The sequence below is a fragment of the Anopheles arabiensis genome, chromosome 2 (genome assembly GCF_016920715.1).
Source record: "Anopheles arabiensis isolate DONGOLA chromosome 2, AaraD3, whole genome shotgun sequence".
Taxonomy (NCBI): Eukaryota; Metazoa; Arthropoda; class Insecta; order Diptera; family Culicidae; genus Anopheles; species Anopheles arabiensis.
The window spans coordinates 98705954-99282669 of NC_053517.1; the positions used below are offsets into that span (position 1 = coordinate 98705954).

The following is a 576716-nucleotide window of genomic DNA, read 5'->3' on the forward strand; positions in this document are numbered from 1 at the left end:
GATTAACGGTCTGTCATTTCGCCTCCCGTGGACATCGGAATGGGACGGAAATGCAGCAACGTAACGCGAAATGCAAAGAAACGATTTCAATTAATCGAATCCAATTGCCTGGAGTAGGGGAAATTAATCCCATTCCCTGAGCTAGTTTTTCCCACAACTGACACAATTCATAATTCTTCTTCTAGTGACACTGCTGCTGCTGGTGGAGAGGTGGTAGTAAGCAAACATTGAAGTAACTTGTGCTAAATAAATCCTTCTCCCCAACATTCCTGATACACTTCTTGAAGACACGAAGAATCGCGGAGGTTTCGTTCCCCCATTCAAGACAGTCAAACAGCGCGCATTTCGGTCTTTATGTTATGCTGCATCTAATCGCTTGACAAACGAACCCAATAACAATCGCGCTTTACGAGCGTTCGTCGCCAGCGATCTGTTGTCGGCAGCCTTCACACGCCCAACAACAACCCCCGGCTGGCGCACGATAAAGTAACGATTATCGCGCGGTACTACTCGGGACTCATAATCGCTTCTTGCTGCAGAGCACGCGGCCATAAACATGTGCCTTTGTGTATGTGTGAGTGTGTCGTGAAGGTGACAAAATTCCAGCAAACAAAGACCCACTCTACACACACCAAGACTGCTGTCTGTCTACCAAGCCATTGAACTGGATGAAGGCAGACAGGCAGGCAGGCCGGCAGGCCGACAGGTAACCGTGGCTAATAGATATAGAACGATTATTCCACGACTAATCCGCTACCGAACAAGTGCGGTATCGCGGGCAATGGGAATGCCAGCCAGAACACAGCGACGACCCAAGAACGATCGCTGCAGCGACTGCAGCGATCTTAGCCTTCGGAAGGTATGCGACGGGAGGTTGTTGGCTCCCGCGTTCCACCAAACGGGGTCCGTTTAATGTGTGCCCCGTAGGCTAATAAATTGAAGAAAAAAAAGAAGAAGCAGAGGAATTAAATTGCATCCAATCCTCTCTATGAGGTGGGAAAACGGTGGGTAGCGATTATGATTAATGTGCGTTATTTTGCATTTGCGCAATTTGGATCCGATCGGACCGTTTAGCTTCTTCTCTCTTTCTCTCTAACTCTTGCTTAGTTCGATGAGCAATCGGATAATGATGATGATCGTCGGTAGATCGTCGATCTTTTGCTATTGGTATGCTTCATTTGCTGCATGAATCATCTGCTCATCACGGGATGGATCAAGTTCGCTTATTAGCAGCAATGGGGACGCGGGTGAGCGATTTTGTTACAATGAAAAAGTTGCACAATTAGGGCACAAGTAAATTTATAACATCCAAGTCATATTTGTGGACAAGAGAATGATACAACGTAACTTGTAAGACAAGAAATTAACCTCCAACAGTATTTATAATAACTGAGATGTACAAACAGAAGGACCTAATGCAACAAAACGATGCAATCATGGTGCCAACTCTGCAATTATCGTGACAATTTTGACATCACACCGCGATTACACGGTTCGTTTGATGAGGATGAGTCACGATCATATTCGATTCCATAATTCTACCCTACATTAGCGGGGGTTTGTTTTATCCTCGCTGGCTTGTGGGTGTGGGACACATCTGCCACATACACACACGCTTTGAAGATCACGAAAAGCGATTCCCTTCGGTGGCGTTTGCCCTTGAAATTGGATCCAGTTTTCCAGTGCCACGGTGAGCGAACCGGTGAGCCTCCTCTGCTGCCTGCTCGTCCGTAACATCTCCACGCGGGCTCGTGCACTCGCGGACAGGTGTCCTTAAGCTCGCGATTAGGTATCGTGTGACCTAGAACTTCACCGTGCAAAATTGTGATTGCCCATCCACGTCAACCGGCCAGCCCGGTGACACAACACAAGTGGTGAAACACAACAATGAGACGTCGAGAGATAGAGAGAGCTTGAGAGCGAGCGACCCAAACCGAAGCCCTCGACCGATGATCGTCTGATGGTGGTGGTGTGTATGTTTTCCGGTTCCAACTGGCTTCCGAACCTAGTGCCATCACCTCATCAACGCGGCATCCCGCGGCTCGAGGGCGCTAATTAAGTCATTTCAGCAAGCAGGCGCTAGGCAGCAAGCGGCATCTTCTATGTTCGCTGCTGCTGAATGATCCAAAGCCTCGCACCGGGGAGAGTTCGATACGATGTCCCGGGCTGAAGGTGAAATGTGTACACAAAGTGTCTATTTTTCCTTCGCGCGAAGATGATTTATGTGTGGATTTGTTTGCTTTTTGTCTCTTGTCTCTGTCCACTGTCCTGTCGCTGGATGTGGAGGAGCGCCAACGCCGTTGGTTGGTAACACCGATTTAGCAACTGATGCTTTGCAAAATATTTTATTACATTAAATTACATAAAACCCAACTAATCGAGAGCGCTTTAGAGATTCATATATGTAGATTTTGACTGTTGATGGAGATAGAAATCAACTGTGTGCAGTGAACGATCAACAATCCAAATCAAGATGCCTGCTGTGACCTCGATTAAAATCCCTTTACTGCTTCCAAGCGATTACAATAAAAGTTTCGCAATAAAATCGAAATGAATTGCTAAATAGCGATCATCTTTCTCAAATTATTCTTGACCCCTCTGCATGTAAAGACACACAGAGAGGCGGGAATGTAACTACCAAAGAACGCCGTTTTAGCTCAACCATCCCAGCGAGATGATTGAAATCGCAAAAATTGCAGCCAATTTTGCAAGACGTTAATAGCTAATTAATAGTAGGATGCAATCGCGTAGATCGCACTTCGATTACAACCCGATCAGTGGGCCCATTGCGGTTCAAATCGTCCCGGGTGGAGATGATGATCGAGACGATGATCGATTTAAACCGTGTCCATAAATCACCATCACCCTGATCGATCAGGCACAGAGAGATCGGATCGATTCCTGGGTGCGAACTTGCTCTACCTGGGGTGTAAAGTACTCTCGCTTTACCACCACACAATGGCCGGCAAATCGGGCTGTAAAATGGTGCTCTTCTTTGGCTCGCGTAATGCGCTTTTTTGTGTGCTACGAGGGATCCGCGTTCAAGCGGATGCAAGCAATTGGAAATCGGAATCGAGTTGTGCGGTGTTGTGAGGAGAGGCAGTGCCTCTTTAGGGGGTATAATTTTCACATGGTCAACTTGAAATGGGGTCAAACTGATTTCCGTCCTCATTGGAGTTGGAGGATGCTACAACGATCAGCTTTCATATGAAGATCATTTACACTAACCCTTCACAACCGACTCCAACGCATGGGGAATGTAATTGTTTGGGAAATAAATTCAAGTACGCACCAGGTAATTTCCACAAGAAATAAAGATATACATTTCAGTTCCCGAACGTTCAGCGAATGCCTGCACAATCCTATCCGGCCATCGGTGGACATAAATCTGCAGCTGCAAAACTGCAGCTTCAAGAACTAGGATGACATTTCCCGCGTCCAAGATTCTAGCACCGCGCGCAGGTTCTTCTGAACCATTGCACGTGATGACATACTTGATTTCATTGGCAGATTGTACACCACCGATACTGCCTGCCTGCCGCCGGGGGGACTTGACCTTTTTCCGGAGCTCCGGTTCAGCAGCTTGCACACACGAGAGCATAAATAATCTCGGCCATACTGTGCTCCGTTTGGCAGCCGTTCTAAAAACCTTTCAGAACAAAACCGAGAACAGGCCGCATGGTTTTTGGGGCGTTCCATCACCGGAAGCAGTTGTTTGCGGACCTGTAGCAGTGATCCTGTACCGATCACATACGGTGACCTTAAGAAATGTCAGAGGTACGGCACACCTTGATCGGGCTGTTTTGTGGCGAGCGCTTTTCAATTAATGGTTTGTAATTGCTCGCTTCCTTTTAATCGAAAGCTCGGTGCCTTTTAGCAGTTCTAGTAACTTATCGTTTCACTCGGCGTACACCCGCACTCGAATTGTAAAGCCGCCACACGAAGATGTCATAAATCATTGGTACTCATACGGCAGCCCTTTAATTCGTGGTGCGGGCAAGCAAACCCACCTTTGCCTGCTCGGGACTTTGGAGGATCGCGCTCTTGATCGAGTGCAGGCAGGCCCAAGGCGGCAATTAAAATTGTCCTTTCAATTAAAATTCCACCCTTTTCCGCTACCCGGGCATTGAGGGCCCTCTGCTCCATCAAGTACGCACCATCAAGCAGGAAGCTCCTCGGACAGGCGACGCAAGACGAAGAAGACGCGCAAATATCGGTGACCGTGGCACACACACATTCACACACATGGTCACGGTGTCGATGGACGGTGTGGGGTGGGGGTGGAGGCAACACCGGAAAAGACCGTTGCGGCGGATGTTTGGAATCTCGGACGGCACAACCACTGCGGTCCGTCGTGCAGTGGCGTTGACATTGAACTCCACCGCGATTCGTTTGCGCCGTGTGCTGGTGATCGCGGTAATTATGCATGCTCGTAGCGTGTATATTAGGTACCCTTACGGCTCCGCTCCCTTCCCTTTGCCCTTTCGATCGAATCGACCCGGGAGAGTGGTTGTGTGCACGCGTCCGATTAGCCCGCAATTCCGATTGTGCGAACTCTTGTGTGTGTGTTTGCGAGAAGCGCAACGGTGAGTCGGTCAATCAGCCAGCATTTGCCGAGTGGAGGTGCCGGTGACGTGATTAGGCACAGATTAGGATTAGCACAAACAGACACACACACACACACATGCATATAACGAGAATCTGGTCGTTTATTTTTCGCAATCACAAGCCACCAAGCTGTTGTGGGTGATTAAAACTTAATTTCAACTCCTTGCTCGCTTCAACGGTGGCTTGTGTTTCTCGCTCGCTCCCTTGTTTAGTGCCAACGTAAACGACACACGACGACAGTTAGAAACGGTGGTCAAAGTTTATTAAAGTGGGTGCAAATCCATCCACACGCTCTTCTCTCCCCCTTCTACATGAGTAAAGATCGCAGGCGTTAGAGAATTATTGAAGTTACCAATGGGGCATTGGTGGGAAGGTTTATTATGATTGAAAAAAGGGGGCGCAATATGTAACACAAGCGTAGGGTTCAGAACCGTCCAAATTGTGTGTAAATGTTGAGGGTTTTTTTTTTGTTCATTTAATAATACAACCCCAAACAAACAAACAAACAAATCACAGACAAAAAGGGACCGCTTTACATATCGCGTAATATCGTCGCATGACGATCTTTCGGTGGGTGGCCTCCTTTCAGCGTGCCCATAAATCGTGCCCCCTTTTTCCCCTCGGTACGAAACGGAAGAACGTACGGTGGTGGGCCGCATCATCTACTTTCGATAAACATTTCAACGTGTCAGCATATTTACATCGATCAATCATTATTCCGGCAGCACACTGGAGGGCTTGCAGTAGGGCTTTACTGTTGTATGGGGGGGTGTTTTTGGTTTGTTGTAGGGCAAAAGAGGGTGTCCTCTTCGTGTCGTGCTGCCGTTGCCGCTGTCTGCCTGCCAGCGCCGATATATCAAGGTCAGCGCGGTTCGATCGCCATAGAATGGATGGGACTCACATGCAGTGAGGCAATCGTTTTAAATACGGAGCATACACACGACGTGTTGTATGCAGAGAACATTACAGAACATTATTAGTTGGCCTGGGGGAAGCTAGAGTTTTGGAACTGTAACATACATTGTGGGTAGATGTAATTAACTTTTTGGTTCGGGTGATTTATTGGCAAGTAGCTTAAGCAAAGGAAGGCCCAAAAAGCTCATTCGCCAAACGATGTATTCTGCATTCTTAAACAAAATGTAAGGGTCACTCTGCTTGAGCCTCCGTTTATCGATGTATCTCTCTCTCTCTCACTCCTTCTCTCTTTCTCTCTCTGACTCATAAAATGGGTGTAGGGTAGGGATCAAAGTCAGAAGAAACACCCCCGATTGTGTACCAGCGACAACGCCGACGACATAACAATGCAAACAAGCGCCTCCACACACACACACACACACACACACACACACACACACACACACAGACACGCACGTAAAGCGCATCAAATGAAAGAAAAGGACGGCAGGAAAAAGCGATCGAAATCGGCCACCACCGTCCAACAGTTTTCGTGGACTCGGCGGCGGCGGCGCACCGTTTAGTTTTATGGACGGATGACTTCGATGCTCGTTCGCAACGGCGACGAACCTTGTGTGTTGGTGTTCGCGCGTGGTGGTGGGAAAAATACAAAAAAAAGGATGAACGAAATTTTCACAAGGAGTGAACAAGAAAACTTCTTCACCCACCGCGCTCTGTACACCCGATGCACACGGCGGTTGTTGGGTGGGTACGGTCCGTCGAGCGAATGCGTCGCCCAGTCACTCGATCGTACGCTAGCCGGCAGGTGGCCGCTTGGTGTCTTCCACCGATCGAGCACGAAAGTTGGAGTTGTTGCTTTTTTAGATCACTTTCCTTCAGTTCGATTGATTTGGTGAATATTTTATTGTGTTTTTTTGGTGTGTGCAATTTTTGTTTAGTTTTTGTAATTGTCGATCGCCTGTTTTTTTTTTGTTGTCGATTTGGTTTGTCTTTTTAATTGTACCGTTGCCTTCCTCTTCCTCGATACTTGCGCTCGATACACATCGCGTCGCGTTCATGATCGATTTCAAATAATAAGCGCGTCAAACGGTTTTGTGCGTCAAACTAACTTGGTGATTCAATGATATGGCCTGTGAGTGATGTTCGCGTTTCGTGAGTCGTGAACGGCGGCCCCCGGGGTAGAGTGTAGTGTATTCGCCCAATCCCTCCCCCCCAAACGAAGGGCAGAACGGTGGAATGATGTGCTCACGTCAATCAGCGTCGAGCGTCTTTGCGATCGTGCTTTCTATGCCCTACACTCGATAGAACGAGAGAGCCAGCGGCACGGCAGCGACGGCGTGCGGTGGTACACTACACTTGGGAGATAGTTAATTAATTGAAATGACTTAACCCGATCACGGAGTATCGTATCCTTCCTTTCCTGGGTCGATGTGCTGCCCGCATTGTGACGTAGATTTTTGTAAAGGGTGAAGTGAATAAGAGCAGAGGATACGCTTTTTGAACGCCCACCAAGTGTTGATAAGTGTTTTTGAAAGTGGCAAACCGATCGGCAAAAGATTAAATCGACCCTTTTTGTTAGTGCGCTCGCAAAGTGTGATGATCGCTACACAAACACACACACATACAACTGCTGAAAGATTTACGTAAATTGAACGATCGGTTGGTGGGTCCAGTGTGAAGTAGTGCGATCCTTTGTTTGGTTCCCTTTTTTTGTGCTTATCTGTCTTTAATTCTTGGGTGTTACAATAAACACCTCCTCCCTGGATTTTGTAACATTCAATCTAGTGATTACCATAATCGTTGACCATCGGAAGCGTGTATTGCAAGCAGTTACGAAATAGTAACAAAAAAAAGGATTTCACAAAAAGAAACACACAGACACACACCGAGTCGTGCAAAATGTCGAACAACGTCAGCAACGAAACCATTCCGGAAGAGCCCACCACACCAGAGCCGGAGCCGCCAGTCGATGAGAATGCGGAAGAAAAGGTACGTGAAGGATGTTACTCAGGCATGGACAATAAATACACCGACCGCGTGACCGACTCGACCCGCCCGACCGAGCCTTACAGTGGTAGATTGTTTTCGACTTTCGGTAAAGGATTTTGTGGAGCATGTGTCAAGGAAAATCGGCACAACAATCAGTCCACCTTAGGGTGCAATTATCAGCCGCTCGGACGTTGGACTGATATAATTGATGTGTTATGGTTATGTTTGTAGTATAACAAGCAGTGTAAAAAATGCTTTTTTTTATAGAATAACACTTGACACATAGGAAGGTTCGTCGTTTTTTTTTGCATTGAAGTCTTTCGAAGCGTTATCTATTGCCGTATTAACCCATAACCTATAGTTGCTAGACTTCCAATATACTGAAGATATGAACAGGTTTTTGTATACGATCATCTCTCAGTTTACGCTTTCTTAGGCTTCTTAGGCAGAAGATTATCCCCATTAAGCGTTAATTTATAGCGCGTAAAACGTCAAACGCTGCTTAATCGGAATTGATATTCCACAAGACTTTGCACATGTCAACACTAACCTCCGTGCTGCAAAGTCCGCTTGAATCCTGCCCGCTTATTTGATTTGGTTTCTAGTCTGCACAAACCATTAAACCATAAATCACCATGCGCATAGGATGTGTCGCACAGATAAAAAAAAGTGTCGCTGTTATACCGCACCAGTGTGTGTCCTTCGCGGGGTGAAGGACTGCCGCTTTGGCAAGTTAGGTCAAGTTTACCGCGGGTAAGTACTGTCGCGAGCGCGCGCGCGCGCGCGATGCTACTTTATGGCATAAAATGCAATTATTTTGCAACCCCCCCCCCCCATCATTTCAATGCGGCACCAAATGGTAAATACATAGACGGACTGATGCAGCCATACCTTGCGTACTGAGATTAGCATATTTCAATCCGACACGATACTGGGTCGCTTGGAAGAAGATCTGCGCAGCATGATGATCAAGCGATCGCGGATTTACACGATAATTGCATTAGTTTGGGTTCGATAAGCGCAATGCGAACGTATTAACGATAAGTTTTAACACCCATTCGCATAAAATTGGTTGACGATAAATAGCGATGGCGGGCAAGTGTCGTTTCCTTTCAACTAAAATAGAAAGATTTAACTAATGCACACACACAGAGTCCGTTTAACGGGCTATTTGGTGTCTATTTGCTCACCAATGTACGCATTATCCCGCAACAAAGAGCGCCCGTTAACACTTTTGTAATGGATCATTTAAAAGAGTGGAGCGAAAAGCGCTCTAAACAAAGCGGAGAAAGAAGCGAAAGCACAGCAGGAGAACAGAACAAAAGCGTAACGAATTGCCCATTATATAATCACCACGTTGGTGCGCGCGCGTGTGTGTGTGTGCATGAGCGTAATCAGTGTCATGAAAAGCATTTATACGCAATCATTAGCAGTGCTTTGGTCGTTTGAGAAATTTCAACGATTCTAGCAAGTGCCGCACCATTTGCTCGCCACCGTGCTAAATGGCTTAGAACAGGTGAGCGAGAAAAGTAGAAATAAAGACGTAACACGGTGCTGTTTGCTGCTACTGCTGCCGCTCATTAGGAGCAGTTAGTGCAATTGAGTGAGTGTAAAACGCAAGAAAAAAAGAAGGCTTAGCTGTTGTTGAAGAATTTAAACGGCAAAGCTATGTGCAGGTGTGTGCTAGTAGTGCTACTATTAAGCAGAAATACCTGGCCAACAAGAACTGACTCCACCCAAGCTCAATTATGAGCTGAATATAGCGTGTGCAACGCGTAATCGATTGTGCTTGAAAGGATTCTAAAGGCATTATTATAAGCAAAAAAAAAAAACAAAAAAAAACTGGGAGAGCCTCGGTCAAACGGTTCCAGCTGATCTGGTCCGGGGCACGTGTCCCTTCACCGCGAAAGGACAGGGAGATCGTGCATTCTTAGCATTCTGGAAAGCTTCCCGGACACAAATAACAGAGCACGTGTAGCTAGCACCCACTGACCTGCTCGGTGCAGGTGTTGCGTCCCCATCTGTGGACACCCATTCGGCACCCAGTCTATTTCTGCCTTGCTGCAATGGGGTAAAATATGCAGCGGGATTCTTGGGCCGCTTGTGAGAAACCAGGCACAATTAGTGGCACATCATGTGTGTCTAATAGCACAACAGCAAACGTCGATCAGGAAGACCGGTCAATTTTGTGTCACAAACCGTTCGCCGATTCATTCGCTTCAAAAGATAACCGCGTACCAAAAGAAACAGAACCTTTTCTGCAATGGCCTTGGAAAGGCTTGGGAAGGCAAAGAATCCAATTTAGAAGGTCGAACCATGAATGTTTTAAGCAATAACAGGGGGGGGGGCAATTCCAGATACGAGACTGAAATTAGATAAAAAATGGGAATCAAGTTTTACTGCCCTCGCAAGAACCACAGTTTTGCTCGTTTAATACACACAATCTTTGTTTTAATGTGCGAAGGATGTTAAGTGCCTGCTGCGTGCTGAGTCGCATGATGGACGAGATGTCTCATTACAGGGCTTTAGAACGCGTTAGAAACTTTTTGGGCGTACACAAGTTCGCCCGCAAAACGTCAAGAATGCGGCCGTTTAATGGTTAGCGTTGTCAGCCTTCTTCTTCACCATCGCCATCATCAGGCCATCCTTCATTTATTTCTTCTCGTGTGTGTTTAAACGTGAATCTGAACGCTCTAATTTTAAAGCAGCTTCGGTTGAAGAAAAAACAACCTAAAACACCATTCTAAGAACATGTTGCTTGCCACAAGCTCACTCTTGTTCTAGCGTTAGTCCAACCGGCACAAAGTAATCAACAGTAAAACGGCGGGTTACGTGGTTAAGAACAAATTAAAGAGAGAACCAAAAAAGTTCTACCACAAAGCTTCCTTTCACTTTTAAACCAGGTCTTTGGGCGAGTTGCTGTAAGTCGGGGCAGTTAGCAACAGTCGCCCTTAGAACACAGAAAGCGTCCTAACACGTCCCGCACACGCTGGTCCTCTGTTCGCAGGTTCTAATTATGCTGGCTGGGATTTAAAAAAACGCGTGTTGAGATATCAACTGATCATCACGGTGTAATACACAATGTTGGAAGATTGATGAACCCGCGCATATGCCCAAGCGACTGACCTTGAATATTCTCCAAAAGATTAGATTTGTTTTTAGTCCAAATGGTAATGGGTTTTGGAGTGGCATAAAAACAAACCAATATTTTAGAAGGGGCACGACCCACACTCCGACACTGGTAGTAAATGCACTCCCAACGTCCAGACTGCAAAATTCAACACCTAGATGTTAATAAATGAAAGAAGAAGTTTTTGGTGATGCATTTTTGGCAAGTTTTGGCATGAACGAGGTGTGATAGTGTTATGAATAAATGTTTGTTTTTGCAGCGAAATGATCGCATCTTAATAACTTTATGAGCGTTAAGCACTGTTAAGATCAACTCAATCATCACACGTGTCAAAAGCTCGCTGCTAAAAGCTTCAATTATGCTATTTTGCTGCTGTGTCTTCACAGCTCCATTATCACATTGCCCAATCACAATAATGCACTTGCTGTCAAAGGCGGCTGCTCTGCGAAAAGTTTTGACGTCAGTATGCGGCAGAATGCCGTTTTAGGACCTTCATGCCTTTAGTCTAGCTGTGTACCAAAATCCAAGACACTACGACACGGCAAAATCAAAAGATAAACGCTCTCTTCATGAGGGCGGTTAACCGCTTTCGACAACCCGGTACACAGTCTATCAAGCGTTACAACAAAGCCTCATTGCCCTCGCACAAGAATGTTGGCCAAAAAGTGTGGGTTTCAATACAAGAAAAGCGGCTTGACGTCACGCGGCCAAACTTTCTCAGCATTTAGTACCGAGAGTCCCAAAACTCGGTTCAACATTTTGAATCACGAAGGGCGTGGAGAATGTTTGAAGTTCATCAATTATGTTACTCCAGCGGGTGGGGAGAGGGGGTGATTGTACTGCCGGGGGGAGCTGTCAGTCAGAGCCCACAGCCAACGCTTACAACTGGGCTGGGAAGGGATTGTGCCGACAAGCCAGAAATCAATTAACCCATGTTCTCCCTGTCCCAGACTATCCGGGTGTCTCGGGTCGCCGCGGGTTTAAGTACCTTTTGGCAGCGATCCAAGATACCGGGAGTCTTCGGACAAACTGACCACCATCGGCGAGTTGTAAAGAGAGTACTGAGAAACCAAACCAAGTGGGTGGGGAAAGATCAGGTTCCGGGGGTGATGGCGATATAACGACACTGCTCTCGATCGTCCGATAATCCCTCGAAACACCAGTAACAGCAGAAATTTAGCAGAAACAAGCCCAGGGGCCTACTGAGATGATCGTTCTGGATTAGAGGATATTTTCACCTCGCGAAAGCGAACGGACTGTATCCTTAGTAACCGGGGCGGTTTTTATGGCGATCCTTAACGAAACGGCATGACACGGTACTTTGGATTATGTTTCCGTTCTTGTCATTTCGGGTGTGTGTGTGTGTGTCATGCCAAATTTGGAACTGAGCTTATCTTCGATCAATACCAATTCCGAGCCGAACCGAGCCACGCTGCGTAAACACATTAACGTTGTGGATTGCGTCTAATGATCTACGCGCACCTCCACGCTTCTCATCGATTGTTTCGATCAGTTCTCGTGCGTGAAATCGAGCGGGTAAATTGATTGGTCGCGCATACTTTACCCACGTGCGGTATGTGCACGTGGAGCGGGGAGCGCCAGCACAGAACGCGGTCGCGTTTTGCGTGATGGCATGTAAAAAAACACCATCCGATCATCTTTATTTGATTTTCAGCACAACAGACGCATAGGACTGCTTGGTTAGTACATCATTAAGCTTCACACTTTACGTCTTCAACAAAAAAAAGCATCACATCACGTCTGGCAGACAGGCAATTGCCCTCGAAGGACATATCGTGGCTTTTGTTCCTCACGGTGACAGAAATTGGCTGCGTTGTAAGAGATGAGTCGATAGCACAAACAACCCTCTCCCCAAAAAGAAGACTCGCGTCGACCAGCTTCGACAGATGGAGCGCGGCGTTATGTAAATAACCCATCAACGCTGCGGCGTCCACAACAACGGGCACCCATAAGTCTACGCGCACAAATTAAACACTAACCTAGCGTAAAATTAAACAGCAGAAGATGCCGGTTTCTCGCAGTTCCGGCACACAATTCCGGCAACACAATCGTGAACGGTACACTCAACACCTCAACCATAGACCGTATACCGCTCGTTTACCAACCTGGGTAGTGCGGTAGCGCGGTCAAACAATGCACCATCATCAACACCATCATCACAATTCGATCGAACTCTCCACTACTGTCTGTGCTGTGCGGAACTGCTGTGACCCGGGGAGGCTGCGGCTTTAATGGCTTCATATTCCTATTATGTGTAGGATTGAACGGAAGCAAATTAGGTGCCACATGCCATTTCTGGGGAGGGGGTGATAAAAGGCTCAGACCCAAATAAATCATTAATTTGTGATGAGCTCTAGAGGCTCTAGCTGGTTTGTATACTGGTTTGGGAGGGGTGGGTTGTTTATGAATCCGTGAGAAATATCCATTCCTGGCCGGAGCTGGCCGAGATGGCCTTTCTAGGGAAGAGATAAAATACTTGAATCATTTAAAATACAAGCATTATTTATCAAGATCTTGAAGTTAAAACCGATTTAAAGTACCAAACATAGAACTATTTCCTAGTCGATGCAAATTACCTTACATAGACCAGTCCGAAACCATCAGAGCTCGAGCTGTGATCGTTCCGTGATTATGCTTGCTATCCATTCTGTCATCAAAAGAACAACTGCAAATTAAGCATTTAAGCTGGGAGGAAGTGTACGCTTAGAAATTAAAGCGATTTTGAAGTTACAATCAACATCCAACCCTCCCCAACTCGCACCACCCATCGTCCAATACGATCCGAGTTGAAGTGTTTGCTCTAAAGCATTACATTCAAATATCACTTTGAGGCTTACCCAAAACAGCTGTTTCTTTTGACGGAAGCGATACGGGGGAAGCGAAAAAAACCCACAAGCCCCTTCGTAATCCTCAAGTGTCAAGCATGATCTAGCGATTCCACCGTTTTGTTTGCTGGCTGGCTCAGTGACCTTCGCATTCCCGTGCAGAAAGAGGTACATTTTGTCGTAAAAAACACTACAAACCACCATCGCTCGGCTCGGTTGAACAAAATGCTGTGTACATTCGTACGCAAAATGTCAATATTTGGCTGAATTGGCGGTTCATTGTGCTGCCATTTAGACTACCGATTTGCTGCCGGTAAATATCAATTAAACGTCCAACGGTATTGAGCTCAGCCTTATTTGCGCACGCACGTTTGTTACGAGGATGCACACCGTTAATTTCATAATTTTTAGCAATGCTCGAAAAGTTACTAAAAATACATCTACAAGCCCGCACGATTTATGTGACACATTTCCATGTCCGATTTACCGGCCGGTTCAACACACACACACACACACACACACACACACACAAACCCACTCACAAAGTGGGCATAATATTTCCATTATCTTTTGCGCACCGTATCATCCCATCCAACCTTCCGAATGTCGCCTTTAACCGTGTTGTGACATTCAGCTACAACAGCGAAAACGAGCCTTCTTCCCGAGCCGAAAACACGCATAAGCAGTTCAGCAGCTACTTGGGCTGTTGCATAAAACCTCATCCCCTGGTCGTTGCAGAGCCCCATTTGCACACTTAACGACCGGGAGAACCGAGGGTGCCGAGTAGTGGAAGACACACACACACAGCGAGAGGCGGAGGTCACCCATGTTACGTCATGGGACGTCTCGTATATTCATGGAGTGGTGGAGCACAGATGGTTGCTTCAGCGGGTGTGATAATGCTCCCGGTGCTAATGTAGATCGAACAAATATGGGGGGCTGGCTCTCTCTCTTTCTGGACCCACTTTTGCATGCTCCAGTTACAACCAAGGAGTTGGTATTATAAACACACATTGGTGAGCGTAGCATCACAAACCACCCTTGAACTTGACACGGTAGCGCGGTAGGCGAATGTGGAAATTAAATTACCGTGCGCTGGGGTACGGTCGTGCCCGGCTGTCGTAGCCTCGATCGCAGTTAAATGCTGCGTCGTGTTTTTCCATGCCTTCTTCCCATTTCACCTTCCCAATTTCCCATTCATCAGCGCGTTTAGATAACTGAATATTTATTTTAGTGTTTGCTTTTGGAGGAAACCCCACAACACGATGATCTACAAGTGTTTCAGGACAGGTTACGGGTACCCTCGACTGGAAGATCGTTTGCTTGATCGTGCGATCGCACATTGAATTCTCGACGCTGTTTTATTGATGTTTTACTGCACAACCAACCCCGGAAGTGGCATGCGGGCGAACCATCTTAATCAATATCGCCTGCCACGTGGAGTGGCACATCATCGGCGCGAATGGTTTTTCAATTAAAATGCACTCCTTCGCCTACACCACACTCATATGCAGGAGATGCATGCTCGATGGGGCACGTGTTTTTAATCGTTCTGATGCGACGAATAAAGCGCTTTAGCGAATGGAGTTTAATTTCGGTATGAGGAGGCGGGTGGTTCAGAGTTCGATCACAGGCAGACAGGCAGGCAGGCAGGCAGGTAGGCAAGTAATTAGAGCCGGAGACAACCCGTTGCCCCTTGCGTCGACGTTAGTTCGCATGCCTCAATCATGGTGGTGAATTAAAGATGATTAATTTATGGTACCTGCCTGGCATTCGGCGAAACACTGAAAGGCGCTGAAGCGAACGGCGATAAATTCATGAAGAGAATGGCCACTTCAACTGTTACAGTTAGCTTGGGTTGTGAGCGCGTTTTAAAAATACCGTGCGCTTTAACGGAGTGGTACGTACGCGTCGCATAATTTTGCATAATAAAGCACCAACGTCAGGCAGATCTCATTCTAGGAAGTACTTCTCAATTGTGATCGATCCACTCGTAATACAGCTAAATCTGCGCTTAAAAGCCTAGGCTGCTGTACTCACTCTACCTTAAAATTGTTGAATTAGGCGTTTTGTTGAACCCACAGCAGAAGGATCCGTTATCTGGCAACAACACAACACCTCATCCGCGGGCCGGCGGCCTGCTAATGATGCTTGAGGCAGTCTGACAGATCTATGTTCCTGCCGGTGCTTGACACAACATCTCCAAAGCGCGCTACCTGACATGAATTCAATACAATACAAAGATCTTCCACCTCGCCTAGGGGGCGCATCTTCAAGGTTACAATAGGGGAGGCTTAATGTTGGATGAAGAGTAAAGGTAACAAAAACATGAACTCTCTGCGATGCTTGATACCGACTCGGCGATGTCAGTGTCAATCAAACGGGGAGGAATCTCGGTTGCTGTTGAGTGATGAAGGAAAGGGGAGGATGTTCAACGACGCTAACACTGACGCGGACTTCTGGCGTGAGCTGACCAGGTGGAATAACCGGAACAAACAAACGGTCAAACAAAGAGACGATCAGCCTCAATAGCCTCAGGGCGTCAGTCTGAGCCCTTACAGATCTTTCAAGCAAGATCAAACTTGACTCACGATCTGTTCTTTCAGCATAAAAAGCTTCTCTTTTAGACATGGAAATTATCTCCATCTCCTTGCCTTAGGGTGGGCTAATTTTCTTTCAATATTTTAACACAATAAAATATAGCATTTATTTGTACAAAGAAAAAAATGGGAGAGCGGACAAAGACAGCGATTAGAAACGGGCGTAATTAAAAGTATGATCTCATTCTTTACCCTCAGGGGGATGTATCTGATCAGCCTGCCGTGTGCTCTGGTTAGAGGATTGCTTCCCCTCAGCTCAGCATACATGCACATGAGTAGAGTACAAGCAGGTTACGATACGATAACGAGCACTCGACACCCGGATACGAAACGACCTCGCCAAAGGTTCAACGAAACCGTGAAGTCTCGTGCTGAAGCGCGAATGATGAACCGAGGTGATGAAGCTACAAAAAGTCTAATCCACCACCATCTGGGCGTCGGAGCAAATGTGCATTCTTTGCCGAGAAGACCTTTTTTCCTAGGCCGGAATTATCTGTTCTTATACAGAAAAAGGCGGGCTTTTTCAGTATAAGTACGCGAACAGGATCCAATATATCATCGGTTTTGCTACGCTGAAGAAGTCTCAATTCTGATTGTTTTGCTACACAACTCTCGCGTGATGTGTAATTTGTGTGTCGTGGCTATTTTTTTGTATCATTCGTTCCGTCTTCCAGCTCGTTAAACGCTGTTTTTTTTGTTGCTGTAACAGCTCTTCAGGTAAGATCAGGTCATTTTTCTCCACCCTTTTGGAGGCATCGTCCTCGCGAAGGAACCATTTATAGTGATTACATAATTCGAAAAAAGGCACGTACCAGCCCCCTTTTCAAGAATTGAACATCCATTAGCTTCTGCTTGGTTGGATAGAATTGGAAAGAATTTGGAAACATTTTTTGCTTATCTATTTGAACCAATTTGATCGAACCTGTCGAATGCCTGAATGGTGCCGGGAAATGATAATTGTACAAGCGTGTGTCCCTATTTTTAGCACCGTCTTACCACCGAATTGTCCATCGATGGTCGGTGAACTTTTTCCACTTCGACTGCCAAGGTTTCCGATTGGAATTGTTGTGCTGTACAACTTGTAAGGAAATTTGCTTCGTCACGTGCCACAGCGGGTAGGTCCGGGATGCGTGCGATGAGTGTGATTGGATTAATGTTGATTCGCTGCGGCACGAACGTTCTGTGTCGAACACGTAGTTCCGGTTATATAATGAAAGGAATTAAAATGACCAAACGAAGAGATTTAATCAGTTTTCGATTATTTTGTTACTTAACATTCAACTACAAAAATGATCATTAAGGACATAGTGAGAAGAACTTCCAAGAATTCATTGCTAGTGAGAAGCTCTGTGAGCGATGCTTCCCCTGCTCACTATAGGCAAGCAACAGCTGATCAGATCCGGGCCTCGCATTGCAAGAGAGTTTCATCTCATTTTGAGAGCAATCGCCGCTCACCGAGTGCGGTTGAGGTTCGCTCTCGCAGCATCCGCACTAGGTCACGCAGAGAGCTGATCTCTTCGCACGGCTCACTCTCACACGGCTGTGCCGTGCCTCCGTGAGATCAAAGGCACCACCACAGAGAACGAGAGCGAGAGAGTGTGGTTTGCAAATTTTATGTAATTCCCATATAACTCTACCGCCAGCAGCGGGCCGACTGTCAGTTTATGCACAGCCTTTGCGGAGTGTGCCGACACACCAGGCAGCAGTAGTGGAGAGTACAGTGAGTGCGCCGCGGAGTGTGATTAAAGTTGTGGTGGGATCCGCTAGCCATCCAAAAAAAAGAGGTGGGACAACCGATTGATCGTGTTTGCGTGCCCCGCACCACCAGAGCTTCCCGGGAGGGACAACCCAACACAAACACTCCAGCATCCATATCCCAAACCCCCCTTTGGGCCGGTTGGGGTTTGTTGCGCAAGATCAAGCCCGGGGTTTTGCCCGCACTCCTCCGCACGCCACAGGCTCGTTAACGCTCCGTACCAGCTCCGCCAGCTTGGAAACTGCATCCAAAAGTGGTGGTTGCGTTGTGGTGCAGTTTTTGAAGTTCAGTTTTATCACACAGCCGAAGTGTACCGGCAGAAGTAAGACCCCGTGCCACGAGAGACTTACACAGTGTGCAGTGTGTGCGTCCCAAATCGTTTGTTGGAGTGCTTTGCGTGTGGAGGTCCTTGTAAAATAGTGCGACGGCAGGAAGTGCGCGGTTCGTTGCGCAATCCCGACGCGACAGAGACACTTTCAAGGACCCCGCATCGGGTGTGTGATGTAATCCTGCCAAGAACTCACCGACTTTCTTTAACCTTCCTTTCGCGGGTGGCCGTTTTATCCCGACTCACACACGCATGATTCATTGGCCGACCGCAGCACGAGACGAGTCGTGCGGTTTACGGTGAAGCTGAACTGGCTGGGCACAGGGTAAATGTCAATCAATTCCGCATATGTGTGTGTAACCCATTTCCCGCGTCGCAAAGTATTGGCAGCGTGTTTGCAGTTAAATAACCTCGTACCTCGCTTGCGTATGTTTCGAGTGAGCTGGGAAGAAACTTAAACTTAAACTCACGGGCTGCGCCAACCATACGCGCGTGCAGCAGAGTCAACGATTGGCAAATGCGGTACGGTGCCGCGGTATTGCAAGCAACGTTCGTGTTGGTGAAAAATGCATAAAAACACACAGTGACATCGAATCGAGAGAGATAAAGAGAGAGAGAGAGAGAATATGCCAAAGTGTGTGAAAGTGTGTATTGCACAGTAGGCAGTGGGAAAAGAAGTGCAAAACCCCAAACAAACATTGCAGCCTGTCATAAGCCGAAATAATCGAGTGTGCATTGAAAAGGCTACAACCGAAGTGATCCAAAACAAACGATCAAGGAAGAAGCTTCTTCTTCTGCTGCTGCTGCTGGTGATAAACTTTATGCTTTGCGTGATTTCGACGGAAGATAGATAACACACAAAGAAAGCTACAGAGCTGTGTATACTAGTGTTTTTGTGTGTGCGTGCGGGTCTGAAAAAAGGTTCAATTTAGACGAACAGCAAGCCCACCCATCAACACACGATGAGCTTTAACACCTTCATGCAGGTAAATATCCCGTTGTGACCGTTGAGCGAGCCGGTGTCTCGGTGTGATGTAAGACGTGCAGGGCGCACCACAAAATTAAGATATTAGCAGCCAGAGTAAGGGGAGGATAAACCGTGGCGGGTGGCGCCTACAGTTATGATTTAAAGTTGAGGCCAGTTTTTTCTCCAGCAGCGCGGCCCTGTGGCGCGCGCATGAGCGTGACCTTTTTGGCTGCGGCGTGGTCTCTTAAGCGCACTAAACAATGGATATTATTATCGTTGGAAATGATCGTAGCGAATCTACACTAACTGCACAGGACGAATGATGCGTGGCTAATCGGTAAAAATCGTTCGCCGTCTTACCGCGTGCCTTCAATTTCACGCGAGCAAGTCTCTCTCTCTCCCTCTAGAGCGTCTATTACCGGTTGCGTTAGATAATCAAAATTAAATTCAAATATTTTGCTTTTTGCATCCACGATGGGGGCGCAAAGAGTAAACATGGAAACACACATCCAAGCCCGATGGGACAATGGATGGAGAACATGGAAACTGGCACACTGCAACTCGCGCGCCCCACCCGATATATCGACAGACGACGCCTCTGTGATCGGTCCGGGGTGGCCTTTCTTACTCATCTTTGATCGCATGATGTTCACCACAATTTGGTTCTTCTTTTTCACACCTACAATGGCTCGCCCCGGCTTCTGCTGCTGCTTACTATCTAGTGTTTTTGCACACTTAACACCGGCCAATCTTGCGCGGCTCCATCACGGCCCGCAGCAGCCGAGAATGGGTGGATTTTTCTTCACCATGCATATGCGCAAACGATTTGCATACGCGCTCTTGCGCGCATAGGCAGCATCCATCACGTATCGCTCTTGTCTTATCGGCCCGCGAGAAAGAAAGACCTCGAAATGGTACTCCAAAGTGGGATTTTGCAACAACAGCCACGACCGCACTGGACACTGGCAAACGCCTGAATACATTTTATTTAGTAATGTAGATGCTGATGGTTGCTGAAGATTTTTGTGCATTTTTTTTACACATGGCTCGTGTTGCATGGCAAAAAGTATAAAGTGCGAAATTGTTCGCATCGAATCAATAAAAAAGGCCCCATTAAAGTATCGAGAATAAACACAGTAGCGCCAAAAAGGGAAACAAAAAGCCGCAATCATCAAGCTAAGAGGATTATCGAGCCTTAATTTCAGTTCCCAAATAGACTACAGCTTACATAATTGACCTTTTAAAAAGAGGAGACGCGTCTTAATACTTCCCCCCTCCTGCAAATGATCAGCTTCAAAATTGAGGTAATTGAATGGTGTCAAAGTCTTTGCACTCTCGTGGTGTCTTTTTTCAATCCGGAAGTATGCCAGGATCGCCTCCACCAAAAGCAAATAGCAAGCCACAACATGCACACGGATCGTTCGACTTGTGAGAAGCGATCGATGTCTTACACACCACGTACAAATGGTCCGCGCTATATTCATTCCCGCACGTCCGTGCGTGGCAATGAAAATATTTAAATATACAGTGCCCAGGCAACCGTCAGAAAGGGGGGAGAGCCAGAAGTAGGGTAAAAATAGGCGACCTTCTTACCGCCCCCCCCCCTCCTCCTTGTTGCTCTACCAAGGTCGACCGTTTTTCCAGTAAACGCTCCAATTTTGCTCGTCACCGAGTCCGAGGGCCCAAGCTGGCTTCAAAACATGTAGATCAGCTGTTCAAACGATGATCGCACAGGAGAGGAGGATATCGCCCCAGCCAACGTGGCCACGAACACGTAGCTAGCATGCGATCGCTGGCGCACGATGATGGTGTAGCATGGCGATGGTAAGGTTTCGCTCCGCTGCCCTGCTTCTCGCGAGGAGTGTTTATGGCGATGATCGATCATTACCGCGCCACCACTGCAGTCGGTCGCAATTTGCATCTTCCGCCGATGAACGAGCGCGGATCCGACGGTTCAATGGTGATCGTACCGCCGCTTCGTATCGGCAGCAAACTTCCCTTTCCTCTTGCGGGGCCTCCCGCTTCCCCATAGGGTCAATTCGCCCATCTTCCTCGCGGCTTCGAAAGAACAAACCGATCTCAACCGACATCTAGAACTCATCTTGGGCACTGTTATGCAAAAACAAAACAAAAAAAGAACATCTCGTCTTTTGCACATTCATTAGGTGTCGTGTAAAAAACGAAGGTACAGGTATCGTTCTAGAGCGGATGATGCTTCTTGTTCTTCTCGCACAGTGACATAGATTCAAAACTACATAGAGAAGAAAAAAATACGACAAACACAGCCGCTGTGTTGTGTGTTGTTGGAATCATTTAAAAGGAGTGTTGGTATCTCTGTTTTATATTTATTAGAAACGGCATGAAACGGCATCGCTCGTCACGCAAACCGCCGAAGGAATTCTAGATTGCTATCAATAAATTAAAAACAAGATGCTTTGTGCGATTCGATAGATAAACTGAAATCTAATTATAAGCGTATTTAATTAAATGTCAGCCGCGAACGATCGGAGCATTATATTTGCAATAAGAAGTGACAGTCAATGCGTCAATTGAGTTGGCGTGATTAAAATTAAATTTATATGATGACGAAGAGAAAAATACGATGTCTGTAGCATCATTCGAATCAAAAGATTTCAAGCGACGAACCCTTACTTCCAGTCGAAAGACTTCAAGCGACGAACCTTTACTTTCAGTCGAAAGACTTCAAGCGACGAACCCTTACTTTCAGTCGAAAGACTTCAAGCGACGAACCCGTCCATTTCCGAACTAAGCTACATTTGTCAACTCCACTAATCGGTATCATGCAGAGCGCGTGCGTGTGTGTTTGTGTGTTGCCAACAGTGTTGCAGAAATATTTTGCGCCGTCCCATTCAAACCGATGGGTGGTTCTCGGTTGCCCTTAAAACGTTTTAATTAACCCTGCAACGGGGAGTAGCACTCCAACGCAGCACCAGCAGCACCCTGACCATTAGAGACACGTTGCAAAACTATCCCGCCTTGTATCTTTCTTCATGCGGCCACAGGTTGCAGCACGCGATAACGATCACCGCTACCATTACCACCACCAGCCAGCAGGTGTGTGAGTTTTCATGCCTTTCTTTCGCGGCAAACGATGATGGGACACGCGCGATATCACGTCAAACATTGCACTGCCCTTTGGAGTGGAGTCATGCCTGCCGCTGTCCACAGTATGATCGCGCGCGCGCGTTTGTGTGTGTGTGTTGGTCAACCTGCAAAAGCTTAAGGTGCCGCCGAAGTTGCATGCACTTGCGCACTTGGAGGTATTGCGCGCCGGCGTGCGCTCGATTTTGCGAGGATCGATGGCGTGCTTATCGGATGCCGATCGTCCATTTGCTGCACCCATCTCCACGCCGGGGTGCGTGAGAAGACCCGCTTTGCTAGCGTGCCCGAGAACTGCCCTAAAATGTTGCGGTGCAACATCGGCTTTTTGTAGGTCAGTTGACAGCGGGTGTTGGGCGAACGAACGAACGTTTGCTTACGGCGCAACCACGGGTGATCCTCGCACCGACGCACCGAATAGCTTAGCCATATTTTGATTAATTTTTAATCTCCTCTTGACGAGCGACGAGTGATTATGTTGTGACTTACACCCTCAGGCACACCTTTAGGAGGAAAAAGAGAGAGTTCATTGTACTGTACAGCTCATTTCCTAGGATCGAACGCACGCAACACGGTCGCGTATGATCGTGATCTGGATCTTAGTAGCCCCGTTCGAGTGCTCGGTTCGCGCTTTAGCGCTCGCTCTGGCAGATTAAATGATTGATAGAAAATGAATGACAATTCATTCCGCCTCCTTTTTCGCTAATACTTGCCCGTGCTTACGGCAAACTCGTGTTTGCTCTCCCAGGGCTTTCGCTGCTTTGATCCTTTCGGTGCCCTTATGCAACGGCCCGACTTTCTCGTCCTCTCTCTCTCTTTCTATGGTGGGACAATTTAATTTTCTCGGTACATTATGCAGTTACACACCGCGATACTTTCCCTCACAATATCGATCAAAAGGCTAACGATATGGTTCAGGATTAATCATGTGCCTTGCGGCGGCTGCTTTCGGTACGTAATACGTTGCGATCGGCTCAAAAATAGGTCACTGTTAACGATTGAACCGTGCGCAAATCCACCAGCAAAACGCAACTAAACGTTCGTTGCCCTTTTTGGGGTGACTGTTTTTGTTTGTTCAGTTCCTTACGTTGAATATTAAACGCCGCGAATAGCGTTACCCCAGGAGGGGAATCACCCTTTACTTTGTCAGTAGCATCATCGCACTCGCACAAAAACGTGCCCCATCTTCTCATCAGGGCATTAGGTGAATAGAAAAAAAAAACGAAAACTAAAACTAAAATAAACCACAACCAGATCCGGCACCCTTTTGCCAAGCGAATGCTTCCGTGCGAAACGTAACGGTTCGCGACACGTTCTTGGCGTAAAAATAGTCAAAGCGTCAGCAAACTTTAACAGCGGCACCCGTACGGAGCCACCATTCGTCACACACCACACCGTGGAGCATTAATCTCGTACATAGACAAAGCAAAAAAGAAAGAAAAAACAACGAAACGGATCGTAAAATCCGCCTCGTCTAAAAATAAAACGCACGGAGGCGCCTGAGAATGAGTAAGAACGGTTAAGCGTTACCCACACTGCCCCAAACACGCACGCCGTGTGCACACTTAGGTCGGTTCTACTGTATCCGGGGATTTTGCTGTTTTGTTTTGGGCAAAGGATTGTAAAATCACGTGACGACAATCAGGCCAGAACAACAGATCTCGTGCACACAAAACAGACGGAAAAGGATCTAAATCTAAAGTAAAGTAACGGTGTGTGCTGCCGTACAAAAGCCGGATCACACACGCCTACGGCGCCTACGGGGTTGGGTTTTGAATGTGACGCATTGTTGTAGCAACATCGAGCGGTACCAGCGAGCCTAGCGGCCGTCCAGCCGTCTTGATCCGGGTTGCGGGTAGAGTGCAGTTCGATCTTATCTTCACTGTTGCCGATGCTGTCTGCTAATGCAACCTTTTTCTTGTGACAAATTGCAAGCAGCAAGCATGATGATGATGTTGGCAAACAAGCATTAATTACTATTGCCAAACTATTGCCGCTGCTGGTGGTGTGTTGTGTTTCGGAAAGCTTACAATAGAAATGGGAAAGATAAACTTATCGGCTCCGATCAATCTTTGGCGGTGTACCGTGACGGCGGTGAGAAAATGTCATATGACAAATGGGAGGGTAGCCCCAACACTGTGACCTAGGGAGGCGAATAAAAAACCCTTAATTTGAGCAATTCGAAAAAGGCCAATACACCTGCCTGTTTGCTTCAATCAAGTGTGACACAAATAGAAAGCATTTTCTTCCACTGTGTGTTAGCTCGTTTATTCCAACCCTGCTTGGAGCTTGCCAGCGTTGCGGCTCCCATTGCAAAACCCATTCCACCCATTGGGCTTACAAAATGGGTTTGCTTTCGGCGGTGTTAAGGGTGCACTAACACTGTACCACCACCAGCTCACCATTTGTTTAACGTGCGCTGTTATACTGTTGGCTGTGAAACTGTTTGGTGCCCGCGCATTGTTGGCAACCGCAACAAGAAACTGGGTTCGTCACTGGTAGAAGCAGCAGCACAGTGGTTTGTTTGGTGCATTTTGTACGTCTCTTCTACTCTTCTTCATCGTGTTGTTTATCCCACACGCTTGTATTGCGCAAAATGTTCTAATGAGCTGCATCGGTTGGAAGCATTATCAGAGACCCCCTTTGCAATGTTGATTGGATGCACCTGAATGCTACTGCAGAAGGTTTATAGTTCACTAGGGAAGCCCTTTGTGTGTGCGTGTGTGTGTTTTTGTGCAAACAAATAGGCACACATTGTTGATGCTTCAAGCAAGCAAAAGACAAGCAAAAACACTGTAAAATTCATAAATCAAACACAGCCGGATCTTCAGGCCCGGAGCTGCTAGGAACAACACACTGCGTAAACGCATTTGTTTGGGGTACAGGCTTCGCCAGCAAACATTCTGCTACATAGTATATCCCCGCTGCATAATGACGGTAATAAATACTACCTTCTAATGTGCACACTATTCTTTCCCCTTCTCTGGATTCGAACAGGGGTACTAAATAAAACATGACCACATGGCACCAGCTCCGGTTTGCTCTGTTTCATTTTTCCTTCCCCTGTTGGAGTCCCCGGACACGATCGTTGTCTTGTACACGCGCAGCACACAACATTCGCTAAATTTGTGCTCACGATTTGCGGCAGGATAGTGACAAGGAAGGGACTCACGTGTGCGTGACAAATCAACCATTCTATCGCTTACTCTCCCGGGGGGTATAGGGGAGGGGGTTGGAAGTTGTAGCAAAACTTCCTAAAAAAGACTTCTAACCATGGCATTAGTGTTGGGAAAAAATGATTTTTTTGTTCGGAATCGATTCCAACTAGCTCCTAATTTTTGTGGAATCGATTCCAAATAGCTGATTCGGAATAAGTTTCCCGTATTAGTTTCGAAATCGGCTTGGGAATCGAAATCAGCTCCAGAATCGGAGTCGACTACCGCAATCAGTCTCCGAAATCCAATTCGTTTTCGGTATCTCTATAAGAATAAGCGTTTGGGTTCTTGGCAGCTATCTATACAATCATAGGACTCAAATTTACTTGTAACGATCCATTCCCATGGAGATTCCGGCACTGATTCCGGTTGTAGAACTTCGTTACAAGAACTGACTCTGATTCCGGAGCCAATTCTGACTCCGATTCCAATTCCGGAGCCAATTATGATTCCGATTCCGGAACTGATTGCGATTTCTGGTCCAATTCCGACTCCAGGGTCAATTCCGGAATCGGAGTCAGCTACGGATTCACTCCAGTATCGAATCCGGATTCGGAATCGGCTCTGGAATTGATTCCGATTCGGAGCTCCCACCACTACACGGCACACATCATGCGTCACCACTCGGCTGGCCAATGATCGTGCTGGATACAGCCAGATTGCCTGCGGGAACATAAATCAGAAGGTAGAATAAGGTCAGCTGCTGTTGCATGAAGCAGACGACAAAAAAGTATGATCTTAAGAATGTCACTCTGAATGATATTTAAGCTCAATCTCTCAATATTAACTCTAAAAAAACAGCACAGCATCGATTCACATTCCAACACTACCACCTCTTTTCGTTTCGGTGCCATTCCCCAACACCACAATGAAACATTTATCACGCGAGAGGAGATTTATCGTGGCCGAAGGGAAACGCGAAGCGCAAATCGTAAATTAATTTTTCAAAACATCTCCCACCGCAAAAGGGACGGTCAGGGGGTGGGGGAGACCGGAGAGCAAAGGGCCGTGTGCGCCAGACAAAAGAATCGACAGCGTTGAAGTCGCGGCGTCTACGCTACTGCTCAAAAACCCAAACAAACCGAAGCGCACACGCTTCCCGCCGATGCTAGCGTTGAAGTCTTTCGTGTCGCGTTTTCTGTGTCAGTGGGTGAATGAAGCGCAGCATTTATATTTCCTTCTTTGTGGCGGGCTGGTTTGAATTTTTGGCTTTAGAGAGAGAGAGAGAGATGGGGGCGATTTCTTGCATGGTGACGATGAACTACGGCCGCATTGTATGCTTATTGTATGCTAAAGAGACGCACTTTTTTCGGGTAGACGTGTGGAAGCGCCAGCACCACGACCACCATTGGAGTATATGGCCCGCCTTCAGAAGTGGCCTTCGAGGGTGAACTGAAGTGAGATAAAACGATGAAGAAAAAAAAATGCTAATCAATGCAATTGAAAGCAAATACATACTTTTATCACTTTTTTTCTTTTACTGGAGGAGGTTGAAAAGATTGAAAAGATGGGCATATATTAGTGCGATAGATATTAGGCAAAGCAAATGCCTTTTTAACCATTCTTGCACAGCCTGCCATTGGTACAAGCTTCACTCCAACCCATGTACTAACATTCCCATCACGATCTAACTCACTTCGGCGACGAGCTGCTTTTATAATTGCCCCTCAACGCTGCCTAGTTAGATAGAAGCATCAGGATTTGCGTGTCACAACCACTGTGACACCGCCGTTGACCTCTTGCTGAATAGCGTTTGCCAAAAGAATTCCCTCACGCCAAGGTGGTGCGGTTTTGGAGCGTCACACTTTGCTACCGAAAGGTTCAAACCGGCGTTGCGACACACACCGGCAGCGACACACTCCATAGTGACCTAATTCCTCCTGTGCGCAGTATCCTGAACCGTCAGGCCCCATTGTCTGTCAGTCATGCGAGTGCACTGCTAAGCGTGATCCCTGCTCGACGGTCGTTCGGCATTTGTCAAGCGGCGTTTTTTGCAGCGCTTGCACGTTGAAGATGTCACCACACTTTCGGGATGGTTAGAGAGTACGCCGAGTACACGCGCCGAGTGTAATAAAGTGATCCCTGCGCATGCGATCACTGCAAGCCCGCAATACCGAAAACGGCACCAGAACGATAATCGTAAAACAGAACGACTTTAAGCTGTGATGCAATAGCTGCGGCGATGTCGTACGGGCTAAAGTACGTGCGAGTATTGCCACAAGCCACAGGCTGTTGTAATCTTGGTTTGTGGATAAGGTGTAGGGATAGGATCTGCCGATCAAATGACTCGGTGCGGTTAAAATGTAAAGAGTTTAATTAATTATTTTAAGCACATTCCAGGCGTTTTCGCAACAGTGATTGCTATTCCTTAAACGACAAAACGCGCTACAAAACCGATATAGATCGCATCGATCTTCGTGCTTTGATCGTGCTTAGAACGCAATGAACCGTTGCTGCTGCTGCTGCTGTTGCTTGAACGTTCTAAAAGCAACTTCCAACCTTCAAATTCATGCTGCCGGTACAAGAACGAAAATTAATAGAACCTTATATGCGGGTGCTCACTAAGAATTCCCGATGCTCAGAGCAACGATCGAACGATCGAATCGCAGTCTCGCTACTCTCAGGGAGCTCGGAGCTACCGATCAGGCCCGGGAAGGTCGGGGTCGCACTGCAATCGGCTGAGATTGATCGGTGAGATTAGCTCTGCTGCCACAACACTGACAGCCGACGCTGAGCTCCCGCCGTATCTCGACGGTGTGGTTTCGAAGGCAGAATAGTTAATCACATCACGGACGCGCGGCAGTGTATCTACTGCCAGACAGTTGTCTTTTCTTACTTATAGAAGAGGCATTTCCGTAGGCTCTCTTTGAAGTAAAAATGCCTTTTAAAAGATTCGTCATCTTATCGTTCACATGTCCCAGTGACCTACTGGGTAAAAGCAAACGAAATGGTGAGGGAATGTCAGTCGGTTGCAATTTGACACTACACCAGCTTTTAAAGTGCCCTTCGTTCCCGGTGCCCGACCGGATGATGCCGTATTATGTTACGCACCAGCACACCAAAATCTCCAACCAGCATGTTTTCTCATGCCTCTTTAAAAAAAAAGCGACCGTGCGAGAAGCTGTGTGCTCTCTCCCTGCGCCTGCACCGCGTTGCTTCTAATTACCATCGCAACGATAACTGGCCACCACTACCGACACCCCACCCGCCGTCCCAGCCGACATAACATCTCAAAAGGGAGGGCTCTTTTTGCTGACCTTGGCATAATTATGCAATCAGCTGTGCTGTTGTTGTTGTTGTTGAGAGAGACGAAATGGCCCGGCGCCATCCACACCTTGCACATCTCTGCATCGTCACTACACACAGCATCGTGGTAGCAGGAGGAGGGGAGGAGAAGGAGAAGGAGGTTATAAAGACCCCATCATCATCACACAAGGTAGCGGCTGCTACCGGTGAGAAAGATTATCGTCACAGCTTTAACACTGCTGCCCTGACCGACCGATCGCACCACCGCCGAGATCACCTTTTTGTGGGCCCTCGCCCAAGTGTGCCACTTGCCCTCCCGATCTCCACTACGCGATCTTCACTTGACGGAACAAATTATCATGTTTTCTTTATGATCTTTTTGCACTTGGTGTACGTCGCGGCGACGTGGACCCACGGCGTACAATGACACTGAGCGGTGGTGAGTGCATTAGGCACAGCGGTTTTGTGACAAATACATCGAAAAGGAAGCGTCATATTCTTTGTTTATGCCTAACACAAACGGGATGCTTTTATCCGGGCACAGAGGGGAAGAATTGCTAATAGAAATGCTTTTTTTTCTTAGCGATAATTAGTGCCAAAAGCAGTACAAATTATCACGGAATAGTAAACAGCGTGAGGAGACACACATGGAGCGCGAGAAAAACACGCTCCTTTAGGACTTTGTTTAGTGCTTTAAACAACTAATTATGTACAATCATTGTGATTACACAGTCCCAAAACATTCGTTCTCAGCTATCTAATAGACACGTTCACATAGCGAGTTCCATTCAATTAACCTTTCGTCGTCTACCCTCTTTTTCTTCTCTCTTCCAGGTTAGTACCGGCGAGCCGTGGTGGCGTTCATAATCGGTTTGAGTCGGATTTTCCACCTCCAACAACCCAACCCCAGTGGCTTCGTTTCGTCCAATGTCCGAGCGGCACAACCCTGAAATATCTTGCCATGCATGCCACTGGCCGGACAGAAAGAGAGAGAGAGAGAGAGAGAGAGAGAGACAAATCAATTTCGATTTCGCCTGGGTTTGGGCCAGCAACAGATCGTTCTTAAACCTCGCTTTAATTCAATTACCTTCGGCCGCGATCGGCACACCGGTCGCCAGTGAAAACGCCACCATCATTGCCACCTGTGAATGCTCCTTTATGCAGCAGCCCCACGACAATGTGATGGATTGTCCCCGGGCCCCGGCGTAAGATCCGGAGGAAATAACGATTTGTAACGATCACGTCCATTTGCGAGCGGGTGCCGGGGGGAATTCGATCGGCCGAGCCAGCCACCGCACAACATTGAATAATTATTACTATTATTAGTGTGTCGAAGGTTAGTGAGCCGGCAAACCCCGGGATTTAGCCAGTTCCAGGGCCTGGTTCGGGTTGCGAAGGGCCTGCTGGTTGTCCAATTGGAATCGAACTGGTGTGTGGTATGCGATACGTTCGATCGGTAAGCCCCGGTGGTGATGTTGTCTGCGGGTGTTGTGTTGTGGCTAGTAGCAAGTGAATCCGGCGAAGATGTCCTTCGGGCCGGCACTACCGTACCAAAGTCGCTACGCTACCGATCGGCTTGCTGCGGAGATGCCATAATTCAGTAGGTTAGTGATTATCACGAGCGGCACGAGCAGCGGTAGTCCGGACGACACATAAATCGTGCCACACAGCCACCTAGCCACGCGGTGGAATGCTTAATCCGCGCGCCCGCGTCAAAAAGACGTCGACGTCCAGTAGTACGGGGCGCTGTCGGTGGCTGTTGTCGTCAGCATTTTCGCGGTCACGGTCCATTTTGGCCCAGTCGCTCCGGTCGAGCGCAGTCGAGCAAGCAAACGAGCTGTACGCGTCATTGACTCTCACCTTCGAAAGCACACGACCGATGCAACGGGCCACACGGTGGCGGGTAGAAAGGGACAAGATGCGACCATGCACGCGTGTGCATGATGGATGCAGCGGCATTAGCATACCGGACCCAGCCGAGGCGCACAGGAAGGAAGTTGGGGGGGGGGGGGGCTTATGGGAGTCATCTGCCTTTGCGAGGTGTCACTCACGCACGCCCACCTGTGCTCGGAGGCCATCGGGTTTCCCGCTTGCGCACTACTCACTGCGACACATTGCGTTTTGTACACCAATTTGTACCAGTGGGCCGTGTCAAGTGGACGACAAGCGACGGAAAGGCGCTACACATTGTCCACTATCAAAGGTTGTGGCGTTGACTTTAACATTTTCCCAAGCCGCATGGGGCCACCCCAAAAATACAACACAGATTGCTCAACAATCCCCCAGAGCTCCCATGCAAAAGGTGACGCCGCTTCATCCTTCTCCCTTGGGCTGGCGGCCCACAAAACTGCGCAAAGATTGAGGTTATCATCATCGTCACAAGTACACAAGTACACGCGAGTGACCTTCTGACATGAAAATGACGACAGTTTTGCGCTAGAAGAAGTCGTTCGCACCGCAGTCGACATGCTGCTGACTGAGGGCTGAGGAAAATGGATCACCTCAAAAGCGAAATACTAAAATCGCACCACCCGCTGGGTTAGGTGATCGCGGGACCGAAGAGATCGCTTGTTGTTTTATTTTTTGCTTTTTTGCTTGCGCTTAGAGAATGCTGGGAAAACGAGCGCACACCGCTGTGCCAGCAATCGGTGTAGGAGGCTATTGAGGGAGGTTCCAAGGTTCAAATAAATTGGCAAACCTTCGCCCCCGTCCTGCTCTATCGGTGGCTCACGATATCAAACCGATCAACAACCCAGAGAGCACATCGGTGGAATGAAGAATTTGTGCTGATCAACACTTAAGCGAGTCGCAGTGGTGAGTCACAAGGTTTTCTCGCGATGACTAGGCCCTCTAGTGTAGAGCTCTAAGCAGCGGGTAGTAAGCAGGAATTCTGAGGAATTCTTAACGACACCGAGCACCACTCTCGACGCGATCATGAGTGTCGCTTGGCTACTGCTTGGACCTGCGGGAAAGATAAACATTACACACACACGCACACGATGATGCTATGTTATCGATGCGAGCGTGTTAATGACCCATGGCAGGGTAAATCCCCGCTGGACGCTGTCCGGAATGAATGCCGGAAGCCGACAACTTCGGGACAGCTCAGAACTCTATTCTGAAAGCAAACAGTTGGAAGAAATCTGGGTAAATCAAGACGGAAAAAATGTCCCACAGAACGTACAGAAACACCTATTACAAGCCGTAGCAGCGCACTTGGAACTACTCTCTTGGGGAATTACTCTTGGCATTGACACGGCGCAAACAAACACACCGAAAACAGGGCGCGCGCGTAGTGCCGTTTTACGAAAATTGTTCTTGCCTTGCGGGTTTGCTTGCTGGCATTTTGCAAACAAACCAACACTCACAAAAACAGGGACTTGGAAGCGGTAGCGAAGCAAAGCAATAGACGTTTATTTGCTCTGTTCAGTAAATGTGGTTCGCCTGGTGGTGCTCTTGGCGGTAGCATTTGAAAGGGATTTTTGAAGCACTACTCCGTTATCGTTCAGGTTTTGTGCTGTATTTGAGCTGTGTTGGATTGGATATACCATTTTGTAAATTATTGTAAAAATACTGAGATAAATTGTAAAATACTGAGCCTACTTCTAATTTCCAATAAGGAAGGTTTGCTCCCTTCTCTTCACTATGCATATCTAAGCCGCTTGGGCAATAAATCTTCTCCTCTAATGTTTGTGCAAATGGCATGCTATTTTCACTGTAACGCATCTCACACGGAGTGTCTCCCATTTACCCGGATGCATTAGTGCCATCAGCAGCTGCCATCGGGATTCAGGATCAAGAATCAAGGCGCGACGTAGCGTTGTTCGGGCGCCAATATTAAGCCACAACGCGGACGCCAACTGTACGGGACGCAGCTCTTAACCTTCACATTCGTGCGATCGGCGCTTCCACTACCGTTTTGAAAGTGTTGCCACCGGTCGAAGTCTATTGGAATATAGGCGCAGCGAGTTGGAGCAGCAAGAAGCAGCGTATCAATCCCACTGCCTCGGTGGATGTGCTTCAACAAACATCGGACACTGTCTCTCGCTTGATCTTCTGTCGATTATCTCTTCTCTTTGAAGTAATTGATAATTCGCCTAAGAAAGATTTGTAACGGTCCGAATCGTAACTGGAGAAAAACCAGAGGAAACAAAATGTAATCGGAGAGGTTTTCGTTAAACTTGAATAGTCATCTACTGGCAAACGTTACATAAATACACTAATTAAATGTATTATTTCATCGTGCACACACAGCCGAAACGAATATGTGTCCTTCCAGGTGATTGTGTGTCTTTCGCTTCCTTATACCGCAATACGAAAGCAGGACACGCGAGACACGGACGACGACGCCACATTATCTGAGGGGTTCGTTGTCTGGTGGTGACACAATAACACCAAATTCACACACAAGGCATACCTTTTCGTTCGTCACGCAGATTCCGATCGAGCGAAGCTGCTTGCATAATGCTTCACATACACCCCGTCCACCTTCCTCCCCTTTTTCTTTCTGGGTCTGTACCAGAAAACAAATCTGCAAAACTGCCGCTCCGGCCCGGCCCAGAGTTCGTTGTGTTCATTTTAACGCGCAAGAAACACAACCTGCTCCCACTCGCTGCTACTACACCCTGTCCAGCGAAACCACCGAACCTCCCCAAAAATATGTTGTTGTTGTTCCGATTCTTCTTTTTAACGATCGTACCCCGATGGCGTCCAAAAGAAATGACATTGAAAGTGTTGAACCAACCAACGAGCGTCACTTTTACTTTCGGCGTGTGAATGCTTTCGTCGTTCGGGGCGAGGTTGCGATTTTTGGTTGTTGCTGGTGCTTACGATGGAGCAAAGGCGAGGAAAGGAAGGAAGGAAAGGTGAAGCTAGCTGGCCGGTAAAGGTTTAAATTTAATTTGCTTTTTCCGTTACGCAACCGTCATCGCCACAGCCAACGCCACGGGTAGAGGAGGCCACACGCTGCACTCTGATCGCGCATCTTGCATCGATCATCAAAGCGCGATCGATCGTTTTGATTGAGCGGTGTCCGAAGGGTGTGTGTGTGAGGACCTGGCTGCTTGTCTATGCCGTTTTGAAGGTTTTGTAGTTTGGGGTGGTGTTTGACCGGCGGAGGGACGAGTTCATCGACCATTTGGACGGCAGCATTTCGCCATCGCCAGCGCGTTTGAGCGATAGCCTCGCGAGTAGGTCTCGAGGGCCACGATCAAGTCGGTAGCGATCAAGGTTAGCGATCAAGAAACCCGCCCCGACCAGGCAAAGACGCATCGCGCGTGCGCGCACACACACACACTTACCAATTTGATAGGCGGAGTTGCATCAGCCAAGGAAATCCGCCCCGAAGATGATCGATATTTAATGGGAAGGTGATGGTGATGGTGATGCATAGGCCGTTTATTTATGATCGGTTCGTTCGTTCGGGTAAGTTCGAACATTCCTATGCTAATCGGCCAATATGTATGTTTTCATATGTTGGCAGGCATTCAATTCATGCAGGCATTGTTCAGAATGAAGTGTCAACTGATGGTACTCAATATTCAATTAACACCCACGTAATCTAGCCCTAGCTTTGATTGCTGACTAAGCTTTCATCGATTCAGTTGGGCAAACGAATCGTTCAAGGATTCCTCCGAATCGATTGATTGGAATTCAGCAAAACATCCTGCAGCAGTCGCATACATTCCAACGCCACCACAAGCATTGGTAGCGTTTGTTGAACTCTCTTCGGTTCTTGCCGCCGCATATGACTCATTTGTTTGTCTTGCAACACCCGACATTGAGTGTGCATCCAGCGGAGGAAAATCCACCAGGCCTCGTAGGCTCGCTGATCTGCATACAAACTACACGAGAACGAGGCGAGGATTCATGATTCATCCGGCAGAATGCACAAAACTAGTCCACCGGTACGCCCGCACGGTCAGTCGTTGCCCGTTAGTTCAGTGACCAAGGTGCCAGCCGCAGCCGCGCGTCCAAAATCGCGGTGGTGAAAGATTTAGGCCAGCCGCCAAGAACGAACGCGTTGGTGGATATTTTGTCGTCTCAATCTCGACACACCACACCCAAGAAAGGTAAAATTTTGAAGTCCGAAATTAATACAACGTACGGGTTTTCGTCGGAGATAAACAACACAACACTCGCCTCGCCTCGTCGAAGGGTGTGCGGTGGAGTCATCATCACTCTCTGGAGGTGTTGTTGTTGTTCACCCCAACTATGTTGTTTGTTTCTCGTCTCAGCAGGCCGGGGGAGGCTTTGGGTTTAAAAATAACACACACCCAAAGTCGAATCACGTAGCGCCAAGGCAATTTAAAGAAGATCCAAGTATTCCTGAGCTACAGCAGAGCAACAGGTTTTCTCTCTGCCAATGGAACGCATTTACATGTGATTAGGTGCAAAAAAATACATTTCTACACACACACGGGGCTTCTTGCTCTTCGGCCGGCGTAGACTTGTGCGGAATTCTTGATGGCCATAAACAAAAAAACACCATCTGCCGACGATTCCTGGTCGGACAATGCCATCAGCCTCAAATCATATGAAAATGCTAATCGAATAACCCTCCAGATTTTTACGGCTTTCCTCTTACGGTACACAGCCAGCAGGGCCCAACGTTTGGAGAGAAACTACCTTCTCGGCTCGGTGACGTCGAGCAAAAAAAACAGCCAACCAGCATTGATTGTGGGACCCCGGGAGAACCACAACCTGTTTCCGGGTGTTGTTATGTGTCTTTTCTTTAAAGCTGCGCTTTACGTTCATTCTCTTATCATATTCTTCTTCTTTTTAAAGTGACGTGATTTACTATCAACCATACCAACTCTACGTTGCTGCGGGGGAATCCTTTTTTGCGACGACATCTTCGCTCGGGGGATGCCGTTTTTTTTTTGTTTGGTTCGGTCACTACCTATTGGGAGGAATGTTCGCGATCGTGCGTTCGCGCTCTTTTCATGATTTTACTACTCGCGCGGATCCGCAAACAATAATAGGATCCGTTCGATGATGCCTCCGGGGGCTCCATCTTCCCCTCTCTCTCTCTAAAGAGATTCTGCCAAAGGGGCAAGGTCGTACAGCCCGTGGGGCGCATTGTGTTTGGCACGATGACGGAAACCACCGGTCTGAAGATGGGGGGGGGGGGGGGGGAGGGGGGGGGTGATTATGATACGCATCCGTGATGGTTAATATTGTTTTATCACAACGCACAATAAAATAAATGGACACTATGAAAGGTGGCCACTAACACAAGAGGAAGCGAAATGAAAGGATCGTCGTGCCGCCACTTTTTTTCAGGATGCGTATCGTGCCCGTTCGATAAAGTGCGGTTCGTGTCGCTTATTCTCCAATCAAGCGAGAATTGACGCCTGCGGCACTGTATGGAGCTTGGTAATTAAGCAGAATTAAAGCTTCATTTTTATGGCATCATTATTAATCGATTGTAGGGAAGCTTCGCTGCACGCCGGAGTGGTGGAGAGAGGGCATTGGCACAGGAAGAATATTCTGTAACAAAAAAAAAAAGTATTACCATTATTAATATGTTCCTTTTGCGTTTGACCAGTATATGAGGGTTTTTTAAACGTTGAATTTAAATGTACCAACAAAAAATCCCTACACTTAACCGTTTATCACACTTTCGATTATCTCTGTTTATGGGCACTGGCTTCAAGAACGCTGTACGGCATGAAAGCAACAACATTAACAGCAGCAACTTCCAAATGCTGTTAATAAGCGAAGTGTATCAATCAACAAACAGCCCAACCGCAAAATTAAATGCTCATCTTTAATGCATCAACCACACATAATACCACACTGATTCTACACACACCACACACACACAGCACTTGCTGAATGGCACGAAGAACACGGACAATAAAGAGCACGCTGTCGCCAAACCGTGACACTCTTGAGGCCGTGCTCGAGGTCATTCGATAGCACCGAGGCACCGCGCAGACAGCGAACCCGAAGGCGAAGGCGACCGGGGAGTGTGCAATGCAAACCAGACTGAAGCCACTGACAGAGTATCGCTTGACAATGGTGGTGGAGAAGCCCAGCAACGAAAAAAAACCCGGCCTACTATGTTAACACAACACCCGGAAGCGGGATTCATCGAGCGTAACCATATCGCCGTTCTGCTTTTATCGCATTTTCTGTCCAAAAGGAAAAACTCACTGAAAACCGATTCGATCAGCTGTCATGCCTCGAGAGAGGAGTTGCCCTCTGTAGCAGGATGGAATGGAGCAAATATTTAAAGCTTATGTTAAAGAACACATGGCACGAGATAATGGACAACGAAGCAATAAACGAAAAAAAGGTACGAAGCGCTCATCCGGCTCCAAAGGCTTTTAGAGAAGTGGCTAAAATCGGTTAAGAAGGGAAGCGACTTTATTGGTGGAACCATTGGGAAAGGATTGAATCATCTGGCGAACGCGATCCGCGGACAGGAATGACAGTCCTAAATGAAGAGTATTGACCCGGTCAGTAACGCTCAGTGCAAGCGCCCACATGTAGCCCGCGTACATACCCCTTGAATAAATGATCCAATAAATCAGACAAACGGTAAAGAAAGGAATATCCCGAGAAGCAGAGAGACACAGAGAGCAAACTGAAAAGGGAGATATTCTCCGATCAGACCGCACCCAACAACTAATTACAACGCTCAGGCATTGAACCCGGATTCTGGGGCAGGATCGCCGGGGCATCCGGGTCGTGCTAACCGGATCGAATGCGGCAGCCCAGTTTCCTTTTGGTCAGTTCATCATCATCATCCACACCTTCTAGAACACGGCAAGGGGGTAGAAAAAGTACCACCGAGCACACACTCTTGGTAACTGGTGTCATTCGAGCCGAGGGAAGAGATCAAGATACCACCGACTGAACAGAAACTGAAGAAAAGCGCAGCTGGTGGTGGGCGATTCTGCTCTTTATCTGCTGCTGCTGCTGCTCCGTGTCTGTGTGTTTCAGGTTCTCGCGTTTGCTGTGCCGAGGGATGTAGCGATCACACGAACGGTAACAGAAGCAATACAAAACGGATCCACTTTGGACGCACAGCGAAATCTTCCATCCGGAACTCGGCGCTCGGCGAAGAAAAAGAGTCCACAGTCCGGCGCGTCCAATGAATCCAATCCATCAAGGTCGTTCATTAGCCACCCGTCCCCGTCGCCTCTTCGATGGCAACATAGCTTCCAAAAATAAACTCCAGTAGCAGTAAAGCATTTAACAAGACCGAAAACAGTACCAAAGCGCAATGCCGAAGAATCAATAAGCCACCATTACCATTACCGCACCGACTGCGGGTGCGGGAGGACAGCGGAAACGCAGATGGACACCGTTGTTATGACGTCTGTGTCAAGTGCCCCCTCCCTCCCATGCTTCCGAACACGTTCATGGTGTGCTATGATCACCCCGCCATTAACCATGATCGGAAGTGACTTTCTTAGCGCCGTACAACCAGCAACGTGCTGCTGCAGCGGAAGTACACAATGTACAAAGAATACAACATGAACTGAACTGACTTTTGGTCGGTAAATAGTGGGTGAACTAAGACACACACACACTTACACTTTTCCAGGGGCGCTCCATTCTCTTTAGACGAGCGCCACCCGTTCACTTCTTGCGCGTTCACACACAGCAGCAGGAACACGGCGCGGTACGCCGAACGCGGAAGGGGACACATATCAAAGTGTGCGCACTGTGGCGCAGGAGTGTCAAGTAGAGCAAGATTCCGCTCAAAAGGGAAGGAAAACCACCGATCGGCGGCGTACGAGCGTACGCGTAGCATTGCGCAATACTCCGCGTGTCTCCCTTGGCGTACGCCAGACAGCAACATGCGGTATGGGAGAAGTTATTACTATGATTGCCACCGATATTGGAAACTGGACAGGAGAGATCCTTCCCTGCAATAGATACCTTGTTTACCCCCCCAAAACAACCTCAGTTTAAAGCTATTAATTGTTTAATTTATCTTTGACCACGTCGGCGCGAGGAAGAAGTGGTGCGAAGGCGCATAAGTTACCGCAAAAAAAACGCCAAGCCCAAACCATGTACCGTAAACATGTCGTCTTTGTGTGGTCGTCCGGCGGGTCGGTTTGCAGGCAGTGTGTCCGGCCTGCGAAGTGACGATGTTACGCGAGATACAAATGCCTTCTTTTTTTCTTTGGTTAAGCCGGTTCACCGGACATTTGACTCGATGGGATTTGGCGCGCAGATTGCATGTCCCCCAGCCAGAGGGAAAGATACACACAGCGTCGCCAGGTAGTGGTGAGTCATCCGCAAGCCATCAAACTAATTTCCAATTGGGCACGACACGAGTCGTGGTTCAAATGGGCAAGCCCCGGGCCAACGGCTACGTGCCGATGTAAGCGTTCGCGGGAGCATTCGTGGAGCTTAGCGCAATAATAATGCCACAGCAGCAGCACGAGTTGGTAAACAGGCAGGGGGGAAGGTTGTTTGCTTCCGATTGTTGACCATCGCCATCGTGCTGTGCTGTAAATATAGGGATTAGTTATTTTTAATAGCAAAATTCAATTACCACCGTGCTTTAGTATGCTCACTGTTTAAATTAACAACTCCCTTTTTTCTACCCCCCCAACACACACACAGATGACCAACGGTTGGGAGGCTGCTCGGGCTTCACTAGGCTCCCTCTCTGGTAGCAGTAGTTCGGGCAATTCCAACATTACGCTGCGGCACGAGCCGCATCACCACACGAAACAGAAGCAATCGACGATGGCCAAGTATAATGCACCCTCGGGGCCCGTATCGCTCTCCGCCTTGATAGAGGCAGCCGCCCCACCACCACCGGTAGCGCTAGAAGTGGCCAACAACGAGCCGTACGATTACTTCGACACCACCGTCAATGCCAATGCCATCGCGGAACGGACCAACAGCTTGCGGCGGTTGCGAAGGGCCGGCTATGCTAATCGTAGCTTCATGTACCACGGGGAATATCCCCCGATCGCCGGGATGGTAGACGACGGGTACGATGACGATACGGGTGGTGGTGGTGGTGGCGGTGGACGTCTTCCATACTACGTTGAGCCGACGTACCGTTCGCTCGAGTACGATCGCCGGCAGCGACGCCGGCACAGCGTGCATCAGCTGGCCAACTTTAACCCCTCGTCGAAGCTGGAGGATCTGAGGCAGCGGTTCGACGAGTACAGCTCATCGGCCGCGGTGCCGAGGGGAGCGTACTACGGCTACTACACCCTCGATCGCCACAAGAGCCGACAGCCGCGACCGTTGGGGCCGCCCAATGCACCACCACCACTGGCACCGGCCATCGCGTACGGGAAGGCGTTCTCCTTTGGGCAGAGCGCGGGAAGGTACAGCGGGAGCCGATCGCTCGACCGCGTGCTGGTGGAGGAGGAACGAGCGGACAAGCGCAAGGGACCAAAGCGAGGTTCCCGCTCGTCGCAGGGTTCCACCGATAGTAATAATAGTACACATGTAAGTAATTTTTAGCTTTTAGTCGCTCGTTGCACTCACGCAGTCCGTCTAATGATTGTGCTTTCTCGTTCCCCCCTTTCCCAGAGTGCATCATCCGGGTCGCTACTGCTGACGGTAGCAAACCTTGAGAACTTTGCCAAAATACATCGTAAAACCACTGCCGGCGGTGGCTCCAAGCTGGACGGTGCCGGCAGCAGCCGAACACTCGAACGATACCTCTCCTCGACGCTCGATCTGGTACCGCACGCGCATCCCGGGACGCTTGGGCGGCGATCGCGCTACAACAGCAACATCCTGCTGCACCATCAAGAGGACGACGACGTTCATCATCATCCGGCCGACCACGCGGCGATCGACTATCGCAAGGATGGGCATGCGATCGTACCGATCGATGAGATTTCCATCGACGAGGGCGAAACAGGTGGTGGAAGCGAACGGCAGCTACAGCTTGCCACTGTCGGAGGAGCGGGCAGTGGTGGAGGACCCAGTCTCGTGTCGCCGTTCCGTTCGCTGAAGGGCGGCAAGGTGGACCCGGACTCGGTGTCCGTTGCCAGCTCGACGCACTTCACGATGGTGAACGGGATCGGTGGACCGCAGCGCGTAATCAAGACCGGGATCTGCTCGAGCGGGGGCCACCAGATCACGGTACTGATCATCACGATGAGCATCATCTTCATGATCGGTATCTGTTCGGCTGTTTTCCTGCTCGAAAGTATGTGTCAGCTTTAAACCTTCAAAGATGGATTATTCGAATCATCCATGCTAATTCCTGTTTTTTCTTTTCCTATCTTTACAGTGCGTGCCAGGGAAATGCCAAAATAACGACTTTCGTTTCATCATCATTTGTTCGCACCACCAGAATATACGAGAGAGAGAGAGAGCGGGCCGCAGGAAGGTGTTTACGATTTACATTCGAAGTAGATTTAGCAATCAAAAACTGATAGATTAAGCGCTATCGCCCTGCAACAACGCGTTGCCATATGGAGTTAATAAGAGTTATAGTTATAGCGTATACACATAGGAAGAGACTTTTAGCTACTTTTTGCTATCCCCAAGCCCTACTTTTAGACCGATCTATGTGTGACTTGCACAGTCATGTTAGCTAGAGACGTACTACTTCCCGATAGAAGCATATCTAAACATACTTTTCACACAGCTGTTATGCGTAGAGAACGGACCTTCTTCACACTATTCCTACTGCTAGATCGATAAGAGACATAACAATGTAGCGTTTTTTTTTTTATATATCGTGCATGATTTCATGGTGAGGAACGGTATTAAATCACAATCAGCTAGAGATCGGCGATCGTCCACGAGACTTGTTGCGATACTCTAGCGTTGTGTTAGACTCGCTTAGGGCATAGTAATTGTAACGATAGAAATGAGTTAGCATGCGCTCTACAACATGCCAAAATGCCAAAAGCCTCTCAAGCAGCAGAACCTGTTTTTCCTCTCTACAAGTACTACGATCAACTTTTACCATTTTTTAAAGCGTCCTCCTCCTCCTCCAACGTATCTGACTAAAACTATCCAGTTTCGTGTTTCACTGATTCAGTTCTGTGATATTTATTAAATTATTTAACTTATGTTGAGAGGATAAAGAAATGACTAAGGAAAAAACTTGAAGTGCGCAGTGTTTTGACGTCGCTGGCGCGTGCCAGTTGAAATAGAAAGAAAGATTGAATATATAAAATTGAACTAAAATGTGATCTTCACCAATATGATAAAGGATTTCTTTCGATTTTCATTCCACATATACAATCCAGTACAGTTCGGTTTGAAATTGAATTGAACGCTTAAACGATAATGCTCTATTCTCTACGTCAAATGGTGTGTATGAGTGTAAAGTACAATACAGTACAGTGGAAAGCGAACGTAGCCTGCAAGAGCTGCGGCGCTATCTATCATCACAACAACGCACAAACAGACACGACCGGCGTAGTGTGGTGGTGAATGGCGATGGCTTATGTAGAGTAAATACAATCGAAGGAAAAACCTCGTGCCCGCGCGCCACACGTTGTCATGCACAACCCGATCGATCGTCCGAACCGTTCGGCGCCCTCGATCGGTCGAAAGTGGAAAGCATGAGCAAAGGGAGTACAGAGGACAGCCGCCTGCTTAGGTAAATTTACACTTCGAAAAGTCCATCTCGGGATGCTGTTCCATGAACCTGTGCGAACGGAAAGACGGAGGGAAGGGAAGTTAGCAATCGCTTGCGGACGAAGCGCGGCACTAGCAGCGGTGGAGGATAAAAAAAAGACAAATTACTTTTTCAGCATGTCCTGCTTCTTCTGCTCGTCACTCGTCGGCAGACCCATCTCCTTTTGCCGCTGGTCGTACATCATCTTCTCGACCATGCTGCGCGTGGAACCGTCCAGATCGGACAGCTTGGACGATTCCGGGTTGATTTTGCGCGTATTGATCTGCGGGTCGGTCGTCACCAGCCGGTCCCACCAGTTCATCTGGTTGATCTTTTCCACCGTCACCACGACCGCGTTCTTCTCCAGATGCCACAGCGAGTCCTCGATCTTGATCTCGCTGCACAGCTCCCCATCAATGATGGCCGGGTGGCCCTTCAGGCCTACCTTCAGGTGCTTGCGCTGGATGCTCACAACGACATCTTTCGCCTTGAGCGTAAACTTTACATCGAACGGTACGCGCAACTGTTTGCATCGGGAAAAGGGGGGGGGGGGGGGGGGGACATTATGTACAAGTTTTCACGGTGCCTCGCATAAATGAATGAAGAAATACACCCTCTTTTACATACCTCGAGTTCCTGCAGTGTCTGCGTCCAGCTGTACTTGTCCAGATCGCACCCATTGCCACGGTTTGGTTTAAGCTTACCTTCATCACCCGGCTCTACATCCTCCGTATCACTTCCGGCCTTGTTTTCTTTGCTCTCCTCTGCTGGCACAACCTTTTCTACTACCGGTTCAGCTTCCTTTTGTCTGTGAAAAAACAAACAGAGAAACACTTGTGCTTAGTATTCCGTCCATTACGCCCCATCGTCACCATAGCAACTCTCGTGTTTTCCCAACCAACACACGGAGATAACCTACTTTTTCGCATCCAGCTCCTTCTGCAGCTGTTCCGCTTCCTCCTCGGTCAGCTCGGTGATGGTGGCCGATTTGCTTTGTTCCTCCTCCTCCCGCTTCTTGCGCAGCACCTCCTGCCTTCGTCGCTCTTCGGCCTCGCGCTGCTCGCGCTTTTTCCTCGCCACCTCCTGCGCTTTGGCCGCCTCCTGGCGGAAAATCTGCAGCACCAGCTTCTCCCACTCACCCTCCTCTCCGCCCACGAAAAAGTCAGTCTTTCTGTTGAGGAACCCGGCGAATGTGGCCAACATCTGTGTGCGCCCGCAAGCGAGCAAGGAAATATTTGTTAGGTTAGGTTAGTTGAGGGGAGGACGTGCATGATTTTGCTTCTACTTTACCTCCGGAACACCGCCGGAATGTTGTTCTGCCATCGCAAACAATACTGAGTCGAATTTTCCTTCCGCTTCCGCCATTGTGGGTGGCTACTTCGTTGTGCAAACTGTGCTGTGGAAACACCAGTGGAAATCGGTTGCAATATGTACAATCTCACGCTCACGGCACTACGGGTAACTGCGGCAGCGCTGAAACGTAAATAAATAAGTTTTCTTGTTTGGGCCGTTGCCGCCGCACTTCTTGACAGCGCTAGAATATTCGAGAAAATGTGACCAATTTTGGCCGCAGTGTCATCATCCCAGTGTGCAAGTTCAAATTGGAATAGTCGCGTGGATGACGGCCTTTGATCGAGGGAATAATTTGCTTCCAAGAGTTGTTTTTTGTGATCTCATAAATATGTTGTTGCAAATATCAATTTAAAAGAGACAACAATACCGATTAAAAGCGCATAATATCCTTAGTAAATAATTAATTCCACAACGAATGAGTCGTATTTCCCCAATGCTGCGCTATGGGCTGGTCAAATAAGACACTTGACGTCAAATAAGCAAAACATTTGCCCACTGGGACCTGGGTCGCCACTGTCACAGTGTGCAAATGTCACCCTTCACTGCTTCAAAATATATTTTCTCCCCCTACGAAAAAGACGCAAATTCGGACGCCTGGCCGCGGAATAGTTTTCGTTGCTGGAGATTTTCCATCCCCCAAACTCAAACAGCCCTTCCCGCAATCGGGCACGGACGAAGCAAAACGCTACCCCTTCGAAAATGTAAACGAATCGTACCGTGGTATCGTACGCTTTTTGTTTTACGGATTATTAGTTTGTTTTGGTTTTGCGTGGAACGCAAACGCTGGAGCAGCAGCAGCAGCAAGCGCCAGAGAGCAGCGTACGTTTGTGTTGCGTACGTGAGGCGGAGTACAGCGAAGCAGGCTGTACCAAGCGACGAAAAAAATCCACTCCCCGTCGTAACATCGGTTTGTGGCCGATCAGTGTGATGCAATAATCGGTTTGTTTGGTAAATTAGTGCATTTTATCAGTGAACATTGGGAGTGTTTTTGGGGTGCGTAGTGCAAAAAAACGAAAGCGAATTTATTTTGCGCTGTTGTGCGCACGGGAAGCACCAACCACCCTCTCCCTGTACCATCTTCTTTGTGCATGTGTATGCGTGCGTGTGTGTGTATGCGGTGGGTTTAAGCTGTTTGCGAAATTAGATGTGTGTGTGTGTGCGAATAGGATTGTAAAAATTTCCCGCTGCGAGGAGAAGAAACCAAGAAAATCAGTGTGAAGAGTATAATAATCACCGTACGAAAGAAACGGGAGAAACCCCAGGAACAGTGAAAGACCCAAAGATCCCTTCTTTGGGTGCGGATTAGAGACGGCAAAGAATTGTACTGCCCGGGAAGAAGCAGCAGCAAGGGAACGGAAAAAGGATTAAACATCTACAAAGGCCATAAAATGGAGAACGGTTCCGACGATCGGGTGTATGCGGCGGAGAAAATCATGAAAAAACGCATCCGGGCGGTAAGTGTTCAATTTGATGTGCGCTCGTGTGACTGTGTGTGTGTGTAGCGCATAAGTTGCATATTGGTTTCCCACCTCCTCCTTGCCCACTCCGAACCAAAAACAACAGTTCCCTTCTCATTCCGAGAACCCGTGTAAACCGTGTTTACAATCGCGTCCCTATTACGTCATCAGCTTGGCGTATACCCGCACATGTGCCTGGCTCTGTGTATGGGTGTGAGAAAGACAGAAATGCACCCAACAACAAAAAAAGGTGCAAAATAAAATGCAACGGAAGGCGGCAAATGGGAAACGAATTTTCGGTGTTCCACTGTTGCCAGCTTTCCTGTGTTCTGTTCTGCTAACATAATGTCGCCAACTAGATGTGTGTGTGCGCAAGGTGCATCAGTTAAATGAAAAAAGGTCCCCCCCTCCTCCCCCTTTTCACCAATAAATGCTGGAGGGCATGACCCCACGCGATGCCATCGAAAGACAGACCGGCAGGCAGGTGGTCTCCTTCTGCTTCCTTCACTGGTTGTTATACGCTTTTTGCGGACGCTTTTCGGCGAAAGTGTGTAAAATCAACCCCACAAAACGCGCGCACACACACACTACCACCATCCCGCAAATTCGACGCGATGATGATCACAAACGCGTTGTAGCATAAATTGCATGCGGCGACCACAGCACACCAGCGGTTGCTATGATGGTGTGTTTGTAGCGCGTTTGTTGTTGTTGTTGGTTGGCCTGCCGGAGAGAAGGATGCGAGAAGAAAAGAGAACGAGTGTGAGTGAGAGAGAAAAAGCAGGACACACGGCGCTGTGTGAGCCGCTTTTCTGCGAATGCAGCTGACCTTGACTAGGCTTGCCTTACCCCCACCCCAGGGGTACACTGGGTGTGTGTAGTTGTAAGACCGTTTCGACGAATTCCACGTTTTTGCGACTTTACTTTATGCTTGGCATGATGCACACTGAAGCCGGTACGCCGGATGCGCGGCGTCGTTACATAAAATTTCACACACATTTAAAGGCCCCCGGTCCCGCGCCACATGCCTCTTTTCTCTTGCCCTCTTGACCGCCTGCTGTTGCATTTGTAGCACGCACACACACACGAAGGCAAATAAATGTTGGGAAAAAAGCCAAAAACCCTACGACACGGCGGGTCCCTTCAGTTTTTGGCTGTGCCGGTTTGTTTTGTTTGTGGGGTCCTTGGACGTCATGTTCGTATTCCGCTTTCTTCACTCCTCTCCCCATGGAAACATACCATGTGTGTGTGTGTGTGTGTGCGTGTGGTTCCAGCCTATTGCGTAGTTAGTTTTTCACCATCAACCGGACGCCCCACATGCAAGCATGGCCTACCTTTTTCCACACCTGCATGTGTGCGGTAAAGTTTAATTTTATGATGGTGCACTTTCTTGTCCTTCCTTTTTTGCTTCGTTTTATGGCCAGAGACCCATGCCGTGGGGCAATATTCATCATTTTAAATAGCTTTTGCGCTCATTAATGAAATTTTTGGGTATGAAAATGGTAAAATTATTTGTTATGGTTTATTACAGCAATTCAATCGTTTTGTTACAGTGTGGTTTTGCTCCCGCGCAGCAGCAGAAAAGAGTCATTGACTCATTTAGGTTTATACAACAATACAGTACCAATAATTGTTTAGAATAATTAATTTAATAATTTATTTCCTTTCCCCCATTTCCTTTCCAGGGCAAGGCGGAGTATCACGTGAAATGGAAGGGCTGGAGCCAGCGCCACAACACCTGGGAGCCGGAGGAGAACATCCTCGACCAGCGGTTGATCGAGATATTCGAAAAGTCGGTCCGCGGCTCATCCACCCCGAAGCGCAAGAAGAAAGCAATCATCGAAGATTCGGACGACGACGAGCTGCCGTCCAGCACGATGTCGCCCACGCCCGAACCGGAGCTGCCGAAAAAGGAGGAGCGCAAGGAGGCCAAGAAGGACCGTGACGATAAGCATCAGCTGCAGCAGCAGCAGCAGCAGCATCATCACCATCACCATCATCATCACCACCATCACCAGGGTGGTACAAAGAAGGAGAAGGACGTGGCCAACATTTCCAACAGCAGCTTAAACAGTGGCGCCGACGGCTCGAAGCGAAACAGCAGCAGCATCAGCCCGAGCCACCATCATGGTGGCAGCTCGTCGACGAAGGTTGAAAAATCGTCCCCACACTTGGCGACGGGCCCGGCGGACCCGTCACTAGTCGCTGGTGGAGCCGGCGGCGTCACCGGGACGGTCGGTATGCAGCCGCTGCCCAGCCTGAAGATCTCCATTTCCGCCGACCGGTCCGCCGAGCTGGTGGGCAACGATCACGACACCAACTCGAACTCGAGCGACGATCAACCGCTCAGCCACAAGGACGTGATCGGCACGAAGCGGAAGGCCGAGGTCCTGTCGAAGGGGGGCAAGGTGGGTGTGACGATCAAAACGTCCTCGCCCGGGGACGAATCGCCCAGCAGCAGCACGCTGCTGAAGGCGCAGCGGCTCGAGGTGAGCCCGCTGTCCGGGGTCGGCGGTCCGGCCGTCGCCGGCGGTTCGACCGTCGCCCCGATCAGTACCACCTTCGGCAAGCTGGACATGAAGGCGGCCGCTCCACTGTCGCCCGACACGCCCGCCTCCCGGCCCGAATCGAACATTCCGCCGCCGGCCGAACCGAACGCTCAGCTGCCGGGCGGGGCGGCGGCGGTAGTGGTCGCAGCCGGCGGACTGCCCGCCGGTCGAGAGGAGGGAAACCCGCTGGAAGGGCAGGTTGCTGGACAGCAGGCCCAGCAGCACCAGCAGCAACCGGGCGCCGCGGCGAACGGTGGGGACGCATTTCCGCTGAGTAACGGTAACGGTCCGAACAACATCAACAACAACAACAACAACCTTAACAACAACAACAACAATAACAGTATCAACAAACATGTCAGCACGCTAACACTGTCGCCGCGGGCCGCCCCACCCCGCCTCTGGCTGCCGAAGGCACAAACGACCAACCAGGTGTTTATCACGGATGTGACGGTCAACCTGGAGACGGTCACGATTCGGGAGTGCAAGACGGAGGCAGGCTTCTTCAAGACGCGGGACATGCAGCAGCAGCAGCAGCAAGAACAGCAGCAAAAACTCCAGCAAGAGCAACACCAACAGCAGCCCCGAGTCGGTGATCTGCTAAGCAATTAAAAGAGCAGGAAGGACGTGCTTGTCTACCCTACGATCCGGGCAGATCGTAGCAGTAACGTGTTTTCCTTGTACCTGTGTAACGGAGCAGTGCATTTGCGGAGGGATTTTTGTGCATTATACATACACAAACAAACACACACAGTACACGTTAACATTACTAAAGAAGCGGGGGGAAAAAACGCAAAAGCGAATGTGGCCAAAATCCTTGCAAACCTTGCGGGAAAAGGATACGAAATGATAGGGAAGAACGGAAAATTAACACCCAAAAATCGGGAAGAAAATTGTAAATACTACAAAACTGTAATGATTGTGTGTGTCTGTGTGTCTAGAAGAGTGAAGAGAGAAGGAGATATTCTTTGTGAAAGCTTTTTGAAGAAAAAGTCAGAAACGATCGAAAGAGGAAGAGGACAAAAATGCTCCTGTTCTTGTTTTGGGTGAAGAATCGCAAAGGTGCGTGTGGAACATTTTTTGTATGTGTATGTATATAGACATTTTGGAGAGGACTTTTTCCAAGCAGTAAAAGGGTTAGAGGCTTAAGAGCGGGGAGGAAGAAGGGGAGCGCTCATTGTGTAGAGCATTGTGAGTGAATTTTATTTATATTATATTCCACCAAATTATTCCCATTTTTTAAAGCGCTTCTGGAACGCATTCAACTATCGCCGGGTGTGCGTTTTAATATACAAATGCGATATCTACTTCCGCAAGCGCACACAACATACACTCACACTGCTGACAAAGTTAGCGTTTGAAAGGCGTTTGCGTAGGCAGATGCAGATAAATATTATTTTAAGTTTTAGTCACTTACTCAGACGTTTGCGCGTAGATCGATGCATTGTTTTGAATGCACTTTGTTCCATTTCCGCAAATTTCACACCATCTCACACACACGCTCGCGCGCACTGCTGGCGTGTTTAGGTTTAGGTTCGTTTTAAATTCGTTTTCACTCTCATTCTCTCTATATTATTTTATATATTTTACCCATTTATCGGTATTTGAAGAAAGTATTCTCACAGTTGATGAAAGCATTGTGTGTGTGTGTGGTTTTGCATTTGGTTTTATGTTTTATCGGCAATCGTGTGGGGAGATAGTAGTAGTAGCGTGAACGTGTGGAACACGATGGTGGCGCGGCGCTCGCCCTTTTGCACGCTCTCATGCAGTAGGAAAAGCAACTTTCCAACACAACATTAAATGCTAGCTTTGTCTAAGTATATTGTAGAGTTAGTGGTAAAGGATTTAATTTAAAAGCAGCAAAGTAAGTTCAAAAAACATGCCGTTTGCATAAGCGTTTATCGAGCTTTTTGTTCTCTACCGTGTTTAATTACAATTTATCTTTTTACGCATCGTAAGTTGATCAAATCTCAAGAATCTTTTCGTTTCTTTATTGTCAGTCGGCTACTTCTGTACTAGATACAGTTAGTTTTTAGTTTGTTTAGTTGATATATGGGAAACCTTAACGTGTACAATGGGTTTTGACGTATAAGGCACAACAGTACCAGTCGTATTTATTGGCTATGGACAGGAGTGAACAGGCGTGGCCTCCAATCGAGAAGGGCAATTCTGTACTAGAGGCTTCACATTTTAAAACTTTCCATTCCCGCATGAGGAATAGCACGAGCGAGCAAGCAAAATGTTCCAATGTATCGTAATCGTCAAACGAAATAATAGCGCCCCCATTGTATGTGTTAGTGAACAAATTTCGGTGTCGTTTAGAGATTAGTTGTGCGTGCATTAGGGAGGGGAAAATGATGGAGAAAATTGTGAAATTAATCAACAACTTATGTTTTAAATTCCTTAATGCTCACAAGGCAAGGCTCACGATGGCGTATAAAACACACAAAATCGAAAAGAAAGCGTGATTAGCAGAGACACACACACAAATGATCTTTTAATTTATTTGACATGATCTTTTTCACACCCAGTTGGTAGGGGGGAGGACCCACATATATATATTTATCTCCGCTGTAATGTTTGATTAGAGCCAAAAGGCCTTTTAGAGGATAGACAACTTCTCTTTAGCTCTACTAAAAATGGGTAATTCATGTGCTTGGCTGGGTTTTTGAGGGGGACTGGGGGAGCCTGGAAGGACCACAAAAGAGCAATACTATTTCTATCTGTTGTTGTCTTATTTCTTTGCCAAAAAAAAAAACAAACAAACAAAACAGCGGTCAAGCAAGAAAAAACAAACAAACAAAACAACCAACACTTACAATAACAACTAAGCAAAGCAGCATATTCGAGCTATTTGTAGAATAGTGCATTAATATCTTTCGTAGTAGTTGATAGTGACTAAAAAAAACCACAACACACACACAACAACATTGTACTGTTATCATAGTTTAAGAAAGTCATTAAACCACAGGCGCGTATGGAAAATCAAACCAAACCCGTTGGAGTGTTTCCGTTTGTTGAAGAAATATCACAAACTCATAAGACGCAATTGCTTACTCTCGCATTCGGATGCAGTAAAGTAAGAAGAGACGACGGGTTTGTTTGGCATATAATTGCTGGATTTTTACTCTTGTAAAATAGCTTCCTATAGAATGTGTGTATATATATAATATTCGCATCTAAGCGGAACCGATTGCCGCAAACAAAACAAAAAAAAGGAAACAAAACCCTCACACACACCTCTCCTCTACGATGTTGCTCGAGCGCTTGCTAAGCTCGGTTACGTTCGGTGCTTTCTTCCTTTATTTCGCAAACACTAACTAATCTCCCATCGGTATGTGGGTTCACCGCCTGCTGCAACGTACGATCGTTTGTCCTGCGTCTTTGCTATGCAAATCGAGTGCACTTTTGTGGAATACAGCGTTTCCCAGGGGTTCCCATAGTTTTGGGATACTTCCTTGACTCTTTCTTATGGGGAAATGAACCTAATAGCACAAATCCCTGATTAAACAAATCCAATAGGAAAAAGGGTGCCATAGAGTCCAATTTCCATCAAATGGAGTTCACTCCCTATTGGAAAGAGTCAATAAAGTGTCTCACAACCCTATGAGAACCCATGGAAAACCCTGTAAAAAGAAAAGGCGCGCTGCTGGAGTAGGAAACAGGCAACAGAAGAAAAAAAGAGTGAGTAATAATTTACAATACGCTTCCAAGAAATTAAAGGCTACGGGGGAGGCGCAATTTTACAAATTTATCGTACCAAAATACATCACAATCACTTTCAAAAATGATTGGCAAACGTGGGGGGTTCACTGTATAACAACTTTCAGCCACAATTAGCAACAATTAGCACCCTCTGCAGCAGCAGATTGAAGGGATTGGGACGTCCGACAATCGTCGTTGATTGCCGGAGAAGCACTTTTTTTTAACACGCACAGAAAAAGCTTTTGACTTTTGTGATTTGTTTAGCTAGGAAGAGAGAGAGGGAATGGGCGCGAGAGAGGCAGAGAGAGACAGGTCGTGAAACGGGAAGATGGGAAATGTACGGGCAAGAAGGAGCCTTTTATCGAGGCATCTAGCTTTTGCACTTTCGTCGATTTTTCTGCAACTTTTCCACGCGCGAATTGATCGAGAAGGGGCGCGAAAACTGTTCCTCTATGATGCCGACGGACATGGCGGTGGCCACGAACTGGTTGAGCGAAATCTCCCAGACCGCTTCGGGCGGTGCGTTGGCGGAACTGTGCCTGGGCGTACGTTCCGAGCTGGAGGAGGAAGGATTGCCGTTCGGGTCAAACTGAAACGCAAGAAACAAACGATTAAAAAAAGTTAACGTGTCGTTGGAGAGTTGGTTTGAAGCTGAAGTTACGCACTACTTCTCCGCCTTCCATCGCTAGCTGGGTGAAGCTGTCGTTGCTATCGTCCCGCCGGCTGAGAATCGCATCCTCTCCAAGCGATATCAGTGTTTTATCTAAAAAGCGAAAAAAGGCGAAATGAGATAAGCTTTGGGGAGTTTACTAAGCCGCAAGTGGAAGAGCCTCCTGAATTAGAGCCTTACAGGACGTTTGAACCTCCTGGTCGGTCACTTTGCGCTCCTTGTTCAGTATCTCCAGCAGTGTCGTCCACAGCGAGATAAAGTTCTTCTGCGTCATGTTGGGAATGGTTTTGTACGTAAAGTTCGAGTCGGGCTCGTCCAGGAAGATGCGCAGCCCGCTGATGCTGCGCGCCTCGTTCCGACGGCTCGCCCCACCCTCATCCAGGCTGCTGCCGTACCGCTGGAAGCCAAGATCGCTAATGTCCGACCGCGAGCCGAACGATTCCGCCTCCCCGAGGTTCGTACCGGAGGCGTTGCTAGTGCTGGGACCGGCACCACCACCACCACTGCCAGCAGCGCTCATGCTCGCTACCGGCAGCTCCACGTAAAAGATGGACGATGTTTCCGCGTTGTGCGAGTGCGAATCGTCCATCGAAAGGTTCGGCGTGGTCGCGTTAAACTGCGACAGTGACAGATTCTCCACGTCCGACGACGCCTCGAGACTGATGTCGATTGGCGACGGTAGCGATTTGAGCGTTTCGAGCGGATTGTCGCTAAAGAAGCTTTCCGCCTCGGTCGCCACCTCCGTGTCGGAGTCGCGCGAACCACCGCCACCACCACCGCTCGATTCCAGCTCCTGCGCAGTGAGCAGCGGCGGCAGGTGCAGGATGTAGAGGAGCTTCAGCTTTTCCGTTGCCCGCTTCGAGCAGATGATGCCGATCGCAAAGATCAGCTGCTTGAATTCGAGATATCCGCACGATTGTTTGTCCATCAGCTGGAAAGTACACCAAAGCATGGCGTTAAATACTTTGCTAAAACCCCCAAAAGCTTCTGCAACCTACCCGGAACAGCTTCTCGGGCAGGTCAATGTTTTGACAGTGGCCCCACGGTGTCAGATCGACAAACAGCTTGCGAAACGTTTCGTAATCCACCCGGAAGCAGTCGTACCGATTGTCGCGGCACCGTTTCTTCGCATCGTTCAGCACCGTTACGTCGTACACGGGCTCGCCGCCATTCACCGACGTTGGGCGGGATCGGGCCGTTAAGCTGTTCTTCTCATCCTTCGTGTAGCAGAGCAGCATGCGCAGCTCTTCACTGTCGAAATACCTGCAAACAGAGGAAATGCAACATTATTAGCGTTGTCACGACAGAAAAGGGAACGGAATGTTCTCATACCCATTGTCTTTGAAGTTTTTTATCACACTATTTTCCAGATCTTTCTCCAGCTGATGCACGGTCAGCCGGCGGTGCTTGTTGCGCAGCTCTTCAATCTTTTGTGATGTTATTGCTTTACCAAACTTAAGATATGCTTCGTAGATGAGCGTCTGTACCGATTGGCTCTGGAAAGCGCAAACACAGCGCGGCGGTGGCCAAAGGTTAATTGAATGTGATCTTGCCAGATTAACTTTTCTTTGCGATTAAATTACCTTGATTTGCTGCTTCTCCTTGTCCTCGATAATGATTCGCTGCACTTCATCGTTGAAGATGCCCATCAGAAAGGTGGTCAGCAGCTGCATTGCTTCCCCATCGTCGCTACAGTTCAGGAGCTTTTCCTGGTTCCATTCGAGAATTTTTAAAGCTATCTGTACGGGGGGAAAAGAACCGAAAGCAAGCGATGAAATGGAATGCAATCGAAGCAGATGCTTTGAGACACACTTACAATAAAGATCACTTTTGCGCCGTCACACAGAAAGCAGTCGATAATGTGCAGCGCACTTTCGTATGGCATCACGCTGAGAAAGATGGTAAGGAACCAGGAGAGCGAAATCATCCGTATCACACCCAGCTCGGTCAGCTTCACGTGCAGGTTGGGCAGATGACTTGCGATCAGCTCGTCCAGCAGCCCCTGGTCGATCTGCGCCCCGACGACGCGATCGTTGTAGTAGTCGGGCAGCAGCGACTCGCACAGGCAGCACAGTATCCAGAACGCATCCTCCTCGTCGCAGTAGATGAGAAACACGGACGAGACGATGTTCATCGCCTGGCAGTAGCCTATCTCGGGGTTGCGCAGCGCGTACGCCTGCAGCACCCGGCGCAGGGCCGTAATGCCGATGCTCGTCTGGAACGCGGGATGCTCCGGCAGCGAGCGGTGCAGATCGCGCTCGATCTCTTCGAACGACACAGGGCTCTGGTCCTTCGCCTTCGTCACCAGCTGCTGGTACAGGTTCGGTTGCATCATCTTCATGTGGATGGCGCCGGAAAAGATGAGCCACACTTCGCGCCGCAGCTGGTCCGGTATGCCCTCGATCACGAGGTTGATCGTGTCGGTGGTGCGAAACATTGAGATGCCCCGTCCGTACAGGGAAAAGTGTTCCTCCCAGCGTTTCATCTGTGGATAGAGAGAGAGAGAGAGGAAACATTGTCAGCAACCGACAAAGATTTAAAACTCGCATTTATCGTACCTTTTCCGCCTGCAAATCATCGAACGCTCGGTTGTTTGTATCTTTGTACAGATGCATCAACGGTTCCTGCTTAATCCAATCCAGATCGTCAGGTACACGGGTCGGTCTGGTAAAAAGCGAGAGAAATAGAGCTTTATAATATTTTTTGCCAAAAACACTTCGAGCGGTGCCACACTTACAGGACGGTTTTCGAGAGTAGTTCTGAGATTTTCGTTATCAAAAACTCTCGATCCAAGATGTGTTGCAGCACAAAGATGTTCCCATCCGAGGTGGTGATGATGATTCGATTGCTAAACCGGTTGTGTGGGTCATCGTTCTTTTCCACGCTCTGGAAGAAACGAATGGTAGATTGACTAACGATTTGTTTTTTTTAACGGAAGATTCTCCATCACTTACAACAATCTTGCTTAACGGTATGACCAACGACACCATGCTGGACACATCGCTCTTAAAGCACAGATAGTTCTGCGACAGATAGAGCACCCCGTTGATGTGCTTCTTCGTGTACGGTGCCCACAGCGACGCCTTGATCATGCCGTCCAGTATCTCCGCCTTGGGCACGCGGAAGTGTATCCGGTACTCGTCCGACTGCTGGCGCGCGGTCAGATCGCGCAACAGCAGCGTCTTCTGGGCGACGTTCTTTTCCATCTTTTTCAGTATGACCGGATCGTGGTCGACGATCGGCCGGTCCGGATCCTGGATCATCTTCTGCATCGTCAGCTTGCTCAGCTGCTCGATCAGCTGGTACGCTTCGCCCGGCGAGTAGAGAAACACGAACGTGTACTCCTTGCTGCCCTGCTGCCCCGCCCGGACCGTGATCGTGTTGCCGGACTTTTTGATGTCGGTCAGCTCGTTGTACCGGAAGCACAGCTTGCTCTCCGAGCCGAGTATGTACGAGTAGAAGCAGATGTGGTTGAGCGACAGGTACAGCTGACCCTGGCGCGGTATCTTGCGAAAGTAGCTACAGTAGTAGTAGTTGACCAGCTTCTCGTCCTCCGGCATGCGGAACTTCTCGCGGAACTTGCACACCGCCACCTGGAAGCTGGTGGGGTCGTTCTGCTCCTCGGCCGGCCGGGAGCTGTGGGCGAGCAGGGACTGGATCTTGCAGATGGTAAAGTTGGTAATCTCTTCCTCCGTTTCCATCTCGTTGATCACGCGAAACAAGTTCTTCGCCAGCCAGTCCCAGTCGAGCATAATCGCGTCCAGCGTGATGTCGGCGGCAATTTCTGTGCGAAAGCGGAAATTTGAAAAGGGGGAAATAAATAAACCAAAAAAAAGGTATGACGTCGTGCTGTCCCGGGGTTTGATGCATGTCATCCGAATGAATGATGCCTTCCTCGAAGGCACATCCATTCGGTAGGGTGCTTATCGCTTAGCTCTGGCGGGCAGAGAGGTCTGGTAGCGCTGGGCCGTTTTTGATAAGCTCAGCGCGCACCGAACACGAGCGTCCACAGGCCGCACACAATGCTGGGCAGGAGTTCAACTTACCAAAGCATAATCCCGTCGACGGCTGGCAATGCAAAATTCTGTACGGGGACGGTTTCGTGTCGAGTACGTTGTCCAGCGTTCCCACCAGCATCGAGGAAAAGCCCCGCAGACTTCCATGCCCTTTGCGGTGTTGCAGCAGGAAGTAGCGCGACGTTACCTTCGTGGTTTCGTTCACCCTGTTCCGACAAACGACAAAGATAGAGAGAGAGGACACAAGAAATGTACAAAATTAAAACGTGACCGATGTTACAAGCAAAAGAAAGTAGTTTTGCATCCATTGTATTGTTATTAGTCACACAGCATGTGGCGATAATCTATCTGAATCATCCACCCCTCCGCACGCGAACGCTGGACCCTTGCCTGCAGGGAACGAGCTGATGCTGGGCAATATGCAACTGCGCCACAGATAGAAGACGGACAGGTCCCCCACCCACACACACAGCCCTCCGCGACAACGACAAACCACCGAACATGGATACGTACCACAGCGCGTACGGCATCGAACATTCTCTCGGCGGGATCCACATTTTCGGGCGTTCACTTTCCGGGCGAAGGAGGCCCTGTGTTGCCGTGCAGCGGTAGACGGGAAAGGCGAATTTGCACGTACACTCGCGCGAAGTTACATCAATTACATGAGCAAAGCAGTTAGTAAACAGTGAAGCGATTGGACATTTTTGTTGTTCTTCTCGTGTGTGTGGGAAAACGACGACTGTCAAGCCGCGGACTGTGTGCAGTGCGCTTGTGTGTGTGCGTGTGTGTGTGGGTAATGTTGTGACATTTGGCAACGGAGCGCGCGGTGCAGCCCGTCGAGCGGGGGCTATAAACGGAGCTTTGTTTTGCAGTTTGGTGCCGGTTTGGTGGAATTCCGTTGCGGTTTTTTAAATTTCGTAATCAGCTGATTGGTGCGATGGGCGCGTGATTGTTGGTGGTGTATTAATAGCCACGCTTGGGGGCAATTTGTGCTGCCAGCAGGTAGCGGTATGATGTTTTCGAATAGTCCAGTGTGTGATCGAAATAGAAGCTAATAAGAACCGTGTTGAAAACGTTACCCATATGAAATAAAGAAGGAACGACGCATATGTACTTACTGCTACGAATACTATGTCCTTTACGACGTGATGGGTTCTTGGAATTGCACCCACTGCTCCGATTCACTTCCTAGCATTGCTACTTCGGCTACGATTATGGCTAAATCAAACCGACAATTCCGCCCAGAGCCGTCGTTGCTTTTTGAAGCCCGGTAAAGCCATCCGGTGCCGTACAGAGCTGATTCTGATTTTGCTGGAGAGATGGGTTATTGGGAAAACATCCATGGTTCCATTCCGAATCCACTTATGGTGGTTATGGTGGCAATTTTCATGCAAACTAGAGTATTTTTCTAGGGCTTGTCGAAACATGAAAGTAACAACATCATTCTGTGCCGTTCCGAAAAGTTTGCATTTGGTCGGTATTGCTCGTTACGATCGAAACAAGTGTTGTGATGAATTTAATAAGGCATTTTGCATGTATCTTAACCTTTATCGTATCAAGAAACGATAAAAAAAAACAGGAGACGATCATTTGCTTGATGATCCAGTGCAGTGTTTCCTGACAGCTTTTGCTAGCCGCCGGCAGATGGCGTTAGTGCAATACTAAATACGAAGTAAATACTAAGTACGAAGTATCTTGAAAATTTTCTCGTTCCTGATCATGGCCTTGAAAAGTCGCCATCTGCTCCTTTATTATGAGTCGCAAGGTAATTCGCCCGACGGAAGTAGACAAGAGCGAGGGAAAACAAACGCTGCTGTGCCTTCAGTCAACGGCGGATTGAAGTCTAGAAAAGTTGAAGAACAGTTTCTAATTACCTCAGACTATTCCTGAGTACACGAGTACAATATGAGTAGGGGAAGGTAGGTAAAGACGGACACGTTAAGGGAAATGGGAAAAATCTAGGGATATATAAGTGCAACGACCATGAAAATGTGCATACATTATCTTACACTCATGTTTTATCAGAAAATGTGTTGAGACTTTTAAGTTTCCATTGATTTTTGTGTTTTTTTCATGAATGAAAAACATGATTTTTTTCATGCGGTTTTGAAATGTTCGGGTAAGACGGACACCTGATATGGGAAAGATAGACACCATGAAGGGTAAGATGGACACCTGTAGAAAAGGTTAGAAAGTGAAGAGTTTTACAGTATTTTAACAAATTTTATCGCTTTCCACGTCCTGGTACGTTTAGAAACCTCTTGGCCTATTGCAACGACGATTCATTCAGCCGTGGTTTTAGGAATTGTAAGCACCGCTTCTAATATATCGTAGAATGCAGCATCTAAAATGTATTGAAATATCGCGCACTTACAGCTGACGTTGCTTCAGCTTACAGAACAACAGTCTAGAACTACCTTTAAGGAAATTACTACGCGAAAAGACCACGACCCCAGTATTTTTGAGGGACTTGTTATAGTTTAATCCATTTTCCATCATGTCAAAATTCAACATTTAATATTTGTAATCCCATAGAATTTTTCATCTATTCCTAAACAATGCCGTATCAATGCCTCATATTTTTATTGCTTAAAGTTGTACAAATCGTGACAAGATATTGGATCTCGTGAAGCGCCTCATCAGCGTCGAACGAGTAATAGCATAACGAATGGCTACTATTTTGACCGGTGATTCATTTCTCGCTTATTTCAATACTTTCTCTAGTTGCTGATTGGTTTATAGCTTCGGAATACCCTTATTTAAGATATTTGAAGAAATCCATTCATCACCAATTGATATAAGAAGTAAAATAAATCAATAAATTCGGTGTCCATCTTTCCCTAAAGCAAAGTGTCCGTCTTTCCCGCTTTGGTGTCAGGATGTTTAAACCACCAGAAAACAAGATTTTGTACTGCTTTCATTCTCGTTCTTTCGCCAGTTTTTTCATTAATGATCGCGACAACCCATTCATGAAATAAAACTTCCGGAAATATAAACAATACAAGTTGTACAGCTTAAGATCGGCAGTAGTCAAATTAGATCAACAAGGGTGCACATGATTGAAAATTTATTTTGTTCGTGGATTTAACCAATTTTACATATTTTATGCCAAAAATGTTCTCAAATGTGTTGTTTTACCTTCAGTTTGGATTCTACATTGTTGAATTGCTCGAAAATTACCTTTTTCATGCATTTATGAGAAGTGTCCATCTTACCCGCAGTGTCCGTCTTTACCTACCTTCCCCTACACACATCAAACTATTTGATGGAAGAACTACTTATCTTTGATAGTTGTTTGAGAATAGTTTGTTTTCAACCAAAAGAGTTTCAAATCAACTACGGACTAGTTTTGGATGTAACATGTAGCACAATGCCTTATTTTGATGTCAGTTTCTCATCTCATAGTAAGACCATTAAGTAATTCGACAGCCTGTTTCGTTACGGGGTTTAGTTCATTTATTGTTTGTACCGGCTGGTTCGGTTGCACTAACACGCTATCAGAAAGGCTAATAATGTCCTCAGGATGATGCGGAAAAATTGAAGAATAAATGTTTCAATTCATACCGTCTATGCACTAATCTAGTGTAAGTGTAATGCCAAGAGCCTAAAGCGCCCCAACCGGGCAGCTGCACGCAACGTCATCCCTCCTCGCCCTCCTGCCCAAAACGGACAGACAGACTCACGCTCTTTCTCTCTCTGTCTCGCTCTCTAGTTACGGGCTATCTAAAAAATATTGAAGTAAGATAAAATTCTCCTTCTATAAACGCACCCTCCTTGCCTTTTGACAGGAATTTCTCACACACACATGCGCAATCATCCTGTGCCGCCGATCCATCCGCTGGTCCAGTGTTGCTTAGTGGCGTTTCTTAAGTAACCCTCCTTGAGGCGGTCCAGATTTGGCCGTTCTAACTGTCTTTCGAGCGAAGCAAATAATGTGAATAGCTTTATATGTATATATATACTCTCTCTCTCTCTCTCCCTCTCTTTCTCTCTTTCAAAGCTTTGTGGAAAAATAAAATATCTGTTATACAACAAGAAACATAAACAAGAAACAAATCCTCCTTCCTAGGTCGATCGCTACACATTCTCTCTCTTTCTCACACACACATATACATATCCAACGATCCAATACTTTCGCTTGGCTTGGCCAGCAACACTACACAACACTACACAACAACAATCTCTTCCAACCATCCCCCCTCTCTCTCTCTGTCTCTCTCACACACAGACACAGTTAGCAAAACATTGGGGCTTTAAATAGGTCACAAAAATACACGATTTTGATATTTATCTTGTTTGAGCTGTAATAATGAAACTATTCGATCCCTCCGATGCTACTACACCATGAGGAGTCATGAGCTCGTTCGTTCCATTGCAGGTGATGTGAAGGTACAAAATAATGAGGGGGACCAATAAGGGATCGGTAACCGATCAGATCAATTCGGTTCAAACTGTTTTTGATTGGATTTGTGTAATTCTATTACATTTTGCTGTGCGCCTGTTTTCTTTGTTTTTTTTTGCTTCATCTCTTTATTGCCCCCATCGCGCAGTTGTGTTCCGATGCATTCCTGTAAGTAATACTGATCACAGACTGTTGTAGACACGCACACCTAGACATACTTTCAAACACACACACACACACTCAATTTCCCCATGTGAGATGTGGTTTTTCGATCGCGCTTGTTGTCCTTCGCGTTTCTCTCTTTCTTTTTCTTTCTCTCTCTCTCTCTCTCTCTCTTTCTCATTTCCCTTTCTGTCTTTTTCTCTTTCTCACTCGCTCTCTCCTTCCCTTTAAAGAAGAGAAGAATTATGGAGAATAGATTGTTGCTTTTGATTTATGCTACGGTTTTTTTGTTTTTAATAGAATTGCCTACTCCTATGCCTAATAATTTCGTTACGTAAAAGGAGACGTCTTTTCACTATATATGTGGTGTGTGTGTGTGTTTTTTTTACGTGAAAATTGTTGTTTTTTTACTTCGGTGTTGTTCCGCTTCTTCTTCTCCGTTGTTGCTTGCTCCGCTAGTTAACATGTTTTGCAATAAATATATATTTAGGGTTGGTTTTGTTGCCTTTAGGTGTTGCTTGGTTGCTGTGTTTTAGTTTTTAACGTGATCGCTTTGCATCTGATCATGTCGATCGTCCACAGACGGTAGACAAAATTTATGCAAAAATTCAAGCCGTTTGTGTTTGAGCCAACAGCTCAAAAGTAGGCTCAGTGCGGCGTAGATTGCGCAGTATCCCCCCATTGTCCTTAAGCAGGGATGGGAGCCTGCTCGTAGAAATCGGGCTCATCCTCTGCGCCTTCGTTCGGTTGGCTTCCATCGAGCTAAAAGTTACAAGATACAAAAGCGTTATTTGAGTGATCTCTGGACCCTGGGGAAGAGATATAAAACTTACCGCACGCAACTCCAGGGGCGAAAAGATGCTCTCCAGCTGCTTCCGGATCGGTACCATCATGATCAGGAAGAAGGGGAAGGCGAGCGAGAACGGGGACGACTTGACCGCCCACAGCATGGCCAGTGCCAGTATCTGCACGAAGGTAAACAGGTGCATCTTCCAGGTCGGGACGCGGCGCACGAATGGCACTTGTGGATGATGCTTCACCGGCATCAGGTACAGCCGCAATCTGTGTGGTGTGGAATTTCCAACGAGATGCAGTGAAGACATGATCCTTTTATTAGAGTTCCACGATCATCGATGGGATACTTACCGCTCGAAGAACTGCACACCGCTCATGGAAGCAATGCCCATGTACAGGAACACACCGAACAGTACGGACATCGGGATGAGGCGCAAAATGGGAGCCATCGTTACGGACAACCCGACCATTAGCGACACGAAGAAGCCCGATATTCTTTGCTCCTTCACGTCCGTAATGTGTGGAGCGTCTCCGGGGGCGTGCGTTCTGTTGGAAAGGATTTGATTTTGGAGTTAGATTTCTACCTGGTACGACCACACATCCAACTACGTACCTCGACATGATGGTGACGGCAGACACGTGCGTCACTGACCGTACGGTGGCGGCACAGTGCCACGGCATACCGAAGAACCCGCAGACGGTGTTCAGGAAGCACAGCAGCACAATGTCCATGTGCAGGCCCGAGCCCTTCTTCAGCCCCCGCTCGGGCTTGTCCACGATCAGCTCGGAGATGTGCGTCTCCATGAAGATCAGGATGTACACCAGCAGGGCGGGAATGCCGGCAACAAACGGCATCCAGCCGGGAACGCCACCGAGCGGAATGATCCATCCGCGGCGCGTTTCATCGCTCGGCGACAGGCCCTCCGGTACGCTTAGCTTCTCCGTGTACACCTGCGGGATCATGTAGTCGAGCAGCACGAACAGCGCGATCGAGATCGGCACACCGAAGTCACCGAGGGCACGGCGGGCGTTACGCCCCAGGAAGTGGGAGTTGCGGAACAGCTTCAGATAGTAGGCCAGCGAGAACGTGCCGAGCGTGAGGATGGTGCAGAAGAGGGCCGTGTTGGGTCGGTTCAGTGGCCCGGTGCCGTCTTCCGGGATGAGCAGATTGGCTGCGTCCTGGGCCATTGCGATCGTACCGTTCACGGCCGTTGTTAGACTCTCGGCCAGCAGCTCGGAGGTGGGAGTCGTGCCATTGCGCTCCTCTTCGAGGTAGGGCATCGGGAGCGGCTGTGGCTCGGTGACGTTCTTGTACAGGTACTCCGCCAACAGGGGATGACGCTTGTACACGGACAGCAGCTTCATCACCGTCTCGACGATGTAGATCAGCGTGATGAGCGCGGAGAAGATTTCCTGCGTGAAGCGCGTGAACAGTCGCACGTACACGCTGCCCTCGAACGCGGACACAACCAGCGCAATCACCGCCAGCCAGCACCCCACGTACACCCGCACCGTGAGAAAGCTGAAGTCGTTCGAGATGCAGAACTGGTTCAGCGCTTCGTCGAACAGCAGCAGCGGCCCAGTCGTGCCGATAATGACCAGCGGCTGTCCCGCGAGCAGATGAAACACCAGCCCCACCATCGAGGCCGACACGAGCGTTTCCGAGATGCCGATGAGGTTGTGCGTCTTGTCCGAGGACAGCCCCCCGAACGTGATGGCCGTCGACAAGGCGGCAAAGTACATGAAGATGGTCGCCGCCAGCGTTTCCGTGTTGAGCCCGTCCATGATGTCGCTCTTGTACATCGGGTAGCGGCGCTTGATGTCGTTAATCAGGCCGCCCCACAGGCGGTTCGTCTTTTCCAGCGGGTTTTTGGGTGGCTTCTTCCCATCGCCGCCTCCACCATCGCCCGCACCGCCCGATGCTGCCAGCAGCTTCTTTTCCTCCTCGCTCGTCAGCAGCTGCGACTGCTTGCTCTTGATCTTCTCGTCCAGCGCTTTCTTCTTGCGCAGCCGGATCATGTCGCTCTTCGCCTTCAGCTCCTCGAACGGCAACAGTGCCTGCCGTTCCCATTTGCCCGGCGGCAGCACGATCGAGTCGTCCAGGAACTCGTTGATCGCGGACAGCAGCTCGCGCCGATCGTCCGCCTTGTAGGCGATGTCGTGGAAGTGCTCGTTCGACATGAGCGTGGCGATCGACCGGCCGACCTCGTGGTAGTCCAGCTCCGTCTTCTGCGGCCCGAGCAGAATGAATAGGAAGCGCACGGGGATCGGGACTTCCGTGATGCTGGGCATCGGGATACCTTCCGCCAGGCGGACGAACGCGATCGTGGGCTGCTCGAGAAAGTCGACCGCACCGACGAGGACGGTCGTCGCTTCCGCACCCTCGGGGATGCGCTTCAGGATGGATTCCTTCTGCGTGCGCATCTTGATGTCCTCCTGCGAGGAGGTGTACGTTTCCTCGCTGATGTTGATGCGCGTCTCACCGTGGCCACCGCCGTGCCCGTTGATCTCGGTCGCCGGTACGATGCGTGGCTTCTTATCATCCACACTCTGATAGGGAAAAGATTGAATTAGTTGGTGGAAATGGTAGCGTTTCGTTAACGGAGGGGATAGACTATCGGAATGATATAAAAGTTCGTAACAGGGCATTGCCAGGAGGAGATTAACTATATAACTAATATAATTACACCTTAACACTATAACACCATGCTTCCAAAAGGCAAGTTTAATCGATCATACTGTACATGCAAGCAATACCCAACAAACAAAAATATAAAACAAGCGTGCAAGGTTAGAGCATTGTAGAGGCTAAAATGATGCAAATGTTTGTAATATTTACAATACTCCACTAATTAATTTGTACATTTTTTATTAACAAGAAAATACGATCCTAAAATATAAAATTAAAAAACCTGTAAAACTATTAAAACTAAATAACTCTAGAATGTAATTTAAAAACGATAAAAAACGATGAAAAATAATATAATTTAAAAGTAAGAAATGATTTAATGATTCTATAAAACATCTAAGGAACTGATCTATATACTATAACTAAATTTAAAAAGAAAACACTGATGATTAAGAAATAATCTAACAACTTAAAACGTTAAACAACAACATTAACCAACAGGAAAACAACACGAGCAGTTAAACTCGCCTATCAAACAAACGAACAAACAGAGCAATGACAGGAGTAAAGAGTGACAGGCTCAAAACACGCAAGCCACATCCGTTTAAATCGCTTCTCCTCGCCAACTACGATCAAACTCGGTGCAAATCAGGACTGTGTGTGAGTGTTTTTCTGTGTTCGTGTGCGGAAGAAGACGGAAAAGCGAGAACAGAGAGCAAAACTTGTGTTGGCAACTAATGTGTGCCGTGTTTGAAAGAAAACAAGAAAAAACACTGCCTGTGTGTGTGTGTCTAAGTGTTTGTTTGAAAGAGGGGGAGAGAAGGGCTGGTTGGTTTCGATATTTATATTAATTGATTTACAACTGTCAGCGATAAAGGTGAGTTATTTCGTCGCATACCAACGGCACTGGTGACCGTGGTTAGGGTCACCGGTGCTGCCGCGGCTGTCGCCGTGCTGCTGCTGTCCTGGCTGCCGGACCGCCGGCACCGGTGCGGACCGGATGCGTGCCGCTGGTGGCGCTGCTGATCCTTGGCCGGCTGATGCGCCGGCTGTTGCTGATGGTGGGTGTGGTGGTGGTGGTTCCGGGAGGAAAGGTTCGGGCTCTGGCCGTACACCGAGTTCGGGTGCAGCGAGGGCGGACTGAGCGTGTAGCTTTGGGTGGGGCTTACGAACGAGTTGAGGCGCCGGACGCCCACGATCACCTCCCCGTTGCCACCGTCCTCGGCCCGCATCGACAGGGACTGATGGAGGTGGTGGAGCGTAAAGGAGTGGTTTGGGGAAGAAACAAAATCGAAGGAAAGAAAAGAAAAAAACACATTCGATTGAAAGCACCCATGCGAGCCTGTTGCTCCCTGTGTCTGTTTGTTCCTTCTCCTGTCTCTTTGTCTCTCTCTATCTCTGTCTCGTTCTCAGTGGATCAAAGTTCCACTGGACCCTATGGAACTCTCCCGAATATTTAAAACGGTTCTGCTCCACTGCCAAAACGCAGGGTCACGATGGACGGTTGTGAGCTGATTATGAATAACATTCCATCTATGTGTATTGCCATGAATGTGTGTGTGTGTGTCTGATACGAGATAATGGTACAGATGGTACAATACTACACGGCTAGATGGAGCGAATGGTGGTAGGTGGAAAATGATATCATGTTCACCGAAATTTCCGCCTTTTCCCCCCTGATTTCCGGAGGGAAAGGAGTAAAGAAAACAAAATAATAATCAATAACACATCCACATACATAAGTATCTGTGTGACAGAGTGAATAGCTTTCTGGAGGTACCAAGGTCCAATATGATGAGCCCAAAGCCAAGCACACGACACTAAACGACCATTCACACGCGTCATACATAGGCATCGCTAACCCTTGAATGCGTCATGCAAGATAAAGGTGGCTCGAAACGGTGTACGACAAAATAAACGATGTCGAATTGGCCAATTTAATTTTCCATCAAAATGTATTGGGTGGAAGGAAAAGTTAGCTGAAATTTATTCAACACAATTTAAACTTGGTATTTTATCGTAACAATAGCTAATTACCTTTGATCTGATTGAAATTCCTGAATGAAATGTCCAGAAAACATTTTTACTACCTGTAGATCCATTTTTACTAGTAAAATATGTAATATTAACTGCACTGCAGCTGTTTTGATTAAGTTGAAATTTGTTTTGACTAGTTCAAGATTGGTTTACGGAGCGTGTATGCCTAATGTTTCATGTTTAGACACTCTTATCTCAGGGTAATAAAATAAACCCCCAAAAAAGGGAAGGATTTTCGAAGATCAAATCAATCTATATTTTGGTACCATATCTCATGAGTAATTTATCACTAAAGACGACCACAACTAGGACACTATCCTTTTTGATTTCGCCTTCTTGAGGGGCAAATGATTCTAATTTTGGGCACTGCTCCAGTTATCAGTTATCAACCGCACTGTATTTTTTTTATTTTTCTTTATATTTGTAAGGAAATATAGCTTTAGCAGTTGGTCATAAATCATAGAGGTTAGCAGTCAATTGCAACCACGGTATTGTGGAGGAAGCTGGACTCACCACAACTTAATCCTCAAAACGATTCAAACTTTTACATGCAACTGTCAAAACTTTCCCACTGTTTTTGATCAAATGAATGACTCGACCTCTGTATTATGTAGTCTTTGCATCCAAATTTCGAGGCATACGCAAGGTGGTCTAGATAGACTACAGGTGGGTTCTTAGCTCTGATTTTGGTAGCCATGATGGATGGAGGTTTCTACGGAGATTAGCAGCTAGGGAGTTATGGTTGTTAAGAACTTTGTATGAGTTGCTAAGGTACTCTTGAACACTCCCTAGCTATCAATTGAAGATTTGTCAAAGTACACTGGACCGATCTGTAGTAATTGATGGACCTTGGGCGTACGAGAGTTGAAGAGTTTCATTGGGAGACTGTTCAGATGGCACAGTAGGCGTATGATCTCTTTCAGTGGCGAATCTAAAGGTAGGCGGACTAGGCGGTCGCCTGGGGCCCCGCCGATTTAGGGGCCCCGTAGATCGCCAATCTATAGTATGCCGTACGGACAGAGTACTAGCGAAGGGCCCCGGAAGGATGGTCGTTGGGGCCCGGAGGCAGGCGAATCACTTGCACCCCCGCCCCCCCCCCTCCCGTCAGCAAAAATTTTAGAGCCTGTGACTGATATTCGAAGGGGTCCCCGACGGCATTTCAAGTTTACTGTTCAATCTCCCAACAGCAAGTTTAGTGCCACTACTCCCCCCCTCGCCCCAACAACATTTATCAGTTACAGGGGGCCTCAACTCGTCTTTTCGCCTAGGGCCCCCGATACCCTTAATCCGCCACTGATCTCTTTGTGAATCCTTAATAAGGACATGATCTATAACGATTGAAGAGAGTCCACACAAACGTAACAGGTTGGCTGATAAGTCCCCGATCTGACACATAGATGGCGCCGCTAGTATTAAATGCATATTTTTTTATATAGTACCAACCTTCAAATGATTCGTGTCAAAATTTGACGTCTGTATGTCAATTAGTTTGTGAGACAGAGCGTCTTTTGTCAAGCAACTTTTGTGTTGTGTTGTTCCACCAAGACAACGCACCGTGCCACAAGTCATTGAGAACGATGGCAAAAATTCATGAATTGGGCATCCTTTTGAGGTCTGAGAACAAGAAAAAGTCGCTGGGGGCCAGATCTGTAGAATACGGTGGGTGGGGAAGCAATTCGAAGCCCAATTCATGAATTTTTGCCATCGTTCTCAATGACTTGTGGCACGGTCATTGAGGCACGGTCACAGCCAACCTGTTATCAAAAACTGCGTCTTCTTCTTCTTTTTATTTGGCACAACAATCTAAGTCGGTCGAGATCTGCCTACAGTCTACTCTAAAGCGCTTGGCTACCTGTGTCTATTTTATGTACTCATAGCAGGACAATCAGTCCTGATTATCCACACGTGGAGTTTATCAATAAAATCTACAGAAAACTCACATTTAAATCGTAATTTTGCCGTCGTGAATATAAAATATGATTAAAATAGGGATGTAATAAGGAGATAACCAATGATTTTGCTTGAACCAGTCCAAACTTATTCCACAACCCAATTACCCATTGAAATCCAGTTTTTAAAGCCACCTGAAAGCAATTTTCACTCGCACGAGCACTTCAAGGGTTAGCAGCGTTTCCACCATCACCAACATCCCTGTTTTCCCCTCCACATTACAGTTACAGCCACTATCAATGAGCGATGGTGTGACCCTTTTCCCAGAGCGGTTAATGGTTAATGCAGCTTTTGCGTTAGTATGTGAGTGTGTTTGCATATGTGTGTGTGTTTGTATGAGAAATATTTACAGCGCTATAGGAAGAGTGAAAGCTCTATTGATTACCGATTGGTTAGTGTTTGTGTTAGTAGTGTCAGTAGTAGTGTTGCTGATAAACACCAAATGTTCCATGCTACGATCATACATACGAAATGCTAGGTTCTAAAAGTAGAAATAAAAAAAAAACGGGGGAAATGGTGGGAAACACAAGATCGAGTAACGAAAAATAATCAGCGTGTGTGAGATGAGGGAGTGACCGACCAAGAAACGGGGAAGGAAAGAGAGAATGCGCGTACAACGAATCAATTAATTTAATCGACAAAAGGCTACGCCACCATGGCGTAGTGTTTTTGTGGGCTGAAGGGGACCTTCGTCCGTCAATCAAGCTGCGATGCTGCTTGTGAATAAATAATTGTCTCTTCCACGTTTCTTCCTTTCCCATTTCCCTGTTCTCAGCAAAACGGAACCCTCGATCGATCCACTTGAGGTTGGGCGAGATTGTATGACGCTACCGAAGTTAATTAGTGATGAGAGGGTGATGCGTAAAATGCGACAGTACTAACACACTACGGATGGGTGTTGTAAAATGGCGGAAGTGTCCAAAATGGGCAACAGTGTGTGGGAGTGTGCGTGTCCATATGTGTGGTCCGTGTGGTGACTGTGAGACTGTTCATTCACACCGGACCCGGACGACTCACCTGCAGGCTCGTGTAGCTGCTGTACTTCCGCTTCGGCCCGAAGGAAAATCCGCCGTGCGAGCTTTCGTTGACGTGGCGATGGCGCAGCAGCAGCGCTCGCATGATGACCGCCTTATCATCCTCGTGGATCAGCTCATCAACGACCATCTAAAAAACATGGGATTGGGAGCAAGAGACGGTTCTATTTTTGAGACCATCCAAAAAAACGGGACCACCTCGCGCGCCCATCCTTACCTGCTCCACCACGCGGTACGCCACCGAGGGCAGATCCTTCTCCTCCAGGTCCATCAGCACGACGCCCGTCTCGAGGCAGCGGCGCAGATTGAGCAGCGAGTGGAACGACAGGGAGGCGACGTGTGGCCGGCCCCACCGGTCCGCGCCCTCCTCCACGTCCTCCTCGTACTTGATCCAGCGGGCCGTCTCCTTCCACTCCCGGTCCTCCCCGCTGCCGGTCAGCTCGTCCAGCTGCACGAACACCTCGTGCGGGCTGTGGTCGTACATCTTCTTGTACTTGCTCGAGGGTAGCAGGTGCTGGAGCGGCGGCGCCGCCTCCTTCCGGTTGATGTTCACCAGCGACGTGCCCGACTGGGCGCTGACCTTGTGGCGGCGCAGGGCCCGCGGATCGTCCGACCGGTGCGACGTCAGCTCGTCGATGTCGGCCTCCTGCAGCGTCGCATCCTCCGGCTGGACCGAGATGCGGCGCCCGGTCGGGCCACCCTCGGTACCGCTCTGCCGTCGCCATTCGGGATGGTACTCTTGCAGCGAAAACTTCCGCGATTTGTGCGGATGATGCCGTCTATGAGCAGAGAAATAGTGTTAATGCCCTTGCTTGTTCGATCGCTTTTCGCTTCATCAACGCCTCAAACAAAGACAAATTGCTGCACCGAAAGAGGCCCGGGGCCCATTTCCGGGACACGGATATTGAACAACAACAATGGCAAACGGAAAAGGGAAAACGGTTTATCCTCATGCCAGACTGCCCCGGGATTCCAATGCAAGCTGGCATGAAATACAGTGCGTAACACAACTTTGCAACCCAACGTAGTTTTGGGGTAAAATAAACAAAAAGGTTGTGTTGCGCACTGTATTAAGGGTTTCTTACTTTAACAGAGACTATTGGCATACTTAATTCGGACGTGCCAGCTCTGTACAATATAGTAAGAAACCCTGTAAAAAAGCACTATAAAAATGTAAAAGAATTAGCATTTTATCAGCAAATCAGTATAACATTATAAGTTTAAATAAACACATTAAAGCCATGCAATTTGCACAAGTAGAGAAAGAAATGAACAAAAAAAAATATGCGCCCACTTCTCAGACCTGGGACCGCAGACCACCCCATCACACCCACTAACCTTTTGCTTCGGACGGGTTTGCTTTGCAGCAGTTTCCTTAAACGATTAAACGCAACGCGAAACGGGAGGAAAGGACAAAACTTGAGCGTGAGCGTGACAACTTTGTGGTTGACATGTTATTGTTTTGTATTGTTTTTTTTTTTTTAGTTTCTTCGATTAAGTTTACGTCCCTTGTTTATCCGTTCGGATTAAGGGGTGAAAAGTTTTAAGTGCATTGTGTGTTGGATTTCAATGGGAAATTTCACTAGAAACGAGAAAACACTAGAACAATGCAAGGGTTAAAAGAGGGGGGGGGGGTGGGGGCGGGGGCGACCACTCAAGAATGCTTTGAGTTGAGTGCCGCACGCCCTATTATGCCACACCCGCATCATTGGCACACTTGAGCCCGAGCGCACAGTGGAAGTAGGTTTTTTGCGCCCCTGGAAGTTATGCTACACCGCACCCGCAAAAGCCGGCCTACTGACTAGTGTTGGGTAAATCTGATTCAGATTCATGATTTTAAACAAATCTTTGAAATGATTCAATTAATTTTAATCTCGGATGGAAAGATTCAATTAATAACGAATCTCTTGAGATTCATAAATCTCCAAGGATTCATAGAGCTTGAGCTTCTTCTATTATTCAGTGCTGCAAAATGTCACTATCATTGTCATAAAAAAAATCTGACTGAAACAAAATACATATCAGTGTCACGTACTCAATTGTGATAATCAGATGGGATACTCAAAGCGGTTGGTATGATCAGTACATGCTTCATGACATTTTTGCAACTATCGCTTGACCAGTCCTTATGTCATGACTTTTTTTTTTGACTGTGATCAGTTCTGCAAAATGTCACTGACACATTCATGACAAAATCCAGCTGACACAAAATCATGTCAGCGTCACGAGCTCTACTGTGATGATCAGAGGCGAGACTCAAACAGAAGGTGCGACCATCACATGCTTGGTGACATTGTTTGCAACTAACTCTTGGTCAGTCACTTGGTTGCGACATTTTCAGTCGGTGATCATTGCGATAGTCATGGGATATATGCGGTGCGTGCGAGTGGTTCCAAGAAACAAAATGAGCATGTTTTCTCGCTCTGTTTGACCCGACAGATAATCAAAACAGACAGAATGAGAAAGAATACCCATTTTGTTGCTTAGGACCAGACGCCAAGTATATTCCAAGAATGTCGTGATTATCGCCGACAACAATGTCGTGACCAAGTGAGTGACCAAGAGTTGAGTGCTAATCAAAATGTCACCAAGCATGTGATTGATCCTCGTACTGTTTGAGTCCCGTCACTGATCATTTCAGTTGTGGACGTGAGCTTATTTGAGCTTCGTTTCAGTCATGAGTGTTGGTGACTGAAACAGTGACATTTGGCAGCTTGTCCTTCAGAGTATCGCGTTGCACACAAGAATTCGAATGTCGCGATGTCATGACGCACTTTTACTGAGTATCAGCAATGAGCATCAAGCTACCACGGCGATATGTTAATTGTTTTTGTTGGTGAACATCTCGTGACGCTGATGAAATTTTGTAGCACTGTTATTATTCTTCTTGGCGTAACAACCTACGTAGTCATGACAGCCTATACAGGCTTTCGTGACTTCTTGGCAAGTACCACGCAGCCGGATAGTTTGTTTTGCTACGAGGAGACAGTCTATGCGGGGTTTGAACCCACGACGGGCATATTATCAAGTCGTGCACTGTACCATGGGATCGTGCAAATTTAGTATTTTGAATTTGATACATCTCTAAAGATTCGAGAATCCCTGGAGTTTTATGAATTATAATTTGAAGAATCATCTTTGAGGATTCATGAATCCTTGTAGTTTCATCAGTCTTTAAAGATTTTTGAACCTTTGGAATTTCGATTGAAGATTCGAATCACTCATTGCTGAAGATTCATACGAATAAAACTCAACGAAAGATTCATGCAACCCAACGTTACTACTACTTACTCGGTACGTCGCCGGCGCTCCTCGTTAGTGTCCTCTAGCGGCAAACCCTCGATCGGCGCTCCCTTGTTGTCTTTGTCAAAGTGCACATTCCTTCTGGCGCTTGTGTCCTGGAGCGGAGAAAGCAAATGCTCATATTGATCACCAATCGTCCCCACACAGCGCTACACCCCCCCCCCCGCACTACTTACCCACTGTTCGCCCTGCACCGTGCCCTGATCGACCACCGGCTCGTCGTGCACGGTTTCGCTGAAATCGTTCGACGTGTTGTCCGCTAGCGTGGTGTTGTTCGCGGTGGACGAGAGTTTCGTGTCGGTCGGCTCGCTCTTGGACGAGAACGAGATCGGGCTGGTCGGGGTGGTGGTCGGCGGGGACGCCGCAACCGGCTTGCTGCGGCCCTGCTGCTCATTGCTGCTGGCGGAGGGCTTGTTGTTGCTGGTAGTAGTGCTGCTGCTGTTGTTGTTGTTGTTATTGTTGCTCGCACTGGACGTGGCGTCCGCGCTGTCCGGGACGCGGTGCGCTTCGTCGTACTTGAGCGGCGAGTTGTCCAGGATGACTTCGTCCTGCAGCCGGTTCAGTTCGAAACGTTCCTTCTCGGCGGTCGTACCGAACACGCGCTCGATTTCGTCGTCCAGGTGGACCTCGTTCGGGTCATCGTTGCTTGTCTGTGCGGGAGAACGGGAGTTGGGAATCAATTTGACGGTCGATTATCGAAACGGATAGAAAATTCCTTTTACATATTTAAACCTAAAATCACAACTTGTTGCAACCGGCTTTTATCACCGCTTTCATCGCGGAAAAAAATGAAATGCAGACGTAACAGGGTAGGAAAGGGAGAATCTGAAACAATCTAACGAAACGGTATAGGTAACACACACACGACAATCAGGCGCGCAGCAATCAACACGACCGTGTACCGTGCTAAGCACCGTAGTTGCTGCCAGTCACGCGATCTTAGCTTTATCGAACGTCACCGGTCAGTGATTATTTGGAATAACCCTGGAGCGAGGACCGGTCGCACCACCGCGTTCGGTACATTTTTCCTTTCGTGACAAAAGCGGCCCGGTACAGAGCGTGTCGGTAGTCGAATTGAAACGACTGGGGGGACTATAAATAAACCGAATCACAACGGCCCTAAAAATCGCTGCCAAAATGTCGACCGAGACCGTGACAGTGACATTCAACCGTTTATAAGTTGAAGGTGCGTTACCAAGCAACTGCCTCCTGCCCCGAATATAAGAGAGTGTTCTAGGTAGGTAAGTTTGTTTAAAGGAAATCGATTGGTAGGGATTTTTATAAAGGCTAGGAGGGTTTTTCCCCCTTTTGCGTTGTGTGGCAAACATTTTTATTAATTTTGAAAACTGCTCAATTGCTACAACGGTCAAGGGCGCACAGTAACTCACAGTAGCAATTGCTCGTACAAGTTGGCACCAATTCATGGGCAGCACTGAACCGGGAAACAGGTGCTTGCTTTGAGCGCTACGCCTTTAATGAACCGTTGTTGAGCCGCCCACAACCCTTCTTCTTCGATTTCGATGTTCGAGAAACAGTCCAACTGCTGCCAGCTAATAGTGCAGATCGGGGTAGGAATCAGTTTCGTATCGTTTAGCACACCGCTGAGCGCTACCAAATAACGCACGTCATCATCCCATCGCCACAGCTCTCGAGCTGGAAGTGTGGAAATTCAGTTTTAAGTGGTTTCATCGCCGGTGCGCTCTTATTACCAGGAACGCTATTTCCGATTCGTACGGCCGTATTTCCTCGTACCGGTAGTGAAATAAAATATGTTACACCCAGCAACTAGCTTAATGGGTTCGCTTTGCCAGTGGTGGCTCAAGCGTGGTACGGTACGGACGGTACTGGCCTGCCTCAGGCGATGCTACGAACGGCACAACAGTGTCCACCGTGAGCTCATCGCTGTACCGGTGCTTCGGTGAGGCCAGCTGTAAAATGTAACCAGCAACAGCAAAATAAACCCCAAAAACAAAACTAACGGTGCGTTTAGAGGAGGAAACGCGAAGCTTCTTTCGAGGAAGAAGCCCATGGAGACGCCCAGTAGTTTGTGAAGTGATGGGAAGGATTGATTCCAATTGGATTGGGTTTAGAAGAAAAGCCCAGTAATGCGGGGAGGAGTGTTAGTTTCGATGGAAATAGTTTCCTTCAATAAAGAGCCCGTATTGTGGAGCGAAAACTGCAAACCGTGTTTCCATTACTCACCACAACGATTCACCCAACGACTCTCTCGCTTGATGCGTGTGTTCGTGCAATACGCGCAGCTCAAGTGTGTGGTGTTTTGGTGGCTTTTCGCTACTGTTCAACTGTTAACACACACTCACCAGGGCAACACTTGCGCATACACAGAAGCACACTATTCTTCTCGAAATTATCAATACCGTACGCACTTCTAGAGGCCAACTACACTATCAGCAAGTCCCAATCGATTGATGTTGTGACGGGATGTGTGAAGTACGAGACATTAAACTGCCACCTGATTATTAGTTTGATAATTGTCGCTGCTTCGCGAGGCCGTTCGTTGAAGTGTACCGTCGGCAAATCACTGCAATCGCAAAAGGGCCACTTAAACCGGGAGGTTTGGATTTAGTCAAACAATTATCACTACACCACAAGAGCCGCTCACTGCTGCTGCTGATGCTGCCACGCTGCATTGCTTTTTTTCCTGCGACGCATTTTTCTTTTTCTTATCGCCCGGCGCGCACTTTGCACAAGGATCCAAGAAGGCTAGTGGGTTGTCTGGGAGAAATTGAAAACAGCACAACAATTAAACACACACTCCAACGGTTACTTATCGCCGGGGCGTGGAAAGCGCGTTGCTGCGTGCCGGTGGATTGGCGCGCATCGCTTGACAACACACGCGCCCGCGCTCTACCTATTAGCATATTTATTTTATTATAATACACAGCCTGTGTCCCCTTATGCTGCTGCCGTTTCGTGCGCGCTTGCCGAACCATTAAAACTTCCATTGGCGTGCGGCGGCTGATGCAATAAGCAATGACGGTGAGCATGGTTTTGCTACTATTTGCCGTTTGAACAATGGTCCGACACACCGAGACAAACGATGTCAACAAGATAAAGTGCTTGCGTGTTGGGGTTGAAGGGAAGAAAGAAAGTAGGGAGGGAGACACACGCGAAACGTTTAGAAACGAAGACAATAAATGATATCTCGACACGATGGCGCGACACAGAGAGAGAGAGAGAGAGAGAGAGAGAGAGCGCAAAGGAAAAAATCGACCAACCCTGTTCAAAGGTGCATCGGGTCTGATGGGGTTTGTGTGACTAAAGGGATAGTTTTTCTTTTGCAAGAGTGTAACTTTAATCTTACACCCAACCAATGCAAATTTAATTTCAACTTTTCAAACTTTAAAACAAATCCAATTTGGCCGCACAACAAAAGGTAAAGTCCGTTGCTGGCCAAAAACAAAATCTCACAACCCCCATAGGCCCTTCCCCCCCCCCCCCCAAAGACGCAAGACAGGCAAGGCAGAGGCAGTCTGGCAAGTTTGTGCGAGTTCGTGTTCGGGGTCAACATAACATAATTTGCATAAACACGCGCATAAATTTGCCAGTTTTATTAATCCCTCGCGTGGCCTTTGCCAAACGCCGCTTTCTCCTTATCGTTGCCGGGGTGTTGTGACCCTTTGTGCGGTGACCCCCCTGTCTACGAGAAGTTTTTGAGCTGCTTTTGTAATCGAATTTGCACGATTCGGTGGATCGGTAGAGTGGGTCGATTCATTGGGCAAAGCATGAGCTAATACTAATAATTTTGTTTTGTTTTAATTTTGCGTTCAAATGCAATTGTTAACCGTTGCGGGATTTTGACCCTTTTTCTGAGCTATGCTCGAATAAAATAAAACGCTACAGCACTGGCCACAGCTCCTGCCCGCCTGTTTAGACGCAATCGAAAATAGAACTGTTTGCGAATGTTTTGTTTATTACGAATCACGCCTCCATTTTGCCTTCCCTTCGCTCACGGACGCTTTGCAGTTTTTGGATTCATTTTGTTTGGTGCAATATAGTTTGCCCCTTCCAGTGCAAAAGAAAGCAAAAAGAGGTGCAAAGACACACACATACATCAACGTCATGCCGTACACCGGGCGGATGGACAAAAAATAGATACTGAGAAGCGAGTTAGAATTTTGACTTTAAAGCTCTCCGTTGGGGAAGGTGAATGAGGTGAGCGGAATTGATTTTTGTGCTGTGAGTGTGGTCAGGTTCAGGAACACACAGGCCACTTTTAAGCTAGAAAAAGACGAGGTTTTGGGGTGTTGTGTTGATGCAGTTTTCCCCAAATGAGCCAGATAGAGGAGTGCAACTTCACAAAATCACAAGCAATTTGGAATGGTTTCCTCTCCCTTTAAACGTACACACACACATTCACACACACGCACACTATATCTCCCGGGGATCACCTGGTAATCACAATCACACTTTGCACCAAACCGTTTTCACTGCCGCTGGGACAGCCCAGAAGCTAGCTGGGAACGGTAAGAAGCAGGTGTAGCAGGCCCCACCCCGCACTGGGTTGGCGCAACGAATGCCCGATGCTTTCCCGTCAAGGTTCCAGCCACATCTGAGCTAGCGCGGTCACGGCGGCGCTCGACCCACATCTTGCTTTGCGAGGTCGGGATTTTTGTTTCTGTACGGGAGGAAAATCGTGCCAAGGGATGAGGAAAAACTCTCCAGCTTTGCTCGAGTGCTGCTGCTATCTCACCACTCTCTTGCGAGTTTTTTGGCTGGGCGCGGGGAGAGAGTGGGCGCTACTGTTTTGTCAACTTTACCCCCACCATCGTCGCCATTGCCGGTGGAACGGTGTGGCGTTGGATGCGCAAAGGGGACGAAGGAGGGATGGGCTGGGAAATGGAACAGCGTGATGGACCACGAGGATATTGCTTCTCTATGACGGAGAGTAAAAACGATGAGCAGAAGAGCGAGTGGCACGCGAACAAGGGTTCGTTTCAAGAGGTTGTTTTTTCCTGTTTCGATAATTAACAGTGAGTGATAATGGTGTAGGTTTCAATTAAATTATTTATATTTTATTGGACTTTTTAATTCAAAGAACTTTAAGAGTATACGAAAATAGGTCATTTGTTAAAACCAATTTATTAAAATAATTATACTAAACATTTGCATACAACTGTACTTCAAATGCCCTCTGTAGATGAATCTCATCACCTGAAGGGCTCGTCCTCGTAACGCCTCTGTAACGGTGAGAATGAGATGTCAAGCAGGCGATGAGCGAAGCAGTGTGAGAACCTCATCACACGTGCCTGAGAGAGAGAGAGCAAAAAAGGGAGCAGCTAAAAGGGAAAACGCTTACTCTCACTCACCCACTGGCGCGCTGCCCATTCCCTGCTCGTGCTCCCGTCAACAGTTAATTTTTCACGGGCACTCGCACACCCATCATCCCCTTCCCGGGACTAGCAAAACGCTCCCTAACTGGGGCAATAGTGCGGCCCGTACCGCTGGTCAGGGAAATCCCACCGCGTGGAAAAGGGAAAGTGAGTCAGAGTGAGAGAGCGAGAGCGAGAGACCTTGCTCACTGTGACTGTGGAGAGAAATGAGCCACGATGGCGATGATGGTTCGCCGAGCTCAAGAAAGGGAAGGAAAAGCTCCACCACCGCCATCCGGCACGCGGGCGCACAGCTGATACGGGAGGACTGGACCTTTTTGTTTTTATTTGCACGGAAATGGAAAAGTGCGCGGGGTTTGGCTGCAGGTTCATACATGCTGGTTGCATCCTTCATTCATTCCCCCCCCTTTCCGTGATAACATGTGGGTCCCGCTCTCCCGCTATGGCACACTGTGAAGTGTGCGCTTTTTATTGACTGTTTGCTGATTTCATTATCAGTTTTGTTGTGCTCCAGTTGCTGGACGGTGTGTGTGTGTCTGACCCTATTTTTGGGTACATCTCTGTCTTGTGGAATGTGGACGTTTGAAGTATTTTTGGATCGATGACGTAGGAATGGATGCAATGTTGGGGTATTTTAGAGATAAAATACAATCAATTAATCGTTTGCGCCTAAAGCTAGGCAATCTGAACGGATATTTAAGTGGCTTACTATAGAGACATTTAAATGGGACATTTTGCGACCTTGTTCTTCAAACAAGTGTTGATCTTGATGTTTAGACTATTAATTTAAGGCGTCGCGAGCAAGATGTTATTGCACATCACTCTCATATTTCATTTACATCATAATAATGTTTAATTTCTTCAGCATGATTTTCAACTTTTTCACTGGAGTTTTGAAGCCGCATCTCATCAAGGTTTGAACAACATTTTTAAAATTAATATTACTTGATTTTTTTGCGTTACCACAACCAGTTGATTCAATTATAAATTATGTTTAACAAAATATTAGGAATTTTCAAACCATGCGCTCACACATTGTATGTGAAATTTCCATGCTTTACGCAATGAATAATCAGATTGTCACTTTATACAACTCATCAAACTAAAGCTAATCCATTATCATTTTCACCTTTATCAAATTGGAACGCATTTGCAATAAAAATGCATTAAAATGCATTTAAAATTAATTTTGAAAATGTTGTACAATTCTTGATGAGATGCGGCTTCCATCCCCCGGTGAAAAAACGGCTTGAAACCCCCTTTAACACGTTTAATAAAAGCAAATGAAATGCAATATTTTCAGTCACACAAAATACTGAAATAAAAATCTAATACAAACACGCTCAACCTATAAGCTTTCGTGCCAATCCTAGATAGAAGATCTTTAATATTCGCCACTCGTTCACCTCATTGTCTCGGTTTGTTTGCTTGCAGGCTTGTTCCATTACCGTCCACAAAGACAGCATTACATAGACAACATAGCGCACACTTTGGGGTCTTGCTGAGTGAAGCTCCATCCATCCATCAATCATAGCCACCCAGTGACACTCTAGAATAGTGCCCCGTCCCCCCTTCAAACCCAAGAGCACGGACAAACAAGGGCTTTGTTGTGTGCACTTAGCCCGTTCTCGAAGAGGATGGGATGGGCTAGATTTCATTACAGCACGGCACGACACGACACGGCAGAGGAGGAGCAGTCCATAAAAAAGCCTCAATCACCCCCATCGCTCGCCACTGTGTCACCGTCATTCGGCACTCCGTGTGCTCCATTTTCGCCGCAGCATCTACTGCAGAGGTCTAGGTCAATGTTTGCCACCACAATAGCCACTGGACTGGCGATGAAAAGGAGGACACACTCAAACACTGACACACGATAAAGCCACCGTTGTTAACGACACCAGCACAGGACTGCTTCACGAGATGAGTCCATTCAACGATGACATAAATTAGCTACACGATAGGACAAATGATGAATATGGCGTCAAAATCAACCTGGACGCTGCCAGCTAAATGCAGCCGACTGATTCGCACGTTGACTGCTTTAACAACTTACAATGATACAGTATTGGTCCCGCAGCCGCCACCCGGTAGGGCTGCCGAACGGTGTCGGCGAGCTGTCGACGGCAGCAATCGCTAGCAAACGGTTCATCCTTCACTCACGCTGCAGCCCGCACATTCACTTTTAAAGATCAGCAACAATTTTCGATCACTCGCACTTTTCACAGGAACAGGTCCTGCCTCAACCGGCAACGAAACCGAAATGAATGATCGAACTGCCCCGACCGGTAAAGCCTTATTTCTCTTAGGTAGGTGATCGAGCGCCGATCGGTGTTGTGCCCAAATACACACGTGACCGGCCGGATGGATTGGTGGATGCATCACGAAATGTTAATTTCGCTAATTGAGCGACGTTTTCGTCGCCTGCTTCGACGAGAAAACCCCGCATGCACGACCATCCGGGGTGGGGGTATGGTGATCGAGCGAGAGGGAAGATTCAAACCAATCATCAAAACAAAGCAACCCATTTGTTTCGTTTAGCACGCGTATGACGTAGCGTATTTGTCACCGCTGGCAGCGATGAAAGCGATTCCCGATCCGGCTCGATAAGAACGGCACACAACGGGCAAGACTCTATTTTCGGGCTATCAATTATTAACCGGGCTGGGAGTTTCCTGTGAAAAATAGCGTTTCTATTTTAAGCCTTCACAGCCAATTGGAAAGGCAAATATTGGAAGTTTTTTAAACTTGAAGTTCCGTCATTGGTGGAAAAATTGTGCGTTGGCAGGAGCTATCTCGATCGTGAATCGATTGGTTCATGTCGCGGCCACATGAAAGGGTAAACACAGAGCCGCGTTGTGTTGCGGGGGTGGTGCAGAACAATTTTGTGCTTTCTATGACTGTGTGTCGTTTGCTGAAGCACATCCCGGTTAAATACACAGACAGACACAACAGAGGAGAACTTTTGTGTTGTTCTTGTTTGACGCGCTGTTTGACTTTTTAACGGAAATAAACTCAATAGGCAGCACCACGGGGGGAATGCATTTTTGATGCTCCGTAACGACTTGTGAGTACACACATTCACACGTCGAGCGGGTCATTTGTCAGTCGGCCGGAAGATTCGAAGGGTGTGTGGGTGTGAGGCACGATGGATCGATAGCGTTATGGTCAAGGTCAAGAGCACTAATCACTTCTTACGTAGCTTTGGTTCATGGAAAATACCAAAAATGTTGTACTTTTACGATATTGTTTTTTTAAACTGAAGTAAGTAAGAACGTTTTCGCTTTATATTGAACGTTTAAGGGGTGGTAAATGCAAACATTAAAAGAACAACAGTCACTTTTACAACCTGCCACGTGACCTAATGGAGACGCCTAATGTTTTATATAATTATTAATATTTTTCTAATATTCCCCAACAAAATGTGTGCATCTGAATTGCCCTAAAAAGCTACAAAAACAACCACTGACAACAGTTACCTACCAAAAATCCTTTGGCTTTGAATTTTAAAATCGGAATTATTTTGCTCATTTTAAAGCTGCCCGGTGACCGGTTTCAAGCTTTCCACAACGACAACCAGCACACTGCTCTTTACCGGCTGGCGGGACACTGTACACTTGTCACTCGTCCCGTTGCATGTTTCCCCAGTGGGAAGGGAACTGGCACGGCACGAACCAAACGGACAGCACGCGTATCCAATTACACTTATCGGGTTCGGACACACACGGACGTCGCGTTACCGTCCGGAGCCGCACGACGAACACTGACTGGGCCGGGAGACCACGGCAAGAAGCCCACTGGTCCGACCCAACGAGCCTCCCGAACCTGGGTGACGCCAGCGACAGCACGTGGGAGCGTCCGTTGTCTGGTTGTTGCGTGTAGGTGTGTGTGGTGTATAACGCAACAACCTTAAAGGAATATTCCTGTAACTTCATGCTGTAACTGGTTGACTCACTTGGAAGTACAGTACAGGACGGCGACACACCATTTGGGGGTGCCTACACTATGGTTTATAATAATTGAATCTGTATTTAAATGCACATTTTGAAAGTGTACATTTGATGCAAAACCCATAAAATTGTTCCATATTTTTGCTGGTTATCTTCCAACTGGAACGAACAACCCTGTACATTCTGCTAGAATAAAGCATGTACTCCATTACACCGTTACACACGCCGCGTGAGTCATGAAAGGTGAACTTCCTCCCTTTAAAAACGGAGGCCGCATCGGTGTGCATCGGGTTTCCGCGTCGCGGCACCTGATGCGTGGACGTGAAGCGCAAAAGTAGAGCGCAAAAGTAAAAATCAATCAATATAATGTGCATTCCGATGCGACGTGGCTCGAACGCACCAACCGCCGACCGTCTGAAGGGAGGAGAGAGAGAGAGGGGGGTAGTGTCAGGGATGGTGTGAAATACCAGTTTTTCACTACCAACAAGCACCTGACCTGGCTGATGATCTCGTGCACCTTGTCTGCGTATGGGAAGGTGTGAGCTGGTTTGACCATATTCAATTGATGCTGATAACGTTATGATGCTTGTTTGGTGGTTGCATCAAAGTGTATTTAACAGGGACGGGATGCATTGCTTCCTTAAACAAGCTCTCAATGGGTTGATTGTTGGGTGCAACACAAAACGGAAATAAATTGAAGTAGTTCTCCTAGGCACACCTGCTCTTCATTCGAGCGTTGAACTTGGGTGACAATAATAAAATGGTTTTATTTAACGTTTGCATTTAAAAAAATTGACAAAAATTGTCGATTTAATGGGTTTATCTACACCCGCACTATCAAAACGTTAATTACACTTTCAGTAATAGTATCCCCTGAGTCTGTAGACAAAATTTGACACCTCTATCAGTTGAATTCTAACCGTGATGGGCAAAACAGTGATGCAACTATGTTTAGAAGCGTGCACGATCAAAGAACAGCACCTCGTAGCGTCTAAAACGGACTCCGTGCGGCAGTTTGTGGACGTCCTATAAGGTTGTTCTGACATTTACAACATTTTGGCACTATTAGACAACAATTAGAGCATCGAAAGAAATCCCAGTTCCGAGACTTGAGCTTCCAAAGGAAGTAGAAAATGAAGACTGAGGGACAAGAAGCTACATCACTGCGTTAGCTTGGCATCGGGAGGTCGATGCAACCGGCCAAACAGTGAAAGTGAATTGCTTGAACTTACACGTCTGGAAGCAGAAATCGCAGAATCACACTGGCTTCGCAGCGGCAAGCAATGGCGCCAACACTCTATGCAATCATTTTAGACGAATTTTTGATGGAATCTCGATATGACACCTTCCTAGTCGTTGACAACATTCTCCAGTTGTGCTTCATCGAATTTTTTTGGACAAATATGAGGCAAAAACTCTACTTCAACAATTTTATGGCGAAAACTAAGGAGCTATTATTAAACATCGAAGATCCTAGATCTTAAGACTTGCCTACATGCATGTCTTCGTCCGCGATGGTAAAATTTCCGCATAATTGACAAAAAATGGTCGCAAGGTCGTAGATTTATTTTTGCAATTGAGATTCAATCATTACCTTTCAAAGGATGTTCATGCAAAGAAGATGCTTCGATGTGCTACTGCTTCGATGGCGCTTTTTGTTCAACAGCTGATATATGAGGAACCCGTTTGACCCTGATTAACGACCTTAGCCTAACTTATTGCTAATTGGCCCTAAAATCGCTAATATAGTTGTCTCATATTGAGTGTGTTTTCGTCCTTCTCTATTCGATCATGGCGCCATCTGAAGTGTTAACGTCTATCTCGTTCGAGATGTTTTCGTGAAAGCTCATAAACATCTGCCTGTCAAATCCCGAACTAGGTAGATATCGGGCCAACACTTATTAAGAGCCAATTTTTGAGCTTTTTCGAATCTTTAAGTCACAATATCAGGTTGCATCAGGTTGCTTTATACCTGTCATGGAGCTCACCGTTTAAGAGCATTTTTGTATTTGCACCGGTGTGTGCAGAAACTATAGACATAAATAAAAATGAACCTAATCCATGAAATTGAAGAGTCTTGCAGCCAACCGGTTGCAAACGTTGATGAACGTAACTGAACTATAACTCCTCTGACACGTGTAGCAATCAACCGAGAGCAATAAACTTTGTCAAAAATGCGTTAATTGTACCTCGGGAACCAGTCTGCAAGCGCAACCATTATATTTATGTTTGCTCAGTTTCGTATACCTTCTGTCTGGAGTTAATATTAGCACCAGCTACTAAATCTTCCTGCAGACTTTACAAAAAATACAACCAAAAGAAAAGATAAAGACTTGCATAAATTAAGCATGATGCTTCCTACCTGACAGACGGTGGCAGTGCTTGCCAGTGTTCACCGTACAATCGGATGCCGGGACCTATCAAAGCGCCGCAACTCAATCAAGCAGGCTCAAACTGGCTGGCTCTATCAGCATTACGATGCGTGGTTGTGGGTTTTATTGCACAAACGCCCATAAAGCAGCATGACAGTTGCAACATAGCAGAGCAGTGGGCAGATAAACCGAACGTGAACCAAATTAAAAAGATGAAAGATAACGCACAATGTGATACGGGCGGGCCTCTAGACGCACGCTTTTCAGTTCGGAATTCAGTGGAGGTTAAGTAGCGTTGTATACCCTTGGTCTAAACGACTCCAGTCGCACAGTGCCTTATAAGCGTTCGTTCAGAAACAAAGCTTTCAGGTTTATTAAAGTCCTAAAAATAACCTTTTTTATAACCCTCCTTCAATGGTGTGCAATTTTGGTGTTGTAAATCTTCCCATTTGTCGATGGAATCTGAATCATTCTGCATGACATTATAATGCCGCTTATCGAAAGGTAGCTCCCGTTTCTGTGGGAAAGGCATTCCGCAAATCCTTTTATCACCACGGCTGACACGATAAGGTTGCAGTGCTTCTTTTTTTGGCAACCCTTTCCCCCAGGTCAGCTGAGCCTTTCCTATCGAACAGAGGTACAGCAAAAGTCCGAAATGGCTAAGGGTCCGCGTGTGAAAGTTACATCAGCACATAGCAACAAACCTTGGTATGGTTGTTATAAAAATTGATAAATTTAATACTAATTTGGACAGGTGACACCACTTACCTCCTTCGTGTGGAAGCCCAGAAAGGACAGTTTCCTCACATTATTGTCCCGGCGGCTCATCGTGTTGCTCTGGCGCAGCAGCTACACTAGGGGCACTACACTGCACGTGCTGTAGAACCACAGTTGGTAGAAGAGGATTTACCGTTCACTTCACTGCACTGTGTCACCCAAAGTCTCTGCCGTTTTGTTTTCACTACGACTTACGAAACACTTTATCGGTTAAATGCTGTTAAAGAACAAGTTGTTCAACAAAATTATTAATAATTTAAGCACTATCGCAGGAGCACACTTTTAATCGACTCGTAAAATGCACACACGACATACACACTGGAAAGAGGCACTCGCGCGCGCGCGGCATACACCAACAAGAAAGCAGTACGATCGCGAGCCAGCACGTCCCAGCTGCTACTGACCGCACGCTCTGTTCGAAGGGCAACTTTTGCACAACCGGCAACAACTCTCCACCGTGTGCGCTGTGTTCTCGTGTCGCGCGTCTTGCCGAAACTGATCTTCGCCCGCTGATATGGGGCATGGGCCACACGCTTCTTACGCGTTACGCAAAAGATACCGCACGATCACCACCACCACCACCACCACCACCCTTAGTGTAATCAATTTTGTATGGCAACCAAAAAAAAGCAGCTCCAAAAGCACAAGCACCAGCAGGTTCGATTATCTTCCCAAAACAAGAGGATAGAGAGAGAGAGAGAGAGAGAAAGAGAGGGATAGAGTAGGTGGTATCTTTATTTCTGAGCTGATAATGTAGCTGAACTTCTGGGACCCCAAACCCCCTTTTCGGAATAGATTGGGAAGTAACTGGGAGGGATCTTGTTTTATGACACCATAATTAAAGGCACTCTTATAGCACTGTGTGTGTTTGTGTGGGTATTTACAGAAGCTGATTCGAATTAAAAATACTTCATTTTGCTTTACTAATCATCATCGTTGTGCCTGATTCCACCAACAACCCGGAAAAGGGATGGATCTCCCATTCGGCAGGTTGGCTTACACAGTGTCACTATCTAGTGGAGGTTTAAGCTGAGTCCAAGATAAGACCTCCACAAATCACCTTTCAAAGGCTCAGCAACACCTCGTCACTATCACACTATCGGTTCACTCCATACATCGACTTTAAGGGGACTCGATGAGACGTGGAAGTATCAGGTTCTACCCCATCTAATCCCTGTGTAAGGATTAAAAGGTTTTCTGAGTGATTTATTTTCTGTCGCAAAAAAAACGCCTCTCAGCGTGTCCTTGAGTGACACACATCTTGCCATGCTTGTTTGCGCTACAGCGTCTACCAAAAGCTGAGCCGCAAAGTCCCGAGATCGAATCTTCCCTTCGCGCTGTGTGCAACAATCGTATCAAACAAATTGGAAAACTGCTGCTCCCCTGTTCCCGGAGCGCCGGTATGATTGATTTCATTTATCGTCACTGTCATTGTGCACCCATTCTTTGCAACCGCGGTCTGTGTGTTTGTGTTGTCATTGTTGCGGTGTGTCGTCTGTGCTCAACCACTACTGCCCTGTTTTTCCCCCGAAAAACGGAACAATTGAAAGCATGATTATGCTTCCAAGGGCCCGTTCTCCTCCACCGCCAATCGTGCGGCCTGAAAACGTGCTGCCAGAGTATTTACCCCCCCACGTCGGCGGCAGTGTGCAGTGTGTTTAAAGTATGTCCTGTGGGGCGAGGCGAGGCAGCAGTTGTTTGTCGAGTACGGAAGCTTTACTTGCTTGACTAGGTGGAATGTTGTTTACCGCACAATTTCGCCGCAACGAACAAATCAAGTGCCACGTTGGCCCCGTTGGGAGCGTAATCAATTTGTTTGATATTTACCTACACCTTCAACCACTGGGGTGGGGTATGAGGTTGGAGCAGAGTATTACGAAATGAAATTCAATTAACGAATCTTTTTGGTGCGGGAAATGGCGGCGAGGCGTGGAATGGCATTCCTTTCCCGCTCTTAAACTAATCCGCCTTTTAATCTGACCGGTGTGCATTTTATCGCACTTTAATCAGGGTGGAAGAGATTCGCAACTTGGTTTGCGAAGCTTGATGTCTCGCTTTTGAGGAAGAAAGTATGTGGGAAAATCAAATTGGAACCACATTGGATACGGCAGACAGTGTGGATAGAATTATGTTCAACAAGAAGCACAACCTACGCCCAACGACGTCTTCAATCTTGGATGGCACGTGACTCGCATATCGAACTACTAAAATCTACGAGCACAATGCCCTTTTAGCAGCACCTTCTCCCACCCCCCACCAGGAACATCACCTTCAAGACATCGGAAGGCACCGAGCGATAAAGGCCCACACACTGGTGGACGTTCTCCGCTACTGTCCGAACCGGTTATCGGTCGATATCGGTATCAATTCCAAATGACAGTGCTGACAGTTAGGCAGCAGCAGGAGCAGCAGCTCGGGAGGGTGCGCGAGAAAAGCAAGGTTTGCTAACCGATAAGGCAGTCTGAGGGTGGGCAGGGGGAGGAAGTGATTGATCGATTCTAGATCTTGAAGATACTAGCTGTACACCTCGTGGGGTGCTACCTGTTACCCGTGTGTGTGGCGCAGGTGACAGTGGGGCTGCTGCTGGTTATTTGGAGTTGGCGAGATTTATTTCGTATACTGCACACAACTTCAACTTGTTTACAAACTTGTTGGTCATCCCGGAAGAGTGTCATAAAAACAACTAGCGCCCACAAACAAACAATGGATCAAACGGAATGATAGTGGTCACCATAAACTGATATCAAGATAGTAGGAAGCATAGTTTTAAGGAACTCGAAAGCTAAAGATACGTCCTGGAAGCGGCTAATAGGGACTTTTACGATTCCAATAACAGGAAGTCTCCGACATACGCGGTTTTTTAGATGTGACAGTATGTACTTGGAGCAACTTGTACTGACCTGACATAAAAAAAAAACATTTAAAATCATTAAAAATGTTTAAAATTATATTATTTAGTCAGAATGATATGAAATAATTAACTTAGTGGTTAAAACTACTCCCCAACATGAATAATGAAATGAAAATTAGATATATTATGGCTGAAACCAAGTTACGCGGAAATTCGAGATACGCTGTTTCTTCTCGGTCCGCATTAGTAGCGCATCTCGGGGACAACCTGTAATATTTTTACATGGAATTTGACATTTGGAAGGTAACTACTATTTTATCATACCAAAACAGATGCCAACCTAGGGTTTCTGAGCTCTCAACGTATTTGCTAAGGTATATATAGTTCAGTGGACGGTCCCGTGGTACAGTCCTCAACTTGTACGACTTAAAAACATGACCGTTATGGATTCAAGCCTCATATCCTCCCGTTGCAAGGATTATCCGGCTGCGTCATACTGAATAAGTCTTGAAAGCCTATTTAGCAATGGACCAGGTGATCGATCTCGTGCCATACAATTGGACGGCTAATTTCAAAACATAAAATTTTGACAAAAATTACAGTTGTTTGCTTATTGAATGGGAGAAAAAACCCCCCAAACAAGAGTAAATTCCTGGAATGTTTACAATCTTGGAATTCTTTTTCGTTGTCGTGAAGCCCACTAGTTCAATAACGAAATTCCTCTTTGCAAAATGCACTGCTTCGTTAAACAAAAACAACTTTTCCAAATATTTAAGCTGCAAACTGCAAACGGGGATAATGAAATCTCGTAATTAAGAAAACAACACCCTCACCTCCCCCGTTCTATCCAACCCAATCTACAAAACAAACACACCGCACACCGGGTGCACCGGGTCCTCCCTTCAAACAGGCAAACCGCACTAATTTGCTCAATGACCCTTAAGCGATCGGCGTCGTCACCCTATCTCGCTTATGTCAACAGCAGCGGCGGTAGCAAAAAAGAAAAAAAGCTCCAACTCAGACATTAATTGAGGCAAATTAATGCATTACGTCATCCATAGGGGGATGAGGAGGGTGGAAAGGAATTTTGCAGGCGCTAGACGCCAGCGATCGGACCACTTCTTTCGGCGCTGGCGATAGTGATCGCTGCTGCTGCTGCTGCTGCTGCGGCTGCTAATTCCAGGGAGCTCAAACAGGTTGGAGCCGGTTTTGGACAGACTGTGGTGAGGTACTCCCTTTGATTGGAAGATCGTTCGCATTTACTATTTGTTCTGGGCGGGCCTTTTAGCCGGGCAGGGAAAATTGCGTCTCACAGCACACCATATCCTTGGGCGGGTTGGCCAGTACCTTGAACTACAAACCGCTCGCTGGTGGTTTGTTTGCTTATTTTTTAAGCCCATCAGAGCGCGGTGGCCCCACGATCAAGCAGCATAATAAATTATAAATTGCCACCCTGTTTTTGCGTGTTTTTTTGCTCTACTCGCATGAACGAGTCACTCGTTTCACTTGATGATCGTGATGATCGTAGTGTTTTATTACTCACTTAAGGAGGGAACCGCAATAAGTCATCGTTTTGTAGTGTAGGGAGGGTGTGTGATCGAGACTGTGTGGGAGAGGACTGTGAAGTAAATTGATTGATAGAACTTTGCGGTTTATCGCGTGTCGCAGTCTGACTAATGACTGAAGATGGCCTTTTCAGAATCGGCACAAACAAACGAATAAGGAGGAAGGTTAGATGGCGTATCTTACCTTCTATATACCGTGTTTTTGTGTGTGTTTTACTATTTGAGCTATTCAACATAAAACTATGTCGACACTTTTGCACCCCAATAATGACTTCTATGTAAAGCACATTTACGTCGCCTCACAGTTAAAAGTTCATTATAAAACGATTAGCAACCGACTCCCGAAAACTCCGCGCCGTGTCACCGCAAATTACAGGGAGAAACTTCCACCGCACACCACCGCAAATGAAGCGTGTAATCAAATTCATGACCCCGCCGGTAACGAACGTGCTGACGCACCATGCCACAGCCTCCCGAGCTAAACCACTTTGCGTTCCCCCGCCAATGCGAGCAATGCGCACTAAGTGGAAATGTCACATACCGCATAAATTAAGCATCAAAAACAACGGGCGCCATCCCACCATTCAAACTGTGGAGAGCGTGGAAAGGGTGGAAGGGAGGAAAACGGTACCATTTCAGCCACCACCTTTGGCTATTCGGACGGTCCCTTCGGACGGTACTATACCTCGCAGCACTACTTTAGCGAATCGAATACTCGAAACGATACGATACGGTTGTGCAAGTGCAGTTTATCGCTTGCACGCACATCAATGCCACTGTGCACCGCCATACAGTGGGCACAGTTGATAAGAGGACGGTTCGAATGTTGATATGGAGGGAAGAAGGCAAAAGGATAGGGTTTAGGGGAGCTGGCGTTGGCTGGAATTTGGCTGACGGGCGGACGAGCACACAACAATAGTAACGCACGCGTGATAACTCATAATGGGCGACACAGGCATGATTGGTCACAACGTCGTTGGACGTTGCAGCAATCATCAGTGTGGATGGATTGAAAAGTGTGTTGAATGTTTGAATTTGTCCCATAATTCAATAAGCCAGAAAAATTATTAAAAAATTATTAGGAAAACTGTCAAAAATGCTCAAGCAACCCTGTAGGGTGACCAGAATTAGGTGATACTGTCAGACATTAAACTCTAGCGCCATCTGTGGTGAAATGGTAAAAGTTTTTTTGCATTGTAAGTAAGTAATTGAATAAACGTTGTATAGTCTAAAGTCACATTTTTAGTTCATTAATGTAATATCTTCATTTCCGGCTCTAATGGCACTGGTTACATGCATTCTGTCACTTATCAATCCTCGCCCACTGCTCGCTTTGCTCATCAACATCACCCGACAGTTTTGAACCGTCATACCCGTTTCAGTGGTTGAATGACAGCGTATTATCGTCCATCGGCCACCAAAACTGTCGCCCATGACCGTCAAATCATCCACGGTACACGGGGCGAGGTCTCGGCCGTGTATCCATCGTCAACCGATTCGATGCGCTCTTACCACGCTTAACGTACTGCAAGCGGGGGGCGCGTGTTGAGATCGCTGTATGTTTGTGAGATAATGGGCATTTTTATCACAATCTTTCTTTTTTTTATAATTTCGATAACACTTCCTCCCCAACAACCAAAAACACACATGGAACTTCCAAAGCTCTGCCGATGACGAAGCCCCACCGGGTGGCCACGCGGAAGTAAACATTGGGCCGCTCCCTGCTTCAACTTCAACCCGCGGGAGAAGGAGCGGGGAAGGCTTTGAATGGTTTTTAACGATCGGTGCCTGTGTTTGTTTTGTTAGTGAATTTGAACGTGAAATCATCAACATTACAAAGCATGATATAGCGAGAGAGAGGGAGAGAGAGTGACGGCACAGTGCGAGGTGGGAGAGAAGATACCGCGCGGTACCAAAAGCAAACACGTGCGACGATGAGTGAATATTTTAACCTGGTGAGTGATTGCAGATGTCAAAACATTGGCATTGTGTCCACAGGAGGCCCGCATAAAGATGAATTTCAACTGATTTCAGCAGCAGCAACAGCGGGCCTGTGCGAACAATATGGTACAGACAGATTTGAAGCACCCCCAGGCACGTGTGCTGCATTGCGATTGGACACACAATTGAGAGTTGATTTTGGGCTTGTGACATAAGCGGAGCTTCCGGTGCGTCGTCTCAATGATAGGAGCTTATTCTGGGTTTATTGTTAATTTAAACTCAATTTAAAGCAAATCGATCGTTGCGTTGCTGTTTAACATTTGCAAGATCTTTAGGTGTCTCCATGACCCTAACAAGTCATAATGAATGACAAGGTCATACAAAGATGTTGGGTTTCATCAACAATTAAGTACCAAAGTACTTCATAAGTGCCAAGACACTTAGGACTATCGAAGATTCATCCGAAGACTTCTTAATAATTCAAGCTATTGAGCGTAGCTCATATGCTCCAAACATGAGTACATAGACGATCATAACATTTCTATCAATTTCTAACATTTCAATATCAAAGGTTCTCCGATGCCTTAAATAATAACTTCATGCGTCATAGACATCCCCATCCAATGCACTCCAATAGTTCCCCAAGGTTCTCACCATCATTGTTATTGCCTATTTTATGTTGTTTATCACATAAATCGAACTAATTTTTTTGGTAAGGTCAGTTTTTTATTGACAAAAAACAACAACAAACTTTAAAGACCAACTCCCCCTTTATACCACAACCCACCCCTCGGTAACATTATTGCGCAAGGTCGCCAAAGCGGTCCGTTACGCGAAAGATCACACATTCTTGCTGGACGAAGACGACGACGCCATTGCCGCGGCCGCCGCCGCCATCGGCCATTGGTGTTGTGTTGTGATCGCTTCGCCACGTTTCCAATAACGGAACAAATTGTCTAATCGGCACGTTAGTGGCACGTCTTGAAGCAGCGCGTCAACAGCTCCCCCCCCATTCCTTCCCTTTTGCGCGGCCAATTGGTCACGCGCGCGATCGTCGATCAATTGATCTGTTAGTGACGACCAATTGACCGTAGATTCTGCATTTAACACAGCCAGCGAGGGGAAGGGCAAGTCAGTGCGATGTCTAGTCGGGCCGCTTTGCTTCCATGATGCGCCACCAAGCTGCCCCGACGGACAAAACGGAAGAAATGAGTCGCCGCGGCTCTCGCGGCATTGCGCGGCATCGATTAAAATCAATGAAACAGCAATAAAGCTCAATCTATCCCCATCACGTTGCTTGTTGGGCCCGCAGGGGGGTGGAAAATGTTAAACCATGATGCCCATGGGAGGAAGGGGATGACAACTTCTCCAAATAGTACTGTTGCGCTCTAAATTGTTGCTTGACGCGCTGTCGGGTGCGATCGATACGCCCTGGGGGGACGGCGCACGGTCACGTGAGCGAATTGCGACCAATAACAAATTGACTCATCAATTTGTGCGCATACATCAGTTACTCACACACACACACACACACACACACACACACACACACACACACACACACACACACACACACACACACACATAAAGTGGGGATCGATGGCACGATGGCAATTAAGCGTTCAGGCCACGTGGCACACAAGAGCAATTGTTCGTACATTTAAAAAGAAATCAATTCAAAGAAACGTTAAATGGTCGTACTTGATCGTACGTAATTGGTTGAACTGTCATCGCGCCAAAACTGATTCAGCACCGTACGATCAAGAGTATCTCACCTTCGATTGGTTCGCTACAGGCCAGCGGTTAGAACGGACGCCTCCATACGCATGCTGCAGAGCGCAGAGAATAATTCATTTTAAAAATGCCGCAACTTAATGCCGTCGCGCGATTGCGTCAACTTGCGCACCATCGCAGCAAGGCTGCTAAAGCAAATCACGTGTTTGGCCAACATTCGGGCGAGGCGCCTTCACACGATTCTTGGTATTGGTTTGTGCACAGCCTACTGCAAAATGAAACCTTTTTCTTTGTCGGTTGGTTCGTTGGTTTGCAGTTCGCCCAAGTTTGGTAAGTGATCGCTGCGTTGTGTTTGGCACACTGTCGTGTAGTCCCGCGCAAACCGATTTTGCTCCAATTTGTCGTCGTGTTGGCATAGAACTGTCTTCAATGTTTAAAAATGCATTTTAAAGAAGCTTATAGAGGTGTTAGATGTATCCCTCAGTTTCTTCCTCTAATCTGGGTTCCCGGGAGAGAAATTACACACAAATCCCTAATGTGCGGGGATCCAAAATACAGCGCTGGCACACACGACAAGGTACCAAACTTGAACCAGTGCCAAATCACAGCCAATGCGCACTGGAAACACATGCTACCATCAATTAAATCAGCTGCCATACGGGGCGTGCGTCATACTCCGGGTGGTTCTCCGGGCGGTTGTGCCTGAGTGTGTCGATATCTTTGCATTTCCTGGACCAAAAAACCAACCCACCATGTTGGTGAAATTATTGCAGATATCCGGCTTAATCGCTTTGGACAGCAGTTTGTATATGTGTGTGTTTATTCTTTCCCCCCCCCCTTTGCGCACAGCAGATTAGGCATATATTTCACGATCGAATGCAAATGTTGGCTCCGGTTAGCGTTGCTGTGCTGTGGGTTTTTTTGTTTTGTTTTGGACGCATAAATTCTACGAATCTCGTCTTGCCGCTATCGTCAATATATTTTTCCACTTTAAACAATTCCACTTTAAACACCACACAAACAAGCGGTAAAAGAACACAAACACTGCTATTTTGCATTCCTGTTCGTTTCGCGTGCAAATGCGAGACAAACTTCACCCCCTTCCCCCCAAAAAAGCCATCCCTCATGTGCGCAAGATAACCTTGTTACGCAAGTTTCATGCTTGATGTGCATCTTTTTTTTTTGCGCGCGCGCCCGTTCCGGTTCACTAAAAAACACCCCAATAACAAATAATGCTGCCCAGTTCTGATTGTGGAGTTGTCGGTGGCCGGATGAGCGGTGCTGAAGCCGGTCAAGTAAGTAACGTGTACCACCACCTTGCACCTTTCCCCCACCGAGGTGCCGATTTTGGGGTCAGGCGGTGATTTAATTTATGGCCACCACGAAAACCAAACAACCAGACGGCGACAACGGCGACCCGAACCCGAAGTGCTGTGCTTTGCCTCCAGCCTGCACGAGGGTGAATATTAGATTCTGAAACTGAGCCATGTATGTGTGGCTGTGTGGCTGTGTGTGTGTGGTATCACGCTGTACGATCGCGCACTGGATCGCGCAAGGTATGGAGAACGCGCCAAATGCAGCAAAGCCTTTCCGGCACTGCGCAGCACGTGATCGTGATAAGAAAGTGCGATTGCGAGAGGTTGTGAATGTGGAGAGTAATAAGAAAAAAAAAGAGTGCTGTTGGCATTGAACTTGTGTATAGAAAACAAATCGATATTAAATGAAATTATACAACATTGCGCAAAACAGACAGCTTGGAAGGAGGCGAACAAATGGCGGATGTTTAACGTGGACAGCCATCTAGTTAACATTGGCAAACCAAAAGCCGCAAGCAAAGTGAGTCGATACATCAGGTGGACTTATCCAGTGCAATTTGACGTCTAAAAAAAAGGAAGAAACCCCGGTTTGACAGTTAGATCCATAACAATTTCCAACTTTTTCCCTATTTTCTGCAGTTTTTGAGAATAATTCGTGATAAGATGAACGGAACTTGATAATGTGTAAACAGGAACTCTGATCAGCTATTGGTTCGAACTCTCCGCAAGCTTTCTACCGTTTTTTGTTCGATTGGTACTCTATTCCTTGCTTCCAGGTTAAAAGCATTCAAAAATCCGTAGCGAGTTTATAGATCAGGTGGGCTTATGGTGTTCTTCCTCACTAATACATCGAAACACGATTTGACAATTCGTTCCGTAACAATATCTAGTATGCCTTGAAGATGATACGGTATCTCACAGAAATGATAGGTGGTGTTACTCTGGAGTAGTTAAAAGAAAGAAGCCAAAAACAAACGTGATGGTCAGTTTTTGGATTGATATCAAGATATGAAGGTATGAAGATCAGATGAGACCTGATACTAACAAAACTGTTGCTTCGCAATATGTGTGTCATATATAGGAAGTGATTTTTGAATGCTTTTAACCAAGAATGCTTTTGGGGCGGTCCCGTGGTACAGACGTCAACTCGAACGAGTAAATAACATGCCCGTCATAGGTTCAAGCCTAGAGTGGGACCATCCCCCCGTAGCAAGGATTTGACTATCCGGCTGCGTGGTAATGAATTAAGTCTCGAAAGCCTGTATAGGCCGGGCATGTTCGCGTAGGACGTTATGCCAAATAGAAGAAGAAGAACTAGGAAGCAAGGAATAGTCTTCCCACCTGACATATCAACTCACCTTGCTAAGGATTTTGTATGAGTTGCTAAGCAACTTTGGACTCCCTAGCCTCCTAGCCACTCTCCCAAATGAAAATTTGTCAAAGTACCTTGCCTTGACCTTGCGAATATCAAGAAAAATAGAATTATAGTGCAATTATCGATTATAACAAGATCAGTGCCCAAAATTAGGAGGAAATCTTGTGTCTTGTTACACTAGGTTTTGTGCAGCAAATGCACAATTGGGCTCAAAAAGTGTTTGGTTGTGTGGAATCATTTGTGAACACTTTCTCATCTAATTGTCAAAAACAAGCTTTGAAAATGGTGGACCAAAATCGAGCCATGCATCGACCTCTGTATTATATAGACTTTGATCGCCACTGCAGCGCTGTCAGCCCTAATACAGGCTCTCTTGTTCAGCCTTTAGCAGGCCCTGAAACGTTTTACAGGCCAAAATCGCATAAACGAGCAGTAATCACGCGATTACTCCACACCAACACAACACAAAGAAATCCGAAAAACTTCAAACTTGCGGAAACGAATAAAACACAGAACCGTTTTGCATTGGTAACACAAAAAAAAACGACCCGACACATCAGGGGAGTGTGTATATCCTATGCAAAAGCCGCGCGGCTCTATCATCCCTCATCCCCGCAGCTCAACACGTGACGATGCAAAACCGGATTAACCGGCGTTGCAAAGACACACACACACACACACACGCCCGAAGAAGCTTGCCGCGAAGAAGAAAAAGGGGTGAAAATGAAACCAGAACACCCAGAACAAGGGTCCAGTCGGTGGAAGGTTTGAGCGGCGGTGTGTGTTCGGCGTTAGCCGGTTTACTCAGCGGTGCCGGTGGCCGAGAAGCCGGCACAAAGAATACGTGCCCGGGTCGGCGAGGTGTTGGGACGGACTTGCTGCGGCCGTTACTTATCCGTTTGTTTACATCCAAAACGCCCGGCCTGGACCGTGCTGTTGCGTTCAGGTAGCTTTCGGTTAGCTAATCTTGTTCTTTGATTTGTTTGTTGTTTTTTCTTCCATTAGCCAGTCGGAACATGGAGCACACACACACAAACAGAGACATTTTTGAAGTGCAAGTGTGCAACAACGGAAAGGCAAGGAAGAAGTCGTAGGCAAGCCTGAAGCGTTTGAAGATAGTTTGCAGTGCGAAAAAGAGAGAAAGACACAAGAAAAAAGGGATGAAATGCGTAGCGCAGCATAAGCAAAGGCAGCACACCTGATGGCGAACGGTTGCTCGAAGAGGTCAATGAAAGGTAGCGTAAGTAAGAAGCACGTGGAGCGAACAGCAAAAAACCCTAACCCAATGTACCGAATGTCCGAAAAACTCCGGCTGAAAGTGGGCGAAAGTTTTCACAATGCAATCTCGCTTGCTGGAGAAATGTCTAAAAAGAGAGAGAGAGAGAGAGGGGGAGTTGGTGGTGGTGGTAAACAAAACACTTCAATTTAAACTTCGCCCAACGGCCGAGGGGGGGGGGGCAAAATAGAAAACATGTTTATGCGCACGTTGTTTTCACTTGCCCGAGCGGCTTAACACCTCTCACTGTGCGCGTTTGTATGGGTGTGTTGGCTGTTGCACGCAAAACTCCTCTATCGCCCATCGTCTATCAGTGTAAAGTGAGGGTTTTAGTGTGTGTTGCCATTGCCATTTGGGGCTATTTTAACGCCCACCGGATGCTCCCTAAATGGGTGGGTGGGAATTTGGCGAAAGGGAGACGAAAAGCCCCAACACTATCGAACGATCGAAATGTCACGAACAACCGAGCGGAGGAAGCACCCAGGTACGCGCTCTGGGCAGACACTTGGATTTGCCCTTCGATTGCCGTTCGATGTCCTCCCGCCCGTGCGCCTGCTTCGATTGTCAACGCCAATCATGTGTTGCCACTACGCACACGCAACTCACACACAGCGCGTCACGGCGCAGCGGCAATTCTGCTTTGCGTTGTGAGTTTATTTTCGATGCGTTCATCTCGCGGCGTACGCTCACGCGGTGGGTGGTGTGTGCGCACGTGCACCGGATCGGATTTCGGTGTCAAATTGCACTGCACTCGCGCGGCTGTGTAGTACGGAACGCCACACAAAGGTGTCACACACACACGGCGCGGGTTTGTCAGAATCGATCTGGCACCTGAGGCTCGTAATTTGTGTTTTTTTTTTTTTAATTTCCAATCGCTTGCCATTTTGTCTCTTCCATTCTCCGGTATGCACATACACAGACACGCGCGCATCATTGAACTACACAGTGCACACCGGAAAAACCAACAAAAAAATCGGCTGTCCAAGAGGGAGTCACATTACACAGACACACAAACACGGTGGTGCGATCATGTCGCACCCAGCTGGTGGAACCGCGAAAAACTCGGGGAAACTGATCCGCCACCCTATTGGCGGGTGGCAAGCGCGAACGTTAGCGGAGAGAAGTGTGACCAGAAGTGTGGCATAAAAAAACTTGACTTCTTTTTTTTTTTGTTTTGCGCAAACTCGTTCTCAATCACACGCACCGCACGTTTTTTGTTCTGGATCGTCACACGTTGCGGATTTAAATTGCTTCTTTTTATGTTGTTTTTGGGACGAACTGGAAAAATGTGCTTACGCGGTGTGTGTGTGTACTACGGCTTGTTACGGCGAATGGGGTAGAACTCGAACCAGCGAAACGCGAACCAGCACCGAACCGAGAACCGCAACATACGTACGCGCGCGCGGCCAGCTAGCTTGGTACTTAAGCTCACGCGACTTACACCGCAGGCTCAATGCACTGCCGCAATCATGGCAGCATGGTATGCGGTTGGGTGCAACCGAAAGTGTCGGCAGTCTTTTTGTGTGATAAGGGTTTTTTTTATTTTATTTTTTGTTTTTACTTTATTAGTGTGTGATTAGAGGGAATGTTATATTTTGCTTTATTCAGGCATTTTCGTATTTAATTTTTTATTTTACTTTTTTTAAGCCAATAGCTATAAGAGCTGTCGAGTGCAATTGATAAAACATCTAACAAAATTGGTTTGATTGATGAGTGTTTCTTAATTTAGCTTTTTGTTTATAAATTCTAATTCTAATAATCTTTTTTTTTTTCGTTTATAAATTCCAATTACATGTTTTACATTTTCTTAGTCTTTTGATTAAAACCTTTTTATTTTAATCAACTAAATATTCAATCTAAACTCAAACACATAAAGTCTCAAGTATAAAAGTCTTACAAATCATTTTTTACTGCACAATTATCTCATAAGCGATCTATAACTACAAATTGCATAATTCTAGGCGTATAATTGATTAAAAGCTAAACTTTTGTAACATCATTTTTCCCTTTCACTGCCGATACTTTTGGGCCAACCCTTGCAGCATCATTTCTTTGAACGCTGTTTGATTTGTGTTTACCAACACACTTACACACGAGCACACTCACATCCAAACGCCACGGTGCTGCTGCTGCTGATGATGATGATGATGATGATGACTCCAGAAGAAGATGTTCTTTGCTTTCTTTTCCATTCTTTTTCTCTCCCTTTCCATCCCGTGCTGTGCCCGCGGTGTTTACATCTCTCTCCCCCTTTGCCTCTCTTTCTTTAAAACCATCCTTTTCTTTTTTCCCTTCTTTGTGAAGCTTTTCTTCCGCGCCAGTACTTTTCCTATGCTCTCTCTTTGCGATGCGTGCACGCGCGGCCCTACTATGCTTGCCATCCATCTTTCGTTATTGCTGTTTTGACTTCTTTTTTTTTGCTTTGCAAAGTTGCTTCTTTTTTTCGCTTTGTCTTTGTTGCTTTTTTCTTCTTCTCTGTGTGTCTACCTCTTTTTTGCTAAGCTAGAAAGAGAGCCACCATTTAAGCCGGCCACCGCTTTGCGATGACGATACGATGATTTATGACGTTTTCTCATCTTCATTCAGTGCCTGCTTAGCTGGGGCTGAGGCGTTTGGTGTGCTTCTAGCATGGACGGGTTTTTTTTCTTTATTTATTGTGTGCCGTCGTTTATGTTTTACGAGCTTTGTCTCCGGTTTTTGTGGACCGGTTCCGGCACGGCTCGGATAGCCTTAAAAGCCTGTGTTGTGTGTGGACAATTTAGGAAATGTTAAGTGTTTTTTGTACATTTTTTTCTGTGCATTTTACAACCTGTTTGGAGGAGGCTACATTTAGGCGAATGTGGGCAGGAACGTTGCCATGGCAACAGCGTGTGCGCACGAGCACGTGGTTCGGCTCGATGCACGTCACCTGAAGCGATACAGCGATTGAATCGTCTTTTGTACGTTTAGCGCGCGATCGCGTTATCTAAATTGTTGATTGAGTCTTTCTACTTTTTTCTTTCTTCTTCGAGAAAACGTGACAGTTTGTCGATCTTCATGCTGCTTAGATGTGATTGATGGGAGAGTACAGATTGCCGAACAATCGCTCCTGATCACCGTAACTTGCTTAACTGACCTTGAAGCTATCATCATCATCTGCTCGTCTTTTTTATCTTTTCTCTTGCCTTATTTTGTGTGATGTAAATAGACTTGCAATGGCCTGGCTCCTGTACGAAACTGTGTGTTCTATTTTGTGCGAAACGTGCTCAGACACAACTAATTTTTCAAAATACCTTGGTGTATGCGAGAGTCCAACGCGCGGGCTGTAGCGAATTTTAATTTCGAATCTCAGTCACACTCGTTCAATACGCCATTCTGCATTCATTAAATATACTAGCCGTAGCACGTGTGTGTGTGTGTGTTCGTGTTGGTTAGAACCGACGTGATGCAGATCGCAAAATTATCATACAATGGAGTCCGAAAAAAGCATAAATTAGAAAGACCAAAAATCAATCAATCAAATCAATACGCTAATTATGACGAAACCGCCCAAATCCACAACAACGTGTTAATTGGTAACGTAGCGTCACTAAAAACCAATTCACCACGAAATGCAACAAATTATCATGTCTTTTTTGTCAATTTGTCGCCTTCCTTCGTGCACGCGTCGAAGCGTGCCTGTTTGATGTTCCGTGTTGTGCAGATTGCAGCCATTCGGGCGTAAAAACTGCATCCTCAAGGTTCCGTTCAGGCGATGGATCGTGTTTATTCAATTCGAGGTTGGCAAAAATGCAAAAAACGAGGTAAAATCATCAATGAAGTACAAGCACGATACAGCCAACCAACGGTTTATGCTAGCCAAGCCCAGAATTGAACATTTTATTAGCACTTTGGGAGCGAATTTGCACGGCTTTTCTTATTGGAAATCGCTGCTTCGTCCTACTATTCCAATTCGATTGTTTGATTAGCAGCGATGGGCCCATCGGATTCGACCGGTTTGAGGAGGTTTGCGGTGTAAATTGAGACTGCGTGTGGCCACCAAACGCCAATCCCAGAGTTCCCGCTAAAGCGAGTTCGCTAAAAAAAACCATTGCTGATAGGAAATCGGTCACCATTGGTCTTTCTTTCTTGGAGAAGATAAAAAGTGTGTAGCACGACAAACGCACTTTATAGATGAAATTTTAGTTGTATTTATTTTTCTGTTTTGCCCTCCTCAATATTACATTGCCATATCAGAGTTGTTGTTTTTTTTTTCTTTCTTTTCTTTTGCTTTCTGCACCGTTTGCCAATACTCAGTTTCATACATCCTTTTCCGCATCTAAAGTAATCTCATATCAGAATATCCGCAACGAATCAACGCACGCGCGTGTGTGTGTGTCGGGTGTGGCAGGGTGGATAAGAAGAAGTTAATTAGTTAGTGTCGTTACATGCAGTAGCGTTTTGATTTAATGTGTGTGTGTTTGTATGTGCTTTTCTTTACACTTCCAATAATCATAATAATAATACCGTTTTAAAGCCAAAAATACACATTTTGATTCTTGCCGCTTCCCGCTTCTCTTCCGTTTTTCACTGGCCCTTCTTCTTTTGTGAGACGCAACACATACAAGCGTACTTTGGAGGGGGTACACTGTACTGTCGTGCCATTTAAGCCATTCTCTGCTTATTCAATCTCAAGCGTCTTCTTGTCTCTACCCCCTCTCCACTCTCAAGCCTCGCAGATTCATCACTTTCGATTTCGGTCCGATCGCGGCTCTCCCTACAGGCTAATGATTAGTACAAGTTTTTCTCACGTTGTTTAGCAAACGAACGCTAACTCTGCTCTGCGTGAATGTTTACCGCAAACAACACGCGCACGCACTCCCAATTTTCTGACCCTCTATTCTTCCCTCCTCTTTCGGGAAGAGTACGAAGGAAGCGAACACGAGCCACAGATCGTCAGACGAGTTTGTAGCACGCGTGCTTCCATTGCTTCTGCTCCAATCAGTTTGCATCGCTCCACTTCTTGTAGTTGTGAAAACCGTTATGTGATGATTTTGATTAATGTTTGAACTACAATGACAATATCTTTTACAGCGTACGATGATAATGTGTTGTGCTCCCCCCTTCGCATGATGATTGTGGTGTTAGAGTGTTTGTGTTAGAGCGTTCGCGTAACAAAATAATATAATATCTAATAACGCATTGGAATATCATTCGTGTGTGTGTGTTTAAATTCAGCCTTTGAGATTAATAACGCACAGGGGTTTTGTTCTGTTTTTGCATTCGCTTTTGCTCTAGAACGTAGGTAGACTACTTTGGGTGATGAAATGAGACGAAAGGAAAGTGCATAATTAAAAATATTTTTTTCTTTGAAAAGGATGAAAAGATATAAACAACCAATTGTGCATGATTGATGATGGTACTAATACTTCTTCACAACAATACTCTTATTTTCTCGATGATGATTACTTGCAAAAATACTTCAGTACAATCAGTGTACGGAGACTACACCACAGCGTTTGTGTAGCGATACAAAAGGAGAGACATATTAAATATATAAAAAATACGAACCAATTAAGTAAATAGAAATATAAACAAAAGAAAAGAAAGAAGTAAGTTTACCATAAAACCACCCAAAGCAGCAATCTTTGCCAACAAGAAATGATACAACCTGATTGTGATGCTACGATGAAGCATGGAGAGTAATATCACCGTGGAGAAAGCGGGTTCGAATACGCAAGGAAACCTATTTTTTAAACGAACCGGGCAAGAAGCAAAACTATTCATCCTTCTTCCTCGTTATTTTCACCTTCCCTCTGTATCCTTTCTCTTGCTGAGCGCTATTTCTGCCATTTCATCCACTGCGGAGTTCGTGTCTTTTGCTTGTCCCTACAAAATTGCCCTACAATAACGTTAGATTCTTGCCATTTTTGTTTGTGTTCTCTTATAGCTTATACATAAATACAATACCAGCAAGCTGTACGTTCAGCTTTTCCCTCCACTCTGTTTCTGGGGAATGGGGAAGGAGGGGTGGGGGGGGGATCATAAATTTAACACACAACTTGGTGCGGTATGGTGTGCACTGAGACAAATGAGGGCAAAAGGGAGAAAGGAGATTAACGGCGATAAGGGTGTCCTAAGGGGGAGGAGGTTTGGGCTATTAAATTAGTCTTGGTTGTCACTTGGCTGCCTTGTCTTTTGCTTTTACTTGCACGGTACACTACCACAGTTGTTTTGCAGCACAGTTCCACCTAACTAGTTACTAATATAATACACAAAAAAAAACAATAAACGTACACTGGTGACTTTGCCGCGCGGGTGAAGCGATGATCCCCAATTCCAACGAGCGAATAACAAATAAACGAAAAATAGAATAAGAAGGAAAACAGAAACCGTTGCACTGATTTGCGTGCAAGTTTGCAGGGGTTTATGTGTGCATGGTGTAGCTGTGCAGTATACTGCACGAGCGTGAAATAGAAGTAAAGGTAGCAGCAGTTGCGCAAATCAAAAACAAACACGTTAAGCGTTAAACAAAACAAATTCTCTCTCTACAGATAACATAACAACAATCGGGGTGTCTGGGTGTGTGTGTGTGTCCGTGTCCGAGAGTTGGTGGGCTTGGGAGGGCGGCTCTGCGCGCTCACCAATTCAACCCCCACACCCGTCCCATTTCGTCGGTCACGGTTCATTGGCGATCTAGATCGGTGGCAGCGCCCACAGCGTGGCCGTCTTGTCCGCCGAGGTGGAGAGAAACGAGAAATCGACCGGATGCCAGCGGCCCGATATCACCTTGTCCGTGTGCTGGGCGACGACCACCGACGGTAATGGCATCGTCAGATCACCTTGCAGATCGGTCAGCACGAGCTTGTTGTCGTAACCGGCGGTCAGCAGGTAGTACGCGGAGGGTGAAAATCGGATTGATCTAAAACAAAGAAGGAGAAGAAGAAGAAGAAGAAGTAAAAGAAGAATATTAGTGTGAATGATCAGAGTGGTTGCTTTTTTATATAGTAGGGTTGATTGAAGGTCTGCGATCGTAGAAGGTCATGGAGAAGTGTACAAATGTAACGCTTTCGTAACGCTTCAGTAACGCGCGAGTGAAACGAAATCGCCCCAAGGTGCCATAAACTCATTTTAAACGCAATGATTTACTCAATTCAATGAGACAGATTACTTTTAGACTTGAAATTCATTATTCTTTGGTTCAAATGGTGAAATATTGCAATCAAGACACGTTAATTGTGTGCTAATTCGTTCCATCAACTTTAAACGCCTAAATGTATGCACTGTATGCGCAGTAAAGCTTGATACTCGCACAAACAGCGCTACGAATCTGTCTCTAATTCGACCGGTTTGATGCTTTATAGTTAATTTTGCGCGTTTGCCGCGCTCTTCCACCACCTACCTAACGTCTGAGGAATGCGGTTTGAAGCACTGGATCGGCCGGTTGCCCCGTATGTCGTACAGTACGCAGGAGCTATCCTCGTGGCCCGACACCAGCAGCCGCCCGGACGGGTCAACGCAAACCGCCGCCACCGGCGACCCTTGCCGGGAGCCCGGTGACGTGGCGGGGGTAACCATGTTGACGCAGCCGCGCGTACGCAGATCCCAAAATCGTACGGTTTTATCCTAAAATAAGAAAAAAAACAACCAAATTAAGTAAATAATCACTTGCTTTCCTCTTGGGTGCTTTTTCACCCATTCCTCACTCACCTGCGAACCGGACACAAACATAACACCGCCCCAGTTGTAAAGCGATAGCACATGCCCGCCATGGCCACTGAGCGCCTGGAACGGGGTGGACGTTTCGCAGTCCGTCACGTAGATCTTGCAGTCGCCCGCACCGCCACTGATCAGCAGGCTGGACTTGTTCGAGCTGTCCTCGAGGAAGCACAGGTCGCGCACCGTACCGTCGTGCATGGTCAGCTCCATCTCCTGGCCCTCGAGCTGCTTCTGGGACTCGTTGAAGCGCATCAGCTTGACGGTTTTGTCGTTCGAGCCGGTCGCAATGAGATCGCCGGCCGGCGACCACGCCATACAGTAAATCGAGCCTTTGTGGTGCTTGGTGCGCTTGAACAGCACCGTCGGCTGGTACGTGCTGTGGTCTTCCCTGAGGTGGAGACGAGATGCAAAACCGGAGTTTGTATTAGGTCAATGTTTCAGTAAAAGTGTAAAAGCGTTTATCTCGATCGCTTACGGAAAAGCGGGGGGAAAGTAAAAGTCTATCTACTTTGTATCGTACAAACCGAAGTCGTTTAACATTGAAACATTAACCATCCTTCAAGCATGCAATTTGAATGTCTACACTGTCCACCCATTAAAGCGGAGGCAATAAATGAGGAAAATCAATCATTCGAACGCAATCGATAAACGTCTAAATAATAACAAATCACTACAACCATTATCGATCGATCGAACACGATCGTCCCGATCGGTGCGAAACATTGTTGCTCCCCAACAGAAGTAATTCAGGCAAAAACCAGCTTTCAATGCGAAGAGGGAGGAGTGTTTATTCCTCGTTTTTCCTACCAAACCAGCGCAAAAAAAAACTTGCCACCTGTCTCTAGACCTGGACACCAAATCCACCGATCTAGCCACACCATCATCTATTCCATGCAACTAAACATAAAAAATCCATATTTTGTTTCACTGCTGCAAAAAAAGCGCGCTAAAGACTAAGAAAGCCACCTGTACGCGTCTGTATTTCAGTAAGTGTGTGTGTAGAGAGAAAGAAACTAAACGAAAAAAAAAATACTAGGAAAAAAGGGAAAACTCATCCATTTCCGCTCACCAGCTAGTTTCACATCTTTTGCTGCGTGTGCACAGGGGGAAAAACAGGCGAAAGAGAAGAGTATGGAGGGCGACCGCACGAAAACGGAGAGAGGGGGGGGGAAATAACTTGTTGATTATTGTTTCCATACGAATGTGAAGAGAGCGAGAGAGAGAGAGAGAGAGGGCGATAAGGTGGTTGGATGGGAGTGAAAAAACTGGTGCAAAAATGGAAGATGGAACCAGAATAGTACCGTGTTTACGTGAAAAGCGACGACGACGACGACTCGCGCAGTAGTCGCAGCGTTTTCCGTGCCCTTCATGCGCAATGGAATTTGTGCAATTGGGTAGCTTTCAGTGAGAGAGGTTCATGGGGATGCTGTTGTTTGGCGTTTTGGATGTGCGTGCGTGCGTGTTCGCGGCCTAAAAGATGCCAAATTCACATGCACATAAGGAGGATGAGGTACCACACACCACCACCTTCATGTGAGATGATCATTTTCACTCTACACTCTTCAGCGGGCCAGGCAGTATCATTCATTAATGGAGTTTGATAACGCTTTTCTTCCACCGAAACGCGTTCGTGGAGTGGTGCAATGATGCAATGTGCGCACACACGGACGGACGCACGTGACTGAAGGTGCATTAACATGCCGACATTTTGAGAGGAGAAAGAAGAAACGGAAATGGAAGATGGATTGATGGAAGTGCAGAGTTTTGGGACGAGCTTGTGTGTGTTGGATGTGATGTGATGTGATCCTACTGTTGCCCTAATGTCTCTAACATGGGTATGGGTGTGTTTAAGATGCTACAAAACAACATACATACAAAAATAGGACTGAAATGACAACAACGGGTCCATTCCGAGCAAATTCGTTTACCTAATCTCCGACAGGGACGGGTATTCGCAGATCCGGAACGTCTTCGAGTTGGAGCCGACCGCGTAGATGCGCCCGTTCGGATGGAACTCCGCACACCGTACCGCCTGTACATCTTCCAGCGTCGTCACCGCGACAAAGCGGGGTCGATTTTGGTCCGATTGCTGAAAGGGAAAAGAAAGAAAATGAGGAAAGGTTAACCAAAACGTGTGACACAACAAAGTGGTGATCCAGGGTCCGGTTCGATCAGGATAAGGTTTTGATGCATTTCACTGTAAACAAGCATGCATACACACGGTGGTAATCGATAAATGGTACATATGCAATGTTGACGGCTTCGAGATCATACGACGGAGGAACGAGTCTGGGAAAGGCCTGATATTTAACTCACTCGCCAGTGGTGATAGCTACCCCGGAGAGCGCGGCTGGTGAAAACGGACGACGTCTTAATGTTATCAGCGTGTAGACATGGTTCAGCAAATTGCACACAGGATCGTTAAATCCATAACGACCCGCACGTCCACCTCTTACGTCCAGCTTTTCTGCAGACATTACTGCTGCTGCAGCTTTCACGATGCGTGGTAAATGGGAGAGGATAAAAAAAAAAAACCGGACAATAATTACCCACCAATCGGGGAGGGGCAATGTTTTGCATCCGTGAGAAGGTCAAGCTACTGCCGGAACTCCAGGGGGCTGGACACGGCTGCCTGTGAGCGTGAGATCCGGGGTGTCTTGTGCCGAAACAACATAATTTTTGAACCGACACTTTGTCATCTCTCCGTGTGAGAGTCTCATGAAAACTCATAAAACCCCAAGAGCAGAGGGGAGTGATTTAAAGTACTTTCTTTTCAGAGGGAAGCAAAACTCGCCCAATTGCACCGGGTTGGTTTGCTTTGGTTTTTGACGATGTGTCCCACCATCACACCATCATCTCAAGTGAAAGTATTGTCACCAAGGTGACAGCACAGGTTCATGGGGATTGCACCCGCACCCTGAATGGTCGGTGCACGAAATCCCCCGTTGGGTGCCTTACAATCCATAGGTCCGGTATTGTGGCAGGTGACACAAACCTGGAGGACCTGGGGGTTGTTGGGTGCAAAAGAGTTTCACTTTAAATCGATTATTATTTAATGGTTTTGCGACGAAGGTGACCATACCGGTGCCGTAACGTTGTGCTGACCGGTGCACAATGGGCATTTGCCGGGATGAAATTCAAAAAATCAACTTTGTAATAGCGCAATTCCAAATAATAGGTTTTAATACTAAGGGTTAAACTAAGAAAAATACCAAATATGAGCTCTTTATCTTTTCTGGTTCTCTAGAAAAGACCTCTCAAAGTCGAGACTTGTTAAAAAAACGCAGAAAAATTTTCACTTTTTTGGAAAACTTTGAACCTTTGTAACTTTTTCAAATATGAACCGATTTTGATAAGTTTAGACATTTTAAAAAGGATATTTAGTCAGCTTTATAAATATATAAAAGATTTTGAGTTAAGTTAATTTTTTGCAAAAATATACGATAATAACTGAAAAAACTTCCCGAAAATTTTCATCATTTTAATTTTTGACTTGATGCCATTATGGAAGAGGCGTAGAGTGGCGTTGTCTCATATATGTCACATAATAGTGTAATATATATACTATCAATCTGTGAAGAAATATTCTGCGAAAGTTTGCGAACGCGAATTTTATTGAAGTTTTTTCACATCAACTTTTTCTAAAAACAGACACATGCGTAACTAGGCGGCTCCATAGGTGCCTAGTGTAGCGTATTTAGTGTATTCTACAAAAATATATTCTACGTGCTTTTGATCAACTTTCATTTCCATTACGAAGCTGTGTATCTTTATTTCAGCTCATGTACTTATCCCATGTGTAAATTTATATTCTAACCTAACTTTATTATTAAATATAATGAAGCAATTCAGAACTAAATACCTTTTGGTCCTACTCCAGATTATAGACGGATATAAGGAAAATAGTTCATTCACGCATAACAGGAAAACGTTATGAATGCACTAGCATCTATTGGCGTTTTGGGAGAAGAAACTCCCAAAAGTCATGACAAACTAAGTATAAGGATAGAGGGGAATATGCTACAAAGAACATTTTGCAAGAAAGAAAATGCATCCAGAAGGACATTTTGTATAATGAGCTGTATTACTCTGATTCGTTAACCAGTTCAATATCAGTAGCTACACACTAAAACAAAGACAGGGTTTAACTTAACAAATTAAGTAAATACTTTGTTTGTAGCTATAGTTGAATTCTGATTTTTCAGATAGTTGTAAAACCACGAACATCAGATTTTTATTTTTATTATCCCTTCTGAAGGCAGTTCAGGACTTGGACAAGTATTGGATGAATATTGTGTGATATCAATGCCCAGGAAAATGTGTAATTCCTATTTTTTTAAACAACAGATTTAAAATTTTAACCTTCAAAGACAAAAATATGTGCAGCTTTTCATTACGAATTTGAGAACTACTTTATTTCAATGTGCCTGCTCTATCTAATTATTTAAATGCCTTTATTCATGTCTTTAGAAATGTGAACTAGACGTTAGGAGCTTGTAATAGCATCCACCTAGGTTGTGTATGTACATTTTTAATATTTGTACTACCTGTGAGTAAAAGTGATGAGAATTAGCTACAATTGTCCTATACAAAGCAGAAAATATTATCTTATTCAAAATTATTATGCTTTGTTCATATATTATGGAACATCACAGTATATTTTAAAATAGTTTATACTATTAGAAACAACAAATACACGAAAAACACACAAAATTTAAAAAAAAAACAAAGCAAAGATCCCTCAAAACACTATTTTATGTAGCGCCACCTGGTGGTATGGATGCAAACTACATATAAAATGTTATTTACTATCATAACACTTTACTACAAACGATAAAAACTAACAATTTCTGCAAAAATAATTTTATCCCGAAATTTGTTCTAAACTGCCCATTGTGCGGTGGTCAGGTTCGCGGGAGCGTTCTTCCCTTGCAAGGAAAATCCACTTTCCCTTTGGAGCATCATTTCAGGCGCGTCTCGCGGGGAGAGAGACACACACACCCACTTGCCTCTGGGATCAATTTGGCCAGTTTAGTTCCTAATGAAGTGTCAAAATCCCTGCAGAAAAGTATTAAATAGCGAAGGAAAGCTTTGAACGATCGTAAAAGCGACGAACCCAAATAGGAGGAGGTCATTGAGTCCCGCTCCGGACACTCGCGCTCGCCAGACATCACACACTGATGGTCATCGACATCGTTTTTATCGGTGAAACCACAACACCAGTTGACGTGCGGTCAATTGATAATGAAGGAAAGAAAACTGTGCCCGCATTTTCATTGCCAAAAACCACACACACATAGTAATACAATTGTGTCTGTACAGTAATCATCGTAATTTGCCCGCAAAAATACGCTGGAGAAAGCGTGCTCCCTCTCCTCTTGGGGAGAGACCGTTTTTTTAACACGTTTCTGCTACTGCCACGGCTTTCTTCCGCACAGGCAAACGGGTGGAAAAACCACCCGCCACAAAATGAAAACCACCTCCACCAATGTCTTGAATGATTGGCAACCAATTCCGCGTCGGCAGCTGCCTGTGTGTCGTCTGTCAAACTTAGGTAGTGCTGCCCGGGAGGGCTTGCACCACGCTTCCAAGATGTGGTTTTCTTTCTACGCCACCTTTGCAGTTTTGCAATTAAAAGAGATAACTCGAGCTGCGCCGGGAGGGGTGGCAATTTTGCAAAGAAAGTGAAATGATTACACACAGCCGCACAACACCACCACCACCCACCACCACCAGTGCGACGAACTGATTCGCAAAGGGAAGCAGTGTAGCAAACAAGGCACACACACACACACCGTCCGCCCATTGAAGTTTAAAAGCTGAGCGCTTATTGAGTAATAAAAGTGCATTGGACTGCGCATGTGGTCAAACGATTTGTAAAAGAGCGTGTTTGCTCTTTGCTGTGTTGGAAAGTGTGATCAACTTGATCCGGGAGACCAGATCCCAGATCGTCTCGGGACATTTAATGTGCCGAGAGTTTGCGAGCGCGCACAAACCTCCATGGGGCCGGTTTCGAATCGGATCCGTGCTGGTCATTTACGTGTTCAACACGTTCAATTATCGTATTTTGCAGCGAAGTTTAATCAATCGTAGCGTACAAAAAGCTTTACAGAGCACCGTGATCGTGATGGCGGGCGATTGTAGCTATTATTTCACAGATCGGTGTTAAAGCTACAACGGAGTCCTCAGAAATGGAGGTTTTGGCTTCAGTTTTGCACTTGCACCGCTCTGCCCGTTATAACATAACGACAATCGGTACAATTGGTAGCTGTAATGTACAAGCGATACTAGTGATTAGTGGCAATAAAAGCGGCAAAAAGTAACTGCCACATTACATGAGCGGGATAAGATTTCGTAGAAGAAGAGGACTTTTGCAATGGAGCGTCGGGGGAAACTGGCAAAATTTCATTGCAAACTATCTACTAGAGGTTTTTTTTGGGGAGGTTTGATGCTTTCGTTCGCTTTATTCTTCAGAAGAGAGGTACAGCCTTCTTAGGTTCACGTACTTTGAGCCACCTGTTTAGGCCTTAGGCCACGATGAAGTGATTCCTTTGCTTCAAATATATACACCTTGGAAAGCCTGGACATGAAACAGAATGATGTACTGAAGTTCTGAATATGGTGATACCATTTATGATCTTAGTTTAACAAGAAATCAATCTAAATCAAAAACACATTAGGATATTAGAATGATACTGAAAGACCTTTAAAATAATTGAAGAATTTCAGAGGATCTAAACAATTACATTCAAAGAATAGTTAAGCCAATATAGCAATCCTTCTACAAAAATCGAAATCTCCAACTCTCCCAAGAGTTCAGAATGATCCTCAAACATTCCCTAATCACTAGAATAAGGACTGAAGATTACAGAAATTTCCAACATTCTATAGACTCTGCATCCACACTGGCGGCACATTCCATATCCCTAACCAGCTTCACCGACCGAAACGCCAATTAACGTCCAATTTGCACTCCCTAATTTCCTTTAACCTTTTACACCCTAATATCTTTAACCCATCACGCTCGCACTCTATTCCGCACGAGCACCTGGCATCACATCACAGCCCCGCACGAAAATCGCACCTAATCTTCGACACCTTCTGCCGTATAATCATTGCGCGCCATTAAACGGCACGATCGCCCGATCGTAGAAGCTGCCAAATTCCAACCAAGAACTTCACTTCCGGGGTTCATCAATGTTGCAGAAAACGCCCAACAACACCCCCCCTTCCCAGTGCGCAAATGCTAAATGGTTGAACGTTTAATGTCCGTATGCTGAGGAAGCACCACCTTCACGTGAATGTTGCATAATTTATCATGCTGAAACGGCTGAACAACAACCAGGCGTGTGGGCGCCACGATAAAGACTTTTAAGCTCGATGGTTATGATAAGACGAGGCGCCTCCGGAGACCATCCAATTGTGCTTCACAATCATTCTTTTGGACCTCCCATCCGGAGCAGTAGTGTTGGCAAATGAGGTGGAGGTGGAGGTTGAACGATAATTGCGCCAAATCGTGAACCCGCACCCTGCGTACGGGTGGAACTGATTCCGTTGCAATTGAAACGTTTCGTAACCATTTCAACCCGTACCACGCTGAGAGTTTATCGTTCGAATGGGCCAATTTGGTTGCTGTTGTTGTTGTTGTTGTGCGTTGGTTGGATTTCTATCCGGAAGTCCGGAAGTCTTACACAGTTTTGTGTTTTGTTTTCCACTTTGGCAGTAGCTTTTGATTGCAATAAAGAGAGCGCACACGCACCCACCCATGGACAATTAAAAGTGAGCAAATTTTTGCTTTACTCCACAACTGAACTCCGTTTCTCAAATTTCGTTCGCCATCTTTTGCACTCAATCGTGAATAGGCACCATTGATTGTGGCACCGATCGGTTACATTTTGCCCAGACGCACCATTTTGCTTTGCAGCAATGAAATGAGGGTGTAGTGGAAGCGCCTGATTGCTCTCAAACTGATCTCCATACGTGAAAAGGATGATTCGATTGCACAGACAGAGTGTGTGTAAAGCGACTTCCTCCCCTTTGGACACATATTACCGCGAGACGGACAACAGCATCGCCCATTGCATAATTATCCTTAAACACAAACAAACTCCCCACAAACAAGCTCACGGTTTGATGTTCGCCTGTTTTTTTTTCTCCATTTCATTACTTACTAAACGATACAAACGAGAGAAGTCCAAAAAACAGGTGTGAAAATGGACGCCTTTTTCCAGGCCCATTTTCACAGGTGACTTCCACGCGGAAAGAGCAGGTGGTGGTAGTAGTAAATCAAATTGTGCCAGCGCTTGAAGGCGCTGTGTGAATCGAAATTGAATACCATTAGGCAGCAAAACCTAAATGGCTCACAGAGAAGTGGGTCACCGACCAACCGGGTCATGTCTCGGCGCTCCCCTTGCGCAATGCGGGAAACCTAAACGCACCCCATCCGATGGGCGTTGGGCAACACACGGCCCGGAGGGGGGCGGGGGGAGGTTGTACTGGGCATTCCGGAGAATACCAATAAGAGTGGAGAAGTTGAGGTCCGGGTTGTTATTATGATCCGTAACCACCGGTTACCGCTTCACCCTCGATCGATGGTCTTCGCCATTATGCTTTGTCTCCCCTTCCTCTTGGCCGGGGCTGCAAGGGCCTTGGGTGAATACACCGCTGCGGTGCTACTGCTGATCACGTACGGGACTGGATACACAGTTACGTTGCAGCAGACAGCAATTTCGTTGCAGCAAAGCGCAGAGTGCAAGGGTCAGTGGATCAATGGAAGAACGCGCGCGCTGCTTCGTAATGATGCTGTGATGCGGTTAAGATCAACGTGTTGCTTCCCATTCCCGATTAGAAGGCGCGCGAAACGGGGAAAAACGGGACAGCCCGCCATGTGTTTGAGCTGTTGCTAATCAACCCGTTGTGATGATGATGATGATGCAACCTAGTTCGATTCTCCCGAACCTGGCTGGACCGCCTGGAGCGTTTGGTGAGAGTAATTCTGACCCTTCCACAATCAGGCACACACACCACGGAAGATGCCCTCGCGGATTGGAACGTTGCAAATGATAAAAATAAAATTAAAAAACACATTCATCACTTCTCTCTCACTCAGTCGGTGGGATTTCAGGTGAGGCACTATCATTAACGCAAACTGTACGTTTGTGCGCGGTGTAGTTAAAGGGAGTGAGATGTGTTCGCGGCACGGTGAGAAAGATAAGCAGAAAGATCCCCACCATGCGTAGCGATTGTGGCCGTGTGATTGTGCAGTGCCCTGTGCAGTGGGGTGATGGTAACCACATTGCTGTAGCAGAAGATTGAAAACAAGAGGAGCCAATCCGTCGCGCACGGTTTAAAACCAGCGAACCAGGAGCGTGTTGTTTAGAGGCCGGTGGCCGGTCGGTGAGAAAAGCAGGTCACAGGTACACGACACGCGTACACTGTGAAGGGGAAAAGTTGGTCATATTTGGTTGAATTGATCAAATTAAGTTTAAGGTTGTTAAAAACAAAGAGCTAAAGACGGAGAAAGAGAGGGAAACGGGGAAAACACAATAGTTTTATGTTTATTTAACCTTCCCCGAAACGGTTGATTTAAAGGGAGGGGGAGAAAGGAGCTCTAATTGAAAGGAAAATAAGGAAAACGAGTAGGGCGATTTAACCCACTCAGTAAAACAAATAGTTAAAGCCTCTCAAGTCTATCTTTTTTATAATACAAGCATAAGTTTATCCAATATTGAACAAGAAATAAAGAAAATTTGCAATTTTTAGTTTTTTCTTAATTAAATCCTTAACTAATGTTCTATTTCACTATTTCGAACATGAAAGATAGAGTCATCGACAATATAAATAACATTATTGCAAAAAAGGATCTTCTGTTATCCCTTTAGTACGCTTGTTTGACTGTCACACAGAGAGTTGCTCGCTAGCCTACTGTGTCAACCAATGGATCTTATGCAAAGCAAGTTGTTAGTTCAAATCTAGCTTGATCACGCATTTCGACATCTTTTTCCACAAGCTCTCTGTGACCGTTTGCTGCACCAGCTCTTTGCATCGAATAATTGAATTTAATTTACGGTTCGTCGCGCCCCTCTTCTACACAACAACCCTGCCTCAGGTGTTTGAAACTCCAAAATGCAAATTTTTCATATTTAACGGCCAATAGCGCCTCTCTCACTCTCTCCCTCCTTCGCTGCAGCAAATCAACACGCTTCATTAATAATGAATCACAATGAAAAGGGAGAAAAAAGGCGCTAATGTTCAGTAGTAGCAACTTGGTGTGTAAATGATGTTTGCTCATAACTTCATTAGCGCCCGATTAAGACCGTATCGATCACAAACGCTGCGCCACACACCGATCGATGACTTTTTGGGTAAGAGCCATCATCTTCTGCCTGTCCCTGAACTGGGCACACCATCAAACGCTACAACAACATTCTCTTGTTTTGAATGTGAAAAAGTGAAACTTTACACCCTTTATTCGCCCTTCTATGAGCTCCACTGCCCGGCATGCACCAATTCGCCCCCACTGCGCGTGAGTGACCGAAAATTAACATACGATCTAGGCGCGAAGAAGACGCGACAAAGCATCCACCCAAGCCTCATATGCTTTGAAGCTCCTCCTGCACGCTACATTAAATTGCAAACCGATGTAAACCCTCCGATAATGGCACCGCACAAACCACACACACACAGAAGAGAGTGGAAAACCCTCATCCTCATCATAAAGACATTTCCATAATTCTAATGGCCGAGGGGCTGCGAGGTGAGGGTTAATTTAACTGACCGGATGTTGTTTAACTGGCCGCCAGCGCACCACCACCACCATGTGCCACATTTGAATGTGCTGCCAGCGGCGTACAACGGCTCTCCCCTGTTTGGATGAATTTGCAACTTGCAGCAACTATATGTAAAGCGAAAGCAGTAGCAGCCAAACGGTTCGGGTTACGATCAAATTTTATGTGTGGTGAGTTTCACTTTTTTATTTCACTACATTTACCGCCCCTTAGGGGGGTGGCCGATGGGAAGCTAATGAGTATCTCCGGAAGAGGTCCGGAAGGTCTAGATCGGATTAGGATGTGGAGGATTTTGTTTTTTTTCTTCTCCACATTCGCTTTAAATTAATCACACACACACACACATACATGCACACACATAAGGCGGGATGAACGGAAAACAGTGACCCGATGCGTGAACCTTTTTCACACATTGATGAGGTGGTAATATACCGTCGTCTTGACCTCGATTAACCTTTCTTCGGTGTTCGGAGCTGGTCGATGGTACCTTCTGCTGTGCAAAAATGATGGAAAGCTCTATTTTTAACCTCAATTTTATCTCGATTCGATTTTTACCTTACTCCCCTGGTCCCTGGTAATAAATGCCATTAATTCGACCTCTCCCCTTTTAAGAGGAGATAGGATGATGAAGTAGTGAAATTGTACTTCCCTTTAAACGCTTGCAAAACATGGTAAAAAGGTTACGTGTACGTTATCAAGTGCAAAACATTAATTAGTGGTACATTTCCCTCTAATAAAGGACTTTGCAAAAAGGTTTCTTTTTCCGATTGGAAAAAAAAGCATATGGCTCTTCCTATTGGGCTACGATAATCAAGCTGAAAGTGTATCTTTATTGCACTAATTTTCCAAAAAAGCGCTTAGCATGATCACTTCCCTATTAAGCCTAACCTAAGAGGACTTGTACATGTTTCATCCGTTTTTCCGTAACACATCTCTCGCATGACGCACGATAAAAACGAACGAACGAACGTTTTCACTGGAAACGATTTGCAATTTGTCAAATTAATCTAACGGACAGATAAATTATCTCCCGACGCATCGTAAATACAAACAGCCCGACACATCAATTCCGACTGTCTGTCTGCCATAAAGTCACATCATTTCCCAACTGGTCACATGGTCTTCTCATGAAGAAAACTCATCAAAGCTCACGAGCTTTAAAAACCGTGCCCTGTTTCCTGTTTCGTGAGTGGCACATATTTATTTGCTTTTGATGCCAACTTGGACATGGGCAGAGGAGCAGAGAGGAAAAGCAGAAGATCTTTTGACGGGGTTTTTATGTGTGTGTGTGTGGGAATAATGTGAATGCGTGCATCCACAGGGCAACGATGAAATGGGCAAAAGCGATAAAACTATAAAGCCCAATCTGTAACGAAAACAAAATAAACCGGAAAGATCCAGCTACAATTCAAGTGGTGCTAGTGGAGCCACTTTTTTAGGGGCTTACAAGTGGCGTTTCTAATACGCGACCGAGTGGGATGACCACAGTTCCTAGAGTTGTTGGCATTAACCGAATCACCGAGAAATTTTCCTGCTCAAACACCTGGATTTTACCCCTGTGTGCACACGTGTGAGTGTGTGGTAGAAACGGGAACACCTTTGCCTCGTTCCTGTTCCACCTGTCCAATAAAGTCCAATAATGAATTTCTAGTTTTTTTACGGGACATTTTGTGTGTTGTAGGACGATCGGAACACAAGGAAGGAGAACGAACAGAACGGGGGCAGCGCCATTTTCATTCCACCCATCCCACCACATTGGAATGTCTTCGGTCCTGGCTTTTCCATCCAGCTCGTAACCTCACCACACAAAAACAACACCATGCGTTAATTCGAATTTCTTCCGGTTCTATTTTCCACCGGGCAAGAAACACCGCCGCCAACGAACACGAACAGCAGCAGGAGAGCAAAGTGTAGGAAAAATTAGTACCCCATTTTTTCCCCATCCGCTCACACCCGCTCCTCCATCATCCCGTTGTTGGAACGGAAATTGGGCCTAAAGAACCCGCGCAAAAGACGCACTTTTTTGGAGTGAACGGTGTTTTGTTACAAACCAAAAAACGGCAAAAATTCCTTAACGCCACGTGAAGGTGTGGTGTGGTGATGGAAAAATAGCAGCAGTTCTTTGGTGTGCAGGGATGACGACGGGCAAAGACGTTGACGTTATTGGGAAGGAGAGATTTTACCGGTTTGTGGTATACTGTCTGTGTGTGTGTGTGTGTGTTAGAAACCAATCGAATCAATCAAACTGCTCCTCCCTCGAAGCGATTTTAATTAACTTAGCGGATTGTGTGTGTTTGCTTCTTCTTCTTCACCACATCGCGAATTATGTCTGTGGTTCCAATTTCCAAGAAGACTAATAAATCACACAAACACACACGTGCAGCATTTCGTTTCTCATTTTCCCTCACACCCACCGCCCCCCTTCATGGCAATAATACACAGCTACGAGACAGTTTGTGCACCGAGCCGGAAAGACGGCGTGGCGCATCGACACTATTTCGCCTTTCCGTTACTTCCGTTAAGAAATCAAAAAAACACAACAAAAAGGAATTTGTCACACGTGGTAAGAAGCAGAAGAGGTTTGAGTTTCTGCGGCAGTAGGCTACCTGGTAGTACTGGCTGTAGTTGATGTCGACGTTGTCGAGCAGATTGTCCACCGAGCGGTGGTTTTTCAGCGAGAGCAGCTTCTTCCCGTGCGTTAGATGTTGGTGATGCTGCTGCTGGTGTTGCTGGTTGCTGTTGTCATAGCTATGGCCACCGTTGAGATTGTTGCCGAAGTTGTTGTGATGGCGCAGGGTACGCTTGCCACCATTCGCATGCGGTGCGGAGGAGGTTGATTGGTTAGGGCTGACAACGCGACTTCCACCGCCACCGCTGCCGCCACCACCACCACCGCCGGCCAGCGAAAGGTTGTTACTATTTACACTGCTGTTGTTAAGCTGCTGGTGCTGGTGCTGTTGCGAGGACTTTAGATGGCCGTGCGGCGAGCCGGCTGTTGTGGTGGTAGTGGTGGAGGCTGTCAGCACGTTCTTCGTACGATACTTGTAGCTGTTCTCGATGATGAACCCGCTCGAGCCGAAATCTTCCATCGACTTCGAGCGGGATCGGGTCGAGGCGCTTACGTTGAAAAACTGCTGCTGTTGCTGTGGTTGGTGTTGATGCGGATGGTGATGCTGCTGCTGGTGATGATGCTGCTGCTGCTGATGATGCTGGTAGAGTTGCTGCTGCTGTTGCTTTTGCAACCGCTGCTGCAGATAATTGTTCTGTTGCGTGGTCGAATGCCGCCTGGAGACAACGCGACAAATGAAAAGGTGAAGAAAAGACAACGACGTCGTGTTTTTAAGTGGATTGAGCAACCCAAATCGTTAAGACGATCACGCAATGCTATTGGTAGGGTAGCAGAAAATTCGCGAGCCATTATGTATGGAGAGTAGAAGAACGGAAAATTGGCCCTGGGGAACACACAAACACACATCAAAGCCCAAGCGTGAAGGGAAACCCAATTTCAGCACGCAACCGTTTAAATAATTACAATTTACCACAGTGGCTTATTTTTTTCCTTCTTTTCAAACACCAGTGACACCTAACACTGCGCTTAGCGTCAGCTAAAGATTGGGAAAGTGTCTGCCTGCTGTGGCTTCAAATTTCCAGCACAAATTACAAGACGACACCCTCTCTCAGAAGATGTTGAATTTCTACGTGTCTCAACTGTTCGTCGGGATGGCTAAGGGGACAATTCCACCGTAAACAAGCCACAGTCGGTGCAAACCTGTGAGACAATACAAGGGAAAAGAAAAGTGTTTCACTGCAGATTTTCCCACAGCCGAAACGCACACAGAGCACTAATTAATCAATCTCTTCGCCAAGAAGAAGAGCGACATTTCTTCATGATAGCCAAGTGCGCGGTGTGATGGCATCAGCCAGCGACACGCTTTAAATCGGCTAATGAATTATTAAATATTTCCTATCAACAGATTCACTTCCACGTTGCCTAACGACAACGGCTCTAATTGACATTTTAATTGGACTAAATCTTGCACATCGAGCAGCCTTCTCGTTTTCCCTTTTCTGGAGCAGAGCTGGATTTCTGGAAGCTTCTGCTTTGGGACTTACAACAGGACAGCACAATTCCTGCTCGCTCCATAACGGCTCTGGAGGACAACTCGACGGTGGCAGTGGTCTTGGGGTGCACGCACACGCTACTTTCCTTTTGCCCTACCCTAGTTATACTTGCAGCGGCTGGTTTTCCGCCCCATCCCCAGCTTGTGTGGTGCATTAGAGAATGGCATTCTACGGCCGAGCTAAGCGAACCGGTTTTCACCATTCGCTTTTCAAACCTCGGAACCTTCGCCTAGGCACGTTTTGAAGGTTTTTTGAAGAGCAAAAGCGAGCTCAGCGCTCGAGGGATAAACTTAACCTTGATGCGCGGTGGGCGAGCGTGTTTCGTTTGCATGCAACGGATGCAGCAAAACCCGTTCACTATTGACAGTTGGTGATAAAGTGTGCCAAAAACGGAACGAAACTAAACCAAACTGCCGCCCAGATGCTCTGCACCGGGCGGCAGTTACTAAACGTAACTAACTCGGACTCTACTGACACACATATCTCGAGGTAGTACCCGAATTGCTAACGGAATACAACCATTACTGCAACGGACACACGAACACAAAAAAACACAGCATCAGAATAATCACCAAGTCTGACCTGCATTCCGCTGACTAAACGGATTTCGTACCGGTTCGGAATGTGTTTAATTGCCATTGCAAAGACATCGATGACGACACGCCACCGGGAAGGCAGCAGAGCAAGAAAAAAACTGCTCCTCCGAAGATAAATGAATTAAGTTGTCCTTCCTGCCCGTGGGCCACTCTGGGTGTCTTGGACTGTTTTGCATGACCGTACGATCATCGGCTGCTAACCGGTCATTAGACCGATGGAGGTAGTTAATTCGTTCCTCTAATGGCATCTGCTTTGATGAAACACTACGCACCCGATCCCGTTGTGTTTGCTTGAGGACTAGAAGCAAGCAAAAACCGGGCTTTGCAATGATTGTAATTATTTGCACCATTTGCACATGATCATGAGCTCAACAGCATGGCACGATCGCTTGCAGTCTTCGTAGTCAGAGCTGTTTTCTATTTGTTTTTTTGCCTAGCTCTGCTGCTGTTACTGCAAGTCCATCATCGCCGCAACCACAACCGATCACCCTAAAACCACCTGTCACACCTTTCATAAATCAATACTCTAAACCCGTGCTGCCCCGTCCACGATCCACATACTTCTTGACGATGCGGAACGGGGTGAAAGTAAGGTAAATTTTTGAGCTCGGTGCAACGAATTGAAAATCAACGACGGGGACGGGTTTTATATATTGAAGAGCGCGCGCGCACAGTAACCCTGTGTCCGGGAGTTGATGTTTCATGCATGTTTGGAAAAGCAGAGCACCCAATCGCCACGTATGGGTGGACGTCGAAATTCGTGTGCCCGGAATTTTGGTAGAGTTTTTTTCCTTCGTTTCGTTTTGAATTTCGCTAAATAAGCGATTAAAATAATCGCACCATTCGTGATCGTGATCGTGAAAGTGACTTCATTGCTGCACCAATCAGCCACCCTGTCAGACGGCTGTCAAACTTGGTACATCAACAAGAATGGTTTTCGGCCGTGATGGATTGCTTCACGCTCGATGGAAACGTACTGCGAAGAGTACCACCAGGGCAGCATATTTTAAATAGTTTACGCTTTTTTTCCAAAAGGTTGAAATTTGATATTTTTCAACATATTTTTTGTTGCAAAAAGGAAGCTCTGAAGTGCATGAATCGCATCCGTTTTCTACACTTTCTTTAATTTCAAACGTTTCGTATTGATTTAAATCGACATGTTTCATCTTTTTCTCCTAAAATTTAAATGTTGCACTGCAATTGCAAGCTATATTGATATCGAAAGTGTGGAATATATACCTATTTGAACATCCCATCCAAAGCACACTCTCAAGGCGAAGTTGACAACTTGCAGCTTACTGTAACACTCTCATCGTGAGTTCAAAACTGGATAGGGAAGATGTCGATAACCATCTGAAATACTACACAGGCGCTTTTTGGTTATCCAAATGCTTGTGTAATAAGAATCGTGAAGTCTTGGAAACCAAAGAAGGTCCCAAACCACACCAACAAACAAAAAATAACAAAAAAATAAGTAAGAAGAAGAATGTCGTTTTGATTGAAGCCCTATTTGATTTGTGGTTGACATATCAAGCCAAGCCAAGTGTGTCTGGTTAATAGAGAGCAAAAAACAATACTTTCCTGTACTACTTTATGTTGTACACGGTCTCTACAACATTCCCCTACCTAGCTGCTGAATCGCATAGAATTGGCAGCAAAGACATGCCAACAAACAAAACGACCAAAGAAAGAATAATGAAAAAAGATCATTACCAATGTGTTCGACACTAATCGTTCAATCGAAACAACAACAAACCGCACAATCAGTCTTGTATCTGGTTCGCCGCACCCTCCTCCTTCCAGGCCTTCCTCAAACGGAAACGCAAAATGGCTGCGCTAACAAGCGAACTAAATAACAAAAAAAAAACAAGGGATAAAAAATGGTTTCCGTTGTGATTAAGCCATGTATTGATCACTCCCGCAGGCAGTACTCCACGTTTCTACTATCCCAGAGGACATTTCACCCCCCGTTCCAAACACTTCCTTCCTTCCTGTTCTTCCTTCCATACATAATGGGCTTTCGATTCGCGACGATTTCTGCACACCACATTTCCTCTGCCAGCCCCCTCTCTGTCTGTACCTCATCCGTCGTACAACTTCCATGTTGCTATCACTGTCGACGATCGCCGTCATGCCGGCGATGTTTTTCACCTTCCGCGCGGCTATATTGTTCACCACGTAGTTGCCAGTGCTGCCGTTGCTGTGGTTGTTGCTGCTGGCGTTGTTGTTGTAGTCGTAGACCGACCCGGCCAGCGATGCGGCCGACTTGACGTTCAGGAAGAAGTCACTGTTCTGGCGCTTGAGGGCCCCGCCGGGAGGAGCGTACAGGTAGCGGGGCTGCGGTACACCACCCCCCACACTGCCCCCGTAGATGCTGCCGGCGGAACTGCCCCGCAACCCGCCCAGGCTCGCACCAATGTCGGACAGCCCGGCGGACATCCAGCGAGACTTTCCGCCACCGCCACCGCCGCCGCCACCGCCCGTTGTCATGGCCAGCATGGCAGATCCGCTGGCACTACCGGCACTGCCACCGCCTGGGCCACCACCACCTCCGCCCGGTATGCCGTAGTTGTAGGTCGGTGGCCAGGGCCGCAGCCGCCGGTCGGAGTACCGCTTCTCGGTCATCGAGTTCACCGGAAGGGCCCGATCGTACCGCGTCATCGGGGCGGGCACGATCGCTGACGCCGACGATGTGGTGGTCGCCGCTGTCAGCACCATTGTCAGCACCGGGGCAGGAAATCACGGGTCAACACAGACACACACGCCAGTTCTTCTCTCTCTCTATCTCTAACCGTACAAGCGAAAGATGGTTTCCCTTTCGCCCGGTGAGCAGTAGTAACACAGGTTGCGTAGATTTAAACTTTGCAAATACTATTCTCCAATATTGAACAAAAAAAAAGACACACACACACACACACGAAACCGTAGACACTTTTGCTCAAAATATCACCGAAAGCTGTGCTGCCATTGCTTGCTGTGCGCGCCGCAATTGATGTTCACTCAATTTTGCTCCAATTTTATAATCACACTTTCAACACAATCAATCACTGTGCAAGTGGAGGATGGACAGAGTAAAAAAATAAATTAAATTAAATCATCACACTCAGAAACACACGCACACACAAGGACCCACTATTCCCATGGCGCGGGAAGAGTGATTTCACTCGCCGGCCCCGTACGCATACCGATGCTCCAGTTTAGTTTTCCTGCGGTGTTGTAAAAAGCTTCTTGTCGCCGTTTTCGAACAGACTTCATGCCAACAAAATTGAAGGATCATAAAATTCCACACACAGACACACACACACACACACCAATACTGACCTACTAACTAACAGGGAGAAAAGGGGTGTTTTTTCGCAACAACCACACTGTACACTGGCGCCACACAAAGAGATCCGCTGGGCATAAACAGTAACATTACCATCGATTTCTTTGCCCAACCTTCACACCCATCGCTCGGCGATCGACGGGGATCGCTTCTTATCGCTTCCAACGTCCACGATTTTTCCAACTTAAGCACGCATTTTCCAACCCCGGGTCTCTATTCGGGTGACTTGTTCGAACACTCGTGTCCGCGATTTCGAGCGTGATTTACGATGACGCGCGCCCGCCGCTTGTGGTTGAATTGAATAGGAAAGATCAGGGCACAGTAACACCCCAACAAGCAGGCGCACGGCTCACGGCTAAGAAAAAAAAAACGAGGCCGACACTTCACACACATACACGTACTCGCACGATGTTGTAACGAATGCAGAAATTTCGAATTTCCTTCCAAAAAGAAAACAACACACCTCATACCTCAATGCACAAAGCACGGAGGGCGTATAAAAATATATTAATAAAACGCACACTCCCAGGAGAAGTCCTCCAAAAATCAAGGCAAGCCATCGGGGGGGTGAGCGTTCGAGGCTTGACACAACATTGTGGTGCTGTGCTTTGTGGGCTTCACTCTCCTTTCTTTCGCTGCGTCCCACAATGTGTGTCAGTGTGTGCACTTGTTAGACAAGAAGAAACTAGGGTTGGGCAATTCGATTCATTACCATGAACGTGAATTTACCGGTTCTTTCATTAACATGAACTGAGCGTGAATCGCGATTCAATCGTTCACGTCAACTAACCACAGTATGGTAAATCGATCTTATTTCGCGATAGTTTCATATTATGGGTGTTTGTTAACAGTTTCATATAATAAGCATAACAGTTCTTAGTCACTGAACTAAAAAACTCATGTATTCCTAATTATGTTATTAAGTGATGCATCTATTATGATTAAGGCAACCAACACATTTTAACACCATTTTGAATTCATTTTTTATATTACAAAAATAACACTTACTTCTAGATAATTCAAGTCTTACTTAATTACAAAAAGTGCATTACAAAACAATTATTTCATATACTCCATGTTACAAATTTTGCAACGACGTTTTAATTATGCATTTTGTTGAATAAACAATATTTCCTGCAATTTTTTTGGCGCTAGTCGAGATCTTTTTTCAGAGTATATCTGTCCCGCTTTAGAAAAAAGCCTTTCACATGGAACGGACGTTCCGGGAATGCATAAAGTGCTCATGGCAAGAGTATACAATGATGGATAAAGAACTTGATGTTCTTTCCACCAAAGAAGCGGATCATTTTCTAAATCAATATTTTCAACGCTTAAATATTGATGTAGTTCATTCTCAGCTATTTGTCTAGGTGTTTTGTAGTTTTGAGCTCCCTTGTTTTTTAATAAATCGCCGAAAAGCATGTCCACATCCTTGCTAACTTTTTTTACTACTTTTTCGACTTCTACTGCGGGCTTTTGCAACGGAAGCAGCTCAGATGTAATTGATTCACATATGTTTTTGAATTTTTCCACATCGTCTTGAAAGCCAAGTTGTTTAATCCTAGGATCTAATATCATAGATTTAAGTATCTGCTCATTGGAACGATAAATTTTTAGCTTGTTTTGTAGACCTTCAATGAGCAAAGCTACTAAATTTTGAATGTTTTCTGATATATCCTCATCATTTCTAAATTGTGATGTTTTGGTTAACAGCACATTGCATAGTAATCCCACGTGTGAAATGGTTATGTATTTTTGGGCGGATACAATATTTGTAGCAGAATAGAAATATTTTAGAACCCTCACAATTTGTTCAATTGCTTCCCAATCATGAGATTCTAAAGATATTTTCATTTTCAAACTATCTGCACAGGAGAGTAATGCAATTTTGTTCTTATAAAATCGATTAAGCATATCATACCCCGAATTCCATCGCGTTGACACTTCTTGTATCATTTTCAATTGATCTAAATTGAGCTTTTTTTGTGTATCAGCTAGCATTTGTGAGGCTTTTGGACTTTTCTTAAATAACATTACTACTCTTTTTACCTCTTCTACAACTGGTAGCACACTTTTTTTTATAGCATCTCGAACAATCAAATTTAACGTATGTGCAAAACATGGTATGTGACAAAAATTCAACTCAGTTGATGCCGCTTTCATATTGGAAGCATTGTCAGTAACCATTGCAACAATCTTATCCTCTATGTCAAATTTGTTCAAGGTACCTTGAATCCAATTAGCTATATTCCTACCACTATGAGGATTTTCAAATTCCGAGCATTCTATCAAAATAGAACTAAGTTTGCAATTTTCGTCGATATAATGACCTGTTAAGGCAAAAAAACTTATTTGGTTCAGGTTTGTCCATCCATCCGACGTAATAGCTATAGCTTTGGCGGTCGATAATTTCTCTTTAGCCTTTTCAAATTCTTGATTATATACGCTTGGTAGTAGGGCTTTTCTTTTTCGTGTAGGCATAATATAGTTCGGATTTAATGTATAAACGAATTTTTTGAAAATTTCACTTTCTACTAAATTAAATGGCAAACATTCTTTGCAAATTAGATCAGCAACATTCTATCTAAAACCAGCGGTCTCTTCAGGTTTCATTTCTTGTTTGGATTGTTTTGGTGCTTTTATGAAGTTTGTGAAGGTCCCGCTTCATCGGTTTGGTTTTTAGATTCAGGTTCGATGGTTCATGGTTTCTGGACTAAATGATCGGACAGGGCGTTTGTGTTTGTGAATATCCATTAGATCGTTTTGGATCATGGTCTGATTAGATTTTCGGTGGTTTCAAGTCAAAAGTCATGGGATCAGTTATCAATCAGTGCGTTTATTGTCTATTCTCTCAAACAGACGATGGGTTCATTCGATGATGGGGTTTTCGTTATGGGTTTAGAATTCATAAGGGCGCATTGATCTATCAAAATCAGTAAGAAAAGTACCAGGGTTGTGTTGGTGGAATCCAGTCGGATTTTTGTTATATCGATTTTGATTCAGTTCATCATGTGGGATCAGGATGATTTCGTTGAAGGGATATGGTTGGACGATGGAACGTTGGGACGTTCGGGTGGACGGAATTCGTTCTTTTGGGAGTTCGACGGTGGAACGTCCTGATTATGGGATTCGTTCATGGGGGGAATGAACGACCTGGCGTACTAGGACGTTCTTCATTTCGACGGGTTCCTACCCGGGTTATTTTCATGAACAACTCAATACATTATAATTTATAAAGAATCGATGATTGGATGAACGTAGGTCGTTCGTTCTTTAGGATGAATTGAATGAATCGTACAGTTCTGGTTCTTGAGGCACAACTCTAGAAGAAACCCCGGACCGAGAAGAAGCTGTCTTTGAAAGGGTGGAGGAGGAGAGAGGTTGATTTTTCCTTCCTGTTTTTCCTCTCACTAGGTTGGTTGGTATGTGGGCAAAGCAGCAGCAACAGCCACCAGCCCAACCGGAACCTGGGAAGTGTTGCGGGATCAAGAAAGCTCGTGATCTTTTTGATCCCCTCTGCGAGTGGCGGGGTGCGGGAATTCAACCCCTGGGCGGGTTGCCCGCGGAAAGCAGAACGAGCAGGAAAGGTAAAGACAACACACAGGCACATACACACACAAAGACGAGAAGAAAGAAGGGAGCGAGAGAAAAAAAAACGGTGAAAAAACGGAACGGAGCCCGATGTAACTGTAACGTCACGGGCATGGCTCTGGTGTGCTACTTCTGCCTGCGCAGCTTGTTTGCCTTGGCGGAATGAGCTGATGGGACCGCCTCATTCTTGCCTCATTTACAACCAACCTCCACACTCCACGATCGAGGAGAAAGGAGAAAAAGGGAAGTGTTGAAGAATTAATCCAAACAAAACTTCTGGTGCGCTCTTGTGTTGATGCGATCAAAAGATCCAGTCTGAAGGTGGATGAAGATGTTTCGATGGCCTTTTTTTTGGAGAGACACTATCCTCCCAGCTTTATGACCATATCGCCCGTCCAATAAGATAATCAATAGGAGGGGGGGGGGGGAAAGAGAGTTTGGTGGGAACAGTTAGGCGGGAACGTCACGCGCCTTCGCCATCCGGCGCGTGGTACAACACCTCAACGACTTTGGAAATGACTTTGGAGTTCCCGTTGGAGAGAAGCTCCACCGAAGATTGGCACAGATTTAATGGTGTGCTGTGTGCTGTGTGCAGGTATGAGAGGTGTTATAGAACACGCTCCTACGCGATCATATACTGCTCGTTATGATCTGATACACAAAATCGTACATCCGTTTGCGCCTGTGTGTTGCATGTTCTACTCGCAGATCTGATCGCGGAAACAGTTCAGGAAGTTCTTCGTTATTTCTTGTTGCTGGTGTTTTTGCTACTTCTTCCGAGCATTCTACTATGTGCTGTCTGTTCTTATGTATTTCTACCACCTTTCACCGCATTTTTTCCACCCCGTATTGTAGTGCGCGGAAGGGTGGAGAGGGAAGACGGCTTTTTGCTTCCCCGCTTCACACACTGGAACACTGGAAACTGTATCGGATATCGGAATTCTAGATCAACCTGTTGCGCTTGATCGTTTTCCTTTCTTTTTTTATGATACACTTTAAGCCGCACTTAGCCTACAAGAGAGATCATTGCATGAAGATTACAACACAAGCATTCACACTGTTGGAGTTGATACAGATCACACGACTGAAACGCTCCCAAGCACAACATTGGAATATGGTTTTTAAGAAGCATCGGCGGAACAGTACACCATAAAAAAATACAAAATCACCACACTGAAATACACACATATGTTAGGCAAGACAGCGATATCCTGCCAGCGAAGTGCACAACTACCAAAAGGAAAACTCGAACGCAACTCCAGTGCGCAACTCGACTCGCGTACTGCAACGCTTCACAAGCGCGCGCGCCAACCCCACGAAAAGCCGTCCGGTACGCGTGAGAGCTAGCTGGAAACTGAGCAACCTGAGGCCCAGAGGGTCTGGCTGCGAACGCGAACCACTCTTCTCCGCGCGCCGTTTGAGAGCTGGTTGAGATTGGACTTGACTTTTCCACGACGTACACCCCCTCTCTCTCTCTCTCTTGTTCGGTTCAAAAACGAAATCAAACAAACCACCAACAGCAGCAGCAGACTGCTGGAAGCGCGAGGCCACCGCTCGCGGCAAGAGCGAGTTTTTCTATTTTTTTACCTATCGCCATACACAGGCTGGCATAGCATATAGTGAGACTCCACAATTATGGTATCATCATCACCTGGGACCAGAACAGGTTGCTGCTGGCACAAACTGGATCTCTTTCTCTGGCAATGGTTCCAACTCTCACAACAAAAGCACACTGGAAAAGCGGAAATGCTGCTCTGAGTTCTGTTCTCGATCGGGCACTCTACTTTGACGATCGTGATCTATGTAGATCAGACAACCGCTTGGCGGGGTTTTAGAACTCGTTTCCCGGTTTGTTTGCCACCGGTTACTGCGTACCAAACGAGAGAGCATGGGCCCATCATGACCAGCGTTTAGCTTTTATTTCAATCAATTAAGCTGCGATTTTACTTTTCATTCTACTTTCACGAGGGATGCATTTTCCGGTCAGTTGTAGAAAGGGGAAAAAATAGAAAGTTCTATATTTAATGCGCTGCAAGTAGCGTAGCTCTTATTGGATGTTTTAACTACCACTTCAAAAGATGATCTAATAGAGCAACAGATAAAGGCTAGGCTATAACTTACAGCTAATGAGATCGAACCTAAACTGGACCTAAACTTTACAAGTACTCGGAACATTTGCTAATGATTATTAGAATAACATTTCTCAGATTTCTCGCTTTTATCCGGACAGGAACCTCTTGGAAAGAACAAAAATATCTCTGCAACTTTTGAGCGTCGTTCGAGTTATTTGTTTAAATCTAAAGCAGAGAGCTACAAACAGGGTAAGTTGCCTCACGCTACATTATCTCTTCCCAGTTAACGAAAAGATTCTTGTCCGTGTAAAGATGCTTTTTCATTTCCCTCCAGCCATCTGGCTAACCACTTTACGCACACGAGAAACCGCGTAATCCAAACTACCTCTTCCCCCCCAATCTTCTTGCTTTAGCGAAAGTACTTGAGGCTCGCAATCTGATTACGGCTGCCTTTAAAATCTGTATCACTTTCTAAAAAGTACCGCGTCTTGCGTTCAACACCGCTGCAGAAACGAAATCAACATAATGCTCCGAATTTTCCTCAATGAGCGAACAACTCGCTCGCTGCCCAAATCACGCATAATTACTTACACACCCCCGACAAACGCACCTTCACGCACACGCACACACACAATCAAAGTAGAGATTCTACGTGTAGTGATGCTTTTGTGGGCGAAATTTGCTTCCAAAAATTAAAAGATACGGAGCAAAGATTGAGCGAAAGAGAGGACACGCACACACATTATGGCGAGGAATACGAGATGTACTGAACACAATAGATTAGAGAGATGTGTGTGCAATGTTCAAAACTAATTAATTAGTTTCAAACAATACTACGGGCGTACAGGCACCAGCACCAAAAAAAAAAGGCCTGACTAGGGAAACGGTCAAATCGAACAGCAAAAGTATTTAAAAATCCACCGGTGAAATTAGGCGATTCGTGGGGATAGAAATTTGTTGTCCTGCTTGACTGAGCCTCCGAGGGCCGGGGACACAAAAGCGCATGGCGTACCTCCCCTTCCTTCCTTGCTTTTCTCGTCAAGCGACTCTCCGTTGCTCGTAAAGCGATCGCGCGCTACAAACCGATAAAATATGCAAATTATGTTTCCCGCGATACTGCTGGGAAGCTGTACCACCTCTCTTTCTCTCCCTATCACACACTACCGACGTCGACGTCATTACCGGAAGAAACCGTTACACCGGCACCGGTTGAATCATCAGCCATTACACCTGTTTTTTTTTTTTTGTTATTATTGCTCCCTTGCCTTCATTTGCCTTCACAAATTGTCGATGTAATACTCAAAAATTTCGGTTTCGTTCACTTTCGAACCCAACAAACAACAGCAAAAAACTGCAAATCGAAACCGAACCACTTTGTTTGGTGCCCGCACTTCATCGGCAGCCCACCCTTCACAGGTTTGCGCAGGCACATAAGTTCCTTTTTTTTGCTGCTGCTGCTGCTGTTGCTGCTTTCGGATGCTTGTTTCCTTGTCTCTGAGTGCGCTGCAGTAGCCGCAGACTGATGCGTTTTGAGCTCATCCAACAAACAGCACACAAACACACAACAAGCGCAGCTTTCTTGTGCCGCCAGGCAGCTTACACAAGGAGGAGATGCTTCGCTTCTGGAGAGCAAAGAAAAAGCACCACTCTTGGTTGCAGTTTGTTTCCCTTTTTGTCTGAAGTGTGGTGATCGTTATAAGAAGCTGGGTTTTAAAAGCATGAAAAACAATCGCTCAAAAACCGGCATCTATGGGATGGGATCAGGTTGAAGGAAAAATGGAAAATACTAATAATAAAATCACACTCTCATCGATGGGCAAAGGAAGGCTCGGATCGATTTATGGAAGGGTGGTAGGTGCGCATTATGCAATCAATATATGCTGCACCGTGTTGTGCTGCTGCGTGATGTGAAGGTAAAACCCATCCGCTATTGGCCGGCAGTGAAATTCAATCATTTAATCAAGAGCCACACAACATACCCAGCCCTATTGCTGGTAAACGGGTGGTTGGAAAACTGTACGTGAGCGATGCGTTTTGCGCACCAAAAACGGTAGTTTTGTTCGATCGGAGATCGAGATAACGATCGAACGATTGTGTGATTAAGCGCTGCTAAGAGGTTCTAAGCGTTAGGCCTAAGGGCGCTCACCATCTTCGATTAGGTGGAATAAAATCTTCCCATGTGGGATTGAGGTCAGCAATATGGTTATAGACAAACAGAAACAATACAAAACACTGGAAAGATAATTCTTTAACAAAGACTCTCTCACACACACACACACACACACATTAAAACAAATAGCTGCCCTTTACGCTTGAAGGGATAATTTGTGTTCGCCTGTGGCTTTCCAAGGTATATTATGGATTCGATCTACAAATTCCCGCTTGATTTTGCTCTCAAGCTCTAAAGACTTAAAGGCAACACATTTCCGCCCCTACTGGAGCATGCGGTAAGGAATGTTCACCGTAAAGCAAACGTGTATTTTTTCACTTCATTTTGAATCCGTCGCAACCAGTGAAGCAAGAAGATTTACCAAATAAAAACCTCCCTTTTACCCCTCTCAAATTGAAGGTGAAGCGATGAAGGTAACACAAGTACAAAAATACTCTGCCACTGAACACACCCACACCATCATCTCTACCTCCCACCCAACCAGCGCACAATTTTTCACGTCATTTTCCGAAGGAAAAGTCAATTAAAAAGATGAATAATCTCTTCCCTTTCGAAATTCGAGAGACAATGCCACCTTCCCCCCTCTCCCTTACACTCGCAGGGAGATGGGATGCGGGGAAAACAGCTTAGCCGAGAGGGGTTAAAGAGACAACAAAACACTCTTCCTCTGTGAGGGCTGTGTGGGTGGAATGAAGTGAAGCAGAAAAAAAATAAACCACAACAACAGCAACGCCACCAAATTAGATCGGTTTAGGTCGTGTCAAGTGTGGGAGGGAAAAGAGAGAGAGAGAGAAAAAAGGTATTTTCCTCCCATTACACCACCCTGGGACAGTATTTGGAAAATTTTCGCTTTCACTTCGGGAAACGCATTGGGAAGGGGAATGTTGTTCCCCACAAGCCACTCCCCCCGGCTGGCAAACGTGACAACAAACACGCCAAAACAAAAGACTTGCGTGCCAAAGGGGCAAAGCGACGAACCCGCCACTTGCTGGGGTGAAATTATGAAGCTTGTAAGGTCATTTATTTCGCGCGGGATTATCTTCGCCCGTCGCATCGGTCTGTAAGTTGTTCCGATACCAGCCATGCTTTACTGTATTACTCGTGTGGATAATATCTTGCCGCGGCTGGTCAACTAACTGTACCGGGAGCGATGGAGGAGAGGGGTTCAAAGCGAGAAGAGTTTATTAAAATTCTGAATCTGATGCGTTTTCCCACCCGCGGGAATGTGCGATTCGCTTCAGTTTGGAAGCACAACAGACACTTTCTCTCTACCAAATGATGGTGTGTTGGTAGTGGAGCGTGGAGGTGTGTCACAGCTGACACAATGATCACGAGAGCACGATCTTTTGACAGGGGAAGTTTGCGAGGGTTTAAAAACAGGGGTAGCAGGTTGTGGAACGCTAATGTGTTTAGCTCCCTCGGGCAGCGGCGCAACACCACACTGCTATAATAGTAGCAATCGATCGGACACACGCATTTTGCAAACCAAACGTTTCACACCACTCTCTTTTTTCGTACCCCCGAGCACTTTGGTGCATTTCACTACCTGCGGTGCCTCTGTGGACCGAGCCAACGACAAAATAGATCATCCTACAAAAACAAGGAAAACGACCCGGTGCTGCATCATGTTTTGATCATGCGCATAAAACTCTGGCTCCAGCGTGTCCGTTCGCTTGGAGCGATCGGGCCGGGTAAAGTGATTAAGATATTTCCCTCCCAATCACCACCGGGGTACGGGTGCTGGGTTCGTTTGATCGGATTCATTTCCGTACGCACACAGGTTTGCTCGTGGCGGGGCCCATGATTGATTGATCTATCCGACCATTTTTGTTGCTGTTGTTACTCCTTTTTGTTATATATCGCTCAATCTATGCGTGAAAGTTTGCAACTGGCGCTACACGATCAAACACACACACACACACACGGCATAATGACATTTTCCGCGAAACGATCGAGTAGTCAATCGAGCCGAAAGCTTGAAGGCTAAATTAACATTCAAATTGAAGGTTAATTGAAGCCGCCGCTGCTGCTGCTGCTGCTGGCACTAATCGTGAAATCGTTCATTCTTTTCCGTTTTTCTCAATACAATGTACTCGATTATAAAGGTATAATATATGTTTCAAAATGTGGCAAATAATACGCTGCTGCTCAATTGCCCGTTACGATTTGGCTTAGTTTCTTTGACCATTATCCCGTCAACAGTTTGTTACCATTTTGTTTGACAACAAAATTGGTCGAGCAAGAGTCCTTGCTCCGCTGGACTGGTTTGTTTTTCAATGCTTTAAACACATCTTTCCTTATAGAACCAAACGGAAACATTTTCTAAACCAACCGCCCTGGCCTCAATGTCATAGACACACACACACACATACGTGTCAAGATGGTGTGCGCTGAGTGCAATTTGTGTAATTGCTTCTCGGTGGCACGAGAGGTACAGTAAAACATTCTCATCCTCAGCGCGAAACAATTGGGCAGGTTCGTCGTCTACCTCGCTAACAAGTCTTCGCTCGATTTTGGAGCCATAGCTGAGTTTTTTTTTCTTTTCCCCTTCCAACAACCAACCCATTATTGGCTTAAATGGGTGAAAGAGGAAAATTCGCACACCGTTCCCTACTCTCTCCTCTCTTCGTCGCTACAAAACCCGATTGCCATAAATCATGTTTCCCGCGCCGGGTGACATCGTGCCATTGATTGCATCATCATCACGCGATCGGGAGCATTTTCTTCGACGACAGAGAGAGAAAGAGAGAGAGGTTTTTCCAACCGAAAGCCAAATCGACAACCCTCGATAGTGGAGCCGATGGTGGGAAACTGGGAAGCAGAAAAACAATTGCCATTTCCTTCCCAACAGGCACAAGCTGACACATTTTTCCCATAGTAAAACTCGAACCCGTGCAAAAGATAAAGAGTTTGGAAGAGTTTGGCAGATTAGTTACTGCCGTCGACCTGCACCGCTTGCCTCCGTTACCGACAAACCGTTCAAGGTTGTTAGAGAGTGAAGTTTGGAGTGTTGATAAAAAATTGCCACAATTATCTCGTTTCACTTTCGCTTTTTTTTTGGTTTTGTTGTAACATTTCTGTTGTTCTCCTCCCGTGTGACCTTGTATGCTTGGGCAATAGTCATCAGCACGCTTTGGAGAAGTTCACTTTGCACTGCTTTGCTCGTTAGGTTTCATTCGAGCACGAGTTGTTTATTACCCATAAATCACATTCACACATTGAGAGAGCCTTTAATAATGGCAGCAGAAGAATCCTGCCTTTGATAAGTTCGGCTTTTTTGGTTGCAAAATAGCTGCGGAGAAAAAAAAAAAGCCAAAAAGTTCAAATTATCGATATCGACCGGGGCGCTTATGTCATCCCGTCCTTCGCGGCGTCTTGGTGTTTTTTTTTTGGGCGGATGTTAAGCAAAGCTCGCTCGTCCGCAAACAACGTTGCCGAAAACGTGCGCTTGATTGATGCAGTTTAATGTCACTACCTAGCCTTCATCTTCTCCGCCCCTCCACTTATTTGGGTTGATTTGACAATTTTTCACTTTCCCAAAAATGTTGCGACCACCACACTATGTAGCAGACGGTGGCGGTGGAGGAAGGTTCCATAAAAATAATTCCCACTCACCTCTGCCGCATGAGAACAGACGACCTCGGCAAGGTAGGGAGGCAAATTCCGGCCCAGATTTTGTCATCTTCGGTTTTGGTTGTGTTTATTCACATTTAATTTAGTGTGAGACACATTAGATATGGATCGGATCTGCTTCTTATCGAGCGGTTCATCATGCCCTGTCATAAAATCGTCATAATTTGCGGCAAGTAATTAGAGGGTTTCTGATAAAGGTGGCTAAGTTTTACTTCTTACCCACTGTGCTTTTCCTGACGGCGACTGATCAACGACGGAGATGTGGCGGAGATGAGGTGGAAGAGATTCCGCTCTGTCATTATGTTTTGGCGCGAGCAGGCGCACAAAGGAAAACAGGCACGCCGGCATATCGGCAAAGCAAATCCGAAACGGCAACAAACCCGCACCTTGCTTGCCTGGACGGAAAGTAAGAGCCAAGAGCTTTCACCCCACACACCGGAGGGGTTCTTTTCTCACCTGGTAGTAGGATCTCATCAGCCCGACCCGGTTGCCCCCAAGCGAGAGGAGGAAAAAGCTATGGCGCCCCTAAAATTATTAAATTTAAATTAGATTACACCAGCGATCGGTTCGTTCGCTTGGTGCCGGACGCCAGCCAGCTCATCATCAACGATACAGAGTTCAACGCGTGAGATTCAACAAAGTCAATAGAAAATGCTCGCGCGATCAAATAGAAACCAATACGGCGAAAACGCGCCAGCCACACAAGCGAAGGTTTTCTTTATCATGGCTCCGGACGCCACATTAAAGTCTCACCAAAAAAAGACCGCCGACTGCTGTACACCACATGGCCACCCCGTTCTCTCGGTACGCACAATTCTTCTCCCGTCTGCTGCTGCTCCTCCCCCCCACCCGCACACCAGTGATACAAATATGATTACCGATTTAGTTTCTCCGTTTCACCCCTTTACCTCGGCCTCATAATCTCACGTGGATTAATGATGCAATTATTCTGATCTCCCAAGCTACAACCACCAACGGACAAGGAACGGAAACCCTCAAACACGTTGGGTAATTTTACAAATCGAGTAGCTTTGGTAGGTGTTTGGTGGTTGTGTGATGGGCAGTAATGCACTAACTAAGTAGCTTCGGACGTACTTTTTTTCTACCCTTTTCTACTCCCTCCGTTTGATCTAACACATCCAACGCCGGCGAGAACAGACGGTTAAAGCGTAGCATTCTTGTACACGAGGTGGTGGGGGAGGCCGCCGATTGCCGTTAAAAGAATTCACCCAAGCAGGCGAGGGTGTCTGTTGTGTATAATAATGATCACTTTTGGGTTGCACGTGTTTCACCCTTTTTTGCGAGCGCGCGAGAAGGATAAACCGCACGAGCCATAGTTGAATTCTTTTTCGGAGTTGGGTTTTTGCTTTGTTTTTGCCTGGTTAAATTCAGCTAGCCAGCTGCTGGTGTAGGTGGTATGCATCATACCTTTTTCCTGTACCAATCGCTCGACTTTCCATGAACCTTAGGCAACTATAGGTATATGCACACTAAACCAGCGTGGACGGGTTCGTCGTCTACTCTTTGCTTACCTGCAAATAAAAATAAAGAGAAGAAAAAAACAATGTTAATCGAGACGTGCCTCTTTAAGGGTAACGAAACCGAAATTAATGCATTAAGTAGTAGATCACACACACACTCACACCCGTACGCCCACGAATTAACTGGACCGAATGCGATGACCTCAAAAACATACATTAGGTAATAAAAAGGCCGCGGGTTGGCACACTTCTTCACCTTTACCTTTTGCACATTCGATAAACACAACGTGGCTACACAATCCCCCAAAAAAAAAACAAAAACAAAATAAAGCCAGTAACTCGCCTCCCAAATGAACGAACGCATCACGCTCGCTTGGATAACTAGGTGTCAAAAAGTGTGATTGTCAAATTATTTGCCAACCCTCCAGGCCTTCAATCGTACCGGCGGTGCCCTCCCCCCCGACTGTTGCTGAGTGAAAGAAACCGCCATCGATCGTTAACACAAACGCCCGCTCGCTCAACGAAAAAAAAAACCGCTGCCTCATTCCATGATGATGGACAACGCGCGATGGATGCGATGATGATGATCCGAGCAATTGAGGAACGACACGTGTGAAGGTGTGATGAACGGTCGCGGCAATCGGCGACCGCCGAGACTTTTCCATCTGTTTCTGTCTTTTTTTTTGCCATTTAAACGCTACCTAACCACAGCAAAACGCCCTCCCTTTTCCTTTTCCTTCTTGTTATGTCACCTTTTCTTTAGATGGAAAGGGATTTGTTGTTGTTTTTCACCAATCTTTTATTTTTCCTCTCGCGATGTAAGGCTTTTCGATAAGGGTTTTGGGGCAATTGTTATGAAACCACCCAACAAATGTGGAGAGGCTGGGGAAGGGCGGATCCCTACTTGTAACATACGTGGGCAAGCTTTATTAGTTCAACCGTCGTGCCCATCGAGGGTTTATTACGTCCGGTGTCAATGGTTGACTGTTTCCTGTTAAACTGCCGTGACAACCACTGTTTCTATCCACTGTTGCAGCAGCAGCAAATTCAGCCAAATTGCCCTTCCCTTTGGGGGGGCGTGGTGCACAGCGGAGACTCCAAACTCTTCGGTAGGCAAATTAGAGGTTCGCCGTCTCGGGCAGGCGAAGTTAAAACAATCAGCCCTCCCGAAAATGGCTACCCATAGCGAGCGAACCGTACTCTAGTGGCGGCGCATTCGTTTAGGAGGAATTTAGCGAGCCATTGCTAATTAGCTCTCGTTAACGTATTATCTGTTCCGGTTCGGTAGGGCTGGGGATGAGATGGATGATGGGCACACACACACGCACACCCCCAGACCACGGACGGATCGGATTCAATCACACCGAAATAATACACAACCAGCTAGTTAGCGGCCATGGTGAAACATGTGTTAGATAAATGCTTAAAAACCCAATGGCTCGAAAGTGGAGCAGATACATAATTTTGCTGCTGTTGATCTACTACTGGCGATGAGTTTTGGATGAAATCATTTTCTTTTTTAAACCATTCACTCACCGGCACGAGCAGCTTTTTATCAGCCTGGTATCAAAATTAAAAGGACAGTCCCTCATTCCGCCCCCAAAAAATGTGAGGAAAATAGTTACGCAAGTGATGGAAATAGATATGCCCGCGAGCGACTTCAAAACTTGAAAACACCAACCAAAAGCTACAACCCTGTGTGAAAATGCACGATTGCATGCAGCTTGCATGCCTCACAGCTTCACTAACTTGCGTGCAAACTGCTTGCACAGCTGTACGTTGCATGCAATAACGCAAAATGCTCTCGTGAGATCCTATAGCACGCAGTCACTCACAACAAGCAGCACCCACGTAGAGTCAAAATGTAATTGTGGCACTTTAAATTGTAATATTTCAGCAAAATAAATTTAGCATAAAAATTCTTCTTATAAAATGAATTAAATAAAAAGTGTCCCAAATAACGACTTTCAAAAGATTAATTTACAATTTCCAACGCAAACACTCCGTCCCAAGCACATGATCTCTTCCCTCTACCAAAACCAACCACTGGATTGAAACATGAGCTTCGCTTGTTAAAGCAAAGATCCAAAGCGCAACAGCGCTCGTCGTCGTATTGCGTTTCGAATTGCCATTTATTTTCACACTAATTAATTTTACATGAGTTCTACAAAGCTGCAGGGGCGTTGTCAACCCGCAACAGTAATGGCACCCTTCCATATGTAACAAACAAGCGAATCGCTCTCCGCTTTGAAAACTACCCCACCGCAAACATGGGGGATGGATTCAATCTTCTGCAGTGTGCAGCAGCGGCAGCAGCAGTAATGGGTTATGATCGTGGGAGGACGATTATTCAAAAACAACAACAAAAATCAACCTTTTACATTCAAACACCCTTACACGATGGCCCCTCTCCCGTACACATTGTCCGAGGTAGGATGATGGGAGCGCAGCCTATTAGAGCTTTTTGTTTTGCCCTCTTGCCCCTCTCCCCTGCGTTCGGCCAACCCACCCCCTTGTAAAGGCGACAACAAAGCAAGTAACATTCCGGGCTCGATCACCCCCCCCCCCAGCCGGTACCCAACTGATTTTTTAATGAATTCCACCACCATGAGACGGGAATGGGAGAAAGAGTGCGCTGGTGCGCTTGTTCTTTTGCGGGGAGCGGTTGACACAAAGATGATGATCCAGTGGTTCCTGACCAACAGATATGGAGCCGCCCGATGAGCGTAAAGAGATTGATGGCGAATTGATGTCACAGCGAGACGGGCGGCGGCACCCTGGACACGATGTACGTCAATCGGTGTCACCTTTTGGGGCGCGGTGTGACGACGTTATTCCTGTGCTCGGGGTCGGACATCAAGTCGATGACATGTATATCCCTCCAGCTGGTGTGTCCGCGGTCACGTATATGGAGAGGGTTGAGCAATAGGGTAATAAATTGTTGCCAGAGAATGAACGTTAAACAATTTATCAACCAACATCCGGACATCGGTTTTATCTCTAACGGCTTTGCGTGTTAACAAGATGCCGAAAAAACGGATTCGATTAAGTCGATAGAGGAACATCCCATCCATCGTGATGTCCAGCTAGAGACACCATTCCAATGGTTGATTTACATAGTATAGTCAGATAAATTGTCTTTTTTATTGCCATATTGGAAATGACCCTAAATCGCTGGCTCTAACACCCATCGCCATTGATCGCCATCGAAACCGATCTGGCATCAACACAGGCAGCAGAATAAGCTTTCACAAATAATTGAACCATTAAACAACAAACAGAATAACGTCACCGAAGCCATATGCAACCAGCATGAGCAGTAAAATGGTAAGGAGCGGTTCCCAAAACAGGCGTCATATGTTAAATTTCGCACCTGCGACTGTGAAGCTCTCGTCCCTCTTCCATCTTCTTCTCGCAATGTAAATATTGATCCACCATTGCCCCACAAACTACTGATTGCCACCGAGAAGAAGCGCTATTTTTTTACTAGCACGACTCTCGTAACGTCATAAAAAGAACCCAGAAGGTATTTAAGATCTAACGAGACTGTATTTTGCTCTCCTCTCTGTTTGCTATTGAGTGTCTAAACTATTGAAACTCTGATTTTAATAGAGCTGGCACCCCGTGTGGAGCCAGGCCGCGATAAAACACTTCTCAGCAGTACGACAATTCGGTCGTGAATTGTTTTACGACAAGACGCCACCGAAAATCACACACATGGCGCTCACGGGAAGCTTGATTATTTTTTTTTTGTTGTCTATCTCTTTCTACAGGTTATTTCTAATGAGCGGCAAGGTTGTCCAAGCGGCAGCGTGTCCACCACAACATCCGCGTGAAACCATTTACCATACAAGGCAGCAGAACTAGAATACACATTCTGGGATTAACGGCGACCACCACCGACCAACGTCCAAGTAGCTGGTTTCGACTTACTATGAACCGGTTCCTTCCAAAAAAAAACGTTACAGCAGTTTACATCTTGGGACAGACGGAGAGAAGGCACAACAGCAGCAGCAACGTCACGCACTCATAAAATCACAATATTTTGCCACACCATTTTCGGCGCGACCGACCGAAAAAGCGTCTTACTCTCCTTTCTAAGCACTCTAGCACAGTTGCCGCCGTCGACAGCAGACCGGGAGGTGTTTGTGGCGGCTGGTGGCATTAATAGGTCAACAAAGAATGGGGATCTTCTCATACAACAACAACAACAACAACAACAACAACAACAAAAGCGAAAAAGAAATCCGTCCCAGACATATCACACACGTTCGCAGGACCAACCAGGTACGGGATCGAACCGCGACAAGATTTAGCTTTTTACCCCTTCCTTCAAAAGAGATGTCCTCACCAGACCTCAACTCCCGACGCAGGCGACACTTTCCTATCCGTCATCATCGGGCGTGTGTTTGCTCTCGCTCGAGAGCTGAACTCTCCAATATGAAGCCCGCTGCCCGTGTAAGGGAACGACAATGACGAGCAGTCGAACCTCTGGACGCTTGGGCACCGACAGTCGTCGTCAAAAAGAGCTGTCCAGTTTGGCGCGTGTGGGTGACTTGAAGCGATGCCTTCCGCGCGAGAAGCAGGCAGAAGGAGTGCCTTGGGTAAATAAATTTCAAAACAAACGCATGTTCAATGAACTCGCGCACCGCAACGAAGGTTTGCCAAAAACAGGCATGTTTCATAACGCCGCGCAGGCCTGGGGGGGGCAAACCTGCCTGCCTGCTGGATGATTCATGCTGCAAATAGCGGGAGTGGGGAGAGGTTGAAATACTTAGAATTAGTAACTCCAGACTTGTGGAAAATAACTATATCCGAGATTACAGAGGGGAGGAGCACGAGTAAAGTGATGCCCAACGACAACAACGTGAACATGAGATGTTTAGTTAGAGCATCACTAAATACAATGATCAGATGATCCCGACGACGACGACGACGACAACAACTGGTAAGATGAGATATCTTCCCCATTTTCCCTATAGGGCACATGACACACCGGCTTACGTTTGCAATCGCATATTCTCCCTCCAAGGGTGCACCATAAACAATTATCGCAGGAAGTGTTACATTACACAAGCTGTTCCGCTGGTAACAGTGCAAGTATCGAGTGTTGAGGTGTTGTGTGGTGTTTGCGGAGGACGAGCTACACAACACAGGACCGGTACACACAGAAGCAATTTGCATTCTTATCTTCGTTCGTCATCGTGGTTCGTCCAAACACAGGCAACAAGCGAACCATCGTTTCAACCAAGCCAAACTCGCTTTGTCGGGTGTCCCGCTTTAATCATAGTGCTTTGGTAAACGACATTTACCCGCGTTCATAACCAGCAATCAACAGAGAGGTCTTGCACGGGTCCGTCGTGTATCGGAAATCAGCTAAAACGATCGCGTACACCACCTACTCCTACTACTACTACTACTGCTCAACCAGATTTTGATTGCTGCTCAGATTTCTGTGTCCATGGAGCGCAATTTGTGTTCCCAGCTCTCGTGGGGTCGTGGGATTTTGCAGTTCCAATCGGTAGCGTGTTGGAGTGACAAGCTGTTGTAGTGTTCGATCTGTTGCTGCTGTACAAGTAGGTAACCAAGCTCTAGCAGTAACACATCATATCTTGTTGAACAAACTGCATGACTCGACGTAAATTGTCTACAACGAGGTTCTTACCTTCTCAGAACCTACTCCGAAATATCTTCTGTCCCGAATAAGATGTCTCGTATTATAAGCAAGCTGTTTACCAAAACAATTTACATACACACAGAGACACCTCCCCCAACAAGCAAGGCAAACAGGAACCCCGAAACGCTAAAATTGCACGATCTTGCGCGTCCTCCCGTCGCTTGCTTCTCGGCAGCAATAATAAAAACCCATAAAATTATCCCACGCATCTTGGCGCCACCACATCACCATCTCACGCCACACACCAGTGGAACCAATCAATCTGCTGCACTGAAAACCCTTCCCCGCAACTCTCTGGTGATCTACGCCAAATCGGCGGACGAATGACCCCCAGGCGAGCGTTACGTACGAAAGAGCTCTCACTCGGCTCGGCTCAAGGAGCATTACCATTTCTATCGACTCTGCACTAACCTTCCGCAGCGTATTGTACACACATTGCGCGATGCGTTCATGCGTTCAACGCGAGTCTCAACCGTAATAAACGATCAGACATTGAAGCTGTACGTACACACGCACGCAGCAGCAGCGGAACTCGGAAACACCAATGTCCCCCATGCCATTTTGTCACTGATTTTGCCTCTCGTTGAGGAGGTTAATTACGCCGAGGCTTTCACCGGTTCATTACCGAATCGTAAGATCTTGTGTGCGTGGCCTTCACGGTCGGGAAGGACGGTTCCGCCGTCGCGCCACTCAATGGGCCTCTTCTTCTCCAAGCCGTACCACACCAAGTCTGACACAGATATCGATCATGGCGCACACAGCTCATCACGGCGAGATCAAACTGGCGCCATCTCCAAACCTGAACCATCTCTTTTCTATTCTCTTCACTCCTACTGTGAGCTTAAATTATGCGAACCAAAGATCATCGGAGACACTACTGGATCAAGAGCAGTGCCTGGTGAAAGGAACGCTTTATGATTCTGTGGCACGCTTCTCCTCCTGCAAAAAGCATGTTGGAGAGGCACTCCCAGCATGAGTTCCCATCTTAGGAGTTGGCTCCAGGAACTGGGAAAACCTCTAATCTGGATACACGAAGCTGACTAAGGGGCCTTTACTGTACAACACCGTGCAAAAATGGTCATTTACTCAGCCCCATCCCTTCGCGATTCGCGAACACACATTGACAGATCGTCGTCTCTTTGTGCTTTGCGGCACAAAAGTTTCCGTGGGATCCGTCATCTCGATTGCATTATTTTAATAGTAATTGCAAGGCAGATCCCAAGCGACCGCGTCCACCTGGGCAGCCCACTTATGGCATTATTCTAATGAATTACCTCATGGTCGCCACCAATCGAGGCATCGTCGAAGCTGCTCGCGAAGCTGCTGTTCAGCACCTTGATGCGATCGATATCGTTCGTGCCGCCCCCGCTGCCACTGCTCGCGTCCTCGTCGCCCCCGAACAGGGACGATGCGTCCGACAGGCGCCGCGAGTAGCGCCGGCTCGCGTCCAGCGAGTCGATCGAGATGCGGCGCGAATACGAGCTGTAGCTGGAATCGTTCGAGTTGCGCCGATTGTGCTGCGCCCCATTGTGGGGCATCAGTCCGGCCAGTCCCGGTGGCTTCGCGATGCCCGAATCGAACGACAGGCGTTTGGTCATGTCGCACAGCTCGTGCTCGCCGCTGTCCTCGCTGTCCTTCGATGGGGACGATGCCTTCTTCAGGATCGAGTGGAGCTTCATCGTCGACAGGCTGTCGTCCAGATGGAGACTGCTGCGCTTGCTGTTTATACTGGAGCGTCGGGTAACTCCAACACCTCCACCACCGATTGAGGGCTTGCGGCGAAGGTCCACCGTCGATACGGAGGTGGCGCGCAACATGGACGGGAAATCGGCCGGATGTTCCAGCGGTCTATTCAAAAGGGGTTTTATCGTGTTCAGCACCGGCATACTGTCGCGACGCCGCGGATCCGCAAACCCGGACAAACTCTTGCGCCCGGTTGGGCTCGGTGCAATCACGTAGTGGGAATGCAGATCACTAATGTTGGCGATCGAGTTACGATTGCCCAGTCGGCTGCGTCGCCGTGCGGCCATTTCCGCCTCCCGGCCGACGTTGTAGATGGAACCGTAGGACGGTCGCTGCTGCGGAAGCTGCTTGCCCGCCCCGCCAACCGTCGATAGGTCGCCGACCGAGCTGGCGATCGAGTCACGGCGCCGCACCGAACACACCGAACCACGCCGATGAGTGCCGTGCACGCTGCATTTGCGGCTGGTGTGCGATTCAATGATTTTCACTTCATTTTCCTTCTGGTTCTGGTTGAATATTTCCTCGATTTTCTTCAGCTGCCGATCGACACCGCAGAACGGACGGTGCCGATGGTTCGCATGCTGGTGGTGATGGTGATGATGCACGTTCGCCATCGTCGACGGAAAAGGTTGATCACCAGACACTTTTTGGACAGCTTTTAACACCCCGCAGCTTTGCGCAAAAACACGCACGCACACACCGGACAAAATAAAATGTATAAATCCTCCTGATCCGTCAATCGACAACTCAACTTCACTTCAACGACAAATCGTGACTCACACACTACACGCGCCTGGCTGGCACCAGCACGTTTACCAAATAAAGCGCCCCGTGAATGCAAACGGAACACATCGGGACACTACCCAGGTGACCAAAGATACACAAAAACAAAGTTCCAAGAACGATTCTACTAAAATTTGTGCTCCCAAGTAACATTCACTTAAAGCACACCACTTGAGCACTTCAAACACTTCGCTCTTTACTGCTGTAAAACCCCACCGGGCATGCTCGTGTACGCAACAAACCACGGAACGCGTCAAGCTTCTCGACGATGAACTCGATCGAACGTCTCAAACAGAACTGATCCGCGGCTCAAACGTTCTGTGTCGCGACGGTGACGATGCCGACGACAAACGACGACCGCCGGTCTCGCGTGAGTCTCGTTATTATTACTGCCCTCTCAAGCTCGCGCTGCTCCAAGACGAAACGACACTCCAGCACGGCACTGAATACGCCTCGTCGTACCGGGGCACAACACACAGGCAAAGTAGAAATACAGAGAGAGAGAGAGAGAAAAGTAGCGCTCAGCAACTTCACACAAAAAAATGATAAATAAATCCCATCATTCCAGAGCGGCGATTCGCTTCCGCCTCACCGAAGAGGGAGAGAAGCATTTATATGGCAAAAAGGGCGAAACAGACGAACCATCGCGATGGCAATTTTATACGAAACATCTTCTCGAACCACGTGATTGCAATCCACATCGGGCGTGCGTTGGGAAGAAGCACATTTAAATTAATCACAAATTGCATTCCACCAGCGGGTGGATTTGCGTGCGCAGCGCGCAACTTTACATCGTAAATTGATAGCCATCGACGACGAGAAAGTCCTTTTTTGGTGCTCGATTCCCTGCATTCCTGCTGGGTCGATGCTTGACTTATCATGTCCTTCTTTGCCTTCCCCATACAACGTGTTTCAAGGCAAAAAAAACTCGCTGCTCCATCCCACGCGGTATCACACCTCCCAGTTGTTGCCACACGCCGCCGTGCTTAGATGTTTTCAATAGTTCACTTGCAGTGTGCGCGCATCGCGTGCACATGCAGCTGATCTGATAGGTTGACGGTAGATGCTGCCCTTAGCCTGACGCTGGCTAGCCCACATAAGGCAAGGCAGAGCGTGCAAATTCAGAGCGCGGTCGATTGGGTTGGTGTTGGTGGGCGACATTCAAGGTTCGTGCAACGTGTTCTCCACGCCGTGCCACACTTTTGCAGTGGGCACTCTCGACCTCATCTTACGGTCATAGCGTTCCCAGGAGCATGCGGCTTGGTGGAGGGGGGGGGAGCATTGTACACCGAAGTGCATCTTCTTCGGCACCGAGTATCGAACCAAACGGAAGTAAGCTGTGCACATTCTTTGACGAGAAAGAACGCGATGATGAACGTTCACGCAGCGTTCATTGCTGCGTGATTTCTCTTTTCATCTTCACATACCACTCGAGAACGCTTGTCTCGTACTCTCGGCACTGCTGGCAATTGAGACTTCTAGTCCGCGATCGACCCCATTAATCATGATTAATGTAACGAGGCCAAACCGTACAGCTGCGATGCATGCGAAAGTGTCGAGTGGTTACATTGGCGGCGATTGCGCGAAGAATGCTTTTCATCCTACCATCGTAAGACGATTTAAACCTCCAGCATCATTAATACTCAAAAAAAAACGCGAGTCTCTTGGAAGAATTACCCCCAATAAATCGCTCTATTACAAGTAATGCCTTCCATTGGCCCATCATTACACACATGTGTTCCGCAAATAAAAACAAACGACGCGTTATGGTTCCCGCTTTACCGCTGAATTGTGCGCGCACGGTTAACGACGTCGTCGTGTCGTCGCCGTCACTTGCGTCACATATGCAAGCAAAGTCGGTCGATAGTTTAAAAATGACAACTGACTAATATGTCCCTTCATGTCACCCCCGCAACCATAGATGACACCAGAGTTGAGCAAATATTGGCCAATGCTTCAAACTCCAATTGACGGTACGGCACGACACCAAGAGTTATTGCTCACACAAACACAGTAAGCAACGGAATGCAATGCGCACTTCCTTCACTTCCGCCACGATGAGGTTAGTTGAGTGAGAGGAGTATTTGTGTACGCCAAAAAAAATGTCTCAACTAATGGTGCTCACAATGAGTACAGCCAGCCCATGCCACGGCTCATCAATAATCAATTGCTCTCCAACGATTTCGGCACCGAGAGGATCGCACCGTCAATAAGTGTGTCACTTTAATGGGTTCCGTTTTATCTTAACGCCATCGACCAATTAGTGTGAAGTCAACCAACCAACCACCCACACCAGTGGATCGGATTGTTTTGTGTTTTATGTTCTAACCCACAGCAAGTGGAAACGATCAATCGGTGCAGTATGGGAAGCTGTCGATGGATTTCGTAAGCCGCAGAAAACAGTTTCGGCCCCCTCACTCATTAAAAGCTCCTTCATTCAAATTAACCACAACGGCGCCAGCCCTCGAGGGCTCTCTATGGGTGAGCTATTTCCAAATACACTGTCGTCAGCTCGTAAAATGAATTCCCCTAACGAACGGCCGTAAAACTGGGGGAGACTGGTAAACGATCGCATCAATCTCGACGACGACAAGGCGATCGGACGCGCGCGCCATCAAACGTCCAAACAGTCAGCGGGATGCCTAACCGGAAGCATGCTGAACCGAATGATATTCATCTCGTTGACACTAACAGCGGCTTATGCCATACACACTCACACGTGTCCCCATCGATACGATGGTGCCATTGACGAACGATCGGAGTTGATCATGAACTTGCCGTAAAAGGGATGCATCGGCATAGCTCCACCGGATGATGGCATTGTAAAGGTATCGACTTTGTAAAGACCTTCACTAGCGTTCATGAATTCCACCAGTGTGACGTCGTCCCTAGCCCTTTAGGCGGCGGCGAAGGTGGAGCGCCAAAGCTGCCAGCTTCGGTTTAAGCCTGAACGTGCGCGCGCGGGTGTAAGATGCCGAGAACTCGCGCCCCAACTCGCGTCAAGATGTGCTGCTAAAGCCCGTGACCTACAAAACCCAACAGCTTGTACCGTTGTGTGCAAGCCCCACAACATTGCACGCAGCTTTGTATGCAAACGCTCTTGTGATCAGTCGACAAGAAAAAAGCCAGTATGCCAGCAAATGTGGCCAACGACAGGGTTTGCGCGGTTTGTGCTAACGTGTCATTGAATTAACACCACGCCACTCTAATCCGGCTCCACCTCCGATAGCGTGCCAAGACCGACGACAGCGTGTAGCCGTAGCAGCAGCCCGAGCGAAGATAGTGGAAAATGGTAAAAACGGGTAGTGGGACATCCCACGCGCCCGATCGACACACAATCCGGGCCCGGGCGAGCAAGGTGAGACACAATTAGAAACAAATCAAACAAATATCGAACGCGCGAACCAGTTTGTCAGTGTCCACCCTTGTCGCGCCGAGGTGGGATATATTTTGTAGTGCTCTACTTTATCAGCAAAACTACGCCAACAGTCCCTCGAACGGGCGAGCAGCTTTACAGTTATATTACTTCCGTGCTCGGGGATTGGGCACTTGCGCGGTGGTGCCCGCCTGATGATATTCAAATCGAATCGGATGCGTTAATTTGTCTCAACAAATACGCAAACTTAAGTGGGCTGCGGTTGTGATGATGGCGAGCTAGATTTTTTTACAAGTTGTTTAAGAACAACCGCTTTTTGTCATAAGGAAAACTATCCAGCCATCAACCACTGTCAAAACGGCCTCGCTCTTAACGATCGTACGTGTTCATTTGGCGCAGTTTTTTTTTTGTCCAACCCATTTGACTTTGGCCACTCATAACTGTGCAGACGGCCTACGCACCGCCCCGTCTCGATCGGTTGTGATGCAGCAAGACTGGACGGATTTGTGTTAAGCTGTAATCCCCCTTCTTTTAAGATGCATTCGAGCACCAACAATCAAGCTCGCTTAATTTAAGCCGTAAACTTATCCCCCCTTCTAACGGCAAGAAGGTATTTCTGGTGATGTTGCAGCCGCAGCACAAACTTTATCACTTGCAAGCACATTTAATTGGACAGTGCGGAACCGTTTTCAGCCTAAAATGGTCTCCTCGGTGTGGTCGTCCAAATTCCAAAGCTTACCTCATAATCCTTGCTCCCGCCTATCACGTCTTCCGAGGGATGGGCACCCATCACGGCCGGTGCCCCATTGCCATTGGTTTGGCCGGCTGACGGTGGAGGAGGCACCGGGGATGATCCCGCGTTGCTCATGTGCGCCGGTGGCACAATCGTCGGATTGCCGTTCATGATGTAATCGCTCTCTTTGTTCTGCTTCTGCTGCTTGAACTTTTCGTACAGCTCGCCACCACCACTGTTGCCGTTGCCGTTGATTGTACCGTAGCCGTTGTTGCCGTTGGCCGCGGGAAGATTGTGAACAGGTTTCAGCCTAAAAGCAGAAGGGGTAAAAGCTTAATTAATAACGGGGCTGTAGGGAGGACACGCCATGCTATGGTCACTTACGTTGGCTTGGGCTGATCGTATATGACCCCCGCCACGTTGGGTGGGGGCGGCTGCGGAACACCTGCCGGCAGTAGTGGCACCGGACTGTTGGCACTGTGGGGACCGCCGGCCGTACTGCCCGGCGTTGAGATCGCTGACGAGGGCGGTACCGACGACGAGTGCGGCGGCTGACTGTGGTGCGGTAGCCCGGTCGGTATCGGTTGCTGCTGCGCCGTCGGTATCTTCTCGGACAGTGAGTCCCGCCGGGAGCTCTTGGCAGTCGAGTTGGTCGTGTTGGGACTGTCCCGCTCGGCACTGTGCTGATGAATGTCGCACGCTTTGACGACCGCGCCGGCCACTGCCTGCAGGTCGGGCGATTTCGACTGCGCGGAACCGATCTCGTCAATCGAGGGGAGTCCCTGCTGGACAGATAGAAAGCACACACAAAGGGGTAAGTATTGGGGTGGTTGGTTGGCGTAGGGCAACAACAGGTAGGGTGTAGAGGCGGAAATCGATAACGCGGGGGTTGGGACAAAAACGGGACCGCAATTTGCCTATTTGCATTTGCAACCCGGGAGACCTTGAGTGCAGCGTTGATGCAGTGCCTACGTCAATTGTATGTGGAGCTCCCACGTGGAGGACAGAAATGTAGATGTTACCAACTGCGGGCCACGGTGGGATGCTAGTAGCAGTGGACAAAGAGGTAATTACGATAGATTTGTATAACAAAGATTATTCGATAAAAATCGATAATCGTTCTATAATCGTAAACGCATTTCAATAAGGTATCTAAGCAAATAAATCCATGAAACACGTTAAATTTTAAGTATCCACAAGAGAACTATGTAAATGACATATTTGCTTTGATAATTAATCGTCACAATTATTTTAAATGCTTTCTATAGCAAGGCCTAGTGTGTGTTCAGTTGTCTGCTGAAAACGTCTTATTAACTACTAACCTTCACAAAAATGATGTAAGCTACTTTTCGCAAATTATGCACTGTATTATCTTTAAAAATAATGTATTACAGTCCTGAATTGTGAAGCTAAGCACTTTTGAGTGCCTAATGCCATAAAACCACCAACCTGACTCTAATAATAAAATTCAGAACTCCTATCACCAAAAACGAAGTTACGCTTTACCCACTGCCCTACTTATTCTTATTAGAAATAAGCTCCCAAATCAGCTCTCACAAATGTCGCACCAGAAAACACGCACAGTAATCCTAAAGATATGACTAAAACGTGATCCCTACTCAACAGTGCCGCTTCCGGTTCGTGCCGAGGAATCGCGATAACTTCACCCGCGGTCCCTTTTTCCGCTCCCGCTCTGTGCTCGGCCCGCTCTGTGGGGTCATTTCCGTTGGTTCTACTATTCATGAAATGGGAATCAATTCGGGAAAGCAAATATTTACGCACCATACAAAGTATCTAGGCCCCCGTCCACAGCGGTACATCGGGTCAAAGAAAACTCAGCAAAGTCATTTGAACTATGTGTGTATGTGTGTGTGTGTGTGTGTGTGTCGCTTGTGCCCAGTGTAAACATTACAAGTTTTACAGCGATGTGCCGTTCTTATGCACCGACCTTTCCACGTACCGCAACCAACGGGCGATGTCATTCATCATACGAAAGGAGAGCGATAAATATTTCTTTTTCTTCTGGTTTGTTTACACACTTTCTAACAAATGATGCACCTCCCCGTTTCATTTTTTTCGCCCTCCTTTTCCCGTAGTTACTGCATTCCCTACGACACGTGACACACTCGCATACCGTGGTAGTGACATGCAGTGGCGAGATAAGTGGTGATACTCCTCTCTTAGGACAGCATTCCTTTTCATTCGTCGGTAAGAATTAGCCGGCTACCACACGCACACGGGCGCATAGTTAGCATACCACATTTACTGGTGCGCGGTCGGCACAACGCAAGTCCAGTGACCCGCAGCAGTGGGTCTCGATATGCCCCATGACAGGCCCACGCCACAAGTAGCCGTTGCCTATCCTGACGTCTCTATCCCAGGTCCCTGTGATTATTGATTTACCCTACATTTCGCCCAAAGGGGCGTTCCCTATCGTTCATCGCAGCTACAACTACAGGTTCCAAGAATCCCTGTGCCAACACTTTCCTATTACGCGATTCAATCTTGCCCAACTAGAGCAGCTCCTGCTGCCTGCTGATTATCCGTTCTGTAATCTATCACCTACTTTTTTTTTCTTTTCTTCCCCTCTTTAGTAACGACGCTAAAGGCAAACCAGTCCCTTAGAGCAACGTCAAACAAGGTGTGCTGCTGCTGCTGCAATAGGTACTTTAAGCGGTTGCATAATTAGAACGTATGAAACGACGATGGTGCCGGGTTTAAGGAAAAGGCACCCTGTAACGCGACAACTCCCCAACACGTTAACGACGAGCGGCTCCCTCCTGCATTCCTCGTCCCTTTTGGACATCCAGACCTGCTCTGCAAACGAACCTGATACTCCGCAAAGTTACTGCTGCGGTACGTTTCGCCCCCGTCGCCGTTCTCGAATAACCGGTCCACGCTGGAGGTCATCAGTTTGCCGCTGCTCGGCTTAATGCCTGTCAGATGAAAGCTGGCGAAGCTGGAACGGGACATCGGAAACGATTCGTTCGGCGCTTTCGGATCTAGAAAAAAAACGGTATCGAAAAAAAACGTAACACGTCGTTCATCATACATTGGTTGATATTAGGCCTGGTCTGTCTTCTCGCATTCATTGCAAAACGGCAACTTACTCAAGCAGCTCGACACGGCGTCCAGCGAAGGCAACAGCGAGCGGGTCATGATGTCGGCGGCACTTCGCGGCCGGGTAAATGGCATCACAGAGTGGGGGAACGTTTTCGGCTTGATCGGCGTGATGAGCATGTGCTCGGTCCAGGAGGTTTCGAGCGACGGTTTCTCGAGCCGCTCCACATCCACGTTCAGCGTTTTCTGCTCGAACGGCACCGAGAACGTGTCGGCCGGTATGCTCTGCAGCCAGCTCAGCAGGGAAAGGTCCGAGTCCGTAAATCCTGTGTGGAAGAACCGATTGCTTTAGTCCAATGATTGGCATGGTAAACGACCACTTTGAGACTTCCTGCTCCAAAAATAACAAAGGAGTTTTGCTCCTAGAAAGAACGTTCAGCATTCCCAACCACACATCGCTAATGCTTTCCGGTAATTTACTGAGAAATATTCAGGAAGTTCCCGCGCTCATAAATTCTTGCCCGAAAGTAGCACAATCCCCCCCACCCCCGCACCCAACTCACCTATCGAACCGTCCAGTACACGCGAGAAGTTGATTTTCTGACTCGCCGAATCGGCCGCACCGGTCGCCTTCACCTGACAGTAGTTCACGCACGACTCGTACAGCACACCCTTGATCAGCAGCTGCACCAGCCGATCGTTCTTCGCGCTCAGCATACCCCCCGCCGACCCGAGCTTCTTATCGCCGGGCAGAAACTTCTCCACCAGGGGGAAAATTTCCCGAAAGCACTGTACGCGCGCCTTGCTCGGATTCCAATCCCTGTACTGCATGTGATCGCCCAGCTTCGGCAGCGTCAGCAGCAGGCACAGCCCCGAGTACTCCTCCTTCGACGGGCAGAGCTTCTCCAGCTCGCCCAACACCTGCACCACCTCCTCTACCGCACCCTCCACATTGTTGATCAGCGGTGGGCCGGCGGCCAGCCCGCCCGCCTCCGACTTGATGCACAGCAGCTCGATGTACTTGTGGCGCAGGATGCTGTACTTGAACTGCTTCATGTCGAAGTTTTGCAGCGCCTCGAGCGGCTGGATGAACTCCACCACATCGTCCCACTGGCCGTCCAGGATGAGCTGCCGGAGGAAGAGCACATCGTCCGAGTACTGGCCGTTGATGACGCCCGTTTCCCGCTCGAGCGACAGCTGGGAGATGTGCAGCTCGCGATTGTTCAGAAACTCCAGCGCCAACCGCACGATGTCCTCCTCGCGGAGTGATAGTCTCGCCGGCGACATGATGGCTGCACTCACATTAATAACGGGGAGTGTGTGTTGGGTTTTGTTCGGTCAGTTGTTGCGGGGCGATGAAGCTTTTGCTGGATGGACGTCCACCCCGTTCCTTTGCCAAAGGGTCGTCCTGCGTGCTTAGTTCCAACTCACGCCCGGTGTGGAATTCTGCGGAAAGAAGCGGAGGAATAGATTAAAATTCAAAATTAATATCAAATTCCAGTCGGTGCAAAAGTTAGAACCTAAAAGGGAATCCACAAATCTACATAAAATCAAGTGACAAACCCACCACAGACATCTCACCAAAGATAAAATTCCATCCCAGCTACAAACTACCCATTTCTTGAAGGGGGTGAGTTTTTGGTGTCTTGGGTGGATTAGAGGACATAAACCCCTTGAAACCCTCCACAAAGAAAGAACGCAAGCAAATACCACACCCCATTTGAGAACGACCATTCCAACCAAGATAAAGTTAAGGGAGGCAATTGGAATTCCCCCGCTCTCCGAAGATAGCATCACTCCCCAGGTCGTTCATCTCTGTCGGGTTTCATTCGATTTCAACTGTCGCATTAAGGGTGCAAATTGAAAATGACTTGTAACTGATGACCTTGCACGTGTGTTCTGGCCGTAAGCGGCTTCTTCGAAAGCGATTACGTGTGTAATAGTACCAAATGGCAAGGGAACGAACAGCATACATAAAACATTACACCTTAAGTGATATTGGATAGATAACGGAAAAAACCAAAGTTATGGATGCAAACCCTTTCCTTTCACAGGGTTTCTCTAGCCACTTCAACACCTTTTCTTTCTATTTCCCTAAGCTGTTAATTTCGTTTCACCCCCCTCAATTAAAGACGGCACAGTTTCCAAGACAGCGTGGTAAACCAATGCTTTAATCCGTAGCCGGAAGCCGAAACATTAAATTGACAACCAATAAAACAAAACTAGAGCACTGCCCATTGACCCTCCGTGCTCAGTGCTGCCGGTGCTGCACAGGTCAATTCAGGGCACCGGGACAAGTGCGGCCAATGCACCACCCACGAGAACACAAACCAACACATACACCAGCTGCAGCAGCAGCAGCAGCATGGAAAGCTAATCAAGGGTGTAGGTTGTACTTCAAAAACAACGCATAAAAAACGCCCCACTCTGTGCAATCAATGGGGCGGGTGGAATGGGGAATAACTTTCGCTTGAAAGTGGATGAACGCATGTGTGTGTGTGTGTGTGGGCTGATCAAGCGATTTGTATCCTCCCTTTTCCATCAAGCGCCGTAACATTAATGGTGCATCATTTACGATAGCGGAGTGAAAAGCGGTCCCCCGTCAATCATCGAATCATCCAGTGGTTGATTGAGGGGAGGGAGATTGCCCGGGATCGCCGATCTCCGTTTACCATATCCCCGCACACAGCCAGTTGCTAATTTATGCTTTATGAGGGTCAATAAATCTGCAAACACATACCCGTCGACCCTCTCGTCCCGCTTCACACAAACCACTAGCTTTATGAGGTTCGGAAAAATCCAGATCACACATGTTACTACTATTACATTTCTCCACCTCTTGTTTCACATTTACGCCCTTCCCCATGGCGTCTATCCTTAATGGTATTCTAGTAAGAGGGGATTTAACAGGGGGAAGAACTTCATTTTTAATGCATGAACTTCGGCACGCCGGAGGACGATGCTTTGCACGTTCTTACGAAAAATTGGGTAATTATTTTACCATTTCCTCAGTAGGGCAAACTTTTGCTGTAATTTATTATCTCTTCTTGCACAGGTGCGCGAAGGCAGACACCACGGTACAAGAGCCTCTGAAGTACTTTCTTTACGTACGAACTGACCCATTAATTGATTAATCGCGAAGACCACAGTTAGATCGCATGTTCATCAAACGTTTAATCCCTAACCTTTAATCTTAAGCACTTTTGGAAGCAACAACGAAAGCAAATTGAAATCAACCAGCAGCGGATGGAACAGTTAACTGGACAAGAACTCGTTCGGAATGCATAAAATCCCATCATCGACGAGAAACGCGCCAACCGGGGAAAAAGCCTAGAAGCTCCACTTGCGACCAAATTCGGCAAGGGAAGTACTCTCTTCCGGCGACGTACCCCCGAAACTGATTTCAATTGCAAGAGACGAATGAAATCACCCACAAAAAGGGCGGACGTTGATCGTGAAGAATCCGATTCAAACCGTCGGAGGCAAGAGCGTCGCTTTTAACGAACCGTGAAATTAAAGTTGATCGCTTCTGCTCCCGCGTAGGTACTACACCCCAGGGGTTGTCTTGTGATTTTGATCTTTTATTTTTTTTCGGAGCGCATAAACGGTCCCAAAATCGTCGTGCCGTATCGGATTTCCCCTCCCTTGAGAGTATGTATCAGACGGTGGATTTTGATCAACCGAATAATTTGATTAGCATAAGATCAATCCGCTAGCAGGCGGGATCGATCAGAGACACTTTTCGACTACACTTTGGAGCGCAATCGATTTCCGCTGCCAGCTTGGAATGTGATGAGCTTGTTGTTGAGCTGCTCATCAAACAGTGATTGATTTATCAGGATTATAAAAAAATAATGTACCCCAATCTCAGCCCTCACAAACAAAATGCCATTCAGCAAACAATTTTAATCACATTTTTATCGCCCTAATCGTGCTAATTATTCATAGCACAATACCTGCGTGGACCCGCCCATCATTTTTAGATTAATAATGGTGCTTATCTAATCGGATCTTTTTTTTTTGTTATTTACTTCGGGTTAAAGAGGAATAGCAAAATTGGATGAGTTACACCTCGCCGTCGTGGGGGTATAAACTCACCACATTACACAGCTTTAATCTCAACAGGAAGCAGCCCCGGCTACTGCTTCTCTTCATACGCACACCTAGACACTGCTTTGAAGGTTGTCCACCGTTGGGTGCAAGACAAGAAAAAACAAACACTCTAATTTATCTGCGGTATTAAAAATGCATGAGCAAAGCGCAGAAAAGGGGATAGTATAAATGCTGAATAAACTTAAACCACGAATAAAGGTGGAAGAGATTGACAGCAGCAACCGAACAAAGAGAATGCTTTGCAATGTTAAATAAGGACTGAATAATGCTTACTTTTAGCAAGAAAAACTGACCCAAAAATGCCATTATTTCCCCTCTAGTATTACATCATCAGCAAGGAAAATTGTCTCCAAAATTCCGCTCCAGACCGCACCTGAGTCATAAAGTGCAGCACATTAGGTGGGGCTGGATTTTTCAATTATCACTGCACTGTCATCGCAATTACTATCATCGACCCATCCGCACACACGTTCACACGTTCTTATCTATCGTCCCAAACGGGGAGCATCATTTCCTGTCTCGAAACGACACGGCCACGTTGAAGAGGATCTGCTCTCATCCATCCTTCCCCCCCGATAAGCTGTATCGTGCAAAATGAAAAAAGAAACCCCTTTTAAAGTGCATTTCCCCAGACAGTACCAGACGGGAATATCGATTCGTGACGACGGCTGCCCTTCCCTCCAACAGAGCTCGACGGGCACGATATGGCGTGTGTGGCAGAGCAGCTGAACTGGGTGTGGAAAAACGCAACCACCCACAGCCACATTCGTTGGAGGCGGGAAAAGAAAAGCGCAAAATAAAGAAAGAAAATCAAACTACCCCCAAACGGATGTCCAAAATGTTGCAGAGAGTAACCGTTGTTGTTTTTTCCAGCCCCAAAAAAGGCTTTAACTGGTTCACTTCCGCGTTTCCGGTTCCTTTTTGGTCCGAGGGTTCGTTGTCCAATGGCGTGTGTCTTTTCCGAGTGTGCGTGTGTGTGTGTTGCTGCGACTTTTCTTCATTTCCATTTTGAGTGCCACCAAGTGGCGATGTGAATGCTGCCACCCTTAAAGTGTGCTCAAGTACTGCCACCTTCACTTTTCCCCTTTCATATATGCCTTTACAGTAACACGCTCATTTGTTGTCTCTCTCTTTCTGTCTCTTGCACCAAATAGGGAGAGAGAGAACGCGATATCGAGTTATGCTGTCAACGCGTTTGTTTCGTTTCATTACTACAGGTACGTCTCGTTGTCGTCGCCCAATCAACAATCAGCGAGCGCAGCTGTGCCTGGTTCAACTTGACGATTTTGTTTACACGGCAAGCAATTTGTTTTCTTTTATGTTTTTTTTTTGCAGCGAGGAAAAACGCTTTTCCATGGCACCAACATTCGCATCTAGTTAGCCCTGTTTTCGTCACGTTCGATTGACTACTTCCCTTCCCAGAGTATATTTGTGCAGTCGCAATATCGTTCATTCACGCCAAACTGTCCATCGAATCGAATCGAGTCTATCTCCTTCCTTTTGCTGTCTCTCACTCCATTTAATCGTCCCCGATCGATCAGCACGTTATTTGTTCCACCGACCAGTGGTGATGGAAAATCCACACGCGGCAGTTCGTGATGTTCGTGGCGTTCGAAATGAAAAAAACTAAAACAGAAGATATCAAAGCCACACCGACCCGGCGCAAGAGAAGGTTTTGCTTGGAATGACTGCCACAGCCAGGAACCCCAGGAGCGACTCTCTTGACTTCTACTAGAACTCGTATTCTTCTCTTTTGAGACAGCCGGCAAACTGAAATCTAACCCCAATCGACGGTGGCGGAAGTTAGGCCCCCCCCCCCCCCCCCCCCCCCCCGAGCGACGGGGCCACATTATTGTATCATGTTTCATTCGATTTTTGCCCGCAGCGGTGTGTGTGTTGTTGTTTTGTGCTAGCGGTTCCTCCTCCCCACCACATCACATCTAAATCACAGCGAGGAAACGAAACGATTAATAAAAAAAAGCGATATCGAACACACTCGTCGTTACAAGTTTATTGCCATGTTCTATGAGTGTTTCTGTTTTCTTCGATCTGAGCGTGCATTCAAGGTGAAAAACTATCTTTCCCCCCTGGAGGTCCTACCGCGCGACCATCACCACCCGTCCAGTGGGTCGTAGAGCTTTTAATGGTTTTCCTTACCGTACGAACTGTGTTAAATAATACATTCATGTCGTGGTGTGTGCTGTGTTTACGGTAGTTTGAAATTAAATGGAGAAATTGTTTTTCGTTTTTTTTTGCTTCGTTTGCCTACGTTTAGTATAAATAATGCCGATTAAAGTTTTATGTAGATCATTTGTACGATCATTTGGAGGAAGGTTGGTGGTGCATTAATAGGAATGTTTCAAGCATAATCGTTCCTATTAAAAGTAACAAAGATAGGAAAATGTAAAACCAAGAAATCAGTTTCAAAACGATAAAGGTTAAGTTTAACGAGCATAACTATCATAACCAAACACATAACACGACCACTTCCACGAGTAATATGGTACAGCCACACGGTATGCAAATCTAAACAATACATAATTATGCAGCATGAAATTGTATCTTCGGCCTATGATTTCTTTCCGAATGAGCAAAAACCGCACTCACCCGCTCCGGCCAGTCCTAATTCGCAGACAGTTTATACTATTTAAAACACACACACACACACTCTAACACACGAACGTCGTAGCCCAGTTTCGCTTTGGTGATTTACTTCGTTACGTTGAACTTGAATGTCTAGGTCTGGGGCATTGGCTGAGCAAGAGAAATGATCATACCCTATGCTAACCCCTGTGCCCAGCTGCTACACACTAATGGGCACCTTCGCGACCAATCGCGAAAACAATCCACCGTTCGATCAGCCTGAGCGGTCGAAGAAACGGTCAATTACACGCTTTTGCAGTGCTTCTCTTTTTCTCTCCAAGTCTCTCTCTCTCTATCTCTTTTTCTATTTCTCTGCATTGGCCGCTCCAAAGCGTTATTAATTATGCGTTAGTAAACAATGAACTTCACCCCCCTTAAAAGAGTGCGTGTAACGGAAGCAAAACAAAAGCTCACTTTACCGCATTTGCCTACAACTCTTTCAGCAATTTGAGTGGGGAAGGTACAAAAACGAAACCCTTTCTTTTGGACTTTTGATTTTTTTCTTTTCTATTCGGTTGGAATTTTGCATACGCCACCACCACCACCACCCAGCCGGGCACAACATTGTTCCGATCGTTCCGTATCGATCATGGTCCGATGGGATCCAACTTTCCTTCGATTGGATACGAACAGTTTGCATACTATTATTATTATTATTATTATAAGGGGTTTCTACTGGCTAGGTGGAGGAGAAGGGAAGAGAGAGGATGAACTAGTTCCCAACCTGATTTGTAACGCATGTTCGCTTCGGTTATTAATGTTTTCACTTTAAAGCTTCTCAGCTTCTGCTTCGGTTTTGTTGGTGCACTTTATGACATCCCAAGTTCAGGAGTCTTACACAAGCTTCGTTCATTTTTGAAGATCTTGAGTGTGAACTCTTCTGTAAGAACTCAACGAGTTCTCAATCAGATATCTATGAGAAGTTCGTGATCCCCTGCTATTGCAGTTCAACATTCATTCTTTATCACCAAAATGTCCTCCAAAGAGTATGTCTTCTTGATTGCTTCATGTAAGATACTCAAGAACTCATGATCTCCAAAATGACCTACGCAAATAGTTAATAAAAAAGTCTGATTTACCGCTGCCCACCTACATCTCATCTCATTAAACATACAAACAGAGAACAATACAAATTAATTCCTCCACACAAACTCTCGAGAGAGTCACCTTCATTTGAACCCCTCTTCCATAAAAATAGATCAGACAACGTCAGATTGTGTGCCAAATTCTGGTCCCTGGCTAACCATTAACCCAACAATCCACCCACCACACCAAAAAGCCACCTTTCAATCGATCGTACATTCGGGCCATGCTTACGAAAGGGTGTTTCCTACTCCTCCAGAAAGTCGAACGTTTCCTCGACTTTAGCATAAAACCCGATTGCGACGCACCGAACGAACCGAACCCATCCAGCACCTCCATCTATGGTGCGACAATCTGGGGGCCCCGGGGGTACACTGGGTCGTCCAAAGCCCACGCACCCTCACAGACACCCCAGATGCTGCGCGGACAACGCAACAGAGTTGACGCAAGCTGGAATCTGACGAGTGTGTTTCCTAAGAAACTCAAAGACCCGAAGTAGAGATGCCGATTCTGCAAAATGTGCCGTAAGGATGGACGTGGTCATTTGAAGACAAGATCCCAAGAATGTACTCTTACCCATACTACTCTTCGTTTGCCCTCCCCACTCGCACACCAGACATTGTAGTTAATGTTTCAAACATTCTGTCAATTTTGCTAGCTCCGTCAGCAGATCGATCATTAGGGGAAGAGAAACACGGCAGTTCGGTATTGCACACAATCCGATTTTTGCCGATCTTCCGCATCTTTACCCTCCCCGCCCATTTGGTCGTCTCACCTCGCTAGAGATGGTAATTAAGCCCACAGACCTCACCGCAACCAGCCACTGAGGGACGAACAGACCGGGGAAGAAAACAACATGTAAAGTAATTAACTTAGAACCACAACACACGCTACCTCTCTTGGTCCGCTTTGCTTGCGGCGCCCGTGCAAATATGTATCAACGCTCTTTAGGCGGTGCCGTACTGGAATCTAGTTCTTCTTTTTGTTTCGCCCTCTTCTCCCAGCGTGATCATCATCAAACGAAATCACTTAAAATGCAGAAAAGGGGCCGCGAGCCCGCGTGTGCAAAGGCCGCCAACAGACAGCCGGATAGAGAGGCGGTGGCAGATTGCATGTGTAAAATCACCTAACTTTGAAACGTTAATGAATGAATAAATCCAAGAATGAGTAAAGCGTGAAGCGTGGCTTGCGCAAAAAAATCCGAAAAGAAGCTGCCCACTCAAACAGGAACGCAAAAGAAGGGAGTAAGTATAGTGAGCAACACACACACACAAAACGATCGTTCAACGATCGCCAGTAATAATCTCAGGTTGTTTTCTTATGATGCCTCTACCGCTTACCCATCTCTATTGCATATGGCTCGCCCTCTGGTTGCATTCTGCTGCTCATAATTTCAGCTCCATTGGCCCACGGAATGGAACAAAACTCATCGGCAACGAGGAGAGCATCCCCCATTCGCGGTGCGGTAGGTTATTGTTTTACTGCATGCAATCATCGGTTGGAGATGCAGTTCTTCGCCATGCAATCGTCTGTGGCCAACGACCAGCACCACTTGCTGCTGCTGCTGCACTGCCAATTATCGGACATCGGTTCACTGGACGGACGCAATCATCAAGCAGCGTGTCGAGAGATCAGGAACTTGGGAGGGCAGATAAGTAAGTTTACCGGCCGTCCGAGTACGGCTGAGTAACGGAGGTAGATTGAGTGGTTTTTTGGTATGTGGCGTATTGCAAATGATAATTTCATCGGAAGCGTTATACATTTCTTTGCTTATATTAGCTTATAATGATTCTTGCAGGTTCAAATCTGAGTATCGTCCACTAAATGACCACGAAGTACGAATGCTAAGAATGATTCCAGGTTGGCCTTCTACTAAGATCTTGTAAATTCCCCAAAAAGCTATAAGATCCTGGTGAAATTAAATAGTTACACAGTTTATCATCATTCTATGCATGTTGAACATATCTCTCTCGTAGGAAGATCATAGGAACAAGATCCTATATATGGTGGAATTGAGTTGAAATAGCGAGGAATTGAATAATTCTAGCCAAGTTAATCCAATTCCTTATATAAACATATAGATCTTTTAGTTTAATTCCAGGGAAGTAGTAGTATAAGAGGAGCACTTCTTGATGATACAACACTTAGTGCTGATAGTTGTTGAACCAAAATCTGAAGTAATCCTATCTAGCCCAAACCAAATGCTAATAAAATAACAAAGAATCTTTGAGTATGAGTCCATATTAAGAAGATCGACAAACAAGAAGAGTATCTCCAAAAAGGAAGGGAGTTGTGTCTCATAATTTAAATGCTTTAAGCCATATGCCAGTAGCCACATTGGAACCAACGACAAAAGCTCTGTTTCTAGCATTTTTAATGAAATCTCCCTGAAGAATAGCCGACATCTAGAGGGAATTCACGATGTTTTTCTCCCAAGCAACAGAAAAGACATAAAAGTTAGGTTTAATTAGGAATTGTATCAGATATACAGTCCAATGTCTCACAGAAATCTTATAGCATTTGTAAGTCTGATCAAATCAATACATCGGTCACCTTATCAAATGATTTTTATCCATCTAACCTAAAAATGGATATTTCACCCACGAATGACAACCCAAAGACCCACTATTTAAGCTTAACATTTGAAATTCCGATACGTCTGATAAATAATTCGATAAACCTCTGAAACATCTTTGCACCTTCCTTACAGATATATCCATGTTATCTCCCTCAATCACTCCATGGAAACAGCTCAGCAACACACACCCCTTGCAGATGATACCCCAAAATTCACACTCGACAGATTCGCGTCCCCTACCACCACCTTCACCGGTGGGGGGCAAAAGGCAAGAAAGCGCAGCTCAGCGATCAATTTTGCACGGCCCGTACACCCACCGGCCCCAATCGCAAATTGCATCCCATTTCACGTCACTTTGCTGGTTAAGCGCATCCGGTGGAAAACTATCTCCAGTGCTCGTTTTTTTCCTTCTCCCGATCGTTCGAACGTAACATTGTACGTATACAATTGCGATATGACAACAACCAAAACAGCAAGGCGAGCCAAATATATTATCTTTTTTTCTCTCTCTCTCTCTCTATTACATTGTCTTACATTAGGGAGGAAAAAAGCATCTAACATGACGCTGGGTGGTTTCCTGCACGGTAGCAATTCCAGTGCGCAAACACACACACACACTCCTCCGTGGACAATCGCATCAGGACGCATATCTAATCATCGTCACCCAGCGGGCGACACCAATGTGTGCGCAACTGTAAAATAAGCGACTTACCCACTAATGTGGCTAGGCGAGCCTATTAAAGGCTCTTTCAGCGTGGCACACAACACAGAAAACAGCGAATCAACAAAAAAAACCCCGACTAAGCGGTATCAGTGTTTCTATAAAGCCGCTGAGCCGCTCATCCACCAAGTGAAATTGCACCAATTTGCCAATTTCTTTATGGCGGGCTGGTTCCGGCATCGTTCCGCACTCGCGTACTTCACACACACTTTTTTCTGTTCGCTCTCTCATTGCGCTATACGATTCCACCTAATAACCTTTCGCTAATACTTGTGAGCGGCCCGCGGAGAGCACTATAATCAAACACATTCGCGGTGATTGATGTTGTAAAGGAGCAGCGGCGTGGTTTTGGAAATGGAATAACGTTTGAGAGGAAGAGGACAACAAAATCAAACGTTCAACTGATGGGCACATCTTAAATTAGCCATGGGAAATAAAACAATTCGCGGGAAACAACATTCCCGGGAGACTGTTTTAAAACAACGGACAAATGATCTACACCTCTTCACGTTTGCCACTTTTCACACACAGATCGGCGAAAGATATATTGCAATGATGGAATTCATTCCTAGACTACCTGGTAAAGCATAAACATATTCATCGAAATGTCTGCGAAGCATTGCTTTTAAGCTTTTAAACAAATACTTTTGAGTCAAAACAAACACCAAAGGGTGTTCTTTCACGCACCTGTCCCGTAAATCCAACCGGCCGGCGAATGACGAGGCAAATCCTCCCCGATCAAGCTGGCCTTCTCGCCTCCTTCCGAAGCGATCAATCCACCTCTTTACACAACTCAACCTATCCCCGGACGATGATCATACCACCACCACCATCAGCTAATTTCCTTTGATCCGCTTTCTTCGATAAGCGATCCCTCCTGTCCATCGTGCTGCTCATCAACTCTGACTAATGAGCAATGAGTGGAAGTGTAGCTCGGGGCTCTGTTGCTTCCACCGTTCCTACGAGTGTTGCTGTAATCATTCCCATTAGCTGGAAGCCAGTTTTCACCCGCTGATGATGCATGAAATTGACATGCGGGGAAACGCCCGAAGGAGCGTACAAAAACACCACACACTCAAGGACTCCTAATTCCAAAGGATCCAGTCGTGTTGAGCGTACATTCGCCGAGTTCCGGTGTTACTGGTGAGATTTATGCAGACATTCCATGGGGTGGGACACGTGCTTGCTCCGGTGGAAAGTGCACCGGTTTTACATCGCTTTTTATTGCCCTCAACGAGAGGGAGAGCTGGGAAGACTGAGACCCTTACAATACAGTGTCCGGCTGCAGGTGTTGGACGCTATTGTAGTTGCGTCCAGTGAAGCGTTAATAGCCGTTCTCTCGAAATGGACAGTCTGATTAGGTTGTTTTCCTATTTTGGGAAACACAACTCGTCGAAGGAGAAGCAGAAGGGGGTTCTGGCGTTAAATACCTTCCTAACTGTAACTGTACTGCGTACAGAGATGCATTACGCAGCAAAGAAAGGAATGTGTTGCTTCGCGATTGTGACGATACAATAGATCAAGACAATTAATAACACGGTACATATATATGGAAGACTTGGAAGATACTAGGCAGTTCTCAATAAGGAGTTGAGGAATCATTAGGCACTCATCAGTATTAGACATGACTTAAATTCATGAGAGTGACTGGACTGGACATACAAAATCTACAATACCTTCTTAGCTAAACTCTCATCCAAGTCAAACCAACTCCAAATTAGTGCCAAAGTCACACTCGATAACTTCAACAAAATACACTTCAACGCGATATTTACGACCAGATCGAGAAGATGGATAAAGTCAGTGGAGGTTTATAACCCTTCTCCGCCGATCTTTAGCGCTATCGTCTGACTCTTAAACGTTGCCTTTTAAAATGCATCATTATACCAACTTCCTGTACCTGTTCTCCTCCGGTGCAACACCTTCCTTATCATCCCTGTGCAATCTAGCGTTAAAGTTTAGAAGAAATATTACTGCAAAATAGACTCCACACCGTCCAGCCCGTACGTTCCATTTACGTTTCCCGCGCGTGTTATTCTGCCTTCTTCGTGCACCACACACATTACGCGATAGGGTGCACCAGAAACCAACAAAAACAACACCTTAACACAAACAAACATACTCGCCACTAAAAGCAATAGCTGTAACAGAGGCATGAAAATTCATTCGTTCTTACAGGCCCGTATTGCAACCATAGCCATATTGCTGCATAAACAATGTCGTTTCTTTTCTTCACCTCCTAATCCCGGAGCGTCTCCGGTTCCTCCGGCAAGGGAAGCCGAGCACACAATAGCGGTAAATGCATAATTTGTCCATCATTTATGAAATCATCTCGCTCTCGCACGGCAAACTCTTTCCACCCCTTCAAAACCCAAGTTCGTCTGCGTTACATCGCTGCCAGCTGTGGAAAGAATCAAAACTCAGCATCTTTCCCTGGTGCCGGCATTAAAGTGGCATTTCATGGTACCGAGCGGGTCCCCATTCCAGACCTGTCACCATTCCTCATCTTCTCCGCAAACACACACACACACGGCAACCACACGCTCCCACCGTTGGCCTTGAGATGCAGTGGGCCCAAAGCGGGAAGTGTGTGTTTTGCTGGTGTGTCGCTTGTCGGCCAACCCTCCAAACATCCAAACGGCTATGGCCAGCCGCGGTAGCAGAACTGGGACACGGGACCGACCCACCCGTACGTAAAGAACCAGTTCAGTAAAGTGCTCACCAAACAGTGCCAAACATATGTGCGCAACATACACACAGCACAGGCGGCACAAATGTGCATCGGGAATTAAATGCACTCAATCAACGTTCCGGTTGGGCTCAAAGAAATTGTGTAGGAACGTCTTTTTTGTGGAACGTCTGTGTGGTTCAACTGGTTTTTCTTTTAGACTTCTTCAACTTCTAATGCGTCCTCCCATTTCGTAAGACCTTGTTCGAAGCCGCTCCGTTTCGAGCGATTTTAACGTGCGCGCGTGATCTTCACTCTGCCGACATTTCCCAGATCGGCTTTCACGGTTATGGATTATTACTGCCATATCGTTACGAAAAGAGGCAAACGGCTAAACGAAACGAGCCTTTTGGAATCGTTTTTCCATCATTTTGAGAGTTGTACAATAAAGATCGTTTGTAATAATGATCATGGTGATGATGCAAGTTCACGAACCAATCACATCAATTGGAATAGCCGTTTTAAGAACATTCGAATGGACATGATTACAAGCTACGGATTTTGTATCCTTCTCTTTTGGGGCGGAATTTAAATGCGTTGCTCCTAAGCGGAGTTCCATTCCCATGCCGGAGGATCTGAATCAGCTTCGACATAAATAATTTCCAATCAACAGAAGCCCACTTCTTCTAGAGCTTCTCCAAGCTTTCTGAACTAAATTGAATAACATCTCAATCTCGGCACGTATTACCCTGCAGCGGATTATTACTGCATCACAATCATGCTCTAATTGGTTTCTCGGTTGGGCTGTCGAATAAAGTCACACCAAAAACGTTATCCAAGATGTTAATCCAGAAGAATTGTGATGCAATACGCCCTCTCCTTCCCATTCCGATACGATCCAGACAAGCGTTCTGTTTGTCAGGATTTTGTCTTAGCCCTCTGGCCTTAACTATTGCCATCGCGTCATTGCCAGAATGTTGATGTGCTGACCTAAAAATACAAACGTACACAAATCCATTAATTCCCGCGTGGTCCTGCTTCACTCCAGGCGTATACGCAACAGCAGCTTACGCCCTGTTGCTGTCATTTACGCTTATTACAAGTATTACCGGCTGAGTGCGCACAAACACACACTCGTAAGGAGAGGCACCTCGAAGGTCAAGGCAAATTTTTGTGCAAAAAGATAAAATCGCTTCGAGTTCCTTACTATTTCCCTGTCCCTGTACGAGTTCCAACTGCGAGAAAGAACGGCATTTCGGCACGTGGAATGGGAATGGGCGCAAAAAAAAAGCATCAGCGCGTCCGCGAGAGGGTAACTCCCGCTGGAAGCCAGTCCCGTGCGATGTAAAACTGGTTCCGGACCAAACCGGAACCGGTTTTTTTGGTTCGGCTTTTTTTTTGAGGTTAAGGCTCCCGGCCGCTTTGGTTGGCGTTTCGATTGACTGCGTTTTGCTGCGGACATCAAAATTGATAGAGGCGGACACCACCACCAGGCCCTAACCTGAATAAACATCACAGACACATGTCGGTTGGTTTGGCGAAAAAGAGAAAGGCCCCCGGGCCGACCCGTAATCGGAGTCCGACTCAATCGTTTTTTTTCACTTTGAAAATAGTTCTTGATCGATTGCGCTAAAACGATTTAACGGAGAGATGGAAAGAGAAAGAACAAACACAACACACACACAGCACAGTTACAAAACGGTCGATTCGTTGTTGTTGCCTTCTCTTTATGTGGGCGAAGGGGCGATCGTAACGAGTAAAACGGTGCAACGTGCCAAAAGTCATTTCCTTCTTTTCCCTTTTCCTTTTTTTCGGTGCAAAAGAAAATTGATCATTGATCACCAACCCTTGTGTACTTACACACACGCGCGCTCTTCTTCCAACTTCGATGGGGTTGTTTGTGGCGGCCGCCTCCGTCTGTTCCTCTCGATTGTTTCCTTCAATCTCGGTTTGAGTGTAGATATGAGTGGCGGCAGTTAGAGCGATGTTGGGATGTTTTGCGATCGATCAAAGCTTTTCACTAAACTGCTTCCGGACACACACGCACACACATACACACTCTCTCGCGGGTATGAACAGAAAACACTCAATACACGGTTAAAATCTGCAAGCCCATTTTTCGAAATGGACGCGGACAAGCTCAGCCGGCCTACTCTTCAAAATTGCATTTCGTTTTTTTTTTCGATGAACAACACACACACACTCACTCACACACACAGTGCAAGAAAATTCACTTTTCAGCCTGTTGCTTAGTAGGCCCTGGGACGGCGTGTCGAAAAAAAATAGAAAAAAGGAAATTGGGAATTAAAGGGAAGAAAAAAAGGGAACAACAAGAAATGCAAAAAGGGAAACAGGGGGTCGGGGTAATGAATTTCTCAATGGTTGGGGCGGTGGGTGGAAAACCTTCACCGAATCTGTTTTCCAATCGATTATTTTTGCAACCACCCTCCATCCCTCCCCCGGCCGGGTAAAAGTGGGAGAAACTTGGTGCGATTTTGTTGCACGGCTACCACCGTTTAGTGAAAGGGAGCAGCAACCGGAAGAAAAGTTGGAAAAATGGAAAAAAGAAAAATGTCTTGAAAACTTCCCCTTGTGCTGGGGGGGGCTTACTTTGAACGGCTCTGTTCCGTCCCAGCGATCGAAATATGCAACCAATTTGCATACGATTTATGAAATTGGTCTTTCAAAAGATTGGGGTGGAAGGTGGACGGTGTGATGTTTGCAAGACTTTTCCTTTTATTCTCTTTTTTGTGAGCATCTTCGTCTTAAAACGCATTGTTTCATTCACTGCTCGATTGCAAATGAACTGCCCGGTGTGCACGTGTGAGTGTACGCGCTTCAAACACCGCCGCCCAATACAATCGTCGCCGCCCCGCTTGCGTAAAGCGCGTGTGTCTTGACACTGGCGCTTTTTCACCAACCTCCCACCCACCCACAACACCCATGACCCTGAGAACGCACCGCCGAATGAATTTTCCCGAACCGCACCACCGTGTCGGAAAATGACATCACTCCGCTGTGTGCCGCTGAAATCTTGCTTCTTGCTTGCACTATGGTAACGGGTGGTGCGCACTACCACCACTACCACAACCACCTCTCAATCACGTTGACCCACTGCTCGATTGCAACAGCTGCAATCGGGCAGCAGGGTGCCTGTCCGGTCAAGGAGAGTCGGGAGAAGGCGGTGGTCTTATCGAATATCTATGAATCATCAAAGAGGGCTGGAGAAGGAACTTCCTTGCAAGAGGGTGGCCATTTTTCCAGGAGGAATTTTTTCCCCCTTTTTCCGACGCAAGCCCGTGTGCGTCACATCGGGAGCAGCATTCTTGCTTTTATTTTTACTCTTTCTCTCTCTATCGTTGGGATTTCTTTTCACTTTAGTCACAACAAAGGGTGATTGCACATATTTCATTGCACCAAACGCAGAGACAGGGCACAAACACACACACGCGCGCAGGGCTTTTCGTTTTCCACGACTCCAAACACCAACCAAACACACAAACTGGGGGAGGTTCGTTCCTACGCATTTTCATTCTTTTCCACTCTCACTCGGTTCCTCCTGCCGAGGGTGACGCACATACACACACAGAGCCTACTACTTGTGCATTGAGGAAAACTGTGCCCACATACGACGACGACGACGACGCTCGCACACACAATCACAATCAGTCCGTTGGCAAAGGGTGTCGCCTCCCCTGCCGAGCCAGCCCGAGATGTGACAAACAAGCCGGTTACGTTTCCCCGTTTTGCTGGAATAGAAGGACCTGGCTGCTTTGTATCGAACGTACATTCCTGCACCGACGTCATCCACGAAGAAGACATTCTTTTCACCTTCAACACATGTTGTTTTTATGTATCTACTGCTGCTGCCCTTTCTTCACAAGCAAGTTCTATTGCGCGTCTGCCGGGAGTTGCCGTCCGGGAGGACAGGGCAAAAACCATTTGTCTCCAGAAAAACCTTTTTCCTCTTCCTCAACACCAGCGCACTTTTCTTGCCACACCTGTCCACCGCGCCGCCTCGCACCAGCTCGCTCTACACCACGGACGCATTAGTTATCAAAACCAAAATAAACGCGAAAAAGGGCTCACATTCACCAAAACAACAAGATACCAGCACAAAACAGTTGCTTCGGACTCTTTTCGGAGAGTTTTTTTCAGCTACAATCACACGCACAGACACACACATACACACAGAGACAGCCCAGACGATGGTCGGGCGCACGTCCACCCTCGATGCGTGCTGGAACAATAATAGAGAGAGAAAAAAGCATACACAAGCGCCGTACCTAGCTGACAGCTTCCACTTGACAGCTCCGATCCCGTCGCTTCCCTTCCACTCCAAAGGTTTTCTCGGCCGCCCTTCACGCCCTTTCACGCAACAACACACCACCAAAAGCCCCAAAACAACTTGTAACGCACCCGTAGCGGGAAAGAGATGGCTTCGGATCGATAACGCTTTCTTTCTTTCTTTCCCCTCTATTGGTTTTTCCCATGTAGCATTTTCCTATTGGAATTCACGCCACTGCGAATGTTCGGTGAAAGTACGAAGAGAATTACAAAAAGGAGAAGTGAAATAAAAATATTTAAAATAAATCATCCATTTATTAACAAATTTCACTGCAAACACACACACACACTTCTTGCAGCATTTCGTAGCGTTACCTACGCTGTACCACCCGTTACGCACCTATTCAACCATCCAGCACTGTCCGTTAGCCAGCTGTCAAACTCGAAGTAAACAAACCCGCTGTCAAACGAAAAGCCCGAAAGCTCGCAGCGCGCTGCAAATTGCACCCAAAACGTAAACAGATAAATTTCTTGTCCGGAAAAATGTTTCCCACCCTGCTGTATGGCCGCTGTGTGCGCTTGAATTGGAAATCGGTTGTGTTTTTAATGATGTCGCTAATCCTGTCACACATTCGCATCACCCAGTCGTGTGAGTAGTATTGCCCAGTAAACCATTTGCCGCTCAGCTGCTGAACTGTTGTTCTCATTTCTCGTTTCCTTTTACCCCACGAAGCAGCCGTTAATTCCAACAATCCTGAGGTTACTGTAAGTATAGAATATTCCTATTAACTAAACACCCCCAACTAATGCTTCTTTGTGCCCTTTTAGCCCACCAAGCTCGAAAAAATCAGCTCCGACACGGACCGATCGGCTGTAACCATCAACTCGAGTGTATGTACATGCAACAAAATCTCTTCTTACTTACTCTGTTACTTTTTCAACAACAAACGCATCCGCTAAACCTTCTCCAACCACCCCCATCTTGCAGTCTAAATCATCCTCCGACACTAGCCACTGCCCAAACGATACGCTCTGCACCGATCTGCCCAACTCCTGCCTGCAGTGCACGTACAACCCGCAGTGTGTGTACGGGGCGGAGATTAACGTGACCTGCGTGCCGAAAACGAACGTGCTGTGTCACGCGGACCGGCTGAAGACGGCGGCCCAGAACGAGATCAGGCGCACGATGGTGTGCCGGTACTGCTACCAGACGGAGCGCTGGGAGCACGGCTGCGAGCAGAAGGGTGGCTGCAACTCGATCGACTCGCAGTACAAAACCAACTGCACCGTGCACCCGGAGCTGCTGTGCATGGGCCATCGCACCTTCATGAAGAAGATCCCGTGCAACTGGACGCAGGGCTACCGGTGGTCGACCACACTCATCCTGAGCATCACGATCGGCGGGTTCGGGGCGGACCGGTTCTTCCTCGGCCACTGGCAGGAGGGCATCGGGAAGCTGTTCAGCTTCGGCGGGTTGGGCGTGTGGACGCTGATCGATGTGCTGCTCATCTCGCTGCACTATCTCGGCCCGGCCGATGGTTCACTGTACATCTGAGCGAATAGTAGTAGCAGCAGCACCAGAAGCAACCAGTAGAAGCAATAATTGTGATATATCAGTGGCGTTAGTATTAAACACATAACCACGCGAAGGAAGGATTAAAATTTTACGATTTTTTTATTGATTTTTTCTGGGTTTTACAAGTTTCGACATTGTTTCCGTGTCTTCTGCTCCAAAACACGCTCCCTCTCTCTCGCTTCGCTTCTTCGCAGCTTTACACGTTCCAGACCGAGTGAGTGCCGCGGCCACGGCTTCGAACAATCCGCACAGAGGCGTGTGTGTGTGTGTGTGTGTGTGGTACACACGGTGGCATCACTTCCCGCCAAGGAAACCAGTTGTTCCCAGTGGGGGGACTAGAGGATACACACCAGCCAGTACGCACACACACACCACGTTGCACACGGTCTGCTCCAGGCCGCGAGTCCGCACGCACGCACCTGGTCCAATGAAACGTAATCGTCATCTTGCGCGATGTTTAATGCATTTTAGAAGATGTTGTTAAATGACGTTCAAAAGAAAATGTTGATGTGTTGTTTAAACACAATCGCCTCTCGGGTTCTTTTTTCTGTTGTTCCTTTCTCTCTCCTAGCTAGCTTTCGGGGTCTCATTTGATGTTAAATCTGTCTCTCTTTCTCTACTGAATCTTAGTCCCTCCGTGGGTTGTGTTCCTCCACTACCGCGTGCCGTATATGTGGTATGTTGTGTCGCTGTTGTTCTCTCTTTAGAGTTATGTTGTATCAATCGTTCACACTACTGTTTTCATTGCTTAAACATTAATAATGCGCTTCTTGCGTTTCATTTCATATTTTTAAGAGGATGCGTTGCGTCCATATAGCTTGTATGTGTAATTGTTGTTTTGCTTCATCGATTTGGTAGCGCGCTCGTATTTGTTTCTTTGCATACCGATTTTTTAACTCCACCACCTGCGCGCGTCTCGTTCTAAAACAACAACCGGGTGGATTTTGTTAGCTGTGTTCTTCTACAGTTCGCGTTCAACATACTACATTGCATATTGTTTTATATGTTTTACATGCTGTTTTTTTTATGAATATTCCATAGTACCTTGCTGTTCTCATGTTATCATTAAATGTAGCTGTTCGTCACTAGATCTTTCTCTTCTTATCTTTCTTGTTGTTGCGGGTACTTGTCGCACACAGGCAAACTGGCCCCTTTCCTTACTTTCTTTGCTTGGCATATTAAAGTCCAATCCTTGTCCTTTACTACCTTGTTTCATGTTCCTTCTTTCTTAAATCTTCTTTTTTCCACTCGCTCCTTTTATTACACCTCTAGTACAGGTATTGTTCTTCTATGTATGTGTGTTTCGTTTGCTTGGGGTTTCCTTATTTATTGTTGGATTTTGCATTCTTATTTGTTTCTTCATTATTTTTTGAAATATAGTAGTTGTTTTGTTTTGCATTTTGTTGTATGCAGATTTTCTTGCTTTCCTCTCTTCCTTGTCTTCTCTCTCCGTGTTGCTTCGTTTCTTATTTGCTTATGTTGTTTAACTCTTGTTATCGGTTGACTAAATATATGTGTATGTTGTATGTTGCTTTTTTCTTAGTTTCATTTCTGTTTCAAATCGATAGTTTAATATAAAGAAGAGGGGGAAAATGCACACACACACACACACACTCGCACACTTTCTAGTGGCAAACCGATGTCTTGTGTTTAACGCTACACACAGAATGCTGCTCGCTGTGTGCCTGTGTGAGAATCTATTGTAATGCAATCGTTTAAATGTGTGTTACTGTTTTTTTTTCTGTTATTTCAAATTCAAATAATACCACACGCTTCTTTTTCGGCTTTTCACACTCCTTTTGCTTTCTAAGAGTGGCAGTAGCTCAAGCAGTGGGCTTTTCTTTTTAATAGGGTTGTTATACACTGCTTTCAATTTCACTCCTCTTTTCCTCTAATACCAGCGCTCGCTTACAGACAATAAATGTGTATTTTGGTTGTATGAATAACTTGCAATCCTTGTTACTTGTGTGTTTTTTTCTTACTAAATTTCTTATGTATGCCCATATTTCTCGGTCTTGCACTTTCACACATGCACATAATTCATCAAAATCGAGGAAATGGTAAAACACAGGAAAAACACAAACCTTATCTAGTTTCTAATAAAATTTGCCTCACGCGCTTGAGTTCCCAGTGTACCTGAGGAGAACGAAGAAAGGGCTCCCCGACTGTTCGACTTGCTGTTCCATGCGCCAACGGAACTACTCACGTGTATGCCGGACGGTCGGTTTGCGGCTCGGTTTGGGGCTCAAAAATCCCCAAAACCAGGAGCGCACACAGGTACCGCCACCAAACAACACGCGATACGATCGAAAGACCCCGATCGAATGCTAAAAATATCCTCTCGCCGTTCCACGACGCACGGCCACACACGCAAGTTGCGGGGTTCGAGCAATGGCTGTCTATTTTCGAACCGCGAACGAACGCGCGCGCGCTCGCTCTCATGCTCACGCCGCCTACTGTTCCTTCGGATAGAAATGCCTGATTAGCCACGTTTATTAAGAGTCTCAATACCAGCCGGGAGACAGCAGGAGCAGCAGCCCTATCATCATCATCATCATCATTCCTCCCGATACACCTTCGAATATGATAGATACAGCGCGTGAGACAGCATACAGAGGGCTATGTGTTTATATGTGTATGCAGTGCGCTATTATAATAAAACAAACAAACACTACAAACTGATTTTAAAAGCAATAGAATCCAATTAAACACCTTTTTCTTTGTACGATCTTAAGCTTAAGGTAAGGATGTAGCGCTATCTAAAAATGGTTTCAATGCCGGGCCCGGATTTGTGCGGGGGGGGGGGGGGGGATGGAGGCATAGGGTAAATGATAAAAAAGCCGGTCACAACACAATCGGGAGGAAAATCAAAACATCGCACAAACTGGGTGTGGTGGGTTGAGCGGAAGGCAAGACAAGCGGCAAAATGGACAAAATGCAAATCCGCAAACGCCAATGAAAACAATTCCCGGCGCGCTTATCACGCACTGGCCCGGAAGAGAAAATGGCGACAGCCACTACACAACACGTGATCGCACCTCTGCGCGTGTGCGCCGCTTGCTTGGATCTTTTTTTCATCACCTTCTTGTCCATTCACCACCGATGCGCTTCCGGCTACTCTCCCACATCGCCTACTAACCTGTCCATTTGCGGATTTTTGCCATCTCTGAGGTTCTCTAGATTGTAACGTTCTACCCCTCAGCCCAATAACTTCTGTTGTGTTGTGTTCCTTACTTCAACTAACGCAATTTCTACACAACCCAAAGCCAAAAAGCCTCAAACCGAGTGAGTGGTGCAATTGTTTCCAGCACAACTTCAGAGTTTTCTCTTCATCGCTAATGGTGGTGTGTAATAATTGCTAACCTAACCTTCACACGCCACACGCACGAGGCTGAAACGACGGTTGGATGTACACCTAGAATGGGGTTTCTTCCTTCGCCAAGCGGTTCGTTTTCGGTTCCCTTCTCGAGCACATTTTTAGTTGCAATTTTCCATTCCGACCTCGTCACGCTTGATGGGGTGTGTGTGTGTGTGTGTGTGGTGGTTGGTTGCTGCTAGTTGCCACTCGGCACTGCTGCTCTCTCCTCTACCTTTTCCACGTGCACACAACACTTTTCCTTGCACATACTAGAGAGGGTGTTAGGTTATTTTAACTTCAAACCAAACCAACTAACAATAAAAATGGATCAATTGTTATTTGCAACACTCAAACGCACTCGCATCTTTTTTTCATCTGGTTAATATAGCTCTCTTTTTGCGATTTTGCGTTATTATTTGACGGACGCGAACCAACACGGACACAACACACGTGGTGATGGTAGGTGCTGTCCATGCTTACTAGATTATAATTCATGCTTAAATCGTTTTTATGTATGTTCTTCCAATCCCTTCTTGCTGCTCTTTGCAATTGTAGAGCCTTCTGCTTTACCGGCCGGTTTAAATTCCAGGAAGGAACGTATTTCCAAATGGGTTAAAAAACATTGTATCCCTAAAAAAGCAATCCTAAATTTGTTTAAAAACTCATTTTCAAGCGGCTGAACTAACTGAACCGATTTATGTATGGTTATATGTGTGGTTTTCTTTTTAGTATCGAAACAGTTCCCAGTAGCAAGCTGTTGTCATGTGTGCATAATGCATAATGCAAGAGATATTTGCCGTGTTTATAATATTAAGGAATTAACAACACAAGATTGTTCTCCTTCCACAGTCACACATCACAACAACACCTGAACCGAGTTCCATTTTCTGCACTGGTTTTGCGCTGCTTCTAACCCTAACTCTGCCATTTTTAACCCGGCACTACTCTTATGCCTTTATTTTAATCTTCTTTTAATATGCCGCATATCATCGATCGATCATTCCTCGTACGAAGCCGCTGACTTGATCGGATGGTTTGATATCTTCGTACACAGGGCGAATGTTTTTTATGCTCCATCGGTACCTCACACCTGTGCGCTACCACTTTTTGCTTTGCTGGGGAAGGGAGATGCTGTTTGCTGACAGGCAGTGTGTTCCGCCATCAGCCAAACACCTAAAAACACACACGCGCGCAAAGGGATGTACCGATCGTCCCCCTTCTAGCAAGGATCTTTCGCTATGGAAGGAGACGACGCACGTGTGTGGACCCCCCGAAAAAAAAACCCGTGGCGACAGCAGCAGCCACTCGATATCTGCGATATTCTTATAGGTTTTTAAGCAGGCAGCTGATGATGATGGTAATTTCATCCCAGGGATCTTACGAAAGGGTAATTGTTACGCTGTTGTACAAAGGAATAGCGAAGATAGACTCTGGATCCCGAGAAATAGATGCACAGGGACATTTTTAGTTAAATCTTACTATCCTTGCTCCTAACTCTGTACCTCCGTGCCATGTTTTTAAACCAATTAAACTCTATTTATTACTCATAAGTGTTCCGTACTTCCAATTTAGGGTCAAGGGCTCCCCCGGCGGGTGTGAAAGCCCCCTTCCCATAGTTTAGCCTGTTTACGTTTGGTTGTTTTCAAACGATTATGTGCAATGGTGTGTGTATGGGGTGTGTTTGTATGGTTAAAATTATTAAATCTTCTTCTTTTTTATTATTTTATATCTCCTTTCGTCTGGTTTTTATCCATTTCTCCGCGTCTTTTGCTTCCTTACTCTTCTGCTTCTGCTTCTGCTTCTACTGTGTCCTACCATTTAGTCCTATCGAACATTCTATTATTCATCATGCACCGAGAGAGCCGAGGGACCGCCGAAGGGAGTGGGCGCGCGATTAGATAGTGATGGTCGCTCGCGCACACGCACGCAATGTCTTAGCTAGCTTGCGCGATGATCGAATCGGAGGAGGCGGCGATTGTGCGGCGGCCGGTCGTATCTTCGAGACCGCCTGCTTCTGTTCTGCTTGCTTCTTTGCTTAACGTATTTATGCTCGCTTTGCTCTAACGACGTTCGCTAGTATGCTTCTTCTTCATATGCCTACTAACACACACAAACACACAAAACAATACGCGCGGTAGTGGAACAAGTTCTTAGTTGGAACGCACGGGTTTGTTGGTTCTTATACTGGAGGGGGTGGTGTACTTACGCAATTCTTTTCCATGCTGGGGTGTCGGTGCTGTTTCCTTCAACACCCAAAAATCCTTCCCGTTGACGGGGGATGATTCACGGAGACGGAGAGAGATAGATGTTCCTCGGTGCATGTTGGTTGGGCCGCCCGCACGATGTTTGCGCCGGAATGGTGTACGCGGTGTGCGCGGCGCGCCTCCGCTCGAGAGCGGCTCTACGCATACAGGATGCGCGCAGGTCTTGGTGATGATTAAGTGATGGGGGGGGGGGGGAGGTGGGGGAGGTAAGATGGCCGCCACCTTACGCCGAGCTCTCGGTGGTCGTGTTCTGCACGGCACTGTTGTTGCCACCGGCATCGTTGCGCGGGCGCTGCGGGTTGCGGCCACGGCGCGGGAACCGCCCGCGTCCACCGGAGCCGCGGCCCTGCATGCCACCGCCCCGGCGCGGTGCCATCTGCTCCTGGCCGCCGCCGTTCTGCTGGTAGTCGGCCTGGTAGTCCGGTCGGTAGCCACCACGGCGCGGTCCGGGCGGTCCGCCCATGCCGCCGCCGCGTCCACCGCTGCGATAGTTGCGGCGGAAGAAGCGACGCGGGCCGCCACCGCCGCGACCACCCTGACCGCGCATGCCCCCGTTGTCGTCCATCATGTTCTGGTCCATCTGGCCGTTGTCGCCCATCACCATGTCGCGGCGGGGACCGCGCGGTGCCGGGCGCGAATAGTACGACTGGGCGTATCCGCCACGTCCACGGGGACGGTAGCGGCGCGGTTGCTGCTGCTGCTGTTGCTGCTGCTTCACGGACTGCTGCTGCTGCTGGGGCTGATGCTGCTGCTGCTGTTGCTGCTGGTGTTGCTGCTGCGGCTGCTGCTGCATCTGGCCGTCACCGTTCTGCTGCTGCCCGTCGCCCTGACCGCCCTCGAGCTGGCCGTCCTTGCTGCGGGTTTGGCCCGGCCGGCGCTGGCCCCGCTTCTGCCACCAGTGGCGGAAGCCGCGCCGCTTCTCCGCCGCGTACTGACTGCCCTTCACTGGCTCGCCCTGCGGCCCGGTCACGTTGGCCGCCTCGTTGCCCTTCTCGCCGATCACCACGTCGAACTCGACCTGCTCGCCATCGCCGACCGACCGGACCGCCTTCTTTGGGTTGTTGCGCGCGATCGCCGACTGGTGCACGAACACGTCCTCCTGCGTGTCGCCCCGGTTGATGAAACCGTAACCGCTCTTCACGTTGAACCATTTCACCACGCCGGTCACCTTCGTCGCAATCACCTCCTTCTGCGGCTGGGCGGGTGCGGCGGCGGCGGCAGCGGTAGGGGAGCCGGCAGCGGCGCCCGGCTTCTGGCCGGCATCCTGTTCCGGCGGGGAGGCGGGCTGTGACTGTGCCGGCTGGTCACCGGCAACCGTTTGTTGCGGCTGTTGCTGCTGTGCGGCCGGTTGCTGCTGAGGTGCTGGCGCTTGCTGCTGCTGCTGCTGCTGCTGCGGCTGCTCAACGCTGGTCTGCTGCTGCTGGTCAGCCATGTTGCGAAGGAAACGTTCTAGAGCTTACCCCCTTTGCTGCACTGCTGCGTTAATGGCGGCGCGACAATCGACACGAGGGCGACGGATCGGGTGGAAAGATGGCCACGCGGAAACTGAGAACCGAAACTTTTCCTGCGAGCTGCCGCAAGGGTGTTACACGCGACGATGGCGGAGATGGAGGTGGCGATGGTGGTGGTGGTGGTGGTGATGTTCTATAACCTGCACGCACACCGCTGCTCGGGGAAGAATTTTCGCTGGAGACACGGTAATGCTCGGATCTTATGAGCGTGATTCCACTGGGCCTGTGATTTTAACCTGCTGCTGCTGCTACGATGTAGAGTTGAACGCGGTAGTCATACTACGTGGGAGCGAGCGTTTTTTTTGGATGGTGAAAATTCCAACGTTTTTCAGTTCGCCATCAAGAAGAGAAGCACATCACATTTCTTTTTTCGGCTGAAACAAGGTTGCTAGATCACGGGATGCGCCCGGCCGTCGGGGGAAAATGCAGCCAAACGTCAGTGCGGCGCATCTGACAGCTGGACAGTGGGACGGTGCCGCAACCGGCAACCACGTGTTTTTATTTGCTTGGAAAAACATTCCAATTGCGTTTCTTTTGCGACCGCCATTCTGTTTCGAGCATTTTTTGTAAAAATATCTAATTAGACGCAAATAATAGATATTCTGTTAAATCAGAAGAGATGTTAACTGCATGAGGAATTACCAAAATGAAGGAATTCTTCACGAATGATCTGGCTGAGTCAGGAACTCGATTGTTTCTACAAGCATCGAAATAAATTCACAAAAATTACAAACACCACGTTTTGGTCATGGTATTCGAAAGCTAATCTGCAGTTTGAGAATAAAAGTTCAGAAGAATTCAATACATGGTCATGATATTATGCCGGAATTCTTAACGAGACCATCACCTCTGCACTCCTGTCAACTTGGTATCTATACATCTTGAAGTTTCGTAGGAAAAGATATCACAATTCTGTGAAGTCGGCTTTCAAAAGTCCCGGTTTCCGTTTAATCTCCTTCATCGGCTTTTGCTTTATCCCTTTTTAGTCGGTCAGAGCTATCTACAACGGTAGCATATTGACATGGAGTAGATGCAGTCATGATCCAGATAGAAGTCGACCCACATCCGGTCGTGAGAGCCCAATTTTAAACAGAATCAGTTTATCCTAGCCCCGAATTCTAGCCCCGTAACAACGACACAACGACGAAATTCAACCATTTTTTCGGATGCATTAAATCCACTTTCCGCTCGGCAGTTCCTTTCATTTCTGGAATCAGTTTTTGTATGATTTTATTTATCTCTCTGATCTGATCGGTTGCGTGTAGTATTAGCGCATGTTTCTTATTCATTTGCCTTTCCCTTTTCTCCACCGTTCTGTATATCCCTTATCTCTGCATTGCTCGCGGATTGAATTAAGCTATCCCAATGTTTACTCTAATTCCGGCGAACGGTGAAGAGTTTTCGCACTTCCGCCTCGTACTCGTACTCGTTCGCTCGTGACACCGGGTGAGGAGGGTGGTACTACACTTTTCTCTTTTGATTTCAACGCAATGTACAACACACCTTACATGTACAGTAATGCTTCTTCTCTCACTTTTGATCAGCTTTATGCTTCCAGTTACTGCTGCTTGATTTTGTGTATATTTTTCTTTTTATTTTTATTACTCTCTCTCTCTCTCTTTCTTTCTTGCATTTCATCCTTCTTAAGGGGGTTCGCACGTTTTTATTATGTTCTCACACTTTTTTCTGTACTATTTTACATAGATCCGTTTTGTTCGCGCAACTCGCTTGCGCTTTTCCTACCATACGCAACACCGCGCACACGGTTCGATACCGGGGCGTTGCATACTTTGATTAGTAGTCAACAGAGAACCCAGGGAAAGTAGGTAGAGAGAGAGAGATAGAGAGTACATGCTAGGTAGGTTTAGGTAGGTAGGTAGGAGGCTTTCTCGACCTCACGCGGGCGCCCGCAATTTGTTGTCGCCACTAAAGGGGATAGAGGGATTATTGTTATAAATTAAACATTACAACATATTACTATTATATATTATCACACAAATGTTTTTTTCTTCTTCTTCCTTCTCCTTTTGTCCAGTAACTCCGATTTGCTCTGATCTCGCCGCTAATATGTTTTGTTTTGTGCGGCACACGCTCGCTTCTCTCTGCTTTTGCCCCCGGGCGGCGGCTGCCTGCTGTTTCGATTACTTTACTTATTTTAATCTTTTGCACACTTCTGCGAGCACTTTCAATCAGAGTGCTGTGTGTGTTTATGTGTATTAGAGCTGCACTTTAGCTGCAATTGTTTGTGGGAAACGCTCACACATTAGACACTTTTTCTCATTTCGTTGCGGGTGGGTGGTGGTGGTACTGAAGAAAGCAAATTTCACGCATGAAACATACACAAAAAGCCGTTTCGTACATGAAAGCCAAATCATGAAAAGATAGAAAAGCTATATTGCTCCCTTCCGTCTCGCTTTGCTTGCCAAAGTATGTAAAACTAACCGAAATGAATAACAGTTTCCATGTTGTTAATTTTCTTCATCACAGGGGTCTCTCATCCAACTAAATACCATAATGCAATAAAATTTTGAAATGGCTCGTTTTTTTTGTTCGTTTCTGTTTTCTCCAAATGTACAACTGAACACGAAGCAGTACAAATGCTAGGCAAAACAATTTAGGGGGAAAAGAATAATAGTACGTTATAACGTTTTAGTACCTAAAAATAGACCCTTTTTCTGATACCTGTTCATGTTTTAATACAAATAAAAACAACAGCTCGTTTAAAAGAAGACGCAAAAACTGAAAGCTTAAATAAAGTATACACCTCTCTACTGAGACGCGTCTAAAACTATTACATATTGATAAAAGCATTTGAAGTAATAAAGCTTGTAGTACACTTGTAGGATGTTTTCGTTTTTTTTTTTTTACATAAATTATACATTAACACCCCTAAAGGGAAAGCAGGCGTTTTTTCCATTCTTTCCTCTCCTGCCTGTTGAAACAAAACAAGGAAACATGTTAATAGTAACACAAATCGAATCGAATAGTGGTGCAATTAGCTACCCCTTTTTTGCAGCATTATTCTCAGTCTGTTTCGCCTCGCAACTCGATCAGTTTTGTTCGACGAGCGCATGGGGCTGCCCTCCCCCCTGTGTGTAAGAAAATCTCCAATCAAGAAACGCACAAAGAGGGGGGAAAATGGAAATCGTACAGAGTTACTTATTCACCATGCCAGAGAAACAATGGCCCCTCCCCATTGGCCAATGGGCCGAAGGATAATATCAAAATCCAACTTTGTTTCCCTCTACTTTCTTGCCGGTTTTCCATGCGTGGGGAAACGTGACACGTGTGAACAGCCACCCTCCTTTTTTTAGCCATCTCTACAATGTGCGCATCAAAAAATCGCCTTGCGAAACCTGCGAAACCCTTTTTTTGCCTTTCTTGGGCTGTAATGGCAAACGTGTACCAGTATCGATTGTTTTTTCTTTTCCATTTGCCCTTACACAATCTCTTCTTCTTAGATATTTCTTTCTACCAACACTACCTTGTGATGTGGGGGTGACCTTTTGTTATCTTCGTCAAATTACTAAAAGGGAGCACAAAAAACGACAAAATATCAAAAATATGTTTTGCTGTGCTGCAAAATCTGGTTTTGTTTTTTTCTTCTCCTCATTCTTCTGGATTCTTCCCTCTCTTTCATTTGTTTTCATTCTTTTTATCTATGTTTTTCCTTCTCCTTTGTTTTTCTTCGCCGTCTTTTTCGGTGATGTTCAATTGCTTTCCCACCCCTCCCACTTCTGTCTGCTCGGGGGAATTTCTATTCATATGTTTCCCAGAGTCTGTTTGCGTCTGGATTTGCAACCTTGTGTGTACATTGCTTGCTGCCTATCCCTAATGTAGGATATTCCTTTAATAATCATATTCATAAAATATATACTTTGCTTTGTTTGCTTTGTTTGTTTTTGTATCTTTTCTTGTGTTTGTGTGTATGTAATCGATATTCTTCTATTCTAATATTACTGTTGTTACTTATTTTTCTTCTTCCTTTATACTGCTGCTGTTGCAATTGCTCTCGTGTCGATTTGCTTTTGCGAGTTCTTTTCCCTCTATTTTCCTTTATCGCTTCGATGCTCTCTCTCTCTCTCTCTCGCTTGGAGCATTTCCCATTGTGTAACCACTTTGCGACTAAGATATATTAAGCCATTGGTTTTGCGGTTATCGCCCCAGTGCGAATTTCTATCATTAATCGCATCATTTACTGATTTTAGCGAGTAAAGTTTGGTATTGTATTATTTTATCTGCTTTTGTATTTTTAAAACGGATGTAGCGCGCCCTTTTGTTACCGTTCTTCCTTTGTTCCAGTTTTGTTCGTGTATAAGCTTTCAGGCTTATTGAGTGGATGTGTGTGGATGTGTTTCGGCGGATGGTGGCAAGCGCGAAAGATGAACGTCCACACGTGGTTTTACAGAGTAATTTGCTTTAATGTTTTTTTTATTTGCTGCCTTCGCACACTCTTTGTTCACTTCTTGATACTTTGTTCTGCCATAGTTCCGTAGCTGCTTTAGAATGCTATTAACCGTAATAGTTCTGATGGGTTTCCTTTTCTGCTTATTGTATATATCTTAACTTGTGTGATGTTGCACATTTTCCTCATTTTTAGGCAAATTCAATTTGCTGCATGCAATTAGCTGCTACCGTTGCCGTACGGCGCCCGGCGTATGTGTCTGTATGATGCTTGACTTTGTCTATATAAATAAATGAATTGAAAGCTTTCTTGTTCGGGGGGAAAATAGACGGACCACACTACAAAAAATCTCGTATAAAATAAATAATACTCGTAATGATCCCAAATGGGGGCTTTTCGGGTGCTCACTACTTGCTTGTTCGTGGCTGAATAAAACAGAAAACCGTTGTACCTGGTACAACGCGTACCGTACCGTACCAGAAATTGGGGGAAATTCGCAGAACCAACGCTAACAGGCCTTTTATATTGCCAACTGTCAAACACACAGGTGCAACAAACAAAAATGCCGACGAAACCTCGAACGCCGACGAAAAATCGACTCGAATGGCGAAAACGATACCAAATTTTCTCCCGCTCGAGTGCTTCCGACGGAATCTCGATCGAATGTCATGCGAGCAAAATAATAGGCCTGTAATAACACACCCACCGGTCACACCGGCAGTAGATGGAATTTGGAAGCGGAAGAGCGGCCATCCCGGCCGCTTAGGAATCCTTCGTCAGCTCCTTTTGGTAAGCGATCGGGCTGACGAGCGCTTTGAGGAAATCGTTCTGCGTTTTCAGTATCTCGTGTATCGTGTTGAGCCACTCGCTGTGCAGCTCCGGTGTCGGTGCCGTGCAGATATAGCTAAGACTGGAACGTTGCGGGTCGATTGAGCAAAGCGAGAACCGATTGCCATTCGTCTGGTCGGAAAGATCCTGTAGCGTCATTTTGTTCACCTGTGGAGAGGCGGGAAGGCGCACAGGAAGAGACGCAGGTTAATGAGTTGCGTAAAGGAAAAGGCGCAGGGTTTTAAACCCCCATATAGCCTTACCTGAATATGCGCCTTGTAGATGTAGTTTGGACTGGTGAACTGCGTTTTCTTTCCGACGATCTCGGCAAAGATGATGTTCTGCTCGAACAGAAACACGTGCAGCTCCTTCGGTTTCTGGGAGTTGTACGAATTCTTATCACTACTCGAGGCACCCTCGACACAGTACAGCGGGCCGTGCAGCAGCAGTTTGCCCTGTGTCGTTATTTTACCCTGCAAAAAGAAAGCGGAAAGAAAATGGTACAATTCGGTTGCTTGCAGGGTTTTCCAGAGGTTCTTATAGGGTTATGGGACACTTCCTTTACTCTTTCTAATGGCAAATGAACTTCATATAATGTTAATTAGACTCTATGGCCTTTTAGACAGGCTCGTTGGAAATTCCTATTGGATTTGTCCAATAAGGATCCAATTCCCATTACATTAAGTTAATTTCATGTCGGAAAGAGTCAATAAAGTGTCCCACAGCTAATAAGAACTCCTGGCAAACCGTTTATATAAAAATAGAGAAAGAGTGTATTGAATACATACCTCAAACTTTTGTAACCGACCAACGTCCATCATATCGTTGGCAGCCTTAGGAACTACTTGCATTATATGCATCGCTTCCTTCAATCCTGGTACTTCCTCGGTGAGACCGGCCCGCAGAGTATGCTTCAGGATATCTTTCAACAGTAACTCGTACTTCATTATTCTTTGGACTGGTTTGATGAGCATATCTCCTAACTGAAAAAGCAGGCAAAGGTCACGGTCAGGCATCTTGAAGCACCATATCGCATAAGCCATATACTTACACATAGTTTATACTTTAATTTTAAGCGTAATTCATCGAAGTAACTCATATGCTCCTGCACGATGTGCTCCGAGACCGGTTTGTTCTGACAGTAGACGACGTACATGTGCAGCTTCCGTTCGCTCCGCTTGATCAGCGGCCCAAGCTCGTACGGGTTCTGTAGACACTTTTGCAACGCTTTGAGAAAATGACTGCAAAAAGGTGGGACAAACGGGAAATGGAGCGTGAGCAACCGGTGTGTGTGTGTGTGTGTGTGTTTGCTGACCGCTAAAATTCCGCCCTTGCCAACTTACTCTCTGTGCCACTCGTATATTGCTTCAATGTTGCCAAATACCATCCGCTCCTTGCCACCCTTCAGATCGTCCGGGATCAGTACCGTGCTGGCCGGGTTACGTATCTCCGCTATGTATCTGTGTAAGAGAAGCAAATGGAATTACAAAACCCCAAAACCACACCTCACCACACACACCCACCCACCCACTTACCCATTCACGATCTGCGACAGATCATTCACGTACGCTTCCTCGGTGGTGAGCAGCTCGCGCAGCGCATAGTTTCGCTTCCGCAGTATGTCCTCGATGCACTGCTCCTCGGTCAGCGTATCGTCGGCCGCCTCGTTCTCCGAGAACTGGGGCGAGATGGCCGGTTTGGCGATCGTGTGCCCACCGTTCAGTGCGATCGTGCCAGAGCTACCGCTCCCGTCACCGACCATCAGTCCCATCGCGAGCGCGGCCGCGGCACTGCTGCTGCTGCTGCTGCCAACGCCACCGTCATTGTCGAGATACTTTAAGCTTTCCACCTTCGCCTTCACGAACTGCTCGATCTCGGCCAGATCGGCGGGCGGCTGCGCACCGACCGGCTCTTCCAGCGACTTCAGCGACATGGCCTTGGTGATTTTGTTCGCCGAGCCGGCGGCAGCATCCTCGGCGGAGGACGGCACCACGGAGGCGCCGCTCAGGGCGGATGCCGTGTCCTGTATCGGTTTCATCGGCGGCGGCAGCTCGATCGCTGTCGCTTCCTCATCCTCCGGCTCTAGCTGGGCGGCGGAGGCGGCCGCCGACGATTCCTGCTCTTCCGGCGGTTTTTCCTGCTGGTTGGGCTGCAAGGAGTGGAGGGAAAAGAGTTTATTAGAGAAGATGCTTCTTTGGGCGAGTTGAAACTCGAATAAACTTACCTTAACCTTCTTATCGGAGCCCTTCTTGCTGATGAGCGTCTTCTCCACCGGTGGTAGCTTATCCGATTTGCCGTGCGACAGCTTCCGGAACTGTGTCGGGAGCCATTTTTTCCTGGAAATATGTTAAAGAAAAAAAACAAACAAACAATCACTATCAATTCGATGCGTCACCCCGACCGTTTGAGAGTCATCGAAGCAAGTTTCACAACGTTTCATCCAATTTACAATAGCGGATCGGTTATTTGCAGCAATGATAACAACACAGTCCCCTCAGTCGAAGGGGCGATGATAACATTTAAGTATCGAGAGCGTATTTTGTTTGCCTTATTCCCTCCCCTCCCCCCTCCTCCTCTCCACAATATCAACCTGATCAAGAGACTGTGCAGCGTTGTCCAGCTGAGAAACGACGAGCTGCGGCGCGATACAGTGCCACTGCCGAGCTGGTGTTGCTGCTGCTGCTGTACCGTCGAGCGTTTCTTTTTGTTTCTGCCCATCGAAAATGGCTCGGAACTCGACCCCCTAAACCACACCGTTCACCTTGGAGGGTTACCTTATACTGGGGATTGCTATTGGTTCCGGTCAAGATTTGACCAAAAAAGAGACCTTATCGAGACCGTTTAACGAATATATGTTGCAGAACCCGTTTGCAATCGCTTATCAGGGCAGGGTTTATCCGTCGTGTGCACTGATACACACGGTAGCACTGAAGGGGAATAGAGGGGTATAGAGTATCACTAGAAACACACCTCGCCGAACAGACTTTATTTACTTTAAACGCATCGGCTCTTTCTCCAAAAAATAAACGCCCTTAGAAGCGGACGCTTGTGAATGAAAAAATGCGGGATTTTTTTTTTCGGCCAAATCAAACAAACACACACCGTCACACTGCACCTCCTTCTTCTCCGCCATTCCTTTTGTACCTGGTCATCCCCGTCGACGGTGGATGTAGCACCAGCGCACCATTCTCGTTCTCCTGGTACCGATCTTCCTCGTTTGCACCATCGTACCCAGTAGTGGCCTGGTGGTGCTGTTGCCGTCGCCACTGACCGCCACCGGAGCTATCAGGCGTACAGCAATCGGGCTGCTGGCAGCACGCAAGCTGGAACCAATTTTGCAAGCACAGTGCACACGACATGGCACGCGACAGGGTGGAGGGGCGGCGCTGGTTGGAAGATATAAACCCTCCCCAGCCACCCAAACTCGATCTTCGCGCGTTCGGCTCTTGGGCTCTTTGCGGGCTGGATTAATCCCTGATTACTCATTCAAAGGTCACCACCACATCACACACACCACTCCACACACAGATCGGGAACCTTCCAATCGCACCCCCAAAAAAAAGTGGCCCCCAACGTGCGGTTTCTTCTATTTTCTTTTTTTTTAAATGTCGCACCGTCTCGCGCGCGCATTCGTCCACCTTCGGGGAAGGAGCTTTAATTACTGGGAGGTAGCATATAACAACAACAAAATAGAACAACAACAAAAAACCCACCAAACTGTCACCGATTCACACCAGACTGATAAAAAAAACGAACCGAGATCTCTACATAGAGCTAGGAGGCAGTTGGCAGTGTGTGTGCACGTTCCATCCATCCATCATCGCCATCATTGCCGGCTTAACCCCTCTAGGGCAGGCCGTCTCTCTTTTCCCCGTTCAACCAGCGGGAAGCAGTCATCGATAGTGTGGTGTGTTAGGCTTCTAACACACGCTCTCTCTCTCCCTAACACACAAACACACACGCCCAAAGTGGGGTGGCGCGACCACGAAACAAATGGGACAATGGGGCAAAAAAGGGGTAAAATACATAACCACCCCCTTCAGACCTCAGCACACCGGAACACACACACACACGCAGACAGGGCTAGTGTTGCTGAAGAGGCCAAGGGGATGTTATCAGTAAGCATTCCCCACCCCCCTCTTTCCCTATATGGTCGTCGTAGGCTACACCGCGCCCAACCCAGTTCCTGCCGGTGCTTTATCTGTTGCACGATTCGTCACACACCTGTCACCCGCACACCCCACAGGGTGTCTCTATGTGTGTGTGTGTGTGTGTGTCACGACAAATGTGTCGCGTTTTTGGCGTGTTTCCGCGCGAACCCGTTTCAGTGCCCCAGTTGTGCCATTTTTTGGAGGGCAGAGTTTGGGGAAGGACTTTGCCTTACAGTTTGCCGAATGGAATCAAGCCGTTTGCCATCAAGGACCATCTCTCTTTGTCACCTGCCCTCTGTCTCTCTCTGTGGACACATGAAACACACGCCGAGAGGCTTCATTGATTTGGCCAATGTTTAACCCGGGCGTGTGTGTGTGTGTGTGTGCGCGCGCTAGACCAAAAACTCTTCACACCTATTTGCACACTTCCCGCTCCTTCAGTGTCTTACACGAACTGTGTTCAAATGTTCTTTTCCCACACCCCGTTTTGAACGTTGCTCTGTCCTTCCGCCTTTCCCCTGGCCCCATGGGTACGGGGAGTTGTGTAAATATTTACAAAATCAAAATATTTACCACACACACGCACGCACACGGTACGCTCCTCTTCCTCCTATTGCTCCACCATGACCATAGAGTACATCCTTCCAAGTGCCAAGCAACCAGAGCCAGAGTGTGCTGAACCGCAAAGGCCGGCCGACCGCCCGCCACTTTTATGCAAGAGAGCCCTGGCCAACGCACAAACACACACACACACACACACACACACACACACACACACACACACACACACACACACGCGCACTTGGGAGTGCAACCGTGGTTGGCCGGTGGTTTGCCGTAGGGCAATGTCGGATCGCGTCGGGTTTGATTTCGATTTGATGTTGACGCGGGTGCGCGCGCTCTCGCTTCAAACCGGTACACAACACTTTATCGGTTCCGGCGCCGATGGGGACCGTGGTAGGTGGTTCTGTGTTTACAACAAGGCACTTTATCATAAAGTGTTGACATGTGTGTGTGTGTGTCGGTGTCTGTGTACGTCTAACTTCTCGTCTGTCTGGCGGGTTTCGATGGAGCAGCGTGCGCGCGCTTCGCATCCTCTTTGGCGGTACTTTCCTTTCGAAATGGGGATTCTACCTTCTACCACCCCCCTTAATCACACACACACGCGAGTAGTGCAGCTGAAAGAACAAGCGCCGGGGAGATGTCTCCACGATAAGAGTGACCCCTTCCTTCGCACACACGTTTGTTGATTTTCTTCGCCAGTGTGCTGCGTATGTGTTTGCTTAAGCAATTGAAAGTTCAATTTATTGCCGCCTTGCAGGGAGGTTGAAGCCACTTTTTCGCGGTCCAGGAAGTGCAGCAATCAAGCGACTTCTTTGCACGTGTTTGGAGAAATACAAAGAGAGAGAGAGAGCGTGCGAATGTGTATACAATCGCGCTGTCAATTTTAAGTGATGGCTTTATTAGCTGTCAAAAATACTTCGCCACTTACATGTGCAAGTAGTGCAATAAATCTCGTGCAAAGAGGAAAATGAACCCAAAAGGGGTTAAGCAAACCCCTCCATGCTTGAATCATTTCAATCTCCAACCCTCGCCCCACAAGGGTTGAGCACTAAACGCTTTCCCGCACGCCAATTAAGAAGCGTAACCCGTCCCCTACGCCAATTGAAGGGAGAGGGAAGAGTGCATATGAATGAACCGCGCGGTTTTCCCCCAATACTAAACACGACCCAACGGTGGTGCTATAGCAACCGGGATCAACGCTCGGTTTAAAACGGCAATTCATTAATCTCACACACACGCGCGGAGGGAAAACTCACTTATAAACGCGCTGTAAAGAAAATTAATATTCTAAAACCGTGTTGCGTTCCTGCTTGCTGCTGGTTGTGCAATATGCGAACGTCTGGGCTCTCTCTCTCCCTCTCTCTCTCTCTGTTTCTGCTTACTACATAATACGCCATCGTCTACCCAGATATCGAGGCCAAGGATCACCTCCGACGGGAGAGAGAGAGATCAGCGTCTTTTGCTGACGGTCATGCTTGGAAACTATTTCTAAATTATGATATATTTTGCTCCACTCACCACCCAAATCACCCCTGGGGAGTCAACCCCCACCTATGTTAAATGGTTTTTTTAGGAGGGGGGGGGGGGTGGTTGGGAGCCAATATTGCGATGACATTTTTCAACCAAACACCCAACACGGTCGATTGCAACTGTACAGACACCCACCTCCTCAACCGTTCCCATTTGTTTGGCCTTCCAACCCCATACTGGGTGAGATCTTCTGGTCTTCTTCTCTCAACACCCCACCGATGGCAGGCGAGCTGTCAAGACAAAGATTGGCATTTCAGCGCTCTTTTGCATGAAAAATCACTCAACAAGTGTAATCAACTCGACACCGGCATTAGTTTCTAATTGGGTCGGCATTCCAAAATGCTCGTCTGGGGGGGAGCAAATATGTTCAATTATGTCGCCCCCAAATTTGGCTCCAAAACCCGGAAAGCCACACACGTGCTTCTTGCCCCGCGCCCACAAACACCCTCTTTGGAAGGAAGTGGCCATTAACTGAAACACGTTTGGAAAGGGGCCAGAAAAGTCGTTAAAAATGGAAAAAGCAACTTCCACGACTTGGAGCGGTGTAAAAAAAAAGAGCTGATGGCCATTGGCACGATCAGTCGACCATTTTCCTCTCGCCAAAGCCAGAGACATCCATCTCTTAATTAACTCACAACGCGCCGCAACACAACAAGGCTGTCGATTGTCGGACAACCGATTCGAACGTTGTTAAGGATGTTGGTGAAAAGGTGTACTAGAAATCATTTTACAGTAATTGGAGGAAAATAAACTTAAAAACTTTCATATAAATCACTAACCAGCAATCAGTAAGTTGCCACTTATTTTGGCATTTACTTTTGCCTTTTTACTCTTTAGCAAATGCTTCCCAGTTACTATCAGCTGACTTTTAACCTGTTACACGTTATATTCACTAGTTACTAGTTACTATTCCTTAGTTAGTTACTCGTATTCTTGTTACAATCACCCTTTTATTTAACTCAAATGTGTATACCAGTTACTTGTAGCAGTTTGTGACTAGCAACTTATTATTTCCAATAATCATCTCTTACCACGGAGCGGCCCCGTGGTTCGGTCGTCAACTCGAACGACTCAATAACTAGCCCGTCATGGGTTCAAGCCTAGATTGGTACTACTGTCTTTCTCTGACTCTGAAACTAGTTGCCTGAATCTAGTTACTTAGTAATAACAAATGTAAGCCAGAGATCTAAAAACAAGCGAAATCAAGCGTAAGACTCACTTCAGTTTGCTTCTATTGGCGCAATAAGTTTCGTCTGGATATAGTAAAAATACTAGTTCAAAATACCCAGAACGTATTTCTGTTCACTCTACACAGCATTTGACTCGTGGAGAGAAGTAGTTTGCCCGAGACTCCATGCCTTCAACTTTTCACCATTCCATCTTAATCCAAATGCATTCCCGTTACTGGTCATTGGTTGTTCATAGAAAAGTAGCTGTAGTTACCATTCGGTACATTCTAATTCTACAAATTCCCATCTATATTCTGTACTTGAAGTACACAGCGGCAAGATGCCAGAACACCCCCGTGACCGCTAAATAGATATCTCTGCTCCGAATAATTAGTACCAGCCGGTACTTTTCGTTACATAAGTGTGACGCCCTCTGTGATGGTGTTGTTGTGTGCTGCCGTGGGCAGTGCAAAAATCACACTACATTGTCAATTATTTATACACCGAGCTACCAGTGCGAGGATGATGCTGCATGTGCATAACGAACTTGTTTATCTTGAACAGTACTACCCAGAACTCACTAAACAGCTTCCAAATTCAAATCAACTCAATTGGTTTAGTCTGTGTGTTTTCCCCGATCACTGGGGGCTGCTGTAGTGCCGTCCCGAGGGCTATAATCTAGCGAAACTAGGGGGAATTTCAATTATCACACGGCAGAGAATCATTTAACCTGTTTTATATACTCTCCCGCCGATGGGAAGTACCCACACTACCAAGCAGCGGCAGTAACTCTCCTGCATCGAGAACCCCTTTTATTCCCACCGCACGATAATGTGCCACCAACGTGTTCATGCCAATGTATCGTATCTTCGGAAGGCAAAAAACCACCGTCACAAAACTGCAAAACTGAAAATGCAACGCTGGCCTCCTGGCCGCTTACCTGAAGCACACGTTCCCTCCACCGGCACATATTTTATCTTTGTACTGATAAAGCAGCGTCATTTTCACTGCTGCACCACCCCACATGATGAGGGAGAGGGGCCGTCGTTTTGTGTATCGATATCACTACGTCACCGGCAGCAGCAGCAGCAGCAGCAGCCACAAACAAGCAAAAACGAATCAACTAGATACACTCTAACCACAACGCAATTCCGGTTAGACACAATAATTCCGGTTAGAAAACGCAATCACCGAGTTGGTTTATTTCTTGTTGGTCTCTGGTGGTCACTGGACAAGAATGTGTTGCGACGCTCTGTCGTCTGTTCGGTAGGGTATATACGACGGACAACTCCCCCAGCTCCAGATTTCACAATATTCGGCGTAGTTTTTCCAAGGACATCATCACAAAAAGTAAACAAGTAAACATTCACTGCGTGTGTGTCACCTTTTTTGGCGCTGCTAGTGACGATCGAGAAAGGTGGAAAGAAGATGCTTCTTTGCTCGCCCTTCGAGGCAGACACAATCACAAATCTCTGTTGCCGTGTGTGATGGTGATGATAACCCTCACCTCGTTATCGCTCGCTTTGTGCACTTTGCCGAGAAGGGTTTTAGTTTATTTACCGGTGAAAACACACACTTGGCCAATACTAATTAGTTGTGCACACAATGGCAACTATAGGACATTCGCAGGCTTTAAAAGATCCTTTTAAAAACTCTATCGAAATTCCTGAAGAACTTTGAGGACACATTGAGACTCACTGAAAACCCTCTCTAAATCCACTTCCACTCGATTACTCGCTTGTTCTAACTGCCTCTAGAGACTACCGCACACAACAACCCGTGCATCTGTTCGCATCCATTGCCAAACCGTGACTGTGCCAGCCAGCAGCCGGCCAGTCCAGAGACAGTCTAACGCCCCCCGAGACAATCTTCAAACACGATCGGTTCACACGATCGCCACTCTAACATACGGCGGCGGAGGACTGGTGTAGAACATCCACACTCATTCCCGCTCGGTGTCTTGTTTCCTAAGTGCAACAACGGAGAGAGCCGAAGCGCCGTGTGGGTGATCGTGTGTGCGGCGAGATCGCATTAACAGCGCGCAACAACAACAAAAATAAATAGTCACAGCGAGGGGGCAGAGTGCTTCCTTGAACATGAATCTGAATGCCAGCAGACGGTGGGAAGAGGGAAAAACGTTCTCTCTCTTCGTTGTTGCCGCTGAATATTCGCTACAGAAATAAGCAATCCTACTACAGATCCTGTTTGTTCTGGTGCACTCGCACTGGTGTGCGTCATTGGGCCGAGACACAAGGTGATAAAGTGGGGGGGGGGGGGGGGAGGGGAGCTGGCAAAACTGTCTTTATAATAATTTGCTATGCATTGCAAACCAAAGCTGGCCCTTATTATTCAGCTCTTGATACGATCAATTAGTCTCTGGTGTGAAAAGGAAAACAGAAAAAAACGCCCAAAATAAAAACATTGAATATTAACTTCTAATAACATCCTCCTCCTTCTCTCATCTGGCGTCATTACCATCATCATCGAGCGCAGTTAATCTCAGTGTGTCACACCCCGCACTGTTTGCACGGTACATTTACAATGCAAATTAGAGCAGCGCGCTGCTCGGTAAATATCGCTAGCGCCAAAGAGCCGAAGAGGAAAGAGCCTTCTCTATCTCCGTCTCTCCTCCTCTCTGCCTTTTTATAGAAATATCACCTCCGAGCAAAGTAAAATGAGAGGAAAATTAATGTGCGATTTTTCACACCGTACACCTTTCTCTTTCCCGCTCTGCCAACGGAACCCTTGTCACTTGTAGGTGTTTTTTTACTACCTCTTGTTGTTCGATTAGCATTTCCTTATCTGGTTCGGTACCCGGGGGTCGATCGGAAACATTGGCCGGGCGGGCACAAATCACACTGCTGGGATCGGGTAATTACCCACAAGTCGGTGACGCCGTTGCTGGCTTGGTGGTGGTTTCGTCCCTTCTTCAAGGTGGTTTTGACAAATGGAGGCGCCCAGCCCAAGGATCGGGACGGAATACAACCAATCATTGTACCGGGTGTTGTTTCCTAGGGCCACAGCAACAAAGCACAGCTAATCGGGAAGCGGATATAAACAACGGAGGAACTGGGTAGAAGATAATTTAGCCCGGAAAGTGCGATGTTCGGTTCGCTTTCTCCGAAGCTTCGATTTCGCATCGAACCTCAGGGCTGGGTGGGTGGCGTGTTTTGACAAATGGTTCTCAAGAAACACTATCTTTCGTTCTCCAAACGAACGATAGCATCGCATCAGGGTTCGGAAATGACTTTTGCACGCTTCTTGCGACTGAGTTTTCAGTGAGAAAACGTGGCAGCACCGAAGATGCCTCCGGAAAAACCGGAAAATTGAATGATAATAATTAGTTGGCAGGGAAAATAGCCCGGCCCATTGTGCTAAATTTATAAGGCCTGCAGCAAGATAATTGTACCGGAATTTGCATGCAAACAAAATACAGTGCGTATCCTAAATTTATGATCGGTTTTTTTGTAACTTACTTAAAATGATTAAAATGCAAATTTCTTTGTAATTTACTTCTACTTACTAAAGTGAAAGATGAAATGTACAGGAGTTCCAGGTCAATTTCCAATGACAACAACATTTTCATTGCTTGCGAGATGTTTCTCAACAATTGTCATATGTAACATGACATTAATAGTTCTTCCACATGATTTTCAACACGTCCCAAGTTGAATTAAGTGTTCTACCTGAGATCAGTTCTTGTTGATGTGTAGAAAATCATATATAAAAACTGAAATTTTATTATGTTGCCAATACAATATGTGACAGATGTAGGAAAACATCTTGCAGGTGGTGAAAATCAATGGGTACATTCGAAAGTGACCTGTAAAACCCCGTATTTTCAACAACTAGTTTTTGCTCTGTCGAATCGAACATTTTCTGCCCATTTCCAGAGTTTTACAAGACACTTTCGAATGTGAACATTACTATTCGCCGCCTTCAATATGTTTTTCAACAAAATTTTCAATTCTTGCACATAATTTTCAACACATCACAAAGAACTGTCAAACTCAACCAAGCTTGAGACGTGTTGAGAATCATGTCGAATCAAGAACGAAAACACAATTGTGATGCAAATACAACATTTGACAGCTGTTGAAAATCATCTCGCATGCAATGAAACATGTTGTGACATTAGAACTTAACTCGGAAAACCCTGTATTTCAGCTTCAGTTTCTTCGTTTGCTAACCCCTATCCCGTACACGATGAGCACATCCTGCGCCCTCTATTCGCTTCTCAGACTCTCACAGGTCCCCGTTCCCTTGTTGTGCCCGTGTACCATCCTCATTGTTGGCGTGCATCATCACACATGCACAACCTGAGGGCGTGCGTCACCACTTGTGTGCGTTCTAACGGCAATGACGAAGAAAAGTATTACAACCTCATCCCCCAGCGTATTTGCATCTTTGAAGCGATTGTTCGTGTATGTACACGCGGAAAAAATAAGACCGATTTGGTGCATCGATTCTCCCACTCCCGCTGGTTGGGGTTAACCTCTTTCTCACCCTGCTGCGAGTTGAATGAAGCTATAATTAGGTGCACCCTTGATACGTCAAGGCGTGGATACGAGATGAGATGGAGCAATGATACCAACAACCCACAACGATTTCACGTGAATTTCGTCTACGAGCGTGGCGCTTCACCGCTAGAATAATATTACTCACAACGATGCCCCGCACGCATACGGTTCATCTTCTTGCGGGGTCGGCTTTTCCAGGTAACCTATACCATTGGTTTAGGGGTACCAAGATAGAAGAGATGGCGGAAAGAGAGAGAGCAAGCAAAGGAAAGTATCATCACCGCGAACCGTGTTGCCGAGATACGCCATACTGCAGCAACATACTGCACTCTTACTGGGTGGGATATAAAGGACACAACATCCTACCCTACATGCCCCAACTGAACAATTGCAAAACGATGTGAGTTGTGTCTTCGCAAGCAAATGCTGCGTACACATTACACACCGTCGTATGACTGGCGGCAATGGAAAAATAGCATTACTCATGAGGCACGGCAACGCCCGCCTTTGCAGTATAAAGAGCAGAGTGCACACCTAGAAACAAAAACAAAAAAGATTACTCGTGAATTCCTGGCCCATGTCCGACAAGCGAGAGAGTCCAACGCTTGTGTGACAGAGAGCAGGGTAATCGGACCGGGCCAGGGCCAAAACCCACCCAAAGGGATGGATGATGAAGTGAAAAATTGCTGATTTATTACACACCACTACACCACCCACTGGTGATGGAGATGGTGGTGGGCAGGTTGTCCCCAAAAGGAGCGGGGATTAACACGTCGGTCCCACGGCGATGGAGTTCTTAGTTATTTTTACCTATCCTACCATCTTGTTTTGGGTTTTTTTCTGTTCTCCCTGATGTCTTCCAACTGATGCGCACTGTCCAAGAGCTTATCTTATGAATTTTGTAAACCCAAAGGTGGGTGGGAAGAAGCGAGGACCCACTCTTTCACCCACTCCCCGGCTAAGGATATTGCAACCGAAATGGCTTCATTCAACAGCACAACACAAAACTACCAGCAATCACAGCAACTTTACACAGGCAAAAGGTCACGGGTTATACATACAGACACACACGTACGTTCTACACAAAAAAAGGTACACAAGGCCCGACCACTCGTAATGAATGAAAAACACCGAGTGCAAATGAGAATCGCATTTGGGGTTTGTTTAGATTTAGAACAGCCTACAGGCCTGGGGAACTCTGCTTGTGCACAAAACTTACCCTCTGCTCGTGCTCTTAACTTTCACCTTTTAGCTTTTAGGAGTGAAGGGGGGGGGGGGGAGGTGGCAAGGGGAGTACGCGTAGGCCGGTCGTCAATGGCATTTATAAATTTTAATTATCATTCTGCCGTTGGAACGCTCCGTCCCACTGGGCTGCTATACCCAAACAGGCACACAAAACTGTTTGAAAAGGCGAAAAGGGAAGTGTGCTTTGAGGAGGGATGAATAAAACACAACCGAGAGAAGAGAGCAAATTATAACCTTCAATGTTGTAATACGGTCAAACGCAGGTTCTACAAAAAAAGGGATCTTTCATTCCGAAACCATACACTGCTGGTAGTAGTAGTAGTTCCACCCAAACTCCCCAACGAAAGGTTAACCATTTCTACCTAACCGAATTGCTCTCGAGAGTGTGTACGCCCCGAAAGTTGATGGTCGCCATTCTGTCCTGTCCGCACTGGTTTGGGATTTGGGCGGAGGTGGAGATGGTTTTATTAAATTTTAACCTTACCCGAAAGCTCCCCCATGCATTCTTCATCTCTTTGTAACATTTCAAAGTAACCATTTCGGTTTTATTTCTACTGCAAACAACCATACACAAAAAAAAACGGTCTTCAACCTGCACAACACTTTGTTGTACCAACTCTTTCGAGGATAATCTTCCTCCATCAGCATCATCATCATCACCATCAACAGAAATGTCTGCATCACACCAAACCGTTTGCTCATTGCTCATTTGTGCACTTAACCGGTGGTGCTCGGAGCAATATAAACCAAGACTCAAGCACACACCAGCAGCAGCAATAAGCCTGATTTCCTCACCACCCATTTGGAGTAACAGTAACAGCAACAACACACACACACACACACCAGAGCACCGATATGATTTCCGATTGCTGTATCCAGATGCTGGGGAGCCGGAGCAATTGTTGGGATATTTCACTCCTCCCCCTAGGGGCAATAGCTAACAGCGCTGCACGAGCACGGCTTCTCCTAGAACAAGCATCTAGTGGCAAGTTATTAAGGCTCAGATTTGCCTCAAACTGTGCTGGCGGTGGTGATTTACAAGGGAAGGGCGCGGCAAAGCCTACGGGATGATCCACATACGCTGCCCAGTAAAGCTGGACCGCTTTAAGGACACGCCACTGTAATCCCATCGGACCAGTACCGGGAATGTAGGTACGTCGCCTGCCAGACAACGTGTGTGAGAAGGTGGCGTCACTCCTTACTCATCCTTTTCGACTTTGGTCACATTTTTATGACACTCTTAACGTTTAGCTCGAATCAACAGTCCTTTGGCACGGGGAATTATGTGACTTTCTTCCCCCCGGTTATGATGTGAAGACGGCGCAATATGGTAGCTGTTTACACACATACGCACACTTTCACGCCATCATTACAACGAAACACTTCCCTTTCGTTTACGTTCCAGTACCTGCTTATGGTGTGATGTATGTGACCAACACCCCTCCAGGACAGATGCCCGCTGTCTCTGCCACTGCTCCGTGTTTGTTCGTAAGGATATAAAACACCCCATCCACCAGGCAAAACCTACACCTCCCTTCATTAAGCATTGGACCGACACACACACCCGGTCATGGTCGGTGCTAGGCAAACACGCGCGGGGACCCACCGGTAGAATGACGACGTTCTTGACCGTTTGTCATAAATAAGGACCATCGCAATGGTACTCCAGCCGCCTGTCTATGTGTCCGAGCGACCACCGAGCGATGCTCATTCATTTCCAAAAAGGACACTCTAGAGCCTCCTACTATTCCGATGATGTGTTTGTGTGTGTGTGTGTTTGTGTGTGGGAACACACCGCACTGATGCATCAATATTCTGGCAGCGTTTTATCGACCCGTTTCTCTTCGTTTGGCGCACCACACCTTCACGGCTGTGTGTGAAACAGATGAAGTATACATGAGACATCCCGGGACATCCCCAAGTGCAGGCGCGAGCCATTCCGTCGGCAACCATTAATTTTCATCACGCACCAACAGGCCCCCACCGGAGCAGGGTAGGGAGATATAGAGAATGGGCGGCATTTACGGTGAGACATCTCACACGGCTCTATTGTCACGCGTTTTAGGCTTGATTTTTACTCGGGAAGCACACAAAGAAATAAACGGATTGGGGAGCGATATGAATTTGTTCAGGATTACTACTGAACACAAACAAATGCCATTTGTCCTGGCGACTCCTGGTCCTGGAGAGAGCAGCAATTTATCACGGATCGGGGGTCGTAGTGTTTGACACATTGGAGGGTTTTTGCATTGAAGGGTGATGGAAATAAATCCTTCAACTAAAAATGCTTCGATGACCTGCTGATTTGTGTTTTTGTCGAGGAGGTGTCTTACCAGCAGTCAAAAATGTTTATATTAGGGTATGCTTTTAGCTCTTTTGTGGTCTTGGTTTCAAATAGTGATTCTATTTTGGCCACTGAAGGATTGCAGTAGTACCCGTAACCTAATGTTTGAGATGTATTGCTAGGACGTACCTGTCCATATCCAATTTAACGGTTTTACATTCATCACCTCACTTTGTGCCGAAAACGATTCTTCTTCCGAAAATGATGCTCAGACACATACGATTACAGCACACCCCTTTCACAGTCCACAGACATCATATTCAAGATATGTTTCACCACTTGACAAGATGCATCAGCCTCCCAAGTTCACGACCAATGCATGGACTGTACACCATACTCTTGTAAGTATTCTTCATCAATTCCACACAGGACCTTGAACTGGCCAAGAGTAGTAGGGTCTGGGATCTTCTCCAGACAAGGATACTCTAAAAGTACCAGACATTACTACCAGTTTAAACGACGAAATTCTTTACAATTTCGCCATTTGAAATGACCAAACCAAAGTAAGGGACATTTTGTTCCCTTCCCCAAAACTTATACTCCAATCTGACGCTCCTTTCCAAGCGATTGCTTTTCAGCATTCCAATTCCACTACCATCTATAGTGTGTTTGTGAGCAAAACCAACGCAAACAATCAATGAATTCTTATGGTGGCTCCGTCGACCACTGCAACCATAGCATAGCATGTTGCAAAAGGAGGTAAAAAGAACCTGCCTAGAAGCGATTGCGAGACGCAATTCGCTAAGGCTCGAGCACCAACACGGAAGGGGCGCTTCATACAGCACCATGCCCCAAAACATCTAACTTCCTTCAAACGTGGCGCGCGTGTTGTGTGACATCCGGTGTGTGTGTGGTCTGTACGCGAATTGCGCTTTGTGGCCAAAAGCTGATAACGGATGCAAAGTAAACACGTACACACACACATACACACAGTTCGGAGAGTCCGGTCGTCAAACACAACGTGTCCGCGCTGCCATCATCCTCAAGCTCGTGTAAACATCGCCATGTGTGACCAAAGGGAAGGGAGGTTCGAGCCATCAGCAGAGGACAATCGATTCAATTTTACTTCTCCCTACGAAACAGCACGCGCACGTCTGTGACTATAAACCGCGAGGTACCAGGGTAGACGCCGTATACGGTCACGGTTATGGGAAAGTAGTAAGTTCAGCCTCTTCTCCACACGACCTTAGAGGGGATGCGGAGTTGAAACACAAAAAAAAACAGGGACGACTCCATCTCCAACACAAAGAAGACTTTGATGAAAAGCAAACTAATACACACACACACATAGAAGGGGTGGTGGTGCATGTTTTCACTTACCCGCTGAAGCCTTTCCGTTTGTTGACGGGCGACGTATGCTGGTTCGGTAGTATGCAATCACTTTCCTGTGGGACTTCTGAAATGAGAAGAAATGGGGAAAAAACAACATAAGCGAGAGTGAGAGATCGGAAACGGTCCTCTGTCAGCTTCAGTTTATGTGTGTATGCATGATGATGTGTGGCGATTGAATAGATGTGAGTAGCGAGGGGAAAAGGGACACTAGGGGAAGGATAAATCGCTTCACAAAACTTATATAGTGGCAAAGTTTTCCAATCGTAATGCGTATGGGGATTTTTTGAAGATGCTTTCGAGTGTTTGCGATTTGAATGCAAGTCGGATTGCCGATATGAAAGCTACAAAATAACTGGGTCAATGAGCAACAGGGTTGGTTGTTGTAGGCTATGCACCACTAGAGCCATCAACAGGCAATAGCATCATCACTAGAGAGCAAGTAGTTTCAAATATGCAATGAAATGGCAGTTATTCTTCACTTGCAGACGCTTGCCAAAAGCATGCCAGAAAACATAATAAAACTACATCAATTTTCTTCTTATTTAGTTTTCTTTTCCACCGCCTTTTGCTGATTCATTTAGAGCCCATTGCCAATGAAGCCATTCGTAGAGTTTCCCTTGCGAGAGAAAACAGCACCAGCAGCACGACGAGCAGAAATGCATAAGCGCGCCGCTGCTGCCGGCTTTACTCCAATCCGATATTGTCCCGATTTGATGACGGCTCTATTTTTAAAAAAGTCATTAAAAATTATTGCCTTTCGCAACGCAGCCAAGAACCCAGCCTGGATTCATCTCTTCTCCCTTGTTCGCCTACTAAACGCTCCGAGAGAGACAGGCAAGAAGCCTTGATGGTCATCTGCCAATATAAACTCACGACTGGTGCTGTGCTGTGCTTGTGCAGTTGCATTTTGCATCACAGTTTTGCAGGGATGCCCTCAATTGAAACTTCCTCTCCACGACTCCCCTCCACCATTCGAAATTATTACAGAACGAAGTGGAAGAACTGGGGGAATACTACCAACCCCATCGGTCCCCGGTCGGTGTCGGTCTCGTTTGAAATCAAATGCAATTTATCATTTCCCATTTCCAGCGAAGAGGAAACGGCCGCGAACCTACCTCCCCACCCATTTTCTGTCCACTTCCATGCCTTCCCATTGGAAAGCGCATATGTCCCCTCCAGTCGCTCGCCCCAATTCTCCACAGCTTCTTCTGCTGGCAGAGTGACAAAGCAGTCGCGCGACAAACGACTACTGCCCTTCTATCCCCGCTTAAACCAAAGAGGAGTGGAGTTGGTGCCACCAGCTGGGATGGACGTACGAGAGAGGTTGAGAGGTTTGGGTTACACATCGGTGCATCATTTGCGTACTTCCAACAGATGGTGCGTTGTCCAGCGGGGATTAATGCTTCCACAGACCGACCAGATTGAAGCTCCTCGGCGCATGGTGACCTTGCTGTGATCAATTGCTGTGTATAATAGCTACTGACACCTATTCTAGTGGGAGAGCCATGCTAGAAAGCGTGTGTACAGACATGCACCACACCACACTCCCACGAATGCACCATATGGGTAATGCTGGCGGAGGAGGATGCTACTCGGTACGAAGAAATATATGCGGCGGTCAGTTCCATTTATGGAGCAGATTTAATTTAGAATGACTATTTTAGGATCTAAATATGCTCGGCTCGTGTACAATGGAACGAATATGCCAGGCAGCAATGGCACGGCATTGAGGCACCTTGAACCGGGGGGGGGCACACGCTTATGTATGCAGATACGCACACGTAACAAGTGCAGCACGAATACAAAATATAATTAAATTAAATGCATTCTAACAGACTGAAAGGATAATATTTGCAAGAAACGATATTTGCAGTAGAACAACTATGATAACAACATTGAAATATCGTAGTTAAACATGGTTTATAACAACGAGGTTATCCGTTGTGCCGTCGACCGTAATGCTATCACTAACCAATTTGCCGCTCTACCAAACAGGGAACCGTTTGAAGATTTACAGCCCAAAACGGAAAAGCCATGAAAGTCATGGATAGAAAAAACGTAACTCTCTGTTTCGTTTAAACAGAACAACCTCAAGGGCAGACAGCGAGTGGTTGTTGGGATAGGCACAGCAGGGTTGTGCTGAGGATCTATTCGACCGAAATAATTAGCATTAGCACAACTGACCTAGTTAACACGGCGGAGGGCAGAAAGATGCGCGCGCGCTTGCTCGCTCGTGTGCTTGAGTTTTATAAAGAACCAAAGGAAGCTAAGAGATGCTATCCCAGGCAGAGATATCGATATCGTACATCCCTCCTCCTCCCAGTGTCCAGCTACTACTACACACACACGCTGATGGCTCAGTGCTTCGTACATGCAGGATCAGTGAATTGTGGGCCCGTTTCTCAAACCCGATTAGGATCAGGTGCCTTGTCACACGATCGACTCGGATAAAGATGAGTGAGTTTGTGAAAAAGCCGGGCACATCAAAGGGAACCGACCGACGACCATATACAAACGCCTACAAAGGCCCTTAAAGCCGAGCATCAGGCATACTCCCAGGGCTCCGTTATCCGTGTGTCCTTCATCGGAGGGCGATGTTGTTTCTTTTTTGTCTTTTTGCACGCTACAAATGACGCCACAACGGCACACGTTCCCCCCGTGTCGTTGTTCTATAAATGACGCATCATAATGCGAGCATAGAGCATACACACATATACGCACGGACGCACGCAAAAATGGACAACTTATTTTTGGAGCACACTCAGCGAGATGTTGGACCGGCGGAGAGTTGAACGCGGTTTTGCACGCGACCCACCCAATTTGCTGTTTTTATTTAACCCCTTCCCAGCTAAGCCAATCTACTCGCGTGTGGGAGTGGAGTAGAAGGCGGGACGATGCCAAATCTCCGTGTTACATGGGTCCCAGTTCCGTCCCGGTTGGGTTGAATGTTTGTGTACGGTATTAGTTGATGACCGTGTCTTGGGACACGCATTGAAAAACAACTCCGTGCACAGAAGTCAAACTTTCGATGAGTTATTCCATATTTTTGTTGGACTCTCCACACTGGAGGGGTTGAGTTACCAGGGAAGAAACGGAATTCTTGACGTAGATACCAGTCTATTTTAACAAACCGCACAAACTTCAATTATATTAGCTCAATCTATGTAGGAACCAACCAATGACCTAAATCATTTGATCTTCTTTATCTATATCTCCAGGTTGATGAAGTCATTCTCGTTGTCACATAATAAAATTACAGGCTCATTACAGACGCTCCCCACTTAGATTAGATTTGAACCTAAGACAACCTAGGCTATAATAAGGCCGCGTATTCTTAGCACCTAAAAGGTCTCGCATAATAATAGACGCTCGTTGATGAATTACCCACCTCACAACGTGTCTCACCGCACATTTCCGTATGAATGCGTTGCATTGTAGCGTGGAGGCATCTCTCATCTAATCGAAATTACAGCAACGATCCCTCACATCGTTTTATCCCGCCATTTACGCGGCCACTTTGAAGCACCGGCCGAGTTCAAGGGTGTGCGACACGATTCATTGCTAGAAGAACATGGCGCCAAACGACGCAAAGTAATGGGGCGGCTTTCATAAAACCAACAAACCCCAATTAGAAGTGTTTCTGCGCATTTCCTCGCTCGAATAGCGCGATATACCGTGTGCAATCGTTTGCAGTCTCTCTAACATCCTAAACAGTTCAATCTATAAGACAAAAAAAAACAACTCGCCGACAGCTTACACCAACAACAACCTTTAGTTCAGATTGATCGTCTACTGTTCGGTCGAATACGGCATACGTAACCTCCGAGCAATTAAGCACCGGCCAGTGATGCCCGCAGGCGCATTGCCATTCCTGGTGACGTTTTCTGTGCAAAGCGCGGGGAGTTCCATTGCTTTGGTGCGTCGGTGTGTAGCGGCAGACAAAACAGACGCGAATGGTTGTACGCTGCTGCAGCAGCGCTCCAAAAGAAGCTCGCGCCACCCTGAGGGCAATTGCAAATTGGCATGTAATCTCGTTAAATGACTCGCAACACACTGCCGCGATGACGCGGCCTGATGGTCACTGGGTGAGGCGCCGGTCCAAATGCTCCTTCACTTCCGAGGACAAATCTAAAACGTTTGCAGTTGGGAAGAAGCAATCTATCAATCTTCCCCCCTGGGGAGAACGCTTAGGGTACACATTGCCGGTTGCATTTGAAGATGAATGCCAGGGGAAGGGGGGATTGGCCTTTGCTTTTGCAGTCAATTTAATTAATAAAACAACGACAACATTCAATCAAAGCAAGACTCAATAAAATAATTGCTCCAAAGACAGTTCGTCTCGCGACATTCCCCACGTGACGTCAGTATTCCATAAATACACACGTAAAAGATTGGGAAAAAACATAGAAAAGCATTATAAGCGCACCAAAGGGACAAAAATAATAAAAACCACACCCCGAATGCTGAGCGTCATTTGTATCCATTTCCCGTGCGGTTGCGGAAAATGGTTTATTTTGATAGCGCTTTATTGCCTCCAAAAAAAAAGAGTTTTCCCCCAAATCGACGCTCTCCCGTACAACATTTCGGGAGAGATACGTGTGTTAATTCAATTAACGGACCAAAGTGTCCGTTCGGACGATCCCCGGTAGCTAACCTTTAACCCCGGAACGATTCACACACGCCAATTGGTCGTTCCGCGCTCTGGCATCGTTAAATGAACACGCTCATAGGCCCCACCACGTTGGTATATTTATGGACTACTGTGCGGAAGAAAGTGAAAATTGTGGCTGAAGATCCGCCAAAACAGCGTGAAAAAGTGAAACCACCACCATCATCGACAGCAAAAGCGTCGGTCGGCGTCGTGGTCATCAATCTTAACGTGGGGTCTGTGGTGCAAGATGTTGATTCAACCGCAAGCGTCATTCATTGCACAGCAGCAGACCACCACAGCAGCTCCCACACACCAAACACTCGAGCTGTCCAGGAGCTGTATAAAAGGAGTCAATTTCCGGTCGATGTGGCGCTTCATCTCACGCACTATTGCTGCTGCTGCTGCTGCTGCCGTGTGTGTTTATCCTCCCGCGGGATAAAACCGGTGGGCGGCGGGAAGAAAGGACACCGAAGAGCACCAACACACCCACAGTGTGCCTTATGGCGACGAAACGACGAACGATTGGAGGAGGAGAAGGATTCGATTGCACCGGAATCGACCGTAATGAAATTGTGTGCGTGAGAGCGGTAAACGTGGCCGCAAAACCATTAAGCCATTACCGGCCAACCCCGTTCGGGTATCGTGACCAATTAATCGAAAGCTTCACTTCCGGAACCAGACCCACCCCCCGATGCTCATTCACACGATGGGCGGGAAAATGAGTACCGAGAGCGACCACAAAACGTGACCCGGAGAGAACGCAGAAGTCACACGATGGACGGGATTCTCCATCGTCAGGATCGGGAACTTCTCCGGTGCTAGTGACGCGGTGTCTGTGTGTGTGTGTGTTTGTGTCTGTGTGGAAATGATACCAAACTTACCTCCCAGGGTGTCCGTGTCGCGCTGTTTATTGTTCAATTTGCTGTGGGAGGAGGGCAGCGGCTTCAGGACGGTCACCGGTACCAGCCCTTCCTGGCTGTCGGACGCGTTGATCGACAGACGCACCAGGCAGTAGTCGGGCGCGCCCGAACAGTTCATGTCGACGATTTCGACCTGCTGACCTTTGCTGACGCTCAGCTCGGACGTGCCCGGGGCTGCCGTATGGTCCGCTATGACCCATGTCATCTCCGCTAATCCGCCCTGGAGAGAAAAAAAAAGAGGAAAAGAAATTGCGTTAGCAGTTATCCGAACATGGATTGCTGGAAAAGTGAGCTTGTGCTTGGGGTGGAGAATGTAATGACGATAAGAGTAGTGTGTACCAGCACTCGGCCGGTCGGTAATACGGTGGTTTCCCCTCTACTGCCGTGCAGGAGGAGGAGGGTGCCGATTGCGCCCGAGCTGGGAAAGACATTACAACGAAATAATCGATTGCCTTTGTTTGACCATTGCTATCGATTGTCGGGCAAGCGAGAAGGCGCGCGCTTGTAAATTATGCGAACATTCCCTTGGCCGGATATAGCGTTCAGGTACTGGTCGACAGGCAAAATGGGTAGCGTGATTTTGAAGTCTAGAACACAGAAATTGCCTGAAGCGATAGTTTTCATGGGGAAGGTAAACTGATTCAATTGTATTGAAGGATTTTAGAAAAGTTAGTCAGAAATTATTGACGTTAGGAGCTCCTGTATCCATGTTCCTTAATCTATTTGGATCCAATAAATGATCATTAGTTACCATTTAGAAGACAATTCCTAGTTATAGCCATAAACGTCTAGAATGTTTATAAAAGGATCATCTCAGAGGATCTGAAGGATCTTCATCCAAGTCTTTTAAGTCTTAAGATAACAGGGAGCAAAACAAAATCTAAAGATAACCCAAGATCTGATTGATGTGGAAGTTGTATATGATAAGGCAACGAAGATGTTCTTTGTTTAAACTGAAAACTGAAGAAGATTTGAATTATGTGTGGCTTGTAGTTACTTCGCCACATCGATAAATGATACTAACAAGTTAAGGTAAATATACTACCAGCAGTTCCTATATCCAGACCAGAACTACATTGAGGTAATCTAACTAACTTTCTGTGCAGTTTGGGATAGAATATGGATGGAATAGCGCACAACCACATAACATAAACTGTTTTGAGTCATAGATCCTGTTCATCTTGAACGCATGAAGATGGGTTTATTCGTAAATTGATAGGTCAAGTGCTATATACGTAAAAGTTCTAACATAAAATCTCTCACTAACTACTAATATCCGTACATTCAAAGCTTCTCCAATGCCCTCCCAATGGTGTCCAACGAACGAATAGCACTGTTCAACAAAGTTCAGAGAATATCGGTCGATTAAAATAGCATCGATTTTTCTCACTCCACACAGCGGAAGTACGCCAGGTAGGCACAACAACCTGATCCACATCCATGGTTATAATTATAATTGCTAGGAAACCCTCGAAACTCGCCTCCACTTAATTGTGCGTTAGTAGTAGTAGTAGTAATAGTAGTTCCCTCCTTCCTTAAAAAGCCTCCGGAAATAAATGTGATACCGCGACTCGTGCGACGCACGGTTGCTCCGGTTGCGCCGTACGCCAAAAGTAATTTATCATATTCATAGCTTTGTCAACATGGGAGCACAAGACGGCAGAGCGTACAGAGGGTGCCCTATACCCGCCCGCAAGCTGTCAAAATTCAAGACTGTCAAGATATTGGGAGTGGATAATAATCTATTGACATAGGTCATAGGACAAGCGGCACAGGCAAAGGGGGCACAGTCCCAGTATGCGCGAGGCAGAGAGCACACGAATAATGCTATTAATGGTTGCCCTTTTAAAACACACACACAAATAGACAAAAAAATCCTTTGGTGCGTGGGATGGCCACCATTCCCGCAACTCCGGAGCAGTCGATCGTTACAGTTGGTCGTACAACAGCGTAAATGATTCGCTTCCGTGCCTGATCGATACAAAAAAGCGAGTGCTATTCAGCGTTTATCAATGAAGTGATCCTTATTCAGGGAAGCACTAGCACACACAAACGTGGTAAAAATGAATGTTTATTTTAGGCTTCTCGTCTAATGCGATTAAACATCGATTGCCATTGCCGTTTGACGCAATTATAACTTCTCCTTATTATGACCGTCGCCAGGACACCGGGCACCTTCTCCCCATCGCACAAACAGTGTGTGGGAGAGTAAAGCTCATGTTTCCAGTGGTGTATTACCGCCAGTGGATCCTGGAACCATTAACAAACAAGTGTATTTTGCGGGAGGGAGGGGGAGGAGTGAGGGTCAACCGAACCGACGAACAAATAAACGAGAACCCATCACCATACGGTAGAACTACCACCAATCAACAAAAGGCTGATGATGTATGGTAAATAATGACAGCGTGGGCGATGTCACTCCTGCACAAATAAACACACATGGGAGGAGTGGATACGTGCCCCCAATTTAATTTCTTTAAAAGTGGTTTAATTCCACTCTTTTTCTTTTCACTGCAAACATTGACATTGGTACAACAGCAAACCCGGATGGCATTGCCAATTCCCACAAATAATGGTTTGCTGATATGCATTTCCAATAGGACCAGCAATCATTCATTCATGATGTTCGACGTCCCATGTGCGCAGTTTTTACTGCATCGATTGACGACAACTCAGTGCTGTTGTGGCATCGTTACCGACTCACAAGCATTCCCAAAGAGCCGCACAAACGATTTTGCTTCTAATCCAATCAAAATATTGCACAATGCAGAAGCAAATCGTCCATGAATTTCCAGTGCAATGAAGCGAAAATATTTAGCTTTATTAATTAAGCCAACACAGTGAGGCCACTCGCTCGTACAACAGCAAACGTGTGGGTACGTGTAAATGTAATCCTATTAGCTGGATGTAATTCCAGCATTAAACCATAATCGGCACTAAGTAGGACTAAAACCAGCGTTTGGAACGTTGCTAAATACGTAGCAAGCACTGTCAACGGACGCAGCACAGTTGTGCGAGAGGTACGTGAAGCGATTGCCAACAGTTCAGCGTACACTTAGCACTGTGTTCCCGTCCTTGCTTCCAACCAAACCATTTCTGCGTTCTTTCCAGCAGTTTCTAACGTTTTTCGAGAAAGAAAAAAAGACACACACACGCGCGCGCTCACACACACACACACACACACACACACACACACACACACACACACACACACACACACACACACACACACACACACAAAAATCCAATGCCTGCAGGTCCTAAACGTAAGCGATGTGTGTACGGCAGATATGTGGAACGTTCTCCGCACAGCTTAGTCGAGAAGAATGTTGTTGCTTCTTATCCCATAAGCACGAGAAAAAGTTGGCCAAGAAGATGATGGGAGCGCACATGGGAGCGAGACCAGAGACGGCAATGCACAATAATATCACACACATCATCCACACACACATATGTTTTGCACATACAACCGCCCACCCCCCCGTTGAGAGCGACCCCATTAGAACTCAACCCATCCTCGGGGAATACACACACATACACACGCAACCCACCTGTGCTTTTCCTTCCCCATCTCCAAACCGACCGGGGAGCGGAAGCGCACCAAATTGAAGCATAAGGCGACACACCCTGCCACACACACATACACACATCTGGTTGCATCCTCAAGGTAAGAGGCACACATGTATGCATAACGGCGGCGAAGCTCGTTTGATCAACTAACCAATCTCTTCGTCCTCGTGGCTGGAGGGCAACAACTACAAAAAAATGGATGGAAAGTATTACACAGCCGCATCGTCGCAACGGCATGCCCCACCACCGTGTCAAGATGGAAGAATCTGCGCGATTCTGTGGCAAAATGTGGCAAATCATGCACGTAAGCGGGTCAGGCAGCAACATTTGACGCAGATTAGTGAGGACCTTTGGAGATTGTATCTTGGGTTATACACACACACACACAGAGACTGAGCTAAAGAAATTGTACACAAACAGCCAAAAGACATTGTAAGATCCGTGTATCGTAATAGCTACACAGTAAAGTTCCTCTCCAGGACATTTGCAACTCAATCACGCTTTTTGACAGATGTCGCCGTGTGCGTGTGTATGTGTGTTGGACGCATTTCCTTTACATACGAGAGGTTGTGTTGTGCCTGTCAAGACGACCAAACGTTGTCCAAAGTACGGAGGGTACGGCAAATGGGTAGAGTTTGCAATCTTTCCTCAATTACCGATTCTTCGATTCTTCAGAAGTTACCCAATATGCTTCTCACGAAGTCGACGTCAAACTTTTTCTGCAAAACGACTCCGAGAGAGTGAAACGAATTTCTTCATCGAGTTCCTTCCTTAGCCTCCACACTCACCCCTGAGATTCCTGGGTATTTGATTGCTTTGCATATGGAAGGAAAGTTTTGCTTTTGGCAAACGAAAAAAATGCACCTTCTTCGTGCATTTATCGATTGCAAAACAAACAAACAAAAAAACTAGGCCAAAACACACCCAATAAACAACCCCATTGCAATTCTGTTGCTCAACAACGCTCAACATCTCAACAACAGCTAGCAGCAGCCAAGATGCGATAAACAATAAAGAATAACAAATCCCCATTTGCCGTGGCGTTATCGAGTTTTGCAAAAGAAAGTGCACCCCTCTCGAGCACGAGTTGAATGGGAAAAGCCCCGAACAAATTGTGTTGTGTAACTATCCTCCTCCTCCTCATCACTGCCCCCCTTTTCTCATGCGCCGCTACTAATCCTCACTATAATTGATAACGCTCTTCCGTAATCCCCCGGGCGATGCCGGATCGGTCGGTCGAAATCGTACCAGTGCCGTCCGTCCGTTCTAGTGTAGTGTATTGTTTTGTTCTTTCTTGTTATTTATACATGTTCGGCAGCCCTGAGGCAGGGCTGAGAGCATAATGCGCGAAATGCCGCGCACTTGGCTTGGATTTATATTTGCGCACTTCCCGTTCAGACGACGACACCAACACACACATCCTATCCTCTCTCCCAAAAATTCGCGCTTCGTTAGGGCGTTGTGGTAGTACCACCGCCGCCCCACCAAATAGGATTCAATTTGCATATGCACTGTACTGTATGAATGTGTATGTATATGTGTGTGGCAGTGTGTTTTGCAAGCGAGTGCAAAGTTTAATCAATTGTCAACACGTTGTGCTCACGCCAAGGGTTTACCCCCCGCCAGCCGGATGGTGGTATGATATGGCGCTTTTCCCACCTTTTGCCTTCACAACCACTTACCACACACATCCCACTCAACAGCATAATGCAATTATTAGATGCATGTTACACGCGAGGGCAAATGCACACGGATTGGGACTGTGGCGGGAGAAGCTATATGGTGTAGAAAATATAAGAGCGATACGCCAACCGGAAGGTTATAATTTGATTGTAATAATTATCAACCACATAATAGGCGTGACGGCGGCCCACCACATGAGGTGGTGGGTTTAGTGCCGCCCTCTCGTGATTATGGGGGCGCAGTGACAAAATACTTAGAAGTTAAAGAGCAAACAGACACACACGTCACCGCCACCTAATCAGGTATGATTTGTTGGTTTGGGAAAGTACTGGATAACGTATCCCACTCATGGTTGGTATTCCCCGTGTTTGTATGTTGTATCCAGAACCATAAACGGTGGTACTTAAAACACGATCAACGTGTGAAACTGCGCTAAACGAGCTAAACAAAATTGTTTATTAAACAACAAACAGACTGCACCTTCGCGACGACAAAACAACAAACAGCAACGGCCGCGAATCATCATCCGACATGTCAGTATGCAAATAATGAGCGTCAACAATGAGTTGCGTTCGCTAAAATTGGTTCTTCCCATGGGAGATATCTTTACCGGAAGAGTTGCGCAACATTCACACATCATTGTCACTCAGACACGACGATTTGTTGCATTCATCAGTGCTGATCGGTATCAGCTTCGGTTGTATAATAAAAGCAAGAAATAAACACAGCCTGAGGGACGTGAGCTCGTGGTGCAGGTAACAATGCGCGAGCCTGCTAAACAACATGTTGGACGTTCAAATCTCTCATCCGAACTCTAGCAAGAGACGAAAGGCAAACAAAAAAGTATGACATTTTTGGGCTATGTTAGAATATGGGCCACAAATCGTGTAAAAATTGACTTTGACCGATCGATAGTCCATTACCCCGAAAATTAATTTGTCCACATTTTACTGTTTCGCGTTTTTTGCCAAAACTACTGTGCATGGCAGTATGGGGCAAACGAGAAAGCTTAACTGACCATTCGCACGCAGAGCCATTCTGCTTGGCCACACACCATTCAGAAGTAATAGCATACAGTAGTGGTAACGTACTACAAACCCCCCCAAATCCCCCCCAATCCCTTTCTTACTTTTCGAAAGAATTGAAACGATCCGGGCGAATCGATCGTATGCTGCCGGGCGAGGGCGGCGTGCGACGGGACGCTGCTCTGCCGGAACCAGGGTAGCGAAATTTTTCGCCCACTCTTCTTCGTCGACCCTGTTGACGACAGTCCGCCGCCCTTGGCACTGCTGCGGTCAGCCCCATCAACGTCGCCGCCTCCGCCGCCCTTGTCCACATTGTTGGATGCTTTCGACATGCTGTAAATGCTTGCTGCTGCTGCTGCAGTTCACCACCAACACCGCACACTAAACACTGGCTGGGACTGTACGACACACCACAACAACACGCCACTATTCTTGTTCTATCTGCTGCTGCACCGCGATGCTGCTGCTGCTACTAGTGACGGTGGTGGCTGGGCTGGTAGCTGTACTATCGCTGAGCAAGATGATGTTGACGATAGCTTCTGCCCAACGGTACACACCGAGCGCATTATAGGTGGTGCTGGAGCTGCGTTTTATACTTCACAACCTTTCCGTGTAGCGTTTTCGTGTTTGGCGAGATGAAGAGAAGATGATAGACTGGCCCCACACTTCCGAATGCAATTCTGCCGGATTTACAACCACTCTCGTCGGACGCTTTTTTCTCTCTCTCTTTTCTTTACAAAACAACAAGCTCGTACACGGGAGCTGACAAACGTAACACGACGGTACAGTAGTAATAACATTCATTCATTGCTAGCTAAATTTTCGCTGTTTCGCAGCATAGAAAAAATACGCAATATATCTTCTTCCTTTTTGTTTGCTGATGTTGCTGCTGCTGTAATGCTTTTAGCTGATTGGACGTTTGGTTCAGAACCACTTTCATCAAATCACAAACACACACACACGAGAGCGTAGATATACATATGCACACTTGTAGTGAACTTTAACACTTATCACATAAATCAACAAATACTACGGTCGGAGCGCGCGTACGGGCATCCCGGCAAGGTTATTAAAAGTGTAACTAATCCTTTTATCTCGCTTCTGGGCTACATCCTTCACACTGCTGATAGACACACAGAGACACAAGGCAGAAACACACACACACACGCACCATGAAGTTTAATTAATTACTCTTAAAAGGAATGGGAGTGCGGAGCGCTTGCGACACCTACTGTAGTTTTGGAATGCTTTTCCACTCCATTTTCCCAGCCCAAACACCCTATACTTTAATTAATGATAACCTTGAAGAGTGTTATCACACTCGTAGACACTTTTGGTGGTAATAAAGTTATGAATAAAAACACCAAAATGAGCAAACAAAATCAAAATGATTCCTTTGAGCTTTTAAAAACGCTTTCCTCCCTTTGGCCATTAATAAGTTCAACGCTTACTATTTGTCCCATTAATTTCCCGCCGATGACCGTTTTTATTAATAATGTAAAGGAAAACAAACAGAACAAAATCAAAGAAAAAAAGCTAGCAAAAGGTAAGTACCGAAAGCTTCCAAAAACGAAGCGCCAGCTCCATCTCTCTGTCGTCGATTTATTATGGTGGATGGATATTTCTTTGTGACCAAAAATAAACACGATAAATGCTCACGGTTGGCTGACGACTGTACGTAAAGCCGCAAAGTGAAGAGCAGGGGCGAGTGAAAGAGAGTGTGGGCAGGCAGGCAGTCAGTGAAGGGTTCTCCGGGGTGGATATGGAGTCCGTTGATGGAGTCTCGGCATTCCGACGCCACTATACGGTTCTCGGCTGCTGCTGCTGCTGCTGTTTGGGTCAGCTCCGGAACCATTTTAAATAAAGAAGCAAAGGACACTCACACACACACGCACGTGTGCGTATAGGCAATTTTTTCGTCCCCTAGAATGTTTGTCTTCATTTGTGAGAAAGGAAGGACTAATGGTTGGTGGAAGGATTTCGGTGGCTGATTGAGAGAAAATTCCATTCCGCTCGTCCCGGCTTCATTTGGTTACCTTCCACTGTGTGACAACATTATCATACAAGCTTTTACATGTGTTTTTTCAGCTTGTTAACATGTTGCTAATCATCCAAAAGAAAAGCACAACACATTTTAGTATGACATTCAACATGAGTTTTCGTGTAACCCCCCCTGCTGAGAATTATTATCTCAAGAACTCACTCACTCACATTTAACAGGTGTCTTTTCTAGTTTCTTCACTAACGCTGACACTGTTTTATCATCAATTGTGGCCCACTTGCCCACATTTTGATGGGGGGAGGGAGTGGGGGAATGGAAAGGGGTGACACGGTTAGACAACAAAGGTAAAAAAAGAAAAACGCCAACTCTCTCACGGTCAAACTGCCAAACGAAAGGCGAACCAGAAGAGGGGCCTCGCCATCATCCGACTGTTATGTAACTCGGCTGCTAAAGAAAGAGTCAACCAAACGTTTGAGCATAACCAAGGGACAGCAGCATCCTACATACATCAAGACGAAACAAACTCACTCACACACACACAGCGACAGAGACACGTACACACGTAAACCTGGGACAGGGACGCAACAGTCAAGTGCCAATCATGGAACGAAGGGGTGCGGACAGGAAGGCGAGACGAGCAGCTCAGTGCTCGCAGTGGTGACGGATCACTTACAATCCTTCCTCAACTGGCTTCCACTTGTGCCACTCACCACAGACAGCACGCTCCTCCCTCATTTTACCACCGTGGGAAATTTTATTCGACAGCTCCCTGTCAACGACATTCACGTGCCATGGATGGTTGACAAGTATTCTTCTAAATCCTCCCGTACATTGTCCGTTTCCGCCCTTAGTCACCACCATCACCAGAACCAAGAAACCAGATGTGGGTCGACCATATTGGTTTACTGACCTAAACACTTCGCGTTTCCCCTCACACTCAACCCCAAGGCATTTCTTCCTTCACCGGCAATGGTTTCTACACACTCTGTGGCCGATTTCCCGGAGGATGTACTGGGGGACTACATAACACATCCCTCCAACCGGTAGGTAATAAAATTTGAAACCATTTTAGAATCAACAATAAGTAACAATTGCAACCGGCACACGGGCACATTGGTTTTGCTCCATGCCGCGGGACATTTCCCGAGCTTCCTTGCTTCCCTTTTCGCTTCCTCCTTCAGTTTTCGTTGTTTATTCGTGGTTTTATTCCTTCCTGAATAAAAAGAAACCCCTAAAAAAACACCCAAATTTTCCACCCAATTCCCCTTCCAGCCATGAACACACGGGGGTTGTGTTTCCAGGGGAAGGCGTCAGCATCTTGCACGTTTTTCTCCAAACGTATGTATCGCTGCGCACTCTCTCTTTCTCTCTCTATCGCTCAATTCATCCCTCTCTTTCTTGCTCTCGTTTTCTTCCCACCGCGGTAGTCCGTTATAATCACAACAATCTAATTTATGACCAACTCAACTCAAGGGTAATGATTTCACTTTCCAACGGGGTCCCGCCGCCGGCAGCTGAGCAGGGTGGAGTATATATGTGCGAATTTTATTTCTTTTTGCTTCCCTTTGGATTCTCCACCATGGTTTGTGTACCAACACCGAACCCGGAGATCAGCTTTTATGAGATTTTTAATTTTTATCTACCACCATCACACCACCAACACAGTACCGCGATCGGGATGGACGTTTGGGAGGTATTTTTTTTCTTCTTGAAAACCGTGTACCACACAACCACAGCATTTTTTTGCTTTTGCACAGTTTTCGCACATAAACAAGTAGCTGGAAGAATTTCGTTTTGTGAGCTACCTTTTTGGATCATCGTGAAAAACGGATTAAATTCGCTGCATGTGTGAAACATGTTGGATAACGGGAACGGTGGTTGTAAAAGAACGGTTCTGGCAGTTTGAACTAAAGCACCTTTTAACTTCATACATCGAGTGCAACCTGACGGTCTAATGATAAAACGCACAGTGTTCCGTTGCGAACTTATCGCCGGAGCGGTATCAAACCCCATATGGATCAGTGCCCTGCCATCGTATCTCACGTTATTATCAATGACTGATAACATTCAAAATGAACATTAATGAGAGACACACTTATGTGTCTGATGCAGGCGCGCAAGGACCGGACCCCAAGGACGGAGAAGGTCCTTTTACAAGGAAAAAAAAACCAATCAAATAAATCAACATTCTATGATGTGTATATGCAGCCCAAAACCCCATAACATTACCATATCATATGGTATTGGGGGACCGGTAAAAATCATTCATAATTCATTCGACACGCAATGTTGTGCTCTTTTCAATTACAGTAACCGCACACACACACACATTCGAACACAAAAAAGTGAACACACTTTCTATCGATCCTCGAATGCTGTTTGCCATTCATTAAAATGACATCCAGTCCTTTTTGGCCTGCTCTTCCGCTCTTGCTCTCTGCCTTGCTTTCAAGCTTACCCCTTTAATAACATTGCCTACATGTAGGATGTAAGCTACATCTACAGGCAGACATAAATTGTGCGACCAGCTAGCTCTCCTCCGTGCTCTAACGCAGTCAGTGGGCGATAACTTACGGTTCGGGGAGGACAAATAATAAACCTACAATGTTCGGTCAAAACTTTTCAATCAACAGCAAAAAGAGCCTCACCAGCAGGAAGAAGAAAAAAACACCTTTAACAAGGTGTACATATGTGTGTCTGGGGGTGTTTGTTGGGAAAGGTAGAAGGCGAATGGCAATTTTGTTGCGTGACAGCGTTTTGGCACACATTAGCGCAAAAAGGCGACTTGTTGACACTGTGCAACCTTCGGGTCAACGTGTAGTCCACCAGCCCACTCATTTTGATGGATCATAATTATTTCTCACCATGGCACCAGGATCAATGGCTAACAAACGCAAGCAGCAGTGGTGGTTGTGGTTGCATGTTTTTGTGTTTTTTAGCTTCATTTTAATCCACGTTTTGTCGCACGTCCCGATTTGGGCGACTACTGATGTTTTGGAAGGGATTAGACATGCACACACACACAGTGTACTTGGGGACACACTTTACAAGCCTTCTAAATATGGCCGCGACACTGGAAGTTGGCGAGCGATACCTCCCATTTAAACCTATCTTTTTCTTCTGCGCCGTATTTGGCGCTTGAAATTCGAACCTTTTTTGGGGCTCGCTCTCTCACCCGTCACCCCGTCGAGAGGGCCCCCGTCCGTCGGTATCAAACGGGACACCTATCTGACAACAAGTTGCCTCCGGTTGTACCACCACCACACAGTATGGACCTTCCGCAGTATCTCTTGCGTACCATCTGTGCAAACAAACAAGAAACTCCACTTGACGGTACGCTTTAGAGAGAGAGAAAGAGAGAGAGAAAGAGAGAAGGAGAGAAAATGCAGCAAAAGACACAAACATATTCAGGGTGGCAAAGGAGGAAAACGGTAACATTTGGTCGTCTGAACCACACATCGGGACATATTCGGGCGAACTCAACTCAGGAGGGGGAGTTGGTTTGGGTAGGTAGTGTGTGCGCTTGTTGCTGGTTTCGCTGTCAAAATTTTCGCGTAGGAGTGTGTGCCGAGTATTTTGCAGATATTTTTCCACAAAGTCCTCTACACGTGAGCCCCGACATACGAAGTTTGTGTGCGAAATGTGAATGTGAACGAGAGTGAATGTGTGACCTTTTCTGGCCACCCCAACCAAGAGGGGGGACACACCACACTGTTTGCCTACTGCTGGAGCCGAGACTGGGGTTTTGCTTTACATGTGAATTCTATCACCTTCCAAGCATCGCCCCTTTGGTCACACTCAGCGCACAAAAACGCATGTTTTGCCGCCTTGGAGTTGATTAATTTCGAAAAGAAAAAAACCCTGACTTGTCAAACAGGCGGCACAGTACTAAGATGGATCAAGACAGATTAGGGATAAAAGGCCAAAAAAAGAAAGAAAAAAGACACACGCACACAAATACAAAATTAACCCCTACCCGAACGAAGCAAAAAGCAACAACAAAATGCGGTGGTGATAAGAAATATTAAAAAAGTACAAAATTATAAGAAAAAGAGAGTGTTTGTAAGAGAGAGTGCGTACACACGGGAAAACAGCCCACGAGCGAGCAAAAAGCGAGGAGAAAGATGGCTCTCGCGGTGAGCAAGCGATCAAACCGGGGACAAACACGACGAACGATACGAACTCGCGCGCACGTGAAAATGAGAGTTAAATTACACCCTGCGTATGTGTGTGTGGAGGGGGGGGGTCGGTGGGTCGGTGGTAATGGTGAAAAGCCGGGAAAATCCTGGCTCGATGGGTTGGGACCCAGAGCATTCAACGCTCGACGCTGCACACACACTCAAGTAAATGAAAATCTCGGATTTAAGTGGCAGGAACAGGCATAACACTGCAGCTTCCACCGTGTGTTCCACGGTGCCGTATGTTACACACCCGGTCCGAGGAAAAAAAATTGGGTAGCCATGGGTAAGCGCACACCTATCACATGCCACTTGCTCTGAACAGCACAAAAAAAAAATCACATAATCACCCTGTCGCCCCCCTATGACACCCTTCCCTTTACACGTTTTGTGTTGTGCGGCGCGCGTTTGTTCGCGGTTTGCGATAAAGTGAAATTAAATGGACACAAATATTTGCTTGCTAAAGCGAGAGTGAGAGAGAGAGAGAGAGTGATAGAGAGAACGAGAGTGCGAAAGGGCAACCCCATTTCACTTGGCTAGCAGAGTTTGGTGCGCTTCTAGCAGTAGATACACACATTTATCTTATTTCAAACGTCTCATCGCCCCACCAATACACTCACACACAAACACACGACGATCTACACTGCCGTGGGTTCATTTTCGCAGTACCGAGCACCGTATCAAAGCAAAAACCCGCCTTACACAACCTACACACGCACACAGTTCGGGCTGTGGTTGTGTTTTTCTTTGCTTGTGTAATTTTCTCACCGCATACGGCACCACACCGGGAAGGACACCCCGGTTACGCGTCTTGCAAATCTTGAAACCGAATTCTTCCAAAAAAGCACCTCAAGATTTAAGGCTCGGCCTAAGAATTGTATCCACACGTTAGCTTTTTTCCTTTAGAAGGTTCTCTCCTTCAACGCGAATGTGTCTCACAGCCCAGCCGACCACATACGGTTGCTTTCTGGGGGGGTGACGGCGTGTCCAGCCGTGTCCTGTCCAGTGTAACCCATCTGCTGTGTGGTGCGCTCCAATGTAAAATTTACATTGTCCACATTTTTGTTCTCGCTCTCACTCACTCTCGCTCTTTGCCGTTATGTCTTCAAGCTTCAAACAACGCGACCGTGTACCACTACTAGAGCCATGACCTCCGAGAAAGACAAATTAACGCGAGAGCAGCAGCAAGCACAGCCTGCTTCTGAGCAACGCAACGCTAGTAGTAGACTAGAGCTCCAACTGCAGGATAGTAAGCAACCGTCACACACACGCACACGAGGGCGTCACAGCATCCGCGCCTAAATCCTACACACTGGGACGATGCGAAAATCTACTCAACACTTCACCACTCCCTGGTGCTGGCGGCCCAAAATTTACACCAAACGAAACCACCCCCTCCCCCCGGGTCCAGGTCGGAGCACTGCAGACAGAGCGCTGAGATTTATGTCCCCGCCGCCTTACACATCTCGACCTGCATCCCAATTGCGAAGACACTGCGACACGGCGGTGTCACGGAGCGCGTGTCACACTCACAGATTGGCGGTGTGTGTGTGTGTGTTTGTGTGTCTGTTCGAGCAACACACGACGGGCACGACATTCACCGACGGCAGGTCGCGCGCAAACTGTGCGAGCAGCGAAACCCTCGAGACCCTAAAACTACGCACGCGGTTAGTGTGGCGCTCTCAGGCGCAATACTCTCACCGTGGTCGTGGACGGCGTAACGGGTACGGGAACGCTCTGAGAGCTGAATCATCTCGTGCTGTTGGAGGAAATGTTGGGTGGGCGATTTTTACTACCAAGTGGCGGCGAGTGTGTTACAAAGAGATGATCCTTTTTTTTTTGGTGCGTTATGATATGCTCCAGCAGGATAACGCTGCTCCAACGCGTGGGAGCTTCATGTGGGTTCATGGCGAGTTGTCGTAACAGAGAGAAACAGTGCAAGAGAGATAGAGAGAGCTTGTCGGATGATCGCAGGATCTGCAGCATGGGCGTTATGGGGTGGCGACCCGCTTGTCGGAATGCTCAACCAAATCCCCTTCTTCCCCAGCCAGTGCGTCGTTTTGGTGCGGCGTGTTCACTGGCGTAAATGACAGGCGGTTGCTGCGTTACTGTTGCCCGTTCCCCTCTCTTCTCTAGCCAAATGCTAACGTTAACTCTCTTGCTCGATGGTTTTGTCGTGGATGAATGAGATAAAATTTTGGTATTTATAAATGAGAGCGAGAGTGAGAGACAGCTGAGAGTAGTCGGCGTGGGGAAGAAATCGCGACCAAAAGAGAGATTCGGTCGTGTCTCCGAGGTTCATTCCTAGCAAGAATTCATCGCACAGCAAAATCAGCAGGGGAATAACAGTTGAGATGAACACGTTATGCTACTTGTTTTAAGCATAAGAAGAAAGGTTCATTTTAGTATGAGATGATAGTAGTAGCATACACTACAATCAGTGACTACACTAGTAATGGGTAAATTCAACAAACCTCCCGAATCGCTTCCGAGTGACACCGTTAAAATTGAAAAAGGTTCCATAAGATAGATGCAAAACCACAAACTCAGAACCATCCGGAGCCGTCCGGAGCTGTCTGAAGTCGTTCAGAGCCGTCTGGAGCCGCTAGTCGGAGCCATTGGAGTCGTCCGGAGTGGTCTGGAGTCGTCTGGAGTCGTCCGGAGCCGTCGAAGTCGTCGGTTTGATATAGCCGGAATCGGAAGCGTAGTAGCAATGTTCAGACGCAGTTCGGAGCCGTGGATGTAATTCCCATCACTAGACTACATTTAGAGAGGCATGTACTAACATGACACGAATGCTTGTATAATGCTCTAATATCACACATTTCTTACAAAATTTTACATTCATACTTTAATTTCTGGCTTCTTTGTCTGAGGAGCTCTGAGTCTGAGTTCAAAATACCAACAAAGGATAACTATAAAGCTTATCATTGTGCTCGAACAGCTCTGCTCCAAAAGTACGCACTTTTCATTCATATGCTCTACCACGACAAAAAAAAAACATTAAAGTTTATTTTTATCTATGCTTAAGCCTTTCATTCCAAGGAACAGTACACTCGACTACCTTAGCCTGCTCCGGTATGACGCCCAGCACAGAGATTAGTTTGCTCTTCGCATCATGCTCCAACTCCGGTCATCATGGACAGCAGCGAGCACACAATGGTGGATCGGATGCTAAGAACCTAACCCCATCCGCAGTACCGCCGCTTCTTCTTGACAAAACTGATTTTGTTGAAAGATATCGTGAATTCCACATCATGCCGTGGCGCTGCTACCGAGAATATGGGCTACCACGGCAAGGCAAACAAACCTGCTGACAATGCGAGTACTACACCACTCCTTTTGTCCTGGCTTTGTGTGAATATGAACGGTTTCTTCAACGGTACCATGCAGTACCCCACACCTCCACACTCTTCAATGGCTTCGTGGGCTCAAGTGCGCAGCACATTAAAAACTTTAACCACAATCGCCAGCCCATTTGCCCATCCGATATGCGCCCCCGGGGGGAAGGAAGATGACAATGATGATGATGCAGATAACAGTACTAATACGGAAAGGTTGTTTGACGTGCTAGCTAATCTTATGTATTCGGCAAGCTGTTTGCTTCGTTTCTTGCTCATTCTAATACGGTTACATCTTGGGAAATGGAGATCTTATCAAATTCAAGCAAAGATTCGCGACGTAAAAGAAGGTGAAACTTAATTTAGATAAGCAATAGCAAGCAAAATTTGAAAACAGATCTAATCCACCACCAGAAAGCCATCGTGAAACGGCAAACATGGAAGTAATCTGCAAACAATTCATCTGACCACAGGCGCGCTCAGGCGATTGCATGCGTGAGAGGTCCAGGAAGTAGTGCGGCATTTGGACTTCCCGAAAAAGCAAACACAGCATCCTTTTCCCACATACAAATACCGTGTCTGTGTGAGATTGTTCTCCCGAGATTTAGAGAGCGAGCAAAGCTAACGTTACGTTCGTATCATCACCACAATCCGCCCCACGCTAGTGGTTCTGGTTTAGTGGAGCTAAAGGTGGGCGCATCACAACTGGAAACCCAAACAAACAAAGAGCGTAAGCGCGCGCGAGAGAGAGAAAGAATTTGTGGATCGGCGAAAGAGAAAGTAAGTGAAAGCTCGAAGCCGGCAGCCTCGGCACAGACGAAACAGAGAGAGAAAAAGGATTGTTGTGTGAGGCGCGCGATAGCGCGAATGCGTGACACAACAAGCAGCATACGGAACAACACACTGTGTCTCACGGGAAACACAGAGAGACGGATGAAACCGTGTCGGGAACGTAACTGCCTCTCCAGAGTAGAAGAACGAAGAAAAAAAAAAGGAATGTCCTTGGATCCAATCTGAGATGATAAAATTATTATGTAATCGGTAGCGAAGAGAGCAAAGGCGGCGGTGTACACACCGATGCTAGCGAGACACCTCCCACAGGTCGGCACGATTTGTTGCTTCAGATTAGAGGACAACAAGAAGGAAGAAACGGCTCACGGGAGTTAAGCGATCGCATTTTTCCAATGGAGACGCCTGGTGATTTGTACATTCTTATTTTGTTTGTTTGTTATACCAGCTACTTTTGCGTGTGTAACCAATTCCAACGGTCACGTTTCACGGTCAATACAAACAAAAACGCTAAAACGAATCCAGTGTTGCGTTGCTTCACAAGCTCACCGCATTAATTCCCAACACGCATCTCTCATCACGCGGAGCAATTAAGTAAAAATCACAAATCCGCCAAACAAAAACCGTGGGGGACGGGGGAATGCCGCTAAACTCATCCGGCATCACTCTGCAGAACCCCCCTTCCTCTCCATCACCATTCCACCCCGACCGGCATTCGTCCGTGTCTTTGCGTTGGACTTTTACTTTCGACGCATGCTCATCAAAACGGGCCACTGTGGCGGATGCTGTGCTGTAGTGCATATGCTTTTGCTCGCAGTTTGGGGGGAGGGAGGTTCCCCTCTTCCAGCTTCCTTTTTCCATATGCTCTCGGCTCTTTTTTCAACACACTGGCCCTCCACACACCATATCTCGGGGGAGGTAGCGGAGAGGTGTGGAACACGGGGCGTTTTGTTTTCTCAACTCATCAACGCAGCAACAAGAGCATGGCACCGTCTCTTTTGGGGTTGTGAGGTTTATCCCCGTCCCGGTTACAGACGGATGGATATTTCTGCGCTACCCCCTTTGTGCACGCTTTTTCAAATCGGTTGCAGTTGTATTTGACAAGGGTGGTTGGCTGCACAGTCCCCTTTTTTTGTTTTTAAAAAAGGCGGATGGATGATTCCCAAGCAAAACACTTGACTGAGTGTGCAGGATTCATTATAACACCCTTGAAACTCATTACGGAATCCGTGCCGTCGACAGTTGTGTATCACGCGCTTTGCGCTGCGCTCGAGAGGAGAAGATGTGGCTTTTTTCTCGTGTCTTTCAAAGCACACGTTGGTTGTTTCTCTGTTTCTTTTGCCTTTCGTCTGGTTTGCTACATTTCGGGTACATTGATGCCGTATTTATTGTACCGCAGTGTTTGCACATCGGTGTCGCCATTTGTGCTGCATCCCGCTGGTCAGACGGAAATGCAGGGATGCAAATTTTAACAACGGAGCAATGGAAACATTTTTGCGATGCTCGTCTCCGGCTTCCAACCAGCTTGGAAGTCAGCTTAGGCATCGGTACGAACATGGCAGCATCTGTTTAACAATGTGAAGCGCGCTACGGTAAACTAATGAGCTTGACGGAATAAATCATGCCGGGGGGCATTTGGCGCTCGCTGTTACTGTCACATTTGCGCAAGACATTTCCTTCGCTGATGGAAACTATTTATAGCTACAGTATCAAAACGATGAAGAAAACAAACAAGGTGGAAACAGCTTCCATAAACCGATACTTCCTTTGTGGTGTTTTCCACGAAAAGTTTGCAATTAAGCCACCATCATTATGCTTCTGTGCAAGAGCAGCAACTCGGGGCATCTAAACTGTCGCAACAATGCATATTAAGTATGCAGCACCGCTGATTTGAGGACGCTCTTCACTTACCTTCTCACTGTCGGTCGTGTTGCCGGACCCGAAGCTTGCCAGCGAGCTGCCGTCCTGATCGTTGTCGTTCAGCGTATCGTCGATGTCCTTCGAAAGCCGCTGGCCCAAGTTCTTGCCGCTGACCTTGGCCGGCGATTTGAGCAGCGAAAACGAAGTGCCGGAGAAGTACGTCTCCTGCATGACCTCGCGCATTCGCTTCACCCACAGCTGCTTCGTCTCGAGGCTGTTCGCCTTGAGCACGATGCGATAGTCGGACAGGATCGGGGCTCGTCCGGTCCAGATGGCAAACTTGCACTCGTCCCCTTCGATGTGTTCCGTTACGCCAAAGTCTAAAACGGGGAAACCAACAATAAATAAATAAAAAACAAGTCAGTAAAGCATCCAATCAATGCCTTCCTATCCGTCGACCTACCGGATGTGAGCAGCTTGTTTTTGTAGATGTACTTCACGGTACCGTTGGTGTCCTTCACCTCCTTCGAGAACAGTATGTACAGCTCGAACAGGAAGACGTGCCGCTCGCGGCCCTTCTTGATCAGTATCTGCTTGGTGTCCCACACGAGGAACGAGTCCTGCAGCACCACGTCGCCGAGGTTGTCGATCGGCATGTCGCACTGCTCCAGCAGCGACAGGTGCATCACGTCGTTCGCCTTCTTCGGCACGTTCAGCATCACCTCCAGCCCGTCCTTGATCTCGCCCCGGCCCTCGTCGCAGCACGACTGCAGATCCTTCAGCAGCAGCTGGTACTTGGTGATGCGCTGCACCGGCTTGATCAGGTACGCCGGCAGCGAATGCTCCAGCTTGTGCTTGCGCTGCACCTCGTCGAAGTAGGTGCCGCCGTGCTGCACCATGTAGTCCATCGACTGCGGCTTGTTCTGGCAGTAGTGCACGTACATGTCGAACTTGGTCGCCCACGTCACGAAGCAGTGACCGACGTCCTCCGGCATCGTTTCGTACTTTTCCAGCTCGCGCAGAAAGATCTTCTCGTGGAACTGGTAGATGTCCTCGATGTTCGCGAACAGGATGTGCTCGCGGCCGACCAGGTTCGGCGGCACCTGCTGGCCGCTCTTGAGCTCGCGCAGAAACACGCTGATGCACGTCTCGAGATCCTTCACGTACGTGCGCTCGGTCTGCAGCAGCTCCGCCATGATGAACTCCTTCTTGCGCGCCGATTTGCGCTTCTCCTCGTTGATTTCTTTCTGCACGGCGCCGACCGCGCCCGCCCCCGCCGCCGCCGCGTTCAGCTTTGTCTCGAGCGATGGGTCGGAATGGCGATACTCGAGCACCGAGCCACCCGCGGACCCTGCGGACGTGCCTGTTGAGCTGGTCGAGCAGGGACCGCTGCTACTGCTGCCATCCCCATTGCTGCCACCGGTCACACCGCCCGCCGGTACGGGCGATGCGCCGCCCACCGCAATCACGCTCGCGTACGATCCCGAGCCCGACGAGATGCCCGAGCTGGAGTTGGCCGAGGAAAGGGAGCGGCCCGCGTTAAGACTACTGTTACTACTATTGTTACTGCTATTGCTACTGCTAAGGTTATTGTCATCCTGTTGCTGTATGATACCAGGTAGGCCTAGAGATTTCTCCAGATTCGAGCGGTAGATCTCCATCCGCTGGCTGAAGTCCTTGTAGCGGTAGTCGACCGTCGCGACCCACTGCTTGATCGAGCTCGCGTGCGCATGGCCCTTCTCCACCAGCGTGTCCGCCAGCTGTATCAGCAGCTTCACCCGCTCGCGCGTCTCCTTCGCCGTGCTCTTGAACTCGTTGTGCTCGCGCAGCAGCAGCTCCGACTCCTCCCGGCTCGAGCACAGCTTGTTCTTGCGCGAGGACAGGTACGCCTCGCCCGTGTCGTGTATCCACTCGATCGCCTGCTTGGCCGACCGCTCGAACAGCACAAACTGCTGGCACTGGTCCAGCCGCTTCTTGCGCTGCGTCCAGTACTCGAGCACCTGCGTTTCCTGCGCGAGCAGCTTCTCGAGGATCGATTTCACCCGCGACTCGCTGTTCACCGTCGTCGGCTTGACGTGATAGAACTGCAGCGAACGGTTCGCGTACTTCAGGAACGTTTCCGCCGTGCGGCGCGCCAGCGTGCACGCCTTCAGGAACGCTTCCTTCTGCTCCTGGTGCTTCGAGATCAGCTGCACTATCTGCTGGCCCTTGTCGGTGGAGCCGCCGCCACCGCACCAGTCCTCCTCCCGCCGGTACTCCTTCTCCAGGCTGTCGAGCACGCTGCACACCTGCTCGGCCGTCTTGAAAAAGTTCTGCGACGCCGTCACCAGCTTGTGGCGCTCCTCCGCGCACGTCACCAGCTTCTGCCACTTCTTCGTCACGTCCTCCGCAATGTCCTTGATGCTCTGCGGATCGTAGTGGTTCGCGTTCATCAGCGCATCGGCCCGGTACTTCACCTGCACCGCGGACGTGTGCGTGCGCTCGATCGCCACCTGGAACTGCTCGTGCTCCTTGCGCAGCTGCTCCGCCTCCTGGAAGTTGTTCGGGATGGAAAAGTTGGCCATCAGCATCGCCTCCCCGTTCCGGATCCACGAGATCACTTGGTTCGCGTCGTTCTGGAAGTGGCACAGCTGCATCGACTGCTCGAGCTTGATGCGCTTCGCCTCCGCCATATCCTCCAGGTCGAGCTCGCGGTCGTGCAGAAACTCTAGCAGGCACTGGACCCGCGTCTGGGCGGTGTGGTTCGCGTCCGCCATGATCAGCAGCCCGGACGATTCGAACAGCTGCATCAGCTCGTGCCCCTGGTTCATCACCTGGTACGTCGTCGTCTGCATCTGGTTGACCGACTCGTTGTGCAGACGCAGGAACTGCTCCGTCTTCTGGAAGTCGCGCGACACCTCCGTGTGCTGCAGCTCCTCCGACCACATCTCCAGCTGGGACGACACCTCGAGCGCATCGCGCTCGAAGATGCGCAGCCGCAGGTACAGATCGATCTTCATGCGGCGCGTCTGCCACAGCCCCTCCAGGTCGAGCCGGTTCTTCTGTATGCGATCGAGCGCGTTCTGCACCGCCGTCAGCGACCCGGAGCTGTCCTCCTCCTCGATCGCGCGCAGCTCCTGCAGCAGCGCTTCGCCCTGCGCGATCGCCTGCATGCACGTTTTGAGCGTGTTTTCCTCCTGCTCCTTGCACTGCTCCAGCATACGCTCCGTGCCCTCGAGATGCTCGTTCGCCAGCTCGAGCGACTCCTCGTTCGTCACCTCCGCGTGCAGCTGCTCCTGCCAGGCCGAGATTTCCTTCTCGTTCGAGTAGAACACCACGGCGAGATCGAGCCGCCGGCGCCGCTTCTCGACCCGCTCCGCAAACGACGCCACGTTCGTTTCCAGCTCCTGCGCGACGGAGAAAATCTCCTGCGGTGACACCTCGCCCGACCGGGCCAGCTCTTCCGCCGCCGCCAGCAGCTTCTCCGCGTTGCGGTACGTGTTTTGCGCGACATTCTCGAAGTGCTCGTGGCTCGTCTGGTAGATGCGGGCCTTCTGCAGGCTCTTGCCGATGCCCCTGTTCTTTCGCAGAAACACGTCACCGTGGTTCTGCAGCCAGTCCAGCACCTGCTTCACGTCCTCCTGGAAGAGGCGGAGCGCGAGCTTCTGGTGTAGCCGCAGCTTGCCCGCGTGCCACTTGCTCTCCAGCGCCCGGTGGTGGCCGAGTATTTGATGTATCACTGCCAGCACGTGCGAGGCGCCCTCGCTGTAGTCGGCCGCCGGATTGCCACCGTTGAAATGCGAGTTGTCCTAAAATAAAATAAAAATAGCATCATTGAAGTGCTCCTAAGGCGTGGCTAACCAATCCGAAGACTTGGACTTACATTTTTCCGTGTGTTCACAATCGGTGGCTGATTGCAAACCTGCACCAGATGGTCGAGCTGGTAGAGCAGCTTTTTGCTAGTCGAGTGCACCTCCGTGTACGCCTGGCACATCGCCTCGTACAGCGACTGGTGCGTCCCGATGGCCGTCTCCAGGCTTTCCACATTCGTCGGCGTCGGTATGGTGGCCTCGCAGGCCGCCGCCCAGCTACTGACGCTCTCGGTGTACTGCTCCGCCTTGTGGTGGAACACGACCGACAGCGTCAGCACGGCCGTCCGCTCGTCCAGCGTGGTGACGAAGTCTTTCCACGTTTTGTCCAACCGGGCCGCGAGCGTGCGGATGTGGGCCGCCGCGTAGTGGTTGCCCTCGTACAGCCGGGCCGCCACCGCCAGTATTCGGTTGATGTTGACGCACACGTTGCGCGACGTTATGGCAAAGCGCTGGTGCTCCTCCTGCAGGTTCTTCGCGATCGCGTAGTTATGCCCGATCTCGACGTACGTCTCCTGAAACACGTCCCGGTTGTGCAGGATCCAGTCGAACATCTTCTCGCAGTCCTGCTCGAACAGGCGCAGCTGGAAGCACTGGTCGAGCTTCGTTTTGCGGTGCTGCCACAGATTCAGCAGCTGCTGCTGGGCGTTGCGCGTCGTTTCGAGCTGCTGCAGGACCTGTCGAGAGAGCCAAAGAGAGAGGGAGAAGCACAGTGTAATTAGAAAATATGTACATTAAGGAGAGTGTAATGCACGTTTGCGACAAATTGGATAGCATTAGGCGGATGGAGAGGTGTTGCACTTGTCGCTTTGACCCATATACAACGTCAATTTAAATACAATTAACCCACAGACAGCGAACCCGACCCTGGTTGTGGCGCAGTAGCAGGTAACTTCTACCTGAGTGCTACGCCGGAAGGGAGTGGGTAAACAATCCCTTACAGAACAGAGACGGAAATAATAGTTTTATGATCGTCTATAAATAGCTCTCGAGGGAAAAGAAGCAACCCGAAACCTGGAGTAAAAGTCTCAAAGACGACGGCACGACAAAAAACTTTGTCGCAATTCGATTGACCCAATCCAGGAACACCGTACCCCCAATCGTTGCTGTCGTCGTCTTCGTTGATGAGATTAGGAAGACAGGGAGAAGGTTAGCATTCTTCGTTAAAACTCAACCCATTCGCCGCTACACTACGCTCCAAGCGTGCAGTGTGATACGCTTTTGCTGCCGTAGCGTTTTGGGCTGCAGGGTTAGCCAACCTTACCAGTTTTAGCAAATTGGATTACACACGCAATAGTGGTTGTGTCGTCGGGCCTTGATGCGAACCTTTTATTGTTGAACCCTCTAGGTATATATAAATAAACCAGAACAACCTCGTCGCTGCCACTGGAAGCGATTTAACGATGTTTGGTATCAAAAAGGGGAAAAAAGAAAACAGCACAATGCTGACCTTCTTTATGTAGACAAAAAACGAACGGCTAAGTGCAAAACAATATCATTCATTCGCCTTGTTTTGCTGATTTTTTTGCATTTCGTTCCGCAAAATGGACATAACCCAAGAAAAGCCCGATTTGTCTTCCAACGTGCCATCAAAACACGAATTTCTCAGTTGTAATGTGATTGCAAAAACAAGCTCGCTGCAAAAATCTAGAACATCTCTCCAACCACACACACACACACCAAGATCTGCTCGCCGCCTATCGCCCAAGGGGGAGAGAACAGATATGCGAATTTCAAAACAATGCCTCTTCCCATTCTGAAAGCAAAACACACTTTCCGTTTGTGTTATTGAAAAATAACGCTCCCTGAACCTGAACAAGCGCCTCCCAACCTGTCCACAACAAGCACTGTGATAGATATTAAAAAAAAGAAAAGAAAACACCCTCAGCATCATACCCATCCATTAAATCCCGCTCTCTGTCTCTCCCATCCATCTCGGTTGTATTTCTTTGGATTGCTATCATCGGCACAATACTATAGTAGCCCGTACGGGATCGTGTTTCGTGAGCCGTCTTCCCCTCCGCTTTCGTCCGCTTACTCCGCCCTGTGCCATTCTTCGCTTGGTGATGATGATAGAATTTCAGATAAACATCGAGCGCGTACATGAGAAGAAACACAACGGGTGCGAGATAAAAATTAAGCGACGATTAAGAGGCCTCCACATACATTCCCGGTGGTCCTAGCACACTTCGCCCTTCCTAACCTTTCCCTGCAGACAGGAGATCGTCAGCAGGTTCGTCCGAGCAGACGATGGATTCCGATGGACGGAAGTAGTGATGGGAGCTCGGAATCGGACCTACCGGTTGATTCCGGGACCAACTCTGGAGTTGACTCCGGAACCGATTCCGGAGTTGACTCCGTTGCCGATTCTGGAATTGAGTTCGGAACCGATACCGGAGTTGACTCCGGAACCGATTCCGGAGTTGACTCCGGTGCCGATTCCGGAATTGACTCCAGCGCCGATTCCGGAGTTGGCTCCGGTGCCGATTCCGGAGTTGACTCTGGAATCGATTCCGGAGTTGACTCCGGAGTCGGTTTCGGAATCAGAATTGGATCCAGAAGCAGAATTGGCTCCGGAATCAGAATTAGCTCCGGAATCGGAATCAAACTAGGAATCGCAACTTGCCCCGGTAAAGGAATCTGGATTGACTCCAAAAAAGGTATTTAGATCCGGAATGATCCGGATCAGCTCTTTAATTGAAATAAGATGTTTCAGAAGCGAAATCATCTGAGAATCTCCAATAGAATGGATCGTTTGCAAATAAATTTTGATTCTTTGCGGCTATCAATACGTAACGTTATTGGACCCAAATGCCTATTCTTATGAAGATGCCGAAAGTGACTCCATTTCCAAACCCATTCTGATTTCGTATCCAAATCCAATTTCGATTCCGGAACCGATTCCGGAGCCGATTCCGGAGCCGATTCCGAATCCGAAGCCGATTCCGAATCCGAAGCCAATTCCGAATCTGAAGCCGATTCCGATTCCAGAACCGCTTCGAGTACTAATTCCGGAGCCGATTCCGATTACGGGTCTGATTCTGGAATCGATTCCAGAAACTTATTCCGGACCTACTATCCGGAATCAATTCCAGAAAATTTGGGATTCCAGAAAACGCCTACCGGAATCAATTCCGATTTCATTTTTCCCATCACTAGACGGAAGCAACTAAAAGGATGGAAAGGCACACGGAACCACCACCACCACCGACAAATCCAAAGACCCTTTTAATTGCAGTGCCAGCAAATTTTTAGCAGGCTAGCAAATACACCTTTCGGCACGTGATGGTGGTGGCCCCGGGAGCACGCGCGTAATAGTTTCTTTTCTTCGATTCGCGCGATTCCGCGGAAAGAAAAAGGGTGGAAATGCTCGTGAAAGCACCGTTCCTCACAGTCCACGGAATTGATTAGATAATTTCCACTATTTCTGTGTGTGTGTCTGTGTGTGAGAGAGTTTTCTTCACCCCCTTCATTATCCCATTCGGCACCCCCCCGCGAGCAGCATGGTTTGGTGGTTTGTGTTTTGTGCGTTCTTTTCTCTCTCTTTTCGGTGCCAAGCCACTAAACGCCAACACCGTACGCGTATTTCGTAAGTGCAAAGTGTGCGCACATAACAACACGTTACTGTCTCTGTTAACGGTGACTGCTTGAAGGTGCGGTGGAGATGTCGATATGGTTGAGAGCCTGCGCGGCCCAACACGCTGACTCTGGCTGAATGGCTGTGATTAAATCGGTGAATTAATTGCCATCATTTTTGATGAATAAACAAACGGAAAAAGTGAAACTCTCTCTTTCGCAGCAGCGAACCGAGCTCCCTAGTCGGTCGGGGCGCGGATGAAACAAGCGCGCACAGCAGCAGCATCAGGCTTAGCGCAAAACTTTTGATTCTTTCGCCCTGCGCTGATGGGCAACAGGGCAAACTAACGAGTGCCACCGCTTGCGGGGGGCCAAAATCGATCGAACGCCTTCTATCCCCAATTGGGTTGGCTAGCTTTTCCAACAACCATTTAGCGCCGACGAAGGCTGTCGACCGACCGGCAGAATAATTGCAGCGCGCTTCATCTTAATTGCAAAACACGGCGAAACAGCAGAGCCAGATGAGCAAAATCACAACCTTGGCAAGCGGAAAAGGTTGTTTTTTAATAAAGGGAAAATGACTTTTACTTTCATTCAACAATCACCGAGTGATGGTCAGCGAGTGATTGAGGAAAAGCATGCAACAAACTGACAACAAACTGACGGATTTATGCGTACCGAAAGTGAGATTACCGGAACGGGTGGGGGGGGTTTAGTCGTGCTTGTTTGAAACAGACTTTTTTCCTAACAATGGTGGCAGCATTTGGGTTTCATTTCTCAATCTGAAACAAACCGCTGTTTGTTCTTCTCTAAATAACAACCCCGACAGCTCATAACGCAACGATTATTGTTCTCTAATTCACGAAATGAAATGATTTAGCACCGTCTTTGCTTGGCTAAATGCCGTCATATTCCCTCCCTAGCTCAACCACAATCGGTTTAAATTCCCCCCTCAGCGCAACGATTTGGGTGCCTCATTGTTTACACTTTGGTTTTCGGCGAGCGAAACCCCCTTCGGGGCCGGGGTCGACCTCTCCGGTTGTAGCAAACAACGAAACGCCGCCGGTTTTCTCACCCGTGTGTCTACGCGCTCGAGAAACCATATGGAAAATGGACACAATAGCACGCCGCTGAACCGAACGCACATCATCAATAGACGTGTCGGCGCAATAGGAGAGATTGAGCAAAACAACAATAACAACAGAAAAAAACGCTCAAACCGGATGGTAATAACGTTTTATGACCGCAACGAACGGCCAGCCCTGTGTTAAGAAGCTTCCACAACAAGAGGTGGTTTAAGACTCTTCAAGAGAGAGAACAAAAGAAGAAATGCAGCAGACCCGCAGGCCGCACGTCTGGGCATTCTTGAAATCTAAATGAACCATCATCATCATCATCATCGTTCCCCTCGCGCCAAGCTAATTCCGGCCAGCTAACGCAACGCGGCCAGCCGCTATTGCCACAGCCGGCCAGGGCACGGCTGGCCCCGGGAGCAGAACTTCATTACGCAAATTCGATGCGCTTTGTTGAGCAATTCGACCGAACCAAACGCTTGTCGGCGGCAGTGTCCATGGGCGAGGGCGTACCGTGAACCAACAAAGTGCCTCCAAACCACCGCTAGTGAAAGTGAAATTATTACGTACAACTGTTTGGTTACAGACGACCCAAAGGGGTCGATCGCATTCACACCTATCCCTATGACTTTGCGCGGCCGCTTTTCGCGGCGTGGCGTTAACCCGGCGCGTACCCTTCCAAGCAGAACGCTTATGCGTTTGGGGGGTGCCAGAAAAGAGTTTGTGAATGAAAAACACACACACACGCGCGCTTGAAATGTAATCCGCTCATGTAGAGCATCATTACTTAGGCCGTGTCTCGGCGCCCTCCACTCCACACCCCGTCCCAGATGGAACGTGCACAGCGCGAAGGCAATAAAATAATTCACCCATAAATGTCTACCAAACCCCCCATTCGGGAGGGAACGATGGATGGATGTGGCGTTGGCAGAGATTAGCTTTTCCTCTTTTTTTGCGCTTATTTTCGGATCGATAGCTCAACAAAGCAACAAGATCCGATATACGTCCGGGTGCCACTGCCTAGTCTCAGCTCAACACAGTTGTTGCTCGTGGTTCCGTAACCTCACACGACCCAATTATAGCTACCCCACCACTACACCACACCACAGAGAGCTTTCGATTTTGTGGCCCACACCCGTAATCTGTTTGGTTTGCTGCTTCCGAAAGCAAAATCGGTACTAATTAGGGCGATAAATGAGTTTCAATCTCAACTAGATTTTCCCAAGAGGCACTCCCTCTTTTCGAAGAACGCAACTAATCTGAACCACCCGATCCCCCCCATATCCCCCGAAAGTCCCGACGACTCTTCTCGCACCTGATTCATTGCCGACGTGACGTCCGGATTGATGCAGTTGGTGGGCAGCGGGGCCGAATGGCACCCGTCATCGTTCCGGTTCGAGTAGGTCGTCAGCTTGCCGAGCAGCTTCTGCCCCTGCAGGTCCAGGTCCTCGATCGGCAGCTTCAGTATCTTGCGCTTCATCTCGTTGTGCGCATCGATGCTGTGCTTCGCCCCGTTCACGTCCTCCGGGCACTCCGAGTGCGTCAGGTCCTCCTGCAGATCGTCGATCCGGTCGAGGATGTCGCTCGCCTGCCACAGGAAGTCCTCGAACGCGACGCGCAGATCGATCCACACCGCGTGGTCGTAGTGCAGGAAGCCCTCGAAGTCGGACGTCAGCTGGGACGGCTCGACCAGCTTGCCGAGCGACTGGATCGATATCGTCGTCGTCTCGAACTTGTACTTGTTGCTGGCAATCGACGAGCGCTGCTTGTGCCAGAAGTTGTCCGGCTTGATGATGACCGCCTGGTGGATGACGTCCGTGCCGAAGTTCTCCTGCAGCACCTTCAGTATCATCTTGGCGCTTGCCGCCGTATTGCCGTTGCCCCGCATGTCCACGATGATGGTGAAGCCGTGGCTTTTGCTTTCATCGCTGCCGGCCGTGCAGGTGGAAGGGGAAAAAGAGGGGAAAAAAGAAAAGAGAAGAATTGTTTAAATAAGGAGATTTGCTAATTAGTATGCGCAAGAAGGCATTGCCTCTCGCGCGTGTGTGTTTGTGTGTGTGTGTGTGGGTAACAGTGTTGCCATTTTTGCACGCGCTCCATCCATCCACCGTTCGTTTAGTGGCCGCCAAATCGTAGCAAAACCGTTTGGAATCGAAGCAAACCAAAGGTGCGAAAAGGAAATCAATTTTATATCGTTACCGCTGGCAGGCAACGAACGCAACGAAGACGCACAGCCAAAGAAACGGAGGCGATTTAAATTCGCACGCAAAGATCCGTCCGCGGGGGAAGTGTTAAATTCAATCTGACGTTTCGTTCACTTTTTTAGTGTTCTTCTTTTCCACCAAGATTGTGGTTGTCGGTAAAGTAGTACACAGCACACACACACAGCGGCACAACGGTGTGCCCGTCCAAAAGTGGTGCGAATGGTTTTTTTTTGGTATTCTTTCTTGTGCGTTGGTGGGACTGCTTTGACGTGACGGGGACGACTAATTTACAAGTCCGGTCCAGTAGTTGTCGCCGTCGACCGAGCGGAAAACGGAAGATTGGCCGCCCAAACAAAAAAAAAATAACGAAACAAAACAAGAAGCCGGCACACTAAGGGCAGCACACACACACTCTCTGAAAGTCAATTGATTATTGGCCGGGTATGAGGAACGGGGAGAACTAGACCGGGTGCTGCTGACGAGATTGTGGTGCTGAAAGTCAAGACAGCAAGCAATGTGTGCTGCGATGCACGTTGGTTCAATATTGAATTTCTGCCTTCCGTGCCCCTTCAAGAGGGACTCAGAATGTTCTCTCTTTCTCTTTCTTTCTTTAGTTTAATCCCAAAAACGACGGCAAACCTTTCTTTTGCGCGGAACACAACAGTGATGTTGGGAAATATTTTGCAGTGTTTTTCTGTTTCGTTTCAATACACACCCAGACCATGCGGCGGAGAAAAGTTGGGAAAGAAAAATTACCTTCCCGCACGCATCCGTCCAGCGGAGCGGGTTTGGAAAGTGCTGTGTGCTGCTACGTGTAATTGAACGATTTATATTTCTTGTACCAACTGTATTGTTAGAAAATCAAAATTGAACAAATGAAATCAGGAATCGAATTTAAAATGATTTCTGTTACAGAGAAACCTGTATGAGAGAGACTAGCTCTTGACGGAAAGCATTAAACGAGTAAAATTGATACAATAGAAATATCAAGAAACTCCCAAACCTGTAACAAATGTTCAAAAGTCCTGGATTAGAAAGAATATTAAACCATAATCTAAATCAAATCTTTTTAGGTCATCTTAAGCGAAACCCCGATCTAAGCGCTTCATTACTGATATGTACAAAAATGCTGAAGCAGAGCATGTACTACAGCCAACCAAGCGATAAATGACCCCACCGTCTCTCATCAACCGTTGAGGTTGGGGCGGGCGCTCTCGATCTCGAAAATATTTAAAGTGGATCCCGATCATTAGAGAGTAACCCCAATCGATCCCGCCGGCACGGGAAGCAGCAACGCAATAAATGATCTTTCCGTCCAACAAAACATCATGAACGGTGAAGTGAAAGCCCTCCACCCAATTTCTCACTCCTCTTGTACCGGAATGTCTTAGAATGATTGAAATCACCCCCCCCTTCAAGGGGAGTCGTCGTTTGCATACACACGTCCTCATCTTCCTCTCGATTCGAGAAAACACAAAAAAAACCCAAAACAGCCGGGACGACGACCACGTTGCTGCCCGCTGCTGCTGATGATGATGATGATGGGGACGACCGTCGGCTTTTGTTTTGCGTTATTTTTGGACGCATTTGCGTTCATGTCAAGGCGCACTGGTCGAATTGCCCCCATCGTAGTCGGGAAGCGAAAACTCTCACGGGATTATTAGGCGAGACTTTAGGGTCTCGCCATAAAGCGCCTATAACCCACTAAAACCAACGAGAACCAAACAAACCAAATGGTGCCCTCCTCTGGCCGCGCTGATCTCAGAATTGTTGAAAATGTCTCAATTCGACCGGACATCATCAAGAGCTCGGGTAGAAGAAAAAAAGGTTGCTAATGCCCCACATCTCAATGCCTACTACTTCGTTGATGTGTCTTTGAGGCAGTAAGTAGCGTAGGAATTTCGGTGCGCCTTCCGAAGCCTTCTCTCTCTCTCTCTCTCTCTCTCTCTCTCTCTCTCTCTCTCTCTCTCTCTCTCTCTCTCTCTCTATCTGTAGCCTGATGTATCGTTTGCACGGTACAATAAATAATTCAAATTCGTTCAACTTCACCCACGAGGGGAAGGCTACGAGCGGATTGTACGGCCCCCAATGCCAAGAATGCCAAAAGGCGAAGTTAAGCATTTGTGGCTATGTGTGTCCGCCTCTATATACCGGAGCCGAAAAGTTTGAAGCCGGAAAAATGTAGAATCGTTACCGGAGTTCCTCGCAACCCCTTCCCCAAACAAGATACTACAAGTTGCTACTACATCAGCCAATCGAGAATGGAAGTGGCCCCTTCGACCCGAAAATAGATGACTCAATAAAGTGGAGACTCAATGTCAGACGCGTGGTTCGGGACAGTTACAGGGAGCTAACAATCAATGGAATGGAATTCCCCAGCAGGCCCTGGGCCCGGCCGTTGGGGTGTTTTGGGTCATGTGAACTTCCTCACTTTCCAGAAATAGAGGCACAGGAATGTAATTTCGACTGACCGTGTGCGGAAGAGCGGATAAATATCCAAAGTAAATAGAAGACTTGAGAAGCATGTCAATAATGTGATGTAAAGAAGTTGCAAAAAAGCCTAATAATGTATATTTAAAATGCAGACAAAGACTCCAACATTTTTTCAATTACTCCAATTATCGCAAATGCAACACAGAAAAATCGCATTCAAAAAGGGTACTGCACAACACTTTTATCGAACAAATTAATCTTCTGCTTCTGCTACCACCAATAATGCATTAGCGAGAGCGGCAAATTAATGAGAACGCGCACCGGTTGCCATAAATAATTCATCATACAATTTGTAAAATTCCCTCCCGCACTCTCCTCCCTCCTTCGTGTCCACAGCCCAACAGGCCATCGATTTTCGAATCGACAGTTTAAATTCTATACCCACACTGCCGCTGACACATAATGTGTGTTACACCGATTGGGAGCTAACTAGCTAACAAATGCGTGGTTGCGGCCACTGCCAACGGGTCAGTAAGCTGTAGCACCCAGGTTGGCAACACATGGAAGTCGGTGGGGTGACTGGGTGTGTGGACTAACTGCATAATTTACCACACACTTTATTGCACACTATCGATCGTTGGATTGGAGGGAGCAGAGCCGATTGGACTAGGACTGTGCTGTGTGTTTGGTGAAAGAGATTTGCTCGGTGAATAAAGTATTTAAAAGCCCTGCCCCCCACATCCAACCGCATCATTTCACCCGATTGGTGGGGCGTTGAGGTGGCGTATGATAATTAGAAGTAATCCACTCCACGCTACGCCATTACGCATTCGCATTTGGTTTAGTAAGTGCATATAATCTGCTTTTGTTTTGAAAGTCACGCCGGCGGTGGTGGTGGTAGAGTGCTAACAACAGTACGGCGGGCCTTTGTTGTGAAGCAGATTGATTTTAAGCGTGCGGTGTTGGAGATGCGCCCCATAGTGTGGTTGGCAGGGGCAGAAGAACACACAACGAAGAAGTACACAGTTCGAATCTAAACTGTGGTAGGTGCAGGTTTTTCACGGTGTTGATCGAGCGCAATTTTTGACATCATGGTAGGCCTTGTTGGTTAACAATTCGTTTATAATTGTGGTGTATTTCTTCACCTAAGAGCGATTTACTACATAACACTGGGTGAGAGAAGTGTGTGGTACTAATTAGCCTAGCCTTTAAAGAGACTAAAGACTGAATTTAAAGAGAACTTCATAGGAGACAAAGCCTCTAATTAGCCGCAGATATAGTAAAGACTCATACAAATGGTGTTTTTGAGCACAAATAGACAAAAAAAAGAAGTTTCAGTTGATGTTTTTAAAATATCTCTACTAAAAAGCAGTAACTCTCTTTCACTCTAGCTTTTTCGCAGCCCTATCATAATCATAAGCGGAACGTTTTATAGCACCACTTCGCCCCAAGTAGGATTATGATGTGATGCCTTTTAGATACGTGAAAATGCATCCAAGCTCTTGGGTCTGCAGCTTCAACTTCCCTAATGAACGATATATACTGTCTTTATTGTGTTCAGTTTTCCATCAAACCACCGCACCGACACACCGCGAGAGCTATTCCATCATCATTATGCCATCTTCCCTCTCTTACAACAACCAGAAATATGGTCGTAATTGTCGCGAAAAACCTCATCGTTAGATTTTCTCCTTCCCACAAAGAATGGGCCCCCACTCCAGAGTGCAAAAGTGCTCGGGGATGCACATTCCCCATTCCGTATCCCTGCACCCCACACACACCACCACTTCCTGGTAAGCTCCCTCGGGGTTTGGCGGTGTGCAATGATGATGATGACGATTCCGCCTTACTGCATCATGTTCCCCTCATTTCACCCTTTTTCCGAAACTGTCGCCCGCAAGTGCAATAAGTACCCCTTTTTCCCACTTCAATCCAATTAGATGGCATAGGAGAGAAGAGAAGAGAAAAAAAAATACCCCGAAACCTAACGACCGCCTAAGCCGCGGGTGGGTGGGTTTGTCGTGGCGCGAAATACAAAAGCACCACGAGGGAGTGAGTGCGGGTGGTCATGTTGTTTTGGTTTTTGCGTTCCAATGTGTTTGTTCGCGGAAAACTCATCCATCCACAGCCATCCCCCATCTATTGTCAAACGAAAGGCGCCCAGAGGGGGGGGGGGGGAGGTGTTCCAGTGCGCCACCACAGCGGCGGATGGGAAAGGATTTATGCGTGCACTGTCGCACACACGTTGAGTGTGCATAACCGGAAGTGCACTAGAAAAGGCAGCGAACTATGCCGCGCGTTTGTGTGTGTGTGTGTGTGTGTGTGAGTGCGGGGAGGGGAGTGGAGGGTTGGGGCGAAGGGGTCACTGCCGGTACCGGGTAAGGTGGTATTCATCATTATTGACGTGAGGCACCACACCGGTTGCTGGTATCTTCAGTTAGGGGAGGGGGGTTCGTCGTTACCCAACTAACTGCAACTGCGAGTAAAACATTTTAAAGCTCATTATTTGCACGGCTTACATTTAGTGGCATGTACTATACCAAATACCACTGCTTGATTTCTATTAACGAGCACCATTTCTACGCACAATACATGATAGGTTTTTGTTATCAATACTCCAATAACGTTAGGGCTTCTTAATCAATCTCCCATTCACTAGCTCTTATCATTTGGATGATTTATTATTCAAGAAATCGTTTGTGGCTTTCACGTCCAATGAAAGTAAATCTGATAATGGAGCCACTGCTTTACAATTAATACATTTGCATATGGGAAACATGGGAGGAATTAATGATTAGCATTTTTTGGAGCATTCAAGATTCCACCACAAGGCGTAAATTTGAATCCAGCAAGTCATAATGTGAAGTTACACTATCAGAAGGACACATAAGGGCCTATTATCTGACTAGAGCCTTCAACAAAATGTGTCGAAAATGTAAATGTTATGCTATTATTATGCGTGTTAGACCGACTCGATTTGTCGCTCGTTTCGATCATCTCTGAACTGAGCGAACGTTTTTAATGGAGCCTCGTATTTGGCGCTTTCCGTCGGAAACGGTGAAAAAAAAACTATGTGTTTTTGATATGTATGCATTAGTTACACGTTCTATGCTGTCTGGAGTCTGGAGTTCTAAGGCCCTGTAATCCACATAATTGTCATAAATACTCACACCTTTTCTGACCATATCGATAACGTCGTTAGCAGAGACAGCCAAATTCTCGGCCTAATAATTCGCTCAACAGTTGACTTCAATGATCCTCGCTGTTTTAAAACTCCAGGGATGTTGCCTTGGTTCGACCTCTATTAGAACATGCCAGCATTATAAGGAGTCCTACGAGTATTAGAACCATTAATCGACTTGAAAGAGTACAGAAACTCTTCATTAGATTCGCTATTCGGCGCATAGTGCCTCATCTTCTTTTTTTCAGTCTTGCTTCACTGCTGGTTTGATCCTCAGCACTATCGATGTTCCTGATCTCCTCTCTACCATTCATACCTATTTCTACGTTCCTTCTAGATCCATCCATCTTCGTCCTCTATTAGCCATCCCCACTGGTCGAAGTTTGTACTGTCATAATGGTCCCTTGCGAAACAGTTTAATACTCAGACAGTTTAATACTGATTCCGACCATTTTGACTTTACCTCCAAGGCTCTCCTTCTTCCACATTAACCACTTCCTAGAAAGGGCAATTTTGGTTAGGAATTACTACTAATTAGAGCTAAGCAGCATTATTTTTAATATCTGAAGGCCCTTCAAATTAGCGTTCAAATTAATTGAATAAGTAATGGCCAACATTAAAAGGATCAGTTGTGTCTAATATGTCTTTCATTAGATCAGTCATTATCCAACATGTATAACTCGACATTGATTAAAGAACATCTAAAGTCTAATTTCAATCCATTCATTGTTCAGGGTTATATTGAAAAAATGTCAAAAATATATAATATTCATTTTAACAAGAAGAAAAATAGCAAAAACAGCAATTTGAAGAAATTGAGATAATTTCAATGTCAAGGAACAGAAGATGTCCCATCTTGAATTAATGATTAAATCTTAATAAAAAATGCAACCCTTTTATAATGTGAATTGCACAAAACGAAGCTTCCAGAAGGAAACAGAGTTCACCACCTAGTTTTACTCGTTCATCATACACCGTTCCTGCACCAAACTCCCGTGGTGATAATAAAAGTTCCTTAGCCCACCGGTGCCGTTGCAACGCGTGCCGTCTAGGCGGATCTTTATTAACCTGCAGCACGTTGCAACGCCTTGTCTGCTGCAGCAAGAAAGCCTCACCCCAAGGTAGAGGAAGTCTTCGTAGACGTAGACGGGGGAAAATTATTGTATCGATGGTTCCTTGGGCCACACCGCAGCACCGCGTACAGGGGAGCATAACGACACCGACGACCACGAGTTCCCCATGCCCAAAGTACTATCGCTCCCGTTGTTCAAGCACTCAGGGTCAGTTGCTTGTACACAACGTACACAACCCCGCCGGTCAGTCCGAAAGCAGCACCAAAAATAACAAACATTTAATTTAATGCAAACGGTGAAACAGTGCTAACGGGGTTCGCACATGAGTTGCCCCAAACTGTGAGGCTTTAAATGGACCTCACCAAAATATTTTGGTTCCTTCCCCTCCTCTGTGCTCTAAGCCGGTTCCTTCTTCCAAATGTGTGACCTAAAAATTGCAGCCGAAGTAAAACCGTCTCTATCGCAAAAATTTGTAAATACAGACACACACACATAAGGTCCATCAGTTCGCCTTACCTAGGTATGTTGATGAAGTAGCTGACGACCCGCTTGATGTCTTCCGGCTTGATCCGCTCGCGCTTGGTCGTGGCCGGGAAGCAGATGATCGGACCGCCGCGATTGTCCCGCCCGCCGGACAGCAGGGCGAACCGTTCGTTCAGCAGCGGCAAGATGTCCAGCGCCCTCACCCCATCCATGGTTGCTGAATTGTGGTTGTGGAGTTGCGCTCTGACCTGGCCTTATCTCTTCCAGAGGCTTTTAATTAATGAGCTCCTTGGCCCACTGCGGCTCCGTCTCCCGTTCTCTCGATGAGTCACCCTCGGTCGCGGAAAAATGCAAATAAATGTGTATAGAACGGGGTGTTTCTCTGTTGGTGTTTTTCGTTGATCGCTGCTTGTGTTATCACTTTGTGGTGGGGGTTTTGGTCGTGTGTCGTGCCACTGCTACGACAGATTCAAAGCGAGGTGCCCGGACCTCGGTATGATTTAACTTCACTGTACACAATATTTATTTACGTTCACTGTACACACGCACACACTCACTCACATTCACACGATGTATATAAGAGTAACTTCTTCCGGTACTCGTTAATAATGCTCTCGCGGCACGTGTTTTCACTAATGCGGTTCTATCTGCTCCACTGAACCTTTTGCTTATTTTTGTTTTACTTATTTTTTTCTTCTTTTTTCGTTCAAAAAGATTGACCGCTAGATGCACAACAATTCACTATCACTTTCCCGGTCTGCCCGGTCCGCAAACGCTGATGATAACGATGGTCAACAAGCGAAGCTGCGCACGCCGATGGCGTACGATCGATTTCTCTGCTGTTTAGACGCGTTTTGATTACCGTTTCGATCGGATTCTCCACCCCTTGCCTTGTCGATCCGGTGCGCTAGCGACCGGTGAAAGAGAGGAACGGGGGCTGGCGGTCGGTACGATCCATACCATCCTCGTCACCGCGGCCACCAACGATCGATGACGGCCGGGCGGCGGCGGCGGCGGCGGCGGCGGCGGCGGCGGCGGCGTCGTCGTCACAGGTGTCAACCACCATCCGCGGCGACGGTCTACTCGCGCCAAACCACAGACGACACGCCAATGACGTTGATGCGGCGACGGCTACGGGAACGATGATCTTGCTGCTGTTGCTGCTACGATCGGGCGCGCGGGACGATCGCTGCATCTCTCGTATTTGACGCGACGCTCGATCGGTTTCCGGTTACTCCGGGTAGCGGGAGATGAAGCGGGCGCGCTCGCACACACACGGGATATCAACGCGGGTTGCGCAACGGCCTCCTCCTACTCCTCGAACTCTTGTGGAGGAAGTAGTGTGTGTTGCACAGCGGGTTCTTCCTGTGCTGGCCCTTTTTCAAACGTACGTTTGCGCTTGTTTATTTCTATATTTGAACCACCCTTTGCTTTTCAACACGATCACGCACTAGCAGAATATTGGCTTCATTGGCACGGCACAGACACCAACACCTGGCGTGCGTGGGGAGGACTTGCCACCCATTTTTTTTTTGCTTTTTTTTACTGCCCACTTTTATGTACAAACGGACCACATACACGTTTAACAGACACACACACACACAAATGCTAAGGTATTCGAAACGATGTTAGGCGCGTGTTGCGTGCACCAAAAAACGGGATTCTAAGAAGCGAAGAAACACACACACGATGGTATTCACAATGGCGCAAGGGTCTCTCTCTCTTTCTAAACACTGTTACTGGTTATGAGTTTCATGTATAATAGAGGGGGTTATTAACACGCCGTAGGAATGGATAAAATAGTGATTGGGATGACTTTCCTAAAATCGATAAGAAAAAAAAGAATTTAAATTAATTTATAAAACAAAACCCGTCACATTAAAGGGGTTTGTTTTTAAATTACACAACCCGTTTTGCTTCTCTGCTTACTCCAGCAGCTTATTTATGGAGCATAATAAGCTGTTTCGTCACTACTTCACTGGCAGCTAATCCCGGGCGTAATCTCGCGCAAATGGATTGATAATCCGCAATGCAATTTGCACTTAAAACATACTCCCCCCCCCACACACACACACACACACACACCCAAAACGGCACATTACGTGCGATTATATTCCCCGCAGTATGTTATCTCCGTGGCGGAGTGATACTGCCAACAACAAGAGTGAACTGATAAATTGAAAATCATAAATCCAAAAGCACAGCATGTACGCGTGCTTTATCTCGCTTTTCCACCGGCATTTTCATACACAGTTTATGGTGCGGGTCGGGCTGTTGCGTCCACAACAAAAAAGCATCGTGTGTGGGGGTTGGGGGATGTGTTAAATCGATGGTAATTTTTCGAAATCTTTCACACCCGGCCATTCATTTCTGCGATCTATTTTCCTCCCCGCGCACGAACGTGCACACGATCGGTTTTCCGCTGCCGCTCGCGGACAAAGAGAGATCATCTCGAACAAATCGAATTGTCAAAAACAAAGTAACCGTTGGCAGGACACAGCGGGACAGCTCCTCTTCTTCATCAAATGAACCGCTCTAAAATAAGGGAAAACAAATTATTCGCCATTGGACAGCCGGAAGAAATGAAAGCAAAAAAAATCCAATTAGAAAGAACCTTCAAATGTCAACTCTACCGTCATTTGGCCTTCAGGTTCAAATGCTCCGTGTAGTGTATATGTTGGTGAGCACACCACCTTTGAAGCTTTTACCACATCACACAGCTGTTCTTATCGTCGATACACTTCCCAGCCTGCACAGACTGCTGACTGCACGAACCGTGGAAAAAAAGGGTAAATTTTCCTCGGGAAATTCGGGGGGAGCGTTTCGCAACCCCGTCCCCCAAACACCAGGGCGTGCTCGCTCGCATGAATTTAGTGCAGATGATGATGAGGTAGCAACCAACATAACTCTCGCAGCAGACGCACGCTTCGCTGATTAGCGACCACCACCAGCGAGTCGGGACGGAAAACGGACGGACGGTGCATTACTATTGCTACGGGCCTGCGAGAACAACACTCAGCCAGCTCATCATCCCAGGAAGCAAGTAGGCTGTAACGTCCTCCTCTCCCCCCAGTGCTCATTACTTCATAAAAGCGGCTGCAAGCGGAAATGTGCATAGGAAGCCCCTCGTTGCTACGTTTTTTAGCCTCTCTTTTTGCAAAATTTTGTGTTCTTCGTTCTTCGTCGTCGCTCTCTTCGTAGCAAAGGGGCAGCAGAGGCAAGCCAACCGCACTACACACACCCGCCGTTTGTTATGCTTTCTTTCCGTTCTTCCGAACAGGGCACAGAGGCACAGAGCCACACAGACACACAGGCACATCGGCACCTTTTGCAGTGTGCAATTTCGTGCACATTTTCACCTGCAACGGGGAGCACTTTTCTTCCAATTTCAATTCCACAATATCAAGGCAGCTCTAATTTCGATTCTACCTTTCATCGGACGCACACACTGTCACTGTCCGGTTTTCGTTCGCACGGCTGCGGTCCGTTGTCTGCGGTGCGCGGCGTTCGTCTGTGTGGTTGTTGCTTGGAGAGCCAACCAAAACAAAGCCATCGTCGTGCGGCGCGCTAGGGCTAGCGGCTAGCTGCACACACGCACACACACCGGCACACACCACCGCCGTATTGTGCGCTCTCGTCCTCTGTGTGCGTGTTGCTGTGAGTCTGTGTGTTGTGTTTGCTGCCATAAATGTGACAGTACGCGTATACCCAAAGCAGGAGAAGATGAATAAAGAGAGCTGTCATCTTGTCGATTTCATTTTTCGTACCGCGCGCTCTCTCACTCCCTCACACACATGCGTTCACTCTCTTTCGTTCAATCGCCCTCTTCTTCTCTCTTCTTTTCTCAGTGGCTTCTGGTGCAGCAGTTTGTTTCCCGTTTTTTTTTTTGCTTCCTGTTGCCGCCGGGTGGATGCCAATTTCCGGAATGTCGGCTACAACACCCCCCCCCCCCCTCTCTGGCCTCCAGTCCCTCCTGATGCAACGAGGCGTGCACTTGCAGCGGCGGGGAGATTGAAGCACGACGATTCAAACAGCCTCACACAGCCTTCTTTCCATCTCGCTCTCGCTCTCTCTCTTCTGCACACTGAGCCCTCCCTATCCACCCACCTACCAACCACCACCACCACCACCACCATTCCTAATCTTGAGCGAAGTTAGTGAAGCGAAAAACACAAGACGAAGGATTCTTCTCCGGCACGATCGGCCTCGCAACGCCTTTTTTGTGGCCACCGCAACACGGCCAACCCGCCGACGGGTGCCCGGTGGCCGACCACAGCACTGCAGAAAGATGTTACTGCTCCATATTGCCCTTGCGGGGACCAGCATCCACCACCTTTCTTATACATACACACGCACACACACAGGTCACGGCATCCATCAACACACTCAGCACAGCGAAGCCGCTAAGCGAATGGAAACACATTGAAAACAATTACTCTTCTCGGTTCATTTTCCCGTCACTTGTGCGTGGGAGAGTGTTGTGTCCAGCAAAAAACAAATGTATTTTGGCCAATTTCTATTGCTATTTGGCTTCTCCTACACGTTCTCGGTCACCTCCGTTCGATGGCTGATGTTGCTTGCAACTACACAACACACAACACACAGCGACGACGTTTTCCGTCAAAATAATCGACCGAGAAATCGAACTCTACCCATCTCTCTCGCTCTCACTCTCTCAGCGACACACACACACATGACACGCGTAGTTGCGCTTCCTTTGCAGAACGCGCATATCTTTATGCTCTCGCTCTCTCCCTATCTTTCTTCCGCATTTTCTTCTTCGCAGACACAACCGCGCTCTCTTTCTTTCGCTTCTTCGCTTGCCTTTTCTGCCTTTCTTTCTCTATCGCTGGTACGCATGTGTGTGTCAGTGTGTGCGTTTAATGTCGAAACATTATGCTCGAACAAACAGCACTTCCGATGATGATGGCGAAAATTTTGGCCTGCACTGAAGAATGTGGGGCAGAAATTGGAGGAAAAATGGATTTCAGCACTCAAAAACATGGAATTTTACCGTATAGCTGTTGTTAAAATGTTTTTTTTTGTCGGTGAAAGACTTTTTTTTGCCCACAACACAATTATCCTTCCACGCCCCTACTTCCTCTGCTCGTCTACACCCCCATCATACCCCCCCAGCAAAAAAAACGATTTCTGTGACTTTTGCTGCACGTTAAAACACTCTCACAATTTGCAACATACACACACGCCACTTCCGATTCGCCATGCTCCGGATACGTTTTGCAGGAAGAGTACATTTGCACCGAAATCGCTGCGAAAGGATAGGAAGCAATGCGCCCCTTCCCTTCCCCCTACTCTCCTTTATTCACACGGGAAGGTTCTGTGTAACACACGCGCCTACTGCAACCCTTTCCGCCGTGTCTCTTCTGTTGTTGATGTCAAACGGAAGGACGGAAGGTGGGTTACAACCCTCCCCCCAAAAGCTGGCCATTACCATCGATTACCCCACCCGCGCGCCCAAGCAAACGGTAGCCAACATTACGCTTTCACCCTTTGTGGCCCAGGGCAAGGAGGCAGACGGAAAACCAAAACGGAGAAGCGAGCACACACACGCACGCGGGTTCTGCGGTAGTTTGATTTTGGGATGCAATTTTAACGCGACCCGCCAGCCAGCACGCGCGCCCGCTGCCCGGACAATGCACGCGGAAACACGCGTATACGCAGCCACACACGGGACGCGGGTGGTTCTTTCTTAAAAAAAAACAAACCCGCTTGTAAAAGTGTGTTTGGAAGGGTGGAAAAAATACACTACACTGCACTTGGGTCGCTGCTGCTGCTGTCGCAGGAGAAAATTTCCGCTTTTCCGCGGAAAAGTTGTTGGACTGACTGACTGACTGACTGCACGGCGAGATGCGCGAGAGCGTGCGAGCGAGTGAGTGAGTGAGAGCCGTTTTCTCCTTGTTGTAGCGGATGGTGGGAGCTTTGTCGGCCATGGCATGTGACGTTGGGGATTGTTTTATACTTTTTATTTGTATGGAAAGCCCACTGTGCTTAGGCTGTGACTTTGAACGCGGTTTTACCGGTTCGAATTTTAATTATATAGGGGTTAGTTGTTGACAATTAAAATGCAATTCAAGTAGAAAGTAAAATTTTGTGAATTTGGTCGATTTAGAGTTTAACAAATCAAACAGATTGCTCAACAAACATTTAAAGGATAATTTTTGTCAGATTTTTTTAAAATGATTTTAGAGAATATTTCTAAAACCAAAACGTTTAGAAATCAGAAAAAAACACAGAATATGATAACAACTCAAATGTGTGCTTCCCTGTTTATTTTTATCGTCAAATATTGGATCAATTTTGAAACGGTTTTACCGGTTCATTTAGATCACTTTAAACGGTACACCTTAGCTTTTGCACCTTGGTCGAACTTACTGTCAAACGATGTAAATACAAACACCAACTGACAACAAAAGAAAGCCTAAAAAATACGTTGTACGCGTCCAAAAGCACCAGTTCTACTGTTCCGTAAATATTGCTTTATTGCTCATCTCCACAACTACCAAGCTAAATCACAATCGTTGCACCGAGAATGGCAAAAGCCCCGGCGAAAGAAGAGTACGAGCTGCAGCACTTTAACTTCTCTTTGGAGGAATTAGTGGCTCAAAGTAAACACACCGATCCGCCCTGCAAAACCCTTTTCAACCAAATTCATTCAATTTGTTTCACCTTTCCAACACAGATGCCGAAATGGTACAGTCCTTGCAGAGCAAACTACTGTCCCGCTTTACCGAAAAGCTGATCGAGAAGCGTCAAATCCCGCCGGAACCGGCAGAACGATTGCGGGCCAGCTGCAACAAAACGGCGCTCGCCATGTACAGCGACTGCCAGCCCGCACTGGACCGATTGAACGCCCTGTTCCGACAAACCTTCGCCATCCCGGACAACGTGCTGCTGCCGACGGATGTTCTACAGTCGCGCGGCTACACCGAGGAGCTGGTCGGTTCGCTCGAGCAGGAGGTACGGTCGGCCAAGGATGCCGTAATGCAGGGGGCGGTGTTTATCGCCTCGCTCGACGCGGAAATGGAGCTGCATCGGGCGCTGGAACCGTGCTACCAGGCGGAAGAGGACGTGGTCGAGCTGCTGAAGGAGCTGCAGGAGGAAGAGATCGACCCGCAGGATGTGTTCGATATGGTGAAACGGATGGAAATCGCCGGCATCGTGGAGGGTGCGGACAGCCAAGTGGATAGTTTGGAGTTTTAATAGATTTGCAGAGAGAGAGAGAAAGAGCGCAGTTTAGTGTCAACTTGTTTTTTTATTACAAAAATAACAGAAACGGATGCTGCATTGTGATTGTGATTGGCGTTCCCTTAGCAACCCTGCCCAGCAAGTGCATGTTTTTGTGTGAGTCTTTTTCATATGATTTCGTCCACTGCTCTGTATGTAAAGCTTCGAGAGACAGAGAGACAGAGACTGAGGTCACAATGTACGATTTTCAAAACGAAGAAGAAAAAAAAAGGAGCGTGATAATACAAACTCGGTAACAAAAAGGGGTACGAAAACGTGTTAACAAACCAAAAACCACTCTAGGAGGCAGTGTAAAACCCTATCCCTTTCCCCCTGCAAGGATGATTGCACTTTTAGACCCTTCCGTCCCCCATTCCGTTCTACAGCCCTGGTGCAACGACGTTCAGGAACTTCATGAACACTTCCACCCCGATGAAGCAGGCCGCATTGGCCGGGAACGCACGCAACATCACCGGCGTCACGCCCTTGTACAGCGCGAGCGGTCCCTCCCGGCGCATCAGCTCCCGGAACACGTCCCGGATGCCGTTCGGGTACGTGCCCTCCGGGGCCGTCTGCAGCCGCGACTTCAGCACGTCGGCCGGCATGCCGATCGCCCAGTTCGCGATGCCCGCCATCCCGCCGGCAAAGATCGTGCCGAGCAGCCCGATCGATGCGTCCTTCTGCTCGCCCGCCTTCGGTGCCAGCGCCCGCTGGATGTACTCGTACGTGAGGAAGTACATGCCCGAGGCGGGCACATCGCGCAGCAGCGTCGCGAACGCGCCCTTGTAGATGCTGCGCATCCCGCCCTCGGCGTACAGCTGCTTCGCGCAGTCCACCATGCCGCTGTACTTCTGCGGCGAGTTGCCGCCCTGCTGGATCTGCAGCAGACACTTGATCCGCTCGCCCGGCGCCATCACGGTCGTGGTGAAGATGCCCGAAAACGCACCCGCCGCAAAGAGCTGCGTGTAGTTGAGCTCCTCGTCGGGCGTTTTCTGCTGCAGCCGCTTGCCCAGCCCGAAGCCGAAGAAGCTAACGGCGAAGATCGGTGCGACGCCGGTGATCGGGGCCGACATGCCCTTGTACAGCCCCCGGAAGCCTTCGCGGGCGATCGTCTTCTTGGCGCAGTCGAGGGTGCCCGCGTAAAGCGGTGCCTGGCCGGCGGCGGGCAGGGGCATCGTCTGCAGCCGCACCTTGATCGTGTCGAGCGGGTGGCCCGCCAGCACGGTACAGATGCCACCGAACCCGCCGGACAGGAAATACTTGATTGGGCTCTTGTTTTCCGACATTGCGTGGCACTAACACACACACACACACGGTTTGCTATCCTTTCACCTTTCTCGGGTGTGATGTAAACGAACGAACGAAAGAACGAGCGAGAGGGAAGGCAGGGGGGGTAAACACAATGAACGGTATTATGAAGTGGACGGGTTCTAAAGGCCTCGGGAACGAAGGGAAACTGTAACTTAAAAATTGAACGGAAACTAAACGCACCGGGCACGATTAGAAGCGCGTCGATGATATCGTACTGGTTCGGCGAAAATATCCACCGTGATATCGCGACGACCGACGGATTAATGCGAGTCTCTTCCTATTCGTCCCGGAGTTCAAAGTACGCCAAGATAACCAAAATATTATGACATTTCACTGTGTGGACGTCACACGCGGCCCGCACAGTAGGCGCTGGTGCAGGAAGCCGTTGACCAAAAGATTTGAATTACATTTTCCGAGAAACTTTACCGGAGGAGCGGGATTTTTTTTCGTAAATGTGTTCAGGCTTCGTGGTCTGAGCATGATACAACTGCAGACAGTGAGCGTGACGCTTTGAACAACTTTTGAAAGATGTTTTAAATATTCAAGATATCGCGTTTTTGATGAAAAGAGAGTGACAATCTTCTAGATCATCCAGTTTATGGTTCGTTTCATTCGAAAGATTCAATTTAAAGTTATTAAAAATGAACCCTATAATAATGCACACTTTTCCTTGTTATTATTTTACTTTTAGTCGCTTTGGCATGTTCAGGTTGCTCATCTTCCAGGAAGCTCGATATACACTTACTCCGAATTTGCATTTCCAGTTAGAATTCTAATGGATCTGTTAAAGAAGTAATTCTATAATTCTCTTCAAACGATCTGCTGATAGTCCTTGGTGGGACATGGACCCGGCAGCTTCGAAATGCAAACAGACAACACAATTCTTTTCATCTTCGATACCGGTGGAATGTCTAGAAGTAGACAGTGAGATGCGTGTTAGTATTCTATTAAACCAGCAAAGGGAGATATTCAATTTCTGCTCATAACATACTCAGAATACTGTTCGGTACCTTACCCTCATTAGGAGCAATCTCATAGATGGTCAGAAGAATACGTCGCTGATGTATGGGATGGTCTGCGGACTCATCTTTCTCTCTCTCTCTCTCTCTTGTTGGCCTGCTCACGATGTGACATGGTTCAATCAACAATGATTCTCCAAGATGCTCGGTCTCTAGCTGCAGTCTCCCATCCATGTAGATATCCGATCTCCGACAGGTCTCGCTTCACCTGTTCTAGCCATCGAGTTCGCTGTGCACCCCCTGCACCTCATGCCGAACTAGGGATTGCTGTCGAACACCTTCTTGGTGGGGCATGAGTCCGACATCCTCATAACATCCTCCAGCCATCGTATCCTGCTAGCCTTCGCCACCGTCAACATCCTCGGTTCGCCACACAGCTCAGCAAGCTCGTGGTTCATCCTTCTCTTCCACGCTCCATGCTGGAACACGCCGCCAAAGATGGTCCGGAGGATGCCTCGCTCAAACACGCCCAGAGCGTTTGCATCCTCCGCTCGGATGGTTAAGGATTCGTGTCCGTAGAGGACCACGAATATGAATATGCGATATATCTCACATTTCGTACGGGTTCGAAGCCTTCTGGATCTCAGCAGTCGGTGAAGCCCATAGTAAGTACGATTCCCCTGCACAATGCGTCTCCGGATTGCGCTGCTGATGTCGTTATCCGAAGTAACGACCGTCCCGAGATAGCAGAACTCCTTTACTACCTAGAGATTGTCGCCGTCAACTTATATACTGCTTCCTAGATGGTCTGAGTCTCCGACCAGCAGGTACTTCGTCTTCGTCGCATTGATTCTCAATCCAATTCTTGATCGAACCCGTTATTGAATTTCCTCATGATTTTAGGGACGAAACATTGTATTCAGGATGCTGTCCAAGTTCGTCCAAAGTCTTCACATTGCTTATCTTGAGGTCATCATCGCAAGCAAATTTAACCATCCAGTACACCCCCCTAGACGACGCACTTACTTCTGGATGCAATCTATATTCTTCACTCTTTCCGTATCATTGCAGCTGTGAATTCGGATGCCAAAAGGTGAACTACGGACCCGCATGAACAATTACAATCAACAGCTTGCTACTCCTACCATTTATTACCCGAAAATCACACCATCCATCGAATGCATCACCCAATTTATCGAATGCACAGCACCTCGTAATCGGTGACGCTTACCTCAGCCCCATCGAACGGCAGGTAGCAGCAACCGTGCGACGGATGCACCTTGCCGGGCGTTTGCGACCCACTGTAGATGGCGCGCCCCATGTACAGCGGCTCCCCGTCCATCGTCTGGCCAATCCTCATGGCCGTTTCCGGCACCGATCCGTTCGATGAGTACTCCCACACGAACGCACCGTAGCGCAGCACTTCGAAGTCTTCCTTCAGCACCTCCTCGCCGCCGTGGCACACGAACGCCACGTTCTTGGTGGGGATCACCTTGGCCGGCACCATGTCGCCCTCGTGAAAGGCACGCCCCACGTAGATCACCTCACCGTCGCTATCGACGCCGGCGCGCACCATGTTCGGCGGGAACGGTCCATTGACGTTGCAGTGTTGCCAGCAGCCAGCTAAAGAGGGACGATAAAGATAGTTAAGATAGACACGGCCATGATAGCGTTACACACGGTTGAATGATAAACGTTAGTTGGTGGGAAGTGATAAAGTAGAGAGGTTAGGATTTAACAAATAATTACATTCAATCGAGCTAATATCCATGATGCAACAGCAGTGTGATTTGTATTAAAAACGAGTAAGGGAGAGAAAAACACCCCGAGCCAAAGTTAGTGTACCAGAAAGCCCACACCACACGAGTAACTGAGTAACGGTGTAAAGCGGAATGCAATTTATTAACAGGCGCAACTTATCATTTTATCCGCCGACTACCCCGTACCAAAGTCGCTCGATATTAGCCCATAGCCCGGTGGCTTACATTCGCTACCTCCCGATAAAGCGGAGCAAGAAGCCCGGGAAGAATCGGAGGACGATGAGCTGGATTTTCGTTGACCAACCAATGCGGACGGCGGTGGTGGTGCCGTCGGTTCGGTTGGGTCATACGATAAGTCCGCCGGATTAGACAAGTAATCGGGATGGAAGCCGTAATGAGGATAACCTGAAGAGTAAAACCGAAAGAGCCGTGTGTCAGCGTGGTACCGCCAAAGGGGGGCGAAAACACAGGGAAGCCTGGCGCTCCTTTAACATCACCGCAGGGGGTGTGTGAGTATGTGCGGGAAGTGTTGCACGTACGTTGCACCGACGCATCATCTATATTTATAGCTTTATCTACGGGCCGACTAAGACTGATAACGGATAACGATACGGAAGGGGAAAAAGGGATTATCAAACTGAACGTCTGTGGAAAGCTATGATGAAATAAACCGTTTAGCTGTAATCCCTATCACAACGAATGAGGCACAGTTTAATAATTAAAATTGTTTTAAATCCAACAGATAGATTGAAATATAAATGAAAATGACAAAGAAGTCTCACTTGATACTAGAAATGCAACAAAAATCAAAAGAACGATGATTCCTATTGGATTCCAATAGCATCACGGAAGAGATTTTGCATTTTCTTATTCTATTTCACGCGTTTACAACACATTGCGCCTCAAGATTGGCCACTTGCGTACGTGATTGCGTATCACCTTTCAAAACCACGGCACAGCGCTAGCGCACATTTTCTACCCCAACTTTGTCTACTCCCGCCAACACAAATTTGCCCTTAGAGAAGCACAATCAACTTCACTGTCATACAAGGTAGAAGGTGGTGATGTGTTTCTGTTGGCTCAGCTGTCTCCGCTTTCTTACCTCCGCGAGAGGAGGCTTTGAGGATGGAATGGACTCTCACTGGAAGAACCGGCGCAAAGCTGCGTTTGCTAAACAAAACCGCTCGGATGATATCACTTACCTCCGCTCATGATGATGACGATGATGATGCGCCGTGTGTCGTACGATGGAAAATGAAGATCCTAAAGATGTGGTACCGCTTGCTTGCTATCTGGATCAACGCCGCCTAGATCGGTTGATGGGCAAATGCACTGTAAAGTGGGGCCCGCTCATTCGACTTCCATTTATTAGCAAGCCTAAAACTGCCTAAGAAGCACTAAGCTTGTTGGTGGTAGTGGTGCTGCTACTTGTTGGATGGGTTGGTCATATCATATTTGAGATAAGTTTATCAGCTTGAATTTCTATGTGCTTCTTGTTCCTAGAATCGATGGCACCAACACTCTAGCCAACGGGGTTGTTTTTGTTGTTGTGTATTCTGCATGTCGTATGCACTTTCCGGTTGAAATACAAATTCTGAAACAATGTTGGGGTTTTTTTCCTGCATTTTTGTGCCACACATGACACACATGGTGACTCATGTTTGTTCTTCAGCTCCATATTTGTTTTTGTTCCGTTACAGAAAACAAAAATTCGAGCGCCCTCCGCTCTAATGGAATACAAACAGGTTCTTTCAATACAAACCGCAGAAACAATTTGAACAAACGGAAGACGCTATTCCGTACCGTCTAGAACAATCGAGCCGAACCTCATCTATCTCTTCGTACCATCTGTTTGCGTGGCCTTTCCACACACACACACACACACACACACGAGTGATAACGAAAGGTAAGGTGATACTACTTCACATCGCTGATAACAAGCCACCTTTGCACAAAGAAGCCGTTAGGAAATAACGATAATGGGAAGCGGCGCGACGCTCGAAACCTAAAGCCTAGCCTAGCCCCTTCATTTCGCCAACAATCAATGCGCGAAAATAAGCAAATCCGATAACCGATCAATCACGGTGCCACGGAGGGTAAGATCTATATAAGCCCCGGGAAAATCTTATCTACTGCTCACAAATATCGCGCCCAAGGTCGGGGCTCACTGATTCGGATGTAGAAATTGCAATGAAACTGTTACACAAGCGAGGCTTTTCATTTGTACCACCACCTGTGGCCTTCAGTCAGTCCGTGGTTGTAGCTTATTAACTGCCATGTTAAAAAATTAGATTCCAAAATGTGCTGTCCCAACGATTACCCATTGCCTTCCACTTGTGTTTTATCGCTCGCACAGCACCTCATAGGTAGGGACGGACACTTCCGCACCACCGTACGGGATGTAGATGCAGTTGTGTGAGCACTGCACCTTGCCGATCGTTTGCGATCCCTCGTGGTAGGTGCGGCCAACGTACAGTATCTCCCCATCGGACGTGTGGCCACCGACGACAGCGCCGAGCGGTACCTGGCCGGCCGAAGCCGTATCCCAGATCAGCTGCTTGTGGACCAGCACCTCCACGTGCTCGACCAGCGTCTCCTGGCCACCGTACGCAACGTACGCGGCGGTCTTGTCCGGAATCACTTTCGCGGGCAGCAGATCCCCGGCATGGTGTGCCCGGCCGACGAAGATCTGCGCACCGTCACTGTCCACACCGCCCGGCACCATGTGCGGTGGGTACGGTCCATGCACGCTGGTCGGGATCCATGTCGTTGCTGAAAGAGAGAAAAGGAGTTAGAGCTTGCGTTTATGATACACGAAGTGGCAAAGGAATTTAATTCTTACCCATTTTTCCGGTTTTTTTCGGCCCTGGAGAAGCACCTCGTATGCGAACAGCGAACGGGCAAGAGTACACAGTGCACAGACACTCGCTCAGGGCAGTATCTGTCGATAACGATCGTTAGTCGAAGTGTGAATGATGGAAACATGTTTATATACGGGTGTTTTTATCTCCCAACGGGGGGATTGTGCAAACCAATACACACGCGTGCCTGACTTCGTTGTAAGTGTAGAACAATGTCGTTAAACAAACCTTACCTCTATCGTCTCTGTTGATTGAGTCCTACAGCCTCGAAAGGTGTGCGTGTGTTCCTTACCCACCCTTCGGTAGCGTAGGTTATCGCCCAAGGAAGCCCACGGTGGAACCGCTTCAGGTGCTGTGTTGCCCGGCGTTTGTGTATGTTTTAGTAACATTTCCACCTGTTCTTATGATTCATTCAGTCTCACTTTTATGAGCAAGGAAGCTAGGTTATCACCGAATGATCAACTACACGCAACCAACTAACCAGTTAAGTCCACTTCCTCCGATAACGGTATGTGTGGTTGTGTGGTTTCGGACGTTTCGGATCGGATCACAGTGGAATGCAAGTTTCGTCACCGGGTTTCACTTTCAATAAATGTTCATCTTCAGTTTGTTTGTTTTATTACTCTTCGTTTTTATATCTGACCTAGCCAAAGCCTTGGGTCGTGCTGCCGTGTGTGCCGTGTGACCACCACCTGTCCACATCTCAGGCCGTTTTATTTTAAATCGGGAGCGTACTGCAGCTTGTCCCTCACCACCAGCACTGATTTATAAACGTGTGTGTGGGTGTGTGTCTTTTTGTAATGCATTTCCCAGTTTTCCCATCATCTCCCATGCGCTGGTATATGGATATAGCTTTGTTTTGCTTTCTTTGCTTTTTCTCTTTTGTTTGTGTTTAATGAAGAATACATGTATATATATAGAGTGTGAATCGCTTTCCATACGATCCATACGTACCTACACACAAACACAGGTTCGTTCCTTACGGGCCACTTCACCACTCCCCGCGTTCCCGTTTTACATACCTTTTGCTCCCCGTTACAACTGTCCCACCACTTCCTATGTTATCATCACGGTGTGCTTGCTACACACTGCTTACAAGCACAGAATTAAATGCTTTTTAACTTTTCTTCCTTGCCTTGCATCACCGATTGGGAAGTTGAACTAGATTTTTTGAACGAATTCAGAAATAGTTCAAGCCCATCTAACCACTTCTAACTATCTTTCTCTCTGTGTCTTTCCTGTTCTATGTTTAATCATTTGCAGATTTTGCATATTGACGGCGAAACAGCTTGTGTGTTTTGTGTAGTTTGTTTTTATCATCTCTTTTGTTCTACTTCCCATAACTCCCTTCTTGTTTTGGCATACTATATATAATGTATATATATATATATTATAAAGCACACTAACTAGACCGCCCCGCTTTTTTCTCTACACCAGTACATTTTTCCCCATTCAGTTAGTTTTTGTTTTATGGTTGTTGTGGCTCTTTTAAAAGTATTTATCCGTTCCTCTGCGTTGCATTTAATTCTCTTTTGCTCATTCGCTCATGAACTGGAAAAGCATCCAGTTTTTTTTGTATTTTCCACTACACGTGTGTTTATTTTGTTTGTTCTTCTTTCCTTTGTATATGTTAACAACAATATTGCCCATGCTGCTGCAGCAGTTGCGAGCAGTTGCAGGATATTCTTAAGAGGCTAGTGCTGACAGCTAGCACGCAACCCTGCGCCTCGCTACTGTCTGCGCCAGAGGGCCAGCGGGAGTTAAACCACATAAACATCGATTAGATCGCAAAGTTTTGGCCTGATTAGCATGCTGCACGAATGGATGGATGGGGCTGATGTATGATGAATGGTTTCCTTCACTTAAAGCTTTGCGGATCATTCCCTCCATCGTTGCCACGCGCATTTGCCTACTATCTCTCTCTCTCTCTCTATCGTTGAGAACCATTAATTCCGTATGATTTGTTTAAATGAAAAACACACACACTCTTTAAGAATTATTGACATTTCCGCTACGAATTTGGCTTCCGCTTTCCGCTATAGAAGTATAGAACAGTAGATTTCAGTATTGATGCCACTTTGACGGAATCGTTTAGAGAACCGGGGAGGAGAATAGCACTCCCTTTACACGTTACTCTTCCCTTTACTGGGTAAAGTGCAGGTTGTTTGGGTGGTGTGTCTGTAGTTTGTGTTCTGTAGTGTCACAAAAATGGCAGGATTCTTGTACTGTATTTCGGTTTCCTTTCGACTTCTGTGCTGTACTGCTTTTACCCATTATCTTGCCATTTCCTCTGCTTAAGAGATTGTTTTACTTGGTTTTACTGTTCCCACTACTACAATTGCTGCCTGCGTTTTGTTCAGTATTGGTTGTGATGGAGCAGTTATGTATGGTGTGTGCTAGGTACGCAGATTAGTTCTATGCTTCTTGAATTTTGATTTGAATGCACACGCAGTGGGGTGTTTGCTAAGCGTGAATTGATTTGCTCAGTTTTTGCCTACAAACCCGTCACCGTTTTTTTTTCTTCTTGCTCATCTCATTTACAGAGGTGAAGGAGAAATGCCATTACATTTAAAATTAAAACCGATACATGTGCCATTTAGATCTGCAGACATGCAACGAATACAGGTGTATGTTACACTAACGATAATGTTACAAAAAAGAACATGCGCTCGCTCCCTATGTTGGCGTGCACACACACACACGTACAACGACACTACCAAGAGGCGCGCACCGAACACCGAAACGAGCTCTCCTGTGCTCCTCTCACCCTGGAAGGAGGAGGGAAATTAATCGAACAAGAGCACTACAACGGTGGTTTGCCACCATGAAACACCCTCATATCCCTGCTCAGCATTGGTGCTAGTATGGTGGTCCAGGCTTACTGATACTCGTCATCGCTGGACAGTAGCATCGTTTTCTCATTGTAATTCTGACTGATGGTTGACACCTTCTGGGGCACGACACTCGCACCGGGCATAAATTTCCGCTGGCTGCCAAGCGTCGGTGGGGCAATGTAGCTTCCACCGTGTCCACCGCTACCGTTGCCGCTGGCACCATTGCCATTGTACGAGCCGGTCGTTGCACCGCTACCGACACCGTGTCCCTGCTGACCGTGTCCCGTCAGCTGATGGCTCGGATCGTCCGGATCGTACGAGGACACACGAATACCGCGCGGGTTTTTACCGCCTGCATGGGAATGGAACAGATAAGAAGAAAAACAGCACGTTGGATTAGTATTTTACATCACACGAATGGTTGCAAAAACGAAGCATGTTGTTTTGGATATTATAGCGACAAACATAGCGCATTGAAATAGAGAGAGAAAAAAACATTGCAACATATTGCTGAGAACAGTAAAGAGTAGAGATTTTAATTTATCAAAGTACCGAACGTTTAACCATGCTTACATCCACAAACAAAAGAACAAACTAACCATACTTACCTCGTGGGATCATTTACAATTTCAGGCAGAAAGTCATGCATATTGTCGCTGGCTCTTCGATCTACTTAGTAGGAAGTCCTATCCTTAATCACTGTCAGAGTTATGTGTAAATTTTCTTTCTTTATGGTCCTTTAATTTTTCGTTCCAATAAACTGATCCGTAATAGTATAACTACATGAAAAAATACGATTTATTATGTAGTTTTGTTGTTGTTGTTGTTGTTGTTTTTGTTGTTGTTATCATGTACGTTCCTTGTTTTTCTCCTATTTTCTATTTCCTTCCACGATCCAGTTCTAAACACTACTTCGCTCCCCTCTTCCGCTTCGTGGCAGGCCGTTATTATGTATCCCTAATCCGTCGTCCGTAGTCTTGAGCGATCTCTAATACAGTCACAAGGAAAAATTGGATTTCCAATAAGAAAAAAAGTCAAATCGCTATCTGCCTGTTTTGCTGTCACAAGCCATTAAAATAGACTGCTGCTTCGTGCCTGTCTGATTGGGAAATCACCTTCGGCTTTTGTTGTTCGGCTTGTTCTGCTTCCTGATGATCCCACACAAAGAAGGAACATTCACTTTTTCACAGCATAAAATCTCTATTTCTCTCTGCAGTCGAAACAAGTACACAGGATAGTCTAAAAAAAACCGCACAAACGCAACACACACGCACACAACAACCACAAGGCACCGCGCTACTAATTTGCTGCTCTATCGCAAAAATAAAGAAAGTGTGATAAACGCTTCTTCTACAGCACAAGCCAACGATACATGCAGGTACTCTCATGGGGCGAGCGGGAGTGGGATGCACAGATTAATAAACATTCAGCAACATGCACACAAGCAGTGTGTCTGTGTGTCCTGTGTGGGGTATATGCTTTTGTTGTTGCTTGTATTTTATACGTTTAATATTTACAGTCACATTGGAGCAGCAGCGGAAACGAATAAAATATAATACTTTTTTAGTTGCTGATCAACAACAACAGATTTGCAAATCAAAAGCCGAAATAACGAAGGCACTTGGAAGCTGCATGCAGAGCGTACAAAGCGACGCGTGCATTGCAACACGGGCGGGCGAATGGTTATGTGTATTGCATCCTGCTGCTGTTATTGTTTGCTGCTGTTGGTGGCATGTATCGTCGGATGTCTGCCGCTGACCGGCTGTTGCTGTAGGCATGATAGCGCGATCGTTGTGGCGAAAAGGTGTAGCGCTTATGCTCTATATTACCCATCGATGTTTCTCTGTTTAAGTACGCTGTCTGTCTACGCTACATGTGGGGCGAATTATCTTTACTTTTCGCCTTCTTGTCTTGAGCCAAATAGTAGTTAAAAATGAACCGTTTTCTGTGTACCATTTTTGGTAAAATATTCAAACTCGATTAAAAATATCATTTTTCGTTATTTAAAAAAAAGTACATCCACAAAAAAAAGAAGAAGGAACCGTAATAAATGGTGTCTGAAATTTGTGTTCCGCTTAAAGTCACTCGTCCAAGGTACTGGTGTATTGATTTCGTTTTCATCTTCTTCTACGCTCCTTTTGTGTGTTTTGTTGTGTTTCCTTTCAGTTTGCGTTTTTTTTTTTGTAAATAAAAATAATGCTTCTCTTCTCAAGTACAATACAGTAAGTGTGGGACACTTGAATCAATCCTATCCGTTCACCGATCGTTTGTGTAATTTCGTCTCGGAAAAATGTCCGCTTCCTTGGCTGTCCTTTGTAATTGTATGTACTGTTGCTTCCTCTCGCTTTCCCACCACACTCCCTCTCTTCTGGCTCGTGTATCACGTATTACTAGATTACTTTAATGTCTAAAGATAAAAAAAGAGTGGATTACGCTTTCCATCATCGACCCTCCTCTCCCCTGTCTCTCTCTGTCTCTGTTGGGAACAAACGATTTAGAGTCTCTCGTAAGGCATCTGCGAAACAACTTCTGAAAAGTGGAAAAAGGGGGGGAAATTTAACAACTTTACACAACACCATTGTTGCAACATCGATAAGGAGCTCCTTGTCAATTGTGAAATGGTTGATATTCACACGTGTTATTCTCGCTGTTGGGAAAATCCCATCAAAATCGTGTATTGGCGGTGGATTGCATTAACACACACATTCATACACACCAGAAGCAGCGGCGTGCGCGCAGCTGAACGGTGAAAATGTTAGTCAGTGCATCGCAATTGCGTGAGCAAAGGGCGAAAGAAAAATAACAGGTGCCACCACTGTGCCAGGACGGACCGTGCACCAAGCAAGGAAGAAACTGTTGGTCACACTCATTGATCATTGATATGCTAAGATAGCTAACACTGTACCACAACATTTAGCCAGTTAAAAGGGATTGCCCGTGTATGGTAGACCGTGCAGGTGATGGTGCTGCTGCTGCTGCTGGCCATTCGGTAGGACGTGCAGTTCTTCCTCGCGCAGCTGGTAATAGCTTTTCAGGTACTGCGGTGCCTGAAATTGCTTCGTATCGCTGCGCTTCCGGTCGATCGGAGATGGGCAGTCTGCAAGTGATTTTAGTGGAATTATAATTTCCAAACCGTTTTTCGTTTATCTTCACTCTCAGCCTTAACGATGTACTCGTGATCGGGCGTGTATTTATAGCGATTTGATTGTACCAGTGCCTAAATGTATCACCAAGCGGCTTTGAGGATCTAATACATTCAGTTTTTTTATGTGTGTGTGTATGGCACCTTAGAAATGTGTGTTGGTATGTATATAATATAGAGCTTTTCAAAAACGTCAATTAGCTATTACAGTTTAAAAAACAAAATTCGTACCAAATCAAAGTTGTGGTACGAAATGAAATTGTCATGCATTTTTTTTACATCATATCAACAACGAAGAAAGAACTAGCCATCCATAAAAAAGCCACATAACAAAAATAAAAAAGCACTAGCAAAAATGACACGTTGAAAGAGAAATAAAATATAGCAAAAAAATTAAAATAATAAAACAACAGCGATACAACATTCGTGCATTCACAATCAGCGAGCATATAACATGTAACGACAAGATATTTTGAGCATCGATTGAGCAACTGTAATACACAGCGATTAATGTGCGAAACGTACGCCATACCTGAGCTGTACTGAGTGTACTGTTGATACTGCGGGTGGAAGTTGTGTATCGCGTCGGTCATAATATCTTTCGGGTTCATAGTTTCCTGCGGAGCAAACACAAAACAGTGAGGTGAGTTTGTGAGCTGGGAAAACTTTCTTACACAAGCACTGCAACACTCTCAGGCACCACATACCTTTAAACTGCTTGAAATTGATTGCATCGTGACGGATCGACCGTGCGCATCGGTCATGCAGCTTTGGGCGTACACCTGCAAAAAGACGGAAACAATACATGAGAGCATGTGTCGAGCGCGCGCGATGAGTGTGGACTCAAGACTCTTTTTCCTTTCCCGATGCACCTACCTGGTACGGGAAAGCGTACCGCAGCGCGATGGCCGCGAACAGCATTTCGATGCAGATGAAAAAGTTCTGATAGCCGGCGGACACCGTACCGGCGGACGTGGTCGAACCACCCGCATCGACGATCGGCGAAATGACCTCCGCCTTTTCCAGAATGGCCAGTCCCACGCCTAAAATGGATGGATGGAGGAGGGGGAGATTAGCCCTTCTGTCGGTACAGTGTACAAAGCCTTTACATCATCCCTCATCCCCCCAGCCCTCTTTCGAGAGTACTCGTGTGCTCTCCCTGCGGGGGCGCGTTCGAGTGTACCGCCACCACTTACCTTGCCAGAAGGACAGGAAGATAACGGATTTGACGGTGCAGAACTTCAGCACGGGATCGAAGGGCGTCAGCAGGTCGCGGGTGGCGAAGTAGAACAGATACAGCCCGTACAGGGCCAGCGAGACCGAGATGTTGTAGATGACGGTGATGTAAATGTAGCCTCCATCAGCACTGCGTTATGGATTGTGTGTGTGTGGTGGTTGTGGTTTGGGGCAAAATGGGAAAGAGAAAGAAGAAAGAAACCATGAAAATTCAGCCACACTCCATGGGGTGCTCAACGGTGGTGGCAACGCACACAGGATTGCGTTCTCGTTGTTATTTATAGCAAAAAGGAAACCAACTAACTTTCCTGTTTGCGCTAGGAAGACGTAATCTAATGTTAAAGCATCGTAAACAAAATATGGTAGGCAAAGCTCTAATGCGATGCATGTCAATCATGCACATTTGTTCGTTATTGATTTACAGGATTTTCCAGGGGTTCTCATAGTTGTGGGACACTTCTTTGACTCTTTCTAATGGGAAAAGAAACTTCATATGATGGAAATTGGACTCTACGGCACCCTTTTTGACCAGCTCCTATTGGATTTGTTGGAGATTCCAATTACCATTACATTCAGTTCATTTCACGTAAGAAGGAGTCAATAAAGTGTCCCACAGCTAATGAGAACTCCTGGAAAACCCTGTAAGTACACATTACATAGACACTACCATCGATTTTGAAAGCACACATTTTGCACAATCTGTAGTAACGGTTACACCTTAAGTATTATTACGAGAATATCTCAATACCCTTACGTTGCTTCTCGTGCATAGTACATTACATGAGTTCTGCACTGTGTTTACCTAACAAAAGCACGGGACTCAATATGCAAACGCTCAACGTGAGACCTGTGTGCAGTGACCTACTCTTCGCCCGTAGACTGCACCACTAATGGTGACCATGAAAGTGTTCTAATCGATAACATTTCTCCATTTACAGCTCGCTCCTGGCTCCCTTTCCTCTCCCCAAGAAGGTTTACTACGCGACCTTTGCCAGTCCCGTGTGGACTAACAACAACAACCACAACAACAACGTACCTCCAATCGCCATCGTGGTAGTGGTTGAACGCCTGCAGGAAGATGATGATGAACGCCATCAGTGGCTTGACCAGGCAGAACTGCAGCGTCGCCTGCTTGCAGAAGCGCAGGAATCCGATCGTGTAGGTTTTGCCCGCCAGGCAGCACGTACCGTACAGGCAGGACGATTTGATCGGCTTGCCGCGGATCTCCGACATAATGTTGCCCTCGCCGCCCAGGTACTCGTAACACAGCGAAAGGAAGTTGTAGATTACGAACGCTGCAAAGAGAATGTGGTAAGTGTGTGTGTATGTTGCCGTTAGAAGCAAGGGTTTGGCCTTTTTAAAATGGAGATGGTGGTACACCTTACCTTCGTAGCAATCGCGCACGGTAAAGAAGTATACGTAAACGCTTTCCGAGTTGAAGAACAGTAAGCTGACCCAGGAGTACGTGGCATAGATCGGCACGATGAACAGTATTCGGACGATCCATCGCTGTTCCTGTGGGTTCGTGTACCACCGCAGGTGCTGATAGATCTGGAAAGATGATAGGAATAGATGATTCGTTATAATACACATTATAAAAAAAACTATTAGTTTTTTTTTTTATTATTTAACAATCTACAGTCACCATCGCCTCACCATGAGCCAAACTTACTTCTGCAGGGGAAAAAACACTAATTTTATTATTGCTTCCCGTGACCACACCTCCCCAAATCCTTATTCCCAACGGTGGCTGCCGCACCCCGAAAAAAAAAAAAACACAACCGATTGGCGCAAACTGACCATCGGGTGGCAGTCTTGTTTTGCTGGTGTGCGTTGACCTCCTGCAGTCAAACTTTGCCAAACCAACATAAACTAAGCGACTAAGGAAAAGTGTCGTCTCCGTGGGACGGCTTACTGTAAAGGGACGCGAGGAGGCGCAAACTCTTCCCTCACTACTAGCGCTTGATTAAACATTCATCACACTGCAAGTGAAACATGCGACCACTAGATGGAAACCGAGCGGAAGGCTGGCGCTTTCTACGTCAAGAAAGACAAATATTTGTCCACAGTAGGCTGAGATGGTTGCCGGCTGCCGACCGTTTCTAAGTTAGGTAGAGTGTTGATGACGCTGCGTGTGTATAAAAATGGACGACACAACGAAAAATGACATGATTTTCGGTGCGCCACCGTATGCTTCTGTATGCGGGGGGAAAATTCAAACCCACCTTTCCATTAACGAAACCATGGCGGTTCGGGGTTCCCTCTTTGAGCCTTAAAGTGTGTCTTGCAACACACAAATAGCAACACGGGAAAGCGTGCTCTAATCGAGGTGGGATAATGTAATAATATTTTTTGTTACATCCGACTTTTCTACATGACTTTTCTCATGGCTGATGGAAAGCTACACCTCTCGTTACTGGGGCATTTTATGTGGGAAGAAGCAACGCAACCTTCGGATCGGCTCTTTGTTGAAGGCTCTTTGTTGATAATACCGGGGACGACGACATCGGCATTCTGCGAAGGCGAAAATCGCATCAACCGACCATCATCAGTCTAAAGGGCACACGGTGTTATCCAATGGGCATCTCCTCTTTGTCATTTGATGTTTAGTCTTCATTGCAGTGCGCAGAGCGGATGGATTATGGATGGATGAATGGAAGATGGAGCCGTTATTTGAGGCCTGACCCGCCCTCCTCCCGTTTACTTAATGTCCCGCGCGCGTTTGGGACACACAAATTTGGAGGAGGTGACATCCCATCACGGGGGCAGCAGATTGGGATCAAAATATGGTGGTTCACCTTCTGTTTTCACAGTGACCGCGCGAGTCACACAACGTATTCTTGTCTCAACGTTCGTTATCGCATCGTTTTGACGGGAAAGCATAGACGCAAACCAGACGATGGGCTATTATGATAAGAGAGTTTTGGGAATGATTTATCGTTTTGTAACGTTCGTACAAAACATAGTTTGATTTTGCGATTGAATGCCATTTTGACTGTAGAAATGAGACCTTTCAAAAGGCTCCGCCGTGCAGACGACTTCAAAACAGCTCCGGTCAACAAAACAGAGAAAGCAAATAAATATTGAACTGCAAACACAAACACACACACACACACAACATTCGTCGTACAGAATCGGAAGCAAGCGAAATGTGTTTACATTGGTAAAAATAGCAGCAAAACACGGTGGCAAACACCCTCCCATAACTGCCACGCCACAGAAGAAATCGATCAACCGGAATCCCCGCAATGGACGATGTAAAGTTCCAGAGCAAAGGGGAGAGCAAAGGGGATCAGTCCTCGAATAGGTTAAGCAAGGGAGCAACAGCAGTCAATGGTTGGAAAATGCACTTTTCTGGCCAACAGATGTGGCCGTTTGGGAAGAAAGCAAGCGCTCACAATCTGCATCAACACCAGCTTCTTGCCGGCCCGCCGCTTGCGAAAGATGAAAGATTCCGATTAAGTAATCCCGATATATCACCAACACCGTACACACGTACAGTGAGGGTTTTTCTATATTTTTAGCATCTCCAGGGCGAGTTCTGGATGGAGTTTTAAAAACATTCACCAACTCCACTCACCTAAAAACAGTGAGTTGTGAATAGAGGAAGTGAAAAATGTTAATGAATATTTTATCGCTGAATAAATTGCTGCAATACACACACACACATACCACACATTTTGATAATATCAGCATTTATCAGTCGAGCTTGTGTACAGTTTCTTTCCATTTTTTTACTTCTCTATGTTACATGCAATCTCTCCTCATGGAAATGTGGAAAAATATCCATTTATTTTCCCACTGCATGTGTGTGGTGGTACCGATATGTGTATAAAGGCAAAGGTGCACGCGATCATCACAAAACACTCTCCTCCCCTTCACCACCAAAACCCCATTGCTCCTAGCTCTACGTGGTGTCCGCTTCTAACGGGAGGTTTTTTGGAAAGTTCAGGCGTTTTTCACTTCCCCAAAATGGAAAACACACACACTGTGTGTCGTGTAGAACCGTATTAACGGTCACGTACGGTGCTTAATCCTGGAACGATGGACTAAACAAGGGCCACAACAAGAAAGAAAAACAGGGAAACAATTTACAACCCGACTGTTGGGACATGTTGGGGCTGCATTGCATGTACTTTCTTTAACCACCGTTTATTGGTAAACGGACGAACCTCCAAGGGTTTGTTTTGCTCTCCCAAATCGACAGCCTTTTTATTTAATATTTAAGGTTTTCTATTAAGGACAACTTTGTTTTTTTTTTGTTGCTGTCCAGCACATAGAGAAGGTGTCGTTTTTTTGATAGAGTCACACGCTTATCCTTCACTTAATTTGTTCCCTCAAAGGTGTGTCCAAAGGGTTATCGAATAAAAAAGACACTTTTCCTTTTCCGGGTAAAACCCCACCAACCAAGACAAACCGAATTTACTCTCTCCCCACTGGGGAGCAAAGGATAAACATCAATTTCAAAACCTTTCCACACGCCACACGTGCAAATGCGTTCCCAAAGCGTTCGATATTTGCACGGCAACTTAAATAAATTTACAGGTTTCCATCACGCTGTCGTGAAACAGCCTTCGAGAAACCTTTTGGACCTTTTGGGTGCCTTTTTTTTGAAACCCAAAAGAAGAAAATGTGGCCTAAAATATTATACGCTTTCGTTGGAAACCATTTCAAATACGGCTACGGGGTGTTTTTTCCCCTACCCCGACCCCTTTTAACGTCTTTATGCGTGGGTCGTTAGAGCGAATTCATATTTATGTCTCCATAAATCTGACATTCAAATGCATCTTCCTTTTTTTTTTGTTCCTCTCCTTTAAACAAAAAACAGGTTCTTTAAGGTGCTTTTTTAATAAAGATATATCTTTGCACGGCTGATTAGCATATCTTTTTAGAGAAGAAGTTGCAAAAAAAAAACTATGAACAATCCTTCCAAAAAAGGACATTGGAGTGCAAAGTGCCTTATGCGTACTCTGAAAAGGACCACTTGAAATGTCAATGGTAGTAAAATGGAACGAGAGAGCAACAAAAAAGACAAAAAATGAAAGTGAAGCACAGTGAAAAAGTACAACCTAATGTACTGTTCATTAGGCATGTGTACATCTCTAAGCTGAACAAAAACAAAACAACACAACAGTCGGAAGGTGTGTACTAAAAAGAGGCTCCTTGAAGGACACAAAATCGAGCGAAAAGAAAAACTACTACTCTCCCGGAAAACATTATGTAAGGGAAAAGCTTGATACAGTACAGGGTCCTAAAATAGTGTGACCTGAGTACGCCACTCTGCACGCGAAGTAATCAGCAGCACGTAATTAGAGGTGAGGGAAATTGCCCACAGCAACAGCAACGGAGCAGAATCAAAGTTGGGGGCAAGTTTTTGTGTTTTAAAGTCGCTTTCATCATGCAGGTTTGTGATTTATAGGTCCAGTAAGAAAAAGTACCATCAAACGATGTGTAATTTCTAGGCCCTCGCCTCATTTTGGTAGTCGAAGTTGCGTTGCATTTGTGAGGGTTTTCTTTACAGGTCGTATCTAAAGAATTCAATACCCTGAAACGATCCTCGCAGTTACTGATAACGATACATCGATGATGTTATCATTAGCACCCTTATCAAAAGAAAACTTTCTTCACGTTTCAGTGCTGCTAGACCATCCAGTGTGTGGTGAAATTGAATCGAAATTTTCGGTTTTCTAATGACGAGAATTTGATCGGAACTATCACGATGTGTCGTAACACACCATCCTGATAATCATCATCGGCAATTTGAAAGCGTTTATTTACAAACTAAAACGGGTTTTTTCAATCAACCCACAATCATACCCAAATTATAAGCGTTTGATGCATTTGGGGCAATAAAAACGATGGGAACCCACTAACTGGGGCACTATCCGAAGCATGAAAGTTGGACCCGTTGGCGTGCACAAACTGCATGCGACCAACCACTCTTCTCCAAAAAAACACCTCATTGACAGTCATCGATTTGTATACCAGCATTTGACACCACAGAGAGCTCCCACCAAACCATCGAGCGGTGTCACCGCAATAGCACCTACACACACATGTCAAACTATTTTCCGAACCAGTTATGACTTGGTGGCTAATGAAGCCGTAGAGTACCGATGAATAGAGCCACGGGTGCGCGCGTTTGAACTACCTCTGACGTGCGGGCTGGAGCTGCGATGGATTCAAGGACGGTAAAACAAATGACGACTTTTCACCTTTATTTAGCGGGACGCTTTAAGGCGAGGAAGCAAACGACCACCGACCGAACTCAAATCGTTCTGGCACTGGGAGTTTGCATGCATAGTGCCTTGTATGTGGATTATATCAGTTATTTGGGTTCTTTTTCCCCCTCTAATTAAAAAATATCAATGCGACTTTCCAACCAGCACTTAAAAACGTGTCAGATTGCACAACCTTTCAGGTCCCCAGCAGCTCATGACTTCGCCAAATTCGCCAAATCGCAGCAGGCGAAAGTTGCATACCAAAAACAGTGCGCAAGATAATCCTCTTTCCGTCCGTCCGAAAGCAATTGGCGTGAAAATGAAAGATGACCAGCAATGATGAGCAACACGGCACATTCATCGAGCGGGGAAAATACACGCACCTTTTCACACCGTGGGGCGCTCTCTGTCGCCAATTTGACATAACCTACCCAACCCCAAACGGGGCGCAAACACACATCTTGCGCTCATAAAGTGAAAGGACTAGCAGCAGCAGCAGCATTCGATTACTTCATGCACGGGTGTGGTGACGACGAGAGATTACGTACACCCTGAAAACACACCCGCCGCTCAGTACAAAGTTGGAAAAGCACTAAAACACAAGGACCCTTTCCAGGGGGAGCCACCGTGCACTGCAAGTGGAAGAGAAAGAGCGATTAAGCAATAACCGCAAAAATGCAAAACAGTGCTTTCCAACTGTGTCTATGGGTTTCTGTGTTCGTTTTTTTAGGTTATTTCAAACGATACGGTGATATTTTTCATGATTTCCACACACACAACGATGCCTGCCTAGGTGTACTACACCTCTTATACATTGTACACTGTTGTACGCAACTGTAACGCTTCGATTCAATTGGCCTCTCTTTAATTGATGGTTTCAAGCCGACCGACCGTACGCCAAGTAGGAAACGAAATGGGCCAAAAATCCTACACCCGGGGTAAGTGAAACCTTCCACAGTAATATATGGGGCTTTAAGCTCGTCGTAAGGCCCTCTAAACACAACCACATAAACCAGCGATCGATTTATCGCGTGCTGCCACCAGCCCAGATACATGTACTGTTGTTTTCCTCACCAAAGACAACACACCAGCAGACGGAACGGAGAGACCGGCGTTTGTCATGGCGCACAACAAAACCATGGGAGTGAGTGGATTCCACGTGCTTCCGTAACTAACTATATCGCGCATTAATGACGCGTAGCCCGCATCTCAACACAACAGGCCGGTGGGTGGTGGTAAGCCATAATTCATTCATAATTCAATACTGCTCCAGGGACTGACAGGGAGTCGAACTCTCCCGCAAGGAAGTTGCTCGGAGTCTAATTACCGGCATGAGACTGCCCGCTGCTGCTGCTGCCTTGATTACTGGGGCTCGAGCTGTGGAGGAGAGCTTTACTGCTCGAAAGTTCTTTCGCATCTAGTGATTAGAGATGTGATACTCTTGACGTCGCACCAACTAATTAGTGTTCTTCTAAGCTCTCGGTCGAGAGCTGTCAGCGCGCGACACCGCTACCGAAACTTTTTGAGTTCATTTTGTAGGGTGTGTTTGATAAACGAGCTATTTTTTCTAATGGCGTTTAAATTTCACTTTCATTAGTCATCCGATTATTGACATCGAACCGATGAAAGAGGTAAACGCCAAACCTCCAAATCGATATTATCGATTGCGAAGCGCCACTCCTCTGCTGTACTGCCGTTAAGCGCATCATATGGCATAGGGTGTAAGTGGCGCGGTATATCACACCTCAACACACACGCACACACACCTCGATGTGACGTGGTAGTAGATGATTCACGCACGTGTAAAGGCTTTTTACAGGGAGGCAATTTTGTGGTTAAGCACACAGATACATATGAAAATCAAAAGGTAAAACTTTCCTTTAATTCTGTTCTGATACGGAGCATGAACTCATCACGGGCATTTTTTTAGGTTTAGAGCTTCAAATAAAATTACACTATATTCATAGGTTTTAAGAGCCAGTAAGCTTTCAATATCTCGATAATATATCCCTATTTTAGTCCAGACATTGTTATTGGAGTTGAGAGTTCGAGACTCAAAGATTTGAGGATCTGAGACCTTAGGGATATGATATTAGATATCGAATAGTCCATTATTGAATGTCAGAAATAAATATCCTCTTAAGAACTAGGATCTACAAATTGAACAGACATCTAGATATTGGCCTGTTTAGTAATTCAGATCTCCAGACAACAAAATGTAGGTCCTCACAAGGCTTTACAACCCTGATAGACACATTTGATACTATGTAAGGTCCACTCACTAAGCAACAAACTTTGAGAACCATTTGAAGACAAATTATCACAAACAGTCAACAAGAAGAAAGGATAACTTCGTCGAAATTAACATGTAGTATTGCTATTAAAAAAAAAGGCGCAGATATTATTCTCCGTACCGTGTTTGTTGCTCATCCTTCTTGCTAAATGTCTCTGCACTATGTCAAACATTGCTCTAATGTCTCCAGTGCGTGGCAACTATCATAGACCACAGGACACACAGTCAGTGCTTCATGTCAACAACAAAAAACGTCATCATAGACAAAAAAACATACCCATCGTCACACAAACAGCCCAAACCCGGCCCAAATGACATCGTATAACGCAATGTGAATTAATCTCCATCTGCATGGGTACAAAACGACAAAACTAGCAAAACTAGAACGTCGAAGTGGAAAGTTTTTAGAGGAAAGAATTGTTGTCATTTGACTTTGGCGTTAGGTCACCCGAACGAACCTGCAGCACAAAACAAACCGCACGTCCTCTTCACACAACCTCTTCTCTCGTCCGCTAAAAGCCAGCGGCGTGTTGTGCCCAGAGTTGTGCTGACAGCGCCAATGAAATGCCACGAATATTCTCCGCAGCCATATAAAAGCACCACACACACAAACACACAGGCGGCACGCACGGCGGCAGCGCGCGGTATTTTTGCGGCCCCAAATTCAACCCCCAGAACAGAATCGACCCCCGCGTTCCGTCCACACAAAACCGCACCACAAAACCGTTAGCAGCAGCAACCTTTGGGAGTGGTGAAGCGTGAACAAATTGATTGTTTCTTGATTCAAATTATATCGCAATTTATCGCCGCGCTAGTTAGGAAATGCTGAAAGCCGGAGCTCGAGGAAAGCTCCGCGCACATGCGTGAATAATTATGCTTCGGGTAAGTATGCTTTGGGTGAAGGTGGTGTAGTTTATTTGGGTGGTTGTTGGTGAGCAGCACACCGAGTTACAACGAGTAAACCGACGAAACAAGTGTTGGTAGGTAGGAAAAGTAAGTGCTCGCTGCGTAGCACAAAACGGCGAGTTTAGTTCATTTAAATATTGCCAAATTGTTCACTAATACTACTTCTGCAGGCAAGCAACCAGGAGGGGGCGCAGGGAAAGCGAACAATTACATTTCCCCCATTCACCAGCCTTTTCCCGGTCGTTAAATCGATGAACCACTGCGGGCAGCGTATCCAAAACGCAGAGCAGATTGTACATTCCGGAGCATAGCAAACCCTCCTCTCGCCCTAGCAGTCTGATCGTTGTGCCCACCAAAGCGTGTAATGATGAACATAATTATGTTCACCCTTTCGCCCACACACGTGCGAACTCACTAAGAAAAATACGGGCGCGAATGGAAGGCGCTTTTCCCTATAACAATGAGACGCACAAAACAACAGGAGTGGAAAAATGACTGGCAGGAAAAATACGGCAATGTAATCATTAGATCAAATCACACATTCGCTTCTGATACACTTGTTACACACCCGGCCCCCTCCTTAGGGGACACACCGGCTTTTGCAGGTAGCTCGGTAGCACGTAGAACACACCTACACACCTACACATTTACAGCAAAACACAATCGTTTCTACTACTTTTAATGATCGAGCAGTGTGTCGTAGAGCTGTGCGGAGTTCCATAGCGCGCGCTGACAAGCGTAACTCGTGGTGCGTGTATGATGAATCATTGCTTTTTTGCTGTACGGATTTGTCACGCGCCTTACTGAGCTGGAAGTGACGAGGTGTACTGCTGATTAGGAATGAGTTTGTTTACTACCATTTTTAATACACTGGTACACTTCCTTCCTGCTGATTAAGGGGTAAAGCGTCACAGAGAAAACGTTAAGAAATGGACGATAAATCAAGTGGCCCAATTTCTGTGCATCAAACACTTTGCCTTTTTTAGTTTATAAGAATGGATTGAGTTTTTGTAGTCTAATTTCTGGGTTGACGTTTACCACCAGAGTGCAATTCATAAATGGAGTGTCTGCAACACACAGGCGCTTGGATCTAACATTCATTTCAAACATATGTTTCTAACATTTCGCGACTCCTCCAAGTCGGCCATGACCCTGATTGGGGCGACATTTCTATTTCGTCGCTGCGACCTATGTGGTCACGTGCACCAGCGACGACACACATGCTCACTTCTCTGCTGTTGGTGGTGGTAGTGAAATGGTGCGAAATGTATGTGGCTCGCGATCGTCGTAGTAAGCGCGATCGTGTCTCCAGTAGCAAGACACACGGTGAAGAAAAAACGGCAAACAGCACACGCATCTCACGATCGAAACGAACGGCCTACTAGTAGCTAGTTGCTGATATCTGGAAGTTTAGTGTATATGTCACGCACAGAAAAAAGCGTATTTTAGCTTACGCAAACACATACGCGTGTGCGGATGGATGCGCTAAATAGCACGTGCATCGCTGCAGCGATTGAAACTTGGCAAGATTGTTGAACAAGCAACTCAAGATGGAAAGAAAGAGAACGATTGCTTTAAGGACGATGAAGCTATTGGATGGGGTAAAAGTGGAGCAACGCAACACACGACATTTATATGGATTCGGAAAGGTCGAACCGTTGGCTGACCTTGTAGCGCAGACGTCAACGCGCGGGTACTGACGACATCACGCAACTCCAATACATGGGTTCAATTCTCGAATGAACTGAAGTTTTTTCTACAGGTCACACAGCTAAAATTACCCTTTCTGCAGAATCAACAGGTGTGTTATTATGCTTTTCCTCGTATGCTTTATGTTTAAGTGAACCATGTAGCTCAGTACACACCCTCTTCCGGGGGAGAGCTTTTTTTGCAATGATGCTGTAATCGTACCTCCCCCGCCCTCCCAGAGGTCCCACTGGAAGAACTAACCCATCAGTTAGGCTTGATTGGTTTCTCTCTTTCGTTCGACGTGCCAGTGATGCGTAATAACAGCATTTACATTTCGTGCACTCTCCACCACCTAAAGGTATTGAACCTAACAATAACAACAACAAAAAACGAAGCACAAAGCCGCCTTTTCTTTACGTTCGATCAGGTGGTTGCAGGCCGCCTCTTTCCTTCTTTCATTCCCCAATCGTGAGTCGATATTGGCTCAACTTGCCTTCTCCCTTCCAACTTTTCTACGCGCCCGCGAGGTGCTTGTCCTCACTGAAGTTGCGCCCACAAGAAAAGGGTACCATATTAACTCTGCACAAGCTGTTTACCAAGCATTCTGCTACAACGAAAGCGTTGTTTAAGATGATATTTTCAGCAACAGCAACAAAAAACCATACACACACATCTTCTCTTTAGCCACAAAGTTAAAAAGGGAGCAAAAATGTAAAGCAAAAGCAAGATGCACGAACTTCAGCATGAAAAGGTGGCTCCCGGCGGCCACAGGAAACGTTCCTTCTTTCTTCGTGTAGTTTCCTTCTCGGTGGTTCATAATCGAAACCGGTTCATAAACACGACCTGCTGTCTCTCTGCTCGAGGAGCTGCTCCATACTCGATAAGTAAAACTCCGAGCGGTGTGGGTCGTCTTCGTACGATCGACTTTGGTTCGCAAGATACAGACGGTGGAGGGTTCGGCTAAAGTTCAAATAGCCTCAGGTCGTAAAATCGTGAGTATCATTCTGTGTGCTCATCTTTTCAGTTTGCGTTCACTTCAAAATTGTAAATACTTTCTTGCAGAAAGAATATTATAAGGATTAAGAAGCAATCATGCAAATGATTTAGTGAATATTTACATCCGCTGCTAAAGTTAATCATAATTACTTTCGCCCTCGAAACATAAACATATTCAGAAGCTTAGTTGAATGTGCGATACACGTTCGGCGTTGGTTGTGAATAGAATTGAAAAAAAGGGAGAAATAAAACGATTCTCAACGCAGCATTCTGTTCCCACGCCCTCGAACAACAGCCCAAGGAGAATGTCTCGTTTTCAGGGTTAATGTTCCATAAGCTGATGCGGTTAATGCGTTCCAGTGCCCAAGACTGTGTGCATGATGGGATATGATCGATACGAGGTTATTGCACATTAAAACCAGAACGGTTTAGACAAAGGTACATTCATTTATAGGTTTAAAGTCGAAGTTCTTCTTGGATTCTCTCCTAATTTACAATTCTAGAGATGTCTAAATCCCCGTCTAAAAGAACCCAGATTGATATGGATGTTATGCACTTTTGCCATCTTGAAATTTAAGCGCTTGCATAAAGTACATTCATCTCCTAGACGTTTATGTCTCCCTTTTACCCCCTTTAACTATCATGGTGGTCGTGTGGTATGGACTAGCTCCTATTCCAACGCTAATACGATAACCACGAACAATACTGGTTGGTTTGTGTGCAAAGAAAGAAAAGCAGCCAGAAAGAAGCCAAACAGTGTCGCTTAATCACCGCTTATTCAGATGATTTATGAGTGCAAAACGATTCACTGCTTGATGTTTCTGGGCAGCTCCTAGGCATCGTCGTCTGTTCGTGACACGAAAGACTGATCGTCGACCATTTTTACGTGCAGCCAGGACAGCAACCGACCTCCGGGGGCTAGACAGATGGGATGATGGTGGAATGAAGCGAAAGCGTATGTTAACAAGCGCCCATGGATGTCGCCCCTTCTGGGAGATGGTTCAATATGCGCACTGGGAGGAATGGCACACATCACAGGCAACAGCATGGCTGCTTCGTGCATTATTTTCTAATGCTTTAATATAATAGGTTTTTGAGGTTTCAAATACACCAGTTTGATATGGCAAAATATGGCAAAATTCTTAATGCCAAATATAAATTGTTCTCCTTTCTTCCCAGACAAATAATTCCCAACAAATAAATCCAACTTCCCGATAATAAATTGGGAAAGACAGATTTAAAGCAAGATTTTTTGTGTCATTTTTGCTCTGCAGATCTTGGTGGCAATACCCCAAACCAACCAATGCACCGCAGTGAGTCCCATTGCCAGCAGAGCGGAAGTTGTTATGTGTGAATGCGGAAAATCGAAGAAAAAACGTCCCCATCTGAACTACTTTGCCGGCGACAACATAATATCAGCAGCGAATTTACATATTGGCAAACATAAAGCGCATCTCTGCGGAGAATGCCCGGTTGAACTGCTCGGTTGTGTTTGTCGATTGTGCATCACACGAGCATCTTGTTCAATAGCAGACGTTGCAATATGTAGAGGGAAAACCCGTGTGTGATTTTATTCTTTTTCTCTTCCGTCCGCACAAAATGATGCCCCTTCTTCTTCTCGGTGGCTTAATAAATTGTTGGCGTGTGCAGAAAAAATACTAGAGAGGTGTAATTGTATGTTTTCTGGCAAACTTAACTTTATGTAACAAGGTAAGAAAGGTGATTGAAGAAATACGGTCCCAATCAGCAAAGTGACAAATAAAATTATAATAAAAACTCCCTCTATCTCGCTTTCTCAACTCCAAACGCAATTCAAGCGGTTTCTGTTCATGTGTAGCCAATTATGATTGCATAGAAACCCTTTTCACGCCTTTGTGAGTTTGGCTTTGGCGTTGGCAATCACTGCAGCTGCCAGCGCAATTCAGCGCAAGACAAACACACACAGACAAAAAAAAAACACAACCAGACACTCACGGACACTTTCCGTCATGATTTATTTGGTTCATTCATTTATTTTGCAAGAGACCTTGACATTTTTCATCATTAAAGCCGTCTCTCTCTCTCACTTCTGTTTGGCTTGAAATTGCCATCCAAAAAATGCACTCAACAAAAACAAACAGAAATTGAATAACAAACTCATCGAAAACCGCTCATTCGTTGAACTATTATTGCCTTTTTCGCGAGATCATATCGATGATTTGTTGATACGAAATAAAACAAAAACTAAATAAGCATCGAAACCACCTACCGACTCTTATCATTCACGCCCACCGCTGTGTTACACATAACGTTTCGGTCTCGGTAAACAAAACATTAACACAATACCTCACAGCTTTTTATTGATCCCTTCACTTGACGCCAATAAAAAACCGATACTACCCATCATCCACTGATGGGAAGGGGGTTCAATTAGCAGCTTCGGTTTATTAACCATCTCCTTGAGGGGTGAGGAGCAAGCCCCCGACCGACCCCTTTCAGCGGTGGGTGGATGAGTATTTTGAAAAACTGTTCCACAACCAGATGAAAATTCACTTGCCAATTATCCGACCCACACGAGCACAGACTCACCCACCGCCTCTGCATTCAAAAGCTCGCTTGAAAGAAACCATTTAAAATAAATTTCCTCTCTTACGTGAGCATCATCATCAGCAGCAGGTGTAGATAAATCAATGGCCAGGACACGACATAACCCGCTCCTCTCCTTTGCATCATGGTCGATTTTCTTTTCCGGCAGCTCATTTAGTATCTCGTGCATTAATTGCTTCTTTTGGAAAAGGACGTTGAATTATTTATTACCCTTTGCCAATGCGTCCGACACACAGTTTGAGCTTAGTGGCATTGGAGGGGAGAGAGGTTTGGATTGTACATAAATTTGGCTGAAGATCGTTCCACAACATATTTAGCAGTACATATGGACACACAATCATCAACCTCTACCTAAACAAGAATTTAAGCCAAACATGAATATGTAAATGAATGAGCGGTGTGAATATATTCGTCTACATTAATAACGAGCCATTAAAGGATATTTTAAGACTTTGAGCATAGTTGAGCTTAAAAAATGAATCATGAATACCTCCCAACTTAGTTATACGGTTAATATTCCATTCCCAATATAAAGTATAATCAAAATTTTCACTCCCTTGTATCATTAACCTACACGCAATTACACCCAGCTTAGATACAACCATCTCATCTCAGCGCTACTCGTAACGCCACCAGTTTCAACAGACACTAGAGCACGCGATTTTCTCTTACTAAATCAACTGAGCAAACGATCCTCCGTTTGCCTGATTGATTGTTCAAATGGGACACAACAACGGCGGAAGATGCAGGTTCTCTCGCCGTTTGCAAACGATCAACGTCTCAACAGAGTATCGCCGTTTATCGCAATATCGAAATTGTTCTCTTTTTAGCTTAGCTGTACCCGGGAAGGCGACGATTAGCGAAAGTGAGGAGCAGGTGAGAATGCAGTCGGGAAAGTGAGGAGAAGATGCAACTATTTATTCACAGTGCACAGCAAAGATAGAGAGCACAAGCAGCGGCCCAATTATGCACACCTCGTTAGGGACGCGAGCGAACGCAAAGCGCACTGGCGGTGGAAGACTTTATCGTACAAATGAGCATTTAATTCCAGATCATGGCAAGATCCACAAACGAAAGCGTCTGGCGTTTGGCAGGGGAAGGCGGGCAACTACGTCTCCATCGCCAATCATCAACTCAAATGAAAAACAAGCAAAACTAAGGCACAGCGGTGCGGGAAAAGAAATCATAATCAGTGGGCATCGGGGATGAAGCGAACATGGATATAGAGTGTGTGGTGTTCGCCCATTACCCCATCTTGTAGACGTTTCATCGTCCACTAGCGGACACACATACTCGGTTTGTTGAGCATCGCGACCAAATGGCAGCTTCCAGACAATTGGGCCATCGATTCGAGAAGGAAAAGCGGCGGCAGCGACGGCTTCAAGGTTACGTCTTGCCAATCGGAACACGATCAACCGTGTGTATCGAGAGCGTCGTCGAGAGGACAGTGCTTTTTCGAGGTGACTTTGGGCGCTGCCGGCTGCTCTAGCTTTTATGAATGGCCCAATAAACGGTTCGATCATTTGCTGAAAGTGAAAATCTCGTTCCAGTTGAACTAGATTCAAGCTGTCGTCAGAGCGCTGCTGGTTGGAGGTGGGAGCTCGGAATCGTAACTACCGTTTTCGGAATCAATTCCAGAGCCGAGTCCGATTCTAGAGCCGATTACAGAGTAGATTCCGGAGCTAATTCCTATTCCAGAATTGGCTCCGGAGTCAGAATCGGCTCGTTTATAAGTAAATTTTGGGTTTTTGGCGGCTATCGATACAATCGTAGTTGCATACGACCCAAACGCCTATTCTCATAGAGATCTAATTTAACCGAAATCTAATTTGATTTCAGAGCCGATTCTGATTGCGGAGCCGACTCCGATTCCGAAATCGGTTCCTAAGCCGATTTATATTCCGAAGCCGAATCCGGAGTCAATTCCTATTCCGGAGCGGATTCCGGGGATCGATTGCACAAAAATTCGGAGCTAGTCGGAATCGATTCCGACCAAAACTTCACTTTTCCCCATCACTAATGCAGATACGTTGAAAATTGTGTTTCAATGCACGTACTGTGCATTTTTCTTATAAACTATTCCTTGATTGACGTAAATGTTCATCCGTTCATGGGCTAAAATTCATCAGAAAACGTAACAAAAAATCATTTTGAACGATTTTGCAAAACAAAAATGTCCCAATGTACGTCATACCATCGACTTCCACTCCCAGGTCGGTTTCTGGTTTGACAGCTGTGGTGGTTTAATCTAATTAGCCCGATAGTCACACTTCCCTTTCCGACCAACGCAACACATTCGCACGAAAGAGAATCTAACCCACACCACCGTCGGGTTGGTTATCGACTCAACGTGTGCATCAAAGGACATCATTCCCCTTTCGTCTGCACTCTTCCGCGCAAACCTTTTCTATATCTTACCCTTATAACCCACACCACATTCATCGCTCAATGGCACGGAGCAGAAAATAAATTAAAACTTTTCCTATTTCCGGAAGCTGATATAGTAAAATAGCCGATCAATTCATGCGGCCTCTAGTCCGCAAAACAGTGGTCTCAAAAATTGATGTCCTTCCAAAACGCTACACGCAGGAGGAGACACAAAAGTTTTCGCTTGCGTCTATGAAATCGTATTCTGCCGCAACCGGGGCAAAAGAGATAACAGCACACGCTTGACGCTTGACAGAGTGGCACTACAAGTGGTGCCGTCAAAGCCAAAGTTCCTTCTGCAGCTAATATACTCACAGACACACATACTGCTATGGTAAACGGAACCACAGTCTAGTTTTTTTTTTGTGGGCAGTCTCTTGCCACTTTTCAGTCACGTGTCGGTCATATCTTCCCTTCGGTGCGGGGTGGCTAATTTATTAGCTCCTGGAAGTATTGATCTGCTTTTAATTTAAATTTCTCGTTTTATTACTTTTCAAGACATGGCTCATTTTACTTTTGCAATTAATAACTTTGTGCTATGAAACGCATCAGTAAATTTCAATCTTCATTAAAATTGCTATATTCATAAAACCAAGAGTTATGTTGTAGTGTGGAACAACACAACATCTCAACGATGAATTTAAAGATACCTTTTTGCTCACATTTTACCCCTATTCATCGCTCCACATACAGGCAAGCTAGGCAGAAATCTTATCGTTGCACCAACAGCATAAAGTATCGTACAGGTGAACAACTACTCAACGTACCGCGGTCGAAATAGACAGGATTGTAGGTTGTCGCCGCATTAAAGAGGGCACGTGAAAGCAAAGGGGGGAAAAGGAACTGGGATACAATTAGCGGTAAACCTGTCCCAGACATGTCTCGCCCAGCAGTCAAGGACCTGAAAAGAGACACACAGCAGACTAGGACCAGTCTGAATTGCAAGTGCCACGCGTATATTCGAGGTAATTGTACGAAACTACACAACATATTCCATGCACTCAGCATACATTCAGCATACAGTGAAACGTACAGATGTACAATAGGGACTCAAACCCACTGTTTTAGGATTTTGACTTTACAATTACAACAGACATGGGAGAACAATACAACAAGGGGTACACCCTTTTCACAATGCTTTTCAACATTCTTTGTACTGTAAAATTTACATTAAAATTTTACAAAAATTTTTCCATTTACATTGGTGTAATTTAAAGCACATGCAGAAGCACACAACGCCGATATAGCAATAAATCGATCGCAATGTTTGCATCGGAATCTGCATGCGGCATATGCGTTCAGTTCGGGCGCATGTTTGAGCTCAGTAGGTATGCTATGCTACCATCACCACCACCACCACCAACACACGCGCGGGCCATGCTAATGCTACAATAATAGCATCAGAAAACAATGCGGCACACACAGCACACGCCGACACGCACGACCAGGTGCCCGCCGGTCCATGACCGAGCTAGCAAAACCGAGGACAACAGCAACGGGGCGGTGAGGACAAAAAAACGGATGAATTTTCGCCATTTCCGCATGTCACGCACGGTGGCTCCCGAAACGGTTCTGTACATGCAGTGTGCTGTGCTTGACTTTTGCTGGTTGTTTGAGGCATTTGATGTTTGGCATAAAACAGTAGAAGCAAGAACGACAACAAAACAAAAACGGAAAACAAAACATACAAACAATACAAACACAGTTTTTCCCCTCCGTTTTCGGCTTTGTGGGTTCATTACGGTGGGGCAATTCATTTGAGAAGTTTATTGGCACGACGGCTCAGTAACGGAGAGAAAAAAGATTCTAATATCAATGGGGAAATATTCATGAACTGCATTAGTTTTGCAATTAAAGTTCTTTAAGAACAAAAGACCAAAAATAGACAACTAAATAGAAGATAGAAGAACCTAAGAGCAAACACAAGCTCACCTGCTGGCAAGTGATGAACAGTGCCATCCAGACGCAAATCCCTGCAAAGATCTGGGCCGTCTTGGCCTGCAGGAAGATGCCGTCCCCGACGTGGTTGATGATCGGATCGATCGCGAGCGCCGCCGCCGGGGCCGCCTCCGTGACGCGCACGGCAATGTTCGCCTTGGCCGTGCTGCCGCTGACGGCGGCGACCGTGGCAGCGGTAGCATTGGCCAGCAGCTCACTCGCTGCCGGATGTTCCGTACTCATCGTGGCGCTCGGTGCTGCTACTGCTGCTGCGTGCACACGCAAACCTGCTTGTGCGCCTGTTGTTCGTTCTTATGTGCGGCACCAATCACGACCGAATCTCTCCACGATGATGTGCTCGGTGCTTCACGGTTCGTTGACGTTGCGCTGGCGGGTGAAGCTGTGCCGGCGCCTGCCAGCCCTATATCCAGCCACTCTCGCCAACAATGTACTGTAGTGCAACAATGATCTCTCTCTCTCCGGTAGCCAATTTTTGCTCGTTCAACTACCCGTGTGCGTACCACCAGCGCAAGTGCGTGGGGAGGTAGTTTTCACAATTTCACGTACAGTTTTCACTGCCACACACACCGCCACCTTTCGTCACAACCGATCTCACACCTAGCACCAATTAACAATTACACTCATACACTGCTGCACTCACATGAAGGCTTTTCTGGTTCATTCGAAAAAACGCATATGCGCCACTACTTGTGCGAACACTTCCACTAAAAAAACAAAACAAAACATTACCAAATTAAAGCACGAGAAGGAGAGAGGGGGAAGCACACACGTACACATGAAGGGGGATTAGAAATCGACATGAAACAAGCCGAAAAATGGAAATTGTTCAATCTGAACACTTTTTAAAATGCGCCCACCCCACTGGTGGATGATCAATTTCACTTTCTCACGTGCAGGAGATGATTTGCCGGCCCAATTGTAATGGCTTGTAACGTTCAATAAACATAAACCAACGGAGTAAGAAATTATTGCCTGAAGGTTGCTCGCAGCAGCTCGTTTGGGATGATCGCAATGCATTGAATGGAAGCAATAATAATAACGATCATTTAAATGAATGAAGCTTTGATGAATAAATCTATGCTTTTCATGATTTTTAGTACTTATATAAAAACAATTGATGAAAACGAGTCAAAAGTGCAATGAGCCCTTGCAATACTCAAAAGACAAAAAAGAATCATAAAACGCGCTGCTCCATGCTTCCGTTGTCCCCCTACATTACAACGCATTCAATCTCCATCTGTGGGTATCTCCATCAGTCTACCTATCCCACCCAACTGAAGGTGTAGTAAGTTGAGTGAAAAATTCAATTTTTCCACCACGCTGCACGACCACCATAAACATTGTAGGATTTTAACAAAAAAAAAACGTGACGGAGAAGCGCACAAAATGCTGCTGGTGCTGCAGACGTTAAAATGGAACCGTGATTCCATCATTAAATCCTACGTTCCACCAGTTCCTAGTCGTTGGCATTTAAACTTCAGGCAGCGCCGTTACCAACGGAGGAGTAGTTTGGCTTCTTCTTTTTTCACCACACCACAGCATGCTGGAAATGCCAACACCAAACCTGGAACCTGTTTTTGTTACAGATCGGCAGTAGTAGTAGTAGTAGTAGTAATAGTAGGAGCAGTGCAGCACGTGCAAAGAGCAATCGCAGGAGATTTAATTATTTATACGTCAAAACAACCATCACTGGGCCGATTGTCCTGATTCCTTTCGTTTGATTATGGGTTACTGCAGTCGGTTGATGTTTGAGTTCTTTTTGTGAGTGCGTTGTCCCGCCAATTTGTTCAAATCTAAAAAGAAAAAAGAGAAGAAAAAGCTTAAATCAGTAAAAATGCAGAACACCATTATTTTAAAGCTGTTTTGTAGGGCATGAATTAACCGAAAACACCGAAAACTGTCTGTTCCTTTTTAACAACTGCATCGAATTGTAAATTAACCATTACCAGAGCATTCGATCATGGATCAGTTTCACTTGGCAGCGAACTTTTCCACAAGAAAACATCATTTTTCAAACCGCTCCGCTCTGTATGATATTCTCCTCCAATTCGTTCTCCCTTCATTATTACATCCTGCGATAGTGAGTGGGCACACAAAAAAAACCAACCTCCTCCTCCTTGCCCCCCAAAAAAAAAACCATCCAACTCTGACGGTCAACATTTTGTAACGGTTAATGTGTTCATCGTGCCCTGTCGTAAGGCCGGATTGTTTGAAATCGAAATGGGCATTCCACCAACCCAGTCAACCGAGCTAAACGATCTTGATTAGACACACACACACGTGCTCCAAAAATTTCGCTCCCTTCACTCCGAAATGGTTCACATACAAGCGCACACAAACGCGCACACCGGAAGATGATGTACCTCGCGAGCAAAAAAAAAGAAAAAACTCCATCCTCATCAATGAGGCAAGCTGTCGGAAGCTGTATTCAATGTATTCGACCTAGAACACGCCGGAAAATGGTGTCTTAAATCATTATAAAGCCTTGCCAAGTCGCTGCACAGTTTGCGTAATGTTATTTTATGCACTAATTCCCAAGAATTTCGTCCCTTTATTATCAACCATCTTCATAATGTGCTTTACAGCGAGAAAACCATCCAAAGCTCTCCGTTAGTAACGGAGTTTGTGTTTAGAACCTCATAGTTCTAAATGTGCTAAAAGCGAAAAGGAGCATATACACGAGACTAAGGAACGGACGGCGTTGCCCCTCGCTCTTATGGGTCCACAGCCCGTGCTGCTCGTGGCCCGTGACCTTCAAGGTAAATTACTAAAGTCCGGTTGCTGTGTGCGTTTACGGTGGTGTGCCCCCCCCTTTTGCACAACATTTATAATCTGCTCCGTTCGTGTCTCGTGGCGCAAAAGACACGTTTGTTGCATAGCACAAACAAAACAACACAAAAAGAACGGCCCAAACAACGGCCTGCCACAGCCACGCGGGAACGACGGTGGTGTTTGGGGGGTGGCTGCGTTGGCTGACAACAATTATGGTTGATTGTTATTTTCCGCTGGTTCGCTCTATACGCCCGTGGTACGCGCAGACAGCGCAGGGTCAGCTCTGCACTATTTTTGCCATCTTTCAAGCTCATCTTATGCTTGGGGACGCTTTGCAGAAAAAAGGGGGGGAAACATAAATGGCCACCAAAGGATCGCCTGTTTTTTGTTGCCTTTATGATGATGGTAATGCGCAATTTTCCTTCTACCGTGTGGACAGGTTACTCTGCTGTAAAACGGACTGTAAGGGTGTTACACCATGTTATCTGGCCCTCGAGGGACCTGTTCAAACTGGTGTAATTTGTGAACAACTATCGCACGCCATCAATATCGATCGGTTCGATGTTGTAATATACGAGCGCACCGTCTTTACAACTTACAAACTAAAACCCCTTTTTGAATGTTACTTGTGCTTGCTTGATAATGAGCCGTTGGAGCAACAGTTGCTTCCCCCCAAAAACCATTCCATCAAATAGGCAATATTTGAACGGTTCGAACACTACACATCCCTCCAAGCAGATACCTGACGAGCACTTTACAGCTATTTTTGCTGATAAGATAACGAAGCAACCAACACCTACTACAGTCAACTTTCTGAGGGATGGTAACGCTTATCAGCATCTAATGTACAATAAAACACCAACGACCAATACCCGATGGAAACCTGATTCATGCTGAGGTGGCTCTGAAAAACGCCATCTTTGCCGACACTGAACCTTTCCATATGCCACGCGTTGTGTTTATTCCGCATTTCGTGAGGTCATCCCTTCATTCCGCCGACGTCAGTGGTCGTCGCATGAACTTTTGCTCAAATTTTCGAAGCCCACCCCCAACCACCCCTCTCCCAGTAGGGGATGAGATCTTTCGGCGGAGTCGTTATTTCGTTTGACGATTGGCCTACATCAACGCCAGCGAGAACAAATGCGTGTGCGGGAAGGTTGGTAACGGAAAAATGGGATGAATGGCGGTGGCGGTGTGAGGTAATGTGAGAGACAAGTCCGCACACCGTTACATCTTTCCCGACCGAGCAAAGTAGGCCGGTGACGGTCACATGTGACGTGCGAGTTTGTTTTTTTTAGCGAAAAGGATTGCTCACAAACGTAGAAGGACTGCCAGCAGGTGTGTGAAAGGAGTATAGGCTAAAAAAGTGCAAGACTCAACACACAAACACACACAGACACATTCACAACAGTACGCACAATTTAGTCACGAATTGGAATGCTAACATATGGTCGCACGTGCCAAGCTCGCTGCCGTATGTTGCCGTTGCGGGAGGAGCACTATGGTTTCCCGGGCCTTTCTTGTCACACACTCAACTCAATCGTCCTGTCCGGTTGCAGAGCGCACTACACGCTAGAGCAAATTTGGGCACACTATTGGGGGGGTGCTTGTAAGCTCAAAAATTTCACCGTCACCAACACACAGGATGACGTAAGTGCGGGCCCCCGCCGCACAGGGTAGAAAGTTTCGCATCCTTTTCTTTTCCTTCTTCTTCGCGATTCTGCAGCAGCTTGTACTTCTCAAACACTCAATACACACTTATTTCTTGTCCAGCAGGAGCTTGATTCTACTACGTTCTCATCCAACTGCTGTAAAGTACATTAAATCGCCCTTGTTAAATGCAGTGTCGTGGTAAAGCGTTAGCGCGGTACTTACATGCTTTTAACAATGCGCCACAAAAGTCCTTGCCCCGCGGTCGATCGAAACGCTTTTAATGTAAGCTGCCTCGGGGGTGCATCCGAGCTTGTGACGGAATTTCCTTTGTATATACGGGCAATGGCGACACAGCATCTCCCACCCGCTTTTGCCTGTGCCTGCTGTGATGTTGTATATGTTGTTTTTTTTCTCTTTTTTCCTAAACCTTTATCTTCCAGGGTCGACGAAAATAAGTGTGGCTGTGTTGTTGTTGCCAATTTCCCGTCGCGCACACAAACACACAGACCGCTCCTCTTCGTCTCCTTTGATGCTGTTTGCTTACAATCTTTTCCCTTTGCACAAGTTTTTCACTTCCGTATGGTGCCCCTAAACCGTGGGGGGTGGGAGTGCTTTTGTTATTTGAACTTTAGCAACAACCCTCCACTACTACACGCACACAACGACATAGAAGAACCACACGCACACTCTTGTGCACTGTCAACGCAGCAGCCCATTCGAAATGGGTTTCACGGGAACTTTTGTTAGAAGTGGTGGGGATGGTGGGGGGAGTGGGGATGGGAATCCCAGCGCTACGTTGGATTACCACCACCTTTCGAGAGCTTATCCGAGCAGAAGAAATTAGCTTTTCCAGCAACCTTCGCAATCATGCAGACACACACACACGCGCACAAACATGCAAAAGCATCTTTTTCAAATGCGAAACATTTTGCACTGGCAAACGACGCAAGAGCGAAGAAAAAAAATACACACACTCAACAAACACACACACACACACACACAAAGTCACAACAGCACACATTCACTTCAGCGCACCACACACAACCTTCAGCAGAATTGGTTCTGCTTTTCGCTGCTGCCAGTGCCTACGCACTTTTGGGGGATAACACAATGCACAATGTTTTCAGGACCTTTACACCCACACACCCACACACACAGTAGTTCTAATGGCGCTTACAAACTAACCTCTTGGCTGCGGAAGCGCACGGAGCAGCATTCAATATTGTGCAAACTTTGCGACACACTCACATAAAATGGAAACACGAATTGGAGCCTGCCACAGCAAACCACCTTCGACGTTCGCTCGGAGAAAATGTTGTGGGGGGTGAACGCGATACCTGTCAAAGGTGTGCTGAAGGTGTGTTTCCACGTCACGCAAGTGCAACTGTCAGTGGTGGAATTTCCGTTTGAAATCTGGTGGAACGGTGGTTTTGGTGCCTATTTTGAGTTAATTTACAAAAACTAGAATTGATAATTGAATAGGGTGGGTATTTTCCCAGGAAATAATGGGAAATTCCATATGCATTTTCCACAATAAAGTATTTTTGTACGTTTTTATTTTCACTTTTCAAAAGCGCTCTTTGGGCAGAGTCGAGCAGCACACAGCTGACATTCGAGCAGAGCTGCTCGATCGCTTTGTTGTTGTGTGTTTTCTTTCATCGCGAGGACGATCGCCCTTATCAAAAGCCCTTATAATTAAATTACTCATCATTTTCTGGCTGTGCGTAGTGGCCACTACACTTCCCTCCCCCCATCGAAAGCGTGACGTTGTCCTTCCACAAACCACTCCAAAATGGCTCTAATCAACATCGACGGTGATCCCTGGTAAGGAAGAGGAACAACGGTATACTTGTCGGGTTTCCTTATCACCTTTCTTTCACCTGCCCTTCCAAAAGGCTCACCGAGCTGGATGCATGCGAAAATTTGAGCAACGATATACAGTCCCAGCTAGCGGCACGCAACCGCGAAAATCAGCTCTCCCGCCAGTACAGCATCATTTCCGGCACGGTGCGCGTCCGGTTGAAGCAGCTCGGCAGCGAGCTGGACCAGCTGACCCGCAAGCTGGGCCTTCTCTCCAGTACGCTCACGGCGGGCGAGGCCGAACGAAGGCAGCGCCGCATAGAGGCGCTACAGTCGAAGCTGATCCAGTTGCAGCGCCAGTTCCAGTACGTGGAGCCGGCGGCCGCCCGGTCCGCGCTGTTCGAAACGAACGGCAGTGGTCGCGGGCGAGGTGTAGTGGCGTTTGCCGACGAAGACGATGATGACGATCCGGCCCTGATACCGACGAACAGCAACTATAGCGTGGCCGATTTGCGCAACCAGCAGACGCGCATTCTGGAGGATCAAAACGAGGGCCTGGAAGCGCTGTCGCAGGTGATCGCACGGCAAAAGGAGCTGGCGACAAGGATCGGCGGCGAGGTGGATCGTCACAATGGTAAGTATGTGTGTGTTGTGGGTGTATTTAGTTTCAAACAAGCTAAAACATGCTTTCCTTCCTTCCACAGACATTCTGGATGATTTGGCTCAAACGATGGAAACGACCGACGGGCGGATAAATCGAGAAACGCGCCAAATCGGAGCGATCACCACGCAGGACTCAACCTGGGGCTACTGGATCGTTATAGGGTTACTTTTCGTTGCCATCGTTTTGGTGGGCATTTTCTGAAAGTAAGGCAAGCTTGAGGCACAAGCTTCTTGTGTACACATTTATATAACCCCACTTGCAGTTGCGCCGTACCCTTATCTGCGATTTATCTCCGCCTGAGCATCATCACCAAAGTGTAGCCCCCAATAACGGTGCGGAGAAATAACGTGCGGGTGTACCGGCAACTGATTACACTCCATATAGCTATGTATTTAATGCCTAAAACACTACTATGTATACTACCTTAATAAAGCAAAACTTATTTACAATTTTACGTAAAATCGATTGTGAAATGAAGCAACAGAGAGGGAGATATTGGCTTTTATCCTATTTATTGAATAACTTGCTTGCACCATGAGTGGGTAGTACAGTAGCCTTTCCCTTTCACAAGGGGGGAGGCGCGATCGGCAGCGTAAAACACACCCTATTCATGGTTCGTCACACTAGCCAATTGACCCGCGAGGGGCCACACAGTACAAATACAGTATTTAATTTCGTTCCGACGAAGCGCTTGTTCTGGTTTTTTGGGGATTGGTTTTGTTTTTGTGTCGTCCGATTTTGTAAGTTTTGAATTATACTACAGCTTCTGCTATGCATGTTGCCCGCTGGACCGGTGTTGGGTGGTATTTGGGGCGAGCAACGGTTAAAGACGACTCCGGAAGGGAATGCCCCACAGACGGAAGAAACAAAAAATAGTAACAATTGTCCCCTCCGGGCGGGTGTGGTGGTGTTTAAAGGGATGTGCAGTCGTCTGTTCTTATTTTCCCAGGGATGTGAAGGGTTTAGTGCAGTTCGCAAAGGTGCGGCACGTGGCTCAGATTGCCGACGGCACCGATGGCCAGCTTGCTGGAGGCAACCTTCCTGGCGGCCTAAATAGAAAGCAAGAAAGAAAGAAAGTAAGTGTCATTCGTTCGTGTTTGGGAAACGTTTTGTCCCTCCCGTGTCCCGTGTAAAGCACAGCACTTACAGCTTGAACGTCACCAGTGGTGACGGCATTGACGGCAGCAAGCAGGTCACTCTTCTTGTACACCTGTCCAAGCAGGGCCGACTCCTCGCCCAGCTGATGGAGCAGCGTGCTCTGGTTCTCGGTGTACTCAGCCGCGGCAGCCAGGGCCGACGCCTTACCGCGGGCCACATCCGCGTCGCTCACTGACAGCGACTTCAGTGCCTTCACGCCAGCCTCGACCGCCTTGCCCGCGTCCTTCGCATCGCCCGACAGCACGAACCCGAACATACCGTTGTCCGAGTAGCCGTTGTACAGCGAGCTGCTGTTGACGCCCGCGAGTGCCTTCGTGAGGACACCATTGTTTGTACCGCGCTTGGTAGCGGCACCGACACCGGCAGCGTGCTGCAGCACCCAGAAAGCCATCGCTTCCTTCATCGAGCTCCAGCCGACGGCCTGGGCACCGACGGCGACGGCAGCGCGCGAACCGGCTCCCTCACGGCGCACCTCGCCAGTGTTGAAGGCGGACTTGTTCTCACCTCCCGCGCCCGACTCGAGCGCCAGGCTCTGGGCGAACCCGACCAGCATCTGGTGGTCAACGCCGACACCGGCAACGGCCGCCCGGTTCGTGGTGCAGTTGGCCGCAAAGTAGTGCTGCATCGTTTCCGACGAGTGCTTGCCGACCAGATAGTCCGGGCAGAAGACGGAGTTGCCCAGCCCGTCGCGGAAGGCGGCCTTGTGCAGCAGCTCCACCGCCTGCACCTCCACCGGCAGACGGGCCAGCTCGTTGCGGATGATGGGCGTCAGCTCGGCCAGCTCCCAGGGCTTAAACACCTGGCCGGTGGCGGTCGCCTCCAGGTACTTCAGGCCCACCTCCAGCTGATCCTTCGTCACGGCGACGCTGTACGTTACCAGCTCACGGTCGGCCGCGGTCGTTAGGCTACCGCCCGCCTGCTGAATGTTGCGCGTAATACCGAAGGCGGTGGCCGTCTTGGTGGAGAGCCCTCCGGCCGCACGCAGGACGTGGGCCGCACCGAGGCAATCGGCAGTTTCGTTGCGCGATCCGGCACTAACAAGGATGAACAACTATCATTAGCCGGAAAGTCTGGAGAACCCCCCCCCCGCCCCTTCCTCCACGCCTTGACACTGGACACTCACCGGAAAACGATGGAAATCCGCGACACGGCAGCGTTCGGGTCGGCCGATGCCACAACCAGCTTGTTGGGCAGGGTGGTCGTCTGCACTTCAGCCGAGCCACGGCTGGCAGCGGCAGCCTGTGCATGGGCGGCAAAGCCACGGGCCTGGAACAAAACGAAACAATCACATCATCACCACCAGAGAGCAATCGACATCGACGACCAAGCAGTCTATGCTTTTGGGACGGAAAACCCTTCCGTATCCGTGGATTATTTCATCACGGTGAACAATTTACGTAACGAGATTTGACACTTCGTCCCTCGCAGGGCGAAGGAAAACGCACGAGAACGTGCAGAAAATTTGCCACCGAGCCACCACCGCGAGGGTTCTTACCGCTGCCGCACGAAGCATTGGCGTTTTCGACGTAACGGATGCCATTCTGCTGAACCCCGGTTTAGCTTTTCCTCGGCTGGAAGTTAGTTCGGTTGGACTGCTGCTGAACTGCGCGGCCACAGAAAATCCGGATCTTTGTTGGTGCTCTCGGTCGGTCGCTTTTGATTTTTTTTCTGCTCTTCTTTGCGGTGGAGAAAAATCAGCGAAACGTCAGAAACGTCACGGTGATTGACGGCGAATGCCAAGGTGTATAGAAATGCCACAGTACATATGTACATTTTTGATTCAAATCAAGATTCATGGAAACGGTTAGAATGAAGAATTATTTTTGCAGGATGCATTTTGTTGTGGACATTTTGTAGAAATATAAACGAACAAGCACAGGGCACAGAATAATGTTAATTCTAAAAACCTTTCCAGTAAAGCTAACTGTTAAATCTTGACTCGAGTGTTTGAAGTAGTGATGGGTAAATTTGGCAAAAATCTGGAGTCGACTCCGATCCGACTCCGATAGTTTCGGAATCGACTCGGGAAGGTAGGTCCACGCTGCAATATTCGAAGTCGTTTGGAATCGTACGAAAAGGCCCTGAGTCGTCCAGAGTCGTCCGGAATCGCTCTGAGTCACCCGGAGTTGGAGTCGTCCGGAGTCGCCCGGAGTCGTTCTGAGTCGTCCGGAGTCGTTCAGAGTCGTTCGGAGTCGTTCGAAGTCGGAGTCGTCCGGAGTCGCCCGGAGTCGGCCGGAGTCGTTGGGAGTCATTCGGAGTCGTTCGGAGTCGGCCGGAGTCGCCCAGAGTCGTTCGAAATCGTCCGGGGTCGTCCGGAGTCGTTCGGAGTCGTCCGGAGTCGCCCGGAGTCGTCTGGAGCCGTCCAGAGTCGTTCGGAGTCGTTCTGAGTCGGAGTCGTCCGGAGTCGTTCGAAATCGCCTGGAGATGGAGCCGTCCAAAGTCGTCTGAAGTCGTCCGGAATCGATCGGAGTCGTTTGGAATCGTCCGGAGTCGTCTGGAGTCATCCAGAATCGGCATCCGGAGTCGGTCGAGGTCGGCTTATATGGGAAGTGCACAAAGTGAAAGACATAAAAATAACGAAAGGAAATGTCTGATCACGAGCACATCCGGGCGACTCCAGGACGACTCCGAATGACTCCAGACGACTCCGACTTCGAACGACTCCGGGAGACTCCAGACGACTCCGGACGACTCCGAATGACTCCAGACGACTCCGACTTCGAACGACTCCGGGAGACTCCAGACGACTCCGGACGACTCCAGACGACTCTGGACGGCTCCATCTCCAGGCGATTCCGAACGACTCCGGACGACTCCAACTCCGAACGACTCCAGACGACTCCGGACGACTAAAGACGACTCCGGGCGACTCTGGACGACTCCGAAAGACTCCGGACTACCCTGGACGATTCCGAACGACTCCGGGATACTCCGGACGACTCCAAACGACTCTGGACGGCTCCATCTCCAGGCGATTCCGAACGACTCCGGACGACTCCGAATCCGAACGACTCCAGATGACTCCGAACGACTCCAGACGACTCCGAACGACTCCAGACGACTCCGCACGACACCGAACGACTTCAACCAGGGAGATTAGGTACAGTTCATCCCAAAGGAAAAAGTCCTACACCCGCAATTAATGCAATCAATTTGTCATCATCCAAGAAAGGTAATAAGAAAAAATAATCACGGCATTACATCCATAACACTCCAAACTTCAAACAGATACAACCCCTAGGGAGATATCGTATGCGCGCCAAAAGGGAAATTGTTAACGGACAAATACGTGGAAAGGATGTAAAACTTCTTCCCAAGATAGAATGTTCAGCAATAATAGTATATAAACTCTAATTGTAGATACGAATAAACACTTGCATATAAAAACTCAACGAGAACGGTCACATCAGTATGATGTTCTGTAGACTGTCTGTAGTAGGCTATGCCTACCAAACAGCGGATTTTACCTCAGTAGAACTTTGCTTCCTCGGCATAGTAGGCTATGCCTTCTGACATCATAAATAGGTCATAGTTAACCACCAAACGAGCACGTTGGCTTTTATTTGCTCTCCATTTGAACTGTAAGTGTCCATTTTAGCCGATGCGAGATGCTAAACAATGGGTGGTATTATTGAATCCGTACGTAGCGGGAACGTACGACGCTCACATGAAATTCTAGGGATGACAACACATTTCTTGAGCCCGGTCCTACAACGCCGCTGTGAATAACTGTAGCAACCATCTAGTACGTTAGGAAAATGAGTGTCGGGACGTACGCCGCCGCTACGAACGGATTCAATATGTAATACCAGCCAATATCTTTGAACATTCACTCGAAGATTTAAAGGTTTTTTTTGCTTGGTTGTACCTTCTAACCACACCTCTAGAATCGATTGTTGTTAAATATTTCTTCGCAATTTATTTAAATAAGGCATCAAATGATTGATTCATAGAAAATGATTCGGTGTGTAAAAAAATCGAAAAATGTTGTCATTAAAAGAAGTTTAGTCATAAAGATGCTAAGGAGGAAATGATACGAACATCTGCTTCAAAGTAAATATTGAATTAAAGTCGCATTCGTATGTATGGATACCATCCTTACGTGCAATGTTCGAACGTGGAGATCATCCTTTTAAGATCGATTTTTCACTCTACCTACTTACGCTATTTGATTCGATGGCAAAATTATTCATCCTGCATAAAGTTCCACTTTTCCTAAATAAATATATCTTCAAGCTTCACATTCTCTGAGCAGCCAGAAACGTATTTGCTGCAAGCCTTTCTTGCCCACCAGTTCCGATATTAGCTACTACCTGTTGCTTGAAGCTCACAGAGCTTTGGATGTGTTGTAAAGTAATAAAATAAAATGAACGAACGACTCTGTCCTACAAACGGACTAGCCGCTTCTTAGTATGAACTATGGCACTGCTTGAACCAGCCGAGAGATTGATCTCGCTCGCAGTACATACACCCTTACGGTGTATCTTATGCCGCCGTAGCTCCATTGCCAGACAATCCTCCGGCGTGATAACCGGCTTCAACGGACAATATTTGGCGGTGTGTGCTTTCTTACCGGTTGCTTTGCAGCGCATGCATACGAATGTTTGCAACACCGGACAGGTTACGTTGCCGGCCTCATCCTTGCATCGATGGCTCTCGTATACCTCCCGGTCCGCCTTATTGTTGAAACAGAACACACAGTGCTAGTATATCGGGAGGGGGAAAAGGGGGATACAGATCGTTCGCGTATTAGTTTAGGTGCGTTATCAGTTAAACAAAGGAATTTCAACAACTCTACTCAGCATCTGCTCTACAGTGTACTTCTATTAACTACGAGACAGATGAAACAGAGACACACATGGTACACCACATAGACAGACTGCTATACGAAGGGTTGGCTTACATCCAGCTCGCAGGTACTTTTGTTTCTGCACTTCCGTAATGGACGGGTTGTTGATTGTTGTTTCGGTTGATTAGAGATGTCCTGCAGCACCATATTCTTCAGCTCTGCTGCAACATCCACAGCTTCCATCAGTTCGCTTCCATCCATTTCCGGCGCGTGCTTTGCCTGCAGGTCCACCTCCTCCTCCTCCAGCTCGCAGGTAGTCCCGTTCGCGTCAAAATCTGCACAAATTTCATCTAACGTCGTATTACGCCACTTGTTCGCGCGGGCTTCCTTGATAAGCGATCTCAGATCAATCTTGTAATGCGATTGACCGATTAACATCGGAATGAAATCTGAATAATTTTTTAAAAATTCTCTTGCAGCCTCATTCATTTGCTCGTTCCAACCGTATGGAGCGAGTATTAGTTTCCACAATGCTTCCTCGGTCGTGTTGTTGGAAGCGCTCTGTTTCGTTATCTCCATCTTGCTTTCTAGAACAAAAGGATCACTTTAAAGGTTAACGCACTGGCGCACATACACACGCCTCATTGGACGATATCCGAGTGTAATGAACGTTCTTACCGGGAATTAGCAATGTTTTACACTAGCAACGCAGGATTGTACATTTCATTTGTAACGACGCATAAAAATTATACCGACAAAACATTACACAAACAAAAGCGATTAAGCGAAAACACATTAAAAAGCTGACCAAACACTGCGGATCACCATCAAAAGCCCTTTGCTGCACGACCTGCAAACATGTGCGAACTGTTTGTGCGCGAACGGTTTTTTGCACAACACACGATTGTGTGCGGCTTTTCAAATGACAGATGTGTGCGTATGTGTGCGTGAGATGAGCGATGACCACAAGTCGCAGTAGCCAGCGCGACCACCAACCACACACTTTATGTAAAGTGGTTTTGGTTTTGGGTAGAATTATCATTCCAAGACGTAGCTTTAAATTGAAGAATTTAAAAAAAAACAAGTGTTTAATAAAAACATTTCAGAAAGCGTAATTCAACTAATCTGTTTAAGTGCAGCTTCACCAACGCGCAAGTGCATTATTTAGTAAAATTTTGCGATGTTTCAAAACATCAGATCTAGCCAGTGTGGCCAGATTATTTTGGCGGTCTTCGGTAGGTACATCAAATTGTATCGGTAGTTTTCGGTAGGTTTTGAAGTGTTGAAAGGGAGGGGGGGGGGAGGGAGAGGTATCTAATCTTCCCAACGAAAGTTCAGTGGCACGAAAAAATACATCCATTCTCTATTTAAAGGAGATAGTTTAGATTTTGTTCATAGCAGTCACATGAGGCTTTTCTAACCCAACGAATGATAGAGATGCACATTTGCTTCTGAGCGTTGGGAACTCCCTTTTTTTGGGCCTTCACGCGGCCGCTTAGGACAGTGCTGTAACTGTAACGATAACAAAACATAAATAAGAGATTGTTTCTACAAATCCTGCATAATTGACTCTTGAATTGATTCCATCGTATGAAAAAAATCGCACGTCTTATATTATCTTACCACCGCGTCCGATATCATCGCATCTCATGAAGTACAGATTGATTGTCTCTGTTGAACTTCTGGTTCTGGTTGCTAGCGATTTCCATATGGAGTTTAATACATTAAGTGATTTGGGAAATGGTTATATGACTTTTTGGTCTGTATTATGAAACAATCTGTGATTTTCGGTAGGATAAATTAAAAATCGGTAGTTTTAGGGGGCCCACCTGTGTGTCGGTAGGCATATAAAAAATCGGTAGGAATACAGTAGAACGTCGATTATTCGGGCAGCTCGAGACCAAGATGATAATGGTCCAAGAAATGTCAAATTCATATAAAAATTTAAAAAAATCACTAGTTTCATAATTTATTCACTTTGAATCCATCGGTTAATCGTTAGTAGAATATTATTTTAATCAATAACTATAGGTTTAACAACTTTTAATGAACAAAAATGAATTTCGAAAATACCACTAGACACTACAAAGCTGCACAAAAAACTGATGGTGCGCACGGTTAATCCGCCCCCGGATAATCGACATTCTACTGTACAGATACATCGGTATTTCTGGTCACTCTGCTCGCGCAGTTGACGTTTTCGTCAAATGATGATGTTTTCTAATTTTGCTGCAGAAAAGAAAAAAACACACACACACACCAGCAGGAACGGAGAGCCTTCGGTCGTGCGAGTTTTGCTACAGTTTTCATCGTGCAAAGGTGACGCCAGGAACGCTCCCAGCGCGTGTGTGTTTGTTTGCGTGAAGCGATTACAGTTGGAGCAGTCCATTAAACGTTTGTTTGTTTTCCGTTTTACACCCTATGATAGCTCGTACGACTTTTTACAGTCTCAGAATCCAGAATCCAACTCGGCAAAGGTGAAGAAAGTTTTGGAATATCAATCTATTGCGAAGTTAGTGCGTGATGAATGGGTGAATATTTAGCCTCTGTCTCTGCGTATAACCTGAAATGCCGGGGTAAAAGTGCTGTGCTAATAAGTGTTTTACACCAGCCCAAGTCCATTCCGAAAAAGCACGTAATTCCATGGAAGTTCACCCGAACGATGCAAAGAAATAGTTCTTCTGAGTAAAAAGTAAACCCCCTTTTCCCGGAACGTGACGACGCCGTTGCATATGTGCAGACAGCTCCCTACTTTCTTTGCCGTGTCTCTCTGTCTCCCTCTCTCCCTCTCACACAATGGCTGTGTGGGAGGACGGCTGTGTGTGATTGCATGTTTACTTACGTGCATCTGTGTGTGTGTCCCTTCGTATGGATGATGATTGTGCATAGTTGAGTGGGTTTGTTGTGGCTCCAGTTTTGCACCAGATGCACCAGAGTCGCTGTGCGCAGTTTTGTTCAGCTAGCCATAGGCGTGATTCATCATAACATCATCGGGCATCAGCTCGCGCATTCTACACAACCATCACCATTCACCATCATCAACGTCACCATACCGCGCTCGTTTCTGTGGCTGTGTGCGTGCGCGTTCTCTCTCTGTCAAATTTGTACGCATTCAATTGACAGTTGTGTTGTTTTTGTGGGACAAAATTAGAAGAACTGGTTGGATTTTGGTTGTTTCTTTTGCAGAGCGGTGCAACGTTGCGAGGAAGCGCTCTGCATTCGGTAACGTAGTGGATTTGGAGAATCATTGCCAGCATTAACCTTTCGGTGTGTATCTGAAAAAAAAGAAACACCCACACGTAGACCCTTTTTTTTTTAATCTGCGCAGCTTTTTCCCGCATCTACACAGGAAAATGTGTGCACCATAGGGTGGCAAACGAGTGTGTGGTGCATTGAATAAGTGTGTGTGTGTGTGTGTGTGTGTGTGTGTTGTGTGGAAAACTGTTCAAAATTAGAGTCCCCAATTGATCCGACAGCATCCCCTTCCGTTCGTCCGGCAAAAGCAATCCAAGTGAACCATAAATCACTCCGCATAAAACAATTGCCAGCGCTCTAAACGCACTGTGGGCAACACACACACACACGTTCCCCCACACCAGTCAAAAATGGACCATTGCCGGCCGACTATGATCTCGAACCACTGTCGAATGCACTTTAGCTAATGCGGGGATTGATTTCCCTTTTTTTGTGTGTTTTCCCTTCGTATGTGTATTTGTGTCTGTTTGTCCATGTGGGTGTGAATGCTGAATGCATCATATTGATCGCTTTTTTTCACCCTCACTCTCTTGGTGCCGTTGCAGGTGACCGGAACCGTGTCCGAGCCCGGGAGCGCTTACCCCGAAGAACGTGTGTGTTCGCATTTATCGATTTGTGTACCGGGGGGTGAAAACCGGAAGAATACTACCGGTGCACACAAGTGTAAAGGAAAAAGAAGAAGAAACAAAAAGGGCAGTAATCCCTAGTGTCTGTGTTTGTGTGCTTGTGGCAGTACAATTGTGTGAGCTGTTTTCCCCCCTTTGCTGCAAAGGACAAGACGTGGGAGGACCCACCTGGACACTGGACACACACCCACACCTTGTGGAAATTAATTCCCTTTTCTGTGTGACGCTGTGAGCCGTACATTGTGTGCTTGAATAGTGTGACCACTTTTCCAGGGGGGGTCACAGGGACGTCGGCATCGAAAATGACATCATTCTTTAACGTTGGGGCCCTCGGGGGCAACCCTTTCTCGACGCTCGTTGGACAGAAAGTTGGTGAGTAATTTTAGTTTTTTTTACGTGTGTTTTTGATTAAGCTTTATGGTTTACAATTTTAGGATTTTTTTTTGTTCAATAGTGTATGAAACACCCAGAAACCCTTCACTGAATGTGTGACAAAAAGGAAGAAATTATGACTAAAATCCCTTCGGTGCGGCATTAATGGCATCGTCATGCTTGAAAAGCCCAAAGATTACGCGCGCGCGTCCACAGACGCAATCCGGCCTTGGAGGTGAAAGTCCACCCGGCCCCGTGTGCCCATGGACACTTTCCCCACCCCCTTGCCCAGCACGAAAAGTCGTTACGAAAGCAAATGGGAATGGAAATCGTTCAGCCCGGTATCTGTTTGACCGTTGCAATGATGAGATTCATGTGAGTTTTTTCACCGCTGACGGGTTCGGTTTCGTTTCCATTGCACATAAAAAAATACGGCCAAGGTGGATAAGTGGCGCTATCACGCTAATATCGCTTGAACAGTAAGACAGATAAGCTGCACGGTGACGTGTGTGTGTGTGTGTGAGTACGTCCACTGGACAAGATAATGATAAGAAGCAGACACAAAGAACCGCGCGCGTACACCACGGCAATACCTTTTTAAAGTAAACACAGCAAAAACGAAGAAACTGTGTCGGAAGAAACAACTCAAGTAAAAGAAAAGGCAAATGTAATGAATAACACGCTCCATTCTCACCTTTCTTTGTCGCGTTGGAGCTTCCATCGGGGAGCTTTTATTCCCTTCTTCAAGAAGGTCTTTCTGCGGTTTGAGGGAATACTTTCTGTTGCCACAACATGAAGCCTTAGAAGCGAGTTTCTTCTGCTGCTTGCGGAATCCGCAACACAAGCTGCAAACGTTGCGCCCTGTTTAGTATCGAGCAAAGAAGAAAAGAAAAACAAAACTGTACCTTTATGACGTGTGTTTGCGGTTTGAAATTGTTGCCAACGGAACATTGCTTGCATCAATCACTAGAACGGCCCATTTATGATGCGAAGGGTTCCCCACTGAACGGATGTTTCATTTTGATCTTAAACTCTCCCCGAACGGCGTGTTTTTTTAAACACATTTTTGAACGCAACGGGCAGCACTTTTGATCGCTTACTGATGTTTGATAAGTGAGCTTGATTGCATTCTTGCTGAGTTTTAAGCTCAGGTTCCGGTACGTTCGCTGCTCACTACTGAGATGCGTTAGCGATCGTTAGGCAAGATAAATCCAAAATGAAATAATAGCAACAAAAAAGTTAGACGCAATTATTGGCATGCATGCGGCATGAGTGTTGGGGCCAGAGCACAACCGTTACAGTCAAGCGTGCCCTACGACGCAGCACACTCACTTACATAAATCTGTGTTGCGCAATTACGCTTAAGCGTGAAGAGATGATTTACAATTTTCCACTGATTTGATGTGATGCTTTAATGCCCTTTTTTTGGGGAGCGACGGAACGGGCGGGCGATGTTGTTACGCTACTGAATGTTGCACTGTGAATGCAGCATTATTGGCATTATTTTAAGCAATTTAAACTAACCACAAAAGTGTGTAGTATTATGTGATGTGTACATACTGATGCTGGTACAAGAGCGCTCCGGATGTGTCGAATCCGCGGTGACTCACATACGACAAATTGGAAGCATCCAAGCCGGGGGCGTGGGCGGATAGGACGTGCGATCTCCCAAGTGGAATCTATAGTGCGCAACGATAAATAAAAAAAAAAATGAAACACCATCAATAACAACCGCTCGGAGAGACTCCAGACCGCGTTGGCGGTGGTTGTAACGTGCATCCAGCAGTGTTACACTGTGTCAAACAATTGCCGTTGTTGTACGCGCACCAACACACGCAAGAGCGAGCGGAAAACAGCTCGAGGTGCATTCGCCCTTCACGGCCGGAAACCCATCCCACCTGGTACAGACCAACACCGCGGAGGAGAAGTTTTAGTTCCACAAATTAACGCACAGGAGACGACGTGTCAGCCCTACGCCGGTTCGGCCGGTTGGTTTGGGAGAGTGGAGGGAGGGGGGCGTTGTACGCGCGTGTAAATGTTTATTCACCGAAGGAAGAAGCCATACCGAAATGAAACCGACCACTGCTCAACGCACCACCTTGCCATCGCAAACCGTGGCTGAATATTGGTCCGTCCAGGTCGGTTAGGATACATACAGCGGTTAAAGGTTTTCTCAACCCAATTTGGAGGTGGGGGGAGATAACCCCATGGACGTGCGGAGGCTTGTGCCCCGTGCGCGGGAATACAGTGCAATGATGCGTGAAACGCATTACAGGGTTTTCAATGATATTATTGACGTGTTCAGCGAGTTGTTGATTCGTTCGGGCATATAATTGACACTTTCAGCGAGATATTGAATTGTTCGGAAGCAGGCGTTGACAAGTTCGGCGATACTATAGAGCTGTCACTTTCGTACCCCTTGAACTGCAGCTTGGATCATTCTCATCAGAAGGTAAACAAACGGTTTTCGTAAAAATATGTTTGTTTTAACTAATTCATGAATTAAACAGCTTGGGGAATGATTATTAGCTACTTTTAGGACTTTTAAGGATGAAAAATTGAACCCTGCGGCACAGTGTGTAAACAAAACAAATGACAACACTACAGAATTGCTGAACTTGTCAACGCCTGCTTACGAACAATTCAATATCTCGCTGAAAGTGTTAATTATATGCCCGAACGAATCAACAACTCGCTGAACATGTCAATAATATCATTGAAAACCCTGTATGGCTCGTGTAGTGTAGCTATGTGCATAATTGTGGAACTAAAAGGTCATAGAAACAAAGGAGTGACATAATTCTTATTAGATGAAATTAAATAAATTATTATGTTTCGTACTTTAACGTACCTAACAAAATAAGACATTACAAAGCCATATGTATTTAATGTTATTACAAAAAGGAAACATTAGTATCATACTTAAACCATAAACCTACCGTTAACACTGTACTGGAAAAGGGAGTTCCCCGACCCCCTTCAGTGGCCACCATCAACAGTTGTGTGCTGCCAGTGTCGTACCATTTCCACGATTTCCTCCGGCGCACAACGGTGCGTTATGCGAGTTTGGTCACCAAACATCCCCTCCTACTCCACCTGCTGACGCCCCACTGTACCATAGAGAAGCAAAGGAAATGATTTACATAATAATTATTCACCAGGCGACAACCGACCGACCGACCGAACCGACCGCGACCGCCTCAATTATTACGTTCCCCGTTCCGTGCCGTTCCGCTCCCTGCTTCCGTCAAGACGTGGCAAGAAGACGTTGCGCGCCGTGCGTGTCATTGTGGGCTCATTTGAATGTTGTTATTGTTGTTATTATTGTTGCTGTTTGCATTTCCTCGTCGGCTAGTTCTACAGACAAACAACGCACAATTACCGCAGGAGGGCTTGCTTGCTTGTCCTGTAAAGCGAAGGACATCAAGGGCATAATAATGTTGGTGCTAATGCTTTATAATTGTGCCATTGTGCTTGACTGGAGCCTGCCATTTCGTCCAGCGGGAAGGTGATAGGATCGAACATAAAACAAATCACGCAGGAAAAAGATTGGAATGGGAATTGGCGTGAAAATTAAATGACAACCAAAAAAAACGTAGAAACTCCCGCTGGTCGATTACACGTTCTTTCAGCTTTGTTCTTGGTAGACAGCGAGGAATTGGAATTTTCTTCATTATCTGCATGAAAATGAAGCTGAGGTTTGCCCTGTTAATAACGGCTTTTCTTTAACGCGCTAAATCATCATTCTTAAGCGTGGAATCCGTACGGAACAACACAATAATATTGTTGTAGATGCACTGAAACGAGTCTTACCATCTGCACACGCCATTTCATGCTTCAATGCCTACTGGGACTGGGGGTCTACTGGGTTGAATCGTTGCTAATGTTTTACGAGCAAAGTAGGTGAAAAGCGTGAGGTTGTGCCTAATGGTTGATGGATCTACCATGCGCGACGACTCGGGATTGTTGTACGCACGTCGGTTAATAGGAGCATAAGAGCTTCTCGCACTGCTTTTATAGCGATATGATTTAACTCAATATCTTCTAGGCTTGTGTTAGCATTGATCCATATGGCTACTATGAAATACAACATTCCTCACTTTTTATTTCCAGAATACGAAATATGGTTCGTATCTGGAAGGCATTCAGATTTTGTCTATACCGTTCGAAAGAATGCTGATGTATCGGTGCCTGGTGTATTGGTTCTTCTACACATTCCGCGAAAGATTGATTTTCTTCGCCTGAACCATGTTCCTCTTCATTCTCGACGTTTCCAGAAATATCACTAACTGCAGCTTGTTCAATAGCTTCCTGAGGTATTGTAGAATCCGGAACTGCCACATCTGGTTCCTCTATTTTCATTCAACCTAGTCTGAAGGGTAGAGGGGAAGTCCAAATTCATCCACGATGTTGGCCTCGATTCCACGATTCTTAACGGGGATGTTGGAACTAATGTTCATTGTTCTTAAAACACTTGATACCTTTGAATCAGCTCCAGTTTAATCCAGTGTCTACTATGATTGTATTACATGCTACCATCCATTCATATGGCTACTATAATATACAACATCAGTGCTGGTAGTTCTTGATTTTTCATTTGATTTTAAGCAAGAAAATGTCTGTGTTTTTACAAACTGTTTGATGTGTGAATACAAACTGAACTCATCTCACGGATGTGTTGAGCGTGCATGCGCTCAGATTCGCGTTGGAAAACGTTCAATTAGCGAAAGAAAATAACGGTGATAGCAACGTTTGTTTGGTAAACATCATTCTTCAACGTTCGAGCACCGGCCGCCGGTACCTTATCCCGGTCCCGCGCTGATAGTGATGAGCGTTTTTGCTCGTTAAAGGATTAAATAATTGAATGTTTGGAAATGGTCCTATCTGGCAAGGAAGGGCAGCCCCTGCAGCAGAAAAGTCGTGTTTACTTTCTTCCATTTAATCAGAGCCTACTGCTGCCAGTTGTAAACAATGATGAATCACAATAACATTACAGTGATACCACGAACAGTGCTGAAGAAAGTGTCCAATTGTCTGTGGTTCATCAGGAGGGATTTGGATTTTTTGTACCTTTTGTACGGTTCCTCTCACTACGTCACAGCCCTCAGAGGCTCAGGTCAGGTCACAATCATCGAACCAAGAACCCGAAATGCTGACAGGCAACAAGCACACCGGCTAAGAGCACACGGTGACGATAAGCTCTCCCACCCGGTTCGAGGGGTTTCGTTCGCGGGCGGCGAGGAACTAACTTTAATGGATTGCTGCTTATCAGTTACGTTAGTCGGGTCGAACTACCTTCTAGCATGACATTAAGTCGTCGGGAGAAGGGCACACAAACACACATAAATACAAAGTGCGATGGAGTTGATGGTTCGTTAGCAAGCTCCCCGTATGTGACTCACTGCGAAGGCCTCTAATGGCCACACGAAATGTTGTTATGGTTGCAAATAGGCAACATGTTGTTTACTGCAAAATTGGCAGCTGTATGTGTGTGTGTATGTTTATACGGCCGTAATGGACGGGGCGTTTTATGGTCCTTTAGCTATGAGGTGATAATTTGGTTAGTAAGACGTTAACACGGCATTAAGCAGAAGGAAGTGGGAAAGTATTCGGTTGCCGATGATGTTGTATCGAGAATGATTTTTGTTTGAGATGGATAAGAAAATCATAAATTATTGCCCGAGATGACAATGAATCTGATCGATCTTCTTACTCTCTCTCTTCTCCTCTACCTTCCTCCACAGAGCAAGCGACAGATGCTAGTCTCGCCTCGGAAAACTGGGCACTCAACATGGAAATCTGTGATATGATCAACGAATCGTCGGACGGTGCCCGGGACGCGATGAAGGCGATAAGGAAGCGATTGACGCAGAATGCGGGCAAAAACTACACCGTCATCATGTACACGCTGACCGTGCTGGAAACGTGCGTGAAGAACTGTGGCAAAGCGTTCCACGTGCTGGTCGCGAACAAAGAGTTCATCCAGGAGCTGGTGAAACTGATCGGCCCGAAGAACGATCCACCCCCGATCGTGCAGGAAAAGGTGCTCAGTCTGATACAGATCTGGGCCGATGCGTTCCGCTCCCAGCCCGACCTGAACGGGGTGGTGCAGGTGTACCAGGAGCTCAAGAACAAGGGCATCGAGTTTCCGGCCACGGATCTGGACGCGATCGCACCGATTTACACGCCGCAAAGGGTAAGCAATCGAATGGTGTGTGTGAGAGAAGCGATTGAAGACTACAATTTCCTTCTTTTCACTATCTTGCAGAGCGTCCCTGACGGTGCTCCAGCGACGGAAAGTGCAAACACTCTGCCGGTTTCACCACATCACCATCATGCTTCACAAACGCCAGGATCGCCAGCAGTAAGTGGGATGCGAAGTCGTCGATCATTCCCGTTTTCACCTTACATTAAAACATCCATTTTTTTGGGGTGTGTGTTTCTTGCCTACACAGATGCCTCCACCGTCATCGATGTCGCAGGATCAGATCGCCAAGCTGCAGTCGGAGCTGGACATCGTGGCAATGAACATGTCCATCCTGGGCGAGATGCTAACCGAGCTGAAGCCGGGCCAGGAAGATGCGGCCGACTACAAGCTGCTGACCGATCTAACTTCCACTTGCCGGTACGGTGTCCCTGACACACACAGCTCTTCAGCACACACCTCGTAATAATCCGCTCTCAATTGCAGGGAAATGCAAAACCGAATCGTCGATCTGATCGGCAAGGTGCAGCACGACGAGCTGACCGCCGAGCTGCTCCGGTTGAACGACGAGCTGAACAATCTGTTCCTGCGGCACGCCCGGTACGAGAAGAACCGCGACCCGAAGAATGCCTCCAGCGCGACACCGTCCGCCATCCTTGGGGCGGCGCTCGGTGCCGTTGAAATGCGCGACCCGTCGCTGATCGATCTGAGCGAAGAGCCGGGCGCTACCGGTGGTGGTGGTGCGGCCGGACACAACGTGTCCACCCAGCTGGCAGGGCTTAGCCTGGCGGCGGCCGGTTCGACGGCGACCGCCTCGTCACAGCTTGCCCAGCTCACGAGCGTAACGGCCCAGTCCGGTTCGTCGATTGGCGGGGCCAAGTCACCGAACAGGGCGACCACCACTGCCGGGGCACCGGCCGGCAGCAACATTCCACCGGACGTCGTATCGGACGAGTTCGATATGTTCGCCCAATCGCGAAACACTACCGGGTAATGATCAATATAGTGGTGAAGACCACTGGACTGAATGATGTTAATGTGCCCGTTTAACACTTCCATTCTTGCAGCGAGAAAGAACCTTCACACCGATTAGATGCTTTGGGTGCGCCGGCAGGCGCCAACACGGCAGCGCTGGTAAGAATCTAAAAACCGCACACTCACTCACACTACTGCCCCTTACATGCACTCCCCCTTTTCTCACGAAATGGTGACTTGTTTGACGTCATCATGTTCTGTTAGTAGTCGTTTTTTACGATCCTATTGCTCTTTTTGCTCTCTTTTCTTGTGATAAGTTTTCCTTTTCTTTACAACGTTTTCCAAGTCACTTTCAATCGTAAATAATGTTATTCACCCCGTACAAGATATTACAGGGTTTTCCAAGTCACTTTCGAATGTGCACATCATTATTCATCACCTCAAAGATGATTTTCAACATCTGTCAAATGGTGTATTTGTATCATAATACATATTTAGTTCTTACGCATGATTTTCAACACACCATAAAGAACTGTCAAACTCAATACAGCTTGAACCATGTTGAAAATCATGTGGAAGAACTGAAACATTATTGTGATGCAAATACAACATTTTTAACAGCTGTTGAAAAATATCTCGCAAGCAATTAAAGTTGTTGTAGGCATTGGAAAATGACACGAAAAACCCTGTAATCCTCATCGATCTGTCATTTCATTTCCATCGAAATTATTTGCAGTTTCATCATCATGATTTTCAACACTTCAACGGTTCAATTGCTGTCGTTTTTTCACCGATGGCCGAATGAAGCCGCATCTCATCAAGAATTGTACAACATTTTCCATATTACTATTACATGCATTTTGAAGCGAAATAGACCCATGAAATGTTGAAAATCATGCTGAAGAAATTTAAAAAAAAATACGATGAAAATTGAAGTTTCCGAGTGACGTGGAATAACTTCTTGCACGTTGTGAAAAACAATGTTAACATTCGAAAGTGACCTTTGGAAACCCTGTATCTTTTTTATTGCGTCTGTAAACGTTTGTTCTGTTAGCAACAAACCTTAGTTCTGTACAATACTTTCCTTTCCAACTATTGCCTGGGTTTGTGGCTTGTGTTGTTCGGAGTGTTTAGAACGATTTATTTGAATTTCACTTTCCAATTCCAATTTCCAATTTGAAAAAGTAGTCCAATTTGAAAAAAATACTTCCAATACTGCTCAAAGTACTATCGAACGATGATTCAAAACCAATACTTCCGAATTATCAACCACTTTTCATATCATTCCCCCCCCCCGCCACCCCCTTTTTTCCTCTGCTTCTTATCGTGTGTATGTCGTTCTTTCTTTTTCTTTTCTTTCATTTTGATTTATATTGCCCGTATTGTATGTATTATTCTTCATCCTTATTTCACTACGTACTCTGTAATGTTTGTCGACTCCCCACAATCGAAATGTAAAACAAAACCCAAAACTGCTGCCCAAATTATGCGATCATCGGCGCGCTTCTACTGAAACTGGTTTACCACGCTGATCGACTGTGGTGGTGTACCGTGTGTGTTGTTTGTTTGTACTTTCATCACAAATTGGAAAAACGATCCTGGTTCCGGTGGTTGCTACTACTACTACTACACACACACTACTCGAAACAAAAACACAACAACAACGCCAAAAAAAACGATACACCTTATCATCATCTTATCAACCCCGTCCAATACACCCCGGCAACATCGCAACAGGGTACGAGGGAATCGGAATTTGACGAGATCGAACAGTGGCTAGGAAATCCGGTGAGTAGTACTCTTGCCATGTGGCGGAAGCTCCGTTTGCTAGGCTAGAGCACCTTTTGTCTTGCACGTGCGTGGGGAGCTGTAGCAGTAGTCGTCGTCGTTGTTGCGTGTTACCATGGTGTAGCCGGTGTAGCAGAAGCCATGCATGCATTGCAAAGTAGCCTTAGATTTCAACACTTTCCTTTCCCAGCATATTTGTTTGTTTGTTTTGTGTTTTTCTAAATGCTGTATTGTTTTTTGCAATTAACAATTTGTTTTTTAATTAAACAAACTCCATCAATTTCATTATCTCTCTATATCCTTCTCGCCCTCTCTCTCTCTCCCCCGGAAACAGGACGACATTGACAACCTCGAGGCGCAATTGGCGGCTGCCGGAGCGATGGGCGGCGTTGACGGGGGCGCTGGCCACGGTGCCGGCACGGAGGAAAGCCTAACGAGCAAGGAGTTCGAAAAGTTCCTCGCCGAACGGGCGGCCGTAGCCGAAACGTTACCGACGATCAGTAGCAGCAGTACCACCAGCCCGGCAACCACAGCCAAAGATCGCAAGAAAAAGTCCGACGAAACGGACGGTCTGCTAGCGCTGTGAAGCGAATGCGCGGGGTGATCGTGATCGGGGATATCGGGGACACACTGTTTGTTTGCAGGGGAGGCGCCCCGGCAAGTTGTTTCGTTTGATGGTTTTATTTTGTAATTATTGTTTAATATAGTTTCTGCTCCAGTCGCGCGCGCGTCCTTTTGGAGGTATTAGTGTTTGTTTTTCACATTTAGGGGTTTCTAGGGGCAGTAGAAATGCAAACAGAGAGCTAGATAGAGAAAGAGCGCAGAATGTAAGAGATGGATCGGGATAGAAAGTTTTGGTGAAAATATTTAGTGAAAAGAAAAGCCAAAAAAAAACCCAAAATTTAAAAAAGGAAAAAGGGAGCAGCATCATCTCTGTTTTTGTTTTTAGATTTGCACCTTTTTTTATTATTTTATCGCCGTCACGGCACAGCGAATGTGAGCCATATTATACATATACAAGAGCAAAAGTGCTGCTGCTAGCTACCACGTACGGAACTGGGAGGGACGCGGAATCATTATGGGACGAAAACAGAAAAAAAAATACACACAGACAAACAAACAAAGACGCGAGCATCGTAATAGAAGGAGAAAATATATTTCATTGTGACCCTAGTTGCGTATTGTATTAAGGTTACAAACCAACCTTACGTTCGGTACGGGGAAAGAAACGTTGTGAAAGGGTTCTTGAAATTCGAAAAAGGATGAATTGAAAATCGCGTAGGGAATGAAAAATGAAGCTGATTTCGGGGTGTGTCATCATCGATCGAATCGACAGGTTGCATAATTTGTTTAATTTCCTTTTAATAGTTGTGTGCAAAACAAACAAATCAACAAAAAAACGATTCGATGTTGTGATTGTTAGCTTTTTTATGTGCTGTGTTGTTTGTTTGAAGAAAAAAAAAGTACGCGTGTTGATGCTTCTGAACGTAAAATACCAACGCTCATCAAACTATGATGAAAACAGTGCAGTATGTAAAGGGTCACCATTAAAATTACCCACCAATAGGGCTTAACGAAAAACCGAAGAAGAAGCGAATTAATTGTTAATATGGATGGAGCGCGAAAGTTGCGAAAAGAAAAGTTATTTCAAAATCACCTCGGGTCAGGGCTTTCCAAACGAGCTAAACTAGCTCTCAGTTTCTATGCGTGCGAAGAAAAGTTGTGAATGACCGTTTATAATTTATCTTTTCCCTTCAAATCTAAAAAGAAAGACAAACCAACAGGATAAAAAAAAACATAATATTGTCCAATAAAGCATGCAAACAAATTCAAAATTGCAGTCATTTGCGTAACCGTTGCGTCCTAAATTCAAATCTCACTCGATCCCTTTCGCGCGCGCGCCATCTGGTGAGCATTCTGGATCCCTCAACTACACTCACTTTCAACGGAACGTGGCTTTCGTGAGCAGTGTGACCAGTTTACTTTGGCGGATCGGTTATCGGTAGTTTTTGGTAGGAGTATCAGATTTTTTCGGTTAAAATTTTGAACTCAGTTGAAATGAAGTGTTGTTGCTGTCCTTTTCTTGCAATGTGTTTTGCCTAGCTTCAACTTATCATGGCACATATACCCTTCGAACTTTCCAACCAAAAATCTATGTGAATGGTCGTCTGGTCAGATACCATTACAAGAATCTCACTTGCTTCAATACAAATAGTTATCATTGGAGTTTAAGTAGTTAAATAATCGCATCGCCATTCTAGTTCTAGCGATGCATAATTTCAATGCAAAACCATACAACAGCAGAGAGGGAATGAGAAAGCTCTCCAAGCGAGGAGCACCAGTTTTATTTTTGCTAATTTAAAAATGCGTCAGTCGTTCACCGCCTGCTAAACGAAGTCTTTCTATATTCATTCAGGTAGAGAGCTTCAGTCGTTTAGAACCCGTTTAGTAGTCGTTTAGTGGATTTATGGCCTTAAGGCCCTATCACTTTGGGAAATTTAGAATGGAATTGGTACGTCAAACGGTAGGATAGATGAAAAATCAGTAGTTTTAGGGTCCTCATCTGTGAATCTATAAGGCATTGGTCTAATTTTGTGGCGCACAACATTGTCACTCGGAAACATATCGCTAATGTGGTCTATGAATGTTGCTGGTAACATTTAGATTGAACATTTTATAGCGTCAAAAATGAGAAAAATTAAAAGCTCCGAGTTTATTTTGTATAAAGTGTTGAAATAATGATATATACACCAAAATTATACTTCAGATGCTAAGATTCCAAATTTAGCAGATGTCAACAAAACCCACACTGTTCTTGTATCATTTCATACACCCTATTGCTATGACCAAGGTAAATGGAAAATTGTGCTAGACAATAATCAAATTGGTTTGAATTTGGTCAGCAACAAAGTTGCCCTAACTGTCAAAATCCATACATTTTGACAGCAACAATGTTGCGCGCAACAAGATTAGACCAATTCCTAAGCGCCGTGGGCAACGTTTTTTCACTGATCGGATGCGATTTTATCGGACGAGATTTTTATGGGATTCGACGAAATCGCACGTCCGACGTTATCTGTCAAATCCCATATAAATCTCGTCCGATAAAATCGCATCCGATCAGCGTTGCCACCACCCTAAGCATATCAGAAAATCGGTAGGAATACAGATACACCGGTATTTCTGGTCACTCTGTTCGTGAGTTGGAGGGGGAAGTTTGTGACTGCTGGCCGTAGCAAAAACCAAAACAAATGCAAATTCTGTTCTCCCCTTTCTGGCGGTGCTGCTAACCGAGGAGACCGGATAGATCTGTTTCTACTCGCGCCCCGAGCCGTGCGCTAGTCCTTTACACACCGTACCACCTGGTGCCGCGCGTCGTACGTTTCGCTTTCGGGAAATTGTTTCTAGTGCAAAACACAACAACAACACGATGGCACTGTCTCTTTGCAGAAAGCAAGTGCTCGGTGCGACCTGCCGGCTGAACAGCAGAATATTGCAGTTCGAAATTTCAAAGGTAAGCAGTGGGACGTGGCAAAAGTGTCCGCTCCTTCCACCCGAAATTGATTCGACCTTGAGCTTGAATCAAGCAGGGCGAGCAAAACACGCATCTGCGGAAGAGTAGTAGGCAGCCGTTCCGTAGTACGCAATAAAGCGATCTGTTGGAACGGCTCCGCCGTACATTAGTTAACTCGCGCAAGCACCTTGTTACGTCATGGTGGAATAAATAGAACGTTGCCTCCGCGTAAATACAACTGTAAACGTTTGCTACAAAGTAGCAAAACGATCGGCAAACGCAAATGACGTTGCAGGGTTTCATATAAATGCCGGGAATGTGACGCCAAAGCAAGGGGTAACATCCCGATCAGATCGACCCCGTCGTGAACCGGTTAGCACGAACCCCCTCCCCAACACTACCACCACCATTTATCGTCGGGGTGGCTTGATTTGCATACGGTATCGTTCGTTTTTGCTACATTCGTTTTGTGTGTTTGTTTTCTTCTCCCACCTCAGGTACTGGCCTGCCGGTATTCGACGCAAAAGAAGCGCTCCAAAATCTACGCCAGCGCGGACGAAGCGATCGCAGACATTCCCGACGGTGCGAAACTGCTGGTCGGCGGGTTCGGGCTGTGCGGCATCCCGGAGAACCTGATTGCGGCGCTGGTAGCGCAGCGCAAAAAAGATCTCACCGTGGTGTCCAACAATGCCGGTAAGATTGTTTTCTCCTTTCCGTTTTAGCGCTAGAAAGCTGATCGACAAGAATCGGTTAAGATGGAAGCGTTTTCCCCCCGTTTTTTTTTAATCACACACACACACCCACAAAGTGCCTTTCGGTTTCACTTCCAAGGTTATCGCAACCGTACAAGACGTTTCGCGCGGCTCTCGCGCGTGTTTGCGTGTGAACGCATGTGGCGCGATTAGAAAACACACCTCCCGCATGGTGAGTGCGCGCACACGTCCACAGCAAAGGGTCACATTATTGGTGTATTGGTGTACAATTGGGTGTGTTCGCCAGCGATCCGTGCGGGGGATTGGCCAGTTGGGACCACCCCACGTTACCCACAGCCATACCACCGCGCGATGCCGGCGGTTGTTGCTAATTCTGGATCGAGCGTTGAAGCCGTGTTTTGACGGCATCGCATCAGCATTGTTGCCTGGCAACATCACACACATGCTGCTGCACGCTGTATTGGGACCAAAAATAGAAACCCATATGGATGTGTTCGTACGGTTTCACTCAAATGCGCAAAGCAAGTGGTATGATTAAGTATGCTAAAGCGAAACTGCATTTAAAATGTTTTGCTTCGCAGACAGAATCACGGCAGTGTGCCGAGGATATACACTCCTCCCCTATGTTATCTGTGGTAGATACACGTTATCGCGCATTATGACTATTTATTCACGTAAAAACTATTGCGCTACTACGTGGGCAACGTAGCAGGAGCGAAGTGTTTTATTTCCCTTTTAGATAAGATAAAAAGACACAACTAGTGATGGATTTATCTTGGCAAAGATGAGTCCGAAGAATCACGCGTACAACGATCCCTATTTGTTTTGCGAATCACACACACCATAAACGCCACATTCAGTCGCGTAATCAGTCATCGAATAATCGGCGGCATTTAACCTATTTGTGTATGGGATACAGTTTTATACAACCTCGTAATGGTGGTGCGGTGCGTTTATAATCTTCACATCTCTCTTTCTCCACGATATTAATATTTATACATCGCGCAAAAGATGCATCAAATTTCGGGCGCAAAGCACAAACCCGCCAACGACCCGTGTGTCCCGATCCTCGTTTGGGTCACCCCATCATCGTGCCCACTGGCGAGAGTGGATCCTGATCGATGATCTTTTTTTTTTGCCTGCCTAATTTTTCCACTCCCCCATCGGGATTGAGTTTAAATTGTAGCGTTGACCTTAACGCCACACGCGAAAGTGTTTTCTTCGCGAAAGTGTCACCCGCCGGGTGGGTGATGTGGTCCGGGAAGATTTGACCACTATGACTTCTCCAAAATTGGTAAAAACCCAAAATGTCAAACACCCTGTTTTATTACAGAGGCGAGTCCGGGGACGGTTCAGTATCGTCGTCGTTGTCCTGTCGGTTGAGAAGGAATTCGTGACGTAATGGTACAAGGCGCGTTGTGAAACACAAGCGGGAATTTATGCCTGTGTTGGCTTGGACAAGGCTAGGAGGCCATTTTTCCCTTCCTCTAATTTTAGCAAATCTCTAGTAAGGCGACGCTCAATGCACCCTGGAAAGTACAAGCAGAGGAAGGCAAAAACGTTACACCAAACAGCAGCAGCATAGCGTGATGTCACGGCTGCAGGTCAGGTCTCGGGGTGTGTTACGCCGAGATAAGTGACACCAAAATTCAGGAAGAAACTGGTTCATCGTGCCTCCCGTTCGAATTCGTCTTGGCTTTGCGAAACAGTGGCGCACGCTTATCTTCGACTCCGGCGGGTGTAGCAGCTTTGTTTCGAGCGCAATGGGTCTCGACGGTCCCAAAAATCAGGTGATTTTGGACGAGCGGGGGGTGACTTGACTAATTGATAACGCCATTTCAACGTACAGCCGCCACGCTTTGCGCCAATTCAGCGTGTTAAATCAACAACGAAACAAATTGCGACGACTGACGAGTGAATTTCCTGCGCAGAGAGAATGTGTGAATAAATTAACATAATTAATTAGTTTACCTACAGGGTTTTGCAGGAGTTCTCATCGCTGTGGGACACTTTATTAACTCTTTCTTGCATGAAATGAACTTAATGTAATGGGAATTGGACTCTACAGCACCCTTGTTGGACAAATCCAATAGCAATTTCCAACGAGCCTGTTCAAAAAAGGGTTCAATTTCCAGTTCACTTCCAATAGGAAAGAGTCAAGGAAGTGTCACACAAAACCCTATTAAAAAAAGCGTGGAAACCCCTGTAATGCTACAAATCGCTCTTCTAACGCTGTATCCCTCTCCCTCTCCCTACCTTCTCTGTGGCAGGTGTGGACACATTCGGGCTCGGGCTGCTGCTGAAGGAGAAGCTGATCAAGCGCATGATCGCATCGTACGTCGGCGAGAATGCCGAATTCGAGCGGCAGTATCTGTCGGGCGAGCTGGAGCTCGAGCTGACGCCGCAAGGCACGCTGGCCGAGCGTATCCGGGCCGGCGGTGCCGGCGTTCCCGCCTTCTTCACACCGACCGCGTACGGTACGCTCGTGCACGAGGGCGGCTCGCCGATCAAGTACGGCCCGGGCGGGACAATCGAGATCGCGAGCGAACCGCGCCCGATGCAGCTGTTCAACGGCAAGCCGTACATCATGGAGGAAGCGATCACGGGCGACTTTGCGCTGGTGAAGGCACACGTGGCCGACGAGGCCGGCAACCTGATCTTCAACAAATCGGCCCGCAACTTCAACCCGCCCATGTGCAAGGCGGCCAAGGTGACGATCGTGGAGGTGGAGGAGATCGTGCCGGTCGGTTCGCTCGACCCGGACCAGGTGCACATGCCGAGCGTGTTCGTGCATCGCATCATCAAGGGCCCGTCGTACGAGAAGCGCATCGAGCGGCTGCGGGTGCGGGACGCGAAAAAGGCGGGCGCGTCGGTGGTGTCGTCCACGCCGGCCGCCAGGATGCGCGAGCGGATCGTGAAGCGGGTGGCGATGGAGTACCGGGACGGTATGCACATCAACCTGGGCATCGGCATACCGGTGCTGTCGTCGAACTACATTCCGGCCGGCATGAATGTGCTGCTGCAGTCGGAGAACGGCATCCTGGGGTTGGGCCCGTTCCCCGAGAAGGACCGCGTCGATCCGGATCTGATCAATGCGGGCAAGGAAACGGTGACGGTACTGCCGGGTGCGTCCTACTTCTCGTCCGACGACAGCTTTGCGATGATTCGCGGCGGCCACATCGACATTACGGTGCTCGGTGCGATGGAGGTGTCGCAGTACGGTGATCTGGCCAACTGGATGATTCCCGTGCGTACTTTAAAGCATACAATGTACTTAGAAACGACAGTAAAGTATTTTTTGCTTTTTTTCTCCTCTCTCAGGGTAAGCTGGTGAAGGGTATGGGAGGCGCAATGGATCTTGTGGCTGCCCCCGGCACCAAAGTGATCGTGACGATGGAACACAACGCCAAGGACGGTTCACACAAGATTCTGTCCAACTGCAACCTGCCCGTAACCGGCCGGAACTGCGTCGACATGATCATCACCGAGAAGGCCGTGTTCAACGTGGACAAGGAGCGGGGCCTGACGCTGATGGAGCTGGCGGAGGACTGCACCGTGGAGGAGGTCATTACCAGCACCGGTTGCGAGTTTTCCGTTTCACCCGACCTGAAGAAGATGGCCCAGGTGGACAGCGCGTGATAACACACACACGGCTACAATGCGAACAGATAGCGAAGTTCACATCCAATGTAAAAAAGCAAAAGTTACAACAACAGAAAAATCCCCATTTGAGGCGCGCTCGTGGGGTATTAGATGTGTAAGGACAAGCACAGAACACTGAACTGAAATCATTTTCGCATGATTTTCGCTCAGGTGGCAAACGCATTTAACGCAACGCAACTAACGTACGATGGCAAAAAGTGTCAGTGCACATGGTGACACACGATGAACCGGCTAATTCAACTAAACATAAATATACATAAGAACAGTTTGGAAAGCTCTTGCGGGAGGATAAAGTCGTATATAGAAATCTAATTTCCCAACTCACTCACAAAACAATACCTGTAATAAGTGGCATTGAAATAATAATAAAAAAAACTGAAATATACATCAACCTGTTTCTTTTGTATTATCCGCTCGTGTGATGATAGGTTTATGAATATGATAATTTTGCATAAATCCTTTCTTGATGTTTTCCCCCTCCCCCCATTTGACTCGCAAGTTTTTTTTCTGTCTCTCTTTTGTAATCCCTTTCTAGTGCTTTCGCAAAATGTGTGAATGATTTTTACTGCCTTTTAATGCATATTAAGATTGCAATAATCCAACGACCGGTTTTTTTGTTTTGAACTCAACTTAGTGTGCAATCAGTTGCTTTGCGCCGCAAAAAAGTGCGGGAAGGTTCAATCTGGTTCGTCACTTTAACCACCGTTGAAGTTCTTTGTGCCTTTTTCGTCATCAAAACAATGTTTCTTTTGCACGTGTATTGCATCTATTTCCTCGAAAATCTCAGTGTCCCTGGCGCATCCTCATCACAGGCATAATTTACTGCCATTTCTCGCACTTTTGACTGCCACTGCAAAGATCAAGGGCACTACTAATACAGGGAGGAGTGTTAACATTATGGCTCGCTCACAATCAACACCTCTTTCGCGGCTTCGAAGCGGTAAATTACACAAACCCCACCGGCCCCTAACGAGGTAGTAGTCTCGTAGGTAGTAAAGACAAACGAGCCGTATTGTTGTAACACACATACACACACACACGCGCGCGATCACTTCCTTTTGCCTCGCTTGTGCCCCACACAGGGAGCTCCCGCACGGGGACACGATGATCGACCGATTATTACCACGAACCCATCGTCTATCGTGAGTGTTGCACGAAACGATCCACGAATCACCAACCACTCTCAGCCCAGATGATCATCAAATATGTGATGTTTTTTTCTACTTCTTCTACTTCTTCTGTCTCCTCCTTTCGTTCCTTTTGTTCGGCTTGTTAGGGTTTATCAATCGCTTAGCCTTGCCAAGGCTATAGAGCTGTTTGATGCGTGCGCACGTCCGACAGACAGGGTGTAAGGCTTCCTATAATAAGACAGAGAAAAAACGGGTTTTTCTTCTTCTTTTACGGGATTAGGCCATTTGGGTGGCGTGGCCAGGAATAAGCATAATAATCACGACCTTAACACACACGCACACGCAACACCCTAATAATATATTGGTCAGGTTGGCTGCAGTAGGTCAACCTACTGATACGACCGATTAGGAAGCCGTAACACCCGCCTGAACCCTTTTTTCGGACCTGGTTTGTATCTGGAGTTCAGCGACAAGCAGAATCAGGTTGGGGTCACTAAAAGCTATAGCATAATTGCAATGTTGTCCCGTGTGTTCTGAGAGATGGCACAGTTAGTGATGGGAATAGTTAGACGTTGTTGCATGAAGATGTTTCTAATAAGAATCGAGAGACTTCAGACCTTTACGAGAGCTGACCGTATTACCCGAGCGTTACCTAAAATGTACTCATGGTAATTTAGAGCAAACTAGTTAATTTGGTCAAGTTAGAGGGCGGCGCAACTAAATTTCAAAGATATCCTTTACTCTAAAGAGTATGCCGAAATTTGCGGCCTAGAAAACCCGATTAAAGGAAGGCACTTCTGACGACCCCTTAATAGACCTAAGATACAAAACCAAACCTATATAGGTCCCAATACCAATACATTAATTATTCTGGTTCAAGAAGTGCACATGATCTAATGCCAGTCCTGGAACTGATACTGAACCTTTATTCGAAAGAACCGATACTGAACCCATACCGGTCCAGGAACCAATACTGGTCATACCGGTCCAGGAAGTGATCATGCACTCATACCTGCCCTGGAATAGATCATGAACCCATACTGGTCCATGCCATGAACCCATACCGATCCTGGAACCTATCAACAACCCATACCAGTCTCGGAACCGATCATGAACCCATACTGGTCTAGGAACCTATCAAGAATCCATACCGATCCAGAAATATCTTCCGATTTTACCGATATTAGTACCTGGAACTCTTCCGGCTTTGGAACAATACTTCGGGAACCGAAACAGTTCCAGTTCTAGTCAACAAACCATACCCGGTAGTAAATGTGCAACGTAGGAATAGTGTTGGAATTAGCGTAGGAAATAGCGTAGGAATTTTAGTAGCAAATAAAGATCAATTGAAATAAGAAAAAAAAAATCTAATAGGAATCCTATTCTTAACGGCTCCGAACGAAAACGATTTCCAATCAAACGACACACCGGCAGCAACTATAGCAAGACTATTATTTCAATCCTTCCCAATTTAAAAACATCACTCGAACCTTCCCACCTTGCCAATTAAATCATCACCAATTTGAGCCAGCGCTGCAGTCCTTCTTTACCTTTACCATCTAAGCTTGCCACCCCCCCACGGCTTACCTCTGCGTGTCACCTTTGACCGAAAAAGCGATACAACCTTCCACGGCCTACTGCATAGCAACACACATAGCGCCAAATCCACCTGTGTCCGGGCACGCGATGTACGAAATTAAACTGACTTTCAATTATTTCTGGCTGATTGAAAATTGCACACTGTCCTCTCCCCCCCCCCCCCCCCCCACTGCCATATTGGAAATATCAACCGGGACCGGTTGAACTCTCTTTCTGTCCGGCTGTCTGTCAGGGGTCACACACACACACATCACTACGCGTCAAATGAGCGTCCGAGGCACCTTTCTTCTGCTGCACCACATGTCTTCAATCTAACACCGACCAAGGTGTCTTAGCAATTATTCCTAGACCAAACAGGCGAACAAAAGCTAGCGTGCGAGAGAGAGAGAGAGAGATGGGTAAAAGGTTGTGGGCATACCTGTGCTGAATCTTCTTCGCTTTGCTTCATAAATCACGCGCGCGGGAGATGTGAGCCCGAAAACGCAGCAGCCAAAAAATGCAATCGCCAATGAGCGGCTGCGACCGGTGCGTTGTTGTCCACTTGACAACAACCACACACACACACACACCGAGCTGAACAGCAAACACGAGCACCGTCGGTGCGTCTGAAACGATCGTGTAGGAAAATGTTAACGACTTTTAAGTATATGCACACAGAGAGAAACGCCGGGCACGGCCACACACACCGGGCGCCCGAAGAAGACTTACCCAATACGTGTGCCTCCTCCTCCTCTTCGGGCGGGCGCGTGCGAAGGAAGATGCGCCTGCTTCGATTTGGCTGCTGCATACGAAACGCTGTCACACACACGCCTCGTCTTCTTCTGTCTCGCGCGTCCCATCGTTTGCATCGGGGGAGGTGAAATGTCGCGCGCGGGTCGGAGACACACACATTGTGGGCTTTTCGTGATTTTCGGACGGCGTAGTATAAAAGCCCGGGCCGGGCATCCGGAATGATAACAGTAACCGTTTGCAGCAGCAGCAACCAAGAGCTAGCCCAACCATCCCGCAAAGGAGCCAACGCGACAAGCCTTGAAGATGTACAAACAATCGGTAAGGTGGTCTGGCCCGGCCAACGTTCTACCTGGTCCCGGTCCGGCTTCTATCTCACGGTCACGGTGAATAACTTTCCGTTGGTGTTCCCTCTATTCCAGCTCATCCTGCTCTCCTGTGCCCTGGCACTGACGCTGGCCGCACCGCCCGCACCGCTCACCAAACGCTCGCCGCAGGGTGGCCCGGACGCGGAAGCGACCGTCGTGGCGCAGGACCAGATCATCAACGAGGGCGGCTCGTACGCGTACAACTACGAGACGAGCAACGGCATCAAGGCGCGCCAGACGAGCGACAACGGCGTGTCGGCGAACGGCGAGTACTCGTTCCTCGCCCCCGACGGTACCTCCTACTCGGTCGTGTACGTCGCGGACGAGAACGGATTCCAGCCGCAGGGCGCCCACCTGCCGACCGAGCCGCCAGCGCCCGAGCACGTGATCAAGCTGCTGGAGGATCTGCGCGCCAACCCGCCGTCCGATCCGGAGTTCGATCTGGCCTCACTCGATGCCACCCTTGCCCGGCTTCGCGCCACCCAGGGCTAGAAGAACCGAGTGTACCGAGAGAACAGACGATGATGATGATGATGCGGCAAGCAGTTTGTACATAGCTTCAACCGACCGCGTTGGACTCGCCTCACCTAATCCCCTGTCTCCCCCCCCCCCCACAACACTCCCCCCATCGCCCCCATTGCCTCACCCTTGTGCAGGACACGCAGCCGTACTACGACGCGTCCCTGTGGGGCTACTCCTCCATCGTCCGAGGCACCTTCCCGGTCGATTAGTTAGTTTCAATTTAGTTTCAATTGTCCCTAGCACCGAATAAAAGGAAAAAGAATGAATTGCAATTACCAATGTGCCACGCACTTGAACACCTCTTGGCCTACTACTACTTCGAGCGCACCGTTTCCCACGCGCCGTGTGCCGCGCTCTTCTGGTAAAGCTTCAGCTCGCCTGCTGTGATGTAACGGCTGCTGCGGTAACGCATTTATTCAAATGCGTGTCCTCGGCCGGTGACAGAGAGTCCAGGTCGCTCCCATCCGGTTACGGGAAGAGTTACAACTCCGCCGAGATGGCGTGTGACCTCTACCGTGTGTGATAATGATGATGGTGATGATGTTGCGAAAGAAAATTTATTCAACCAAAGCCCGTCGCTGAAGTCACGCGCTCCCCAAGAGGCGGACGACCCGATTGATCGGTTCGATTTGATTGGACAGCGGCGGGCAGGTTGAATATGAATTGGGATTTATTTTGAGAAATATTTGGAAATCCTTAAATTAGATTTGCGCAATACGTGGGAGAGAACGTAATCGACAGACGATTTAGGTCAATCGATAAATGCTTATTGCGGAATATCAAACGGTTTGGATGGATGATCTTCAGGTGCTGAAGTCATCTTGCGGATTTGACATGAGAAAAGTTTCTAAAAGATGGCCTACAGGTTCATTTTTTTTGTTCTAAATAGATGACCAACGTCACATGCCAGGTGAGGGTGGATGGAAAACTCTCAGGACCTTTTGCCACCACCAAAGGTCTGCGCCAGGGGGACGGGCTTGCTTGTCTCTTATTCAACCTGGCGCTAGAGAGGGCCATCCGCGACTCGAGGGTGGAGACTACGGGAACCATCTTCTATAAGTCAACCCAGATCCTGGCATACGCTGATGATATAGACATCATTGGTCTGCGGCTCTCCTATGTAGCAGAAGCCTACCAAGGGATCGAGCAGGCGGCAGAGAGCCTCGGATTGCAGATAAACGAGGCAAAGACCAAACTGATGGTGGCAACATCAGCGGGCCCGCCAACAAATAATCAGAATCTACGTAGGCGTGACGTGCAGATAGGTGAACGCACTTTTGAAGTCGTCCCACAATTCACCTATCTTGGGTCAAAGGTCAGCAACGACAACAGCATGGAAGGTGAGTTGCGCGCAAGGATGCTGGCTGCCAACCGGTCATTCTACAGCCTGAAAAATCAGTTCACCTCAAAGAACCTGTCGCGACGGACGAAGCTGGGACTATATAGTACCTATATAGTACCAGTGCTCACATACGCCTCTGAGACATGGACACTGTCCAAATCTGACGAAACCCTCTTAGCCGCGTTCGAGAGGAAGATGCTCAGAAGGATACTTGGCCCCGTATGTGTGGAAGGACAATGGAGGAGCCGCTATAATGACGAGCTATACGAGATGTACGGCGACCTCACTGTCGTACAGCGTATAAAGCTCGCCAGGCTCCGGTGGGCTGGCCATGTTATACGCATGGAAACGGACGACCCAGCCCGTAAAGTCTTTTTAGGCCGTCCACAAGGACAGAGGAGGCGTGGTAGGCCCAAATTGAGGTGGCAAGATGGCGTGGAGGCGTCCGCCATTAAGGCCGGGATAACGGACTGGCAGACGAAGGCGTGAGACCGTGAGCGGTTTCGGACACTCCTGAGGCAGGCCAAGACCGCAAAGCGGTTGTAGTGCCGGATAAGTAAGTAAGTAAGTAAATAGAGTGTTTGCGTTTTGGATACTAAAGGATCACAAATGGTCGATCATGCAATGATCCTACCTAGTGATGTGCTCTCTGGACCCACAACTCCGATCCGATTCCGACTATTGATAGTTCGATTCTGACTCTGACAAAATGGGAACCACTAGTTCTGCCCGGAGTCGTTCGGGTCGAAATCGTTCGGAGTCGTCCGGAGTTGCCCCGAGTCGTCCAGAGTCGACCGGAGTCGGAGTCATTTAGAGTAGTGCTGGGTTAAGTTGGAAAAAAATCGGAGTCTCCGGGAAATTTTGGAACCAACTCCGGAAGGTAGGGCCGGCTTGCATTAACCAGAGTCGTTTGGAATCGTCTGGAGTCATCCGGAATCGCCTGGAGTCATTTGGAGTCGTCCGGACTTGCCTGGAGTCGAAGTCATCCTTCAATGACTCCGACTCCTGTAGACTCTGGACGACTCCAGGCGACTCCGGATAGCTCCAGACGATTTCAAATGACTCCGGATAACTAGATCCTAGCATCTAGTACTCATCACTAGATCCTACCATCCAACGATAGGTCGTTGGATCTGTTGGTTAGCCGTATATGGCTCATCCGATGCTTCTGACATCCTTCTCTTGTCTGCAGAAAGGACAGAGCATCGTCCAGGAAATTTGATTCATAATTTTCATGTACTGAAGAAGCTGGACACCGATCGTACGCACGGTTTTAGCAGGAGTATATTGAAGGGGGACGATCAATTCAACGATTGTTGGAATTGTCGGATAATTCTTAAGAACGGAATTCTGTTTGATGTAGGTGAATACTAAAGAGTATCGAAGAGTTAACTTTAGATCCTCTTGGTAAAAGAACTACCGAACCGACGGATTAGGTGTGATATTGATCTTCAACGGACAAAGAAAATGTTTTTAATCAGCTACAAACAACGTATTTAAATTATCAAAGTATTATTCATTCATTCTGTCTGTGTTTTTTTGTTCTCTCTATAATGTGAGGTGTTTGTCAAAACTATTCCTTAACCTGGGCTCTTTTTGCCTTTGTATGCTTCTTCCCATCTCCCTGTGTTTCTGTGTGTGTGTGTCTGTGTCTGTGATCTGCTCTAAATTGGTCTGTGTATCTGTTGCGCAAGTAGTGAGCAAAACGCTCACCGCCCCTTTTGCGCTGCTGTGTAAAGATCAACTTTGCTTTGTTTTATCCTGTGGCGATGTTAAAACGATGTCGTACGAGCATAATACAAAACTTCTAATACACACGGCACGCAAACAAACACACACTAACGATGATGGTGTATTGCATTTTTTTTGCTATGTCTCTCTCTCTCACTATAAACCTAACAAGGAAAACAATCGATGCTGCACATTTGCAGTGTACGTGTGTGTTTGTGTGTTTGTGTGATTTTTTGTTTAAATCTGACCACCATAAAGTTTAACCCACTAGAAAATTACCTATCACTAAACATTGCTACTAAGCATTGCTACAACAAAACAAAAAAAAAAAAGAAAAACAAACAAAAAATAAGGAAAACCAGCAATTAACACACTTAAAACACCCACGTAATTAGCGAGGTGCTATAGTGCGTGTGTGTGTATAGGAAAAAAGGGTAGCTGGGAGGGAGGGGTAAGGTAAAGAGAAGCAAACATTATTTAGCTAAACACGTTTCCTCTTCACTCGCTCTCTCTCTCTCTCTCTCTCTCTCTCTCTCTCTCTCTGTCTCTTATTATTGTTAATGTTATTATTATACTATCTGTCTGTTTCGTCCTTCGTCCTCTTTTGCACCGTGCCTGACTACTTAACGAACTAAGTGTTTTTGTATGCATACCTACATATATATTTGTATATATTAATGGTTTCTTTTCATCGTCCTTTAGTTCCTCTCATTTCCGCTATCGCTGTTTGCCGGTGCCGCCGAACTGTGTGCTTAGCTTTCATTTTATCTTTATGCACCGTAAGCCATGGGCAGCGCCACGAACCGACCATACATATAAAAAAACAAAACCATAAGTGTGTGCTAATGCACTGCTGCACTTTAACACACCTTAACACTACACTATAATATACTTGTGTGTGTGTTTGCAATATCTTGCAGTATCTTGTAGATAGCAGTAATGTTTAGGTATAAATTATAAAACTTTTCTTCTTGTTTCATCTTGCTTTTGCTTCTTTTTACAGCTGTGCATCTTTACACGATCATTACACCTTTGCTTCCTTTTTTTCCATTTCACTTGTTTGATATGAAAGATCACCGAGCCTGGTCTGTATGGGTGTGTGTGTGTGTGTTTGTGTGTGAGTGTTGGTTTTCATATTGCTACACGCTACTAATAATGCAGACTTAATTTTACAAGAAAAGAATTTACAATTTCATTATTTCCTACACGCACTTGTGCCTTTTGTTAATAATTAACTTACAATATTGTTAATTGTCCTGCCTAACACGCACTGCTAAAAATGTATCCATAATTAGCGACCTCCCTCTCCTGCCTGCCCTCCTCGAGAGACAGAGGTCCACATTTTATGTATTGTATATGCATTTTTTGTGTCTTTATATCTAGGCGTTGATAAAACTCCAAACACATCGTGATGTTTCTGTGTTAGCGGTGAAACAGTATGTGCATTACCTTCTCATACACTAAACTGATGACAGATCGATGTGATCTTTGCACAATTATTAAACTTCTTCTGCTTCACACACACACCATACACACAAACACTCAATACACACATACACACTTGTTTTAAGTATGAACCAAAAGTGGGCTCTCCTTTCTATCCCCCTCCTGGATCACTCTTTAAGGCTCGTTCGCTACTACGACTTTGGTCTGCTTTTCGCTCTATGCTACCCTTCTCACTCACTCACTCACACACACATGCACTAATCGGTCAAAATTTACACTTGTTGTAGATAAAACTATTCGATACGTGTACGTGTTTTAATTGGATTACTTAATAACACAATTTACATGTTCACTATTCCTTGCTGTATAAAAACAAACCGATTTTCTATCGTTTCTTTTCTGTTGGCTTCCTCCGAAGCTGAACACACCAGAGGATGATCAGGGACAGAACAGGGATGCTGCTGTACAATGCGTTTTGGTTGGCATTCACCGAATAAAAGAGTAGTTAACGCGGCCTACGCTGATGGAAGAGTGGTTGAAACCTCTCCCAAGAGCTGCACCGCCGTCACTGATCCTTCATTCGCGTCGTTATGGCCTGCCGCTTGTCCTATTTACTATTTTACACTTTCACGTGTGTGTGTGTGTTGCATTGAGAATCATTGATACTACTACACTCCATTGTTCTAAACATGCACCTCATTCGGTGTAGGGAAGCTGCCGTATCGAATGCATCGCTCTATAAACCAAGGGCAAACGGTTGAGATTCATATTGTTGCGCTTCACATATATTCCTCATTATTAACCCTGCACGAACAGTCAAAGCCTACTCCAACGCGTTTCCTCTGCCATGTAAGTGCACTTTTCCTTGTTATTTACAAGTATTTGGAAAAAAACGATTCCTTTTTTACCGGAAAGCGTCTTCCTTCCTCTACTTTCACATCTTTCTCTTCTTTAGCTACCATTTCTCCCGTTACCAGTCATGTGGTAAACAAAAAAAAACAAAAAAAATAATTTTTAATCTACATGATCGGATTTAAACAAAAATCATTCGTGACATACATGTTAGGATAGCAGAAGAGGGGGAAAACTACAAAAGAGCTAAAGTTATAATTAATGCAAACAAAACGAACGTATGTATATATGTACAAAATGATTCCGCAACGCAAAATAGTGAAGAAAAGATTCTACAAAAACCATAACACACCATTTAGAGTAAAGGAGGCGACAGGTCAGTACCAGTATAAAACGTCAACCCTTTTCGTCCGGAACCCGCGTGGTCAGGGGGCTGATATTCCAAAACATAAAAACGCTCCCCCTCGCTTCACTGACTACTGTTAAGGGCGGTAATCTAAAATCATTCTCATGGTGAGCGCACGATAGAGCTAAAGGCCATCTACTTGTAGAATAAAATCGGTTCCTTGCTCATGCCTCTCATTTACCTAAAACGAAGTGGGTACTAAAAAACCATACTTTATCCGGGTAGCAGTACAATTGTACAGTGTGTGGGTGTGTGTGTGTTTGTGTGTGCAAGATTAAACCGTAATAAAGAGCAACCGTAACACAACGATAGGCTCATCCAGAAGCTTGTCCATCTATCCATTCATTCCCCCTTCCCTGGCATCCCTTTGCGTACAATCTTTTGGTAAAAAAAGGTAATAAATAAATATCAATCACTGTAATCCCTTCAAACACACGCACACACGCAATCGCCTCACTGAAGCCGGGGGGGCTCCACCGGGCATCCGCCGCTCGTATATTATAACACCGGACCACTGTCGCCCGACCCGTACAGTATGCTGTCAAAGCCAAACGTTGGCCGTCGCCGTTGCGAAAGCGAGTAGTTTTTCCGTTCCAGCTGCCGCAAGCGCTTCGGGCGCGGCTCGTCGAAGCAAAGCTCGGGCCGGCGTTTGCGTATCTGGCCGAAGAGCTGCCGCTCCTGCTTGGCCACGAACGGTTTGCCCTCGGTTGCCGTGAATTGGGACCGCACGCCGCAATCGCTCTCGCTGAAACCGATAAACTGCATGCACTCCTCGTGCTCGAACCCGACGAAAACGTCCGACGAAGGGCCAGTGCCAAGGAACAGCACGTCATCGTCGTCCGACGCGACCGAGAGGGAGCGCATGCCCGCCGTCAGCAATTGGTGGCTGCTAGCGAGGTGAAGGTTGGCAAATATCTCTTGCTTTACCAGCACCGGCGTGATCAGGTCGCTGAAGCACCACGGTTCTTTGGGTACATTGTGCCAGCTGGGGGGCGTCGATGTGGTGGTTGGTTGCAGCGGTTCCTGGTTGAATTCTTTCTCCTTTTTCACCCTCACTCCCGCCGGCGTTCGGTTTGGCGTGCGAGCGTTGACATTGCTAGCGTTGCTATTGTTATTACTACCACCACCACCACCACCACCACCACCACCACTACTACTTTTATCACTTTTCGCACTAGCAACAGGCAGGAGAGCGGACGGTGACGGTTCTGCTGTTGGCCGTTCGTTTTCTTTGCTCTTGTTGGTACGAGCTGTACTGCTTCTGCTTCGGCTTTTCTCACCAGCTTGCCTACTACTACATCTGCTACTACTACTACTACGACTGCTGTCCAGGGCTGGTACTAAGTTCAGCGAATCGCCCAGTATCGCTTTGGTCGTATCGGAGAAATCTTCGCCGCCCATAATGTCCTCTTCCGGCATGAAGGCGGTAATAAGCTGTGCCTCCTGCTTAACGAACACTTCGCTACCGGCTTGGGCGGACTTTTCCACCGTCGCCAGTGCTGCCAGTCCGCTCTCCTCCACCACCAATTCGTTATTGTTCTTTTCCGCTTCCGGCGGCTTACTGCTGCATATTGTCTGTTCCGGCACCGTTGCTTCCACTTCCGGCACCTTGTTTGTGACGTCGTAGCTCACCATCTCGGCATCCTCCTGCTCCTGCTCCTCCTCTTCCTCCTCCACGTCGGCAACTATTTCGTCCGCCGGTTTTTCCTCCTCCAAATCCTTCCCGCATTCCTTCGCTTCGCTGTCCTTATTACTTTCATCTTCCTGTAGCGTCACGCGTGCCACCGCCGGCGCAATGCTTTCCGCTTCAGCGGGCGATGGTTCCGTCGGCTCAGTCGACGGCACGCTTGTCTCCGGCAGCGCTGCACTACTGTGCTGCTGCTCCTCCTCCTGCTGCTGCTGCTGCCGCACGTTCGGCACTTCATCCTCGTCGTCATCGAGCACGATCACGACCGATCCGTTCGACAAGTGGCGCGCATCGCGCATCGGGCTGCCCGAGTGCGACAGGCTGCTCTTGCTGCTCTTGCTGCGCCCGATGCCGCTCGAGGTGCTCTCCTCCAGCGAGCTGCTGTACTGCGACTCGACCGATTTCGTCGTCGATACGGACAGGTCGGCCGCCACTTCCTCCTTCTGCTGCTGGTGGTGTGCGGTGGTTCGTTTACTGGCTTTACTGCTCGGCGAAGCGTTCCGGTGGTCAGGCACTGCGGTTGTTTTGGAGTTCGATTTTACCACCTGCCCACTGCTGCTACTACTACTCTCCGTGCGATTGTTGGACCGGTGGTGGTGTTGGTGCTGGGATGATGAAACCGTCGCTGTTTGCGCTACCAGCGCAGCCGCACTCCTTTGCCGCCGTGCGCTTCCCTCGTTCTGCAACCGGAAGCCGCCCTGCTCCGCCAGCTTAAATGCGTCGTACGTGTTGCGCACGTTCGTCTGCAGCTGCTCGTACGGTAGCCGGGCCTGGCTCGGCAGGCCCCGGTTGTACGGTGCGAGCGAATGCTGCTGCCCTCGCCTTCCACCGCCGGACGATTCGCACAGCAGCCACTCGTGGCCGAGCAGCTCCTGCATCGTGATGCGCTGGTCCGGATTGACCGTCAGCAGCGAGCGCACCAAACTTTTCGCCCCTTCGCTCACACCCATCCAGATGCTCGAGCTGAGATCGAACGAACCGCGCCGTATCTTGTCGGTGATGATTTCCATCTGCTTCGACGTCGAGGCAAGGTTGTCGTGGCCGAAGAACTGGCGCGGCGTGAACGGTGCCTGCCCGCACAGCATCGTGTAGAGGATGACGCCGAGCGACCAGAGGTCGGTCGTTTCAAGCGAGTACGAGCTGTTGCTGGCCGTGCTCTTCTGCCCTGTGCTGCCGACGAGCACTTCGGGCGCCGCGTATCCGAGCGTACCGGCCGGCTGCGGTGCGTCGTTGCTGTCCAGCCGCTGGGCGAAGCCGAAATCGATCAGCCGCAGCTGGTCGGAGGACGACCGCTCGAGCATCACATTCTCCGGCTTCAGATCGCGATGGGCGTACCCTTGCCGGTGGATGTAGGCGACCGCATCGACCAGCTGGGAGAAGTAGCCCCGGACGCGCCCCTCGGTCAGCTGGTGCTGCTGCCGGTTGAGGTGCTGCAGCAGCTCGCCACCCTCGAGCAGCTCCAGCACGAGATAGATGTAGTTGGCGTCCTCCAGCAGCTCGACGAACCGCACTACGTGCGGGTGGCCCTGGCACTGGCGCAGCGCGTCCGCCTCGTGCCGCGCGAACGCGGCCGTGTGCGGATGGTTGAAGAGCACCTTGACGGCGAAGACACTGTTGCTGCGCAACCGCTGGCACTTGAGGCAGGTCGAGTAGGCGCCGGACCCGATGGACGGCGTGCTGGTCAGTTCGTACTTTCGGAAGAAGGGCGATTGCTAAAAGGGAACGCAAACGATAGAGCGATTATGAAACGGAATTCCTTTTTTTTTTAGTAAAGAAGCGACGAACAACCCTCCCTCTTACCTTGGACGCACTTCTCCTAATGTAACTCTCGAGCGGGCGCTTGTTGTGGATCGGGATGAACTTGTTCCGATCGGTGACGTTTTTGGTAAGGAGCTTCGGTGATACGTAGGAATAACCTGAGCAAAAACAGTTCACAAAAAAAAGAAGAAACACGTTAGTTTCTGCTTGCTAGAGAGCCTGCAGCGCCCTACAACACCCACCTCTAAACAAACGATCTGCATTCTTTGGCGGTTCGCACGGCTTTTCCGTCACTTCCTGCTTGGTAAACTCCGAGCTGAAGTTGCGCGTGTCGCGATCGTTCTCCGCCAGCGGCGGGTACGGCGCCTCGATCTGCTTCCGCACCAGCCGGGACCAGTTGATCGACCGCAGGAACGGGTGCGACTTCAGCTCGGACGCATCGCCCTTGCCGCTGCCGAGCCGGCGCTTCGGATCCTTTACCAGCAGCCGGCGGATGAAGTCGGTCGCCTCGGGCGACAGGTTCTCCGGGATGATCGCTTCCGTTTCCGTGATGCGGCGGGCGATCTCGTTCTGGTCCGCGGTGAACGGGGACGCACCGGTGAGCAGCTCGAACGTTAGCACACCGACCGACCACCAGTCGACGGCAGAGTCGTGACCCTGCTGCGTCGGCTTCAATATCTCGGGCGCCATATACTCGACCGTGCCGCAGAAGCTGTGAGCCCGCTCGTTCTCGTAAACGAGCTCGCGCGAAAGCCCGAAGTCGGTCAGCACGATGTGCCCGTCCACGTCGACCAGAATGTTTTCCAGCTTAATATCACGATACACAATGCCCAGCTGTGACGGGAGGAGGAGGTTGGAACAAAGAGAGAGAAAGTAATTTTCGATTAGTATAAACAAAATTCCCGATCGCAACGGCAGGATTTACCTTATGCAGATGCTCGATGGCGACTATTATCTCGGCGATGTAGATCTGCACGGCCGGTTCGTCGAAATGCATTCGATTGCACAGCAGCGTAAACAGCTCGCCCCCGATCACGTAGTCCAAGATCAGGTACAGCTTGGAGTCGGTCTGGAAGGCGTAATGCATTGTGACCAGAAACGGAGCTTCCTGTATTGCTTCCAGCACCTGAGAAACGGAAAAAACGGTGGAACATTAGTATCTTGAAGTGAATGTAGTGGATTTTGCGCGTTCACCGCCTACCTGTCGTTCCGTTCGCGTGTGTTCTGCTGTCTTTTTCTTCAAGCTTACGATGCCCTTCTTCAGCACTTTCATGGCGTAGATTTTGTCCTTATCTACGCCAGTTAGCTTTTGCACCAAGTACACCGTGCCGTAAGCTGCATAGAAGGTAAAGGGGAAAGGATTACTATGTAGCATTATATCGTCGGTGGGATATTGTTTGCCAGGGCGCGGCCTAACTTACCTCCAGTACCAAGGACTTTTAGCAGCTCGAAATCCTCCAAACTGACTTTGTCTCTGTCATTCAGTTGCACTGCAATCGGAATAGAAAAAAAATACGTATTTTGTTAGTGATGGATAAAGTTGGCAACAATTCTTAGTCGACAACGATCCGAGATTTCGAAAATTTCGGAAGGTAGGTCTTAACAGCATTATTCGAAGTTGTTTGAAATCGTCCGGAGTAGTCCAGAGTAGTTCAAAGTTGTTAGGAGTCGTCCGGAGTCATCCGGAGTCAGAGTCTTCCGGAGTTGCCCAGAGTAGTTCAAAGTCGCCCAGAATTGCCAGGAGTCTTTGGAATTCGGAGTCGTCTGGAGTCGTTTGGAGTCGTCCGGAATCGTCCGGAATCGTCCGGAATCGTCCGGAATCGTCCGGAATCGTCCGGAGTCGCCAGGAGTCTTTCGAATTCGGAGTCGTCTGAAGTCGTCTGAAGTCGACTGGAGTTGTCTGAAGTCGTTTGGAGTCGTCTGGAGTCGTCTGGAGTCGTCTGGAGTCGTTTGGAGTCGTCTGGAGTCGTCCAGAGTCGTCCAGAGTCGTCCAGAGTCATTCGAAGTCGTCCAGAGTCGTCCAGAGTCATTCGAAGTCGTCCAGAGTCGTCCAGAGTCATTCAAAGTCGTCCAGAGTCGTCCAGAGTCGTCCAGAGTCGTCCAGAGTCGTCCAGAGTCGTCCAGAGTCGTCCAGAATCGTCAGGAATCGTCCGAGGTCGTTTGGAGTTTTTTGAAGTCCGCTTGGAGACGGTTCAGGTTGAATCCAACAGACTCCGATTTCGGTCGACTCTGAATGACTCCGCACGACTCTTAACCACTCTTAACCAACCATAACAATTCACCTAGAATTGGAGATTCTTTGAATATTGGATTGATGATGATTCTTAATCTTCTTTGAAAACTGTAAATCGCTTACATCGATCATATCGTATTTGTGTCTACTTGTCGTATTAATATTGCACCCGTCAACCTGGCGTGATAAACAATAGGAGGACCCGCTGTAACAAGAACTGGCGCAGCATTCCACAAGAGCTTGTGGTGCCCAAATGTATACGGTAACTTTTCCTGCATACCAGGCGCTTTTTATGTTTCTGCCCTCGAGAATGGTGTCACGACACAGATCGATCCCACCACTCCAGCAAAAGCACATTCCATTGGATGGATCCATCCGAAAAACGGTGGTACGGCGGAGAGGTTGGGTTCCAACAACCCGCACCAACATCGTGTTCTGCTCATATCTCTCTTGTGTTACCCATCCGGTTGGCCATTTGTGTGTGTGTGTGAAAAAACGGGCTTGTGCCTCACAATCGACCCCCTCCCCCTCTTTCCAACATATCTCAACCAAAAGGAAATCACAACCATTCAGGATGGGAGAACGACGTGAGATTCTTCATGTAGTTTTTACTACTCCCCTCCACTTGCCACTTGTACTTTTTGTGGGTGTGAGCAAAGGTGCAAGATGTTGATGATGATGATGTTGATGATGTTGATGGGTGACAGGTCGCGAGACGAGCGCGGTATGATTTGATGACCTACTTCTTGCGTTTGCGTACGTTTGATGCCGCTAACAGTGGTGTGCGCGTGTGTATGAGTGTGTCCGTGTTTGCATTAGTAGTGAGCGGCAATGTAATTGTAATAGTAGGCAATGCTGTTGCGCTACCACCTCAGCCGTGGCCATCTGTGAGCGAACACACAACACGGTAGGCCGCCGTACGCCGTGTATGAAAACATTGAGTGTCTCTCTCTCTCTCTCTCTAACTCTCTCAGCGCTGGCAGAAACCGGCAGAACAAACAACTCAGCTAGGATTTAAATCCAGCAAAAACGGGAAAGATGCTTCAATTACTGTTTGGTCGATTAATGGAGAAAATGAATATCTATATTCTCTTTCCTATTCCATAGCATAATTGAAATGTTTTGCCCCAAAACTCTGCGTACCAGAAGAGAGAGAAAGAGAGGAAAAAATCCCCGTTAGACCAGTGAGTTACACACTTCCGTTAGTCGGGTGTATGTTGGGGGAGGTGGTATTTTCGAAGGCCGCGCGGTAAGCATGAAATAACGGAACCACACCATCACAAGCGCGCGCTCACGGTTTTCTGTTATGTTGCCACCTTCCCCATCGAAGCATCCCCCCCAGTACTGTTGGGAGGGTTGGAGAGTTGTACTACGAACTGCTGGCATGCGCTCAACAGAGAGAGAGAGAGAGAGAGAGAGAGAGAGAGAGAGAGAGAGCGCGAGAGTGAGAATGTGTAAGTGTGTATTTGTGCCCGTGTACAATAGTGTTAGCGAGCGGTGAAATCTATCTTTACATTACTGCATCTCTCTTTTCATACAAACACATACACACACATTCACGCCACCGGTTTGCCCTTCTCCACATACACACCAACAGTAGGCCGGAATGTTGGGCCTACTACCACCCCGGCTCCCCGTGAGAGGCCGTATAGTGAGAGTGACGAAGCGCCGGCACATTTCACTGGCCTTCTTGTTTCTCTTTCGCCGCGTAACGCTGTGGCAAAAGTGAATGAGCGAGTGCAAACTTCCACTAAGAAAAAAAGGAAGAGAGAGAGAGAGCGAGAAAACGGCAGAGAGAGTGACCTGCAGCAGCAGCATGTTTGCGTTTATGTTGGTTGCAAACAAACAAAATATAACACCTGTAGCATTCGCGTTACAATGCACGGATGTACGTACACTATTTGGCGCTACTATTTTCATGTGTTAGTGTGTGTGTGTGTGTTATTAGGGAAATTTCCATCCAGTGCTGTGGGACGCACAAAATTTCCATTACACATCACACACTTCAGCGCTCTCAGTGGAAATCTTCAACGCCGTCTCGAAGAAGTACAAACATGTTTGTCCTCATCAATGACGTATGTTTGTCATTAAACGAAGCGTTATGGTGTAACGCAAACACGTTACATTGCTTCAAGCGTTAACACAAGCTTAGTACCCTACCACTAATCCACTTAAGCTGAAGCAGAATACAAAAGATGACCTTTTTTGGCTTAATTTGCACACCTCGATGCACGATTTGAGTCGGAAAAATGGCGCAGTTACATACGACGACGACTCTCCTCTCTCTCTCTCGCATTGTGTTTTATCTATTACTATTATTTTTCGTATGTCGATTTTCATTCGTCCCCTTTGCGGCTTGCTGCCGTACGATGTTGTTTACCATTTTGCTTTGCCCGTGCTTCAAGGTTTGTTTTGCTGTTTTTTTGGTGTGTGCTTTCGGTTTCATTCATTCGCTCTCTTTCTCTCTCTCTTTCTCTCTCTCTCTCTCAAGCTCTTATTTCCTGACCACAACAATGCATGCTGGTAAAGCTTTGAAATGAACAGAAAACAAAAACAAAACAAAAAAAGCACAAAAATGTGTGCGATAAGCATAAGGCTACACATGCGGCGGCTCCGTGCATTGGATTAAGTTAGTTGTCTGCGTTTTTATACTTTAACAAACATGCCTTCAAGGGCATAGAAAAGGGTTACCCTATATAAATTCTTTGTTATTTATTCTTTTTTTTTTAATACAAGAAAAATACTGTACTGTACTGTAAATGTCATTTCACAATTCAGCCCTAAATAAGGCACGGTGTGCATCAGGTGGAGAGAAAATGTACTTTCATTTTCATACACAAACACCTTCACAAACAAAACGCTGCAAAAAAAGACGGGAAGTGAAAGTAGCAGGGAAGTAAACGAAGAATATCGTTACCAAATGCAGCTCTCGCTGTGATGTGGAGTGAACACTATTGGGTAGAGCATGATAAATTTAGCTCATTTATGATCCAATTCAAATGACCGAAAACGTCTGGGGAGCGTACATTTCACACACAGTCGCCATTTCTCACCACAAAATTTTCCACCAAAACACATCTTGGTTGATGTTTAGAGGCACAAGACGAAAACGTTGGCCTTGTACAGACATGATTTGTTCTCCTGCATCTTCTCTCACTGTTTGATTTATTGCAATATTGCGCAAATATTATCCCATTGCAGATGCTTCCAAACCCGGCGTCGTGTAACCAATACACACACACACACACACACACACTTATGCATATCAGAGAGAGAGAGAGAGAGAGAGAGAGAGAGAGAGAGAGAGCGAGATGCACCAACAACATATCAATGTGGAATTATTTTTTGTGCGCAATACTTCTGCATTCGATAAAAAACTCATCTTGACCTGCACAAAACAAGTCGCACACCCACACATAGACAAATAAAACAAAATAGTCCGTTTTGAAATGATTTACCATAATTTGCTATACTTCTAATGCAGTGTAGCATAACAAAATCCCCAACAACTCAAGTAATAAACACCCCAAAAACTTCCACTCCGAGTGCTGCGCATCCCCATTCATCACACACTACTTAACACACACACACACTACAACAAAATCGCCACCATGACGGTCTTACAATGTAGTACACCAACCCACCCACCCTGTGTCTACTACTTGCAAACGCAGCTACAGCAACCAACACACACAGGCGCAACTCTTCTGCGCAAAACCCGCTTTACTCGTGCGCGCCGCCGCCCGTTTGGTGTACGCAGCATTGTGCGCGCACGAGCATCCCGCGATTCACGACGGGTGCAATAATACGGCATACGCAGCAGCAGCAGCAGCAGGCAAACAGTGCAGTGAGTATCACACACACACATAGACAAAAGCGGACACAGACACTCGCGTAAAGGTATTTTTTCCACGCAAACACCAACAACAATTGTGCAAAACAACTGCACAACACACATGCAGTTGTGCAGTGCAGTGCAGGCTTTAAGTCAGGAAAAACGGAACCAACACATTTGCGCAACGTCAGAGAGGAAGAAAAGACTTTGAAGACGCGGAACAGAAATGGCTGGATTTTGAGTTGTTGGACGGAGAGTATTCAAGAAGTTGTATCCCCAGAAATAGAGCAAAATGTTAGGAACAATTCATTTAACATCACTTCACGCTAAAACACATGCTCGCAAGACGGTTTGCGGTTTCCTTATCATGGGTCATATCAGTTTACATTGCGCTGTGATGCGGTTTGATGTGTCTCAATCACGCTCAGTATTTACACTTTACAGTAGCGACCACCACCATCGTGTGATATGATAGGAACCACTTTATAATATCCATCTATAACATTACAAGTTTGGCTCTAGCAGAGGGGCCTGCAAAGTTGATGTTTAAACATTCAATCTTTTCATTCAAATTTATCAAATATGTAGACGTTTGATAGCTAAAAGAAAAGTCGTTCATATCATCAACTATCTCCGAAAATGTGACCCCCTTTTACTCCGGCTGCTTCTTATCATCAGATATACCACACATAGCACCCGATTGCAAATCACAAACGAAAAATACAAAATGTTCTCCCCGCGCCAAACGTCTGAGCAGCTAGCTTTCTTTGTTGTCTGCTGAACGAATGATTGCAGACAACCCCAACCCTTTTCCAAAACACCCAAGGACGACAGACAATTTAATCTCGTCCCCAAATATCGAGACACAAAGGGGGGGGGGGGGGGGGGTCGAGAACATAAACCCAACAGCCACTACTAACACAACCTGCTCTATGATGCTGATGGTCATGGTTTTTTCCAACAACAACAAAAACTGCACCATTGGGGACTCATCGCCTCCTCCTCCTTCCATTCCAGTGTAATGCATTTTTACAGACCAACTGATGTTTGGGGGCGGAGAAGTGGCAGCAATCACGTCGCCAATCAATAGTGCCACACACCACACCACCACTAGCGGCATCCCCCCAGGGTTCTTTGAAATTCCTGACCTGGGGGACGACAGAAACGGGAAAACTTTGTGTGTGTGTGTGCGTCTTCAACCCTTCCCGGGCTTCCAAGAATCCCAACCACCGCCGACGAGACGGGTTTTTACTTGCACGTACGTACGTACAAGTCGCAAAAAGAAAAGAGGACCTTCACGAAGGTCGTCTGAAAAATGGTTAGCGCGAGGAGAGAAAGTTTTTGTCGTGGAACTCTTGGGGAAAAAGAAATGCGACCACCACAACAAGTATGGGGAAATGTGGTGGAGAAGTATGATGAGAGTGGTGCCGTGTGTCCTTCCGAAATGGTTGAAGGTTTGCGTTTTTCTTTATAAAATTGGGGACATTTATGTATGCTTGGTAGCACAAAACCCTAAACTTCATTGGCATTTATGGTGGTAGCTCAAAGAGAAGGAGAGCAGGGTAACTCTCAAACCGTTATGAAAATGAAGTTTGACACGCAAAGAGATAATACTTCTTAATTAGGGCAGGCATATGCGCGCATGTTGTTTGTGTCACTGTTTCCCCCCCTCAATCTCGTCTCAATTATAAGGCATTTTGTTGACTTTTTTTTTGGAGAATTTTTATAATTTGATTGTCGTTTTTTAGATGAATCGGAATCGAATCTCAAACCTGTTGTTCTATTAAGAAACTCTAAACCATATTAAGAACTTCTAAAGAAAAAGTGTATCACATACACCACAAATAAGGAAGCGTGTTATGATAAAAAGTAGGAAGATGTGGTTTTTTACCCAACACTTCATGCTTCCCACCACATCCTCGATAGCAATATGAAACAGTGTGTAAGTAAATAAAATCAATTCAATGAAAAAATGGATTTTTTTGTAATTCCTAACCGAAGCTTCATTTTTTAGTTGCAATTCTAGCACATCGATTGTGACACATGATAACAACATATGCCACAAGGCGGCTACAATCAGCCATAACCCATCACACACAAACCCAAAAACTGTTCTGGAATGGCGCAGCTTGTTACGGTCACTGACCGACCGGCCATCGGTTTGACCAAACTATGTTTGGGTTTGCTCAGGGTCAAGGTACAGCGGCGCGAAGCACGGTCGCTGCGCTTCCGATTGCCATTGATTGGGAATAGGTTAAACATACTAATAACGTACGACACATTGGTAGACGGTGGACATGGCAGCGGGGCAAACTACAACTAAATATATGCGTCGTCCAGACTTCATTGACTGGAGATGTCATGCCCACACACGCACAAAAGTGTAGTCCAATCTATCAAAAATTAAAGTCCCAAAAATTAAGGAAAATTCTCGATTGTTGAGCGGCTAACACAAAAAGATAGAAAGAATTTTGATAAATTGTTCATTTCACAAGAAAATTAGAAGGACAATGACCATATAACAGTTAATTATAAACACCAAAAAACTTGTTCTCTTCGTCCCTTTAATCACATAAGCTCATTCTTGCACTTTGCATCCGTTGCAACTGTTAAACATTAACAACTTTGAAGCGAAAATTTAGCGACCCATGCAACTTGGACTTCTTCTAGGAACACAGAAGGCAAGAGAACAGTGGACTGCACGTGTGTCCATACATTGCCCACTGCCCACCATACCATACCATCAAAACAAATGTACGTTCCGGGGAAGTCTTGTTGACCTTTGACCGACAAGCCTTTGGCCGGGGAGGGGTTGACAAAAATAACCTTACGACGAGCGCGGACGCCACGTGTGGGCCTTGGCAAGCGCACAAATACTGGAACATAGCCGGCAGGGTAAAATAAACCTAACAACCTTTTGCAGAGGGCTACACCTTTCTGTGCACAAACAAAACTGCAAAAAGTGAAAAACAACAAACAAAATAACAAACATCCAGAGGAAAGCAGCCTATAGACAATTGGGACGAAGAAATGCAGCAGGCATACAGCTCCATAGACGGAGAAAGAAAAAGAGAGAGAGAGAGAGAGAGAGAGAGAGAGAGAGAGAGCACAAGTGTAGCAAACTGTATCCCATCATCATTACTCTATTCCTAAAAGATCATCAACCAACAAGCTACCAAGTTGAAGAACCCATCAAAGTAAGTCATGGGAAACCCCGCAAACGAACTCAGTCAAAGTGCGACCCGGAAATTGTAGATGGATTGTAACGGAGGCTAAGTCACAGTGAACATAACTGTTTTACTTTTCTTCTAAGCACAGCCTACTGCTGCTGCTGCGGTTGTCCACTTTCATTCTCAGAGGAGGGGATCAGATTGATGTTTCTTCTTTTACATACACTCTCTCTCTCTCTTTTATACACGCTCTCTTACAGCTGAGGGATTGGGGAAGAAAAATAAAACCAAAACAAGCACAGTCACTTGCTGACAGATGTATGTGTATGCTGTGGGTACGTCCCTATAAGCACAGCACACAGTTGCAGTGGAGAAAAGCAAACGTTTGTGTCCACCACCCCACCAGAAGATCGGAAGATTATGGGTAACATTCCCCCGATGGATGATGGTTGTTGTTTGTTTGTCTTCTTCTCCCCCATATTTCTGTCCCCCACCACGATAGTTAGTGCGGTTTTTTGTGTTTTCTTTTGTGGTGGATGCTGAGTGATGATGAGTTACTGCACCAAACCAAATGGGGCGCAAAAGACACATCATTCCACACTCATTTGTCCCGTGCTATCTTCTACATTATTATCGTACCGGGGCATAAGGGTGCCTCCATCGGAATTTAATAATCAGTTTTATTCTTTACTATTTTTGTAAGCTTAATCTAAAAAAAACCATCTTCAAAAGATTATAATCGATGTGTCTGAGTTCGATGCGCACTGTTCCGTCCGATTGAGACTCTTTGAACAGATTGAAATCTAACTTCACCAGTCAGGACCGTTTCCATGGTGCAGTTGGCATGCGTGTGTAGCTTAAGAACATGCGGCCGCCCCCGTCCTAGCCTCAAATCTCGCATGAACTCAAAAAAAGTATCGCGATTTAACAATTAATATTCTACATTACTAGACATTTTTAAGAGGACATAATATTATAATCTGTCAGCAGACTTAACGAAGTGTGTTTTACTATTGTAAAATATCGTTTGTAAAATTTACTACATTTAGTTCGTGTACAGCTTTGTATTTTTGTGATGTCCCTAACGAAATCATACAGCTCCCCAACATACACACACAACAAAACAAGCTCATACCCCCTCCCAACATTTGCAAAAAAGGTGGGTATGGTTTCATTTCGGTTCTGCGTTCCGAGCGCGCGGCTCTATTCGCGAAAGGAAAACGAGGTCAAAGTCAGTTTTTAATGCGCCAAGCCAAGGTAAACCTTAACGTGTCCAACGTATGTGTGTTTGTGTGTGTATGTACGTGGCCAAGGGGGTAGAACAGTGAACAAGGCGGTCGTTTCATCATCATACCCCACCCTCCCCAATACGCCTTCTCTCAACGGACACATTGCTGACAAGTTGGATTTTTGAATGTTTTACCCCACCGTTTCCCTATTTTCACCCATTGGAGCACATGCAGACGCAACGTCTAGAAAGTGCTCCAATTCCGACGAAACACATCACATTAAACTGAAGAAACTTCGTTTTCAAAAAATACAAAGATCGGGAAAGTGTGCATGCCCAGGCGTACACAGTTGATTCTAGCTGCTGATGAGACTTACCTTTTGTGTTGATGGCCGATATTTTGATCATCTCCAGCTCGTCGATGTCGGCCTGCGTCTGCGTCACCGGACTGTCCTGTCGCTTGGACGCATCGGTACCGTTCTGTTGCTGCTGCTGCTGCTCCTTATGTCTGGCGTGCTGAAGTTGCCGCTTCTCGTCATGCTCGTCCACATCGATCACCTCGTCCTGGATGATAACGTCGTCATCATCCTCCTCCTCCTCCTCCTCCTCCTCATCCTCCTCCGCCGCCTGATGCTGACCATCCTCCTCCTCCTCCTCATCCTCTACGTCCTCTGCTTCCTCATCGTACTCCTGATCCTGCTCCTCGTACTCCTGATCCTGCTCCTCGTCCACCTCTTCCTGCTCCTCGTCCTCCAGATACTGCTGCTGTTCGTGTTCGTCACCGTCGGCCGCCTCCTCGTACTCCTCCTCCTCATCGCCCTGCATGCCACCCTCGAGCTCCTCCTGCCCTTCGTATTCGTTGTCCTCCTCCTCGTCTTCCGGGGCTTGCCCGCCACCGTGCTCCTCTTCCTCGTCTTCCTCGTCCTCCTCTTCTCCATGCACCGAGGACGAGGTAGTATCGCACGCGCCCGCCACCGCTCGGCCGCCCTTCCGCTGGCGCCGTGACCAGCGCACCGAGGATGAATTGACCACCGTCTGCACCTCCTCTTCATCATCCCCTTCCTCCTCGTCCTCCTCCTCATCCAACCGTATACCGTCGAGGGCTTCCAGGTAGCGATCCTCCTCCTCGTCCTGCTGTTCATCAACGCGCCGCTGCTGCTGCTGGTCGTCATCGTCCTCGCCGCTCGTACCGTCCGAGTCAATGATCATGTGCGCTTCGCGGGCCTGCCGGTAGCCGGCGAGCGGCCGCTGCTGTCGCTGCCGCTTGCCCAGCTGCTGCATCCCGATGGTGGCGTCCGCCACCACATGCTCGATCAGCGTTGCGGGCGGGATCGATTCGGACAGCCCCTTGCGCATACCGTACCCGGACAGCAGCGAGGACATGGTGCTTTCGGCCGCCCGCTGATACAGCTCTTCGATGCGGCGCGATGCGGCCATCCTGCCACCACCACCAGTCGCTGCCTGGGCTGCCTTCCGGCGGGAACCACCCGCGCCACTGCTGCTCGGTTCCTCCGCGTACAGGCGGGTCTCGTGGGCGCGTGTTGTCGCTACCCGGCCACGGCTGATGCTGATGCCAGGATTGATCGCGGCCACACCTCCTCCTCCTCCACCGCCTACCCCTGCTCCGGCACGGGTACGATTGTTACGTCGCATTGCTGTTGTTGTTGCTGTTGCTGTTGTTGCTGAATGTTGTTCGGCGAGTGTTTTGCACCTCTATCAAAACCAGTGCTGACTCGATTGTTCAAACTTCAAACACACACACACACACACACTTTTTGTTCCGTTTGGGGGCTCTCTTCGCTCACTCAATACATACACACACACACACAGACGCACTCGAAGCGCGTTTCGAATTATCCTCACAATGAAAAACAACGGAAGGGATAACAGCCACCCGCGCGCGCGCCCCGGCACCGTAACAAAGCGAAACAAACGAAGCAAAAATAAATTCCCTCCCGGGGGGCGCCTCGCACGATACCGCACCACGGGTTTGTCACGGGTGGTGAATTGTTTTCGTTTCTCTTATCACACCAGCCCACTGTGCGCACGGTGTAGGCATTTTATTTTCTTTCCCACCAAAAAAAAAAAAAGGGCAAAAGGGGCTCCCCGTGAGGCTTCCTCCTCCTTTTAGCAGAACAGAATCGCGGAGCTTGAAACCGTCGAAACGACACAACCACTTCTTCACACACAGCACACTTTTTTGTTGTCGTTGTTTCGTTGCTGCTTCTTGTTCTTCGCACACACACGCACGCTTCTAAGCGAGGATGCCGCCGAAATTAAGTGGAGGGGGGTGAATAAAAACATACACTTTTGCTTTGCTCTTCTTCCTCTTTTGGTACGGGGATGCGCGTGTTGTGTTGCAGCACTTCTTCACTTTACTGAACTGTGGGGGAAAACGAGAAACGATGGAAGAAAGAAAATGAAAAACCTGAAAACAGGAACACTTTTTTTCTACAAGAAAAAACAACATCAACTTCCGTCCGCCGCTCTAGCAAACACACACACATACACACACGAACCGGATGCAAATCAATAACGCAATCGATTAGATACACATACACTCAGGGGAACCAACGCCAGCAACGGCAAGCCCTAACCGCACATCCTCGCACACTGTGTGTCTCAGCTGTTTGTCACACTCGCGCAACACTGTTGGCATCCTTGTTTCGATGCGCTGTTGACGGGTGGAAAAATACGAATGGCTGTGTGCTGCTCACTAGCGACACCGCACAAGTCACACAACGGTACACACTCACACACACACACACACACACGCACACAGCGTGCAGTCGGACTCGACTGTAAACGCAGTGGAGAAGCGCATATACATGCACACCAGCGTGTTACTTTACTGTCAACTGTCACACACACGCACACTTGCAGGCATGCTCTCCGCTCGTCCACACAACTCACAACTTCTTGGAGATGCTATGTGTGCGTGTGTGTCTGTTGGAATCGTAATGTGAGAAACGCATACACACACACACACCCTTTACAAGATGCACCACACCAGCGAGAAGTTACGAATGCAATTATGAAGAACAAATCTGTTTCCACTGAAAATCACACCACGTAGAGGGCCATCCATTTTCCTCTGTCTCCGTTTCTTTACACACACACACACTCCCCTTCCGATTTGATAGCGCGCTTGAAGTGTTTTGCGGTGTGTTTATGGTAGTTTTTTCCCCAATCCACACAAACTTACTCTCTACCCTCCCCCCGTGTGAACGCTTCGAAGGTGCGCTCAACTACACACACCGCCAGTGGCCGCCAACATTCGCGACAACTGCACAACTCTCGCCACAGGGCTTAAACATTCACGGGGACACACCACCACACGGCAAGCGAGAAGCTATAGCGAGACGGCCAAATAACGAAAAGGGCACAACACAGCACTCCGTGTAAAAACCCTCAGTCGATCTCTCGCGCGCGCCTCAGCTCACTATGGTGCGAGTGTGTGTGCGTTGCCTGTGGCGCCGCTAATCAAAACCTTCGTCCCCGTGCGATGGTATGGGTAAGCGAAAGCGTGTGCGCGTTACATCTCTTTCACGCACGCTGTCGCGCTCTCTCTCTTTCGCTCGCGCACTCCATCTCTCTTCGGTTTGCTCCCATTTCGGGTGCGATTTTGAAGCGATTATGGGCCGCACTTGATTTCAACACCCAGCTAAATAAAATTACTAAAAAAACAAACAAACGGAGTCGAAATGTGACAACCGTTCGGTGTAATTTCTGTGCAGTTTTCAAATAACTTTTGAACATTAAAAGCAACCATCTTACAATGGTGAGGGGGGGGGGAGACTACACGTTCTCCCCGTGACACGTACGTATATTTATTGTACGCGGCGCAGCGGACACACACACGCGCGCGTGCCCGAGCGCGAACGAGAGATGGAAAACAGTATAGCCAACCGAAAGGGAGAAAATCCTCCCTTTTGGGGTGATGTGCGGCGATCTCTTGCGGGGTTTTTGCTGCTCGCGAGACGACGTTTGCACTGTGTGTGTGTCCGTCCGTCCGTCCGTCCCCCTTTTCAGTGCGGCCCGCGATGCACCGATTTCGATATCCAAGGGAAGCAAAGAAATTGTGCGCGCGCGTGTGTGAGTATGTGTGTGAGAGAAGAGATATCTTTCTTATGCTACCACACAAATGATCACCGAGGGAAATGCAGATCACTTTTTTGGGGTTGTTCTGTCATGCAAACGAAAATGAAGTAAAAAATTAATGTCTCTTCAATACAACAATACTGGAATATTCTTGTACTTTGCAAAACGTTGCTGTTCTCTAGTACAATGCAGTTCATTTTTCCCGTTCTATGAAGACAAACCAGTCAAAGGAGTACAGTAAAATAATGTAAAAGTATAAAAATAGCCCCTCACTGTGTGTGTATTGCAAACCTCGCTTGTGACAGGTTTCCTTTTTGTTGTCTCGTGACAATGTGGAAATTGGCCGCACTAAAAACACACACACAGCCTGCTACTGTTCTCCTTCACACCGTCACTGCCATTGCAGGGATTAGAAAAATCAATCCGCACGACAATCCAAGCAAGCAATGAAGTTTTGCCAGTTTTTGCTGGAATGGAAGTTTCCTTTCGACGGGAGCTCTAAGCATTACTTTCCGCAGCAGCAACACGGCCCCCACGGTGTGTCCTTAGCGCTGCAAATACACAACAGAGCCACACACAGCACACGGCACAAGAAAAGCCCAATTCTCGCTGATAAATTCTTACGCACCACCATTGGGCGGCACACACACACACAAACACACTCACATGCACACACGGTACAATTTCCTGCATACATAAACAAACACAGAAAGTCACACAACAGAACGGGGCAGCAGCAGCTCCAAACCCCGGAAGGGGGGGGGGAGAAAAAGAAAGTTCGCACTTCTTTTCTGCGGTTGCTAGGTCGATGAAGGATTTTCAATCATGGCGTAGAGCGTGAGTGAGTGTGTGTGTGTGCTGCTGCTGCTTTACCTGCCCTCAGAAAACACAACACACAGCAACACAGCAGAAAACAACACACAAGGCGGAGGGGGGCTCTTAACACAACTCTTTACCTCTCCCGCACTGTGTCGCACACCGCGAGTGACTTTTTTCTTTTTTTCTTTTCTTGTCTTGCACGATTTACACTGGTGGTGTGTATGGAAATCCGATTTGCGATTGGCTTCTTGAAATATGTTGGAAGCGCTAGCGCTTCTGATATATGCACCGTCCGATTTTCACGCTTCCACACACGTCCGTTCGCGCTCACGCACTTACGTACACAAGCGCACACGCGAAACAGTTCTGCCAAAGAAAATCGGCTGCCCGTTCGCCCGCTGACTGTTCGCGACCGCACAGTGGTCAAGATCGCGGTCGAAATCTGCCGACGGGAAGCAAAATTTGGAATTATTATTTGTTTAGCTTATGTTTTATGTTAATATGGAGGATGAAATTATCCTGTTTTTGTAAAATTTTAATATTAAATTTAGCATAGAAACGACATGGAATTTGAGGGCGCTAAACGCTCGTTAACATGCTACGGGGCAGAGTTCAGGTGGTGGTCTACTAGGCGGACTGACGAGATGTTCAAATTTATTCCATTTACAATGGAACATTTTTGTTTAGATTTTGAAATTACACAATGTTTTCAATACAGAACATAAAGACATGCTTCTGTTCATCTTCCAAGTGATTTTATTCGACCTTGCACGAACCATCTCGTTCGTTATACAGGTGCCAGAAGAGCTCGATCCATGTACATATTCACCTATGCCAGCGATCGGCAAAGTACGGCTCGCGATATATCTCGTATATTTCATAGAACTTTCATACATTTTAGCTCTTGGTTGGCTCTTCACCTGAAAATCTACGATTTTTTTTTGTAGAATTTGGCTCTTTCAGTCACAAAGTTCACCGACCGCTATCTTATGCCAAACAGAGAGAACAACACATAAAAAATGTCTCCTGGGTCAAAGTGCTAGAACGCTGCTTGTTTGTCATAATTTGGTTGATTTCGTTGAAGTTTTGCCGGAAGAATTTGTTTCCTGTCTGGCGTCTAGACGAGTAGAGCATTCAAAGCATTGTTGGGAGCAGGTTTTAAGTTTATCGTAGCGCAGTTGGGAAAGAGCTTGGAGACATTCTTAGTAACGATCTAGACATAACAAATCAGACCGTCTCCAGGCTCACAGATCAAAGCAATCGTTTGGCACGGAAAATATAAGCGTAGAATGAAAAGGATTCGACATGTTGCGAAAGCTACTTCGCCGTATATTTTGTCCGTGTTCGCGAAAACCATCAAAGGAAAGTGAAGAGCACGAAACACCGGAAAAGGCGACCGTTGAAGTGCTCGTTGTAGAAACACCATGGATTGATGGAAAGAAACGACCAGTTTCAAGGTATGCTGACTGAAACAAGCAATACTGTTTTGCCATTTCCTATCATACAAGTGATTTGTACACTGTTTCATGAAACGTTCCAGAAATATCGACATACCGTCACCGCGCTGGAGCATTGTTGGATCTCACACTGAGCGGGAAATGAAGATGCTTACTTCCAGAACATTGCATGAAATAGAAACCAAAGGTATCTTACTTGCGACTAGTGGGATGCTTTCGATTTACAACATTTATCATCCTTCCATCGGGTATGATTGCAGCTGTTACGAGGAAGAACAAATCTCGCCGACGTGCGTACGAACCGGGCGATGTTGGAGGAATGAGAATGGTACAAGTGCAGATACCCCAATCAAACAAGAATGCGACCAATAACGCGCCTACTACCATCACCCCGAAGGACGACCATCACACGTGGGACGATCACAGCGGCAACGATAATGTGGGGCACGACAAACTGGAGGGCATCCCATAAGCTGCACTGTTTTTATCTTAGCCATTTTCCATAATACCAGTTCTCTTGCATTTAAAAACATCAATTTAAAACACACAGAGCGTTTTTAAATCGTTTGTAAATCGACATACGAAAGCAGGTTTCCAAAATGGGGTTTCGCTTGAACGACGATTTTGAATTTCCACCTCCGAAGCTGTCAACGGGTAAGCTGTCAAAACACAATCAACCCGAACTGTCACCGTACGAGGCGCGCTGTCACAACAAACCCTCCGAATAATAAACATAACAAAACACGTGCGCGCGGTGTGTGGTTTCCTCCCTGGCTGCATGTAGGAATTTGCACTAAACACGTAAAAAATGGTCACAGATAAAGCGGACGGGGCGTGCCAGCTGCACGATGTGAGGTTTTACAACTTACTGCCCCGTGCCATCGTTTGCTCATCGTTCGGACAGTCGTCGCGGAAGCTAGCACTGGCCAGGTAAGCACCGCATGGTAACCACCTCCCTCCCCCGTCCAAAGCGGCGTAAACTTATCGAAACACGGGCCCATTTTCTCTCGAACAGGGACGATGGCACGATCGAGGTGTGGAACATGGCGTACGCGCCCTTTCTGGAGAAAACGATTCCCGGCGGCGAGGGTGTCTCGATCGAGGGGCTGGCCTGGGCCGGCCAGCGTCTGTTCAGCGTCAGCCTCGCCGGCACGCTGATCGAGTGGGATCTGAGCAAGATACCGTGCGTGAAGCAGTCGATCCTGGTGACGGGCAATGCGGCCTGGTGCGTCGACGTCAGCAAGGACGAGCGGCTGCTGGCGGTCGGCACCGAGGGCGGCTACATCAACGTGTACCGGCTGGACAACGAGGAGCTGGCGTACGAGCGCATCCTGGACAAGCAGGAGGGTCGCATCGTGTGCTGCAACTTTGACTGGACGGGTAACTTCCTCGTGACCGGCTCGACCGATGCCGTGCGCGTGTGGGACGTGCGCAATGGGCACGCCGTGCACAAGATGACGACCGGCCGCGCCCACAATAAGCAGGAAACGACGGTGTGGGCGGTGCTGGTGCTGAAGGACTTCACCATCCTGTCGGCCGATTCGCGCGGCAAGCTGGTCGTGTACGACGGGCAGATGGGCACGGTGCTGGAGCAGCACCTGGTCTCGACCGCCGATCTGCTCTGCCTGGCGCTGAACGAGGAGAAGAACATCGTGTTTGTGGGCGGCGTGGAACCGATCATACGCGTGTTCGACCGGGCGGACAGTGGTGGCAGCGTGCGGACGGATAAACTGTTCGTCCGGTCGCACAACCGGCGCGGCCACACGCACGACATCAAAACGTTGGCCACCTACGGGCGGTACCTGTTCTCCGGCGGCATCGATGGGTCGCTGCTCGTCACGTCCTCGCCACCGTTCACGCTCGATACGCACTTTCCGCTGCTGCCGGGGCCGGCCTCCATGGTGGCGGCCGACAGCCGGCTGGTGCTGCTGAAGTACGTCAACTATCTGGAGGTTTGGACGCTCGGGCCGGCCAACGCACCGGCGCCGGCCCTCGGCGGCAACAAGGTGCTGCAGATACGCAGCAAAAACGACGGCCAAATACTGGCCGCCGCCATCGCACCGAACGGTCGCTGGATCGTGTACTCGACCGAGCACATTGTCCGGTTGCTGCGGTACGACTACAACCGCAAGGAGCCAGTCAATTCGCGCCTGGTGCGGGTGCGCAACACGCCCGAACATTTCGCCGTCTGCTATCGGGCACAGTTTACGGCCGACTCCAAGGGCCTGTTCCTGTACGATCGTACCGGCGGTGGTACGATCAACTTCTTCAGCTGTACCGCCGCCGACGACAGCGAAGAATGGGACCACAAGCAATCGATCGATGCCGGCCGGTGGCTGTCCGAGATGGTCACCCTGTCGGCCGTGTCCCAGTGCAGCCGGTACCTGGTGTGTGCCGATCTGGCCAGCTCGATCGTCGTGTTCGAGCGGACGGCGGCCAAGTGGAAGCGTTCGATTTCGCTCCCCCGCTACAAGCTACCACCGACGGCCCTTGCCCTCCAGCCGGGCAGGACACGCGTAGCGGTGGCCTTCTCCGACCACAAACTGTTCGTGTACGATTTCGACCAGTTTACGTTCGTGTTTTCGACGTACCTGCGGCTGCCGGCCGGCACAGACCCGAACCATCCGATCAGTGGGATTGCGTTCGATCCACGCCACGAATGGGCCATGGTGCTGCAGAACGGTTCGAAGATAGTGACACTTCGCTTCGGGCCGGACATTGAGGAGGAGGTGCTGCAGCAGGAGGAAAACAGTCGGGCCAAGAAATGGCGCCCGGTCGCGAACGGCGGCGAGCAGCAGGACGGCGAGGGCAGTCTAACGAAGTGCAAGCTGCGCATGGTACGCGACGCACCGCGGCTGGTATCGATCGAGTGGCTAGGCGAGAGCGAGCTGGTAGCGATCCAGGCCAATGCGCTTTCGATGGTCGAACATTTGCCGGCTGCGTTCCGCATCAAGCGGTACGGTAAGACGTAAATCTGACTGCGTGTACGGAACTGGGGGGGAAAACAAGCATTACAATAAAACCTCTTCTACATGAAATCGATCGTTTTTTTTTCTCTCGGATTTCGTGACAACAAGCTCGGGCTGTGTAGGGATAGATTGTTTGGAATTTTTGGTTTTATTTTCTTCTCCTCGTCCGGGGTGTCACAGTTCCAGCACACGCTCACACAAACACACACACACACGCATACACATTCTCGCTCAACATACACATTTTCACTCATCCATCTCTCTCTCTCTCTCTCTCTATAGTGGTAAGCTTCCCCGTGATCCTCATCACCAAAAGTCCTTCTGCACGTACTGTGTGTGTATGCCTGGGGGAGGGGTTAGTTATTGTTCATTTCTCTCTTATTCTATTGTGTATAGTAGGGGGGGAATCTTTGTTGCTTAGATGATTTGTGTTTGCTTTCGTGTGTCTTCTTTCCTGTGTATTTAGTAACTATTTCGATGCACAGTTGGGTGTGGTTGGGTTCATGCTGCACTGATGCAATTTGCGCATTAGCTGAATAAGCTTCCGTCTTCGTGTCTTTGTGTTTTACTGGTTACGCTGACTTTTCCTTTCCAAGCCCTCCTCCATTTTCGATTACAATAGCATTGTGTGAATTACATTCTGTTCACTGCCTCTCTTCACAATCGTGTTTATCTACGCCTATTCCGTACTAAATGTGGAAAGATGTGTTGCTTACATCGTGCTCGGCGGCCCTCAAGTCAAGTTTTGCACTTATTTTCCTCCCTCCATACACTGTGCTACACACCACCACTGGTGGTGAGAGAGTGCCTGCCTGGGTGGCGTACAGGGTAGTCCTTGCGATACAGTAGTAACGATAACAATAGAGAAAACGCATCAAACCATTTTCCTTTAATTGGGTTAGCCAGTAACGAGGATTTTACTGTCGAATAACTAACACAATGCTTATCGACGGGGGGATGATAAATGCGCGCGCACGACAGCAGCAATTGTGTTGATTGTTTTTAACCGTTATTAGTACTCGAGAATTTGCTAAACGTGTTTGTCGTACAGGGAAAATTTTCTCTACAAAAAGGCAATTTTTGATAGCCCGGGGGGAGGAGGTTCTTCTCTCGCTGCTCCGTTACCCCCTGTTAACAAATTACACAATCATACGAATAGTCTTTTTGTTGTTGTCTATAATTCGCAACAGGTTACCAATCTGAACTAAACTAACGTTAACGCACGATTTAATCTCTTCTAGGGGTGATAATACACATTTGCGATCGAATCAGCTACCGGTCGATTCAAATATTTTTCTTGTTTTTTTGCTAAATTACTCGTACTCGTGGTATCGTTCTCGCTGGTCAATTGCCACCCGAGCGAATGTGTTTCGCCGTTAAAACGTGTACAAACGGAAAAATCAAAGACAATATTAGCTAGGAAATGAAATCGATCCTTAAAAAAGAGAAGGAAACACATTCAACGTGCGCCTGGAGTCGATGTAATTTACGGATTTCACTTTGTTCTAGAGCGAATTTGCGTGTTAATGTTTATAATATGCGCCTCATTTTGTGCTTCTTTTTGAATGTTTTTTGTTCCTTTTTTGTTTTGCTTGTTTAAATAATGTTCGCTGTTACACTATATTCCGATGATACATTTAGTGATGTGTTTTATGATCACTATTACAATTGTTAAATTATTTAATGTGTTGTTGTTGTAGTTATGTGTGTTTGTGTTATGTTCTATAGATTCTCAAAAGACTTACGCGATAACAACAAGTTTTCTTCACTTTCCATTGTTTTGTTCTTCTGCTTGGATATTTCCGTATTTTCAGTTGGTTGTTCTGTTTGCTTGATTCAATTGCCACGCGGGGCAGCTGTGTATGCTGCTGTTCTCGCTTTGTAAAATAGTATAGAACACATCTGAATTCGTGGTAGCCAGCAGTGTATTGGTAAGGTGTACATTTTTGTTTTCGATATATTGTGATTTCGTTCATTGCGTTTTGTTCGTTCGTTCGTTTCTGCTGTGAATGATAACGATGAAACAAACAAACGCGACATTTAGTTTTTTTCCAGCCATACGACAAACGATACTAATGATAGAGTTAAAACATTAACTAATGTTTAACCACAACCGGTGTTTTGTGTGCGCTCGATGCGCGTTGCCAGATTTGCGCTGTTACCGTTGGTGCATCCGCCACTGCATGCGCATACGCATGCGAAGGGGATAAGAAACGAGAGATTAATACCGCGTGCTCGTCGTTTGTGTTTTTGGTTAAAAAAAAAACAAACAAATCATACCCCACAAGAGAGGGGAATGATAAAGTGTTGTGCTTTCTAACAACTTTTGCGTTCAAATGTGTTTTAACGGCGGTGGTCGTGTGTGTGTGTATATATGTCTTGTGTACGTGGTGCTTTTCAATGGAAAAAAGAACTGAAACAATCTCTTCTCTATCCTTGGGCTCTACTATCCTTAACTAAACAATGTTCTAGCATCCTACTCTCTTTCTCTTTTCTCTCTCTCTTTTCTCAACTGCTTTTGTCGCTCGTCTTCCTTCGTCCTCGTTTGAAGTAGCTAATGTCCCGGTAGAAGAACTGTGCCCTGCCTACTAAAGTTTGATGTGAGCGCTTTTCCGCCCGCAACTAGCCGTTTTCTCACTTCCGGTTTTTGTTTTTGTTTTCTTATCACACGTTACATGCTTATTTACTTCATTTGTTTGCTATCATCAACTGTCACTGTTTGCCTTGCACCGCCCGTTTCAAACACTACCATTCTTCCCGTCTCCCACAAGCCCTCCCACAATTCTTCATACATATACAATTTATAAAGGGTGTGCGCGGTAGCAAATGGGGGTGTGCTACCCCCCACCACCTTCGCACACTTTCGTTTTAATTATAAGTTTTATCAAGATACACTTAAATGCCTAGGATAGATAGTTTCATACGGTTTTGTTCGATTTAAATTAAACTAAAAAAACAGACACATAATCTTTGTTTCTCTCATTTTGCGCGCTCGCTTATTCTCCCTCCTTGCCCTGCCGCTACAGAACACGCGCACACGCACCGAGAACCCCCCGCAATGCGTGCGCGTGGAATTAGCCTACAACACTAATAACGCATAGAAAAGTAAGCATTCGCGCGTCATCTTATACTTCGTAGTGTGATGCAGTGGTGCTAAACAAAAAAAAAAAAAAAAACAAACAAACAAAACTTACACGATATCTAACAAAACAGCGCCAGCAGCAGTAAAAAGCGTAAGATTCGCTTCAAAAACACTCTAAAACACAAAACTAATTCATGAGTAGAAGGGGTGCAAAGTAGGATTTCGGTTTCATAATTTAAATTTCACTAGTTTTAGAATGAGACTGGAAAGGATAAAAAGAAAGAGAGACAGATAATCCTCAAAATAATCTCAAAAGTTGAAAGTAGTTTGTTCTAGGCTAATATGCTGTTGTCTGTGTGTTTTTTGTGTGCAGAAAGAAGTATGCTGTATAAGTAGAAGCGGATACCGTCGGCTTCCCAAAACACTGGAAGTGGGCGAAAACAAATATGCTTCCCCGCTACCCCCACTTGGAAAGCACTTGCGACTACACACGTGCATGTTTTTTTCCTGTTTTCACGAGCCTGCCTTTCATTACGGTTCTCCGTTGGATCGTTTGAAGTGCCAAACAAAGATCCGTACAGTTATGATAATAGTAGTAGTAGTAGTAGTAGTAGTAGCTTTAGCGATAGTATTAGTAACAGGGGGAGGAGGAATCGTGCATTCGGCCAACCGCACGCTTTTCTCCCTCCTCTCCTTCTTTGCGCTTTTGGTATCACTGATGCAGTCTCGGGTGCGTTTGATGCGCGGGGCGCGTGCTTCTTCTATTTTTTTGTTTGTTTTTGTTTAGGCTGCGAGCAGATTTCGAATGTTTTTCGGCGTGTTGTCCTCGTTCAGGTGTTTCGTGGTGTAGCGGAGCGCGTTCAGCAGCGGTTCCGCCTTGACGGCCGGCTGTGCCTGCAGCAACCGGACGCAGCCCTTCACGTCGACGTGGGCGCCCCGCGCGAACGCACCGACCGGGTGGACGTGATCGTACAGTATCACCAGACCGACCATTACTCGCAGCAGCAGCAGGTGCGTTTCTTCCCGCTCGATCTGTGCCAACAGTTTGCTGTAAGGGATCAGAAAAGAAGAAGATTAATTGTAAGCTCCATTGAAGATGGGAACTAGTGATGGGAACGATGAAGTTTTGGTCGGAATCGATTCCAATTAGTTCCAATTTGTTGTGGCATCGATTCCGAATATTAGGTCCGGAGTCAGTTTCCGAAATCTTTTCCGGAACTCATAATAGGCTCAGGGGAATCCGGAATTGGCTCCGGAATCGGAGTTGGCTCCAGAGTAAGAATCGGCTCCGGAATCGTTTACAAATTCGGAATTGAAATCTGCTCCAGAGTCGGAATCGGTTCCGGAATTGATTCCGAAAACGGAAGTTTTGGTCGAAATCGATTCCGACTAGTTCCAAATTTTTGTGGAACCATTTCCGGATAGTAGGTACGAATCGGTTTCCAGATCCGGCTCTTGAATCAGCTTCGGAATCGGTTTTGGATTCGGAATCTAATCCAGAATCGAATCTGGATTCGAAATCGACTAACGAATCGGAACCGGATTCGTAATCAACTCCGGGATCGAAATCGGCTACGGAATTGGAGTCGGTTCCGCAATCAGAATCGCCTCCGGAATCAAGTTCGCCTCGGTATCTCCATGAGAATAGGCGTTTGGGTCCTATGCATCTACGATTGTATCGATAGCCGCCAAGTACCCAAATTTACCTGTAAACGATCCATTCTCAGTAGATTTCGGAACCGACTCCAATTCCGAAATCGGCTCCGGAATTTGATTCCGGAATCGGCATTGGAGTTGACTCCGGAATCGGAATCGGTTCCGGAATTAATTCCAAAAACGGAATCGCAACCGGGTAGTTCCGATTCCGAGCTCCCACTACTATTAGGAACCAAAGAATAAAAGTGCTTACGGATTCTCGAGCATCCGGAGGCAAACTTTCGCCATCGTGCCGAGCGTTTCGGTCGTGTTGTCGACGTTGTCGGAATTGTCCTGCACGAACTTGGACGTCGCTTCGCTCAGCACCTTCAGCATTGGGGTCGCGTGCGCATAGAACAGCGACATCCGGTTCGCCAGCTCGGTACTGATGATCATCTCGTTCGTCTGGTCGAGCCGCTGCCGGCTGGCGATGCGTCTGTAGTAGCTGAAATCGTTCTGTATCGCAGGCGTTTTCATCTAGCAAGCGGAGAATGGGATGAAAAGTGTTAACACTTCAGTACGTCCTTCTGCTGTACTTTCCAGCAGCAGCATTCATCATTACCTTGTATTCGTCAAATTTGAGCACAAACTCCAGTATCTCGGCCAGCTGCTTCACCAGTGCCTGCTGCGTTTCCAGGTGCTGCGTTGGGTTGAGCCGGCCGCCCACCAGCTGTCCCAGCAGCTTCGGCACGATCCGTTCCAGCTCGAGGGAGTGTTCGTAGCAGCGCTTCAGCTTCTCCACCAGCGGTATCACAATGTTCCACGCCTTCTCCTGGCATTCGGGGGAGGGGTCCGCAATCGCTTCCCGAATTTCCTTACCGGCGCCCTTTAAATAAAGAAGAAAAGGAAATAAATATCTAATTCTAAAGACTTTTAAAGACGAACATTCAGAACACTCAAACTCAAACATTCGAAGTCACGCTACAGAACATAAGAAGCGTTTCGTGTGTGTGTGATTTCGTGCAAATCGCGTGCGCGAGGATTGAGAACAACTTTCCCTAGAAGGATTGGCGCCACCGCAAAGAACGGCATGATAATGGAATGGTATGAACGAAATCAAAACGTCAGAGACGGCCCACTTGCTTCGAGGTTTTATTTTTTGGAACATAATTGCTATCCGTGGCTTTCCGCCCGACCAGTGACAAACGATCGCGTGTCCGTTTTAGAAGCGTTGGAAGAATTGGAATTAAATCCACAAAAAAACCCTTGGCTGAAGATCGCCTCCAAAACCTGCAAACTGCCCACTCGAATGTGGTTTAATGTATCGTTTTCGCCAACCTACTCACTACAGTGTCCATCATATCGACAACAAACGAAGCTGTGAGCGGACTAAGGGGCAAATCATCCGTTCCGTACCGATCACTTTTGCCAAAAATGGTAATGCTGTCGCGTTAGTCCGAGTAATGATGATGCAAAGCGCCATCGATCGATCGCCGCTGTGCCTTCGCAATGTATGCTATGCTGTGAAGCTCTCAGTCTCATTTACATCCACAACAAAATCCGAAAAAGTAACGTCCATCCGTCCTCATTTATTTTCGTATTTGGATTTCGAAGACATGATGTGTGGGATTTGTGTGGGATTTGTCTAAGCGCGGCTTATGGAACGATGTTCGAAAAGCATTCTTCTCGTCAATTCAGTACAAAAAAAAACCCTCCTTGGGAGGGCGCCATACGACTCCGACCAGTCCACTTACCTTGACTTTAATCGCTTACAATGCGCGCGCTCTACCATACGCCTTTCGAGGCGTTTGTGTCTCTTATCATTACACCTCCTCTTCCTACTCCTACTCCTACTCCACGTTCGAGTTGATTCAGTTTACACCAAAAAGCCCTCGGAATATAGTTCGCGGTCGGGCCCTGGAGAGTTGCGAACTTGGATCAACATCATATCACCACCCTTGTCATGTCCATCAACCCTCCAGTTCCTCCCCATCCCATCCGACAGGGCGGCAGCCAATCCGACGGTAGTGAGAGAAGATGACGAGTGCGGACGTCTCGCGAACGTTTCCTATTTCCCTTCACACACACACACACACACACATCCGGTGGTGCGCCCCGGGAGGTTGAAGGGTTGATGATGGGAGATGGGGAGAGCGGATTGGCAAGCCAATGCCTTTTTCGGGGACAGATAACACAGTGGAGTGGTGGGGTGCGCTTTGTTGTGCGCACAGCACGCAAATGTGTCTGCTGGGGGTGTCGTATCTCGTGCGTTTATTATTCGTTTTTAACCCTCGAAAGTGGCTGTATCCAGTTGGTTTGGTAAGTATAAACACGCGCTTTGGGCACAACCAACAAATGGCATTAGATTTTAGTCATTCCAAGATAGTCGAGTCAGCGAAGGGTTAATAGACAAATCAAGCTACACGTACAGCAATGGGGTAAATGGGCAATAAGCTTCTGCGCTACTGGTACTGCTGGTGCAGGCCGCCACCACTTTATTCGATGGTTTGTTTTTCCGCTGCCGTCATAATGTTGGCGCATAAATTATCGCGCACACCAGCCCTGTCCGCGGCCCGCCACCATCATTCGCCGTGTCTAAACAACATGATTTTGGATGTTACGCGGCAAAGGGGAAGAGGTGGATGCCGGATGAATCATCATTGGTGTTTGTCTTCGACTTCTCTCTTTTATTGGCGAATGTATACGCAAAACCTCACACAGCCGACCGTATTACACGCCGGCGCACGCCGATGGCGATCATCAGAATGTTTGCTCAATCGATTCGTTCATACAAGCAGAAGATAAACACACGCTCGAGATCGTAAAATCGATCGGCTTTGGTTTGCCGTTTTGCGCTCCATTTTAGAGGCATTCTTACGATAAAAAAGTTAAATATTATTGAGACTTATCCCATACATAGGATTTAACTGTTCAGCTACTTTCTTCCATTTTGAATGCTACTTTAATAACGACGAATCTTACATGAAAAGATGGCAAGTAAATCTAACTTTAGCGCGATCGAGCTTTAAAAAATTGTTCATCAACTATTTCCAAATCGACACTCCATCGGCACTCCATCCAAAACGGAAAAAGGGGGCAAGAGTTCTTCCCCTTAACCCCCCCCCCCACGGTACGACAGAAAATGCTCAAAATGCTTTCGCTCGAGGCTAAACCCATTTACGGACGACAGGGTTCGTTTTTTTTCTCTCTCTTTGCGTGACGTGACGCGGAAAGAAATGCTTCGACGTGCACACAGCAAGAGAAGAGGTGGCGTTGTCCTTACAACGAAGGGGGCTAAACAGCAGATAGGTCCATCGTTTCATTCGCACCTTTGCACAAGCCAGAGAACGGGTCCCCCCCTCCCCCCATCCGTTTGTTAAAGTTGTTTGACATCTTGAAGACTTTTTTTTTGACTTCATTTCCCCTTCTTCGTGCCACCAACCCGAGATGAGATGCAATCAAGCAGTTAATAGGCCGCAACTCTGCCCTGCTCACCTGCTCGATGATGATGATGGGCGGCTGTTTTCTTCTTAATTCTATTTACCACCACCGAGGAACATAACTCCAAACCGTCGGGGAGAAGAACTCCAAGTGTCGTCGCTACCGGGGTTTTCTTCTCCCCAGGCGCTAATGGCAATTTCACATTAACTCGCGCCAAATTAATGAAATAATGATCGTGCCCTCACTTCATGGAGTGTGGTTGGAAGTGAGTGTGAAATGAAGGTTTAAAGTATCGTCTCGTTTGCTTCAGAACTGGGACTAGCTTACAACGGCAACTTCTCTTCAAAAGAACGAACGACATCCTCCTCGCCAACGGTTCAAGAGGCCTATATGTAAGCTGGACATTGCACGCGCACTGGTCGTAATACTGCAACAGTGACAGTCCAAACTAGAACCCGCATTGGTTGTAATTGTGCAACAACCTTTACACACACAAAAAATGCACCCAGATCCTGAGCACGTGTACACGTTCACGAGCTCATTCATTACAAATTTCTGCCAACGTTTCTGTTGTGCCAGCCAGCGGGCCAGCGGGACCGGTAGTGTGGAATGCATTCTCGAAAGGTTATTGCACTTTATTACGCCCAGTGTCTCGCGAAGCACAACAATAAAAGGACGAGAGAATATTCGTATCCTTTTAATCGTCTTTCGAGTGTAAGGTGTGAAAAACGCACCAGTTTCAGCTGGTACATTGCTGCACTGGTAGTGGTGTGTGTGTGTAATGTAACCGAGAGAAAACGTGGGCCCTCTTCACAAACCAAGCTTACACATCATTCCACGTTTTCCAGGTGATGAAGCGTCCGCTGTAGTGATGTGCTCTCTAGAGCGTATCCACGACTCCGATCCAACTCTGACTAGTTGTTAGTCTGATTCCGATTCCGGCGAGGTCGAAACCACTAGTTCCGCCCGGAGTCGTCTGGAGTCGTAGTCGAACGGGACGGAGTATTTTGGAATCGTCCAGAGACTTTAGGGGTTTTTTTTGGAGTTTTTTGGAGTCTTTTGGAGTCTTATGGAGTCTTTTGGAGTTTTTTGGAGTCTTTTAGAGTCTTATGGAGTCATCCAGAGTTGTTTCGAAGTTCGACTCCGGACGACTCTGGACAACTTCGGACGATTCCGGACGACTCCGCAAGACTCCGACTCGGACAACTACGACTCCGGATAACTACGGACAGCGGACGACTCTTGACGACTCTGGACGACTCTGGACGACTCAGGACAACTACGACTCCAGGCGACTCCGAACGACTTCGAATGATAACTCCAACTCCGGATAATGCCGGGCGGACCTCGCAGATTTGGTTCCAAAATAATCAGAGTCGGATCGGAGTCGACTCCAGATGTTTGCCAAACTTTACCCATCACTACTCAGAGCTCCTAACTTCTCTTAGAAGATGGGGGATGCATCCGGTTTGAAGTACACCGCACTCGCGCATTTTTTCTTTCGGAACGTTTAAAATAGGGCACGAGACGATAGCGCGCTCAGGATTCTGCGTCCCGCATACAACACGCTAACGTTTGTCATCTCTGAACTTATCTCTGGGACAAGGGGAGGGGTTTTTTTTTTAAACAGACATAGATGATGCCAAAAGGTGGTCTAGTAAATGAATCCTCGGGCAGCTGTTAACACAACATCCTCTCGTTCCACTGTCAAGTCGACTTGAAATTGAATAAAGCTGTACGCCTCAAGTGATGTTTTGCAGTTCGCCGTCCCTGGTAAGCATGGAAGGTTGGGTTGCGGAAGCTTTAAACCCACTCTTTATCTCTATCGTCTGTCCTGCAACGGTAAGCTGTGTTTAGTTTTCTGCACTATATCATTCTGTTCTTTTTTTGTGTGAGCAAGATAAGAATAACAGAAGCAGAAGAATTGCACCGGAAAAAGCCTCAATCTGCCCATCATCCTTGGGTTTTTGCATTCCACTATCGGGAGTGTTCTCTATCTGATTATGGGCAGTGAAGGAACGCTTGTCGGGTGGGTCAGTGATATGGAGAGTCCCGTACAATCCTACTCGTACATGGATGGCTGCCTATTTGCTAGCTTTGCTAAACTTCCTCCCGTGCGGTTGCGTGCTTCGGGGAAATTGAGCACCAATAGTTGAGTAGGTCTTCTGGCCACGATTTCGATAAGTGGCACATACACACACAATGCCCATACAATCACGTGTCTCGGAACGATTCGATAGTGATAGATTCTACTATCCTCCCTCCCTTAATAGTACCAGCACATGATAACCCTCTGCACGTAGGAACATTCCCTTAAAGGCAGCAAAAATGCTTACTTCTAACTTCCAACGGTGGCGGAACAGGAAACGATCGGAGTCCAACCGAACGGAACACGCGCGGTGAAATGTTGCCGCTTTTTTGTTCTTCTCCATCCGCCCCGCAGCGTGCATCGTGTGTTTACGCTTCACGTACTTCCTTCTTCTCCAGGCCACGTCTAGCCGGAGCGAGAAAGAGAGAGAGAATGAGTCTCGGCCGTACGTAATCGGATTAGGTAAATTGTTTATGCGATACCGTTCGAATGATTGAATGCCCCAACCCCGCCTTGGCTTGGCTGCGGCTGCTAATTACCTTAGCGAAACGAATTGTCCATGCAAAACGGCATCCGGGGTAGAGTCTCGGTGGATGGATATGGGGGGTGGAGGGCTTTCCTTTAACGTTCTTCTTCGCGGGAAGGGGGAGTTTCGAGGGGTAGTTGTTAGGCAGTAGCATAGCAAATTATGTACAATCTAAACTGCTCCATTACTTTCGTGATTTGTAGTTCAATCTTTTGTCTGCCTCTGCTTTAGTACTGCGCCTCATGCATATCTAAACTAAGCATTAATTTGCTTTTTTGTAGCTTTACATCAAGTCATTTAAACGCTAGCAATCGTAGGTTTTTTCCGTCTCGAATATTTATCACCCAATATTTGACATAAGTAGCAGAAAAAAGAGCAGGAAAAAGTCGAGCATTTCATAATTATGTCCGACCGTATGCCCCCCTTGTCACCGTGCCAAACTCGTCATCACCATCAGCACGTCCACAGCACTGTCACATCTTCACATTCACCTTCAAAAAACCGGCCCCAACTGTTTTCCACGTTTTTTTTCCCCCGTTTCCTAGCTCTGATTTATAATCACTCATCAACGCTCAATCGAAAACGGTTCGCAGCGGGGAAAAAGGCATGTGTATTAATAAATCATGTCGCGGCTTCCAATCCCATCGCGAACGCAAAACCAGGTAGACCGCAACATGGTCCCACCAGAGCTTTGCGAGAGATTATTAGGTAAAAACCCCCACCCGCGTCACAGAATAGCGCGTTTGGAGGGCGTAAGTGTGTTGCCGGCTCTGGATCGAAATGCATTCAAGTTTTTGCTGCTGCACTGCGGCCGCCGGTGGTTGTACTTTATGCATGCTCGAGTTACTCTCTCAGATTTTGAACTGTTTTTCTTCTCGCATTAGTTACGATCTGCTGATGATACGCACTAATGGGGAGACACAACAACAGCCCAATGGCAGAAAGGTGCTGCAATAAGAATCGCCCGGTGGAGCATTTGGGTTGGGTGTGTTGCATTGCAAATGCCCCAGCGGGGAGGCTCGATCAGATTCCCTCGACGAAAGAAGACAGCACACAGCGCAACACAACCGACCGACCGAGAGAGCAAGATACATAATTAATTATTTAATCAACATGCATGCGGCCAGGGGGGGCTGCTCTGTGGAATTGCATTTTCTAGTGGGGAAGATCAGCGGCATTTCTAGCAGCGCTGATGAGTATGCAGCCGAGCATGAAAATAAATCAGCAGCAGCCCTGCGCGCATGAAGGGGCGCGTTTGCACTTCAAAGTGAGCAAAAACACACACACATAAACACACTTCGTTGACTTAGAACGTCTTGGGCAGAAATGGATTCGATGGTGGATGGTGTTTTTGCACAGGTTAACGACATACCAACGAAACGACGGGAGTGCCGGGATTCCTTTCCCCCCGCGAGCCAGACGAATAACCGTTTTACCAAACCGTGCTCAATCCAGCGTTCCTCTTCTCGTCGTCAGCGAGCCGTGTTGATTGATTGATTGGTCAGGAAATCAATTGAACGGCTGACCGAGATTTGTGAGTGTGTGTGTATGTATTTTATACCACCACCCGCCCCCGTTTGCAACTGATTTGTGTTACTTGGCTTCTGATCTTGCAGCGCGCGCGTTGTGTTGCAGATAAATTAATGTTCAAACGATAAGCTAGCGCTCGATCACAAATCGAGCCGATCATTAAACAGCTCACGGAAATAGACACATGTTGTTAGAAGTAAGGTGTTGATGATGAAATGTTGCACCTTTTTGCAGCCGGATGTAACACTGGGAGCTTTGGGGATTAGAGTGGAAAGAAATAGACAGTAAAAATGCTCCCAGTTATTGTTATTTTTACAGATAAAGTTACAGTAATGCAACAACTATGTCAACTTCATCTCATGATGCCACAAACCCCATCAATAAGCTGATTTTTGACAATAAACACATGACTGAAAGGGTAAAACGGCATCCAGTTACCTTCTCAACGCGAGGGAGTGACACAATAAAAGCCGTCTACTACTAATGTGCTCAATCTACTGTTCTAATGTTACACTCTTTCCATCCAAAATGATGTTTCGCACCTGACGGCACAGAAAAGTCATCGACATTAGGAAGGGGGGGCCCGGGATGCAATGGGATCATCCGATATAGTTGGGTTCTTTGCACGCTAACCCAACAAACTATTCCTCTCCGCCTACTACCTACACACAGAGACGACCTGAAACCAACATGTAATCGTTGGCACGGAGGGAGAGAGCGTGCACCATACCACATCATGACACACAACACCCGGTCGCAATTTGACGCGGGCACACATTACACCTCTCTCCATGCAGCTTAGCAGCAGCAGCCTGCACGATGTCAGTCCATCGACACTGTTTCTAGCCGCGGTTTTTTTCACCCACACACCACACTCCGGCTATTGTGCAGCAAATTGGTGCTCGGCGGGCTGGGGGGGGAGGATTCGTTGCAGATTGCATTATCGTACAGCAGAGAGAAGGAAGAGCGTGCCCCCCGGTGTGTCATGCTTACTAACACTCCGAGCCCTACCAGTTGTCAGGGGGATGGAGGCGGACGCGCGAAGAAGGCGCGAAGATTAGCACAGGATTTTATGAATATGACCTTGTGTTGGACGGTTTGGTCGGACGCACACAACGGCGCAACACGGTGCGCGCGCTACAAAACGGTGATGATGAGCACAACAATTTGGTCTATTTTCTTGACGGCGACGACAATGATGCACCACCCCGTCAACTGCACAATCAAGGCAGTGGCGAGCATATGATTTGCTGATGGGGATGATACTACCGAGCACCGACGCCCTCGCCCATTGTCGGTTTTTAGCACATCTGTGTTCGCGGTGTCGTTTTTCGCGGTTCCCTTTCCGCACCAGAGATGAGGTTATTATGCTGCTTGCTTACCTAAAACGAGACAGAGAGAAGCAAACGGCGTTGATTAGAGGAGATCCATTTGTCAGTATCTAGGTCAGAACAGTGTCTGTGTGTGCTGTGGGGAGAGACAAGCATGAGCAACATGCTCGGTGGTCGGTGCAGAGACTAAAAGTGAACAGTTTACATTATAGATAACTGGTGGCTTCCGTGTTCTGTCTTTTGCAACTCTATTGGATCTTGACGATGTGCCAAGAATTAGCGAGAAAACAGTCGCGTCTACTGCAGACACGATGTATGTATGTTGCCGTTTACTTTCGTTTTCCTTCCTCAGGATCAACCGCTCGACGATGTTCAGACGATTGCATGACGTCAAACACAGGATTCCGCCCGTTAGGAGTGTTTATTTTAGCCCGGCAAAACCCCCGGCAGCTCTAAACACTTTTACAGCGCACGGCACACACACACACACAACGCTTGGTTGCATCGGTAGTGCAGCACGTGTTGGCAATTCCATGGACGGCAAAATTCGCCCACTTGCGAGAAACGATCGAGAAACGATGTTGGTTGCTTATCACCCCCCCTCCATCGGTTGCACCGTAGCCAACAGGACTCGTTATCTCGTGGAAGTTGTTTCGTGCAAGTGTCTCCAGAGAGCCATCCCTCTTTTCCTTCGTCTGAATAGTTAGGGCTTTTCCAGTGCAAACCAGCAGCAGCAGCAGTAGTCGGGCGACGAACCAAATCAATTTTTCATACAAATCTTCACAGCCGATCTTTCCCTATGCAACGTTCCACAGCTGAACAGTTCTTTTGATAAGGATGGCGACAAACACCACTCCCACCAACACTCTATGGGAGCTCTGGGGATTTTCTTCTCTGACCCCATTTCGAATTTGCTGTAAAATTGCAAAAGAAACGTGTAATGATGGAGGAAAATAATCGCAACCCCTTTGTGCTATGGAGTGTGGGCATACGATTGTCATCGCCTTACAGGGAAGATGTCTTTTAACGAGAGAGAGAAAAAAACAGGGAGTTGGGGCCAATTGTGAGGAGCAGATGCGAAATTGGATCCCATTTCCCTGCTACAGGTGTCACAGAACTGCCTCACAGAACGAACGCGTTAAATCCTCGGGGGAAATTCACACTAAAGGTATGATGGCAGAGGTCTATGAAGCCGCGGCTGAGGCAGATGAAGACGTGCTTTCAATTCATTAAGAATTCAGCAACGCCTCAAATCTTGCTGCTCCTGTGGCACACTCTTTTCGGGTTGAAGAAAGCAAAAGAACGAGAAAAGGATGATGGTCTTCTTTTCGTTTCACTTTAAAGGTAAAGACGTTTCACGTCGCTTTTGGAGTGAGAAGAACGGGAGGATAGTCATTTCTATCCCGCAGGACACGAAATTCCACCTTCCAAACACAAGCCAGCACAGTTTTCAAAGGCGCTTTTTTACCACCATTCGAGGAGAGAGAAAAAGAACGAGACGAATCTAAATATTCTTGTTTATGTGCACATTGCACACGTTTCAGAGAAATCAAAATGATGAAAATGTTGTCGTTTTCTTTTGTTTTATTACGGTAGTGGTTGCAGATAAGAGCCCATCTTTGCGCGTTTCTGCAGCGACCTCGACCTAGAGCAAAGATATTGTTTTATTTGCAAGCACGTAAACAGTGTGCACACTACTGGGGGACGCATTCGTTTGTGAAGTTCAAGCGAGAGGAGAACGTGTCTAGAATGTGTGTTGCTGATTTAATTCTTGTCTTCAGAGTCTGCATGAAACATTCACGTAGAGCAACAAAGTATTAAGAGGTTTCCAAACAAAAAGCTGGATAATAGTTCCAGTGGGGTCCAAAAGACAAATATAAAGCCTAGAATATCCCGCCATCATTGCTCACAGGTGTAACGGGTTCTCCCCTATCTTCTTTGAAGTGTTACTCCATCCAAAACACATCCATCCAGCAAATGCACCGTACCCGGGTGTGGTGGGTGGGTTGAGCTTGTGTTTGCTTACCAAGCCATGCAAAACTGACGACTGACCTAAATGCAGAGCACGCTCTTTACCCCACCTAGAACGGACTTTGGGAGGGTGTTTCGGTTGAGCAAATTCCACCAACAAGAAGAAACTAACACACAATTCACGAATTCTTCGCGGTTGTGCATTCGCGCATAGACGCAGAGGCGATTGTATTAGAAGAAACGAGTATAAAAACGCCTTGCGACCATGTGGCACAAATGGTACACGACGACGACCACGACGATCGATGTAATTGCGCTAGGCGGCGGCGGCGGCGGCAACATAATCGAATGGCCACCCACTGCTGACTAGGGCAATCCGTGCTCCAATTTTTGCAATCTATTCCCACCAGCAGAGCGTTTAAATAAAGCGTTAAATTGTACTATAATATACGCTTGTATTCAGCATTTTACTGCAACGCCCTTCCCGCGCCACACCGCATGATCCTTCAACTTCCGGAATGAAAGTGTTTCCTCCTTGTTTTTGTTCTTTGGTGCAAAGAATTTTACCACACAACTGCACCTTTTTGAAAACATAATTTTCCACTCCAACAAGGCAACACAAAAACAACAGACGCGCGCCCAGGAGGTGAAATTTTTATGGTACCCCAGCACGAAGCTTTTGCTGCTTTTTTGCCTTTTTATTTTTGTTTTAATAAGAAAAGGGTTACACTCGTCATGCACGCGATCAACATAAATTTCTTCGCAAAACTGGTCCTTCTACACCGATTTGTGTTGCAGGACGAAAGGACGCAACTTTCTTCCCAATTCCCCACCCGTTCCGGCCAGGTGTAATATGCCCGGAATAGTGTCGTACGAAAACAGCAATGCCGGAACGCTATGCTCTCATCGTGAGCGGGACGTGGAATGTCAACTAAATAATTTTACAGTTTAGAACCGAACCGGAATGTGTGTCACCGTGGTGTGTGGTGCAGTTGCTTTTGGTCTTTTTCGTTTTTCAAAAGCGATGAATGATGCCATTCATAAAACCATTCAGCACAACAGAACGATAAATTCTCAACCTGGAAAGCTCTGTTTTTCAGGTCATTGATTAAAGTTGACCTTCAATGTAAGGAAATGCGGGGGAAGATAAAGAAAGAGCGAGTGAAGGAGCAAGGGTCCCACCATCTTTCACCTTTTAATCGTTTGAAGCATGGTGGAGGAGAAAGCTAGAGAATCGGAGTTGATACTATTTCTGGGCAGCCCATTCAAAACCAAGCAAGCAAGATGTCAAGCGAAGGTCAAATAGATAATGAAGCGATGACATGTCCCGCATAATCGGCGGCTGAGGGTTTGGTTGGAGGTAGTAGGTTGAGAGGGGGTCATCTTTCCAGAAGAAAGTGTTTTTTTCTTATTGATGCAGCAAGCTAATCAGAACAACAGTCCATCTTAATGGCAGCCAGTGGCACACGCGTGTGGTGTGATTCATTTTTGGGGCGTAAGGGTTTATTATCTCTAAATTATAGGTCACAGGGTTATGTATGTACTAGAAGCATTCAATTTTACATAAACTTTTGAGAATGTTTCCTAAAGCCTTTCCCACTGTGCAATAACCCACCAGTTCCGAGGGACAGATTGAATCGTGGTAGCTTTAGAATCAATTGACTCAATCTCGTTCCACTCACCGCTCGCGAGCTCTTCCACATATTGCGGAGCATATATATTGTGTTAGCCAAACTTCAATGAAGACCGTAGGCAATCAGATGCTTCGGCCCCTCTTGTTTTGTCGCACGAGTTTAAAATCCCCGCTTTAAATTAACTTTGCACCATTCCCCAGCCCGGGTCAAATGCCACGTGACGTCGTGGCTATGATGTATTGGTGTGGCTAGGGCTCCACCTTCGTTGTTCCCCCTAAATTGTGTTGTTTCATGCAATCGTTTCACTGCAGTTGATGTCCGTTACAGCTGGTGCGCCCTTTGTTTTGGGTCTGCTTCAGTAATAGTAGCACCAACCACCCCACCCAAACCCAAAGTGGCCGGTAGTGTCCGATTTCTCCCATGGAATGTTGTGGTGCATTGTAAAGCGACCACCATCGTCGTCGTTTGTCAACCACGCGACTCCAAGCAGAATTAGAGATACCAGAATGCAAACTACTACGCGTGATGGAAAAACAGAAGAGAGCAGAGGAGCGATAGCTTGAAACAGCTGTATTTTGCAACAAAACCACTGCAAACACACCCCTTCCGTGTGTGTATGTTGCGTGTGGAAAGGGCAGAAGGTGGAAGACACTGACGAGTGAGTAAATCTGAAGGCGTTTCACTGTTTGGTGTAGTAGCCTTGGCTTACAAACCGTGCTCGTGTGATGGTGCTGCGGGTGCACATGGAAGCAGCCTATGCACTTTCAACCCCGTCGGAAGCAGTGTGTTGCAGTGAAAGACGAAACCCTCCGCCCAAATGTTAACCTCTGACACATACCAACCCCGTCCGGAAGGGTAGTGTAGTTGCATTTCGAATTCTTGTGCATTTTTGTGCCGCAGTTCCGATTACATAATACCCGCAGGGGGTTCTGTGTTGTGCTGTGTTGTGGTTGCTGTCTGCAAGCAAAGACGGGGGGTTGTATGCGCTCTAGATAAAGAAGGGGTTCTTTAACACTAACTAGTACACTCGATACCAGTTTGTAGGAAGGTTTTAAATGTCTGACAAGGGATAAGAGTAAAAACCAATTAACTTGTGTGTCATGTTTTTGTTTGCCCTTAAAAAGCAAATCGTTTTTTACCTTAATGACTTGACTTATTTTTTACTGGCATTTAAAAACCTTGGGCTTTCTTCTTATTGATTCTCTAAATTATTCAAAACATGTCTTGATATATGAGAAGAATATTGGAAATATTACATTCGCTTCATACCAACCCAGATATAAACAACCTTTAATATGAGGGATTTCGCTCAGGATTAGATTCGAACAAACGTCCTGCGATGTATGAAACGGTACCTTTGGCACGGCACCATACGCTCGCCTCGCTCAGCAAAATGCAGAGCGTCTATATAAGCAGCCCATTATCTTAGTACAACAAGAGATTCAGTGACATAAATCAAACAAAAGGCGCATATCATTCATATCGCCGATACGTTTTGCATCTTGAATTCTCCTTCCTAAATCCGAGCACGCATCTTCATTTTGTGGGATTATTTTCGCGCTTATCCAAAACGCAATACTCCCCCCACCTCCTCCTTTCTTATGTTCTACGCGAGTGAAAGGAATTCCGGTGTTTCAGTGCGTCTGGCGACTGAGTCACAATGGTCCGCTCAGCAGCTAACTACAGTTCCTCTTTCCACCTCCTGGATATCTTCGCTTTATTTATTTAAACACCATGAACATCGAGGAAAAGGCCCTGAGTCCGATCGTATGAGCAAAATGAGACGTCATCTTCTTCTTCTCGCAACGCAGTAGTGCAGGGTGGAGCGTTATTTTAAGATGTATCCCTGTTTTTCCCCAGCCAAAAACATCCGGAAAGGGATAGGAGTGTGTGTTTTTTCTTTACTTTTTCAGATTTTTTTTTCTAGGGAAATAAATATGCACAAATTTATTACACCAAATAACACTTCCCACCATCCGAAGCGAGGCGAAACAAAATTCGGGAAAGGGGTTTCTTTGAAAGAACGCGCGTCATTGACACTTGCGTTTGGCGATAATAGAAGAGCACACACACACACTCACACACACAACATGAGTAAGCATTAATTAGATAGAAACTTCTTGGTGATCTTCAGAAATGACGTAGTAAAGCAAAAATAAACCCCTTAATTAACATAATCATTAGAAAAGCCAGCTTTTGCGCACAATGATACTGCCTAATAAGCAAGCAAGTATTAATGAACACATAACGAAATGTTGCACAGACAAAAAGTTAACAGTTTTCTGCTATTTTTACTTACAAAGAAAGAAACACACACAGCCAAATGAACCACCTTCCTTCACCGCCTGATTGAAATGGCGCAAAATCGATATTTATACTTACTGCAACAGTAACTCTGTGCAAACTTCACCAACCAAAAGCGAACAAACGTGTTAGTCACGTACTGTGAAGGGAGGGAGGGAGAGCCTACAGAGCCACAAATGCCTAACCTTTCCCGAGCAGACTTATCCGTTTTAATCTTACACAGTAAGGAACTCATTTGCACAACTAGTCTCTTCCTCTCTCTCATTCTTTGCAAAAGATTTCGGTAACTGTAACCACCACCACTTGTGCCACCAGTCAGTACTTAAATGGACCACCGTAAGGTAAAAGTTACAACAACAAAAAGGAGTGAAAATTACTTTTTCCACCACAATATGCCGCTCCGTCCCATGCCGGCTTTGGCAAGGAAAATCCTTTTCACTTTACAGGATATTACAACGAAGCAAATGCTTTGTTTTCGCCCTTTCGCCAGCGGGTAAAGGAGCAACGAAACGCAAAAACTTCAAACTCTCATAGAAAATTGGCCACCCAGAATCGTGCATCGTGTAGCGCGCCATTTTTGGGATGGTAGTAGTAGTCACCGGGAGGAGACCGGAGTGCAACAAAGTTGAATGTTACCGATCGATTTTAAGTAGGTCAGTTACCCACCACTGTCCAATCTGTCCAGGACCAACCTCACTCGGTGGCGAGTTGTGTTCCCCCTCCCACCTAGGAGCAAGCAATTGATGGAGCACAGCATCTGGCGCTTGTACGCCGCACGCTGTTGTGCTGTGTTGTGTGCTGCATCATGAGCTACTTCGATGCAGTGGTTTGGACTTTGTTGCATCGTCTTTCGAGTTATGCGTATCGTATCGAGCTGTTTTGGAGCGAAAACTTGTTACAACAATTGGAAAAGACGCACTAGTAGCACGCTTACGAGTTTGAAGTACATTTTTCTCTGTCCCCCGGAAATGGTTGTGGTGTTCGAATTTTATTCCATCTCGTTTGCGTGACATCTGCAAAGGGCTTTTCCCCCACCCTAGGCGGAACGGACAACACACAGACAACGTGTTGCAAACGTAATCCGGAAGTGCGATGGCCGCACACAATGGCGTCACAATAATAGCAATCATAAACCGGAAGAGCGTTTGTGGCGAGTTGCAGCAGCTCGGGTCCCCTCCGTAGGACAGACAAAAGCGAGGTGAGGGATATCCAGTTACTGTGTTTAGGCCGGTGAAGTGTATGCACATTTTTTGGTGCATTTAGCGGTCTGGGAGAAAGACACAATTGCGGGGAAGAAATATTCAGTCGAGCATGACACACAAGAATACTGTAGAAACCTTGTAAATGGGGAAAAATTGGCTTAATTTACAAAAATATTCATATGGAATACTACAAAACAGTTTGCACATAGACATATTACTCTCTTTCTTTCAGCACAGCATGGTTCAAGGACATTGGCAAATGAAGTTCCGGCCCGTACTTGCTCCATGATAATGTGGGCATACAATTTCACCGAAATACGCTGACAGTAGAGGATCATCATCGCAAAACACACACACACTGCAAAAAAAGGGCGACAGTAAAATCATTGCCCGAACGTGATTCCACGTGCCCCACTACTGGCCAGTGGGGAACGGTGGTGTACAACCATGTGCAAGATAAATAACTTTAGAGTGGTTGACCTGGTGGTGGTGGTGAAGAGCGTTAGCACGTGCGCAGGTTACAAAAGTACCAGAACGACCAGCCGACCCCAGACGAGGAGAAAGCATAATCATTTTGCATACCGTGGGGCACCATACAGGGTGTGGAGGACCTTTCTTTTCTTGTACCGTCTTTCGCCTTGCGCCATGCCCGGAGTTTTGTTCTTTGTGTCCTTGTCCTTTGTTTCTTGGCGCTGCTCACTGCGCTGTCTGGTGAGGGGGATTGAGAATCTGTCGGGAGAGGGGACACAATACAAAACAGTTCGCACGGTTTGCAAGAGAAAAAGGGATTTGCTCGTTCTCGGTTCTAAGCCACAGTGTCAGGGAAGAAAGTTAGCCGCAGACAAAGCCGCAACTGACCAAAAAACACATGACCGGCTCTCTGTTGTTTCATTTTCAACAAACGCACACAAAGGCACAATGAATGAGCATGATGGTGTATTTGTGGAGCTGAAATGAACGTCCCACATTAGGGCAAAAGGGTGCTAATGTGTAGCATCATCATCTTGCTGGGGGGGGGGGGGGGGGGGCACATGGGGCACACCAGGGGATACTAGAACGGAACCAGTGAACTCATTTCGCATGCAATTTGTGGATGGAACTGGTGGAGAAACAACAGGATGTTGGGGTTGTGCTGTGTTCCGTGATGTCAATTTAATTCACTCCACGTGCGCGTTCTGGAGCAACCATTTGGAAGGGAACGTGTAAGAACTTTCGGTTTTAAGAAGCAAATAGCAATAAAACAAGGGTTTGTCATTTGAAAAGGTAAAGGTTTTATGTTTTTACGAGAAGCTAATTAGATTAAATCATTAAAACAGGAGCGCTATTTTAACGTTATTTGAAGCCTTTGAATGATATTTTGTGCCAAAATGGGTGAATCAATGCGTTAATTTTCGTGAAAAGTTGCAAAGTATGCTGCAACTTTCATATTAAAAGTACCTTTTTTTGCTTCATCAACGAAACAGACGCCAAAAATAAGCTTTTATGTCTCAAAAACATGCTAAATATCCTTGGATTTTGATCATCCATCGTTGTGCTAATGATGTTGTCTGATATTATATAGGGGAACGAGGGACAAAATGGTCACCTGCATTATTGGCAAATTAACACGTTTGTAATTAATTCTAACTAGTGACGGGAGCTGCTGATTGGATTCGTGAATTTACTCCGACTCCGATATTCTTGATCCGGATCTGACTCCAAAATAAATGTGGCTTCGTATCCGGCTGCTCCGAACGAATACAGATTCAAGTTGGTTCCGATTGAATCCGGATTACTCCGATCGAATTCAAATGGCTCCTATTGGATCCGTTTCACTACCGTGCTTAATTCGGCGAGCAAAATAGTTACACTACAAAACTAAGCTTGCAAGCAACCTAAAATTGCTGTATTCATAGCCACACATATAAGCAAAAATTCGATCGTCTATGTGCGTACCACCGACAAAAAACCGTATACTGGGTTTTCGATGATTTTCTGGTTGTTTCCAGATTTTTGTTTTGCTAAATCTCCTGATTTATGGTTTGCTTCCCTGATACGTTTGGATTTTTTTTAACGATTTACTAACAGTTTCCCGCATATGGTTTACGCAAAGTTCAAGTTCAAAGTTATGAGTTTATTGTTTTGAATAATTAGCCACAGATGGTGAAATTTACCCAACAACCTTAAAAAAGGCTGTTCATTATTCCATCCCAAACAGCCCACCCTCCCACTAATACCGGAGTGGATCCGGATTCGAATCCGAAAGCAGTCTGATTCGGATCAATCCAAATCCGGCCCTCTACTACTTTTAAAGATTGGAAAACATCAAAAACAAAGGTTGATGCTCACCACGAATATTTCGCAACCTAAGATTTACAAATAAACTCAAAAGTTAGGTAATAAAATAATGGAGGCGGTCCCGTGGTACAGACGTAAACTCGAACGACTCAATAACATGCCCGTCGTGGGTTCAAGCCCAGAATGGACCGTCCCCCCGTAGCAAGGATTGACTATCCGGCTACGTGGTAATGAATTAAGTCTCGAAAGCCTGTATAGGCCGGCATGTCCGCGTAGAACGTTATGCCAAATAGAAGAAGTAAAAAATAATAATTTCTAAAAACGATGCCGTCTCAAAAAAAAAATTCTCAAGAATTTAGCAAATAATTGGAGAACAAAAAGGATGTGAATCTACATGACAGCTATCTATTATTTACGTCGAAAAAGTAGCCATTTTAATAAAATATTAAGAACAAGATGTTAAAGCATCGATTGCCGTCAAAAGATCAAATTCCTTAACAGTTTATATATATTTCAATCAACAGACATTCAGCGTCATGTTCACCTACGGAGCCCACCAAACAAGCGCACATCGGAAGGGATGAGTCATCCGAATGAGGATGGCACGACGGATACTTTCTGTCTCCCTCACACACTCACTATCGCTCCCTCTGTTGATAATTTTGGCGCCCGCGACGACTTCAGTTCACAGAAGCGTTCTCAGTTAATAATTTTGTCTTCAATTCAATTTAACACAACGCAACGCTCCCGCGTCTCTCCTCAGACATCTTCTCTTCGGTAGCTTTAAATTGTTGGACGGACCATCGTCGTCGTTTCCTTCCTGTGGCGTCGTGCGGAGTCATCGTGGTGTTGCGGATAGGAAACACAAACACACATTCACGAGACATGCCAGCGGATGTATCACCCCTCCCTGAGGTAGGAGGAGCAGCAGTTCGATGATCTGTCTGCGTGGAAGTGTAATGGAGTGTGTGCCCTGCCTGGCCTAAATTTTGCATACCTCCAGTGACCATCACCACCACGGCACCTCCCATACGATGTGTGCGCATAAGGAAATGTGGTGCGTCGTTGCCAGTGTGAGCGGAAGTGGGGCCCGTGGCTGGATTCGGAACTGCCCTTGCTTTCCCGCTTTGCCGATTTGATTGTTCCCATTTTATTGTGTGCACCACACCCTGCTCTTCCCCTCTTCCTGTAAAGGATGTGCGTGCATCTGTTTCATTGCCGCGTTTCCTATGCTTCTCTCCTCCTTTCGCTGGCTAAGTGCGCAAATAAGGTTTGGCGAGTGAAGTGTTAAGCGCCGCAGCGCGTCTGGGGAGCAAGCAAGGGGGCACACACGGGAGGTGTTCGTGTAAAATGAAATTAAATTGTTACTGCTGCAGCGACCTGGCCTGGAGGGGGACACAATCGGACACAACACGATGACGCACCATTGAAGTGATGCGAATACAAACGACGCCAATGGCATGATGACGCGTTCTAGAGGAGACAAGAGCTGCTTGTGGAGTGAAACCTCATCAGCTGATAGATTTTGGAGTTGGGTTGAAATTTCACTCTTCATACAGGTTGACACATATGGATGCATTGTTCACCCAACATTAGTGTAGCTGGATAAGGGAGAAGAAAGTGTTCCTTATCGTTGAACACTTTCCCTACACCTACGAGTTTAGTATCAATTTCATCACTCAATCTACCTACACGTTTCATTTCCCAATAATTTCGAAAAAAAAATTGCAAAAAAAAGCTCTTCTATGTTTGGGTGTGTATGGTTCCCCCTTATGAACCCTTATCATCCCTTCAAGCCGTGCTATCAGCTAGAAAAGCGCGTTTATTTAACCGTCGATGACGAAATCGAACACGCGCTGTGACATCGCGCCGCTTCTCTCCATATCACAAGGCTGTAATCTTCCCTCTGGGAAGGCGCGTAGGAGCCGTAGGTTCATCAACTTGGTATGCTGCCGATTGGCTTAGTTCTAGGAAAACGCGTTGCGTTGCGTTGCGTTGCGTTTGCTATTTCCACCATTGTGGCAGCGCTATTGCGTATCTCGGTGCCATTTTGGGGCAACGATTCCTTTTTTGGGGAGGCGGGCCGTGCCGTATACCCACAAGAATTAGAATTTAGCATATTTGGGGGTACTTCGAACACCAAAAGACTTCAAATAGTTGTATGAACGTAGATGATTGTATCACAAATTGTTTAAAATAACAGTTCTTTAAGACTCGTTTTAGTAAGAATGCGTAGGAGAGTGTTAGAAAAGATAGAAAGAATGATGTCATGTTATTATGACTTACTAAATATAATTTACGATTGAAATTCATTCAAAAAAAAAAAAAAACAATCTTATGATAACGTAAACAAAGAGAGCGGACTCATTTTAACGATGGAATTAATTGTACGGGACCACACACATACACAGTGTGGTCTGATCTATCTGCTAAGCAATTATCAACATTGCTCTCACAACGTGCAGCACACGTTTAGCACATTTAATCACGACAAACTCACGTTGACAACGACGACGACTACCGCAATAAATAGCGTTTGCTGTGTGTGACTTATCTTATCTTTGCGCTCTTCTATAGTGTCCTAGGGTGGGGTGTGTTCGTTCAAAGAGCGGCCCAGAGAAAGATTGGTTTTGCTTTGCGTTTAGGCTTGCGTATCACGATTAAATAAATTTGTCACAAACACGCACACACACACACACTCACACTGCAAAGATATTTTTTATTTCGTGCAGCGGAGGAAAACTGTAATTAGCACAGCGGGAAGGCGTTAAAGAGATGAGGCGCAATAATAGCTTTAAAGTAATATGCTTTCAAAATTATCTTCAAACAATCGAAACCTTACCCCTGCCATCTCTCTTTTCATTTTCCATCATCTTCAACAAGCTTTTATCAATAAAGGAAACTCATCTTCTTCAAATCAGTTACAGCCCAATAATCGATCAGCACCAACACCAAACGAGGAAGATCATTTCGCTGCTACTTCCTGCTACTACTACTACTACTGCCGGCATTCGTTTGAAAATAGAACCCATTTAATTTCATTTCCCGTTTCCGAGATTCACCCGAGAAGAAAATGGGGTCAAATTTAATGACACCCATACTTTTGCAGATGGGCAGATGAGAGGGAGGGAAGCAAATCAACTTTTCGGAAGAACATAAAAAACATAGACCGGTGTAGGTACGCAATGCCATAGCAAGTGGGTGTGGATGGATGAAAGACGTCGATCGATGTGCACTAAACCGCGTTCGAATGAAGAAATTCGATTCCACAATGAAAGAGGAGGGTTAAATAGTGTTTTGTTCGCCTGTAAAAAAGCGTCTTTAAAATCTACAAAACTACCAGAGAGCCCAGCCGAGGAGGTGTATGGTTACACTAGTTTGAAGCTTCCTAGTGAATGTGTGCATGGAAGAAGGGAAAAAAAACTTGTGAAATAACAAAATCCACCGCTTGATGAGTTTGTTGAAAATGGTGATTTCCATGACCAACACATACACCACACAGCAGCAGCAGCACATGCCGGAAAATGAAAGTGGAAAATTACCAGCCTGATCGTAATTTTAAAGGCCTAGGTGGGTGGTTGTGTATGGGTGGAGGATTTTTTTATAGGCAAACAGTGCTTTAAAAGAAATCATCATAATTGAAAGAAAAAACTTACTATAAAGCAATTAAAATAGATTCAATATGTTTGTGTAACTACCAAAAAACTTCAGGGATAATATCTAATTTAAAAATGTTATTTTATATTGAAACTCCCATTCTAAGATGACACCGTAACAACCAAATTCATTACTACAAGGAAGTGTGCCTTTAGAAACAAAAAAAGTTCAGACCACAAATAAACAAACCGACCCGACCACCATGCCTACCCACACGCATCGTGGTAAAGATGCATCTTTCCTCCCTCCCAAAAAAAGCAAGACTCTGTTTTGACGGAACAAATAATCACACTCGAGAGCAAATTTCCGTCTTACAGTCGGGCGGAGAGTGATGAGATGTCTCAACAACAGCTCAGGTTGTCTGAGAAAGATTAGTGATGGGCTCAGTTGACAAAAATCCGGAATCGACTCTGATGCGATTCCGACAATTTTGGAATCGCCTCCGGAATGTAGGTCCACCCTAGTATTATCCGGAGTTGTTCGGAGTCGCCCGGAATCGCGCAGAGTCGGAGTCGTCTGGAGTTGTCCGGAATCGTACGAAGTCGTCCGGTGTCGTCCAGAGTCGGCTGGCGTCGTCACGAGTTCCGTCTGGAGTCGGCATGACTTATCCGGAATCGTCCGGAGCCGTCTAGAGTCGTCCGAAGTCGTCGGGAGTTGTCTGGAGTCGCCCAGAGTCGGAGTCGTCCAGAATCGTCCGGAATCGTCCGGAGTCGTCCAGAGTCGGCCGGAGTCGTCACGAGTTCCGTCTGGAGTCGTCATGAGTTATCCGGTATGGTTCGGAGTCGTCCAGAGTCGTCCGAAGTCGTCTGGAGTTGTCCAGAGTCTCCCAGAGTCGGAGTCGTCCAGAATCGTCCAGAATCATCCAGAGTCGTTCAGGGTCTTCCAGAATCGGCCTTCGAAACAAAAGCCTATATACCAAGGGCAGGTCCAAAGTAAAAGACAACAAAAACACAACGAAATGAAATCCCTGATCACAAGCACATTGCACCGGACGGCTCCGATTGACTTCGGACAACTCCAGACGACTCAGACTCCGAACCACTACGTCTCCGGAAGACTCAAACTCCGGACGGAACTAATGGTTTTCATTTTGCCGAGCTCGGAACCGGACTAACCATAGTCGATGTCAGATCGGAGTCGTGAGTGCGCTCCAGAGAGCACATCACTGGTCAAGATAGAAGGAAAAAAATTAGCCAAAACAAAACAAAGGCGGCACAAGTTTCCCTAGATTGGCTCACGGCTTGCTTTGGGTGTGTTGTTGGTTTGGCTCGGCTCGGCTTGCTTGTTACACGACTTTTATTATTCTATTTCGGCGTTCACTTGCACAGTGTGGCGTTGTTGTGTCTATGTAATTCAATTTTCTTTCCTTTTCCGTCTTGGTTTCGTTGGATGGATGGAAAATGTTTCAGTTTTGTTTTTGTCGGTACACGCGCACCTACTCTATTTTCGTTTTTATTTTTGGGGAGAGAAAGTGAAACCACCTTTTCCCTTTTTTTCTTTTGCGCAAACCCCATTGTTTGGTTAATGCTTAGTTAATTACAGCACCAAGCGCGCGGTCCACTGCACGGCGCGGCATAAGAGCATAATATACGCGAGAGAGAGAGAGAGAGCTGCTCTGGCATGACGCAATGCAATACTACTCGTTTGTAGTCGGAGTGGAAACTTCTTCTTCCCAACCACCGGAATTGGTACTGTGGCGAATTAACGCAAACGATGGATGCGTTTAATTATTTTCATAGCGTTGCTAATTATTTTGTGCGCTGCTCTGTGTATGCCGCGTTTTAGCAAAAACGAAGAGCTAAGAAAAAGGGAGTAAAACATTTATTATTCAATTTGTAATCTTGTTTTGTGGAAACGTTTCGCGGAAACTCGAGTGAGTGGAGCATTTTAGTGTAAAAAAAAAAAAGAAATTCGCCCGGTTCTAGTAATGAGTCACTTATGGTACGTATGCACAGCCATCGGGGTATCATGTTCCGCAATAATCAATTTCACGTTTCTTATTTCAGGCCCGCGGGGAAAATAATAATAAAAAAAAAACCACACAACCATTAGTTGCGCGTGGGTTTGATTCGCATAAAGTAACGGGGCCGGCAGCAAGCTCAAATGCATCATGCATCATCATAAAAGCAGCTTCCCCAACATCAAAACTCCGACCGGCATCGAACACCAAAACAACTCCATTAACTTATCCGGTGCACTCCTCGCCGCCCCGGTCGAAGGAAACCAGCCTGGAGGAGCCAGCCAGAGTGGATCAATAAATAATCGCCCTCTCCCTCAAAAAAGGAACACGTGCACGGCTAATTCCGCGATTGATTGAGCGAAAGGTGTCTGAAGAATGATAAATATGCTTTGGCCTTCTCTTCTTCACACGCCGGGCCTTGCCGGGGGGGAAGGCAGAATGTGGAAAGAAGTACGATTGATAATCGCCTCAAAGTGGATCGACGCGGGAAGGTGTTTAAAAAAAGAGGTACATCATTTCCCCTGGCTACCTTTTTGCCCACCCCATATTGCCTCTCCAACTGGGCCCGCATCTAGTTAACCCACAATCCCAAATTTCCTCTCATCCGTGCACGTATCGCCGCAAAGTGGTTGCGATCCTCATGCCGTTACCCTTGAAAAAGCGCTGCGGACCTGGGACCTGTTTTCTGCCGTCAATTAATTCATCCCGAAAGTAATGAATGCAGAGGAAGCAAATAGACAAACACACACACACACACACACACACACACATACACGTTTTTGCTTAATGTTAGATAACGGTACGCAAGCGACGCAAGAGCCTCACAGGTTCTTGGGCTCTATAACGGTTAATTATTGGCGTTTTGATAGTAGAATTTAAATACTCGTTTCTGCGAATCGCTCCAAATGACGTAGTTGAAATCGTATGCGTACAGCACGCACATAAACAAATGTGAACTTTTGATGCTGGTCTATCTTGTCTGGATCTGCGATCTTAACGTCAAGATAATGCCGACCGATAGGCTCCTCTTCTGAGAGCTGCACACGCAAGAGGTGGTTTCCAATTATTTGGCTAATGTTAATGAGGGCTAACAAACACCCAACCGGTTCTCGATGTTCTCTGCTGCAAACATAGCAGCAGCAGCAGTAACCCGTTGGCAGAACGCATTAATTTGTGTACTTCCGCTAGGAATAGCACATAAAATAACAGTTAAAATTCGACCCATTTTATCAACACATTAGAACGGATTCCTGATTCCAGCCCATTTGCGATATCCGCAGGCAGAAGAAGGGGAAGAATGTACGGAACCTAGAATTATCAGCCAATAAAAATTTGGCAAAAATTGGATGCAATCACGCTAGAAATAGGTTGTTTATTTCGATTTTTTTTTCGATTCCTGCTAGCAGATCTTGGAAACAGTTTCTCGCTCATCAGGCAGTGAAGAATCATGACTCTTTGTACAGTAGGATGGAACGCAGGATTTGCCTAACTTTGGTTCCCAACAATATGGAGAGTTTAACTACAGGATTGGATGAGCTCTTCATATCAGAAATCTAAATCCTATCAGAATTGCCAGTTAATTGCAAAGATATTGCAAATTCCATATGACTTTTAACTCCAAGAGAAACATTAAGAAAAACTGATTCAGAACCTATACTGATCCTAGGATCACGCGATCCATGTTGGTCCTGAAATATTACAGAATACATGCTGTTGCTGGAACTGATTTCAATCCTAGACAGGTGTTACAATTATTCATCAACATTGACTGGCCCAGTAGCGGATTCTTACACCAGAATTGCTCCAGATTCCATATCGGGCCTGGAATTGATCTTAACCCTCCTGGAACCCCCTCTATGACCGGTCCTGGTACTGCTCCCAATGCCGTATCGGCTGATGTAGGATCCATAATTGGTCCTGGAACAGATCCTTACCCTATTCTTGGCCCTGATACTACTCTCTTTTTAATTCGGGACAAAATATAGTATTTGAATCTGTCTCAGTGATGGAACTATCCAGAGTTCATTGGTGTTCCTATTTGCTTTTTGGTTGCATCCGGGGAGTCCCAAGGTACTATCGTCAACTCGGACGACTTAACAACATGCCTGTCCTGGGTTCAAGTCTCGTATTGGCTGTCGCCCTAACCAAGGACTCGGTAAGTCTTGAAAGCCTGTATGGGCCGGTAGGACCCGTTACCCCTAAAAGGTTATTTGTAGCAGTTCCATTTTTTTAGAAATGCTGCCACGACATTTTCATACATCCGGACCTACACAGTGGTGACCACCTAAAGTAGGACACTTTTGACTTTTGATTTCTAGTGATTTGACTTCTCAAATCACCCTATACGAGGTCGTAGATGCGTTGTCCAAACTGAACAAAAAGCATCCAAGCAACCGCTGGAACGTAACGCTGATCTGCCTTTAGTAGAACTGTATTACAGAGAAGAAGAGATTTTCTATGTTTTAACGCTTCTAGTATCCAGGTCCTGTGGCTGTGATTCGTCGAATAAATTCCAATTTAAGGTTCTCGTCTTCACAATGGCACAATCGAGCTCAAAACTACAGTGCAAGCAGCAGCACGGCCTTATCCTCTGTGCAGTAGAGAGTGTCAATTCCAATGCACCAGCTTTCATCCCTAGCAAGCTTTGTGCAGATTGAAGGTCATAGGGACAGACACGCATACACCCATACACGAGCAATCACGAAAGCTATCACAACGATGTGGAGTTACCACCAAGGGTCGTGCCAGGGTAAACCACGTAGTGTAAAGAAACTGGTACAAGTTCAGAGCTCAGCCCAACACATGCCACCAGCAAGCGCAAGATAAACAGCAGAAAGGGTAAAAGCCCTTTCGGGCGAGGGGGTGGGGGCTGGGTTTGATATGTATTTGTTGCCTGCTTGCTACTGTGCTCGTGCCAGTTGTTGTGTGCCACTGTCAGCGAGTTTTATCATTATCAGCGTAAACGTGCGTGATAAGGAAGGGAAGCAATCAACAAATGGCGGGTTTCCAATGAGCAGCAGCGGCAGCATACCATCACCCTCCTTTTGGGGTCGAACATTTACCAAGTGGAGCACACACACACACACACTTTGGGGTAGGTTTGGTGGACGTTCTCTCCCTTTTTATCCCTTTTTTTCATTCTCTCTCTCTCTGTTGTTCGCTCCGGAGAGCTTATAGTTGTCTCCCGTGAGCGTCTGCCACACCAGCTGCCTTGCACAACGGGACGCTTCTTGTGCAGGATCCAGACAAAAGAAGCAGCAAAGAAATGCCACCATCCTTCGCACGCAATATCCTCCCGTGAACGACCGGAACGATAAACATAAACCGTTTCCCGCACTCCCTCCGTTTGCTTCTTGAACGGAGGAGAGCTTTTTTCTCATTCCAGCCGGGCTGGGAAATGCGTTTCTTTGTGTACGTTGCTGTGTACAGTGCCTTTGCTTCTTCTCCACCTCATCATCACCGAACGTAACCTACCTTGTAACACTGAATCTCGTCCAGCACGATCTCGGACTGGCGCAGGACATGGTCGACCTCCTCGTACACCTCCCGCTCCAGGTCGGTCGGGGCCGCATTTTCAAAGTCGAGAAACACGTCGTACGTTTTCGGTGTGCAGCAGGTTGATTCATCCCGTGCCAGCAGGCTCAGTAACTTCCCCATGACTCACTGTTTGTGTTTGTGTGTGCTTTTTCTCTTCTGTTTTCGATGCGACGATCGGAGCAATTACTACACACCTGACGCTTTTTTGTTATTTGCTCTCCAACAGCAGAAACTAATCACAATCGAGCACAAACACACACACGCACGCGGGGGCACACTAATGCCGTTTAGTTTTATTCACTTTCGTACGAATTCTCACTCTCACTGTTGGGTTTCTTTTTATGATTCACTACACTATTTTGTAACTACTTTTAAGATAAAAAGACAAAATACATATTAATTAATTTAATCACTTCCTACACACTCATAACGCCGTCTTGTTCTAGCATGAAAATGACATTTGAACGATGCCCCCTCACACAAGTCAGTGGCTACTCGGATGGAACGAGCGCCTTTCGGGGGACCGATCGTACCATTGCACCCGCGAACACCTTCACAGAAAGCTCTCCCACGATGGGTGGCAAACTTATTTATACAGAAGAACGAAAACTCCAAAAATAATTCCACCAGGCAAAGATACAGACACGGCACACGCATACACAGCACGTTAAAAATACTCACACTCCTTTTTTTTCCTACTGACCTCCTGCCGAGGGGTAGTTGGGATGAGTACCGCGTGTGCAAGTAGCATTTAGGCAGAGCATAGCAAGCCAAGCCAAAAGTATGTTTCACGCGAAAAAGGAGAAAAAAGTGAAGTTTGAAATGAGAAGTTTTTTTTATGAAAAGGAAAAGCACGATGGAATTTTGAAAATGTTTTTCAAGATTTCGCTTCTTAAGTGGTAAAAATTTTTCTTTTCTCTCTCTCTCTCTCTTATAGCATGCTGCTTCTGAAACAACAGCTGGGACGCACTGTGTGATTTGGCAAACTTTTTCATCGCCCCGAATCCTTCTCAGAAGCGGTGAAGCTACATCCTTTGTCCTTGCACCACAAACGTTAGGCGTACCTGTGTCTGTGTATTCGCTTATGACCACCTTGGGACCCTTACCCATACATGCACACACACACGCGTGCGAAGTGCTTGCCCTACGGACACAGGAGGGTTAATAAAACAAACGCGTGCACCCTTTGGGAGGTACCAGTGTTGGTATGTTTTTGTTTGGCTTGTGTGCTTCTTGCGCTACTCTGTCACTCTGTCACTCTGTGTGTGTGCAATTTTTGGCATTTTTTTTGTAGTACCATTGCTCTTTATTTGGGAGGGTGAAGCAATTTGCCATAATTTCTCAAAAATTAGTTTAGTTTGCCATCACTCGCTCTCTTTCTCTATTGCACTCTCTGCAAAAAATATCATAATTTTCACACAACTTTACAAGGACACGCACACACACACTCGCGCGCATAGATCGGTGTATCCAAAATGCACAATTATCCGTTCTCTGCACATACATTCACTATCCCTTTCTCGCTCTATTGTAGTGAGCGCGAGATGAAAAATCGAGATAGAGAGAGAGAGAGAGAGAATCTTTCCAGCAGCGCCTACCACACACAGCCCAGCATCACCGTAAAAGGAAGGCTGCCCTTATCAACACACCACTTCCTTGCTGTTCCGCCATGTATGCGTGCCTGCCAGCGTCAGCGTGCATGTGTGTGTGTGTGTGTGCTTGTGTGCATATGCGTCGCGTTGTAAACTGGTGCGTTTTGCTTCAACTGTATTTAACCCAGTGAAGTGGGGGCGCGCGCAAACAGAGCGGCACACACCACCGACCACGAATATGGAATTGGATACCGTTGCTAACTATTTTTTTTTATCACCACACTATCACACACCGAGCGCAGCACAAACAACACACCAACAACACACATACACACAGTGCGGGGGATGAATAGCGGAAAAAAGAATCTTTGTGACAGGCGGCGGGTGCGCTTCCCTCCCAAACACACCAGCAGCAGTAGTAGTAGGCATTGGTTTGCACTGTTCGATTAAACTAATTTATTCTCCAACAACTAAAGCGGGCAAGGTTTGTGTGTTGTTTTGCGTTCGCACACAAACAGCTCCCCCCCTCCCCACTTTCGTTTGTTTGCTCCTTCACTGTAGATTCATTCCATTCTAATTGCTCTTGATAGAGTTGCTGGATTGGGGTTGGTGGCATGTGTCACGGGTGGTGTTGTGCTTGGCTTTGGGATGAACAAACTTGGCGGTACCAAATTTCTTTGGCATTTCAACAGCACTCGAATCACACTGAACGCGCCGCACAACTGGGTGGAATTATCTTTCCAAGGCTACCTTTATCGAATTAATCACTGGTAGCAGGGACCGAGCTCTTTCAGCTTTCGCGTGTATGCACGGACACACAACGAGCGACGGCGGTTCGAACTAGACTTGTCTTTAGTCCGCGAACAAGTACGCACAGCAGCAGTCGAAGCAGCCCACCACGACCACACAAGAATGCAGCGAACGGCAGGTAAAGTCATAGCAGTTGCGCTCACGAACACATGCAAAGCGAGCTGACAGTTGCCTCCGGGTGCGACCTTATGCCGTGTTTACACGTCCGGCATCACGGGAGAAAAGTAAACTGACAGCATTTGTTAATACCGTGGAGCGCCGTTTATCCGGGCTTCTCGGGACTTAACCTCGCCCGGATAAGCGAATAACACGGATAATGAGTAAAATGATATGTTTTATCACCAATTTCTGATTATGTTTTGGAAATTTTTCTTATTTTTTGATAAAAATAACCCAGTTTTTATGAACTTCATGTTTTTTCAACGAGAATATTTAAAATTTGCCAGGAATTATAGTGTTTTTGTTATGACAATGTGCTCTTATAACTGCTTTTTTCAAATATCCTCCTCATAACGCAATGTCACTTTTGTATTGAACTGTCATTTCTCAACAGTACGGATAAACGGAAAGCCGGATAAAAGGTACCCGGATAAACGGAGCTCCAGTGTAACTGTTTTTTTTCTTCACAATTTACAATCTACAATGTCCATTGTTCTGCTGTATACGATAGTTATATCCTTCTAATATCAAATACATTTAATTCGATAAAAATCAATCAGTGTCAGGCCAAAATAAATGGATTGAAATTTTGTGGGGGACATATGGCCTTTGATGCCGTCCAAAAACAACAGAGGTTGTGTTTAACACAATAGCGGACTAGTACTGAAGGGCCCAGGAAACTGGACTTCAGTTCCGAACCGTCAAACGACCTCGACAAACTGAAGAAGAAGAAGAAGAAATTTTGTGGGCGAGAAATTCCGCCTGCTGTATGTACAGTGAAACATCGTTATCGAGACTCGATTGTAGGGATCGAGAGTGAGAGATAGAGAGCGAGAGAGGAAAGAGAGCGAATTGAAATCAAGATATGCAATGAAATGTAGAGAAACATCATGGTCATCTATAATGCAAGAAGATATCTTAAAGCAGTGAGATAGATGGGGTGAGGATGCTTGGATTAAGAGCGAGGAATTATACAGAGACAGATGGCAACAACGAAAGATCAAACTAAAGAGGAAAAAGCTTGGGATAGACCGACAGGAAGAAGGAGCAACGAAGTAGTGCCAGGAACGTGGAGGCAGTCTTGTAGTTGGTCTGAACGACGAATGTCGGACGGAGTTGCTTTCGAGTGGTAACGGAGTTTTGTAAAACAAAGGCAATAATAAATTTAAATGGTTTTTTTTTAAAATAAAAAATGCATGACAATCACGACATTGACGTTGCTCGGATGCTAGAATAACATGGATAATGGGTTTTCATGTTTTGAAACAATTATTTTAGATATTTTTTGATCATTTTTTGGTACAACCTAGTCAGGTTTTATTAATTTTAGTTTTTATATTCAACATTATCCAATAATTTAAGCGTTTTTTTTTATTATAGCTATGTGCTCTAGTAACGGGTTTTTTCAAAATTCCTTTCCAGCACACATTGCCGTTTTTGTATTCAACTGTCATTTCAAAACAATGCGGATAAATGAACAGCCGGATAAAAGGTACCCGGATGAACGGCGTCTTAGTACATTATGGCCAGACTTGTTTATAAGTTGGTGTATTTTCAATCACACATTTAAAAAAAAACTTAACAGCAATCTGTGTTTAAAATAGTGTAAATAATAATCTCGGATGTTGCATTAAATCGTTTATAATTTTTAAGAAGATCGTTCTAGCAAAGTGAAAATGCTGTGAGTTTGTGTTTATATTTTGGTATCAATTTCAATGGCGTTTCAATGGCGGACGCATTAGTGAGGCATTAGCTGTCAAACTGTTTACAGTGATCTAACCTCACCGCCCGAAACTCATCTGTCAACAATCAATGTGAAACACGCGCTTTTGGGAAAACAACGTTGTTGGTTCGTGGTGCGTAGTTTTTTAAAAGGTAGTAATTTTTGTTCAGAAATAATAAGGCAAAATGACCGTAATGGAAACCGAAACCACCGCCAAGCCGGTGGTGGCCGACAGAAAAGCATCAGCAGTGGGAAAGGAAAAGAAGAAACACAGACGACTACGGAAACGGCAACGTGATGCTAGGAAGCGAATCGCCGGCAACCTACAGCCAAAGGAGCAGAAAAAAGAACCGAAAAAGGAGCCGAAAAAGGAGAAAAAGGTACATTATCTAAGTTACTGCCAGCTGGCAAACGATTGTCCTACTCATACTTCTTTCCGTTTTTAGGCCAAACAACCAGCAAAGATAAGCAGCAAAAAAGGATCCGGCATTGTGTTCATCAAGCATCTTCCGAAAGGCTTCTACGAGGATGAGCTGCGACAGTTCTTCGAGCAGTTCGGTGAAGTGATGCGGGTGGCCGTGGCCCGGTCACGCAAAACGCAACGCTCGAAGGGCTACGGGTACGTGCAGTTCCGGTTCTACGAGGTGGCGGACATTGCGGCGAGCGCCGTCAACAACTACATGATGTTCAACAGCGTGCTGAAGACGAGCCTGCTGCCCAAGCGAATGTTTAACATACCGAAAAACTTCGGCAAAGCGTACGACTCCAAGGGCGAAAAGACGGAAGCCTACCAGCGGTGGCTGAAGGCGCAGGTGAAGCGTGCCAACGGGTACGTGGGCAGTCTGGAGAGCAGTGTGCGCTGTAGGAAACAGATCAGCCGACTGATGCGAGCCGAGAAGGAGCTGACCGAGGCGGGAATTGAGGTGGCCGAGGTGGCGAGCTGTCTGTCCAAGTTGAAGCAAACGGCCACGGATCTGCAACAGCGGCACGCGATCGAGCTGGCTAGAATGCCGAAACCGCAACCTAGGGAGAAGGCACAGAAGGCGAAGGAGGAAACGGAGCCAGCAGCAGACACGAACGGAAAGGCAAGTGACGATGAGGAGGATGAGGCGTTCACGCTACTGAAACCATCGGACTGGCAGGAGGTGGAACCGGTCGGGAAGGAGGAGCCCGCCAAGGAGAGTAAGGCAAGTGCGGTGAAGAAAGCGCAGGAAAAGTTGAAAGAATTAGAGCAGGAAAAGAAGGGAGTCAACAAACCGGGCACAGCGGCGGCTAAAGGCAAGGAAAACAAGAAAGCTGAGACGCCGGACAAAAAGCTACGCAAGAGAGAGAAGCTTCCCCTGTCGAAGGCGAAGAAGCCGCTGGTGGCAGGAGGTGGTGTTTCCGCAAAGCAGGCGGCTAAAAAGGAAAAGCTTTCTCTGGTGAAGAAGAACAAAGTTGAAGAGCTGACCGTGGAAAGTGCGGCCCCGGTTGGTAAGAAAGCCAAGCGGGCCGATGCTGTTAAGGAAGTGAAGCCGGCTAAGGTAGCGAAAAAGGTAAAGTAGGACCGTTTGCGAAAACGCTTGCGGTTTTCGTTAACGCACACTCTTTAAAGGAGAATGAAAGAGTACATAGCAGCAAGCCGTTGCTAAGGGCATGCTCGAATTCGTTGCATGCAATGGCGAAAGTAAACCAAGCCTTGTAGTGTAACGTTGTCACAGCAGAGAAAGGAGTTTATTCAATATTAATAAATCGCTTTCGGGCGGCAAATGGCTAAACATATGATTTAGTCCTTAACAAATTCTAGCTATGAAGTTAAATGACAGGAGATTTGAAAGAACTTAATCAGAGGACCAAAGTGAAACCGTTGGCGTTAGTTCAAATTAGAATCTCTCTGAAATCGAAAAATGTTGGCTGGACTGTTGATATAGAAGGTTCCATCAGTGGCCACCAATCAACGTAGCCTGTGGACGACGGAACAGTCAATGCTGGGCTATGTTGGGTAGCCGTTGGGTAGTAGTGTTGGGTAAATCTGATTCTGATTCATGAATCTAAATGATTCTTTGAAATGATTCAATGAATCTGAATTTCTGTTGGAAAGATTCATGACTCTCAAAGATTTGTTAATCTCTAAAGATTCACGAAGATTCATCTCTTCATAGACTTCAAAGCCGCATATGATAGCATAGCCAGGGTAAAACTGTGCGACGCTATGAGCTCATTTGGAATCCCGGCCAAACTGATAAGGCTAGTTATAATGACTATGACCAACGTCACTTGCCAGGTGAGGGTGGATGGAAAACTCTCAGGACCTTTTGCTACCACCAAAGGTCTGCGCCAGGGAGACGGGCTTGCCTGTCTCCTATTCAACCTGGCGCTAGAGAGGGCCATCCGCGACTCGAGGGTGGAGACTACGGGAACCATCTTCTATAAGTCAACCCAGATCCTGGCATACGCTGATGATATAGACATCATTGGTCTGCGGCTCTCCTATGTAGCAGAAGCCTACCAAGGGATCGAGCAGGCGGCAGAGAGCCTCGGATTGCAGATAAACGAGGCAAAGACCAAACTGATGGTGGCAACATCAGCGGGCCTACCAACAAATAATCAGAATCTACGTAGGCGTGATGTACAGATAGGTGAACGCACGTTTGAAGTCGTTCCAGAATTCACCTATCTTGGGTCAAAGGTCAGCAACGACAACAGCATGGAAGGTGAGTTGCGCGCAAGGATGCTGGCTGCCAACCGATCATTCTACAGCCTGAAAAATCAGTTCACCTCAAAGGACCTGTCGCGACGGACGAAGCTGGGACTATATAGTACCTATATAGTACCAGTGCTCACATACGCCTCTGAGACATGGACACTGTCCAAATCTGACGAAACCCTCTTAGCCGCGTTCGAGAGGAAGATGCTTAGAAGGATACTTGGCCCCGTATGTGTGGAAGGACAATGGAGGAGCCGCTATAAAGACGAGCTATACGAGATGTACGGCGACCTCACTGTCGTGCAGCGTATCAAGTTCGCCAGGCTCCGTTGAGCTGGTCATGTTGTACGAATGGAAACGGACGACCCAGCCCGTAAAGTCTTTTTAGGCCGTCCACAAGGACAGAGGAGGCGTGGTGGGCCCAAATTGAGGTGGCAAGATGGCGTGGAGGCGTCCGCCATTAAGGCCGGGATAACGGACTGGCAGACGAAGGCGCGAGACCGTGAGCGGTTTCGGACACTCCTGAGGCAGGCCAAGACCGCAAAGCGGTTGTAGCGCCGGATAAAGCAAAGCAAAAGCAAAGATTCACGAATCTCAAATGATTAATGAATCTCAAAAGACTCATGAATCTCATAAGAGTCATATATCTCAAAAGATTTACGAATCTCTAGGGATTCATAAATCTCCAAAAAATCATAGAACTTGAGCTTCTTATTATTATTATTATTCTTCTTGACGTTCTTGGCCTTCTTAGCATTCTTAGACCCATGTATGGGAGCGAGCAAATTCAATATGTTTAAAATCATACATCTCTTAAAATTCATGGATTTTGCAAGATTCATGTATCTTACGAGATCTTTAGAGATTCATTAATCTTTGGAGATTCGATTCGAGAATCACTCATCCCTGAATATTCATCTGAAGGAATCTCAACAAGAGATTCATACCAAACCCAACACTATTAGGCAGTACTATGGAGACAAGCAATCTCCCCGTAGAGAATGGTTACGCCTTGGAGGTGAACTTGGTACGGAGAAGCTACTGGAAAAGTAGGCTCTGGCGGTGTCTCACAGTCACAGTAATGTCATCGAACGACCTAGTGCACCTTGTGCAGCCACCTCCAATCGGAAATTGAAGTTAGTAACAATAAGTTCGGATACTTTTTACACACTTTACACAAAAGCAATGATGGTACAGGGTAAGAAATTTACACAAGCGGCATTGGCATTTTATGAAAATTTTATTACAAAAAAAAGAAGAATATGATGTTGGTGAAATGTTGTATGTGTTTTTGTTTTCTGTGTATGTGCGTGTGTCGTATGTTCCTGTTGTATGTGTGTATGTGTGTATTTGTGTTTACAGAACAAACTGGTTGTTTTTTTTTGTATCTCATCCCTACTGTTGTGTTTTAGCATTTTCATTTTTGGTTTTAAAGTTTCTAGTTGCAAATATTTTACCGCCTTACCTTCTATCCTTCTATCTTGGCATGGCCTTTCACTATGCTTGTTTATGCTTTTTCTATTGAACATTATCTTGGTTTTGTTGCGTTCTTTTTTTTCGTTTGTTTGGATTTCTTTTATTTGTTTGGACTTTCTTGTTACGGATTTCTTTTGTTTTTGTTTTGTTTTTGTTTTAGCTTCACTTACTTACACTATTACTGCATTTACTGCTCTTTGCTACCATTTTTTGTAGTTGTTTATGAAGTGGCTGAAGTGGTGGTGGGGGTGCATTTTCATCGTTCTTTTTGCTTCATTTTTTCTTCTTCTAAAACTGTGGGTTTGTGTGTGGGTGTGTGTGTGTGTGTGTCTTTAAGGGGCAAATTAAAAACTCTTTCTTCACTCTACATAGAGTAGGGAAGATGGCAGCTATTTGCAACTCTACATTGACCTGGTGGCTCTCTACAGTGTGCTTACTTTCTTGTTTGTTGTGGTTTTGGTTTTGCAGTTGGTTCTATTTCTCTTTACGAGTTGATTCATCTGTTTAATGTAGTTTCGATTAAATTTGCTTTTGTTGTTGTTGTTTCTTTATTCTTTTCTCTATTTTTATGTTATCTTTTCTCTTTGTTTTGTTCGCAATTTCATTTAGCTTCCATCTGTTGCTTTTTGTTATCTTGTTGTGAAAGTTTAAACCAAAATTCAAAGCCCACATTCAATCACACACACCCATTCTTCTTGTGTTATTGTTTTCTCCTTTCGCCTTGATCAACTGCATTTTCACAGTTTATTTTTCCTTCAGATTTGCAACCAACTTTTTCCCCGTTTTTTTTCTGTTCCTGTTTGCTTTTCCTACTTTAACCAGAAATGCCCTATTTTTCACCATTTAAACACTATTGAGTAAGAATAAATTTATATACCTTTTTTTCGTTTTATGCTCATTTGCTGTTTCGTGTATTTGCGTGTTGTTTACCATTGTGTGTGTGTATATGTGTGTAGTGTTGTAGTGTTTTCTCTTCTTTTCTTTTCTTCTCTTTTCCATTAATAATAATAATTTGGCGAAAACGAGAGTGAATGATGCAGTTTTGCCCCATCTCGCTCTCGTGTGGTTGTGTATGTTTTAATCTTCTTAAAATTTATCGTTTCTTCTCTGCCCCTCTGCCTTTCCATTGTGTGTGTTGTGTAGCGTATGATAGAAGAGCAGAGAGCGATCTTTTTTACTTTTGTTCTTTCACGTTTTTTGTTGTTGTTTCAGTGTTCTATCACCTTCCTTCTCTTTCTCTTTTCTTCCTTCCGACCCTTCTCCTTCTCCTCCTTTTTTTCCAAAATGGTGTGTTGCTACTAAGATTTGCCTTATGTTTTCTTGGTTTTGGGTTCTTTATTCTTTTTGTTATTTATGTCTTGTGTGTGTGTGCATTCTTTCTGAGATAATCTTCATTATATTTCAATATATCGATTCTTTTTTTGTTGTTGTTTCTTTTGTGTTTTCTTCACGCTCTCCTCTTCCCTTGCACGCAAGCAAAGACTATGCATTACTATTATAATTATCATTATTATTATTATTTTTATCATTATTAATATTATTATTACTATTACACAGAACCACGGGGGAGAAGTGAATGAATAGGGAAGGAAGTTATTATTAGGTGGATGCGGCGGTGGCAATCAATTTGTATGATTTTTTGTTTTGTTTTCTCCTCCTCTTCTACTCCTCTTTTGTCGCTTTGCTTTCTTTTATTTCTTTTTTGTTGTTGTTGCATAAGTCTTTATAATTTTTCATCCCTACAGCCTAGTAGAGTGTGTAGCAGCGCGTAGATGTACTACTTCTACTACTACTACTACTACTGCTACTACTACTGCTTCTACTACTACTAAACGGTAATAATGTTTTTACTTTGTTTTTGAGCCATTTCTTTCCCCCCCCCGCCCAGATAAAACGAGGGGGTAGTGGGGGAAGTGAAAACGATGCCTTTTTCACACCGTGCTGCGCCTAAAACTTGGTATGTGTACTGTTGTTAAAGCTACTTTCACAAACACGCCATCGAGATGTGATGGCTTTGTAGGGGGATGCGGCGGAGGGGCGGAACGGTTTGAAGCCGCAATAGTTTGAAGCCGTTTGGTGGCCACTGCTACTGCTATTAGTAATTATTGGGTTTTCTTTTTTTGTTTTGTTACAAAAGCAGTACACAAATCAAACCAAAATTGTAAGGTTGCCCTCGAAAATACATTAAGCTCGATCGAACTAATTACACTGTTAGCGATGGATGTATCAAAAAACAAGCTTATTTTAGTGGCGAAATTTATTATGAGATATGAGAAGCTCGTTTGAAATATAACAAAAAAAAGAAAAAGAAAAAGAGGAGAAAGAGAACGTGAAATTGAGAAGAAGATAAGAAGGGAAGGGATTTTGAAACGCTGACTAACAAAAGCGATCCATTCTCGTGAATACGCAACGCACGCTCTAAAAGAAAAGAGAATTGTGACTTACAAATCTACTACACACTTGCGTTTTTTTTTGTATCTTAAAATTACGATAAAATAGTAAAGTTTAAAAAAAGAGAATAAAAACAAAATATGATAATTGCGGGCACAAACAGCAAAACCACAACACGCAACGATCCCAGCCCCCCAGAGCAAAGGAGACAGAGAATGTGGGTAGAGGGAGACGCCGAGATGCATGGTGTGCTGTTTTGTCGCCTGCCGACTAATGATTAATATGGCCTGCGTTCACCTTTAAGAGACGCTGTTTGACGATATTTGTTTCAGTGTGCTTTGTTTTGCTTTGTATAGTTTTGTTTGCTCTCGAACTCGTGTTTCTTCTTCTCGTTTCGGCGTTTTGTTTTGCTTCCTTTTTTTTCTTTACTTCTTTTTTCCTCCTTTTGTTGTGTGTTTTGTTTACTTTGTGCTTTACTTTTCTTGCATGTTTTTTTCCCGTTTTTTTCTCGTTTCGTTCCATTCTCTTCCACAAAAAAGAGACTTTACTATCATATACGGTATCGCTCTTCTCTGTCTCTCTAGTACACTAAAAGGGGCGCGTTGAATGGCTTTGGATTCTCTATTCTTTCTGTGTGCACGCGTGTGTGTGTGTGTGTGTTTTGAATTACACTGTGAATGCCGCCCTCACTGCTTGGTAGTGAAGTTTCACAAATAAAACACAAAAAAACACACCACACACATACATACATTGACATTTTTGGCTCCCTGCAAAACAGTCACAGAAAATGAGTGCGTAAAAAGGGGGGGTAAATTTTGCGTTTTCTTTTACATATACAGCTCCGTATGTATATTCTACATTCTCTCTACTCCTTTGCGTGTTACATTGAATTGGCGCGGTTTTGGGGTTTCTTAGAAACGACAGATTTCTGTCAAAATTACACCATTTCTACCTTTCCGTTTTCTTCGCTTTCCCTCCATGCACCATCTCCCTATCGTATCCCCTTTACATTCGCTTTGCTTTTTCTCCTGCTTGAGTTAATGAGCCTTTTGCTTTTCTACAACTTTGGGATTCACGCCTTCGCTTACAGCGCTACAACGGGTTCGTGCGGGGGGAGGCAACACTAAAGTATCTCTAAATCGCGTTTCCTTCTGCCATTCACATATATCTATAAACGCGCGTGTGTTTTGTGTAGTTAAAGGAGCATCTGCATCACAACTTTGCACAAAACGTTTGACTAAACGGTTCACTTGAGCGCTTGATTTGTGGATTCGTGGATCATTCGTCGTGGTACGGACGACAATTTGAGTTGTTTTTTTTTTTTTTGGTAAAGGACCTATGGCTAAACTAGTTCTGGAGGACTCGTGTCATTACTCTTACACGCGTATCGCAGCGTATTGTCCACAAATACACATTTTTGGAAGCCAACCGAGAGAGCTAAACTTAGATTTTCTGGGTGCGCAAAAAACGAGGTGATTTGTTTTGAGGGGTTGGGGGAAAACACAATCAAAACTACCAGTGACATTTATAACATTACTAAAGCCAAACAACAAAGTTCTACGTATACTGTGCGTGATCATTTTGTTCTATTGTGCGCGGTTTTACTTGCTTTTTTTTCGTTCATTGGAAGAATAAATACGGAAGATGTGTTGATATTGGTAAGGGGGGGGGGAAGCGGGAGGTGTACTCATTATCACATGTTTCCTTTTGTAATTGCTAGCACACAGTAATAACTATCGGAAAACCGAAGAGGAAAGGAACCCGACGAGAACTAGTTGTGCGTGAGGATGCGTATGCCGTAATTCTTGTTGGAGGCGAGTATGACTCGATTGAGAAGTTTGTTTTTGTTTTTCCTTGTAGAAATTGAGCTTCTTTTGTTTTTACAGCTAAACTTTATCTTTGAGTGTGTGTATAAATTGAGGAAACTCACGACCTAACCTTTATCGCGCCGAACAGAGTATTACTAGAAGCGTTTTTTTCGCGTTACTTCCAAGTTTCAAGCGAAACTTGTAAACTCAAGGGAGTTTAGAGAGAGAAAAAAGCAAAAAAAAAGAAGCACACTCATACAGAAAAAGCACATTCACACAAAGTTACTTAATTCATGTGAGGGAAAACCTTGCCGGCTATACAAGGCGAATATAATATAAACCATCGTTAGAACAACAGAAAGAGATATTCAAAGGAGATTCTTGGTTTTGAGATAATATTTGTGTGGGCTAATAAGCCACACTTTGCCGACTGTGTGTGCGCATTTGTTGCCACGTTTCTTTGGTGTTTCAAAATATCAGCAAAAAGAAAGCGGTCTGTGAGATTATTCGAACTATTTTCCCGTTGTTGCAATGGCGATTGAGGGGTTTCTTTTTGCCATTTGTTTGCACATTTTTTAGAGAGCTGCCTTTGCGCGAGAGTAACTATAACTCCAGCGACAAAAAAAGGAAAGTAAATAGAAACAGAAGCTCGATATTTCAAAGAAAAAGAAAAAAAAACGAAACGAAATATAGTATCTGAATATACCCCCAAAAGAGAGGGGTAAACTAATCCTACTGCTTGAGGACACGCACGCACGACGACGAAAAAAAAAAAGCGTAAACAAAACAACAATACCGAATATTACTACTAAACTAACTGCTTACAAAATACACACATTATAGACGAAAAAAAAAACACACACACACACTGTAATCACTAATCGCATAGTTTTGAGTCACACATTCCTCCTTCTTCACACCTCACTCTTGCTGAACGCCCGCACTGATGCGCGCCGCCCTTTTTCAAGGGCTTGCGTGGTTTGCGCAAATGGGGAAGACGCGGTTTTTTCTTCTTCTTGTGCTGTTCTTCATGATACACCTTGCTTATGCTTATGCTTATGTGTGTTTGTTTCTGTGCGTGCATTATTTTCTCCCTGAAACGGAGAAGGAAAGCGCGGCACGGGGCCACTTACACAAACCTTCCCATTGTTGTGCTTTGGTTTCGATGTTACTTTTTTGTTTGTTTCTTTTGCGCTCCCCGCTAGCTGCATTTGGGGGTTTGTTGTGCGTTTTTTTTTGTGTGCCTTCTCTTCCTCTCTCCTTACTACGTTCCAAAAAAGGATAGTGAAGGGAGCAAAATCAATGAAACTTGTAGTTTAAACACGTCGTCGTTCGGTATGATTGTGCGGATGGAGCTACGCCAACGAAATCATCAAACTCAAAGTGGATGAGAGGAAGAGAGTGAGCGGCTTCCAATTTTGTCCTTTTGTACATCAACCCGAGCAAATGAAGGAAAGCGTTGATGAGCGGGGGGCTGCTATCCTCGGTGTCCTTTCCAACTAGCTTTCGTGTACAGGGCGGGGGAAGCTTCTCGTCCTCCAAACAAACGCTTGTCCGTGGGGCATTTGGGTTGGGTGGGGAGTTGGAGCGCACGTTTTCAAGCTTACGAAGCACGCACGCCTTTTGCTTTGGCTCTTTTTTGTTGGTTGGGGGCTTTTTTTTGTTGTTGCTCTCCGTTTGACTGCTGCATACATGGAGCCAGTAAGGAAGCTGTGTGTGTATGTGTATGTGTATGCGTAAGTGGTGCCAGCGGGCACCTTAGTATGGCGCAAAACGGTTGTATCCTCCTCGGTACATTGTTGCCTAAAAGAAAACGATAGACCGTAATTAGTGATGATGATACATTAAGTTCATAGTTGTTGTGCTATTGAGTGTATCAATAAGTTCGTGTGCAGATTGTTTCAGAAGATACTGGAGATGATGGAAATGTAACTGATTGATCTGAGAAACGATCAGTGTAACCAATTGCAAATAGTGATGATCGTAGTCATCAGAAAACGATTTGAAGTGCTCCAATTATACTGATTTTAGATAGTTCAGGCTTAAGATTGATAAGATTAGAATTAGTTTACAGTTGTTGAATAGGTCACAACGAGTCCAGTAGGTTCAGGTTGGACCAGTAATGTATATATGAATCCCAACCGAAGATCCAATGAGCTATTTTACTATGCACTTAATGTTGGAATTAAAAAAATGGCTTTCTTTGACAGGCTGACTTTCTTTCCAGAAACTTCCTTTCAAATGTAATTATTCAAGCTTTCTTGCAAAATTAATCAACGACCTTGCGAGCTGCCTTTTCCAGAAGTTATCCGGAATGTTTCGCCTTGGCCTCTACCTTTGATTTTTGATCAGTTCCTCCTCGGTTATAGCGACAAAATTGTTGGAGTAGAGCTTTTACATCATGTTAGTCTACAAAATTTAGTTAAGACGCAGCTGGGGGAATTTGTTCATGTTTCCCAGGTACTATTTTTGCACTGTATGACCTCGGTTACATCGCTCTACCGGTCAAGCGAACGCAGGGATGTAGTGACTTATTCCTTTGGTATTCATTTTTAGCATCATTTGGAGCTTTTTGTCGCACAGGGTCGTCGGTCATTCGAATCTGGGCTTCCTTTCGATGCTCTGGTTGTTGTCTAATAGTTGCCAAGATGTTGTAGATCCCGGAACAGGCTTATACGACACGCTTCTAAATGAAGTTCGGCTTCATATTTTTGGCCATCACGGTTAGATTTCGACTGATAGAGGTATCAAATTTTCTCTGCTAACTCATGGAATATTATTTGTTGATGGTGCAATAAACATTTTGTAAGTGCGGGTTGAACTTTTAAAATCGAAAATGTTAAGTAATAATTAACAAAAGAACTAGTTAAGTAACAATTTGGTGTGGATTATCACATCATAGGACCACCGACACTACTGTAACATCTAGTTAGAAGTAGTTGAAGCACTAACTGCCCGTCAGGGAGGAATTTTGTGGATTATTTAGAGCATCAAACAAGTAACTAGATAGAAATTGGTCCAGACCTGCATGTATTATTAGCGAAACGTTTAAAGAGTTTCCAGAGCTGTTTCAAAAATAATGCATAACCAGTTTTTTTTCAAGAATAACCCTGCATTAACACCAGTGATGTACTCTCTGGAGCGCACCTACGACTCCGATCCGACTCCGACTATCCGTTCGTAGTCGTCCGGTGTCGTCGGGAGTTGTCGACAAGCATCTCTAGAAAGCACTTCCACAAAAACTGGAGTAAACCAACTCATGTTTTTTTAAACAATCTTATGAAACCTACACCGAACTTATTGATACACCTTATAATAATGATTGCACCAACGCTTACCGCATAGCCAGGAACGGGTCCGATACCGTGTCCCAGGTATGGATCGGGATACTCCGCACGTCCGTAACTGTTGAAGAAAGGAGTCAGTAAAACGGTACATGAGTTAATAAGCCATCCTCTCCGAAAGCATCCAGTTGCAAACGATACTCACCCAGCGACGGTGGTGTAGCCGGCCACGGTGGGTTGCGCTGCAGCAGCGGCCGCCCCGTAGGCGGCCCGTGCCGCTGCAGCCGTATAGCTGGCGGCGGAGTAAGCCTGCGCCTGGGCCTGCGCTTGCGACAGTGGCGTTTTCAGCAGCGGCGCAGCAGCCTAGGTTAAGAAACCGGGAGGAAGAATTGAATAGAAGCGCATGAAATTAAATACCATTAAAACCGGGAATACGGGAGTAAAAGGTTTCGAAGGTTTTTGTGCAAAAAACTCCGACACAACGGTGAGAATCGATCGTTCCGATACGTAATCACTTGCCCTGCTTCGCCCTCTCCTCAGCGCTCACTAATCAAAGTATTTCATCAAAAATTCAAAACCCAATTCACTCAACCTTTCCCTCCTCTATTTCCTCGCCTGGCTAGCTCACCGCACTCGTTTCCATTGAATGAAATCGCAACTCTCGTACGCTTCCGTGCAAAAGTTAGTCATCGATTATCAGGCTCGAGAGCACTGGAAGACAGTGGAAGAAAGGCAGGGACGATGAAACCCCAACCCCCCGGAAGCATTGGGATAAAATGTGCAAATTAAATTACTTCATCCGAGGTGGATTCTTACAGCTGGTTAGGCAGGCCCGCTGCTCTCATCGCCTAGGGAGCTTCGCTTCACCTTGCGGAAAAGAAAGTAGCAGACGCAGACCGCTTCTTCATTCACCGTTTGATTCGCTTCGTTGTAGAGCCCTTTTTACACGATTAGGGAGAGACTGATTTGGGACACAAGCAGGAAGCATATGTGCGCTCATGTGTGCGCTGGCAAGAAGAAGTGCTCCCTGATCCAGTTTCGTAAGAAGAGAGAGAGCAGGGTTTAGGGGTAGAACATTTGACACAATCATCACAAGAAGTTACCCCGCTTTGCACCTATTTGGTTCGAAATGTGAAAGACAGTGTGTGGCTCACATAGAGAGAGAGAGAGAGAGAGGAAGGTGAAAGGTGAAGCTATATCTAATTTTCTCTCCATCATCTTTTGATGGTAAAATTATCCGCGGTTACGATAATATATTGAAATAAAATATGTTAATCTTCACCGATGCCGTGGGCCGGAAAGCGGACTGATGAAAGCTTTGATATGATTAGGGCACGCTGTGGGACTTGATCATGGGGCATATCGCGGGGGTTTTTTTCCCGTGCAAACCTGTCCTGTGTGGCCATGATAAGAGAGATGATGTTCGTGTTTTTTGTGTGTGATTTTTCCACGTCTTCTTGCTATCTGCACATCGCGAGCTGGCAGAGGTTATAATTTTTACACGTCATCTTCGCATTTCCTTCCTTCTTCAAGGATTAACGCAACGGAACAGACGTCAGGAAAGTGTCGTGAGTCACGCGTACGTGTCATGCATAAAACACGCTCTTCCCTGGCCATGAATAATGTCTCCTGCGTAGGTTTAATGTATGCTGTTATTAGCTAACAAATGGTTGATAGGATTTTCTTTTCCGCTTCTCCAACAAACCGGAGAAGCATTTCTCCATTTTGTGCGTATGATAAAGGTTTCATTTTTCTTTTCCGGAATTTGTGGCAAAAACAGTCTCAAAAATGATTATTTATTTTCGGACTTGAAACAAACAAAAATCTTCTTCTTCCTCTCCCTAAGGCGCTCGTGCGTTTGGAGTAGAGCGAATGACGACGAATTATTGCTTCCATCGGTTTCGCTTAATTAGAACGCTCCCTTCATCCCTCCCGCGTGCCCATGGGAAAGGCGGGGCTGTGAATTGAACGGCAATAAATAATGCTAATTTATTAATTCATTAAAAGCCGTACCATTTCCCCGTTCCGACAGTTCCGCTTCCGCAGTAAAAGGGTGGAACTGTTGTTTGGTAAATGAAATACATTTCCTACGCGGGTCTTTTCTTTTTTATTCCTCTCTTTCTCTCGTTTTTTGTTGAAATTGGAATGTACAAACGTGTACAAATACAGGGTTTCCCACGATTTATTGGTCAGTTCCCATGATTTTTTGGTGCGTTCCCACGATTTTTTGGTCGTATCCCATAGATTTTTGGTTCGTTCCCATAATTTATTGGTATTTTCCGATTGGATATCAATACAATTGCACCAACAAATTCTGGGAAACGACCAAAAAACCGTGGGAACGCACCAAACAAACATGGGAACCCACCAAAAATTGATGGGAACCAACCAATAAATCGTGGGAAACCCTGTAATGTACAAACACACAGAAAAAGAGATAGAGAGCGAGAGTGGTTGAATGGTTTCGGTTCGTTGGCGGATTCTCGTCCCGTTGAAAGCCCCTGCCGACACGCTTCCCTGAAGTAGTGGTGTTTGAGTGTTTTGCACCAGCGAAAGCATCTCGAGTACTACAGCCGCGATTGAGTGCTGTGTAGGGCTGGTCCACTCCTCTCACGAACCGATCTAGGATCGATTGATAAAGTTTTCGCTGAGCTTTGCAAGTTGGCGAGCGATTCCCCGACCGGCAAACCGGCATCAATCGATAGAGCAAAGGAGCCCCACCAGGATTAGGAGTAGAGGAGCGCGATTAGATGTTTCTCAATCGTGTAATTGGCCTCGGCAGCGCTTGACTTAATGGGCGGCAGGTTTTGAGGGGAATAACATTGACGGGGATGGGGAAGCCACTAGAGTGAAGTAGCAGCAGCAATGGGCTGGGGGAAGCAAAATACAACCCCGGCAATTAGGAAATTGATATAGAAAGGTCGCTGCTTTCCCGTTCTCGTGGAGAACCGAGGGTTGGAAGAAATAATGTATTTTTTTGCAATCTTTTGCTATGTGCCCAGTAAATTGATGATGTCCTAGGGTTGATGGTCCAGGATGGCAGGATGGGAAAAATTGGATCAAATCCAACAAAACTTTAACAGAAAAACGAGATTATCAATGCTCAAATAAAAGCCCAATCGAGTACTCTTCGAGCAGTTTTCGAGCAGTTGCAAAAAATTGAGCTATTTTAACAATTTTTGACAGCAGGATGGAAAAAATGGATCAAATCCAACAAAACTTAAACAGAAAAACGGGTTTATCAAAGCTCAAATAATATCCCATTCGAGTACTTTTCGAGCAGTTGCGAACAATTGAGCTATTTTTATCTATTTTCTTTCCCGTCCCTGTAACATGTTTACCATCGTATTATTTGCTACAAAAACCAGATACGGCAAATATAATAATATCGCATTACTGGCAGGAATCATATATTTTCAACAAATTGTTTGGAAATAAATGAATTGTTGTAATACTTACGTTCAAAATGGTAGGTTGTGCTTGAACCTCCGTCACCGGTTTAGCAGCCTGTGTTTAGCGTGCGTGAGTGTGTATGTGTGTGCATGTGTTTTGCAAAACAAAACAAACAAAAGTACAACAGAAAAACGTAAGAAATAAAAGCAAAAACAAAACAAAAACAAAAACAAAAATCCAGCAAAACAAACACGCCGATGAGAGGGAGAGAGAAAAGAGAGAAGAAAATAACGTTAAGTGGTTTTGTTATTACAATTTTTCTGTTTATAGGGTTTTTTCCTGATGGGGTTCGATTAATTGATACAATCATTTTTTAAATTGATTTAAATGAATTTACTTTCCTGAACCTGAAAAAACCCCGCTCCCTATAGAATGCCATGTAATAAAAACATTATTTCTCTCTCTATATATACTGCTCGATTTTAACCTTTAATTAATTACCCTTTTTCCCGTTAATTCGACAGCAATCAAACCGGGAGCTTTTTTTATAAAGCATTTATTCGCATATGTTGCACCGCGGCTGGTGGTTGTGGTGGTTTATAATTCATGAGTCGTGAACTTTGCGAGCCCGTTTTATGCTTTTTTGCGATGAAAAAAAAAAAAACGCCCGCTTTATGGCCTTTTAAATTGGACATTAACGGGGTACGAAAATTGAATGACAAAAATGTGACATTTAGCTTCAATATACCACAGCTGGTCCACGTGTCTCAGTGAAGTAAGTGGTTCCAATAAAAGGCCTTAGAGCAAACGCATACAAAAACGGGTGGAGAAAGGTTTTGTTTGCGCCTTTTGGGTTAAAAATTTGCTCAAAATTGCTCAACCATTCACAAACCGTTTTGCCCAAGATCAATATATCTGCACTTGCAACACACTTTGCACAAATTGATTACCCAAACACACACACATTAAACACTGATTGATTCGATCCGGTACAGGTATTGACATTTTCAATTATTCCCCCTTTTAATACCCGTCGTGCCATTAATTTGCTCGCCATCCAGGGGGCGCAACGTACTCCAAAGCATCGTTCCGGCGTTAATAAACGAGAACATAGACACACACGCACAAACACACACACACACACACACATGCCCATAGCATCCATGGTTAATTGTGTTCTCCTGTTTCGGTTGGCACTGGTGCGTGAAACCTCATCTAGTATGCTTCGACAACCTAAAGGAGCGAGAACCCGCCAACCTTCTGTCATGCTACCTCCATTTTCCAACGGCACGCTTTTCAGGCAGAAGATTGACACACATTCGGGTGGTGCTTTGCACGCCCTTTAGAGGGAGCGAGGTGGAGAAAGCGACGGCCGCGAATCACCATATTTCGATCGTTATCCCAGGAGTGGGTAAAATTGCTTCTAATCGACGGTAAAACGATGTCCGTGATTTTAGGGCCCAATTTCAGGCGCACCCGTTCGTATCGTGAAACGGTGTACAGCGAGCACCTTTGACAGACAGCTTTGCCATGGTGGATGTTCCGTACCTTTGTCGCAGATTTAACGGCACCAAAATGTGTGTGTGTGTGTGTCTGCTTGCGTTCTAAAATCTCATTAAACCGGTCCGGGGATGGAGAAGAGCTGGTTTTGCGCCCTACCACGATGGCTATTTGCGCGAGAAGGCTACTTTCGCAACGCACAACCTCACAAGCATCCTCACCAACCATGACAAGCGCGCCAGGCTTTTCAAGAACACGGTGAAGTGGATGAATTTGTTTTCATTGTACTACTTTTGGGGAACAGCCGGGGCGAAAACTAGCCCAGATCAGCTCCGGCTCAGCGTGGTTTTGGTCGGTAAAGCGGCTACACCACGCCACCAACCAGAAACAGACGGACAGACAGGCGCGCCCGTCCATCTATCGTTTGGTGGAATCGTTTTCAAACGCTTTTAGCGCCACACACCGGGCAGATAAAGCCAGCATCCTCCTGTTGCGTGTTTTGCTCGTGAGCTTTGCACACACTGCACACACTATCGCGTGCGACGAACACTGTGCAACGCGTCGTGTGCCTGCCTGCTTTGATTGTGTATCCGGTTGGGTAGGTCTTGAGCATTTCACATAGGCGTTGGAGACAAAAGCGCGCACCCGAAACAATCGTTGGCCTACTACTCTACTAGGCCGAGCACTAGCCCGGAATGAGGACATGATTGTGCACACACACACGCACACAGATTTAAACATACACAGGGAACGCTTAGTCCGAGTACAGGTTACGGTGTGGTTTTGGAATTGAAATTGATTCCAAATTTGATTGCAATTTCCTCTACCTCCCCTGGGTGGGTTTCACCTGGCAGTGCGGCCTCGATTGTCTCCTGTACGGGTACAGCCACAACACATTGTCCCCGTTCCCGGTGCAGGTGTATCGGGTTGGTAGAACATTGCTGGCGACATTGGGTCCAGGCGAGCGCGGTCAGACTCAACCTCCTTCCGTATAGATAGACATAAATTCACCCTAAAACCTCTCCCCCCACCGAAGATGAACCAGACGGATGGACCAGGTTTTGTGGAGTAGGGAAGCAGGGTGCGATCGTATGTGCCTTTGTGTGGGTGCGTGTTTTCATGAGTGCGAATGTTCACCCGATGGTTTTTATGCGGCCCTGCAGCAGCAGCAGCAGCACCATACGCAACGATGCGTTATCAGTCGCAATGTGATCGAATTGCGTTTTCCTCCTTAATACCCCTCCTCTTACCCTCCTCTACGCCTGGATGGGGTAGCAAGTATAGGTTTGAAATGGAATGGAATTGGAATCCCGAATCGAATTACGGTTTTGTGGAAGCTAATGGAAGATGAAATGGATTTTCCCCTCTCGACAACCAACGTCCGGAAGGCACGACAACACATCTCTCCGGGTAAGCTTTTCGGCTTCATTTTGAGGGCGGTTTTGGTTGTTATTGTGTATGTGTGTGAGTGGGTGTTTTCGGTGCCACACACACAATAAGGCTAGTTTTTGAGCTTTTGATGAGCAGCTCCGTGATGAGGTTGAAAACAGAATTTCCACCAAGACAACTCGAAACTCATTTCGAAGGCGAAAGCGCGCCGGGGCAGCAATACACGCTTCCCGGCGTCACAAATTATTAACACGCGGAAGGTACATTTATTTTCCATCTTCCCTATTATGGGCTGGAAATGAGAAAACTCGCGTCTTGAGCAATTTATAAACCGGCCGTTTCGAGCTGCGAAATCCAGTTTTCCATCAACCGCGCGCGGGCGCATTCACTCATTGATTGATGAATAATTTCATCGACAGCGACACTGAGCGAGGTGTTTTTCTTTCAAAACGCAAAGAAGCAGAAAAACAAAAAAATCTCTAAAAGGAAATCGATCAATCATAAAGCAAACATAGATGTGTATACAATCTTATTTCGCTCTTGTTTTGCCCATCGCTCGCAGTAATACATTTATCAGGCCGGCGTGCGACGGAAATCGATTCATCAACCGAGCGAATTTTATTAGCCCATTAGACCGAGGGAAAGGAAATTTATTTTTTAACTACATTGCATCTATTACGCCCTCGCCTGGTTTGTTTGTTTGTTTTTTTGTCCGTTGCTTTAATGCGATTTTCAAAAAATATAAACATACCAAAAGCCGCTAAGCGTGCATTCGGCGAATCCACAACAAAACAGTGCAAACCTTTGCTCTATCATCTAATTGCTTCGGCGAACGGTTACCACCAACACCACCCACCACACCAAGGTGGTGTGTTAGGTGGTGTAGTGGGAGGATTTTCATTCGCTTGGAAACAAAAAAAAAACTGCAAATCGAGCAAAAATTTCGCTTGAATCAACCATCGTTGACAGGGGATATTTATATTTTCTGCTCCGTCATTTGGATGAAGGTACAAAACGATGTTAAAAATCACGCAAAAGTGTATGGCGTGTGTGGAGGTGTAGCGGCATCGTATGGTTTTTATAAAATCCACAGCAAAATGTACTACAAAAAACCCCTCAAATTTAAGGTTTAAAAACAGTTTTTTATAATATTTTTCGTACATTTTTGGAAGTCCAAAAAACAAAATTGAAGTCACAATATTACCTCAATTTTACGCGCCACCATGCGCCTCCATCGATTAATTTCATTTTATTTTTCCGCCACCTCCACCATCCCACGTAAAATCGGTCGAGTGTGTAAAAAGAGTAATAAAATTGCCTTCAATCTAAACCACCACCCAATAAAAACCAGGTCCATGTCCCCGTGTCATATAATGCGATGATCGAGTGCCGATGGATGCGCCTGGTGGTTTTTGAATGAACGCACAGACAACAAAAAAAAATGGAGAACAAAGCACCATATATCAGCGTAAAAAAGGCAACACACACAGACACACATACCTGCACATATTTACACGGTTCACATTTTTAAACCAAGCTGTGTGTGGAAGCACCCCCGTGCGGGAATCATTTCGATTGGGATTGATTGCGTTAAGGTGTACCGGGTGGTTGCGACCGAAACGGCAAAACGGGATGCTGATGAGTAGCATAGCAACAAATCAAATCTTCTCGGGGCGTACAAACAAGTGTGGAAGCAAAAAAAAAAAACAAAAAAAAACATCCAGAAAGATCAAGTCATCCGGTATGCAGTAAAAACGTCAGGTGAAAAATTGGATCCACCCGCACGTCAGCAAAAGCTCCCTCAAAAGGGTAGCAAAATGGAGATGGAACGATCGAAGTGCGGGGTGTGTTGGTTGTGTGTGTGTGTGTGTGGTTCCGCGTATCCACATGACAAAAAGTATCAAATAAATAACCCTTCGCACTGCAATCGGGACAAGTGGTTCCGATGGCTCTGTCCGGAACTGGGGTTTTTGCTGCTGCTGCTGTTGTTTGTCCCATCCAGCGCCATGACATACATACATTTTGCCAGGAAAGGATGATACAGAAAAATCATACTCGAAAACGTGACGAGCAACCTGTCTGACTGCACCCCATTGCAGTCACCACCCACATCCATGAGAGTGGGCTAAAGAGAAGGAGGGGAAAAAGTGGCTTCCCCCAAATGATGGTAGTTTTCCATCGCAATTTTTCACTCGACATGACTACTACTACCCGCCCTGGAGGAGGAGGCGTAGGAGGAGTTAAAGGAGCACGGGCAACATCATAACTCCTCCATGTGGCGGAATATTTCACCATTTTTTGTTGTTATTGGTGAAGTGCAGCTTTTTGGTGCTTTGCGTGGCGGACAAATCGAAAATTGATTGATGTTACTGTCTCTCTCTCTCTCGCCTGCCTGCGCCGCTTGGCGGTGGTGCATTTTTTGGGTTGAGAAAAGTCCGTCCATGATGCCGCTAACGGGTGAAAAACGTGTGTGTATTGGAGTGCACAAATAACATTGCACAACGTAGTTAGCAAGCGCTGCACAACGATGATGGATTCAAACGTGATTCAAAAACGTTGGGGAGCAGAAAAGCGGTTGATGGCAAGAAGCGGGAGCACCCGTTGATTCGATTTATGTCCCCCTCGACCCCCAAAATCAAATAGCACGTTCACCCATCAATATTGGAGCATAACTAAATAACGATCAACCTACTGAGGAGGGTTTGAAATCACTGACACCTGTTATCCCGCTCTTATCGTGTGTAGTTGTCAACCCCCCTCTCAACCACACTCCCCCATTTAACTCGATAGCCGTTGTAATTTAATAGCCAACTGGCACGCGAAACGCAATAATCGCGCTGTTTTTTTTATCCATGCAAGAACGCAAGAAGAATGCACCTTCGTTTCGTTTCCTATCAAGATTAGCTAATATGCAGGGGCGTCACCAGGGCCCCCTCCTGGGAGCCCGTGGAAAGGGACTAACCGATCGGCAACCGGCCATCAATTACGCACACGGCGGTTAAGCCGTATTAGCCCGACTGGAAAGCTCTTATCCGTCGACGCTTTTATCGACACTTACCTGCAGGCGATAGTTGGGATCCGCTGTTGCTGCTGCCAGATACGGGTCGAAGTACACACTGTAGTAGCCGTTCGTTCGTTTGGGTTCGGGTGGGTGAGCGATGTATTTCCCATTTATTACACGCCACAACAGGAACACAGAGAGAGAGAGAGGGAGAGAAGAAGGTTTTCCGATTAGTTGAGGTTGATTGATTATTTAGAGGGCTAACACACACAGGATGTCCGTGTGTATGTACGTTTGCTGCCCTGCTGCTTCCATCGATTTCATCACCATCTCGCGTCCCGATGATCGCTGGAGCTGCAATCGATCAACACCGTTTTCCATTAGGGAAGCGCTTGGAGAATACGAAGGGGGTGGTTGTTTCACTACTTTTTCCGCCCAACGAGCTCAACGCGGTGAAGAGAGCGGTGATGAAATCGTGCAAGAATATTTGATTTGTGCACTGTGACCACTCGAGAGCTGCCTGGACCTACGGGGCGTTTGTGTGTGCACGTTTTTTGCTAACACCAGCGCGGTTAGTCGTCCCGGTTTCATTCCGAATCCTGGAATGTCGTTTCTATAGCAACGCGTACACACACAGTGGAATTTGAACCGGCAGTATAAACGTAGCCACAACTGTGTTTGAGGATTTGTTTGTGGAATTCATCGTTTTCCCCCTGCAAACAGCCAGTGAGCAAAAAGCAAGGCACGAACCCGATGAGGCAGGGAGAGAGAGAGAAAGAGAGAGAGAGAGAGGCGGAAAAATTGCGGAGCTGTGTGAAAATGATTTATTGATCGTTTGTTGTTTGAAGGATTTTCCTGCGGAAAGACATCAACCATTCATGGCAACATGGCTTCGGGGTTGGTGTGTGTGTGTGTACCGGAATGTGTCGAACGTTGTATGTTGGAAAGGTGGAGCTGCTGCTGTGTGTGTATTTTCACTCACTGACCAACGCAGTGAAGGAAGAGCCGAGCATTATTTAGTACCAACAGGCGCACCAAGCAGGCCAATGCAGTAAGACCTCTCGTACGTACGGAATGTACGGTTCACACACTTGGAGTTTTGTTTATTTGGTTTGTTTGTGTTTTTTGCTCCCCCCCCCCAACCCATCTCTCGCTTCGGGCGAGGTTTTGGAGCGACGGTAAAGGAATGCAATTTTTCATCACCTTCACCAATTTCTACTACTTTCCCCGTTGGCGAGGTTGCTTGCGGGGGGAGGAAGCGCGCACACACCACAATTGGTGAAAATTTAATTGAATTTATGATTACCCTTCCTTCCAGCAGCAACCTGTTCTGCTTTCGGTGCTGCGTGGGCAAGTGTGGACGTGTTATTTACGTACGTACTACACACACACACACACACACACACACACACACACACACACACACACACACACACACACACACACACACACACACACACACACACACACACACACACACACACACACACACACACGCGCGCGCTTTCCTGTTGGATGATTTTGGAAGTTTTAATTTGTCCAATTGAGTGAGGAGGCTCGGTGTACTTCGAATAAGTTAATTAAAGTAGAAATGGTTTACCAAAAACATGTTTTTTTTAATTTTTTTTTTCATTTTTTAAGGACGCTATTGAGTTGAAAACGGTTTTTAAAGGATAATATAAACAACTGTCTGAATAGTGTCCACCTTTTTTTCTCCAAAATATTGAAGATTAAAGTAATTAATAAAGGATTAAATTAACTTAGATAATTATCTGAATAAATATCTAAATATTTAATTAATTAAAGCATTCATTTTTAACACGACAACAACTTTGGTAAACAAGTTTGATGTGAACAAAATACAAAATACAAAAATCGCTCGAAATTTAATAAAATCGAACTGAAACTTTGGTAATACATCGTCGGTATCCGTAATTTTCATTAAAATCTCAGTATCACGTGACCTATAATTAACATCGGCATTGATTTTCATCCCATTGATAAACCCCGGGCAAACTTCTTTGACCGCTCAAGTTGTCGTTGTTTCGTCGAAAAACGAAAAAGGACGAGAAAGTTCAGTACCGTCCCTCGTTATCTCATTGTTAATCGAAATCACCCATCCTGGCAGCTAAAATTGAATGGCTTGTAGAAAGAAAAGAAAAAAAACCCAACTGTAGTATTTCCCGTACGTTTACAGATAAAAAAGGTACGCAACATTTACCATATTTCACTGTTACTTCAACCGGTAAGAGGGAGACTGGCACACACAGAAAAAAAACCCATCAGTATCCCATTTTAAATGATGCTCTCGGTGTTTGGGGAAAACTCTATCCATTTTCCTGGCCAGCATTTTCTACGGTTGCAATCACCGTTATCGATATTACCCATACCCAATTGTCGGTGGTGTTGGGGCTTGCCGTCGGGTCGGGTGTGGATGGATGGATTGATTGGATGAAAACCAACCTGCCGGCACACACCGTGTGTTTGTGTGTGTATGTGTGTGTGTGCGCGTGTGTATGTATTGTGGCTTTTACGCGACGGGAAATGTGAAGAATTCTGTCTTCGGGGGGTTTCACTGTTCGCTTACCACAAGCGCACATGAAAGAGAGAGCGAGAGGTGACATTTCAATTGCAAGATGTATATCTCGTACCTCGCATTGGTGTAGGGAAGAAGGCACATTTCCCCCCGTGAGAGTACGAGGTGGTTTGCGCGTATTGAGGGGGGGCCCGAACGATTCTCCGAATGGATGGAATCAATTTTTACGAGATCATATTTCCGTTTCCGCTTTACTTGCTGTGCTGTGCTGTGTTGGGATGCTGTTGAAGGTGGCCGAACCGCCAACACACACAGAGCCGGGAAGATTCCTTCGCGAGCTGACTGATTCTCTCTCTCCTGTGTGGCAAAACTTTTGCTCCCCGGGCCCATTCTCGTAAAATATTGACAATCTTTTCCATTCTTCCAATTGCCAATCAGTGCACGATAATAAACCCGATAATGATCTGTGCTTAGATCCATTATTTGTCTCGCTGCTCGTGCGGCAGGTGGGTTAGTCGTCAGGCTAGGACACAGCAAGACACAGCAAGCACGAGTTCAAAACAGCCACCCCGGCGGTATGGCAAAGCTCTTGGAAAGGAAAACAATTTATGGTAAAAGTTTACCGTCGTTTCTATCGCAAAAATTCACCCAGCGAAGTGGAGGGGGGGTCAGTGTGAGTGAATTGTCGTCGGGGATGACGCACATGAAGGAAAGGAGAGGAAATACCGGTTGTATAATCACCACCGATGATGGTGACGCTCGTTGGAGTGGGAGGATGAGCCACGTCAGCTTATTTAAATCTCTTTCCCAACTCCCGGCCCAAGCGGACCAGGGCGCACCGAACCACAACCGAAAGCTAATGATCGTTATCGCGCGTCTAATGTATTTTTATGACTCTTGAAAAATGATGTCGATACATTCCGACCGATGTGTGTGTGTGTGGGGTGGAAAATGGGACGCAAAACCCGCAAACCGGGAAAATGTGCACGGGACGGAAGCAAGTTAATGCGATCCGCCGACCGGATGAAGCTCATCTCATTTCACTTAGCGCTGTGCTGCTGAATTGGAAAGTGAAGAAGCAAAACAGACACACACACAGACAGAAAAAAAAAACGCTCGCAGGGATAGAGTTTATGCCTGTCTGCTTACGGGGAGCGATTTTTCTTCTTTGCCCTTTTATGCCGGGCTAGCTGAAAATGCTCTTTGCGCGGAACGAAATTCTAAGAGCCCAGCTCCTCCTCCTCTTCCTTCGCCATGGTTTGATAATGGGTAATAGACGTTGGTCAATGGTGATCCATTACGGCCGTTTCGTTGTTAGTGCGATTTTAAGCACTGCGGGGGAACAAAGTGAATCTTTCATTAGTCATTTTTTACGGTCGAGTGAAAGTAGCTGGCGAATTGCTTCTTTACATGTTTTTCCAATAAGGTCGTGTGGTACTTTTGCAAGCTTTTACACGAAAGAAATAGAAAAAGGGCAACTCAGTAAGCTGTATGACGCTTGCTATGAACGAAAAATTGCCTAAAAGTATGCAACTTGCATTACAAAGCGCCTAAATGTAGGCAATATGTTCTACAACTTTGCTGTAGTAAGCCAAATGTGCCTTTTTTCGATTCGAATGATATTGTTTATTTAGAATTACTATAGTTTATCAATTTAGATACAAAATTAAAGCATATTAATAACAAATATTACATCTCAACAAATGCCCCAAAAAACTATTACTTCGATTTAGAAGCAATCGCTTGTCCAGGAAGTGAACAATAGCTTCCTATTAAGCCATGCACGCGCACGTTGCCAGCAAATGGGCAATGGTGGCTTCAGCATTCCTGTTCGCAAAACTTCGTCGCATTTGCCTTTTTTGGGGGCAGTTAAAAATTAGCATAGAATTTGCCAAACGTCCAACCCCCCCCCCCCGGGAGTGGAATGAACTGACCCAAGAATGAACTGGTAAATGTGACTCTTGTTCCTCCAGCCAGCACGGGTAAGAGCACACGAAAAAGCAAATGTTTGGAACGTGCAAAGGTAGAAAGAAAGAGAGAGAGAGAGAAAGGGAGAGAGAAAGGAGAGAGAGAGAGAGAGAGAGAGAGAGAGAGAGTGGTAGCAAAATGCCAACGCGATGCAATTTGGGAAGAAAGTAGTTCCAAAGAATGCAGAATGCATGGAGCGGGAGGGAGCATTGTGAGTTTCTTACTCAGCAGCATAAAGAAGCTTTTGAAATGTAAAATGTGCACATTTATAAGCTTGGCAGTAAAAACTATTCCCCATTGTTGGTTTTTCCTGTTGTTTGTTCGATATCTTTGGAATGGCAATTTTGTGTACAGTCGGGAATGCGGGCCATTTCCGGACGTTCATGAGAATGTTTTTACAATTTTTAAAAGCCGAATACACATTCCATGGAACTCCAACACACACTTGTATTTATGATGTTCTGGAGCCGTTTAAAGGCCTGCTGTAACATTTGCTACCATCATGCTTTCGTGTTGAAGCCGTGTTGGAAATCTCAAGCAGAGATTGACTTTTAGAAGAGCAGCTGCAAGTGCAACCACCGCTACAGAATATGCTATCGGATGTGTGCTAGAAAAGCTTCAAATCGAGCAAACACGCTTCCTGTGCTTTCTTGCACCGGCCGTCTCCGGATGCGCACGGTTTCCCCCCCGGTGAGTGAAAAATGGAGTAACCGCCCGGCCAAGCCCACCGGAACCGGTCTGCTCCTTCGTGTACCGGCGAGGAATGGTGAGGAATGGTGAGCACACAACTGCGTCCCAACGAAGTTTGTTCTGCCCAAAAAGTCTGTCACTTTTTCCACAACCTCCTGCTGGGCGCTTGTGCGCGCGCCACGGGACTCACCACTTGACCATTTTCTCTCCACATCGTCCACATTCACAACCGCAACGTAGAAGAGCTTTATCGTTGTTCTTTCAGGGGGGGGGGGATGGTCTCGCACAATTATTTCGATACGATGCGTCTCTCACTCTCTATTTCACAGTCGGAAAAGTACCTTGCCTTGAGGAATACAATCCTTTTGGGGGGAGGAAACCGGTGTGCGTTGTGTGTGTGTTGTGGTGTTTGTGGGAAATAAAGAAACTTTCCCCCATCCCATAACTCTTCCACCCTTGTTCGGTGCATTTACGATCCGTGTGCAGCTTCTATTCGTTTGAGGAGTGTATTGTTGGTAGGTGTTGTACAGTTTTAAAACTCGCCACAGTTGCGGCGGCGCCGGTGGGGGGGAGAGTTCTGTGCCAGAGTTTTTGGGCAGACACAGTTTTGCGGGCACAACTAGCCAGCCAAGTGGACGCCCTGCTAGCATTATACTAGCCAATTTCGATCTGCTGTTGCTGGCAGTGGTCAAACTGAGGGAACCACTGCAACGTTTGTGTGCAGCCAAATCAAACCCCAGAAACCTTGTCCGTCATATTCGTTAAGCTGCGGTTTGTTAGGTTGTTCCGTTTTTTTTGACAGATTTTGTGGTTTTGCATTTTAAATGCGCTGTTTAATGAATTTTCAGCGCTTAGAAAGGAGGGGCCGTCCATCAGCAGCTACTGAATCACTTGCTGAAGTGGCAACAGCTGCGGGACGGTTTGATACGAAATACGAAAAACAGATGTTTGTACACATGAAAGCAGCTGCGGACTTGTGTAAGTATAAAACGCTTCTAGCAGCAAACGGGCAGCAAAAAAGCATTGTACATTTTTTTCCAGCAGCTTCCGGCAAACCAGAACAGGAACAAATCGTGCTCTTCACAAAGGCAAAGTTGTTCTTCGCGCCGCGTTGTTCTGCTGCACACAGATTTGCTCTGCTTTGCTGTTATTTTTCTTTGATATCGAAACGAAGCACCGTAAATATAAAAGCGCACGGTTCGTTGAGTTTCATAATCTTCCACTCTCCTTCCCCTATTACACCGCCACCATTAAAAGGGTGACAAGGTGGGCAAAACATTGCTTGTAACTAACGACCAACGGTGGGGTTTGCGGTGATTATCCAATTCCAATTTTCGAGGATCTTTCCGGACAGATAGCCCCGAACGAAAACACACACCAAAAAAGGGAAGCCCCCAAAATTAATTGCTACACAAAAAGAAAACCATGGAGAAGAGGGGGACAAGAGTCGAACACTGGGAAACACGATCATTTCCGGCACGCTCGGGTGAGTTGTGATTATTACACCGTAAAGCATTGGTGGTGGTGGAGACGGCACGAAAGAAAATGGGCAAATATGACTGTGACACCGGGTTGGGCGGCGGGCGGCGGGCCAAACACATTCCAATGCGTCATCTGAGTTCGATTTGTTTGCGATTATCGTTTCGTTTTTTTGCCCCCCTCGCATCAACAATAACAAGCAAAAAGGAAAGCAAATCTGTGTATTTGTGCTTTTATTTTCTTGCTTTTGGTTCCTATTTTCACTCGCTTTTTCCAGCGCATCCTATTTATTTAAGGGAAGGGAAAAAAGCCAGCGGCGAGCGGAACCCTTGCAGTTGTTTTTACACCTCCCCCAGAAACACAGTACATATGTACGTGCTTACCCCACTAGTTCTGTTGGTTTAGTACTACAACCGACCTTTGAAGAGGGTGAGCAACAGCAACAAACTCACACACACAAAAAAAGAAAGAAACCATTCCAAGCGGAACTGAAAATTAAACATTTAGCATTGCAACACGTATATAAATATTAATTTGATCGTGCTCACTCGTGGTTCCGTTGCGTTTGCGTTGTTGCTCTGCTCTGCGCGCGTGTGTGTGTGTGTGTGTGTGTGTGAAAACATAACTAAAAAGCAACACTCAGAGCAGGGGAAGCTCAGTTTTTTGTGTCTTTTTTTTTTTTTGTTGAAAGGACTAATTTTTCTGCCACGGATAGCGAGTGCAACGGAGTGGAAAACGAGTGAGTTAGATTAATTTTCCAGCTTTTGCAGTTTAATATTTTGCCGTGCCCGCTTACCACTTGTACCGTTGATAATTGTCGGAAGGACCACGTTAAGCTTTTACGAGGAGAAGTAGTAGTAGTAGTAGTAGTTGTGTTTAATTTTTTGGCACGAAACGATTGTTAATTCATTTTTACACACAGTTAGCGGTCTTCTCCACAGTCAGCATTGTGGTGCGCGTGCAGATAACACCGTACACCGGGGGCATGGGCTTGTGTATCCACCAAAGCTCTCCCAATATGCCCCAAACAAATGTAATTAAGCATTGGCGAAAGGAGAGTAAAATTAAACAATAAAACATACGAGATGAGAAACCCAACACTGTGTGTGTGTGTGTGTGGTTAGTGTTGGGTACCACAGCATCAGCACACCGGCCGGCTGTGCTGTGGCACAGTGGAAGAAGTTTGTGTTTTTAATTTTCTCCCTCACTTCTCTCGTACGGCTCGTTGTTGTGCCATTCATTGGGCATGAGCGTTTTTAAGTGGAGCGTTTTGGTTTTTTATTTCGCTCGTTGCTGTTCTCATTCATTCCCCGATCCGATCCCGGAATGTTTATCGAGTTTTATTCGAGCTAACGATCCGGCATAAACTCCTGGCCGCGCGCGGTTGACCATTTTTTCCCTTACCCTCCGCTTATTTTAGCGTAGCAAAACGGGCGGAAAGTTTTGCAAATTGCTACACCTAAAAAAATAGCCAGTCGTGCTGTACACCACTGTCACGTTGACTTTATCGCTTGCAAAGTGCAAAGTTTTGTGTGCAAGCGAGCGAGATTAACCGAACTACAAATCGGAGAAGAAAAAACATTTTAACTCGTTCGGTACGTTTTGTTTTTTTTTTTTTTTGTAATCATTATGTAAAATGAGATTTTTCTATCCAACTCTCCACTATTTTCCGGAATAATAATCGGAAAAGTTTCCCTCCCCCGATCACCACTTCAATGAGCGGAAAATGACCCGTAAAGGCAAAAAGTTTAACCACAGCAAGCAGCTTCGCCTTCGTTAAAATCCCTTTTTTCACACCTTTTAAAAAAACGGGAAAATTGTGGAAGGGGTTTCGCAGGAAAAATGGTAAAATAATATGCTACCAGCATTCGCTCCCGCGGTGGCTGGGGGGGGGGGAGGTTCATAAGGTGCGTTAATTTTCTACCATACAAGAAAGGTGAACCCTTTTAAGCACCTTTCCCCCCATGGTAACACCATTCATGGGGTGTAATATTTTGCTTTAAATTATAATGCTCATTGTGTTATGTTTCCTTCTGGGAAAGGGGAAAGATGAAGATAATCATGACACGACGGTTAAAACCCAACCCCCGGGCAAAGGAAAAGTCATCCAGAGGACCAAAACAAAAGGATTCTTCCTTCCTGCTGCTGCAAACCTTTTCGGGTGCAAATAATCCGATAATATCGCTACGCTACATTTCCGCCCCAGTATCATTGCCGTATTGTTTTTTTTCTTCTTCCGGTCACTTGGGACCTCCTTGCTCTCGGGGGTCCTTGCTCTCGGGGGTTGATAAGGATGCTATTAACGCGTACGGCGCTACTTACGACTGGTAGGCGGCGGCGGCAGCGGCACCATTCAGCTGGGCGTACGTTGCTGCTGCTGCGGCTGCTGCTCCTGCTGCCGGGTGGCTGGAAAGCAATCCGGCTGGACCTATGTTTCCGGTAGCCGCAGCACCACCAGCACCAGCACCAGCAGCGCTGGGGTTTCCGGTTGCGTTCGTCGCTCCCCCACTACCTGTAGAACCGGGCGCGTTTGTACCGTTCGCCAGCCCGGGCAGGTTGGCGAGCGATGGATGTCTCGCCGGGGTTGCCGCGTTTCTGGCCAGCCCGGCAATCACCGATGCCATCGGGTGGGGCGTCAGCTGGGGCGCTCCTTGGTGAGGTAGATGAAGGGCTAGTGCCGGATGTCGCTGCTGCTGCTGCTGCTGCTGTTGCTGGTGGTGGAGATGGTGCGGCAGGGACAGTGTGTGATGCGACAGATGCTGCGCGAGTGCCTGATGATGGAGCAGGGCGGGATGGGCCGGTATGCCTGCTGTGTGTGTGTGCGCGTGTGAAGGTGTGTTCCCCAACAAAAGCCACCATAACGATCGAATGTGTTGTCGAATGGTGTAAGTTGAGCCACGATAAGGCGTTTTCGGTGTAGGCCGGCCATTACAAAGCATGCAAAGTGTAAAAGCAGGAGCAGGAGAAAAGGTCGTTGGCGATTGTAGATCAGGATGATGATGATGATGATGATGATGTTCGTTTGATGTTCATGTTGGCGTGTGAGTGTGTGGGATTGTAGTTGTAGTAGTTGTAGTTGTTGTTGTTGGGTTGGAATGGTGCGTGTTGGTTAGGACAAATATGAAACGAAAAGAAGAAAAAAGAGTAAAAGAACATAAGAAGCGTGTTAATGGAGATAGGTGAGGCATGGTTCAGTAGGTTGAAAATAGTGAATCAAAGATGTTATTTAATGTGAATTTTTAAAGCAAAATAGGGTTTTACAGTTGATGTGTATGATGTTCCTATGCTATGGCCTCCTGTTGGTTTATTTCAATGGGAACTATTAACAATAAGGTGTAGTTAGGGGTATCTGTAAGCATGCGTTAGTGTTTCGATCCTGTAAGAAGGGCAATTAGGGATGGTGTGGCACACTGTAGTGTCGTACAAATAGTTGTTTTTTAGTAGAACATCAAATATTATTCAAAAGTAAACCATTCTGACAAAGTTTGAATTAAGATGTTTTAAGTGTACCAAATTGATGTCTAAAATTGGAAAATCCCTGCTGAACAGCAAACAAATTGCACCGAAATACCCAGAAGAAACCGCGTCCAATGCAAACGATGTAATAATGTGCAACCGGTGAATGCGAAAATTGAATAACTTTTACTGCAGTGGGATAATTCGGCTCGATGAAGGTTTCAACGCTTGCTTTGCTTGCGGCTTACTCGAACTCGTGTTGTGGGGCCGGAGCGAGCGCGTCCGTTCCACGCACCAATGCGCAGCAGCCGAATGATTTGCTGCCTCACGTGGAAGCTTCCCTTGCGAAGAGTAACGACTTTCAGGCAGCAAAGAGCGAGCGGTGGAAGCAGCCGTGGAAAACATAAACAGCCTTAAAACCCCCGGTTGCCCCGGTTGATTCATTCCCTCCCGGTAAGCTTAACCTCCGCGGACGCGCCAGCCATTGAACAAGGTTTGCCAGGAAGATTGGCATTATCAAAGCTTCGGCACGCTGGCCCGTGGCCCCCTCGTAATAGGAACTTTCCTTGCCTCTCCAAAAAAAGTACAGCCGAAAATGGAAAGCGATGGAAAGTACCGGCCGCGAGAAGAGGATTTACTTTTCCTGTCCGAAAAGTTATGGCTAATCTTTTTAAGCGTTTGTTTACGGCGTGGATTTCCCCGGTGACTTGCCCCATCCAAGTCACCATCGGCGCGTTTTCGGGATGGTCTACCAATTCGGGATCTGCGTTTGCACATTGCTTTCCTGTACCGCGGTCGTCGGTCGGGATGACGCAAACGAACCAAAGCAAAAAGCGGAACCCGGCGAAGCGCGAGTAATTTAAAGATTTTGCGCGACTTATTAGAAATGTTATTAAAAATTCAGGACGCACGGGGAGGGGGAAGACGGAACTTCGACAAGCACACGCGTAAAGCCGCCTGCTCATCGGCGAGAATCTGTTTTAATGAAATTGGACAAAGTAATTTAAATGTGTCCGCTGGCTGGCGGAAGCGGCGAACTCGCCATTCCGAACGAACCCCCAACCCAAATTAATGTAGGCGATGGTTTATGATTGTTTGATGTTGACGATCGGGAAGAAATAATTAGAACGAGCGGCTGGAGTGGTTCGCTCTTACGGTTGTGACCGGATTAAGGGACCTAATTTAGAACGTGGGGGGCCCTTTTTCGGTCGATGGAGACGCCTGGTGCTCCATTAAAAAGCCGGGCAAATAATTACCACACGAGACGACGGCGGGCCGTATGGCCGTAGATGTATGGTAATGTTGGGGCATCTTAATTATTTTTTTTTTGTTATCGCCAAGCATTGAGTGTTTCCCGTCCGAAGAAAGGAAGTGCAAATTGAGTTATTTATGGCTGGCGTGGAGAGGTAGCGCGAAGCGTCGTTTACAATTAAAACTTCCCCAACAATAAAAGGCAGTTGGGCGAATGTGTTCGCAGCTTGTTTAACACACACACACACACACATATTCACGTTCTTTTGTTCGCAGTCGTTCGAAAGACGCTTGAGTTAAAGCGTAAAGGCGAGTAAACGGCTTACAAAGCGTCTTTGCGTGCTTGGCAGGAGGAGTACAAACAACAATAGGACACACAACGCGTCTCGGCTCTTTGTGGCCGTCGCGAGTAAAAGCGAGCTTATAACCCACTTGCCCATAGAAGAAACGCAATTCTTGCGCGAACGCTACTTAAACCTTTTTAAAGAAAAGACTGTTGCCCACTCATTCTTTCTTGGGTGCGCAAAGCGTACACAGAGCTGGTCAAAGCGGTTTGCGGTTTTGACATTGGTGGGTTGGTGGTGTACCACCACATCAACCAACCCTGCTGCTGCTGCTGCTGCTTGGTTGAATCACGTTTTGTACAATGAATTCCACGAACGAATAAATCCCCTTTCGAGTAGAAATGTCTCCCATCCCTAGGAGTACAATGCACACACACACAGGGCCCGCAACAATTGTGCTCCCGCGTTCGACACATTAGGAAAATTGAATGACAAAAAGAAAAATGTGCTCCAGCAAATAAGCTACATAGCGTTCGGTTCGCAACAGGAGAGGCAGAAGAGGGGGAAGGTGATCTCGGTACTTTTCCAAAGGCAGCATATTTCTGCTCGAGTGGTCGATGGGCGAGGGCAGCACTTGTAACATACACGATGACGATGACGACCGACGACGAACAAAGCATACCGACCTTCTTCTCTGGGCCGCCGCGGCACGCTGTGCGGCCGCAATCAGTATCGGGGACGTGGCGGTGGGCAGCTGGTTGGCGGCGGCGGCGGCAGCGGCCGCACCGGCCGGGTTCGCGGACGCAGCTGCGGCTGCTGCGGCTGCGGCGGCGGCTGCTGCCGTGGGCGTTGCGGCAGCCAGTGCTGCTGTGGGCGTTGCACCGACGGTGGTGGCGGCGGTGGCCGCCCCTAACCAGGGCCACGTTGCCAGTGGCAGCCGGTATCCTGTTTATTTTTCCGTAAAAGGCAGCCAGGTGGTTTAAAATGACGAGAGAATATGTATATAGGGAAATGGAAAATGGATTTTGTGCTAATTGTACGGTGATAACACGCGTGTGATTGGAAGTATCTTTATGAAGATACGTGGCACTGTGTGTGTAGTCGTAGGTGAAATTATGCTTTAAGTGTTTATTAGTAAACCTAGCTAGGGGTAAAATGGTCTAAAACTAATGAATGATCAAAGATGAAAATCAAAAAGCCATCAACAAAACACACAATCGAGCCTTACCTTCGGGCCACGGGACGCAGACGGCTGCTACGGGGTGATAGTTTTCCATTGAATAAAGCACCATTCCAAGACGGCCGAGGGTAATTGGATTGGCAGCGCGTTGTGATCCGTTACATTGTGTTCCACGTTTGATGCCACATTTGTTATTTGTTGCACATTGTGCCACGTGACACAACACACAGGTAAGGGAAGAGAAAGAGAAAGAGAGGGAGAGAGAGACAGAGAGAGAGAGGTGAAAAACGCGTACACGGTATCGTACGTTAGTTTCGCAATTTATCATTCATGGTATTATTATCATTACACAGCTAAGCGATATGGATCGCAAATTACAATAAAAGGAGAAAGTGACATCATATACACAGAGACAAATTAAGGGCGTGGAGGGCCGGGGGTGACGAAGGCAGCAGGGTGGATGGGAGTTGGGTAGTTGATGAATGTGTTTGTTGTTTCGAGCGAAGAAACCCCCGACGGTGGAGGCTTAGGAGGGATTGGTGCGTAGGATGGTCGGAATTTGATTGATGAAAAGGATTACCACTTTTAATGGATGGAATACTTTCAACAAACAGCTAGGGCGATGTGCTATGAAGCGATGAGGAGGGAGGTAGGATATTCTCTTCCGGTGGTAAGGATTTAGATTGTCAGTTTACAGGTAACGGACAAGATAACAGGCAATCCGGGATGCGAATCAGCGGTTGAATCGCATCGAGCAATGGACGGTCAAAACACAAGAAGGCGCGCGTGAGAACATGCTGCAGCAGTGAAGCGTTAGTGAATGTTGGAGGGAACGTATTTAAAGCACAGGTTAGCATGTGTAATAGCTACAATACTTTGTTAACTACACTGCTTTCTATGGTGTTTCTATTGCTTAATTTGCTATTTAAAAAAAAGCTACTGTTTGAAGAGACAAACATTAAGTTCTTTCTACTACATCAAGGCTGGTTTTAAAAATGAAACAAATTGCACTACTCTATTTCTAAATTGAATGAAATAATTAAAATAAAGGAATATTTTTTTAATTAAAGTGTGTCATAACAAGATCTTACAGGGTTTTTCGGAAGTTCTCATAGCTGCACAATAATGTGTGCTATTGACTCTTTCTTAAGCGAAATGAACTTAATGTAATTGGGATTGGACTCTACGGCACCTTTATTGGATAAATCTAATAGCAATTTGCCAACGAGCCTGTCAAAAAAGGGTGCTATAAAGTCCAATTTCCATTATATGAAGTTCATTTCCCATAAGAAAGAGGTAAGAAAGTGACCAACAAGTATGAGAATCCCTGGAAAAGCCTGCAAACTTTTTCTCAACCATAACCCTGAATTGCAGCCCATAAGAGCTTGATTTAAATCGAAAAGAATCAACGTTTTAACTCTCCCAAACTAAGCGAAAGCAAAATGCAAAGGCACACCAAGCAAGCAGGGTTGTTAATTGAATCAATCAAAGCACGTGAACTCCACCGAAAGGACAATCTGTTTTCCCCCGTTCCACCAGGCCAAGCACGTTAGCACACGTCGACAGCGCTATACTTTAAAGCACGCTTTTCGTGCCGAAAATCGCTCCACCGTTGTAACGAAAAAAACAACATCTGTGCACTATTCTCTTCTAGGCAAACCCGGTACAGATCGAGCAAAAAGCATACCGGTTTGGACTGAAAAAGACAAACACACACAGAGACACACCCATTCAAAAAAAGCACCATGAATAGGGAGAGTGGAAAGAGACGTTAGGGATTGGGTAGGGGGGGGGGCAAAAATGGAGATAGATGTCGTCCGCGTGTTTAGCATTATAGTAAACGATGATCGTTTCTGTCGCGTGTCAACCGCCATAAAATTTCCATCACTTTCACGACACACACAAAAAAGAAACAAACGAACGATGCTTTGCTTTCGTATTTCTAGCCAATGGAAAAGCGTTGAAAAGCAATCCGGCTGCAACGCGTGCTGTTCCTTGAAGCAAGCAAGCAGCCTTTGATAATCACGTGAATGGGTGCTGAATGGGCCATCCGACCGGATGGCTCCTTCTGTGTGCCCTGTACCGAGCGGTCGTGAAGTCGACAAAGCGTCGGTTGATTGATAGCGATCAATTGATTAAAGCCAACCGGTGAGGGTGTCTGTGTATGTGTAGGAGTGTGTGTGTGTGTGTCAGCTATTTTAGCTTGGTTTGGTGGAATTCATGACGGAGCGCACTGTGCAGGGACATCGTAAGCACACTGCTGCTGCTGCTGCTATAACCATTATACAGCAGAAGGAAACGACTATCGACAGCAGCTGTGCCTTGCAGCGATATCTAAGCGCTAACGGAGGCACAGGAAAAATAAGCCTCTTCACTATCCTTAGCGAGCGAGCAGTACACGTCGAGGGAAAGCCGTGTGCTAGAGCTGAAACGTGCCCCATTGAAGGAATATTGCTCCCCGAGTTTCATTCCGCAAGAGCTGTGTTCAAGGCAAAAATAAAAACCTTATCTACAACATTTGCATGCAAAAGTGAAAGGAGTGGAAACGTGAAAGAACAATTTACAAACACACCCTCACCCAGGCTAATAATTTGAACGCAAGTGTTTTTAATACTGTAATAAGCTTTTGGCCATCTCCAAAACTGTGCAAAACATTCACAATGCTCTCCTTTTCAAATTTCGAAATGTGTGCATAAGACGCTAACACATCGATATAGCACAGATAAATCGTATGACGCCGTCTACTGGCACAGCTTCTCTGATCTGGCGAGTGGATAAACAAAGAGCTACTACAAACTGCATGCAAAGAGCGTACAATACAAAGCGTTTTGGATGACGTTTTTGGGAAATTACGGGAAATTCTACAACTCCAGGGTAACTGCGAGCGATAGGTGCATTATTGCATACATTCCGGGCACTGACTAAATATGGCTAAATAGAGAGAGAGAGAGAGAGCGAGCAAGAGAGAGGGACAAAAGGTATGGAGGAGGTAGTAGTATTTAATGGAAGGTTTTGCTCACCCAGTGACGGGGCCGAGACGGCGCCTTGTTTCGTCAGAAACACTGTACGCACACACACACACACGCATCATATCAATATGAAAACATTAACACACACACACACACATACGTACATGTGCGCGGTTATGTGCGTGTGTTGCGCCGTGAGTAGGTTGAGTAAGTTGCACATGTATGGAGGATTGGGTTGTTGTTGTTGCAGTTGTAGTTGTGGTTGTTGAGTTGTAAGTGATATTTTTTTATTTTGGTTTTTGATTTTCGATTTTCGTATCGTTTCACAAGTGTCCCATTTGCAAAAAAAAAAAAAAACACACACACAAGTGGGGGTGGGTGGGTGGTGAAGGGTTATTATTTTTTTCCAATATAACAAATTGATACCAATAACCAGAGCAGGTATCACATTTCAAAGCGAAATATCGTCCGAAATGCAACACGAAAAACCACCGCCCCCGCCCCATTTGCATGCAAAATGTCCGGCAGGGTAGGTAATTGATACAACATTTTACCATGAAATTGAACGTTTATCGAACGGGGCCGCATTTTGTGTTGTAATTGCAGTTTTGTTTTGTATTATTATGCCCACACGGGGACAACAGCATCAAATTCAGCCAATCGCATTTGGAGGGCACAGTTGGGAAACGATTCAAAACAGGTTTGGAGGGTTCAAAAAGGTACACCATTTCAAACAATTCGTGTGAAAAAGAGAAGAAGAAAAAGGAGAGAAAAAAAGAGAAAGAAAACGTGATGTGAGTAAATGCGTTTCATTTTAACCTTTCGAGTAAAATACGGTATAGTTCGGGGGGGGGGGGGGGGGGGAATACGAGTACAGAGATGATGAAGGTAGTTTGATAAGATAAGGTAGCTGTAGTAGAATGGATAACACACTCTGGTGTGCAGTAGTTAGCAGCTGTCGGGTGAATTTTTTTAAACAGTTACACAATGTGTGAATGAATAAGTGGAAACCAAAAAAAAAACACCCTCAGAAGGCACAAAATGAACAAAAAGGGGAAATATGAAAGAGGTTGTCAGTTAGAAATTTAGTTTTTTTCTTCGACGAATTTTGACAGAAACTAACAAGAAACTGGTCCAAGAAATAGTCTTAGTTTACAATTTCTTTAAACAAGTCTTTATAACCATCAGAAACAATATTCTATCCACTACTTTACCAAAAAAAACCGAACAGCTCGCAGGAAAGACAAATAGTACTAAAAGGACATTATACTTAGAGTTAAGGTTGGTGCCTAATTGCTTCAATAAACATGTTCATCAAACTAACAAAACCGACAAGAGTTAGCTAGAAGACCAAAGACAAAGTACTAAACAGGCATGCACACGAGTGTTAGAGGAAAACAGGGGAGAAAATAGAGAAGAAAGACACAGGGGAGCAGGGGAGAAAATAGAGAAGAAAGACAAGATCGATGCACTTGCTTGTGCCTCTATGTGTGGAAATAAAAAGTGAAAAAAATGGAAAACATAAATGCACAAAGAAAACACACTAGAACAGTAAAACCCAAAAACGAACTATAAAAGGCGGTGCGTGATGGTTAAAACCACGCTTAGATGCTATAAATAATTACGAATTCAATACGAGGATATGAATACAGAGTGAGTAAGAGAGAGAAAGAGAGAGAAAGAAGGCGAAAGTAGAAAGTGGGGCTGGAAGGATATAGGAAGGAAAGTAATGGTTAAACAACTTACCGCTTGATACAGCAGGAGCTTTTTTACTTTGAACTCGTGCGGTTGCATTATTGACCTACAGTTTAAACAGCATTACACACACGGGCGGGCGGGCGCGCGCGCAAGGGGGATGCACATTTGTTGTTGTTGTTGTTGTTTGTTGTGGGTGTTGTAGTGTATTTGTGTGTGTGTGTGATTGTGTGTTTTTTGAGTGTATTTGTTCACGGTTTGTTGCAATTTTTTTTGCGATATTGTATTTGTTGTTGTTGTTGGTTTAGAATTTGGGTAAATTCCGGAGAGGAAAAAAGAAAAAAATATATAACAATTAAATGCATTCAAGTGGATTTTAATGTGTGTGTATGTGTGTGTGTGATAGAGAACAGAAGATGAAGAGTGAAAATAATAAAAGAAAATAAAAAAAAACATATTTTTACAATGATACTTGCTAACACACACACGCGCGTAATGAAACACTGTAACTCTCGATTCGACGACCGGGCGGACCTGGCGCTCTTTGTACATCTAAATTTCAAAGCCGTCGAGCAGCAGCGACGAGCCATGTGCTCGAGTACGTTCAGAAATTAAACACAAAAACACATTACGGAAGCTGTTAAAATCGGTAAATAATTCGAGTTGGGCTCCACTTTTCGGGCGATTGTTGAGCGATAAAGCATTATCGAAAAGGTACCACACAATTGCAATTATTCACGCATGAGATCACTTACACGCACATTGGAGGGGTATAGTGGGTCGTTCGTTAAAGCCTGTCCAGCATAATTTATGCGTTATGGTGCCAGCCGAAGCGCTACTGCTGGATCCGTTTATTGCACTTTAAATGGCTTTGCAGCAGCCAGCGAACGAAACGCATTACGGGAATGTGTCTCCGTCGTGTGGTCTGAATTATGGACCCATTTCGCCCAAGTCGGGGAGTTAATTGTGGGGCGGTGGTTGACAACACAAAAAACATAAAAAACGACATGTAATTGCGATAGTAACCAGCGACAGGGAACAATAATTATAAAGTGAACGTAAATGGCGGCGCACGGCAATCGGAAAGCTCCGAAAATCAAGGCCCCTGGTGGTGATTTCTGTGGTTTTGATTGTAATTGGGTGCCATTTTCATTGTGCAGCTTGGCGCAGCACAGAAACAGGTAAAAATCTGTTGGATAAAAATTAATTAAGATATTTATAGCTCCCGCTCGAACGGATGGATGGTACAGTTCGTAACAATTAGTTTTATTAACTTGTGCTGCTATGTGCCACCGGGAGCAGCGATCGAGCGAACGATAATGGTAACCAGCACGGGCAGCAGTGGAAAGCTATATTTTCAGCCAAATAGTACAATGTTCCGGGTTCGCTGTGAGCAGAACAGAACAGTGCAAGCTACAAAAAAGCGACTGAACAACTTTGGCTCTCTATTAGCATATTAAATTGAAAATTATAACTTCATCCCCGTCATCACTCGTGATGTCACACTGGGGGACAGGGGTTATGGTCGCTGTTTTTTCTCCCCCTCAACATCCTGTTGCAAAACTCTAAACTCTCTACTCGAGGAAAGGAAGCTCGAACAAAAGCCGTTGACACGATGCTTGATTTCGTCTCCCATTGTGTTCCCAATTCAAAACATACGCTCGCTGCAAAAGGACAGTTTGGTGCAATTTGGGGCGCAAAAGCGGGGGATGAAAAAGACATTAAACAATATAATCATTTTCTCCACGACAAAAAAAAAAAAACTCTCCACCCACCAAGGCAGGCCACAAACGAACAAGAGTGTGTCACATTTCTGAGGTTTGGTACTTGCATTGAAATTACCATTTTTTCACTCTTTCGTTCCGTCGTCATAGTTTTTTCTGGGGATTTTTTTTTGTTGGTTTCCACTTCATTGGGACACGACACCGTGTGTGCGAGTGTGAAGTTGGGTCCATCCGCGTCCTATCCGTCCCGGATCGAACTGGAACAATTCCTTCCCTGCTCGCAAACTTCCATTCTGTTATGTGCTTTCCTGCCAAAGGCATCATTTCTGAAGTTAGCATCATTTTTTAATTAAATGTCACTCGTTCATTTTTCCATTTGCGGTCGGGTTCGGTGAGTATCTTCCTCTTGTGTTGGTGATGCGATTTTTTTCTCCTTCTGGTTGGCTGGCTAGTCTTTATATTATCTTTCCACGTCACGTTTTTAATTATTCCCGTGAGCTGAGCTCTAAATGGTTTTTCCTTCTGTGCTGCTTCCCGTGTTTTGCAAAGGGAGAGAGCAGGTTGGTGTACACATACACTCACACAGCATCGATTACCTCTTCATCGTATCGTAACGGAGAAGGGGGGATTGGGGTTTGTTTGGTGACCCGCTTGCTTTTACAGCGACATTTTTATAATTGGCTTCCAATAGTAGTTGTGTTACAACAAGAAAGGTGGAGAGAAACCCGAAACTGGCGAGAGATTGCGATCGGTGCACAATTATGAATAAAATCAAAACGTTAACCAGGAAGGGAACAATTTTCGATGTTATCTATTATTGACGTGAGCATAAAATTTGGTTTAATTTTTTAATAAAAAATATCAGAATTATTTCGAATATTTTTAAAGAAGTACAAACACTCTTATTTTTCTGAGCTACAAAGCAAGAGCGTTGACAATAAATCCAATTTTCCTGTTTAATGCTGAGCGTTTGGCATAATAAAGCAACGGAATCTAACGCTCCTGACGGTAGCGGTGTATAAATTAAAATTGGAAATCTATTGAACCCTGGTCGGACATACGCTATTGGATTTTTCCCAGCTGCATGTTCCGCTATACCAATCCTCATTTTAATAGGGGAAAAATCAAATCTACCACAAATAAAAAAGTAATATGCAAAACGTGTCTAAAACGAACGAAAAAACCTCTCAGAAAATCACAGGAAAAACCAGTCGGCGAAAACCCAATTTTTCCACCATTGCTCCCGTGTTCACGCTGCGTTCACGCCGAGCGGCTCGCGAGAAGAGCTGGGGGCACACCATGTGTACCAGCAGAGTACAAATTTGCATTTTACGCTGTGTTTAAAAATCACCATGCACCACCACCATCATGATTGGTTGCGCAAAATTGCACCGATTTTCCGGCACAGTTGGCTTCCGAACGAAGTTGGCAGGTGGCGCGCACCGCGCACAGTGCAATTGCATAAAATATGCAACAATTGGATCAGAATCGGAGGGATGACGTAAAGGAGAAGAGAAGAGAAAAGAAGAGAAGAAAAAAATCGAATCACCACGTTGTCACGCTGCACCCAAAGTGGGACGAGGGCTTTACTTCCCGTTTGTTTGAATTTGTATCGACGATGGATTTGTGTTGGCGATTGGGAATCGATTTCACCGTCGAGGGAAGAGAACAATAGGTAGCAGGTTCAATCGTTTGCGTTTGGGACGGATTTGCGACCGTTTCTAGTAAGTGAAGTTAGTTCCCAGAAATGGAGAAAATGCTCCTAAACATGTTTGGAAGGTTCTTAAAGGGGGCTTCCTGGAAAGTGAATGAGATTGAACTGCGAGGCCATGCATCCATACTGTATCCCAATCGATAAACATCGGTTCGGCAATACACACCCACCACCCATACGGTTGAATATGTTGCCCAGGAAGCTCATGTTGCTGATTTGCATCCGCACGACTGTCCAGTAGCGTCGGTGAACCGTATTGTAGTGGATGAACAGAAAGGAAAAAAGAGGAAAAAAGCGTCACAATCGCTGCACAACAGAACTACCTTTGCAGATGCACGGTAGGATTAGGGACGGTTTGCAGCAAATATACAACACCGTACCAGTTGGCAACACTGTACAGCAGGAAGAGATAGCAAAAACTGTATGCAAGTAGGATTGTTTTTTTTTGGTTCGTTCCCATCCTCTTTGTCGCTGCATTTCGAGCACAAATGGGGAAAAAGCAGGAAAAAATTGCAACAAAAATCGAACTCAGCAGCTCGCTTGCAGCGAATGAAGCGCGGATAAAAGATGGTCCTCGCTTTGACGGGGTGATTTGTAACCTTCCTCTTTTGCTGGAAGCCGGCAGCCTTTTGTACCGTAGCTACGTGCGCACACGATACCCACTGCTGCCCATTGGTTGGATGTTGAGTGTTCTAGTTTTCACTTTTTTTTGTGCGTCTATTCTTTTATTTCTGTGCTCAGGAAAAAAAAGTGGCTGTATATCGCGTCTCGGTAGACTTGACTGAGCCACGTGTAAGGGAGAACTGGAACTGGAGCTTTCAAAGTGCCACTCCTGGTAAAAGGACACTGGCAGGCACTGTGTGTCCCTTGTTGGACCCATTGTACTGTATTGTTGCGCGCTGCACGCGGCCAATGTGGAGAGCCCGCATGTTATTTAGTATTGTAGCAGCCAGCGAGTCAATTTATATAGCTGTTTTTTTAGAGTGTACGTCTACTGAAATTTTTCTCCAGCCTCTTTGCACTGTATCGAGTGCTGCTGCGGCAGCTGCATGGTGCAATTGGTGCAAGCAAACCACGTAAAGACAGAGAGAAGGCATTTTTCTTTGCAACGAGGGTTAAAACCAAATCATACACTCCAACGAGCCGCGAAAAGAATGCTTATTAGCACAATCCGCACAGCCAGGGAACGGAACAGTGAAGCAAAGAATCAAAAAAAAAAAACAAAGGTACCACTAAGCGACGAACCCCCTCTCTTTCGTTTGCTGTTGCACTTTCATTGGGGATGAGGCAAAAACGGGCTCTAACGGACGTGGATACACAGTGCACACTGCTGCCAGATTTATTGGATAGCGATAAATCTTGGGTTGATGCTTTTTCCCCTTTTTTTTCTGGGGTTTTGTGTTCCACTAAACACAGTGATGTTGGATGTGTAAGGGATACAATTCAAGCACCTTGCATCTCCGCCTTGGCCGTTCGTTCGTTGCATTGAAACTTCAAACGAAACACACCACTGTAAGGGTATAGATCACGAATGAATCTTGTTTGGTTGGTATTATCATTTCAAGATTTGGAAAATGCAGAAGACGAAGTCTAAAAAACGACGAATTCCTGCCATTTTGGGCAATGCGATGGTGTTGGGGCACCGACAAGAATTTATTTGAGTAGCGTACAGGGAAAATTAAGGCTAATGTATTGATGGCCGTTGTTGGCAAGTGTATGCAACCGATATGTCGGAAAGATGCAAAGGTATCGCTCTACTTAATGTCAAGCTCGTATACAGTTCATAGCGATTGTATATTTACTGGTTGAAGATATCGGTAGGATTATGGCTGCCTTCTGATATCCCAAAATTTAATTATCTAAAACAGCACCAGCTTTAGTCAGGACTGGACGTCACTAATCAGCACAATTCATCAACCATAACTCGGCGGAGTCTATCAGAGTTTCATAAAAAAAAAACCCATTTCAAAACAATATTTGATTGCCCAGTGCCTTATGCCATAAGTCAAAAGAATACACAAGCTGACACGGATAGGAAAACTCACAACTAGCACCGAAGCGTGACCAGAATCTATTCGTTTCCTACCCGTGCGCCAGCATCGCCGTGCTAGGATAAAGCGCTGCCAACCTACTGCTGCCAACTTCGAGATGAAATGCCAGAAATTAATTTTCTCTGAATAGTAACGTCTTGCTTCGCAAAACCCACTCGCTTTTTGCCGTTCGTTCCACTGGAGGCGCCCGCACGGTAGTGGGCCGGCCACCAATCGAGATGGGAAGTTAGCCTCTGGGAAAACTTAATTTCTCACCACCATCAATGGGGTTTCTTGAGCTAAAGAGCTAAAACACCAACCACCGTTCGCTTCCTTTTCTACCAATCCCACCCACAGGCTGGCCAAGATCCTGAAGACAACGCATCCTGATTGGGCTTCGATTGAAAATTGTATCCCGAATGAAGTGAAACAATCTCTGTTTGCTAGCTGGTGCTCTCTCTGGGCAATTCTTCGCCGCCGGCCTTGGTTCGACGGAGGAATTCCGTAGTTGTGTAACTTAATTGAAGCTTCGTGCTGGAGGCTGTGCCGATCGATGTATAATTGAAAATTTCTTGTACAGGGTGGCGGCAGGGGCGCGTACGACCCTTTCGATGGATTGTTTTAAATTGCACAGGACAGGTTTCGCAGGAAGCGGATAAACGTACCGATTTGAATTGGAGTGTAATTTACGTTCCCCGCTGGTAGTGCTAACAAAACAATTCCAATGAAATTAGAAAACATTCTGGATCACTTGTTTACGTTGGAGCTTCCCAGCAATTGTAAAACTGAAGCTATATTCGTACTGTGCGTGCATGGCTCGTGCTGCATATGATTGAAATAACGGACGGGTTTTATTTGATATTATAAAAAAAAAGAAAGAAAAGGTAATGCCTATAAACAAATTGATTGTGTAAGCTTATTTTTAGAATGTTTGGCTTTACAGTGGGTGGATTTATACTTCTGGAATGGTATACAAAAATGCTGATTGCTAGGGGACGGGTAGAAATAGCATGGTAGGGTTTTCGATTGCTCTGAGTAGGTGAGTGTTATATGAATGAGTGAAGAACGTACCGTTTTTTTTTTCAAAGAATTACGCATCGGAAGAAGAGTCGGTGGTCAACAACGAATGAACACTAAAATTCTGCAGCAGAGAACGAAACAAAACGAATCAGAGGTGGGTTCAATTAGCAATACCAGCGCCTGTACGGGGATTTTACGGGGTGGTGCTGGTATCTGTTTTGTAAAACTCAATTAAAACAAAAAAAAAAGGCTAGGAAAGGAAAATGATCAACCGATTGCTTGAAAAAAATGTTTAGTGAACACAAAAATAATTGATACCTTCATTAATTCTAAAACTTTCAAACAAAGGTGTCCTGTTATTTCGCATAACTGTGTTTGTTTAGCATACACCACATCAACCTGAACTAGAAGACCAGCTTGAATGCAAACAAAAAGCACACAATGAGCAAAACCAAAACTATTTAATGGCGCTACCACTTGTTAGGAGAAATGGTCATTCTCTAAGGAACAAAACAACGAGCATTCGATGCACTAACTAACCAGATGAGCGGTTGTCAATAGACCACGAGCGTACATTTTGGCCACCAACACCCGGACACGTCCCGGAGGGCAACAAAGTAAGTACTAATTTGTTGAAGTATTGCTGTTTTGTTGTTGTCAGAAAGCCACCAAAAACCCCAAACAAAAACACCATATGCGTTACGTTACACTAGATGGGACCAAAGTTTGAAAATGGTTAGAAACTGTTGGGCACTACGGAATAGTATGTGATGATGTGGTTGGGAACGAGGAAGCGCAGCAATACTAACACCATGGCAAAAACAAACTAGCATTCTTGTAAGGAGCAATATAGTGTAAAAAGACGCGCAGTCGAAAAATAACTACGCACCGTCTTTTGTGTTTTTGTTTTGTTTTGTAATTGTTTGTTGCTTTCTGTTTTCAGTTTTGCGGTTTTTGATGTTGTGCGTGTGCGTGTTTTACTTTGTGGTGCATTTACTTGCGAGCTTTTGCGTGTGTTTTTTTTTGTAAGTAAGTGTGTGTGAGTGTGTCGGAGTGAGTTTAAGGGTGAATCAAAACTAACGACGAATGGGGGCGTTTTTTTCCATCAACCGCATCTTGGATGCAAAATTCTAGGCACTTAACAGAGAAAAATACCATTATAGAATATTAAGGAAAGGGGGAAAAGGGGATGGTAATGGCAAAGGAGGTTTAATAAAAAGGAGCATAATAAACTTGCGAGCAAGAGAGTGAGAGTATATATGTATAGTATATATAAATATGGTACGAGAGGCACATTTAATGGCAATCACAAAAGTAAAAAAGACAAAAAAAAAACATAACACGTTCCATATTTTTGTTTACCATTCCAGAAGTACTTCCACAACCACCAAGTGTCAAACAAGCCGCATACATACAAAGGGTAATAATAATAATTAGTGCTATCGAGCGAACCGTTCTCCTTCTGCTTTTCTTCGCTAGCTTTGCAAATTTCTTGCACTATAAACTTAACGCCAAAAACAATGCAACAATGGAAACTGGATGTAAACACAACTGACTTCATCCACCGTTCTTGTACGGGATCGGGGAGCACATACTAGGTACGAAAATAACGGCATTAAAACAAAAAAGCTTACATTATCCACGGCAATAGAAAAAGAGAGAGAGATAGACAGACAGAGAGTGAGAGAGAGCGAGAAAGAGAGCTGGGGATGGGAGTTTATCTCATTACAAAAGTAAATTAAAAAACAAAGATGCTAGTACTCTTGCATTAAATGCACGCACGCAGCCGACTAAAACAGTAACGAAACTGATAAATAGTTCTGGGAGGGGCCATTTAGTGTTAAAACCCTTACGCCTAAAAGAAGACAAGAAAACTAGTACAATCCAAAACTCATTCGCAAATAGCAATAAAACCAAAACCGAACTAACCAAAACTGGAACCCAAACGCGGTGAGGTTGGCAATACACGGATGCTCCAAGAAGAACACAATGCGGCTAAAAAAACGAACGACTACAAATTAGCAAACGACGCAAATTAGTTCCGATTTATGCTTGTGCATTTGGCAAGTGGCACACATTACTGGGCTGCACTTTAACGTGGCGTTGGGTTTGGTTTATTTGTTTTTATTTTTTGTGTGTGGATTGAACGCTCTTCTATTGTTTTGTTTTGTAGGCATTCGTACCATTAGAAGAGCTGAGGAAAACATCGAGTGGTTACAGTGTTTCATATATACGTAACGTCTTTTCTTTTCTAAAAAGAATATGTATATAGTAAGTATCATTGATGCTTTGGAGAAAGAGAAGTAACGTAAAGGGAAAATAAATAAAAAGAAACTCAAAATGCATAGCAGAGTAACACAAATGAAAGTAATACAAGAGTATAACAAGAAACAAAAACAAAAAAAGATAAAATGAAACGTGAAGAAAGAAGCGAAAAAAATAAAGTAAAATGTAAGTAAAATGTTTGGTAAATGACAGTATGAAAGAAGAAAAAACCAAAGCAAAGAAATAATAAAGATAAAGGGAACTAATGACAGATAGGGGGGGAAAATATATAATAAAATAGATATAATAGAGAGGAAAAAGGTACAATAGTATATGTATATGTATATTTATATATATTTATATAAAGAAAAATGAAAAAACTTTGTTTTTCATGCACACCTCAATCTTGCGTCCCTCAACCACAGTGCCGTGAAGACGTTCGCGTGCTCGCTCCGCATCGCTACTATTAGCGAATGTTACAAAACCGAATCCCTACATGCAAGGACAGAACAAGAAACATGCATTAAAACAGCGTCCGCTCAAAAACAACGTGCAACAAAAAATTGTATTATATTTATATATATATATTAACTGTATATATATAATGGGTTGGTATCATTTATTGTATTGTTTGTTTTTATTCTAATTTCTTTTTGGTTTGATTTGTTTGGTTGGTTTTTGTTTTGTTTCGGTCAGTTTCGTGGGCCGTCCTGTATGATTTATGAGTGTAATATAGACTATTTAGTAAATATATAACCCTAGTAATCTAGTTTATGTAAGGGAGGAAAGGAGCAGGAAATAGGAAGAACAGGGAACGATACATTTAACTAGCTAGTGTACTACTGTCGGATGTGTCGGTAGTGGATGGAGGGTTAGGAAAAAATACAAGGTTGACACAATTCAGCTTTCAACATCAAGGTAATGTAGTGATTTACTTGATGTAATTAGACACAAACGAAGCAGATGGGAACTATGGACTGTATGTGGAAAAAAAAATATAACGAGGCTTATCTCATACTTGTATGTTTCGAGAATATGATCACCTCGATAAGACCAACACAGTTATCGATTCTAGATGGATACAATTAACATAAACTTCTCAAGAAATATGTGATAAGAGGAAAATATAGGAAAATAATTTAATGAGGATCGATAATGTTATAATTGCAGAATCAAAAACTATCTATATATAGAACGAAAAGTAAACAGCATTATCCAAACACTTGAACTAATTTTGTAGAACATCAATCTAACGTTTGGAAGATAAAACTGCGATATCTGTAGAATGAACTATGTATTTATTTTTAACAACGTTGGTGGAAAGTGTGATCGAATGTAAATTATTCGAAAGGCAATAAATCGATACCGATACATTCAATCCAATTGTAGCTCAATGCTCCTTGAAGACTTATGATTCGAATATTTATATTAAGCAAACAAAATAACAGTAGTATGCATACAATACATTGAAGGCTTTCAATACACGTAAGTTTGTTAATGAATCATTACAAAATCCTGCGCGAGCCAGTGACGTGTCTGTCACAGAAACGCTACGTCAGGGATGGCGCTACCGTAGACAATGTTTTACCATCTTGGTGGATAAATTAATCCCCATCGTGTTATTCCATTTCCATCACATCAAGGTATCGCATTCACGGAAAGCAATCATGACACGCTAACGACGCAATAGCAAACTACATCCGCTTCTTATTGGAATATATCACGGCCACCGTCCTATAGCTGACAGCAAGGATTAGATGCGTTACTATGGAATATGCGCCTGAGATGCTCTACATTTGCTACACGAGTGTCAGATGAGGAATCATCTGATATTGCTGTTATTTGTATTCTCTATCCAAACGGACAAATGTCATCCTAGGAGGGTGTACGCTTGTACGTTTTACTTATTGTAACATTTAGCTCGACGTTCGAAAGCAAAATTACAAAAAAAAAGAAAAATACACATATAATCAACATCTGCAACAATTTCAAACAATATAATCCTCATAATATTTCGCTTGACAGCATTCCATTTTTAATTGCCAACATTCATATCATTCCATCGTAAATTAAGTTAGAGCTAGAGAATGATTCGTTTGAAGCCGCAGGATCAGCCAAACATGCAAAACAAAAACAGAACGGGAAACCTCACTAAACAGCAATCTGGGAGAGAACATCCAACATGGAGCGATTCAGTATAACAAAAACAAAACGAAATAAAACACACTCATCACACTTTCCAACCACAACATTGGTTTGCTTTAGTTTAACATTTGTAAGAAGAGTGGAAATTTGTATGTTAATGGACTAGAACAAAATTCCTATTCATGGAAGTGAAACATAAACATGATATAACGTTAACAAAACGACAAATAGACTAGATTTAATATCAAACAGATGCAAAAGTACAGTATGGAGAACGGTAAGTTGTTCGAAGTGAAAACAGCCAAAGCGTAAGACGAATCTTAAATAAGAAAAATCTTACCAAGACAATTAAAGACCTAAAAATTGCATTTCAATAAAAGAGAGACAAACTGAAAGCTACAATATTAACGAATTCACAAATAAGAAAGAACAAAATCGATCCAAAACCAACCAAAGGCAAGATGCAGTTTGGGAAATAAAGACATATATTTTAAAAAGTCCGTAAAAACGAGACACATTGCAACATGAACAACAACAGCATCAAACATTCGGTGTGTTTGATTGGAAAACATGTGATTAGGAATAAAATATCCTAAGCCATACACCAAAAACCATTAAAGTAACTAATAATGGTAACGAAACAAATAAAGAATAACATGTGTAAATAGACCCACACTAGGAAAGAAACACACTAGACAAACAATCGCTTTACTATGAATGAAGGATAAGATGAAAAATAGAAAGGAAGAGAACAAAGATAGACAGATAACTCGTTTGATACTGTGTGAAGGATTATGGTGATTGGTAGTGGTCGATACAATGATAACTAAATGAGGTGGTTCAAACCCGGGTACGTGAAATCAGCTCGGAATGAACTTACATAAAATAATAAAAGAGAAAACAGAACTAGAAAAAAACAACAAGTTAGAAGAAACAATCAAAAGCATGAGGTAAAACTAAACAAAACAACTATAACAGGTTCAACGGAACAATTTGCTAACATAAGAGGGAGATAGAGAGAGAGAGAAAAAATATATTACACTTGCCTAGGACTTATCTATATCCACGTAAAAATGTGTAAACTCTAAGCCACGGCGACGAAAAGATGAAACAAAAACTGTAGTATCACATGGAAAAAGAAAGCTTGAGATAATGGGTAACAACACGTAGTTTGGCTACCATTTTGTGAATACAACAGAAACATTAGTACAATGTATCAATGGATGAATCTAAACAGGAGCAAAAGGATTGAGGGAGTCATGTCAAGGTAATAGTATCTTGCGGTATGTGTTGGGTTTTGTGTATTGGGCAGCAAGTGTGCAGAAGAGTACATGTGAACAGGTAGCAAAAGGATAGGGAAAGCTTGGGAATGATTTCGAAACCAAGAATGGACAAAAAGGTAGACAGTTTTGTTTGCAGCAACAAAACAGAAAGATACTTGTGAAATGTTCCAAAAGCTTCGGTGACTGCTTGACTGATGAATATCTGTTCTATGAGTTTATCTTATTGTTTGCGTACCAGGTTCTGTTGCACATTAGCTAATTTGTGCAGGAGAGTAGGAGGATTCAACGGAGTCATGTCGTTTGTGTCGTGAATTTGTTTGAAAATAAGGGTAATTTAAGTACACCATTTGCCAACCAGTTTTCATATCTTTTACGATACATTATCTATTGCAAATGGTGTTCCAAGCTTTGTTTGTAATGTCTCTAAGATAAGTCCAACGTGTTGCTTTGGCGGAAGGAAAACAAAACAGCGTTCTCTACGCACTGTGCATTTTGTTTTCCTTCCAAATCAAAGGCACATCATTTCTGTAGTCCAGGATCCTAACAGTGAACAGTGGAGGGTGGTAGGGGTAAAACTATCGCTGTAATTATCGTTCTTTCTGCGTTCGATTAGCGCGAACGATCGTGTACGGGAGCTAGTTAAGTATCGGAACATCAAATACATACCTTGCTGCCACGTTCATTAAAGATAATCTCTACGTCTAGTATGGAGCCGAATTGCTGCGGAGCGCAAGGGAGAAAGTAAGCGAGGAAAACAAAGAGGTTAAAAACACTCCGGCACAACACTTTTAACAAGCGCCAAAGGAACGTGGCGAAACTTACGCCGAACATTGTTCGAAGGTCCGGATCGCGGAAGCGAAAGGGTATGTTGGACACGTGTAGCCGCTTTGGTTGAGATTTCGAGTCGGTCAGTGCTGCGACGGCCGCCGCCACGCTCTGTGACTGCTGCTGACTGCTGACAACCACCTGCTGCTGCTGGTTCGTTTGTTGGCCATTGAGTTGCTGCTGCTGTTGCTGCTGCAGTTGAGCTTGGAGCGTCTGCTGGTGAAGCTGCTGCTGGGCGAGCGCTACCGCAGACGCGGAAGAGGTCATGGTGGGTGGGATGGCCGACACGACGGTCGTAGTGCCGGCGCCGATCGGTCCGGCAGCGGTCACGACCATACTGCTCCCGATGCTGCCGCCGCTACTGCTGCCGTTCACCGTGCTGCCGTTGTTGCCGCTATTGCTCGTGTTGATCGCACTGTTCGGGCTGGTGTTGCTGCTTATCGAATTGACTGCGGCGGCGGCGGCGGCGGCGATGGCGATGGCGGCATTCGTTTGGTTGGTGACACCGCTGCTGTTGTTGCTGCTGACGCTGCTCAGTACCGAGGAGGCGGCGTCCACAGTGTTGGCACTTGATACGTTGTTGGATGTTTCCTGCTCCGATTGCTGCATTAGCTCGGACTGTGCGGGTGAGATGGTGGAAGTAAACAGGAAAGAATTAGAGCAGTGTACAGTAATGATTCGCAAAATTGATGTTTTTTTTCAGCGCTTTATCAGAATCAAACAGCACTCAGCAAAAAACCTTATCAGAAATTAACTTGATATTTTGTAGAATAGCCTAATAATAATTAGGTACATTCATCGGATCTCTATCGTTCTAAAAAGCTAAACATCAAACAATTCAAAACAACTAAACCAGACAAAAAAAGTGCCAAAGGTTGAATGGTACATGGGAAAATTAAATTAAAATAGTTCCATCATCAAAAGCTATTCCACTTCATCAAGAAATACGATCACGCACACAAAGAAGGCACACAATTGTGAAAGTTTTGTGCGACAAACAGACAAAAACATGCTTTTAAAAAGTGTCATATTCCTTGCAATCCACTTTTCATCGTCCTTTTTCGATCGGATAAAAGATACGAGGGATAAAAAAAGGAAAAAAAAACCTTTACAGTGCCATCATACCTGATGGGAAGCGCAATTTTTACACACCTACATCGTTTCAATTCAATGGTAGAAATTTCGGGCAAATCCGACCCCGTCTACGCTTGTTAGTTGCGAAATTCGATACTGATTGAATTATTTCTGCAGAAGCAGTGAAGGATAGAAAACGGTTCCTCTGATTGGCAGATAAGGTTTGATGGTACGAAAGGTGAGCTGTACAGAAAAGGATGAGCTTTTGAAAAACAGTTCCATTGTAATAGTTACTTGCTGCTTTTTCATGCTAGATTGTTAGAGTATTTTTGAACAATTCGAAGAAAAAACTGCTACCATTTTCAACAAAGCTCCACCCACGGCATATTCACCCATTGCACAAAGGCGACAAACCGAGTGCAGTGGTGCGGCGACAGTCACCGCTTTCTTTCTGCCCGCGTTATGCATTTCCGGGAATTTGCACTTTGCCTACGGAAGCTAAAAACTTTTACAAATCCCGTAACAAATTGCGATTTGCACCATTCCCCGGGTGTGTCCCCCGGTGTGGGAGAAGGTGCTTAGTGTAAAAAGATAGCCAGTAAAGTTTATCCCTGAAGGTAGTGAAGGTAGGAAAACGTGGCACCACCTGCTGGCACACCAATTCAACCTTGCGCGCGCATTAAAGCATTAGGAGCAAAAGCTTTTAGCTTTATCTTCGCTCTTTCTTGACCGAAGAGTAAGTGTTTCAAGATCATACGTTTCGGTTAAGCGTTATGAATTTGAAAACTTTCCACGGTTTGAATAATAATAGAGGGGAATAAATTTTAAATTAGCATCCGAGAAGATGAAATAAACCTTCGGTTGTAAACTATCGCTAGCAACGGTAGGCGAGCAACTGAATTCGTAACAAACTGTAGCGGTACTACGTTTCAACATGGATTAGAGAGCTTTTTTGTTGTTGTTAGGCTTCAGCTCCAATACATGCCAGTTGGTCGGGGAAGGCTAAGTGCAACAAACACGATGCAACCGTTGCCGGAATAAACAACGAGCCGAGCGTTTTGCATTCAGGACGATCAGTAACGCTTGCTCCGTGTTGCATCGTACATACACACCCGGGGAAAAGGCACACAGAGAAGCCGCAGCATGCAACACGAAGGAAAAGTAGAAAAGTGTAATCTTTTGCATGGGTAGCGATTTGCCAAAGACAGGAGAATTGAAAAAAAAAGCTACGACGATGGAATAGAAGGTGGTAAGACGTTACCTCACGATGGCACGATGGAAAAGCTTAGGGAAATATAAATGCAACTTTATACTTTACAATGAATAACTGGACCATGCTTTTATCTTGCAAGGAGTCGTATTTTTTTTCACGACCCTCTCCTTCCTATGAAAAGAAAGAAATGGTTTAAAAGCGGGTGGAGATAGAAATAAAATAAAACTTTTCCATCCACGAGCTAGTACAAATGGAAGCACTCTGTATCTTTCTCTTTCGCGTTGCAATTCGGTTTGCAATTCGCAGCTCTTCCGGGTGGGTGGTACGTGGAATCGACAGTCTAAACTCGCTGTTACGATGAGTTATGGCTTAAGTTTTCGTTTGCACCTTTCCCAGACCGACAGCCGCTGCGCTATCGATGCTGTTGCATTTTTCATACCCGGGCACAGTGCAGAGCTGAGGAGATGCATCCGTCTTTTTTTTTTTCCTTCGACTCCAAGGCGCCATTAGAAATTGGGATTGAGAGGAATGGAAATGATAGGGGGGGGGGGGGAAATCGTGATATTTTAGACGATTGAACAGCAGCACCGAATGGCTTCAGCTTTGGCACACACACATGTATTCATACACCGTACGCATACCTTCTCTCTCTCTCTCCGGCAAAGCGAGTTGAGACATTTCCAATCTAAAGGTAGTTATTGTTCTTCCCTGTTCCCAGTGTAAGCTCTTGCCAATTGGGGCTTCAAGGGGAAGGTTTACAATAAAAATCATGGAGCGTGCTGAAGAATGATAGAGGTAACCGTAGACGGAGGAGAAGGGACTTCACATAGGTACGGATTTTGAAAACACACCGGAAAGGGGAAAGCGAATATCTGCATCCGTACGCGCTGGTCATTGTGAGTGGATGAAAATATGATAAATGCGCTTACCAGTTCAATGGAAAGACCTCTTTCAATATTGTGGAAGTTTTGAGCCACGATAAAAGAAATTTAGAATAAGAAAAAAACAACCTGAGGGTGAAGTTTTGATGATGAAAAGCATATGAAATGGAAACGGAACTTTTCACTGCGTTTTCCAGTAGCTTTGATGATTTTCTTGTGAAGAATCGGATGCGAATGGGTTGCCATTTTAATCGAACTTTTCAGCAGTTAAGCTTTTATGTGATGGGTTTACTCTATACGTCATTTACTGAACTGTTTATTGGCTAATATTCTGTCCAAACAACGACAATAGTCGCCGAACAAACATCGTACAAAGTAGTGTGCGCGTGTGGGGTATCATTCCCTTAAACTAACCATCTAAATTACTAACTCCTCGGTAATCGGTCCTTCCGCTTCGAGCGCATCAAAACAACAGCAGCACACTGATGTGAAGCACGAGACTATTGCTAACACAACATTGCACGGAGCGTACTTTCTCTCTCTCTCTCTCCATATTGCCAGAAACATATTGTTTCCCTTTCGCTGAATTCATTTGCCATTTGCCGCTTGTAATAGGATTAATTTGAGATTGCAATCCATTTCATTTTCTCACCAAATAGACTCGACCATACATGCGCAGACACACACACTGTATCTTTGCATAGACATTAACACGCAGACACACACGCATCGCAAAGTGTAGTTAAGCAATTGGTCGGATGATTGCTGCCATTTCAGCCCGCCAGAACGCTCTTTAGGATAATGAAACCGCCTAGTAGTCTGAGCAAACGTTCCACCGAAACACAGGCAGGACGCATGGGCAAGGCGTGAGGGGATAGCAAAATGCTTTCCGCTTCATAATTAATCAATCAGCCAAAGGAGCCACCATAATCAAATTTATGTAATGTTTATTTAGGATCCCTTGAAGCATCTCACTTTGCACTCTCTCTCTCTCTCTCTTTCTCTCTGTGCTTTCTCTCCTCTCTTTCACCCTCCACAATGGGTAGTGCAAACAGTGCCGTATTTATTATTACCCGTCTTCCTTAAGTGTGCGCTCGTGCTGTTGGAGATGTTTTAAGATGTGACTTCCTCTGACCCCGAAACTCTGGGAAGATGGCTCCGGCGAGATGTGGCTCCGTGTGTGCCTGCACACAATTATTGCGTGGTGGTGTGAACGGGCAAACGGTACGGAACGCCATTTTCTGGTGTTGGCTTTCCACCGGCAAACACTAACTTCCGCCAGAAGTCATAACAATTCCCATTCCCGGCACTCCGAGCCCTCATCGTGGTGGCGAGGGAGAGAGGAGTAGAGAGAAGCCACTTATGCCCGAATATGCGAGCTGATACAAGATATTCCACTTTCGGCTCCGACAGTCGGGAGAAGAAATTTACGTGGAAATTTACGACGAGCGGATGGATGCTGCTGACTGTGCGCTACTGAACAACAACGAGTGAGGAAAATTTTTTTGGTAGCGTTTTATCTTTTTTTCTCTACAAACTTTCTGCGAGAAGAAGTATGCTCCAAAGTGATGGCAATTGGGGAAGTAATTGAGAGGATCCAAACGATGTGCTAAAATATCACTGAAAGTGATATTTTTATTCCGAGTAGTTTTTATTGCACAGCTTTTCCTGCTGTATGGAAGTGGTGAGCTTATATGAAAAATATGAGCTTATCTTACAGTTGACTTCCTTTAGAAATTGTCCGAATCTGTATTTTAGTTACAGTTCCAAAAGTTTCAAGGTATTTTTCCACGAAACTTGAAAACGGTCATCCAAACGCAAAAAAGCTTCTTCCGAAACTTATATACCAACGACAGCACAACATTTTCATTCAACGAAAGGCGATTTTGTATTCGCGTTGGCGAAGACCACACGCACACACTGCACACAGTACAATGTATCCATCATTGTTCACGGCAAAAGCGAGCGGCAGTTGGAGGGAAATTGCTGAAGAAAGAAAGCTGAACCTCACTTTACATCCATCGCACTCTAAAAAGCCCACCGACCGACCGGCACGGAGCTCATTATTTCGAGAGGGCGCCATCCCGTCCCGTGCCATCCCGAACGCTGCTGTGCGCGCTATCTGTGCGCAACAAAAGTAACAAAAGCCAAACCTCGGCAAATGTGAAGCACCGGAAGCAGGTTACCATGGATGACAAAAAAAAAGCAAACGCACACAGCGAACCATCATACCCAACACGCTAAATGATGCCCAACAGTGTGAGGGACCACTGGGTGAATAAATGAAGGACAGCCTCTATACACACACATACAAACATTCACCGTGGAAAGCGGAGATGGTGGCCGGAAGTGAACATTAAATTGCTTTCTCAACCACTAATGCGTGCATAATGGTTCCCGGTAGGTGAGGTAAGGCAAGACTATTAGCATCACACAATCGAAACCAAGTTCCGGAGTGAAGGTGGTTTTTTTTTCTTCTACTTTTTGGTGTTATTTCGCAGCAATTGAGGGCAAATACAGCTTAACGGAAGAGAGTTCAAATGGGGACGAATATATAATGCGAGGAGAATAAGGTAAAGCGTAAACACCTATACCAATTGCTTCAAAAATAACATTAAATGTTGTTATGAGAAATATAATTTACCAAAAAACACAAAAACTGTTAATAGTATTTCAATGTTTGCAGCAGGTTTGAGCGGACGACCTACGGTTCTTCCCGCTCATGTGTTTGATTTCTCGTTAACAATCCTTTTCTGTATCACATTCGAGCAAGCGTGATGTACAGTTTATTAGATTTTTAGCAATCAGTTTAGAGAAATGACACAATTTGACCTTTCTAATACGTATCCTAAATCGAATCCTAAGTGATGCGCTGTAGAATACATCTCCTTCCGAATGGTATCCCAAAGTTCATTCCCCAACCATCGGATCGCTCGCTGCTAGCGAATGGACATCCAACCGGTCAGCAAATTTTGTCCGGAGGGCATGATTGTCTGCGGACACCGTTGTCGAGGACGTGGCTGTCCCACCAGGCAACGGCAGCAATTGATGGCGATAATCCCAATAAACTGCACACAAGCAAGGCACAAAAACGACTGCACAGCATCAATAAAAAGCGTGTATGTGTGAAACTGAGTAGCATCAGTGTGACGTGCTGTGTCGAGCTTGGTTCTCCAAAACATTGCCAAGACCCAGATGCAGCCATGGGTGTCCTCTCTTCTGAGGTTGAACGAAAATGATGACACATCGGTAAAAGCAATCCGCATCGTAAGGAACGGTGATGCGGAAGGATTTACACAAACGCTGTGTTGGGGGAGCTGAGCTAAGGTATATTTTTTATCTAATGATGTAGTTTTATGTATCTTTAAGCTAGCAAATTCAATTGCTTTCCAGCTTGTGTATATACCATTCATATGAAGGAAGGCACTGTATTAGCGATGTGTAAAGTTAGAAAAAAATCGGTGTCGACTTCGATCCGACTACGATAATTTCGGAACTGACTCGCCAGCATTATCCAGAGTCGTTGGGAGTCGTCTGGAGTCGTCCAGAGTCTTCTGAAGTCGTCAAGAGTCGACCAGAGTCGTCCAGAGTTGTCCAGAGTCGTCCAGAGTCGTCCAGAGTAGTCCAGAGTCGTCCATAGTCGTCCAGAGTCGTACAGAGTCGTCCAGAGTTGTCCAGAGTCGTCCAGAGTCGTTCAGAGTTGTTCAGAGTCGTTCAGAGTCGTCTGTAGTCGGTTCGGAAATTATCGGAGTCGGATCGGAGTTGACTCCAAACGACTCCGGACGACTCCAGACAACTTCAGACGACTCCGGATGACCATGAACGACTCCTACCCAGACGAATAAGACCTCGACCGACTTCGACTTCCGGCGGTACTAGTGGTTCCCATTTTGTCGTAGTCGGAATCAGGCTAACAATAGTCGAAGTCAAATCATAGTCATTTGTTCGCTCCAGAGAGCACATCATTACCCTGTATCACTACTTTTACTCCACAGCGCAAGATTTACTGTACCACATACCTTCGCGATATTCTCCAGGAAATAGCCTAGCAAACCCGTGCTCATTAAAAATGACCTCGTCAGCAAAGTACATCCTCTTACTGCAACATCTTGCACAGTTATGAAATGGTTGGCAATCTTGTGACCCATTCCGGCGCAACCCCAGAGCATGACAATCGTCACAAAACATAGACACACATACACACAGCACGTTTGCGGGAAGGTTAAAAAAAAGGTTCAACCCATTCAAGCGCCTGTCCTCTTTGTCATTTTTCAATGAAAGGGCCTTTAGTGGTGCGGCCAGGGCAGCACATTCTGATCCCTTTACACTATTGTGTGTTCCAGTTTGCAACACTGCTTCTAAATGCCTTTTTCCTTCTAACCTATTTCCAATTGAGCGGTCTTTATTTGTGGGCTTTACCCTTTTTTGCACGGGCACATAGTATGGTGTATGGAGCGAGAAAAATCCTTCCCCTCGGGTGCTATTAAATTAAAATTAGACACAATACTATCCTAGCTGGCAGTGGAAGGATTGCTCACTGCACAGCACCGACTGTATCCAGTAAAGGTGAGGCGCATGCTTATTGTTCGCGATAATTATGTTGAGTTTGGTAGGGTTTAAAATCGTGCATCACTAATGAGTTTGCTGGCGCTGCTCTATGTGTAATAGCAGCTCCGCACATCTTCATCGTACCGTCGTATGGTTCGGCAACTTCAAGCAATGAAACACAATTTGCAAAACTGCATACGATTCTTCGTTTTGTTTTGAAATGGAAACAATGAAACAGGAAAAGCTCGGGAAAAGCGCAGTACTTTACTCGCCGCAACTGCTGAGTCGCTGTTGGCACCCGCTTTACAGCTTTGTCATCATTAAACTGTATCCAGGGAGAAGAACAACAGAGCGCCTAAGGGGGGAGGGGGGGGGAGGCGCACTAATGGTACACCACCTCCTGTTTCTTGTTTGCCACAGAGCGCCCATTCATCTGGGCAGCGGGACACACTGGCACAAACCGATCACGTTTCTTGCGCTTCCGATAAATGCCGGGTTTCATGTGCCCGAACAACAGACAGGCAGACGTGTTGTTGTTGCTGAACCGAAGGGCATTGCTCACAATACAGAGACGGCTGGTCATTAATAATTGTGCTGTTATTGTATGCTGTTACATCGAGTCGTTTTCAGCCCGTTTCTCCCAGTGCTCTCTCTCTCTCTCTCTGTTTGTGTGGGCCTGTTGACGAGTATCGATGCCTTTGGACTGCGCGGTCGTCCGTTCGATATGCGCTCCGTTCGGTTCTCGTTAATAGCGTTGTTGCTGTGTTGTGTGCCTGAGGAATGAGAGCGGCTCGTCGGCCACTCGCTTTTGTTCACACACGGGTAGGTTATTAGAGATGAAAAACGATCATCAGCCCGTATACCGCTACTTCCGGAGCACAAAGCGGGAGAGCGCTCGGAATGGGAAGTGGTTAACCCACAGCAAACTACTCACTGGCCACTGTATGGTGGGCGGGCAGTTTTGCTTTGCTGGATGCTTCTAATTGGAAAGCGGAAGCGCTACTTTCAATCATGCTCGGGTCATTTTTTGTTCGTTCGTACAGCTGCGGATTGTGGTTTTTTTTCTTTCTAAAATCCAGATCGACAGCTTCATTGCCCAAAGTAACGAACCGTTTCCGTTCAACGTTGGTTTACCAACAGAGGAAACTGCCATAAAAAAAAACCAGCACCAAAACCACAACGAATCTTCCCTAACCTATATTTCCTCCATTAAAAAGCCACAGGAGCAGCGACTCAAACTGCTCACACATTAATGTGACATCTAGTCGTTGCGATGGCGCAAACTCTGCCAATCACCAGCACCGGAAGAACATGACAAAATCATTCACCATAATTACCAGTGACAAGGCGCCTCCATGAGCACCAGTCGACATGGTCCCCCGCGTTTTGATGGCAGGTTTCCCCTTTACGAAAGGCTGTCCCACGATACACTATTGAGCGATGAGAACTCTGCCTGTTTTCCACGAACGGTCAGAAAATCAATCGACAAGAAGCAGACAGCGCACGCATCCAGCGTCCCAGAGCTCGTTATGGCGGCGTGGGAACATGTACAAGCGCTTGGCTAATTGGCCAAGTGATAGGTTTTCACACAGGAATGTGCTCGGCAACGGAAAGCCATTTCAATCAGTATAACTTCACCGCCGCAAGCGGCGGCCTGCTTGAGTGGGGTAAGGGGAAAACTTTTGGCTTAATAAATTCCCGATGCCGGGACCGGGTGCATAAATTAGCGAAATGTAAAAAGTATCATCTTGGGAGCAGCGCACGTCTCCAGAGTGTGTGTGTGTATGTGGAATCACAGCGCTAGTGTGCAATGAGGGAGAAACAGACACACTTGCCGCCATTCCTGTGGACCTAAAAATATTTCCCTAAATTGGCTCCCTGCCAGATCAAAGATGCGAGACGCCTGCTGCCCGTTTTCTCCCAACTTTTTTTTTGTTTGCAAGCGCATTCCAAATCTAAGAGTCTCCGGGTTTTTTTTTGCCGGCGCCAGCAATGATTACACTTTCGCGGGAGGCATGGACGCGGGTATGGAAATTTGGCAGCCGCACACTTTTGAACGGGCGAGACAGTTTCCCCTACTGCCGCCGTAAAGGGCAATGATGTCATCGCCATCGGGCACGGTAAGATGAAGCAGAGTGCAGCAGGAATGCATTCACTTTTCTTGATGGAAATATGTTTTTGGTTGGCCAACCAAAAAACACACGCGTAACCAAATCATTATTCAAGTGAGAAATGATTTAAGTACAACAGAGTTTGTGTAATCTTTGAAGTGGAAACGAAAGAAACAGATTTCGTTTTGTTAGCAAATCCGAAACATCGACATTCTACTCCGACAAAAAAAAAACCCAAAACCTGACATGGGTTTGGCAGGTTCGGGATGCGAGCGAAAGAAAACCCCTCCGAAATTCCCATTCGACAGCCGGTAAAGAGATGTATATATTCCCTCGTGTGGATGAACCAATTTCATCCATCCCTGAATAGTGCCCACTCCACCCACAAATCTCGTGATTGAGTTCTTTCCTTCATTGAAGGAGATGGACGAAGGTTTACGCTTACAAGAAAACCGTCCCCGAGGGAGGAGAACAGAGAACAGGGCGTGGAGTTGGAGGAGAAAAAGGATGTTTAATTTTCCGGTAGGTGAAAGTCCATAAAGAGCTCCTTCCAGCTGAGCTCTCATCCAGCTCGTGCCTTAAGAGCCCTGGTCCTGCTCCTGCTTTTCCATCAGCCGTCGTGTGCACAGTGAACCGTGCTGTTAATGCTGTGTGACTATTGATTATCCTCTTTAGTCGAAGAAGCATCTCAAACGGAGCATCGTTGCCGAGGGGCCGGAGAGACAGAACCCCACCGAGTGGACAGCGATTTCGAGCAGATTTTGTTTCCCATCAAACGCTGTGGGCCTACGTACGTTTTCGTATGGACAAAGAAGATGCAGCTGTGGACAGTGAGAGTGTCCCGTTGCTAGTCGGGCAAGTCGAAGGGGTGGCGTTGTTAATGGTGGATCATTACGTTTGAGTGGTAGAGGACAGATTTGCACCATCTGTGGCAGGTCTATGTGGGCGGTTTGTACCGTATTTTTTTGGGGAGGATAGTTTGCAACCTACCTTTCTCAGAATAGGTACAGAATTACAGGATACATTGTAACTAGAAAATGACAGCTTTATCGAATGCAACGACTCAGACTCAGTGCAGAAAGAAAGCTTTACATTACGTAAAGCAAATGAGTTGTCAATCCTTAACAGTACCAGATAAGCATTCAAAAAGAGTGTGTACACCATTTCATTTTCTCAAATTGTACGTCACACAAGGAGACTAGATTATTTTTTTGGATTTGCTCATTTTGCCTATCTGATGACGCTTGTACGCTTCGGAACAGTACCGGAACACAGTGACCTCGTTTGGACCAGCCACTATTTATTCTGCTTGATGAATGTTCGTTCATTAGCAGAGCACACCAAGACACCAAGGCGCTATCATCATCCTCATATAGGTAAAAAGTTCCATCTTTTGTGAACAAGATTTTTACCCCTTTCTCGCCTTGCTGGTGTGTTGGTGTGTCGTTTGTTCCACCTCAAAACAATACATTAGCTTCAGTTCTTTGCTCATATATCAGCCATTCGCGTTGGCTGACGGAAATGGTGGAAGGACGATTTTGTAGCAAACGAAAAAACACACACATACAAGCACTGTTTGTTCTTTTGTTTGCTTTTGTTAGCAGTATGTGAGAAAAATGTTGCCGATTTCCATTCCATCCGATGGGACACTGTTGAGAGCATGTCGTATACACGGACGGACTATTCCATTTTTTTTTGTGTGGAATTTGTTATTTGTTCGTCTGTGCTTGTTTTTGTGATTTTTCCCTTTTTCCCTCCCGCTCAAAAAGTTCCATTGTTAAGTGATGAGGGAAAACGAGACAAGAAAATGCAAAAAAAAAAAATGCACAGCAAACAAGACATGCGGGAATTTGTGTTTTTTTTTGTTTGTAAAGTTCTAAACAAATGAGACTGTCACATTGAAAGATGGCGAGTCCTTCCATCATTATAATGGATGCAAACCCCATTCAATTGATAGACCACTCAACAAGATGGCTCTATTTGTTAGCCGATTTTTAATACGGTGTAATGCATATACATCTCTTTGGTTGGTGGATGTCGGCTGCAAACAATATAAAATCCTTCCGTGGCGAAAAATGCCACAATTCCTGCTCTAGCAGGACACAAAGAAATAAATTGCAATTTTCCCCAAAGCATCTCGCCAACAACCGTGCACTTACCATGTTGACAGTCTGTTGATCAATCCCGTTCGAAAGCGCCACGGTACCGTTGGGACCACTGCCTGCCGGGTTCCCGTTGACACCAGCGCCGGTTCCACCCGACACTGCGCCGCCCCCGTTGCTGCTGGCGTTGACGTTGGTGGGGACGCCCGGTGATCCACCGTTTGCGTTCATGACGGCGGCCATACCGGTGGCCGCGGCTCCGACACCATTGCCCGCCGAGCCGGCCCCACTCACCATCGTGGAGGGGAGCGATAGGGGCAGCGAAACCGCTATCGAGGTGGCTGGCGGGGCGCCCAATACTGACGAGGGGCTGAATTGACTGACGGACTGTTTTGCAAAGTGAGGCAACAAAAAAAAAAAGGAGATTTACAATCAAACAACCGACTGTGTGCAATGGAAAGCAATTCCACGGCATTTCGTGCTACCTACATTTCGCAACGTTTGCGTCGTGGCGGCTGCATTCATCTGGGCGGCGGCGGCGGCTGCTGCGGCGGCGGCCGCGGCCACCGCTGCGTGCTGCTGATGCTGCTGCTGCTGTTGCTGCTGCTGCTGCGTAAGATGGTCCTGCTGCTGCTTGAGCGTGCTGAGCGAGTGTTGATCTAACGCGCCGGCTCCACCTCCTCCGCCGCCACCGCCACCACCACCACCTCCGGCACTACCAGCACCGCCGGCTCCGGTGGCACCCTTGACGACCTGCACGGACAGACTGTCGGTGCTGACGGTTTGTGCGGCGCCCGGTGGAAACCCGGGCGTGCCCGGAAACGGTCCCATCCCCTGGACCATCTGCTGTTGGTGGTGGGAAGCAGGATGAGAGCAAGGAGAAGAAAAAAGAGAGAAAAAGAGAGAGAAAAAAAAATAGATTAAAAGTGTGCTATAAACAGAAGGGCCAACCTCACACTGTTCACCTCAGGGAGCGCTATAACATTAAAATCCAGCCACCGGCAGGAATCTCATTAGTCTTTCGATGGTGGTGAAAATTCGCCAAGGGCTATAGAGTATAGCAGGTAGTAGAGTAGTGGTAGCATGAATTTGCATACCCATTTTCATAGTAATTTCTCCCCACGCTAGGGAGTCCACCTTCCGCCCAAGGACACAGCATCACACAAAAACGCATGTAGGGAACATGGTGCTGGAAAAGAACTTTGAAGACCGGTTTGAAGGAAATGTTGACCTCTTCGGGTGTGTTCACTGAATCGTGCGCCCGGGAGGGCAGTAAGAAAACAAAACCAATGAACGGTTCTTCCCATCCCCCCCTTCCCTTATGCCGGAGGAATAATATTAGTGTGGGGTAAACAGTGCCAGTGCCGTTCCAGGTTTTCGGCAGAACGCTTTGATGATAGGATAAATGAGGTCCGAACAGGACCGGTAGTGTTTCCAGATTTTAGAGTTCCTGGAAACACAAGAATATTTCATGGCGAGTGGTCCACAACTTCTGAGAGAGAGTGAGATCGGAGCACGTAAAAAGTGGTTATTTGTTTGGTTTCCATTTAACGTAGGTCCTACCCGTAGAGTTCGGCTCCCAGAACCGACTCGCTCATAAAATACGCATGAGCTTGGGAAGCACACCCGGGATGGGACGGCTCCTCCACAGCAAATGTCACTCCGGTTTCGGTACAGTTTCGGGAACTGTGGGTTGTGCTTCGCAGCAGCACAGATTGCATTTGCAGCTAAATGCAAAGAACAGTTGACCAACTGGTTAGTGTAGGTTGTTTATTTTTTATTCTCCTCCTAGAAAGTTTCAACCTCGGCAACAAACACACACATACACCTACACTGGACCGAAGCGATGAGCATCCGCTGTGACCGTGGCGTATCCGGGCCTCGGTAAGGTTGAGATGGAGGAGGAGATCACTGATAAAAAGATAAATCTATCCCTCCCTTTGGTTGGTGTGCGGGGACATTCTAACGGAGTGGAGTGAAATAATAGTCGAATTGTGGTAAGGTTCATTGCTGGTCAGGCGGAACTACTATGTTGCATACGAGACCACAATTGCTTTGCTGTACTGCCCACCGACCGGCTGGCGCAACCGCTGGAGAGAGGCAGCACACGGGTCTTCTGTGCACGGTGCAACACATTTGCCGGAAGTTTACGGCAGCCATTGTACGTGGGAATGTTATGGAACAGTGGGCACCGAGCACCGGGTCACAACATCACTGTGTGTGTGTGTGTGTGTGTGAGTGCCAGGATAAACTTTTCACTCGTGTTATTTTACGCTATCGCAGCGTTCGGGGCCCCAGGAAGAGGCTCGCTCGTGAATGGAATGAGAAATGAAGTTCAAACAATGTTGGTCGCAAAGGGAGGGGGAGAAAGTTGTTATATTTTGCCCAAAACAGTGGCAAGGAACAAGAATCGGTTTTTGGTGGGATGACTTTTTAAGGATATTATTGCATCAAACGTGAAAAATGATGCACATGAAGCTATATTCAGATATTTGAAAATTATCTCCAAACAGGTAGAAAGGAACGTCACCAACGACGGAACTCAGTAGAGCAATTGGTGCGTTTCTAGAGATCGATGTACGTGATAAATGCTCTCCTTTAACGGGAAAACTGGCCACAGAAAACTATTTAAGCGACTGCAAGAGCGAAACTGTTTGTTCCCCCGTCTGGTGTGCTAGAACTGCTTAAACTCAACCGTAATCCTCTCAGAGGGCGTAAAATCCCCGATCAAAGAGTAAACCATGCGGAATATTGCCCACCAACTAGGCGCTGCGACCTAAGCTACTCTCGCTACCATCCTTTTCCACCATTGTGCAAGCACCATCATCACACACATAACTAACCACATCCAGCTAACCTTTTGTGTCTCCAGTGTGCTCCCAGAGAACGGAGCCATGCTACTTCGGAACGGATAGATAGAAATCCTGTTCAACTAAAAACAAATCCTGTCACTCTACTACCTCCCCCCTTTTAGGGTAAGCCACCGAAGACAGTTTTAATCTCTTTCGCAAGCTTTGTCGTTCAACATCAACCCCACCTCGCCCGACCGTTTAGTCGCCTTCTTCGCCTTCTGTTTTGTTTGCCTCAGCGACCAATCGGTTAAAGCGACCGTCTGGTAACTGCCTTTAATACGCCCCGCAAAAATTACTTTTACTCCTCTCCTACTACCAGGGGGTCATTTATTTCTTCATTTCAGGTACGCGAGAGGGTTAGTAGTGATGCTGCAAGAATGGGGCAAAACCGGGGGACAACAAAAACGGGGGGGTTCGCTCTTGGAGGGGCAGCATTTCGTTTGGGATTACGCTCAAGATGCCAGTAGAATTGGCGATTACGAAAAATAGGAAATTAGTTCATTAGTGGAAAACGTTCGGCAAGCGCTTGCTTTCTGCGTGCAGGAAAAGTTATGACCGGCGGCAAGGGTTGAAAGGTTAAGGTAAAATGACACACTAACCAGAACCGGCGGACGGCGAAATTAGAGAACCGTTCAATGCGGAGCGAATCGAAACGGATTTAATTTGATCATTATTGGTGAAGGTAATTGGATCGTTTCATTGTGCATTTCACAATCCGGTTCGAAGGACCAGAATTTGTTCTACTATTTTTTTCAATGTCACTACGAATTTCGTTCACGTCCTTAGCAACGAAAGTAGAGAAATTCAATATCAAAATTGATCTTAAAGTCAATCGAGAGAGGGATTATTCATTCGAAACCACCGTACGTGACCGTTGATCGCATAAATCCTTCCACAGGAAAACAGGAAACCGTGCGCAACAAATCGAAAGTAATTAATCGTGTAACCGGGGTGTTGTCTACAGTTGTAACTACACCGCTCGCATCACTGTTGCTGGCAGATTACAACGAGCTGCTGCTGCTGCTGCTGCTGCTGGGGTGTTGTGTTCTCCGGTTAAGCTTCCGATTGGCATTTGCACCCGCCGTTGCTCCGATTACTGCCACCGATGGACGCACCGATGGAAGATGTAGTTGAGCAGAAACATCAACCCGTAATCCGTTTCGTAACCCGGGTGCCGGTCACGGAAACAGAATCACACACACACACACACACACACACACACACTTTCAACACACTGAAACTAGCGGATATTCACAATCCATGTGTCCGTGTGCATTAGGACGATGTTGCAAATGATCGTGTACGAAATGAGTAGAAATTATTGCTGCCGGTGATGGGCGAACTCGAAACATTAAACCTCTTTCCGCCTTTGACCGAACATAAGTAACCGAACAAGCCGGAAATGCATCGAATGGAACGGAGAGGGCCATATTTACTAAACCCTTATTTGTCTATTAGTGCCATTCTCACACACATAGGAGCTGAGGCCAGTATTGAATCGTAGTTTCCCGAACGACCCTAGTTATCTGGCGATGGCGATTCGTGTTGTACAATTGCTCTGTAAAGGCGAGAGCGTTCAGCTGCACCGAGTTGGATGAGAGAGAGAGAGAGAGAGAGAGAGAGAGAGAGAGAGAGAGAGAGAGAGGGAGAGAGAGAGAGGCCGCGAGAGGTTGTGTGCGTTTGATAAACAACTTTGAAATGAGATCCAGGCATAAATAATGCATTCCCGCATAATTCACCGGTACCTTGCATTAGATTCACCGCTTTGTAGCCGTGACCAGACGTGCCAGCCAGACTGACGGCCACAGGCGAAGCATCGTGCTGGGTTCACACAGGTGCAAGTGGTGTGGCAGAAGGATAAAAAAGCGCCACCCCCGGTCACGTTTCATGCATGTCACTCTCGTGGCAGAGCATTCGACAGAGCATCCCGGGGTTGTGGGACCGAGCAGTGGGAGTGGAGATTACACAAAGCACTCAGCGTCCCGCCGATGCACTTATGCTGATGATCGAAATGTTCCAGTCTGTACGAGCTGTGTGTTGCGAGCGATGGAAAATGTGTGTGCACAGGCTCCTAAAATTGGCGAAATTTTGGCCGAATACCTGCCGTATAGGTAGAAGCAAAATAAAACAACACGCTCGTACACTACTTTGAATGTTTTCCTACGCAAAGGGTAGGAACGCAAAAAAAAAAAACAACCTTTTCGAAGTATTGATTGCTACAGGGCTACACTGGACGGACATAGTAGCGGCACTGTTTTCAGATTCTGACAAAAACCTACCAATACGCGCAAGCTTTGCCCCCTTTAAAACCTGATGAATGACACAACAGGACGGTTTTCTTTGCACAGCGCACCCACAGTCGACTATCGATGTGTGTTCGATGGGAAGCAGCTGTATTTAGGTGATATGTTGACACGGGCCGCTTGTTGGCGATGATCGAAAATATCTCTAGGGTACGGGCGTTTGTGTTGTACGCGAAACGCGCTGAACATTGAGGCCATCGTTCCCTTCAAAATTCATTCTCACACAGTGCAAGAGACTGGGGAGCAAGATCACATGATGACATCGAAGATCAGTTTTCCGAAACAAGCACAAACGACACATCTAGAAGTGAAGGTGGGTGTGTGTGACGTTGGTCTCAAAATGTGTGACTGTTTGCAGGAAAACTTTCATCATCGTGTTCCCAACATTTTGACGCGAAAAATGTGTCCCTTCTTGTCTCCTTCCTTCTCCACTGTCTGCTAGCAAGGGAAACACTATTCGACGCACAACCAGGATGGAATGGCCAGGGCAGAAGGACAGACAGCCAACGGTGTCCCCAAAATGCTGGGCGCTGGTGTTTGATTAATTGATGTTTCGCTCAAGTTTCGGTTACATTTTCTCATCGTACCCAACCCGACTGGCGGCTGGAGCGGCGGAAAACATAACGCCCAATTTCGCCTAATAACGAAGCAACAAGGCGACATCATTTACGAAAGCGTCAACAGGGCGGCTCTAAATGGGAAAACACTCTTCATCCCAGCGAAACGGATGATTAGCGACAGCATCCATTAGATGGAAAAAGGGGGAACACACCAAGCAGTACAACGGGGGTATAGAGATGGGAACGTTATCATACTTTGGTGCACGAAAAGAGAAGCCCCTGAGGGAGCCAACAAACTAAAGGAAACGGGTCGTTTAGTAGTTTCTTCCCAAATAGCTGTTTTGAGCGCCTCGATTCCGATCCTTTTTCCAGCAAGAACATGATGAGAAATGACATATTCTACCGCTTCCCAGGAGTTTCAAGCATTCAACACAAAGTAACAAAAACGGCATGCCTCTTTCGTAAGTAAGCTCAAAACAACAACTCCTCCGTAAAGGGCTTTGCAATTTCCCCAAACGAATGGGTCGTGCACGGAAAACAGCGCCCGAACAAGGAAACGAGCACAATAAATTAGCAAGCAAAAGTTTAACCCGACCAGAGGCAACGAAGTTTTCCGCGTAAAGTTCCCCATGCGCCGGAGTTTTGGCCGGAGACAAGTCAACATAAAATTTCTAAACAGAAACTTTGACTGGCAACGTGGCGAAAAGATTGATCGTTTGCAAAACCCGGTGCGGTCGGAAATTTTCCCCCGAAAAAACGAAAGCCCATCGCACCCCGCACCGGAAGGGAAAGTTTGTGTGCGAGCGAAGTTGGCGGCGCGGAGCCGAAGTTTGCCGAAGTTTGTGCATTTTTCGGTGGGCGGGTTTTTCGACGCTATTGGATGAGGTTTTACTTTCTCTCCTTCTTTCTGGAAGGCCACTGATGATGAGCGTATGTATTTTTAATCGCAAGTGTTGTGTTATTAGCGCGCGTGTTTTTGATTCCGTGATGCGTTCGCCTACGGGATGCGGAGAGAGAGAGCTGGAAATGAACGCAGCAAATCAAAATGGAAGCGCATTGCGTTCTCAGGGTGAGCACTATTAATCAAGCGGGTGGGTACTGCTGCCGGTGTGTTTCTGTTGGGCTGGCTTAGGAAAAGCTGGAAAGTTTTCACAGCGCCTGCAATTGATGTACCCGGGCCCCGTGATTAATTAAGAACGAGCGAGATGTACTAATCGAGTTTTGGTTCGAAGTGTTAAGAGAGTACGAGACTAGTTTGGTGGAAAACATGGAAAATTTTGCTCAAGCACAGTGCACAAGAATTTGATGTTTCGTTTTCTCAGGGAATGAAAATGAGTTTTGATAAAGTTTAATACCCGCTGGAATTGGATTTGCTGTGGCTTGTGGTTTTAATGCAATAGAACATATTTCCTCCCCATCAACACCTAATGTGAATGATCGATAGTTTATCACGTGCGAAGCATAACGCTTAGAAAGCGAAATTCGCTTAGGAATACCATCTAGAAGAGATCCTGTCTTTTAAAACCTCCATTGGGATTACATGGGATTACGGTTTTTCGAGTTGGAGCAAAAACTGAGGTGTTTTGAATGGCTTGTGGAAGACATTATTCAATTAAATCCAAAACCCTTTTTACCACTTCAAAGTGTAAGGTGTTGTTTTGCTCGATCTGAAGTTGAATGGAGTCGATTTACAACCAATGGCAATGGAGTTGCGCTCATTTCGCCCTCAAATTTTAACCCTCATGCGAAATCGTTTGAAGCTATTGCGTTTGATTAAAATGGCTACCCTTGTGGATGCACTTTCATCTGCACTATAGTTCTGTTGGGCTGCTCTTTCAAGCTCTTTGTCGAGTTTTAAAACGATATGATGATTGCATTGCTGCTATTGGTCTTTGGTTGCACGCTACAGCACTCTATTCCCTGATGCACAATTCCAGTAGATTACAAAACATTGCCACAAACAGACCACAAAGATCGTGCACAATCGAGAACATTTTTCCCCTGATGGGGTGGTGGTTGCACTCTCCGGATGAGTACATCGAAATGTTTTGCAGCTCATCTCAATCCTGGGATAGCGTGTTGCAAGGTAACGAGAGTATGGTTTACAATGCTCCAGCAAGGGATGCTTGCTGGTTAGAACTATCTTTCAGCAGGTTCATCTTGTCATTGGGTTCATCCCCCACTGGTGTACATCCATCCTGAACATGAGATGTATGGAACGAACTGTGGTTTTGTTGGATGGACAAGATGTGTCAGTAAGTGTGTGGTGGTTTCTCAGATGAGCAAGTTGTTCGCTTATAATAGTTGGGTTCGATAACTGATTTCTGATCATTAGATAATTGCTGAACTTAGTTTGATTTGCCTATTATTGGACTCGGGTATCGGATATTTTATTCCGTTTGTTAAGTTATGGCAAATCCTGAAAAACAGAAACTGCCCTCTAGTCGATGTACAACGTCGGACGAATTACATCCCATCGAGTCCAATTGAATTGTGGTTTTATCTCTTGCAAATCCAATTTGTACTTCTTCATACTGAGAAGAAAAATAAATGTACCTGTCGGCACACCATGTTTGTAGAACCATCGCACAGCCCGAGCATACACAGCATTAATTTTTCTCAGAATGCACAACAAACTTTGTTTGAAGATCGGTTGTTTGCCCCTCCGTTGTGCCTCTCAGTACAATCCTCTGCCGTACTACGCTCAAGGATTAAGGCTCATCATTTCTGGGGATTTATGTTTTACGTCCCGATCGTGCAAAACACAATGCAAACGGGGGTGTGTAGATGTTCAGGGCTGAGCAAAATAAAACATTACCTTTTGCTTTCGAAATGATGAGTGATTTATGGTTGGTGCTGCTGCTTGGCTACATACAGAAACGGGACACACAAATACACGCTCCTGTCGGAACTGTACGTAAAACCAACAGTCTCATGCGCACACGAGTGCCGATAGAAAACAATGCCAGGCGCATACCGCAAAACGAATTTATTTGATTTTATCAAGCATCTCTCATCGGTTGGAGGGATTTTTTGCTGCCGTTGCTGTTAGTAGCTTGTATTTGCAGCGATGATTTATTGCCTTGGCAACGGACGGGCAGGAATTGTAGGTGCACAGGATTAGTTGCAGATCATCTGCACACAACCATACCATGTGTGCGATGGTTTTGAGCCACTAGCAAACGGGAAAAAGATATTCTAACGATGGTTGTGAGTGCTTTCAGCTTTATCGTTAGTGAAAGTTTGATGTATGGATAAAGGAAAATTAACACAAATATATGTGGAAGATGTATCGCTTTCTAACAATCACTTTCTGCTTGAGCGCTTTACAATTAAAACGATCACGAAGGCGCACAAAAACTACACGCCCTTCCCCGGGCGACATCTGCTGCTTCAATTAATCTTAATTACAAATCCTATTTCAACGGCTGCATTTTCCTGCTGCAGTGTATGTGCTGCCTGACAGTGTGTGACATTTAAGCTTGCCCATCCTTTGTTCAGCACGCTCCGTCCCCTATCTCTTCCTTCCCGATGGATGGACTTTAGCTTTCCACCTTTTTTTTGCTGACGCAAACCATCATTTGCACAACACTAACGAACGAAGATAAATCGAGGGAAGCAATCTTTAACGAGACGCTTTGCATGATGACGCCGTCGTCGCCCCGAAGAACAAATGTGCGTCGTGATTTCTCACTGCATAGATAGGACGGGCGCAGATGAAAAGCAAACATGTACCAAAGGCCTGGGTGGGGAGAGTAAGATCTCATCATCTGGGCTGGTATGGGTATTATAACTCATCATCGGTTTAGTGAACTGTAGTGTCACGCGGCATGGGAAGCTGAAGCAACAACCAGTACCCACTCACAAACAGAAGGGCGTTTCAAAATGGTTGGAAAACATCGATCGTCCTGGTTTTTTCTATGAGCTGCATGGTGGCAGAGCAGGGCGAAGGCAAAACAAGGGAAGTGTGAACATTCAACACTATTGAAGATTTTTTCGTTCAACACAGATGAGCGTTTTAAATGAGCCGACACTAGTTTGCCTTTTGCTCGGTGTTGTTTGGCAGCACGGGGAGCAAAGGCATCATGGGACAGGGAAAAAACGGACAACCTCCCACGGATGACGTAGGAAAATTCGTAATGCAACGCGACAGCTAACGATCCGTTTGAATGGTAGGAAATTTGGCACCGAACGTGTAGAGCAGGGGACACGATTGAAGATGAGGGACATCGGACCAAAATGCTTCCTGTTTGTCGTCTGACAGCGATTTGTTTTAATTAGAAGAAGTTTAAAAGAAATAATCATTAAAATTATCGCACTTATAACACAAACGATGCATGTCACGGTTAAAATATTGCCCCATTTCATTGACTAATGACAACAGATTACTTTAATGAATGCTCATATGATGCTGCATTGTGAATTGCCATCAAAGGCAGGAGAAATTATGGATTTCAGTTTACATTTCACTCGCCTCCCCCCACCACTGATTGATACCACTGATGTGGTGCACAAGCAATCAATCGTTTTTGTACGGTGTGATGGATGTGTGTCATGATGTGGTTTAACACCTTGCCAACGCAACCAGTGCTACGGTGAGCGAGTGTACGAGTCCGTTCATCAAACATAAATAGCGCGTAAATCAGTCCGGCCTAGAAGCGGGGTGCTTGGTGAACGAGCAAACGGGGCGCGAGAAGCATACCCCAAAACGAAGCATACCATTCACGTCTAAATCGCCATCTCTCGCTCTTTGTTTTGCCAAGATGCTGCTACAGCGTCATTAGGAGAGCAGCACTGCCATTGGGGGCAGTTGAACCGGCAGTTGAAGGGCACGAACTCGAGCGACATACATAATAGAGAACAACGACCGTAACGCCACGTGAAGGCAAACCAATGTGTCGCAGGATGGTAAGGGTAGGCACGCACCGTTTGCCTAAAACGGCCAGGTAAATAGAGGGCATTGATACGAACGCTGAAGCATAAATTCACCGTCGAAGGAAAAGAACAACGGCAAAGCACCGAACACCCCGTAAAGGTAGAAGAGATTGGTTTAGGCCACGGTTGGTGTTACAGTAAAATATTTAATAGAGTTAAAAATATACACAAACAGCTAGGCGAAGCTGTTTGCGATCGCAATCGGGCCCCTTCCTCCTCACAAGTTGGGCAAACCTTTTTTTTATAAGCTACGTCCGTGTGTGTGTCTGTATGTGTAAGTTTGCCCGAGGTTTTTAAACAGATGAATATTTAGCATTCAAATTTGTGCTCTCCCTGCCCCCCCCATTGCTAATCGCATTCGGAAAACATAAATAATCAGCAGCTGCTGCTGCCATGGGGCGGCGTTGAGCCGACCGAAATCCGAAATGCCACGTCAGTAAAGAACGATGGGCACGTGTTGCAAATAATTAACATTTCTTTATGGTTCCGCATCATTTCGCCAAGGTGGTGATCACCGAGTGCGTGTTGCAGTAGAGGGACAGAGAGAAAGGAGCATCTTAGATTTCTCGTCTGTGTATAATGAGAAGGAAAATTGCAATTGAAAGCGGTGGGCAATGACACTGTGAAGCTTATGATAAACACCTTAAAATCAGTGGTTTATAATTTGGCCTATTTTGTTCGTGTCAATATCAAAAATCAATAAAGAAAAAGGCGTAAAATCAATTCGTTTCATAGCAGCAATGGCGAGACATTTGCGCATTGATTATTTTCCCAAAAGCAAGCCACCCGTGAATGGTCTTTTGGCGGCTTCCTCTTCGCAAAACCCAGGCAAAAGGTTTTTGATTATTGATGAAAAATTCGATGTATGCACACGTTAATAAATAACACCCCACTGTGTGCATTAATGTATGAATGCAGCTCATTTGCATTCGACAACATCGGCCGTGCAAGTGGGGGGGGTTTTGTACATTATTTATCGCGCATGAAGGTATCGCAATTACCGTGTTTGCTTTGCTGGCTCATGGACGGCTCGATGAAATATACTTATATGAATGGTGCAAAAAATAAATACAATCAAATGAATGATATTTCCAATAAATTAATATTTATAAGGTTTTTTCATTGAGGAATGTTATTCATTGGTTTTATTTATTTGTTGTTATAATTTCGATCTATGCGGACACGGCGTTAATAAGAGTCTGACAGCTTGTAATGCTTATTTTTGCTACAGAATCAGTCAATTCAGAATCAGAATACAGAATCAGTACCAGTCGACGAGCACGTGTTAAGCTTGTCATCATCCATCGTTAGGTCATTCCAATGTTAACTTACAACTAATCTTATATCATCATACATTGTACTCTATCGTTTATCTCTTTCATTTCAGTTTCGAAAGCTCTAGCCAAATTTATGAGCGGAATTTCAACGATGCCCGTGTTTGCATTCTTGTTAAACACCGAACCTTAAGATATTTTGCACGCTGCCACACCCCGGCGTACACGATACAAGCAAAACTGTCTCCTGTGATGCGTTCCTGTACTTTCTGCCCGGTAGGTGTTAAAAGGTGATGGTGGCCCGAGCCCTTTTGTCTTTACACACCCGGACCCGGACACAAACGGAAGACACATTCTTTGCACAATTGCCGAATGCCGCATTGCTCTGGGTCACTCTCACGGTGGTCCCCCGTTTCGGGGGAATTTCGAAGAGAAGAGCACAACATTTTGGGGCGCATGCTGGGCCGTCCGAGGGGGTTGTTTTGCTGTGCTCGTTTCACTTGCTGCAAATGCTTCAAATTCCTGCCATTGCTGCTATCAGCCCAGAAATCGGGCACAATTTTAGTGTTCCGCAGGCGCAGCGTTCCGTTTTGCAAGATTAAAGATGAAACGGTTTATAAAGCGAGCGTCAGACTTAATGGTGGCTTTAAATTAGCAAACTTTGGGAAGAAGATTGATTCATTAGATTTTACCGACATCAATCATTTTACTGCAAACTAATCTCACCGTGACTGGTTGGTAGCAAAACTGTCAGGTGTGAGAGAAGGTAAATGAGAGCATTTCTGTCGGCATAACTTCAAAGTGGTACTGGTTTAAGATATCTGCTACAAGAGAATGTTGAAAATTCATCTTTTCATACAACACTCTGCTGAAATTGCATTTTGCGCATCCCTAACAACAGCACTTGTTAAATAAGGATCGAGTTTAACAGCAGCGTCCGGTTTTAACACGGAATAAAATAAGTCTACCAAAAAGGGGATTGCATTTTTGAGCTTGCAAAGAAAAACAGGTTTACCAAAACAGCAACTCGAATAAACAGGTTCATCCAAACTGCAGTTCATAATTACCATTAAGCACATCACAGGTTAGCTGGCGAAACAGGATTAGCGGCCCGCAGCTACTGCTGGAAGATTGTGCAAAACAGAAACCCCAAAAAAAGCTGTTGCATGATGGAATGGATAATCTCTGAAATCATAACCCATTCACATGGTCAGATAATCATTCACAGGAGGAGGATGAGAAAATAAGACACAAATATTCGACAAAAGCATTATTGCAAACTCGTTTTGACGAGAAGTCGTTAAAAACAAGAGTAAAACTCAAAAAGTCTAAATGTGGGATTTGGCAAACGTGCTTCTTTGCTTGCTCTTTTCCAAACGGTTTGAGCACGAGCATCATTTCAGTTAATGACACAAATTAACTTTATTTGGCTACATCTATTATAAACAAACGCCCATCCATCAAGGTAACCTAGCACAATCTCGACGAATATGATAGCAGCCATAAATTGGGCGAACAAGAAAGTCATCAATTAACAAACAGGTTCAATATTTGGAATGCTGGATCCCCTCTCTCCATTCGGATGAAATCAAGCGCTTTGTAAGGCATGAATGAACGTTCTACGGCGGCGGTGCTAAAAGGTAGCCGCCTACACCGTGTTCTGGGAAGGATTCAGTTCAGTATTTTACAGCAAAACCAACCGCTCATTGTTGATGGCGCAGCAGTTAGGCTGTAAAGGTATTGCTGGATTTCGCTAACTAATATCAACAAGCTGGAGGCAGGATGAGGTTAAATTTTCCTAGAATACACAATCAATTTCTATGAAGTCAACACAGAAACTCTCGCAGCTGTGCTGGACGCTTCTGTCCATTCGGAGGACGAATAAAAAGGATGCTAAAATTAAACCAGCTTGCCTTCGGGGGGGTTAACTAACAGGAGCTTTACCCGCCAAAAGGAAAGGGGCAACAAAGGTTGTGCTGCTATGGATGCTAGAGCATGTGGTTGAACGTGATAAAGTTCATGTTCAAAAAGCCATGTATACACAGGCAGTAAAGTTAGCCGGCGCTGGATGAAACGGCTTGTTGTATTGGAGAACACGGGGTGGAATGTACAAAAAAGGGAAAAGAGTTGTGCATTTTGGTTTAAAGAGAGAAAAAGGACCCAACCGAAACTCACTTGGAATCATTTTTATGGAGAAAAACAAACCACACAAAGTCTAAAAAACATCCATTTCCAATTAATGAAGGCAATGATTTCAGGGTTCTATCTAAATAAAACCATCCGTACTTTTGTAGGGGCCAATCATTATTTATTGCGTAACAAACGTCGAGTCCTGCATAACATTGGAATGAAAATGTTAACAAGACCACAATCAACGCAGACAAAATTTCGCATCGTATGTAACCGAAATGTCATGAAAAATGTACGTTTCGTGGCGCGTTTGGATCATTTGTCAAAGAATGTAAGCTTAAAATACACAGACACAGACAAAAAAAGGCATTGCTCGATACAGCTTACTCATCGCTTTTGGTATGAATTATGGTCGTCCTCAAGTGACTAACAAGGGTATAAATAAAAAAGGGAAGCATTTTAAGCTTATCTGCCCAAATTTGAGCATTAAGATGTGAAGCGGCCATATTTTTCGATGTGAGGCATAACAAAACAAATTACAGAGAGTGCAAACAGTTGAAAGTGAACCTTTCCGACCGGTGATGGATTCGTGATGCTTAGAAAAGTAGTTTTTCTTCGGCTAAAGTTGAACTGGAACTTACCTAAAATGAAATAAGAACGAAAATTCATTAGAGTATTGGGTTGGATAATATTCGCGACTACAAATCATTTGAGGAAATGGGTTTAGCACACCTTAGATAATAATTTATAGAATCAACTTTCAAGTCACTCAACAGTTTATAGGTTTCGTTTGTAGCTTTCCCGATTAAACATCAGATTCGTGCACCAGAACACTTTATCCAGTAATACGCGTGCGCTTCAAAGTACACGCAAAGCCGAAAACACTCGCCAGTTGCTATGTGGTACCGGTGGTTTTCGTTCCGGTGAAACCCTTCAAACCGGGCAAAATCCGACTGGAAAATATCAGGTCTCACCAGAATTTTATCCTGATTTATCACCACTTACTTGTCGTTGCAGAAAGTTGGCCCACGCTAACAGCTAGAGCTTTCTCCCCAGCATCATCAAACGAGATGAACACCATGGATCGCTGCGCTGTGGTGTACAAGAGAACACACGCTTGGTTTCAACGGTAGGGGGGGTTCGTGTTAAAGCTGGTAAAGGAACAAAATTTTAACAATGTTACGCGATATGCTCGTAACGTTTCATTGCCACCAAAAAAGCTTCCCGTTTCCTCCGTTGGCACCACTACTCAATTTGTGGCAGTTTGTTTTTAGCAAAGCGAGACAACTTTCTTGCTTCGATAAATCCGGTGAGCGTTTCCCATGGATCCCAGGGAAACTCGATAGTGTGATGCAGTATTTTATCACACAGAGTAGGCGGAAGAAGCAAGTGTCTTTTGGGATGGTCTGGTAGGAAACACTAGTGGCAAACCGTTTACCATTCATCATTTTCTTTCATCTCCGGTGTGCGGTTGACTGGTCGACATGGTCGCCATCGGTTGGCGAAGTTTAAAACGAACCAACACCAAGTTCTCGCGGGAATAGGTAATATTTAATTTGTTCTTAAACGTTGCACAGAATACCCTTCTGACAGCTTCTCCAGTGGGCTTAGGGAGTCATTTTCAATCCACCACCTCAATGGTAAATGAACTGCTTCGCTTTTGATTTTATTATTCATGGAGCTCCCGTTTCAAAACAGAAACAGTTTCCGGATAAAAGGGGGAAATAGAAAAGCATCAATCAACAATGAACATAAATGAGCTAGAAACAATCACTCTTTACTTTACGCAGTATCGTGGTAATTTATTCACAGTTTGATTGCTCGAAATAGGCACAAGGAAATTACTTTTGTAGGCGTCCGTGAAGGAGTTGATGGTGTACGGATAACTTCATGCATATTAAGTAATGATATAGGCTTGATCGCACAATCTTTAAGTTTGATAAATTGTTGCCTTATCAAAACATATACATATCAGTTAGAGCTCCTAATCCTAATAGCTTTTACATTAACATTTAACAAGAGATGTCAATTTGCTCCATACCATACGACAATGAATGACAGATTGTGTCAGATTCTCCGATTGAAGTGTCTTCGAAGACGCTTCGCAATCCCACCAACGCGATTAACGCTAAGGATAGCTAGCATCCAGCAGCTCCTGCAGTATTTCACGTGTGGAGCAATTTAGCGAGGATAGCTACCGGTTTTTGGAAACGCGGGAACAACCCCATTTCCATAATTCACCGTTGTCTACGAAAACACGTGTAGCGCAGGTATGAAAAGGAATCCTGCAAGCGTGCCGACACGACAATGAGAGCCCGGGACTCGACCCGGATCTCAACGGAATCGTTAAATTACGGTCGTTGCTCACATGCCTTTATAAAATCTTGGAAAACGACTACATACGCACATGGTGGGGCGGGAACGCGTTAAGGGTTTTCATCCGATTGAAATCCACATGCATCCCACACACATACACACACACATGCGTCTAAAGTGTGTCCCTGAATTTGCCTTTAAAAAAGAATTCATCAAAAGCTTGGCGACGGCAACGGCAGTAGGGTAAGTGTCCCCTTCCGAAAAAAGGGCTTCACGGTGCGTGTAGAATTCAATTTAGGTTCTTTATTCCATAGAAACGGTTGGGTTGATCGCACGAAAGAGAAAGTTCAACGGAAAGGGATGATCCTTCGTACTCATCAAAGCGCCGGTGGCGCTGATTTCTACCCATCGAACTGGTTGGCACAGGGCGCTCAGGGTTTAGTGCTCAGGGTAGTCGGTGGCAAAATTAATTCTACCGTACCTTAACATGGCCTTGGATCTGAAGGCTTCTCGAGTTAAATTGTCGCGTTTGATGGATTTGTTGTGAGCGGCGTGGTTGGAGTGTAATGTAGATGTAAATCCGGGTCGCGTACTCGTACTTGATTACGGGAAAAAGGTTAGCTCAGCGCACCAGGTAAAATGTATTTACCATGACCCTTCATTCCTACAAATTGAAGGTTTGCAAAAAGGGTTTGAATTTTGAGAACCTCAGTGAGGCTCTTTTTGCGAAGGGACAGAAAGAATTTATAGTCGGGTAATCATACAAACTAATGTGAATTATGGGATCTTGTGACATTTTTAGCTTAAATTTCTTTATTGTATCTATTATCTTAAAACTTAAGTACAACATATCTGTCAAAAATAAGAATTCCAGAGAATCTACAGGCCTAGGAAGAAGACGAATTGTCTGGCCCTTGCAATAATCACGCGACATGTCATCATGATTCGTGCTCAAAATCATGCAACGTCTCATTGGGATTTCACAACACACCGACGCACACCGATCCCTTTTTTTGATATAAACTTTCATTCAGCAAAACATGAATACATCAACGCACAGACGCACGTTCAACACGGGATTCATGGTCAGGTTGGATTTGGAAGCAAAAAAAAAAAAAAGGAAAGATAACATAAAGGATGCAGAGATGGCTCAATCTCCCATCCCCGTACAGGTGTTTCATCAAAAAGGGATTTTAGCGCTTTGCCAAGACATATTTCAATCCACACAGACGACGAGCAAGAATGATGAAACGCATGTACGCAGCACGGCCGGGCAAGATGAGAGTTAGTAACCATGTTGGGGCGTGTGACGTTAGTAAACATATATATATTAGCAGCAGGTAGCAGCAGATCGGCAAAAAGGTATGCCCAGTTAACGCCGAGTACGATACACAACGAAAGCAAAAACTGGGGGGCGCTTTTCGGGGACGACCGTTTGAGTTTCCATGTTTTCTCTGTGTGGGGCTTCTGGTAGGGTGAGGTTAGTTACAAATGGTAGCAAATCGATAAAAGGTATCCCAGCAGCAACGTCGCAAACTCACAAACACACACAGGGACAGCGCAGGATAAATGGTAAGCCAAACGGTTGTATTTTTGTTTCTTGTTTTCTAAAGTTTTTTTTACCCCATTTTGCAACAGGAATGGGGACTGACACATTTACGACTGGATGAACATAAACACCAGTCAAATCAAGTAATCAGTAGCTAAAGGTAAGGGCTCACTCTATGGCGAGGCGCTGTAGAGCAGGTTACGTTCGCAAAACGTCAAGGATGTTTTGTAACGCCAGCCACACATTGCACGAGCCAGCGCACGGGTAAAAGGATACTCCTGGTCCGGAAAGACTGACGGGCGATTTGATTTACGACAACAAACAAGACCCCGAGAACTAGTCTAACGCTCGAGTCGTGGGCTGTGTGATGGTCGGCTCGTTTCCAGAGGGAACGGATAAACCCGGAGGAGCTGGTGAATTTACATAATGAAGCAATCACAATTATGGTCTAGATAGTCCATTTCCGGCAACGTGTGGGATAGAATGGCTTTTCAATCGATGCCATGCAACTGTGTATTTAAAGGGAAAGCGAAGAAGTGGTTTAAACTGGCTCTCTGACACTCCCAAGCTCTAAAAATAGATCCTCGGAACGTTTTAAATAATAAAATTCATTTGCCCGGAAAATGTAAGCAAATTCCTACTAAAACGAGGCATGAGTGGATGGATACATTGGTGCTTAAATCCTTTCATTCACATTCGAGGTGAAAAGCGCGCTCCTTCTTGACCTTTTGTATCATACGCTCCATAAATTAACGAACTAATTACAATTAGCCCCAACCCTTCCCCACGAAAACGCTTTTGAGTACGGTTGAACATTCTTGCCATTCCTTCGGCAGTAATTAGATATCGTACCGATGCTTGAGGATGTTAATTTTTAGCTTATACGGAATGGAAAAGATTGTGCCCAGCAAAGAAGTTCAAGCTTTTGGCTGGGATCATTTCTGCAAACCCCTTTTCGCCGGAACGAGCGCAAGAAAAATCACACCAGCAAAAAAAAAAAAAAATGGCACTCCAAGAAGCTGGAACACAGCGGTGGAATGTGTCTTCAAGACATTCCGAGCAATTGGATGCAGCCGACACGGGCGTAGCGTAGTGGAAACAGATTTCTGCCATTTATGGGAACGCCATTGCCGGTCCGAAACGGTGCTTCGAGACGGAGAAGCAAAAAAACAAGGAAAGAAAATCAATCCCACCACATTTTGCTTCCTCTTTCAAAGCTCTCCCAATGCACCGAGTACGTTGTGTGTGCGTGTTTGTGAGCTGAAACCGGGTGCTGGAAATATCCAATTAAGTATTATAACCCCGAAGAGTAATTAAAACTAAAAGTATCGATTGTCTGAATAATGAAGCGGATGAAAATTTTCTTCCGCTTCTGTCTGCTCACACCAAAGCCTGTGTGTTGTCTGGGCAATGGCACAAGAATCCTAGTGGCCCGACATCAGCTTGGCAGTTTCCGAGGCGAATTTAGCAAAACAAAATGCTGGCCGCCTTATTATCAGATACACAAGACGCAAGCCAAAGATCGAACTAGCCCTTCAGAAACACACAGCCCCTGTCAATGTCCGGAGAAAGATAGAGAAAGTGAGAAATGGAATGAGAGAGCGAGAGAGAGAGAGAGAGAAAGATAGATCGTTGGCAAACAAACCGTTGAAGCAGCAAAATCGATTTCCTGCCATGGAGTGGTTTTGCCACTTTGCCCGAGCTGCTGTGAAGCGCACTCGCCGTTTAACCGGGCCCGAGACGAGTAGGGGGAAAAATAGTCATTTTCCTTCTCCGCACACGTTTTGTCGTGACTTTAGCGACCATCTCATTTAATGGCGCACAATAAATAAACAAAACCGGGCTCAACAAAAGCTTGGTTGGGCGGAAACTCGTGGCTGGAACTCTTCCAGGAAGACACGAGATTACAAGTGCAAACTAACACTTGACCAGGCGTTAGTATAGCCTAGACATTCATCTACATGCTGAAGCATGGGTACCGAACTGCCCTTAGGTATACCTCGAAATGCTGATGTTTCTGAGCAGGATTGAGGAAGTAGCAATAGTTCGAAACCTGCCCAGCTCAAACCATACTGCCACAACCCGATTTCATAAAAAATGCACATTAAAACGACTCATACCCAAGGCGGAAGTGATACATTTTTCACTTAACGCAATTTTGCGCTTCTCAAAACCATTTCGAGCCCGAGACTGGTGGGCTGAGAATTGCTGCGCAGTCGCTGACCTCTTGACAGCGTGGCACCGCCGTACGTCAGAAATGCTCGCTGGTAGAAGTATTATACACAGTAGCGAAACTGCAACAGCCTCTCGCTTTCGCTCTCGGACGACTATTTCGTTTGCGACGGCCCAGTGTCTCCATTCCATCGCTGGAGCCGCGCCGCTTCGCTTTGACTGACCTCGGCGACCGCATTAGCAAGGGAAATCAGTCTTAATATGGGGTAATTTCATTACTTTCATACTATTTTCTGCTGAAAGTTTCCACTGTTCAAGAGGGGATGACAGCAGCTGTAGGGAGCACCAGCAGCAGCAAACCAATTACCCTTGACATCTTCCATCCAGGACACGGCGTAGATCGCGCATTTCTCTCTCTCTCTCTCTCTCTCTATCGCTCTTAGGCAATGGCTTTTTTTTGGTTGGTTGCGCCTTTCTTTCGCAAATTAAGTTGAAGTTCCATTTTTACGCAACCTCGCAAAGTCAACACACGCGTACGCCACTTTCGGGTGGGGCGTGGGGAACAACCACCGCAGGGGCAACCCTTTTATGCAGCAAGGGTTAAAGATTTAATTAAAAACTATGTTTTGCTGGGTGAAGTACGTTTGCCTGCAATCAACGGTGGTAAGTGAGATAAAACTGTGACGCATTAAATGATGAGTGTTGGCGGGGGTTCCAGTGTACCTTGGGGTTGAGGAATTGAAATGGTGAGATATGAACGAATGGAGTTTTTCTCGCTCGGTTTTATTCTAGTAGAAGCATTCGAATGGAAAATTGGGTAGTGAGAGTCCGTCCAGCCGGCAGGGTTGCAATCGTGATTGCCAGCAATTAGGCGAGCAGGGAGTGGAGAACATGTAGATTTAAATGTTTCTGATTACAGAGCATGATTGGAGCCATTTTAGGGAGCAGTTTTAAAAGCAGTTGAGTTTTAATTTGGCTGCATGAGCGGTGATAATTTACTTTCTTATTGAATCAATAATAATGAATCACAATTCAGAGGAAGTTCTTTGAGTTAAATAATTTAAAATTCATATTCAACCCTTTTTTATTGAAGTTTATTTGCAAGACTTATTCGCAGTCAATTTCGATTCTGTTAAAAACAAGTCAGTTTTTTTCAACATATTCTTTCTAGTCTAGACATGCTGCTCGCTGCGACAAGCAATACATCACACTAATTTATTTCGCTTGCAACATTCTAATAGTAATGGTTGCAAGTACTTTGCTCAATCCATAAAAGCAAACCTCAAACGTCAATTTTAAACACGTCAAGTACGGCACCATTACGCTTAAAGCGTTCTGAAGCGTATGGCTTAGCCGTACTACAAGGAAACCGGGCGAACAAAACAGACCCCAAAGTGCTGCAAATGAAACAATGTGGTTCCCGAATAATGACAGGGCGATTATAAAAGCGCAAGATTTACGAGCCCATGCCCGAGTTTTGATAACGAGAGACGGACAAAAGCCACTCATTATGCACGTATTTCCGCGGAGCGTACTTTGGCACTGTAGGAAGCAACGCACACACAAAAAATTACCAAATATTTCGCGGCGGGGTGTGTGGCCACTGAAGAATCTCGGTTAACACACCCAGAGCGGTCGGAAGCGGGGGGAGAGAAGGGTGTGGGGAGACTCATAAAAACGTATGAAAAGCGTACATCCGCCGCTCGGAGTGACAGATTGATTACTAGGTCGTAAAAAAAAGTAGAGCCATCTGATCATCGCAGCCAAGGCACAAGGCACTGTTGTGATGTCCTTTGCGTGCGCTCTGGACACTTGAGCATCGACCAATCGTTAGCGCACGGTTGAAGTGGAGTTTTTGAAACAGTTCCTGTGGGAAAAATAGTAACACGGAAGAAGGAAGGCGAAAAACAAAACCAACCATTATCATCCAACAGGACGCCAGCAAAAAAAACAAAAACAAGATGCCGTTTGGGGGTTTACAATTCTTTACGAGCATATTTGGTTCGGCAGGCAAGGATTCGCCATCGGAGCTTGTGCCCGCTGCCCGGGCGCCTCCATTATGGTGAACAATAAATTCTCCTGCTACCCATTCTTATTCCCATTTTTCACAATCAAAACAAAAAACCCCGAGACGAACCATCATGCCGAACGGGTCCACCACTGTGTTCCCTCGTCCCCTCAACGCGACACACACACACAAAAGAAAAACAATGGTCGTAAAAAATAAAATTGTAAGAAAAAATATTCAACGTCATGTCTGATTTACGACTGTCACCTTCCATTTTTTGTTGTTGTTGTTTCTATACTGGGTTCGTCCGTTGGCAGCTGCCATCGCTGCGAGCGGGCCGGGTGCATGTTTTTCCACCCTCTCAAATGTGCCACTCGTTTGCCAGAGAGTGTTGCCCCATTAACACCCGACAGAGTGCCCCTCCCCCCAACCCCCTCACCCTTCATCCTTGCTAACTACTCCCCGAAAAGCACACAGGTGCCGTGGTGTGAGTTGGTGGGAAAAATGTCATCACTAGAGCGAGAGAGCGAAAGCGAGCAAAAAACAACTCCTGCAACGCGCGCACCATCATCATCAATTTCGAAGCAGTGAGCCGGTTGTGGCGGTGGGAAAGTGCGGGTGCGTGTGCTGCAGCGGAGTTAACAACGGTGTCAACTTCAACGAGGTCCCTTAGGTGCTGGTCCCGCACAGCGACAAAGCATCACGGGATACGGGGTTACTGTTTGTGCACTTCCGGGATTGCGCTGGGGCGATAAAAGCATAAAGCGGGAAGCATTGGGAAAAAAGCTGATGCTGCGATACAGTTGCGAGAAACACAAAACACCGCTGATAATTGATTATGAAACAAAAGGGGGTTTTTTGTTACAAATGATTATGGATGGACAAAATAATTTGACCTCAGCCCATCACAAATCAACCAACACAAACTGAAACCCAACTGGTCGATAAACGTATAATTTTTACAACATTCAGCGAGAAATGTAAGTTTAAGTTCTATTTTGACTCTGAGAAGTACTTCATAGCAAAATAATTACTGTCTCATGCATGGAAGTTCAAAGTATGCATACATTTAGGCGCTTACATTGAATCCGGTTCGAAGGACCAAAACTTTAAGCGCTCTAATGCATACCCAAGCATGAATAAAGTATGAGTTTGAATGTCCAGACTTTGATATCACTTCTAAGGTACATCGAAACACTCATTCAAACGGCAACATGCACGATTTATCATTAAATATAAATCGCACCAGAGCACATTACACGGATACGATTAACATATTTTATCTTTATAGAGCCGTAACGTAAAGATCGATAGCAAGCCCGCTTACGACGATATACAATCATAATCCATCCTTTCCAGCCGGAGAGCGTTCCATGTTTTCTTTATGCCAACAAACGTAACCTCCAACGACATTGTTTTTCTCGTGCAAGCGCAGGAGGAATCAGAACGCACCCGATTTGCACGAGTTTAGCTGCGTCGTAAATCCCGACCCATCGTGTGATAAAACGTGCCAGCAAATATCAGCTTTCAGGCGCCCACTTCAGTAAACATACAGCAAACGATGCTAATGCTGCTGCAAACAGTGCATGCAGGCGAACGCATCGGGAAAACACACTGGAAAGCGCACAACCGGGCATGGAAATGTAGGTTGCTGTTCAATTAAAACATTTACACGTACCAGAGCAGAGTCGGTCGAGTTTAAGAGCAAACCAGACCACTGGAAGAGGGTTTTGTGTGTGTGTGTGTGCGTTGCGTGCTAGTTACACTTACCGCTTCAGCTACACCCGTGAGCAACCCTGCACGATCCACTTTCCCACTCGAAAGGACGATTTATTTGTGCACAGAAAGTTTTGCTTCTTGAGGGAGGCTGTATATGCAACCCATTTCCATTGTGCCGGAAGATGTTGCAAACCATGGAATGTATGCTTTGGCGACCGTAGAGACATAATGAAACCTTCAGGTTCTTCTCATGATGGGCCCATCTTGATGGCAATTTAAGTGCTAGAAAGGCTATGGAAATCGAAACCAAAAAAGGAAAAACCACGTAGTTTGGTTGCTGGTAGCATGTTATCTCTTCTCGTGTGATGTTTTCTAATAAACAGCCCTCCAAGAAGAAGAAGATCTGTTTTCTGGTGGACGAATTAAGTGAGCGTTCAGAACAACAGACCCAGAAGCTGGACGGTGTGCATTAGCAAAGACGTTAGCATTGAACTCACAGCGTACAAATGCAGACGAAACGGTTATTGCTTCGGCGATTAGAAGAACACACTTGCCTGGATGCTGCTGTTTCTCTCTGAAATAATTTCTAGCCCTGGTAAAGGAGGAGCTCCAGCAGAGAAGTTGTTGTTTGTAAAGGGCTAACCATTATCTGATGAGCACGGCAAAGTACGGCAAACCGAGTTTGTAGTTAGTGGCGCTTGTTCTTCCACCCGGTCCAATCAGCAACAGAATGCCACCGAACGGTAAACATTGCTAACGATTTAATCTTGCGCTTACACACCCCTGCTGCTAAATGGTTGGGAAATTACAAACGCCCACCGAAGGTTTTTGGCATGGATTTACGCCTTCGTTAGTTCGGGTGCCATCTTTTAAGGGCAACCACCAATCCCTCTCTCCACCCGTTGGTAAATCCCTTTTTTGAGACCGAAGAGGACTCATTTAGGTGCAGGTGAAATAGTGGAAGGCAATCAAAACTTACACTACTTGCGAAAAGGGGTAACTGGCAAGTTTACTTAGGATCGAGCTGTATCAGTAAATCATTCAATCATGAAACGCCCTCACGTAAAATAAACTTATTGACATATAATGTGGCACCAGGAAGCGAAACGCCCTTGGCGCTTCCAAAAAATCTAAAAAGTCAAAAAAGAAATGTTGTTTCCGCTGTAAATGAATTTGCAGCACTCTTTGCCTCCCCTGCAGTGTGCTTCACCAGTTTGTGAAAGCGCGCGAATTGGCATGTTTTGCTGACGACGCAAACATGCCCTAAATGGACGTGTTAGTTTCACAGTAAAAGGACAAAAAAGCAGATGAAAAAACGGAGCTTTGGAGTTCAAAATTTCTGACACCTCAGGGCGCGTCTGTTTGTCTGCCGTCGGTGGGACTCACAACTACTTCGTTGTGCACAAAAAATAAAAACGCGCTATGCGCTTTTTAGTGGCCCACCAGGACTAACCAGACGACGTACGGAAAGTACCGAAAACAAAAGCCGCGTAAACTGAGGGAAGCAACAAAAAAAAAAACACAATATCCCTGTGAGATAGCAAGAGTGGAGCGCATTTTCTGGTTCGAGCGGTGAAAATGTTGCTTGTTAAGCCAATAAGAGGATCCTGTCGTCGGGTTGCCGCGCTACGGCAGATAGCATAACATCGGGCGCAAATGCACAGTCGCTTGCGGGACAGTTGCCTGCTCTGCCGAACCAAGCACTGACAAACAAATACACACATACCGAGCGACACTCACGAGAGCACACGAGAGTGTGTCGGGAAAAATGGTGAGGACATGATAAAAGTCTTGCGCCGAAAACTATACCCCAGTGAATAAAGTAGTCTGAAACATTGATTACTAAGCCGTAAACACATTAAATACTTCGCAGTGAGCGGGCAAATTTCACAAATGTATGACTAAGTGTGTGTGTGTGTGCTAATGAAAACAAAATACCTGAAAAGAGTGACATCATGTCAGGGATGAGTGAGTTTAATTAAAAGTGAAAACTTTCGTTGGCGCTGAAACATAACCGAGTGGAAGATGAACTGAGCGAACCAAAATTAAACACTGAAAAGCTTTCACATTTTCACAAAAGAGCTTCAAATGAACAAATTCATGAGCATGAAAAAATGAATTTCCTTCCATTGAACGGCCAATATTGATACAATTACTTACTCCATTATCATTCCAATTGCAAGAAGTTGTTGTCCGCTTGCTAAGCCTGAGCGTACTCGGAAAGCAATCAACACTAATGCTATCGTGATTGAAACAAATTTGTTTTTAAGAAGCTTTGCAGCATAACCGGCTCGAAACTGTAAGCTTCCATCGCTCATTTATGGCTTGCAAAACACACACACACTCAGTCAAACAATGAACAATATGTGCTGCTGTTGCTGCTGCTGTAAGTGAATGAACCCGAGGACGGACAAAATGGAGAAACTTTCTCTAGCGATCTCTAGCCTCAATCAACCACAATCCGATGTGGTGGTCGCAAAAACGTCCCACCGCCACCTTGTTCCTCGCCAGGCCCAGTAGCCCGCAGCGTCGGTCTTTTGTCCCGCTTATCGGACAACAATGGCCAGCCAATAGTGTATCGCCCGGTATAGCACACAGTGGAGCACACTAGCAGGGTGGAGGATAAAATTCACTGAAAATTCAACTTTTCATCGCAAACATCATCAAAATGCAACCCCAGCATCGTAGGGGCTTGGTTGCGGGATGCGAAAAGTTGCACGAGCAAGTTTAGCGCGTCGGGACAGTTGCAGAAACGGCAGAACAACAGCGCATGTAAAGGTTTAGGAAAAGTAGTTTAACAAAGAGTAACAAAAAAAAAGGCGAGCTTCATTGGGGACAACGAGCAGCGACGAGAAGCGTTGGTTTTTATTGCAGTTAAATGTTGTTTTATGATGTGCTGCAGTCCCACAGCAACACAGTGGCGTTTTGTGCCAGAGTTTTTAGCGGTACTTTATGATATTGCATTTTTTTAAACTTTGGGCCACGTTTTCTGACTCCAATCTAGTGATTCAATTACAATCAGTCCAAATGGTAAAAGATATAGCAGCACAGGTGCAGTAGTGTGCAAAATCAATTTCGTTAGGAAAATAATGGCAAGGTTCCTCGCTTAACAAACATCTTTTTACTCGATATGAAACAATACGTTTCCTTGATTGATAAGAAGATTTTATCGAATAAAAATCAGCCCCGGTGTGAATTCGTTACGTTGCACAAACTTTCTCAGCCCAGGCAGTAGTGGTGTTAAGCAAAAAAAAAAAAAGCTGTGCGGACAATCACTTCCACACACGTGATCCGTGTACACAAACCCCCCACCACCACAAGAAACGACAACGCACTAAACAAAGCGATTGTTTTGCCATTCCATCAACTCCTTGTGCTCTGTTTGAGCTTTGCTGTCTGTGTGTGTGTGTGTTTTAGATTTTAAACTTACGGTTTCAAGCTCTCACGCCGTCCCTAAACGACGAACCCTATATCTTGCGCTACGACCACATCCGTGAATCCTTCCTTCGCTCCTTCCCGCCTCTCTTCAATCCCGAAAACTATTGTCAATAAATGTGGACACTGGTATGAATAATTCATTGCCGATTTGTTCGGCCCCGTTAGCTGCGAGCGAGCTGGCTGATGTGTCCGTTCGGAAACGGCACTGCCGGAACAAGGGAACGCAAAACGGCATGAAACAGAGAAGCGGGAAGCTTGTTCCTAGCACTGGTTTTCCTAATATTGCGAAAAAAAACACAAAGAAAATGTGGAGAACAACAAAAAAACAGGCACAGTGGCCTGACGTGACAGTGTGACGTGGCGCCGGAAGCATCACATTTGTTGGGGCAAATTCAAATCCGGAAGGCAGTGGCAACCGAGCCTTGGGGCTGTCCGATGTGTTTGTTGGTTGTTCGTGCGATGGAAGCGTGGACTAAAAAATTCCAAAAATCTGTTCGTGAGTGAAGGTTTTTTTTTTTCATTTCCATTTTTCCGCTGGCCACACGCCAAACTGCACGAAGGCGTCTCCGAACGCTTGAAGGTGACAAACTTTTCTGCTAAACAGACACATGAACACCACAGGCCAAGCTATGGGAGACTCTGTGTGTGCGTGAGAGAGAGAGAGAGAGAGAGAGAGAGAGAGAGAGAGAGAGACCAGGAGGGAGCCTAAAAAAAGCTTCGGAAATCAAATAATTCGACTAACCGCAAACCGAAGGATGAGTAGAATGGGAAGGACAAAAAAACGGATCAAACATGGCCCTTGAGATGATGGAGCCACGTTGGAGCTTAGAAGGGGAAAAAAGGGATGGCGTCCGCAAGATTGGACTCACAATTTTCCAGCACATTAAAAATCGAATTGCTGAAGCAGGTCGATTTGTCTTTCCACTTTTCAATAAGGCCAGTTTTTTTCCAAGGCAAGGAAAATTGGTTCACAAAAACGGGAGGAAATTTTCGGTCATTTCCTTCTACAAATTTTCGTTCGTTTGAATGGTGCAAATTTATTCGAACTTTTTTTTACAATTATATTCTCGTCCACAAACACCGCTAGGGGTTGCAACACATTAGCAGGGAATTGATTTCCAATTCCCTTCAAAAACGGTTCAGTTTTTCACCTCTCGGGCACAATTTTTCAAAACTAGTTTTTACTTTCCCTGAAGGGTCTTGGTTGGAGCAGCAAAAGCTGCTGTGTGAGCGGCAAAGCAGCGCAAAAACACTAAAGATATTAAGGTGATGAATTGCTTCTATCGAGAAAGAAGGAAAAGAAACAGCGGAGGAAAGCTTACTCTACACTTTCCACCGGCAGTGGCTATTTTTCATCGTATTTATGTTTAAGTTACCCCATAGTCGGCGGGGCCGAGCAGTTGCTCGCCCTTTGTTTGTGGTCAATGCTACATCATCCACAAGAAGCTTGAGGTGAAATAAGAGCCCGTCGAAGTGTGAGTTTCCTTCTTGAGAAGCTCGGAGGGGATCGTTTCTCTTTTTCCCTGGCGTCAGGAAGTCTCAACCATCCTAGCAACCATACTGCTCTCCAGTTGCTTTAATGGTTCGCGTTTTAGTTGCCCACCGTTTCCCCCTTTTGCTGATAAAGGTTGAAGCTTTTACCCGGCAGAGCTGTAAGGAACAGGATCCTACACTGCCACTGGACGAGGCGAAAATACTGGGTAAGAAAAATCACAGTAACAGAACACCACAAATAAAGCTTTTTCTTTTTTTTTGCGTTACAGCTAACCCTTTCCGTAAACGAGAGGCACGGACGGACAGTCGAGCCCAGTCAGTGCCAGAGGACATAAATAAATCTTAGTTCGCTTGCGACTATCTTTCTCAAGCGTAAAATGGGAGACCAAAAAGAAGCAAGCAAAAAACAAATTCTTCTCGAATGAAACGGACAAAAAGCTGACTGAACCACCCATCAGAACTCACGCCCGACGAGGAAAGCCTTCGTTTCACATTCTAAGAGGACGCGAAATGCTAGGTTTTTACCAGACAAACCAGCGAGCGGGGGCTGTAGCTGTAGAGAAATCTTCGGGACCGGAAGGCGCCATTCGAAGAGCAAGAAATTAAAACGAACGTTTGGAGCAGTTTTTCCCTGTGTGTGAGTGTCCTTCAGGGAAGCGATGTCCGGGGATTTGTCGGGAGCGTAGAGTTTAGCATTTTGACTGCCGAATGCGAGCGATTTCGGGTGAATTTTCCTTCCCCAAAGCTGCTGTGTGTCTGTGTGTGTGTGTGTTGAATAGTGTTTACTGGGCGTGTGTTGGAACGATTGCCGAGGACAGCCGAAATTCACGTAAAAAAGAGGTTAGCATTCCTCTTTTTTTGGTTAGAGAAAGGGCATCAACATCGCAAAAAACCAACACAACCACACAGTAGATAGTAAAAACGAGCAAACGGAGCTGCAACTGATTTAGAGAGAAAGGCACACAACTCGCCACGCATGCACAAAACGGAAGGGATCTGAGTGCTGTGTTTGCCTTGGGGCAAGCCACCTCAATTAAGATGACGGAATGGTTCGTCCCTCGCCCTTTCCCAGCTCGAACTAACCCTCTAACCAGGTATGAATGTTCGTATCTTTTACCTCCCTATTTCCCACAAGACCTTTAAAGGAGCGGGGGTTCAGCGGAAGCTTTCTCATGATTTCACGTGGCACGGCCAGCGCAGGAGTCAAACGAACATCCGGTCGGGTTCATCGAGCTTGGAAAGAGGGACTGCCATTTTTTTGCCTGTCGCTATTCTGATTCTGTATGTGTATGTGTACCAATTTGCGCTACACGACGACCAAAAACGAGACGTAATTTGATTCGGGACCAAACCCGTGTCTCCAACCGGACCTGCTCTACACCGCTTTCTTCCTATTGGCATCCCAAAGAGCTAGCAGCGCTTTGTTGCTGGCTCATCATTTCCACCTTTTTAAATTTAAAATGGAGCTTCGGTACAAGCGCACTCACACATGGCGAACCGTTTCAGCATCGTTGCCAGCAACCATCACCGGCATCATCATCAGAGCAAAGGGGAAGCGCATCGCTGTCTCCTCCATTCCGGGCCTCAAGAAAATCGAATAAATATCTGGGTTGACGGCTGTTCCTACTAAGCACTATGCGTGATTGTGTTTGTGTGTGTTTGTGTGTGAGCGAGACTATGAAGGTGTACAGGAAGGACATCGGAAGCAGGCGACACGATTGAGGAGGGGTTTTGCATTTAGAATACAAAATTGTATTTTTGCTATCTATTAATTCATTTGCAAATTAGATTCCAACCGGCCGGACGGAACTTCGTCGTTCGTCGGGCGAGAGCGATTGGGCGCGAGCAGGGTTGTTCTCGGGCGAATATTTTTACCTCAAACCGACGGTCAGCCATACCATTTACCTCGCTTTCCATTTAAATGTTTCTGGAGCGCAGCATTCCACAGAGTGTTTGGCTATTTTTGTTGTTGTTGCATCTCCTTCTATACCGTTAAATTCCACAGCAACAAACTGTTCGCTCGCTCTTTTCCTTTGGGAGTTATTCAAAGTCATCTTTTAAAGGAGGGGAAAAGTTTTAAGTCAGCGCAATGTGCTATGATGGTATGCTTGAATTAATTGAATTTGCGTATAATTTTCGCTAACTCGCTTGATCGGATCAGGCTGCTGGCTCCGCTTTAATTCGAATGTGATTAACAATGTTGTGCACAAGGACGGCAGTTTAAAGTAACAAAAGGGAAAAAAGGATGACAGTCTTAGTTTGAATGATAGCAAAATCAGAATAATTAGATTGACATTAATTGCACAATGAAATGTTATTCCGTTGTTCAAATACATTTGTTGAAGTTATTTGCTTAAGACTTGTTTTTGGGTATGATTACTTAGGGCTTGAAACAACAGGCTACAAGTTTCTGAATTGCTTCAAAAACAAAGCACATTTTCATCAAGAAGTACCTAGTACATGTTTAAATTGTGTGTAACAAGCGACAACAAAACAAAAGGGAGAAACAATGCCTTTCGGGTGCTGAACAAAATCCCTTATGAACAAATATTGAACAAGGGAGTTCCTTCAAGTGTTCCATCCCTTCTTTTTGACATTGCATTATGGCTGTTATGTGTAACATCCTGGCAAACCAATTCTATACACAGTGTGTATGTGTAAATTGTTTTCTTTTGCATATGCTATAGTAAGCACCGAAAGTTCAATCTCTTATCTCTGCTGGAATCTACTACCATGGGAAGGATATCTACAACAAACACACACACACACACACACACTTCCCGAATGCGGGAGCCAAAAATTGGAAAGCCAAAGTACCAAAGTTTAACATGATGTGTTGAATACAGAATGAAATTATCCCAAAGGAGAGTAACATGCCTTCTCATAAGGAACGGTTTTGAGCTGGCCCAAGAAAAGTATATGGGACCATTTTCTCGCACACGCTTACGTGCTCGATTTAGGGAAAAATTACGTAAATCCTGTACTCCATTACACGAAATCCTTCCCACGGGACTTCGGGCTTCGGGTCAATAGAAAATTATTAAGATTCGCAACATCGAGCAAAGATGATGTTCGGTTAGAAACGATGATGTCGGCGACAACCGAAGACACTCGCGACGCCCAAGAGCGGTAGAGCTTCCCGCGGGACGCTGTAACTTGATTGGATCGTTTACCAATACACTTGGGGATAAAAAAAAACAACACCGCGCTACCGTTTCGTTCTACTCGAACGAAGAGCAAAAACCGAACACAAAAAAGGAAAAAATAAACCACACTTCAAACTTCGCTAAGGTGACAGCGCACTCGTGCAAAAGTTAAAATGGCAAGGATTTGTTCCAAAGCACGAAACAGCCACGAACAGCCAATCTAGCTAGGATAAAAATAGGGGGACGATGGGGGGCGTGTTTGTTCTTTTTCAAGGTACTCTGCACCCCGGTCTGTGCCCGCTTGCCCCACTCAATGCATGGATGGTGGTGGTGGTGGCAGAGATCAAAAAGTTTTGCCCAAACACACACACACCGTTTGATCCTTGCGCAAAGTCTTCCCAGCCCACGCCCAGGGAGCGGAGCGCTGGTTTAAGGAGCTTGCTCGGCACTGCAAATGAGGAAACACTCGATTGTTTTGCGGCGTCACGTCATCGCAAACATCGTGTGTTCGTCGTCGAAGCTATGGCATGACACTTGGCACCGACCTGCATGATATCGAAGCACACCGGGTGCACCGGGGTGCTATATATCGGAGGTTAGGATTTGTGGTTAAGCACGCGAAACACTCACCGTTCACCTGGATGAACGACACAGCTTAGTGAGCAGCTTACTGGCAGAGAGAGAGAGAGAGAGAGGCAGAAAAAGAAGGTATAGGAAAAACTGGAAGCCCATCTGCAGTCGAACGTGGTACAGCCAACTGTGCGGCCAACAAAATCGTTATGTAATTTGGTTGTTTAAATTCGAAACAGGTTTGGGGGAGTTTTGCACAAATTGTCATGGTTTAAAAAATACCACACAAATCCATAGAAGGGGTTTCCTTTTGTCGCTAACAAGCATAATTTTCCCCGAAGTAAGCCACAAGCATAATGCAAAGTTTCGTCCACCCGTCCGTTTCGCAAAGGCAATCGAGTGGAGAGTTTGCACTGGAGTGAAATAAATGTCCACCGAAAGGATCGTGACCTGAGCGAGATCGCGCGTCCGCTGTTCGCGTAATCGTTCTGTCACCAAACCGAAAGCCACCCGATTCCGATTCGATATCAATCGAGCGAATCCATTTACTGTGCAAATATTGCTCCCACTTGGGCCAGAACCAGAGCTCTCATTCTTTCCAGCGGGGCGACGACAACGAACGCGCTGCTGAGGTGTTTGTGTATTCGCGCTACATCTTTTCCGAGAAAGCACAAATAAGCGTTAGCGCAAAGTTAGATCCTTGTTTGTTGTGCGGAGTTAAAGGGAACAAAAACGTGCCACTGAATGGAAAAGAAAGCACACACACAGCAGTAAAACACATTCACCATAATCGTCTGACTCTTTCTCTCTGTGGGTGGCTAGACAGGCGGGAAGATCAAGATATAAGAGTGAACGCTGCACAAAGCAGCTAACGCCAAGAAAGCATGTACATTTTTCACGTCTTTCTTTTGGTGCCCGCAAAGCTATTTGAGCGAGAAATCGTGTGTGGGAAAATTGGTAGCCACGGTCGTGTCGAAAGTGAACGAAAGTGAACGAGCAAACGTCATTTGAGTTTCCATTTCGGTGAAAATCCGACGACCTTCATCGATGGGATTGAATCTTGCTACAGAACGTTTGTTTGTTGCAACATTAATGTGTTCTTGAGACGTCTAGAGATTATGAGTATGTTTTTTAAAGTCTATATATCTTCAATATTTAAACCAAATTTGACTTGTAATTGTGAGATTTAGTAACAGTACTATAAACAATCCATCAATTTAACCGTTGAAACCAACAAAATGGGAAACACATCTGTCCGTCGCAAATACATTTTGTTGTTCTGCGTGGATCCCTACCCGGCCGACAAGCAATTGAAGTCAATGTTATTACAGTTGAAACAATATTTTCATACCGCTTCAAACGCCCCCATCAACCCAGATATCATCCCTGGCTCGTTTGGGCGCCCTTGTTTTGGTTTGTTTTAGCAATTTCTTCAATGAAAAACTATCACTTCCACTGGGCGACCATCGTTCGAACGGGCCAGAGAGCGTGAAGCCACCGGTCTCAACTTGAGTGGAGTGCTTCTGAAGTGCGTCTGTTGTAAGGGCATCGATTGTAGGTGACAGGCAACAACATGCTTACTGAGGTGAGCACAAAAGTGTTGTTTTTCGAGGCCCAACTTTCGTCGAAAAGGTGGCATCGTGTCTTGGTGGCGTTTACTGTTGAAGCTGCTGTAGCTGCGTCAAAAGGGCAAGTTTGTGCGAGGAGTGAAATCGAAAGTTCTATTCGAGCATCGTTGTCAATGAAAGCAAAGTTTTTGGACGGACCAATAAGCCAGAGTAGAGTACTGAAGCACTACTTGCGTTTTGTTTGGTTGGCACAAAGTTGCAGGAGGCGCTGACGAAACTTACCTGTAAATAAATAAGTGAAAAAGGCAACTTTAGTAAATAGTACGGGGAAGAACAATATGAGAAAATATGACAAAAAATAAGAAAACAAAAAACAGGAAGAGTAAAAACAAGGCACACATGTAATTAATAAAAAAGTAAAAAAGGAAAACACAAGTTGAACAAAGACGAAACAAAAGATATCAAACGCAATTCAAACGTAACTAAAGGAAAAATGTAGAAGATCATTAATGTGATTGCTTGACAAAGATCAGCAACTTCAAACGAGTCTCTTTACAACAGTGGCGCACGGATCCAGTAGATTTGACAAGTCAGTCATGGAGGAAGTAAAATTAAAAAGCTATTAAAAAGTTTGGTTTCCATTGCACCATGATGGAATGCTCGCACAAGATACGGAAATAAAAAGTAAGTTTCAAACATCAAAAGCACGTGCGTTGAGTTTACACGCTATACTGGAGGTGCTGGTAGAAATCAAACACGTGCACACACTCAACCGTATCCACGAATCTTATAATATTTAACGTGCTCTAGGCACAAAAGTATCATATCACCTCGGCTGGAATATATTCATTTGACCTCCTCCGCCCCACTTCCACTCCAGTGGGTCCAATCGATCTCTTCCGAAACATTTCGTACGAAAAAGAAATATTATTAAGTAAAGTTTTGCTAACTGCTCCCTTTCCCAGAGTCGACAGCTGTTTCCCTCGGGAGTTTATAGTATTTACCGAACACACTGCTACCATCACCACCACGATCATCATCTTCATCAACAAGGGACGGTGAATTATTTTCACTACCCACTACCGGGTGGATGTTGTGGTGCAGATCTCGTAGGCTGAGCGGCATGGGGTGAAACTTTTCCCTCCCGCAGAACACGCATTGCGCATCTTACACACCCCACACTCAGCACTCAGTCTTTTACTCTACTTACTGGAGGTAACTTTTTCACAAACAGCAACCGAAAAAGGTCAATCTAGGGCTGCTCTAGGGCGAGCGGTTATAGATACGTAGCGCTGCTGTCAAACACCGCACACCAATTCGAGAATGGAGCAAAATCTTGGCACAAAAGTTGCAACCAACAAGCGCAAAAAGTTCTGCTTCCCTGTGTTTCGAAAACACATTCCCCGATCGATAAAGATACATCTTCCGAGCCGTCAGCGGACGGCTGAGAGTTTTGATTGCTGAACTTGCTGCAGCAAAGAGGGAAGGGACGAAGCAGAGCACAACTTTCATGTCCTTTTCTTCACAGTTGCTTTGTTTTTTTGTTTCTTCCACCAAATCGGTAACGCTCGAAGCACGGGCGCCATCAATTTTCGGGCTGGGAGAAGTGTTGTCTCGTTTGGAAGCGTTTGTACTAATTGTAAATTTTGGAAAAGTTTCACGACTTCCTGTCGTCGGCATCGGAAAGTTGCGCTGCGCGGTAACGATACAGTTGACGATAGTGTAAAGCAGCAAGAAAGTGGAATCAGAAGCACTTTGGAGTAAAGTTACAAGCTACATGTTCTTTTTTTGTTGAAGCTTGATTTTAGTTAATCGCTTCAAGTAAACTCCAATACTCCTATACTTTCCAGCATGCGACTTTTCCAATGAATATGCTGCACAGCAGTTACAGCAAATTGCAAACAAGATGAACTATTGCCGCGCTTAATGCGCCACTCAGAATCAGTGTGTATGAAATGCTGCCCCCTCCCCGCTATCAATCCATTTTCCAGGTCAATGGGCAAGCCGGGGAATGAGTTACGAGCTGCGTTAAAATAAATTATGTTAAGTAAATGTGAAACCACACACAGGGCACAAGACAAATGGTGCTGTGGCCTGAAACTGTATAAACAGTGTCCATTAATGGGGACGACACAGCATCGCAGTAATTAAGCCTGGTGCGTTTGGTGCGGACGAAGGCCCACCAAACGCCATAATACGCAAAACATAGAAACACAGACTCAACAGAAATGGTCAACAGTTTTGTATTCTAATTTTTCAACCCAGAAGGGAAGGATGCGCCAAAAAAAGTGGCCTAATCCTTGCGCTTAGGGTGTATCATCTGTCATGGTCGGGCGCATGAGAGCAAAAAAGTGGAAAAAAGGATAAAACAAGCCAATGGTTTGCAAATGAAACACAGCGCGCAGCAGCAAGAGGAGGCATTATTTGGCATTCTCGTCAACATCGTGAAATGACGGATTAGCATCACGAATGAGGGGGTAAGATGGGTACACCGCTTGGACGATGGTGGACTGAAGACGGATGAATTTTGGTTGGCACTAGAGCTAGATTAGTCGGAACGCGGTGTGTAGCGAGAAGTGCCCGGGAAACAAGTATTAGGAAGAAAATTGAATTTTTCATCCACCGAGCGAACAATTTGTCACGGCGATCGGGAAGTTTTAGCTGATGGAATTTTGTGAGAGATAATCGAATCTGTGGAAACGTTGAGTAACAGGAAGAAGAGTTGACGTGTTAAAGGGATCAACAACAAAATATTGATGTACTTAAAGCTGCTGGAATTAATTAACTGAAGTGGTTTGTGAAATGTTGTTGCAGATCATGAAATAGGAAGGCGTTTTTCTACATATGACACTACAACTACACACTCGAACCATGCTGTCATCGTGCCAATTAAATACAATTTTCAACGAAAACGAGTTAACTCCAGCGGAGCGAAAATTCTGCCACCGCATCGGCATCGTGTGTACAATTTAACCATACAAATCAACAGGATGCAATATTTCTAGCGTCGGGAAAATTCCCCCACCGAGCAGTCGGCCGGTCGGGGTCGCCGTACATTTGCGCACGAAACTATCTCCGGGCGACCACCGGCGAAGATTACATACAGCACACATGCACGTACATACACGAAACAACCCGAACGAAACCAAGCAGCCAGTGTACAAAGGTGAACACAAGAGAGAAAGAAAGAGTGAGCGAAAGAGTCAGACTCGGACGGAAAACTCCCAAAACGAAGGTATGCGCAGCGTAGTGTGATGTGTTGCGAATTTTCCAAAAAGCGACCTCCACCGTATGTTTGGCGTGCGCCATTTTTCGGTAAGAAAAAGCGCGAACGGGAAGAACATTTTCATCGTTATTTATGATCGTAATAATTTCTTCCCACCCACCTCCACCCGACATGTGTGCTTTTACTTGCCTGCCTTCCTTTTCAGCTCGGTGAGCGAATGGAACGGCAAGCAAATGTGTTACACGGAAACACGCACCGCTGCAGGTATTTTGTGTGCCCCGCTTTGCGCATTCTTGTGCTTGGCTTGGCTTGATCTTTCCCGCGCTCACGCTGTTCAGTTATTTTGGCTTAATAGAAATGTAGAATGCCGGAATGCATCTCACACCAGCAGTGGATATTTGATGCTACTGTGTGGTGGTATCTGTAAAGGGAATTCATCGACATCATGTGGTGCCAAGGATGGAACACACTGTGTATTTTTGCACACATTCGGTAGATTTTCACCTTCCAGCAAGCGGACGAAGAGTGTAGTACGCTGTACTGTGTAGTCAATACACACTAGTTGGACGGTTGTAAGTGAAAACGAAACGTGAGTTGTGTGCTCTGTTGGTGCATAATTATATTCACCACGAACGTTGGAAAAGCCCCCGGGAATACAGGCTTCTTCAGTGCGTTCCAATTCTGCCCTGTCTATGCCTTCTGTACAGTGTTCGCCCTCACCTGTAGAGCCGGCCCGATGCCGTGCCCCTAAATTACACCAAATGATCGCACGCAACCCACTGCAACCCACTGCTATGATAATTTCACCCTCTGGCTATGTGCTCACTGCTTCCCTTTTGCTGAACGGGACCGTAGCGTACCGGTGCTGGCCGATGAATCACGACCCTACGCCGCACATTATTACAGCGATTGGAAATCTGTTGGACCAATACTAGGCAAAACCCGCTTCACAGCCAAGACCATATCGTAGGAAGCAATAGACACTACCGACCGCTCTGCAAATGGGTGAGGTGGCAGCACACGCCAAAGGTGGAATTAGCTTTGACCTAACGCTGTTGATAATAAAGGGAGAAAAGAGTTCCACAGGTGACGGGAAATGTGTGTTACGAAGAGCTAGAACCAAGTTGGTGCTTCTCCATTACGCGGTGCTGCTGCTTCTGGACAACTGCTGCAAATAGGTCAGATGCAACAGGAATGCAACAGGAAAGAGCAGCAATCAGTGTGCTGTGCTGTAAGAAAATGTTGCATTATTTATGGCTTCATTTAACGAAAAACGCCAAGCGGAAGATAGCGTCGCCTGCGTGGGTCAACGTGGGCGTGCGGTATAATGGAACGACTGAATGAGGTTGGAAGAATTCTTTCATTCATACTGCTTGGGAATGAGCGTGGTTAGAATCTTTCGGAGAAAGTAATGCTGCTACATGAAGGTCTTTGCTAAAAAAGGGTGCAATTAACATTGGTTGTCAATGTCGTGCGGTTTATAAAAGCTGATGGAAGCATTCAAAAACGATAAAGTAAGTACATGTGCATGTCAGTGCTTGTGATAGAGCATCTAGCAATCGTGATACAACGGTTGTGGCCTTGGACAGACTGTACCGTTTCGTTGCCTATGCACGGTGCAATAATTCCAGTGGACTCTATATTAAACCTATCCATTTACCAGACAGCTTTGCTCCACTATCTACGTACGGAACGAGCACTAAGCACTGTGTACCTTCCACTCTTGGAGGCACTTCAATACGTAACGCAGTCCTGAAAGGCTACCTTTCCACCATACATCCTTTGCCGGTGTAGAACAACGGGCATAGAAATTGGATCTATAATAACCGACGCAGCTGTCCACACAAAGCACGTTCCATAGAAACGGAGACACAGTTTCCTGACAGCCAGTGTGCGATGCGCGTCCATGTTTTAATGCATCTCTCTCGCGGTGCTGAGAAGAAGCGAACATATCTTCCCGCTTGCGGGTGTACTCTACATCCTGAAGTGAAGTAAGAGTACGATTTTATACTCACACACGTACACACCAACATACGAGCGCTGGCTGGTGGTGCTACACTAATCGTAGTCGACCTGTTATCGGGTGAGGCCCCTTGAATGCAACACCAAGCGATTTGCGCCAACGCGATAGCGGGAATAACGGGCTTTGAGCATAAATATTGGTACGAGAGGAAAAAAAAACCGAATAGGAAACTGACGCCATTGCAAATTACGCGATCATTTCCAATCGCGGGATAATGCAATGCATTTTGTGATTGATTGCTTATCGGGCTGGCCCGCACTGGAATTGCTCCAAATAATAGCTGCCATTATGAGTTTCGTTTGATGTTTGATGGGAGGGTGTTGGGTGGGATTGATATCGCACCGGCCAAGAGCTAATTTTAAATCTGCAATTCCGAATCGTTAACAAGGAACATTAATTATTTTGCGGCCCAGAATCGATTGCATCCCGAAACTAGACCGTGCCGTGACGGTTTGCTGATATACAAACTATCCAAACTATTTCTGTAAATAGATTGAGCCGAGCGCAAGAAAGCGTACTATGCGCCTTCAAACGGTTCAGAGCAATCAGCAAACCGATCTGATCGGGTCAGCTCGATAAAGCGCGCGGCTCGCACACAGCTCGCTTGTCGTAGTTGGCAATGCGACAAACTGTGCGGCTCCGCACATCACCATAAAAGTTGCTGCAGTTGTGGGCCATCGCAATTAGCGATGGGCTGACGAGCGCGAGCGACGAACGTCTAAATTATCTTCCCCGAGCAGCGTTAGCGATCTGCCGGTGGCCGATAAGAAAATGGTTGATGCAGCCTGGTCTTCTTGCTCATCGCGGCTTAATTGCTTTAGCAAAAGTGGAAACCTTGCAGTGCCTGGTGAATGTTCTTAAGCAATTTACCTCTCGATCTATCGGCCAGATGATATTCTGCTCCAACCCAAGCGTTTCTAAGGCGATGGTTTTCCATCCAGATACGATCGGTTGGTTGGAAATTAAGAAAACATCCGTCCAACGCCAGCGGAGAGACAAGCGACAAAAGATTGCGGGTCTTTTGTTGTCGTCTGCCGGGTCTTTGTGCGATGGTTGATGACATTACCAGATGAAATGGACGCCATTGCTACGATGCTACGAGAGAGCGAGCAGCCTAATATTGATTTGATTCACAAATTCTACCAGATAGCGTGATGTAAAGAATGGCCTCCCGTTCTCGGTCTGCCCTCATCTTCACTTCAATGATGTACGCGAACGGCGAAGGATTACGGTTCGCTTAACGGTGGCAGACGTGTGGCAGTTTGCCTCACAGCTCATTCCATCGGCCTCATCCTCTCTCTTTCTCTCTCTGACATGCCAAATTCAGCGTAAAGCTGCTGGCGGTTTTAAATGTCAGCCCCTAAAATGCACTATTTGTCGGGTTGGTGCGAGATGGCTGTTGTGGTGGATTTGTCTGGCAAATGGTCTATACTCCTGAATTCGTCTACTTTCGAATGCATCCTCCCCTTCTTTCGGTCCAATCGCACGCGAACTCTGTCGCGTAAATCCCTTGGAAATGTGGAACGAAACGGGACCTGGCCGCGGTCTGCCGTTGACGTTGGTGGCCTCGTTGTTGGCTCTTTGCACCAGACGCAACAAAACGAACGTCATCAAAAAACAAGCTACACGGCTGTGCAGCGTTGTGCGCATTGGGTATGTTTGTGTGTGTGCGCGCGATGGGGGAAAGGTGACAGTGACAGAGAAGAAATGTTTGCACGACAGCTGCACTTTTCACGAACAGACATTCGGGTTGTTTTTCTGTTTGTAGATTTGCTTGTTTTTTTTTGTTCGAACACATCTGACTGTCGCAGAGAAAAGGGCAAGTGACACTCGCACCACTGTAAATCGTACACCTGACGTCAAATTGAAATTCCACAAAATCCGTTGTTCTATTTCCATTATTTTGCTTGCACAGCATGCAAAATCTTGCATTATGGATTGCAGCAATACAAATACAATTATTTTTTCATTAATGCAATGCAATATTTGATAACACCTAGAAAAGAAAACAACATCAAGCCACCAGCGTAACCAGATTGGCTTTGTGTCGTCGCTTTTGGCGGCTTATATTTTACCGACAAACTTGACTGCCGACAGCTGCCACTGCTACTGTTCGTACACAAAGTCACTCCACGTCAGGCGGGGCTGGAATTGAATTTGTTTAATATATTTGACCTCGAGTTCAATTGAGTGTTGTGAGTGTGCACGGGCCAGACATGGGCTACAGTCGTATCTGATGCGTCCATACAGTCGTACAAAGCAAGCGTGGAGGGAGCAACCGAATCGACTTTCCGTATGTGTTGGAAGGCTTGTTAGTAACAGTTCGTTGACATGCGATACAAGCCTAGTGCTTGCTCCGAAAAAAGAAGAACAACATGTCACTCAACTTAATAGTTAATGTAGTGGTTGATGTGGATATTTACTGAAAAGCGTTATTCCTGCAACGAAAAGCATAATTTGGAGAACTTTAATCAAAGTGCCAATTCATTCAATAATGTCCAGCTCCAAATAGCACCAGCGCCTATCGGGATCAAACAACACCCCCATATGCGGCCGGCAAAAACACCTTGTGATGCAAGTTTGTGACAGCCGAGTGCAAATGACAAGCTTATTAGAGGTGACATATAACCCCGGGAACGCATGCACAGTGCTGCTGGGACGGAAAGCCCATTTAAACCAACGAGCACCAGCCAACCTATTGGTTGCTACGTGAAGGCTAATTAAATGAGACATCTGTCGGATCAAATTTATCGATCGGCAACGCAGCCGCCGGCCCTCTGTTGTGGTAAATTGTATGCAAAAAGTCATTCCATCAGCTAGAAAGCCTATACAAGCACAATTTGCGTTATGGAATGGTTTGAAGCCACAACTGATTTAGTGTATGCGAATGACGTTAATGGCACTGAACCATTGGGGCTACGTTTATTCTTGCTAGAATCAAGTAATTATAAAGGTTGATCTAAATTTCGGATACTTGTTCTCGTAAACAAATTATGAGAAATTTATGGTACAAAACCGACCTTCTCGTTTCTACGTTTCTACGTTTCTCTGGCGATAGCACGGGCAATGGACACCATGGTTGATTAATCAAATTTCTCAAATCAAATGTCAGACTGCCAACCAGACACCGTTCGCTGGAACCCAATCCGTGGGACTTTGCATCATCGGTAATGCAAGCAACATCTGCTGGGTTAGTGTCGAAAAGCCCCAGCAGTGTAACCATTTCAGCGGATGTTCTGCTCATGGTTTTTGTCACTCTTCCCGGGGTACTCTAGGATATTCGATCGATGTAGTTCCAACCAAAAAACCCGGACCTTCCCACTCAGATATCCAGTAGTTTAGCAATCGGGGTGTGCATGCGACGTCGAGCCAACAACCCGTATCGACGTGTCGACCACCTCACACACGCTTGCAACGATCCAAAACACCGAACACCGGAGACAGCAATTCTCGGTTCCACACTGTTTCCACCAATTGCGCTCCATTACTCACTTAACGCTCGGGACTCGGGAACCGGACGGCAGCAATCATTCAATTTGCCTTTATGGGGATGTGTCTCGTTCGGTACCGTGATGCAGTATGGTGATGGCCTCATGTTAGTCTCCCCACTGTCCAACACCGAGCGGACGCGCGTAGTTCGTTTCAATTTGGTACCATATTTGAAGAGGAAGATAATGATAACAGTGGGAAGTAGCCTACGCCCCAAACGGATAGCTGCCAAGATGGGTTGAAGAACTTCACGTAAATCATGATGTGGGAGTGTTTGTTGCTACTACTACTGCTATTTACAGCAAACCACTCGACCGCGCTGGGCTAACAACGGTGGACAACCATCTTCAGGTTGACGGTGTCGAGCAATTAATATGTAGCATTCTGTATTCTGACAACATTAGCGATATAAATATTTAAATAAAGTACCGAACGAACCGGGAAACTACTGCATCGGCCTCCAGTGACTAGCGCAAAGCACAGCAGCACAACATAATAGAGAAGGTGGACGAACACTGATGAATAAACACAGAAGCCGTTTTCGCAGAAGTGATAAAATCTAATGAGCTCTTGTGAGAACTGATGTTTCTAATTTCCATTCGTCACGCGGCTAACGAGAATTGAGTGTGCAGAGCCGTTGTGATGTATTGCCCCCGCAAGGGCTCAGCTCATACTCTGTTCGTGACGTTGCTTGGTTCGGTTGATTATTAATCGTTTCTTTTACGACATGGTCGTCTTCAAGCTATTTTCACACGACTTATCACACGGTATAGTGGGACAGGTCTAGGTTTCTACGCTGACTTAACAACAGCGTAGAAAGGAAGGAAAGAAATAATGAGGAAATTCAATGTGAAGAACGGAATGCAAACAATGTACTCGTCATTGACCGAGAAGATGGCTAATGGAAAAGAGGGAAAGTAACTTTTGTACACTCTGGACAGCAATGTTAAGGGTAGTTGATGGTCATACATAGAGTCACAACAACGAAGGCACGCAAGTCTGCAAATAAATTACATAAGTTTGAAAATATCTTGTACCTTAAAGTTAAAGATGTCTTAGAAGACGATGCCTCAAAATTCCGATTGATCAACACCGTGTATGATTTAATCCACATGTCTTACATCGCTGCTCCAAACCCATTATACATTACATCTTCATTTCCCTTGCGAATTGTTTTACATCATTCCATGATAATGCCTATCATTACCTTGTGCCGAAGTAGGCTATAAATAATTGATAATAATTGATTGTAAATTATTCAGTGCGCGAACATGACATCCTCGCGAGCGCTACCGACGGTACCACTCCCCAGAGAGCTCCCAACTAGCGGGTGCATCTGTATGCATTTACCATGTCGCTCCCTCTACCGGTAGTGGCAAAATGGTGGAAGAAGAACACACCGTTGCCATCCACTGATGGAACGTAAATTTTTGACTCCCTCCGTTCTATGACCTGCCCCGTCCCTGGAGGAAACGGTGCAGCAAACTCGAGAGCGAACGCATTTTGCTACTACACGAAACAAATCACGTAGAATGGTGGTCATTTCTTTCACTTGGGATGCCGCACCAACCATCCCTACCACCCCAGCCCAAGTCACGTTCTTGTTGTAGTTCCCCTCAAGAACTCGCGTTCTTTAGCAATAGCATTAAATCCGGCAAGATTGTATGGCTGTGTGTGTGTGTTTTGTGTACTTCATGGTTGTACGGACGATTCAATCCGAAATCTATTAAATCCGAGTACTTCACTTAGCACGGTCCGGCACAACTACACACCGGTAGAGAAAGAGAGAGATACCATGATGCAGCGTCGCCGTCTAATCACTGATGCAAACCACCGTAAAGTTCACGCGTTCTAGCAGCAATGAATCGATGAACCAAACAGCAGCAGCAAGCGCTTCAACCGTAGTTTAACAAAACGCTCTGCTGTATACACTCTGCTACATTGTTCTCCGGGGTTCGCGATTGGTGAGGCACGTCTAATTAATTTAGTTTGAATGGAATTCTGACCACGTGCGGGATTGATAATAAAATGCACCAGCAATGCTGCATACCAATGCGCTGCTGCTTTCCGGTTCTGTACGTATTTGGCGTAGAAGGAGCTTTAAGCGCTCTTGTGCGATTGAACCCAACCGAATGGCGCACTTGTTTGGTTTGATTTAACAACATACCATCCAGGATATTTAAGAAGCTTTAAGGTGCCCCCCCAATGTCAGTAAAAAAAAGGCATCTAAGTAAGTCATTCGCACAGCTAGATTTTATGTGCTCCTACAGCACATCTCAGTCTTATCAGTGCAACGTGGGTGAGAAGAAGGATTTGCTCTCCACTGCACAAACTAACACCAAAGTCGACAAGAAGTAAATCATACCACAAACACACAGCAGGGATTATGAATCACGTACCTGCTGCTGCTGGTTGGCAGTATTTTTGAGTGCAGCTACGAGGCAATAACTAAATCATACGTTCAAATGCAGTAGGACAGCACGAGCATAATAAAGCATAACCTGGACGGGTTTGGCTTACGGGCGGATTACGTGATGAATTGCATATTACGTGAGTGCCCAAACCGTTTTAAAGAGAAACAACTGTTAGATGTGCTATTAACGGGTGTGTTCCATGTACAATCAAAGTAAAATAATAGATTAATCATTTTTATTACTAAATGGTTCTCCTAATAAGCTCATCAAACTGGCAGTTCTTTTAAACGACACAAGCGTGGCTCATTGAAATTCTACCAACCATCCCATATCCATCCGTTGGACAGGAAGCACTCGCACGGAAGTGACAAAGACGCAACACAACAATAAAGAGATTGATTAAATTCGAAAGTCATCGCTTCCCCAACAAGCGACCTGAAGGTGCCCGAAAGGAAGAATGGGACGTGACAGACACTTCCTTCGTCCCCAACCCAAAAGGCACTAGACTGTTAAACTTTGTATAGTGACAATTTGACCCGATCAATAGTGGCCGTGTGATGAAGTCACTGCCGACACCGATTGGCCATCCTTTAACGGAGGAATGCGTCCCTTCCCTTGTGTGCAAGCGTAAGCTTCAGAGCACTTACGAATACATGCCGGTTTATTTGCATTAGGATTTGGCAAACCAGGCGGCGACGACGGCGGCTGTTGTTGTGTGCATCGGCTGTCCACACCATTTCCGGCCATCTCACCGTACTTCGTCTGTCGCACCCTGTATGCATCCCAAGCTTAATGACAATCATCACATTTAATCGTGTCCAGCAATAGTATATTCTAAGCCTAAGTTCAGCCTGTGAGAATATTTACCAACACATTGGGTGCCAGCATCATTTCCATCAGCAAACACAATTGCTGCCACCCGGCATATGCTCCGGCATGGCCCTCCCAAAACGCAACAGCGACAGCGGACACGGAGACACGGTGATAATAATAATGTTTTCGCCCTCCCCGAAACTTGCGATGGGATTTGAATGACGAGCTTTGCTTACCGATAGAAACGCTTTGTAAACCTCTGAGCCTTTCACGCTGCCGCCCACGGCCTGGCAATGCATTGAAGCTGCTGTGTGGTGGGAGGTATTGGATGGAATAGGATATGCTCATTAATGGGGCCTACAGAACCGCAATGACCCAAAAGCTCGTTGTTTTTCACTCGGTGTTTGTGTGTGCCCACTGCATTAGGTGTAATTAGATTTTCGCTCATGGCGTGAAAATTTATCATTTTCAAAACCTATATATTTCTGTGTGTCCATGGATGTGTGTGTTTTGCATTGGAAAATAGTTCACCCAGTATGTGTGTGTGTGTGTGAGTCCGGTGCACGAAAAACAGCAGCTCGAACACTCTGAACCGCATCAACCATAATGTGCATCGCGTGGCTATTAATTTGACGAGCTAAAATAGAGCGAAAGCATTTTATGAACTCCCACCCTGCGTATTGCCAGCGTAATTTCTCTCTGCAAGTACTCTTGCTAATACAACATATACACAACATACACACACCCATATTGTTTCACAGTTCTAGCAGTACTTAGTAGCAGACCGGAGCGAGCAAAATTCCATAGAAACAACGTACCGTACCGAGTTGCAGCGTTGGTGTTGGAGCGAACCATCCCGCAAACGACCAGTCTCGTTTCGTTACGGGTGAAAAATGTAAACGATTTCGAATGCTGGTCGTTAAATATTAGTTCACTGCTTCCGTAACACCCCCAAAACCTGGACAACAGTAGTCTACCGCAGACCCCCGGGGCAGACTAAGCAAATCTTACAGCTCTCGCCAGGCTCGCCATGTTTATTTTAGCGTTTATTGATCTCGCTCATTCACGTGTTATGGCTTCAGCAGAACAAAATGGGAAGCAGAGCAGCCGTGCAAAACCGAGGATGAAATTTAGCATGGGACCACCACCATCATACCCACCCAGTTAGCGCTGCCAATTTGCACCGATCGCAATGGACGCGAACGGGGGAAAGGGAGGCTTAGGAGATACATAATTTACAATTCGCTTGAATCGCGCAATGAAATTTTCCTTTCGATTAGCATTCGAACGCTTTGCCGTGTTGCCAAACACATCCGACACAGAAATTATCTTTTCCATGCAATCATTGGACCAACAAGTTTGGACGCGTTTGAACAGCTTGAACCGCGGTGCAAATGTGGATATTAGCGAGCGCTGGGGTGAAATTGTTGTCCTGGCGGATGGTTCTGCTGTGCTCGATTTATTAGAGCAATTCAGCCCGGATGACGAATAACAACCATTTCACGTAGCTACTGAACTGTAACTGAAAGACTCACCCCACCCGGGTGCCGGTTCTTTGTTGTTCGCGGAAATAAATGAACGGTTCTGCATGGATGGTTTCATAAATATTGGACCAATCAATTGGTTTAATAAGAAAGCTCTTTGTTCTGTTCAATATAAATATTACCGGTACACTGTTGAGAAGCTTTCTTGGATACTATTGGTGGTGTAAAGTGTCAAAACTTACCTAAAATGAGAAAGAAAGAGAGAGGGGAAAGGTTAAATTTCAATGTTTTTTGTAGGAAGAAGTAAGAATTTACATTTAAATTTATTGTACAATAAGGAAATAAAACCCGTCCCCCCTCAAAACCGGGTGGAGCGAAACCCTCGTTGAGCCACAACGGGTTACCGCAAATGCAAATCAGCTATGCAGAAAATTATGATTCCTGTGGTGTGTACGGTATTCGATCAATTCATAAATATTCACAGCAAGACAGTCAGGAAAAATGCAGTGACAGAGACCTGGTGCCTTCTACCGTGCACTACACCACTGCCGCTACCATGCTTTTATCTCGTAAACCACCTTCCAAGTGTGCAGAATGTTGTGCCAAAGGAACTATTTTCATCGCACTGGCGGCAGTGCTCGATGAAAGTCGACAGAAAGTGGGGGAACCTCTATCCCAGCTTAAGTAAAGATATCTTCTTATACCGAACACTGGCAATGCTGAAGTTTTCCATCATCATTTCCACGGAAAAGATGGAGCCTCCCCTTTCGGGGGAGCTAGTGGAGCGGCAGGTAAATAACTTTTTCCCCGTGACCCATCATAAATAAATGGGTATCCGTGTGCAAAAACACCCCCCCGCCCAATAACGACGACAAAAGGCGACACTGTGAAGTGTGAAGGATTGTGCTGAAGGTAGTTTTGTTGCGGTATCCAATTTTTATGAGCCTTACAAAGGAGCGAGCGAGCGGAACCGGCGGCACAATGGTTGAGGAACTTTTGCTGACCGACCCGGATTTTTTACTTCTTTCTTTTCTTTATGCGATGGCGACAAGGAACGAAACAAGCGAGATGGTTTGCAAAGTTTCACTGTACAAGCCAATCTGATGCCTGGAGGGGGGGGGGGAAGGGAAATAAAAAGATGGCAACCTACTGCTACTACTACTTGGGAAGTAAATCTTCGAGCGGTCGGGTGTGTAAAATTTTAAAATTATGCATCTTGCTCTCGCAACAAAATTGGTCCCCATGGTGGAGGTTTGGAGTAGGAGTAGCGCAACATCGGGACGCATGAATGATGGACCGTGTTGTTTTGGGACCTTTAGCATGCATCCTTATCCGGTTGGCTGAACGACATCGAGCGAGAGGTATGTATGTTAACATCATAACTTTACATACATGAATAATTTGTCATGTGTATGATAATGCTACGCCACACGGCTGAAGGGACTGAAACAGTATAAACTCCTATAACATCGAACATTTTGAAGTTAAGATTCATCCTTATTGCACTAAGCCATATTGCAATGAGTGTTTTAATGTCAAAATTTAAAAACATCCCGAATTGCAAGGATTATTGCAATGTTGTTTAACACCTTAATGAAACCGTATTGAATACCTTGTAGAGAAGAGCACCACAAAGCTTCCAAAGAAACTAAAATTGGGTATTATAGGAATAAAGTAGCCCAAAACTATATCCCCTCTCTTCACATCATGCAAATTGCCCGACTCGTTCAATTATGGAAATAGTTTAATGATAACTCCATAATTGAAAAAATGCTTCCCGTTGCACCTGGGATTATAAAGTCGGAACGCTCCGTTCCCAACGGCTGTTTTGCTCTTGCTCCATCATCTCTGCACTGACGTGTTTCCCTTGTACCTTCTTTTCCTGATTTCCCTTCTCTGAGCAAGTGAAACACGCATGATAGTGCCATGGTTTACGTATGCAGCAAGGCAACTAACTCCAAAGGGGAAAACACCAAACGTCGACATGCCGAACAACGCTGGTTAGATCCAAAAACGTATCTCCATTAAGTTCTACGCATAAGCGGAAAAGGGGGAAAGGCGCCAGTAGACGAACTTTTCGGTGAAGGAAGGATCGTAAGGGAGGGGATTGCAATCATCGTTGCTATTCATTGCACCATGAAATTATGCATGCACTTGCGAGCCTGCAATCGAAACAGCGATGCAACGATGCAGCGTTTAATAAAACATAGTTAAGCATACCAAAATTGAGTTGCTACCCGTGTTTTTCCGAAGTTTTAAACGACGATTTGAGAAGAACTAATGTATCACACGGGCTAAAAATGAGTTTCCCAAAATGCGTAAGAATAGCTATTCTGCAAACGAATAAAATACAGCGCAATCTGCATGCAAAATCTTAAGGCTTTCGGGTAAAGAGTAAAATTAGATTCTTAGGAGACAGCTTAAGATGCAGTTAAATGATAATCCACTTAAAACGGAGTAAACGACTTGCAAACACCACATCAAAGGGAGCAATTAATCCAGCCGTAACATAAATCACATCCAACGATTAAGTGTAGTCGTCAAGCATTGCCATTTAAACGGATTAAGTTAATTCACAAACGGATGGGAAATTGCATAAAAACTCGTACTTTACTGTTTGTTCAGAATAAGTGCAGATCAAGGAACGTACTTCAGTATGCCTGCAAGCTTATAATTGAAGATTAGTGCTCTAGCAAACGAATGTGTGATACAACATTTTTTTTAAAATAAAAATTCGATCTTTTGGGCTTACAGGCGGTAATTGAATTATGTTCCTACACAAAACAAAGTACTAACGAGTTTAGCCATCGGGTTTCCGTATTCCAAGAGAAAACCTTTACACCTTTTGTCGAACTCCTATGATGTCCCCATATGCTCCATAACAAAAAAAAAACGGTATGGAAATTCGATACTCCATTATTTGGAGAGGTTGCACGACGATAACAAGCATCCGAACCAGCTCGTTCCTTCCCATCCTCATCGACCACTCATGTCACCTGGTGCTTGCGCTGCTACGCCACAGCTCAGCACACGTTCGGCCGATAATGGATTGTGGTGGAGTCGAGAAGCTGGGAAGGTTGTTGTATCCCTTTTCTCCTCGTTTACGCTTCAGCGCTGTTGTATAACTTTATTCTTTAATCCTATCACCCGAGCTATGAGATCACAGTACTCCTGCGCTCCAGCCCAGCATGATTTTCTGGGAGGCTGTGCCATCGAGAAACGCCGCCAACACCTGATTCCACCCGGCTCGATGATGGTGTGCTCTTTTTGGAAAACAAAACGTCCCGGCACGGGCAAGTGGTGATAGGCGCTTAACGCACATCGCCCGGTGTCTTCCCTAATGAGGTTTCCTGGGACGATGAGACCGCTCGGGTAGTTTATCGCCCATCAATTACGTTCCTTCACGGGGAGGTCGCGTTCGTTGTCTGCTCACCGGGAGGTAGGTTTGAAGCCTAGGCCTCGGTTGATGTTTGATATTGTTAAAGTGAAATTTTATGAGGCTTATTAAACGGAAAACATAGAAGCGAGTTTCATTCAATATTTTCCAACATTTTTTTATCTGTATCGCTACCTCCAGAAGATCGGTAAACACGATACACCTGGATGGAGGCGACATAATGAGTATCGTTTCGTATTATTTTCTTTCCATTGAAGAAGAAAGTGATAAACGTTAAGCCTTTTCTCGAACGTACGCTTACACGCATCTTCCCTATGATTGTCTACGCATGTTTTTCCTTTCCTTTGCAGCCTGTTCTTCAACGCACACGTAGCTGCATACATTAACTATAAAGCAGAGAGCAAAGAGGTGATGCAAACATAAAGCTGAAGCCGCACCCGGACGCGATGTCGCGTTTATGGTGGTAAAAAATTACTTAACCCGCTTCACGGTGGCTGTCCCTTCCGTGCCAGACGGACGTTGGCGATCTTTTCTAGTTGTGTGCGCCTTCGGGATCAATCGATCTTTCTAATGCTTCGCAAAGTAGAAACAGGTTAGGCTGATGTGCAAACCAGTTGACCAGGCGATTTTTTTACTTTGCCGGTGGCGATCTGCCGCCGTTCGATCGAATCATAATCGGTTGTCCGTGATGGAAGAGGGGATCATCTAAGAGGAGAAATGTGCAAACTCTTTCTGTCGATAGAAATAGAGTCACGCAAAATCGATAAGAGCGAATAAGCGACATAGACGAGACGTGGCTAATTCATTCCGGTGCTAAGGTGAACGACACGGCATAAACACAAACGATTATGAAGGCAACCCTGAAGATGTCTGGGGCTGTTTGTTTTTTCGCTAAGGCAGACACACATCGTTGTGTGTTGTGATGGCTGGTGAAATTGTTCATTAGATTTGAAGTTTGAAAACAAAACAAAATGGAATACGATAGAAAGAAGTATTTTCTTTGGAATATAATCATCCTCCGACAGTGTATACCAGGCAATGAGATACTTGATAGCTTTTTGGTAAAACACAATTGTTCAAACAATTCTTGGTACATACATTAATTTCACCTTCTAAGGACCTGCTAGCACCAACAACTTTTTGTTATCCTGGGTTTATTTAAAACAATTCGTTTGGTAACCTATTTTTAGAAACACTCTGCTAATGAATTCCAGCGAAAAAGTAGCGCTATCCCCAGCTACACTATGCGCAAATAATGATTCTATGAATTGTTCGTTTGCTGTATGTTTCTGCTCCTCTTTTGTTTCCCCCACTCAATGGAAACCAAGCCGAGATTGTTGATACAGTTTGCCGAAGGAAAAGTCGGATAAAATAAAGCAAACAACAATAAGTTCGCCAAGGCTTACGAAAGGACACGTCTTGGCGGCCAACCCCCCCGAGGGTAAGGTATAAACATAACAAGCAAAGCAATATTATCTCACCGGCAGCAAACCGTAGGAGGACACCCGCCACGATACGATGGGAAGGGTGGGCGCAAAAAAGGACAAATAAACAGAATATTCAAAAGACGCGACACGGAGAAGAAAGCAAACGGCCGTCGTACGTCGGGATGGGGAAAAATTAGACGGATATATTTCCATAATAAAAGCTGGCCGACTGGGTACCCGTGGACACACGGTCACACACACACACACACACGCGCGCAAGGCACGGCGCACACCAGTGGAATCAGTGCCGAAGACGATTAATTTTGTTTTCGTTATCTTCGTAACGGCGTAACGCCATCAACTGGCAGGGCAGGGCGGGCGCCATTTTTGCGCCCGTGGCCGTAATTGACTCGGGTCGGTAGGTGACACGCGAGCAAGGGCAGGGACAACAAGATTGTTATGCTGCACACCAGCAGCTTACGATATGCAAACGCACAGAAATATGAAAGTTTACGCTCCATCATGCCGCCGCTGCTGTCTTTGCACTCACTCTTGTGATGCGATTTTCACTTCGCCCTCTGAAGCTGCTCTTCCAGATCGCCAGTGCGCGAGAAATGGGGCGCTCGGTAATTGAGACTTTGAAATTGAATTTTATATGAGATGATAAAATTGTTCCACACACACACACACACACACACACACAAGAAGTTTGTGGAAGACGGCGGTGTTGTGACTGATAAGCTTACGTAGACAGCGTCTAATATGCTCGCTCGTGCATAAACACAGCTCGATAATGCGCAGGCAAATTGCATCCAAGTTTGATCACCCTTGTAGGGGGGAGGACGTAGTGCGCACTAATAATCAGCGGCAGGTTATTACGACACTCAGACACATCAACGCGAAAAATATTTGATGCGCTTTGTTTTGCTCGGCAGGATCATGGAAGGAAAGCGAGAAACCAAAAACATGTGACCAAATTGCTACTTTTCGGCAAACCTTTTAGCAAACCGCGCCAAAACATCCAACCGCAAAAGTGCTATCCTTCCAACCAATCGAACAAAAAAATCGAAACTTTCTTACAAAAACAATAACCCCCCACAGCAAAAGGCAAACCCCGCCTAAGCTCTGCTCAATATCCGCAGCAAAACAACAGGGCGGGAGAACGCTGATTCCGTCGCGGCAACGTCTTCACGATCGTGCCTGCGGTCGTTTATTTCATTCTGCTAGCAATCAAGCGCGACACGAGACACTTTGAATATAGATTACTCAATTTTCGGGATTTTCCCTTCGAGAGCTGTTTGGAAGGGAAGGGAGACAATGCGACAAGCTCAAACAAAACCTAAAAAAAAAACTCCAACTAGTGATAATAATGGTCGGACGGCGGTGGCTTACCGAATGACAGCGGTTGTTGTGTCATGCATAACAACATGGGCGTGTGTGGTTCGATACATATCGAACACATCGATTTGATGTGACCAAGAAATAATATATGAAAGGAATTCTGAAAGATTTCTTTGGATATAGAAAGAAGCTTGTTGATCAACTTTTAGCACTTAAGTCTTTAAGTAAATTTATCCTCAGAATACTTTGAGTAGTTACATCAACTGTGATGCTGATTCTAAACGATGGTCATCGGTTCAACCCAATACGACAAAGTCACCGAAGTGCAGGCTACACATACACAGGAAGCGGCATCATTCGACCAGTTTTCAAGAAGTGCCAAATTGATGGAAAACAGATGCCCCATCATCCGGGTTCCCCTTGCGATCACGGTTTCACGGTAGTCGGTAATAGATTGAGAGCAATCTTGTTAAGACTTTCTGGTGCCAAGCTAAATAAAAGCCTCCACCACCCTTCCTCGTGCGTTCGTCCGTTTGGACAAAGCGAATACGATAGTCGGACGACCAGCAATAGCCGTGGCACAGAGCGCAGCGGAGACGTATCGACCCAATTTTCATGCTTTTATTTTTGGTAACAAGCACGGTTGGGTGTTTGCTTTTTTTGCTGGAATTGATGAAGCGTAGTTTACGATGCTGCACCATTTTACTACGCTCGTGGCTGGGTTTGGTGAGGCTGGGAAAATTTCTTGGAAAAAAGTGGCCATAGTCTTAAATCAAAAACCATTTCCCAAGAATAGTAAGCATTTCTCCAATGCGTGGGTCAAGGTTTGTGATTGTGTCGACCAGAAATGGGTCGATTAGGAACCATTGAGGGAAATTGAGAGGAATTTTTGGAACGATTCCGTTGCATTGAGTGTGGTCCAATTGCTTTGTTGTTTGTACATCGATTTGAAGGATTCCTTAAAGACATTTTAAGAGAAGAGAGAAAATAATGATTTGAAAACGTATAGTTGTTGACGAATCGATTGAGATGCTTACTGCTTCTCTTGGAAGATTTACATTTCAGATTTGATTGCTCTAGGTGAGTGTTATCTGATTCTTCATTCTTCAAAGATCTCGTCAACATGTGTAAATGACTATCGAACAATGATATACGATGAAAAGCTTCCCCACACGCCAAGTTTGGTATTCGAATTTGCCGCAATCGGAAATGACGACCATTCTTCATTGAATTTGATTTGCATCCTCCTCGATGTCTTGTTTGCTTTCAATCGACACAGTATTTTCCAAGAGCAACATTTGAATTAATTTCAGCAGCTCAATGCGATTGTATCTGCGTGTGTTATGACGATGTAAAATTTGGCTAACATGATTGCTCTGGCGCAACAATAATTTTCTCTTTCCAGTACACGCTTTCCAGGCAACGCCACATCCATTGTTATCGATCTCCGAAGGGAAATTTACCAACGACAAAAATAATATCCCCAAACCACACGTGGCTTCGCGGTTTTGAGATCGACAGAAGAAGCCAAAAACATCAAACCTTAGAGCTCGATGTTCTCTTTCCCACTTCCTTCCCATTTACAGGGTTTGATGTGCGAGAAATGATTCTCATTTGCATGATATATTCCCCCTAGGGCTGCGATTCCGTTGTCCCGGGGAGCAGCAATATGCATTTGATTGTGGGAGCATGTCCCACGAGGACATCGCAGACACACGATGACACAATATCACGCAAGCGACGAAACCGCTTCTTCCGTCGCGTTGCGGCAACACTTTGCCGCACATCAAAGCATCCGCGGGCTAGATTGCTCTCCCAGGAGCGGTTGCGCTAGAAGAAGCGAATTTCATTCTCGATGATGACATTCCTGGACAGGTGGGCAAGAGGATCGGGAATGTTGCCTGCGGTTGTCGGGGACAGAGGGTAGGGCAGAGCAACGAGACAAATGATGGAAATCAGGTTTGACACATCGGTTGCGGACATGTTGTGACAGTAGGGGCGAAATCATTAGACGCGCAAATTGAACGTAACCACACGTTTTGACCTGCCGTGACACACCTGACGCTGTGACTTGATATATCAGGGAGGAAAATAGACAAGGCCTTGGCTTGCGTAAGCAGCTTGGTTTTGCTTTAATGCATCAAACATTACATATTCCTGCAGATGCTATCAACACGGTGATGAAATTGAGTTCAATAGACGCCGGAATGGTTTAGCGGTGATAAATGATGCTGCTCAGATGGCAGAGCATTTTTTAAAGTGCAATCATCAACACTGAAGATCCTAACTATTGCGGATCCTTGGTACCGGTAGCACACCAGCAATGCGAGGATTTTCCTCCAATAAAGCAATGATTTCCAAGAAAAGCACAAAATATGCATCCTTCGCTATAATAAAACGCGCCCTTCAGATCAAACGCTCTTCCAGGAAAAGGGTCGGGTGGTAAAAACCCGTTGAAATACAACACTGCAGCAGCAGCAGTAGCATCCCCGTACCAATATGCATCGTAAAACCGGAGCCAGTAAAGGCTCCAGGGAGGTTTTGCGTTTGTTCGCAAGACGTTGTGTTGTGCGCTGCTTCTGGCTCGCCACGGGTACCAGAACGCGCGTCGTTGCTTCAATTTCCCAAAAACGTTTACGACCGGCGGGGCAGCATCTTCCAGGGCACCACATTCCAACCAATTGCCACCAGCAAGGCACGTAGAATAAGAATGTAGAAGGAGGGAAAAAAGCACACACACACCCGAAAACCAGTCAACATAGAGAGATATTTCCTTCAAGCGAGCGTGTCTCGGGCGAGTCCTCCCGAAACATGACGCGCGTCCCAGAGGCGGCAAAGTGAAAATTTTTGTTGCGCCCTTTTTATGCATATTTTCCTTTTGCCCGTTTGGATGATCCCACCGTTTGGTTGCCATGTGTGTTGACGACGGGGATAAGTATGTGTGTTTTTTTGTCGTTGTATTCCAGGGACAACACTTTCCCAGAACGCGCTGCTGCAGTCGAGACACGGTTAAGCGCAAAAGGTATAAAAGGTTTTTCCCATCTATCTGTTGGTGGAACATAAACCATCGTCAACTGGCAGACACACACTCACACATACACATGCGTAATCTCTTTCGGCAGGGTGTAAGCAACAACACCCGGCAGCATACAGCTCCAAGGCATAGCACGATGCAGGAAATGCCGTGCGTTGAGAGTGTTTTCGGCTTAAGCTGCGGGAGCAATGATGCTGTAGAGCATTTCAGCGTGTTCGAGGTTATGATGGAGACGAAGCGAACATGTTGACACCACATGGGAACGCAGCTTCAGCGTTTCGCTTCGCTGTACTTCCTCTTTCTTCATCCACTTTACTCACTCGCACAGCCAAGCTACAAGAGCAGCGGTTCGGGCGTGAAGCCCGGCGAACGTTTGACGAATCGAACACGGACGGGGTCGAAACCGCACGAAATATGCATATGCGAGACGCGGGACTGTGCGTTTTTGAGACCACACATGGACGCAGCAGAGAGGAAAAGATCGACAGGCACCGCATGTGTAGCTTCAGCTTCAGCAGCCTGTTTTTAGCTTATTTCTTTTCCAGAAGAAGCATGTCGGCAGCGTGTATGTCGTCATCTCTAAAACCATCGCGCAAGGGGCCAAAACCCCGTGCATGCTAAAAGCCAAAGTTAGAACGGTTCTTGCGTCTCTGTGTATCCCATTATTGATGTGTCTTTTCGAGTTTGTTTTCTTTTTGGCTTTTGTGTAGGATATATTTTCAAACGCTTGTGTGTGTGTGTTGGTTGTCTGTTTGGCTCTGAGAACCGTTGTGCATGTGCAATAAACATAACGTCCGAACAATAAACCAATAAAAAGGCTGCACACAGGGCTGCCCTCTCAAAGGCAAACTTCAATCTCCCGAGTGATGCCTTCGGAAAGTTAAAATTTATGAGGCTCCAAAGCCCGACAAAACGTTCTTGACGAGTTTATGTGTGTGTCCTTGGTCGTTTGGTTCCCTGTTATTGGGGTCTTCTTTACAACCCATATCTCATTTATGTTGTTCCAAAAACCTTTTGACTACAGAAAGGAATATATCAGATGAGCTAATTCGGCAGCTAATAAAGATAACTTTCTTAACAACCTCGAACAGAAATCTTATTCTGAGAATCGGAACACAGCTTGCGGAATGGAACGTTCCACGAAACGTTGAGCGTATTAAATCACGATCAAAGCTCAATCAGCACACACAGGGGGTTGCTTCTTGCCTTGATCCCAGGCCAGCAAAACAATTCGTGGCTAAAATGCGCTCCCCAATTTAAATCCATTACTAACCGGCGGTATATTAAAACAATCCAGCCCGTCGTAACCGGACACGGTCTCTCCGCATCAAACCCACTGCCACACCACTGCGGTCTGTTCTAACGGTTGGTTATTCTCGCTCATAAACACACGCACACCAACGATTCTCGATTGATTGCATTGGTTTAACCGGTTGGCGCGTGATATGAATTTGATTACAGGTTATAATCTTCGGCCGAGCGATACTTTTCGTCCAAGGCGGGGAGAGGGATTGATTTTGCGAAACTTCGCGCACATCGTGCGGGTTCGGAATTTGGAAGGGAAGATTAATTTTCTCTTCCAGGAACCGAAAAAAGGCACCGCTGACCTTCAGTCGAGCAAGATTTTTGTTAGAGTTTGGAAGGCGCTATGTTGAATAAAACAAGAAACAAAAAATGGTAGCACGAAGCGTAGAAGAAAAACTTAATTACCTCTTAACTTTTGGCGCATTAGTTAATGAAACGGTCGAAAGAGATGGGTTTTCGAGGGTTTTTGGAAATATTTTTTGTCACCGACATAACTTCAAGTGTTTTGTTTTTCGTGGGCAATGAAAAAGTTAACTTTATTCCTTTTAAACCCTCTGCAAACCGAGACAGCAAGACAAACATGACCGCATTTGCAGAATTGAAACTAAAAGCTAAAATTAACATTTGTGAATGTTTCACTTCTTTTTGAAAGCAAATGTCAAAACTCTTTATCTGTCGCTCACAACAAGCGTTGGAAGCAAAGTGCGTTACAGTTAGCATGGCGTAAAGTTTTCGCCATCAAAACTACAACAACGTCCACCGTGGATAAACGAACGTTTTGACGGCCACGAGGTGACGTACAGGGGAAGTGCAAAGCCAGCAAGAACAAGCAGCTCCATACAGCGAACAGTTATATCACTTTAATCTTAACGAGATGTGTTGGTGTGCTTATGGCCCGATTTCCCGTCCAACGTCGTTAGAAAGGGTAAATAAAACTTTTTCTTCCGTAAGACACAAAACCTGAAACCTGGAGAGGGATCGTGATAACTCTTGACTTGCTGGTCGTAAGCATGAGTTCTGTACTCGCGCACAAACTTCCTCGTAGTTTCAATTTTACGAGATACGAGTCTCATAACAACAAAAGGTGGTGCGAAAATGTTGCAAGTACAGGAAATTGGACAAGACTCAATGTTTCAAATTATCTTAAGCCCATTCGCAGTATGTACCGGCATTTTGTACCCGACTCCATGAAGCTACTTTTGTAATGTTGCGTTGTTTGAGATATTAAAAATAAGGATAACAGTGTTGTTGTACTGTACTTCGTCAACATCTTGGTCCTTTAACCTTTAGTCTACTCCGAAACTCCAACTATGGTGTAAAGTGTGTACTAATCTCATCTTCAACATAAAACTTCACCAGACAAGATAGCGTTGGTTCTACAAGGACGCACACACTCACACACAGAGTATCCCATTATCGCAAAGTTCTGCATTGGGGTACGGTGTGGTGCTTTGCCCCCCCCGAAAAAGGCGTGTGTTGGCGCCTCCGAAAAAAGTAATTTGTAACAACGTCAGAATGGTGTGTTATGTTCTCGGCGCATTCTTATCAAGCAGCGGGCAGCGTGTGCGGGGCTGAGGAGATATGCTTTCACTCACAAGGGTGGATTATACAGTGAGAAGGGAGCGAAAGAGTGTTGCTACTCCCTAGGCTAGGAAGAAGCGCAACCGAGTACTTAATGTAAATTGATGATCACACTCTGCCACTTTACGCTCTACAAAAGATAAATGTAGCCCTATTTGGGGCTCGTTTTTTGCTCCCCTGTTTCCATTGCTGTTGTGCCTTTATTAGCGTGTGTAATAAATTCTGGAAGATTCAACACTGGCAGGAGTAAATTCGCAATTCTCGGTACGAAAACTTGATTTTATTATGTCGAAATTATGATGACGATTAATGACGCGCCTTTGAAACTCTCCGCGTGTCATAAGGCGCAGCACGCAGACAACTTTTTGTACCCATTTTGCGTACATTCTAACATCATTCATTAAACGAAAACAAGTTGGTCGTAAAGCAAAGCCAGATTAAACATCTTAATTCGTGTGTAAGCTCACACCAACTTCACACGCGGGATCGCGGGATGTCTTCATTACGGGGCGGCAAATGCGTGGCAAACGGGGCGTGTGTGTGTGTACAAACACTGTTTATTTCTCACGGGTTGCCATTATTTCCCACGCCTTACTGCAGGGTTATTTCGAGTACCACGTCCTAGTGGCTCGGAAAAGGAGTGTTGTGTCGCGTGACAGTGAAAAGCCCGCCGTCCCGCTGAACCGGACGGTGCTGTCGGTGGCCTGTTCTGTTGCCCCCAGCCCCGGTGGTGAGTGCATTATCAAATTTATCTACACCGACCGACGAAACACGACGAGCGCAAATATTTGGTCCCGGGTGGTTGTTGTTTGCACGCGTGAGCGCCCTGCCGCACTAAGGCAAGGGAGAGACGACCGCTCGATGATAATTTGACGTCAGGGGGCTACCGTCGCGAAGGGCTAACAGGTGTGTAAAGACACCCTTAACATGATTGGGCGCGTGCCGCTCGAGGTGTCAAGGTAAACAAAAAAATAAAAAAAGAAGCGGTAAAAAGAGACACCACCACGATAAAAGTAAAACATTACCAAACAAGACAGCCGCTTGTCGATAGAGGAATGGGCTAACTGGCACTGACAAAAAGTAGAAGATATCCATACCGATCATGGTTGGAGGAACATTAGAAGAAAGTTTGGCGCCCTTCTGGACACGTTTTTGTGAGATAGCGAACGAAACTAGAAGACAAGGCAGCAAAAAAGGAAGCGTAATAACGAAGCACGCAAATAGGTAAACAACATAAGTGACGAACAAACAGCAAGGGGCGGTATAAGCTCGCGGGAATTGCCCAGAAAGTGAGAAAGCAGCAAAACAGAACAAAAAACGCGTAAACACATTACACCGCGTGAACGAACAGGAGCGTATTATTATGTTTTGTTTGGTAATTGGATACATCGGTGTGAGGGCATAAGCCCAAGATAGCAAAGCAAGAACAATCTCTGGACGGTAATGTGCCTATCATTACCGTCCACCTTTATGGCACGCGTAGAACCTATCCTAGACTACCTGGAGCGAGGCACAAAAAAGGTGGAACAAACCAATCTCTAGGCTAATCGTGCTCAGTCATTGCCGATCGATCGTGTATCGGTGCTTCGTTTGCGGTCAGAATGGAAGAACACAACCAGAGGCTCTACTGGTAACGATTATTGAAATCGAAACGTTCAATTATTCGTGGCTCTTCACCTACATTCGCTAGTTCTTCATGAGCGTGCTAGGTGAATGATGCTCGAGAAGGTAAATAATAGACATCTTCATCGGGAGTAGGGACCGTTCGGTGGAAGTAAAGCATGGGCTGGTATGCTTTGCAGGCATTCTGACATCTTATTTATGAACGAACGAGTGTCTTTATTTACGAAATTTACGTAACAGAACCCAACAAACACGATATTATGATATTATGCAATCCATTATGGTAGAACTATTAGCAGGTGAAAAGACCACAACAAGTCTCTAACAACCATTCAAACCAAACATCTTGGGACGCTTTGTAAACTTGTTGTAATAAGTGGAATGCTTTCACAGTTACAGTGTTACACCGTAAAACTTGCCAGTGAAAAGTACACAGAAACCTGTTTGAGGTACTTTTACCGGGCTACCGGGATTTACTACACTCGTTGCCAGTGGAAAGACCACAGGCGTTGATGATAAGACAAACTTTGGCAAATAACTCAAGCTGTGTTTACCATTTTGGTCCTCGTTTCTATGTTGCCATAGAGCTTTCAATGCACTAGATGAACGCATTCTAGTGCCGGATGTAAATTAAAAGCCTGGAAACAGGGTGTCCTGTCGCTAGTTTTCAGTCTCCTATCGTTTTTGATGTGTTCTCTTTCCTTACAGCAATCACAACAAGTTCAACAATTGACTGACTGTTTAAAATAGACAGAAAACCGTGGGTTGAAGATGCTAATTGGAGTTTGTGCTTCCTGGATTCGAATCAATAACGACCGTGCAGCATGGTCAACTGTGCACAGTAGAGCCACAGAAATACTCTAGCGTAATGCCACGTACACATAGTACGAAAATGGAATACAATCAAATAAAATGACTCGTATATTGGAGAAGACCGGGGCCACTTGAACACTAATCTGCACGTAGCGCCAAGGTGACATTCGCTTAAGCCATAAGCTGCCCCAAACATGGCACACTAAGTTCCAATCATAGACACACCAAGCGGCTAGTATGGAGCATCGTTTATGCTCTGTTCTGATGAGATTGCTTCCTCTCCCATTCGATCGTTTATAATCAGCCCCATGTTTTATTGCGCATTTAACGTTCGCGCTGGGGACATCGCTACGAAACTGCATCGGAATTGGCTCTTCTTCGAGGTGGTAGGAGAATCGTCGCCCAATCTAATAATAGCTTATCCAATCGATGATGCACTATCTGTTTCGGTTTGCCAACAGAAAAGGAAGAAATAGAAATCGGATGAGTACTACGATGCATAAATAAAGCAAAACACAACAGCCTAGCAAGCAGTGTTTTACATTCGGGTGCTAGTTAGTGACCGTTTTCACAAGAACTAGCCATAAAAACCTACTTCGCAAACGATCTCAGTTCTAGCAAAGTCCATTCTATACTTGGTGCAGCTTTTCCGATCCAATAACCATTGCTCAATCCCCTTCATCAAAGCGCCAGATGCATCCGGGTGCATTATAAACGTTGCCTAGCCCATTTTTGGGGAAATAACGGGCAAATAATCCAGCAAAAAACCCAAAGGAAACTTTGTCCACTAATTCTATTTATACGCCACTTACTTTGATCATCTTCACTTAACTTTGCACCATAATCGTTCCGTGGGACGGAGACGAGATCAAACAGAACCGTTTGGATACAACCGATCGGCGGCAGGCGTGCTCAATTAACACCATGCTAAGTGGACGGTCAGGCGCACGGTCGGGCGGGCGGTCAGTTTGCTGCTGGTTCAGTTCATCAACGCTGCACAGGGCCATAATTCGATTTTACGACTGAAGTACTTCCGCCCGCGGAGGGGGGGGGGCGCTTGGAAATGGTCACTTCCATTTCGACCAAGTTGGGAGATAAGCAAGCAAACTAGGGAAAGGATGGTGGTGGGTGATACTGTTTCGCTTTTGTTTAATGGTCAATGTAATACAATTTTCCGAGGCGAGGTGGTGGTGGTGGTGTTTTTTTTTATGTCGCGGTGGCGTCTTGCTTCAATTAGACCGAACGTTTTCGTTTTTCGCGTCGTCGACCATAAAAAAACGGATCGGTTTGTGTGTGCGCTAGCGGCTACAAAGACACACAGTTGCTATGCCACAAACACGAGTTTACACGTTACATTTGTAGCAGTGAAAACTAAACACACACATATACATATCCACTCGTAATCGGTGAATCGTAAGACCGATGTGTTTATTTATTTTTATCCTCTCTGTCTGTCGATCGCGGCCCTGCGCTGATGGTGCGGTGTGGCCCCCAAAAAGGTTTCTGCTGCTAAGGGGAGTTTTCGGTAGATTTGCATCTCGTCCACATTTCGGTACGCTCCCACGTGCAAAGACAGACTCACACACAGACACTGCCTGTCTATCTATTCTAGTACAAGACAGCAGGAGAGAGCAGATGCCAAACGAAAATATCAACCTGACGACTAGTGTAGTTCGCAATGAGTAGCACGAGGACGCGACGATGTCAAGGAAATGAATGGTGCAAAAAGAAAGCACGCGTAGTTGTGCGCTTCTTTGTGTGTGTGTGTGCGTTTTGAAGGGCAATGAGCAAAAGGAAAAACACATGTTCCTTTCCTCTCCATGAGCAATTTTCTTTTGGCGAAAAAAAGCGATTGTAGCATTTCAGTCGAATGTCAAAATCTGTAACAAGACACAAACACACGCAATAAATACTTCGCGAGCGAAAGATATTTCTCACTTTCAGCCCATCAATAATTCAGTTTTGGAGAAAAAAACATGTTGGATGTGTTGCACCTGTGTTCTTTAAAATCTGTAACATACGGTTTTGTTAACTTGCTCCCAAGTGCTCCCTACAATGGAATACAGGAACAAGAATGGGGAAAGGTTGCATTACAAGAGGCTAAAACAAAAATCTCAATTGCAAAAATTGAAGGTTCATCACACACAAGCACATACAGTAGCGAACGCGATCAAAGCCAAATCAAATAATCTAATAATAGAGCCTGGCAACAGCATCATCATCATCATCATCAGCACATCGCAGTCGTCGTCGTCGTCAATTTGTTTGCCAATCTTCGATTCTCCGATTGCCTTTGTTGTGAGTGCTGCCGAGACCTGAGAGGCGCACCCGGAACGGGAGAGATTTGGTCAAGAGCCCAAAGGGGAAGAGCCGATTTCGATTAAACCATCCATCAACCTTCTTTTTCACCGTGGAGTCCGAAGGGAAAGAGGGCGGGTTGTATCCTGGGGCACGTGCTCGTTAACTGAGCGCGCACACGAGATTTACGCAGCTCAGCCACCTCGAAGAGGGAGAGGAGATTGCAGTTTCAAGTATGCGTTCGAGCAAGCGCGGATGGAGTTGCCACCGTGACATGCCACCGACAGCTCGACGCGATAAATTTGACAGCTGACAAAAAGGGTGCGAACGGGTTTTATCGTGCAGCTGAGCTGGGGGAAATACTTAATCCGCAGACATCCAATCGTCCATTGGTAAGAATGGCAGCAGGGTTGGTTACAGCAGGGGAGAGAGAGAGCACAGCTTGCCACTCGGTAATGAAAATAGGCAAGAACCTATCAGAAGCGGATCCATCAATCTCGCCCATCGAACAGAGAGATGTTGTTCATATCTGTGAATTCAATTTCGATTTCAATTCTTGCCTGCTGGTAGCATATGTGCACGACCGGTGGATAAAATCCGATTTGTTCTTTCCGCATTGCATCGCCCCTGCTTTGTCGTGTTTGTTTGTGGATGGTAGCAGACCTCCTGCTGTAACCATATGTAACCACTCTCGATCGTGTGCTAACGATCAAATGAGAACAGGCCAGTGCAGGGAGGTAAAGGGTTTCTGCTTGTACTAAGGCGCCACTTGCACCCGTCTTGGTGAGAGAGCAAATATCTCAACTCCGGGCAGGGCAGGAAGCGATCCGATGGAATGTTTATCGCTTTTCCTTTATAACCCCTCTTGTGTTATGATTTATCGTTTACGAGCGTGTCTTGTTGATCCGGAAAGGCATGCCGCGTGCACAGGCAACGAAGGAAGTGTGTGGTGCCATTCCATCTCAGTCGATAGAAATCGGAAAACTGTACAGGGTTTTGATTTACATCTTCTACCGAGCGCCCTGAGGTGTGTGTGTTTCAAACATTTCAATCTCCCTGAAAATAGCCCCACCCGCCAAAGGCAGTGTATTATTAATGCATCTTCGTGACGGGCTTTGGTGCGCAAATCTTCTTCTCCAAGAATTCGATCCGTTGGAGAAACAACACGGAAATGCCTGGAAGGATTTTTCCTTGTTTGTCGGTCCCGCCACATCACTCAAGGACACCAACACACAGCACCAGCAGCAGCAGTTTGACAGCGACACTGGCGCCAAGTCATTCCCATGTGGCAAACGATGCTATGCTTCTGTGTGATACGATCGATTTTTTGCATCGCAGCTCGTGCCTCTCTTATACATTCTCGCTTGAGCGCAATATACTCTAACGCCCGGGAGTGAGCCGCGATTCCTACATGCCTGACTTTCGTTTGCACAAGCACAATGAGGCCGTGTCACAGCGTCCTACACCTTAAGAACCTGGAGTACGGCCCAGAGTTTCGCCATCCCACGGTTAGCCAAGTGACGAGTTCCTCCTCTGGTGCATACAACGAGGCGGCATCTTGTGATGCACTGGGTACTACACTACACATCACTCGTAACATATCATGTACAATATCACACACATGCACCGGGTGCACTTTTTGCTCCTTACCTTTGTCTTTCGAGCTCAAAGCGGGTTGGGAAAAGGGTGGCATTTTTCCTGCAGCAGTTTCTAAACACACTCACGGATGAAATGGATGAGTGTGTGTTGGGGTGTGTTATGTTCGTTTTCCATTCCCCTTCCAACTGACCGGAGAGCGCGAGCGTATCTGGATGTGTGTGTGGTGATACCGACAAGTTGAGCTTGAGGAAAATTCATCTCCCCCTTTTCGGGACGGGGAAAGACACAAGACACAGCCCCATAGCCAGCCCGCAGCTGAAACAGCACCATCTTCCCATACATTATTCATCGTCGTGCGTCAGCAGGGTAGGTGTGTGCGAGCGGGGCAAAAAGAGACGTTGCCAGAGCACCGCTCGGTTGTGTTGGAAAAATCGTTTCCGAGTCGGCGAGAATAGAACGGGCGTGAATCACTCAGGGCAGGAGGAGGAAAAACGCAGCAGCAGTAACACCGCCGTGCTGCGAGCGCGAGGAAAAGTGTGATTTTAAGAGCATTGGAAAATGAGGCAAAGCGTACAAAGCTGGAAGTGAGGAGTGTACGTGCAAGTGCTGTTGTGTGCGTGTGCGTGTGTGCAAGTCGTTGAACTGAGGTCTGTGTGTGTCTTTCTGCTTAAAATGAGAAAATAACGAAACAGCAGTTCCAAGACGGGACCGAGACAACGCAAAAGTGAAGTATAAAAATACCGTCCAATAATCCCCATTGAGCTGCTCCGAGCGCAGGGGGTTAGACACGGGTTTTCACGCAGCAAACCGAGGGACCGAAAGATTCGTTAATTTATTTGCATAAAATGGGGAGGAATGTTTCCAGCGATGCTGCAGCGAGGCTTAATTGGCATCCAGACTCCATGCTGATGACATGCGCGGGAAAAAACAGGAAGGAGAAAAGCGGCCACATGATTTTCAAAAGAAATACGTACTTTTAAGCACGAACATATTCACACACAGGCGTAAGGAACGATGAGCTAAGAACTCATTATGATTCCGAAAATGGGATCGTTTCTCCACTTTGTGCATTCTTTCCTTCATTAAGCCTCACATGGAGACGGAAAGACAGTTCCTTAGAAAGACTGTTCCGTGTTTGCATGTATCTATCGAACGTAGACTGACTTGAAAGTAACAATGCTTTTTCACTGTTGGCTTTCCCCCTCCGTAAAGCAAAAAAGGTACCGAACACTAGAAGGCATAAAATATGCAACAAAGAATGTAGCAAAAATGTGGAAATTCTAGGCTCTTGCGCTCAACGCCAACATGGGACTTCCTATACACAGACAACCGGAGGCCCCAGGAAGTTGGCCGGAAGCCGGGTTTGATTTTTGTGCTTCACCGCGTGGAAAGATTCGGTGACTTAGATTATCCTATCGGGGTCACACAACCCTGCGGATGGGAGCAAGGTGTCGCGCGGCCTGAAGACGACGACGACCGCTTTCCTGTCACTTTTGCGAATAAAGCAGAAACCGGCCGGTCCTGTCCTGTATGATGTCGTCTTGCGCTAAAGATATTCATTGTTCATCGTTGGCAGTGTGTGTTCAGGGGTTTTTTTCGCGACCCGTCACCTCACGCTACACGACAACGTGCAGGCGGCTGCTCTCTAATTCCATTGTCGTCTTCATCGTCGCAGCCGCCCCACTGATAACGCCGCAGGAGTCTCTGTCTGATCGTTCGCGGAGGCTTTGCAAACCCAAAAAAAAAAAAAAAAAAAAACTGAGACCACCACTGAATATACACTTCGGCAAACACACGGCGCGCAAAAGCTTCCGCACAGTGCGCGCTGGGTGGTGGTGGTTTAAAAGGAGCACACTTTTCAAATAAATAAGGACCTGCTGCCACACGGCGAACATTTTTTAAAGGCGAGCAAAACTCGTGCGATAATGTGATTGAAGTTATGCAGATTTATTCAATTCCGGGCTGACGGCTGAAATGTTGGTGTTTATTTTGACGCAGGCTTTATCCTGTTATGAAGAGAGCAAGGAATGAGAGATGTTTCAACTGAAAAAAATATCACACCAGAAAAATGTGGAACCTAATCAAAAGGTCTTGTGGAACCATATTTTGCAAAATCAGCCCAACAAATAACAGACACTGTGGCTCATCTTATAGCTATTGTAGACACGGGTTCGTTGTCCATGAAGGGAAAAAAGGACATCATAATGTTGTACCTAACAGATGCGCCAAAGGATGTGTGGCCGGGAGTTACACATTTCCTCACACTGAAAGGCAATGAGATTTTAATCAGCCAACAGCGAACGAACGGAAAAAGCTTATCTCAAGTTAACGTGTCAAACGGAAAACAAAAGCTCCCGAGCAAATCCTACATCATAACGGTGTGATGCATAGCACACCAAAAAAAATTGGAAGTAAATACATCGACGAGAAACGCCGCAAAGAAGAAGGAAAAAAGGCCCAAAACTTGTATCGTACGACCTAGCGCGGCGAGTAAGCAAACAGCGTTTTGAGAACACTTTTTGCTCCCCTACGTGAGTGGATGTGTGTGTGTGTGTGTGGCAACGGAATGTGAAACAACTTTTCTTTGGCGCACACAACACAACACCCTGAAGGCGCTACACTACGCCAACAACAAAGCCAACCAACGTCCCTTCGTTGCCTTCGCTTTTAATCCTACCAATTTCCCGGCAACCGTGGGCGGCGGCGGTGGTCGAGCTTTTTCCGGGTCCAACTCCGTGCCGCGCTCGTGCGCGTGTCAGCGCGACCACACGTACGCGAAAACGTGAGCGTTAAAGAAAGTATTTTCTCATTAAACTTTTGCTTGCTTGCCTCCCGAAACGCACACAAACACACACACGCTTTCGCGTCACATCGTGGCGCTTGGGCCCAAGCCAATGAAGGGAGTTTTCCAGGGGTTTTTTTTTTGGAAAGTCACAAAGAGTTTTGTCGGACGCCGGCTGTACCGTATGTGTGTGTATGGTTTGTATTATTGTTGTGGTTTTGGGGGGAGACGAACTTGTTATTAAAGTCATACACTGTTTTTCTTCACCATTTACGTCAGGCCTTATTTCCCTGAGCGGAGGGAATAACTGCTGCTTTTTTGTGTTCATTCCAGGTGCTGACACTCTTTCTGCAAGGTATGCTATATGTATGTCTTATACAGTTTATAATCTCACACCACTGCTGCGTGATCTTTGTCCTTCGTCCTTCGGGAGGTAGGCCACTGTAGCTGCCATGACAACAATTGCTTGCTAGCCGCGTTTTAGGGCGAGCGAAAAGATTATACATCATGTGGTGTTAACATTATCGTTCTTTTCCTGGCAGAAGGACTCATATATTTGCTCCGGTCCCATTGATCAAACACAACGGCGGTCGGTCCGATTTCGTGTCATGACAAGCCTAAATTAATTTAGCTAGCTGACGTATTATTAAGGCGTTGCTTCGTTAGCTGCTGGCGATCAGATAAGCATAAATAGACACGATTCTCTTTGCATGATCTGCGGGCATCATTATTTTCCTACTTTATTGTTTGGAAATCACCTAGAAACACCGAAATAACCCTTTGATACGTATTACTAAGGTTTTTATTCTTATTTCTCAAAGTTGTTCAAGCCTCCACAACAAAGAGATATGGAGAACAAGTGCAAACTGTGTCAGTTAAAAAAAACTGTTTCGAAAGGTTTTGCTTGTATTTTTAAATGATTTTCCAACGCCCACCCAACTCAACATCACTTTCAGAGGCGAAATGTGATCCTCGGGCGTGCGTAATTGCGCACTAAAAATGGTAAAACTGTCCAATAAAAAGCCTTTGTTTTATTTAAACCATTTTGGGTGCTTTTCTCCACTCGAGTGGCAAGCTTTTCTTGGAAATTGCTTCGAATAGAGCTTCCCCGATTTTTATCTCTTTGCCATCCTTACGAACCTTAACCGAATGGCCCGCACCGGACGGATCGAATCAGATAACAACGATCCGCAACAGTAGCCTATTGTTTACGATGGGCACTGTAAGGGAAAAATGGATGTAAAACTGTAAAAAAAACAAGCTCTAACACACACGCGCTCGTCTATGCGTGTCGAGTGAAATGGAGGCCATCTATGGAAATGAAGATCCACTTTGGAACACTCGCCTAAGCGACCATCTTGGTTGTTCATCTGTTTGCTCAAGCATCGACCCATTGTTGACCCTTTCACACACACAAACACACACACAAACATACATAGTTACACTCCCTGTGAAGCTTTTTTGGGGGTGCTACGAAAATTGATACAACACCACTTACCGATGGTGATCGACAAACGACACTGGCGAACTTCTCCCTACAACTCCGAGTCTACAACTTGCTACAAGACTCGAGCACTACACAAACTACAGCATAAGTGGTGTTCGGGTCGTGTTTTCCTGTCTTGTATGTATTTTTTTTTTAATATAATGTTGGTTTCATTCCATTCCTACAACATAGTCCTGTGTGTTTTCGTTCTGTGTTCTATTGCAAGCAAACTGTACACAAACGTGTTTGTGTGTGAGTGTCTCGATGTGTCATATGTCCTCAATTTGCATATTCAAATATTCGCACATCCTTTCCTCATTTGCGGCAAAGAGCACCCTGTGTGTTGTTTCGCTCTTTTTTGCGTGCTTGTGTGTGTGTGTGCTCATGTGTTTTTTAAATACTTTGTTTGTTTTTGTGTTTCGTTGTAGAGCGAAAAAGCGCCAACACGAGCAAGCAGCAGCTAGGAAGAGCGGACACTTTCAAAAAAACATGAGGGTTTATTGTAAGTGAAATGCAAAATAATGTACAAAACATGCAAAAACGACACCAGCGGACAACACCACCACCAAACCTGCTGTTCCGATCTGTTCGGACGTACGTACTTGTCTGGTGACATACCCGGGAGCCATACCTAGCCTCCGATGGATGGACAAACCTCCATCCAGTAAATGCTTTTCGATTTTACAACCCAAATAGGACACCGACGGAAAGCAAAGAGCAACGTACTGAAGGTCCAAAAAAGGTGGCTCCCACCCTGCCCCGGAAACGTAACAAAAAACAAAACGATAAATTTTTATTATCATCGTCAATTACATCTGCGATATATACGGGTAGCGAGCAGGAGGTTTGCCATTGAGAGGCTTACAGGTAAGAGGGGACCATATTTTTGCATATTTTACACGACCTTTGACCAAAATTTAGGCAACTTTGGCTTCATGTTGTTTGATTGTTTTACCACACACACACACACCCCGTGTCGTAATAGAGTCGATAGAGAAAAAAACTGGACGTGTAACAGCAACTACAGTTTGTAGTCGATTTTTAAAATGGCGGAAATGGCGGGTTAGTTTTACCCTTTTTTCCCCGTGTGGTCCTATTCGTAGCGCAATTTACTTTGAAAGTTGCTAAAATTATGCACAAACACCACTTGAAGCTGCTTCTACAAACTGGAATGATGGTAGAAGCCTTTCGTTTTGCATTAAAAGCAGGTCAAGCTTTGCACAAAATTGACTTTCGTTATCAAATGTTGCCTTTTTCCCCCGTTCTCTAGAAACAATGCTAAGTCCCTTTTGCATATCCCTTTATCCTTGCGCCTTACTTTTTAACACTACCCTGCGCTAGAACGTACTGTGTGGTTCGGTGTGTTTTGCTGGAAGAATTTTTGTTGGTTTTTCTTTTGGGTTTCGTTGCCTCACTTCACCCCCCCCCCCAGCTTTCGCGAACCCAATAGTTAACGGATATTTATGGTTATTAACTGGGTGAAATGACAGTTTTGGTGTTCCGTGGGGTCAGTTTAGTCGGAAAATATGTGATCCCACTGTACTGTGTGGACTGGACTGGTAGGTGGATTGCTTTTTTGCCTTCCTTTTTGCGCTCACTGCCACAATCGCCCCAGCTACGTTCGATCCGTAGTGTGCGAGACATTTTTTTGGAATGAAGATAATATACTGCACGAGCTTCACGGAAGTTAATTTTGCACAAGCCTTTGGTTTTTGTTCGATAGCACACACACACACATACACACAACGAGCGTACGATGGTTCAAAGGTGGAATCAATTATTTAGATGCCTTTGCCTGTAGTTTAGGAACACCAGACCAGAGCATGGAATATGGTGAATGAACCAAAAAGAAGGGCAGGAGATGGTGAATCAATAATGTGTAAGCTCGTTAGACGTGAAAGGGCTCGAAATTCTGGAGTGAAATTCAGGCAGACGTCGATAATCTTGGTGGTACACAAGAGCACGTTTACACAGTACAGCTAGGGAAACCGCAACCCGCAACATGAGCAAGAAGGTTTAGATATCTCTTAACCACTCGATTGGTTGCTTGTAACGTATACGTTTCTGAAGTAGATCGTCGGATTTGATGCTGATGTGTTTGAGTGGCTTTTGCCAAACAGCATTTATAGTGACTGTTTCCAGGAAGTACACGCTTTAATTGGTAGCAGTATTACAAAAGGTCTGATTGTTCAACATCAATATTGAAAACGATAATATATAATTACCGTTCCTACTCCCTTTTATCCCAGAGTAGTACAAAAAGCAAACATATAAAGCCTTATTACAGCAACGATGAGATAATAGAGCGCTAAACGAAGCGCTTTGGAAAATACACAGATCCAACGCATTCACCCTCCGTTCATTTCCGGTTAATGGAAAGTTAATTCAATAAAAAAACGGATACCGCCTTTTATGCCTGACAGTTGCATGCATCAGCCATACACACAAGCATTGTGAAGATATGAGCGTTGTTCATCGACAATTGTACAACAATCAAATAACTCCACGCGACGTGTATCATTATCGCCCTCATCATTCAGCGGTTGTGTCTATACTTATTGGCTGAATAGGATACGATGCAGGCGCTCACTCCCCTTTTCCAATAGGATGGCACTTGTCCCCGGTTCACCATGGCAGAACGCTTTGTGGTTTGTGCTACATGCTTTTAGACATTAAACACCCGTCCAGTGATGTTACCGATGGAGTGTTGTGTGGTGAAAGTGCTCACGCCATGACCAAGGAGCGGCACGGAAAGGGGCATTTTTCCGCCTCTCCTCCTCCTACTCCATATCATCCCGCGCATCTCTTTATTCATCACTTAATTCCCATAAAACCAAATCCCATCGCAGTTAGTGTTGCATATCGATCTGATACATGCAGCGGGAAGGCTGGTTTGCACAATTGAATTCTGTCGTCGGTTTTGTGGGTCTCCTTTAAGCCCCTGACATAAATCATACTTCCAAACCCTGGGGCAGATTCGGCAAACCACCGGGCCAGGCGAAGCTGCGGTTTAAAGAGAAAGAGAGAGAGAGATACCCATTTGTGTTGCGGTGATGCGGTTGGTGTGAACGGGAATACGATGTAACGTGTTTCCAGCATGAGCAGCAGCGTTACATACGGCTTCACACCTTCCCCAGCAATAACCATCGGTCGGAAGGTAGTAGCATCAGGTACGCTCCAAAAATGCCGACAGAAAATTGGATAATGATAGAGGAATTAACGAAATTAACACAGTGCGCTGAGGGCGGGATGGAAGCAATGGGTAATTCGATAATAGATAAGATGACAGAGCGTGTATGGATGAGCTAAGCCGTGATGATATAGAGAGCGACAGTAAATGATAATTTAGCACAATTTAGCTAACCATTGTTTCATCAACGGATCTTTTCAATTCATCGGGGGAGGGCGTAGTTTGAAATAAATTGTCAAATTAAAGATATCTTGGTGGTTTTAGTTGGCTGGTGAGCTGGTAGAATGATGACATCCGATAATACCTTACACTTTCTCTCTTGGTTCGTGTATTTTGTCCTAAATTCTGGTGTGAGACACTTACCTAAAACGACAAAATAAGAAAGAGCATTGATTAGAAAGAGTTTAAAATACATTAGAAATAATGTAATAGATACAATATAAGTGAAACTCTTTGTAAACTGACGCCACCGGATGCAGCAGCAATCAATCGAGCAATGCATCACGAGAAAGAGAAACTGTGTAATAACATTAGCAAACATCCAGCAAAATGTGAAAGTTCTATGACTCATCGGAGTCGCACTGGCAGCAGATGAAGTTCCAGCGCCTGACAGATCTCACACGGTTTATAATACCCAGGGACAAGCATCTTTCAGCTGTCGATGAAATGTGCTGAATGGCAAGCAGATGTGTTTGCGTGTTTGTTTTAATGTGTTTCAAACATTATACCGGGATGCAAAACTCGACGCGTTGTAGCCAGAAACAGGATGGACATTATTATTATTTAGGAGCATCAAACAACAGCTTAAATTAGAGGTCATTTGGGCAATCCCAAATGACTTTAGGAGCTCACATTTTCAATATCCTGCAATATCCTAGTATCTCTCTAGACGCTTCACCTGTCGAAAGGTTTTATCGGTCGCTCTGCTGCCGACGTAATGTACCGTAAGTTAGTGATTTCATTAAGAAATTCTTTGCGCAACTTCTCTCCGGGTAACCTTTGCTACCGCACCTCGCCTCTCATCTGCTGCAGCGGAACAGCAGCGGGATCCCAAATGGCTACCATCCCATTTCACTGACACTAAACATCAAACGGAAGGACACACGAGTATAGCAGTAGAAGAAGAAAAAAAAACCTCAGCAGGATGAAAGTTTTTTGCCGGTATCATCTTAATCAGAGCGAAAGCAAATTCAACCGAGCACCGGGGCGCGCTCATTCCGTTCGAGTGTCCGAGAGCGGGACACAAAAAGTGCCTTGAAGAATGTGTCCTGCCGAGAAAAGGGTCAAATCAAATTGCAAAAAAGGGAGACTCGAGAGGAGAGAAATAAAAACAAAATCTGCACATCAGTCGAAAGGTTAAGTATTGCTAAGCAACGGCGACACAACTCAAGCGATTCCAGTTTTACGACGCAATATTCACGAGATGTTTGTATCCTGCCTGTAAGTTGTTCTTTTATTTGCTGCTGCTGTACCAACATGTGAAGGGGTTTTAGCAAAAGTCGTAAACTGAAAGCACGATACGCTTCAACTTTTTTCGTGAATCAATTACCGTAATTCCAATATCAAATCTGACGGATACCTGACTTTTTTTCTGCACCGCCCGAAAGTTGGAAGGAAAACGTAGCCTGCATCAGCAGTTTCAGGGAAAAACTCACCCAAAATTCCCAAACACCAATCCAGCAATACAGTTTACGATTATTTCCCCCTGGGTCTATCCGAGCGGAAGATTACAGTTCTTTTTGGTGCGCCAAAACCGCTCAGGAAAACGCTCAGCCCCCTTGCAACGTGCAGCAAAGATTTCCCTGCAAAGAGCGCTGTGGTGTCGCTGGGTGATAAAAATAGTTAAAAATTACTCGTTTCTGTATGGCAAAGAAAAGGAAGCGGGGGGGGGGGGGAGCAAAAAACCAACCAGTGAAGCCCTTGACCATAATGCGAAGCTCATTAGTGACATTTTCGGTTTGTTCAGGCGGCGTTCCGGTGGTCCGGAAAATGGCAAAACCCATTGACCATAACGAAGGTGTTTGGTCGCTTTGCTTTCATCAATCTTTGGCAAACCCCAAGGACTTGAGTGAAACAAAAAAAGAAAACGTCTCTTCTTGCAAACTTCTAAAGCAACACCCATAAGATATAGAAAATGTCACTCTTTCGCCTAAAATTTCTCGGTAACAATTTCGCCTCGCTTTCGCACCCGCTGAAAAGAAGCCAGTGCACAACACGCGGGGGTCATGCCCTCAGTTAGTTAGTTAGTTAGCACCGTGTCAACATTGTCTTGCATCCCCATCATCCCATGCTTCTTCTTCACCACACAAACAAATGGACGTAAATCTCACTTTTTAAACGCTCTCCTTTCGGCGCCCGGAACGGAAAATGTTTGTACGCGCGTCAACAAAAGCGAACAGCAGCAGCAGCAGCAGCAGCTAACAAATAATCAATCACTGCCATCGTCAACTCGGATTATCTTTCTTTCGTCGATTCCTTCAGTCGACCGGTCAGTTTAGCGGATTGGTGCTGAGATCACCACCTCCCCCAGTGCTGTGTTATTGGAAAATCAAACTTCACGGCACCGAGGAGGCGAGGTTGGTTTGTGCGCAAAACACACAAGGATTGGGATTTGGGAAAATGTTGAAAGAAAGCTCCGCCATTGATGTCAATGAAAAGGGATCGCTCGATTCCGTTGAGATTTCAAAGACGTTCAAAAACGGTATCTTTGCCATCTTTGCCCAAGAACGAGAGCGTGCCAAAATGTACGTGAAGCTGTCGAGTATGAACCTGATTTGGCTGCTTAATATTCCTATCCCGGTTGAGATCTTCACTCTCTGCGCAGATGATGATGATTCCATCGATTCCGACGAGAAGACGACCACCACGATTGGAAGGTGTTGTTACATCGTGGAGTGTGAACTTACTTTCCCACCCAGAACACGTGAAAATTCTATTAGATTCGCTTATTCCTTGCGGTGTACAACGAAATCGAATCCTTGTAAAACATGCAAAACGAAACAAAAACCACGGAACCATTTCATGTCATATTCCAATTTGCTACGCTGAATAGAAATACACCCACACACGATCACTGCTGGGAAGGCTTCAAGGTGAGCGGGTGGAAAAAAGGGCGTTATCTTGATTTTTTTTTAACAAAAAAAGCCATAGATGGAGCACAAAAGGGCATGCTCGAAGAGGAGCTTGCGTGCAAAGTGGCAACTGCAAAATGGTTCTCTTGTAAAACAAACCAAAACAAAAAAGAAGAGCTGAATGAGAAACGAAATATCAACTTCGATGAAACAAATGAACTGAAATATGCTTACCAAACGGGTCCGGACGTACTCAGCGAAGCAAAAAAAGCACCACGAGACGCCCCAGACTCACAGAGCTTTACACGGAGCAGCGCGCAACCACCGTGGCATGCAATTTGCAGACACAATAAAAGACCCGCAAAAATCAAGCAACCCAAACCGTCGGATTCCTTTAAAAAGTAATAACAAAACTAACACCCGCAGAAGCAAACAACGGCTGAAAAAAACCCACTCCCGATCGCCAAAGAGGCAAGGATGCAGTGTGTTTCTTTGGGGCACAGAACGAACTCCAGCAACAACAGGAAAAAAAAACTCCATTATTGGACGACGACGCCGGGCCAAACAACAATCGATTCGTTCGCACCGAAATTTGTGGAATATTATTTCCAGATGATTTCCGACACCTTTCCGGAGCGGGTTTCGGGGTGCGAGAGGGGCAGTAGTAATAACGAGCGGGATTTGATATCGGCTCCCCGGTAGGTCGTGGTGGGCGACGATTGGGCGATAGAAATCATCAAACCTCAGCACCCTTCGAACGAAATGGTCCGTATGATCGAAATATGCTTCTCTTCCTCGCTTCGCGGTGCTGTGGAATCTTGTGGTCAGCTGCCGTTGCGGCCACGGAATTGAGCTGCAAAATCTGCAGACCCAAAATTTCGACGCATCCGAATGATGAACAAAAAAAGGGCCGTGAATTTTATTGCCTCTTCGGGTGCTCGCTCGCTATTGCACAACACAGCCGTGGATCGATTCTGACTTTATAACTTTCCACTCGAGCGAACCAGAATCATGAAGCGAAAAATGATGTAATTTGATTGTGAGTCGGTATGAGTTTTTTTTGTTGGTTTGTTTGCGTACCGCTGCTTCATCTGCATGTGTTCTTCAATCAAGGGATGGAGATTAGTCTATCGCTCATAAAAAATACGGTTCTATATGAAACAACGCCCGATTTCTTCCAATCAAAAAGCCCGCCCAGTGAAATAGCTCACAATTCTCGTACATTAAAAAGGGCATTAAATGAAATTCTGAAGAACTCATATTTCATTCCTCAAAATGATCTATCTGGACCGCACACACAAACACACCCCGCCGAACTCTCTTCTATCCGTATTATACAATTCTCAAAAGCATCCGCAAGTGAAGATGAGGAAACATTCGTCGACACTTGAGAAGCGGCACTTTGTTTCCTGAAGCGAAAAGCCCCTGACCCGAAAGCCTCACGATGGTCCCATTTCCAGCGGGAGAAAACGTGCGTAATCTAATCGCAGAAACTGGCCGGGGCTGACGGCGTTGCACCTAACGGTGACGCTGGAACTGGCGATGAGGTGTCGAATGAGAATGGAAGAAATGTGAAGTAAAGCAGCATATTGCGACCGTAAAATATTCCTCCTCCTAGATCACACCATCGGAGTGCGTCGTCGCTACTTCCCGTCGGACCAAATTTAGGAAACAATGCATCAGGCGGACATAAAAATAAGCGGGAGGTTACGTGTCGCTATGCTGCTCCCGTTGGTCTGCCACCCATCATGCACTGCCCATCAAACGTTGATGAAATTCAAAAAACCAACCACGACGCTCACCGCATCACCCCGGAATCACCGGAAACTTCCTCTCCACGTACCGCTCCCTCCTCTCTCTGACGATTCACAAAAATGATTTCCATTCCGGACCACCTTCAAAGTGGGCGGGCTACACACCCGCACAGAAGGTAACATGGAGGGCGGGGTAGTGGTGATAATGCGACGGTGTCAGTATCAATTGACCTGAGAATACCATCCCCCGGGCTAGGCGCCCCGAACAAGTGGAGCAGTCTCCAATTACATAGCTCCAAGTACAATCCAGTGCTGTGGCGAATTGTGTGGCGAGCGGATATATGAGACGGCTTAACCGAGGAGAGAGGACACACACACACACACGCACGCAGTGAGGGATGCTCTTTGGCCAGCCGAAAACAATACTCCATTCTGTAAGTGAGGAAGAGAGGGTGAAACAGTTTACAGTGGGAAAATCTATCTACGATCGACGTGAATGGCGAACAGCACTATAACGGATTGGTCTATACATAAACCCTCCGAATGGGAAAAAGAGAAGTCTTCAAATGCATCAAGTTGGTGGTTTTTTGGGGAACGGAACTTGTTGAAGTGCTTCAAGACTCGTGTTTATGTTTTATGTATTGTTGATGAAAGGTTTAATGTATAAAAATAGTTGGTTCTTTGGATTTTGAAGACCTTATCCTAACGACCAAGGTCAAAGGTCATATGTCCCATTCAAAATATCATCAAAATGTTCGCCAAATCTGTTCGTTACGCATAAAAGCTGACAAGCACCCCAGTCGAACCCAGCTGTGGAACAATTGCTCGCGCTATCAGCAGAAACCGTCGTCTAATTATAATCATCCCATGAATAGAGCGGCTTATGCTGTCTTCACACAAAAGCCTAAACGACGAAATTCCAGCGTCCAGGAATCACATCAAACAAACAAGTCACCAGCAGCAACAGCAAGCAAACGGCCATCATCCCCCGGGGAGATAGCGATTCTTACATTCCCCACCAACCACATCACCCACAAAACGCTCTCCGACACCCGCTCCGGAAAGCAAATGGAACACAAAACTGCGCTCCAGCCGCACGAGTCTCTGGACAGTCTTTAAGCGATGATGCGTCATGGCTACCACCATTTCGGTCATTCTTCTCTCCCTTTCATCTCTGGACTGAACACACAAAGAGCAGCATCAATGACCGCATTGCTACGTCCATCTCCAAACCGGCGTGTCTGTGCGTTTGTGTGTTTGTCATGCCACCACCATACACACACACACACACAGAGCAATAATGATCTGTAATTGGGCGGAAAAAGCAAGCGACTTTGCGAAAAGTGAGAATCTTTCCCCATTTCCAAGAACGGAAAATAAAGCGCCAACCGAAAAAAAAGAGAGATCCCTGTGGCCCATCCACCGCCGGATGCTCGAGCACCATTCCCTAAATGACGAAGATAAACAGCTGGAAATGGAATTCACTGTGGGATGATTGCGCAGGGCGGGGGAAGGGGAGCACCTCCCATGCATCTCCCATGCATGTGCCAGTTTGGTGCTGCTGGAATGCTGTATCCTCCGCAAAACGAACACCAACCACCACTGTGTGTGTGCAGGTCTCGTCACGAACACACTGGAGCTGTAGCATCAGCAGCCATCATCATCATCTTCTCCAAATTGATATTTATTGTATTGACCCCTGACCATCCGCCTGGACCGTCAGCATACCCTTCCCCTCTCCCCCAACACGCCATTGTCTTCTTTCGTGACGGGAGAACAAATCAACCATTTTCCGCTGTTATGCTGTGTTCGATCGGCACACGATACGAGAAGATGGACACAAATGATCAAAGCGACATCTCGTTCGTGCGGAATGAGAAGAGGTTGATTCCCTTCGCTCCAGCGCCCCGTTTTCCAAGCGGACCTGCAGCCGAGGACGATAGAGTCGTAACCTTTGCCTTGATGCGCTGGTGCCAAAGTCGCACAAAACTGCCGCACAAAGATGATTGCAGCACAGGTTCTTTTTTTTACGTTGGTTCGCTGGAATGATCCAACGTTTTACGCATCACCGGTATGTGATTGGTCGCATATCATCTGGGTGTGTTGTAAGAGAGCCATGGTAGACATTACGAGCGGTATTAAACATTTAAGACGATGATTTGTAGCAATGAAATACGTTCGTTTTGGGTGCAGGAAATTCAAGCAGACGCTTCAAAATGGAGAAATCTAAAATGCGCAAATTGTGACAGGCTAAAATCAATCACAGCATAAGAAATAACAAAAGCCCGTTTAGGCACGGAAATACATCGGGTGCGGAAGGGAAGCACAATATGTTCACACTGCATGCCTACAAAAACACAACTCAGTCACTAGGTCACTGATCAAACCATCCACCACTTGGGGACGCAAACATGCGACCCATCAACCCATATAAACATAAACATGCTGCTAGCAACGGTCACTACCACCAACACCATCACCACGACCGGGTAACTAGGGGAGGGGCACAAAATAAACATTGCCGATAAAACACGCCCCGTCCCCCATCCTGAACGTCGCCTACTGCTGGTCATTGAACGTTCATTAATCTTTTCAGCATTATGCTAATATAAAGCGTTTTATTCTACTGCTGAAGCCAGAACGACTCCAAGGTTTAGTCTTGGAAAACCGAAAGAATTCCATGTCCGAGAGCTCCGAAGTCATCCGAAATGGTTTCAATGCCACTGTTTGCGCCAGCATTGTTCCTCTACATGTTGCAATGGATTCCAATACAGTTGTTTGATGCAAAATCGATTCGTTAACACACAAAGAGCGAGAGAGCCAGAGAGCAGGCGAGACTTTCAAACGTTCCGTCGGTACAGAACGTCATGCCTATCGCTGTATTTGTTGTACCGCGGTTCAGCTGCGCTACAGTAGTGATGGTGTTACCGCCTGGTGCTCGACTGCAGATGTGCATAAATATTCAACAAAACAAAACAACCCTATCATCAACCCAGCGGGAATGGGTGGCGTTGGTTAGGGTTAGATTTCCGCCTTCGCCTACTGTTAATGAATGGATGTTCATTTCGCCGGTCAGCTTTGCTAAAAACCGTCCACAACTCACCCTTCCACAACTTATGATTGGATTAACGGAGGAGGCATTATTCCGAGGTCCTAGCAGAGGACGGCACGATGAGATGAGGAGGTCACAAGCTGATCCAGCTGTGTTTAGCCTTCCAGGCATTCCAGCGTCTTCGATTCGTTTATGATAATCGGCTTTATTTACAAGATTATACAATAAATAAAATCAACTATCCTTGAACGGTGACGTCTCCATCGTGAGATGATGGCACACACAAACACAACATCGGCTCAGGCCTAATCTCTAGACACTATTAAATGGCATCATCAGAATGTGTGTGTGTGTGTTGTTTCTTCAGCATTGAGTGTGTTTGGAAGGAACTGAACAAACATGATGCATTCTCAAACAAAAACAGTGTTCACCCGGGTGCGTTATCAGCACAATCTCGGCACACCAAAACCCGTTGACCCGTTGGTTCGATGGTCACTACTGGACACGCTGGGCTCTCGTCGGTTACGCGACTTCTCTGCTATTCGGTGGCCGCAGACGACCAGATTTTAGGTCGAACCTTTGGGATGTGCCGTTTGTTTGTGGAGAAGATTCCCATGTGAAAGCTATCGGGGAGGTAAACACATGAGAATCGCTTGCAAAAGACACAGCAATCATTCTGCCCCTTGGCTGTGAGGGTTCGACGATATTTATCTTGTCAATATCTCTTTACATGCAGTTGGTTAGTCTTGAGTGAAAGCTAAAGTAAGTGTGTCTAGCGTAATTCGCATAACATGTAATCTAAACATTCATTAGCGCTTGGTTGTTTAAACTCAATTCGCAATAAAAGCAATCCACAAACCCCGAAAAGCAAATGTGAAGACCGAAAACCCCGAACACTCTAATCGACACGCCCGGCACACCAGCCGTCCCCCGGGTACGGTTCCGTCTAGGTCCTCGATAACCTCGACCTTTCCGGCCCCTGCGGGCACATGGTGGTTTCAGGGGTCAGCTGCTCCACAAGCTCTATCAGCAGCAAAAGCGTTCAGCGTTTTGGCAATTGCCTGCGCCACGAGCAAAGCCGCTTATCTCGAACACGTTGGCTGCACGCAATACGACGGCTGCTAGTAGCTAGCAGTCACGACCACCACAGCCGTGGAGCAACACAAAGCTGCCTGTTGTTTGTCGTTCTCATCATCCTTCGCATCTTCACATTCGCCGTTTTTGCACATCCCAAAACACAGATCTTTGTCGTGACATAAACGATCGATCGAAAACAACCGGCTAATAATGCGCTCATTAATACACCACCCCATGGGCATGGATGTTTCACCACCGAGCCCGGCTGCGTGGTCAACGTCACAGAATCTTTCTTTGTGTGCACGTTAAAGGCATTCGATTTCTGGCCCGGTCCTCTCTAATGACGTCCGAATGGGGGGAAAAAACGGTATAAATATATGTAAAACCCAAAAACAAAAGGAAACAATAAATAAACAAACAAAGAGCGTCACCGGGTGCTCGAAATTTGGGAGTTCTTTTTTTGCGAATGCCGAAATGCCGCACTCTACTCGCAATTACCCAAAACCGTAATGGGTGTGTGGGAGCATTTTTATCACAGAAACACGCTACTCTGGGGCGATACCAACGGGACAGCAAGAAGGGGTGGGAAAACGCGTTACGCAATAAACATCATTCGCTCAAATATCGTAAATATGTTTTAGTTTTTTTTTCGGCGATTTTCCGCTCTGTTGTGGTGGAATTAAGCAGCAGGAAGGAAAAGAGGGGATTTCAAAACAACCAGACGTCACTTAAGAATCGCTTTAAGAAGAAAGTAACCCCGAAAGACAACCCCACCGTGGGCAATTAATGATGAAGTTGATTTTGTTTTGAATTTTGTCGGCGAGTATTTTTATGAGCGTTTCGGGAGCACCGGAAGCGCTGTGCAAATTGTGTTGCTTTTACTCTGTCACACCCTCAACAAACGCATTTTTATGGAAAAACTCTTCAGCCGGATGGAAGGGGATGTTGGGAAGCAAAAATTGTCCTTCGCAGTTGAGCAAACTTTCATATTTTAATCGAATAACGAAACTGGAAACTGTTTATCTTGCTGGCACTTTTCTTCACTGTCTGTGCGTTTGTGTGTTTGTGTCGTTTAGCAAGATTTTTCCACCCCCTGTACCATACCCATCATCATGCTCAAGTACCCATTTTTCCAATCAATTTCCCCCATAATCGTTTTTATTTTACTCCTCCACCATCTAGCCCTCTTGTAAACCATGGTCCCCATTTAGCATTAAACCACGCGTCAATTGGCATCCCAACCACACACACACATACAACGCTAGGCGTCTATTACTGGCCACAATGATGGAAAAACAGAAACAAAAATGAGAGGAAAAAGAAGAAGAGAAATAACACGCACACGCTTTATTGATTGTGGTTTAGCGTCGTGGTTTGGCTTGATGTGATTTGTTTACACTCCAACGGCACACACACACACACAGCAAAACTCCTTCCCAAACCACCAAACCCCCCTCGAACTGGAAGCTAAATATAGGAAGTAAACATGCACACAGCACTTTACAGCGTGCAACCAACAAAATGGGCGGGAAATGGAGGGAAAGCTTCTCGTTTGGGCAGGCAGGGCCAATCTAAAAACACTCGCGCGCGCGCGTTTGGTGCGGTGTGCGTGTGTGTGTTTGCGAGCCGCTGGATAAAGTCATAAATTTCGTCGTCCCTTCGGCTTTGAGGATTCCAGATTGCTTTTTTTTTGTTTCTGCCTCCACCGGTTTAGTTTTGTTCCACACCGGCCCGGCATCGTGAGTGTTCCCATTTTGTTTGTTCTTCCCAAGATCAACTAGATTGCGGGATAAACGGGAGGCGGGAGTGAACGGCTTGAAATTTTCACCAACGCGCGCCAGCACAATAATGTTCTATAAAGTGGCCAGAATATATCATTGGAAAGTTGGAATTGAAAGTTTGGACCTCGGGGCGGAATCATGCAGGGTTTTGCGCGCTATAATGGCACCGCGGCCGAGCTATATTCCGTTTGCCTTCAATTGGTTCCAATTCAATCACAAGTGGGACTACGACGACGTCTGGTACTGTTAAGTGGAAGCAACGATGCTGCTCTCTGGTCTCATGATGTGTGTTTGTGTTTTCCTCCCTCTATTGTCGCTATTTTAACGGGAAGCTGCACAGCGCATAAAAAAAGGGGACAACAAGCTGGAGCAAACTCAAAGAAACCATCATAAAACATCAAAAAGCCACTCCAGCAAGCAAGGCGATATGCATGAGTAGTTCCGCTTCTTTTTTATGTACTAAATTTTGAATGTTCCTGGGAATGTTCTCCAGCATTCTGCTTTTTTTTTCTCCGGGGAGCCGAGCAATCAAACTGGGTTAACTGGGATAGAGAAGCGAGTTCCCGACACAAAATCCCTCCGTCGCTCGCTACGCAACCCGAAATGCAAATTAATGCTTACGAAATCATCCATGCAAAGACTGGCGGCGATGGTGTTGGCACTGGTAGAAGGTAACACACACACACACACACACACACACACACACACACACAGACACACACACACACACACACACACACACACACACACACACACACACACACACACACACACACACACACACACACACACACACACACACACACACACACACACACACACACACACACACACACACACACACACACACACACACACACACACACACACACACACACACACACACACACACACACACACACACACACACACACACACACACACACACACACACACACACACACACACACACACACACACACACACACACACACACACACACACACACACACACACACACACACACACACACACACACACACACACACACATACAAAACCCACCATCCCCAACAGTCGCGCGAATCAAACGAAATCACCACTGCGTAAACAGGGGAACTAAAGCAAACCATCTATACTGCCTTGATCGAGAGTTAGAGAGAGAGAGAGCCTAACTAAGAAACAAAACTATTAAAAAAAGGAGTGTACAGGAAAGGTGGAGGGTGATGAGACGACCACAAGAACCTGTTTTTAATTCCTCCGAAAAAAAACGGCCAAAAAAGTGAAGAAAAGCATCCAGAAAACGCATCACCGAGAGGCACACGGCACAGCTTACGAAATATCTCTACAGTGAAGCACCACAAAAAACGCATTATTGCGCAAGCCTATTTTTTCTAATCCTGTTACAAGGGAGCAAGAGTGGATAAGCATAGGATTTTAACGAGCAAACCGTTACTAGTAAGTCCTATAACCTAAAACAAAACCAATCGGAGCACAAACATAAACGAAAAAAAAACCCCAAAAAACAAGGTACGAGAGAGTGGAAAAGCCAACTAGAAAACAGGATAAGCAAATTGGAATCTTAGCCTTAGCGTGCATTGTTTTCGATTCTTCGCTTCTCCGCCACAAATCCAACCCCGTATCCCAACCCCGAATCAAAGTGGAACGCAATGAACCGTATTGTACCGGCGTCGGAATGGACGGCACAAAAGCGAATCAAAGTTGGTCAACCTGTTAAAAAACCCTATCCCCTCGTCTTTTACTACCCCCCATGCTGTTCCACCAATCCTGTGTTTCGGTCAATGAACCACAAAACCCACCAATAAACATCGATGGCAGTGAGATGACGACGACTGTTGGATTCAGGGGTAAGAGGGTAAACACAAAAACAAAACTACAACCGACCTGACCCAATTAAACGTGTCACACTCACACACACACACTCACTCGACTACAAACCGGTCCATTCGAAACAGGTACAGAGTCCGGTGTCGCAGGTTCCTTTGATTCGTCGTCGCAAGCCTCACGCCAAGCCTCATGTGATTATCGCGTAACCAGGCGAGTGATCCAATCCGGAGAGATTCTGCATCCATAGCAGGCCAGCTGGTGTGTACGCAGAAGAGGCAACAATGATCCCACCAACCAACACGATCACAAAACGCACGTGGTTTGCTTACCCACTCCAGTTCCCAGTAAGAGAGGAGCAAAGGTGGAAGTGGAATAAATCAAGTTCATGCTAAAAAGAAACTGGTCACAGATCATAACTGGCTCTTGCAGGGGGTTGCTGTTGTGCAAGCAGAAGAGTTTCAGTTTTCTTGGCTCCTCTTTGATCATGTGAACATTCTCTATGTGTGTGTGTGTTGGTCGGAAGAATTTCATGGTCAAGGAAACATGGAAAAGAGAGAGAGAAAGACACACAGAAACCGCGCTAAAGACAACCGACAATAATAATAAAAAAAACCCCACGTTTCGACAGGTGATCGCGAAACCGGAAAGCTGGCGTGCAAATTCCTGTTCTGGAGCGCACAAGATGAACATGAGGAGTTTGAGCTCTTGGCGTGTCGGTTGTTACAAAATGACAACAATTAAGCTTTTGTAGCTTTCAACCCTCGTTTCCCCCTTTGGGTTACATGAATTGCCATCAAACTGATCAACCAAGAACGTTGCCGTTACATGATGCCACACTTCACCTGAGCAAACATAACAGGGCAGGCTCACACCTTCGCCCCATGTCCGGGTGCGGGTATTGTGTGTGTGTGTGTTCGTGTTCGTGAGCTGACTGTTAAAGTTGTGGATGAGCTCGAACAGAGCGCCGTGTTGAATTTTTTTGGAGATCGTCCAAAAACCTGCTTGTGAAGAAATGTTTGATTACTTGGAGGTGGAGGTGTTCCGCTTGCTTTTCTTCACCCATTCTCAAGATGGGGTATTCGTTTTATAGCCCAGCGCGGACAATTTTTACCTCTACTGATGGAGGCCAAAAATGGAGAGACGGATAAAAGTGTGTCTACGTGTTTTGAACACCGTTTTTTTGTGTGCTTTCTTTGGCAACTTGCTAATTTGTACCCATTCTTAACGCCGCCGTCCACCACTACCCTGTCTTAATTCCAACGGTTCTTTAAACATTTTTATTTGCACACCCTCCATAATAAAAGAACACATTGACACACGACCAAGGTAGATTGAGGCGTTGCAGAGAATTAGATCGTTAAAAAGATACACCTCTAGAGGAAAAGTTGATATAAAATGTACGGTATTAATAACCCTCAGAAGGTGTTAACGGGGAACCGTAAAAACACAGTGTTGTATAAAGTGTGTCCACCGGAAGGTTGTGACGTTCCCGGAATACGAAATGTCCGGAACCAACACCAGCAACAGCAAAAAGCCAGCCTTGTAACGTCAGCGAATATTTATTGAATCTTGGTTGACATGAACATGCTTTTCTTCACCTGTTTCAGATGTTTACCCCTTTGCACCTGCTGTGTTCCGTTGATGCCGCTTCATCACACTTCATCTGGGCAGGCATTAGTTTTACAGAAAACTGTCGAAACTGCTGCTGCCATAATTTATGACTTCCTAGCGGGAACATTGGGGACATGAACTTTGCAAACCCATTCGGAGGCATTAGAGTACGTTTCATATCAAATCTTCCTCTCGCTACGATAGTGATCACGACACCATGATTTGCGTCTATCATGACCTCTCTCCGTCTCTTTCTGTCGCCCCACACCGAATGGCAACCGGGACGACATAACGAAATGTCATCATCCGTAGAAAGGTCATCTGCATTTCAAAGGCACGCTTGGCCACCGTGTTCGTGCTCAAAGTCAATGCGGGGCTTACCGAAACCGGACGACGCTGTGCCATATTGCAACACACGGGCCATGGTGGTATATATACACGGTTGATCATTTTGTAAAAGACACCGAGGGCAGCGCGTAAGACCAGGCCACATAAGCCGAAGCTTCCTGCAGAGGGCTCAGCATCATCATAGTCATTGCGCTGTGCCATAAGGGTGGAGGCGAATATTTTATGCGATTAAACTATGGAATAATAATATTCATTCCGGGCGCAATACGACCTCGATTACTGCGAATGGAAGAGGATGAAAGCTGTCACCCTCCCCAAAGCTGCTTGGCTGGCTGGGGTCGTGCGTTTCATCCGGAATTTCAAGACACACACACACACACGCACACGAAGATGTTTACGTGCACACGTACTTTCACGATGGTACCACGCATGGTGGAGAATAATTTACTTTCTATCTTTCGTAGAGCGTAGATCGGCCGCTGATGCGTTGCGAAGGATATTAACCGATGTTTATGTATCAACACGTACGCCTTATACATTTGGGGGGTTCAGAAGGTTGGAGGCTCTCTTCTGGCTGGTTGACCCGCGGTGAGAAAATATCTATAAAATCATCTACGGAAGTTAAAAGGCCGCCACTGGCCGCCAACTCCACCTTCACAACAATCGCTTACCAGGCGGGAGTGTGGGTGAGGTGATGATAAAAAAAGACCATGACGAGGCATAAAGAGCCAGTGTCGTCAGGCGGCTTAGTGAATTAATTTGAAAGCCAATTCCAGCCAACACCTCATACCCAACAATGTGCCTCGAATGTGGGACCACACGGTGCATTAAACTAAGTAGAGCAGAGCACTTAACATATACTGTTGCGCAATGGTAGAATGTAAAGCACGGTGACTATGAATATCCCAATGTCCCAATGGCGTGATTGGTTCAAAATCTGGTCACAGGCAAACTGAAGCACAAGTTTTCCCACACAAACACACTCAGAATCTGTGATGCCTAATAGACTTCATCTTGGAGCAAACTTTGAGCATGTTATCAATGCCAGCTTCTCGTCTACGGGCAAAAAAACACAACGGGAAGACATTATCAATTTTATTGTGATGCTGCCTCATTACAGCAGAGACTTGTAACAGCAAAAAAAAAAAAAAACACACACTCAACCAGCGAGGAGTTCAAACGAGATCACACACAAAATTGATAGCCTCGGTTCCTCGGTTGTTACATGTTCTGTCAATAATGAGCAAACAGGCCATTACTTCCAACGCACATTGATAAGAGTTTTAGAGCAACAATTTTCACCCCATTGCTTCAACAGTGTGAGCACGGATTGTCTTTATTATACAGCCGTACAGCCGTGATCGCAAAACTAACCTCAACGGGCGTACTGGAAATTTGCATTCTGCGTCGGTCTCAACATTCCAGAGGGAGTTTTAAATATATTGTGTACAAGTCTTCTCCCCCTCTGTGCTGGAAACTAATATGAATTCATTTAGGTGGGTACGTACGTCGCAACACACTGGCAGTGGGGTCATGGTTAGTTACGGGCCTGTTACTCCGACTTCAATTCCAACCCGCAACCGCCAATGTGAAGGGATGATCAGAACCCCTCTTCACGATCTCTCGTTAAAAAAAGCCAACGGTCTAACTAATTCCGACACAATGACTCAACGTGCGCATCACAACCATGAGATCGGAGCTTAACGGAGGTCGTCATCCCTTCGTGCGCTTCTTCCCTTCTATCCCCCCACACAGACACACACAGACACACACACACAGACGATCGATCGTGATCTACGTGGTTTCCGGATCTGTAGCGTGTGGTGTGTCGCACATGCGGGTCTGGAGAGTAGTACGCCGTCACCTCATCTTTGGCACGCTCACCTTTTTTGTAAAGTTATTTTTAAGGTGCGACAGAATCACAACCCAACACAACAACATACCACACACACACACACACACACATACACACTCACACTTTGCGTGCGGCAAATCATAAATGCAGTGCGCGCGCGTCACGCTGTCGATCGTGGTGGTTCTCTCTGCTTTAACCCGCTCAAATAAGAATCGTTCTCCAATTTTTCGAGCTCTTTATCCTCACGAAAGCGTCCAAAAAGATCGAAGCAAGCCGTACGATCACCAGCATCACCAGTGTGATGTGATGTGTGCCGTTTTGTTATTCATTTCGTCTACAAGCCCGATGGATGCACCGCCGGACGCGCATTCTCCTTTTACCCCTCTTTTTTTCATTCTACACAAACACAACGCTAAATTGTTAATGTGCATGAGGTTTCGTGTGATTGCGTGTGTGTGTGGAGAGAGAGAGAGATGAAGAATATAAACTGATGCAAATGGGGGTGTGCAGGGTAGTGATGGCGAATCGGCCTGCTAAGATCTTGCCCTTTTGAGCGGACGGACGGACGCAGTCAACCGCAGCCGCGTGCAAAAACACATGACCGTCGTCTTCGTCGTATTGGTCGTCATCAGAATCTCAGAGCAGTTGTTGTGTGAGAATGTTTCACTTTCTTTCGAGGGCGCTTCTTGGCGCATTGGTGGTTCGTCGTCGCATGTTCTGCAATGTTTTGCCTTGCGGTGCGCGTGAATGTCGGCCTGCTTGTGGAGAACAAATATTATGCTCTCGGAGCGTGTTTCACATGGAGTTACGGTACCGCGGTTAGCAACGAAAAAAAACGGCATGCTGTCGCTCAGCAGATGATTTATTTGTTGCATTATTTAAGAGCGATGGGCTTTTAGCTCTATTGTTAATGCGTATAGGCCGGGCTACATTGATCGTACTCGCAAGTGTAATTTCGATTTTCACTAGCGCATCTGGCGGCGGTTGGTGGAAGCTTTTTTTTGTCGGCGGAAGAATGGTCCTGCCGGATCTCAAATTTAAGTAGTTTTTTAACCGTTTTTCGATGCGAAAACGGCTGGAATACTTGCACAACATATTTATGTATCAATTACAAAGCTTTCTCAGTCCAGTTAAAGTGAAAAACATGGAAAATTAACGTATTTTCTGGAGCGGCTCCAAATTGTTTGGCAAAATGCTTCGGTCAGCCGCCGCCAGATGCGCTAGTGAAAATCGAAATTACACTTGCGAGTACGATCAATGTAGCCCGGCCTTATTGTGCTCATCAACGATACATTAGCTCAAAGTGTGTACATTCTTGTTATTTTGGCATATTACGGGAATCTCAACAAGGATTTTTTTTAAAGAAAAAGACATTTTTTTGGCTCAAGATGTTAAAGATTTAGAAACTAGAGACTATGATGTAAGTCGGCCACTTATAGCACGAAGAAATGATCGTATCATGAGATAACATAACCCTAAAAAAACTCATCATTAGATTTGTAGGCCTCTGGTGTCATTGAAGAAGAATATTCTACTATTACTCAAAGAAATTCATTTGAAAATTTAAGCAAGTTGTCTTAACTCGTCCAGATTATTTGCTTGAATTTTAAACCCATATTTAGGTACTATCATACTAAATTGAGGTCAAAAAGACAACTTTACTTTCAGAGAAGTATCATGGGAATTAAAACTAAACATGATAACATTATCATGTCCCTTGTGAGAGCCCAGATTGGAGGAACCCAAAACTTAGCTCCCATTTAGGATAGAACAAACCACTGGACAAGCTAAACGCTTCGCCGTGTTTACCATTTCAAAACTTACCGGAAAGTACATTCCCTGGGGATGTAGAAAGTATGGTCCGGAGCCCCACAGTTTGACGGCTGTTTCGGTGTTCCCTTAGTGCATAAAACCCGCTGACTTCCCGCGATCGATGACTGTTCCGCTACCAGAAACGCTTGCTTGCGGGGTAGCGTTGATTTCGGTGGACGATCTTGTTGCAAAAGGGGATGATGTTTCGTTTTTATTTTATTTTTTGCTCGTTTGTTTAGTATTTTGTTGTATGTTCCCTTCTTCAATCGCTCTCTCTCTCTCTCTCTTTCTCTCTCTCACTCACACACTCGCCAACTACCCGCGCAACCTAGGAAGCACACAGACTCACACAATTTCCCTTAAATTTGAAATCTTCACGCGATTGCCAAAACTTGTTTAAATACCCTCTTCTTGCAAGGAAGCACACTATTTACCACGACAACAGCATGGGTATTATCGGTTGCACTGGAAGCGCACGAGGGAGGGGGGTAAGGGAAGATAAATTTTGCTGCTGTGACTATTATATTTTGCTTTTTCCTCAAACTTTTGGCGGCACAACTTTCACGTGCACAAAATCGTGCAGCAAAAACAGGTGCGCAAAAAATAAACACTCACTCACACAAACACACTTTAAATAATATAATATGGCACACCGGAGAAGGACTTTCTGCTTCGCCTTCCGTTTTATTCTTCGCTTTCTTTCACTCTCTCTCTCTCTCGCTCTATCGCTCTTTTATACCTTCACACTTAGGGCGAGAGCACCACTGATGATTATGCAAAATTTGTGCTTCACTGTAAAATTTTCAAATTGCAGATCTGCTAAGGAGGAAAATATAAATGTAAAATTATCGTTTTAGGAATTCTTCATCACTTCTTCAGCAACCAGCATGGTTGCTATTTCACGGCCAACTCGACGCACGCATTTCGTTTCCAGAACATCGAACAGATGAGGAGGGAGATTTTCGCTAAGCACGCTAGATCCCTGGCCCTATTTATCTCCTCCTGCACCAGCGGTACAAACGTTTACAAACACTTTCGCAGCAAGCAGCCTCGGGACACGAACCATCCTCACAAATACTACCAAAATGTATGTTCTACCGCATAAACCGATACATGGTGGTATAGGGAGGGGGTAGTCGTATTATTATTTTGGGTGAGAATAAAAAATCCATTCATCGCTTGCTCTCGTTTGGTCTGTAATCTTTTTACGGGAAAATTTGCGATTTTTCAATGCACCATATGTTACGTGGTATTGCTTAGATGTTTACTCTAAAAAAATGGAAATTCAAATCCCGTTCAAACGAATCCTAGACATTCGCGGTTCTGTGTACTGTAAAAATCCAAAATGGTAAACACAACCACTGATGTACGCGTCCGCGTCACGGGCTTCTACACAGATAGACAGAAGAAGAAGAAAAAAAAACCCTCTCTAATCTGTACTCCCATTCGCCACACAACACACACTCGCAATAACAACAGATCAATAACTGTGATTTGATTTGGCTGCTTCACCCGTAATAAACACTCGCCGTGACACGGCCTGCCGAACCAACACGCGGGGTTTTTGCTGATTGCAAAACTCAAATTGCAGACGCACCAAATGCCAAATACCAGTCGGATACGCTGACTCTCCCGGCGGGTACGTTATCCTGGGGATATCCTTCCAAGAATGGCACCACTCGAATGTCTCGAAATCACACACACCACCAGCGCAGCAACATCCCGAGCGACAGGCATCGCGCTCTCACGGTCACCAATACCAACCAATCAGGACGGCGACGGCGACCACGACGGTACAGCAGGGCTGCACGCTTGCACGAACACTCACGCACACACTAGCAGCATCTCAGCAGCAGCAGCAGCAGCAGCGCCTGGCAAGGATTAAACGTCAAAGGGAAGCTGCCGCGAGTGCGGTGGGAAAAACGGTGTGATCCCGGGGAAGGAAAAAAAATGCAAATATACTGCTGCTGCTGCTCCTGCTGCTACTGCTGCGGCTTCTGCCGTTTATCTGCCGCGAGAAAACGGCAACGTAATTTCCCATGCCGCTACACACATATGCACGCACACGCCGAGTGCGGAAAACCATTTGCCATTCTTTCCCTTTTTTGTACGCTTTATTTAGCGCCACACAGCATCCCACACATTGCACAACAAATCACAAGAGCACGCGCGCTGTGCCTTATCAACCGAAAGATGGGTCCGAGCACACCATCACGCACGCACACACACAAGCAACGAAAATAATATTTCATCCTGCACGAACCGAATCAGTGTGTTGTGTTATCTAATTGCAATAAGTACCAAAGATTCGCACCAAGCAAAAATCTTCACCCGTCGATGTTGAGATCTGCCCCCGGACAGAGGTTCACCTTTACGCGACCGCGGTTTGAGTTTGTGTGCGGGAAAATGTGCGCGGACTGAAAATTTTTGGTCCCGGAAACACGGCACTATGGGCGCGCGCGATCCACACGCTGGCACAAAGTGTGCGTTTGCGATTCGGTTCGCGTTTGTTTGATGGTTGGTTTTGGGTGGATTGATTGGGACCTTTGCATTGGGGAAACGTTTGTGCAGTGTGGCAGAACCGTTGGTTGGTGTTTGAGTAAGTGCGTTGAAAAAGGAACTTTTGAAAGTAAAATATTTTGACCAAGGGTAGCGTCTGTATTCAGCCACCGTGCACGCACAGTGGAGTGCTGCCGGACAGCATAGCTGATGTGTGTCGCTTATTTTGATTTGAATTCGTAAAAAATACACACAAATTGATTCTAATTTTTTCCCCATAATTACATTTATTGATGTTTTTGAAGTAAACAACCAATAAGTGGACAAAATACTACTTAACGAGCGTATGTATACCAGAAAAATCCTTAAAATCCCATTGTGCATCTCATCTCATCCCCGAAATAATCTGACAGCATGCAGACTCGCGTTTAGCATCTTTTTTCTCTTCATCCAGCTCACATGCAGAGAGCGTCTCGCGTAACGGGAGAGCGATTCTCTCGTTAAAACAGTTTTGGGCGCTCCAGGGGAAAACATTTTCCCTCTTGCTTCAATGTTTGTCGAAATCGTTTCCACTCCGGTCAGATTTCCACTGTGGTTCATTTGAGCCAACGGTTAAAATACAGCTCCCAAAATTGGTAAGAGGATTGGTTTTGTTGGAAATTACTTCATTCCCGGTATTATGCATCATTCCCGGGGATTTTTTTTGTTAAATATCTGCCATAAAACCACTAGTTGGACGTACGGTGTAATCACATTTTGAAAGGCTTTTTGTCGACTAAAACAAGAATGAAAATATGCTTCCAATGACAATCATAAATTATTACCGGGATAGTATCCGGACGAAGCTATACTAACGACAGTTTTATTATGATTGAGGCAAAACTTAACCATAAACTCACACACAAAGCTGCTCTGGCTCTATTTTTCGCTGAATTCAGCAGCCAAAGGATACAAAAAAATCAGGATAGCAATCCTGGCCAACTACTCGAATAACGATTTTACCAGCTGCTCGAGTTGACCCGAAAGCTTTGTTCAGCGAATTGCATACTTTCAGGAGCATAGAAGTTGTTCAGCGGATTGCATACTTGGAAATGGTCGCTGTGCATGAAACATTTCAACGCAGCATGAAATATTTCAATTTTGAATAGGAAATGTTTCGAGCCGTTGATTAACGATGCGGGTTTCTGGGCTAGAGATGGTGAAATAATATATATGTACAGGACATCTATATGAGTTTATCAATATTTTAACTAAAAGATTCACATATCGCTTAAAATGAATGGTACTCAACATTAAATTTTAACCCCATTAATTAAGACCAATTAAGACCAATGAATGTATTGTAAAATAATTTGTCTAAAAAGAATAAAACCATCGAAAAAAGGGTACTTGGCTTGTGGGCGTACTTTTGAACAAGCAAAATTTTTAAACCTCCTCAGCAAACCAACAAAACCTGTTAGCTAGCTACGTTCCAGCAAAGAATTTCCCACCAATAACCCAATACGATAAAATTGACCCTATGCAAACAGTCCGCAGACCACGTTTCCCCGTATGCCCGCAATCCATCAGACCTGTTCACGTACTACTAACCTCATTCTAATGCGGGTACAACTGGTGCACACTAATGCAAAAAGTGTTTGTCGGTATATGTCCCTAGTATCCTAGAACGACTGAAAGGGATGACAGTTTTGTGCCGTTTCTCTACCCCGTAGCCACATAGTTAAATTTGCAAAACATAGCCCACACACCCCTGGGTGGCTGGGCAAAGCCTGGGAAGGATCTACATATCCCCTCTTTCATTTCATTTTCAAAAGTTTACAGCAAATAGCACACCGTCTCCAACCGGTGTGGGCTTAGCAAACTGACCATTTTGCGGAGGGAAAAGAAACAAATTAAAAAAAAAAGCTCACAGAAAACCGAGCCAACCTACCGAAAAGGGACCAGGCCCTAATAAACAAAGCGTTTACCAATTTACAACACCATTACGCTCTCGGTGGAAGGATGAAGTAATGTTTGCAAAGGGAGCTCGCAGCAGTGGAGGTACGTGTATGATTACTTTAATTAGCACACGAAATACCAACCGGCCCATCCACCGAACGAAAAAACGGATTTGCTCCAGGACATTCAACACAAGCGCTCCCCGGGGTGGGGACGAGATTGGTGGTCGTTAGGCGCAGCAAATTAATGTTTGCTAATGAATCGATTTATGCTCACTATCCCGTTGAACTGTTTTCGTTTGTGTTGTCTATTTTTTTTTTCTTCTTCCCCTTCACCCCTTGCTTCTATTGCTTAAGTAGCTGGTGTTCATTCTTTCGTACATAATTAATAACCAAATCAATGATCTTTGGATAGGTCGGGATGTTCGGTTTGGCTGGCTCGTTTGAATTATTGGGTTAATATTTGAACAGGTCTGATGGATTGCGGGCATACGGGGAAACGTGGTCTGCGGACTGTTTGCATAGGGTCAATTTTATCGTATTGGGTTATTGGTGGGAAATTCTTTGCTGGAACGTAGCTAGCTAACAGGTTTTGTTGGTTTGCTGAGGAGGTTTAAAAATTTTGCTTGTTCAAAAGTACGCCCACAAGCCAAGTACCCTTTTTTCGATGGTTTTATTCTTTTTAGACAAATTATTTTACAATACATTCATTGGTCTTAATTGGTCTTAATTAATGGGGTTAAAATTTAATGTTGAGTACCATTCATTTTAAGCGATATGTGAATCTTTTAGTTAAAATATTGATAAACTCATATAGATGTCCTGTACATATATATTATTTCACCATCTCTAGCCCAGAAACCCGCATCGTTAATCAACGGCTCGAAACATTTCCTATTCAAAATTGAAATATTTCATGCTGCGTTGAAATGTTTCATGCACAGCGACCATTTCCAAGTATGCAATCCGCTGAACAACTTCTATGCTCCTGAAAGTATGCAATTCGCTGAACAAAGCTTTCGGGTCAACTCGAGCAGCTGGTAAAATCGTTATTCGAGTAGTTGGCCAGGATTGCTATCCTGATTTTTTTGTATCCTTTGGCTGCTGAATTCAGCGAAAAATAGAGCCAGAGCAGCTTTGTGTGTGAGTTTATGGTTAAGTTTTGCCTCAATCATAATAAAACTGTCGTTAGTATAGCTTCGTCCGGATACTATCCCGGTAATAATTTATGATTGTCATTGGAAGCATATTTTCATTCTTGTTTTAGTCGACAAAAAGCCTTTCAAAATGTGATTACACCGTACGTCCAACTAGTGGTTTTATGGCAGATATTTAACAAAAAAAATCCCCGGGAATGATGCATAATACCGGGAATGAAGTAATTTCCAACAAAACCAATCCTCTTACCAATTTTGGGAGCTGTATTTTAACCGTTGGCTCAAATGAACCACAGTGGAAATCTGACCGGAGTGGAAACGATTTCGACAAACATTGAAGCAAGAGGGAAAATGTTTTCCCCTGGAGCGCCCAAAACTGTTTTAACGAGAGAATCGCTCTCCCGTTACGCGAGACGCTCTCTGCATGTGAGCTGGATGAAGAGAAAAAAGATGCTAAACGCGAGTCTGCATGCTGTCAGATTATTTCGGGGATGAGATGAGATGCACAATGGGATTTTAAGGATTTTTCTGGTATACATACGCTCGTTAAGTAGTATTTTGTCCACTTATTGGTTGTTTACTTCAAAAACATCAATAAATGTAATTATGGGGAAAAAATTAGAATCAATTTGTGTGTATTTTTTACGAATTCAAATCAAAATAAGCGACACACATCAGCTATGCTGTCCGGCAGCACTCCACTGTGCGTGCACGGTGGCTGAATACAGACGCTACCCTTGGTCAAAATATTTTACTTTCAAAAGTTCCTTTTTCAACGCACTTACTCAAACACCAACCAACGGTTCTGCCACACTGCACAAACGTTTCCCCAATGCAAAGGTCCCAATCAATCCACCCAAAACCAACCATCAAACAAACGCGAACCGAATCGCAAACGCACACTTTGTGCCAGCGTGTGGATCGCGCGCGCCCATAGTGCCGTGTTTCCGGGACCAAAAATTTTCAGTCCGCGCACATTTTCCCGCACACAAACTCAAACCGCGGTCGCGTAAAGGTGAACCTCTGTCCGGGGGCAGATCTCAACATCGACGGGTGAAGATTTTTGCTTGGTGCGAATCTTTGGTACTTATTGCAATTAGATAACACAACACACTGATTCGGTTCGTGCAGGATGAAATATTATTTTCGTTGCTTGTGTGTGTGCGTGCGTGATGGTGTGCTCGGACCCATCTTTCGGTTGATAAGGCACAGCGCGCGTGCTCTTGTGATTTGTTGTGCAATGTGTGGGATGCTGTGTGGCGCTAAATAAAGCGTACAAAAAAGGGAAAGAATGGCAAATGGTTTTCCGCACTCGGCGTGTGCGTGCATATGTGTGTAGCGGCATGGGAAATTACGTTGCCGTTTTCTCGCGGCAGATAAACGGCAGAAGCCGCAGCAGTAGCAGCAGGAGCAGCAGCAGCAGTATATTTGCATTTTTTTTCCTTCCCCGGGATCACACCGTTTTTCCCACCGCACTCGCGGCAGCTTCCCTTTGACGTTTAATCCTTGCCAGGCGCTGCTGCTGCTGCTGCTGCTGAGATGCTGCTAGTGTGTGCGTGAGTGTTCGTGCAAGCGTGCAGCCCTGCTGTACCGTCGTGGTCGCCGTCGCCGTCCTGATTGGTTGGTATTGGTGACCGTGAGAGCGCGATGCCTGTCGCTCGGGATGTTGCTGCGCTGGTGGTGTGTGTGATTTCGAGACATTCGAGTGGTGCCATTCTTGGAAGGATATCCCCAGGATAACGTACCCGCCGGGAGAGTCAGCGTATCCGACTGGTATTTGGCATTTGGTGCGTCTGCAATTTGAGTTTTGCAATCAGCAAAAACCCCGCGTGTTGGTTCGGCAGGCCGTGTCACGGCGAGTGTTTATTACGGGTGAAGCAGCCAAATCAAATCACAGTTATTGATCTGTTGTTATTGCGAGTGTGTGTTGTGTGGCGAATGGGAGTACAGATTAGAGAGGGTTTTTTTTTCTTCTTCTTCTGTCTATCTGTGTAGAAGCCCGTGACGCGGACGCGTACATCAGTGGTTGTGTTTACCATTTTGGATTTTTACAGTACACAGAACCGCGAATGTCTAGGATTCGTTTGAACGGGATTTGAATTTCCATTTTTTTAGAGTAAACATCTAAGCAATACCACGTAACATATGGTGCATTGAAAAATCGCAAATTTTCCCGTAAAAAGATTACAGACCAAACGAGAGCAAGCGATGAATGGATTTTTTATTCTCACCCAAAATAATAATACGACTACCCCCTCCCTATACCACCATGTATCGGTTTATGCGGTAGAACATACATTTTGGTAGTATTTGTGAGGATGGTTCGTGTCCCGAGGCTGCTTGCTGCGAAAGTGTTTGTAAACGTTTGTACCGCTGGTGCAGGAGGAGATAAATAGGGCCAGGGATCTAGCGTGCTTAGCGAAAATCTCCCTCCTCATCTGTTCGATGTTCTGGAAACGAAATGCGTGCGTCGAGTTGGCCGTGAAATAGCAACCATGCTGGTTGCTGAAGAAGTGATGAAGAATTCCTAAAACGATAATTTTACATTTATATTTTCCTCCTTAGCAGATCTGCAATTTGAAAATTTTACAGTGAAGCACAAATTTTGCATAATCATCAGTGGTGCTCTCGCCCTAAGTGTGAAGGTATAAAAGAGCGATAGAGCGAGAGAGAGAGAGAGTGAAAGAAAGCGAAGAATAAAACGGAAGGCGAAGCAGAAAGTCCTTCTCCGGTGTGCCATATTATATTATTTAAAGTGTGTTTGTGTGAGTGAGTGTTTATTTTTTGCGCACCTGTTTTTGCTGCACGATTTTGTGCACGTGAAAGTTGTGCCGCCAAAAGTTTGAGGAAAAAGCAAAATATAATAGTCACAGCAGCAAAATTTATCTTCCCTTACCCCCCTCCCTCGTGCGCTTCCAGTGCAACCGATAATACCCATGCTGTTGTCGTGGTAAATAGTGTGCTTCCTTGCAAGAAGAGGGTATTTAAACAAGTTTTGGCAATCGCGTGAAGATTTCAAATTTAAGGGAAATTGTGTGAGTCTGTGTGCTTCCTAGGTTGCGCGGGTAGTTGGCGAGTGTGTGAGTGAGAGAGAGAAAGAGAGAGAGAGAGAGAGCGATTGAAGAAGGGAACATACAACAAAATACTAAACAAACGAGCAAAAAATAAAATAAAAACGAAACATCATCCCCTTTTGCAACAAGATCGTCCACCGAAATCAACGCTACCCCGCAAGCAAGCGTTTCTGGTAGCGGAACAGTCATCGATCGCGGGAAGTCAGCGGGTTTTATGCACTAAGGGAACACCGAAACAGCCGTCAAACTGTGGGGCTCCGGACCATACTTTCTACATCCCCAGGGAATGTACTTTCCGGTAAGTTTTGAAATGGTAAACACGGCGAAGCGTTTAGCTTGTCCAGTGGTTTGTTCTATCCTAAATGGGAGCTAAGTTTTGGGTTCCTCCAATCTGGGCTCTCACAAGGGACATGATAATGTTATCATGTTTAGTTTTAATTCCCATGATACTTCTCTGAAAGTAAAGTTGTCTTTTTGACCTCAATTTAGTATGATAGTACCTAAATATGGGTTTAAAATTCAAGCAAATAATCTGGACGAGTTAAGACAACTTGCTTAAATTTTCAAATGAATTTCTTTGAGTAATAGTAGAATATTCTTCTTCAATGACACCAGAGGCCTACAAATCTAATGATGAGTTTTTTTAGGGTTATGTTATCTCATGATACGATCATTTCTTCGTGCTATAAGTGGCCGACTTACATCATAGTCTCTAGTTTCTAAATCTTTAACATCTTGAGCCAAAAAAATGTCTTTTTCTTTAAAAAAAATCCTTGTTGAGATTCCCGTAATATGCCAAAATAACAAGAATGTACACACTTTGAGCTAATGTATCGTTGATGAGCACAATAAGGCCGGGCTACATTGATCGTACTCGCAAGTGTAATTTCGATTTTCACTAGCGCATCTGGCGGCGGTTGGTGGAAGCTTTTTTTTGTCGGCGGAAGAATGGTCCTGCCGGATCTCAAATTTAAGTAGTTTTTTAACCGTTTTTCGATGCGAAAACGGCTGGAATACTTGCACAACATATTTATGTATCAATTACAAAGCTTTCTCAGTCCAGTTAAAGTGAAAAACATGGAAAATTAACGTATTTTCTGGAGCGGCTCCAAATTGTTTGGCAAAATGCTTCGGTCAGCCGCCGCCAGATGCGCTAGTGAAAATCGAAATTACACTTGCGAGTACGATCAATGTAGCCCGGCCTTATTGTGCTCATCAACGATACATTAGCTCAAAGTGTGTACATTCTTGTTATTTTGGCATATTACGGGAATCTCAACAAGGATTTTTTTTAAAGAAAAAGACATTTTTTTGGCTCAAGATGTTAAAGATTTAGAAACTAGAGACTATGATGTAAGTCGGCCACTTATAGCACGAAGAAATGATCGTATCATGAGATAACATAACCCTAAAAAAACTCATCATTAGATTTGTAGGCCTCTGGTGTCATTGAAGAAGAATATTCTACTATTACTCAAAGAAATTCATTTGAAAATTTAAGCAAGTTGTCTTAACTCGTCCAGATTATTTGCTTGAATTTTAAACCCATATTTAGGTACTATCATACTAAATTGAGGTCAAAAAGACAACTTTACTTTCAGAGAAGTATCATGGGAATTAAAACTAAACATGATAACATTATCATGTCCCTTGTGAGAGCCCAGATTGGAGGAACCCAAAACTTAGCTCCCATTTAGGATAGAACAAACCACTGGACAAGCTAAACGCTTCGCCGTGTTTACCATTTCAAAACTTACCGGAAAGTACATTCCCTGGGGATGTAGAAAGTATGGTCCGGAGCCCCACAGTTTGACGGCTGTTTCGGTGTTCCCTTAGTGCATAAAACCCGCTGACTTCCCGCGATCGATGACTGTTCCGCTACCAGAAACGCTTGCTTGCGGGGTAGCGTTGATTTCGGTGGACGATCTTGTTGCAAAAGGGGATGATGTTTCGTTTTTATTTTATTTTTTGCTCGTTTGTTTAGTATTTTGTTGTATGTTCCCTTCTTCAATCGCTCTCTCTCTCTCTCTCTTTCTCTCTCTCACTCACACACTCGCCAACTACCCGCGCAACCTAGGAAGCACACAGACTCACACAATTTCCCTTAAATTTGAAATCTTCACGCGATTGCCAAAACTTGTTTAAATACCCTCTTCTTGCAAGGAAGCACACTATTTACCACGACAACAGCATGGGTATTATCGGTTGCACTGGAAGCGCACGAGGGAGGGGGGTAAGGGAAGATAAATTTTGCTGCTGTGACTATTATATTTTGCTTTTTCCTCAAACTTTTGGCGGCACAACTTTCACGTGCACAAAATCGTGCAGCAAAAACAGGTGCGCAAAAAATAAACACTCACTCACACAAACACACTTTAAATAATATAATATGGCACACCGGAGAAGGACTTTCTGCTTCGCCTTCCGTTTTATTCTTCGCTTTCTTTCACTCTCTCTCTCTCTCGCTCTATCGCTCTTTTATACCTTCACACTTAGGGCGAGAGCACCACTGATGATTATGCAAAATTTGTGCTTCACTGTAAAATTTTCAAATTGCAGATCTGCTAAGGAGGAAAATATAAATGTAAAATTATCGTTTTAGGAATTCTTCATCACTTCTTCAGCAACCAGCATGGTTGCTATTTCACGGCCAACTCGACGCACGCATTTCGTTTCCAGAACATCGAACAGATGAGGAGGGAGATTTTCGCTAAGCACGCTAGATCCCTGGCCCTATTTATCTCCTCCTGCACCAGCGGTACAAACGTTTACAAACACTTTCGCAGCAAGCAGCCTCGGGACACGAACCATCCTCACAAATACTACCAAAATGTATGTTCTACCGCATAAACCGATACATGGTGGTATAGGGAGGGGGTAGTCGTATTATTATTTTGGGTGAGAATAAAAAATCCATTCATCGCTTGCTCTCGTTTGGTCTGTAATCTTTTTACGGGAAAATTTGCGATTTTTCAATGCACCATATGTTACGTGGTATTGCTTAGATGTTTACTCTAAAAAAATGGAAATTCAAATCCCGTTCAAACGAATCCTAGACATTCGCGGTTCTGTGTACTGTAAAAATCCAAAATGGTAAACACAACCACTGATGTACGCGTCCGCGTCACGGGCTTCTACACAGATAGACAGAAGAAGAAGAAAAAAAAACCCTCTCTAATCTGTACTCCCATTCGCCACACAACACACACTCGCAATAACAACAGATCAATAACTGTGATTTGATTTGGCTGCTTCACCCGTAATAAACACTCGCCGTGACACGGCCTGCCGAACCAACACGCGGGGTTTTTGCTGATTGCAAAACTCAAATTGCAGACGCACCAAATGCCAAATACCAGTCGGATACGCTGACTCTCCCGGCGGGTACGTTATCCTGGGGATATCCTTCCAAGAATGGCACCACTCGAATGTCTCGAAATCACACACACCACCAGCGCAGCAACATCCCGAGCGACAGGCATCGCGCTCTCACGGTCACCAATACCAACCAATCAGGACGGCGACGGCGACCACGACGGTACAGCAGGGCTGCACGCTTGCACGAACACTCACGCACACACTAGCAGCATCTCAGCAGCAGCAGCAGCAGCAGCGCCTGGCAAGGATTAAACGTCAAAGGGAAGCTGCCGCGAGTGCGGTGGGAAAAACGGTGTGATCCCGGGGAAGGAAAAAAAATGCAAATATACTGCTGCTGCTGCTCCTGCTGCTACTGCTGCGGCTTCTGCCGTTTATCTGCCGCGAGAAAACGGCAACGTAATTTCCCATGCCGCTACACACATATGCACGCACACGCCGAGTGCGGAAAACCATTTGCCATTCTTTCCCTTTTTTTGTACGCTTTATTTAGCGCCACACAGCATCCCACACATTGCACAACAAATCACAAGAGCACGCGCGCTGTGCCTTATCAACCGAAAGATGGGTCCGAGCACACCATCACGCACGCACACACACAAGCAACGAAAATAATATTTCATCCTGCACGAACCGAATCAGTGTGTTGTGTTATCTAATTGCAATAAGTACCAAAGATTCGCACCAAGCAAAAATCTTCACCCGTCGATGTTGAGATCTGCCCCCGGACAGAGGTTCACCTTTACGCGACCGCGGTTTGAGTTTGTGTGCGGGAAAATGTGCGCGGACTGAAAATTTTTGGTCCCGGAAACACGGCACTATGGGCGCGCGCGATCCACACGCTGGCACAAAGTGTGCGTTTGCGATTCGGTTCGCGTTTGTTTGATGGTTGGTTTTGGGTGGATTGATTGGGACCTTTGCATTGGGGAAACGTTTGTGCAGTGTGGCAGAACCGTTGGTTGGTGTTTGAGTAAGTGCGTTGAAAAAGGAACTTTTGAAAGTAAAATATTTTGACCAAGGGTAGCGTCTGTATTCAGCCACCGTGCACGCACAGTGGAGTGCTGCCGGACAGCATAGCTGATGTGTGTCGCTTATTTTGATTTGAATTCGTAAAAAATACACACAAATTGATTCTAATTTTTTCCCCATAATTACATTTATTGATGTTTTTGAAGTAAACAACCAATAAGTGGACAAAATACTACTTAACGAGCGTATGTATACCAGAAAAATCCTTAAAATCCCATTGTGCATCTCATCTCATCCCCGAAATAATCTGACAGCATGCAGACTCGCGTTTAGCATCTTTTTTCTCTTCATCCAGCTCACATGCAGAGAGCGTCTCGCGTAACGGGAGAGCGATTCTCTCGTTAAAACAGTTTTGGGCGCTCCAGGGGAAAACATTTTCCCTCTTGCTTCAATGTTTGTCGAAATCGTTTCCACTCCGGTCAGATTTCCACTGTGGTTCATTTGAGCCAACGGTTAAAATACAGCTCCCAAAATTGGTAAGAGGATTGGTTTTGTTGGAAATTACTTCATTCCCGGTATTATGCATCATTCCCGGGGATTTTTTTTGTTAAATATCTGCCATAAAACCACTAGTTGGACGTACGGTGTAATCACATTTTGAAAGGCTTTTTGTCGACTAAAACAAGAATGAAAATATGCTTCCAATGACAATCATAAATTATTACCGGGATAGTATCCGGACGAAGCTATACTAACGACAGTTTTATTATGATTGAGGCAAAACTTAACCATAAACTCACACACAAAGCTGCTCTGGCTCTATTTTTCGCTGAATTCAGCAGCCAAAGGATACAAAAAAATCAGGATAGCAATCCTGGCCAACTACTCGAATAACGATTTTACCAGCTGCTCGAGTTGACCCGAAAGCTTTGTTCAGCGAATTGCATACTTTCAGGAGCATAGAAGTTGTTCAGCGGATTGCATACTTGGAAATGGTCGCTGTGCATGAAACATTTCAACGCAGCATGAAATATTTCAATTTTGAATAGGAAATGTTTCGAGCCGTTGATTAACGATGCGGGTTTCTGGGCTAGAGATGGTGAAATAATATATATGTACAGGACATCTATATGAGTTTATCAATATTTTAACTAAAAGATTCACATATCGCTTAAAATGAATGGTACTCAACATTAAATTTTAACCCCATTAATTAAGACCAATTAAGACCAATGAATGTATTGTAAAATAATTTGTCTAAAAAGAATAAAACCATCGAAAAAAGGGTACTTGGCTTGTGGGCGTACTTTTGAACAAGCAAAATTTTTAAACCTCCTCAGCAAACCAACAAAACCTGTTAGCTAGCTACGTTCCAGCAAAGAATTTCCCACCAATAACCCAATACGATAAAATTGACCCTATGCAAACAGTCCGCAGACCACGTTTCCCCGTATGCCCGCAATCCATCAGACCTGTTCAAATATTAACCCAATAATTCAAACGAGCCAGCCAAACCGAACATCCCGACCTATCCAAAGATCATTGATTTGGTTATTAATTATGTACGAAAGAATGAACACCAGCTACTTAAGCAATAGAAGCAAGGGGTGAAGGGGAAGAAGAAAAAAAAAATAGACAACACAAACGAAAACAGTTCAACGGGATAGTGAGCATAAATCGATTCATTAGCAAACATTAATTTGCTGCGCCTAACGACCACCAATCTCGTCCCCACCCCGGGGAGCGCTTGTGTTGAATGTCCTGGAGCAAATCCGTTTTTTCGTTCGGTGGATGGGCCGGTTGGTATTTCGTGTGCTAATTAAAGTAATCATACACGTACCTCCACTGCTGCGAGCTCCCTTTGCAAACATTACTTCATCCTTCCACCGAGAGCGTAATGGTGTTGTAAATTGGTAAACGCTTTGTTTATTAGGGCCTGGTCCCTTTTCGGTAGGTTGGCTCGGTTTTCTGTGAGCTTTTTTTTTTAATTTGTTTCTTTTCCCTCCGCAAAATGGTCAGTTTGCTAAGCCCACACCGGTTGGAGACGGTGTGCTATTTGCTGTAAACTTTTGAAAATGAAATGAAAGAGGGGATATGTAGATCCTTCCCAGGCTTTGCCCAGCCACCCAGGGGTGTGTGGGCTATGTTTTGCAAATTTAACTATGTGGCTACGGGGTAGAGAAACGGCACAAAACTGTCATCCCTTTCAGTCGTTCTAGGATACTAGGGACATATACCGACAAACACTTTTTGCATTAGTGTGCACCAGTTGTACCCGCATTAGAATGAGGTTAGTAGTACGGTAGAGACAAGAACCAACATCTCGACCGTAGTTGGACCTATCGCTCCATAAAGTCTGGTGCTGTTGAACTCATCTTCAACAGCACACACTTTACTAAACCACAACCAACGAGATGGGTTTCAAACGACATCAAAGCGGCTCGGACAGACGTGAAGTGAAAACGTGTAACACCTACCGCTGTAGCAACCTTGGGTGACGACCAAATGCTCGGACAACCAAATTGAAATAGATGTCCACTGGATAAAAGGATAAATGGTACTGCTAAAGGAGGTAGTAAGGGACAAGTATTATCTAGCAATTTTCAGCAAAAAAAACCGCCTGTCCCAGTGTGAAAAGTCTGATGTCGCATCTGTCACGTCAGTACTTGGTGTACTTAGCTCTCTCTGTGTCTGTGTAAGTTTACGGCCATCCATCGATCCCCATCGCTATAAAGTCACCTCGTTAAAGCATCTCTCGGTTTGGTGATGCTGTGTTTTATATTCACCGACAACACCCATAACTCTGCTGGGGTGCTGGAGGCAGGGTTTTTCGAGCGCCATCAGAGGATCCATCAGCAAATGGTGGCCCTCGATTTAGCAGATCCCAGGAAAACACGATCGATCGATCGTAAATGTAAATCGTCGCACCGCTCACACGGGGGAGGGGGGGAAGGAATACTCGGACACATGTTTCACTTTTCAGTCGTTTTGCATCTTACCCTTCAGCAGCGTGTAGCGTGACTTTCCAATGTAGTCTCCCCCTTTATTGTTTTCACGTGTTGTGTCTACCGAAGGAAGGCTGTCATCGAACCTGGGTACAAATCAATATCCTCTGACAATCGTTTTTTTTTTTCGTTGCTGTCCGTTTAAATGTGTGGTTGTGTGCGTTTGTGTTGTGGTCTGCAGGGAAATTGAACACCATTCCGTTGGGATCGTAAAAAGGGAAGACAAATCGTAGGTTAACCCCTGGGTTGCGTACCACTTTACTAACCCCTACTCAACACTGGATGGATTACTGTACTGTGGCCGATCCTGTTTGTGGAAGCTTGCATTCGTTTTGTTTTTATCAGGCCCCTTTCTCTTTCTCTCTCTCCCTTTCTGTTTTTGTTACAACGAGACAGCACGACAGCTAAATGTCCTCCCGATGATACCACAAAAAGAAACACATTGTTGGACGGCAGCCGAAATTCCTTCCACTTTCCATCATCCATAATTCATGAGCGTTTGGAAACGAGGGAGGGAGGTGGGACAAGCCCAAGGAACTTCGACGGGACCAGGTGAAATTGCCAATCGGAAATGTGAAAAGCCAGGGCACCACTTCGCCGTCAGAGAGCGAGCGAAGAAGTTGCTTTTGCCTTTATTTTTGGGGTGCTTTGTGGCGGGCACTTTGATCGACGGGTGAGTTGTGGTATATTTTGTAATGGTTTTTTTTGTCGCTTTGTTGGTTCGCCTTGTTGAGGTGTTGATGCTTCTAAAGGAAAAAGCTACTCCGGTAGGCGATGGCAAGTCATTGACAGAAGGTGGAATTGAAATTTGCCCCTCGATTAGGTCCGGAAGTAGGCAGCAATGTGGGTTTGCTTTTCTGGTGGACACAATTTTGAGCAAAAGTCGTACTAATACATTGTAAAATAAAAACAAAAACATGAAGTGACCTATATGTAATTAAAAAGCGATAAAATACTAAGCATTTGCTTAATCAAAAGGCGCCATCTAGTGGCCAGTAGCTTAAAATGATCATAAAGGCCGGGCTGCATTGGAGCCGCTTCAGAAAATACGTTATTTTTCCATGTTTTTTACTTTAACTGGACTGGAAAAGCTTTGTAATTGATAGATAAATATGCTGTGCAAGTAGTTTCAGTAGTTTTCGCATCAAAAAACGGTGAAAAAACTAATTTAATTTGAGATCCGGCACGACCAAAAAAAGCTTCCACCAGCCGCCGCCAGATGCGATAGTGAAAATCAAAATTACAATACGGAGTACGATCAGTGTAGCCCGGCCTTTAAAACGAGGAAAATAACGATTATTTGATGTCAGAGATGTCATTTTCAGTGTTAAAATGGCGCACTGTGGAATTTTGTGGAACTGTGGAACACTACAACATTAAAGGCCGGGGTACATTGTTCGTACTCGCTAGATTTCGATTTTCACTATCATTTCTGGCGGCATCTGGTGGAGGGATCTCAAAATAAAGTATGATTTTCATCATTTTCCGATGCGTAAATGGCTAAAATACTTCCACAACATATTTCTGTATCAATTACAAGGTTTTCCAGTCCAGTTTAAGTAAAAAATATGGAAAAATATCATATTTTCTGAAGCAGTTTCAAACTATTTTCAAAATGCTTCGATAAGCCGCCGCCAGATGCACTAGTGGAAGTCAAAATTACACTAGTGAGTAAGGACAATGTCCCTCGGCCTTCAACTGATGCCAATTTTATTAAAAAGCGCAAACTGCTAAGCACTTGCTTAATCAAGTGGCGCTATCTAGTGGCGAATAGCTTAACATGATTATACAAAACAAGGAAAATAACGATTCTTTGATAGCAGTGATGTCATTTTCAGTGGTAAAAAGGCCAAGGAAACGAAATTACAGCTCAGAATTACAAGAGAATGTAGCATTCCATTTAGACTCAATGCCATTAAAACCAACTCGATAAGGTTCAAATCCCACAGTGCCTGCCCGTCTGGCCCTTTTGACGCCGTCCAAGTAGATTCTCCTTCAACCGAGGGCGTTCGCGTAAGTGAATTCTTATTAACTTTCTTTCACTACCATCTGCGGATGGGCGGCATTGTGGTTAGAGTGGTTACAGCTTCCAAATAAGCAAAATGAGAAAAAAATACCTTCATTTCCGATGCCCCACGTACCGGATAACGCCCCCGAGAAATTCCGATCGGTAGCATTTTGGTTCGATAATCGAAACGTTATCGTGACAAGCTTCCCTGCATTTCTTGTTTTCCCCTGGCCCCTCAACAACTCGACTACAGCAACTGGCCCAATCCGGCATCCCCATTCGGTGGAAATTATAATTGAAATTGACTGTCAGCAGCTGCAGCTTCACAGTCGCCACTGAGCCTGTATCAAACTTTGATGGATTAGAGCACCCTCGGCCGGCTTTTGCTTGTTATTATTTTTGTTTATTTTCGTACGAAAAACTGTTTCATTGTACCGGACGGACGCTGGCAGTAAATATGTTGTGAGAAAATGTACAACTTCCCGCAACGCGGGTGCGGAATGCAACCGATGATTTATTGGTTTTATTGATCCGCTGGGAAATTGGAGCGCAAGGGAGAAGAGGAATACGGAGTGGAACGGAGAACAGACTCATTTTCGTTCGCGAGAGATTTATCTTAATTTTTCACACGATCCGTGCAACCGTACACAAGACAAATTGGTCGATTGTGAACAATCGCCGAGGTTCGCTTCGTTCGATTAATTTTTAACACCGTGCCACACCATCGTATCACGCTTATCGGTAGTAGTAGCAACATGTTGAACATGCTGTTGCTGTCATGGTGTGGCAAAAAAAGCGAAATAAAAACAACAAATGGTAGCTTTAAAGCATGGTCTGGGGCACTCAAATAGTAATAATCAAACAGAGGGAGGGAACGACCATGGGTGTTGGGTACAAAACCTTTTACCACCCCCCAGAAATCGACAGCGGTCCAGCGAACGATACCAAAATAATAGCTTAATAACAGTCCACCTTGCAAACCATCCATTTCCTGGCCCAGGATTTGGTGAACGCGCTTGGTGATGGTGTTAAGAAGGGGGGGGGGGGAAATGAAGCGAAAGAGAACAAGAAAAATCTCCAACGAAAAGCTTATCGTTCGATAGCACGACAGGTATAGCGCAACCCCTGAGAGGTATGCAATCACTGGCACAAAAGGGGAATAGCGAAACACCGAATCAAAGAGGAAGGCGAGAGAGAGAGAGAGAGAGAGAGAGAGAGAGAGAGAGAGAGAGAGAGGGAGAGAGAGAGAGAGAGAGAGAGAGAGAGAGAGAGAGCAGGCATTAAAAATGGGCAAAGCTACGAGGCGGGTTTGGTGGCAAAAATCATAACCGTCAGATGATTATCATTTCCCGTTCTTCCCGTCGACAGTAGACGTCAAATTTCATTAATAAAAACCGGTCCCGTTGCGCCCGGCAGCTAGGCAATGGTGCGGACGTAGTACATCCGGCGCACTGAAACTGGGCCCCTGTGTATGCGTGTGTTTGTATCCTTGTGATTTTATGATTTGAATGCCATTTTCAGCAAATCCTCGCCAAGAACGCAAGAAGAGGAACGGTCGGAGAAACGGTGACGATACGGAGAGGTGTAATAAAAATCCAATTAATTTCCATTTGCTTACGCTAGCCCTGTGCACTGTTGTAATCAACGGTTCCGTTTTTTTATTTCGCCGTGAGCATGAACATTCAGCACACCCATATTCTTGCCCCAAAACTGGTCAGTTCGGATTGCAAAGGATGCCTGTTGGATGCAGGATTTAATATTTAACATTTATTACTTCCTTTCTGGCACTCTTGCACGCTTCCTCCTGCCTGTTTGTGTGGAGCTTTATTTGATTAAAGCTATTTTTAAAAGCTGTGCTTTTTTAAAGTCCATCAGCACGAGTGTGTGTTAATATTCTGCTGCCAAAAACAAACACACAAAATAGTGTCAATCGATTGGAAGCTTTTTTTGTGTTTGCTCTTCCCCCTTCAACCTCCATCTCATACCGTGGAGCATGCTTTTCCACCTTAACTAGGTGATAGGAAATCGTTAAACGAAATTATCACCCATCAAACGATAAACGTTTGATCGTTGCGCGCCGCTTTCGATGGAGGGGCAAACGGTCTCATTTGGCCGGCCTATCACACCTTAATGGTGGTTTTGCCAGATGGCAGCACTAAAGATAAAGTGTGTTTGTGTCGTGTGGGGTTGATACTGTCCAATAAAGTGGTCCCACCGAACGGGCCACGAGTCCTTGATCTACGCCAAACCGGCCATAAGAAAACAGGACACAACATTTGCCAATGCCGGCATTGGTCCCAAAAAAGCGGGAGAAAATTGTGTTTTGTGCGTTTCAGTTTCATTGATTGCAGACACTGAATGAAGCAGCCCATTTTCCTCCCGCCATGCTTGTGTGCTGTTTGCGCCCCGGCAAGGAAAGAAAGAAAAAACAACAACGTTTCACTTTATCATAAAACAGATTTGTGCTGGTGCAGCACAAAATTTATTTACCAGCGCGAGACGGCGGTCGTGCTTTAGCTCCACGCGCTCGATTGTGATTGTGTTTGATGTTTTTTGTTTTACTTTTTTTTGTTGCGAGTATTTGCACTGAGACAAATCTGCCCCAAAGTGCCGGCTTGGAATAGTTTTCCATTCGCGGGTACCGTGTCTCTTTGATGTAGAGCGTGTACTGTGTGCGCATGTTGATGTTGTTGATGCTGATGGCATTTTGCTGTTATTGTGTAGCAGCAGCAGCATCGCTTCGAAGGCCCCGGGAGACGGATGACATGCTTATTGTATAGGGAAGTTATTTTTATTTATTGTAAAAAAGAAGGTCCATCGATATGGAGTGTCCTTGAGGGAAGAATGAATAAGAGTGCTGTTTTAAAAATAAGATAATTGTATAAATTTAGAGCATTTTGGGCTGTTTACGTTCAATTCAACCAGTGGTGCAAAATGTCATGAGCTTCACGTGACGATCACCACCGAAAATATTGTACATATTCGTGGCAGCCTGATGTTCATTGCTGATACTCAATGAAAGTGAGTCATGATATGCAAGAACGCGACGTGCGAGTGTTTGAGTCCAAAGGAGTTTCTCTGACTGATAAGCTTAGCTTAATGCCGTCACAAGCATAATCATGACTTTTTCTGGCTGTGAACCGTTGCACTCAAACACTCGTGACTGAAACGAAGCTCACATACACAACAGTGATGATCAAGGGTGAGACTCAAACAGTGAGGTGAACCAATCGCATGCTTGACGATATTTGTTGTAGTACCCAACTCTTGATCACTCACTTGGTCATGACATTTTCGCCCTGTGATAGTCACGACATTCTTGGGACATACTTGGCGAGTGGTTCCAAGCAACAAAATGAGAATAATTTCTCCCTTTTTCTGCTTTGATGGTCTGTGGGGATAGAATGATAACACATTTGAGCGAGAAAGCATGCTCATATTGTTGCTTGGGACCACTCACGCGCACTGCATACCTCCCATGACCATTGTGATGATCACCGACAGAAAATGTCACGAACAATTGACTGGCAAACAGCTGCTTGCAAAAAATGTCACCAAGCATGAGATGGTCGCAACAACTGTTTGAGTCTTACCTCTGATCATCACAGTAAAGCTCGTTACGCTGACGTGATTTGGCTTCAGCCGGAATCTGTCATGACTATGCCAGTGTCATTTTGCAAAACTCATCGCAATAAAAAAGTCATTATAATGTGACTGACCAAGCGTTACCAAGCATGTATTGGTCACAACAATTGTTTGAGCATCACCAACCTCTGATTATCACATAAGAGTACATGACGCTGACATGGGGTTCTGTTTCAGTCAGATTATTTTAGGACATTTACAGTGACATTTTGCAGCACTGGTTTCAACCACTCAATCACTACAAGAAATAAGTAAACAATAAACTTCCACCAAACCTTCTACAGATGAAACCGTTACCATCACAGCGAGATCGATCATGCAAACGGTACGATAAACCCGCAATAGCCACTGAGAAAACGTGGGAAAATCTTCCTCTCGAAAAAAAAGGGAAGAGAAAAATACGAGCAACCAAAACAACCAAACAGTAGCCGCTTATCAGCCTCACTTACGGCCCACTAGGCGGCCACCATGGCAAAGCGATTGTTTTTCTATTTCCACGCGTGCCTATTTTTTTCTTTCACTGCCACTGCCAGTGTTAGCGTGTTTTTCGGGGGACGGCGAGCGAGAAGTGGCTTAATGAACATAAATTTGATTAGAGTGCCATCGGCAGCCGGTCCCGAGCGATGTGACAAGTTAATAAGGGCATCGTTGGCGAGATGCTGCTTCCGAGGTTGGGCGAACCGGCGGAGCTGTTGTTTCCCCCGAAAATCGATATCGCTAGCAATGATGAGCGATTGGTTGAAGCACGCAATAATAACAACGGAAAGCGACAAAAGCGATATCACTGATCGATTGATAAGGGGAGAAGAAAGGAGTGGGTTGGTGGGAATAAAAACGTCCATCAAACGTTAATCGCTAATGGGATGAGAGAGAAGGAGAAATAGGAAAAGAGGAAGAGAGCGAGAGTGTATGTTTGGTAGGACGCATTGGTTTGATGCTGTCCTCTGATTTAATGTGTCGCAGGAAAGATTAATGGCGCCTTTCGGAGGTCTTTTTCTCCCCTCATGCAAAAGGAGTTGAATAGAAAAGATGCAATAAACTTGGTTTTTGTATTTCAAAATCCTCCTCCAAAACCCGATTATGTTTCTCGTTCGCAAAGTTTTGCGGTCCGAAACTTTTTGGCGAAGGTTTTTCTTTATTTTTCAAAAATTCATTACACAAACACCAGTGCGACCCGTTTGCGTCTCAAAACGAGGAAAATACCCACCTCAAAAACAACCCGCCACACAGGGAAAGAATAAGCGGTTTTGCCTTTTGCACGGATGACTGCGGTCACCGTTTTATGCGTCAATGGCCGGTCTCGCCGTTTTATTCCTTTCAGCTCCTTTTTTTTCTCAACAAAAAGTGCGTATTTTTTAATTATATTTAACTTCTCGACCGTACCGCACAGGGTGGGAGCGAGTTTCAACTTTCACCTTTCAGTGCGAGGTTGTTGTGCTGTGACACTTTTGCCTGGTTTGGATTGAAATTCCACCACGCAGCGGTAAAGGACACAGGGCACAGTTTATTTACTTTTCGGCCACCTCACTACCGGTCACAACAAAATATGAACTGTGTAGCGAAAGGTGAAAAGTTTTGGAATTATTTCGGCATGCAATGCGTAACGAAACAAAAGTAAATAAATAAAATGCCCGATGTGGCTTTGGGAAAGTAATTTCAACACAGGGTGAGTTGCATGGGGGGATGGGGATTATTTGTTTCCACCTCGAAAGGAAATGAAGAAAACGCCTCTGCACAAGAGAGCGGAGAAAGGAAACGGTTCCCATTGTGCAACATGGAGCTAACCGCATCTTTTCAATTTCCTTCAATAAACGCTTTTTATCGAACGAGAACCAGCCGCTCTGCTTTGTGTCAGCCGTCGCATTTTGAGCTGCTTCATTGATGTTATTAATTTCCCTGTTTCTTCTTGGGAGGGAGCTGGATGCTACGTCAGCATCATTGCTGCAAGGCCAGGCCCAAGTTTTTACCATTACGCAAGTACTGTCATGTGCTGAATGCCAGAAGGTGACTTTTTTGGACAAAAAAAAACCTCCAAGCAAGAGCAAATACACCGAGACACACAGCTGGTGCGTCTTCTCGAAGGTCTGGGAAGGTTCATTCGACACACACACATAGCATGAAAGCATGCCGAAGCAATCGGCAATGAAAGCCGGTGGGAGGAAAACTTTTTCCCCCAAAAACCCAACTCCGAATGTTAATTTATTCTCCATACCGGCGAACTTCGCGCTTGGGTCCTGTGCCCGGAAACACCCTCTCTTTGCAAGGTATAATGCGGGTAGTCTATCTTGCAGGCGCATTAATGGGTACAGCGCGTTCCCGCAGTTGGTTGGTGATGGAAGACGGATGTATTGTTTCTTTTATTATCATCTCCCTGCAGCATTGTTTTATATTGCTTCATCTCCCTCCTTCCGGTGAAGGTCGTGAGCTTTCTTTTACACCGTACACACTGTTCCGTTTTCCTCAAATTCGACTTATTGATGCACGGAAGAGCTGACTGTTTGTGTTTGTGTTTGTACCAAAGCCGCAGACTTCTACTACCGAATTTGTACGTCAACATTCGTGTCTGCCAGCATTGCCCGTGTGTGTATGTGTTAGTGTTTGCAACGCATTGTGTTTTATGCAGTGAGTCAGAAGGAGCAGCGACAGCAGTGGAGCATCGAATCGGTTCGGAATGCCTCAGAGTATTTCAATTTCCTGTCGGCAAATTTTGGGAGCCAGCACGGCCGCAGGAGGGAAATTAAAATTCATGAAATTATTTTCATTCCCACTGCATTACGTCTTCCGCTTTGTTCGATGGTGTGTACTTTCACTTTCACAACAGGGGCGAAAATTGTGCCGCTTTTATCGATGCCGATGTTTTGTAGTTGTATTTTTGCTGTGTGCCTTCATCTTGTCTTCTGTCGACAGGGACTAATGTGGATTGCAAAAAATAAATAAAGAGCATTCGTTTAATATTCTTTGCATGTTGCCCGAGAAGACAACGTCACGCATCGCGGTACGAGAGTTCGCTACGAACGCTTTAGAACCTTTTTATCCGCTCCGTACAATTTATGAAAACGGTTTTACGACACAAACATGCGTTCCCATTTACAGTCACAGTGGATTCTTTTCTGGAAGCTCCGCTTGGAGTACGATTCACAGCATAATAAAAGAAAAAAAGCACGAACGCAATTGAAATAAAAGAAAAATACAATAGCAGCATCCCCAAAAACGCAACGCTGTCGCCATATTATGTCAGTCTCAATTCATTTCCTTTGGTGCGATTTCAGGACGACCGAGCGATTGTGACGACAAACGTAAATAAGTTATGGACAGTCGACAACGAACGCAGTCGCACACAGACGCCGGCGTCAGAAAGAAAGTCGCTGCTCATTCCCTTTTCTTTGAACGGGAGATGAGAGTGAAATTTTCCACACCCAGTACTACCACTTTGGCGTGAAATCTGATTAAGCTTTCACTTTCTTTTCTTTCCTTCCCGCTCGACCGTCAGTCAGTTGAAAAGTAATCGATTGGCAGTCGAACAGGGGGGAACAAATTAGAAACAAATCTTATTACAATGAGTGGGCACCAAAAACACACACACACACACACACACACAGACAAAGTGGAGTTCGCTCGTGTCGCTCAATGCGATTAAGCGGACGAAGAAAGGAGCGACCTTTCAATGGCAAGTAAAATCCCTCTCCAAACAAAGTGACACATTGGCAGTGGTGTAACGAACGTTGCCTACCTTTCAGGCGCATACGCGATAAGTACAAGCGAATACAAAGAGAAAAGGTTGGTTGTTTTACTCACATTTGTGGATGATGCTTGTTGTGATTGCTGCTGTTGCTGCTGCTGCTGTTGCTGCTGCCGGTACTGCATCAGTGCGGCGACGGCTTTATTGGCGGCCGCTGTCACGGCAGCAACGGTCGATGTCATGTCGTGGTGCGGCTCGCGGTCAACACCGTTCGCTTCACAGCCCGTTTCGGCTGGCTCTTCGTCGGACTGCACCAGCAGTGGCTCGCTGGCCAATGCGTTCGTTGCTTGTGGCGGGCGTAGGCAGCGTTTTTTTACCGCCCCGTTAAGAAACACGGGTGAAATGGCCGCTCGAACGCGGCGCGTCTCTCGCGGCCTGTCTAGTGCACTGTCTTGGTGGGTCCGTTTGCCGCTCTGATCATCATCATCATCGTCACCATCATCACCGGCCGGGTCGTTGGTGGATATGCGATCGTCGTTGTCCGAGTCCGGTGCGCTGGAGCTTGCCGGCTGATCCAGAAACAGTGGGAACCGACTGTCGGCTGCGTTCGCCTCGGCCACCGTTGGCACAGTCGAGGGAAAGAGGCTCGTTTGGAGGTTGCTCACATCTGTCGCCGGTTCGGCCGGTGGCGATGGTGATCGTGGCTTCGTCGTCGTCGTCGTCGTCGTCGTGTCTGTGCCTGTCTGCTCGACGAGGTTCACCATTGAAAGCCGTAAACAAAGAAGGGATGAGTGGGTGGGTGGCGATAGGGAGGCAGGAATGGTGGAGTTATGAAATGCAGCACCGTTTCGAATGTCCCCGGGGAGGAGTGTTAGTGTGCACGTTTTTACCACACAACAATAACAACAAGCAGCAGCAAATGTGTTTCGCAGGGATTTGCAATCAGTTTTACTTGATCAACAAGCTTCTTTTTTTAGGTGGATGAATGCACAACACTAACACAGAAACTTACACACACCCACACACCCAAACACGCACTGAAACTCAAACGGGATGGCGTTTTTGGTTCACTTGCACCTGCACAACGCAACAACCGATGGATCATGGCTTGTACGGTGTACCTGGGCCGACGAACGTACTTATTTCCATCCGCTCAACCGAGCCGGCGCTTGTGCTAGAGTAGCTTTCTCGGCAACAGTTTTCATCGCATCCCTTTAAAGGATGACCTGCCCGTAGGCATCCGTACTAACTTGTATGTGTGTGTGTGTGTGTATGTACGTTTTTCCTGCTTCCTTCTCCAAAGGATTACATGCAGGATTCTCTCACGCCAGCTGGAGCAATATTCACGGTTCACGGGGAAAGCGGTTCGCACTGCTGTTCGTACTACACTCGGGCTTTGTTTACGCTCGATGCACACTGGCCTTTTTCCGGGCGTGTACCAGCCGGTACCATAATCACAACGCTTCCATACTCAACGCTCGACCACGCGCGACGAAAACCAGGCGAGTACGTGGGAACGTGGAGGAGAAAGCAAAAATAAATAGAAGCGAAAGCTTCGGGCTGGCCGTGGTCCGTTGCTCGGGCTTCGGTTATACACCGTACAGCATCCGTGTACAGCTTACACCCCACACTGGACGACCCACATGGTGCGCCCCCGTCCGGGCTGGCTGGCTGGCTGGCGCTGCAATGAAAACAAGCATAATGCATGGATATATATAAAATGCGCACTCATATATATTGTGTTTAGCATAATGAGGGTGGAAGGTGTGGCAGTTTTTGTTGTTGTTGTTGTTGTATTGTACTTCTTCGTTAGCTGTTAGCACAGTAAAAGGTGTTGCGGTTTCCCGACCGAGTGCTGCAAGATGGTTCCCATTGGTGCTTTATAATAAAGAAAATATGGCTACTGCAGGGATTAGCCAATGAAGGAGAGTGAAATTGGCGTTTGCAGTTGAGGGATTTTCAACATTATTGGAACAGAAAACTCTGAACAGATAGTAGAATTTCTTCGCTTTGTTGCCTTGAGGAGATATTTTTCGAACAAAAGCTCTTTTCCCCGGAATGCTTGTGATTGTATCCCTGCAATAAACAATCACTCGTGCAGGCAACCGTGCTGTGCACACCCAACAAGACAATGATCCTTCTCATGTGTGGGATTATGGGCGATGTATGACCGGATGTTATCCGTACAGTTTGGGCTCCCATCTCCCCCATCTGCTCAGTCACATGCCACACAAGGGCCGGTTTACAATTACCGCTTTCCTGTTCCTCTTTTCCGCGAACGAACGAATCCTGCGAGCAGGATAATGGAGCGTTGGCGAGGATTCGCTGGGACTTTTGCAACACCACTGGGACGCACTCTTTCACTGCAAACAATCGCATCGAGCGCACCGCCGTGTTGAACGAATAAGTTCCCGCTAATTTCAACCATAATTCATCACCTGTTTGTTTCGTGTCGGAATTGCGAGTAGGAAGGCGGTGGGCGGAAGCACACCGAGGGACATCGTAATGAGGTGTTTGAAAAGTGCTGATCGGCCAAAAAGGTAGGATTGGTTTCGTGGACGTATAATGCGCTAGGTTGTGGCTTTTATGTGGGAGGAGGGCGTTTGTATGAATGATGATACTTGTTTGCCAGTGGCTGGCAGATAGTGGTGTGGGTTTTAATGGAACAGTAATGATTTTCGTCAAGTGTGACCTTATGGGAATGGTTCATTTTGATTTTGAGTTCACAGTTTTGTTCTTCTAAAATGGTAAAATGTTTTATTTAAACAAGATTTTTAACAATTAGTTGCGAATGATATATATATATATATATATATATGCATATAAACACAGTTTGTTTGAGAGATGAAAAGTAAACAAGCTGATGTGATATATTGTGTTGAAAATCATGTTGAGAAACTTAACTCTTTACGTCCAAAGGCCAGAGGCTAGAGAACAACTCCAAAGTAAATAGCGATTGATAAAGTGGAATGAAAACTAAAGCAAAATAATTCGATTTGTTAAAGCTCTCTCTAAACTAACAAACCGCAACTGTGGAATAGAAAAATGTAAAAGTTCATAATTGAAGGAAATCCTCTAGAGTGACTCACAGGAACCCTGCACGTGTTTAACGCTGTTAGTCCGTCTACTGTAGCAGGATATCCGCTGGGGGGGGGGGGGGGCGGGGAACTTTCCATACATTCATCGACTAAAACCAAACGCAAACTACCCACGCAGGAAGTAGGTCAATTGCAATGGTTTGCAAATAAAACATTTTTCCGAACAATTTCGCCCCAGAGCTGCTGCTGCTTCATGAGCGCGTTCTCGACCAGCGTGTGTTTGAATCCTGGACCACCACTTCGAGCCGTAAAACATTCATGTAAATTCAGCCAATACACATCCGGCTTGTGTGTGTGTGTGTGGTTGTGTTGCCCGTATTGCTTTATTAAGCAGGATATGATTCGTTGGTGGGAAGGAGAGTAAAAAAGTTACCCCATACTGTTGCACGATTCGGTACGGCAGCGTTCGGCACTTACCTCAAGCTCACACATGGAAAGCACATGGGAGCTGGGGGAGCTGGGAGAATGGAAAATAATATGGAAACTTTTCCTACTCCCACAAAGCGTAAGCTCAGATTCAATCCGGCAACCGTGCTGTACGCGGGAGACCGAGCTTAGGCGCGGTCGAGATAGTCGCTCGAAACAGTGGGCAACTTGAACCGGCAACCAACCCCGCGCCTTCAAGTGGGCAGATATATTGTGCCCCCGAGGATGTCCCACACACTGTGGGAGGACCGTGTTGGAGGGACGAAACTCAGGGACGAAAGTGGAGTTTTGGGGTTGGCTGAAAAAACTGATTGACATATTGATGACGACCGGGTGACCTGTCGTCCCCCGGAGAGGTGTTTCGCAAACGCGGTGGAAGCCTGTACGGCACGGTGAAAGTTTAGCAATAAATTGCATACACTCCAGGCGCTTAGCGGTGGGACGGTTTGTGTGGTTTTAAGCCTCGCGTTGTTCCTGGTTTTATTTTTTTCGTTGCAAATGAATGCTTGTGGGCGATGAAAACACAAACATATTCATTCCCACTAGCTTTAGCAGCAACTATCGATTTGTGCAGCTTTGGTGTGTGTATCTCGACGGAATGAAATTTGCCATGTGATGAGTTAGTAATTTCCGCTTGGAAGGTATGTGAAATCATGTGCAAGTTTTTCATTAGAAATGGTTGGCAAGAGGCAACATTTCAATGGATAAAGCACCAATAAGTGTTTCAACAGCAATTTAAACAAAAGAAAAGATGAACGAGTGAAAACAGAAGCGTTTGAGTGTTTGCTTGATGCTAAACCACACACCCAGCCTGTCGATTTCATCTCTCAACGTCAACGCATTCCCTTCCAACAACACATGTAGTTTGTTTCCCACAGAATTATGAATTGAAAACGCTGGCTTTACTTTGGGTCGGTCAAAGCATTGGTCTCATCATGTCATAAATATTCAATGCAGACATACCTCGTAAGCTCCCCCGGGGGAGGGAGGGAACGAGAGAAACCAAGCCAATATGTTACTCCACTGCGTCGAGATATACGGATCTTATGGATAGCGCGTTCGCTTCATTCGTTGCGCTCGTTTCCAACAGATATTGAAAATCGAAATGATACCGAAGAAAATCCGACCCCACAATGGGATTGCAGACAAGAACGTCTCGGAAACGGAACGTTCGGCAGCCCATAAAGCGTTCGGGTCAGGGCTTTTCCCACGGTACACGGGCAGAAGCTCCGAGGAATGGCTTTCCCGAGCTGCCCGAGAGAAATCGACTTGGTTATTGGAATGATCGTAGATTAAATAAAATAAACGAATATCAATATTTGAATCGTAAGTAGCTTCGTCTGTGTTTGTTCGTTCGCTTATTTTTTGCTCTTTCTTGCCACCAGGATTTCAGGTCCCTGGATGCTCGACTGCTGTCCTGATGAGGATGCTTCAGTGGTCCATTCGAAGTGGACGATTGTATGACCCGATGGTAAAAGCATTTATTCAAATGGAGTCTGGATGGTGTTCTTAGGTGGACGAATGATTTCAATTTTCGCTTCGCTAACGATGCAAAACGATGTAAAGTTTAAAAAAGATCCCTCAGTTCCATAAAAGGATTAGTTTCAATCCAACGGCAGGCAAATTATCACCTTTTCCTTTGCAAGAATATCCATTTAGATGACAGCTGATATCATAGCACCTCAATGTGTGCAGATCTAATGTAACATACGGCACGCAGGATAACATCACTGTCGTCACGATTGCCATCAACTGTCACTAGCAGCACCGGTAGAATGGGAAAGCTTCGCGAGGAATTCAATTTACTGTCACGAAAACCTCCCCTCGCGCAAGAATGTCTCTCCCGTCGTGCTCGTTCCTCGGTAGGAAAAACTTCCCCAAAAGACAAGAACTCGGATACGATCTCCCACAGACACACACGCAGTTCGTATGTGAGTATATCAGCGGCACGTTGAGCGCACCAAACACCAACCACCACTACCACCAAGCACAAGGTAAGACCTTTGCATAGGAAGACGCCATCCATTTTGATTATGGTAGTGTATGAGTTTTCCCGGAAGGATTTTCCACACTTAATCCGGATGGCCACGTTCCGCTCGGGGAGGGCGGAATGCGAGCGCCCAGTGCTCCACTGTCACTGGCGTACCGCTTACTATGCATTCCGTATAACAGTATCACAATTTCCAGCACACGCACACACAATGGTGGTGGTTCTTTTATGCTTTTATGCTGGCGACATTCTTTCCCCGTGGCTGGAGCACCAAGCGGAGGAGCATTACAAGTTATGATGATCCTGTAATGCAATGGGAAATAACTCGATGGAATGGTGTAGGTTAGCGGTGGTATGCTTTACGCTTTGCGGGACTCAATTTTAGCGAGCGTTTTGCGTTAGTTTTGTTACCAAAATGGGAATGCATCAACGTCCAAATGTGAGTGATTTGTTCTTTTGATGTAGTTTAGGCACAACAGAATGGGTTTCAATGAAATGTGTTCAATGATGTTTCTTAGAAATAACGTTTTATGGCCTGTTTAATATTATTTCCCAAAACGGGTTTCAAGCTTTTCTTTGGGGACAAACGTAAAGGTTAGCTGTTTACTTTTCCGCTTAGTCTCAACCAGCGGAGCGTAACAAATACCGCGAACACTCCTTTAGAGCCCATCGTTATTCCTTCCTGGCTGTCACTACCCCTACCTTCCCTTCCGGGCGTAGGTCAAATTATTTACCAACAGATTTTCGTAATTATAAATTCAATTATTCGCTGACTTTTACCGACTTTGGTCACCGCAGCTGTCCAACTCGTTACACTCCCAACAGTGTGTGTGTATCCGCTGGAGAATTCCAGCATCACCGCACGGGTCCAGCGGCACCTCGGCAGGAAGGATTTAATGTCGGACAAATTTAGAGAGTGCCAGAGAAAATTTAATTACAAGCCCACTTTCCATCCGTTCCTTCCCGGTATGACGCACCATGCCCGTTTTGGAGCGGTAGAAACCATTTAAACGGCGTTGACCTTTCTGAGCCCTTTTGCCGACTCCCACAACGTTTCCAACCTTCCGCCACCAGGATGTAGACATACATCGTCTGCTCCACTGACGCGGGAAGCCGGTTATGTGGTTAGCCGGCACAAACGGACACCATCCCGCCTTTGCCAACGCGAGGCTGGGATGGGGGAAAGCATTTGCAATGAATCTACATTTTCTCTCCCGCATGAGGTAGTTGAATTCCATTACCACACTTTCGTGACCCTCCGTCTTTCTGTCTCTCTCTCTCTCTATTTCTCTGTTCGACGAATCCAAGCAACTCACCAGCGGCGGAACAGGTGGGAAATTTTACACCCACCAAACACCTGTCGGCCAAGATTGCAGTGACCGATGGAGGGCGCAATGGTGAGGAGCCATTCTACCACGGTAATGCGATAAACGTTGGGATTGAGTTAAAGTGAATTTGATAATCGGTCACCACCTTAAGGTGTGACCACCACGGTGACAGTGGAGAATAAAAAAACCCTATCAAGCAATACTAATGGATCTCGTTTTGTGTCGCATACGATGAGCTGGATTTTACTATGCAATTATGCTAAAATGTGTAGTTTCTATTGCCCCTACACCTTCATCGATTGCAGCAATGCGGCAGTTCGCTGCATTGCCGAGAAGCGTCACATTAATCATCGCTAAAGCGAATGCTCATCCGCTTATTATCACGAGAGCTAATCCCTAAAGCTGTAGCTATCAAACGCGGCAGACGCTTTCCACCTGTCCCACGGCAAACGGGTGCTGACTTGCCGCCGTCTAGCTAATATAATCCTCGCTAATCATCAATGACGGGAGACGAGCGTACACGACCGTCAACGGTGGTGGTACGAATTTCCGTCATAATCCGGGTGCAGCAGCGGAGTGTTGCTTTGAATGAAGCACGATGTTGCGGTTTTGTGCACTATCATCAGGCAAAAGCAGCGGAAGAGCGCTGCGGTGTACCGCAACAGGTTCATCTGCCACCGGGCAGAGCTGCCAATATCTTGTTGCACACGGACCACGCACCATTACAGCCCTGTTCGACTTTAACCGCCGAGAAACAACACAGTTTGCCGCGAATCTCGAAGCGCCAAACTGCTGCCAAAATGCACGGTGAATGTAGCAACCTACTGGCCCAAGCTGGCAAGCTGCCAAATGTAATGCTGCTTTGCGCGTAGCCTACCATTCAGGCGCTTGAAGAAATCGCTGGCAATGTGTGCGTTGAGTTCTTTTGTTGCCTTTTTGCCACAGACACACACATACACACTCATTCATTGCTCATTCAGTAGTACACTCTGTATTCGTTTGGGATGCGAACCGTTTTGCAAAAGAAAGGCACCACTGCCTCTTGGCGAGAAAGAGCGAGAGACGCCGACCTTCGGAGTTGGTTGCAGCGCGCAAAATCTAGGCTAGCGCGTTGAGCCACGTTCGAAACAATACCGGATTTATGGCTTCCAATTACATTTATTATTACGAGTGTTTCCATGCGCCGCGTATACACGAGAAGCCAGGGCGGGGTCCGCGTTTCGATCGTACCGCGAGGATGGCAGACTTTGTTTGCGTACGAATGTTTGCCTATCCGAGGCCGTGACTGGTGAATGTGCCAAAATAGTGTGTGAGAAACGAATGAACGCACTGTGTTGGGGTGTTTTGTGAGCACTCTGAGGGAAAGAAAGAATAAAAATGGTGGTGTGGAAGGCAGCATGTTTTGGAAAAGGTTTTGTGTGCTTTTAATGGACCAAAAGCTTGCACAGGAGGTTAATTATTTGTTTTTTGTTTCAAATAAAAATAATGTATATTAATACAAAAGTGAAATGGTAAATTATTTTTTAATTATTATATTATATTTTTTAATTATTAATGGGAAATTAAATTATTTTTTCAATTTAGAAATATTGTTCTAAAAATTAAACAACATTAACTTAATAGCTAAATATGTGACGTATAAGATGTTCCCACTGTTTGCCTGTTGACGGTGCTAGGCGTATAGCCTACCTTGCAGGCGCTTTCGGAAAAAAACGGGCGCCGTTTTGTTCACCGTTACGCAACCTCAAGCGAGAATCGTTACTGGCGCGTGTTGCGTTACCGTTGCAATGCATTGAATCGAATAAAATACGCACAGCCGAAGGGGTTGTACGAACCCCGAGGGTGCGAAAATCGAAGAACAACAAAACCCTCCAGCCCCGCGCAACTTTCGGGCTGGAAATGGAGTCAAGATAAACAACTCCCGAAACGTGATAGCGCAAGCATTCGTGACCTGGGAACGAACGCACACTTACAACGATAGACACCGAAAATGGAAACTCCGGCTCGTATTACACCCGTGTGTGTCGGGTGGATTGAGCCCATTGAGCCCTGCGTTTGATTGGCTTGTTTCGATTTTTCGGCCCAGTCCGCTGCAATTTATTCTGCGTCGTCACGCGGCCAATTCGTTTTAGAAGCAAACAAAAAATATCCCCACCGGTTGTCTCTTTACAGTGTCTTTTCCTTCTCATTGCCGCTGGTACGATTAGTACAATTGGGAATTCCAGCTGACAAGAAATTGACAGCCGGAAGCGAAAATTTTTGCACCCCACCGTAACGGCGGGCCGTAGCGTACTCGTTTGTGTGTCTGTCAACCGAAAACAACGTCATAGCCCCAGGCTCAAGTTCTTCCATCGAGAGACGAAGATCCTACGAGACTGCAGGCATCTGTTTCAGCATATTGATGGCGGTATTTGTCTGTTTGTACGCAGCAGACACGGGTATGCCGGTTGACATCGGAGATGCTTACGGTTAAGGGACGTCGATGGATGATAAGAATAGAAACGATATGCCCTTTGGCATCCAGGAGGGGGGGACTTTGATCAAGGGAAGATACTTCAGTGCAATGTTGTTTTATTTGCACGGTAATGGTGTCTCAATTTTTTATCTGTGAAGTAAATTCAAGAATGGATATGTCCTTAGAAGCCCAGTAAGAGCAGAAAAAATAGCCAAGGACATTAAATGATTCGTTCAATACATTGACTTTCATTTCGAATTATGTTAAACTTTGAGGATTCAACTCATAAAGAGTCTTAATTAAATATGGTATTTCTTTAAACAGATTCTTCAACATGACAGTTTGTGGCTCTAACACTGCTTCAATATTACAATAATGTATTTTGCCTTTCAAAATTGCTATATTAAAATTCCTAAATACTTCATGAATGTATGAAATTACAGTCAATATCAGCATGTTTTGTTT

At 46.1% G+C, this 576716-nt stretch overlaps 25 protein-coding genes and 5 long non-coding RNA genes across 105 annotated transcripts in view; 12 read left to right on the plus strand and 18 right to left on the minus strand.

Annotated features, from left to right (window-relative positions):
• Positions 1 to 6346: 6346 nt before the first annotated feature.
• LOC120894384 lies at positions 6347 to 41782 on the plus strand. 4 transcript variants are annotated; one of them, XM_040296915.1, is made up of 4 exons: positions 6347 to 7512; positions 39311 to 40156; positions 40241 to 40868; positions 40953 to 41782. In XM_040296915.1, the coding sequence occupies exons 1-4, from the start codon at positions 7423 to 7425 to the stop codon at positions 40976 to 40978; spliced, it is 1590 nt and encodes a 529-aa protein (XP_040152849.1). In that variant the 5' UTR covers positions 6347 to 7422; the 3' UTR covers positions 40979 to 41782. The 4 variants fall into 4 exon arrangements, with proteins under 4 accessions (XP_040152849.1, XP_040152851.1, XP_040152852.1 ...); XM_040296917.1 differs by lacking the exon at positions 6347 to 7512 and adding an exon at positions 17760 to 19158; XM_040296918.1 differs by lacking the exon at positions 6347 to 7512 and adding an exon at positions 30802 to 34791.
• Positions 30256 to 36477, minus strand: LOC120894386. Its single transcript, XR_005738192.1, has 3 exons — positions 36324 to 36477; positions 35956 to 36211; positions 30256 to 30299 (listed from the first exon to the last, which is right to left on the minus strand). It is a non-coding gene; the product is annotated as an uncharacterized LOC120894386 (long non-coding RNA).
• A 140-nt stretch (positions 41783 to 41922) lies between the features above and the next one.
• LOC120894385 (nuclear migration protein nudC) lies at positions 41923 to 43812 on the minus strand. Its single transcript, XM_040296919.1, has 5 exons — positions 43587 to 43812; positions 43216 to 43499; positions 42924 to 43104; positions 42425 to 42819; positions 41923 to 42326 (listed from the first exon to the last, which is right to left on the minus strand). Exons 1-5 carry the CDS (start codon positions 43659 to 43661, stop codon positions 42275 to 42277), a joined length of 987 nt encoding a protein of 328 aa, XP_040152853.1. The 5' UTR covers positions 43662 to 43812; the 3' UTR covers positions 41923 to 42274.
• A 377-nt stretch (positions 43813 to 44189) lies between these two features.
• Positions 44190 to 50611, plus strand: LOC120902589 (polycomb group protein Pc). Its single transcript, XM_040311447.1, has 2 exons — positions 44190 to 45103; positions 46792 to 50611. Exons 1-2 carry the CDS (start codon positions 45038 to 45040, stop codon positions 48265 to 48267), a joined length of 1542 nt encoding a protein of 513 aa, XP_040167381.1. The 5' UTR covers positions 44190 to 45037; the 3' UTR covers positions 48268 to 50611.
• A 141-nt stretch (positions 50612 to 50752) lies between these two features.
• LOC120902581 (TBC1 domain family member 9) lies at positions 50753 to 56797 on the minus strand. Its single transcript, XM_040311436.1, has 12 exons — positions 56560 to 56797; positions 56077 to 56252; positions 54985 to 55814; positions 54768 to 54916; positions 54589 to 54694; positions 53847 to 54515; positions 53614 to 53769; positions 53363 to 53526; positions 53029 to 53293; positions 52211 to 52961; positions 52026 to 52123; positions 50753 to 51949 (listed from the first exon to the last, which is right to left on the minus strand). The coding sequence occupies exons 1-12, from the start codon at positions 56601 to 56603 to the stop codon at positions 51731 to 51733; spliced, it is 3627 nt and encodes a 1208-aa protein (XP_040167370.1). The 5' UTR covers positions 56604 to 56797; the 3' UTR covers positions 50753 to 51730.
• Positions 56798 to 59479: 2682 nt separating this feature from the next.
• Positions 59480 to 98295, minus strand: LOC120903277 (anion exchange protein 2-like). 9 transcript variants are annotated; one of them, XM_040312713.1, is made up of 12 exons: positions 98163 to 98295; positions 84800 to 85025; positions 72535 to 73008; positions 72347 to 72453; positions 70394 to 70429; positions 69273 to 69834; positions 69039 to 69185; positions 64895 to 65275; positions 62019 to 63955; positions 61757 to 61951; positions 61444 to 61672; positions 61256 to 61372 (listed from the first exon to the last, which is right to left on the minus strand). In XM_040312713.1, the coding sequence occupies exons 2-12, from the start codon at positions 84857 to 84859 to the stop codon at positions 61298 to 61300; spliced, it is 4203 nt and encodes a 1400-aa protein (XP_040168647.1). In that variant the 5' UTR covers positions 84860 to 85025; positions 98163 to 98295; the 3' UTR covers positions 61256 to 61297. The 9 variants fall into 9 exon arrangements, with proteins under 9 accessions (XP_040168568.1, XP_040168647.1, XP_040168802.1 ...); XM_040312868.1 differs by having other exon boundaries at positions 98216 to 98232; XM_040312794.1 differs by lacking the exon at positions 98163 to 98295 and adding an exon at positions 85124 to 85280.
• On the plus strand, positions 73289 to 74541 carry LOC120903741. The gene is made up of 2 exons (XR_005739648.1): positions 73289 to 73595; positions 73730 to 74541. It is a non-coding gene; the product is annotated as an uncharacterized LOC120903741 (long non-coding RNA).
• Positions 98296 to 101011: 2716 nt separating the features above from the next.
• On the minus strand, positions 101012 to 169777 carry LOC120908417 (WD repeat-containing protein 47). Of its 8 annotated transcripts, none has more exons than XM_040319694.1 (12): positions 169690 to 169777; positions 167362 to 167760; positions 152259 to 153141; positions 151746 to 152021; positions 151465 to 151637; positions 149020 to 149420; positions 148642 to 148945; positions 106472 to 106632; positions 105613 to 105633; positions 104535 to 104931; positions 104227 to 104450; positions 101012 to 103746 (listed from the first exon to the last, which is right to left on the minus strand). In XM_040319694.1, exons 3-12 carry the CDS (start codon positions 152980 to 152982, stop codon positions 103521 to 103523), a joined length of 2907 nt encoding a protein of 968 aa, XP_040175628.1. In that variant the 5' UTR covers positions 152983 to 153141; positions 167362 to 167760; positions 169690 to 169777; the 3' UTR covers positions 101012 to 103520. The 8 variants fall into 8 exon arrangements, with proteins under 8 accessions (XP_040175628.1, XP_040175536.1, XP_040175440.1 ...); XM_040319602.1 differs by having other exon boundaries at positions 169613 to 169742; XM_040319506.1 differs by having other exon boundaries at positions 169597 to 169742.
• Positions 169778 to 170231: 454 nt separating this feature from the next.
• Positions 170232 to 171470, plus strand: LOC120901057 (TM2 domain-containing protein almondex). Of its 2 annotated transcripts, none has more exons than XM_040308765.1 (4): positions 170232 to 170437; positions 170522 to 170553; positions 170617 to 170679; positions 170777 to 171470. In XM_040308765.1, the coding sequence occupies exons 1-4, from the start codon at positions 170332 to 170334 to the stop codon at positions 171341 to 171343; spliced, it is 768 nt and encodes a 255-aa protein (XP_040164699.1). In that variant the 5' UTR covers positions 170232 to 170331; the 3' UTR covers positions 171344 to 171470. The 2 variants fall into 2 exon arrangements, with proteins under 2 accessions (XP_040164699.1, XP_040164706.1); XM_040308772.1 differs by having other exon boundaries at positions 170234 to 170437; positions 170525 to 170553; positions 170777 to 171343.
• Positions 171445 to 178932, minus strand: LOC120901050 (Y-box-binding protein 1). The gene is made up of 2 exons (XM_040308757.1): positions 176929 to 178932; positions 171445 to 176819 (listed from the first exon to the last, which is right to left on the minus strand). Exon 1 carries the CDS (start codon positions 178416 to 178418, stop codon positions 177210 to 177212), a length of 1209 nt encoding a protein of 402 aa, XP_040164691.1. The 5' UTR covers positions 178419 to 178932; the 3' UTR covers positions 171445 to 176819; positions 176929 to 177209.
• Positions 178933 to 179696: 764 nt separating this feature from the next.
• Positions 179697 to 248352, minus strand: LOC120901033 (triple functional domain protein). 3 transcript variants are annotated; one of them, XM_040308741.1, is made up of 15 exons: positions 248246 to 248352; positions 242509 to 244295; positions 234417 to 235029; positions 228467 to 229129; positions 225068 to 228392; positions 224656 to 224984; positions 206118 to 206376; positions 200574 to 200649; positions 185955 to 186066; positions 185266 to 185879; positions 185074 to 185190; positions 184782 to 184971; positions 184519 to 184713; positions 183994 to 184203; positions 179697 to 183898 (listed from the first exon to the last, which is right to left on the minus strand). In XM_040308741.1, the coding sequence occupies exons 2-15, from the start codon at positions 242685 to 242687 to the stop codon at positions 183665 to 183667; spliced, it is 7116 nt and encodes a 2371-aa protein (XP_040164675.1). In that variant the 5' UTR covers positions 242688 to 244295; positions 248246 to 248352; the 3' UTR covers positions 179697 to 183664. The 3 variants fall into 3 exon arrangements, with proteins under 3 accessions (XP_040164675.1, XP_040164680.1, XP_040164685.1); XM_040308746.1 differs by lacking the exon at positions 248246 to 248352 and adding an exon at positions 247030 to 247104; XM_040308751.1 differs by lacking the exon at positions 248246 to 248352 and adding an exon at positions 245905 to 246011.
• A 529-nt stretch (positions 248353 to 248881) lies between these two features.
• Positions 248882 to 249957, plus strand: LOC120898353. Its single transcript, XM_040304088.1, has 2 exons — positions 248882 to 249101; positions 249176 to 249957. The coding sequence occupies exons 1-2, from the start codon at positions 249026 to 249028 to the stop codon at positions 249694 to 249696; spliced, it is 597 nt and encodes a 198-aa protein (XP_040160022.1). The 5' UTR covers positions 248882 to 249025; the 3' UTR covers positions 249697 to 249957.
• LOC120898352 (congested-like trachea protein) lies at positions 249729 to 251372 on the minus strand. The gene has a single exon (XM_040304087.1). It carries the CDS (start codon positions 251004 to 251006, stop codon positions 250101 to 250103), a length of 906 nt encoding a protein of 301 aa, XP_040160021.1. The 5' UTR covers positions 251007 to 251372; the 3' UTR covers positions 249729 to 250100.
• A 1736-nt stretch (positions 251373 to 253108) lies between these two features.
• Positions 253109 to 256728, minus strand: LOC120894836. Its single transcript, XM_040297686.1, has 4 exons — positions 256593 to 256728; positions 256094 to 256522; positions 253937 to 254155; positions 253109 to 253613 (listed from the first exon to the last, which is right to left on the minus strand). The coding sequence occupies exons 1-4, from the start codon at positions 256594 to 256596 to the stop codon at positions 253183 to 253185; spliced, it is 1083 nt and encodes a 360-aa protein (XP_040153620.1). The 5' UTR covers positions 256597 to 256728; the 3' UTR covers positions 253109 to 253182.
• Positions 256729 to 257188: 460 nt separating this feature from the next.
• LOC120898350 (transmembrane protein 184B) lies at positions 257189 to 288661 on the minus strand. 8 transcript variants are annotated; one of them, XM_040304078.1, is made up of 10 exons: positions 288511 to 288644; positions 284585 to 284693; positions 282874 to 283604; positions 265209 to 265374; positions 264860 to 265118; positions 263784 to 263953; positions 263464 to 263630; positions 263295 to 263369; positions 263120 to 263204; positions 257189 to 259797 (listed from the first exon to the last, which is right to left on the minus strand). In XM_040304078.1, the coding sequence occupies exons 3-10, from the start codon at positions 283120 to 283122 to the stop codon at positions 259490 to 259492; spliced, it is 1479 nt and encodes a 492-aa protein (XP_040160012.1). In that variant the 5' UTR covers positions 283123 to 283604; positions 284585 to 284693; positions 288511 to 288644; the 3' UTR covers positions 257189 to 259489. The 8 variants fall into 8 exon arrangements, with proteins under 8 accessions (XP_040160012.1, XP_040160015.1, XP_040160013.1 ...); XM_040304081.1 differs by lacking the exon at positions 288511 to 288644 and adding an exon at positions 287548 to 287721; XM_040304079.1 differs by lacking the exon at positions 284585 to 284693 and having other exon boundaries at positions 288574 to 288661.
• A 293-nt stretch (positions 288662 to 288954) lies between these two features.
• On the plus strand, positions 288955 to 290243 carry LOC120894639 (syntaxin-8). Its single transcript, XM_040297355.1, has 3 exons — positions 288955 to 289149; positions 289221 to 289759; positions 289830 to 290243. The coding sequence occupies exons 1-3, from the start codon at positions 289118 to 289120 to the stop codon at positions 289988 to 289990; spliced, it is 732 nt and encodes a 243-aa protein (XP_040153289.1). The 5' UTR covers positions 288955 to 289117; the 3' UTR covers positions 289991 to 290243.
• A 41-nt stretch (positions 290244 to 290284) lies between these two features.
• LOC120894638 (cytochrome b-c1 complex subunit 2, mitochondrial) lies at positions 290285 to 292626 on the minus strand. The gene is made up of 4 exons (XM_040297354.1): positions 292443 to 292626; positions 292071 to 292213; positions 290937 to 291981; positions 290285 to 290838 (listed from the first exon to the last, which is right to left on the minus strand). Exons 1-4 carry the CDS (start codon positions 292485 to 292487, stop codon positions 290752 to 290754), a joined length of 1320 nt encoding a protein of 439 aa, XP_040153288.1. The 5' UTR covers positions 292488 to 292626; the 3' UTR covers positions 290285 to 290751.
• Positions 292627 to 294479: 1853 nt separating this feature from the next.
• LOC120908505 lies at positions 294480 to 297003 on the minus strand. Of its 2 annotated transcripts, none has more exons than XM_040319545.1 (3): positions 296415 to 297003; positions 295851 to 296340; positions 294480 to 295650 (listed from the first exon to the last, which is right to left on the minus strand). In XM_040319545.1, exons 2-3 carry the CDS (start codon positions 296313 to 296315, stop codon positions 295333 to 295335), a joined length of 783 nt encoding a protein of 260 aa, XP_040175479.1. In that variant the 5' UTR covers positions 296316 to 296340; positions 296415 to 297003; the 3' UTR covers positions 294480 to 295332. The 2 variants fall into 2 exon arrangements, with proteins under 2 accessions (XP_040175479.1, XP_040175478.1); XM_040319544.1 differs by having other exon boundaries at positions 295851 to 296323; positions 296415 to 296999.
• A 985-nt stretch (positions 297004 to 297988) lies between these two features.
• LOC120908504 (TOM1-like protein 2) lies at positions 297989 to 310543 on the plus strand. Of its 7 annotated transcripts, XM_040319543.1 has the most exons (10): positions 297989 to 298213; positions 299537 to 299989; positions 300052 to 300364; positions 305734 to 306185; positions 306258 to 306353; positions 306445 to 306614; positions 306681 to 307184; positions 307262 to 307328; positions 308907 to 308957; positions 309292 to 310543. In XM_040319543.1, exons 4-10 carry the CDS (start codon positions 305781 to 305783, stop codon positions 309541 to 309543), a joined length of 1545 nt encoding a protein of 514 aa, XP_040175477.1. In that variant the 5' UTR covers positions 297989 to 298213; positions 299537 to 299989; positions 300052 to 300364; positions 305734 to 305780; the 3' UTR covers positions 309544 to 310543. The 7 variants fall into 7 exon arrangements, with proteins under 7 accessions (XP_040175477.1, XP_040175472.1, XP_040175471.1 ...); XM_040319538.1 differs by lacking the exon at positions 300052 to 300364 and having other exon boundaries at positions 297989 to 298248; XM_040319537.1 differs by lacking the exon at positions 300052 to 300364.
• LOC120908507 lies at positions 298773 to 304663 on the minus strand. 6 transcript variants are annotated; one of them, XR_005741145.1, is made up of 4 exons: positions 303803 to 303921; positions 302929 to 303099; positions 300684 to 300850; positions 298773 to 299011 (listed from the first exon to the last, which is right to left on the minus strand). XR_005741145.1 is itself a non-coding variant. In XM_040319546.1 (3 exons), the coding sequence occupies exons 1-3, from the start codon at positions 304349 to 304351 to the stop codon at positions 298781 to 298783; spliced, it is 660 nt and encodes a 219-aa protein (XP_040175480.1). In that variant the 5' UTR covers positions 304352 to 304663; the 3' UTR covers positions 298773 to 298780. The 6 variants fall into 6 exon arrangements, 2 of the variants coding, with proteins under 2 accessions (XP_040175480.1, XP_040175481.1); XR_005741144.1 differs by having other exon boundaries at positions 302929 to 303682; XR_005741143.1 differs by lacking the exon at positions 303803 to 303921 and adding an exon at positions 301550 to 301668 and having other exon boundaries at positions 302929 to 303754.
• Positions 310544 to 312171: 1628 nt separating the features above from the next.
• On the plus strand, positions 312172 to 317232 carry LOC120894843 (succinyl-CoA:3-ketoacid-coenzyme A transferase, mitochondrial). Its single transcript, XM_040297691.1, has 4 exons — positions 312172 to 312471; positions 312969 to 313164; positions 315455 to 316431; positions 316506 to 317232. Exons 1-4 carry the CDS (start codon positions 312388 to 312390, stop codon positions 316821 to 316823), a joined length of 1575 nt encoding a protein of 524 aa, XP_040153625.1. The 5' UTR covers positions 312172 to 312387; the 3' UTR covers positions 316824 to 317232.
• Positions 317233 to 317259: 27 nt separating this feature from the next.
• LOC120894845 lies at positions 317260 to 320439 on the minus strand. Its single transcript, XR_005738245.1, has 3 exons — positions 320285 to 320439; positions 319995 to 320181; positions 317260 to 318205 (listed from the first exon to the last, which is right to left on the minus strand). It is a non-coding gene; the product is annotated as an uncharacterized LOC120894845 (long non-coding RNA).
• Positions 320440 to 320525: 86 nt separating this feature from the next.
• LOC120894844 (endocuticle structural glycoprotein SgAbd-4-like) lies at positions 320526 to 321491 on the plus strand. Its single transcript, XM_040297692.1, has 2 exons — positions 320526 to 320626; positions 320728 to 321491. The coding sequence occupies exons 1-2, from the start codon at positions 320612 to 320614 to the stop codon at positions 321163 to 321165; spliced, it is 453 nt and encodes a 150-aa protein (XP_040153626.1). The 5' UTR covers positions 320526 to 320611; the 3' UTR covers positions 321166 to 321491.
• Positions 321492 to 324030: 2539 nt separating this feature from the next.
• Positions 324031 to 346176, minus strand: LOC120906891. 6 transcript variants are annotated; one of them, XM_040318997.1, is made up of 8 exons: positions 345941 to 346176; positions 341261 to 343266; positions 331839 to 331907; positions 331619 to 331752; positions 331343 to 331543; positions 330660 to 331251; positions 330460 to 330575; positions 324031 to 330371 (listed from the first exon to the last, which is right to left on the minus strand). In XM_040318997.1, the coding sequence occupies exons 2-8, from the start codon at positions 342534 to 342536 to the stop codon at positions 327471 to 327473; spliced, it is 5289 nt and encodes a 1762-aa protein (XP_040174931.1). In that variant the 5' UTR covers positions 342537 to 343266; positions 345941 to 346176; the 3' UTR covers positions 324031 to 327470. The 6 variants fall into 6 exon arrangements, with proteins under 6 accessions (XP_040174931.1, XP_040174933.1, XP_040174936.1 ...); XM_040318999.1 differs by having other exon boundaries at positions 346093 to 346160; XM_040319002.1 differs by lacking the exon at positions 345941 to 346176 and adding an exon at positions 345858 to 345919.
• Positions 346177 to 346930: 754 nt separating this feature from the next.
• On the plus strand, positions 346931 to 350298 carry LOC120908408 (U3 small nucleolar RNA-associated protein 4 homolog). The gene is made up of 4 exons (XM_040319365.1): positions 346931 to 347260; positions 347344 to 347447; positions 347521 to 348190; positions 348276 to 350298. Exons 3-4 carry the CDS (start codon positions 348069 to 348071, stop codon positions 350230 to 350232), a joined length of 2079 nt encoding a protein of 692 aa, XP_040175299.1. The 5' UTR covers positions 346931 to 347260; positions 347344 to 347447; positions 347521 to 348068; the 3' UTR covers positions 350233 to 350298.
• Positions 350299 to 350348: 50 nt separating this feature from the next.
• LOC120908409 (CYFIP-related Rac1 interactor B) lies at positions 350349 to 384877 on the minus strand. 6 transcript variants are annotated; one of them, XM_040319370.1, is made up of 6 exons: positions 384748 to 384870; positions 383087 to 383111; positions 382343 to 382770; positions 355569 to 355832; positions 355221 to 355483; positions 350349 to 354359 (listed from the first exon to the last, which is right to left on the minus strand). In XM_040319370.1, the coding sequence occupies exons 3-6, from the start codon at positions 382523 to 382525 to the stop codon at positions 354095 to 354097; spliced, it is 975 nt and encodes a 324-aa protein (XP_040175304.1). In that variant the 5' UTR covers positions 382526 to 382770; positions 383087 to 383111; positions 384748 to 384870; the 3' UTR covers positions 350349 to 354094. The 6 variants fall into 6 exon arrangements, with proteins under 6 accessions (XP_040175304.1, XP_040175303.1, XP_040175301.1 ...); XM_040319369.1 differs by having other exon boundaries at positions 382343 to 382773; XM_040319367.1 differs by lacking the exon at positions 383087 to 383111 and having other exon boundaries at positions 382343 to 382773; positions 384748 to 384877.
• A 1887-nt stretch (positions 384878 to 386764) lies between these two features.
• LOC120896405 (MKI67 FHA domain-interacting nucleolar phosphoprotein) lies at positions 386765 to 388464 on the plus strand. Its single transcript, XM_040300483.1, has 2 exons — positions 386765 to 387069; positions 387136 to 388464. The coding sequence occupies exons 1-2, from the start codon at positions 386875 to 386877 to the stop codon at positions 388231 to 388233; spliced, it is 1293 nt and encodes a 430-aa protein (XP_040156417.1). The 5' UTR covers positions 386765 to 386874; the 3' UTR covers positions 388234 to 388464.
• A 2266-nt stretch (positions 388465 to 390730) lies between these two features.
• The window catches only part of LOC120894577 (AF4/FMR2 family member lilli), a 214132-nt gene continuing 28146 nt past the window's right edge, over positions 390731 to 576716 (minus strand). Inside the window, exons 1-16 of one of the 26 annotated variants that reach the window (XM_040297257.1) lie at positions 543938 to 544074; positions 541619 to 542422; positions 450550 to 450906; positions 450118 to 450447; positions 438129 to 438749; positions 437973 to 438026; positions 434278 to 434370; positions 425177 to 425231; positions 423482 to 423523; positions 420510 to 420536; positions 416613 to 417099; positions 407675 to 407732; positions 401794 to 401841; positions 398540 to 398697; positions 398389 to 398455; positions 390731 to 396853 (exon numbers count right to left, since the gene is read on the minus strand). In XM_040297257.1, coding sequence (XP_040153191.1) covers positions 396809 to 396853; positions 398389 to 398455; positions 398540 to 398697; positions 401794 to 401841; positions 407675 to 407732; positions 416613 to 417099; positions 420510 to 420536; positions 423482 to 423523; positions 425177 to 425231; positions 434278 to 434370; positions 437973 to 438026; positions 438129 to 438749; positions 450118 to 450447; positions 450550 to 450906; positions 541619 to 541630 — 2454 coding nt within the window. In that variant the 5' untranslated portion in view covers positions 541631 to 542422; positions 543938 to 544074 and the 3' untranslated portion in view covers positions 390731 to 396808. Of the gene's footprint in view, positions 396854 to 398388; positions 398456 to 398539; positions 398698 to 401793; positions 401842 to 407674; positions 407733 to 416612; positions 417100 to 419967; positions 420227 to 420509; positions 420537 to 423481; positions 423524 to 425176; positions 425232 to 434277; positions 434371 to 437972; positions 438027 to 438128; positions 438750 to 450117; positions 450448 to 450549; positions 450907 to 541618; positions 542426 to 543118; positions 543140 to 543203; positions 543306 to 543370; positions 543815 to 543869; positions 544075 to 567070; positions 568636 to 576716 lie in introns of those variants that run through there. The other 25 variants (XM_040297259.1, XM_040297256.1, XM_040297255.1 and 22 more) reach the window with 25 other exon arrangements.
• Positions 548089 to 550345, plus strand: LOC120894581. Its single transcript, XR_005738209.1, has 2 exons — positions 548089 to 548269; positions 549768 to 550345. It is a non-coding gene; the product is annotated as an uncharacterized LOC120894581 (long non-coding RNA).
• On the minus strand, positions 552257 to 554515 carry LOC120894582. Its single transcript, XR_005738210.1, has 2 exons — positions 554334 to 554515; positions 552257 to 552834 (listed from the first exon to the last, which is right to left on the minus strand). It is a non-coding gene; the product is annotated as an uncharacterized LOC120894582 (long non-coding RNA).

Bases quoted from the DNA above. Each gene is read 5' to 3' on its own strand.
- LOC120894384 (XM_040296915.1), top strand. From the start codon at position 7,423: ATGTCGAACAACGTCAGCAACGAAACCATTCCGGAAGAGCCCACCACA. The intron at 7,513-39,310 runs GTACGTGAAGGA...ACACACACACAG, and splicing joins ATGAGAATGCGGAAGAAAAG to ATGACCAACGGTTGGGAGGC. The intron at 40,869-40,952 runs GTATGTGTCAGC...CTATCTTTACAG, and splicing joins GGCTGTTTTCCTGCTCGAAA to TGCGTGCCAGGGAAATGCCA.
- LOC120894385 (XM_040296919.1), bottom strand. From the start codon at position 43,661: ATGGCGGAAGCGGAAGGAAAATTCGACTCAGTATTGTTTGCGATGGCA. The intron at 43,105-43,215 runs GTAGGTTATCTC...GTTTTTTCACAG, and splicing joins AAGGAGCTGGATGCGAAAAA to ACAAAAGGAAGCTGAACCGG. The intron at 42,820-42,923 runs GTATGTAAAAGA...CGATGCAAACAG, and splicing joins AGACACTGCAGGAACTCGAG to TTGCGCGTACCGTTCGATGT.
- LOC120902589 (XM_040311447.1), top strand. From the start codon at position 45,038: ATGGAGAACGGTTCCGACGATCGGGTGTATGCGGCGGAGAAAATCATG. The intron at 45,104-46,791 runs GTAAGTGTTCAA...TTTCCTTTCCAG, and splicing joins TGAAAAAACGCATCCGGGCG to GGCAAGGCGGAGTATCACGT.
- LOC120902581 (XM_040311436.1), bottom strand. From the start codon at position 56,603: ATGTGGATCCCGCCGAGAGAATGTTCGATGCCGTACGCGCTGTG. The intron at 54,516-54,588 runs GTACGATAAATG...CTCTATCCACAG, and splicing joins ATGATTTGCAGGCGGAAAAG to ATGAAACGCTGGGAGGAACA. The intron at 52,124-52,210 runs GTAAGGCTCTAA...TTCGCTTTTTAG, and splicing joins CCAGGAGGTTCAAACGTCCT to ATAAAACACTGATATCGCTT.
- LOC120903277 (XM_040312634.1), bottom strand. From the start codon at position 79,861: ATGAACCGTTTGCTAGCGATTGCTGCCGTCGACAGCTCGCCGACACCG. The intron at 73,009-79,765 runs GTAAGTTGTTAA...TCTCCCGCACAG, and splicing joins GGGACCAATACTGTATCATT to ACAAGCAACGATGACCCGAA. The intron at 69,186-69,272 runs GTAAGGATGGGC...CATGTTTTTTAG, and splicing joins CGTACCGCGTGGTGGAGCAG to ATGGTCGTTGATGAGCTGAT.
- LOC120908417 (XM_040319694.1), bottom strand. From the start codon at position 152,982: ATGTCGCCGGCGAGACTATCACTCCGCGAGGAGGACATCGTGCGGTTG. The intron at 106,633-148,641 runs GTAAGCTTTGGA...TTTCCCTTTCAG, and splicing joins GCGGGAGCAAGGATTATGAG to CAATCGGACCAAAATCGACC. The intron at 104,932-105,612 runs GTGAGCGGAAAT...TCTCCACCTCAG, and splicing joins AAAAGATGTGAAACTAGCTG to GGAAGACCACAGCACGTACC.
- LOC120901057 (XM_040308765.1), top strand. From the start codon at position 170,332: ATGTTTCCCACCCTGCTGTATGGCCGCTGTGTGCGCTTGAATTGGAAA. The intron at 170,438-170,521 runs GTGAGTAGTATT...TACCCCACGAAG, and splicing joins CATTCGCATCACCCAGTCGT to CAGCCGTTAATTCCAACAAT. The intron at 170,680-170,776 runs GTATGTACATGC...CCCATCTTGCAG, and splicing joins CTGTAACCATCAACTCGAGT to TCTAAATCATCCTCCGACAC.
- LOC120901050 (XM_040308757.1), bottom strand. From the start codon at position 178,418: ATGGCTGACCAGCAGCAGCAGACCAGCGTTGAGCAGCCGCAGCAGCAG.
- LOC120901033 (XM_040308741.1), bottom strand. From the start codon at position 242,687: ATGGATGGGGTGAGGGCGCTGGACATCTTGCCGCTGCTGAACGAACGG. The intron at 229,130-234,416 runs GTGCGAGAAGAG...CTCTCTCGACAG, and splicing joins TCACGTCGGCAATGAATCAG to GTCCTGCAGCAGCTCGAAAC. The intron at 228,393-228,466 runs GTAAGTCCAAGT...ATTTTATTTTAG, and splicing joins TTGTGAACACACGGAAAAAT to GACAACTCGCATTTCAACGG.
- LOC120898353 (XM_040304088.1), top strand. From the start codon at position 249,026: ATGGCAAAAGCCCCGGCGAAAGAAGAGTACGAGCTGCAGCACTTTAAC. The intron at 249,102-249,175 runs GTAAACACACCG...TTTCCAACACAG, and splicing joins GGAGGAATTAGTGGCTCAAA to ATGCCGAAATGGTACAGTCC.
- LOC120898352 (XM_040304087.1), bottom strand. From the start codon at position 251,006: ATGTCGGAAAACAAGAGCCCAATCAAGTATTTCCTGTCCGGCGGGTTC.
- LOC120894836 (XM_040297686.1), bottom strand. The intron at 254,156-256,093 runs AAAACACAAGTG...TTTACTCTTCAG, and splicing joins TGAGGTGCTGTGCGAGCGAT to GTTATCCTCATTACGGCTTC. The intron at 253,614-253,936 runs GTACGGGGTAGT...GTCCCTCTTTAG, and splicing joins GCTAATATCGAGCGACTTTG to CTGGCTGCTGGCAACACTGC.
- LOC120898350 (XM_040304079.1), bottom strand. From the start codon at position 283,122: ATGAGTACGGAACATCCGGCAGCGAGTGAGCTGCTGGCCAATGCTACC. The intron at 265,119-265,208 runs GTAAGGTGTACC...TTCTCTTTGCAG, and splicing joins CGTGCGCGATTGCTACGAAG to CGTTCGTAATCTACAACTTC. The intron at 263,370-263,463 runs GTAGGTGCATCG...GTCTTTTTGCAG, and splicing joins GGTACGCTTTCCCGTACCAG to GTGTACGCCCAAAGCTGCAT.
- LOC120894639 (XM_040297355.1), top strand. From the start codon at position 289,118: ATGGCTCTAATCAACATCGACGGTGATCCCTG. The intron at 289,150-289,220 runs GTAAGGAAGAGG...CCCTTCCAAAAG, and splicing joins AACATCGACGGTGATCCCTG to GCTCACCGAGCTGGATGCAT. The intron at 289,760-289,829 runs GTAAGTATGTGT...TTCCTTCCACAG, and splicing joins CGAGGTGGATCGTCACAATG to ACATTCTGGATGATTTGGCT.
- LOC120894638 (XM_040297354.1), bottom strand. From the start codon at position 292,487: ATGGCATCCGTTACGTCGAAAACGCCAATGCTTCGTGCGGCAGCG. The intron at 292,214-292,442 runs GTAAGAACCCTC...GTTTTGTTCCAG, and splicing joins CAATGCTTCGTGCGGCAGCG to GCCCGTGGCTTTGCCGCCCA. The intron at 291,982-292,070 runs GTGAGTGTCCAG...CATCCTTGTTAG, and splicing joins CGGATTTCCATCGTTTTCCG to TGCCGGATCGCGCAACGAAA.
- LOC120908505 (XM_040319545.1), bottom strand. From the start codon at position 296,315: ATGGAGATAACGAAACAGAGCGCTTCCAACAACACGACCGAGGAAGCA. The intron at 295,651-295,850 runs GTAAGCCAACCC...CCGATATACTAG, and splicing joins AAAGTACCTGCGAGCTGGAT to CACTGTGTGTTCTGTTTCAA.
- LOC120908504 (XM_040319538.1), top strand. From the start codon at position 299,920: ATGACATCATTCTTTAACGTTGGGGCCCTCGGGGGCAACCCTTTCTCG. The intron at 299,990-305,733 runs GTGAGTAATTTT...CTTCCTCCACAG, and splicing joins GCTCGTTGGACAGAAAGTTG to AGCAAGCGACAGATGCTAGT. The intron at 308,958-309,291 runs GTGAGTAGTACT...CCCCGGAAACAG, and splicing joins AACAGTGGCTAGGAAATCCG to GACGACATTGACAACCTCGA.
- LOC120908507 (XM_040319546.1), bottom strand. From the start codon at position 304,351: ATGAAAATAGAGGAACCAGATGTGGCAGTTCCGGATTCTACAATACCT. The intron at 300,851-304,089 runs GTGAGGAATGTT...GATACTAAACAG, and splicing joins TCGTATTCTGGAAATAAAAA to GGCGCAACGTTTGCAGCTTG. The intron at 299,012-300,683 runs GTGAGAATGGAG...CTTTTTTTTCAG, and splicing joins CTCCAACGCGACAAAGAAAG to ATACACACCGAAAGGTTAAT.
- LOC120894843 (XM_040297691.1), top strand. From the start codon at position 312,388: ATGGCACTGTCTCTTTGCAGAAAGCAAGTGCTCGGTGCGACCTGCCGG. The intron at 313,165-315,454 runs GTAAGATTGTTT...TCTCTGTGGCAG, and splicing joins CGTGGTGTCCAACAATGCCG to GTGTGGACACATTCGGGCTC. The intron at 316,432-316,505 runs GTGCGTACTTTA...CTCCTCTCTCAG, and splicing joins TGGCCAACTGGATGATTCCC to GGTAAGCTGGTGAAGGGTAT.
- LOC120906891 (XM_040318997.1), bottom strand. From the start codon at position 342,536: ATGCGACGTAACAATCGTACCCGTGCCGGAGCAGGGGTAGGCGGTGGA. The intron at 331,908-341,260 runs GTAAGTCTCATC...TTCCGATTGCAG, and splicing joins ATCGGCCATCAACACAAAAG to TGCAACTGAATGACAGAGAC. The intron at 331,753-331,838 runs GTAAGTTAGGCC...CCTTCTATGCAG, and splicing joins AAAAGTCCTTGGTACTGGAG to CTTACGGCACGGTGTACTTG.
- LOC120908408 (XM_040319365.1), top strand. From the start codon at position 348,069: ATGGTCACAGATAAAGCGGACGGGGCGTGCCAGCTGCACGATGTGAGG. The intron at 348,191-348,275 runs GTAAGCACCGCA...TCTCTCGAACAG, and splicing joins CGGAAGCTAGCACTGGCCAG to GGACGATGGCACGATCGAGG.
- LOC120908409 (XM_040319367.1), bottom strand. From the start codon at position 382,525: ATGGGGAAGTTACTGAGCCTGCTGGCACGGGATGAATCAACCTGCTGC. The intron at 355,833-382,342 runs GTAGGTTACGTT...CTTTATTTAAAG, and splicing joins ACGAGATTCAGTGTTACAAG to GGCGCCGGTAAGGAAATTCG. The intron at 354,360-355,220 runs GTAAGCACTTTT...GATCCCTTACAG, and splicing joins CTCCGGATGCTCGAGAATCC to CAAACTGTTGGCACAGATCG.
- LOC120896405 (XM_040300483.1), top strand. From the start codon at position 386,875: ATGACCGTAATGGAAACCGAAACCACCGCCAAGCCGGTGGTGGCCGAC. The intron at 387,070-387,135 runs GTACATTATCTA...TTCCGTTTTTAG, and splicing joins AGCCGAAAAAGGAGAAAAAG to GCCAAACAACCAGCAAAGAT.